The sequence below is a fragment of the Podarcis vaucheri genome (assembly GCF_965113315.1).
Source record: "Podarcis vaucheri genome assembly, chromosome: 16".
In the NCBI taxonomy this organism is placed as follows: domain Eukaryota; kingdom Metazoa; phylum Chordata; class Lepidosauria; order Squamata; family Lacertidae; genus Podarcis; species Podarcis vaucheri.
The window spans coordinates 36293357-36870072 of NC_138754.1; the positions used below are offsets into that span (position 1 = coordinate 36293357).

The window sequence follows — 576716 nt, forward strand, 5'->3', positions numbered from 1 at the left end:
CTAAACAACAACAAATGATAACTAATTGCTATGGGATGTTGTACGTTGCTTAAGTAATCTTCCCACACAGAATTGTAGACTTGGACAGCATCATGAGGGTCACTGAGTCCAATTCCCTGCAATGCAGGAATCTTCTGCTCAAACTCATGATCCTGAGATTACCAACCTCATCCCCTACTAACTGAGCTATACCAGTTAAATATACAAAGCATTCAAACGCTGTTCATTTGTATTATATTTTTTGCCTTGTGGTGCCATCGCGAAATCGTTTCTTGTAGCGCCCGCTTGAAAATTTAAAAAGGTAAAGGGACCCCTGACCATTAGGTCCAGTCATGGTTGACTCTGGGGTTGTGGTGCTCATCTCACTTTACTGGCTGAGAAACTGAGAAAAGAAACAGAGATGTATGTCATAATTGGAAAAAAAACAAAGTGCAAGAGGCAATTTGAAAACAATTATTGTATAAAAATGATAAGAACATAACAATATTCAGCTTAAAGAATGCAATATTAAGGTATAATAAAATAAGCAGGAGAAGTTAATATGTAAAGAACCAGAAAAGGAAGTTGACGGGGGAGTCCGGGAATTGTAGTTCTCTTTCTCTTTGAGATAATGTTATTGCGATGAATATAAAACTGCAAAACTTAATTAAAACTATTTTTTTTTAAAAAAAGAAGGAACATTATGCACCCCTGCTTCCTTCTGCTGCAAGCAGCTCCGAGCAAGATCTCATTATCCTTACTCGTTTCGCGGGCGAAAGCGGCATACAAAATTTACCAAAAAAAAACCAAACCACGAATCCCCGAACGCGCGCCCCCCCCCCCGCCCAGGGCGCTCGATTTGCGTAAGCGACGCCCCACCTGCTTGCATTTGCATATAGACCACGCCCCTCTCCTCGCGCGGTCCTCTCAGCCTCCCCGGCGCTCTCCTCAGCTGCTCGGCTCGCGGGAGCGGCGGCGGCGCATGCGCGGGAGGCGGTGGTTGCCCTGGCATCGCAGCTGAGGGAGCCGCAGCCCGTGAGGGGGACGACGGAGGGGAAGCGGGCGGAGAGGCGGCGCCGGCGCCCCGGGAGCGGTCGGAGGAGGAGGAGGAGGCAGAGGGCCGCCCGGGCCCCGTCTTGGCCGACATGAGGGACCGCCTGGCCGAGCTGGCAGCGGTGAGGGCGGCGGCAGAGGGAGGGTCCCGGGGGGGGGGCGAGGGGGTTGTCAGCCTGGCATCAGGTTGTCCGGAGGGCGCCCCCTAGAGGGGCTCCAGCCCCTGGGGTGGGGTTCCGGGGGGCTTACTTTGGAGTAGGCGCGCTCCGGGGTCGCTGAGCCCCGAGTTCGCGTCCACTGCGCGCTGCTGCTCTCGGGTGTAACGTAAAACGTATAATATGAAAGAATGCTGTTTTATTGCTAGGATTTATTTATTTATTTATTTATTTGTTCGGTCCCCCCCCTTCTTCTGTGCTACTTCTGAGTAGGCATATGTAAAGGGGCTGGGCACTTCGCAGCATCCTCGTGTTGTTGCACTCGTGAAAGACTCGTGTGTGTTTTTTGTGCATATTATTATTATTTATTTGTGCATATTATTGTTTATTAGTTTGCTGGATTTTGGTTGGGGGGATTGTTTTGTTTTTTGTTTACTTTGTTTACAGCGGGACTTTGCTTTTGAATAGGCGCCTAAAGGGCTGGGCTCCGTGTTAGCAGCATCCTCGCTTTGCTCTCATTAAAAAAACCTAAAAAAAACAAACCCTCGTGTTAATATAAAATGTGAGTGCGCATTTCATTAATGTTGTTGTTTTCATTATTATTGTGCTGGATTTATTCATTTGGGGGTTATTTGCTTACTTTAAAGAGACATTTTTTTGAGTGTGTATGTATGTATGTATGTATTATCCCTCCATCTGAAGATCACAGGGCAGTTTGCAGTGTAAAAATACAAATTGAGAAGACAAATAACAGGAAAAACATAAGCAATAACCTGCTTCTAAAAGGCTAAGCATGAACATGCTCTTTAAAATGGGTATTTAGCTCTCACAATTGTGTGTGTGTGTGTGTGTGTGTGTGTAGAGCCTTGAAAATATGTAAAAGAGCTCTTAATTCATAGCATTCTCCTTGCCTTACTCTCATTAAAGCCTCATGTTAATATAAAATGTGCATGTGCACTTTTATTATGATGATGATTGTGCTGTATTCGGTTTTGGATTTTTTTTTTTTACTTTAATGGGGCTTAACTTTGAGTAGGTGTGTAAAGGACTGGGCTCTGAGTATGTGTTTGTCTTAAAATGTGCATGTGCACTATATTATTATGTTGGATTGCTTCGTTGTTGTTTTTTCTTTTTCTTTAATAGGGCTTACTTTTGAGTAGGCAAGTAAGGGATTGCTCTTGAGAACTGTCTTTATCTGACCTGTGCACGAATTTCATAAAGACTCCTGTGTATGCATATTTTTATTATGCTAGATTAGCTTTTGTTTTTTACATTTTCTTTTATGGGACTCACTTTTGAGTAGCTTGAGATCTGTCTTTATAGCATCCTCATTGTACTGCTCTCATAAAAACTCGTTTCAGATAAAATGTGTGCATGTGTGTTTTTACTATGCTAAATTGATCTGTTTTTCTTTACTGCTCCAGATTCTATTTGTGTGCAGAAAAGCAGAACATGCTTAGAAACATATATAATCTAACACATATACACATTATATAATGTACATATTAAAATGTGTATGTGCCTGTGTACACACCATACATTTAAAGCACATCCCTCCCAAAGAATCTTAGAAACTGTAGTTTAAGTGTGCTGGAAATTGTAGCTCTGAGGAGTGAACTGCAGTTCCCAAGGTTCATTGGGTAGGGAAATTTGTAGTGTATATGCTCCCTTTTTCTTTTTTACATTTTCATAATTTTTTACAAGAAACACAAAAAGGTATAAACAAGTTTAATGACTATCTAGTACAGTACAATAAAAATATGTATGCATACATTTAATATAATAGAGCTTGTTTGTTTTTAGAGGCATCTAATGTAAAGTGTGTTTCTGCAACTGTGTATGTATTGGACTGGATTGTTCTTATCTTTTAAATGGGTGGATAACCTGCAATCCTTCAGGTGTTTCTGTACTCCTTAACTCCTCTTCCAACAGGGACTGCAAGAATGGATGATGGGAGTTGTAGTTATCTTTTAAAAATATTTAACGCTTTCCCAGTTGGTTTGCTGTGGTTAGCTTCAGAAGTACCTCTGTTTCTTCTGTGATTTTTTAGATGCTAGGAAGAGGTGTATTTCAAGCCCTTGTTGCATCTAAGAATTATTTTCTTCCCTGACATTTTGAAGCAGTGGAGCCACATTTGACTTCCTTTGCCTCATTCCTAAGGGTAAGAAAAATTTGCCCTTAGAAGAACACAGATCTTCCTTAATGCTTCTGCATGCGTTAGAGAAAGCCCAGAGTAGTAATTAATACAGAACAGGCCACTTCTTCTGACAGTGGATAAGTCTGCCGTATCTCTCTGCTGGAAGGGATCAAATGCTCAAATCACACCTAATGCAGAGATGTGTCAAATTACCCACCCTGGTTGGAATGCAGTAGCTGAGGGGCAGTGGGGAGGTGTTCGGGTGGGTTGGTATTTGGGGCTTACAATTTCTTCTAATGATTGGTTTAGTTTTGCATACAGTTTGGCAGCTGCCCTTATAGGTGGCTTACCTTCAGAGTATGGTTAGTGAACGGGATGTTCTTTGGGGGATGTGCAGGTTGGGGTCAGGTGCATTTGTGCCTGTGAAAAGGAACTTTAAGGCAGTGTATAATGCTGATGATGGTTGGAGGCAGAGGCGCCAAGTTGCACCTAACATTGGGGGACCCATCGTGCTTGCGTGAACATGGCCCTCCCAAACCAGTTAGGTCGACTCACCCCCCCCATCTTACCTTGCCTTTGTTTGCTGTCACTGCCGCAAGGCTAGGGCTCCCTTTGCGAGGCCAATTCTTCTCCCTCCGTGGGGCCTGCCAAGGCGCTTTAGTGCATCCCTTTGAGTTTGCCAGGCGCCTTCTTGGAAGGCGTCCTGGCAGTCATCAAAGGGATGAGCTGGGATGAAGATGTTTTGCCCCATCGCATCCCTGGCAGAGGTCGCGACAGGGGAAAGACAGTTCACCCCACCAGAGATTGCCAGCACACCTTCCCATAAGTAGCCCTGGCAATCCTCAAAGGGATGCGCCAGTGCGAAGACCCCCTAGGGACCAGGCCCCTAGCCCACGAATGTTGAGGGGGCTGAGGACAGCTTGACCCCTGGGGTTGGCATGCTTGTTTGGAAGTGACATTTGGTGCATGAGATGGCAACTGGAATGGGGAGGTGAATGAGTGTGATGTCTGTGGGGCAGAGGTTTGAAATCCGTACTATAACTGCTAGGGATATATGAGAAGGCATGGGTTAAAGTGATGCACAGTCTCTAAGAAGCAAAAGCCTGAACTGGTTCCTGGATGAAGTGCAACTTCCTGAGGTAGCTTTAGGCAAGCTGTATCTCTTGGGCTCATGCTTCCGAAGAAGGAGGTCGTGGGTGGGGACTGGAAGAAACAAGGTCACTGTGAGGATCGGTACACAGGAACAGATGCATTGTGTGAAGTGTAACTGAGGCTGTGTACACACTAACCCATTTGCGGCACAAAAATGTAGTTTTTCACAATTTGGAATTATTCAAGTTTGTCCTCAGCATGCCTCTTACCGTCTTGATTGATTTGCGATCCTGCCATCCACAAGGGTGGGTGTGGTTAATTTATATGCTTTTGAAAACCCTCCCCTTGATTAGGTTATCCATTCCTTTTCCTTCCTGCACTTGTCCAAGGTGAATGAAGGAGGAAGTGGTGATCTTGGTATGTACCTATCTGGTATCTTATTGGGCAGGTGTGGATACACACACACACACACACACACACACGGCCCATTCCTACATCTGTTTTCAAGTGGACATACTGTGAGGTGGTGCAGAATCAATCCACATTAAGTTTTTATTTTCAGAATGAAGCCAGATTGTCAGGAAGTGTTTTTCAGGGGGGCAAGTGTATATGTAGTAGAGTTTTATTGCACATGGGCTACATAGAAAAAGCAAGTACACAGTCTATTGTTTCTAGAAGTCACATGTTGTGTTTGTGTAGCCTGAGCATGGGAATCATGCTAGTGAGGCAAATGGGAAGGAGCGCATTGCTCAGGTGTTACAGATTGGGAAATGTGCATTGACTTTAGATGGGTTGTGTAGGCAGGGAATAGAGAGCAGCAGCAGCTGCAAGGGAAGTGGATGTGAATTGGTTTAAACTAGATGGAGCTTAGGGATGCGGGTGGCGCTGTGGGTAAAACCTCAGCGCCTAGGACTTGCCAATCGCATGGTCGGCGGTTCGAATCCCCGCGGCGGGGTGCGCTCCCGTCGTTCGGTCCCAGCGCCTGCCAACCTAGCAGTTCGAAAGCACCCCCGGGTGCAAGTAGATAAATAGGGACCGCTTACCAGTGGGAAGTTAAACGGCGTTCCGTGTGCTGCGCTGGTGCTGGCTCGCCGGATGCAGCTTGTCACGCTGGCCACGTGACCCGGAAGTGTCTGCGGACAGCGCTGGCTCCCGGCCTATAGAGTGAGATGAGCGCACAACCCAAAATCTGGCAAGACTGGCCCGTACGGGCAGGGGTACCTTTACCTTTACCTTTTTAGATGGAGCTTATGGGAGGGTAGTCAAGCTTCGGTGGGATATTTATGAAAAGATAAATCTATGCCATCCTCCAGTCAATCGATTGAGGATATGACAACACTCACAACTTATGAACTGATTGCTTGTGGACGTAGACGGTATGTGGACAAGTATAATGTTATTAGGAATACGTTTATTAAAATGCAGTTGTACCTCATAAGTTGAACGCTTTGCGATTCAAAACTTTTTGGCTCCTGGACACCGCAAACCCAAAAGTGAGTGTTCCAGTTTGAGAATGTTCTTTGGAACCCAAACGTCCGACATGGGTTCTGTGGTTTCTGAACATTTTGGAAGTCAGATTGACTTCCGAGGTAAACTGTATAGTGGGTTATAAATAACCATATATGTATATGGATGATAGTAACCTTTATATACATATGTACTCGTCTAGCATATATGGAATTGTAGTTGTTTGCATATACAGTGACATAATATACCTTCCTCCCCTTTTTTCTTTTTTAAAATCACTTTTTATTTCCATTTTATTTTGTTCAGTTGACATATTCTTAATAAAAAATAGTAATAAAAAAGCTGGGGTGGGGTATGACTGTTGGAGTTGTGTTTTGAGAGGATCACGGGGTGTTAGACTGGTCAGTATGGCAGCATGGAGGGGATGCTACCAAGTTGAATCACGACATGTACCATTTGAGTGAGGCTTTGTGGTACATGAATCTGCGTGGCATGACTGATGTGGGTTTGGGGAGTTGAGTTGTGAGGCGGTAACTGGATTTGAACAGCAACCGTGTGAGCATGTACACACATATAATAACACCCGAAGACACCCGAAGACACCAAAACCTGCATTCCTGTACCCGTGAAAATCTACGAAAGCACATATAATAATAATTTACATAATTTTATATGCCGCCCACCCGACTGGCTTACCCTAGCCGCTCAGCAAAATATATGCAACCTGATCCATGAATCAGGGGAAGCTTAGCATGAGAGTTAATGCAGAAAGCAGAATCCAGCTTGGGCCTGTATCACAGGCGCTGGGATAGTCAGGAGATGCAAACAGGAAATATGGGTCAGGAAGGGTTGCCATGTGGCAAGGATAGCGTGCAAAGGAAAAGCAACAGATTAGCCTTGAAAATTTCAAATAAAGGCATGATGGGAAATTGAGTGTTAGTCCAAGTTTTTGTGGATCCTGTGCTGATCTCCTCTTATTTCACCCCTTGGTCCTCTACCCCAGTCTCAAAATGCACTTGCCTACCTACACACACTGCATTCGTTTCCATTGTCCCAATTCTCACATTTCTTGTTTCCCCTTTATGTGTTTTGGCACCCTTCGTTTGGCTGTTTCTCTATCTTTTGACCCAATTTCTTCTTGGTTTACGCTGTACAGTGGTGCCCCGCAAGACGAATGCCTCGCAAGACGAAAAACTCGCTAGACGAAAGGGTTTTGCGGTTTTTGAGCTGCTTCGCAAGACAAATTTCCCTATGGGCTTGCTTCGCAAGACGAAACCGTCTTGCGTTTTTTGCAAGTTTGTTTCCTTTTTCTTAACACCGTTAATACAGTTGCGACTTGACTTTGAGGAGCAACTCATAGAACGTGGTGTGGTAGCCTTTTTTTGAGGTTTTTGGCGATTTTTGAAGCTTTTCCAAAACTTTACTGACACCGTGCTTCACAAGACGAAAAATTCGCTAGACGAAAAAACTCGCGGAACAAATTAATTTCATCTTGCGAGGCACCACTGTAAAACATCCTGTATGCTTTATGGTACTGTATAATCAATACAGGCACACCTTATTATATTGCACGTCAAAGATATTGCTCCTTACGAGGACATGGGCAGTCTGGCCACTTCCGGGGGAAGGAAGTCCTCCACTGTTCTACTTCTGGCCACGGGAGTGGAGCTGACTGGGGCTGGAACTGGGCTTTCCCCCTCTCACTCCTGAAGCCAGCAGGACTTGGCATAATAGACTACTGTATAGTGTAAACATCACTTTTATATGCACTAGCACTGGGGAACAAATAATAATAATGCTTGACTCGATTTATTACGATACTTGCTTTATTGAGGTGGTCTGGAACTGAACCCACAATATCTCCAAGGTATGCAATACAGTGGTACCTCAGGTTACAGACACTTCAAGTTACAGACTCTGCTAACCCAGAAATAGTACCTCGGGTTAAGAACTTTGCTTCAGGATGAAAACAGAAATTGCGCGGCGGCGGCGGCAGCGTGAGACCCTATTAGCTAAAGTGGTACCTCAGGTTAAGAACAGTTTCAGGTTAAGAACGGACCTCTGGAACGAATTAAGTTCTTAACCTGAGCTATCACTGTAGAACTAAATGTAATAGAACTAAAATGAATATTAATTCATATAGTGTTTAACTTCACATAAGGATCAGAGAGGGAATCTTCCAGGAATGTACCTTTGAGATAAATTTCTGTACTGTGAAAAAAGAGTCACTTCCTTATCTGTTTTGCTAGAAAACAGGAGGTGTAACTAATCCTGCAATTTTTAATGTGATTTGCTAGTGTAGTTTTCTGGTTTTGTGCAAATCTGAGGGGTCAAAGGGGGAAACAGTTCAGGAGCATGCTTGAACTAGTTAGGGGCACAGTTGGAGAGAAATGAAAGCATTGATGGAATCAGTGTGTGTGGAAAAAGGGAGTTGCAGAAAGTGGTAATTCGTCTACCCACCCAAAAACACAGAAGTAAATTGCAACCCTGGGTGCTGTGTTTTGGAACCCAATATTCCCCAGTTCGTTAGTGGGTAAACCTGCATTTACAGGGGGAAGGCGTTGAGATCGGTGGCATGTTTGGGAACTGGCTATTCTCCCACCCTAGGTTTCTATGTGCAGGGATTCTTGTCTTTGGTTTTACAGTGGTACCTCGCAAGACGAATGCCTCGCAAGACGAAAAACGCGCAAGACGAAAGAGTTTTCCGTTTTTTGAGTCGTTCTGTAAGACGAATTTCCCTATGGGCTTGCTTCACAAGACGAAACATCTTGTGAGTTCTTGCGAGTTTGTTTCCTTTTTCTTAAAGCCGCTAAGCCGCTAATAGCCGTGCTTCGCAAGACGAAGAGACTCGTGGAACGGATTAATTTCGTCTTGCGAGGCACCACTGTATACAGAAAAACCTTTGGACTTGTGAGTTTGAAGTGATGTAGTTAAGAGGCAGGTTGCTCGTGTGAGAATCAGTCCCCTGAGGAGCAGAGACGCCCCTCTGTTGTTCAAATCAGCCCCCGTTATAGCAGTTACAGATGCAGATAAGATTATTTCTCTGTTTTATGCCCGTGGGGAAAGGGATAGGGATTGCGCGGCTCTTCCAGAGCCTGTTGGACTCCCAACACTCACCAGCCCCTGCCAGCGTGGCCAACAGGGAGGGATGATGAGAATTGCACTTCAGCAAAGTTAGGAGGGCCAGAGGCGTTCGAGCTTCCTTTGGGAACAATGAAAGTACTGCATCTGCCTGCATTTTTTGTATGTTTACAAGTGGGCATTCAAGCTGTGTGTGTGTGTGAGTGAGAGAGAGAGAGAGAGAGAGAGATACATATATGCTTTCCTTCCGCCTATTCTTATCTCTTCCTGACGCAGCAAAAGTTGAGAGGGAGGTGTTGAGGGTGTGAGAGAGAGGTCTTTTGTTTTAGCCTTGGTGGAAACTCATGAAATGGCGTTTGGAGAATTATGCCTTCGGCTTTTGCATCTGTATTCTGGAGAGCACGAAAGCAATGCAATATACCTATCCTGTATTCCCTTCAGGATAGGCGGTTCCTATTTCATTTAGCTACATGTCCAAAGTTGCTCTATCACTGTCATGTGGGTGTGATTGGAATACAGGGTTGTTGTTGCTGTTTTGCATCCTTCAGTTAAGCTATTGCAGGGGCAGGGAACCTATAGCCCATGGACCCGCAAGGCCCTTTCTCCACACCTGATGTAGTATGAAATGTCAGGTGTGGGTTGGGCAGCTGCCAACGCACAATCAGAAGCCTTAAGTATTGTTACTTTAACTTTTTGAAAGTCTTGAATTAACATTCATTTTTCTTACAATTTTACTGTTTTATCGTTTTTGTAAATTACTTTGAGGTTTTGTTTTTTTTAAGCCATGTATCAGGTTTATGAAATAAATACATAAATGCTGCTGAACTCCTTCACATGCCCAGTGCTTGTAGAACACAGGCTTTGGTTGTATTGCATGTTTAGGTAAAGGGACCCCTGACCATTAGGTCCAGTCGTGGCCGACTCTGGGGTTGCGGCGCTCATCTCGCTTTATTGGCCGAGGGAGCCGGCGTACAGCTTCTGGGTCATGTGGCCAGCATGACTAAGCCGCTTCTGGCTAACCAGAACAGTGCACGGAAACGCCGTTTACCTTCCCGCCGGAGCTGTGCCTATTTATCTACTTGCACTTTGATGTGCTTTCGAACTGCTAGGTTGGCAGGAGCTGGGACCGAGCAACAGGAGTTCACCCCGTAGCGGGGATTCAAACCACCGACCTTCTGGTCGGCAAGCCCTAGGCTCTGTGGTTTAACCCACAGTGCCACCCGCGTCACTTGGGAGGGTACTTTGTGCGTATTGCATTGCATTGCAGCCACAGACACAAACACACAATTTCGAGGAGACAACCAACCACTCGGCTGAGTAGAGTTCGGATCAGGGAACTGTCCCAGATGCAACCGTCAGTCTAAGCTAGAACGATGATAAGTTGTTCCTCCAGGGCCGCTGGGTGCTGAGGTGGCTATAGAAAACGGGACTTATTCAAGCAAAGCAGAATGGAGAATCTGGTTAACAGATGTTAGCCCCACTGGTTTTTCTTAGACTTGCTCCCTAGTAAGTGTGCATAGGATTGCAGCCTTAACTACATAATTAGGAAGTGCTTAATTGGGAAAAAAACATTTCATAAGTTATTCTCCAAAGACTTCATAGGAAAGTTTGAGGAATAAATATTTCCGATCTGTCTTGTGTGCCATAAGCTTCTTCTACGTCTTTCCAGTGAGTCATGGGGGTGCAGGGAGCACAGGAGGGAAAGGCCTGTTTATTGCAAATGAGGGAAAATCAGTAATGAATTTTTGTTGTCAAGGTTTTAAGTGTGGTTCAGTACATCAAGTACTACATTTAAAATGTAGTTTGATTAGTAAAACATGTTGTTTTACACAAGGACAAAGTGATAGCCAATTTTATTGCTGTATAATAGCTTGCAAGTATAATAGCTTGCAAAGTTAGAAATCATTTTTTCTTTTCTTTTTGTCTTGAGGTTGAAACAAATTTGCTTCTTTTAATGCAGGCACAAGGAACCTCTGGCCCTCCAGATGTTCCCGAACTACAACTCCCATTTTCCCTGGCCATTAGCCATGCTTGCTGGAGGTGATGGGAGTTGCAGTTCAGCAACATCAGGAGGGCCAAAAGTTCCCTACCAGTGTTTTAATGGATAGCTTTGAATAACATAATACTTGTTTTTTTAAAGCGTACCCAAAATGAAGATGGAGAGGCATCTGTTGTTGTTGAAAATGACCATTATATGGAAGACTTCTTCCAGCAGGTAAGATGCATGCAAGAGACAACCAAGAAGGAGCTACATATTGTAATAATCATATTTATTTAATGCAGTAAATCATAGAATTGTAGAGTTGGAAGGGACTCCTGTGCTTGGCACTTCTGAAGTTACATATTTTCATTTTACACAACCGCAACCGTCAACAGTACTCATTCCAAACACTTGCATGGACCTGTGGTACCTGACACACCTGAGCCACTGTGTTTGTATATAAAATAAAATTAGACCAAATGACGAACAAGTGATCTCAAGCACTTTTAACTTACGTGAGACTTTTTTTTTCAAGGAGGGCAGTTTGCCAAGTCTTGGAATACCAGTAGTCCAGATTATTGAGATCAAATGTCTACCAAAACGTGACAATTGTGACATGGGTTGCTGTCAAAAGATGTGAAATCAGTTCCTTGTTTGGTCTCGATCGGAATCTGTGAACAAATTCAAAAGAGCCAGACGGGAAGGATGAATCATAGAATTCTAGAGTTGAAAGGGACCACGAGGGTCGTCCAGCCCCAACCTCTGGCAATACGGGCATCTTTTTGTCCAACTTGGGGCTCGAACCCTTGACCCTAAGATTAAGAGTCTCATGTTCTACTGACTGAGCTATTCTAGTTGCTCTCAGAAAATACGGTACTTTTGCTTTGGAGCACTCCTATCACATTGAAATAATGATAACATAACATGATGTGAAAATGTCTTAGATAAATTTGTACAATATTTTGATTGTAGCTTGACTTACAGCCAGTGCTTTTTTTCTTTAAAAATGTTTAGGGGTACTCTCATTTTCCTACTCATATTGAAATACTGCCCCTTAATGAGGCCAGACTTAGATTTGCAAAATGTATGCATTCCCCCCCCCCCAGAAAAAAACACTGCTTACAGCAAACTGTAATATGAGTTTTCTGGGAAATTTCTGATACCCAAAAGTTTGGTCCCATTTAGCATGCTTATTTTACTTGTACTTGGTAAACAAAGCTAAAAACTTCTGAAACAACCAAGCTTGCCTAATATTGTATCAGCAGTTGGTGTCCAGTCATTATTACTGATAAACTTATGAAATGGAAAATACCCTGCTTCACTGACAGAAAAGGGGTGTGTTGTTGTTCCTCCTTGTTCTAGGATATCATCTCTTGCTAGGCGCTACCTAATGGACCCATGCAGACAAATGAACTGTGGATTTAGTATTGCAACAGATTATTGACTCATTGTGATTAAAAGCAAAGCTATGGTACCTCTCCCTTCACTGAATTTATTCATTTCTCTCTCTTGTTCATGTTCTCTTTAAAGGTTGAAGAAGTTAGAAAGTACATTACCAAAATAGCAGACGTTGTGGAAGAAGTGAAGAAGAAGCACAGCGTTATTCTTTCTGCCACACATCCTAAAGACAGTAAGCTTTTCATTTTGTGACTCTGAAAATGCATGCTCACTGAATTTGCATGAAAGGTTATATAGCCTGTGATGGGTTAGCAAGTGAAGCTAGAATAGCATCTAACCTGGAAGGCAAACCTACCTTGGAAAGGTCCAGGTGTTTTCTGTGGGTGGCATCGCTTCCTCTGTAACCTCTTTGGTGCTTGTGCATACTAGGAATCTGTGTGCCACACCTGTCCTCAACAACCAGTGCCTGCTCAGGAAAGTGTGTGCTTCTCAGTGTGGCATTCTGTCATGATGGGGGTCATTAGGGGCATTTTATTTATTTGCTTTCCCCCTTTCTTTTGTGGATGCTGTGAGAAAGAATCATCTGGCCTTAGCCAGCTCCTGCCATTTCTCACGAAATCCACAAGGAAACTTTGGTCTCGGTGTAATGTTTGCTATACAACATTATATTTTGCAGGAAACATTGCAAGGTGCTCCCAAGGAAGGGAAAAGTTTATGGTTTTGAGCTGATGCTCTGGCTCCCTAAATGCTTTCTATATGGCCAGGGGGCAGTCAGCACAGCTAGTTATACATTTTGTGGAACTAGGTGTCTACGCTTCTCCTAGACTAGTGCTCCATTCTGCAGGTTGTGGTGTTGGAGTGGTCCACACTAGTGATGTTAAATTCTCGAGAATAATCTTTGGGAGAATATTCTCGAGAATATTTTCGATTAATGAGAATATTAGAGAATTTTCATTTAAAATAGGAGAATATTCATTTTAATGCATTGAAAATGACATAATTAGTTAATATACATGTTTATTCATGGGTAAACTTGTTCAGATGGCAACCAAAAACTGTACAGACACATTTATTCACTGGGGCAGTGCAGTGAATTACATTCTTTTATTTTTTTGCACCAAACTTGAAATTGAAAATTCAGCATGAATGACTCACGTTAATCACTAAGCCTGCTACTAACCGTATATTTACCATCAACTTTGAATTCTAATTATGTTGTGTATGTATGAAGTGTAGCTTTTAAAGTGGAAGGAATTAAAAAAAACAACCCTCAGGTCCGCTACTTGAGTACATTCTTTAATAAGCGTAACTATATGGTACAGTATTTTTAGTGCAACACTAATAAAATCAATATAAATTTTAAAATAAATACTATTATTTCCAGTAAATAAAACACAAATGGTGAATGACCCAATGCCCAGTTATGTAACTGGATAAAAAAAAATCATTATTCATTACTTACACTGGCAATATCACAGCTTGATTTATTATTTATAGGTTTTTTAAATGTGGGTTGTAAAACTGGTCTTTACGTTAGAATTTACAGTTGTGGAGAATATTCTCAGGAGAGAATTTTCTAGCAGAGAATATTCTCGAGAATATTCTCATTCTCGAGAATATTCAACAGAGAATATTCTTACCTCACATCACTAGTCCACGCCATACCCTGTGAAAAAGCAACAAAAAACACCCACTTGCACCTTGCAAACAAGAGTAGCATATCAGGAGAAAGAGTGTTAGGCCAGCTTTTATGAAGAAGGCAAGTGCATCTTGTAACACTTGTAGGGACTGGGCTGGAAAAGGAGGATGTGATGATGAGTTTCTCTTTCCCCAGAGAGCAAGGCTGGCTAGGTTGCTTTGGCCTGAGGGCTGCATTCACCCTTGGCCAACCCTCGGAGACTCCATGCCAGCAACAAGTCTCGCTGAAAGTGGGTGTGGCCATCTCACACTCTAACCAGCATGCTGTCATGCACATGGACAGAGACATGCACACACGCAGGCACACACACGGCCTCCCCTTGCCTCTGCTGATCCCTGCCCTGTGTTGTGTATGATTTGTTTTTTATACTGCAACCATAAAAAATTGGTGCTGTATTGAGGTCATGGTTAAAAAATTGCATGGGCCCGAACTGAAGCACTCCATCCATTGAGGCCTGCCTCAGCCTGATAGTGCTGGAGTAACATCTTTTATTGTCCCGACAGAGCAATCTATACCTTTTCATCCCAAATGCTTACTTGCTGCTACCTCAGATCTTCGGATCAGGCCCTCCCATCTAAACGTAGAGTCCAGATAAAATGAAAACGCAAGGATTTAAGCTAGGGTAGTTCCATCAGCATTTGTGGGTCTAAGGCTGGTACAGTGGTGCCTCGCAAGACGAAAAGAATCCGTTCTGTGATTCTCCTCGTCTAGCGGTTTTTTCGTCTTGCGAAGCAAGCCCATTGACGGATTAGCACTATTAGCGGCTTTTATCGGCTTATCGGATCAGCTGATAAGCGGCTTAGAAAAAGGGGGGGAAGGAAAAAAAACCCGCAGGAACTCGCAAGACATTATCGTCTTGTGAAGCAAGCCCATAGGAGATTCATTTTGCGAAGCACCTCCAAAACGGAAAACTCTTTCGTCTAGCGAGTTTTCCGTCTTGCGAGGCATTCGTCTTGCGGGGCACCACTGTAGTGCGTTTCCACTGAAATCTTGCTTTCAACTAAGCATGCCTAGAGGCAAGGTATAATTTATTTATTTTTTAAAAAAGAAACTTAGTTATTTGGCTTAACTGTGCTGTGCGAGTCTTTTAAAAATCCACTTGTTTCCCTAACAGTTGTGATCATGAGCTAATTTTAGCTCTCTATACATCTAAGAGCAGAATGAGCTAAATGCAGCATACACTATTCTCTAGAGAAATACGAAGCAGTGCTTGGTACAGTTGTTTGGCTGGCAGGGGGTGGGACGACAATGATCCGCTAATGCAGGCTCAGATATATAGAGCATTGTTTTATAAGAAATCATTTAAATTTTAAACGGATGTCTGTGGTTATGTAAAGTGTAAATCGATTGCAGCTGTTTCATGTCTGCTAGCTTGATTTGGAAGATGATATAAAACTGGAATTATTATTTTTTAATCACTAATAAAGTGCAGGTGTCAAAAGATAAGGCAGTCCTTGCCTGCAGGCTCAGTGTCTAATAGACACAAATATTTAAAGGCTGTAGACCAAATAAACCAATAGAAATAGACACAACACAAAAGGGAAAACGAGCAGTAAGGGTAGAATAAAGCAAACCATTTCAGATTTCACTTTTTCAATTTAGAAGTTTTGCTTATGCTGGTCTGTGCCTGTAATAAAGCAAATTCACTTTTTTCAAGTTGCATGATCTCAGTGGTATTGAAGCCAGGTCTCTCCCAGTCGTTAAGTAAACAAATCATTCCAGCAGTCCTTAGTCCCCTAGTTAATGGCAGAGTCCAGAGTGTGCTTTCCCCCCACTCTGCTGTTCCAGGGCAACTTGCAGTTGGAGCCAAATTATTTCTGCAGTTCTTTCTGGCTCCTAGGAGATGGAAGCAGGCTTCCTCCATCTTCTCTTTCTCTGCCTGTGGCCCTTGCCATGACACATAGGAAGCAGGGGCCTGCAGCCCCTTTGCATTGACTCAGTCCAGGATCATTTCAGCCATATAGGATGAGCCTGGAGCAGGGCAGTGTTCTTTCTGGTGCAAGGCTCTCTGCAGGGTCTGGGGATCCTTTAGCCAGAAACAGCACACCACGGTGTCTGGGTACTGTTTTCTTTCATTTAATTAATTGTTTATTAATGTTTTTTCATAATACAGGACAATAAAAGAGACTAGTCTAAATAAGAACATTGCAGAATTTGGTGGCTGTTTTCTGAGGGGCAGGAGCACTTAATAAGCAGAGCTTATACTTAAGCTGTCATTTGTCATAAACAGCTCTAAAAGATGTTTCAAAATTCTCCTTTTTAAGAAACAAAGGAAGAACTTGAAGAACTGAACAAAGAGATCAGGAAAACAGCAAATATTGTTCGTGCTAAGTTGAAAAGTAAGTGCTGTTATTGTAACATCTATAGCACACTAAAGGCATGATTCCTAAAATACTGTGTCACATAGCTGAGTGCAAAGTAACACAAGTCAGGCCATAGCTGTGTAACGGTGTCATTGGTAGGCTTTTATAGCCTTACAGCAGGCGTGCGCAGCTTGCTGCTAGTCAAGCCAAAAGCAGCCTACCAGGCAAAAATGGTAGCTCACGAATGGTCTGTTTCACATGTAACACTAAGCCATGGTTTGTTTAACAAACCAAGAGTTAGCTACAAGTTATCATACAGATTACCAAGCAAACCATGGTTTGTTTAGGCAAAGCTTTGTTCGCCCCCCCCCCCCGGCTCTTCACTGCCTAAACAACGTTTGCAGTGCCCTTAGTACTGGCATTGCCTTCCAGCGCCATCCTTCCTCTTTCCACTGGCCAACTGCTGCCAAGGAGGAACACGTCACATAACGATGGTGGCTGCTGTCTCTGACAGCCTGGAACTGCAGAAACGAGACTGACAGATCACAGGGTGGTGGGCAAAATTTGACTTCAAGGGCCACAGGCTGCTTGCAGGCCTGCTTCACAGCGAAAGCAAAGAGGTCAGTGTAAAGATCCACAGAGGCATGGTGAGCAGCATAAGGGGCAGTTTGTATCCGGCAGGTAGAATCTTTTTTTTAAAAAAAAAAATTCCAGCTTCCATTCTAGTAACAATGTGAGTTTCCCCTAAAGGCTCCCTTCTTCTGTCCCCCACTGCATCAGAAGATAACTGCTATTCTTCAAACAAATTGCAGTCGTACCTTGGTTCTCGGACGAAATACGTTCCAGAAGTCCGTTTGACTTCTGAAAACGTTCAAAAACCAAGGTGTGGCTTCTGATTGGCTGCAGGAGCTTCTTGCACTCAATCAGAAGTTGTGGAAGCTGCGTCGGACATTTGGCTTCCAAAAAACATTCGCAAACTGGAACATTCACTTCCGGGTCTGCAGCATTTGGGAGCCAAAATTTTCGAGTCACAAGGCGTTCGAGAACCAAGGTACGACTGTATATTAAAAAGTAGAAATGACCTTCCAGATTCTTGATAATATAATGATTATTATGAAAATTGCAACAGCAAGCATAGCAGCTGGCTCTTTCCAGCTAGCCACATGTTTCCAAGCTGGCTCTCCAGCCTCTGTTGTTTCAAACTAACAAACAACAGAAATTTGCAGCGCCGGGTCCTCCTGTACAGAGTTTCAGCTAATCAGCCAGCTATGGCCTCTTGTAGGATTTTGCATTTTTTTCCTGCTTGTCAATTTTCCTATGCCCAACAGACAGCATTCTGTACACACTGGGCATCCTCTGTCCTCATTGAATAGCTTTTGTTGTGTCCATCCCAGCCCAGCCTTTTAAAGTTATTTAAGAAAAAATAATTGATACTTAAAATTTGATGCCCCCCTCCTGGCCTGCTGCTATCTCCCTCTTTCTTGTGCATTATAGTGCTGTTTTGGCTAAATAGGGCTAGGCTCTTAGACGATCCATTTGCTATTTATAGGATTTAATTCTTGACCGAGTTTTGTTTCTGTAGGAAATGTAATGTTTTAATGCAATTTCCATTTTTATGGTAGGGAGTGAAGGGTAGTAACTGTGTGTGGCATCTTAAGTTCTACAAATTGCTTTTGTCTGTTTTGCAGCCATAGAACAAAATTTAGCTCGACATGAGAATGTGAATCGAACTTCAGCTGATGTCAGAATACGAAAATCACAGGTATGGTGCGGCTGGTAGGTTCCCTGAAGAGAATTTTAAAGAGAGAGAGAGAGAGAGAGAATGTGTGTTAGGAAATAGTAGCTCTTTTCTGCTTGAGTTTATGGTTTATTTTCTCATTATTTTGTGTGTGTTCAAAATAATTCAGTTTGAAAGTTAAGTCCCCCGCAAGCACTCAAATGGGAAACGAAGGGGATGATTCACAGAACTAGATGCCTGGATGTGAGCTGTGCTGCATCTGGGTGAGCAGCAAAGCAGTCATTAGACAGCTCCCCACTGTCTTGAGGCTGCCAGCATGACCCTGCACAGCTGTTTCCCTTTAGAGCTGCAAGGTCTGCACTGGTCCAATGTCAGTTCTTTGCTATCCTCCCAAAGTGGGTTGGCCTGCTTTTGGAACGAGCAGTGCATTCTGCATAATTGTAAGTAAGTAAATAACTAAATTTTTATTTACCGTATTTTTTGCTCTATAAGACGCACCCAACCATAAGACGCACCTAGTTTTAGAGGAGGAGAACAAGAAAAAAAATATTCTCCCCCTCTCTGCGCAGCGCCTCTCCAGCAAAGCGGGAGGAGAAATGGAAGGGGCTCTGTTTCTCCTCCCACTTTGCTGAAGGGGCGCTGCGCAGCTCTCCCTCTCCACGCAGCACCTCTCCAGTGAAGTCAGAACAGCAAGAGGGATCGCTGCGCAGTGAAAGCAGTGATCCCTCTTGCTGTTCTGGCTTCTGGGATACCTGCGCAGCCTGCATTCACTCCATAAGACGCACACACATTTCCCCTTACTTTTTAGGAGGGAAAAGGTGCGTCTTATAGAGCGAAAAATACAGTATACCCTGCCCTCCCTGGCCAAAACCGGGCTCAGGGCAGCTAACATCAAATATCAAATACAATAAAACACAATGAAACAATTGATTAAAGTACAGCTTAAAAATTAGAATCAGGATAAAATTAAATGACTGCCCACGAATTACAGCCATAGGGGTCAGGAACCTCAAATATTCCTCGGGGCCAGCTATCTATGTTGGTCCCACATGAGCTGATAAAATGGCCAAAGAGATAACTTACAGTATCCCATAGAGGGGGGGGGGTCAAACTGGGCCCAGACCGAAGGCCAGGCGGAACAGCTCCGTCTTCAAAATTGCAAAGGCTACAGTAGCTGTGCTCCAGACTGCTAGTTTCATCATCACCCAGTCTCCCCAGGGAACCTTGGGAACTGTAGTTCTGTGAAAGGGCCAGTGGGATCGCAAACAACTCTCAGCATCCTCCTAAACTGCCCTTTGGGGATGGGGTGGGCTCATAGGTATGTGGAAGAGCAATATGCTTTACATACAAAAATAAGTCCTAAAAGTAACTTTGCAAATGTTATTTATATCTAATCCCAGCATACAGTGTTGGCCCGGAAGTTTGTGGAGGTCATGACAACATATAATACAACCCAGACATGCTTTCGGGAACGTACCAAGGATCAGATACGGCGGCAGCTAGAAATAAGTAAGAGATTTCCTTTATTGCTTAGTACTGCTGAAAGCTTTTCTGTGCTGCCAGGATTATGCAGGCAGTTAAGAAAATAGCCATCTATAATAGCTGATCTCCTAAACAAAAGAAGTGGTTTTTAATTTTGTATATGTCATAAACTGCTTACATATTTTTTTATGAATAGTGAGATACAAATATATAAATAAAATGCATATATTCAAAAAATGCCATACAAATGAGATCTTTGCAATAAAATTTGCAGAATGGGGCAGCAGGGTTGTTAACTGCACTGCTTCCTTGATCCATACATGATTGTGGTGATAGTCCTAAATACAGTGGTGCCTCGCAAGATGAAATTAATTCGTTCCGCAAGTTTTTTCTTCTTGCGAGTTTTTCGTCTTGCCAAGCACGGTTTCCCATAAGAATGCATTGAAAATCAATCAATGCGTTCCTATGGAGACCGTCCGGGGACAGAGGGGAAGCGCCGCGGGCCTTCCCCTCTGTCCCCGGACCTGTTTTAAAGCAAGGGAAGGGGCAGCGGGGAGAATCGCTTCTCCCCGTTGCCGCCCCTTGGTTCAAAAGGGGTCTGGGGAGAGAGGGGAAGGTGCGCGCGCGCCTTCCCCTCTGTCCCCTCTTTTGAAGCAAGGGGCGGAGGGGAGAAGATCGCTTCTCCCCGTTGCCGCCCCTTGGTTCAAAAGGGGTCCGGGGACAGAGGGGAAGGCGCGCGCGCGCCTTCCCCTCTGTCCCCGGAGATTGCGGGGCTGGCAACGGGGAGAAGCGATCTTCTCCCCGCCGCCCCTTGCTTCAAAAGAGGTCCGGAGTGCGGGGGCAAGCTTCGTTTTGCGAAGCAAGCCCATAGGGAAATTCGTCTTGCGAAGCAACTCGAAAACGAAAAAACCTTTCGTCTTGCGAGTTTTTCGTCTCGCGAGGCGTTCGTCTTGCAGGGCACCACTGTAATCTGAATGCTTGTTGTTCTGTTAACTAGGGCTGATCCCACCCCTTCCTCTGTGCCAGGCAATCTGACATGTAAGATGCTTGCAGCTAGGAAAACGTACTACCAGGATGGCGAACTTGCAGCTCTCCATAAGTTGCTGGAATGCAACTTCCAGCATCATCTCACCATTGGCCATTCTGGCTGGGGCTTATCTGATTCAGGAGTCCAGCAGCACTTGGAGGACTGCATGATTCCCATCCCTGACTTTTTCCCAACCCTGCTTTCTGTAGCACGAGAACTGAACACGATTAGCAATTTAGATCCATTTTTTTCCAGTTCTCAGGGTGGCTTACAATTAAAATCCACCCCAAAATACAATAATAGTTGTGGCTAGGTTGGTGCTTGTGTGTGTCAGTCTCCTCTGTCCCTTGGCAATTGGCGACCAGTTTCTAGGTTCTTCCCTCTGGAGGGTGAGGCAGATGAAGTTGGCAGGCAGTAATGCATTTGTTTCTAGTCCTCCTTAGTTGCACTTGAGAATGTGGAAGGGTCTGCTGACGAAACTCATTTAAACCACAGATGGGGAGCCTGCAGCCCTCCATTGGTTGTTGGACTCCCAACTCCCATCATCCCCAGCTTGCCTGACCAATGGTCAGTGGTGGTGGTCGTGGTGGATTTGCAGCTCAACAACATCTCGAAGGGCCACAGGTTTCCCAGCCCTTCTTAAAAGATTACTGAATAATCAGGGGCAGAGGAAGGGGGTGCGGTGAGTGCGGTCTGCCCCTGGTGTCACCACTGAGGGTGGTGACAAAATGCCAGGCGGCACTTACCGCGGCACCTGCAGTGCGCCCGAGCCACACATCTCTCCTGGGGGAGACGCGGTGGCTTGGGCACCTGCAGGCTTTGCGTTGCCCCAAACAGTCCACCCACTGCCTCTCCCTCAGCTATAGGGCGGCTGAATGGGAGGAGGCAGGCAGACTCTGAAGGCCCTGCGGTGCGCCTTGCCCCACCCCTGGGCACCCGAGCAGCTTCCTCCACCACTGTGAATAATATAAGTGCTCTGAGCATTTGAAGGAAGTAATATATTTTATATAAATATGCAGCAATAATAATTGTTGGTAGAAGTGTAGCAGAAGCTGTCCACTTAAATACTAAGCATACGTCTGTTGCTCTTCTGATGAAGTAGCTTAAGAGGAGTCATCTCTCCACACTGTCAATTTCCTCTTGGTGAGAGGCAGACGTTTCCTTTCAGCTTCTGAGCAAGTAGTTATTTTGCAGCATGTAACAAATGGACGTCTATAATTTCTTACTAGCTGGAAAAAACACTTCTGATGAAGAGCTGGAAGAAATGCTGGAAAGTGGCAATCTTTCTATCTTCACTTCTGACGTATGTATTTCACGCCTACTTTGCTTCCCTTGTATGTATAATATTTCTGGAGTGCTTAAAATGAAAACAAGGCAGTGTGCTTTTAGAATTAAGAAGTTCGGCTCACAGGCTTACAACCTAAATGTCTTTCTCTCTGTGTGTGTACTATTTCTCCAATAAATGAAAAAATCCAATGCATATTTTCTTCTTCCCCAAAGATTATTTTAGACACCAAAATTACTAGAGAAGCTCTTGATGAAATCGAGTCACGTCACAAAGATATTATAAAACTGGAATCCAGTATACATGAGCTGCATGAAATGTTTATGGACATGGCAATGCTTGTTGAAGTTCAGGTATGTGACCAAACTATAACTTAATTTGTTGCAGTGCAGTATTTTATTAAAACGTTTGAGGTCTTCTAGTTGGAGCAGCAGTCAATTAACTGCATTGGACACATGTGACACCCCCCCCCCGAAAGCGCTTAGGGTGTGTCCCATAGGGTGTGTGATAAAGCAGCCACAAAAATGGGAGATGTTATCACTAGCAGGCAAAACCCCTAAACTGTTTTTCTGTTTTGTGAGCTGCTTTTCCTTTCATTTGAGGAAAGTAAAAAAAAAGGGGGGGTGGAAATAAAAAAATATGTACAAGGGTATTTTCAAAATGTAATACATTTCTCAACTGTGCTTTGGCTGTATGGCATATTTAAGGAGGTTTGATGCAGATTTTGTGGGTAGCAGCCAATCGGATACTCAGATCCACTTTAGTTTCTTGTTCAGTTCTTTTCTTTGAGATTATATAAACAGTTGCATTCAGGTAGCTTAGTTTTTTAATTATTACTAAGCGTAATAACTGCTTTCTTATGATTGACCAGGCTTATAGCAAATAAATAATGACTCAAGTCTCCAAGTAATGTGATGCTTTGGGTGGGCTCTGTGGTTTTTCATGTTAATTAGACTCCTATTGGGGGCTTTTAGCAGTGCAGAAGTGAAACGTTGAATGAGCTTTTTAACACTTTGCTGTTTATTGCTGCTGATAATGTCTGCTGATGGACAGAACTGCACAGGTAACACTCCTGCAATATTCCCATTTTTCCCCATGTGCCATTTCCCGAGTTAGTTCATCAAACATGATATCATATTATATGTATATATACTGGCATTCTAACTGGAATTGCTTTAAAGGAAGTTCATGCAGGGATATCTCATGCCTCCAACCTAGCCCTGAACCAGCAAGAACAGTTTCCGAGTGTTTGGAGAAAACTGACAATCTAAACGTGCTCTCCCTTACGAATTAGCTCTCTTGTTCAGACCTTGTTCACTATAGCTTTCAGCAGGAGAGTTTCCCAGCAGACTGCTGCATGGTTCTGGTCTGTCTATTCCCCCACACCATCTTAACAGCACCTGCATTCTGTTACCTTATCTCCCGGTGCATAGAGAGAAGCCTAAAAAGTAGACATGGAACAGGAAAACCACACTACCGCCATTGACGTGAAAGGCAGCCTGGCCTCTTTCTGCCTATTATGCTGGCAGGCAGGAGACTTCATTAATATTAATTAATTTATTAATTAATATTAATTATACCCTGCCCTCCCCAGCCAGGGTCGGGCTCAGGGCAGCTAACACCAAATATAAATTACAATAAAACGTAATAGAAACAACAACAACAAACAAACAGTTAATTAAAATGCGGCTTAAAATGCAGCCTCATTTTTGTAGTAGCCCATAAATCAAGACCATAAAGGGAGGAAACATCAGATATTCACCCGAGCCAGCTGTCCATGCTGGTCCTACATGGGCCAGCAAAAACACCAAGGCAAAATTCATATACCAAATCCCATATAAGGTGTCAGAGTGAGTCTAAGCCGAAGGCCAGGCGGAACAGCTCCATCTTGCAGGCCTTGCAGAAAGATGTCAAGTCCTGCAGGGCCCTGGTCTCTTGTGACAGAGCATTCCACCAAGTCGGGGCCAGTGCTGAAAAGGCCCTGGCCCTGGTTGAGACCAATCTAACCTCCTTGAGGCGCAGGACCTCCAAAGTGTTGTTATTTATGGATCTTAAGGTCCTCTGCAGGGCATACCAGGAGAGGCGGTCCCGTAAGTATGAGGGTCCTAGGCAGACTTGTGCAGGACATAATCTAAGCTGAGGTGCTGTGTAGTGCGTGTCTCTGGGATACACGTGGAGAGCATGTGTTTGACCTGTGAAAACATGTCTTCATAATAATTAGGGCATGCTTACCTTTATCTTTCTTACAGAAGCATAGTGACTCTTATGTGCAAACACTGTACAGCCCAGATCTGTGCAGCAGTGACCGAGTGTCAAATCTCGTTGACCCATGAACCCACAACACAGTGAGTCTTTGATCTAGCGCTGGGTGCCAGTAGGAAGTGTAATTTGGCTCACCTGAGGAATATCAGGTGTGAATGCCAGAAAAGGGAGAACATTCATCCCACTGTCCCTTACAGTAATGGGCTTGGGCCAGCGTGCTTGTGTTTGGCTGGTTCACTGTGAGAGAGATTGTTGCACAGAAAAGGCAGGCTGCAGATCAGGGCTGCTCTTGCATCCTTGGAGGGAAGGTAGTCAAGGACAGGTGAGGTGGAAAAACCTGAGCCTCATTTTGCAATGCTGGGGTGGCATTGCAAAGAGTTTCTGTATAGCAAGGTAGAGTGCTTTAATTGCATAGCTTCTCTGGCAGCCCCTTCCTCAGGGGACATATTGCCTTGGAGAGCAGTCTGGTGTCCCTGAAAGAGGGAGAAATAAATTTAATTTGTAGGAGATAAGCTGGTTCCTTACTCTTTAGGGAGTTGCTGGTTTGAAGCTTATTAGCTGTGACACATGACAATTTTTTAAAAAGTTATGATTGCAGCACAGGAAGCTGTGTGGGTAAGAGGTGGATGGAGAGTGTAAGATATAAAATTTCCATGTTAGAATGCCAGTCCTAAGGAAGCATATCTCATTTTTGTAGTTATGCTTTCAATTATCAGTATTTTTTTCCATGCCTGCTTTTACTGATGTGATTTCCATATGTCTTAAGTTAAGCATCAAATATAATAATAATAAAAACCTGCCTTTTTTCTTTAAAATGTAAATGTCATCACATAATCCATGTTGTACAATCATTTAAGTATGTTTCTTCTCGTTCTGAGCCATCAAAAAAAATTCTGGAAATTTCCAGCAGTGGTGAAATAAAGCTCTGTTTCTGCTGTATGTTCTTGTTTTCGCTTTAAGGGTGACATGGTCAACAGCATAGAGAAAAATGTGATGAATGCAGTCGATTATGTAGAACATGCAAAGGAAGAGACGAAAAAGGCAGTTAAATACCAAAGCAAGGCTCGCAGGGTAAGTTTTCCTGTTGGTGAGCAAATCTTGCTTTTATTGCATGCTTAGCTAGCTAGCTAGATGTCTTTTTCTTATTTTGGCATGACATGCAAAACCAAGATTGCTACAAAGCCACCTTTTCTGGAGCAATCCCAAATAAATGATCAAGTTTAAGTTGGGGAAAGCACTTTTTCGTGTGTGTCACTATTATTATTATTAGTAGTAGTAGTAGTAGTATTGCTGCCTCACTGATGGAAGGAGTTGGAGAGAGGGGCTGTTTCTCTCTTTTCTTCTCCAAATATTTGTGTTTATTTGTTCTATAAACTTAAGATTTCGTCCTATAAACTTAAGGGTTAGAGTCCTACTCAGAGTGGAGCCATTAAAATTGATGAACATGACTAACTTGGATCTACTGATTTAAAAAAAATATAGTGCTTCAAAGTGTTAAAAGGGTCTTGCACGCACGCATGCATGCGCACACACACACTGAAATGTTGCGAGTGTGGCACAGCTACACACCAACCTTCTCCTCTTAAACATACTTGCGCATGCTAAATATTTGACATGCTACACGGCTGGAGACTAATGCTATATACATGGTCACTTGCTTGCTTGCTTGATTAATGCACAGTCACATAACAACTTTCACATGTGAACAGGCCATTGCTGATCATATACCACAGATGCTACAAACACGATGCATTTCAGAAAGAGTCAGCTACTAGTCATCAAGAGATGCAGAATCCACACTAGGTCTGTGCATGTGTGAATGGGCCTTTAGGGAATTTGCTGGGCTACTGAAGTTTATTTGTCATGATTGTAGTGGACTTGCCAGAGTGTTTGGGTTGGTTTTTTTTAAAAAAAAGATGCAGTGGAAACTTTGCTAATTTAATTGCATGTATTGTTACACCTTTTTTCCAGCTTCCTTTTTCCACAAAGCCCTTCATGCACTTTCCCTCATTGATGGGAACTGAAATTCCACAGGGTGGCATAAGTGGGTCAGAAAGTTAAGCTGACCTAATACAGTCAGAATGGGTTTATTTTAAACACACTTTTTCATTCTTTCTTTTTGACCCCAAAATGGCTTTATTGTTTTTGGGGCTAACTGTACAGCCCCACATATGAACTGGTGGGATGTTAGTAAGCTATTTTTAACTTTGACAAACGGTTTTTGGCTATTCTTGTTTTGTCCTGTGGCTCTCTAGTGTGGACAGACAATCAGTTGTAACCCCCTCATCCTGGTAAGGGCAGCTGGTACTACTGGCATGATGATGATTTATTATTTGTACCCCACCCATCTGGCTGGGTTTCCCCAGTCACTCTGGGCGGCTTCCAACAAAAGATTAAAAATACATTAAAACATGTCATTAGAAACTTCCCTAAACAGGGCTGCCTTTGGATGTCTTCTAAACGTCAGGTAGTTGTTTATTTCTTTGACATCCGATGGGAGGGCATTCCACAGGGCGGGTGCCACTACTGAGAAGGCCCTCTGCTTGGTTCCCTGTAGCTTTGCTTCTTGCAGTGAGGGAACCGCCAGAAGGCCCTCGGCACAGGAACTCAGTGTCCAGGCTGAACGATGGGGATGGAGACCCTCCTTCATGATGTCACTGAGTATATTCCAAAGAAAAGAGAAAAGGATGGATCAGGATGAAATGGTGTGGGGATGTGTCATGATAACCTTCCCCATCTCCCTCTCACAGCATTGCATTTATTTTCTATTAAAATTGCAAGGGGCTTCAAAGTTCATAAGTGATTTATGGTCTGGGGAAAACTCTGTGCTTCTGTATCCCACCTTGAGGTGCTTAGTGTGGAGTACATGGAGCCATCTTGTTTTGCTGCCAAAATTTGTTAGAGGTTAATCTGAAATGGTGGATGTGCCCAAGGCCACTTGTGAATTTCAGGGCTATGTGAACTCGACTCTCCTGAGTCCTAGTCAAGTAGCCTGTCCTCTGTGCCAAGTGTGGGGAGAAGTGTCTCCTTCAATTCTTGAATTACAAGGGGGCATGAGAGAGGGAGGTCAGCTCTCTGAATTTTTGATGCCCACCCAGCTACTGTTTTTAGAAGACGGGTGGTGGTGGTATAGCTTGGTTCAACTGGGGAGAGAGTGCATGGGGCTTATGAATGTCATTAAACGTCCCTACCCCTCCCACCCACACCCTTGGCCTCCCTTGTTTCTGCACTGGATTGCTGTTCAATGGTTGGTTACTTACAATAGATTGGCAAGGCTTCCTGGCACCCCATTGTTAGCAGTAGCAACCATAAAACTTTTTTACTTTCTCAATTAGACTTGGCATTTCTGATCTGTAGTAAAATCAAATGTAAATTTGTAGTTGGAAACACATAAGAACATAGGAAGCTGCCTTGTGCCAAGTCAAACTATTAGGCAGCGGTTCTCCAAGGTTTTAGAGAAGGGTCACTTTCAGCCCTGCCTGAAGATACCAGAGTTGAATGTTGGACCCTCTGCATGCAAAGCAGTTTCTCTGCAATTGAATTTACAGCCCTTCCCAATGTATGGCTTTCAAGGTTCTTTGGATAATTGACTCTCCCTCCTGTGGCCCGGAGTTTGCATCTGGATTTACCATGGCCACTATATTACACCTGACTACTCCAGGGGTGGAAAACCCTTTTGGTTCTGCAGGCCGGATCCCAGCCTTGTGGGCCAGGCTTGTTTTCCCTTGCCCAGTGCACAATCAGAAGAGTGCTTTGGGGCTCCTGATTATGTATTGGCAATCACGTCTATACCTGACCCACATCGGATGTCACGCCTGATGTCGAGTGTGGGGCTTGCAGGCATGGTTTGGTGAAAAGCTGTCTCATGCGCTAAATTTAAACCCACGTTGGGCCATATTTGACCCATGAGTTGGAGGTTTCTCCCCCTGCTCTAGGGCACAGCCTTGGAGGTTCCATTAAAAAACAACCCAAAGCAGATCCAGAAAGCCTGCATTACACCATACTGACTTTTTCAGGCTGGGTGGTAGAACGGTACTTGACATTTCTGAAACGAAGCTTTTAACACCATTTTGCAAAATTGAAACAATTGCCTTACTTTCCTTTGGCAGAAAAAGTGGATAATTCTCATTATAGTGCTGGTGGTGCTTGCTGTACTTGCTTTAATAATTGGCTTGTCGGTCGGGATTAAGTGATGCTTCGATAACCTCAGCATGCAGCCTCGCTCTGCTGTTGTGCAGTAAGTACTAATCAACTAACTTGCCGTGCATGCTAACCTTTGTTCATCGGTGATAAGTGATTTAACACACCCGCCAAGTTGGTGGGTTACACTCAACAGCTACGTCAAAACCCTTAAATGTGTTTGAGAGCAGAACTCAAGCGCATAGTGAGAACTGAGACACCTAGTGGCTAGCTGCTGAATATATTTCCTTCCAACGCTTCCAAGAGATTTTGGATGGAGTGATACCCACTGGGACTAGATCTGTTTTGTATTGGTGTAGAAACAAGCAAGCTTGGGGGCTTACACAGATTTCATCAACATATAGAGAAAGTGATGAACTGGAGAGAGAATTTGGATCTCTCCTGCAAATTGCTAACTGGGGCTCTCTTGTTCTTGTATATTTGATAACGTGGATGAAGCTGCTATTTTCTTTTTGTAAGGATCCTTGCTAGGCAGTAGTTGAGAATTATGTGGCATGTCCTGTCTAAAAACACATCTCCTCCGCAGGAAGCTGCCTTACGCCAGATCAGGCTGCTCATTACTATCTACTTTAACACTTCCAGAGTCTCAGGTCTTTTCAGGCAGCTGATAACTGATCCTTGTAACTTGAAAAGTCAGAGATTGAACCTGGGATCTTGTGAGTGCAAAACATAAGCTATGCCCATTCCCCACGAAGGCTTCTGTACAGCCTTTAACATTTTAGCCCCTGGTTCTCACAACAACAAAGCAAAGGCTGAGTTGTATATACTGCTGCATATTTGATCCATGTGAATATGTGCTTTGTCCCTTTTTCTTCTGTTGCCCCACCCCAGCCCCACATCCCAGTTACTTCTGTTGCTCTATTAAGTACCTGAAACTCTGATGTTACCAAACAAAAGAAGAAACCACAAAAAATGACGCACTGTTCCATTCTGTTAAACATGGTTCTGTGTAACTCCAAATGTTTGTTGCTCCTACACCAACATCACAGTGCTCTAGTTTCTGATTATTTTATTCCATATTTGAATTCAGAAAGTCCCTTGACTTTAGTTTTTACTATATGTGATTAGTAAAAACAACTGAAATTGCTTTCTGTCAGGTAATTATGCTTAGCTTTGGGGGTGCGTATTGTAAATTCTTGCATCTTTGCATTTATTAAATAATAATAATAATAATAATAATCTGGGGGGTAAGCTAACCACAGTTTTCCTCTCTTTGCAGAAATTGGTGTTCATAATAATTTGTGTAGCCGTAATCCTTCTAATCCTTGGAATTGTCCTAGCAGCGACTTTCTCATAACGAACAGCACATTCCAAGAGTTTGGGATCTTCTGAATCACACATTCAGGGAAACCAACGTGGCCTAATTCTTGTAAAGATGCCTTTTCTTGCCATAATGAAAGTATCTTTTGCAGGATTGGCCATTTACTAGCTATTTAAGTAGTCAGTAGCACTTACGTTTTACTCCTGCAAATCGGAACCAAATTGTAACCACGGTTGTTGTTTTTTCTTCTTCCAAACAAGAAAAAGCTGGAAAGCCTATCATATGGACATGTAACCTTAAAAGCTGCTAAATCTTTTCTGCACTAACTAATTTGAAGATGAATTCCAACTTTAGGTACATCAGTGTTACCAGTATAGAATTAGGGAATTAGTTTGTGGTTTTTTTGTTTTGTTCTTTTGCCAGATGCATTCAGTTTTTGAAATTTGGCTTCGTTTTTCCTCACTATTAATTCATCATCTTAGCATAATAATCTTGTTTAAAATTAAAGCAGCCACGTTCTCTAAATAACTGTTTGACTTCAATCCTAAACACACTTACTTTGGAGGTGGGTCACACTGAAGCAACTGGATTTACTCTGAAGTAAATGTGATTGAGATTGAGATGCGAAGTGGCTTTCTCTTGTCTCCAGTTTTAATGTTGAAAAACGGTCTTAAACTATAGGTCTTAAGATTTGTGTGTGATATTTTTTAAAAAGCAAGTAATTTTTTATATTCATTTTTATTAGCGTCAAGGCAAACAAGTAGAAGTTGAAGTGCCTCTTTAACAGTGACCTCATCAACTCTTTGTTTTTAAAACTTAAACTCTATTATGAATAACTGCTAATCTGTGCTATAAAACTGTCTCGTTTTAAAGAAGATCCACTCCACTGTGAAGTTTGCTAAGTGCTCTTTCTGTATGTTCTTTCAGAGTTTTGTTATAAAATGCTTAAAGGACGCAATATTTCTTGAGATGAATGAGAGGTGCAGTCCATGCGAGGGAGCCTTCCATTCACTTCAATGGAGGGAAGGGAAGCTTTGCATGCTTCTTCAGCCACCTCTGCTGAAGTGAATGGGGAAGCCTTCATGGGTGGCACTGCTCCAAACACGCACCAGGGCCCATTTGGTAAAGGATCTTTGGGTCCCAAGCTCTCTCCTCTTGTGCAAGTCCTGTTAATTTTAGCAAGACCTGCACCTGAGGCTGATGTAGTGGGCTGTATTCAAAATGCCTAGTAAGAAAATGGGCTGCAATAAAAAAAATATATGTGATGATGGAGCAAAGATACAAGTGTCTTGAAGCTTGACTTAATTTTGAAATACTTCCAATCTGCGGTATGTGCAAAGGAACTCGAATGCGCACAGATCAGATCTGCGTTAACAATATTGGGTGTAATGCAGTGAGCCACTTCTTTGCCAAGGAGCAAAAATCAAGGTATTGCTTCTTTACCATTTCTGTTTGGTCTTTGAAGAGTGGGTGATTGATCAAGAGAAACTGGCATGTTTATACTTTAAAAATAATAATAATCTTAAATAAAACACTGATTTTGTTGGGGAATTGGCTTCTCAGTTTCCAAAACATGAATGAAGTGTTTGTGACGGCAAAAGCTTCAATCCAAAGAAAGTTGGTTGCACTGAAATCCTACTGAAATGAATGGGACCTAACACACATAACTTCCTCTGGATTTGGGGCCAAAGTGTCCACCTGTTAGCAACTTTTAAGCATTTCTGAAGTAACCCAGACGTTTGAATTTTGTTGGTTATTTTTTGTATCGTTTTTATTACTGTGTAAAGTATTTGTAAGTGTATTTTGATTTGCTACTGTTTAAATATAGTAATGTCGATATTTATGCTGAAAGTGAAATAAACTATAACGGGTGCCTTTTTAAAAAACCAAACCAAACCAGAACGTGGCCTTGAAATGTTTATTTCTCTGTGTTGTGTGTATAATAGATATGTATATATGTAAACATAAACTGCAGGTATATTTTGCCTTGCAATGAACCCCCCCCACCGTGTAACCTCTCATTTATTTTACTTTTTATGTATTTGAAAGACATACTGTTAAACAATTGTGACGCATGCAGTGACCTAAAAAGGTGTCTGTAATAGTGGCTATTTCTGATGTGTATAAATTCTTGGCGCACTACAAATGTTCTGTGGAAAGTGTTCACCCTGCAAATATGGAGACTAGTAAATATAACATTCCAAATAAGTTTCTTGATCCTTTAAAAACACCAACATAGGATCTCTTTTAAAATATAAGATTTTTCTAAATATTTGAGTTAGGAGTGTGGAGTGGAGACATTGTGTAGCATTTCCAGGAGAATTATTGACACATAACCTTAATTGTTCGTTCATTCATTTCTTTAAAATGATTGCTGAACATCTTTTGCTATTTAATGCAAACATCTGTAGGAATAAGTTACTCACTACACGTTTTGTAGGAATAATTATTTATTTCTGTTAAAGTGTTTTAAAGTTCCATTCCCTATGTAGCCATACCTTTTCTCTTGAAATTCCAAGACACGCACATCTTGCAGAGATTCATTTTGGGGAGGGCGGGGAGCAAGCAGGCAGAATGATACCTTCTAATAAATGCATTGAAACAAAATAGGTTTCTTAACTTTGGAACAAACCATTGGCCACTAGGGGACAGCGAGGTTGGCATTGAAGACGTGCATCATAATGTATCTAGAATCATAGAATTGTAGAGTTGGGAGGGACCTCAAGAGTCATCTAGTCCACCCCCTGCAATGCAGGAATCACAGCTAAAACATCCGTGACAGATGGCCATCCAACCTCTGCTTAGAAACCTCACACTGTTAAGGAACATTCACCAGGCTTTAAAAACAACAACCCATCACCCAGCTCTTACAACATTGGAGAGTTGCTGTTACTGCCCTGACACTACAGTCTTTGCTGTGCTTGTTTCTGCCTTTCATGAGTTCCTTCTTCCATCAACATAGTTGTAACCTTCAAGAGCTGTTAGTTGAACGGCTTCTATAGTCAGCTGTGAATAAAGCTACTGGTTGGTTAAGAAAGCTGAATGTTTTCTGTAGGCTAGTGAGAGTTGGGGCAGAGTCTGCGCAACTGTTGAAGCTCTTGAGAGGTGGACCGGACTAAACAAGTCCTCCTCGGTAGTTGGAACAGCAGGGGTTGCAGTTGCTCCTTTAAACAACACAATTATTACCAATGAATTGTAAGAATTCCAAGAAGTGTGGAAGGGAATGCCTTGCTGGATGTGTGCGTGCCCTTCCGATGATATTTTCCATTTCCATTTATTGCATTTAGCAAGTAACGGAGAGAGAAAAGCAGGAAGTGTGGCTTTTAACAAAAATGGGAAAACAGAATTAACTTTGGGAATTCCCCCACCCACCCATAGCCTCTCTGATATGTCCCTGTGCCTCGTATACCTTGCTAAATATAGCCATGGGACAGACACAGGCCAGCGGGTCACTATGTAGCTGTGAAGCAACATAAGCCATGTACCACAATCACCTTCTCGGTTTATGCAACCATCGGTTGCGATCCCTATTTTGGTGAACGATACAAAGCACCGACAGCTTCACACGGCCGACGCAGGAAAAGGAGGGCAGATAAATCCTAGGAACTGATCAAGGAAGCAGATTGTCCAGGCGTGCAGGCATTTAGTGGACTCATAACTCATCTTTGTCAATTGCTTTAGGGGGTTGGAAATGGAAACGGTAAGTTGCATGGTTTTGATGTTTGAAAAGAATTGTATACAGCACCCTGCTTTGCTCAGAGCAAACTTCTAATAGGAAGAGGCTGGAATAAACCACAAAGTTACCGATCAAAGCAAGATAGAAAATGGGTATGCATTTTTTACTTGGAGGTGGAAAACAGTCAAAGCATCTGAGCTTTGATTTGGTGTAGAAGAAGACGAAAGAAAGAAAACGTTTCTCAACTATACCATGCTGCTGACGACTTAAATCAGAGTGTACTGTTTGGGTTAGATAACGAAAGTGATGACTCCAATGCTCTGTCCTGCTAGTACTACACCTTAAATTCTTCACAGACTTCCCTCCTTAGTAAAATGTAATTAAATGAAATATTTTCAGTTCATCTTTAAGCTACCATGGGCAGTAAATTACCTCATTTGTCTGCTTTGTTGCCCTTGTTCTGTATTCCCAAACATCAAAATTCAGAGTGTAAGCTCCTTGAGGGCAAGGAACAATCATTTTTGCTTCTGTTTCCTTAATAAGGCATCACATAAGCAGATGGCGCTGCATAGATTGTGGTGGCTAACCTGTGGGCCCTCTTGATGTTGCTGGACTACATCTCCCATAATTCCTGGTAGTGCTGGTTGGGGCTCATGGGAGTTGAAGTCCAACAACATATGGATAAGCAACCCAGAATCTCACAGGTCAGTTGCTAGAGCTGAGAAGCTGAGAGATGCAGATGGCCCAAGCTGTGGCATTGCAAACCTGGAAAAGAGAGAAAGCTTGCAAGAGACGATTATATACTGCCTACAAGTCACAGGAGCTCATATTGGGGAGAGTCCTTATATTTTATTTGCATAATTTTTAGGCAGCCCCAATAACAATGTTCTCCAGGCTGCTTGCAGTTTTCTCTTCAGTGTCCAAAGAGGAATCTGAGTTCTTAAACAGTCCCTGGGTAGGTAAGCTTAACAACATGTCATTTTCAAAATACTGGCAGCTGGCTTTTAAGGGGTTGCCCCAGCTCCACTCACCTGAGCAGGTGTTTTGAAAATCGGCCTGGTGGGAATAAGGGATGTTGGAGAATTCCAACAAAAATGAAAAAGGAAGTAGAAATTGAAGCAATTTGCATATTCATCTGTAGTCAGGAACAGAAATCAGTTGAGTGAACCCAACTAGTATTCGTTCACATGGTTGCTCTTAAGTCCACAAATGAAACCTAATGATTTTGGTTTACAGCATGTTGGTGTTTCCTTTACATGGAGATGAACGTACATTACATAGAACCATATGAAATTTAATTACAATAAATAACAAACAGTGAAAAGGGTAACAAAAACATTTGATGGAAATGAAACTGCAGCAAAAAGGGAACAGTGTGGATTGTGATGGCGGCAGGTTGGGTCAGAAATTGCTGCTCTGAGCAGACTAAGCCCAAACGAAGACCATTTCTAAATGAATTCTCTGGGAGCTTTGGCCAAGATTTGAGAGCGATTCCAAAAACAATTCTTTGGTGGTGTCCCAAGTGTCTGTTTTTGAAACAAAGCTCGAAGTGTTTTTTGTTGCTTTTAGCCGCAACAATACCCCCCCCCCATAGAACAATACCACTTGGACAGACATATCTCTTATCATCATTGTAATTTATTCAGTTTGCTACTTCCTCTGAAGGAGCCCAGCCAACATGCCACATGAAAATAGGGACAGTCTATTCTTTAGAAAATAATGTCCCTATTTTTATGAGGAATGTTGGAGGGTATGCATCAGTGATCTCAGTTTTGCCAGGAACAGTGCCTTTCAGCCACCTCCTAACCACCTTTTAGCACCTTTGGCAAACAACAGTTCACAGGAACTGTTCTTTCAGGGGAAGCCACAGGTGTTTAAAGTGGTATGAAACTGTTTTAAATGCATATGGTTTGGATGGAGCACAAATCAAATCCAATATACTGTACACCAGTCCAGCTGAGGTAGTCCAAATTCCACTGCCAGAAAATGTGGATTGTGTGACCTGTATAAATTTGAAGGACCTTATGCTTGTGAATGTAAACCAAATGCTCAGGTTCTGAAGGCAAATGTTCTTGAGGATGGTCCTATTTGCAGTTTCCCTGATAGGAAATTATGCCCCACAGCCTAAAACACAGGACAGAGGAATAAAAGGAGCTTTGGTGCCAGAGGACCAAGCCCATAAAAGTCAGAACTGTGGCTAAAACGAGAAGCTCTGTGAGCCTTAAGAAGAAAAGCAAGGTGTTGTGGACAGTACAGAATGTCTTGTGTTCCAGGGGAAATTCAGGATTCTTCCCACTGGAAGTAACTCATGACAATGAACCAGGGACTTGCCTGATATCGAGTTGGTTCTGTTGCAGTGCCAGAAAGCTTTCCTAACCTCACCACAACCCCTCAAAAAGGAGTTTTGGGGTTGCTTCCAATGCGAGTCCTACTCAGAGTAGACCTATTTAAATCAATGGACATTACTTGACTTGGGTTCATTAATGCTCTTGCCCTTACTTCTGGCTGCAGTGAAATGGAAGGTTTCTTTCCTACCTCCAAACCCAGTGCTCCGGTTGGATATTAAGCACCACGAAACAATGAGGAAGGGAGGCATGTGGGTGGGAGGGAAGGAGAGGCTTGTGATGCTCACCATTCATTTGGTGGCAGGTGGAGGAGGGATAAGCATGCTCTCCCTGGTGACATCAGGGAGCACGGCAAGGGCAAATTTTGGCCAGGACTGGGCTCGGAAACAGGAATCGGGAAGTTCAGGTTGCATTTAAAGGGACATCTACCTGATTTGCACTTCCCAAAACAGTATCTGAACCAAAACACAGCTATCCTTTAGAATTCACACTTCTCTGAATTTTGTGATGCAGTTCTCCTGCCAGTGCCACAGGCCTGGCTGAAGAGGAGAGTATTTCACAAACGGAAAGCCACTGCAGAATAGGGCCATTCCTGTGTTGCCACCCTCAAGACCTCTCCTGGAGTAGGCACATGAAGAAGGGCCTCAGATGATGGTTGCAGGGTCTGAGTAGGTTCACATGGACAGAGGTGGCCCTTGAGATATTGTGGTCCTGAGCTGTTTAAGGCTTTATAGGTCAAAACCAGCACTTTGAATTGGGTCTGGCAGCCAGTGCAGCTGGGCCAGGACGGTGTTATAGGCTCAAACCGTCTTGCCCCAATCTGGCCACTGAATTCTGCACCAGCTGAAGTTTCCAAACCACCTTCAGAGGCATACAACACGTTGCAGTACCTGGCTGCCTCCTCCTCTGAGCTCAAGGCCATGACAGACATATGCATTCCAGTCCACATCCATTTAAAGACACACAGACAAACCAGATACCATCATATCGTCTCTTTTCCATCTCCTTGGTAACCACACATCTAGATAATACACTTTACTAAGCATCCTTGTAAAGTTAAGGGAGGGAAGCATAAGCTGTGTGATTGGACTACAACTCCCATAAGCCCTGACCATTGCCCATGCTGGCTGTGGCCCAGCAACACGCCCCATCCCTGACTCCAAACAATGGTGGATTTCTAATTTGCTGATTTCACCTCGGTAACAAGACCCACCAATTTGGAACTCCAAAATCCGGAGAGAAATTTGGAGAATTTCAGGAGTATTTCTCTACCTGCTGACTGGATGAAGGTCAAAGTGCAAGCCTTCCTCAGCTTCCTGCTTCTGTGCTGACAATTGTTTCTTGGAGATATACAATGTGGAGCTCTGGCTTGAAAGTTCAGATTTGAATCTAGCTCACGAACCAGGTAATTCAGGAACCACCATTGAGATGTTCTTCAAGTGGAAGGTTTTCTTCCCCCCTCTTAAGGTACCCATTATGAGTGCAGGCATACACAAACACACATATAATCAATGAGTAAATCCAAGCATATGGCAACTTGTTCCCTCTTTTGCTCTGCCGTTCACTTGACATGTTAATGCTTAATAGGAACCTCTCCTGTTAAATATTCATTGGCCAAACTATCAGTGGGTAAAGCATCACAGTTTGATTTAATTTTCCTGACACCGTTCATTCACAGCAAAATGAACTGTTTCGAGAGAATGAAAATTGCATTTGCTGAAGGCGTTGCAGTTGAATTACTTATTTTGAGGTCAGCACCACAGCCTGTTCATAAGGGCCAGTTAATATTCCAGTCCCCAAGTGGTGTAGCCATGGACATTTCAAAGGGAAACCTGTTTTGTAGTTTCAAAAATCCAGGCTTTTAGTGGAGAGCACCAGATGTGAGCGAACCTGGCATATTTATCTTCTGCTTTTTCATGTTTTTGGTGAGCGTTTGTGAAAGGAAGGCATACCGTTTGTTATACACCACTGATTAAAAGTAAGAGGTGAAGGTCAGGAAGAAATCACAGGTTTAATCTAGGTGAAGGAAGATGATATGGGTGCTGTGAGTCATCAGACTCAACATGAAGTCAGTCATGTCACTAGACCTTCTATGATATAAATAAGATAAAATAAATTGTAGCGAATTAGCCTGAGACATGTGGCACTGAAGGAAGGGGGGCTTTAACCCTTTGTCCCCATCATGGTTCTGATCCAGAACACGGTCCCAGTGCTGTTTGCCCCAGGAGGAAGCTCTACTCCCCGGAATTACCGTATTTTTCGCTCTATAACACGCACCCGACCATAACACGCACGTAGTTTTTAGAGGAGGAAAATCCGTAGGCATGCCACCCGTAGGCATTCCCTCCATAACACGCACAGACATTTTCCCTTACTTTTTAGGAGGAAAAAAGTGAGTGTTATGGTACAAAAAATACGGTAGATTGTGAAGGGGCAAATAGTTAAACGCCCCTCCCCCCCCGGTCCATCACAACAATCCCTATCTGCTTCATCTCACTTTCTCCAGCAGCTGCTGCTTATTAAAACCAAATCACGGATGGGTTAGTGACATGATTGATGCCATGAGCAGTATGATGTAGAAATAAACATAGCTTTGGGGAAAGTGCCTTCCATCTTTCCAGAATGGAAGGCAAAGGCAGCTTATTGACTGGAATCCAATGGCACTGCCCTCTGAAATCCCTAGAGCCATTTCACAACTAGTTTTTGTGGCTGTTTTTGTAAGTCAAAAGGGTAGGTATATGAGATATTGATAGTGTGTGTATACACACGAGAGAGAGAGAAAGAGAGAAAGATTAAGAAATTCATTTTGACTAAGAAAAAATGAATATCTCACAAGTAAGAGAGTCTGTCATGTTGTATTTTGGACGGAAGCAAGGACAGCTTCCATGTATTGTTAGGACTCCAACTCCCATCAGTCCCATTCAACCTGGTCAACGATCAGGAAAGATGGGAGTTGTATTTCAACAACTTGTGCAGTTGACACACTGGTGACCCCTTGTGTAAATAATACTGAGCTATATGAACCTATGGTTAGACTGGGAACAAGATGGATTCCAATGTGCTCGCCCCCTCACCTGGTGAACACACACACACACACACACACACACACACACACACACACACAACTTGAAAGTCTCTCCTCCCCCCTTTTAAGAAGTGGTTGCCTGCAAAATGCACAAGCTTAGTCATCTACATGGACTGCCATGGTCCTGGTCTGTGGAGCAAAGAAACAGAGAAAAGATCTTGAAGATAACCTTTGATGAGAGAAAGCAGTTCAGCTAGAATCCCTCTTTTTGAACCCATGCTTGAAACAAAGGTTAGAAGGCTGTCCTTTGATAGCCCTTCAATAGAGGACTATAAATTAGGGCACATTCACCCCCTGCCCCCCAAAGAATAAAGATGTGTGAATGGGGTAGATATGTGAAAAGAACCATGTGATTTTTGCCACCAACATGAAATCCCATTAGACTCAAGCTGAAAATTGCTGAAAATTGTAATTTTTGACACCTAATACAGAGAAAGGAAGTCTCAATGGGTCTCATACTAAATTACAACCTGAGACCAGTATAGGCCTTGAAAATCGGGCGCATTAAATGCCTTTGCTTGCCCAGCCAATCATTTTAGCCATGTCAGATTTTCTTCCTGAGATTTTGACTTGGCCTTCTTTGACTCTAGCTTTGGAAATAGTTTTCCCTAGCTCCTTCTCTCTCTCTCTCTTTTTATAAAAGGATGAGCCTTCCGGCTGCATGGAACAGAACTCAACAGCAGAGGGCGGCTGCTATCTGTGAAGGGGCGTCTCCCTGAGGGGTTTTTGGAGAGGTGCTGAGGTGTTTGTTTTGACTGGGGGGTGAGGACGGCAGAAGGAGCAACAGCCCACCTGTTCCATATAAAGCAGGCTTAGCCGCGGATACAAGGGTTTCTGCCCTTGAAATTCTGAGCAAAGCTTATAGACTTTCAGTCAGAAAAGTGACAATCCTCTGTGGTGCAGCCCATGCCAGACATTTTGCTCTCTGAGGTATAGCAGCAAAGGAGACCTCACCAAGCCAAGGTGCACACTAGAGCAGTGTTTTTCAACCACTGTTCCGCGGCACACTAGTGTGCCGCGAGATGTTGCCTGGTGTGCCGTGGGAAAAATTAAAAAATCCGAAAGATATATTTTTTTTAAAGTCTAATTTTCGATTGGGGCGCCGTCCCCGGAGGGAGGCGGGCGAGTCGGGCGGCGAGATGCGGAGCAGCGGCGAGGAGAGGCCGCCCAGCGCGGGGCTCTCGCCGTCTGCCTGCCTGGCTGCCTGCGAGCTCGGCGGGCAGCGCCTCCGTCCGCAGCGCCCGCCTCGCGGCTCTCATTCCCTGCCCCTGCCAAAGCTCACCCAGCCAAGCCGCGCTCTCCTTCCTGCCTCGCTTTGCTGCCTCTCCCCCCCCCACCCCCAAAGCTTGGAGGTTCCCTGGCGCCAGCCTGCAGGTTTGACCCCCTTCTCACACCTGTTCGCGCTCCTTGCACGGAAAGGGGCAGATGGGGAGGAACGGGGCTCGCCGCTGCCTCCGCTCGCCCTCCCCCCTCCTTCGTGCGTCCCTCCCGGTGTGACGCTGCGCGCTGATGTCACGGGGCTGTAATGTGGTGTGCCTCGAGATTTTTTTCATGAGAAAAGTGTGCCTTTGCCCAAAAAAGGTTGGGAAACACTGCACTAGAGTATTCAAGGCTACTCAGGTGTTGTTATTGTTGTTTTGGCACCTGAAGCAGAGAAACGCATACATGCCTCTTCCTCCACCCTGACAGTAAAAACTCAACAAAAGTCTGTTAAAGAGCTTAACAGCTTCATGACACCCAAAATCAGTCACCTGAAGTGTTTGACTCAGTTTACCTCATAACAGCCCTGCTGTTGTGCCTTTTTGAATAATATCTTCTTCTGGTAAGGGTAGTCATGTGCCCTTCTTAACACAGGACAGTCCTCTATTTTAAGCCATCCTCTGTTTGAAGAGCTTCCCAGTTTGAGTCTAGCTTAAAGATGAGGAGCCCTAAGAAATGAGAGCAGCAGGGGCCTTGAAGGTGCCATCAATAGGGAGCACCTGTCACCCAAGTCACCTGCCCACAGACTTCCCCTCTATGTTTAGAAGTAAAGGTAAAGGGACCCCTGACCATTAGGTCCAGTCGTGGCCGACTCTGGGGTTGCGGTGCTCATCTCGCTTTACTGGCCGAGGGAGCCGGCGTACAGCTTCCGGGTCATGTGGCCAGCATGACTAAGCCACTTCTGGCGAACCAGAGCAGCACACAGAAATGCCGTTTACCTTCCCGCCAGAGTGGTACCTATTTATCTACTTGCACTTGATGTGCTTTTGAACTGCTAGGTGGACAGGAGCAGGGACCAAGCAACAGGAGCTCACCCCGTTGCGGGGATTCGAACCGCCAACCTTCTGATTGGCAAGTCCTAGGCTCTGTGGTTTAACTCACAGTGCCACCAACATCCCATGTTTAGAGGTATTTCATTTCTATTTAAATTACAGTGGTCCCCTGGTTCTCAAACACCTTGGTTCTCAAACGCCGAAAACCCGGAAGTAAGTGTTCTGGTTTTCAAACATTTTTTGGAAGCCAAACGTCCAATGTCACTGTCTGCTATTGTTTCCGGGGCGCCTGCACCAATCAGAAGCTGTGATTTGGTTTTTGAACATTTCGGAAGTCAAATGGACTTCCAGAATGGCGTAAGTTTGGCGCTTTTGTTTTTGCTGTTTATTTTGCATTTTTGTTTCTGAGGCTTTTTTGGTTAATTTGTTTTTGTGAGTGTGTGGAATCCAGTTCAGCTACTGATTGGTTGACTGTGTGAATGTGGAAACAGATAAAAGCCCCCCCCCATCCGAACAATGACTATTATCAGTGCAGGTAATAAAAAATAATAATTTTAATTTTTATCATTAATAATAATAATAATAATAATAATAATAATAATAATAATAATAATAATAATTTATACCCCATGCCCAGCCAAGCTCAGGGCGGCTAACAAGCAATAAAAAAATAAGTTGAATGAATACAACTTAAAAACAAAATTAAAATACAACATTAAAATATTGAAACATTAAAATATTAAAATGGAGCCTCATCACAGGAGGAGAAAAGAAAAAAGAAAGAGGGGGAGGTAATCAAATTGGCTCCAAGCCAAAGGCCAGGCAGAACTACTCTGTCTTACAGGCCCTGCGGAAAGAAATCAGATCCTGCAGGGCCTTGGTTTCATGAGGCAGAGAGTTCCACCAGGCTGGAGCCAGTGTTGAAAAGGCCCTGGCTCTGGTTGAGGCTAATCTAACTTCCTTAGGGCCGGGACCACTAGGGTGTTGTTATTTATGGACCTTGAGGCTCTCTGTGGGGCATACCGGGAGAGGCGGTCCAGTAGGTACGAGGGTCCTAGGCCATGAAGGGCTTTAAAGGTCAAAAGCAGCACCTTAAATCTGACCCTGTACTCCACCGGGAGCCAGTGCAGCTGGAAAAGCACTGGGTGAATATGAATTTTTAATAATTCCAGTAATTTAGCTTTAGTATGTATAATGGGACATGAATCCAATATCTCCATTCAGATCAGGTCTCTCCATAGTTTTTAGTTTGGTAATGAGTTGTAATTCAGCAACTTCTCTTTCAAGTGTATTTCTAAAATTCTTCTGCAATAAGACAGCTACTTTAAGATCCTGTATAGAATGCAGTTAGAAGCTAATTTTGGTCATCTATCCCTTTAAGAATCCCTTGCCCTTCCCTGTGGAACCAACTGGCCATAACAGTCCTCAACAGTTATAAGGCTGAAGTATCTGACGAAGTGTGTATTACACACGAAAGCTCATACCTTGAAAACTTATATTGAGCTGATCTTTAAGGTGCCACTGGAATTATTAAAAAAGATTTTTTCGTCTTATTATTTATTATGACTATGACAGATCAACATGGCCTTCCACCTGAATCTGGTGTCATTCGTAGCTGACCTCTCCCCCACACACTGTCATAGGCGACTTATTCCAGTTTTCAACTTCAGCTTTTGATCTCAAAACGTTTTGTTTATCACAGCTGATTCCTCTGTTCGTCTTGATTGGAATCGGAGGGACCGGCCTGTGCACCATGCGCCTTGCTCTTCGCAACCCTGATCTCAGGTAAGTGCTACCCCTCAGGGCAGGATCAGCCCTTGGCATGGTGCTGACAACTGCCATCCCCGCAAAACCACGTCACGTGCTCCCTGCCTCCCAGTGGCCCCTGGGTGTCCTTCACTGATGGATGCCAGGCAGCGCTTTTGAATGGGACCTCAGCTGGACTCCCATCCGTGGCAGCTGCCCACTACTTTACGCAACTCAGAATTAGCCCCAGGGATCCGTGGCCTGAGAGGATGGGAGTGAGCTTGGCTTCTTTTCAGAAGCGACACTGCCACTGAAGAGCGTCTGGGGACCCAGTGGCAGGGACTGGTGGCCTGGCTGGGCCAGGCTGATAAGCACCCTTCCAAGCTCCTTGGGGGCAGAGCTTTTGCCACTTCTTTAAGTGTTGCCATCCTAAAGCGCCACCTGAATAAAATATTATCTGCTGGGCTCCAGAGGTAGTATAATAATAATAATAGTTATAAAACAAATTATAAAACTACAGTAAAACATTAGTGTCAGCTTCTTCGCTTTAGAGTAAGAATACCAACCATATAAGCATTGCCATTCCTCAGCTGAGTTGTATCCAAGGCATTGCAATGAGCGGTAAAGCATAGCTAAATGAGCTGCGCCCCCCCCCCATTGTGAGGGCTGAGGGTGTGATGGTGATGCCTCCCCAGCTGCTGCCTTTGTCTGTGGGTTGACTGTGATGCCACAAAAACATTTGGCAGCTGAGCGGGTATAAATGTGGGCCAAGGCGCAAGCCTTGACAGTTGCCCTTCCCAGAGAGAAATGGGCAGCTCGGTGGCACTCAGCCCTGGTGGTCTCCTGCCCCGTGGCAGCAAGCTGGCAAGCGGAAGGAGGCAATCGGCTGGTGCTGGGATGCTGTGGAGCAAGGAGAAGGCAAGTACAAAGTTGACTTGCTGGTGGGATCGCTACCGGAAGGCGACGGATATTCAGCTCTGAAGCTGGTTGATGTCTGGCAATGGACCTGGCGAGGCTGTAGCTGGTGGGTGGCTGTTGGAAGAGTTGGCGTTCAGGCTAGTGGATGCCGCGAGGCTACGCTGGCTGAGATGGATGCAAAGGGGTTTGGAAGCCTTGTTTGTTAACAGGCAGCCAAACAGAGGAGGAGTCTGGGGGGACGCTGTTGGATGGAGCCATCCCACTCACGTGTTTGCCTTTGCCTTACAGGGATGTCCAGAGCCGGTGAGGTTTTCCCCAAGTCCAGCCTTCAAAGTCATGAAGAAAACTGCAGGACGTCCCAATTTACGTTGGAGAAATGAACATGAAATACTGGGAGTGAACAATGGACAAGGCCGTGGCCATACCTGAGAGAAGGAACTTTGAAGGAAGACTGCAGGCGGACATCTGCTGCATTGCAAGTGATGGGGCAGTGGGGAGAGAGAAGAAAATGAGGGAGGAAACATTAGGCTACATTAGGCGCACCCGCACCGTCCATTGGAAGTGCTATGAAGACGCTTTGAACAGGAATGGCTTCCCCTCAGGGATTCTGGGAACTGTAGGTGGTTAAGGGAACAGAGAGTTGTTAGGTGGGTTAGGCTTAGTCTTAGGGGTAGGGGTATGGATTAGGAGTAGGGTCGGCGTAGGGGTAGGGGTAGGGTAGGGGTATGGATTAGGAGTAGGGTAGGCATAGGGGTAGGGTAGGGGTAGGGGTAGGGGTATGGATTAGGAGTAGGGTAGGCGTAGGGGTAGAGTAGGGGTAGGGGTAGGGTTGAGCTGGGGTAGTGTTAGGGTTAGGGTTCCCTTCTTGTCAGGGAACTCTGGGATTTGTAGCTCTAGTTAAGGGTTAAGGGTTAGCGTTAGGGTTAGAGTTAGGGTTAGCGTCAGGGGTAGGGGTAGGGTTACCTTCTTGTCAAGGAACTCTGGGAATTGTAGCTCTGGTTAAAGGTTAAGGGTTAGGGTTAGAGTTAGGGTTAGCGTCAGGGGTAGGGGTAGAGTTCTCTTTTTGCCAGGGAACTCTGGGAATTGTAGCTCTTGGAGGGGAACAGGGGGTCTCCTAACCACTCTCTGCCCCCTTTTCAAACTACAGCTCCCAGATTCTTTGGGGGAAGAAGCCATGAGTGTTTAAAGTGGCTTCATGGTGTGGATGTGGCCCTGGCCTCCCTCACCCCACTGCCCCTTATTGTTGAGGAATCAAAAAGATTTCCCCATGCAAATCTCTCGGAAACAATGTATTTCATCTGGAAAACTATTTAATAAATATTACTTTTTATTAAAACCTTTGAAAGTGTTTGAGCTGTGTTTGAGTGCGCAGAGAATGATTTCACTTGAAAGCAATGTCCTTAGATTACAGAATCATGGAAGAGTTAGACGGGACCACGAGGGTCTTCAAGTCCAGCCCCTGCAGGAATCTTTTGCTCTACGTGGGGCTCAAAGGACGGCCCTGAGATTAAGGGTCTCGTGCTCTACTCAATGAGCTATACGGATTGATCTAAATAGCAAACACCAATTATTTATTTTTTACAATTTACAGTGGTGTAAAATAAAGGGTGTAGGAAATGAAATGATTGTTGCCTTTTCATTGTTTAAGGATGTTTTGTTAAGACTTTTGATTCAACACACTTATTTCAATATACAGTTGTACCTTGGTTTTCGAACTTAATCCGTTCCGGAAGTCCGTTCTTAAACCAAAGCGTTCTTAAACCAAGACGTGCTTTCCCATAGCAGCAGGGGACTCAATTTACAAATGGAACACACTCAACAGGGAGCGAAACATGTTCTGCATGCAAGGCAAAGTTCACAAACCAAAACACCTACTTCCGGGTTTGCAGTGTTCTTAATCCAACTTATTCATAAACAAAGCTGTTCTTAAACCAAGGTACCACTATATAAGCGTCAATAGACTGACCTTTTAAATAGGAAGCTACTCTTTATGTTTCTAAGCAATTTTTAACCTTTCAATTAATTCACCAATTTTATAATGGCTCTTAGTACCATTAAATAATACCTTACAGTGGTAACTTGGTTTACCACTTTCAGCTACTTTTTGTTATACAGCAAAGCTAATGCATTTTAGGTTTGCATCCTCAAAGAAAGAAATTTGAAAACTCTTGGGGCCTAGTTGGGGGGACTACTACACAGGCCTAGGTGGGGTAATCTGTCCTCTCCCCCTTCAAGGTTAAGAACAGGTTAAGAACGGACCTCTGGAACCAATTAAGTTCTTAACCAGAGGTACCACTGTAGCTGCTTATGCATTCTCTTGCTCAGCAAGGTCCTGTTGGCACAGAGCATTTTTGCCAGTGTAACAAATATGCCACTAAGAGATCTTAAAGTAGTGTAACATTTGGAGTTTTTTTTTCAGCCAGAGCGTGCTGGGGCTCCCCCCGCCCAATTCTTGCCTTTACATACTTCTGAGAAGCAAAACCCGAACATTTCAAGTACCGTATTTTTCGCTCTATGAGGCGCACCAGACCACAAGTTTTTGGAGGAGGAAAACAAGAAAAAAAATATTCTGAATCTCAGAAGCCAGAACAGCAAGAGGGATCGCTGCGCAGCGAAAGCAGCAATCCCTCTTGCTGTTCTGGCTTCTGGGATAGCTGCGCAGCCTGCATTCGTTCCATAAGACGCACACACATTTCCCCTTACTTTTTAGGAGGGAAGTCTTATAGAGCAAAAAATACAGTAAAATCAGAAGCTGGTCAGCATGTGAGTCTACAATTTTTTTAGGTGTATGACTCTACCTAGCTCCTAGCCGCCCCTAACTTCAATTGGTCAAGCTATGGGGCTGGGCCAATTTATTTTACATCTCCCGTGTAGTGGCAGCAGGCTTTATGTATGTGTATTTATGTATATGCATGTGTGTGTGCGTACACACACAGAGAATACATAGAAAAATTGTAGGCTGATGAAATACTGTCTGATACCATTATTAATATGTAAAATCATCAGCTAAATGAAAAAGAGACACAGAATAAAATGGAAATGGAAATTAAAAATTGAATGCTTTAAAAATGACCTAATCAATATGCACACATTTACTCTCTCTTTATATACCCACCAACAGAGCAATTTCTTTTTCCTCTCATACTAGGGATGGGAGAGAAATTTGATTTGGTTCCCATCTGAAAGTGAATCTATCAAATTAGCACTTTCTGAAGCAATGTGGGAACCAAAACACAGCCATCTTTTGAAAATTGCACTTATGCACATTCTGTGATGCAGTTCTCCAACCAACCAACGCTTAGGGGGGGAAATGCATACATTAGGGGAATGTGTACATTGAAAATGACTATTTTAGTGAAACTTGCTGCATGCTTTGTGATTTTAAATTTCTGCTGGAATTCTCTCATCAGTTGGGGAGAACTTGCCCCAGTTAGGGTTGCCATATCTTGAAGAGCAATAAAGAGGACAGCCTGAGCTGCTGCCAGCCCGAGCTGGGGAAAGAGGCATGTGGAATGTGGATGTGGGGCCACTGTCGCCATGCCAGCACACCTTTTCCCCCAACTTGGACTGGCAGGGACCAACCATAATCCTCCCCCGTAAATGTAGGACAAGGTAAAACTCCTCAATGATATTGATTCTAACCTAGACAGCATCTTAAAAAGCAGAGACATCACCTTGCCAACAAAGGTCCGTATAGTAAAAGCTATGGTTTTCCCAGTAGTGATGTATGGAAGTGAGAGCTGGACCATAAAGAAGGCTGATCACCGAAGAATTGATGCTTTTGAATTATGGTGCTGGAGGAGACTCTTGAGAGTCCCATGGACTACAAGAAGATCAAACCTAGCATTCTGAAGGAAATCAGCCCTGAGTGCTCACCAGAAGGACAGATCCTGAAGCTGAGGCTCCAAGACTTTGGCCACCTCATGAGAAGAGAAGACTCCTTGGAAAAGATCCTGATGTTGGGGACGACAAGGAGAAGGGGACGACAGGGGATGAGATGGTTGGATAGTGTTCTTGAAGCTACCAGCATGAGTTTGACCAAACTGCGGGAGGCCGTGGAAGACAGGAGTGCCTGGCGTGCTCTGGTCCATGGGGTCACGAAGAGTCGGACACAATGACTAAACAACAACAATTAACTCTATTCCCTGCTCTCTTCTATTTTCCTCCATTTCCTCCTCATTCAAGCAGCCATCAAGATCAGCGGCTAAAAAAAACTCGGCCAAAGAAGAAAATGGACCTGGTCCACAAGCAGACCCCAAAGATGCAGAACATTGCTGGCCAGTCTTGTTCTGACTTTAAGGACTGGCTAGAGATTTGCCTGCTTCAAGCTGAGTGTGAGGAGCTCAGGAATAAGCTTGGGTGCTTGAGGGTAAATATGAAACTCATACTTCTGTTGGGACTGCAATGAACCAAGGGGGAGGGATGTTTATGCTTTTGTTATAAAAGCTCTGGAATCTAATGAGCTGAATGAGCTGAAATGAGCTTCAGTTCTTCTCCCTAGAGCTGAAACCTGGGGAAAGGTGGGAGGTGGGGCCCAAGTAGTAATGGAAAGGTAAAGGTAAATGACCCCTGACAGTTAAGTCCAGTCGTGAACGACTCTAGGGTTGCGGTGCTCATCTCGTTTTACTGGCTGAGGGAGCTGGTGTTTGTCCGCAGAAAGTTTCCAGGTCATGTGGCCAGCATGACTAAGTCGCTTCTGGCGACCAGAGCAGTGCACGGAAACACCATTTACCTTCCCACCGGAGCAGTACCTATTTATCTACTTGCACTTTGACATGCTTTCGAACTGCTAGGTTGGCTGGAGCTGGGACCAAGCAACAGGAGCTCACCCCGTTGAGGGGATTCAAACCACCGATCTTCTGATCAGCGAGTCCTAGGCTCTGTGGTTTAACCCACAGCGCCACCCATATCCCTAAGTAGTAATGTAAGTACTGTAGGTCTAGTTTTCAGTTCCACCCTGCAGTGCTGTCTCTGTTTCACTGCAGTTCGGCCTCTGCCCAAAACTGTTTTTCACCTTGCTGTCCACTGTGACAAAATTACAGGTCTTAAATAAGTAACTATGTACATTTATATAATGAATTACATAAATTATGTCATCATTACATTGTTCTACCCCATTCATTTTAAGTGCAAAGGAAACATAAATATTTAGAATAAAAAAATTCCTTCCAGTAGCACCTTAAAGACCAACTAAGTTAGTTCTTGGTATGAGCTTTCGTGTGCATGCACACTTCTTCAGATACACTGAAACAGAATCTGAAGAAGTGTGCATGCACACGAAAGCTCATACCAAGAACTAACTTAGTTGGTCTTTAAGGTGCTACTGGAAGGATTTTTTTTATTTTGACTATGGCAGACCAACATGGCTACCTATCTATAAATATTTATAGAGGACACCCCGTGCTTCGGGCAGGTGTCCACAAGCCTTGCGCACCCGGGGGCAGTTCCTGTGGGCTCACAAGGCTTGCAGGCAGCAGCCTTTAGCCCACAAGCTTGGGGGACAGCAGGGAGGCGCAGCGCTGCCATCCCGCTGTTCCCCGACCTGGTTTGGAGACTCCCGGAATGGATTAAGTTTGAGAACCAAGGTAGATTTGAATTCCTCACACCCAAAAACATATTTTTAAGACTCTCACTGAAGAAATTTGCAAAAATCACCCCCTAAAATGGCGCACTCTGCTAGGAGAGGGAATTCTTCTGCATCAGCACAACCAGACTCATTCTCTATCCCAGCTGCAACAAAACATGTCTCTCCTGCATTTGTCTCTACAGTCACAGCGGGTGCTGCAAACTTCCAGCAGCTTGACTTCACCCCCAAAAGCACACTCCTCCATTGTCTCCCAAGACAAACAGATGCCAACTGACTTGTTTTAATTGATGTTCATACCAGTGTTTTTTTTAATTGTTGTAACCCACCATGGGATTTCATGGTGAGGTTTGGGTAAGGAATATTGAGAGAGATATATTCATGCTGTGAGTGCCATTGCTTACGTAATCAAAACAGCACTAACAACACCGCAAGCGGGAGGTATCGGTAGTCACAGAGATTTTTGGAAGTACAGTGGTACCTCGGGTTAAGTACTTAACTCGTTCTGGAGGTCTGTTCTTAACCTGAAACTGTTCTTAACCTGAAGCAGCACTTTAGCTAATGGGGCCTCCTGCTGCAGCTACGCCGCCGGAGCACAATTTCTGTTCTCATCCTGAAGCAAAGTTCTTAACCTGAAGCACTATTTCTGGGTTAGCAGAGTCTGTAACCAGAAGTATATGTAATCCAAGGTAAAAAGGTAAAGGTAAAGGGACCCCTGACCATTAGGTCCAATCGTGACTGACTCTGGGTTGCGGCGGTCATCTCGCTTTATTGGCCGAGGGAGCCGGCGTACGGCTTCCGGGTCATGTGGCCAGCATGACTAAGCCACTTCTGGCGAACCAGAGCAGTGCACGGAAACGCCGTTTACCTTCCCGCTGGAGGGGTACCTATTTATCTACTTGCACTTTGACATGCTTTCGAACTGCTAGGTGGGCAGGAGCAGGGACTGAGCAACGGGAGCTCACCCCATTGCAGGGATTCGAACCGCCAACCTTCTGATCAGCAAGTCCTAGGCTCTGTGGTTTAACCCACAGCGCCACCAAAGGTACCACTGTACAAATAAATAAGTTATTGCCGCCCACCCCCTGCCCCAGGAACTGTTGGCGAAAGGGCGGGTAAGAAATCTAACAAGTGTTGCCATGCAGCCAGCTGTCTCTGTTCTGTGGTGCAAGGGCTCTTCAGCCAGCAGAGGAGCGGGTTCTGACCTTGCGTAGCAGAGGAACCCCATGCAACAGTTGTGCTAAAGGAGGCTTGTGGAGCAACAGATTGTGTAATCTATTGCGCAACCAAGTTACCTGCAACCTGTTTATGCATTCTTTTGCACAACAACAGCAGCAACAACAACAACATCCTGCTGGCGAGAAAACATTTCTGGAGAGGAGGAAATGTACTGCTAAGTGACTTTAACTTAGTGCCTCATTAGATGCATATTATTATTTAAATTGAAAGTGTTTCCATTTATTATTTAAATTGAAAGTGTTTCCATACAGCCATTTCTTAACTTCAGGGGTTTATTTTCTCTCTCTCTATACATACATACATACATACATACACACACACACACACACGCGCGCACACACACACACACACACACACACAGATGGCAAATGCCTTTTGAAAGAGGGTGCTTTTTATTAAATGGAAAAGTCCTTATAACATACATTAGAGACTTATAAAACGAAGAAGCATCCACTCAAATGAGGGAAGAAGAAGACAGGTGCACAAGGACTGGGGTATAGTCCTGTGCATGTATACAGTATATTTATTTCCACTGCTCTTCTTCCAGTTGCTAGGCAGCTGCCAGATCACACAGCGAAGGGCTGAAGTTGTGTGTGTGTGTTGGCTGCAGTTGTCTTCTGTTAAAAAAAAAAGTGGTGGGGGGAGAAACAGAATGGTTGATTCCAACAGCTAATCTGCTTTTAATACCCTTCTGTGTTTGAGTCTCAGACGCTTCCACTGGGCATTGGAGGAGGGAGGCTTTGAAAGGAATATATGTGTGTGCTTATATTTTATATATTTATATAGGGTACAAATGCACACACGGAGAGAGTGAAAATATTGCAGCTACAATTCGCAGTTCATTGGCCAGACTTGCTTGCAGGCCTTGGCTGACCTGCTGAGGCTGTCCTGCGATAGCCTTTGCGCGGAGGTAAAATAAGATCCACAGCTGCCTCTCTCTCTCTCCCTCCCTCCCTCCCTCCTTCCTTCCCCTCCTCCACTCTCCTGCATTGGAAGCCAGGCCCTCGGGGCCTTGCCTTCAACCTCCGGTCAGTTTCCATCAGCGCCCGCTTGCTCTGGGGCGCGGGGGGCAAACGCTTAGGTGAAGGAGAAACTGGCAAAGGAAGCGAAAGCCATCTTTGCGCGAGCGCGTGTGCGTGCATAAGTGTGTGCGCGCGTGTGTGTGAGAGAGAGAGGGCGAGAGCGCGTGTGTGCCTCTTTTCTGTGTGCGGTATGCGCGCGCCAAAGCACTGCTGTTTCATAGGCTCTGGCAGCTGCTGCATGGCTGATGATGCTCTCCCCATCGCCTGCCTCTCTGCAGACAGCCACAGAATCATTTTGAGCCTGGACCGCAAGCGGAGTTAATGTGCGCACTGATGCTGCTGCTGCCTCGTCCTCCTCCTCCACCTCCTCCTCCTCCTCCTCTTCTCAGGACCAGCCGGTAGTCCTAAGCCCAGATTGCGGTCTCCTTTTTATTTACTTAATATTTTCGTGCTGGTTTTACTGCTGTTCACATCGCTGTCTGGTTCCCGGTGGCGAGCATCTGTTCCGGCTTATTATGAGGAGTGCTAAATTCTAAGGTAAGGAACGAGACAGCTTTGCTGCCGTCGCTGCGTTCTCATCCTCCTCCTCCTCCTCCTCCTCCTCTTCCTCTTCTTCTCCTCTCCTCTCCCCCCCTCCCCAACTTTTCCTTCTCTTTCCTAAAAATAGCTTCGGCTGCTTAACTGGCTTAGAGTAAAACATATCCACGGCCCTCTCTTGATGGTGCAGAAAGCCCTCCCTGCAAGCAAGCAAACTTTATTATTATGCTGGAATGTGATGGGGGGGGGAAAGCTTGGATGTCCTTCAGGTCCTCCCTAGAGTGGGGGGGAGGAGGGAGAAGAGAGAAGAGGGGAAGGTTTTTGCTTGAACAGATAGGAGAGTTCATCTCTCATCCTGTGTGCAGAATATATATATATATATAAAAGGGATTAAGCCCTTTTGCTAGATTATTCTATCCTGTCCTTCATTCCCTCCATTCCCCCATTGCCCCCCCTGCAATCTATTTGATGTTGGGTTTGGGGGTAGGGTTAACCCTTTCTCGCCTGCCAGGCAGGATCTTGGCCTTCTCTCTTAAGACAAGGCAGACGGGGGTCTGCTGGTGGCTGATGATGCTTTGCTGTGCTTCTGTGGCTTCTATGTGGGGCAAAGTTAGTAACCATGCCAGCTACTGTGTCCATGTATCTCTTCTCTCCCCCCCCACACCTCCACTTTGCCGTCTACCTTTCCTCCTCCTCTTCTTCCATTAACACAGTTCAGCTGTACGGTATCCGATTGCTTCCCTAATCAACACCAGAGTGTCTTGCAAAGCTGCCACTATCATTATTGCCTCCCTCTGAGATACTGTTAATGAAATTGGCCTTGGCGTTTCCACTGGTCTCTCTCCGTTTGCACATCCGGTGTGTGTGTGTGTGTGTGTGTGTGTGTGTGTGTGTGTAAGAGCACTTGAGTGCGCTGCGGTTTGGAACTCTTCACGTTCCAGGTTTAAATGGTCAGGGTGTCTCTTTCTGTTCCCTTATGGAAGGTTATAATATACAGTTGCGGCCTTGTGGGTTTCTGTTTGAATGGCATGCCTGCCTACTTGTGTGTGTGTGTGTGTAGCAAGTTGAATTGCAAATGTGCATTAACACCAGCAATTGCCTATATTTATTCATTACGTATATAGTGTCATCGATGCACATCCCTATTGCAACCCTTTCCCTGCTGTGCCTTATTTTCTAGATAGCAAACTGTTGGCAGGGACTCCTGTTCCTGCCTAGTGCAATGCCAGACATAATAATAATTTAGCACATGCTATTTCAGAGAGCAATTTTTTTTAAAAAAGCACAGATTCCTCCCAATAATAGCAGCAACAATGTATGGTGATTAGCAGTGCAACTCTATGTGTGTTTATTCCGAAGTCAGTCCCTGTGTATTCAGTGGGACTTACTCCCAGGTACGTGTCGGCAGGATTTAAACTATAGCGATTAGCATTTTCTTTTTTCTTTTAAAAGCACAGATCTCTGCCCTAAGGAGCCTACCATCTTAATTTTGATACTGTGGGTGAGAATGTAGGAAGATGGATAGGAGGGGACAGATCAAGCAAGTGTAGCAAACTAAAATAAGGCGTGAGTAAGGACTTGACAAGGGATCTCAAATGATGTGTAGACATGGGTGGCATTTAAATGGGGGTTGATATAGTTCGCGCCAAATGAGGCAACGTGCACCATCTTTAAGTGATGTCAGAGGCGGTGCACACATTGGCAACATAAACTGGGTGTTGTGTACATTGCCTAGTCTTTGTTGACATGGAGATTGTGTGTGTGTTGACCGGGTGACCGACAAAATCCTCTGTGTGATACGTGTGTGATGCCCCTTCTCAATGCCTTCACATGAATGTATATAGTCAACATTCCCTGACCTAGTCATGGGGTTCATCATGGCTGGGATGCTTGCAAAGCAAATAATAGGGTAGAAAGATTGAAGGAAAAAGCTTTGTGAATTGCACGACCTCTGACTTCTCCCAGTTGTAGCCAAATCATGTTCCCTTGTCTCCTTCTTAAAAACAACAACAACTCAAGATCTAAGGGGGAACAGGGAACTCTCTGCCTGCCTCTCCCAGTCGTTTGAGCATTGCTGCAAGAGAATGACCCCCTCCTGTACATTACACTATTTCTCTAAATGTTTGTCTTCCACTGGTATTTATAAAAAGCAAATTTCCAAGTTGTTGGGTTTCCTTCTCTCTCTTTTCTACTTACAAAGATGAAAAAAAAATAAAATAACGGGATGGCATGTTTGCTCCCAGATGGTTCAATAAGAAGCAAATGTGCTACTTCTTCATTCCAACATCCTGTCAATGGCTTGCATGTATCTGAGTAAGCCATACTCCGAGTAGACCCACTGAGTTAGTTCAGTCCTTCAATTTTCAATGGATCTGTTCTGAGAATGACTTAGACGCAGTCCACCGCCAAGTGCTTGGTACTGTATATGTGTGTGTGTGTGTGTGTTATATTTTATTAACATTATTTCCTAAACTGGATTTAATCAGTTGGTTTAATGGGCTTGGCATTCTTTATTGAGGTTTTTGCTGGTTGCATCCACGTTGGGCCTGGGTTCCTAACTTATTGCGGTGTCTAGAGTGGGCATGATTTGGCTGAAATCGGGAGGAAGTGGGACTCGTGGTTTATGTGAGAACACCCCTCTACCTGTCCCTGTCTAATTTGAGCACTGGGTGCCCCCTCTTTAAAAACATCTGGTGGCCATGCACAACTCTCTGCTAGCTTTAACCCCACCATATGCACACATCCTCCATCGCAACAGTAGGCTGGGAGCAGCAAAGGAGTGCTTGGTACTGTCTGTTTGCTGATGTGCGTGTTCCCTCGATTTGGGCACCAGTAACTGAATGCAGAAGGGACGCGGGTGGCGCTGTGGGTTAAACCACAGAGCCTAGGACTTGCCGATCAGAAGGTCGGCGGTTCAAATCCCCATGATGGGGTGAGCTCCTGTTGCTCGGTCCCTGCTCCTGCCAATCTAGCAGTTCGAAAGCATGAAGTGCAAGTAGATAAATAGGTACTGCTCAGGCGGGAAGGTAAAGGGCATTTCCGTTCACTGGTTTGCCAGAAGTGGCTTAGTCATGCTGGCCACATGACCTGGAAGCTGTACGCCGGCTCCCTCGGCCAATAAAGCGAGATGAGCGCCGCAACCCCAGAGTCGGCCACGACTGGACCTAATGGCCAGGGGTCCCTTTACCTTTAACTGAATGCAGAATGACTCCCACTCCCACCCCATGTAGAAGGGTGAAGCAGCCTGTTTCAGGCAGCAGCATTGAAGGGGGGGGGGAGAGTAGTTGAAGACAGGGATTGGTGTCTGAATGGTGCAGCAAGACTTTTGAAAGACCATAGCAGAGGAAGTGGTGGACCATTCGTACTTTGGGCAGGAAAATGTCTTGGGGCTGGCACTGGCTATCCCCATGCTTCCCTGCGAAAAATCAAATCAAATCCAGCAGCCTTCCTGATTGCATGAGGCCCCATTCAGAACGCTCTCTCCTAAGGTGTGATTGGAAACCTTTTTCTTTCCAAGTGTGGATTCTGACTGCATCTGGCAGAAAGAGGGACAGGTCCTTAGAGCAGCCTCCTAATGTTATTTGCTGCTGCTGCTGCTGTTTTTTTTTAAAAAGCAAAGCTATTAATCTCAATGTTTTACTAACTGCATCAAGTGGCCACAGAAAGGAAGTGTTAAGGCTGTGATCGATAATATAGAAAGCTAAATACGGACTGAGTAGCAGGCGAGGAAAATGTATATATATAAGATCCACCTTAAGAAGCACAGGAGCACCACGCCAGAGAAGAGAAGGGAAAGGAGGCTTCATGATAAATGGTGGAGAAGGAGCTTCCTGTAAAAATAGGTAAACTCATCCTTCCTGATTCACACATGCATGGATATTGCTCGGTTTCCCATTGCTCGTGAGTTGTGATTGAATTATGGCTGAATGAACATATGATGATGGCCTCTGTAGGAAAAGCTTTGTTTGAGGCAATCATGGGAGCTCCATAGCCAGCTTTTAATCTCTGATGCCTCATTCATGCCTACAAATCCCTGCTAGATGCCGCACGGCACCAGATGATTGTGTGCATGTGTGAACCATATTTCCTTGGTGTCATGCTTTGTGGGAGGTGAAGAAAGAATTATAAGGAAGACCCATTCATGGAGCTTAAACCGTAGCTAGTCCACGCATTGCAAGAATTACCAAGTGATAAATGTGAAGAGTCCTTGTTGTCAACAGCTCTTAGCATTTCAGTCTTTGAATGAGGTTGATGATGAAGGAGATGCAGAGCTGCCCAGCTACTTTAGGCTTGGCATGGTAGGCAAATAATTTCCCTGTGACAGAGCACAGGCGTAGGCAACATGATGTCCTCCAGAAAATTTTAGACTGCAACTCTCTCATTCCTGTGTGGCTGGGGCTGACGGAGTTTGAGCCCAACAACAACTTGCTTTATACCAAGCCAGATCCTTTGCCCATTACCTGGCTCAATATTGCCTACACCGAGCAGCTGTGGCTCTTCAGGGTTTCAGGCACGCATCTCTCCCAGCCCTACCTGGAGATGCTGGGGATGGAACCTGTGACCTTCTGCATGCATAGCGGATGCTGTACCACTGAGCTATGGCCCTTGGATTGGCTGCAGCAGAAGACAGTGTGGGACTTGAATGCTTTGCTCAATGGTGTGCTCGTGGGTGACTCTCCCATTTCTCACCCAAACCAACCTCACAGGATTGTTGTAAAGGTAAATGGTAACACATAAAGCATATACCACACTTAGCAAGTTGGAGGGAGACCTGGTTTACTATTGTTACTATTGTTGTTGTTGTTAATAATTATTGTAGCACTGTCTAAGAACTGTAGTCTCTTCTTGTACCAGTTCAAATCATAGCAGAATTTTAGAATTTGCACCTGATATTTTTGATGTTGAGCACAGTCACATTTCACTTTATAATCTGACACAGAAGGATCCCTCTGTGACAAATTATAAGGTTGAATCTTGAATGACAACCTGTAAAAAACATTCTATTCTTCCTGTTCAAAACAACAACAACAACACACTTATTCCAGCAGCATCAATGAGTGGGAATATTTTGGGGCGGGAGAGGGAAGTCATGTTAGCCGAAGTTACTTTAGAATTCTCTCTTCTCCTATACTTAATCATACAGGGTTGTTGTGCAAGGAGAATGCTTTCTGCTCATGTAACAGAAATCCCTTTTCCTTTTCTCCCGCTGCAAGTGAATGCAGTCCCCAGATTTGCTCTGGGATTTCTGCAACACTCTGCAGCAAATTTGGGGGCAGTTTGGAGGGTGCACAAGTAAAGGAATAGGAGACATGTTCTGTTGTGCAATAGCAATGTGAATTAGCTGGATTCATCCCATATGAAGTACTGTACAGAATACAGAATATTTGAGGCTTGGGATACCTTTCAGCGACTGAATTAAAAACAGTGTGTGTTATTTCCAGTGAGGGGGCCTGCAGCTAGAAGTCCCCAAGCCTGGCTCCATGAGAGAGGCTGCATGCCCACCTTCTCCAAGTTAACAACCTAGAGGAGTGGTTCCCAAAGGGTCTGACGCACCACACTGGTGTGGCAGGAGAGTTTGGCATGAGTGGTGGGAAGATTCAAGAACCACCAATATTATATTTGGGAATGATTTGTGTTATTATGTAACTGCATTGGTTTATACTTTCTGGATGTCCCATGATCATATTATAAAGTAGTTGTGTTCTATGTTACAAATCAAGCACTGCTAGGAGTTCTTTCTTTCTGTTTTCTAATGTATTTCTTACCAAGAAAAGATTTGGTGTGCTGCGAGCAAATTTTTATTCCAGAAGTGTGGCCCAGAGAACAAAGTTTGAGAACCACTGAATTAGGGCCTGAAGAGTTGTGCAGAAAATGGTATCTGTGGCCAAACTATATGCTGGCAGGCCATTTTAGTGAGTAAAGGTAAAAATAAAGGGACCCCCCTGACCATGAGGTCCAGTTGTGGGGTTGTGGCAGTCATCACACTTTATTGGCCAAGGGAGCCGGCTTACAGCTTCTGGGTCATGTGGCCAGCATGACTAAGCCGCTTCTGGCGAACCAGAGCAGCGTACAGAAACACCGTTTACCTTCCCGCCAGAGCGGTACCTATTTATCTACTTGCACTTTGATGTGCTTTTGAACTGCTAGGTGGGCAGGAGCAGGGACGGAGCAATGGGAGCTCATGCCGTCGTGGGGATTCGAACCGCCAACCTTCTGATCGGCAAGTCCTAGGCTCTGTGGTTTAACCCACAGCGCCACCCACGTCCCTCATTTTAGTGAGTAACCTCTCTCAAAATTGGCCAGGGAAGTTAATACGGCCTGGGATTTATGTTTCACATCCACACAATACATTTAAAGTTCCGAAAGAATCTTGGGAACTGTAGCTTGCTACGTGCGTGCAGAACAGTAGCTCTGTGATGGGTAGACTGCAGTTTCCAGGATTCTTTCAGGGAGTGTGTGCTTTAAATGTATGGTATGGATGTACCCAAGTTTTCAAGGTGCTTTGTGCTTTCCGCAAAGCAGCTTGGTAATGCTGGAAGGCAGTTCAGCGTTACTATACCCATCCTGCAGTTGACAGAGAGCAAAGGTTGAGAGATGAGAGCCTTGCCTACAGCCAGCTGGCAAGAGCCAGAAATGTAGATGCTACACAAATGTAGATGTGTGAACAGTCCCCTGGTGGTTTCTTGCATTTGCTGAAAAGCAGCTGCAAGAGGCTGCCAGTTTTAGCAGAAGAATGCCAGAGGAGAAGGGCTGCTTGACCCCTTCCCCTTTTGACTGTTTTTCTCCCCAAACCTTTCCGAGGCAGCAAATGGGTAGAAGAAGGCTGAATCACCCCTTCCAAACACCACTCTTCCTATATATATCATTTTTATCAAATCTCCAAAAATATTCCAAAACGTTCATCATAATATACAAAAGAAGAATTTCAACATGAATTTATTCTTGACTTCCCACCCCTGCTTTCTGATGTTTGTTTGTTTTTTACTTCTTTTTATTAGCTATTTTACAATACATAGGGACGCGGGTGGCACTGTGGGTTAAACCACAGAGCCTAGGGTTTGCCGATTCGAAGGTCGGCGGTTCAAATCCCTGTGACGGGGTGAGCTCCCGTTGCTCGGTCCCTGCTCCTGCCCACCTAGCAGTTCAAAAGCACATCAAAGTGCAAGTAGATAAATAGGTACTGCTCTGGCGGGAAGGTAAACGGTGTTTCCGTACGCTGCTCTGGTTCGCCAGAAGCGGCTTAGTCATGCTGGCCACATGACCTGGAAGCTGTACGCCAGCTCCCTCGGCCAATAAAGCAAGATGAGCGCCGCAACCCCAGAGTCGGTCACGACTGGACCTAATGGTCAGGTGTCCCTTTAACTTTACCTTTTACAATACATATGATTTTATTATCTGAACTTCACCTTTCATTTGATCTTTCAGTAATCCACTGCTTATATTTCAAATCCTGCCCGCGACTTCATGTATGGGTGATACTTTGATAGATAATCCATCAATGGGCTCCATTCCTCTTTCCGTTCCCATTCTTCATTCCTAACTTCCTAACACATCAAGAGCCCTTCTCATTTGTCCTGAGCACTATGAGTTCATAACTGTAGTGAATAATATTTGGGCCAGGGGACTTCTTAACTCAAACACTTTCCCAACTTTGAGTTGCTCTCCTTCCTCTCAGCCTCAGGTGGCTGAATTCTAACAAAAACATAAATCAGCAGAAAACCCAAAGAAAAATTTGTCCCTTTTCTGAACCTGTCCTAAAATAGCTCCTGGGAGCTGCAATCTTCCTTCCTTCCCTCCCCTCCCTGCCTACCCCCTTTCCAGTTGTTTCTTCAGCTTTGAGCAGCACACTTCTGGTTTTCTGAGCATACATCAAAAAAAAAAAAATGTTTTGCCTTACATTTCCATGTTTAGTGCTCTCATACAAGAATTGCGATCAAACGATATACGTGCAAAATGTGATGCTCCCACTTGTTTGTTTTTATTGGTTGTGGTAGTTCCAATCACAGCTTTATTTTCTGTCTTTAGTAGTAAGTATTAAATAATATGTCCTTTTGTATATGTCAAATGATTGTCTGATTACCTGATTTTCTGATTCTCTGACTCTCTGCCATGGTTCAGGGGCGGACCCTGATAATCTCTGCCAATATGGCTGTCCTGACTGAGCCCCAAATTTGACACCCCCATGTGGGTCTCCAGTGTTAGAGCTTCTCAAAACAGTATTTCACCCTCTTGACTCAGTGCCCTGTGTGGGAGAACTGCCTGCTCTGCACTAAATCCAGCTCTGTATGGGTGGACGAAGCTGAAGGTGGAGGCAACAGGAAGAATGGACTACAGTGGTACCTCGGGTTAAGAACTTAATCCATTCCAGAGGTCCGTTCTTAACCTGAAACTGTTCTTAACCTGAGGTACCACTTTAGCTAATGGGGCCTCCCGCCGCCACCATGCAATTTCTGTTCTCATCCTGAAGCAAAGTTCTTAACCCGAGGTACTATTTCTGGGTTAGCGGAGTCTGTAACCTGAAGCGTCTGTAACCTGAAGCATCTGTAACCCGAGGTACCACTGTATTGACTATAGTTAGAAGGAAAGGGAAAATGCTGGCTTCCAGGGGTCTTCCCCTGAGTAAAATCTTCTTTTTAAAAAAATATTTTTTATTAAAGATTTAAACAAAACATATTATCCAAAAACACATCATCCTTAATTTTTCCCCATTTTCCTCCCTCCCCACACCCTCCCACAGAAAGCCCACCCCCACCCCACCCCGACTTCCCTCAGTTCTAGTCTTTTGTTTCTCTGTGAATGCTGTTCTCTGCGTGTTGTATAAATCCTTAAATTATTTAACTGATTATTATCAATAAAAAATTGTGAAAGTTTATTCAAAACCTGCCAAGGAGTCCAATTCACTTTGATGCCTCTTCAAATACTTTGTAAAGGGTTCCCATTCATCTTTAAAGTCACAGTTATCCTTGTCCCATAGCTTATGTGTCAATTTTGCCAGTTCTGCATAGTCCGTCAATTTTTCATGCCATGATTCTTTTCCCCTGAGCAAAATCTGAGGCAGAAATCAGTGGCGGAGGAACCCTCTTCAGCACCCAGGGCGGGACGAACCGCCCGGTGGCGCACGTGTGACGTCCGTATGCACTGCACACACGCGCCATCCCATATGGACTACACACGTGCGGCAGCCCGTACGGTTGCCTGTATGGATGGCGTGCATGAGTGTCAGGCATACTGACGGCGCATGCGCCCTTGGCCACTCTACAGCTGGGGGGAGGCAGCGGGCCATCTTGTCACCCCCAGTGGTACCCAGGGCAGCCCTCCCCCTCTGCCCCCCTCGTACGCCCCTGGCAGAAATCACAAGTGGGAATACCCAGGCCTGAAATGGGGTAAAGAGGTATTTAATGGAAAGTGTAGCTGGGCCCTCTGTTAGCTTCCAGTCCACATTGTTGTCGTGCTTTCAGCTGCAGCAGGGAGGTTTCCACATAGCTTCTGTCTAGGCTTCTCCTCCATCTCTGGAGTCTCCTTCCCTTGGCCTCAGCACTAGAGGCATCCTCCTCTGATCAAAGAAAGGTCCCAAACTATCTTCTTCCAGGCCACCCGCCACCCGCATTTGCCACACCCAGGTCTGCAACCAGCAGAATCTCTCAGGAGTTGCCTGGCTTCTCGTGAGACCTCCTAGACTTCCTGTAGGCGGGATGGCATCTCTGCTGCCGTGGCAATGAGGCTACAGCTCACCCTGTCACTCCCAGGTTCCCCTGAAGGAACACCTGGCTTCATAGAGGGCTGTACATGTGTAGACACTTCGGTCTTGCTCCCACTCAAGATGGAGGATGGATGCATTGCAGCAGCTGCAAGGGTGGGGTGCACGAGGCTAACTGGGTATTTTGCTGTGGGTGAAGCTTCCCGAAGGGTACCACCGAGGCTCCCGGCCTGTGTTTGTATGTATGGAAATGTGCCTGGGGAGTGGCAAACTGGATCTTTGACCCAGGTAAAATGAAGTCTGGTTTTGCTCCTGGATGGATGGCATGGAGATGCAGCTTCTGGATCAGACCCACATGGGTAGTAAGGGCATAATACAGATCCTCCAAGTGCCCCTATTTTCCAGGGATGTCCCTGATTTAGAGGAGCTGTCCTGGTTTCTGATTTGATCCCAGAATGTCCCAGTTTTCCTTAGGATGTCCTTGTTTTCACTGGAGAAATGTTGGAGGGTATGGAGTTATCCCTTCCTTCCCCGAGCTGTCTGAAGGCAATCCTGTATAGGGAAGGTTTTGTTTTTTTAATGTTTAATATTTTATTATGTTTTTTATGCCCAGAGTGGCTGGGTCAACATAGTAAGATGTGTGTAAATAGTAAAATTATCATTATGGAATGGGACGTCGCTATTTTCATCAGAGAAATGTGGGAGGGTATGAGATGGGTTTTCATATGTGTTCAGTTACAAGTCCATTTGATAAATCTTGTCCAGTTGATAACCATATTTTCTGACAACATGCATTTCAAAAAATACCTCCAGATGGGCAGCGTATAAATATAATAATAATAATAATAATAATAATAATAATAATAATAATAATAATAATTAATAATAAAATAGATTGCAAAACCTATTTTGGTGTATCTTTGCACCCCAAACTGCATCAGAATATTCAGAAAGTATGAAAGCCAGGGGTTTGCTATCTTCCAATGTGCACAATAGTTTGGAAGGTGTGGATCAAGTTAAATTCAATGAATCTGAATACGCAGAGGCCAAATTCCTCAAGCATCCCTTACTAAAAATTATGAATGAGTAGGAGTGGTGTTGGTTGAATGTGACAGGATCCTGAGCAAGAGCAACTTTCCCCTCCCCAGGCTGTAGCAGGTAGACTTGTTCAATTGACACCTGTCTTGGCGCCAGCTTGCTTTGCTTAGCACCTTGCGTGTTTGTATTGTGTCGATATGTCCCGAGCAGGAAAGAAAACAAACATGGGTACTGAGACATTAGCTTGTGAGCAGCTGCAGCAGCAAGCAGAGGACAGAATGTTTTCTCAAATAGGAATGTCTTTGTCAGTAAGATGATTGGTGATCTGTTGAGATGGAGAAGGGGGGGGGGAAAACCAGGTCTCCCTGACCTATAAGGATGTGGGTCAGTGTTGTGAGAGAACGCAAAGCTTTGCAGCCCAGGAAGAGTTAACACATGACACTTTGATTAACCGATAAGCTGCAATACCTTGACTTCCATGCCGTGGACTTGGCAGCCCTGAGAGGGCATTGCATTACACTTGATTACTTGCAAAGGCTTTGTATTGGTAGGGCTTTCCAAGTGGAAGGCCGTATTTGTTTATTTGAAGTATTTGTACCCTGCTCTCCAGCCAAAAAGCCTTGAAGCGTGGGTTACATGCAATCAGCTAAAACAAGTCTCTGTATGCAGGCTTCTAACCTGAAATAAATAAACAAGTGTCCCGCAAGGGGAAAGGGACAAGGAGGGAAGAGGAAAACAGCAAACTCAGACACCAATTCTTAAGCAGTAGTTCCTCTGGTGAGCAGCTGATGTACAGAGGTAGGAGGTGCCTACCTGACTGCTTGTCATTCCACCCTGATGGAATGGCTGCTGCCAGGTGACAGTTGAGTAAAAGGTGGGCTGGTGGTGTTAGGCTGATTTCGGTACAAAACGATGACTGAAATGTTGTTGCTTTTTATGTCCTTTATAAAGAGCTAAAGGACAAGCAAGGGACGCAGGTGACGCTGTGGTCTAAACCACTGAACCTCTTGGGCTTGCTGATCAGAAGTTCAGCGGTTCAAATCTCTGTGACGGGGTGAGCGCCCCTTGTTTTGTCTCAGCTCCTGCCAACCTGGCAGTTCGAAAGCACACCAGTGTGAGTAGATAAGTAGGTACTGCTGCAGCGGGAAGGTAAACAGCGTTTCCGTGCGCTTTGGTTTCCGTCACGGTGTTCCTTTGCGCCAGAAGTGATTTAGTCATGCTGGCCACATGACCCGGAAAGCTGTCTGTGGACAAACACCGGCTCCCTTGGCCTGAAAGCGAAATGAGCACCGCAACCCCATAGTCACCTTTGACTGAACTTAACCATCCAGGGGTCCTTTACCTTTTACCTTTCAATATGAAGAAAGCTCATGGCTATCTATAGATGGCTACAGGTATAGCTATAAAGACCACATTCACACGTCTAAAGCATATAGCTTCTCCCAAATAATCCCAGGAACTGTAGTTTTAAGGGTCTCCCAGCACCCTTAACAAACTAGAGTTCCCAGGATGACTGTTAAAGTGTCATATGAGGGCTTTAAATGGGTGGTGCAGGTGTGACTCCAGAGTTGGAAAACCCCCAGTAGAAGACCTCCAGCTAGGGAAGACGAACGCACCTTCCTCTGCTGGAGGACACATGGTTAGGGCTGAACAAAAATGGCTCCCGCAAATTCTCTGCACTACTTGTGGGTGGTAAAATGGGATTTGGGGGCTGCCAAATAAACCTGGTGTGTGGAGGAAGGTGAAGCCCTCTCCTGAGAACTTCCAGCTCAGTGTTGAAAGAAACTCTCTTACTAGGCATCCTGGTATCCTTTTATTGAGGGTTTGTACTCAAGATGCTAGGGACGCGGGTGGCGCTGTGGGTTAAACCACAGAGCCTAGGATTTGCTGATCAGAAGTTGGCGGTTCAAATCCCCGCAACGGGGTGAGCTCCCATTGCTCGGTCCCTGCTCCTGCCAACCGAGCAGTTCAAAAGCACATCAAAGTGCAAGTAGATAAATAGGTAACTCTCCGGCGGGAAGGTAAACGGTGTTTCCGTGCGCTGCTCTGGTTCGCCAGAAGTGGCTTAGTCATGCTGGCCACATGACCTGGAAGCTGTACGCTGGCTCCCTTGGCCAATAAAGCGAGGTGAGCACCGCAACCCCAGTCGGCCATGACTGGACCTAATGGTCAGGGCTTCCTTTATCTTTACCTTTACTCAAGATGCTATCACACCAGTTACACGCTATCCTACTTTCAGTGCTACCGGCACCTGCAAATGTTCTGGCTTCATTTCTAACCAGTGCATATTCTTAACTTCCTGCTGAAATCCCTATTTATACCATATATTTTCTGGCTTATTCTTGTCCTGCTGCAGTGGCACTATGGCTCCTCTGGATAGCAGTAACATCGGGAAAGCATCACAGAGCAATCTAAAGCAGAATGAATCCACCACAAATGCACTACTGCGGTTCTGAGAACAGGTTGCAGAATACGCCAGCAATTTAACACCAGTCTTAAGAGGCCCTCATTCACGTTGTTGGATGAAGGCAGCAATGGGCTAAGAGAACGAGTCTGGAAAGAGGGCAGACTCAAACCCATTGCTTCTTTCCGTTATTGTTGCTGGCTTCCCTCTGTCTCGGGAGGCAATGCAGGAGTGCGCTTTGGGGATGAAGTGAAACAATTGGAGAGTTACCGTGCCTGCTATGACTGTAGAGAGCAATACAGTGGCACCTTGGTTTAAGAACAGCTTAGTTTATGAACAACTTGGATTAAGAACGCTGGAAACCCGGAAGTAGGTGTTTTGGTTTGTGAACTTTGCCTTGGAAGCAGAACATATTGAGTGTGTTCCATTTGTAAATTGAGTCCCCCGCTGCTATGGGAAAGCACACCTTGGTTTAAGAATGCTTTGGTTTAAAAATGGACTTCCAGAACGGATTAAGTTTGTAAACCAAGGTACCACTGTACAGGAGAGACATGTTTTGTTGCAGTTGGGGCAGAGGAAGGATTCCGGTTGTGCTGCTGCAGTTGTGCCATGGCGTTTATTTTCTCTGCACTCCTCCCTGTGGTCACTCGTCTTCTGGTCACTGCTATGGATGCATGACTTGACTGACTGTCTCCAGGCACTATGGTTGTCTGCAAAGGATTCCCACATGGCGGAGTGAATATTGCCAGCCTTCATGTCTTGTTTGCAGACATTTTTGGAATGCAGAGTTGGTCTGCCAAAGCTCTTCGTGGAGCACATCTTTGGGGATCCTGCCATCTTCCATTTTGCGGACATGACCAAGGAAGCACAGATGTCACTGAGAATGCGGACATGCTGGGATTATATTAAAACAACATTAAACAAAATTAGAATTGGATCTACAGTCGTACCCTGCTGCAAAATTGGAAAGGCGGTTTCAGCAAATATTCTCCTGGGGACGGCAGAACCCCCCCCCCAGCTGTTTAGGAGGAGCCCTAAAGAGAAAGCTAACATTTCATTTTTAAAATGTGGGGGAGGGGATCCTAGTTTTGCCGTACCTGCGACATGTGAAACAGTTGCCTGGCATGGCTTGGGCTCCTAAGCTGCCACCTTGCTTAAGAAGAAGAAGAAGAGTTTGGATTTGATATCCCGCCTTTCACTCCCCTTCAGGAGTCTCAAAGCGGCTAACAATCTCCTTTCCCTTCCTCCCCCACAACAAACACTCTGTGAGGTGAGTGGGGCTGAGAGACTTCACAGAAGTGTGACTGGCCCAAGGTCACCCAGCAGCTGCATGTGGAGGAGCGGAGACGCGAACCAGGTTTCCCAGATTACGTGACTACCGCTCTTAACCACTACACCACACTGGCTCTCTTAAGGAGCGGATGATGGCATCTTCACTTCCACCTCCCCATGTGAGAAGCTGCAGGGCATGGAAGGCAAAGGTCCAGCAAGGCTGAGGGGAAACCCCTGGTCTGTACTGGATTCGGCCAGATGCCCATCTAGTCTAGCATCCTGTTCTTACAGAGGCCACCCAAATGCTTTCTACTACTGCCTGATCTGCATGGGAAGATGCCTGCCATGAAAATCTAAAGAAGGGATTTGGCACGTTGACAGTGTCAAGAAAATGGTATTTATATCCATTCAGGGTCGTTCTTTGGGAATGAAGATGATGCCATGACTTTTAGTCATCAGACAGGTGTCAGAGACCAGGCTTTGCAGTTTATCTCTTAGTTAAATCATTGATTTTTTTTTAAAAAAATGTTTAATCAGTTGGCTGGCTTCATTTTCATGAATAAGCTTTATGTAGATTACCTTATCTCTGTTGCATCCTTGCTATCTTTAGTTCTTATCCTGTTAACCTGGTTTATCCTCCACTGAGACTCAACACACCCATGGTGTGTGAATACCTACCACCTTCACAGTTTTCTGTGAAGTTTGTTTTCCAAGATGGATCTGCAGCTCGCACTTTTCGTATACAGTCAAAGGACCCCAAAAGCTGCACAAAGAGGATGGGAAAGGTCTACATATCTACTATACGTTCTGGAAAATGGCTTGTCCACTTGTCCATTGGTTTGTTGTCTGTAGGCTTGGCCACCTCTCAAGATAACGTCTTTGCCAAACATGGCACAAGGGTTCCCAGGCCATTGGATACCAGCTGCCGTTTTGAATCAAGATGGTGGACCAAAATGTCACCTTTGTCCATTTTTTGGTGTTGTTTTGGTTGGCTCTTGAGATATTGTCACCAAACTTGACATGAGGGTTCCTGAGGTCGGGGTGGCAGTCTTTGTTGATGTTTGCATGCTGGACACCTTTATGAATCAAGATGGTGGATCAAAACTTTACTTTACCTTTTTTTTTGCATGATGGATCCAAGCTCACAAATTACACTATCCATGTCACAATATTTCTTGGTTTCTAAAAATTCCGGGGCAGTGCTGGGCAGTCCCCGCATATATGTGTTGTATATCTATACAGTGGTACCTTGGTTTGCAACTGCTTTGGATTACAACCACGTCAAACCCAGAAGTGCGTGTCCCCCTTTTTTGGATTACAACCCATTTTTTTTTGGATTACAACCAATTTTTGGAGTGAGGCCCCATTGGCAAAAGCGCACCTTGGGTTACAACCTGTTTTGGTTTACAACAAGACCTCTGGAATGGATTGTGGTTGTAAACCAAGGTACCGCTGTATATCTATATATACATACAGTCACAAACCTGAATGTTCTCTCTCTACTGTCAGAGACAGCATGCCTCTCAATACCTGCTGCTGGGAACCACAGGTGTATTATACAGTGGTGCCTCACAAGATGAAATTAATCCGTTCCGCGAGTCTCTTCATCTAGCGTTTTTTTCGTCTTGCGAAGCAATCTTATTAGCGGCTTAGCGGAATACCGCTATTAGCGGTTTAGCGGATTAGCAGCTATTAAAGGCTTAGCGGCTTAGCGGCTAAAAGGCTATTAGCGGCTTAGAAAAAAGGGGGGGAGCAGAAAAAAATTTGAACACTCGCAAGACGTTTTCGTCTTGCGAAGCAAGCCCATAGGGAAATTTGTCTTGCGAAGCAGCTCAAAAACGGAAAACCCTTACGGCTAGCGGGTTTTCCGTCTTGCGAGGCATTCGTCTTGCGGGGCACCACTGTATCATTCTTATTATTTTTTTTAAAAAAATAATATTTATTACTTTCCAACAATTTGGACATTACATAGAAAAAGAAAATAAACAAAACAATACCTAACACTAAACTAACAAGAACAATTTAAACTAAGAAAACAAAACAAAAACAATTTAAAACACATCAAATAGTTTCAATCTTTCATTCACTTATTTCCATGACCTCCTCACACCTCCCTTTTTGTATTCCACTTCTATTAGTTGTTTCAGCAATTCCTTTCCATCTTCCTCTGCTTTCTATCCTATAATTATCTTAACACATTTTAACCTTATTTTCCCCTTTAATTCTCTATTAATCTATTTGTACTTAATTCCTTATAACATTTCTGCTGAAGCCATATAACTTCATTCCAACATATCATTCTTCTTCTTATTTTTTATCCTCACCTTTACTTCAGAATGGTGTACATGATTTATTCGTGTTTTTTCCTCATAACAGCCCTGTGAGGTAAGTAAGCCTCAGTGAAAGTTAATTGGATAACCCGGTTAATTTTGAGGCTTATCAGACTTTGAACCTGTTCCTCCTCTGTGCCTGTGTCGCTCTTGGGATTGTGGCCACCGCACTGTAACATGCTAAAAATGTGTTAGACTTACTAGCGCTAAGGCTCAGGTCCCAAAGTTCTTTCTTCTTTGTCGGGGCTTGTTGCCCTCTCTGTTCCATGTGCTGCAGACAAGTAACCAGGTTCGACCAGTCCCTTCCTTAAAACTGGTCACCCAAAATAGTTTGAATTAACAAGTAACAAAAAATAAATAAATTGCCTGCTGCTTCTGGAAGATGCATAGGCTCAGACTATGGTGAGTCTCCCAGGAAGAGACTTTCTGAATAATAATAATAATTTTATTATTTATACCCCACCCATCTGGCTAGGTTTCCCCAGCCACTCTGGGCAGCTTATAGAACATAAGAAATTGAAAAATATTAAACATAAAAAATTTCCCGATACAAGATTGCCTTCAGATGTCTTCTAAAAGTCAGATACGTAGTTGCTTATTGCCTTGACATCTGGTGGGAGGGCGTTCCACAGGGTAGGCGCCACTACTGAGAAGGCCCTCTGCCCTGGTTCCCAGTAACCTCACTTCTCGCAGGGAGGGAACCACCAGAAGGTCCTCGGAGCTGGACCTCAGTGTCCGGGCTGAACGATGGAGGTGGAGACGCTCCTTCAGGTCTACTAGGCCAAAGCCATCTAGGGCTTTAAAGGTCAGCACCAACGCTTTAAATTGTGCTTGGAAACATACTGGTAGCCAATCTAGGTCTTTCAGGACTGGTGTTGCATGGTCTTGGCGGCCACTCCCAGTCACCAGTCTAACTAAAGATTCTAAAGTTGAGGAACAACCACTGAGGACATTTCTTTGTGATCGTGAGTTGAATTGTAGCTAGTGACAACTTAACCACAAGCCCTGGTTCAGATGACACATTAGATGAGCCTTGGCTGAAATCAGTGCAGCAGCAGGAAAGACCGGGGAGGAATACGGCAGCTGTGAGCTCCTCTCCAATTGCTACACACTCCTGTAGTCTCTCACTAAGCTGAGGTTTGGCTTTCTGTCTCATGGAAACTAGGCCCATGTATGTCGAACCACTCTCCCAAATCATACAAGTTGCAAAAATGGAATAGCTCATTTATATACTATTGCGAACCGCTCTGTGATCCTTGGATGAAGGGCAGTATACAAATTTTAACCATCAACATCACCATCATCAACTTAGGACAGTGTTCTAGCTTGATCTTAAATGTCATAGTGAAATGTTGGGTTGGAGATGGCTTGAAAGCCACTCTAGATCTGTAGCCACTTCTGACTTGTATAACTGCCAGACCATGTAGTGAAACCTTGTACATGGAAAGCATACAGCTCTTCCCCATAGCTCAGTGGTTGAGCGCAGGATCCCTATGTTCCATCCCTGGTACCTCTAGCAGACAGAATCTCAAGGAGCAGCTCTGGGAAGGAGCCAGTGTGGTGTAGTGGTTAAGAGCGGTGGACTCGTAATCTGGTGAACTGGGTTCGATTCCCTACTCCTCCACATGCAGCTGCTGGGTGACCTTGGGCTAGTCACACTTCTCTGAAGTCTCTCAGCCTCACTAACCTCACAGAGTGTTTGTTGTGGGGGAGGAAGGGAAAGGAGATTGTTAGCCGCTTTGAGACTCCTTCGGGTAGTGATAAAGCGGGATATCAAATCCAAACTCTTCTTCTTCTTCTGGGAAGGAACCTGAAGAACTTTGATGGGTCAGAGTAGACAATACTAGATAGATCAAATGGTCTGACTCAGTATGTGCTCATATTTTGGAGAGGGGTTATAGCTGTGGGGTGATGTGCAGTGCCAAAGGGCTCAATCCCTAGTGTCTTCAGTTACTAGGAATTCAAGTTAACATACTTAGGAAAGATCTGTGTGCCTGGGAACCTGCAGGGCTACTGCCAGTCAGAGTGGAGAATGGTGGTGTAGATGAACTCATGACTCAGGATAAGGTTGTTTTGCATTCTAGAAAGGGAGCATGTAGCTCAGTGGTGAAGCACCTCCTTCACAGAAAGCCGAACGGTCCTCAGCACCTCCAGTTAAGGAAGGGTTAGAGGGCATGGGATCAGAATGACTCTGCCTGGGACCCTGGACAGCTCTTGCTAGCAAGGGTAGCCAACATTGGGTAGATGGGAGATTTGGAAGACAACTTCCTATGAGCTTCATTTATTAACAGAGTAGGTTTCTGGCCCTCATGACTGAAAATATACCGTATTTTTTCACTCAATACCACACACCTGACCATAACACGCACATAGTTTTTAGAGGAGGAAAACAAACAAAAAAAATATTCTAAACGAAACAGCGGATGTATGATTTTTGTGGTTCATGCTGTGGCCACAGACATGTGATCTGACGGTGAGTTTGGGGTAGCCCAATGCAAAAATCCTGAGGATCCATGTGGATCCATGCTTTGTAACCACGTTTTTGCACCACTGCGGCTCCAGGCAACAGTGGGTGCGTGATTTTTTTTTTGGTGCAAGCTGTAGCCATGGACATGCTATGTGATCTGATGGTGAATTTGGGGTCACCCAGTGCAAAAATCCTGAGGATCCGTGTGGATCTGTGCTTTGTAACCATGTTTTAAGTGGGGAGGGAAGGAAAAGCACTCAAGGGACAAGGAACACGCGTGGGGTGGGTAGAGAAGGATGCTGTTAATAATGCAGAAGAGGGGTATAAGAGGAGAAGGCTCCTCTCCTCTCCCGCTTTGCTCCTTTAAAGCAAGCAGGCTCTCTGTCCCTCTCTCCTCCCCACTCAGTGGCTCTTCTCCTGCTTTGCTGTTTCAAAGCGAGCCACGGAGGAGGGAAGGAAGGGAAACCATGGATCCTCTGCTCACGACTGCAGCAGATCCCCCCGCCATCCGTAGGCATTCCCTCCATAACACGCACAGACATTTTCCTTACTTTCTAGGAGGAAAAAAGTGAGTGTTATGGTGCAAAAAATACGGTATGTTTGGGAGCAGATGGGTGGCAGTACCTAGTGAAATTGCATAATCTGGAAGACATGCTGACTTAGATTTACAGCCATTGGAGGATGAGGCTTCAGGGCCTTGTGTGATTCTCTGCTCCTTTCCAAGAGGAGAAAAAGCAGAGTAAATAGTGCCAAGTGTGGAACGAGCGATGCAGACCAAGAAGTCATAGTAATTTGCCTTATTTAGAGCGACTGCAAAAGTCAGAGTAACTTGTCCTAAAAATTGGGTTTCCTTAGTGCTCAATTGTTATGGGCTTTCTTTAGTGCTGTGCACATCCAGCTTTGGTTTCTGAGAGTCAAAAAGGCATTTTACATCCTGTTCACAATGCAGAGTGTCTCTATGGCATAACGCCTCTGATTAAATCTCTTGCCAAGCATGTGTGTGTGTGTGTGTGTGTGTGTCAGTGTCAGTCATTCCAAGACCACGGGGCACTTCCAGACAGGCACCGTTTTTAGGTGGGATTCAGTTGCACCCTGTTAAATTCAGGTTGCACACTTATAGAGTTGATTCAGGAGGTCTTATGCAACAATCCCCACCTCTCCCTGCTACAACCCCCCCCAACTTTTTGCAATAAGGTGAGTGGCAGGGAACTGCAATGGAAAGTGTGGAATGACACTGGCTTTGATACAGCACCATCTAAACACCCTGCAAAGAAAGCATAACCAGGGCTCCTTAAATAACATATCACAATGAATGCTCAATAAACAGGTTGTCTAATTGTGTTGCTTGCAATCATGTTGTGTGAGGTGGTGTTTTGTTTTTTTAAAAAATTCAAGCACAGAGGTTATTTTTATTGGGATCGCTGCCCATGGGGATGGGAAACTTTGCCCTCCTCTACCCTGTGACAAGCAGAGACATCACTTTGCTGACAAAGGTCCGTATAGTTCAAGCTATGGTTTTCCCAGTAGTGATGTATGGAAGTGAGAGCTGGACCATAAAGAAGGCTGATCACCGAAGAATTGATGTTTTTGAATTTTGGTGCTGGAAGAGACTTTTGAGAGTCCCATGGATTGCAAAAAAAAGATCAAACCTATCCATTCTTAAGGAAATCAGCCCTGAGTGCTCACTGGAAGGACAGATTGTGAAGCTGAGGCTCCAATACTTTGGCCACTGCATGAGAAGAGAAGACTCCCTGGAAAAGACCCTGATGTTGGGAAAGATGGAGGGCACAAGGAGAAGGGGACGACAGAGGACGAGATGGTTGGACAGTGTTCTCGAAGCTACCAGCATGAGTTTGACCAAACTGCGGGAGAAAGTGGAAGACAGAAGTGCCTGGCATGCTCTGGTCCATGGGGTCATGAAGAGTCAGACACGACTAAACAACTAAACAACAACACCCTGTGACAATCACATTCACCCCCTTCCCCCGTAGTAAGTAAAGAAATACCAATAACATGCTTGCAAGCAGTTGGCACGATGTGTATTTAGGCCCTGGGGGTAAAATTTTCCCCACCCTTTTACCCAAGAAGCTGAAGGCAGCAGGAACTGAACCCAAGACCTATTGTTCAGTCACCAATGTTTGCGGATGCTCTATGTCAGTTTTGCAGAGGGGGTTGCAGAGACCTAAAGGAACAAATACGGGTAAAGGGGGCTGAGGTCTTGCTAGACATGTAGGAAGTCCCAGGTGAAATCCATAGCATCTCCAGCTAAAGGACATTAGGTAGTGGGGGAGCTGCTACCAGTTAGTTCAGGGGGCATTGAGCCAGCTAAACCAAATGGCCTGGCTTGCTATAAATCAGCTTCTCTGTAACAGTGACTTAGACAGCCAATTGCGGAAAGGCTATTTATCTGTGCTGGTTGTAGATTTATCGACAAATCTGACTCTCCTCCCTTAAAAAAATAAAAGAATAAATAACAAGGAACGATAAAATCCCTATGCATTTTGATTATAGTATTAAGAAGCGCGTTATCTCTTGATCCTATGAGCGTTTCCACCCCCACCCTTTCTTGTTTACCGCCTGCTAATTAAATTTTGTAGGTGGCGGTTTGAAATCTTACTGGGTTGTGTCATGTGATTTGCTTAATGCCCTGGTAGATCAGTATTACATAACCTCTAAGTAGTGATGGGGGTGGGGCAGGGAAGAAGGGACGGGCGGGTGTCATTCTGAGAGTGGCAGAAGGCGTCCGACTCTAGCTTTGCAGCCCAAGTGTCATTTGTGCAGAAGCTGACTGCAGACAGTTTTCTGGACGATTTGCAAATACATTTTATTACGCTCTGTCTTCCATCCCCGATTGCCTTCTTTTAGATATCTGTCTATCTATCTATAACTCTGACACATTGCAATCTAGACCGTTGCTCTTCTTTTACCTTAAAAAACATCCCTTATCCTCTGTCTTCATTTATTTATTTTAGCATGAAGTTAAAGGGAGCATGTGTAAAGCATCAACTGTGTGCAAAGAAAGACGATAGCCTTATGGTATCAGATGTGTGTGTTTAAGATGCACAACTCTGCTATTATAGATTGTATTGTGGAACTCCAAATGTTCTGAGATTGCCTTGGTTATCTGTGATAGGCAATAAACTGAATCAGCATAAACAAATCCTCTATTCTTTATAGCATACACACACACACACAAACACGTGTGTGTGTGTGTCATAATGGGTGGGGGGGGCGAGGCTTAGTTAGTTGGCCATCTTACAGCAGTTATGACATTTCCAAAACTGCCAGATTTACAAGCAATGGCAAGCGGTTTAGGGGGTGGCAGCCCCACTTTCTGGGGCTAACTATTCTGTAGTGTGATAGATGGATGATTCAGGAAGTATCTGTTGGGGAGTGGTACGCATAATTCCATGTTGTCCAATCTGGCTGATTTTCTTGAGGTATAACTTCTTTCTGAGCCTACCAAAAGGGGTTAATGGGACCTCTGATTACAATAGAAGGCATATGGCAGAAACTAATACAACTCAACAGAATCTCCTTCTTAAAATTAGAATATCCACTCTGACCACTTTTCGTGGGGGCCATTTCCAAACCAGCCCATTGGAGATGTGACCATTTCCACTCTGTTGAATTGGAACCATGCACACCTGTTCTGGATTTATGAATTATTTTAGCAATAAAGTCAAAATAGTATTATGATTATTAGCTACGTGAATAAATGCTGCTTTATTTCTTTGGGATTATTTATTAGGGAAATGTTGTGAAGCTCAGTGGCGTAGCGTGGGTTGTCAGCACCCGGGGCAGGGCAAGTAATTTGCGCCCCCTAACCCGTGGATTTGCGCCCCCTAACCCTAACCCCCAGATGTTGCGCCCGGTGCGGCTGCCCCCCCCTGCACCCCCCATGCTACGCCACTGGTGAAGCTGGCTTGTTCTAAACTGGGATTCCTGGTTTGACCAACACAACAAGGCAACTGCTCTTTGAAAGTGATGCTCATCTCTCTGGAAGCCCGCCTCCTGGGCACAGGGAGGAAGTGGGGAGTGTGAGAGCCCCATGATTTCCTTCATGTAGGCTAAGCAATGGCTGCTTTGGCATTATGTGTAAATGCCGCAGGGGAAAATAATCTCAGAGGTGCTGTTAGTATTAGTATGCTGCATGGCAATTAAAACTGCTGCTTGGTTTAAGAACTCTTGGTGGATTAACTGAATGAGTGGTAACAGATTGATTAATCCATGGGTGGGCAAACTAAGGCCCGGTGGCCGGATCCGGCCCAATCGCCTTCTAAATCCAGCCCATGGATGGTCCAGGTATCAGCGCATTTTTACATGAGTAGAATGTGTCCTTTTATTTAAAATGCATCCCTGGGTTATTTGTGGGACATTGTAATTCGTTTTTTTTCCTTCCCCAAAATATAGTCTGGCCCCCCACATGGGCTGAGGGACAGTGGACTGGCCCCCTGCTGAAAAAGTTTGCTGACCCCTGGCATTAATCCATCAAACCAGCACTCCAAAATATAACAATCCATCATTCATTTCCAACTATAAATCACCAAGGGCAAAAAAAAAAGTATTTCCAAACCATTAGAGTGCCTGCTTGCATATCACTAAAACAAAAGACGGAGATTTGCAGATTTAGGAAATAACCACTACGATTTAAGGGACGCGGGTGGCACTGTGGGTTAAACCACAGAGCCTAGGACTTGCCGATCAGAAGGTCCGAGGTTCAAATCCCCACAACGGGGTGAGCTCCCGTTGCTCGGTCCCAGCTCCTGCCCACCTAGCAGTTCGAAAGCACTTCAAAGTGCAAGCAGATAAATAGGTACCGCTCTGGCGGGAAGGTAAACGGCGTTTCCGTGTGCTACTCTGGTTCGCCAGAAGTGGCTTAGTCATGCTGGCCACATGACCTGGAAGCTGTACGTTGGCTCCCTCGGCCAATAAAGCGAGATGAGCGCCGCAACCCCAGAGTCGGCCACGACTGGACCTAATGGTCAGGGGTCCCTTTACCTTTACTATGATTTAAATAGAAACACAATCAAGTGACCTGGTGAATAGTTTGCTTGCTCAGTCTGCAGTCCAGGGACTCGCTGTTGATGGACAATTTCAAGGCTTGTGCCGTTCTCCCTTCGTAGGGTTCTTTGCTTTTAAAATGTGACTTGGAGCAGAGACTGCGAGCCTTTAAAACAGGTATTGGGGAAACTCAGGTCTAGGGGCCAACTGCACCCGAGGCCTCTCTTAGCTGGCCCTTGGGGATTGTCCTAAGGCAATACCCCTCAGTGTGCTTGCCTTCAAACCTGGAATGGGTCCTTGAACTCTGATCATGCCTTTCTCAACTGGATGGAAGGTAGAGATATGTGTGTGTAGAAACCAGCCTACTGGTGAAATTTACCTTCTTTTTTTTTAAAAAAAAGATATTTATTGAATTTTTTTTTGAATATAATAAAAAATAAAAAATAAACATACAAAATAATAAGCAGTTAAAACACACATCAATTTTCAATAACATAACTTCCATACCCTTATTTCCTCCGACCTCCTCATACTTCCCTTCTTTGTATTCCATTTCAGTTTGTTAGTTCAGCAAATCCTTACCATTAAACTTTTACCCATTTATAATCCTTTTTTCATATCTCCTAAAGCATTACAGCTGGAAACCGCTTAGTTTCTATCCAACATCTTTCTAACATTCATTAATTTTACAGTATTTCTTTAAGTAGACTTTAAATTTCTTCCAGTCTTCTTTCACCTGGTGAAATTTACCTTCATTGCTTAGAGCAATTTGCTCTGCCCATGTTTGCCCCTGGTCCTGCCCACCATTGGCATGTGGCCCCTGGAAGGTTGCCCAAAATCACATGTGGCCCTTGGTTCAGGGCTATCTTTAGCCTATGCAGGGTGCAAAGATCTGGCCAGTGCCCCCAAATTTAATTAATTTGGTTGAAAATGACAAGCACTGTTGCTGAGTCTGACCGTACAGCGTGTCTTTGGTAAAGGAACACACAAAGTCAAAAGTCCTTTAGTGAAACAGTAGGTACAGTGGTACCTCTGGATGCGAACGGGATCTGTTCCGGAGCCCTGTTTGCATCCTGAAGCAAACGCAACCCATGTCTGCACGTGCACAGTTCGCGATTCGCCACTTCCGTGCATGCGCATGACGGCATTTTGACCGTCTGCACATGCGCGAGCGGCGAAACCCGGAAGTAGCGCATTCCGTTACTTCTGGGTCACCACGGAGCACAGCCCGAAAATACTTAACATGAAGCTACTTTAGTCCAAGGTATGACTGTATACATTTTGGTAATACAGTGGTGCCCCGCAAGACGAATGCCTCGCAAGACGAAAAACTCGCAAGACAAAAGAGTTTTTTGTTTTTTGAGTTGCTTCGCAAGACGAATTTCCCTATGGGCTTGCTTCGCAAGACGAAAAACAAAAACGTCTTGCAGGTTTGTTTCCTTTTTCTTAAAACCGTTAATACCCAGGGTGACTTCGAGGAGCAACTCATAGCATGCGGTGTGGTAGCCTTTTTTGAGGTTTTTGAAGACTTTGGTGATTTTGAAGACTTTGGGAGACTGTGCTTTGCAAGACGAATAAACTCACAGAACGAATTAATTTCGTCTTGCGAGGCACCACTGTACCTAGGTATATATGTATTTTGTTTTTCTAGCTTGATCAAAATTATTTATTATTTCATAACAGGTAGATAGTGAAGAGCTTAGGCGGCTTCAGTGGCGGGTGCCTGGTGCCCCCCCGAATTTAGCGCCCGGGTGCCCCGCACCCCTTGCACCCCCAGATAAAGACGGCCCTGACATGGTTCAAAAAAGCTGCTTTAAAATGAAAGACTGTCCTGTCTGAGGCATAGCTCAGTCAGTGGAGCATGAGACTCTGCATCTCAGGGTTGTGGGTTTGAGCCCCACGTTGAGTGAAATACTCCTGCACGGCAGAGGGTTGGGCTAGATGATCTTCATGGTCTCTTCCAACTCTATGATTTTATAAGCATTCTCCCCCTCCCCATGTGTGAGAGAAGAAAGAATCCCTCTTTGAGGATAATTCTCCCCACCCCCTCCCAGTTCCTGCCCACATTTGCATGAAGCAAAATTCACTTTTTAAAAAGAAGTCACCCAAATAATTTCCTGGGGAGAAAACAGAAAAGACCTGACGGGGGTTATATTTTCTGAGAATCCTCTGGAAAAATAATCTCTCAAAGGACCTGTTGATGGCATTTTACCATTGCACTGTGGAGAGTGTATTAACTTATGTTCTGTGTGTGTGGTTTGGGAGCTTCACAGTAAGGGAAAAAAACAATGCTATCCAGGGTTGTAAAGACTGCGGAGAAAATAATTGGGTGCACTCTTCCCACCTTGGATCAAATCTATGCTTCCAGGTGTCATAAGAAAGCTGCAGAGATAGCGCAGGATAGTGCGCACCCCGGAAATGATCTCTTTCAGCTTCTGCCTTCTGGAAGAAGGTACAGGGTTATAAAGACTAGGACTAGCCGCCTGAGAAGCAGTTTCTATTCAAATGTGATTTTGGTTTTAAATGCAGTGTAAGGTAGTCTCTATGGGAGTATATTGTATTTAATTATGGGGTATCAGAGTTTTTAGGGGGCTAACCAGGTTGGGATAGCTGGGATAGCAGGCTTGTTGGTTTCTGAATGTCTGATGTAGATTTTCAATTTCATTGTTCTGTATGGGACAATGACAATAAAGATTATCATATTGGAAACAGCTTTTTAAATTGATCCGAAATATTGTTTCAGCCCAGAGTTCTATATAGGTATGCTCAGTCCTGTGGATTTTATTGCGGCTTCTGCCCAGGTAAGTGTGCACAGAGGATGGCAGCATTAATTGATCTTCAAAGCAGTCAGCTAGATAAAGGTTGCAAGTCTTGGATATCTTCCCTTTCTTAGCACACCCTTGGACCAGCTCAGGCCTCTTTCTAATCCTTCTTGGAATTCCAGCTTTTGTTGAGTTCTTTCCTTTTTTTTAAAAAAAAATATTCTAATGGCTTCTAAATAATTACAGCTAAGTGGCTCATCCACCCTGTTGTCAGCATTTGTCAGCACACTGCGGCCATGGGATGGATGCTTCCATTGTTGGCGGGCATTCCTGTTTCCAGGCAATCTTAGATAATGTGTATAATTAAACCCAGTGTAGACCGACTCAGCCAGATGCGCCTGTAATTTTGCTTCTCTCAACTTCAGTGGAGTTCGGCTGATGGGCAAAAATCGTGCCCAGTGCTTGTGCTTGGAAGGTTGGATCAGTAGCCAGAATTCCTTACAGAACAGTATTTACTTTTTAAAGAAAGCTTGTTTTTAAAGCTTTTTGCCAGTTGCACCCGATGTGTACGATGTGAACATTAAGATGTCCCTTGTGAGTTCATATCAAGTGTATTCTAGCTTAGGGGGGGGGGTTCCCTGAGTAGCCCCCTCCCTGCCTCATTGCTGCTAACCCCTTTGGCAGAGGAGAGCAACCAAGATGATAAAGGACTTGGAAATCAAGCCTTATGGGGAACGGTTCTGAGGGTTGGATATTGGAGAAAAGAAGACTTGAGAGGTGCTATGTTAGCAGTCTTCAGATACTCGAAGGGCTGTCACATGGAAGATGGAGCAAGCTTGTTTTCTGCAGCTCCAAAGGGCAGGATCTGAACCAATGGATTCAAATGACAAGAAATCAGATTCCGATTATACGCTAGGCAGAACTTTCTGATGATAAGAGCTGTTCAAGAGTGGAACGGACTAGCTAGAAAGGTGGTGCACTTAAGTTAATTGGAGGGTTTTAAGCAGAGGTTAAAAGGGACGCAGGTGGCGCTGTGGGTTAAACCACAGAGCCTAGGACTTGCCAATCAGAAGGTCGGTGGTTCAAATCCCCGCGATGGGATGAGCTCCCATTGCTCGGTCCCTGCTCCTGCCAACCTAGCAGTTCAAAAGCACATCAAAGTGCAAGTAGATAAATAGGTACCACTCCAGCGGGAAGGTAAACGGCATTTCCGTACGCTGCTCTGATTTGCCAGAAGTGGCTTAGTCATGCTGGCCAGAAGCTGTACGCCGGCTCCCTCGGCCAATAAAACGAGATGAGCACCGCAACCCCAGAGTCGGTCACAACTGGACCTAATGGTTAGGGGTCCCTTTACCTTTACCTTTAAGCAGAGGTTGGATGGCCACCTGTCAGGGATTCTTTAGCTATAATTCCTGCATTACAGGGGGTTGGGCTAGATGACTCTGGGTACCCCACCCATCTCTACAGTTCTTCGCTTCTGTAAACTCCTGATGCACCCTTCTCCTAGCATGATGGAGAAGAAATGAAAGCAGATGTAAATCCTCAGAACGTTCTTTTCAGATCGTTGCTCAATACAGTGGTACCTTGGGTTAAGAATGTAATTCATTCTGGAGATCTGTTCTTAACCTGAAACTGTTCTTAACCTGAGGTACCACTTTAGCTAATGGGGCCTCCCGCTGCCACCACACGATTTCTGTTCTCATCCTGAAGCAAAGTTCTTAACCCAAGGTACTATTTCTGGGTTAGCAGAGTCTGTAACCTGAAGCATCTGTAACTCGAGGTACCACTGTCTATCATGTGTAGACATTTTAAAAAATGTGTTTCGCTTCTTCAGTTTTTGGGTTTTGTGCAAATCTGAGGGATTAAAAAGAAAAAGAAAAAGAAATTCCGCTGTTCAGGAGTGTACTTGAAATATTTACAAGCACAGCTGGCAAAGAAATCAAAGCATTTAAGAAGCAGTGGGCATGGAAAGGGGAGTGACCAAAGGTAAAAATTGCAAAACACTGAAACAAATTGTGTGTTACCCCCAGGGAAGCAGTTTGAAGCCTGGTTTTCCTCAATTTATCAGAAAAAAGCATCAGCTGTTGTTAGAGGGTATTGTCAAAAAATGTCAAATTAAATAGGAACACAGGGTAGGACAGGGGAAGGGAGAAGCTCCCTTGGTGGAGTATTTTTGGGACATTGGGACACTGATTTTCTCCCCTATGAATATTGAATACAGGTTGTGCTTTTGCATTTATCGTTTAAAGACAATTACTCCTTCAGGTCTAAATTCACATTTTGATCCGATCTTATATATAAGATCAATACATCATAATTTGCATTGCTAATATCCTGTTTAAGAAAAACCACTTCCATGGGTATTTGGGCTATGCAGTATTTGGCAACATTCGTAGTATGAATGGTAACAGTATATCTTTAAGGTATGTTTCAGGTGCAACCAATTAACTTTGTGTGCTAGTATAACTGAGATACAGTAGGATTTGGCATTAAGATTGGGGCACCAGGAAATATTTTTTTTCCAGTGAGGCTTGTATGATCATAAGATTGGGAAGCAACAATTATTTATGTGCCTTATTATCTCAAGTGATTAAATTATGGCTACAGTATCTTTTGGAGTACTTCTGATATAACTTTTTTCTGTTAATGGAATTGATTATTTATATCACCATAGCCTTATGGTTTTTAATGCTTCCAGGTGGTATATTGAACAGATATCATTGTTTTGTGTGTTTGGCCTTACAACAATATGTATATGCACACATAAAGAATGGATTTGGAAATTGGTGTTTTATGCTAGCTACTCTGTTTTTTGCTCAACAGCATTTGATGCTGAATACACCATTATTCACACAAATTGAATTTTCAAATCAGCCTTTTTGTCTGCTTTTTTTTGTGCTTTAAATTAAATAGGAATGCAAACACCTGCAGACATACAGTAGATTCTGGTGAGGGCAAGCCCTCAGTATAAGGTGGTTTCCTACATCTGAGAGAGTAATGGAGTGCTATTGTTGCAAACACCACCATGCTGCGTTCTTTTTCTCATATATATATATATATATATATATATATATATATATGCAGGTTTTGGTGTCTTCGGGTGTCTTCCCGTGTAAGAGTCGGGGTGTCTGTGCGACGTTTCGACGAGGTCTCACTCGTCATCTTCAGGCTGGTGCTTTCGGCTTCTTGTTACTGGAACAGAGCTCTGAGATGACGAGTGAGACCTCGTCGAAACGTCGCACAGACACCCCGACTCTTACACGGGAAGACACCCGAAGACACCAAAACCTGCATTCCTATACCCGTGAAAATCTACGAAAGCATATATATATATATATATATATATATATATATATATATATATGTTATTAGTTTTTTAACATTTCATTTTCAACAGTAATTAAATATACCTTTACATCTTACTCATTTTTTTAAAAAATGATATTTATTAAGGTTTCAAAGAAAAGAGTTACATGAATTAAAAAAAAGAATAAAAGACAAAAGAAAAAATAAAAGAAAAAATACAAAATACAAAAAAGATAAAAAACACTTAAAAAAATTCATCAGTCTTTCCATACCTTACATTCATTTCCTTGTTTCTTTCCCTCTTTGTTTTTATCTTAGTCCTTTAACATAATATATTATAACTTTGGATTCTCACCTGTTAACTCCATTTTTACATACACTTTTATAACATTGCTGCTTAAACCACTTAACTTCATTCTGACATCATTCTAACATTCATTAATTTTGCAATATTTCTGTAAATAGTCTTTAAATTTCTTCCAATCTTCTTCCACCGACCATCTTATTCATTTTTTTTACTTCCACCTGTCCTGTCTGAAAAGTTTCCAATCTTATCTCTTTGTATGCATTTCTTATCTTCCCTATTACATTTCAAACTCATAATCAATATCTCTATCTTTTTCTACTTTGCAACACTTCGTATAGTTCTCCTTACAAAACTTCTTGTAGTCCTACTAGCGTAATTTGTTGAATACAGTTGCTCTTCAAATAATTCATATACTCCTTCCAATCTTCTGTAAATCTCTGGTCCCCACCATGCTGCGTTCTTGTCCCCCACCCCCAATTACGTATGTATACTAGGGACAGGGAACCTGTGTCTCTCCAGATGTTGCTGGTTTCAACCCCCCTTCATCCTTGTTGATGGGACAGGCCGGCTGGTGCTGGTGGGAGCTGGACTCAAACCTCACCTGAGACGCCAGAGGTCCCATGTCTTGGTGCTACTCTGACCAGCAATGGGTCTTCTGGGTCTCAAGCAGGGTTCTTTCCCTTCACCCAGCACTGGATTGTTTCCCCAGCTGCTTCAGAGCAGTTGGATACACTGGTAGAACTGCTAGGGGCAGCAAAAAGAGGAAGACAACAGGGAAGGAATCCTCGCTTTTGTGGAATGGGTGACTGACCCCTTGGGAATTCACTGCTGTTGCTGGATACTGATAAACAAACGTTTTGCCATGTCCTCTTTCTGTATTGCAGAGGTAAGGGCCGGCCCACCCATGAGGCAAGGTGAGGCGACTGCCTCAGATGTTAAGATCCATAGGCGCAGCAGATCCGGCCTCCATCCATCACCCACTGCTGCTGTTGTAGCAGCAGCCACACCTGCCCCACACCTCTTGGAGTTCAGATTTGCTGCCTCTTCGTCAGCCCCCCCAATGACTCCTCTACAAAGACCTGTTGTCAAATAGGAGGCAATGCAGTGGATCTTCCCTCATCCCTTCTTCCCTGTTGGGACAGGGTAGGGCTGCCATTTTGTGGTTCGCCTGAGGTGCCAAAATGTCTTGGGTCAGCCCAGTTGTTGGACTCTCCCACCATCCTTGAACATTGGCCATGCTGGCTGGGACCGATGGTGGTTAGGAGTCCCAAAACATCTTGTAGGGCCAAAAGTCTCCCCACATCAGATCTTACAGCAAGATAATGAAGCGCATTGAACTTTTGGAAGTGTGAAATGTTGTTGATGTTATTTCATTTCATTTAAAGTCATTTTAGATAGCTAGTCCTCCCTCCGCCCAAACAAGTTATCGTATTTTTCACTCCATAAGATGCACCTGACCATTATACACACCTGGTTTTTAGAGCAGGAAAACAAGAAAAAAAATTCTGACTCAAATGTTGTACTAAACTATTTAAAACAGCAAAAAGGACAGCTCCTGTCCGCTTTGTTGCTTTAAAGCGAGCCATGGTATATAATGAAGAGAATGGAAAAAGGATAGACATTCCATTACAATGCAGCTGTTTTCATTATCACTGGGAGGTCAGTATTGGCAGCGGTCACATAAACTAAAATTTGAGCATTTTACCTTTATTAATCAAGATTGGTAATAGTCAGGGAGAGAAACCAGGGCTGTGCTTCTTGAAAGCACTAAAGTGTTGGATTACGGCAGATGAAGTTGATGGACTATATGGAATTGGCGGAAAAGACTGGCAAGATCCGAGACCAGGGTGAAGAGTCGGGGGAAGAAGACTGGAAAAAGTTTAAAGACTATTTATAGAAATATTGTAAAATTAATGAATGTTAGAAGAATGTTGGAATGAAGGTATATGGCTTTAGTAGAAATGTTATAAGGAATTAAGTATAAATAGATTAATAGAAAATTAAAGGAAAAAATAAGGCAAGAATGTGTTAAGATAATTATAGGATAGAAAACAGAGGAAGATGGAAAGGAACTGCTGAAACAATTAATAGAAGTGGAATACAAAAAAGGAGGTGTGAGGAGGTCGTTGGAAATAAGCGAATGAAAGATAAGATATTGAAAATGTTTGAGGTGTTTTTAAATTGTTTTTGTTTGTTTTTGTTTTGTTTTGTATGTAGTGTTTTTGTATTGTATTTGTATTGTTCATTTTTTTCTTTTTTTGTTTGTAGTGTTGTGTTGAAACTGTTCGAAAAGTAATAAATATCATTAAAAAAAAAAGACATAAGGGGGTGGCAGTGGGAGAGAGTGCTGGAGGTGTAGATGACCATCAGGCTTTGAAAAGCTGGTACCTCTGGAACAAGTTCATCAGCATTTTTGAATTAAACTGGATTTTGAATAAATTGCTACTGTTTTGAAAAAAAAGAAAGAAAGAAAAGAAACCAGGGCTGTGCAAATGAGGAGTGCTTGGAGTATGGAGGAACAGCAAAGAGATCAAATGATTGCACTCCAGTTCCTAAATCTGTGAAGTTTTCTCAAAACAGGCACGGTTGTTTTGAAAGGAAGATTCAAAGAGTGGGAAATGGAGTGATTGAGCAAAGAACAGAGGAGGGAAAGTGCATCTTATGGAGCGAAAAATACGGTATATTTGCTGTGCACATGAAGCAGCGCAAACTATGGAACTTGCTCCCCAGAAGGCAGTGATTGCCACCAAGTTGGTTGGCTTTAAAAAGACAAATTCACAGAGGAAAAGGTTATCATTGGCTATTACCATATTTTTCGCTCTATTAGACGCACCGGACGATTGGACGCACCTAGTTTTTAGGGGAGGAAAACATGAAATAAGAAAGGAACGCAAAACATCCTGAGCTAAGATGGAGCGCGTCTCCATCTTCACTTAGGAGGCTTTGTGGGGCTACCCCTGAAGCCAGGAGAGCAAGTGGGATCGGCGCAGCTCTTGGGGGCTTTTCTGGGAGGTGGGGGAAGGGACAGAGCCACGCGCTATGTCCCTTCCCCCACCTCCCGCAAAAGCCAGGGATAGCCGCACGAAGCCTCCACAGGGGAGCGGGATGAAGGCTCCCCGCTCCCCTGCGGAGGCTTCGCATGGCTAAGCCAGAAGCTAGAACAGCCAGCAGGATCCCGCTCACTGTCCTGGCTTCTTCTTTAGCCACTCGCAGCCTCTCCTAGCCAAAGGGAGCCTTCATCCCCTGCCCGTGGCTAAGGCTCCCCCAAGAGCCGCAATCCCTTTAAAGAGCATGTGGAGTGTGTGTGCGGCTCTTGGGGGCTTTTCCCTGAGGAGGGAGAAGGGCAGCCCTCCACGCGGCTCTTTAAAGGGAGCGCTGACCGAGCCGCCCGCCTGCATTCGCTCCATAAGACGCACACACATTTCCCCTTACTTTTTAGGAGGGGAAAAGTGTTAGTTTCAGCTCTCTTCACTGTGCAGCGAAGTGCTTGTCACGAGACAATGTTTACATTCCACAGTCAGAGTACTGTTGGGTTTTCACACGGGAATGGGAAGCTGGATGTGACGTACACTGGTTTCCTGTTTTTCACTGTTTCTCTCGGTGTTCGTTATTCCGAGGAGAAGGACGGTTGCTTCTCTGCTCCCGCAGAGGCAAGATGCATATTTGTAAATTCTCTACAATGAACTGAAAATAAAGCAACAAAAAGCATGTGGCATGTACTATTCATCATTCCGTTGTGCAAACGGACTCTGCTATATCAACATTTTGGTTATGGGCCCAGAAAGACGTAAATCAAACAGAGGATTAAAGACTCCAGCGTTCGAGTCGGAATGCCGGCAGAGGTACAGAGGAACGGATCGCGTTATCTGCTCTGCGCGTCAGGTTTGATTGATGAAGGTATGTGCTCATGCTGCCCGGAGCAGCCTGGCAGCCTGCCAGCTCCTAGTTTATGGTTTTATGGCTGGACTTTGAACTTTTAAAGCCGTTTTGCCGTGTTACAGGCAAGGCTCCAAAAGGCACAAGCTAACAGGCTTGGATGGCTGGGGAAAACGAAAGTACTTTTACAAGTGCTTTTGGCTGAAGCTGCAGGACTGTGACGCAGCTTGTTTCAAGCAGCAGAAAATGGCAAACGCAAAGCTGGTTAATGATTTTGGGATTCCTAAGCTCAATAAGAATAATTACACAGACTGGGTGTTATATGCAGAGGCAATTCTGCGGAAAGAAGGTCTGTTTAATGTTATTACAGACAACCCCCCAGCTCCAATTACAGCTGATTGGAATGCTAAGGATTCCAAAGCACGGGGAACGCTTACGTTGATAGTATCCCCAGAAGAGCTCTGTCTGTTGCGTGGAAAGACCACAGCCAGAGAAATTTGGGACACTTTAAGACAGGCTCACTTGAGGACAGAGGCTGGTTCCTCAATGTACTATTATGCAAAGCTGCATGATATGGCTCTTGCTGAAGGTGGAGATGTGCGTAAACACCTGATGGAGATGCAAAATCTGAGACATGAGTTGCAACAGAGAGGACTCAACTTTCCAGAGGCTGTGTATTCCTTCATGATACTACATTCTTTGGGTCCAAGTTGGGAGTCCGTTGCCACTCAGATTGCTGTTCAACCAACTGCTCAGCTCACAGTAGCTTTTGTTACTGCCGTGATCCAGAATGAAGCAGATCGCCGGGGTGCTAGCTGCATGGGTACGGGGGAGTCTTCACAGACGTCATCCCAGAGTGCAGTGGAACCACCAGAGGGCGCTAAAGCTTTGAAGGCAGTGAAATGCTACTCGTGTGGACGTCTAGGCCATATGAAAAGGGAATGCAGATATCCCAGGGCCAAGACAGAGCAGCGCAGCGGAAGCTCATCGCGTGGAAAAGGCCAAAGCAAAGGCAAAGGTCCGGTGTCCAGGACAACGCAGCACAAGGCAATGGTCTCACGCTTTACTCCAAAGGTTGCAAAGGTCCAGAAGACGTCTAGATCTTTCTTCGTTGTTGATTCAGCAGCTACCCACCACATGTGCAACGACAAGAGACTGTTCGTGTCTTTTACACCGCAGGAAGGTGCGATTCACCAGGCGGATGACCACATGATTCCCAGTCAAGGCTACGGAACTGTTGTTCTTCACAGTTTGGACTTAGAGATACATGATGTACTTTACGTTCCAGATGCCACACACAATCTTCTCAGTGTGATGCAGCTGAATGAACGCAACATTGACGTTACCTTCAAGAACAAGAAATGCACCATCACAAAGAAAGACGATTATGTATTGCATGCTGAATGTGTTGATCGTTTGTTTGTTTTGTATTATGATGATGTTGTGCAGAATGATACTTGTTGCATTGCAGGTTCTAACAAAAGTTTGCATGCAGAATGTATTCACGATTTTCACAGGAAATTTGGTCATTTGCATTTTGAGGCAGTATCTAAAATGCCTACCTTGGTTGAAGGTATGACTATTAAACCCTGCAGGTACCACATGAAGTGCAAGGCATGCGCAGCAAACAAGGTGAAAATAGCTGCGAAAGGTAAGGTGTCTAGTAGACAAGCTACAGAACCATACCAGATTGTTCATGCTGATTTAGTTGGTCCACTATCGCCCTCTTTAGGTGGCAATAGGTTCTTCATGGTTCTCATTGATGCATTTTCTAGGTATATTTACGTGTACAATCTCAAGCAGAAATCAGAGGCTTTTCCAAGGTTCAAGGAATTCTGTGCTTGGTTAGAAAATGTGCATGGCAAGAAGATAAAAATTCTTTTCACAGATCGCGGGGGAGAATTCACTTCTCAGCAGTTTGAAGCTTTTCTGACTGAGAAAGGAATTCAACACGATTTGTCCAGTCCTCGCTCGCCATGGCAGAATGGGCTTTGCGAAAGGGCAAATCAAACATTGCTTCAAGGGTTAAAAACCTTGCTGCATGATGCAAATCTTCCAGAGAGTTATTGGGCCGAATCTCTCTCATGTTTTCTTTACAGTTACAATCGCAGGTTATCTTCAGCGATTGGTTGTACCCCCTATGAGAAGATGTTTGGCAAGAAACCATACATCAAACACATGAGAATATTTGGTTCTGATATGTGGATTCACTCACCACAAAGCTCCAAATTAGGCAAACGTGGTTTGCATGGTATCTTTCTAGGTTATCAGAAAGGTTCTTACAGAATAATGATGACTGACTCTAAGACAATTAGGCTCACAAGAAGTGTTGAGTACAATGCCAAGTGGGGGGAGAACGTGGGAATTTTTCAATGTTATCCTGATGACAGTGATGAGACTGAGGATAAGCAACAACAACCCACACCCACTGATGAAGGTTCTGATTCTGAGTCTGAAACTGAATCGGATACTTCAGAGGATTTCAAGAGTGCGAAAGCCTCTATGCGACCCTCTGAAAGCTCTGATCAGGAATTGGAAGAACCATTGTTCACAATAGGTCACTTTTCTCCTAAGAAGGAAGAGGAGAGTGTTGAAGACCAAAGGCTAATTCGTAGGTCACAAAGAGCCACAAAAGGCAGACCTCCAAAGAGATTTGCTGATGAATATGCTAAGACAGCAGTAGCAGCTGTTAAAAGCTCCAAGAAGGTATTTGAACCTTCAAGTTTCCAAGAAATCCAGGATTTGGATTCTAAGGAAGCTGAGCCTTGGTTAAATGCTATGAAGGCTGAGCTTGATTCCTTAGAAAGGAACAAAACTTGGGAGCTAGTTCCAGTAGTTCCAGGAATGAAACTGCTTGGAAGCAAATGGGTCTTCAAAGCGAAGACTGATCAAAATGGCAAGATAGTCAGACACAAAGCCAGATTGGTAGCCAGAGGTTTTGCACAGGTACCAGGTGAAGACTATCACGAGACCTACTCACCCACGGTGAGATATGAGAGCATTAGGCTCATGCTCAAGCTAGCTGCAGAGGAGAATCTACACATTAGTCACCACGATGTGAATACAGCGTTTTTGTATGGATCTCTAGGTGAATCACTATATATGCTTCCACCTGATGGCGTACAGGTAAAACAGGGATTTGTTTGTGCTCTGAAAAAGTCCCTTTATGGTCTCAAACAAAGTGCACGGTGTTGGCACACAAAACTCACTGAAGCATTGTTTTCTCTAGGTTTTCAGCAAGGGAAAGCTGATCCATGTGTATTTGTCAAAGAGGAGGGGCAAAAGAAGCTGTATTGTTTGTTTTATGTTGATGATATTTTATTCTTTTGGAAAGATGTCACAATGTACAATAATGCCCTAGCTCAACTGAAAGAGCACTTTGACATGAAAGATCTTGGTGAGGTAAACAACTACCTATCTCTGGAAATAGAGAAAGATCAAAGTGGTAACATTCTAGTACACCAGTCACGGAAAATTGCTGATGTGTTAAGCAAACTGAACCTGATGGATGCTAACCCTGTAGACACACCGATGACAACAGGTTATCAGGTAGAAGACACTGAAGAAGCATTTTCTGACACTACACTGTACAGAAGTGTGCTAGGCAAGCTAAACTTCATTGCCAGATGTTCAAGACCTGACATTGCTGTTAGCTGTAATTTGCTAAGCAGACAAGTCAACAATCCTACTGTTAAGGATTGGAAAGCTCTGAAACGCATAGCACGCTATTTGAAAGGCACTATGCATTACAGACTGAGATTTAACAATCAGAAGTCTGGTGGTCTTGAGATTTTTGCAGATGCAAGTTTTGGAAGTGACACTACAGACAGGAAAAGTACGTCTGGAGTTTGCTACATGTACAATCAAGGTCTATTTGATTGGTCATGCAAGAAGCAAACAACAATTAGCTTAAGTACTTGTGAAGCTGAACTGAATGCACTGTCTTATTCACTTAAGGATTGTGAATGGTTGTTACAATTGTGCAAAGACATGAAAATTCCTGTCAAATGTCCAATCCAGGTTTACCAGGACAACAAAGCATGTTTGGCTTTGCTGAATTCGGAAGGTTGTAAGCAAAGCACGAAGCACTTGCAATTGAAGTTGCAACATGCTAGGGAACATATTCAGAAGGGACTCGTAACGGTGTCCTATATGCCAGGTAATGAAATTCCTGCTGATGTATTGTCCAAGATTGTGTCAAGGGATCAACACTGTACCTATGTACAGAAGTTGGGTTTGTACTGATATTGTACGAACACGCTGCCCAGTGATGTTCATCTTACTCATTTTTTTAAAAAATGATATTTATTAAGGTTTCAAAGAAAAGAGTTACATGAATTAAAAAAAAGAATAAAAGACAAAAGAAAAAATAAAAGAAAAAATACAAAATACAAAAAAGATAAAAAACACTTTAAAAAATTCATCAGTCTTTCCATACCTTACATTCATTTCCTTGTTTCTTTCCCTCTTTGTTTTTATCTTAGTCCTTTAACATAATATATTATAACTTTGGATTCTCACCTGTTAACTCCATTTTTACATACACTTTTATAACATTGCTGCTTAAACCACTTAACTTCATTCTGACATCATTCTAACATTCATTAATTTTGCAATATTTCTGTAAATAGTCTTTAAATTTCTTCCAATCTTCTTCCACCGACCATCTTATTCATTTTTTTTACTTCCACCTGTCCTGTCTGAAAAGTTTCCAATCTTATCTCTTTGTATGCATTTCTTATCTTCCCTATTACATTTCAAACTCATAATCAATATCTCTATCTTTTTCTACTTTGCAACACTTCGTATAGTTCTCCTTACAAAACTTCTTGTAGTCCTACTAGCGTAATTTGTTGAATACAGTTGCTCTTCAAATAATTCATATACTCCTTCCAATCTTCTGTAAATCTCTGGTCCCCACCATGCTGCGTTCTTGTCCCCCACCCCCAATTACGTATGTATACTAGGGACAGGGAACCTGTGTCTCTCCAGATGTTGCTGGTTTCAACCCCCCTTCATCCTTGTTGATGGGACAGGCCGGCTGGTGCTGGTGGGAGCTGGACTCAAACCTCACCTGAGACGCCAGAGGTCCCATGTCTTGGTGCTACTCTGACCAGCAATGGGTCTTCTGGGTCTCAAGCAGGGTTCTTTCCCTTCACCCAGCACTGGATTGTTTCCCCAGCTGCTTCAGAGCAGTTGGATACACTGGTAGAACTGCTAGGGGCAGCAAAAAGAGGAAGACAACAGGGAAGGAATCCTCGCTTTTGTGGAATGGGTGACTGACCCCTTGGGAATTCACTGCTGTTGCTGGATACTGATAAACAAACGTTTTGCCATGTCCTCTTTCTGTATTGCAGAGGTAAGGGCCGGCCCACCCATGAGGCAAGGTGAGGCGACTGCCTCAGATGTTAAGATCCATAGGCGCAGCAGATCCGGCCTCCATCCATCACCCACTGCTGCTGTTGTAGCAGCAGCCACACCTGCCCCACACCTCTTGGAGTTCAGATTTGCTGCCTCTTCGTCAGCCCCCCCAATGACTCCTCTACAAAGACCTGTTGTCAAATAGGAGGCAATGCAGTGGATCTTCCCTCATCCCTTCTTCCCTGTTGGGACAGGGTAGGGCTGCCATTTTGTGGTTCGCCTGAGGTGCCAAAATGTCTTGGGTCAGCCCAGTTGTTGGACTCTCCCACCATCCTTGAACATTGGCCATGCTGGCTGGGACCGATGGTGGTTAGGAGTCCCAAAACATCTTGTAGGGCCAAAAGTCTCCCCACATCAGATCTTACAGCAAGATAATGAAGCGCATTGAACTTTTGGAAGTGTGAAATGTTGTTGATGTTATTTCATTTCATTTAAAGTCATTTTAGATAGCTAGTCCTCCCTCCGCCCAAACAAGTTATCGTATTTTTCACTCCATAAGATGCACCTGACCATTATACACACCTGGTTTTTAGAGCAGGAAAACAAGAAAAAAAATTCTGACTCAAATGTTGTACTAAACTATTTAAAACAGCAAAAAGGACAGCTCCTGTCCGCTTTGTTGCTTTAAAGCGAGCCATGGTATATAATGAAGAGAATGGAAAAAGGATAGACATTCCATTACAATGCAGCTGTTTTCATTATCACTGGGAGGTCAGTATTGGCAGCGGTCACATAAACTAAAATTTGAGCATTTTACCTTTATTAATCAAGATTGGTAATAGTCAGGGAGAGAAACCAGGGCTGTGCTTCTTGAAAGCACTAAAGTGTTGGATTACGGCAGATGAAGTTGATGGACTATATGGAATTGGCGGAAAAGACTGGCAAGATCCGAGACCAGGGTGAAGAGTCGGGGGAAGAAGACTGGAAAAAGTTTAAAGACTATTTATAGAAATATTGTAAAATTAATGAATGTTAGAAGAATGTTGGAATGAAGGTATATGGCTTTAGTAGAAATGTTATAAGGAATTAAGTATAAATAGATTAATAGAAAATTAAAGGAAAAAATAAGGCAAGAATGTGTTAAGATAATTATAGGATAGAAAACAGAGGAAGATGGAAAGGAACTGCTGAAACAATTAATAGAAGTGGAATACAAAAAAGGAGGTGTGAGGAGGTCGTTGGAAATAAGCGAATGAAAGATAAGATATTGAAAATGTTTGAGGTGTTTTTAAATTGTTTTTGTTTGTTTTTGTTTTGTTTTGTATGTAGTGTTTTTGTATTGTATTTGTATTGTTCATTTTTTTCTTTTTTTGTTTGTAGTGTTGTGTTGAAACTGTTCGAAAAGTAATAAATATCATTAAAAAAAAAAGACATAAGGGGGTGGCAGTGGGAGAGAGTGCTGGAGGTGTAGATGACCATCAGGCTTTGAAAAGCTGGTACCTCTGGAACAAGTTCATCAGCATTTTTGAATTAAACTGGATTTTGAATAAATTGCTACTGTTTTGAAAAAAAAGAAAGAAAGAAAAGAAACCAGGGCTGTGCAAATGAGGAGTGCTTGGAGTATGGAGGAACAGCAAAGAGATCAAATGATTGCACTCCAGTTCCTAAATCTGTGAAGTTTTCTCAAAACAGGCACGGTTGTTTTGAAAGGAAGATTCAAAGAGTGGGAAATGGAGTGATTGAGCAAAGAACAGAGGAGGGAAAGTGCATCTTATGGAGCGAAAAATACGGTATATTTGCTGTGCACATGAAGCAGCGCAAACTATGGAACTTGCTCCCCAGAAGGCAGTGATTGCCACCAAGTTGGTTGGCTTTAAAAAGACAAATTCACAGAGGAAAAGGTTATCATTGGCTATTACCATATTTTTCGCTCTATTAGACGCACCGGACGATTGGACGCACCTAGTTTTTAGGGGAGGAAAACATGAAATAAGAAAGGAACGCAAAACATCCTGAGCTAAGATGGAGCGCGTCTCCATCTTCACTTAGGAGGCTTTGTGGGGCTACCCCTGAAGCCAGGAGAGCAAGTGGGATCGGCGCAGCTCTTGGGGGCTTTTCTGGGAGGTGGGGGAAGGGACAGAGCCACGCGCTATGTCCCTTCCCCCACCTCCCGCAAAAGCCAGGGATAGCCGCACGAAGCCTCCACAGGGGAGCGGGATGAAGGCTCCCCGCTCCCCTGCGGAGGCTTCGCATGGCTAAGCCAGAAGCTAGAACAGCCAGCAGGATCCCGCTCACTGTCCTGGCTTCTTCTTTAGCCACTCGCAGCCTCTCCTAGCCAAAGGGAGCCTTCATCCCCTGCCCGTGGCTAAGGCTCCCCCAAGAGCCGCAATCCCTTTAAAGAGCATGTGGAGTGTGTGTGCGGCTCTTGGGGGCTTTTCCCTGAGGAGGGAGAAGGGCAGCCCTCCACGCGGCTCTTTAAAGGGAGCGCTGACCGAGCCGCCCGCCTGCATTCGCTCCATAAGACGCACACACATTTCCCCTTACTTTTTAGGAGGGGAAAAGTGAGTCTTAAAGAGCAAAAAATACAGTAGTCATGATAGCTCTGCTCTTCCAGATACCAGTTGCTGGAAACCACAGGAGGGGAGAGTGCTTTTGTTTTCTTTTTTTCTTTTTTAAAATAATGTTTATTAAAGTTTCACAAACAATAAAAAATTTCGAAATTTAAACATAAGAAAAACTTCAAGAATAAAAGCATACAAAAACAAAACATATAAAAAATACACAGTAACAAACCATTAGCAAAAGAAAGGAAAGAAGAAAAAGAAAGAAAGAAAAGAAAAACCAAAAAACAGAACAGAGAATAAATTAATATTTTCATCTCTTATAGTTCATTCACTAGTTTATTGACCTCCTCACACCTCCCATTTTGTATTCCAGTTCAAATATTAAATTCAGCAAATCCTTACCCTCTAGCATTTATCCTTTATCAATCCCCATTTACATTTTCTTTAAAATCTTTTTACCAATACCACTTCTTTTCAATCAAACGTCATTTTAACATTCATTAATTTTACAGTGCTTCTGCAAGTAGTCTTTAAATTTCTTCCAGTCTTCCTCCACCGACTCTTCTCCCTGGTCACGAATTCTGCCAGTCATTTCTGCCAATTCCATGTAGTCCATGAGAGTGCTTTTGTTTTCATGTTCTCGCTGCTTTTCCACAGGAATCTTGTCGGCCCCTGTGAGGACAAAATGCTGGACTGGATGCGTCCTTGGCCCAATCCAGCAGGCTGGTCTAATGCAAGCCTATTTGAATTACATTAATCCCTTTGAAGAATTATGGTCACCGTAGTTTACTCCTCACAAGCCTTGACAAACTCAGAATTCTTGGAGGGTGAGGGGAAAGTGCTTCAAATGGGCTGGAAAGCTATATTTGGTGCATACGTAGCCCAAAGATTCAGCTACCAGTTCTGGAATTGGAGAAGGCTCTTGTCTTGTCCTTTGTCTCAGGCAGCAAAATGTCCTGAGGCAGCCTTGCTAAGCAGAGAGGCAATAGCACGGAAGCCCATGCAAAAAGACTGGAGGGCTGGGTTCCTCTTTAAGCAGATAATTTTTATGCCTTTTAAGTTGCAGGAGCAAAATATGCTTCATATTTTAATTCAGTAATGGTAGAAAAAAAAATCACCTCAACTAACAGAGGAGTTTGGGAAATATTCATAGCCAACCCAAAACGTTTTCTGGCTGAAGTCTCAAGGACAAGATATCATTTCCTCCATTTCCATATACAAAAGCCAAAAATTAGCCAATGAATCTTTGCTTAACACACACACACAATGTTTTTTTCTGTTCCCAATGCTATTTTTCACTTCATTGGGCCTCTCTTACCCTCCCCTCTCTTCCAAATAGTTCAGTTGCTTTAGATCGCTTGGGGATCAAACTATTAACATTTAGAAAAACTGCTAAGCTCCTCTGAGCCCATGAGATAAAACAAACAAATTAATCAATAAAAGGAAGCCTAAAGCAGTGAAGAATAGCATGCAAAGCAACTGCAACCTTAAAAAACAAAAGATGCAATACAAAAATATTTTTTAAAATGCTACCATAACCTATGAGTTAAATTTCAGTTAAATACCGAAAAGGTGGGAATGTTAACAATTCAGTTAATAAACCTCTTACAAAATTCATGAACGTTAAATAAACAGATTCCTGCAGAATAAACTTTTCAGTAAGCTAGCAGCCCACAGAAGGCCAGGCTTTTGCAGAATCCTCTCAACATGGCGCCCATTTTGCCATTAATTATAGCAGCGGTGCAGGATCCTGATGGGCCACATTTATCCCTATTTGTGTGATGATGGCAACACTGTGTGTGCGCAAATGAGCATATATCACTTTCTTGAATAGGAAACTTTGATGGTAAGCACCGTCAGCACCAACAAGGCCACTGGAAAACAAGAGGGGGGATGGATGGACATATCAACATGTTTTTTTGGGGGGAACAATGTGAAGATTTGCAGTAGTACCCCCCGAAAAGCAGAAACAAAACAAAAACAAGCCCTGAAGTGCTGTGTCTTCTCCTGTAAAAGCAACCCAGTGATGACTGGGCCTGCTCAGTTGCCAAGGAATGCTGAGTCTCAGGTGAGTAAAAAGGAAGCAGGTGAGAGCCGTGATGAAGGGATGACGGAATGGTATATTCTGGAGGAGAGCACGGCTGGGCTGGAACATGCTCAGTGGTCATGGAATGTTGTCAGTTGAAAAGAATCCTAGAGTTGGAAGGGGTCCCGAGGGTCATCTAGTCCAGCCCCCTGCAATGCAAGAATCCTGCCCATGTCACGGCTAAAAATTGGCTGCTGTTTCTTTAATGCTTTAACACAGTCAGCCTGAGTCAGCGGCCCAGAATGACTCATGCAACCTTTCACCAAATTGTACCTGTATATATAGAGTGGTCAGTGTTAGTGTTTTGTTTTTGTTTTTTTTAAATAATATTTATTGAGATTTTACAAACATTAAAAAGTTTCAAAGTTTAGACTTAACAAATAAGAACAAAGAATAACCTTAAAAAGAAAAAAAGAACTACCAAAGTACAAAAACAGAACACATGAAAAATACAAAATAGAAAACAGTTAACAAAAAGAAAAAAAGAAAAGAAAAAGATAAATAATTTCATATCTTATACTTCATTTACTAGTTTCCTGACTTCCTCACACCTCCCTTTTTGTATTCCAGTTCAGATATTTAATTCAGCAAATCCTTACCCTCTGTCATTTATCTTTACTCAGTATCTTAACCTATTATAACCATGTGTTTATAACCATTATCAATCCATATTTACATATTCTTGATAATCTTTTTACCAATACCACTTATTTTCCATCCGACATCATTTTAACATTCCTTAATTTTACAGTATTTCTGCAAGTAGTCTTTAAATTTCTTCCAGTCTTCCTCCACCGACTCTTCTCCCTGGTCACGGATTCTGCCAGTCATTTCTGCCAGTTCCATGTAGTCCATCACTTTCATCTGCCATTCTTCCAGTCAGTGTTAGTGTTTGGTGTGGGTTGGTTGGATGGTAGAAAGCTGGTTGCGTTTGGTGTGTGTAAAAGCTGTGGGTCGTGGTTGGGAAAGAAGACTTTTTAAGAATAAAAGCAGCAATGTTTACACTGACAGCCCAGGTGGTTATGAAGGAGCGGTGATGTATTCTGGGGGCGGAGTATTCTGGGAGAGGGCATGGGTGCCTGACTGGCTGGAAGCCTGAACAGGAATTTTCCTGTTTTCTTTGGGGGAAAATATCGCAGAAGACAGATGCCTGAATGGTTTGAGCTGAGTGCCAGGCATAGTAGAAATCATTCACTAATGTAAAACACACACATATATACACTAAAAACAAGAGGAATCCTGACAAAATCCTCAAAATTCTCCAAAGAGATACTGATTTAAGTCCACTTCCAGCATGGCTGAGAATAATGATTTCTTAGTTCGAGAGGAAATGTTCTTAAGGGGTTGTGGGGTTGTTACTGGAGCTGTCTCCAGAATACCTTGTAAGCTGGTTAAACCTGATGCTAAACGAAAGTCTGTTGTTATTGGGGGGGGGGTGCACAGAGAGAGGGGAGGAGAAAAAAACGCAGAGTTGCTGTCTAGCAGGAAGCGTGTATTTTTCCAAGTGGGTATCATTGGGTAGAGGCTCTTCCTTTACTACAGAGTGCTATTGTGCTCACATTCTGCTTTCAAGCTTTCCCATTGGGCCATCTGGCTACTGGGAGAAGAGGATGATGGACCCAGGAAATCACCAGTGGCCTGATCCAGTAGGACCTTGATGTTCTTAAACTCACTGCTAGTAGGCAAGGATCATCGCAACAGAAGCTTCTGCCCCTTGGGGCTGGGGTTCACCATATCTGGGGGGGGGGGAATGCTTCAAAAGCCTGTATTGTGAAAAAAAACTTTTGATAAAAATCTCAACACAAATGACCATTTCTACAAGAATCGTCATATTAGGGCACTTCCAACCCAGACAGGGCTTAATGTTACAAACAGGCCATTCAGAAGATGCACTTGGTTGCTGGAAATAAGGTAAATCAGGATTTACGGTAATCTAGTGAAGCATTACAGGCTTCTAGCATTTCCATGCGAACAGTGTTGCAGGGACTCTGTGAAAAAGAACTTGCAACATGAGCAGCACCCATCCTGCCATTGACACCTGTCCGGAAGCATCCATGTGGGGCAGGGGGGAAAGCAGGAGCCCGTGGTGCCTTTTCAGAGACGAGCAAATCCACCGCAGCATGACCCTGTGTAGCTGAAAGCCTACTTCAGGCATGGAGAAACTGTGGTCCTCAAGATGTTGGTGGGACCTAGCTCCCATCAGTCCATGGCCACTGATAATGATGGGTCAAGGATGATGGGAGTTTCAGTCCATTTCTAGAGGGCATCAGGGTTCCCACTCCTGGCCTACTTCATCAGATGCACATAGTGTACAAAGATGAGGCATATCTTCTTAAGACTATGGACCTCTGCTTGGTGGGGTTGATAGTCCAGCGTGGTCCTGAGGGTTAGGGTTTCTGACAGTCGGTCCTCCAAACTCTCTCTGGGTTTTAATGAGAATCCCATCAGAGGATGACATCTCCCCAGCTGGTGGTGTTGGTGTGTGTGTGTGTGTGTGTGTGTGTGTGTGTGTGTGAAATTGGTTTCTAGCTGGTGAAATTGGGGATTTTTTTGGTTATCACTGTCACACTCTGCTGTGACAGTAATCTAGTCCAGTGTTTCTCAGCCGGGGGGCCATATGGCCCTTCGGAGGCCCCCAGGGTATTCCGAGGAGGCCACAGGTGAAATTATATGATTTATATAATTTTAAATTATATAAATAAAACATTTGCAAACAAAATATCTAGCTTTCTACCAGTAGGGCATGCACAGGGAGGAAACAAGGTCGGAAGGGGACCGTGGTCATAAAAAGGTTGAGAAACACTGATCTAGTCTTCATGGAGGTGCTTTATGTTTGTCTGAACTGCGCCCCTTTATTCAGCAGGTTGTGAATGCCATTTCTGAATGCTTCAACTGCCCTGCTAATAGAAAGATAGCACAGAGGATTACCTGGGTGGTTGTTTTCTTAATCCAACAATTTTACTCTATACAACCAGTGCTATTTTTTTCTAGAAAAAGAGGTACAGGAACTCACCAGGAATGCCTCCCTTGTTCTGTTATAATGGCAATAGTGCCCACCTGAGAGGTGCCGGAACTGAGTTCTGATGAGTTCTAGCTGAAAAAAAGCCCCGAATACAACTAGTTGCTGGCCTAATTTGAGATGAGTTTTATACTGCTTGCAAAAATGGTGAAGGGCTTTCCTGAAAAGTTTTAAAGCTGTTTATTAGAAAAAAGCAGCAGCAGCCAAATGTAATATGTAGTTATTGTGTCAGGGGTATGATTTTAAGCAGGTAAAGTAAAGGTAAAAGTAAATTAAAGGACTGACCAATAGGTCCAGTCGTGACTGACTCTGGGGTTGCAGTGCTCATCTCGATTTATTGGCCGAGGGAGCCGGCGTACAGCTTCTGGGTCCACAAATCAGTAGCCAAGAATTCCCCTCCTCTTCTTACTCTCACTCCCTAGATCTTTCTCTCTTCACCCCACTTTGCTCAACTCCCTTAAAACGTTTGATGTGGCTGTCCTAGAATAGCTCTGTTTTGAAGTTAAGCTTTATGACACCTGTTTAATCTCCTATTGGCTCTTTTTAAACAGAGTCTTGTGCTACTTGACCACTGATTGATCTAAATCATAGCTAGGTTAGTCTATTACAGCAAACACAGAGAAAGAGGCTTCTTGGCATTCTTAAAGACTAACACATTTATTGTGGCATCAGCAGTCATGGCCTAGAGCGCTCTGATCACCTGGCACAGCAGGCTCTATTCCATGCCACGTTAAATGTGTTATCTTTTAAGGCGCACATGGAAAACCTGCAGAAACACACCGCTGCCACAAATGTGCCTTCCCACTGCCAGTATAACTGCCACCACAGAAAGACTGCATTCTGTGCCACTGAAAAATTGCCTTCAAATTTGTGGTGCCGGAAGACCAGTGTTTGGAAAGTTCATTTGGAAAAGGAATTAGTTCCTGTTCACCCCCGGCTGCAAAAAGCATAAATCTGTTCCAGTTCAATTCACAATTCATTCATGTGGCCTCAGCATTTTTCTTTTTAGCCTTCAGGGTTTTCTAGCTGCTCAAGAGACAGTAGAGTGAACCACTGGAGGTGAAGTCGAACCGCAGGAGAATCACAGCACCTGCTGTGGCTGCAGAGACCGGTAACTCCATAGCTGCTGCCTCCTGTGTTGTTTTTGTTGCGTTAGCAGCACCAAAGTGACCACTCTGAGATGCAAGCCAGGGCAGTGTGTATGGAGGTCCTGGGCTGCTCAGAGGACAAGACCCCCTTCCTAGATTCACTGATGTGCTCCAAAGGAAAGCAGAGCAATATGTTTGGCACCAACTTGGCTGCAGGAGTTGCCAAAAGGAGGTGTACAAGGTGCCAACCAACCGTCTTAGGGACTCCACTCTGGATTTCTGTAGGGTTTACTCCTTAGCCTTTTCTTGTCCTGCAAGGCAGCGGGTAAGATGCTCTGTTAAAGCATAAAATAGTAGCAGAGAGTGTCCAGTGTATCTCAGGAATTTTTAGAAACAGAAAGTATTGCACTTTTTTAACTGATTAGTGCTATTTGTGAGCATGGACTAGTCACGCTACAAAGTCACAAGTTGGTCTGGCATCTTGATTCAAAATTGGTGCCCGGCACCCAAACATCCATATAGACCTTCACCTCAGGAAACCTCTGGGTGACCATATCTCAAGAGGCGGCCAAAGATGCGTCTCTTTACTCTGGCTTTTGGCACATGAGGTGTATATTTTTAGGGATTACTGTATATTTGTGATTGCAAGTTGCTTTAAACTATTTTAAATATTGTGTTTTTAATGTTGTCACCTGCCTTGTGAGCTTAGCTTGAAGGAGGGGATAATTGCTATTATTAAATAAATAAATAAATATACTCATTACATATATAACACACACGCACACACGATATAGGGACATGGGTGGCGCTGTGGGTTAAACCACAGAGCCTAGGACTTGCCGATCAGAAGGTCGGCGGTTCGAATCCCTACAACGGGGTGAGCTCCTGTTGCTCGGTCCCTGCTCCTGCCAACCTAGCAGTTTGAAAGCACGTCAAAGTGCAAATAGATAAATAGGTACCGCTCTGGCGGGAAGGTAAATGGCGTTTCCGTGTGCTGCTCTGGTTCGCCAGAAGCGGCTTAGTCATGCTGGCCACATGACCCAGAAGCTGTACGCCGGCTCCCTCGGCCAGTAAAGCGAAATGAGCGCCGCAACCCCAGAGTCGGCCGCGACTGGACCTAATGGTCAGGGGTCCCTTTACCTTTTTATATACTATACATTTGCAAATAATCCCAAACATTACACAACACCTGAAGTCTCCCTTGACCCCTGCTTGTAAACTAAACCTGGGTAAACTTTGCACCTGTGGAATTTCCAGACTGCTTGGAGGAGTTTGAGTGTGTGTGTGTGTGTGTGTGTGTGTGTACGCATGCATAACAGTAATGACATTCCATCCTTGAGTACTTTCACTTTTCTTCCTTGGACTAAACAAAGTTGCTTTTAACCATTGGCTGCAATGGCAAGCATGGGTGGCTTCTCACCTATAACTTCACAAAGGTGTTTCAATCCGTTGTTGTTGACCCCCTCTGTTTACGTTGCATTTGGGCATCTTGGATTAAGCAGGCAACTTTCAGGTGCCTATTAAGGCCAAGGCTCCTTCCGACAGCTTGAGAAGGCTGGGTGAGGAATTAGTTTTCACTAAAGGCAACTTGAGAGCCAAAAAGGCAGATTACTCACCTGGAGGGGTAAAGCGGTGGACTGCAGTTTTGCTGGAAGCCTGAAAGAAGCCTGCAGTGAGCTGCCGTTCCTGCAAGAAGGCCAGGCTGCTTAGCTAAACCTTTTGGCTGCAGTTGGTGGCTCAAGTCCAGTGAGACTTAGTATTCCATATAAAGGATGGTAGCTAGAAAACAAAGTGCCCCCCCTTTTCAATATAAAGTTGCAATCCTACACACACACACACACACACACACACACACCTTGGAGCAAGTACCATTGAAGGTGGTGGAATTTTGGGAAATCATGCATATAATAAGACAGCAAATTTCCCTTTTCACGTCTGCTAGGAAATCCTTATTGCGTCTGCCCCCTCCCTCTGTTCTCCATCCGAGCACAATTCAAAGTGCTGGTGTTGACCTTTAAAGCTCTAAACGGCCTCAGCCCAGTATACCTGAAGGAGCGTCTCCACCCCCATTGTTCTGCCCGGACGCTGAGATCCAGTGCCGAGGGCCTTCTGGCGGTTCCCTCATTGCGAGAAGCAAAGCTACAGGGAACCAGGCAGAGGGCCTTCTCAGTAGTGGCGCCCACCCTGTGGAACGCCCTCCCATCAGATGTCAAAGCGATAAATAACTACCTGACATTTAGAAGACATCTTAAGGCAGCCCTGTTCAGGGAAGTTTTTAATCTGTGATATTTTACTGTATTTTTGATTTCTATGGAAGCCGCCCAGAGTGGCTGGGGAAACCCAGCCAGATGGGCAGGGTACAAATAATAAATTATTATTATTATTATTATTATTATTATTATTATTATTATTATTATCCCCCTTAAGATGTGAATGCTTCAGGGAAGCCTTTGAGATGCTTTTGCCACAGCCCTGAACTCATTTGCCTGGAGATAGTTGCCATGATTTCAGGACAGTTTACTGTCAGATGAATGAGTTTAGATTATCGTTTATTGATATATTTGATTTATGCCCCACCTTTTATCCAAGTGGCATACTTTGTTTTCCTCCTCCCCCATTTTATCCTCTCAACAACCCTGTGAGTTGAGAGTGGTCCCAGTGAGCTTCACAACTAAGTTCAGCCTCTGTTTCTTTTGGAGGAGAGAGTGTCCCTGTTTTCCAGGGACAGTCCTGGATTTACAGAAGCCATCCTGGTTTGTGATTTGATCCTGGAATGTCCCGTTTTTCCTTGGGACATCCTTGTTACCATCAGAGAAATATTGGAGGGTATTTTATTATTACTAGTTATCCAAGTGATAAGCTGCCTTTCCTGCTGGTACCCAGGACAGCAAACACATCTAGTTATCTCCCGCTTGGACTACTGCTATGCACTCTACGTGAGGCTACCTTTGAAGTTGACCCAGAAACTACAACTAATCCAGAATGTGGCAGCTAGACTGGTGACGGGGAGTGGCCGCCGAGACCATATAGCAATGGTCCTGAAAGACCTACATTAGCTCCCAGTACGTTTCCGAGCACAATTCAAAGTGTTGATGCTGACCTTTAAAGCCCAAAACGGCCTTGGTCCAGTATACCTGAAGGAGCATCTCCACCCCCATCACTCTGCCCAGGCACTGAGGTCCAGCTCCGAGGGCCTTCTGGTGGTTCCCTCACTGTGAGAAAGTGAGGTTACAAGGAACCAGTCAGAGGGCTTTCTTGGTAGTGGCGCCTGTCCTGTGGAATGCCCTCCCATCAGTCAAGGAAATAAACAACTATCTGACTTTTAGAAGACATCTGAAGGCAGCCTTGTTTAGGGAAGTTTTTAATGTTTGGTGTTTTATCATGTTTTTAATATACTGTTGGGAGCCACCCAGAGTGGCTGGGGAATCCCAGCCAGATGGGCGGGGGTATAAATTTATTATTATTATTATTATTATTATTATTATTATTATTATTATTAAAAACAGTTAAAAAATAAAAACCCAACCAGTTACAAATATCTCAACCACTGATCGCAGGGTCATTGGTAACAGGGCCAGTGCAGAGCTTTCAGGGCATATGGTGCCATGGGGCTGCCCCACTTAACCAGCCTAGCAGCTGCATTCCACTTGAGCTGCAGCCTCAAAACCATCTTCAAGGGCAGACCCCACGGGTACTGGGTATTTTGTTATCTTTACACTAACTAGTTTGGTTACTGATGTACAGACTGAACAGATATGTCAGATATGCAGATATGTGCCAGGACATACAAGGGCCTTTGCCTAAGCGAAAGTTCTCTTCCAGCAACGTCCTCCATTTGAAAGGGGAGCCATCCCTTCCACGCATATCTCTTGGGCCAATGGGAACTGTATGTTATGCTGCATCTATGTCAATCACCCTTCCCCAACCCTCCAGATAGCGATGGGGGCAAAATTCTATTCAGTTCTCATTTAAAGGCAAACTTGTGCTTTCCAAAACAGTAACTTCAACTGAATTGCAGCCTCCTTCAGAATTCACACTTCTCCAAATTTTGCGACGTGCTTCTCCAGCAAAGTAATGTGCATAAAAATGCATATGCTTGGGTAAAGCATGCATAAAAATGCATATATTGGTGAAAACAACACACAGAATTGTACAGTCATACCTCGGGTTACAGATGCTTCAGGTTGCGTTTTTTTGGGTTACGGACCCACCAAAACCCGGAAGTACCGGAACGGGTTACTTCTAGGTTTTGGGGGTTGCGCATGCTCAGAAGCGCTAAATTGTGCTTTGCGCATGTGCAGAAGCATCGAATCGCAACCCGCCGTGCGCAGATGCACCTCTGTGGGTTGCGAAGGCTGCGGGTTGCGAACATGCATTATATTATATTATATCAGGGAATATCACTTCGTAAAAATGTGAATATTAGGCAGAATTACAAACAAACCTGTATTTGAACAAAAGTGCTGGAGAATTTTTCATGAGAACTTATTACACACACACACACACACACACACACACACACACACACTCTTGCAAGCTGATGTGGAACTGTGTTTAAAACTGGAAGGATGAAAATTTAAGAGAAACTGAAATTAGTAGATGAACCCTCTGTACTGCAACCTGTTGTGACGTTAACATATATGAGAGAGTGCTGGAGGGGAAATAGTTAAATAGGTTGCACAGACAGGACCCAGGGGGGTGGAGTCAGTGAGTCTATAAAACTAGTTCTGAGGGGAGTTCGTTGGGAACTGTTGGTGGGCAGTTGGTTGGTGGGCAGTTGGTGGGTTGGCTGGTTGGGAAAGGCAGTTGGAGAAGCAGTTGGGAATAGAGCGACAGTTAGGGCAGTGGGTTCTTGAGTGTGGGGAGGTAGAAGAGATAGAGAGAGGAAAATAAGACTAAGAAAATAAAGAGCAACAATGTTTGGAAAGCTGTAAAAGTTTTGTTTATGTCTGAAATAAAATACACTCTTCTTTATTAATTGAAAAGCTGACTGAGACTGAAGTGATTTTACCAGGGAGGACCTGGTTGGTGGCACAGAATTAGTGGTGTACGGGTCAATAGTCCGTGAGATGACCGGGGGCTCCGTATGAATGCCACACATGTTTTTTTTAAATAAATTTTTATTGGTTTTTCACAATTTTTATAGACACAAACATTACACAATACAAACAAACAAACACATAAACAAACATGTATAATTTCGAATCCTTTTTTCTTAAACCTTACTTCCCCGACTTCCCCATACCTCCCCTTTCTGCATCCCAATTTCCAAATTTGTTTCAGCAAATCCTGCCCCTTGGTTTTATCAAATTTTCCCTTATTCTGTTCTTTTACTTAATCTTTTGCCGCTGTAATCCCTTTTTTTCTAAAACCTCAACATTTTAGCATTCCTCGATTTTACAATGTTTCTTAAGATAAATTTTAAATTTCTTCCAGTCTTCATCCGCTGTCTCTTTCCACTGGTCACGGATTCTGCCAGTCATTTCAGCCAGTCTCATATAGTCTATCACCTTCATCTGCCATTCTTCCAGAGTGGGTAGATCTTGTGTCTTCCAATACTTTGCGATGAGTATTCTTGCAGCTGTTGTAGCATACATAAAAAAAAATTCTGTCTTTCTTTGGCACCAATGAATGCCACACATGTTTTGGACCACATTTTCCCTCCCAGACATGGACAGTGTGGGATGATGGGAGTTGTAGCTTGCAACATCTGCAGGCTCCTACTTTGGGGGAGGCTGAACTAATTGAGAGGCTGCCACATAAAAAGCTGAGCCAGCTGCCACAACTGAAGATGGCATGGATCTGTAAATGTCTCGGTTTCCCCCTTCCACCGCTGCCACCTCCTCCTCCATCCTGTGTTCCATTACAGCCTCCGAATCCATCACTTGGATTTGGCAGGTTGATTTGCAACTCAGAGGAGAGTGCAGTGGCAGATATATTTTGATGAGAAAGACACAGCAGCTTGAGCTATACAAAATATTAGAATATCTCCGAAACCCCCCTCAATCAACTTGTGTGTTCTTAATGGGTCTTGCCGCATCTGCTGTTCCGTGGACCGTGAACTCTCAATTTCTCACTGCGAGGAGGTTACCTTATGCCTGGTGCTTTAATAAATGGTGTGGCTCTGGTAAGCAGAGGTGCCCATAAGGCCTTTTGACTGAAATCAGCTATTAGGAGGGAGACTCAATACATTTTGGCACCTGAGGCAAACCACAAAATGGCATCCTGCACCACACTGGGGGAAAGGGGTGAGTGAAGATCTACATCAAGAACTAGAGGGGAATCATAGAATCATAGAGTTGGAAGAGACCACAAGGGCCATCGAGTCCAACCCCCTGCCAAGCAGGAAACACCATCAGAGCACTCCTGACATATGGTTGTCAAGCCTCTGCTTAAAGACCTCCAAAAGAGGAGACTCCACCACACTCCTTGGCAGCAAATTGCACTGTCAAACAGCTCTTACTGTCAGGAAGTTCTTCCTAATGTTTAGGTGGAATCTTCTTTCTTGTAGTTTGGATCCATTGCTCCGTGTCCGCTTCTCTGGAGCAGCAGAAAACAACCTTTCTCCCTCCTCTATGTGACATCCTTTTATATATTTGAACATGGCTATCATATCACCCCTTAACCTCCTCTTCTCCAGGCTAAACATGCCCAGCTCCCTTAGCCGTTCCTCATAAGGCATCGTTTCCAGGCCTTTGACCATTTTGGTTGCCCTCCTCTGGACACGTTCCAGTTTGTCAGTGTCCTTCTTGAACTGTGGTGCCCAGAACTGGACACAGAACTAAATAAACATCTACATTGGGATCTGCTTACCCATGGATCCTGTTGCCCAGGGCAATGGCTTCCCCTTGACTCTTGGGTGGGCCGGCTGTGTTTACTACTACAGTTGGATTAATGTTTGATAATGCTGAACAAGTATAGTTTAATGAATAGAGGAACTCTTTGCTTCAACATCACTTCATTTACTAGTGCAAAGTGCCCCGCATTGCTTGGGAATTCCAGACCCTCCAAGTGCCCCTGTTTTTCAGGGTCTTCCCTGATTTAAAGAAACCATCCCGGTTTCTGATTTGATCCTGGAATGTTCCACTGTTCCTTAGGACATCCCTATTTTCACCAGAGAAATATTGAAATGTATGATAGTAAAGGTAAAGGTACCCCTGCCCGTACGGGCCAGTCTTGACAGACTCTGGGGTTTGTGCGCCCATCTCACATCTATAGGCCGGGGGCCAGCGCTGTCCGGAGACACTTCCGGGTCACGTGGCCAGCGTGACAAAGCTGCATCTGGCGAGCCAGCGCAGCACACGGAACGCCGTTTACCTTCCCGCTGGTAAGCGGTACCTATTTATCTACTTGCACTTAGGGGTGCTTTCGAACTGCTAGGTTGGCAGGCGCTGGGACCGAGCAGCGGGAGCGCACCCCGCCGCGGGGATTCGAACCGCCGACCTTTCGATCGGCAAGCCCTAGGCGCTGAGGCTTTTACCCACAGCGCCACCCGCGTCCCTGAAATGTATGATAGTATGTCTCTATTTTCATAGGAGAAAAGTTGAGGGTGTGGTAGAATGTCCCTATTTTCAATTGAGAAATTTTGGAATGTATGGAGTTATCTGACCCCCTGAAGGCAATCCTGTATAGGGAAAGTTTTTTTATAAAATGTTCAATGTTTTATTATATTTTTATATGTGTTGGAAGCTGCCCAGAGTGGTTGGGACAAACCAGTAAGATGTGTGGGGTTTGTTGTTATTTAGTTGTTTAGTCGTGTCCGACTCTTCGTGACCCCATGGACCAGAGCACGCCAGGCACTCCTGTCTTCCATTGCCTCCCGCAGTTTGGTCAAACTCATGTTGGTAGCTTCGAGAACACTCTCCAACCATCTCGTCCTCTGCTGTCCCCTTCCCCTTGTGCCCTCAATCTTTCCCAGCATCAGGGTCTTTTCCAGGAAGTCTTCTATTCTCATGAGGTGGCCAAAGTATTGGAGCCTCAGCTTCACGATCTGTCCTTCCAGTGCGCACTCAGGGCTGATTTCCTTAAGAATGGATAGGTTTGATCTTTTTGCGGTCCATGGGACTCTCAGGAGTCTCCTCCAGCACCATAATTCGAAAGCATCAATTCTTTGGCGATCAGCTTTCTTTATGGTCCAGCTCTCACTTCCATACATCACTACTGGGAAAACCATGGCTTTAACTATACGGACCTTTGTTGGCAAGGTGATATATTTGCTTTTTAAGATGCTGTCTAGGTTTGTCATTGCTTTTCTCCCAAAAAGCAAGCATCTTTTAATTTCGTGACTGCTGTCACCATCTGCAGTGATCATGGAGCCCAAGAAAGTAAAATCTGTAAAATGAAATCTGTTAAAAAGAAAGTAAAATGTGTGGGGTATAAATAGTAAAATTATCATTATGGAATAGGACGTCTCTATTTTTATTGGAAAAATGTTGGAGGGTATAGAATTCTAAGGTGAGGTGGTGGTGGTTGGGTGGATCATGGTTAAACTTAGGGCAGCTTTGAAAGGCACCCAGTAGATTCCAAACATAGAGAAAAACCTGCTCCAGAAACCATTGTGCAAATTTTGGTTATGATATCTTAAGAAGTGTCCACATGCAATGACAACAGATGGAGGCGAACAAGTTTACAAACTATATCATAGATATAGGCATATAATGATAATAACAACACAATATTTAAAAATGCAAAATGCAACAATTAAAACAGCAAAAATAAATGAAAAGCAATACACTATAACAGAACTTCCCCTGTACATAATAACACAAGATTTCCTCTGAATGCATAAACTGGTAAAAAAATAAAATAACATAAAACGTCTGCTCTGCACATTAAAAAATGGCTACCAGTCCTACTGCAACACCAGTTTTTCCGATAGCCCTGGGAACATTTAATGCTGTATTCATATATGAAACATCAGCCAAGGGGCAAAGTTCAGTTTCTGTCACCCACTGACACGGTCTGTGTGTGCCTCACGCACTCCTGTCATTTTATGTGGGTCAGAATGACAGAAACAGGGGAGTTGTGCCCTCTTTTCCTTTTTCTCAGGTTTAATGGGCGGATGGAGGAGATTAATAAATGTAGCAGAAGCACAATGTCAGGCAAAATGCCGCCCACTGCGAGAGCTAAGCATGGCTGCCCTAGAGCTTTGCATTTGGGCTACACAGCAATAATAATTGTTATTTAAACAAACATGCACAGAATCCTTGCTTGCTTGCAACTACCCAAATTCAGAACTAAGAAAGAAAAAACCTAATCAAAGTTCTCAAGAGATGGGCGAAGGAGGTTGCGGAAAACAAGGTTTCTCTTCAGTCTTTAACTTTAAGATTTATATAATAAAATTGTTTCCATTATTAATATGCCATCTTTTAAACAACCTTTGGGGAAAAGAATGTTCCCAAGACGGTCACAGATAACAAAATGTGTGTGTTTGTGTACTTATTATAGGCATCTGCATAAATTTAACAAATGATGCAAGAAGAAACCTTAAGAAACATTTCTTGAGAAATGTGAAAACTTTTAAAGAATGTTTGAAGCAAGAGCGTTAAACATTCTGTTACTGAATGCTAATGAGGAGAAAATATTGCTAGGTTTTAGTTTAGCTTATGGTAATTTGTTCGGTTTATACATCACTTCTCACGACCAGAATGAGTGATTTACAAATCAGTTAGCTTCTCTTGAAAAGCAAATGTCTGCTTCAGAGGGAACCATTGAAGAAGGAGAGTTAAATTTCTCCTTTCTACACAGCATGGTGACAAATTTGTTCAGGTTTTTCCCGAGGCTGCCTTTTACAGAACAAAAAATGTTGCATCCACACAATTAAAAAGAGTTATCAAATCTTGCTTGACCCTCAGAGAGCATTTAAGCTTTTAATGAGACAAATACATGGAGAAAGGCTTTCAGCCTTAAGAGCTAAATTGAACCTCCAGCTACAGGAGCACTTAGGAGCATGGATTGCCTTGGTTGTGTGCTGCCAAAGGGTATCTTACTGGCAATGGGTGGAAATGGAATAGTAAACCAGTTCAGCCTTAAGTTTTTACATTCTCTCTTCTCCCTGTCTCCTGCCAGTGAGACTCCTGTTCCCTGACAGACAGAGATTCAATAGGAGAGCTTCCCTCATCATTGCATCTAGGGCTGTGCTCAGTGTTTACATGCAGAATTTTGGGAAGAAAAACATGTTTTGGGGAAGGAATGTGAACTGAATGAATCTTTATTTGCGTCAGCCATCAGCCATAGCAATAAAACAACAATACGATATACAAAGAATAGAAATAAAAAGTCAATTGTATAAAATACATTTTAGGGTTTTGAATCAGCAGTCAAATAGTGGATCTTATTCTGATTGCCCCAGCTAAAAATCTTGCAACCTTTGCTGTCACCTGCTCAAGGGGAAGGACTATGTTTGCCTCCTTTGTTGCTGTTCACTTCTTAGTAAGCCTGAAAAAGCCTGAACAAGAGCGGACAAAGGCTACCTGAACTGTGCTCATACCACAGCCTCTGCGTCACGAACATGGTATGGTCTACCAAGGCAAAACACTGTGTCCTGGAGACATCTTGGATGTCAGGTCACTGGTACCAGCTGGACTGGATTATCACCAGGCGATTGCACTGAACTGTGTTAATGCCACACGGAGCTACCACAGCACTGACTGCGACATGGTCACTCCCTGGTGGTGAGCAAAGAGGACCTGTAGCCAATCTAAGGTTCTGCACTTTGGCAGGAAGAACCAGCTGCACCAATATAACATGAGGGACACCTGGTTTGCTGGTAGGGAAAAGGATCTAGGGATCTTAGTGGACCACAAGCTTAAGATGAGTCAACCTGAGAGTGATGCAGCAGCAGCAAAAAATGCTCATGCTATTTTAGGCTGCAACAAGAAAAGTGTCCAGATCAATGGAAGACAATAGCACAATGAAATTCAAAACAGTAACAATTTATTGTGCATTTATTCAAAATCCATTAAAAATATTTATTTTTATTCCATTCACTTCCAGTTCTTTTTTTTTTCTTGACATGTGGAGTGACACAGGGAGTAGATCATATATCCTAAGGAACGGAAAAACCCAAAATTCTGTGAGATCTTTTGAGGCAAAATAATGTCAACAATTTACGGATCTCTCTCTGTCCCCTGCCCTGTCCTGTCTTTTGCAAAAGCAAAGGTGTCAGCCCTGTGCCCAGACAGCAAGACCCTCCCCCAACAGCCTCCCTGAGGTGGAAAGAAGAGCAAGGCATAAGGCACCAGCTGGGCTGCAGGAGTTGCCAGAAGGAGGCCTACAAAATGCCACCCAACCATCTTAGGGACTCCACTCTGCATCTGTGTAGGGTTTACTCGGGAGCCTTTTCTTCCTCTGAAGCCATCCCATGAGGCAGCACAGGCTTAGAATCAACTTCCCTCTACAGCACGTGCACAAACAGCTCCCTCTGGATCTCGTCCGCTCCATCTGCCGGAGCCTGTCTTCTGACGCAGGAGAAAGTCCCTCACTCACCGAGCGTTTGAGACCCATTGGCTCCCCTCCCCTGGTTCCCCGGCCTCTTCTCCCTCTGACTGCTCCTCCTTGTCCCCCCTCCACTCCCTGGGCTCCCTGAGACGTCTTCCCTTCCTGGTTCCTGCTTCCTCCCACCATTCCTCTGTGCCCAACCAGTCCATGACATCGTTCCACCCCTTGGCCTGTGTCCCCACAAGGCTGCTTCCCCCTACCTGATCCGGTCCCACAGCCACTGCTTCCCTTCTGCCCCCATGAAAAGATGGAGAAGGAGGTCTTGCCGGCATCATTCTGTCACCTGCAAGAGGAAAAAGGTAAGCAGGACACCAGGAGTGCCTGCTTCTCTCGCAGATGAAACAGGGCATCTCTAACTACCGATGGACTTTTGAGAAAGTCTTACCTGCTGAGTGCATTTGAATGTTGGCCCCTCTCGGGTGTCCAGTGGAGCCCGAGGTCCGCGCTACCTATAAATCCTCAATGATGATGTCATCTGGATGGAAGAGAATGAGAAGAGAATGCAAATGCAAATGAGATTTTCCCACAGGCCTTTAGTCAAAGGTCGCTGTCTCCAAGGTGTGGCGCTTACCTTCTTTCGGCTTCAGGCGGAAGCAAGCCAGGTCCGGCCGAACTACTGTCATCTGCAGACGAAAGAAAAATCGGGGTCAGATGGGAGCAAGAGAGCACAGAAGCAGCGCCAAGTCAGGAAGGACAGGTCTCCCTCTGTCTTGTTCCAGAGGACCTCCCTGGGCCCTGCAGCCTCCTGGGCTGTCCAATAGCAACCAATGAGCGCCACGAAACAGCACCCTCTAGAACAAAGCACTGAGGGCACAAGGAGAAGGGGACGGCAGAGGAGCAGATGGTTGGACAGTGTTCTCGATGCTACCAACATAAGTTTGACCAAATTGCGGGAGGCAGTGGAAGACAGGTCCATGGGGTCACGAAGAGTCGGACATGACTAAACGACTCAACAACAACAACAACACAACAAAGCACACAGGCACTGCAGCTGCCGACCAGCCACGACCTCTGCTGTACAAGTAGGAATTCCCACTGGGAAAAGGGGAAAGTCAGAACCAGCCATGAAAACCATTCTTGGTCCATTGAAGCTAGTCTTTCAAGTTTCAGTCTAGGCTCTTGTACTACCAAGCCAGCTGTACGCATGTGAAACGTGGACCACTTATAAACGCCCTCTCCAACTCCTTGAAAGATTCCATCAATGGTGTCTCTGAAAAATGTGACACACCCTTGGGGAGGCAGGCAAACTAATACCAGAGTACTGGAAGAAGCAAAGACCACCAGTGTCAGAGCAGTGATTCTTCAACACCAACTTCGTTGGACTGGTCATTGGATTCGGATGCCTGATGATCGTCTTCCAAAGCAACGACTCTATTCCAAACTTAAAAATGGAAGTCGTAATGCTGGTGGCCAACATAAGAGGTTGAAAGACTCTCTCAAGGCCAATCTAAAAACATGTTGTATAAACACCAATGGCTGGGAAACACTGGCCTGCAAGCACTCCAATAAGAGAACAGCTTTTACCAAAGGTGTCATGGGCTTTGAAGACACTTGAACTCAGGACACAAGGGAGAAACATGCTAAGAGGAAGGCACGCTTGGCAAACCCTCACTGTGATCAACTCCCGCCCAGAAAACTATGTCCCCACTGTGGAAGGACATGTGGATCCAGAATTGGCCTTCAGTCACTTACGGACTCGCAGTTAAAACTCACTGTTCATGGAAGTCAATCTTACTCAGCTATAAGTGATAGTAAAAGGAGGAGGAGGAGGAGGAGGAGAAGAGTGCCAAGGAGTGTGGTGGAGTCTCCTACTTTGGAGGTCTTTAAGCAGAGGCTTGACAACCATATGTCAGGAGTGCTCTGATGGTGTTTCCTGCTTGGCAGGGGGTTGGACTCGATGGCCCTTGTGGTCTCTTCCAACTCTATGATTCTATGATTCTAAGAGGAAAAAGAAGAAGATAATATCTGATCGTAGCACTCGCCTACTCTTGTAGCGGGAAAACCTCCAAATATTCATATAAAAGCAATCCAACACCGGATTGACACCTTTCCAATGCTGTTCTGCTCAGAAGGAAGATGGCTACCAGAGGAGGCACTTGGGACATGGCTAGGGGCAGCCATCATCCCTGAAGCATGAGACCACGTACACAGCAACCCTTCTGCCGGGGTGATCATCACTGCCCTCCTGGTCTCTGAGTGCCAGACAGGTAGCCATCTCAAGGACCAGAGTGGATCCAACCTATCGTACATGGATTGGGGACTTGGCCAGTACAATAGGGGGTCCTCAACTTGGCTGGGAAACAGGACCATGTATATATTTTTCTTTGTTTCACTGAATGGGTGTAAGGTGGAGGTCAAGGGAGGGACAGGGACAAACCTGATACTCAGGTGTCCGCCAGAAAAACCTCCCAGTTTGTGACACCCCCCCCCCCCGGAGATGAAGAGAAGGGGATGCTACTTACAGTCTGCTCATGTCGTCCACAAAAACCCTAACTATTCCTCTATCTAAAAAATAAAAATATATACAGAATATGCACAGGTGTGCACAAAAAACAACAAAAAATTAAAACGAACAAAAAATAAAATAAAATAAATAAAAGTGTTAAAATAAAAGAATAAAAGAAAATCAAAATAAATAAAATAAAATAAAATAAATCAAATAAAAGTAATAAATGAAATCAAAATAAGAAAAGAAAAAAGAACAAATCGCTAATCCTCTAACTGCCACCACCAACTGCCGCCACCACCTCTCTCCACTAAGTTCTCCTCACTAACCCACAATGGCCGCCTGCAAGTCAGTGGCTTTTAAAGGAGAAACAAGAGATGTCACAAAGGAGGGCGGGTCCTTGTCACTGTGGCAACCCCCCCACCAGGACCTGGGCCCACATGGCCCTTCCTAAGTGGTGATGTTCCTCTGTCAGAACTCGGAGGCACCTGCTGTTCCGCCTGCAGAATGCTCAATCCCAAAAGTAATAAATGAAATCAAAATTAAAATAAGAAAACGAAAAAAAGAACAAATCACTAATCCTCCTCTAACTCGCTACCAACTGCCACCACCAACTGCCGCCACCACCTCTCTCCACTAAGTTCTCCTCACTAACCCACAATGGCCGCCTGCAAGTCAGTGGCTTTTAAAGGAGAAGCAAGAGATGTCACAAAGGAGGGCGGGTCCTTGTCACTGTGGCAACCCCCCCCCCCACCAGGACCTGGGCCCACCTGGCCCTTCCTAAGTGGTGATGCTCCTCTGTCAGAACTCGGAGGCACCTGCTGTTCCGCCTGCAGAATGCTCTGATCCCAAACTCTCTAGCCCTACGACTGGCTCTGCCACGATAAATCCGTTTGTTTCTAAGGTGCTTGGTGGCTCTCTTTTTCTACATTTGCTGCGGGGGGCTTAATCATATCACTACCCTTCTGCACTCTGTGGATTAAGCAGGACATGGATTTGCAAGCATTTGTAACTTCTGCCACATAATTTTCAGGTGGAACTCAAATCGGGAGAGAAAAGGGTAAATGCAGCCTGCTCTTTCCATGTGGGGGGCACATTTCGTGGTGCATGCAAGTTTAATGGTGGGCCATAACATTAAAGGCAGGCGCGTTGGGAACCTGTCCGGCCTAAGTGGGGAAAGGAACCATCAAATTCGCTCATAAAACCTCTCTGGCATGGGAGCACAGGAATTCCAGAGCCATGGGCACATGAATGCTCCACAGTCTGTTGTTTTTCTGCGGAATTCACATTTGGAAATATGCCCAGTCGCAAAGAGCACATACCTGCTTCTTTCCAAAGGAGTGCTAAAATCAATTAACAAGTCCTCAAAGAGGCAGGCCTGTTTCAGTCCCCACCTCAGATAGTCTCAAAGGGCAAGGAAGCCAGTGCAAATTTATCAGCAATTTCAGCAGAAGTTGTGTCTCAGGAGTGCAGCGGCTAACTTTTGGCTGACCAAAATTCTGGCACCTTGGCTGAGTGTCCTGGAGCATGCACAGAAATCCTTAACCTCCAAGGGGGAAATGTAGCATTTCAAAGACCGCAGGGCAAATGTGCTCCTGAGCATATGCAGAATGCTTTTCCTCTGGTGAGGTGCAGGGAACCTTTGGCCACCCCAGCTCTTGCTAGACTGCAAGTAGACTCCTGTCAACTCCAGCAAGCAGGAGTTCAGCAACATCTGGAGGGCCAGAGGTTCCCCACACCTGAGCTAGAGACTGTCCAGGTATCTGTGGATTCTGGAGTCCCAGAATTCACCTTAGGTATTTCCCCCCCCCTTCATGGATCACTGCCTTGCCGTGGCGAAGGGGCTTGAATAACTCAGAGAAGCTATGAGCTATGCCGTGCAGGGCCACCCAGGATGGACAGGTCATAGTGGAGAGTTTTGACCAAACGTGATCCACCTGGAGCAGGAACCGACAAGCCACTCCAGTATCCCTGCCAAGAAAACTCCATGGACAAAGACAACAGGCATATAAAAGTTATGACGCTGGAAGATGAGCCCCTCATGTCAGAAGGCGTCCAACATGCTACTGAGGAAGAGCAGAGGACAAGTACAAGTAGATTCAGTGCTGATGAAGTGGCTGGGCCAAAGCTGAAAGGACGCTCAGTTGTGGATATGCCTGGAAGCAAAAGGAAAGTCCAATGCTGTAAAGAAAAATATTGCATAGGAACCTGAAATGTAAGAACCATGAACCTTGGTAAGTTGGATGTGGTAAAAATTGAACATTTTAGTGAACTAAAATGGACGGGAATGGGCGAATTCAGTTTGGGTGACCATCACCTCTACTACTGTGGGCAAGAAACCAGTAAAAGAAATGGAGTGGCCCTCATAGTCAACAAAAGAGTGGCGAAAGCTGTACTGGGATGTAATCTCAAAAATGATAGAATGATCTTGATACGAATCCAAGGCAGACCTTTTAACATCACAGTAATCCAAGTTTATGCACCAACCACTGGTGCTGAAGAAACTGAAATTGACCAATTCTATGAAGACTTACAACACCTTATAGAAATGACACCAAAGAAGGATGTTCTTCTCATTATAGGGGATTGGAATGCTAAAGTAGGGAGTCAAGAGATAAAAGGAACAACTGGCAAGTTTGGCCTTGGAGTTCAAAATGAAACAGGGCAAAGGCTAATAGAGTTCTGCCAAGAGAACAAGCTGGTCATCACAAACACTCTTTTCCAACAACACAAGAGACGACTCTACACATGGACATCACCAGATGGGCAGCATCAAAATCAGATTGATTATATTCTCTGCAGCCAAAGATGGAGAAGCTCTATACAGTCAGCAAAAACAAGACCTGGAGCTGACTGTGGCTCAGATCATCAGCTTCTTTTAGCAAAATTCAAGCTTAAACTGAAGAAAGTAGGAAAAACCACTGGGCCGGTAAGATACAATCTAAGTCAAATTTATGAATACACAGTGAGGAACAGGTTTAAGGATTTAGATTTGGTGGACAGAGTGCTTGAAGAACTATGGATGGAGGCTCGTAACATTATACAAGAGGCAGCAACTAAAACCATCCCAATGAAAAGGAAATGCAAGAAAGCAAAGTGGCTGTCCAACGAGGCCTTACAAATAGCGGGGGAGAGATGACAAGCAAAATGTGAGGGAGATAGTGAAAGATACAGGAAATTGAATGCAGATTTCCAAAAAATAGCAAGGAGAGACAAGAAGGCCTTCTTAAACGAGCAATGCAAAGAAATAGAGGAAAACAATAGAATGGGAAAAACCAGAGATATGTTCAAGAAAATTGGAGATATGAAAGGAACACTTCGTACAAAGATTTCCATAAAAAAAGACAAAAGTGGAAAGAACCTAACAGAAGCAGAAGACATCAAGAAGAGGTGGCAAGAATACACAGAGGAACTATACCAGAAAGAAATGGATGTCTCGTACACCCCCAGGTAGTGTGGCTGCTGACCTTGAGCCAGACATCCTGGAGAGTGAAGTCAAATGGGCCTTAGAAAGCACTGCTAATAACAAGGCCAGTGGAAGTGATGATATTCCAGCTGAACTATTTAAAATTTTAAAGGATGCTGTTAAGGTGCTACACTCAATATGCCAGCAAATTTGGAAAACGCAGCAGTGGCCAGTGGCTCTGGTCCATGGGGTCACGAAGAGCCGGACACGACTAAATGACCAAACAACAAAATATTTTTCCATGGATGTTAGTGACTTCACCTGCCTGATGCTGCATAGGGGGTGACCTAGGATGAGATGGCTGGCAGGAACTCATGCTATGGCCTGGCTGACTTGCTTGCACAGTAAACGGGAGACGAGTACTCAGTGTGTAATCTGATCACAGTGAAGAACGGTCACAAATTCCCCAAATCTCTTGCTAAGCAGCAAAACTCTGTATTGCTGCGTCTGCCTGCTGGCATTCGCAGCAGAAAGCCATTCATACTTCTGCCTCTGTTCTGGTCTCTGAATGGAATCATGGTTCGTATCCCACTACTGACACCAGTGTCTGTTGACCCTCAGTTGTGGATTCCCGATTTTGGCAGGAATGGCTAACTTAGCAGCATTTTAAGCAGCTCTTGTAAAGTTGGAAAGGACCACAAGGGTCATCTAGTCCAACCCTCTGAAATGCAGGAATCCTTTTGCCCAACATGGCACGGCTTCCATCCTGGGATTAAGAGTCTCATGCTCTACAAACTGAGGTGTATGTTCTGGTTTAAAATAAAAATAAATTCAGCTGACCTTAAGAAAGACCCTCAGCTGTGGATTGTTGGTTGACACTGCAGGGGTGTGTGTGAGAGACAGTAGAGATCCTCCAAGTGTCTCTACTTTCCAGGCACACTCCCGGATTTACAGAAGCCAATCTGGTTTCTGATTTGATCCCGGAAAGTCCCGCTTTTCCTTAGGATGCCCCTATTTTCATTGGAGAAATGTTGGAGGGTGTGGTATGATGTCCCTGTTTTGATCAAAGAAACGTGAAGGCATGGAGTCGTGTGATCCTGGAGCCAAGAAAGATCAAGTAACTATGCAACCTTTAGAAGGCAGCTGAAGGCAGCCCTGTATAGGGAAGTGCGTAATGTTGTCTTATGTTTTTATGTATGTTGGAAGCCACCCAGAGTGGCTCCGGCAGCCTTAGTCAGATGGGTGGGGTATAAATAAAATAATGATCATTATCATTATCTTATTATATCATTAATATTATGTTATTGTTATAAGAATTTTAAGGTCTTACATATATAAAATAAATATTTATAAATGTACCAAGCACACACACACACACACACACACACACACACACACCACATGTCTAAAGCCCACAGAAAAAGTCCTGAAACCATTTTGTCCCTTCCAAATTTACCTCAAATGTTGTCTCCCCATTGTCTCTTTGCGCACAAATCCTGTCTTTAGGGCACATTTAAGATATGAATATGGTGAGCCTGTGACCAGTATTCAGGAATTAAGTAGTTATCATCACAAAAGAATAGCCAGGCTCTCCAGGTAAACCCACCCACAGGTTTCCTGCTGGCTCCCTCTCTGATGTATGCACGATGTATTGGGGGTGGTCTTGGGCTACACCCCTTCTGTGATGTATGTATAGGGGTGGTCTTGAGCTCTAGGGCAGGGAATTTCAACAGTTTGTATAAGAGTTTGCCCACCATTGTTCTCGGTTCCTCCCCCTCCTGTGTGTGGGGGGAGCACCCTGTTGCAACCGCTTTAAGAAAGATCAGGCTTACGAGCTGCTTTGCTTCTCAGTACAGTGGTACCTCGGGTTAAGTACATAATTCATTCCGGAGGTCCATTCTTAACCTGAAACTGTTCTTAACCTGAAGACCACTTTAGCTAATGGGGCCTCCTACTGCCGCTGCATGATTTCTGTTCTCTGCCGCACGGTTTCTGTTCTCATCCTGAAGCAAAGTTCTTAACCGAAGGTACTATTTCTGGGTTAGGGGACTCTGTAACCTGAAGCGTATGTAACCCGAGGTACCACTGTATTCTCTGCTTGGCCTCTGTTATTTTCTCCTACCGATAGAGAACCTACTAAAGGACTCTAGATGGGCTCTTGGGTACCCCATAAGGGAAAAGGAGCAGTTTTTTTCTTATAACAGTGGCCTATCATGTTGCAAACACTTTTGCCCCTTTCAAGTCCCGTCCCCTCCCCCAAATGTAAGGGGTTTAAGGGTTTGATGAGCTAGTCTAATACAGCTTCTTAAGGGTCTGTTTGAGTTCCTGGGTGTGTAGTCAGAAGTTGAAGCAGTTTTGAGGAGACCTGGTATGTTTACACAGGCAGGGTTGAACTGGGGCAGCGGAGGTGCTATCTTGATCTTTCTGATTTTCTTTCTTACCCCCCTGTTTTGTGTGGAGAAGGATTTACATAACACCTTTCACCTTGTGGCTGCAGAGCTTGCCTGTAAATATTTAAGCGATGGCTCAGCTTTCAGCCTGACTATACCAATGACAGAGATCAAACATTTTCTGACCTTTTGTTAATCTTCTCCGTGAAACCAGAGGATGCCCTCAGTCTCCTTTTAGTGCTTGGAGAAAGAAGGTGGCATATTTGGGGAAGGAGGAGGGCAGCCTTTCCTGCACTGGCTGCCATAATAATAATAATAATAATAATAATAATAATAATAATAATAATAATTTATTTGTACCCCGCCCATCTGGCTGGGTTTCCCCAGCCACTCTGGGCGGCTTCCAACAAAGATGAAAAATACACTAAAATGTCACATATTAAAAACTTCCCTGAACAGGGCTGCCTTAAGATGTCTTCTGAATGTCAGGTAATTATTTATCTCTTTGACATCTGATGGGAGGGCGTTCCACAGGGCGGGCGCCACTACTGAGAAGACCCTCTGCCTGGTTCCCTGTAACTTGGCCCCTTGCAGTGAGGGAACCGCCAGAAGGCCCTCGGAGCTGGACCTCAGTGTCCGGGCAGAACGATGGGGGTGGAGACGCTCCTTCAGGTATACAGGACCGAGGCCGTTTAGGGCTTTAAAGGTCAGCACCAACACTTTGAATTGTGCTCGGAAACGTACTGGGAGCCAATGTAGGTCTTTCAAGACCGGTGTTATATGGTCTCGGCAGCCACTCCCAGTCACCAGTCTAGCTGCCGCATTCTGGATTAGTTGTAGTTTCCGGGTCACCTTCAAAGGTAGCCACACATAGAGCGCATTGCAGTAGTACAAGCGGGAGATAACCAGAGCATGTACCACTCTGGCGTGACAGTCCGCAGGCAGATAGGGTCTCAGCCTACGTACCAGATGGAGCTGGTAAACAGCTGCCCTGGACACAGATTTGACCTGTGCCTCCATGGACAGCTGTGAGTCCAAAATGACTCCCAGGCTGCGCACCTGGTCCTTCAGGGGCACAGTTACCCCATTCAGGACCAGGGAATCCTCCACACCTGCTCGCCTCCTGTCCCCCCCAAAACAGTACTTCTGTCTTGTCAGGATTCAACCTCAATCTGTTAGCCGCCATCCATCCTCCAACCACCTCCAGACACTCACACAGGACCTTCACCGCCTTCACTGGTTCTGATTTAAAAGAGAGGTAGAGCTGGGTATCATCCGCATACTGACACACAAACAAAATGCAGAGGAAGCAATAGTCACATTCCTGTACCAATAAATATAAAGGATTTGTCAAATGGTGTAGCTAGTTTGGAATGCCATAACCCAGGGGTAGGCAACCTAAGGCCTGGGGGCCGGATGCGGCCCAATCGCCTTCTCAATCCAGCCCACGGACGGTCTGGAAATCAGCATGTTTTACATGAGTAGAATGCATAGCTGTCAACTTACAGATTTGAAAATAAGGGACCAGCAGCCTCGAAAATAAGGGACCAGCAGCCCAAATAAGGGATTTTGCTGTTGTAAAGAGTTACATACATTGGTAGGATTGACAGATGCTGTCAATCCGGCATGAGTGGTTGTAGCGCCGTGGCGGCCGCTGAAGCACCGCCCTTCTGCATCCCTCCCCATCCCCTCCTCTTCCTCCTCCCTCAGGCTGCCTCCTCAGCTGCCACATCCGCTGCCACCTCCGGGCTCGCGGGTGGCATGGGCGAGAGTCTCTCTCCCTCCCCCCCCCTCTCTTGGGCGGGGAAGGGCCGATGGAACTCCTCGTGCCAGGACGACGGCACCAGCGCTCACTCTCTTTCGCGGCGGAGGACCCCAAGCCGCTGCTTCCCTCCCAAGCCGGGCGAGCATGAAACCCGGGAAATTTAAGGGACATCATCAATAAGGGACAGCAGTGGGACATGGCGCTGGGATAAGGGAGTTTCCCGCCAAATAAGGGACGGTTGACAGCTATGGTAGAATGTGTCCTTTTATTTAAAATGCATCTCTGGGTTATGTGTGGGGCATAGGAATTTGTTCATTATTTTTTTCCAAAATATAGTCCGGCCCACCGCATGGTCTAAGGGACGGTGGACTGGCCCATGGCTGAAAAAGGTTGCTGACCCCTGCCATAACCTCATTTTGTTTTTTGGTTTTTTGCCCTTAGAGTAGGAGTGGGGGTTTTATTTTCAGACTGAGCCCCTTCCAAGGCAACCTTCCAAGGACCATGTGACCGTACCCTCCAACATTCTGCTGATCAAAATTGGGGTGCTCCTTTTTTGGTCCTGAGCTCTGGCGCGAGCTGGTTGATTCGCACCAGACCAACAGACCAAAAAACATTCCGGGATGCGATGAGAAGCCGGGATGGCTTCTGTCATTGCGCGATGTTCCGCTTAAATCAAGATGGTTGAGGGGTATGTCTGACATCAGCCCCAGAGGCAAAAGTAGCTGGAGCAACCAATGTACAAGGATGTAGGAAGGGGGGTGCGGACCTCGCCAGGTGCCACCCTGCCGGGGGTGTGTGACAAAATGGCCAGCGGCACTCATTGCGGGGCCTGCAGCGCGCACAAGCCATGCTTCTCAGCGCCCACCGGCTCTGCGCTGTCCGGCTGGCTGCCTCCCCCCCCCATCTGTAAGCCAATTGAGACCCCATGGTGGGGTCTCACGTGCTGACCCTATGGGCGGTTCGCCCCGCCCGCCCCAGATCCCCAAGAGCCTTCCTCTGCCGTTGCCAATGTAAATTTTACATTTGTAGCGTAGGCTAATTTTTCCACACATGCTCACACCTCTCTCTATCCTCCATCCTGATGAGGAAGAAGCATTACGTATCAGAGTTTGAGAACAATGCAGCCTGACTCCCCTGCTCAGCGCCCGAGGGCCCCAGTCCTGCCACTCACCACCGGGCCTAGGGCAGGGCCTGACGGGTTCCATAAGGGAATGCTGCCACTGCTGCTGCTTAGCAGAGAGGGCTCCATTTTTGTTTTTGTTCTTTAAATTGCTGCTATTTTTTACCTATGTCATTTTAAACTGTGATATGAATGCTGTATTCTTAGTTTTAGATTTTGATTTATGTGGAAATTGATTTCCATTTGGTTGTGTATTTTTTTTTGGATGTGGTTTATTTATTGTTTATGACTTTTGTAACGGTGTGAATCTTGTCATGTTGTAAGCAGCCTTGAGCGTTGTTTTTAACTGTGGGAAGGCAGCATGCAAATTAAATGATGGTGATGATGAGGATGAGGATGCGGTGTTTCTGTCCCCCCCCCAAATATATTTATTAAAGTTTTTAAAATATAACAATGAAAATAAAAAATAAAAAGAAACAAAATACAACATAAAAACAGTTAAAAAACAGATAATTTTCCATAACATATCTTCCTTACGCTTATTTCCCCAGACCTCCTCATACCTCCCTTCTTTGTATTCCACTTCAATTTGTTAGTTCAGCAAATCCTTACCATTAAGCTTTTACCTATTTAGCATTACAGCTGGAAACCCCTTAGTTTCTATCCAACATCCTTCTAACATTCATTAATTTTACAATATTTCTGTAAATAGTCTTTAAATTTCTTCCAGTCTTCTTTCACCAACTCTTCTCCCTGATCTCGGATTCTGCCAGTCATTTCCGCCAATTCCATGTAGTCCATCACCTTCATCTGCCATTCTTCCAGAGTGGGTAAATCTTGTGTCTTCCAATACTTTGCAATGAGTATTCTTGCTGCTGTTCTAGCATACATAAAAAAAGTTCTGTCCTTCTTTGGCACCAATTGGCCGACAATGCTTCAGGAAGGTATATTTAAATACCTTTTTCAGTTCATTATATATCATTTCCCAGAAAGCCTTGATCTTTGGGCATGTCCACCAAAGGTGAAAGAATGTACCTTCCATTTCTTTACATTTCCAACATTTGTTATTGGGCAAATGATAGATTTTTGCAAGCTTGACTGGGGTCATGTACCACCTGTATATCATTTTCATAATATTCTCTCTTAAGGCATTACATGCCGTAAACTTCATACCTGTGGTCCATAACTGTTCCCAGTCAGCAAACATAATATTATGTCCAACATCTTGTGCCCATTTAATCATAGCAGATTTCACCGTTTCATCCTGAGTATTCCATTTCAACAGCAAGTTATACATTCTTGACAGATTCTTAGTTTTGGGTTCTAACAGTTTTGTTTCTAATTTTGACTTTTCCACCTGGAAGCCGATTTTCTTGTCCAAATTATATGCCTCCATTATCTGATAATAATGAAGCCAATCTCTCACTTTGTTTTTTAATTTTTCGAAACTCTGCAATTTCAATTTGTCTCCTTCTTGTTCCAAAATTTCCCAATATGTCGGCCATTTGACCTCCATATTGAGCCTTTTCTGAGCTTTTGCTTCCATTGGTGACAACCACCTTGGGGTTTTATTTTCCAGTAAGTCTTTATATCTTACCCAGACATTAAACAATGCGGTGTTTCTGAACCTCCCTCCACCGCGGACCACTTTAAAATTGCTGGTGGTCTCAGAGGACCACTTAATAAACTCCCATCCACGCAGCAGTGGCATTATCATCAAAACCAACAGTGTATTATGGAAATAATGGGCCTTAGGCCCAGGCTTGGCCTTGCTGTTGTTATTTGAGAAGCAGATTAAGATATGTTACTCAAGCCATTAATAATTTCCTGTTAGCAGCCCACATGGAGATCACATTCTTATGGATAAAAGATTGTTAACTATGCAAAACTAGTATGAGAGAGTTTGGAAGGTTTTGCTTGTAGACAAGCATAACATTGCAGAATAGTCAAAGGCAACAATAACCAGAGATGAATTTCATGATGACTGTTCTCCCTTCATGACTTTTACTAATGCCTCACCAGAAGAACCTGGATCAAAGGTGTTCAACTGATGGGCCTGATCCAAGGTGGGCCAAAACTGCCACCATGCAAATATATGTTAAAAGATTAAGAACTGGGTCCCCAAATGCAAGTTTGGATGAAAGGTGGTTCCTGGGTCTGAAAATCATAGAATCATAGAATCATAGAATCATAGAGTTGGAAGAGACCACAAGGGCCATCGAGTCCAACCCCCTGCCAAGCAGGAAACACCATCAGAGCACTCCTGACATATGGTTGTCAAGCCTCTGCTTAAAGACCTCCAAAGTAGGAGACTCCACCACACTCCTTGGCAGCAAATTCCACTGTCGAACAGCTCTTACTGTCAGGAAGTTCTTCCTAATGTTTAGGTGGAATCTTCTTTCTTGTAGTTTGGATCCATTGCTCCGTGTCCGCTTCTCTGGAGCAGCAGAAAACAACCTTTCTCCCTCCTCTATGTGACATCCTTTTATATATTTGAACATGGCTATCGTATCACCCCTTAACCTCCTCTTCTCCAGGCTAAACATGCCCAGCTCCCTTAGCCGTTCCTCATAAGGCATCGTTTCCAGGCCTTTGACCATTTTGGTTGCCCTCCTCTGGACACGTTCCAGTTTGTCAGTGTCCTTCTTGAACTGTGGTGCCCAGAACTGGACACAGTACTCCAGGTGAGGTCTGACCAGAGCAGAAGACAGTGGCATTATTACTTCCCTTGATCTAGATGCTATACTCCTATTGATGAAAAGGTTGAAGACACCTGACCTAGACCAACTGTTCATTTTCCTTTTTGAGAGGTATGCTACCCTGGACTTTATTGCAGATTTCTTTATTCACATATCATACAACCGACTCCCTCCAAGGTTTAAAAAAGGTGGTGGTTAACATTGCAAGTCTGCTGCTGCAATCAATCTTGTATGTCTGGCATTTATAGAATATAATATATTCTTTCCGATGTGCGTAATGAGGATGCAATATTCACCTGTGCATTTTCTCTCTCTTGACCTTTGGAATGTTTTGATTGGTTTGTATTGGTTTATTGACTTTGTCTGTATTAAAAAAGTTAATAATAATAATAATAATAATAATAATAATGTTCCAACAAAATATTAAGAAAACCATGGGTGCTTTAACTGGAACATTTTTAGCATGTGTGGAGATCTGTAGACTGAGCTACTGCTGCCTTATGAAAAATCTCCAAGCCGAAGCCTGCTTGACAAACCCAACCTTTATCAAAGTGGTCTCAGCAAGAAAAAGTAAATCAAATAGTTGGTCCAAGTACAGATATTATTAATTGTTTCACAGCCCTTTTCGCCAACCAGGGGCAAACAAAGGCATTGTGACACCTGGGGCGGCAAACAGCCATGTACGGTGCATGTTCGGTGTTGCTACTTATGGCGCATGCACCGTACGTAGCAGTTTGCCGGTAGCGCTGCTCCAGCACCATATGGATCCTCTGCTTGTGGCTGCAACCGCGAACAAAGGATCCTCCATTCGCGGCTGTAGTGGCGATGGAGGGATCCCATTGCCATCCATATGGTGCTCGAGTGCTGCTGCCGTCAAACCGCTATGTACAGCGCATGTGTGGTGTCATTACGTACAGTGCATGCGTGTAACACCGCACATGTGCTGTACATAGCAGTTTGCCGCTGGCACTGGGATCCTCTGCTTGCGGCTGTAGCCGCGAACGGAGGATCCTCCACAGGCAACTGTGGTGCTGCGATGGCTTCTCACGCCACAGTGAGCCCCCACGGGGTGCCTTCTTGTCACCCCCCCCCAGACATGGCACCCAGGGCACACTGCCCCTACCCCCCCCCCCCCGTTGTGACACCACTGTTGCCAACCACAGTTTGAGAACTTCTAACCCCAGTGCAATGGTTTGGTACACGTGGATGTGCATTGTCTCATGATGGTGCCCCATGGTTACCAAAGGAGCTTAATCTTGTTTTTCTAGTAGGGGGAAAGAAGCTTTGGTAAATAGGAAGGGGTTGCTGAACTCCTATCTCTGTAAGTGGCCTGTGTTCTGTAGGTAAGGACAGCCAGGTCCCCCAATTTCTTCACAGCTGACGAAGCTTTGAACTAGCCCAAAGTCACCCATTAAGCGTCATGGGTGGTGAGATGGTGGTTGAACCTTGGCCTCCCAGGTCCAACTCTAACCACTACACCTCACTCTTTCTGCCTCTCTGACTTTCTCTGGAGATGCAGCAGCTGGTGTCCAATCTACACGTTAGTCTGAGAGGTGAACATCAGGTTGATTTGTATGAGAATCTTCAGAGACCCCCCCTGTACTCTTTCTATCTGTCTCCGCTAAGACAGAAGCTGTATTTTGATATATCCAGGATGGAACTCACACAGGTCAGAAGGCAGCAACAGCAGAATCCTATTATTTTCAAGCACACTCCACCGCTGTCATTATTTATTGCGCAGGGCAAGTTTACTCCTTCTTGTTGTTTTTGCAATGGGAAATGAAAGCCCCCCATGGAAAATGTATATATCAGAGACCTTTCTGTGGAGTGGGTGAAGAAGAGTTCAGTCAATTCTGCTCTCAAAGCTTCCTTGTTTTGGGGAATTGTTATTCTACCGCTGTATGGCGAGTCTCCTTTGAAGTCAGGGGGAATGTACCATTGAACCTTCGCTGAAGGAATTGCTGGTTTATTTGCTTGAAAGGAACTCTGGGATGGATGGTGGGGGCTACGAAAAGTATTGGGGCGCGAGTCATGTTTCTGCCTTGTAGCGGAGTTGCTCTGCAGTAGCTTCAGGAAAGTTGTAAGGGAGCTCTTTGACCAAAATGTGATTTTTGTAGAATAATACTTTTTCTTTTTTTCTTTGAGAACAGGTGTATCGATTGATGGTGTACATGAGAGGTAGAGGACTGTACTATAGCCACCCATATTGTTACTAGGGCTGTCACCTGATTGGGAAAATACTGCCCACCCCTGAACAGTACATTTTCCACATGTCCCGCTCCTAGAAGAGGAGAGAAATGGTTTGGTCTGGGTGAGGTGTGCTGTGGCACCTGGGGCCATTGGGCGATGGGGGAAGTTAATGGTTAGAATTGGTCAGGGGGTTGTGCTAATAATGCCAAGGTTGCAGGTTCAATATGGGACAGCTGCATATTCCTGTTAGTTTCTGTTTTGCCACTGAGCAGCTGCTTGGAGTCACAGGACTCTGTTTACATTCCAGGGCTTCCAGACTGTTGGAAGTCTCATGGGAGAAGAGAGACGGGATGTGACGTTACTGGTTTCCTGTTTCCTTTGTACCTTTGTTTCAGTTGCCCTCTGCTTTCATAGAGAGAGGATGTGTTTTTTTGTCTGCGTAGTCAGGATAATAAAACTCTTTGCAATGTAGCCCAAACCTCTCGTCTCTTTCCTGTGCTGGAAACTCTGCTGAATGAAACATGCCTTGGAGCCCTATCAAAGGCTCAGGTCATTAAACACGTCGGGAGGCAATTCTGAAGGACTCGGGGGAAGAAAATGAGCTTTATCAGCTTGGCCGAGCGGAGATCCTGACATTTTCTGCACTGGAGGGGGCTGGACTAGATGGCCTTTGGCTTCCCTTCCAACTCTACAATTCTATGAAGTGCTAATGTGGCATACTTGGGGGTAGGCCGTGTAGACCATTGCCAAGTGCACAGGCCTGGGGGTGCAATCCCCACACCTTTCCACTCTTCCACTTTTTAGTCACCCTTGAGGGTTGAGTAGGAATTTGTGTGGGGAGCTCTGACCGGCCTTTGGACTCACCTTTCATTTGCCTACTTTGCACTGTTGGGTGTTGGAGAGGCAGTTTTGCAACTTGGCTCATCTGGCATTTCCTCCGAGCAGGTAACAGGCTTGAAAAAAACAGCTGCTTGAAGACCCGAGGCATTATTGGGCTAGAGTGCTGCTCAGCCACCTACCTCTGGCTAGTCCTTTGTGGGTACTGGGGATGACCTTTACACCTGGAAAGCCCACCTGGGTGAACGCCGGCCAGCAGGGCTGCACCACACCTGTCAGGCTCAGCCCCAAGGTGTGTGCTGTAGCAGGAGAGTTTTCTTCTAAACCTTGCTGCATGGCCACATCGAGCAGCCCAGGAGATTGGGGGGACAGAACCCTCCCCATTTATTACAAAATCGCCTGCCCAGACAAATTTAATTTGGTTCATTCAGACTGGTTCATTCACTTTGTTTCAGATCCTCTAACGTGTTTTGCTTACTAAATGAAACCTGTGTCTCAAAAGGCTATTTGTCTTGATGCTTCTTTGGTGTGTTGGCAAAGCCTCTGTGATGGCCTGGGAATCCGATTCAGAGGGTGAACCGGAGGAGTCCCAGCCTGCACAGGAGTCCCCACCTCCAGGGCCAGCTGAACTGGAGCAGGGCCTTGATTCTGAGGCGCTTGCACCTGTGCCAGATCCTCAGGAGCAGGCACCAGGTGAATCCACTCTGGCTCCAGAGGTGGTTGAGGACTCAGTGCCTACAGGTGAGTCTCCGCCTGGGCCCAGTAACCCTTCAGCCTCTCCTGAACTGCAGAGGCTCAGGGCAGAGAGGCGAAGGCAACTGGTTTCTCCCAGGAGGAGTGCTCGCCTTAAGGCCAGGAGAGGCGGGTCTCCTGGGGGCCGGGACCGCCCCTGGCCTCAGAGAAGATAAAGGCCAGTCAGCCCGGTCCCAGGTTGCGGGAGCAACGTCGTTGTTGAGTACCTGTTCCTGCCCGGGCCCAGACCTGACCCTCCAGTGTTCCTGTCCCCGCCCGGCTTCCTGCTTCAGACCTCGTCCCGCTCCTTGTGAACTGTTTCCAGGCTAGTGACTTTGACTACACCAACGGTAACCTTCCCCCCGGGACCAGCACAGCCTCTTTGCTGACTTAAAGGAACAGAATCTGCATATGCTCTCAGTGCCCTGCTCCACCTCACTCTGAGTGTGTCCATCTTTTCTCCTGCCTCTGTTGTCCCTGCCTGTTTGCTTGCCATTCCTTCTGTGCTTGCAATTCACGATCCCTCCAGGAGGGAAAGCGCCTACCTGCTCCACTTTGCTGTTTCCCTTGCTTGCTCATTCAGAGAAGGTGGGTGAACTCTGTGCAGAAGACTCTTCTGCAGGTGAGAAGTGGATTTGGGAGCGGATGGTGGCATTCCACCACTCTGCATAGATTGATCAGCTCTTCTGCATAAATCTTCTCTGTGATCCCTAACCTACATTTTCTCAGCACGTGCTAGCTTGGGTATGCAGGGGAGCCTGACAGCCCATAGAGATGAAGTGATAGGGGGGGCGAGATGGGCCTGCTGACCCCAAACTTATTATTATTTTATTTCCGTGATCTCTATGCAATTCCCTTTGCTCAAGCAGTTTTCAACAAAACAAAGATCAAGATACAATGCAATCCTTAAAAACGCATAATGAATCAAAGAAGGACAATTACAGCAGCAGTCGGATTATCTGCTTCAAACACCCACTGGGGAAAAGCTGTCATTTAACTAACTGCCTAAAACCGTAGAGAGAGAGATGGGTCTAGGCACATTTCAATAGGGAGGGAGTTCCAAATATGAGGAGCCACCACCATTAAATGCCACATTTCTTCCCATTTGCTCATGGCAGAGCAAATGGTTCTCTTCCTACCCACCCTGTTCTATCTCCACAACAACCTTCTGAGGTGGGTTGAACCGATAGAGAGGGACTGGCCGCAAGTTACCCAGTGAGGTTTGCAGCTTAACCTGGGTGTTATGTACTGAGTTGAATAGGATCCAAAAGGCAGCAGTCTGGTTGGTCCTAGAATAATAGAATTCAGAATGCAGCAGTCTGATTGGTCCTAGAACAATAGGGTCCAGAATGCAGCAGTCTGATTGGTCCTAGAACAATAGGGTCCAGAATGCAGCAGTCGGATTGGTCCACAAGAGCCACCCAATCCAGCTCCAGGTGGAAGTGAATCTGCAACCTGATTGGCCTACAGGTGAATCCCGCAATTAGCCAATCACGTGAGGTCCATTGTGTAAATAATGTATATAAAGCAGACATTCTGGGGGAACTTCCATTCCTCCTCACCACTATGAGCTGAATAAAGAGCATGAAATCCACGCTCGACTTCAAGTATATTTCACTGGGTCTCTCCAGTCTAGTCCAGCTCTGTCAACATCACAAGAATTGATTATCCCAAGAATTGTATCTGCACTGAGCCGGATAGAAGGTGGCTTGGTACAGCTTGGCTGGGTGTGATTCAGTATCTGCAGGAGGAGAACAAACAAGCAAAACAAAGCCCTCAATGGCTATTTTCAAGCTTTGCCTCTTGTACATTTGATTAAGAGTGTGTGAAGGTGCCTCATTATTGACAAATTACTGCTGCTCCTGTCTTCAAAACCCTAGGAAACTTCTTATCTGCCAGCAGGAATGTCAGAATTTTAATGCACTTTCTGCCTGTGTGTTTGGGTTTAGTGTAGTTGCTATGACATACATGAAGACATTTGCTGAGCTCATTCAAAGGGATTTTTGTGTTGGGAAAATGCTGCCTGAAATCTCTTATCTGTATGCCTCCCAGGGATGCACGGCTCTTTCATCCATTGCTAGTGGATTCTCACTTGCCTTCTCTTTATTTTAAAGGGGGGGGGAATGATCTAAATCTAATGTGAAATGTGTGAACAATGGCTTTGTTTGAAAAATGGCTTCCTTCTCTCTGTGCTTCGTTTTTTGTACTTAATATAGTGATACTTTTGCTTAAGGGGAAAAAAAATAGGCGTTAGATAGGCAGCACTGATGATCTGGGGTCTCCAAAAGATTAGATTAATTTTTGGCTTTTCTGGCCGAAGAATTGAGGTCAGGATTCAGATACCAGCAATACGATCATTATCTTTTTACTCTCTCTTTTTCTTTTGTGCAGGACATCCTCAATAGCTCAAAAAGTGACAGGAACCACAAGCAATGTGGAATGCTTTCTAGCATGCATAACATAAATACAAGCACCAGGCTGGACCATAAAATCTTCTAGTCTAGGTTTGTTCAGTTTGTGGCCCACTAAGACACAACGAGCCAGGATCCAGGCTGCTGGTTCTGGGATGGCAGGGGTGCAAGCTTTCATCCCAAGTGGGACAGAAGGAGTTCTGCAGTCCGGAATGGTCAGGGATCAAGTTCCGAGGTGGCAGAAGAGGCAAAGAGAGAAGGCGCTGAGGTCTGGGTTTGGCAACCTGGTTCCCTTCAGCTGTTTTGGACTTCCATTAGCCCCAGTCACCTCCATGCTGGCTGAGGCTGATGGGAATTGTAGTTCAAAACTTCTGGAGAGCACCACATGGCCAAAAGCTGGCTTAGGCAATGTCCTCACACAAGAGAAAAGTTGATTCAGCTGAGGAGCCTGACCTTATTTTCATGTGAAATATGAAGGGTATCATACAGTGACATCGGAACAGAGAAACTGCAAATGATGTGTTTGCGTGTTTATTTTGCAGCAGACTGCCTTGTGCTTTCTTCCGAAGCAATCCCACCATTACATTCTCCTTTTAAAAAGCATTTATATATAGCAGGGTGGCTGCTTTCCTCTTTCCTGTTCCAGCATGACCTCGAAATAGTTTGCCAAATGCCAGCGCAGCCACAGATCATTAGAATAGCTAAAAGAACAAGAGGTTGCATCGCTTTTTCAAAGGCCGCCTCTGCTTCTGGAAGGAAGCCATCGAGTTGGCACTGAGCTTCTTGGATGAGACAGCTTCACCTTTGCCCTTGCACCTCGCAAGATGCCGTGGGGCTTTCTGTCCCGAAAGATGGCATTTTTGTGGCAGTGCGCATAGACAAGTAACAAGCAGCATGCAGCTTCACCTCATCGGCTGTGTCAGCGGTTCTGCCCTTGCAGCCTCTTCCTCAACCTCTGACCTCTTTGCCTGCCTTGCCTCTTTTGATCCTATTGGCTGATCTACTTTGTATGTCACAGAGAACCTTTTTCACTCTCCGGTCTGTGTTTAGCAAAGCTGCTCTGGTGCCACAGTAGACTTTGAGCCTGGCAGCTGAGCTGAGCTGCTAACAGGGAACTGCATATTCTTTTAGATTTAGAATTTCAGGGCTCTCAGGTAACTCTTATTAAAAGGGGAGAGAGCAGCAAGTACTTTGTGGTACTATGCGATCCTCTGTTCCATTACATCCAGTTCCACAGTTTACCGTAGTTTTCCATGTATAACATGCCCTTGTGTATAAGACAACACCTATTTTGGGGGACACGAAATTAAAGAAATGGGGGGAGATTGCCCAGAGTTGTTACGCTTTTTGGGGGGAAGGATTGCCCAGAGATTGCCCAGACACCAATCACCAGCCCAATCACCACTGACAATCTCCTGCTCGTGGCTGCCATCAATTGCACCAATCACACATGCCCCCTCTGCACTATCTGTGTATAAGACAACCCCCAAATTTTAACATTTGACTATAGTAAAAAAAAACCACTCATCTTATACACGGAAAAATTCAGTATTCTCTTCCAAGTGCTTAATGGACAGTCAATCCATTTGTTAACAATCTTTTATTTTTTTACTGTTTTTATTTCACAGTACAAAGTTCTAAGGGGTGGCCAAAATCCCTCAAAAGTCGCTCAAGGTTGTTACTCTGTCTCCTTTCAGGCAAAGTCCTTAGTTATAAAACAAATCCATTGCAAAGAGGTATCTTTAAAGTCTACTCTTCTCGAAAACTTTGCATTCCATTGCTTTAGGGGAGGGTAGATAACGCAGATCCCAAAGAAAAAACATGACTTAAAATATTGCCTCCCCTCTCCTCCTTCCACTGCTCAAGTAAAGCAGAAATTAGCATCTTTCATTCTTTCCAAACCTTTCCAAACAGATGATTTTCTCCTGCAGCATAAATCAGGATCTTTTCAGAGAGGTGCCTCTTTCCTTGCCAATAACCACTCCATAAGACGCACCTGACCATAAGATGCACCTAGTTTTTAGAGGAGGAAAACAAGAAAAAAAACTATTCTGAACGAAACAGTGGATGTATGATTTTTGTGGTTCATGCTGTGGCCACAGACATGTGGTTTGATGGTGAGTTTGGGGTAGCCCAATGCAAAAATCCTGAGAATCCATGTGGATCCGTGCTTTGTAACCACATTTTTGCGCCATTGCGGCTCCATGCAACAGTGGGTGTGTGATTTTTTTGGTGCAGGCTGTAGCCATGGACATGCTGATGGTGAATTTGGGGTAACCCAATGCAAAAATCCTGAGGATCCATGTGGAGCCGTGCTTTGTAACCACATTTTTGCTTGCCAGTTACGGTATGTCCTAATTCAAAGGTATTCTGCAGCTCACCACGGTCCTTTACTGGGGCTGTCCTTGGATGGAGCAATTGAGCCCAGTGCCCTTGCCTTTTTGTCTGGGAGACAGGGATTTCCATCCCTGCTCACAGACACAAAAAAAGAAAAAAGTCATTTAACGGAAGTCTGTGGGTACTGCCCTTTCAATACCCTCAAAAGGTACGGGGAGGCGTGCCCCTTACCTCCCACTAACCTCAGGCTGGGACCCCTCCTGGGCGCTGGAGTGCCCGAGAGGGCGGCATGCTGGGTTCACTGCAAAACAGAAAGTTGACCCAGTCCCAGGGAACGATGGGACTTGTAGCTCTGTGTGGGGAATAGGGGTCTCCTAACAACTCAGCACCTTTAACAAACTGTAGCTTCAATTATTTTGGGCGGTGGAGACCAGGGGGAGCCATGGCTGTTTGAAGTGGTCTCGTACTGTTTAAAATGTATATTGCAATTGGGGCCTTATTGTTTTCTCAGAGTATCTGCAGGAAAATGGTGGTTTTCAGATGCCTGGAAAGTGATGGAGTGTTGTTGTTTTTATCTGCGGCATTGAGGAAAGTCTAATCCAGTCTGGAACTCTTCTCTGGGGTACATCTGAATGTTCAGAGCCTTTCTCCGCTCCCCATCCCCATACACAGTGGCTCCTGGCAGAGTCATGATCTGAACCAGGGACTGGTTCTGCCCCAGAGCTTGCTTTTAAGTCCTGGTTTCAGACATGGTGATCAAAAGATGCTTAGTTCTATACCATGTGTAATTCATTGTTCTCCACTGAGTCTCCAGACAGCTGAGAATTTTTCAAGCTAGAAGATTTGATTTCCAGGCAGGTTTAAACCCCAGCACATCTCTCTTTCAAAATTAAGAACTCCAGGCCTCCAGGCAAGGAAGGGGATTTTGATGGCATCATTTCGACCCGCAATGCATTCATTTCCCTTATGTGGGCATCTTTTCACAATGCAATCTCTTTCTGCTAGTGGCCATACCATCATGCCTTTGGGGCTAGGAGCTCTAACCTGTGTTTCAAAGGAGCGCGCCGAAGCAGAAAACACTTTTTAAAAAAATGTCGAACCTGGGTGGGTGAGATATTTTGTTTTCTTTTATGAAATTGCCTAGGTTCCATCTCCGATTAGTCATCTTTTTCCTTTTGTGGCTGGTGGGACTTCAGCCAAGATGTGTGAATGTGAATTCCTTTGAATGTGAATTCCTTTCCCTTAAGGCCTTCAGATAAATTGAGGCTTAAGACACCTGTGGTTGCTGTAATGGGGAAGCGTAGTGGATTTTACACAGATGGGGAGAGTGAAAGCCCAGGGATGTTGGTATGTGCACTGTTCCCAGGTGGGATACAGATATAGACGGGCTGGATTTAGGGCTGAGTGAGCAGTGCACATTCACTGGGTGCTGAGCTGGGGTGGGTACCATCTCAAAGGCTGGTAAGCGAGGTGCTGGGCTTTGGGAAGATGTATGAGGCTCTGACAGGGTACTAGAGCCCTTCCACATCCTTCCCAAAGCCTAGTTATCACTTCCCCAGCTTTGAGAAGGAGATGGAAGGGCACTAGGATCCTGCCAGCACCTCCTTAACTGCAGCATGGGGGGGTGCAGACATCCAATTTTGGCCTCACATGGGGTGCCATAGCACCCTGGGGAGCACGGACGTGCTAATCTCTTTTTCTAGCAAAACAGCCTCAGGCGAATGGAGGCTGTTTGAAGGAGAGACAGAACTTTGATTATTTTTTTTAGCTCTGGATGTAGGATATGAATTAAGATATTCTACCTATGCTAGGATCAGTATACAGTGGTACCTCGGGTTACAGATGCTTCAGGTTACAGACACCTCAGGTTACAGACTCCGCTAACCCAGAAATAGTACCTCAGGTTAAGAACTTCGCTTCTGGATGAGAACAGAAATCATGCAGCAGCGGGAGGCCCCATTAGCTAAAGTGGTGCTTCAGGTTAAGAACAGTTTCAGGTTAAGAACGGACCTTCGGAATGAATTAAGTTCTTAACCCGAGGTACCACTGTATCACACTATGCAACTATCTAAATGTAACTTTATTGTTTTAAGTTGTTTAGGAGTAAAGGTCTGTCGTAAAGCTTTTGAACCATATTTTTGGACTGGAGAATTTTCATTTCAAAGAAGAGTCGATTTTTATTCATCCAATTTGCTTCCACATGTACAATACTAATAGCCTCAGTACCTCCGACACGCTTTGACATGGCTGCACTGTGATCTTGAACTGTAAGAATGCCTCTTGCTTGCCTGGATGGAAAATGGAGACATATGGAAGGGACTGGCAGGCTAGAAACATCTGAGTTTGTCATGGCTGGAATGTGCCTGATGGTAAAAAGTTTAAGGGTTCCGCCACTCACTTTCCCCTTTGTCCCTGGTCCTTTCCACCACCAGCAAAAATAAAAAAGGAAGCAGAAATTGCTGGAGTTTACACATTAGTCTGTGGTCAGGAATGGAAATCTGACAACTGAATATGATCACTTTTTGCTCATGTTGTTCTTGTTTTTAAGTCTGCAAGTGATGCGTTATTTGCATGTTCAGACCCTGAAACCTCCCCCCTAAATAAATTCACACATGACTCAAATTTTGGTTTTGGTTTTTGGCAGAATTTAGGCCACAACTTTATTGATTACAGAGTGACTGGTTGCTTAGGCTCTGGTTTGACTAGCTCCCTGCACCCTTGCAGGTAATGCTGACCCAGGGCACCAGCATAGGTCAGCCAAGGGTGAACACCTGGATAAGCGGAAAGCCGGGAACAAGCTAACTCCACCACCCAAATGTCCCCCTGGACTCAGGCACGGGCACAACCCCCTCTCAGGGGTTGACCAAACCATTGAGTCCCCGGATTCCTTTAACGGAATACCCTTCACATAGGGATGGCAAGAGCGTTCTCCCATCCCTATCACCTGAACCAGAGCCTATCTGCAACCTTCCAAGTTGTGACGATTTGCTACACAGCAGGCGAAACCCAAATGGCACCAGCCAATCAGCCAAGTGGGGAAAATTCCTGCCGTGCCCCTGGCCCAACAACAGACGACACACGACGGCATAGCAAGGTCAAGTGCACAGCCCTAAAAGTAGGGAGAGGTGGGTGTTTGTTCTGAATGCATGCGCCAAAAGTGGATGGGTCATATGCATGGGCATAAATAGGTCCCTCAAACTGTTTGGACTGCATCCCATTGGCCAGATTGCACCCAGCTTCGGGGGACCTACCAATCGGGTGTGTGGCTGAACAATCGTACCCACCCACAACACAGGATGTCGGTTTTCCAGGTCTCACTGCAATACATGCCCTCTTTAAAGGAGGAGCCGATTACCATATTTTTTGCTCTATAAGACTCACTTTTTCCCTCCTAAAAAGTAAGGGGAAATATGTTTGCGTCTTATGGAGCGAATGCAGGCTGCACAGCTATCCCAGAAGCCAGAACAGCAAGAGGGATTGCTGCTTTCACTGTGCAGCGATCCCTCTTGCTGTTCTGGCTTCTGAGATTCAGAATTTTTCTTCTTCTTGTTTTCCTCCTCCAAAAACTAGGTGCGTCTTGTAGTCTGGTGCGTCTTATAGAGCAAAAAATATGATAATTACTTTTTTAAAAAAACTGCATTGCGTTGTTGTTTCCTTTACACTGAAATGAACGTAAGTTATTGTCAGGGAACTGACATCAGAGCGAGAGGCGAAGGGGAGGCTCCCAGATGATGCTGGCGAAGGACCCAGCAGCAGGGGGAGAAACAGCTCAGTAGAGGGGGAAGCCAATCAGCGCAACACCAGGGATAAAGGGGGGCAGACGGGGGAATTGGAGAGAGGGCTCCAGGAGTCTTCACTGGACATCAGTGAGGAGAGCCCAGGTCCTCTGCTACCCACGCCTTCCCTGCGCAGAAGACTCCCGCACAGTGAGAGGAAGAGGAGACTGGGTGTCAAACAACTTTTATGTTGGAAGAGGTTCAAGAAACGCCCACTGACGGATTCTGCCAGCGACTGAGGCAGCCGCAATGAGAAGGGGCTGTGCAGTCAGAAAGGTTTAACAAGGCAAATTAACCAAGAAAGGCACCAGTTTGCACACGAGTAACTCATACCTATTACAGTTATGTGTATAGTTATGTAACTTACATTAAGTAGCGAGCAGCAAGACGAATAACGTAGTTATTTGGCGGACCCTGAAATGCAGCAGGGCAGAAACAGCGTTGATAGTGATTAATACAAGTTACAACAGAAATTGCTCCCTTCTTAGGCCCCTTCCCCTGGAAGATGTTTACCTTGCTAGCCAGGGTCGATGACCCTCACAATTAAAAGAAGTTGCCACAGGGTGAAGCATGAATTTGTTCAACCTTAGTTAAATCTGTAGTTTCACAATTCAGATGGATGATGATGGCCCCCTTCAAATAGCACATGGAAGATGGGGCACACTTGTTTTGTGCTGCTCCAGGGGGTAGAACCCAAACCAATGGATTCAAATGATGAGAAAAGGGATACTGACTAAGCATTGGGAAGAACCTTCGGATGGTAAGAGCTGCTTGACAGTGGAATGGGCTTCCTAGGAAGGCGGTGGCACAATCTGGCTAGCTGGTAGTTTGAGCCCACCCAGGAACAGTTGCGGGCAGGGTTTCTGCATTGCAGGGGGCTGGACTAGATGGCCCTCAGGGTCCCTTCCAGCTCTACATTTCTATGATTCAATGAAATGGTTAGGAGTGCACAAAGCGTTTCAGAGCAATATTGTTTTTGCACAAAGATGTGTATGAATACTATCAGCTTATGCTGAAGATTACAATATTGGTTGGGTTTGTGTGTGGAGGGAGGGAGGGGGAGAGATCCTCAAAAGCAGATTTTTTTTCCAAATGTCATGCTGATGGAAAATAAACTACAAAGTGCTTTGCTTCGTTAAGGGCACAGAAGAACAAATGCATCGCTTTCAAGTTCAATTTATCTTTCCCTTTTGATGTGTTCCTTGGTGTAAGATCTATGCTTAGATCTTCCTTTCTTTTTAAAAATTCTCCCTGTCATCAACATATTGTTTCACAAGTGCGTTATTGCTTAACATTCCATTTGGTGAGTTTGTCAAAGGTCATATTGTTAGTCACTGTAGAGGATGCTTCTCTCTGTGAGATATATATATATATATATATATATATATATATATATATATATATATGGTATTGTATTGTGTGTTACATGCTTTCACCTTTCTGAAATGAATTGTTTATCTGACCTTCAAGCTATTTGATGCACTAAACTTAAGTTGTGGATTCTGCGAGTTGCCATAGGCTAAAGGAATGAAAAGGAATATAAACAAAGTATGTCAAGAAACGGATAAGTCACCCAACAGCTTGAAACATCATAACTAGACACTGGAAAGACCCATCAGGAGTGAATATGTTCCAAAATGGCTCCAAAATGTATGGGAAACTGCCCTATTAGAAAAATTAACCAATGAACTTAAGCTAGCATGGGGGCAAGCAAAGGAGGATGTCTTCACCCTGGTGTGGCTCCCCTTTACCACATATACAGTGGTACCTCAGGTTAAGAACTTAATTTGTTCTGGAAGTCCGTTCTTAACCTGAAACTGTTCTTAACCTGAGGTACCACTTTAGCTAATGGGGCCTCCTGCTGCTGCCATGCCGCCGCCACGCGATTTCTGTTCTCATCCTGAAGCAAAGTTCTTAACCTGAGGTACTATTTCTGGGTTAGTGGAGTCTGTAACCTGAAGTGTCTGTAACCTGAGGTACCACTCTACAACACAACAAGACAATGATCTATTCCCCCATTGTCATTTAGTTGTTTAGTTGTGTCCGACTCTTCGTGACCCCATGGACCAGAGCATGCCAGGCACCCCTGTCCTCCACCACCTCCCGCAGCTTGGTCGAACTCATGCTGGTAGCCTCAAGAACACCATCCAACCATGTCGTCCTCTGTCATCCCCTTCTCCTTGTGCCCTCCATCTTTCCTAACATCAGGGTGTGCTGGTCCCAGGGGGGAAAGGTACTAATACCGTAGCCAAAGTTCAGTCCAGAGTCACTAGCAGGGTAGACGATCACTAGATGAGACGCGAGGTCCGAAACAGGGAGCCGGGCGGGGAAGCAGGAACACTGGTAGGGCAGCAGCAGGAAGCCAGGCGGGTAACAGGAACACTGGTAGAGCAGAAGCAGGAAGCCAGGCGGGGAACAGGAACACTGGTGGGTCAGCAGCGGGCAGCCGGGCGAGGAACAGGAACACCAGAGAGTCAGGAGCAGGAAGCCGGGCGAGGAACAGGCACACCGGGAGTGCAGATCTAGGTCTGGGTAAAGCAGGTACTCCACAACGACGTTGCTCCCGCAACATGGGACCGGGCTGCCTGACCTTTATCTTCTTCTAAGGCCGGGGGCGGTCCTGGCCCCCAGGAGCCCCGCCTCTCCTGGCCTTAAGGCGAGCACTCCTCCTGGGAGAAACCAGTTCCCTTCGCCTCTCTGCCCTAAGCCTCTGCAGTTCAGGAGAGGCCGAAGGGTTACTGGGCCCCGGGGGAGGCTCACCTGTAGCCACTGAGTCCTCCAGCACCTCTGGGGCCAGAATGGTCTCACCTGGTGCCTGCCCCTGAGGATCTGGCACAGGTGCAGGCTCCTCAGCATCTAGGCCTTGCCCCAGTTCAGCCGGCCCTGGAGGCGGGGACTCCTGTGCCGGCTGGGATTCCTCCGGTTCACTCTCAGACTCGGAATCCCAGGCCACCACACAGGGTCTTTTCCAGGGAGTCTTTTCTTCTCATGAGGTGACCAAAATATTGGAGCCTCAGTTTCATGATCTGTCCTTCCAGTGAGCACTCAGGGCTGATTTCCTTCAGAATGGATAGGTTTGATCTTCTTGCAGTCCATGGGACTCTCAAGAGTCTCCTCCAGCACCATAATTCAAAAGCATAAATTTTTGGTGACCAGCCTTCTTTATGGTCCAGCTCTCACTTCCATACATCACTACTGGGAAAACCATAGCCTTAACTATATATAACTATACTATTCCCCCATAACAGCATACAAATCAATATGGCTAATCCAACCCAACAACCCCTCAGCCCACAAACAAACAAATTGCACTGCAACCAACCGAACGCAACCAACTAAGCTCTGGGCTCTCCAATCTCTTGCAACGGCAACTATATATATATATTCCTTTAAAGTAGCTAGGTGTTCCCTTACTACGTCTTTTCCTATCTTGGGCTGCAGCTCTCTCCTTACATCATTTATTCTGTACAGTGAAGATGCTACAAACATGCATTTCTGTCCAACAATGTAGAGGCTGCTACAGAGAAAACCCTTTCCTGGGCTGCCATTACCCCTACCCCGCCTAAGGGTGGTAGGAGTACCAACTCTACAATTCTATGATTCCACAGGGGAAATCCTGTTGCCCTCTTTGCAGATCTGAGAAAGTAAGAAAGGATATGGTTTTCAGGTAATTGCCATCCTTTGCAAATTGGAAAACCCACGTCACCATTGTCTTTTCCGATGTGACTCATGGGTGATTTGTTTTTGTTCGTGGTAAAACACAGCTGGAGCACCAGCTGATGCCAGTGTGGACAAGCAAAGCAGTACCGAGCCTTTTAAAGCTTCTTGTGTCTTTAATTAAAAGCTTCCTGTTTACAGCTTCTAGCCATTTTATTGACTCTTGTAGAGCACAGCTGGATAATTAGGGATGAGCAGCCTCTTAATTGCCCTTGAATAAAGTAAAGGGACCCCTGATCATTAGGTCCAGTCGCAGACGACTCTGGGGTTGCGGCGCTCATGTCGCTTTGCTGGCCAAGGGAGCAGGCGTACAGCTTCCGGGTCATGTGGCCAGCATGACTCTGGCGAAACCAGAGCAGTGCACAGAAACGCCGTTTACCTTCCCGCCGGAGCAGTACCTATTTATCTACTTGCACTTTGACGTGCTTTCAAACCGCTGGGTTGGCAGGAGTAGGGACCGAGCAATGGGAGTTCACCCCGTCGTGGGGATTTGAACTGCTGACCTTCTGATTGGCAAGCCCTAGGCTCTGTGGTTTAACCCACAGCACCCTTGAATAGTTTCTTTTAATCTGCCCCCCGAGGCAGTATGTTTCTTAATACTATTTGATGGAAACAGCAGGAGGGGAGAATGTTCTTATACCCAGGTTCTGCTTTGAGACTTCATACAGGAATCTGATTGACCACTGTGAGGACAGGGGTCTGGGTTGACCATTGGCCTGATCCAGCTGGACTCTTCATATGTTAAATGGCTCAGTGTCAATTTCTGTTCTTTAAAAGAAGGTAAAGCTTTAGTTACTGATTTCCTATCATTATTGGTTCTTCCACCTTCTTTTCATTTATAAAAATAACAAAATACTGCTATTTCATGACAACAATGGCTGAGGATGCAGGAAGTTTCTTAGGACAATAAGATTGTCATTCTGTTGTTGTTTAGTTGTTTAGTTGTGTCTGACTCTTCGTGACCCCATGGACCAGAGCACGCCACTGCCTTCTGCAGTTTGGTCAAATACGTCCCCCCAAATGCCAAGTTCCTCTGAACATTTTAATATCAACAGTGTAGTATCCAGGGCCGGCCCAGCTGTGAGGCAAGGGGAGGTGACTGCCTCAGATAGCAGGATTCATTGGGGCAGCAGTTCCTAATGCAGACTTCCTCAACCTCAGCCCTCCAGATGTTTTTGGCCTACAACTCCCATGATCCCTAGCTAGCAGAACCAGTGGTCAGGGATGATGGGAACTGTAGTCTCAAAACATCTGGAGGGCTGAAGCTGAGGAAGCCTGTCCTAATGTCAATCCTTCTTCTCCCCTTGTTCCTGATGTAGATCTTCCCTTCTTCCCTGGCATGGAGGTGGGGTGCTATTTTGGGGTCTGCCTCAGGTGCCAAAATGTCTTGGGCTGGCCCTGTTAGTACTCCACACATAATATTTTTATGCAGCTTGTATTTTGAATGCTCGCAGCAGAGCCTGTGGAAATTAATTTGAGTTTGCAATCTTGAAATAACAATACCTCTAATCCCCCTTCCAAAATATAATATAAATCTGATTTTAATTTTTTGTTAAGCTTCTTGAAATGGATTATGCAAGAGGCTGGTGATATTTATATTGCACCATGATCAGCTGTGTCTTCAGTAAAACATTCTCTCTGCAGTAACTGTAGGTAAGGAGCCTGTGAAGTGCTCTTCCACGCTCATTTATTAACTTGTTTGTTGCCTTCTCCTTCATATTTCTTACATTTGCATCTTGTCCTTTTCGCTAAGGCAGGCAGAGCCATAGTCTGAATCTCAAAACAATCTTCTGGGGTCGGTTTGACTTGAGAGATGTCAATTTGTTTTCAAGCTACCCAGCACTGCTTCATGGCTGGGTGGAGATATGAAAACCCCTCTTCTCTCTCCAGGACTTTGGGGAACATCAAAAAAGACTAGTAAGTGGAGACCAAGAGAATTCGGGGGGGGGGTGGCAGCAGGGCAAAGCAATGTCAGTGTGATCTACTGGATAGAGGCTCAAGAGAAGGAGAAACAGTTTCAATCTCCACTCAGACACAAACCTCATGGTTTAATCCAAGTCACTTTCTCTTGGCCATGGGTAGGCAAATGTAAGGCAATTGCCTTCTGGATCCAGCCCGCAGACGGTCTGGGAATCGCCGCATGGATTGCCAGTGCACACATTCTTTCCCTCTCCCTCACACGGCGGTGGTGGTGGTGGCGCCTCCTCCCTCCCTCCTCCTGGCTTCTCCCCGCCCTGCCTAGAGTAGGAGGGGGGCTGGCTTTGTTGGTGCCAGCAGCAGCGGCTGCCATTTTAAGCAGCCCCTCTCCAGAGCCCTTTCGCGCGCTGCTCATCGTCCCTCCACCGCCGCCACCAGCCCCTACTGCTCACAAGACACAGGTAAGCAGCCACTGGGGCTCGTGGTGCTCTTGCATCATTTCACACCCCAAAATATAGTCCAGCCCCCCACAAGGTCTGAGGGACAGTGGACTGGCCCCCTGCTGAAGAAGTTTGCTGACCCCTGCTCTTAGCTATCCTACCCCACACGGTTGTTGTAGGCAGTGCTGTTTTTCTGTAAAAATAGGTGCCAGAACTCGCCCTTGTTCTGTTATAATGGCAAGGACACCCACTTGAGAGGTGTCGGAACAGACTTCCGGCGAGTTCCGGCTGGGAAGAAAGCCCGGGTTGTAGGAATAAAACGGCAGAAGAGAGAACTTCTGAGCTTCTTGGAATGACCAGTTTGAAAAGAAGGAATCAATCTGGTACAGAGGGGGCCAGGCTTGCGAGAGAAACTTTTTCAACCCATGTTCCACATTCCCTGATGGATAACCTTTGAGGGGGTCTCCGGCTAGTGACAGTAGGGCCAAAGGCATGTACACACTCTGGTCACACCTGGCCATATACAACCACACATGGAATCATAGATTCTTGAAGAGGCCACAAGGGTTATTTAGTCCAACCCCTTGCAATGTAAGAATATTTTGCCCAACATGGGCTTGAACCCACAACCCTGAGATTAAGAGCCTCATGCTCTACCAACCGTGCTATCACACACCACATCCAGCCCAGGTCCTCTGCATCATAGCAGTGGCACCCGACCCTCTTAAGAAGCTTAGAGCCTGCTTGTTTTGCCATTCCCTTTTTCTCTGCCTGCAGGGACTAGGCAGCAGAATGACTCTGCAAGCAGTTTGAGAGTTGGCCGGTGGGGGGCAGAGCCTCACAGGAGGAGATGCCATGGGCCCTGTCAGATGACTCTATGGGCCTGAGTTGGCTTTCAGCGCCTTGCACCTGGCCGAGGGAGGTTCTCAAACCTGGAGCCCTGCTGGTTCGCTACATAGACTCAGTTGTGCACACAGCTTTCCTACATTAAAGGTAAAGGTAAAGGGACCCTGACCATTAGGTCCAGTCGTGGCCAACTCTGGGATTGCGGTGTTCATCTCGCTTTATTGGCCGAGGGAGCTGGTGCACAGCTTCCGGGTCATGTGGCCAGCATGTGGCGAACCAGAGCAGCGCACGGAAATGCCATTGACCTTCCCGCCGGAGTGGTACCTATTTATCTACTTGCACTTTGACGTGCTTTCGAACTGCTAGGTTGGCAGGAGCAGGGACCAAGCAATGGGAGCTCACCCTGTTGCGTGGATTCAAACCGCCGACCTTCTGATTGGCAAGTCCTAGGCTGTATGGTTTAACCCACAGCGCCACCCACGTCCCTTTTCCTGCATTACTTTCCTGCATTACATGAATCCTGGCAGCTCCGGATGTGACTCAGAACTAGACCAGGCTTTTCCAATGGATAGGTGAATCCTAAATAGAAATAACGTTTCACTCTTGGGTCATTTTTGGGAACAGTTTCTGGAAACCCTTGGCTTGTGTCCACCCTACACTATATCACCAGCTGGAACATCCTTCTTTCCTGTACAGGCTCTCCATTTTGCCATCTGCTGCCAATTTAACATCTCTCTGTGCTGGCAGCTTTCTTATGCCTTGTTTACTTTGCCTTAAAGAAAAAATAAATCAATAGGCAGGAGTTTTAAAGAGGAGTATCTCTAAACCAATTAAGCTCTTGAGGAAGAAAGCCACAATTCCCTCTAGGGTGCTCTGGAAGCATCGGGTCTCACTTGTAGAGCGGAAAAGGGTTTTGTGTTGTTGTTGTTCTCATTTTAATTTTGAATAGGGATCACGGTTCAGGGGTAGAGGGCATATGCAGAAGGTCCTGGGTGCAGATGCTGGCATCTCCTGTTATAAAAGGATCTCAGGTGTCAGTGCTGGGAAAGACCTGAGACTTTAGTGAGTGGCTGCCAGTCAGAACAAACGGTACTGGGCAACATAAACCTATGGTCAGACTCTGGTAAGGCATTGCTATTAATTCTTGTTGTTTTTGGTTAGACTTGATAGCTGCCGATTAAACTGATGGCTCCAAGTGACTTACAACATATCTGTCTGTCTATCTATCTATCTATCTATCTATCTATCTATCTATCTATCTAATCTATCTATCTATCTATCTATCTATCTATCTATCTATCTATCTATCTATTATCTATCTATCATCTATCCATCTATATCTATCTATCTATCTATCTATCTATCTATCTATCTATCTATCTATCTATCTATCATCTATCTATCTATTATCTATCTATCATCTATCATCTATCATCTATCATCTATCATCTATCTATCTATCATCTATCTATCTATCTATCTATCTATCTATCTATCTATCTATCTATCATCTATCATCTATCTATCATCTATCTCCTATCTATCTATATATATCTATCTATCATCTATCTATCTATCTATCTATCTATCTATCTATCTATCATCTATCATCTATCATCTATCATCTATCATCTATCTATCTATCATCTATCTATCTATCTATCTATCTATCATCTATCTATCATCTATCTATCATCTATCTATCATCTATCATCTATCTATCTATCATCTATCTATCTATCTATCTATCTATCTATCTATCTATCTATCATCTATCATCTATCTCCTATCTCTCTCTCTCTCTCTCTCTCTCTCTCTCTCAATAGACATATTATAATATTGACACATCAGTGCAATTCATAAAAAAATGCATGCATCCTTGACAGCATTTCACGTGTGAAAGTCAGGCCTTGTGTCTGATTTTCGCCCTTGGGTCAATCATCTTTGCCTGAGCCACCCTGTGTTGCGGACAACAGGTTGCGTGGCACAGGTCTCAGTAACCTTTCGGACTGCAGAGTTGAAGAGACACATGTTGGCCAGGGAAATTAAGGCTGGTGTGTTGTGCATGTCTGCATCTGCATAACGGCAGGGAGTCCCACTTGCTCAAATCAGATGATACTGCTGGGATTATGTAACTTCAAGAATTGCTGCATGGACTCCCTTGTTTCCTCTTTCCCTCCCTTTTCCCTTTTGCATTGTGTCTATGAGATGGTAAGCCTTTATTGTTAATCTCTGTTCAGTGCTTAGGACTGGTTGTTGTTGTTGATGCTTTATAAGTTGCTATTGTTCCTAATAATAATAATAATAATAATAATAATAATAATAATAATTAGGACCCCTTTTCTTCTTTCTCAGTGTTTACCATGGATGTCACTTCAATGGCATTATTGTTGTTGTTGTTGTTTGTAAGCTTGCACCCTGGGAAAGTCACTTCAGTGCCGCAAACACAATGGTTTGACTTCACCCCTGGAGGCACACTCCGTTGTCTCTCTCTCAAGAGAGATGGATGCCAATAACAACATTATTATTGTATATTTGTTTGTACTTCCGTCTTTTCCCCCTGGCAGGGACTCAAGGTGGCTTGCAGATAAAAATAAGGACAGCCAAAATGGTATTTATGCTGTGAAGCCATCTGATTTTGTTTTATAGTCATAGTAAGAGTAATACTATCTTTTTGGATTGGACGCAGTGTTTATTTGCCTGCACCTGCAGGAGTCTTGGGCTCCTATTGCCTCTTCTCAGGGAAAGGAAATCGGAAGGATCTGCTTTCGCTTTTGAACTACCGTAGTTTTCGCTCCATAACACGCGTTTTTTTCCTCCTAGAAAGTAAGGGGAAATGTCTGTGCGTGTTACGGAGCGAATGCTTCCCTCCTCCGTGGTTTCCAGCGGGAGACGAGCCGCTGAATGGGGAGGAGAGAGGGACAGAGTGCCTGCTTCTTTAAAGGAGCAAAGCGGGAGGGGAGAGGAGCCGCTTACACGAGTGTAAGCGGCTCCTGTCCGGTTGGCTCCTTTAAAGCAAAAAGCAAGCAGGCTCTCTGTATCTCTCTCCTCCCACTTTGCTTTACAGCTCGCTAAGGGCGGCGGGGGGGGGGGGGAGGCGGGGAGGAGGGAGAGAAGCAGAACCTGCTTGCTTTAAAGGAGCCTACCAGACAGGAGCCGCTTACACTCGTGTAAGCAGCTCCTGTCCGGTGGGCTCCTTTAAAGCAAGCAGGCTCTCTGTCCCTCCAGCAAAGTTTTTCAGCTCGCTAAGGGGGGGGGGGGGAGGGAGAGAAGTAGAGCCTGCTCCACGCGTGCTCCTTGTCCCTTGAGTGCTTTTCCTTCCCTCCCCATATAAAATGTGGTTACAAAGCACAGATCCACATGGATCCTCAGGATTTTTGCACTGGGTCACCCCAAATTCACCATCAGATCACATAGCATGTCCATGGTTACAGTTTGCACCAAAAAAATCACGCACCCACTGTTGCCTGGGGCTGCAGTGGTGCAAAAACGTGGTTAGAAACATGGATCCACATGGATCCTCAGGATTTTTGCATTGGGCTACCCCAAACTCACCGTCAGATCACATGTCTGTGGCCACAGCATGAACCACAAAAATCATACATCCACTGTTTCGTTTAGAATATTTTTTTTTCTTGTTTTCCTCCTCTAAAAACTACCTGCGTGTTATGGTCGGGTGTGTGTTATCGAGTGAAAAATACGGTAATCAGTGTTTCTCATTTCATCCGAACGGTGATTCATTTAAAGAAGCCACAATCAAATTGTGATTTGTGTTCCTTGTTTCCCCCTCTAATCATAATTGAAACTAACCAGAGTTCTCCAGACTTTTAGATGTAAAGGAGGATCTCAGGTTAGTTTTGAACATGGCAACTAGTGCTTCCCCTCTCCTTGTAGCCATTCTGGAGTGGGGAGGGCACAAGTTTGAAGCTCGTTTCTGTCTTGCTAAACCATAACTTGGTGTTGCGTCTGAACTAGTCAACTGGTGTTCATTCTCTCTGGGACAAAGAAAGCCAAATCAGATCTTTGGTCCATCTAGCTCATTGTTGTTGACACTGGTTGGCAGCTGTTTTGCATCACTTGGGGCAGGAGTCCTTCCCAACCCTTTCTGGAGATTAAACTTGAGATGTTTTCATGCGAGACTCTGTCAATTTAGCTCAATATGGTCTACACTGACTGACAGCCGCACTCAGGTGGGCTTCTTTCTTTGCCCTATCTGGAGATGGAAGGGATTAACGCTGGGATTGATTGCATGCGGAGAGCATGTTCTCTACCGCTCAGCTCGCAGCGCTTGCAATAGCAACCAAGGCATATTTGGTATAATCCATTCCTTTGAAAACTATGCTTGGCGTCTCAGGTTGGGGCGGGCAGTAATCAAGGTGAGAGTCTGCTGTGCTCTGCAAAGCCTGAGAAATGTGATACAAGCAAGATTCATTCCAACGTCACCTTTCCATGCCGGCACAATATATCCAGGACTGCACCGGTGGATTGATAGCTTTGTAATTGCTGACATTTTTTCCCTGCTTGGTTGAGCATCATTCTCTGTTTCGTTCTCCAGCTACCAATTTCCTTGGCTGTGGTGCATTTGTCACTGTAGGAAGTAAAGAGCAAACAGAAAGAAAACAGGCAAAGTGCTCCCCACTAAATTATTTTAGAATTTGCCCAATAAGCAGCAAAGGTGGCAGGTTCCTTTTTTAAAAAAAGCAATATACTATAATGCAGCCGATTTGAGAAACACTGCAATTAAGTAGGGTGTTGTTGCTTTTCAAAGCTATTGTTGGCATCCATCTGTCTCAAGAGACAATGGAGTGCACCTCCGGGGGTGAAGTCAAATGACTGCGTTAGCAGCTCTGAAGTGACCTCCCTGGGGCGCAAATGTGAATGGAGATTCTGGAATGGCCAGAAAATAAGGCTCCCCTCTCAGCCGCGCTGATGTGCTTCAAAGGAAAGCAGAGCAATACGTCTGGCACCAGCTTGGCTGCAGGAATTGCTGGAAGGAGGTGTACAAGGCACTATCCAACCACTTCAGGGACTCTACTCTGAATTTATGTAGGGTTTACTCCATGGGTAGGCAAACTAAGGCCCGGGGGCCAGATCCAGCCCAATCGCCTTCTAAATCTGGCCCGCGGACATTCCGGGAATCAGTTTGTTTTGATATGAGTAGAATGTGTCCTTTTATTTAAAATGCATCTCTGGGTTATTTGTGGGTCCTGCCTGGTGTTTTTACATGAGTAGAATGTGTGTTGTTATTTAAAATACGTATCTGGGTTATTTGTGGGGCATAGGAATTCGTTCACTCCCCCCCCCAAAAAAAATATAGTCCGGCCCACTACATAGTCTGAGAGACCGTGGACCAGCCCCCTGCTGAAAAAGTTTGCTGACCCCTGGTTTACTCCTTAGCCTTTTCTTCTCCTGAGGATATCCCACAAGGCAGTGGAAGTTTAGGATCAGAGTTTTCATTCTCCTAGAATTTCATTCCCAGGTGGATAAGCCCCATCTGCCCCTCACCAGTGGCGTAGCGTGGGGGGTGCCAGGGGTGCCGGCCGCACCGGGCGCAACATCTGGGAGGGGCGTGAGTCCAGAAGGAAGGGACAAGTTCCTTCCTCCGCCGGGCTCCCCGCCGCCACTGCCAGCCTTGCGCCCTAGCGCAGGCGCGCCCCCCACCGCCGCCGCAGCTGCACTCCACTCACTGCTTGCAGGAGGAGCAGCCGCTGCAGCAGCGCCGACGCTGCCACCGACGCCTGGCCGGGCACAGGCAGCCTCTGCACCCCGCCGCCGCCGCCATCCCCTTGGCCCAGCCACAGGCGGCGGCTGCTTCTGCCGACTGGGAGGGAGGAGAGCTCCGAGGGGCCTCGCCGCGCCCTGCCCTCCCCCAGACCCTCCGAGGGGGTCTCCCGGCAGAAGGGGGCGCCGCTGGCTCCGGCTCTCAGCGCAAGTCTCAGCTGCGGGGGGGGGGCGAGGACGGAGCACGGCTGGAAGCCCCCGGACCCAGCCGGGAGCAGTAGAGGCGCTCGCCAAGCCCGGATCTGGAGCTCCACCTACAGCCCAAGGAGAGGAGGGGGCAGGGAGGCGCCCGAGGGGAGGGGGCTTCGGCTGCCTCAGCCCACGGGGGCTCCGCAAATAATAAATTAAATAAATTCCTTCTGAGCCTTTGGGGGGGTCCTTGGCTCCTTTGCTCGCCCCCAGCCCCCGTGGCGTAGCATGGGGGGTGCAGGGGGGCCGGGCACAACATTGGGGGGGGGCACGCTCGCACTCGAGTGCTAAAATCCACGGGTTAGGGGGCGCAAATTACTTGCCTTGCCCCGGGTGCTGACAACCCACGCTACGCCACTGCCCCTCACTGAGGTTTTAAGACTTAATGGTTAACCTCACCCGGTTTACCCAGCAAGTCAAAGCCATTCCTGAGGTGTGGCTGCTGCTTCTAGGAGCCACGGGTGAGAGGTGGGTGTAGGGTGGACCAACTGCCCCAGAAGGATCACAACGTGTCCCCCACCAGAGGTACTATCCTTGCCATAATACTCCATAATGGTAAAGGTAAACCATTAGGTCCAGTTGTGACCGACTCTGGGGTTGTGGCACTCATCTCTCTTTATTGGCCAAGGGAGCCGGTGTACAGCTTCCGGGTCATGTGGCCAGCATGGCTAAGCCGCTTCTGGCGAAACCAGAGCAGTGCACGGAAACGCCGTTTACCTTCCCTCCGGAACAGTACCTATTTATCTACTTGCACTTTGACGTGCTTTTGAACTGCTAGGTTGGCAGGAGCAGGGACTGAGCAACGGGAGCTCACCCCATTGCGGGGATTCGAACCGCCGACCTTCTGATCGGCAAGTCCTAGGCTCAGTGGTTTAACCCACAGCACCACTCACGTCCCGTTTTATAATACTTCATACACTTAAGGCAGGATTTGTGAGCACAGAGACAATGGGGAGGTTTTTCCCCATTTCCTTCGACCTTGCAGATAAATATTTGAGGTCATTTTGGGAGAGAGAAAATGGTTTCAGGACTTTTCTGTGGGTTTCAGACATGTGATTTACATATTTTTATGTGTTTGCTTGGTATATTTATGAACATCTATTAAATACAGTGGTACCTTAGGTTACAGTGGTACCTTAGGTTACAGCAGCAGTGCAGCGGCAGCAGCAGGCCCCATTAGCTAAAGTGGTACCTCAGGTTAAGAACAGTTTCAGGTTAAGAACGGACCTCCGGGTCGAATTAAGTTCTTAACCCAAGGTACCACTGTATACCTCCCATCAGCCCTGAGCACTGCCCATTCTGATGGCAGCTGGAGTCCAGCAACATATGGAGGGCACCTGGTTGGGGGTGGTGTGTTTGACAGATGATTTCTGCCTAGGGATTCAGGCAACAGTCTTACCTAGTCCTGTCTTGAGATGCTGAGGATTGAATTTGGGATCTCCCGAATTCAAAACATGTCCTCTTCCCCACTGAGCTACAGGAGCTGAGTCTCATGCATTGAACTAACTTGCAAAATATTTGCATATACAGTGGTACCTCAGGTTAAGTACGTAATTCATTCCGGAGGTCCGTACTTAACCTGAAACTGTTCTTAACCTGAAGCACCACTTTAGCTAATGGGGCCTCCTGCTGCCGCCGCGCTGTCGGAGCACGATTTCTTTTCTCACCCTGAAGCAAAGTTCTTAACCTGAGGTACTATTTCTGGGTTAGCGGAGTCTGTAACCTGAAGCATCTGTAACCCAAGGTACCACTGTAGTCCTCTGATATTAGAATACTCCTGCAATGGTGCCAGTCTTTCTAGCATAGTTGTTGCTGCCTCCATCTCCCCCTGCCCCCTTACAGGTAAAACAATCCTGTTGTTATTATTATTATCAAAGCAGTGTATCTTTATCTGCCTGTTTCATTAGGGCTGAATGGATCCCAGAGGTTGAGTTACGGTCTTTATTCAGTTGATACAAAAGCAGCCAGTGGTAGGCCTATGAATAAATGAACAGGTTTGCCATCCTGTGCCTAGCATGGAGATGGAAAGTGGCACAGGGCCACCTCTCAATATTATTAGAGGAGCTGATAAAAACTTGGCAGGCTCGTTCCAACTGAACTGGCATCGGGGGAAGTAATTTCACATGGCATTGGTGCTGGAGTGTTAAAGCACCAGAGAGATGAAACAGAGCTGGTGTTTTTGCTAATAGACAAGATTTAAGAATGTAGATATTAGGTGCTTGCTCTGTTCCTTTTGCTGATGAAAAGCCTACAAATCTACCCAGGTTTTCAGGGTTTTATAGCGGGCTCTTGGTGAACATCCTGCCATCTCACTCACAGTCATACATGGCCAATAGCCTGCTATATTTGACTTGGTGGGTCACACGGGTTGCGGGTCACTGAGCTGATCAAGAGAATCTCTGTGTGCTTTCAATGCTGGTGTGTAATCCTTGCTGACTGAAGAGCGGAGTCTCTCTCCTCTCGTATTAGTTACCAATATCATGTCTTACTTAGTTTGCTAATTAAAAAGCTTGCCTCTGGTCTTGTACTGAAGACCTCCTATATTGTATGAGATAATTATGTTGCATGCTTTTTTGTGTTGTACACCAGGTTTTAATTATTTGGGGATGCCTTGCATCGCGAAGGGTTTTGAGATGTGGTGATGCTCGAACCTCTTCCAATCTATTCCCCATCCCGAGGGACAAGGGTAGGGTGAGCAGGGATTACCCACCTCCGTCACTGGTGTTGTGCAATGCCAGGTCTATAGGCAATAAAACCGCCACCATGCGAGACTTTTTTATCTCGCTGGGGGTTGACTTGGCTTGTGTGACGGAGACCTGGGTGTGTGAAGGTGAAGTAGTTGCCCTGCATGAGATAGCACCCCCGGGTTTCTCCACCCTCCTCCAGCAGCGGACTGTAGGTCAGGGGGAGGGGTAGTGTTGTTAATTTGGGAGGATTGCTCTTTCAGAGCTCTGCCATCACCATCAATCTCCAGCATTGAATGTGTTGGTCTAGTGTGGGGCACTAAGGAGAGCTTGGCTGTCTGGCTGGTGTACCGACCACCTAGCACACCAGCAGCCACCCTGTCAGGCCTGTTGGATGTGGTGGCAGGCTGGGCCTTGGAATTCCTTAACCTACTGGTTTTGGGAGACCTCAGCATCCATGCTGATGCCACCCTCTCCTCACGGGCTCTGGACCTGGTGTCTTCCATGGTGGCATTAGGGCTCTCCCAGTTTGTTTTGGGTCCTACACACCAAGCAGGCCACACGCTGGATTGGAATTTTTGATGCGGGTATAGATGTGATTATGTCCTCACTTGTGGAAGTGCCATGGTCTGATCACTAGAATCATAGAATCATAGAGTTGGAAGAGACCACAAGGGCCATCGAGTCCAACCCCCTGCCAAGCAGGAAACCATGCTCTGAAAGCCAGGATTGACCACTATGCTCTGAAAGCCAGGATTGACTTCCCGCCCCCATCCCGCTTGGGTGGTGAGCCTATTTGGTCTCTCCCGCGAAGGCTGATGGATCCTGATGGATTTCGTCAGGCCTTGCGGGACCCTGCTCCCCCTAGTGGCTCACTAGATGAGCTTGTCGAGAACTAGAATAACCAGCTCTTGGCGGCCATCAATGAGATCGCACCGAAGCACCCTCTGCGACCCCGCCGGAACTGGGCCCCCTGGTTTACCGTGGAGCTCTGGAAAATGAAGCGGGTCCTCAGACGGCTAGAGCGAGCAAAGAAAAAAGAAAAAAAAATCTCTTTGATTGTTTATTCTGATTGGCAAACATGGCTTTCCATGGTCTTTAGTGTCCACGTCTTTCACATTACCTGCTCCCGCATTTTAAGAAAGGCATTGACAAAGGGCAGGTCCACACAAGGGCAGGACCCCAATTTCACTTCACAGTTTAATCCCCAGTTCCCCAGACCAAACAGTCATTTGATGTTGCTTCTTTAAGTCCCAAGAGACCCAAACCGCTCCATGTTTGAGCACTCAGAGTTCCAGATATTCCTGGACTTTTTGCAATAAGGAAAGCATTGGGGACAGTTTGGGATAACCATTGCTTGATATGAAATTGTATAGCCTCTCAAACAAATCAGAACAAATGCTCAATAAACAGACAATCATGTATAACTTCCCCCATAAACTTTGTGCAAACAAACTGGGAAGGATGCTCCAATCCATTAACAGGTCAACTGGATGTGGCCATATTGCAAGTTTGCAACATGCAGTGTTTGTTTGTTTTTTACTAATGCACATGAGCAAACATGCACATTGCCAAAAACAAAGCACAAAAAGAAGGGTGTGATTGTGTGTGTGTGCGCGCGCAGGGGACAGAGTCATAAAGCAACTAGAGCGCTATGGCCCACAAAACATTTTGAAATCCTAAACACAGTGATTCAGAAACAAGCCCCACTGAACTTGGTGGGGCTTACTGTAAACATGCTCAGGGTTGTACTGTAAATGGAAAAATGGGGGATATCTCAGTGCTTAGGTTGCACACACTCCAGAAGTAAGATTGGATTCAGAACTTGAAAATATGGGAAGAATGTATGAGGATCATTTGTCTAGCAATGGAGCTTATTTTTGCCGTTGTTTGTATTTGAAGAGACATGTGGTATTTAAAAGCACTCTATAAACTATACGATTTCAAAAGCAAACAGCCCCATGGAAAGATAACCTAGTGTTATCTCATAAATGGATATCTCATAAATGGAACGCCCCCCTCATAAATGGAAGATTTGAACTCTTATATTTCCTGCTGACCTTCTCTTTCCTCCTCACAGTTTGGAAATGAGCTACCGTACTTACAACCTGCAGTGCCACAGAAAACATTTGGTCGGATCCATATTTTAGAAGAGAAGAACCAGGCTTTTCGGTCTAATGTCACCACACTAACCCAAGAGAATCATCAGTGCAGCTTCTTAGTAAGTCATCAAGTTTTAAATTTTCTTTTCTTGTTTTGGGGTTTTCTCGGCTTGCTTGGAGGCAAATGTAATTTAGCAGTTCAAGTGTAACTGTCAGAACTCTTTCTCGAGCTCGTCTTACGGCTTTCTCTCCCCCCCCCCACTCCCCAGACATGTATTGTTATGTACAACGCTTTGATTCCTTGTTTTTCTACTAGAGGGCAATATGAAATGGAACATTTCATAGCTGTAATATTGCTTTATTGTGTGAAAGGGCAGCTCATCCTATGAACGGCAGTGATTAATCTTGTTTCTGATTTTAAACAATCTTTAGCTAAGCTCTGGTATTACATTTGGATTGGGGGTATCATTCAAATCACTGTAGCAAGGATGATGAAGTTTTCAAGCTGATGTCTCCGTTTGCCACTCAAGCAACGCTCTGTGAAATATGAAGGTTTGAGAATCTGGCTGTTTCGATGGGAACATGCAGAACGTTCGTCAACAAAATTACAAGCAAATGTGCCTAAGCACATAGGGGCAGGAGACGACTTGGCAAAGCTCTTTTCCCGTGGACCGTTGCCCCGTGCTGAGCTTGTTCTGTTTTAGTATTTAGTATTTTATATCCTGCCTTATATCCCAAGGTGAGTTGGCATCTTCCTAAACTCGTTCATGAAACAGCCATGCGATACTACGTGAAAACATCAGAAAGCAGCACAATATCTCTCTCACAGTGCATTAAAAGCCTTGGGTGAACAAAGCCATTTTAGCTTATCTGAAAACTCAGAAGTATGGGTGCCAGCTAGGCTCATGGGAGCTCCATGAGCAAGGCACTGCCCAACCACAGGACCAGAGGACCCTTATCAGAACGCTGCAGTGCAATTGCTGACTGGAGTGAGGCTTTGTCAGCATGTAAAGCCTGTGCTCAGAGGTCTGCACTGGTTGGCGATCGGCTACCGGGCCGTGTTCTAGGTGTTACTGTTAGAATATAAAGCCCTTAATAAGTTGGGACCAGTCCTCTCGCGAGATCCCCTTACCCTGTATGTACCCACTCAACTGCTTTGATTGACAAAACTGGCACTACTACAGGTGTTACACAATACCCGCACCACATCTGTAAGAACTTGATCGTTTAGTATGGCAGCACCTGAACTTTGGAACCCCTGCGTATTAATATCAGGCAAGCATCTTCACTGTACAGTGGTACCTCGGGTTACATGCGCTTCAGGTTACATACACTTCAGGTTACAGACTCTGCTAACCCAGAAATAGTACCTCGGGTTAAGAACTTTGCTTCAGGATGAGAACAGAAATCGTGCTCCAGCAGCACGGCGGCAGCGGGAGGCCCCATTAGCTAAAGTGGTGCTTCAGGTTAAGAACAGTTTCAGGTTAAGAACGGACCTCCGTTGAATTAAGTTCGTAACCCGAGGTACCACTGTATTTTTATTTAGATATTTTCATTTAGACAAGCTTACTTAGATGTTTAGATAGTTTGCATGAATCTTAATTTGTTTTCACCTATTCTATTAACGGTTTAAACTTTCTGTATGTTTTAACTTATGGTTGTTAGTGATAATTTTACTGTTTTATCTTCCACCTTTTTCCCTGACGGGACTCAAAGTGGCTTACAAATTAAAAATAGGAACCACTAAAAACACGGAAAAGAATATCATTTAGAAACAATTAAACATTGACAGAATTAGATCGATAGATCGATCGATAGATAGATGATGATGATGATAGATAGCTATAATCTCTTAAAACCATACAAATAAGTACAAGAGAAACAGCACAATACCAACTCTTTCATTAAAGGCAGTCAGTTCCCCAAAGCCTGTTGGAACACAAAGGTCTTCACTAGCCGGCAGATGGACAACAAGGAGGGAGACAGTCTAGCTTCTCCAGGGAGGGAGTCCCAAATTCTGGGAGCAGTCACCCAGAAGGCCCTCTCCTTCGCCCCCACCAGGCATGTCTGTGTGGGTGGTGGGACCAAGAGAAGGGCCTCCCCTGAATATCTCAGAACGTGGGCAGCTTCATAATAGCCCCCAGCAACAGCTGGAGGGCTGCAGGACCCCCCCCCCATTTCCAGTGTATGGGCATGAGGCCTGCTCCTTCTTCCCCCAGTCAGGTACAGTGGTGCCCCCAGCTGCGAAGGGTGCTGCCCTGTGGGTTGGAAGCTGCGTGCTAAGCATTCCTCCCCCCCCCCGCCCACTTCTTTCCAAGTAGAAGATAAAGCTGAATGAATGCATATTAAATAAGGTAACAAGCCAGTCCTGAAAACAAAATCAGCAGTTTCCCAAGCTCCAGATGCAGCTCCTTTCTCTCTCCCCCCGCCATCAACTTTTGCATTTTCTCTGCACAAAGCACTATTGCTTCTCCTGCCCCCCCTTTAAGAACCTTGGCAAATAACACACTTGGCTTGATGTCTGAAGAGAAGAACGCGATTAAGGTGGGGGAAAATTATATTGCAGCTCCAAACCCCAATTGAACGAGTTGACTTAGCGGAAATTTTGCATGGTCAATTTTCCAGCCATGAATACAGCCCAAATGCCTGGGGAATTAGGCTTGCCACGCTCAATAATAACCCTTAAAACCTGCCACTTGCCGGAGATAACGGAGGCCTGTGATCTTGCAGTTCGGAGTCGTGCGTCAGTGGGGCTGCTTAGCTACACAAGGCTAATGGCAGGTTGGGAGAGACCAAATAATGACAAGGGGACCAGGCAAGAAGCTCGCACCCAGTCTCTCACAGGGAAGCTTTCCTTTTTCGACAGGCCAGTGGAGGAAACCAGAGAGGAAGCCTGTGGACTGCAGATTAATGATGTAGGTTTCTTGGGTAAATCTGAAAGGTTGCTGCTGCAGGTGGGGTTTGTTGTCAAATTTATGGGGACAGTAACTTCCTATTATGCAGAAATGGGTAAGCTGTGCCTCTTCAGATGTTGCCAGACTCCAACCCCCCATTGGCCCCAGCCACTTTAGCCGACCTGTGGTCAGGGATAAGGGGAGTTGTAGTCTAGCAACACCTGGACAGCCACAGGTTCATCCACTCCAGCTATATAATTTGTTGAAGAAGAAGCCACTTTCCACATCAGGCTACACAGATGAAAGTGGGGACTCTTCCTCGCATGTGGGGTTGATTGGCGCCCCATTCTCTGCCCACTTTGTGCTGTGATCAGTGGCATAGCGTGGGGGGTGCAGGGGGGGCCGGCCGCACCGGGCGCAACATCTGGGGGTTAGGGTTAGGGGGTGCAAATCCATGGGTTAGGGGGCGCAAATTACTTGCCTTGCCCCGGGTGCTGACAACCCACGCTACGCCACTGGCTGTGATAAGGCTGTAATCCTACGCGCACTTTCTCTTAAGAGTATGCCCTACTGCAATGTACTTCTAAGTACATAAGGGGCAAGCACTGTTTCATTTTTAATAAATTATTGTCTTCTATATCTATAAAAGGAATGCGGGTGTCGCTGTGGTCTAAACCACAGAGCCTAGGGCTTGTTGATCGGAAGGTCCGCGGTTCAAATCCCCATGATGGGGTGAGCTCCCATTACTCAGTCCCAGCTCCTGCCAACCTAGCAGTTCGAAAGCACGTCAAAGTGCAAGTAGATAAATAGGTACCGCTCCGGTGGGAAGGTAAACGGTGTTTCTGTGTGCTGCTCTGGTTTCACCAGATGACCCAGAAAAACTGTCTGTGTATGTATGTATGTATGTTGAAGTACCTTCTGCACGGTGCACCTCAAATTCCAACATTTCAAGGCCCAAGTTCCGGTCACTGACCTCAGAGACCTTGTGGTGGAGAAACACAGGGCTTTTGTGGAGGTGCTGTGACTCAGTGGTAGAACAACTGCTTTGCATGCAGGTCCTAAGGTCAGTTTCCAGGTAGGACTGGAAAAGACCCCTGCCTGAAACCCTACAGAGCTACGGGCATTCATTGTATAGACAGTACCTGTCAGGGGACTGCCATCGAAAGGGGGGAGGGGGGGCAGAAGAGTACAGGGAGCCTCCAAAGTTGCTGAGCACTTGGTCATTCAGTGGAGAGAGTCATGCCTCCAGCGAAGCAGAGGGGGAAAGGAGGGGCGAAGCGAGCCAAAGGCTCACAGACAAAGCCCATGCACCTCGCTCAGTCCGGCTGGTCGGGAAACGGACATGCCTCTTCCGTCACCCAGTTTTTGCAAGGGGGTCAAACGTAAGGAGGGAAGGCAGAGATTTGGGGTGTCTAAGTTCTTATGTTGGGGGGGGGGACCAGAAAAGGCCACTCCCAGAACCTGCAAGTGACTGAGACAAACATGAACTTTGGATCTCTGAACTGTACATAGTTTGCACAAAATAAAACCTGTAAAAGACAGGTTGGAGTCCTGGCTGTTTTACTCACGAGCAACCACCTAGAGACCTGACAGTACCAAACTAGGTGGAACAATGGTTCATCTTGCTCTCCAGAATTTCAGAAATGAGATTCTCCCAGCCCTAGCTGGAGATACCAGGGATTGAACCTGGGACCTTTTGCATGCAAAAAAAAGATGGTTTGCCTCTGAGCTATAGGAGTACAGGAATCTGCCTTACACACGCTCCAAGTTCAGGTTTGGGCACAGCTAGTCATGGTTCCCATTTGATCCTGACAACTTATCTCCTGGCCTGGTTGCCTTGGCTGTTGCGGTGCAGGTGGTCACTCTCCCCCCACTCAGGTAATCCCGTCTGTATGCTGAGTGCCAGCCCATGCTATGCTTCAGAAAGGGACTGTTGAGGAAAATGTAAATTGTGCATGTGTGTAAAAATCCCACCCCTTCAACTCGAGCGACTTGTGCCTGCAGGGCACTCAACTTGTGCCTGCAGGGCAGAATAGTCCCTGTTCCTCTGCTTTAGCATCGCCTGTCCCTTGACATGTGACCAGCAGTTGCTTAGGCACCACATACATAATGATATTGTGTTCCCCTCCCAAACACACATACTTATCTGTGTGACCTATTGATTCTCATTACTTACACGGAAATGCGTCTAGAGTTGCCTCCTTCCTCACTTTTGCCCTGCTGGCATAAGGTACCCTGCATGATTCAAGGCCATCTAAACAAATGCCGCGTTCGATGATAAAAGCAGGATGAAGAGTCTTCTCAAGCTTTTTGTGTACGGTGACCTTCCTTTGTTTGGGTACTGGGGATTCTCTTCCCCTTACATGGTCTGGGAACGCTCTCTAATATTAGAGCTAGGTGTACACTGTTACAGAACATTTGTCTTGTCTCTCGGGAGGATTCTGTTTCAGTAGTGTCTGGCTGAAGGAGGCCGCCGTCGTAGTTATACAGATCAACATCTTGCAGACTGCCAACCCTTGCTTCATTGCAAAATCCCCCAAAGGGTTCTGTGTATGAAAAATAGGAGTAAGAGTTCTATCCAGATCCATTTGCTTTCGAATGAGAATTCTGCCTTTGGACATAAGAAGAGACCTATTAGATCGAATCAAAGGTCCATTTAGTGCAGGAGTCTGTTCCCACCACTTGCCAGTGAGGTGTCTCTGGGAAGCCCATGCGAAAGTTGGGAAAGCAATGACTCCCCAGCAATTGGTACACTCCGGGTCAAATGTAATGTGTGAACAGGGTTTAAGCCCTTATGAAAAACTGAAGGATTGAATGGGTGCTTGTTATGTATACTGGCTTACCTGAGTTTGGGTAATGTCACCAAGTCCTCCTTCGGCACCTCCAGACTCCATGTTTCCAGCTGCTTCTCATTTGATTACTTCTAGCCGTTGCATACGCATCCTGAAGCCTGCCTTCATTGTACCTGCCTTCCCCTAACCTGAGTGCTCTACTTCAGTCCATGTGCAATTATCCATCATGGTCGAATGGGACAGAAGTACATAGTGTCGCCCAAGACAGTTCAGGACCCAAAACTGGTGGGCAAAGGCAGAAGACTCTCCTTCTCCAAGTTATTCTGGCCCTGTGTAGTTGCACCTCAACAACAACCACCCATAAAGCCTTATAAACTCTCAAAAACTCCCACTGAGCCCCCACTATTTTTTGTTCTGGAGCGCAGCCCCCAAAGACAAATTGGCAATGCTCAAGTCAGCAGGCTCTTTGACAGATGTGATCTTTTCCAGTGACGTGAGGTTCCCCAGGCTCAACAGCAAGATCAGTATTTGGGTTTATCTCTCTCTAAAGCTTGGTGATGCCACTTTGGTCCTTCACGATCAACTGACTGAGTTATCATCTGTATTGAGTGTGGAGTCCACCTTGTATTGAAATGAAGGTGGCATCCCAGGGAAGCACAGTGCAGTCTGCAGCATTTGTGGAAGGATCGAGACTCTGATGGAGCAGGGTGGGTAGGTGGGAGATGACAACTGGAGCTTTTGCTTGAGACAGACACAGAGGTCCCTATTGCTGCTTGCTTACACATCCCTAAGCAAGCCTATTACAGTGTTTAACACTCCACTTTGAATGAATAGCAAAAAAAAAAAAAACCCAAAACCCTATAATTACATGTTCAGCACTGGGCAGTCAGCAGGTCCTGAGTGTGCCGAGTTCTCCCATTCCCATGTCTTTTTGTGATTATTATTTAGACACCTGTTTGAAGAAAGGCAATTATATGATATCATCATAAGGAACACAGCCAAGCCACCTCTTCAAGCAAACATCCTCTTTGTCCTTGGCCATTAAGCATGCAATGTTCATAGGCCTGTCCCTGATCTTTTGCAACACTTACCTGTTCGTTACTTAGCAACCGTGGCATTTACCACTGGCTGCAGCTGTCGGTAAGTCTGAATGTAAACTGAATTGCTCTGAGTTTGCAACAGATGCTGTTAAAAGGACCTGCTAATGTGTGTGTAAATGTCGCTTTCTTCACCGAGAAGAACCAGGAGCAGCAATTATGCCCTTGAGGAATCAGGACGTGGGCCACACACCTTTCGTCCCGTACAACCTTTCTCTGTTCAGAACATGCTGCCTCCTGTTCTCTGATTTCCAGGGGCTCATTGTGCGATTGGTCCCAGTGGTTCTTAGGGGGTGAGCGAGGGGACTTAGCTCCCCCGTCTTTGGGGGTTGGGCCCTGGATTGCCGGCCCTTCTTGTGTTTTTTTTAAAAGCTTCACTTATAGGATAACTGGATTGTGTGTGTGTGTATGTTTGTGTGTGTGTGTGTCCCCCAATCCACACACAAGGTTTTATCCAGGGTAGCATAAGGTAAGTCACATAGTAATATACTTGTTGCACTGGTGTTTCATTGTTGCACAAGGGAAAACACAAGTACTTTACTGAACTTTGGACTAATTTAGGTATGGTAGTCTTTCATTCCAATCTGCCTTGGGCAAAAAGGCAAGGTAAATGCTATTTTAAAATAAATGCTCACACGATCTTATTTCTGTTCTCTTGCTCCTTCACTGATGATGGTGGCGCTGTGGGTTAAACCACTGAGCCTAGGGCTTGCCGTTTAGAAGGTTGGTGGTTCGAATCCTTGTGACGGGGTGAGCTCCCGTTGCTCGGTCCCTGCTCCTGCCAACCTAGCAGTTCAAAAGCACATCAAAGTGCAAGTAGATAAATAGGTACCGCTCCGGCGGGAAGGTAAATGGCGTTTCTGTGTGCTGCTGTGGTTCACCAGAAGCAGCTTAGTCATGCTGGCCACATGACCCAGAAGCTGTACTCTGGCTCCCTCAGCCAATAAAGCGAGATGAGCGCCGCAACCCCAGAGTCGGTCATGACTGGACCTAATGGTCAGGGGTCCCTTTATATTTAGTCTTTCATTCCAATCTGCCTTGGGCAAAAAGGCAAGGTACTGTAAATGTTATTTTAAAATAAATGCTCACACGATCTTATTTCTGTTCTCTTGCTCCTTCACCGATGATGGTAGAGTTGAGCTGTTAGGTTTTCCTTTCCAAGCAAGCCATCAAGTCTCAAAGTCCACACACACACTTTTACATCTGTGTTTATTCAGGACTCTTCTCTGCTTCTGTGAAATATTGTACAGTAGCAGATGAGCTGTATGTTTACTCTCGCACATGCAGTAAATATTTGTTCCATTCAGTTGGATGTCTTTAAGCAAACCCAAAATAGAGTCAACCTGCAAACATGTTTTTCCTGTTTTTTTTTAGTTTCATGCACACATGTCTCCTTGCCAGATTTTCAGAAAGCAGGACTTGTGCTTCACTGTGGGATTTCAACGAGATGTGTTTTGGGGGGTTGGTGACTAGAAACTAGCTATTTGAAATGGCCACGGATCCTGTAGATCACAGGATCTCAGCTTATCATCCATCATAATGAATGTAGGATCAATTTATCCATGAAGTCTCCATGTGACCAGCTGTTTCCATAAAGACCCTGCCTCACTCGAAAAGTTATATCTTCTTAGTCAGACTGAAGGCTTCATATCATTGTACAATTTCTATCATCGCATCCATCTGAAAGTATGGAATGGGGTGCACCAATCAAATGGTATTGCGACACCTCTAAATTGTGTCAGTTTGAGCCATGCTTGAGACTTTTGTTGTTCTGACTTCCTCCCATTGGGAGTTGGCCCACAGGTCTGTGACAGAGCACACATTTTGCATGCAGAAGATTTCAGGTTCAATCCCTTCCATCTCTGGTTTAAAACATCAAGTTGAGGATGCCAGTCAGAGTAGACAAACCTAGCTTAGATGGTATAAGGCAATTTCCTTTGCTGCTCATCAGGTTGTGATACACTCCCATGCTTTGGCTCTCAGTTGCTTCAGATACGAAAATCCCCTTCATTTATTTCCCTATGGCAGTGGATCCTAGTCCCTTTTTTGTCCTGGTGGCATGTACCCGGTCTATCTGTCTGTCTGTCTATCTGTCTTGTAAAAAATATTGATATGCTGCTGTTTTTTTTTAAAAAAATCAGAAGTCATATGTAAAATTGTACAAGAAAAATCATCTTAAAAACAACAACAGAGATAAACTCTTTTGAGAAGCTGATGAGATCAGATACTGAGCATCTGATGCAAACTATGGAACCCCTCCCAGAAAAATGCATGTATACACAACAATTTGCATGATTTCCCCCCCTTATGGTATAAGAAAAATGTCTCTCTGTGTATGTGTCTGGTTCAGGCAGCAAAATATATTGAGCCAGCCCTGGATCATTCTTAACTAAGGGGGCCCATTTCCCTGGGCACGCATGTTACCCCCTCAAATCTCTCCTCTTGATCACTCATAGTTCACATGGTGAACTGCCTCCATTGAAAATGTTGCCTTTAAGAGGGTGTCCGGTTCCTGTGAAAGCTTAGCCTGTGGCTTCCCCTATACCATGGCGGTTTCGCACATGCTAAGCTTTACTTGATGTGGCAGGCACAGATTCAGTGTGTGATTCAGTTCAGATTGAAATACAAACCTCCTTCATTCACACCTTCTGGGAACCAAACTACAGTTGCCCTTTGAAATTTGCGCTTCCCCCCTAGCCAAGTAGCATGTCCAAAAAATACATATACTTCTAGGCAGAGCGGTCCCCCCCCCCAGCCAGAACTCTTTTCCAGCACCTCTCAGGTGGGTGCCATTGCCATGATATGAAAACAAAGGAGGCGTTCATGGTGAGTTCCAGCTCCTCTTTTTCTAGAAAAATGGCACTGCTACTCACGTGTGGCTCAGAATGCATATTTGTGAAAATAGCATACAGTGTAACACAGCATGCAGAGCCAGCCCACCCATGAGGCAAGGTGTGGCGACGGCTTCAGGTGGCAGGATCCCCAGGGGCAGTAGATCCCATTGTAAATCTTTATTCTGAAGCCATCCCTGTGTGGGGAAAGTTTTTAACATTTGAAGTCTCACTGTGTTTTTATATTTTGTTGGAAGCTGCCCGGAGTGTTTGGGGCAACCCAGTGAGATGGATGGGGTACTTCTCTTCCTCTTCCTCTTCCTCCTATTCCCCCCCCCCTTTCCAGTATATCACTCCTTCTTCCTGGATGAGGAGGGAGGCAGCATTTTGGGGTTTGCCTCAGGTGTCAAAATGCTTTGGGCCAGCCCTGACAACATGCATTCTATTGTTGTTTAGTCGTTTAGTCATGTCCGACTCTTTATGACCCCATGGACCAGAGCACGCCAGGCATTCCTGTCTTCCACTGCCTCCTGCAGTTTGGTAAAACTCATGTTGGTAGCTTCGAGAACACTGTCCAACCATCTCATCCTCTGACGTCCCCTTCTCCTTGTGCCCTCAATCTTTCCCAATCAGGGTCTTTTCCAGGGAGTCTTCTCTTCTCATGAGGTGGCCAAAGTATTGGAGCCTCAGCTTCAGGATCTGTCCTTCCAGTGAGCACTCAGGGCTGATTTCCTTCAGAATGGATAGGTTTGATCTTCTTGCAGTCCATGGGACTCTCAAGAGTCTCCTCCAGCACCATAATTCAAAAGCATCCATTCTTCGGCGTGTATATTAAGCCAAATAGCATGCAAATAATGTATATTAGGAGAAATCTGCACTAAAATTCCAGATGATTTTCAGAGAGGCTTTTGCCAGAAGATATGAAAGTAAGTGATGATGTGGATAACTGAATGGATGCCTGGAAGAATGAGAAACTGGGAGAACCAAAATGGCCAGGTTTGCTCCTGCCTAATTTTAATGTTTTATTCTGGTGCATGCAGGCTGCAAAGTAGTAGGAGCTCCTGGTGGCGCAGCTCCAGCATATAGAATGCTGTGTTGCGGAGCGTGGCCCCATCTGCCTCTCCCCCCTGCCTTCGCAACATGTCTCCTTGCTTTTCATCAGTTAAGGAGTATGCATCGCACTTGCTTTATTTAGAACGTAGTCTCCCTTGATAGGCCTTGGAATAAAATCGGCTTTCACCCCTGGTTCTTTGAGAAGTCATCTGCTTTGAGGAAACACTTTCTTAGTGTTGCTATGCTGGAAAGCTGTGAGGAGCGGGTTATTTTTGAGTTCATTTTCTAAATCTGTGATGAGAGAAAATGTGTTCAGGCAAGTGGCTTTACAAATGGTTGTGAATTGGATCGTTTTCTCTCTGTCTCTTCTTTTCTTATTTAATGGAACCAGTGCCCTCTCTCCACTTGACGATTATTAGAAATCTGTTTCTCAAGATGTTCCTCTCTTCGTGCCCTCCTCACCCTCCTCCCAGGGCACAGTAACCATGGTTCTAATTGGAAAGATTGCTAATCTTAACTATTTGTAAGCTTCATTCCAGGTAAGTCATGTTAGCTTTTAAAAAAATCAAACCTCCATGTTCAGCTTCAGTATACCTTGAGCCCTGTGGACACAACGTATGCATGGAGACAGGTGGTCATACTCAGTAGCCCCAACCCCAGGACTGGAGCACTGAACTTTTTGAGGATATTGACTGTTGAGAAAGCCCTGTCCAGGGTCCTGAAGGTAGCTGTCATGTTCTTCATTGCAATGATTAATTTGAAAATTCAGTGGTACCAAATACTTTATTTATTTGGCTAGCTAAGAAAAGCCAGACCCGTCCGTGTGTGTGTGTGTGTGTGTGTGTGTGTGTGTGTCTGAGAGAGAGAGAGAGAGAGAGAGAGAGAGAGAGAGAGAGAGAGAGAGCAATCTATGTGTGTTTACTCAGACATAAGCCCCACTGAATTCAATGAGACTCACTTCAAAGTTGGTATAGGATTAGTTCTATGTATTGTAATGGCCAACTTGAGCAAAAATGTTTGTAATCTATACCATAGCACAGCAAATAATTTAGCAGTGGTGGTGAAACTGCTTGGAGGGATTGGTTGAGCTGCTCCGATCTCAAAGATAGGCCCCCTGCTACCGTCGTCCGAACTATTAAGGTGCTAGAGCAGGGATGAGGGAACTTTGACCTTCAAGATGTCACTGGACTCCAACTCCCATCAGCCCCTGCTTATGGTCAGGAATGATGGGAGTTGTAGTTCAATGATATCTGGAGGCCAGCAGGGCCCTTACCCCTGTGCTAGAGAGAAATGAGACATCCATAGAGTTAGGAAGAAGAAGAGGAGTAGTTTGGATTTGATATCCCGCTTTATCACTACCCAAAGGAGTCTCAAAGCGGCTAACATTCTCCTTTCCCTTCCTCCCCCACAACAAACACTCTGTGTGGTGAGTGAGGCTGAGAGACTTCAAAGAAGTGTGACTAGCCCAAGGTCACCCAGCAGCTGCATGTGTAGGAGCGGAGACGCGAACCCGGTTCCCCAGATTATGAGTCTACCGCTCTTAACCACTACACCACACTGGCTCCCTAAACCACACTGGCTCCCAGAAGGTTGCCCTGTGCCTAAGGAGACAGCAGCAAAAGAAATCAGGGTTGGGAAGAGCTGAGAGTTGAAAGGGAGAGTGTATCAGAGGGATGTAAGCCAGTGGGAGAGGAAAGCTGGAAGACAGACTGGCCAAAGAAAGAGAGCTGTGCAAGTGATGGATCGGACATTGATTTGAAAGAGCCAGCAGCATCTTTTGAGTGTAAATTCACATATCTCTTGGCCTTAAAAGTATTGTTCTCACTAATGTCATCCATAGGAGCTAACGCCTAGAGACTGTGGGGGCTGGGCCCCCCAAGGTTGATGGGCATTCCCATTCAAATGGTGTGTGTGCACTGCATCATGTGATCATGTGTGGGGTGGGGCTTACCTGGACCCCACAATATTTTATTCAGGTTGGCTTCCCTGCTGTCATCCCTCACTGTGCATACATAGAAAGTACTTAACATAAGAAAGTTACGATCTAGAGTTATATGAAAAGTTAGCAGCCTAGCCATCAGTTTAGCTTACTTTGTGACCTCTATAAAGGACCCCTGACCATTAGGTCCAGTTGTGAACGACTCTGAGGTTGCAGCACTCATATCGCTTTATTGGCTGAGGGAGCTGGCATACAGCTTCTAGGTCATGTGGCCAGCATGACAAAGCCGCTTCTGACGAACCAGAGCGGCACACGGAAACACCGTTTACCTTCCCACCAGAGCGGTACCTATTTATCTACTTGCACTTTGTTGTGCTTTCGAACTGCTAGGTTGGCAGGAGCAGGGACCGAGCAACGGGAGCTCACCCCATCATGGGGATTCAAACCACCGACCTTCTGATCGGCAAGTCCTAGGCTCTGTGGTTTAACCCACAGCGCCACCCGCGTCCCTATGTGACCTCTATAGATAGATCCTATTACCCTGAGGTTTATGTAGCTATATCGTTGTTAATATAGGATATATGTTTTGTGGGTCTGGGTGTGTTAAATAGGTTGCTTACCATCCGCTAGCTCTGCTTTAATAATCAGCACTCATCCTTCCCTGCTATTAAATTTACTCTTTGCACAACCAGGTCACAGTGCATCCTGCCTGAGAGAGGGAGAGAGAATATGAATGAATCCAATTAAATTATTACAAAATTCAATTATGTCTTTTTTTTCATTATGAGCACATTTTATGACATATAAGGAGTTGCATCTGCGGTTTTGCCTGCCTGCTGAGTTGCAGAACAAAAATTTGTCGATAGCTTAGCAGCTGTTTGCAAGAGCTCTCTCACACCTAATTGGGGGTTGTTGTTCTTGTATGTGTGACTTCTGTAACTGAAACAAGTGCAAACAGAAAGGTATCTGGCTCTTCTGGGGCCCATGTCTATGTCACGTCCACAGTGCTGGACTACCCAATACAGAGCTGAAACTAGGCTTTCTGTCACCCGAGTCAAAGACCCAGTTTGGCACACACACACACACACACACACACACACGGATGCATGTTTGCATACATACATACACATACAAACACACACCCCTCAACACATTTATTCATAAAGGGCATAAAAAGTAGGCAATATATTATTTGAATACAAAGGAATCCCAAGAAGTATTATGACTGTATGACCCAAAGGAAAATGAGCATTCCTTCCACTAAAAGCAAATTGCTTGTCAAAAGTAGAACTTCCAACGTGCAGCAATTGTCTATCTGCGGTCAGGTTTTGAATTGGATTTATTTGGTCACAGGATCCTTAAAAGACTGCATTTCCAAAGATCAGCCAATACCCTCTTGTTTCCTTTAAATTATTATTATATATATGTAATATATATGCATGCTTTTTGAGGCTTTTTGCCACCTACCCTTCTTCTTGGTTCTGTGCAAACCTTTTCAATGAGTTTGGACGTGTAAATTTACTCCTGAGTAAGCTTCAACAAGATTCCTCTCAATTTTATTTTTGTTTGTTTACTCATTTCAGGAAATGATAATTTTGTAGTCATTTTAGGTTCCATGTAAGGTGAATAAATGTTTTTTGGGAGTCTAAAGTGCCCTTCTGTTACAATGCAAATTCAGCCAGGCTAACTAGCGCTTGCCAGGGAACTGCCTCGGGCAGGAAAAATCCTCACATGCCCCTTACTATCCTGTGTGTAGATCATGTATAGTCTGTAAAATGAATCAACCTTAGCTATTTAAACACATACAAAGTTCTGAAGGGATCATAGAATCTTAGAGTTGGAAGGGACCCCCAAAGACCATCTAGTCCAAGCCCCTGCAATGCAGAAAACTCAGCTAAAGCATCCATGACAGATGGCAACCCAACCTCTGATTAAAACCCCCCAGTGAAGGAGCGTTCACAGCCTCCCGAAGGAGACCGTTCCACGGTCAAACAGCTCTTACTGTCAGAAAGTTTTTTTTCTGATGTTTAGCCAGAATCTCCTTTCTTGTAACTTGAAGCCACTGGTTCGAGTCCTACCCTAACAGAAAAACAAGCTTGTTCCATCTTCCATGTGACAGCCCTTAAGGCAGTGGTTTTCTTTTTTAAAAAAATCAAATATTTATTAACTTTTCCAAATTTATACAAAAAAGACAAAAAACAAAAATAAAAACACAAAATTCAAAATTCAAAAATACAAAAATTAAAAAACACATATAATTTCATTCACCCATTTTCTTAGCCTTATTTCTCGGACCTCCTCATACCTCCCCTTTTTGTATTCCAATTTCAATTATTCATTCAGCAAATCCTCATCCTCAATTTTCACTTAATTTTACACCTTACTTTCTTCTTTTCCCCCCAATTATCTTAATCATTACAGCTAGTAACCACTTAACTTCAGTCCAGCATCAATCTAACATTCACCAATTTTGTAATATTTCCCAAGAAAGTCCTTAAATTTCTTCCAATCTTCTTCCACCGTCTCTCTTCCCTGGTCTCGGATTCTGCCAGTCATTTCAGCCAGACCCATGTAGTCTATCACCTTCATCTGCCATTCTTCCAGCATGGGTAGATCTTGTGTCTTCCAATACTTTGCAATGAGTTAAGGCAGTGGTTTTCAACCAGTGTGCCGTGGCACCCTGGGGTGCCTTGAATGCTGGACAGGGGTGCCACGGCAACACTGGCCTCTGTCCCTTTTCCCTTCCTTCCCTCTCTTCCTCCTCTGATGCTGTCTAGCACATGGGTAGGCAAACTAAGGCACAGGGGTCGGATGCGGCCCAATCACCTTCTAAATTCGGCCCGCGGATGGTCCGGGAATCAGCGTGTTTTTACATGAGTAGAATGTGTCCTTTTATTTAAAATGCACCTCTGGATTATTTGTGGGGCCTGCCTGGTGTTTTTACATGAGTAGAATGTGTGCTTTTATCTCTGGGTTATTTGTGGGGCATAGGAATTTGTGTGTGCTTTTATCTCTGGGTTATTTGTGGGGCATAGGAATTTGTTCACCCCCCCAAAAAAAAATAGTCCGCCCCCCCCACAAGGTCTGAGGGACAGTGGACCGGCCCCCTGCTGAAAATGTTTGCTGACCCCTGCTCTAGCATGTCTGCCTCCCAGAGGCTTGTGTGGCTGTTTGTTGTTGAAAGAGCCCTGGCTGCAAGCTCCCTTGCCAAATGGTGCCTCTGGGGCTGGCCAGGGGGTGCTGGTTGTCAGGCGGACTTGGCGTAAGCAAGCAAGTGGCTGAGTTTCAGACAAGCCTTATCTGGAGGCGCTAGGGATTGAAGCCTTTGCATCTGGATCCGACTGAGCTTTCAGACCCTTGGATTGTGGTGTGGTCCTTCTGACCTTGCAGAATGGGCTCTAAGCATCCCCTATGTACTCATTTGATCCTGGACACCATCTTTATGCAGAAAGTAGGGTGCACTGCTCTGGTTTCGGTGTTCAGTTGCGCCAGAAGCGGCTTAGTCATGCTGGCCACATGACCCTGAAAAACTGTCTGCGGACAAATGCTGGCTCCCTCGGCCTGTAAAGCGAGATGAGCGCCGCTATCCCAGAGTGGTCTGCGACTGCACTTAACTGCCAGGGGTACCTTTACCTATACATTTTAGGGTTTGGTTTGTTGTTTTTCATTTTGTGCCCTTGTTTTTAGAACCATCTAGTGTTACTTTAGGGTGGCGCTGTGGTCTAAACCACAGAGCCTAGGACTTGCCGATCAGAAGGTTGGCGGTTCGAATCCCCACGACGGGGTAAGCTCCCGTTGCTCAGTCCTTGCTCCTGCCAACCTAGCAGTTCGAAAGCATGTCAAAGTGCAAGTAGATAAATAGGTACCACTCCGGCGGTAAGGTAAATGGCATTTCCATGTGCTGCTCTGGTTCGCCAGAAGCGGCTTAGTCATGCTGGCCACATGACCCGGAAGCTGTATGCCGGCTCCCTTGGCTTGTAAAGCAAGATGAGCGCCGCAACCCCAGAGTCGTCTGTGACTGGACCTAATGGTCAGGGGTCCCTTTACCTTTACCTTTAGTGTTACTTTCCATCAGTGTGACAACTAATTTTTTTTTAAAGCATACAATTATGAATTTTCTTCACATCTAATGTGAAAAAGCTTTCCCACGACGAACCCATCAGCTGTCCAAACTTGTCCTTTTGTGGATTGCACACTTAGTTCTGTGACATGTTGCTATCACTGGGGGAGAAAGGGGAACGCAAGGGACTAGACTACCAATCCCTAAAGAAGCTGTGATTAACATATCTAAAAGTTTTCTTCGGTGGTGTTTGTGCTTGCTTTTTTTTTTTTTTTGGCACTTGACTACTTAAATAAATTTGCATTAATGAAAGATCAAACTCTTCACACAATCCTCTCTGGGTAAGCCGAAGCTAAAAATATATTGCTTGGAATTTTGGCTAGGGAATCTGACATTTTTGAAGGGAGTGGTGGGGGAGGTGGGGATAAAATGTTAGTTAATGCTTATGATTTTAACTTTTTAAAGCGGGAAGAAAAGGGAGCTGTCCTGAACAGACTCAGCTGACATTTTACAGCCTAGAAGTCTCTTAAGTGTTCTAGTCAGGTAGAGAGTGGTTTTTTGATGTGCTCCATCTCTGGCCTTGGACGTGTCATGTTCTCACTTGTGTCTGGTCCAACCACCTGTCAAGTTGAGACTGAGGCAGACATGAAACAAGACAAAGACAGGATGCGCGCAATAAAAGGAAGAGCAGAGCTTCCTAGCTATGCACGTCTGCCAGGGAAGTTGCTGTCAGGAGTCACAACCCAGAGCAGTGAATGGCCGATTTCCTTGCAGTTAATTCTAGATCCATGTAAAAACAACCTCCCCAAATTTTCCACGTTTGTTGGTGGCAAAATTTGGGTGGGCGGTGGTGGTAGTGTTTCATGAAATATTCTTTCCAAGTAGGGAAGTGGCATTCTTCAGCAGTTTGTTTGTTCATGAAAATAGTTGTATATTGCAATTTCATAATATATTTAAAAAAAATCAAAGTGGTTTGCAACAAATTGTTGGTGTCCATCTCTGAGAGACAATGAAGTGTGCCTCGGGGGTGAAGACAGACTGCTTTGTTAGTGTCACCAAAGTGATCTCCCCAGAGCAGTTTGTATGAAAGTCCTAGGCTGCCCAGACGACATGACTTCTGTCTTGGCCTCGCTGGTATGGTCCAAAGGAAAGCAGAGCAATATATTTGGCACCTCAAGTTGCCATTCAACCATCTTAGGGACTCCACTCTGGATTTCTCTAGGGTTTACTCCTTAGCCTTTTCTTCTCCCAAAGATATCCTGCAAGGCAACAGAGGTTTAGGAACAGAGTTTTCCTTCTCCTAGATGGGCTCCCTTCCCAGGTTGACGAGCCCCATCTGCCCCTCACTTCCCTCTACAACAGAGGTCAGCAACCTAAGGCCCATGGGCCACAAGCAGCCCGTGGGGGTCGTTTAACTCGCCCATGTGCCACCCCCGAACCGAGCCACCTGCTCGGTAAGTCCACAGCGCAGCGCAGTGTGGAGACTCACTTCTGTAGTGCCGGAAATCGTGTCTGCGCAGATGCAGACACCGGAAATCGTGGGCAGGTGCACTCACGCACACGTGTGATCCAGCCCATGGAGGGAACTCCTCTGGAATGAACCAGTTGTGGGTTTGGCCTGCCCTGGGTGTCACCACTGAGGGGGGTGACAAAATGCTGGGTGGCACTCACCGCGGGTCTGCAGCGTGCCTGAGCCACGTGTCTCTCCTGGGAGAGAAGCAGTGGCTTGGGTGTGCGCAGGCTCCATGCTGCCCAAACAGTCCACCTGTTACCTGTGGGAGGAGGCAGGCAGACTCTGGAGGCCCCACGGTGCACCCCGCCCCTATGGGTGGCTCCCTTCACCCTTGCCCCACCCCTATGAGCGGCTCGCCCCACCCCTAGGTGTGCTGCCCCAGGCGCCTGAGTAGCTTCCTCTGCCACTGATGGTGTGGAAGCATAGCTATGGTTGTTCGAAAGGATTGCCTTCCATATATATAAATTTGTTCCTTAGCAAACTTATTCATCATGTATATTCAACACCAACACTTGTCCATACTTTTTTAAAGTCCTCGTGAAAATTTATCAGCATTTAGTATGATTTTCTCCCGATATACATATCTATGCATTTTGATATATCTTTTTCAATCGTGTGTGTGTGTGTGTGTGTGTGTGTGTGTGTGTGTATAAAAAAGACACATGTTACATTAGATTTCTGTGCTCATTACTTGCCTAGAGAACTGCATTGCCAAATTTGGAGAAGCAGGGAATTTCAAAGGGTGGCAGTTTTTGGTTGGTGGGGGAATGGTGCTCTCCAAGGGAGGGAATGCTTCCACCTGCTGATCAGTAATATGCTTTATAATCCAGTTATAATCCAGACAAGTTTACTGTGCACTCATAAAAAAGCCCATATACATAAGAGCTATGCACAGATGGAAATCAGTGTGCAATACATTTTGCAAAGCCACAGTCTTGGAACAATGGCTGCTATCGCTGTTAATGTTTACTTCTATTTTATTTATTTTGATATTTTTGCATCTTCTTTCAGAGCAGGAAGGTGGTTTTAGATAGCAGCATGTTTTGAGAGGGATTTTTTCTATTGATTTCTCCTTTTTATTAAGTTCTCCTTTCCTCCTCCTCCTCCTCCTCCTCCTTAAACAGGGGCAATGCTTTCCTTCATATACCCAGCAATGTATTTTGTTTTTTGTTTTTTGCCCAAGCTGGGATTCATTTGGGATTGAATTTTCAGCAAACAGCAAGGTATCAGTTTGCTGGCTGTTTTCCTAGTGTCACTAAATAGTGCAACAGCTGAGCAACGATTAGCAACATCCTGGCTCATTAACGGCACTTTGGTTAATGTTCCAAGCATGGCAGTCCTCTAAGAGCCTGGGGAGTGTGAACGCCCCATTAGCTTGGTCTAAAATGAGCAGTCAGCGATTGGCATCAGAGCACAATATTGTACCACTTTAGAACACAGGTGGTGGATCACATGATTGAATGCCCCCCATATAATTATAAGATAAATCTAAATACTCGCAGCATATAGGAGAAGGGCCAAAGTCCAGCAGAATGGTCCTTCCCAGGATGATGTACTAACTTTCCATATGCTGGGAATTTTTTTGATCCTATGGAACATTGCTCTTCACATGTACTCTGACTTGGTACATTCGAAATGTACTCATGACTTTTATCAATGGCAGATCTACCTTCATTTCACCCAAAAGGGAACAATGAAAGTTTTTGCAAGTGATCACCAAAACCAAAGGAATTATAAAGCTGTTGGAAAGAGCAGAACTTCAACTTTGTTAATCTAGTCCTGAGATAAAGACTCCCATGATTCTTGACCATTGGTCATGCTGGGAGCTAGTCCATAAATGTTTGGAAGGCCACAGCTCCCATCAACCCTGGCCATGGACCATGCTAGTTGGAGCTGACAGGAGTTTGTGGAGGGCCATAGGTTCTCACCCCTGGGTTAACCTAATGAGATACCATGCTTTGCATGTGCTTAGACCTCAAGGCACCTTCAAACAAAGAAGCAGGCAGTGGTGTGTAATATCAGTTTCTCTGATTGGCAAGTGGTTATGAAGTCCCTGGACTGGTAAGGGCTAATATACAACAATGCAAGGAGTCTAGATGTTTGCCCTTCTCAACAACCTAACTGCTGTACTTCAAGTTCTTACCTGTCCAGTTCCAGCTTCTGATCCTGGGCTGTGGAGAAAGCCAACCTAGTCTTTGCCTTGATAAAGCACTGGAAGTTATTCTTCTGAAAATCAAAAACCTTTGTACTGTGACAAACAGCCTTTGTACATCATTTGAAGATAATCTTTACCATCCAGTACTTCCCTACTTGGGTGGGAGAGAGAGGGAGGATATTTTTCATCATAAATACTGCCCAATTTGTGCCAGTGATATTCATATTTAGAATGTGTTTGAGCAGTGTTGGTGAAGCTTATTTAGCTTAAATATCGGGTTTTTAGCTTATTTATTTTGTCAGGCAGTGTTAAGCCTAGGCAGGATCTTAAACGATTGTGAGCACCGATGGCACTGGTGTCGCTACAAAAACAGCCTCCAGTGCTTTGAAGATTCACCCTCCCATTTATTCATTTATTTTATTAAACATCATAGAGTCATAGAGTTTTTTCCTGATGTTTTCCTGGTGTTTAGTCAGAGTAATAATAATAATAATAATAATAATAATAATAATAATAACAACAACAACAACAACAACAACCCACCCATCTGACTGGGTTTCCCCAGCCACTCTGGGAAGCTTCCATCACATATTGTAATGTGTATGGGTTGCTCGTGCATAAGTTGCCACCTCTCCTGGCTTTGTTGCCTTGCTAAACCTTTCAGTCTGGGCAACCCTTCACTTCGTGGCTGCCTCAGTCGCTAGCAGAATCCGTCAGTGGGCGTTTCTTAAATCTTTTCCAACATAAAAGTTGTTTGACACCCAGTCTCCTCCTACTCTCTCTGCGCGGAAGTCTTCTGCGCAGGGTGGGCGTGGGTAGCGGAGGACCCGTGCTCTCCCCGCTGGTGTCCGGTGAAGAGTCCTGAAGCCCTCTCGCCGATTCCCCCATCAGCCCCTCTATATCCCTGGTGTTGTGCTGATTTGCTTCCCCATCTGCGGAGCTGCCTCTCTCCCTGCTGGGCCCTTCTCTAGCATCATTTGAGAGCCTTCCCTCTGCCTCTAGCTCCGATGTCAGTTCCCTGACACATATGAAAACATATTTTTAATGTTTTTTTAAAGGAATCTCCTTTCCTGTAACTTGAAGCTACTGGTTTGAGTCCTCCCCTCCAGAGCAGCAGAAAACAAGCGTGCTCCCTCCTCCATGAGACAGTCCTTGAGATATTTGAATATGGCTATCATATCTCCTCTCAGTCTCCTCTTTTCCTGGCTAAACATACCCAGCTCCTTCAACCGTACTTCATAAGGCTTGGTTTCCAGACCCTCATGTTAGCATTTTCAGTAGTATATGTGTGTTTATTCTATCAGCAAAGTTAGCTCAGCATTTTGCACAACTTGCCCCTAAAACTCAATAAAGAAAAGTCATAAAATCATCAAGAAATGAAAGAGAGAGAGAGAACATTTATTTAAGCTGCTCCTACTGCTTATACTATTTTGTTTCATGGAGAGAGTGAACTCTCATAAAAATTAAGATTTACAACCTCGCAATATAAGAGATTAAAGTAGGCTTCGACTTCTTAGGTTTATGCCCTTATATATAAAGTTCTTTGAACCTACTGTAGTCAGATTGGAGGTTATTAAAAAGATCTCTGTATCAATGTTTTTTTTTTAAATTGTGATAGCAAATTATTAACAACAATGATGATTTTTGTTGTTATTTTTGACAATTGACCTTCCTCTACAGGAAATTACAGATGAAATTTCAAAATTTTCATTCCTAAATTACCCTAATGAATTTAACCAAAGGTATATGCCAATGGGGGAATTGGGTCACATCCTACTAATTTAGCTATAAAATAATTGCAGATAGGTGTAAATATACCCGTTTTCTTTTGTGTTAAAAGCTAATCTATAATTAAATTAAATTAATCTATAATTAAATTAAAGCCAATCTATGCTTTGCCACTAACTTTTTTTAGAAGGGCCACCTGCCAAACCACATACCTTTACTAATCCCTTCTGAAGTTTTCCAAGTTTGTGCCTTGAACTTGAATTTTCTAGCTCCAACCTGGAAAAGATCCCTAAATAGGAGCACTACAAACAAGCCATTTCAGGGCCACGTGAGCATTTTGTCACACGAAATACTGCATGTGTTTTCCAACTGGTGTTTCATCCGCTCATTGCAGTGTGTGTGTGTGTGTGTGTGTTTTCCCCCAATTGTTATTAAAAATTCAGCTGTCTCTCCAACTGAGGCACTTTGTCATTTTGAAAGCCACTGTAGCTGTGAATAATTGAAGGCAATTAAAAAAGTGTGTTGAAAGTCATGTAATTTTTATAGACCAGTTACGACGTGGAGTTTTCTGTACTGTTTGGAGGTTTTCAGGCAACTCTTGTCAAGCATCCATCAATTTTGGAGTTGGATTTTGTTTTGGTGGATAGGATTTTTTTTTGGAGGGGTGATGCTAATTTGGCTTGGAAATTAAAGCACCCAAAATAATGCAAATGTTTGATTGAAGCCCATGTTTTACATTTTGAACAGTTATGTGTACATTTTAAAAAAGTTCAGACTTTTCTTTTAAGACTTTTCTTTTTCTAAGAGTTCCTTTTTACTCGCACACACAAACATCCCTCAGCCTTCTGTTGTCGTTACAAATTTAATGCTGGAATGCAAAGAAAATCTGGCCTAATGTAACATGCCGCCCTCTATCCTCCAGCTGTGCAGACGAGAATCATTATCAGAGTTTAAGGACACATTCCAGTTCTACAAAAACACCTGCCGAGGTACCAAGCAGGGGCAATTGATAGACTTGATAGATGATAGATGTCTCTAGGTGAAGCAGAGACATCACCTTGCCAACAAAGGTCCGTATAGTTAAAGCCATGGTTTTCCCAGTAGTGATGTATGAATATAGGCCCCAGCTGCTGAATATAGACCCGTGGGCTCTTGTTCTCAACAAGCCAAGCAGCTTAAAAGAACTGCAAGGGAGAGGAGACTTAGACTTCTTCAGGCTAATGTACAAAACACACAAGAGCACATGATCCTGCAAATCTGGAGAAGTTATCTTATTCCATTCCATCTATTTCCATCGGAGCAGTGGCGTAGCGTGGGGGGTGCCAAGGGTGCCGGCCGCACCGGGCGCAACATCTGGGGGGGCGCGAGTCCAGAGGGAAGGGACAAGTTCCTTCCTCCGCCGGGCTCCCCGCAGCCACCGCCAGCCTTGCGCCCTAGCGCGCGCGTGTCCCCCCGCCGCCGCTGCGGCTGCGCTCCACTCACTGCTTGCAGGAGGAGCAGCCGCTGCAGCAGCGCCGACGCCGCCACCGACGCCTGGCCGGCACGGGCAGCCTCCGCACCCCGACGCGCCGCCGGGCCTCGCCGCGCCCTGCGCTCCCCAAAAAACTCCGAGAGGAAGCCGGTGGGCGGGCGAGGCCCGGCTAAGCCTCTCGCCAGCGGGTTAAGGGGCTTTCGGTTTTAAAAGGATTAGCTTGGGAAGGAGCGGGGGGAGGGCTGCTCGCCGGCAAGCGCCTGCTCCGCATTTCCAAAGGCGCTCGCCATCCGAGGGACACGGAGCGCTTGCAAGGAACGGGCTCCGTGGAGCAGGTTAGGAAGAGATCCCTTCCCTGGCAGGCCGCCGGCTTCGCCAGCTGTTTCCCATTCACGATCAGGAGGAACTTCAGGCTGCTTTCAGCTTTGCACGTGGAGATGGGCTCCATGGCCCCGGCGGACGGGACCCTCGGGACTTCTCCGGCGGGACAGAGGCTGCAGCTGGGCTGCCCGGGACGGAGGGCTGCGTGCCCGGGTGTCAAGTCGCAGCCCGAGCTATTCTGGGGCTCCCTTGTGACTCAGCAGCAGCGCCGGTGCAAAGGGGAAGCGCCGCGCCAGAAACTGGGAGCGGGGCGAGGGGAGAAGGCAGGTGATCTCCACGGGCTTAGCCTGGCAGGGTTGTTTTGACAAGGAAGGCACGAGAAACCCGTCTGCAAAGGGGGAAGGGCCGCGGGAGCAGGTGGCAAGCCCCGGCTGGCGGGGAGGGTCAGCAGCATGGGAGGCGCGCGCCCGGGCGCGGGAGGAACAGGCCGGAGGTGGGAGCGCTCTCCGCGCCTCAACTTGGAAGCAAACCTGAGGCCGTAAGCGGGACACGCCCCCGGGGGGGCAGCAACTGGTCTCCTCTGGTCCTCTGCCCCTTTTTAAAGAATGCTTGAGTTGAGATTCCTGCATTGCAGGGGGTCGGACTAGATGACCCTCAGGGTCCCTTCCAACTCTCCACCTCTAGGATCTATAAAGCCGCCTAAAATGAGGGATCACCACAATCTGTAGCTGCAAAGCTGTAGCTTGAACGGCCTTTTGCTCCCAGTCTCCCACCCATTCTGCCCCTTCCCCCTTCTAAAAACGTTGTAACCTTTCTGCAAGCACAACTTTCATAATCCCCCTTTGGTTTTGCCAATTTGAAAGTAGGCAGGGAGAGACAGGGGTTGGTTTTTTTGCTTGTTTGTTTTTAAAGTGACAGTATAAAAGAGAGTGGTCAGTTCTTGTTATGTTTCCAAAATAAAGGTTTGTTTGTGAAGAATCATTTTTAACTGACAAACAACGTATTTTAAAGGGAAAAAACCTATTCCCTACATTGCATCATCATACTGAATAAACTGCCAGATGGGTGGGGTATAAATAATAAATAATAATAATAATAATAATAATAATAATAATAATAATAAATTAATAATCTCTATGTGTGTGGGAGTTTCAAAAGTGTCAAGGATAAACAAAGTATTTTATTTTATTTTTTTTTATAATATTTTTTATTAGTTTTACAAAAGTTTTTATAACAGACAAACACAAAAAAGAAAACAAACAAACAAACAAGTATAATTTCATAATGTCATTTCATAAACTTCTTTCCTCGGACTTCCCCATACCTCCCCTTTCTGCATCCTCATGTCCAAATTTTATAGCAACTTATAAATGTTTTTTCCAACTCTAATTCATCATAGTCCTTTCTTATTCTAATCTTATATTACTGCAACCCTTTCTCTCTATAGAATCTCGACATTCTAAACTTCATCAAGTTTATAATAGTCCTTAAGATAAATCTTGAATTTCTTCCAATCTTCTTCCGCAGTCTCCTTTCCCTGGTCTCGAATTCTGCTCGTCATTTCCGCCAATGTCATATAGTCAATCACTTTCATCTGCCATTCTTCCACGGTGGGTAGATCTTGTGTCTTCCAATACTTTGCGATCAATATTCTTGCTGCTGTTGTTGCGTACATAAAGAATGTTCTATCCTTTTTTTGCACCAATTGGCCGACAATGCCCAAGAGAAAGGCCTCTGGTTTCTTAAGAAAGGTATATTTAAATACCTTTTTCATTTCATTATATATCATCTCCCAGAAGACCTTAATCCTCGGGCATGTCCACCAAAGATGATAAAAAGTACCTTCAGTTTCCTTACATTTCCAGCATTTATTGTCAGGCAAATGGTAAATTTTTGCTAGCTTAACTGGGGTCATGTACCACCTGTATACCATTTTCATCACATTTTCCTTTAAGGCACTACATGCCGTAAATTTAATTCCGGTGTTCCACAACCTTTCCCAGTCAGCAGACATAATATTATGACCAATGTCCTGTGCCCACTTAATCATAGCTGATTTAACTATTTCATCTTGTGTGTTCCATTTCAACAGCAAGTTATACATTCTTGACAAATTCTTAGTATTGGGTTCTAGCAGTTCTGTCTCAAGTTTTGATTTTTCCACCTGGAAGCCAATTTTCCTGTCTTGTTTGAAAACCTCCATTATTTGATAATAGTGGAGCCAATCTTGTACTTTGGGTTTTAGTTTTTCATGGCTCTTTAATTTCAGTTTCTCTCCATCCTGTTCTAAAATCTCACAATACTTTGGCCATCCGACCTCCATATTAACTTTCTTATGGGCCTTCGCCTCTAAGGGTGACAACCATCTAGGGGTTTTGTTTTCCAACAGGTCTTTATATCTCATCCAAACATTGAACAACGCTTTCCTTACAATGTGATTTTTAAAGGCACTATGCACTTTGATTTTGTCATACCATAAATATGCATGCCAACCGAATGCGTTATTGAAACCTTCTAAGTCCAAGATATCTGTATTTTCGAGGAGCATCCACTCTTTCAGCCAGCAGAATGCTGCTGCCTCATAGTACAATTTTAAGTCCGGCAGGGCAAATCCCCCTCTTTCTCTTGCATCTGTTAATATTTTATATTTTATTCTGGGCTTTTTGCCCTGCCAGACAAATTTCGCAATATCTTTCTGCCACCTCTTGAAACAGTCCATCTTGTCAATAATCTGCAAAGTTTGAAACAAAAATAACATTCTAGGCAATACATTCATCTTAATTACTGCAATTCGGCCTAACATTGATAATCTCAAATTTGACCATATTTCTAAGTCTTTTTTAATTTCTAACCAACATTTTTCATAATTGTCCTTATATAAATTCAAATTTTTAGATGTTAAATTAACCCCTAGGTATTTCACCTTCTTAACCACCATCAAACCCGTCTCTTCTTGAAACTTATTCTTCTCCATATCTGTCAGGTTTTTCCCTAAGACTTTAGTTTTTTGTTTATTCAATTTAAATCCAGCTACCTGGCCAAATTGTTGAATTATCTCCAACACCTTTTTCGTGCTAGTGTATGGCTCTTGTAAAGTCAGAACTAAGTCATCTGCGAAAGCCCTTAACTTGTAATGTTTTGCTCCGACCTGTACACCTTTAACTTGCTGGTCCTCTCTAATCATGTTCAACAACACCTCCAGGACCGAAATAAAAAGCAATGGGGAAATTGGGCACCCCTGTCGTGTTCCTTTTTCTATCTTAAGTTCCTCAGTTATTACATTGTTTACAATCAACTTAGCTTTTTGTTCGGAATATATTGCACCCATACCATTCTCAAAACCTTGTCCTACCCCCATCCCATGAAGGTTCTTTTTCATAAAAGTCCAAGAAATGTTGTCAAAGGCTTTCTCCGCATCCACAAATATCAAAACTGCTTTAGTATTTATATTCACCTCTAACTTTTCCAAAATGTCTATTATATTCCTAACATTGTCTGAGAGGTGTCTCTTTGGGAGAAAGCCTGCTTGGTCTCTATGAATCTTTTCCATCAATACTCTTTTGAATCTTTTTGCTAAAATGTCTGCAAAAATTTTGTAATCCACATTGAGTAACGAGATTGGGCGGTAGTTCTTCAATTGAGTCTTTTCAGTCTCTGTCTTTGGTATGAGTGAAATATATGCTTCTTTCCACGATTCAGGTGCCTTTTTTCCCTCTAAGATCTCATTACAGACATCCTTTAACGGTTGTATCAACCATTCCTTTAACGATTTGTAATATCTGGAAGTCAGTCCATCTGGCCCTGGAGATTTGCCCAATTGCATGTCCTGAATGGCACCCTCTATCTCTTGTTCTGTTATTCTCTGGTTTAGATCCACCTTACTTTGAGGAGAGATTTTTTGTAATCCATGTTTATTAAGGAATTTATCTATGTCTTCTTCATTTTGTAATCCTTGGGAATAAAGTTTTTTGAAATAACTCACAAAACAGTTTCTTATCTCATTTGGTTTAGATATGGTCCTTCCATCCACTTCCAAACTTGAAACTGTATTTAATTTCTGTCTTTTCTTGAGTTGCCATGCCAAGAGTTTGCCACATTTGTCTGCCGACTCAAATGTCTTTTGTCTCATTTGCTTTATTTTCCACTCTATCTCTTGGTTCATCAATTCCATATATTGTGTTTGATACAATTTAATCTCCCTCAAAATCTCCTGGGACTTTGGTTTTGACCTTAATTTTTTCTCTCCTTCTTTTATCTTTTCCAAAATTTTTTCTCTTTTCTCCTTCTGCTTTCTCTTCTTTATTGAGTTTTGTTGAATCAAAAACCCTCGCATCACAGCTTTACTTGCGTCCCAGATCACTCTTCTTTCCACATCGCCCCTTAGATTAATTTCAAAATAGTCCTTTAAAGTTTTTTGGGCCTTCAAGTGGAACTCTCTATCTCGAAACAGGGTGTCATTCATTCTCCATCTAAACTGACCAGTTGTTGTAAGTTTCATTTCCATCTTCACGGCGTTATGGTCGGAGCAGGTTTTTGGGCAGATTTCTACCTTCTTAATCTTCGGAGCCATTCCACTAGTAATCCAGATTTGGTCGATTCTGGTCCAGGTCATCTTTGCTTGGGAGAAAAAGGTTCCCTCTCTTTCAAGAGGGTTCCTTGTTCTCCAAATGTCTATTAAGTCCATATTTTCAGTCATTTCAAAAAAAGTCTTCGGGAGTCTCCCTTCTTTAGTGAGTATCAGTCTTTGTGTCTTGTCCATGTTTGTAGAAACTACACCATTCATATCTCCCATGATTATCATGTTATATTCCAAATAGTCCATCAGGGTTTCATGAAGTTTTTTGAAGAATTCTGCTTTACCTTCATTTGGTGCATAAATCCCAATTATCAAAAATTTTTCTCCTTGTACTTGAATCTCCACCGCTAAGTATCTTCCTTCTTCATCTTTAAAAATCATTTTTGGGGCCCACTTCTCTTTTACATAAATCACAACTCCTCTTTTTTTCACTTTGTCCGACGAGATAAATTCTTGTCCCAATTTTTTATTCATAAGCAGTCTCCTGTGGGCTCTGGTTATGTGAGTTTCCTGTAAACAAATCACGTCCAGTTGTTCTCTGTACAAAATGTGGAATACTTGTCGTCTCTTCAAAGGCATGTTCATCCCATTACAATTCCAGCTAAGGAATTGCAGGGCCATCTTGTTATTTTTCTGGTATTCCTCCCACTGCTCCCAATTGTTGTTCCTCCTCTGTTGGTGGTGGAAGGTTCTGTCCAAATGAGAGGTTCAAGATATCTAATACACTCCTTTGCTCAGCAATTGGGTCTACAGTTCCTTTCTGTAGATCTTCTTGATTTTTATGCAGGAAGCTGTCTTTATCCTGTGTCGTCTTTATTTTCACCTTCTTCCCCCTATAGTCAAAGGACAGTCCCTGTGGAAATTCCCACCTAAAACGAATGTTGTTCTTCTTGAGCAGGTAAACCAGGTCCTTATAAGAAGCTCTCAAGTCCAGAATATGTTTAGGGATATCTTTAAAGATCTGTATCGGTGAATTCCCAATTTGTAAGGCCTTTTCAAAATGCAGTCTTAATATTTTGTCTCTTTCCTCCTTCGATCTCAAGGTGATCAAGCAGTCTCTCGGTACCTTTCTATTCTGTCTTCTGCCCAGTCTGAATGCCGTTGTGATTTTGATTTCGTCTTCTTCTAGGTCTTCCCAAGCATCAGCAAACTCCTTCGTTAAAAAGTCCGTGAGATTGTCTCCTTCGTCCTCTGGAATTGATCGTAATTTCAGATTCCTTTCTTTTCTTTGTAGTTCCCACAGTGCCAGAGTTGCATCGTGGTCATAGACCTTCCTGGCAATCGGTTCTAATTTTTCCTGAGTCTCTCCAGCAATAGTTCTGGCTTCCTCCGCAATTTGACGTGTGGCAGAGTTCTCTTGCGTAAGCTTATTTATAGATTCTGTATTCAAATCAAGTCTTGCTGTCAAGTCTGTCAATTTCTGTGAGTTCTCTGTCAATTTCTTAGTGTTCTCTGCCGTTTGCTTTGTTAAATTCTCCAGGGATTGATTTATCTTAAGAAGGGCTTGCGATACTGCATCCATGGAGACTGCTGTACCTCTTTCTTGTCCTGTTGTCACTGTAGAAGTTATTCCTGAGATCGAGCCTCTTTTCTTGTGTTGCTGCAGCTGTTGTTGATATTGCCTTGTCTTGGCTCTCGTGCTTATCTCGTCTGCTGGGCCACTCATATCCCAAGGTCGTTTCCCACAAGAGCCTTCTCCTAAGAAAATTCCACTGTCCCAAAGCGTAGCAACTTTTAGTTTACCCTCTAGAGGGAGCAAATCAGAATGTCCGCAAACCGAAATAAAGAGTGTTAAAAAGCAAATTTATCAGGAGGCTTCTATAAGTATAGTGCAACACTTTCCCTGTAAATAGAGTCCCAGCCTTCCCTGATATAATGTATCCACAAAGTCCCAAAACTTTGTAACAAATAAACAATAAAGCTTCCACTTTGTTACTTTCACAGGAATCTGAAGTCAGTTCAGTGTTCCTTTTGTTTTATGAGCAGTTCGTACCAGGTTGGAGGCTGCAGAAAGTTTCCTTTTCCTTTAAATTAGTCATGCAGCTTGTAAAGTCACTTTTTCCTCCCCTCTGCCCTGCAAGCTGGAGGGGATAGTCAAAGTCCAAATGTCGGGTTCAAGCATTTAAAAACGATTTTCCCTTACGGATGCAGCTTAGTAACTTTCGTTGCTTTGATTATCATGCAGTCGGGGGAAGGCAGACTTCCTTAATTTTTGCCTTTCCCGTTTTCAGCCTAATTTCAGGTAGTTTAATTCGAATAGAGGTTCAGTCTTACTCACGGGTCTTTTTTATCCAGATTATTCAGGAAGGGAATCGGCGCTCTCCACTAATGGCGACGCGGCTTCACTCTGCGGGCTGGGTAGCGATTCTCAGCACCGCGCTCCCCCGTTGTCGTTCCGGAGCCTTTAAAAAGGCTCTTTCTGCGGTAAAGAGGGGGCGCTTCGGGTGCCCACCGAATCTCCTTGTTCACAGGATCCGTTCCTGTGATTTTAGGGGTCCCCCGCTTGCCGAAGCGGGTCAGACCCGAACTCGCAGAGCCGTCCTCTCTCCGGAGCTCGGAGAGAGAGCAGCCATTAGCGCTGGCGCCGAACCGGAAGTCAAGGATAAACAAAGTATTTTATAAAGGGTCTCATTACCTTCCTCTCCTGGGGAGAGGGGGAGAGGTCTGGAGGCTGCAGTGTCCACCCCTCCCTTTGCCCCTGGATTGCAAACCAGCCATCTATCATGTTTCCTGGGCCACTTCCTGTGGGGGACTGGCCCCTTCTCCCTACAGCCCCATCACTCTTGCTCCTTGGGGTGCTCAGGCTGGAGAATACAACTCTTAACCTTGGTCCTGGGTTTGAGTCCCCTGTTGGGCAAAAGATGGGGTTGGACTAAATGAGCCCTGTGGTCCCTTTCCAACTCTGCAAGGATGATTAGCTCCTTCGGCCTACACTTCTCAACTGAGCGGCCTAATAGAACCATAGAAAAGAGACCCCCCAGGGCACATGGAGCCAGTGGCGTAGCATGGGGGGTGCAGGGGGGCCCGGGCGCACCGGGCGCAACATCTGGGGGTTAGGGTTAGGGGCGCAAATCCACGGGTTAGGGGGCGCAAATTACTTGCCTTGCCCCGGGTGCTGACAACCCACGCTACGCCACTGCATCGGAGACAACTAGCTGGATTCATCCTGGTGCAACATCCTGTTGTCAACAATGGTCAGGGAGATGTTTCCAGAAGTGCATAAGCAAGGAAAGAAGGTAACAGCTTTCCTGCACCACCACCAGTTCTTTGTATCCCATCAACTGCCCCCAAACTGCCTCTAAACACAAAGGTCCCATTTAGCTACCGTTGATCAAACCTATCCATTCTTAAGGAAATCAGCCCCGAGTGCTCACTGGAAGGACAGATCCTGAAGCTGAGGCTCCAATACTTTGGCCACCTCATGAGAAGAGAAGACTCCCTGGAAAAGACCCTGATGTTGGGAAAGATTGAGGGCACAAGAAGAAGGGGACGACAGAGGACAAGATAGTTGGACAGTGTTCTCGAAGCTACAAACATGAGTCTGACCAAACTCTGGGAGGCAGTGGAAGACAGGAGTGCATGGCGTGCTCTGGTCCATGGGGTCACGAAGAGTCGGACATGACTAAATGACTAAACAACAACAACAACGACAGATGATAGAGCTAGCTAGATAGATAGATAGTTAGATAGATAGATCGATGATAGACCGATACAGCACTTTAAATCTACAGTGGACGCTCGGGTTGCGACTGTGATCCATGTGGGATGCACGTTCGCAACCCGCAACAGCGTGTCTATGCACGCACGTGTTGCAATTCGGTGCTTCTGCACATGCGGAAAGCGTGATTTAGCGCTTCACGCATGCGCAACCGCTGAAACCCGGAAGTAACCCATTCCAGTACTTCCAGGTTTCGGCAGTCCATAACCCAAAAAAACGCAACCTGAAGAGTCTGTAACCTGAGGTATGACTATATACAAATACCGTATTTTTTGCACCATAACACTCACTTTTTTCCTCCTAGAAAGTAAGGGGAAATGTCTGTGCATGTTATGGAGGAAATGCCTACAGGTGGCATGCCTATGGATTTTCCTCCTCTAAAAACTACGTGTGTGTTATGGACGGGTGCGTGTTATAGAGCGAAAAATACGGTACTTAACAATAGAAACATCAGCCTTTCAATGAAAGCTGTCAGTTCCCCAAAACCTGTTGGAACAAGAAAGTCTTCAACTGCTTGGGCAGGCACGTTCAACAGGAAAATCATGATCTACCGGTAGATCACTGGATGTCTGTGGTAGATCACTGGCTCCCCCCCCAAAAGAAGCCCAAGTACTTTGGCTCCCCTAAAAAAAGCTCAATAACTTTGACCCGGGGTAGATCATCACTGCCAGTTTTCAGATCGCAGTCTCTTGGGAGTTGGCCTCCCCTGTGCTAAGGGAAGGACAACAAGGTGGGAGCCAGGCTAGCTTCTCTAAAGAGGGAGTTCCAAAGTCTGGGAGCAGCCACCGAGAAGCCCCTGTCCTGCGTCCCCACCAAGTGTACCTGTAACAGTGGCAGAACTGAGAGAAGAGCTCCCTTGAAGATCTCCAAACCCAGATCAGCCTTTTGTTGTTGTTTACAAATTGTCTTTCAGATAGCTTGTGTCAGGAGTGCGTGCAGGAGCCGAGCCCTGTGACCAATAGGACTCTGCAGGACTGGGGCCTTCCTAAGTTTGTTTTGGAGAGGCAATGCGCGGCTGCACAGGTGAGGCCGATTGGTAACTCACAGCACCTGGTGGCAAGAGCCGGGAAGGGACATAAGGCCAGCATTTCCCTTCGGCTCTTTGCCACAGCAACATGCTTCCTGCCTTGCTGTGTTTGGCTTTGTGATTCCTCAGACCCTTGACTTTGTGACTTCCTGCTTCCTGACCTTCAGACCCTTGGCTTCTGGACTCTCATTCCTGCTCCCACCCCGCCATCTTGCCCCCAGTCCTGACGTCCTCAGCCGGGACTTGGATCGCCTGTAGACTGGACCGTGACAGCTTGGTTGGACCTCAGCTATGAAGCAAGCTGGCAGGCCAAGTGGGCTTCCCCACTGCAGCTGTGCTTGTGGTTCTGTGTTCATCAGATGCTCTGAATCAAAGCATGCAAATTCTCCGAATGTGCGTATGTAGATGTTCCATCTCAAAGGTTGACATTGCTTCGTAGATTTCAAAGTCAGAAAAGAGAATAGATAAAAAAAACCACCCAAGCAGCATTTAGAGGGAAAGTGATAAAGTTATTGCTGTTATCCGGAGTCTCAAGGTTTGCTCCAGTGTAGTGTAGTAGTTAAGAGCAGTGGACTCGTAATCTGGTGAACCGGGTTCGCTTCCCCACTCCTCCACATGCAGCTGCTGGGTGACCTTGGACTAGTCCCACTTCTCTGAAGTCTCTCAGCCCCACTCACCTCACAGAGTGTTTGTTGTGGGAAAGGAAGAGAACGGGGATTGTTAGCTGCTTTGAGACTCCTTAGGGTAGTGATAAAGCAGGATATCAAATCCAAACTCCAAACTCCATGACAATAATCTACTTAGGAAGGAAAGCCGATATGACACTACATAAAAAGCAGAGCTGTGCAAGCGTAATGTCTATCAAGAAGGTCTTTGGCAAAAAGACTTCTGGCTTCTGTGCCTCACTGTGGTTTTACAGCATAGAGAAGAATTTGAAACATCTGTTTGATGGGTGGGAGAGAGGGGAAAAAACAAGCAGATTACAGGTAAAATAACATAAGGGATTCACATTTATGAGAGGAGTTCACATATCAAATCCTACAAGATCAAAAATACCTCGGAGGAATCTGAGCTCTGCTGTTCCTACATGTGTCTTGATTTCTGTAAGGCTTTTGACAAAGCCCCCCTTAATATTCTTGCAGAGAAGCCAGTAAAATGTGGGCTGGATGAGGTAACAGTTGTTGTTGTTGTTGAGTCATTTAGTCGTGTCTGACTCTTCCTGACCCCATGGACCAGAGCACGCCAGGCACTTCTATCTTCCGCTGCGTCCCGCATTTCAGTCAAACTCATGCTAGTAGCTTCGAGAACACTATCCAACCATCTTGTCCTCTGTCGTCCCCTTCTCCTTGTGCCCTCCATCTTTCCCAGCATCAGGGTCTTTTCCAGGGAGTCTTCTCTTCTCATGAGGTGGCCAAAGTATTGGAGCCTCAGCTTCACGATCTGTCCTTCCAGTGAGGTGATAGGATAGCCATCCTCAAATATCTGAAGCGTTGTCCCATGGAAGATGGAGTGTTCTGTTGCTCCAGAGGGTAGGCGCCAAACCAATGAATTCAAATGTCAAATAATAATAATAAAATTGATTCTGACTACACATTAGGAAGAACTTTTTGATGGTAAGAGCTGTTTGACAGTTGAATGGACTACCTCAGAGGTGGTGGGTGAGTTCTTCTTTGTTGGAGATTTTTAAACAGAGGTTGCATGGCCATCTGTCAGGGATTCTTTTTTTTAATAAGATATTTATTAAAGTTTCACAAATTATATAATCAAACACAACAATACAAACAAACACAAACAAGAAAAAACAAGTATAATTTAAAATCCTTATTTTCTTAAAACTTCACCGACCTCCTCATACCTCCCCTTTCTGCATTCCAATTTCAAATATTTAGTTCAGCAAATCCTCATCCTTAATTTTGTCTAATTGTTAACCTTTCTTTTCTTTTAACTTAATCTTTACAGCTGTAATCCACTTACTTACTAAAGCCACATCATTTTAACACTCATTAATTTTACAATGTTTCTTAAGATAGTTCTTAAATTCCTTCCAATCTTCTTCCGCCGTCACTTTTCCCTGGTCTTGGATTCTGCCAGTCATTTCTGCCAATCCCATATAGTCCATCACCTTCATCTGCCATTCTTCCAAGGTGGGTAGACCATCTGTCAGGGATTCTTTAACTGCGATTCCTGCATTGCAGGAAGTTGGACTGGTTGACCCTTGGCTTCCCTTCCAACTCTACATTTCTGTGATCATTCTATTGTGATATTGCAGCTCCCATCACCCCTGTCCATTGGTCCATGCTAGCTGAGTCAGGTGGAAGTCCAAGTTGAAGTTGAGTTAGAGAACAGGAATGGAGAATTTAGGTAAATTTGGTTGGGTAGGATGTTTGTGGAAATAAATCCACCACAGTACAGTGGCACCTCGGGTTACGTACACTTCAGGTTACATACACTTCAGGTTACAGACTCCGCTAACCCAGAAATAATACCTCGGGTTAAGAACTTTGGTTCAGGATGAGAACAGAAATCGGCGGCAGCGGCATGGCAGCAGTGGGAGGCCCCATTAGCTAAAGTGGTGCTTCAGGTTAAGAACAGTTTCAGGTTAAGAACGGACCTCCGGAACAAATTAAGTACTTAACCTGAGGTTCCACTGTACACAAGGTGCTGTTTCCTATGATCAGGGGTCTGCAACCTTTAAGACAAAAAGAGCCACTTGGACCCATTTCCGAAGAAAACAACAACTGGGAGCTGCAAAACCATTGCGACATTTAAAACAAATATATCTCCAGAGCCGCGATCTGACAGCGGGTGGGAAGGTGACGTCGGGACGGTGTGCGACTAACGCACGCACCGCCCCCATGCGACGTCACAGCCAGTACAGTGCCCGCCACAGTGGGGAGTGTCGGGGCGCACAATGCGCCTCCTCCCCTTGCTAGTAGCCGCCCCGGAGCCGCGACAAAGGTGTATAAGAGCCACATGCGGCTCCAGAGCCGCGGGTTGCAGACCCCTGCCTATGATATACCTGTTGCCAGTCACTGTGCTCTCACTTTCGGCTTTGCTGTCTGTGACAGCAAATTTTGCAGCCGAGCGAAAATTTGGACGCAAACCACATCCCAAATTGGGCCTGAGACTCCCTCCCTCCCTCTCTCCCTCTCTCTCTCTCTCTCTCTCTCTCTCTCTCTCTCAGCAGGTTTTCTCTGAGTCTGTAAGCTCTTTTTCCAAAAACCTTTCTTGACACATTGTATCTGCCCTGCTTCCTTAATGGCACTCGGTTCAGAAGAGAGCTGCACAGGATGGCAGGCTGGAATATATCACCCAGTGAGGGTTCTCTGACAGGCACTTAATGCCATACTTTCCATAATATAAACAGTGCCCCTGGACAACCTCATTTCTGAAGATTGCCTTGTAAACTGTCACAAGCAAGGGCTGATTCATGCAGCTGCCTCTCCTTCTGATTCCCAGGTGCCAGATTGATCCCTCCCTGCCTCTCAATATTTACAAAAAAAAAAGGGGGGGGAGAAGCCTCGGGTCTCCTTCCTCTGACCTTGGCCACGTTCAAACCATACATTTAATGCAGCAGCAGTTATAGCTTCCTCCAAAGAATCTTGGGAGCTGTAGTTTGTTAGGAGCACAGAGAGTTGTTTGGAGACAGGGGCATAGTGTGGGAGGGGGCGCTGCTGGGGCGATCCAACTCAAGTATTTACCAACTCACTAGTAGCCGTAGATCAGCACTCTTCAACTTTTTAAAACCCAGACCAACCTTTAACCCAAACATGCATTTGGGGAAGTTTTAAAAAATAAATCAATCTTTATTTCATTTAATTGTTATAACATGAAATATGTACTCTAAAGTATACAGTCATACCTCAGGTTACAGACACTTCAGGTTCCGTTTTTTCAGGTTATGGGCCGTCGAAACCCGGAAGTACCAAAATGGGTTACTTCCGGGTTTCAGCAGTTGCGCATGCGCAGAAGTGCTAAATCGTGCTTTGCGCATGCACAGAAGCGCTGAATCGCAACCAACACATGCGCAGACATGCCACTGTGGGTTGCGAACGTGCATCCCGCATGGATCACGCTCGCAACCTGAGTGTCCGCTGTACAGAATATACAGTGTAAATTATTACATTGATAAAATCCCCCTTTTCCATTCTGTGTCTATCTCATTCTATTTTTGTGACTTCCCTCCACCACAACACAGCGTCCTTTTGAATTGTTTTGTTTCGCATATGTTTTGAATTTATCATTTTGTTATATATATTAGTTCCTTTGGCCCCCAGAACAATCTTACAACAATTTTTTTCCACTCCTTTACGAATTTAGTCCATGCATATCAATAAATTTGTTTTGGAACAATGTTTTGTCATATATCCTTCTAAACAGTTCCATTCCTTCTTAAGTTTTTGATTTGACTGAAGTCTGATCACTGCTGTCATTTTAGCCACCTCTATGAATTCACATAGAATTCAATTTTCCTTTTTCTTTTCTTGTAAAATTCAATAAAAACTATTAATAATAATGATGATGATGATGATGATAAATTATCTTTTAAAGTACCAATCAGGGGGGGGGGGATTCACATAATTTGTTTAACCAATCCTCTACTGAGGGGACATTGTCCCCTTTCCAATTTTTAGCTATCAACAACCTGGCAGCAGCCATGGCATATAAAAATATTCTTTTCTTACCATTAGGGATGTCCTCAGTAATGATACCTATTAGGAAAGCTTCTGGCCTTTTCTCAAAAGATGTTTTAAACATCTTTTTTAGCTCTTTGTGGATTGAACTCCAGATTTTTTTATTATTTTCTTGCATCCCCACCATACATGAAACATCGTTCCTTCTGCTGTGTTACATCTCCAACATAGGTTGGAATTTAATTTGTACATTTTGGCAAGTCTGGTTGGGGTACATCAATTTCATTGTTGTTGTTTAGTTGTTTAGTTGTGTCCGACTCTTCGTGACCCCATGGACCAGAGCACGCCAGGCACTCCTGTCTTCCACATTTTCATTAGGTTTTCCTTAATTGTGTAGCAAGTGGTAATTCTAATATCTTGCCTCCACAGCTTTTCCCACTGTTCCATTTGAATTGGGTATCCAGTTTGGGGAAGTATTTCTTTTTCACCCCTCTCCCCATATTGTATGGGAGTAATGTTGCTGTTGCAACCTGCCTTAGATCAGGCCTTGACCCAGTTGTTGTTGTTGTTTAGTCGTTTAGTCGTTTCCGACTCTTTGTGACCCCCTGGACCAGAGCACGCCAGGCACTCCTGTCTTCCACTGCCTCCCGCAGTTTGGTCAAACTCATGCTGGTAGCTTCGAGAACACTGTCCAATCATCTCGTCCTCTGCCGCCCCCTTCTTCTTGTGCCCTCCATCTTTCCCAGCATCAGGGTCTTTTCCAGGGAGTCTTCTCTTCTCTTGAGGTGGCCAAAGTATTGGAGCCTCAGCTTCAGGATCTGTCCTTCCAGTGAGCGCTCAGGGCTGATTTCCTTCAGAATGGATCGGTTTGATCTTCTTGCAGTCCATGGGACTCTCAAGAGTCTCCTCTAGCACCATAATTCAAAAGCATCAATTCTTCGGCGATCAGCCTTCTTTATGGTCCAGCTCTCACTTCCATACATCACTTGACCCAGTACTAGGTCCCAATCCACCAGTTGAAGGCCAGTGCCATAGATGGCCAGGAACACCACCCAGGCAAGTGAGTGAGTTTTGGGAAGGGGGCCGGGGAGAGAGAGAGCTCTTTGTTGCTGCTGCATATATCCACTTGACAGAAATGTGTTTGCATGCACCTGTGTGTTTACTAGACTTCTGAGAGGCTGGCTCGGTCTCTGCTCCTGCCAACCTAGCAGTTCGAAAGCACACCAGTGCAAGTAGATAAATAGGTATCGCTCTGGCGGGAAGGTAAACGGCATTTCTGTGCGCTGCTCTGGTTTGCCAGAAGTGGCTTTGTCATGCTAGCCACATGACCCGGAAGCTGTATGCCGGCTACCTCGGCCAGTAAAGTGAGATGAGTGCTGCAACCCCTGAGTCGTTCGTGACTGGACCTAATGGTCAGGGGTCCCTTTACCTTTACCTTCCTCTGTAGAATCCTGGGAGCTGTAGTTTACCCCCCACAGTGTTATAATTCTCAGCACCCTTAACAAATGACAGTTTCCAGGAATCTTCGGGGGAAGTCATGTGCTTTTAAATGTATGATGTGTCAGCAGCCTGTGCTTCCATGCTGGCTTTGGAGAAGGGAATCTCTGCTTCCTCCCCAGCCACCAGAGAAACGCAAGATGCTCTTAGCAGGGTAGTAATCATTATTTAATTTTGTTCATGCCCGGGACTTTTGCGGGCTTATTTGCAAGGCTTCTTTAGGAAGTGATCCCTGGTGCGAGGGCAGAGATGCATACAATAATGTCAGTGCCTTCCTCTTTGAAAATGCTGGATTTGTTGAAAATGGTGTTGATTTGCAAGAATTGATTTTTTTCCCCCAGTGGAAACTGCTGCAGCACAGTAAGTAATTTGTGAGGTGTTTCTGTTAAGACACCTCTCTCTCCCCCCCCCATCTCACACACAGAGTGTGCGCCACAAAATTGAATTGCTGCTCGATGAAGATTCCAATTGTGCTTTGTTCCTGCTGCCTGTGCAGATGGCTAATCGACCACAAGGTATCTCTCATGGCTACTGTTTAATGAAGTCTTGCACTAGGTTTCAGCGTGGGGCTTCTTCTTGGGTTACAGAAAGATTGCTTTCATATTCCAGCAGGCAGTCGGATTCAGAGGGTGATAAACTTGCATAGTGGAGTTCCTCAAAGATTTGTGCTGAGGTCTGTTTGATGCTGCTGTTGCATTAAACAAAATAGTATTTTCACGTGTTACAGTATTTTCTTTTCTTTTTACCATATTCAGTCAGACTCCAACTCTTCAGTCAGTTCACTCCTTTACTGACAGGTCCAAAGCATTAAGGCAGTTTCATTATACAGTGGTACCTCGGGTTACGTACGCTTCAGGTTAAATACGCTTCAGGTTACAGACTGCACTAACCCAGAAACATTACCTCGGGTTAAGAACTTTGCTTCAGGATGAGAACAGAAATCGTGCAGCGGCAGCGCAGTGGCAGCAGGAGGCCCCATTAGCTAAAGTGGTGCTTCAGGTTAAGAACAGTTTCATGTTAAGAATGGACCTCCAGAACGAATTAAGTTCTTAATCAGAGGTACCACTGTATACACTATACAGTGGACGCTCGGGTTGCAAATGTGATCCGTACAGGATGCATGTTTGCAACCTGCAGTGTTTGCAACCCGCAGCTGCACTGCTGCGCACACGTGGGTTGCAATTTGGTGCTTCTGTGCATGCGCAAAGCGCGATTTACTGCTTCTGTGCATGCGCGATCGCCGAAAACCAGACGTAACCTGTTCTGGTACTTCCAGGTTTTGGCAGACCGTAACCCAAAAAAAGCAACCTGAAGCGTCTGTAACCCGAGGTATGGCTGTATACAGGCTTCCACTAGATCCCTAGTAGAAGGTGCAGGCTTCAAATACAAAGCAAGTACAACTCACATCATACATACAGCACAGAGTTCAGTATCAATCTGGCAGAGCTTCCTTGCAGCCAAGGAAAGAGGCAATGTACAGCCCCCTCTTAATATAGCCAAGAATGACCCTTGGCTGTTTGCCAGGTCAGTGACCTTCAAACACTAATCAAAGGACCTGCAGGTGCAAGATAAGGGAAGCACATGCACCAGATTTTTCTTAACAGCAATTAAAAGAACCTCAACATAGAAAGCCTCATACAGCCAACATGCTTAAATCTAATTAATGCATGAAGAGGTTAACACCATACAGCAGGTATCCCCAACCTGCGACCCTCCAGATGTTTTGACCTACAACTCCCATGATCCCTAGCTAACAGGACCAGTGGTCAGGGATGATGGGAATTGTAGTCCAAAACATCTGGAGGGCCGAAGGTTAGGGATGCCTTCCATAGAGTAACTTGTCCTGCAAGGCTTAGCGAGGCCACACCCCTCACCTTCGGAGAAAGGTAATCAAGCCTATTGTTCCCCTTCAGTCTACTGGAGAAGCTCAATATGTGAAGAGGTTCTGAGCTGGTTGCTCCAAACTCAAACCACATGGCTCTTACAAGCCATTGTGCCAATAGTTAAGGATCCCGAAGAATTAAACTGAGCCCTGGAAAGCACTTAGAGATGTATAACCATGTAGGACACATCTTGCTTTATGTTAAGAAGGATGTTTGCTGGTCGGAAGTGGTTGACTTCCCATTAGGTACACAAAAAAGCACAGGCCACAAAAGATCCACTCCAGTCAGTGATCCCTATCGGTTGTAGGCGGTTCCATGCTTCTGAGCTGTGAAAAAAAAAAGGCAACATGAAGTTTTTGGTTTCAAAAAGCAATAATGGACATATTTTTGGTTACTGTGGCTAGAGCAACAGGGTCAGAACTGCAGCCCTGGGATTAATTGCATTTTGAGGGGCTTCTGTTGTCTTTCTGTTTGAGGATAATTGGGTTTGGCTGTGATTACTGTGGATAACCAGATTGCAATTTTAATGTCACTATTGGCTCTATGGCAGGAAATGAGAATATTGATTTTACAATTACCAGCCAGGGAGCCATTGCTGGAAGGGTAGAATTTTGAAGCATTTACTCTGGCAAATTGGCTAAGATTTGTTCCTTCTGGTTTCCCCCACCCCTCTCTCGGTTCGGTGCTTTCGTGCTGGCAGCATCAACAGGAGGTGGCTCGGGGAATTCATCTGAAGAAAAATGACTAGAAGCTGAATACTGAAGGTGGGAATCCTCATCTAGCTTCTGGATGTGGGTGGGAGTTAGACAGGATGGGCTTTTTGTGCCTTAGCATCTCAGTTCTAATAAAGAGGGGCGTGGGAAGACTATTGAGCTGGCTTCTTTGAACACAAATGCATTAAGCAGAGAGGAGGAGGAGGAAGATGAAAAAGAAACCCAAACAATTATTTATGTGGGGTGTGTGTATGTGTGTGTCAGGGGAATCTCGTTTAAATTAGTTCACTCTGAAATGGGAATGGGGAGAAATCAGATTAAGTGTTCATTTAAACAAGAATTTGCCAAACTCAAACTTTCCGAAACAATGTATGAACTGAAACACAGTCATTCTGTGAAACATGAGCTTCTTTGACTTTTTCAGTGTGACTCTTTGGCCACACTATGTGTGAGAATACACACACACACACACACACATATATATGGGTAAAGTATGCATTTAAAAATGCATATATCTGTGAAGAGAACATACAAACATGCATTATATTAGGGAAAACATATTTGTATAAAATGTGTATTATCTGGCAAAAGTGTGTGGGAAGAGAAATTGACACACGAATGCTTGTGAATTTTGAGGAAGGCTTTTTTATTGTAAAAGGCAAACTTACATATGTAGGAGTGTGGAGAGCTGAATTAAAGATACGGAGTGGGGGGGGGCAGGAAATGAAAAGCTGAGAGAAAAACCAATATATTTGCCCTTCCCTTCTCTGAAAACAGGTGATGGTCAGTTGTTTGGACACTTTATTATTCCATAATCATTTCAACTCTTGATTGGTTTACAGCAGACCATGTGCCATGAATGCAGCTTGAAAACAGATGAGTAGATAGGGGCGCCTCTCCTGATGTGTTTTGTAGTGTGCATTCATCATGACATTTTTCTTCTGATGTTATCTGGCTGCTTATACACTATCTTGCTTTCAATACTGTTTGCATCTGCCAAAGTTCTGAGCTTGGCCCACCACTTCATTTCCAGTTGGGGCATTTCCCATAGTTCCCTGCTGAAGGCCTGTGATTTTTTTTCATGCCACAAATTCTCCAGGGTGTTTGGCTTTGCTTTTGCTTCCCTGTGATGCAGCAATAGCGTGGTAACGGGAAATCATTACAGAACCACTAATCATAGAATCATAGAATCATAGAGTAGGAAGAGACCACAAGGGCCATCGAGTCCAACCCCCTGCCAAGCAGGAAACACCATCAGAGCACTCCTGACATATGGTTGTCAAGCCTCTGCTTAAAGACCTCCAAAGTAGGAGACTCCACCACACTCCTTGGCAGCAAATTCCACTGTCAAACAGCTCTTACTGTCAGGAAGTTCTTCCTAATGTTTAGGTGGAATCTTCTTTCTTGTAGTTTGGATCCATTGCTCCGTGTCCGCTTCTCTGGAGCAGCAGAAAACAACCTTTCTCCCTCCTCTATGTGACATCCTTTTATATATTTGAACATGGCTATCATATCACCCCTTAACCTCCTCTTCTCCAGGCTAAACACGCCCAGCTCCCTTAGCCGTTCCTCATAAGGCATCGTTTCCAGGCCTTTGACCATTTTGGTTGCCCTCCTCTGGACACGTTCCAGTTTGTCAGTGTCCTTCTTGAACTGTGGTGCCCAGAACTGGACACAGTACTCCAGGTGAGGTCTGACCAGAGCAGAATACAGTGGCACTATTACTTCCCTTGATCTAGATGCTATACTCCTATTGATGCAGCCCAGAATTGCATTGGCTTTTTTAGCTGCCGCGTCACACTGTTGGCTCATGTCAAGTTTGTGGTCAACCAAGACTCCTAGTAATCAAGTAGAAGGATGTGTGGATGCCCCTGGTACAAATCGGGTCCTCCCTTAAAGAGGGCACGTGTTGCGGTGAGACCTGGCAACCAAATCCTGTGTTGTGGGTGGGTTGATTGATTAGCTACAAGACCCAATTGGTAGGTGCCTTGATGCTGGACTTAATCAGGCCAATGGGACGCAACTAAACGGATCAAGGGACCTATATATACCTCATAGCTGTCAACGTTTCCCTTTTTTTAAGGGAAATTCCCTTATTCCGAATAGGATTCCTCGCAAGAAAAGGGAAAAGTTGACAGCTATGATATACCTATGCACATGACCCAGAGCTTCCTCTTTCAGCGCCTGCCCACCTCTCCCTATTTTTAGGGCTGTGCACTTGACCTTGCTATGCCGTCGTATGTCGTCTGTTGTTGGGACAGGGGCACGGCAGGAATTTCCCCCACTTGGCTGATTGGCTATTGCCATTTGGGTTTCGCCTGCTGTGTAGCAAATCGTCACAACTTGTAAGGTTGCAGATAGGCTCTGGTTCAGGTGATAGGGATGGGAGAACGCTCTTGCCATCCCTATGTGAAGGGTATTCCATTAAAGAAATCCAGGGACTCGATGGTTTGGTCAACCCCTGTGAGGGGGTTGTGCCCATGCCTGAGTCCAGGGGGGCATTTGGGGGGCAGAGATAGCATGTTCCCGGCTTTCCACTTATCCAGGTGTTCACCCTTGGCTGACCTAGAATCATAGAATCATAGAATCATAGAGTTGGAAGAGACCACAAGGGCCATCGAGTCCAACCCCCTGCCAAGCAGGAAACACCATCAGAGCACTCCTGACATATGGTTGTCAAGCCTCTGCTTAAAGACCTCCAAAGTAGGAGACTCCACCACACTCCTTGGCAGCAAATTCCACTGTCGAACAGCTCTTACTGTCAGGAAGTTCTTCCTAATGTTTAGGTGGAATCTTCTTTCTTGTAGTTTGGATCCATTGCTCCGTGTCCGCTTCTCTGGAGCAGTAGAAAACAACCTTTCTCCCTCCTCTATGTGACATCCTTTTATATATTTGAACATGGCTATCATATCACCCCTTAACCTCCTCTTCTCCAGGCTAAACATGCCCAGCTCCCTTAGCCGTTCCTCATAAGGCATCGTTTCCAGGCCTTTGACCATTTTGGTTGCCCTCTTCTGGACACGTTCCAGTTTGTCAGTGTCCTTCTTGAATTGTGGTGCCCAGAACTGGACACAGTACTCCAGGTGTGGTCTGACCAGAGCAGAATACAGTGGCACTATTACTTCCCTTGATCTAGATGCTATACTCCTATTGATGCAGCCCAGAATTGCATTGGCTTTTTTAGCTGCCGCGTCACACTGTTGGCTCATGTCAAGTTTGTGGTCAACCAAGACTCCTAGATCCTTTTCACATGTACTGCTCTCAAGCCAGGTGTCACCCATCTTGTATTTGTGCCTCTCATTTTTTTTGCCCAAGTGCAATACTTTACATTTCTCCCTGTTAAAATTCATCTTGTTTGTTTTTGCCCAGTTCTCTAATCTGTCAAGGTCGTTTTGAAGTGTGATCCTGTCCTCTGGGGTGTTAGCCACCCCTCCCAGTTTGGTGTCATCTGCAAATTTGATCAGGATGCCCTTGAGTCCATCATCCAAGTCGTTGATAAAGATGTTGAATAAGACCGGGCCCAAGACAGAACCCTGTGGCACCCCACTAGTCACTCTTCTCCAGGATGAAGAGGAACCATTGATGAGCACCCTTTGGGTTCGGTCAGTCAGCCAGTTACAAATCCACTGAGTGGTAGCATAGTCAAGACCGCATTTTACCAGCTTCTTTACAAGAATATCATGGGGCACCTTGTCAAATGCTTTGCTGAAATCAAGGTAGGCTGCATCCACTGCGTTCCCTTCATCTACCAGGCTTGTAATTCTGTCAAAAAACGAGATCAGGTTAGTCTGACATGACTTATTTTTCAGAAATCCATGCTGACTATTGGTGATCACAGCATTCCTTTCTAGGTGCTCACAGACTGTTTGCTTAATGATCTGCTCCAGAATCTTCCCTGCTATTGATGTCAGACTGACTGGGCGGTAATTATTTGGGTCCTCTCTTTTCCCCTTTTTGAAAATAGGAACAACATTTGCCCTCCTCCAGTCTGCCGGGACTTCGCCTGTTCTCCAGGAATTCTCAAAGATGACTGCCAGTGGTTCTGAGATCACATCTGCCAGTTCTTTTAATACTCTTGGATGCAGTTCATCTGGCCCTGGAGACTTGAATACATCTAATCTAGCCAAATATTCTTGTACTATCTCCTTAGTAATTCTGGGCTGTGTTTCCTTTGCTGAATCATTTGCTTCAAATTCTTCAGGTCGGGCATTGTCTTCTTTATCGGAGAAGACTGAGGCAAAGAAGGCATTGAGGAGTTCAGCCCTTTCTGTGTCCCCTGTTTGCATTTCACCATCTTCTCCTCTGAGTGACCCCACTGTTTCTTTGTTCTTCCTTTTGCTATGAACATACCCATAAAAGCCTTTTTTGTTGCTTTTAACCTCTCTAGCAAGCCTGAGTTCATTCTGTGCTTTAGCTTTTCTGACTTTGTGTCTACACGTGCTGGCTATTTGTTTGAATTCCTCTTTGGTGGTTTCCCCCCTTTTCCATTTTTTGTACACATCCTTTTTTAATCTTAATTCAGTTAAAAGTTCTTTAGATAGCCACCCTGGTTTCTTTAGGCACCTTCCATGTTTTCGTCTCATTGGTATTGCCTGACGTTGTGCTTTTACTATCTCCGTCTTAACAAACTCCCAGCCATCATGAACTCCCTTTCCTTTTAGTATTGCTGTCCATGGGATCTCACCCAGCACTTCCCTAAGTTTTATGAAGTCGGCTTTCTTAAAGTCAAGAAATTGAGTCCTAGTATGCTTGGCTGCTACTGTCCGCTGTATAGTAAACTTCAGAAGAGCATGATCACTCGCGCCTAATGATCCTTCCACATCTACCCCACTAACCAGGTCATCAACATTGGTTAGGACCAGGTCTAAAATGGCTGTTCCTCTTGTTGCTTCTCCCACTTTCTGGACAATGAAGTTGTCTGCAAGGCCAGTGAGGAATCTGTTTGACCTTATGCTCTTGGCTGAGTTTGACGTCCAACAAATATCCGGGTAATTGAAGTCCCCCATTACTACTATCTCCCTTCCTTTTGCATGCTTGGCCATCTGTTCCAGGAAGGCATCATCTATGTCCTCCGTTTGGCTTGGGGATCTATAGTAAACTCCCACAATGAGGTCTCTGTTATTCTTCTCTCCCTTAATTTTGACCCAAATGCTCTCACTTTGGCTTTGAGGTTCTAAATCTTGGATCTCTTCACAGGTATACACACCCCTGACATATAACGCCACTCCTCCTCCTTTCTTGTCTGGTCTGTTTCTCTGAAATAGATTGTATCCCTCCATTATTACATTCCAATCGTGGGACTTATCCCACCAGGTTTCAGTGATGCCTATTATGTCATATTTAGTTTGCTGTACCAAGAGCTCAAGCTCATCTTGTTTATTTCCCATGCTTTGCGCATTAGTGTACAGACATTGAAGTCCATTAATCATTCCCCCGTGTCTCTTATTTAAGGATTTTTTCCTCCCTCCACTAGGTCCGCGTGCTGTTTGCTCCATTTGGTCTATGACATTTGGATGATCATCTTCATTAATTGATAGACTCCTACCTTCAGGAGCACTGTCTCCCTCCCCCACATTAGTCAGTTTAAAGCCCTCCTGATGAGGTTTCTGAGATTTTTGGCAAAAACATTTCTCCCAACCGTTGTGAGGTGCAGCCCATCACTTGCCAGAAGTCCATCTTCAAGAAACTGCAGTCCGTGATCTAAGAATCCAAACCGTTCCTGTTTACACCATTTGCGAAGCCAGCTGTTCACTTCCACTATTTTCCCCTCTCTCCCTGGGCCACGTCGTTCAACTGGGAGGACAGACAAGATGACAATTTGTGCATTTAGTTGCTTCAATTTCCTGCCGAGAGCCTCGTAGTCTCTTTTGATCTTCTGGAGGCTATTGCTTGCAGTGTCATTGGTTCCCACATGAACCAAGAGGAAGGGGTATTCGTCAGTGGGTTTTATGATTCCTTGCAGTCGTTCAGTTACATCTTGGATCTTAGCCCCGGGGAGACAGCACACTTCCCGAGACATCTTGTCAGGCCCACAGATCACTGCTTCTGTTCCCCTCAGTAGGGAATCCCCTATCACCACTACACGCCTCCTCTTGGGTTTGGTCGGGGTTCTTCCGTGAGCTGTCCGTTCCAAGGTCGCCTGCACATTACCTGAGGACTGACTTTGCTGCTCGTCTTCATATACCTGATCGACTGTAATGAGGGAGAGATCCTCAAATGGAGTCTGCTCTTCGTCTTCCATGCTAGGGGAGAGGACCTCAAAGTGATTGTGTATTTCTAAACAATCAGAGTGAACCCTGGGCCTCCTACTTCTTTGAGTCACGTTTCTCCATATATCTGGCTCCTGTGTTGGTGAACTAGCCTCCTTCTCAGGGGAGTCCCCTGTCTCCTCCCTGGTGGAGACGGTGTGCTCTGTTGCTTCCAAGAAGAGCTCCAGCTCTCTAATTCTTTGGAGCGTAGCTACACGTTCCTCCAGTTGCTGGACTTTGTCTTTTAAAAGGGCAATCAACATGCAATTGCTGCAGGTAAAGCTGCCTGCAACCTTTGGCAAGATGGCAAACATTGCGCAGGAATCACAGGCGACTGCAGCTGTTCCCTCCCCTTCCATCTTGAGATCGTGTCGTTGGGGGTGGCTACAGAGGTCCTCCATCATAAAAAGCTTGAGGACAGGACAAATAACTCCCCCCCACCACAAAAAAACCTAGGTCTCCCCCAACAAACGTTTGAGACTAGCTCCCCTAAATCTAAAAGATGGGTATAACTGCGCGCGCCGCTAGGCGCGCGCTGCTGCCCTTCGGACTCTGATAAGCTCCTCCCACAGCTAATCCCCTGCCTCAACAGAAACCCTGCCCCCTCTGACCTTTACACAGGGAAAACAGCTAACCAGCCACAAAGAAACACACACACACAAGAAAACCCTTTTGCTCCTTCTTCAACTGCTGCCCTTCAGACTCTGATAAGCTCCTCCCACAGCTAATCCCCTGCCTCAACAGAAACCCTGCCCCCTCTGACCTTTACACAGGGAAAACAGCTAACCAGCCACAAAGAAACACACACACACACACACACACACACAAGAAAACCCTTTTTGCTCCTTCTTCAACTGCTGCCCTTCAGACCTATGCTGGTTCCCTGGGTCAGCGCTGCCTGCAAGGGTGCAGGGAGCTAGTCGAACCAGAGCCTATGCAACCACTCACTTGCTGTAATCAATAAAGTTGTGGCCTAAGTTCTGCCATAAACCAAACCAAACTTTGAGTCTTGTCTGAATTTATTTAAGGGTCAGGTTTAAAGGTCTGAACGCACAAAGCCACCACTATTATTGTGTCAATGACATCTTTGTCCTCCAGGTTGCTAAGCCAGAATATGTAGAATTGGCAAGCTAGACATGTAAAATTGGAGATCAGAAAGGGACTGATTTTAAAGGAAATGGATAGAGAGGTGCTGTTTCTCCTTCAGAGGTTACATGGGAGTTCTGCGTCAGCCAAGTGAAACTGACTAGTGGGAGATGCAGGACAGACAAGAGGAAGCGCATAGTTCACACACCACATAGCTAAACTGTGGAATTTGCTGCTATGAAGATGTGGCTATGAACTATGGCTAGATAGACAGAAAGATGTGGCTATAGGCACTAGATTGGAAGGATTTTAAAAGGGACATAGATAAATTAACAGGTGATAGGTTTATCGATGGCTTCTAGTCATAAGGGAAGGGTAGAAGTCCCATGTTCAGAGGCAGCATGCGTGGCACTGAGTCCCTGCTGCTGAGGCGCACTAATGCAAAAGGTCTTTTGCTCTCATGCCCTGCTTTTGGGCTTCCCAGAAGGCATCTGATTGGCCACCGCGGGGAACAGGATGCAGGAGTGGCTGGACCTGTGGTGTGATCCATCAGGGCTCTTCTTATCTTCTTTGGCTATGCTTGGATAATTCAGTTACGCCCCATGCAGCAGAACTGCCTGTCTTCAGAGGAGGCTGCATGTTGCCTAGGTCTATGAGTCATTGCTCTTGGCTTTTTGCCTCCTCCTAATCACGTCCTTAAGAGAGACTCGATTAGGCTATTTCCGGAGGGCAGATCATTCTCGCCCTTTCACATTCTAAAAATAAACTTTTATTTGAGTACAAGAGTGAAGTGAGCCTTCAGTTTTAATTCATATTTTTTTTAAGTGTCTCAAACAACCAGAAGTTCCAGAACTACTGTTCTGCACACTCAAGGCATTGTCTCCAAGTTTAAATGAATGAAGTTGTTCAGCCTTGGCAAAATTCAGGCTCCTAGACTTTTTGCTTCTTTTTGATGCTTTGTGATAAGTGAACAATATCAGGGCTGGGCTGGGCCCAAACTGCCTAGTTTATAATCATATTTGTGGGGAGGGAGAGGGTGTGTGTCACATGCCTTGCGTGTAAAAGGTCTCGGGTTCAATTTCTAGAATCTGCAGTTAAAGGGGTCAGATAACATATGACGGCGAAAGACTTCCTTTGTGCGGTGACCTGCTGGTCATTGCACATTCAACAGTATGGGGTTAGATGTTCACATTATTTGACCCCTCATATAAAGCAGCTACATGTGTTCCTAAGCTTACTGTGCAGATCAACCCATTCACATTTGACCTCAGCAAGGTCTGCAAGAATTCAGACAGAGTTGGAAAAGACATTTACTTGCACTGGAAAACTTGCTCCTCAAAGTTTGTTCCTAACACAGTGGCTTATTTTTAGTGTCTGACCCTGATCAGGCAGTTTCTCAGTAGTATGTAACATGTTTTAATGTTCCTGAGCAACTGGAAGATAGAGCTTTAGAGAAATAAAATATATGGGTGCCCTGATTAGGGATCTACAGGCAAGACCAGTGTGGTGTAGTGGTTAAGAGCAGTGGATTCATAATCTGGAGAACTGGGTTCGCGTCTCTGCTCCTCCACATGCAGCTGCTGGGTGACCGTGGGCCAGTCACACTTCTCTGAAGTCTCTCAGCCCCACTCACCTCACAGAGTGTTTGTTGTGGGGGAGGAAGGGAAAGGAGAATGTTAGCGGCTTTGAGACTCCTTAGGGTAGTGATAAAGTGGGATATCAAATCCAAACTCTTCTTCTTCCCTTCTTCCAGAGCCATTGGCCAGAACTGATACCAGGAGACACCCAAGCAACTCCATCAGATCATATCCCCCAAACTCACCTAAAAATTGAATTGAGACCAGGTCTGCAAGACAGGAAGAGCAGGTTCCAGGACCTGGCCTGAAAGCTAATGATGCATCCACTTTGCGGAAGCTTAGCAGCTCTGGGTCTGGTCAGTGAATGGATGGGAGACCCACCTGTAAACCTTGTCCAAATGGTATTGAGCAAAGCCTGCTCAGCCATTAGGCAGGGTGACTCTCCTGCCTCAGGTGACAGAAGCCTCCCTAAGCGGCACATCCACAGGTGCCCTGCCAGAGAATTGGGGCAGGATTGCTTTCAAAATTGGTGTGATCGTGCCCCAAATCACTGCCAGGGGGGGGGTGCTTCTCCCCCAGAGGTGGCAGTGGCAGGGTGTGCAGTGGTGGCAGGGCAGGCGGCTGTGGTAGGAACAAGTTGTTGGTGGTGATGATGTTGGCAGCCACGGTGGCAGCAGCAGCAGCAATAGGCAAAATAAGATGCACCACCTCTGGTCTTGAGTTGCATGAAAAAAGTGGGGTGTATGCTGCTGCTGCTGATAAGATAAAGTTTATTATCTGCCCTTTACTAGCAGGTCCCGGGGTGCGTTACAACAATTCAAAATTGAGAGTAAAAAAAGCAGTTTAAGCAGATTGCAGCCACAAGAATAGGGTGGGTCCTGAAAGCACATGTCTTGGGTGTCCAAGACACCGGGGTCAAGAGGCGTGTCTTCGGCATTTTCTGATAGCTTTTTATGGAATGCATGGATATGATGGCAAACTCCAGCTTTTCAAAAAGGTTCAGCCCTGTGTGTGGGCTGGCAGGCAGGCATGGAGCACCAGGCAAATCAAGATAGCCTGACGGCAAACAGCAGCAGGTTTACCGCTCAAAGAATCTGAGCCCCTGTTTGCAAAACCTTCCTGAAATTCATAAAAAGCTTGCTAAGTAGTTCCAGTGGCTTGCAGGATGCCCAGAAGCTTCAGGTAGCACAGAGGCAGAAACCCAAAATAAGCCAGAGAGATCTAACCCAAGGCCTCGATCCTTAACGTCCTAGAGAGCTTTAATATTGCAAGAATCCCTGGGTCAAACTGGGTCAAATAATTAAAATTTCTGGGTAAAGGGTCCCTTGGGGCACCCATCTGTGCGCTTTGAGAATGAACTAGCCTAGCAGGATAATATCAATTCCTGCTGTGCACTATTCCTCTGCCAACATGTTATTGCAACATTTTCTAGCTGTTGTTTTAAGCCTGGAGTTGCCAGTATTGTGCCCCCAGACACCACTTTGTGCCCTCCAAGGCTTCCTGCTCCTCCTGATTTTGATTTTTTTAAAATTAAAACAATGTACTAATTTATCTTTGGTAGACAAGCTCCAGCTTCCAGCCAGCCAGCCAGCCAGCCATTAAGCCAGCCATCTTGCTTCCTTCCTCCCTGAATGCCTCTGAGCTCCGCCATAAACCTCATGGGCTTGGTGGCATTCTTAGAATAGGAAAGGAGGAGGGTGGGGCAGCTGAAGCTGGTCCTTTGCTTTCCAGTGTTCCAAGACACTCTGATTTGTTTTGTTTTAATGAAAAGCAAAAAGGCTTTGAAAGACTTGCTCACCCCTTCTCCTCTATTTAGCCTAATGGTTTCCAGCTTCTCTTAATTGAAACATTGCCCAGTGCCCAGAGTACTGCATTTATTAAGCTTGGTTGGTAAACCAGAGCCTGCAATTTATGTTCCTCTGCATTGCCTGGCAAAATAAGATCTGGCAGCTTTTGTGCCTTTCTCTGTCGACAGCGTTCGTGCTTGAGAGTTTTGCAGATGAATTGGTCAGAATTTCTTCTTTGAAAACCCTCGAGCACAAGGGCTGCCGGCAGAGGCAGGGCTTGACCTCCTTTGTTCCTATGTGTTCAATAAACGGAGGCAGGGCAAGAAGCAATTCTTGAGCCCCGCTGGAGGCAATCAAGACCTCAGTGACTTCAAATGCATCCTGAGAAGATGGTGGCAGAGAAAGAGGGCTTTGTCCCACTTCCTCTCGCCAAACACAGCTGCAGGAGCCCTTGAGACAGGCAGAAAGAACTCTGAAGCAGACTAGCAGACTAGCAATGGCTTCACCATCCAAGCCTCACACCGTGATGGAGAACAGTGTGCCTTCAATTGGTTCAAGTGTCATCAACCAGGAAAGGGGCCTTCTTGGTGGTGGCACCTACATTCTGAAATTCCAGTACTCTATTGAGTCCATGGGCACCTTCAGGGATGCTTTCCCACTAGTAGTTGAAGACCTTCTTGTTCGCCCAAGCCTTTCTCAACCCTTGATCAACTTGGCTCACTGTTTGTTATTTTTGCTGTACGTGCTTGGTCTTCCGTATGATTCTGCGAACTGTCGTTGTTTTACATTGTTGTACACCACTTTGATGCCTTTTGTGAAAAATGGTATCACAGAATCAGTGAATTGTAAGGTTGGAAGGGATCCCAAGGAACATCTGGTTCAACTCCCTGCAATGCAGGAATCGCAGCTGGAGAATCTCTGGCCAATGGTTGGCTGGGGAGAACCTTGCCAGATCTCCAGGCACGGAGGCAGCCTGAGCCACACTTGTCCACTCACTAGGAGAACTCGGGAGGGACATGATCTTGGTTATCTCCTCTTCTCTGCAGGGAAGCTGTGTACAGTGGTACCTCGGGTTAAGTACTTAATTCATTCCGGAGGTCCGTACTTAACCTGAAACTGTTCTTAACCTGAAGCACCACTTTAGCTAATGGGGCCTCCTGCTGCTGCCGCGCCACCGGAGCACGATTTCTGTTCTCATCTTGAAGCAAAGTTCTTAACCTGAAGCACCACTTTAGCTAATGGGGCCTCCTGCTGCTGCCGCGCCACCGGAGCACGATTTCTGTTCTCATCTTGAAGCAAAGTTCTTAACCTGAAGCACTATTTCTGGGTTAGCGGAGTATGTAACCTGAAGCGTATGTAACCTGAGGTACCACTGTACAAAGGACAGCCCTGCAGGATCAGTGAGAGGAAGCACCAATCCTGCCTGGTCCAGTGTGTCCCTTTGCAAATGGCTCCTCTGCAACGAAGCCACCTGCAAAAAAGTACCCCGAACCCAGCAAGATTGGGTTCCTCCTCTGAACAGCTGTTCAGCGAAGGCATCAATCTTGCTTCTTTGTGAGCAGCTTCTTTCGGTAAGGATAGTCAAGCATCAGGGCCCTGTATTCTTTTGGCAATGAGGGTAGGTCTAGGTCATTTTGCAGGGTTTTTGTACCTGATAGCTGCCTCTCCTTCTTACCTGACCCCTCCCCCCCCAGCCTTGCAGACATACCTTTCTCTGGGTCATCCAACACAACCTGTAGCTATCTGTGGCTGTTTGTACCTGACTCATCTCAGTGGCACTCTTTGGGCTTCCAGATTTCAGTGGTGCGCTGCACAGTGCCAACATTTGGCGCCCCCAGCCACTTGTCTTCAGTACATAATTGTTCTGGCACTCCCTGCGGCACACTCTCGGCTTGGCGCCCAGTGCGAGTGAACCATTTGCACTCCCCTAAATCTGCCTCTGCTCATCTGATGCCAGATTTGGTTTGGACTCAGCCGAATCTGGTGCACAGCCCAAATATATATACAGTGGTACCTTGGTTCTCAAACGCCTTGGTACTCAAACAACTTGGAACCCAAACTTCAAAACCGGAAATCTTCCGCTAAGTTCTGTCTGTTTTTGCTATTCACCGTATTTTTTGCTCTATAAGACGCACCGGACCATAAGATGCACCTAGTTTTAAAGGGGGAGAACAAGAAAAAAAACCATTCTCTCCCTCTCTGCGCAGCGCCCCTTCAGTGAAGCAGCATTTTCTCCTCCTGCTTCGCTGAAGGGGTGCTGCGCAGAGAGGGAAAGCTGTGCAGCGCCTCTCCAGCGAAGCGAAGCCTCCGGAGCGCAGCGTGAGTTCCCGCTGCGCTCCGGAGGCTTTGTGTTGCTTTTGCTGAAGCCATGGAGCCTGCATTCGCTCCATAAGACACACACACACATTTCCCCTTACTTTTTAGGAGGGGGAAAGTGTGTCTTATAGAGTGAAAAATATGGTATTTTGCGTTTTTGTGACTCTTTTTTCGTTTTCATGGCTGTGTGGAACCCAGTTCAGCTACTGAGTGATTGATTGATTGTGTGACTGCAGTACATTGTTTATTGCTTTCATTTTATGGATCAATGTTCTCATTAGATAGTAAAATTCAGGTTAAATTGCTGTTTTAGGGGTTGTTTTTAAATGTCTGGAACAGGTTAATCCATTTTGCATTACTTTCTATGGCAAAGCGTGCCTTAGTTTTGGAACGCTTTGGTTTTGGAACAGACTTTCAGAACGAATTAAGTTTGAGAACCAAGGTACCACTGTATGTGTGTGCAGTTTTGGAGTAGGGAGCAGTGGCGTAGCGTGGGGGGTGCAGGGGGGGCCGGCCGCACCGGGCGCAACATCTGGGGGTTAGGGTTAGGGGGCGCAAATCCACGGGTTAGGGGGCGCAAATCCACGGGTTAGGGGGCGCAAATTACTTGCCTTGCCCCGGGTGCTGACAACCCACGCTACGCCACTGGTAGGGAGGAGATTGCAATTGGCAGGAGCAAACTTGTAATCGTTGGGGTCTCCCCTCCTCCTTGAAACTAGTGCATTATTATATTCAGGAAGGGTTCTGCAAAGAAACATATTAAAGATGAACTCTCTCTTTTTTAAAAATAAAATGTTGCCTTCTGCTAATGGTCAGTTATCTCATACTCATTTAATGTCTTGATTTATTGAGTTTATATTCAAGGAATAATTTGGTTAATTAAACTTCTTCAGTCAGGTTGAAAACCCCATATTTTTTGCATTTGTCCTGGCTTTTCTCTGGGCCTTCACATTGCGGGCCATGGGGTGCAAATAGTCAATCAGCAGAATCTTTGGGCAAAGCCCTGTGTGACTGCCACAGAGCATGGCACTCGCTGCTGAGATTCAATTTATACAGTGGGCATTATGCCAGTGCAGCTTGTGAATGCGGGCCCTCAGTGGTGTGTGTGCATGCGTGTGTGTGCATGCAACAGCTCTGGCAACTGGTAGAGATGCTGAGTGATTCAGCCTTGTGGAGTTAAGCAAGCATTTCAGGTCCACCTTGATTTTGGGCTGTGCTTCTCTCCAGCAAATCCCCCTCTCTGCGTAAATCCAGTGCTGCCTGTAAACATTGGCAGATAAAAGAGTTTTCCTTGGTTACCATGCTGAACTCTTGGCAGGCGTAATAACCCAATGATTTGGCCCCAGGGTTACTACCATGAGTGCTGCGTGCTGATCCAATAATGAGAGGAACAAATACTTTGGGGGGAAAGGAGGGTATGCTTTCTCTTCTCCTTTTTTCCCTGCATTTTCCCTATTCATCAGCAGTCTGTGCTTTTGAAATGAGACGGGCAGAGAGCGCAGAGAGGAGGTTTGTTGTCGGTTGTCAGTTGTTTTAGCAGCCTGATTTATTATTATTATTATTATTAAAGATTTTCTTGATTTACAAAAGTGTGCGCAATGTCGCTCTCTCATATATCCCCCCCCAATGTAACATTTTGACAAATTTGTTTCATTTGTTGAGACATTAGGAAGAAACGGGGGAAAGATGGGTGGGGGTGGGGTCTGGTGGCGATGTTTCTATTTTACTTCATATGTGTAGGGTTTGGTGTCACCGTTGCTTGTGCAGGTTCTCTGCTGTTCACTTGTGTTCCTTTGGTGGTGAGAGAGGTTGGGGTTGGCCTAGGGTGTGGTTGTTCATTTGTGGTTGGCTGTGGTGGTCTTCGTTTTCATGTACGAGTTTTAAATTGTCTTGTGGTTGAAAGATCTTGCTCCACCTTGGGTAACCGGAGGGAAGCTGAGTTGTCAAGTCAGCTGGGAATTGCTTTCTGGAGAGAGAGAGAGACGTGTTGTTTGTATGAAAGGCTAGGGAGACTGACACTTTTCTAATCTGTTCAATTGGCATGGTTTTCAGCATGACATCCTACATTCACAATGTCTTGCCAGGCTGTCTAACAAGAAAGCCTTATCATTTATGACGGGGCTTAATTTAATCTGTTTTATGGATTCTTCTCCTCATTGTTGGTTATTTGCCTTTCTATGTCCATCACGATTAGCTATGAAATTCCATGGTGAAGGAAGAGGAGGGGGAACCAAATGAAGTGAACAACTTCTTCACATCGGGGATTGCCATCACTTTTCATAAAGTATCTGTGTTAGAAGTAGTGCAGAGCTTCCTCCGCCCCCAGTCATTGATAGTAGATGGTACCTTCCAGGTGCTTTGGACTGCAGCTCCCATCAGCAGCACCCAGCATGGTTAAAGGTCAGGGGTGATCTGATTTGGAGTCCACAACATCTGGAGGGTGAGCATGTTCACTGCCCCGACTTTACGCTCACAGATTCTATCCTATTACCTGTTAGAACAAGGATGGGGAACTTGTTGCTTTCCATGCATTGTTGGACTACAAATCCCAGCATCCCTGCCCATTGACCATGCTGGCTTGTCCTTATGGGTGTTGGAGTCCAACAGCATCTGAATGGCCACAGGTTCCCATCCTTGTCATAAAGGGCTGGGGAAACCTGAGACACTGGAAGACTGTGGGAGAAGAGCCTGGAGAAGAGAAGATGAAGATGGGACATGATAGCCATCTTCAGATCTCTTCATACATCATGCAGCCAGTGGGGTAAACTCATTCTCTGCTGTTCCAGAGAGCAGAACTGGGACCAGCACAAAGTATTGCAAAATGATAAGAACTGATCAACAAAGGAATAGACTGCCTTAGGAGGTGTTGGCCTCTTTTGTGGTGATATAGGTCCCATCTTTGCTGTACATTTAAAGCAGTAATATACCAGTTTATGGGGACACGGGGTGGCACTGTGGCACAGAGCTTAGGACTTGCCAATCAGAAGGTCGGCAGTTCAAATCCCTGCTACGGGGTCAGCTCCCGTTGCTCGGTCCCTGCTCCTGCCAACCTAGCAGTTCGAAACCACATCTAAGTGCAAGTAGATAAATAGGTACTGCTCCAGTGGGAAGGTAAATGGCGTTTCCGTGCGCTGCTCTGGTTTGCCAGAAGCGGCTTAGTCATGCTGGCCACATGACCCGGAAGCTGTACGCCAGCTCCCTCGACCAATAAAGCAAGATGAGCGCTGCAACCCCAGAGTCGGCCACGACTGGACCTAATGGTCAGAGGTCCCTTTACCCTTTATCTTATGCCAGTTTATAACAGCCATGGCTTTCCAGCAGAGGGCCAGGTCCACTGTCCCTCAGACCTTGTTGGTGGCTGGACTATATTTTGAAGAAGAAGAAAATGAACGAATTCCTATGCCCTCAAAATAACCCAGCAATGCACTTTAAATAAAAGGACACATTCTACTCATGTAAAAACATGCTGATTTCCGGACCATCTGCAGGCTGGATTTAGAAGGCGATTGGGCTGGATCTGGCCCCTGGGCCTTAGTTTGCCTACCCATTCTCTGGAGCAACAGATAACAAAATTTCTCCATCTTCAGATATTTTAAGATTGCTATCATATCTCCTTCCATTTTCCTCTTCTCCAGGCTAAACTGCCCAACTCCCTCAACCATTCCTCATAAGGCTTGGTTTCCAGACACTTGAGTATCTTGGCTGCCCTTCTCTGCACACCTTCCAGCTTGTCAATATTCTTTCTAAACTGTGATACCCAGAACTGGATACAGTGCGCCAGGCAGTGGCGTAGCGTGGGTTGTCAGCACCCGGGGCAAGGCAAGTAATTTGCGCCCCCTAACCCGTGGATTTGCGCCCCTTAACCCACACCGCACGCCTGGCACACCCCCCCTCCACAGTGGGCGGTGACCCGGCGGCTCGGATCGGATTCGCACAGCCAGCACTGCAGTGAGAGAGAGTGAGTGAGCCAGGTAGGGGCAGAGAGCTGCGAGTGCGAGCGCCCCCCCCGATGTTGCGCCCGGTGCTGCCGGCCCCCCCTGCACCCCCCACGCTATGCCACTGGCGCCAGGTGGTATCTGATCAAGGCAAAATAAAATAGTACTATTTCCCTTGATCAGGACACTTTACTTCTGTTGTGGACCTAGGACATTTGCAGTGACATCTCATTCAAAAATAAGGACCCCATCTCCCATGAAGACGAAAAAACTAGTTTTGCCAGAAATCCAAGGAATATCAGTTTGTCATTCAAAGTTCCGCTCTCCCTTAGCTTTCTTTTACATCCAGATTAGTAACTGGGGCCAGGCAACTTTTTCCAAAAGGGCCAGATTTAGCCCCAGTGCTCTCCATTTACTGACCTCCAGCATGCCCCAAGGCTGATGTTTGTTCAAGACCTGCTATTGATTCTTTTTGTGACATTTAACACAAAAAGATGCTTGCAAAGAAAATGCAAAATATTAGTTTCACTTCAACAGGGGGAAAGCTGCCAGTGAGGAAGCAATTTCCACCACTGTCACCACAGGAATTCAACTTTCAAATTATTAACAACTATAAGGAACTGGAAGTGAGCATTTGAGCCAAGGGATCGCCTTAGGGGACCATTTCTCTTAATGCCTATTTCGCTGGCTTCTATAGCAATCATTTCTCTAAATTTAGGAGCTATCCCTTAAGAGATTATTATTATTGCAGCATTAGGAACTAGCTATATTTGGCCTTTTGAACTACTCCAGCGAATTCTTTTCAGAGTCCAAAATAGAGCTGTTTGATGCAAAACCAGTGGCAAGAAATAAATACACAGGCACACACAACTCAATGAATTCTTATATTCCACTAATATTGATAAAGAGGAAATTGGCAGGTTATTTTTATTTTATTTCTTTTGCAAAACAGGCACAGAAGAGAAGAATGTTTGATTTTATATGCATGCCTTGCAAGAGTTTTGCTTCTCGGTCAGCTTTGCTGTAGATAATAGGTAGAAGACTTGTGGGTGGAGAAGAATTTTTTTGTAGCAGAATCCTAAATGCATGGTTGCTCAGAGGTAAGCCCCATTGCATCGTGTGAGGCAAATTCCCAAGTAAGCCTGCATATGTTTGTAGCTTTCAAAAGTCAGGCACTGAACAACAAACCCATGTCCCTGGCATGTTAGTTTTGTACATGAAAGGATATTTTGGTATGGAGGAGCATTTGATCATGTGAACCCCGAACTGCAGTCAAAAGTAGTTTACTTACAGTTTGTGAGCACTCTAGGTCTGTTAAGAAAAGGAGAGAAAGTTAGGCTGATATCTGGAATGCAGACTGATCTTCAAGCCCAGTTCTGTCTAATGCAAAATCTGGAGTTGGTCAAGACTGACGCTGTGTGCGCATCATGTATTTAAAGCACATTTAAAACACCCTCCCCAAAGCATTCTGGGAACGGCTGTTTCTTAAGGGTGCTGGGAATTGTAGCTCAGTGAGGGGGTAAACTACAGTTCCCAAGATTCTTTGGGTGTGTGTGCTTTAAATGAATTGATTGAAGCCAATCCCGTTTATTTCTTCATCTCGCTGCCCCCACCTGCTGCTTATTCCTCCCCAACACTTCCTGTACCCCAATTGTGTGGAACGATTTTTAGATTGTGAGCCTAAAGGCAAGAGTCTTTTATTCCTTTTCTTGGTTCTTTTTCTTCTTCTTTTTTAAAAAAACCTTGTCACATAGCACCCAGTAACTTGAAATGTTTTATAAACAAAATATGATGCTGAGTTCTAACTCTACAACTTGATGATTCTATGATGCAGTGTACAGTGGTACCTCAAATTACAAACATCTCGGGTTACAGACTCTGCTAACCCAGAAGTAGTACCTTGGGTTAAGAACTTTACCTAAGGATGAGAACAGAAATAATGCGCTGGTGGTGCGGCGGCAGTGGGAGGCCCCAGTAGATAAAGTGGTACCTCAGGTTAAGAAGGGTTTCAGGTTAAGAACAGACCTCCAGAACGAATTAAGTTCTTAACCCAAGGTATCACTGTAACTGTAAGTGAAGACAGCATTCACAAGAGCATAGGTAGGCAAACTAAGACTCAGGGTCTGGATTCGGCCCAATTGCCTTCTTAATCCAGCCTGCGGATGGTCCGGGAATCAGCATGTTTTTACATGAGTAGAATGTGTGCTTTTATTTAAAATGCATCTCTGGGTTATTTGTGGAGCATAGGAATTCATTCATTATTATTTTTTCAAAATATAGTCCGGCCCCCCACAAGGTCTAAGGGACCCCTGCTGAAAAAGTTTGCTGATCCCTGCACAAGAGCATGCAGAGTCTTTGTACTCTACACAACATGGTTAGATGCAGCCTCTTGTAGTTCAACCAGCTTTGCCAAGGAATTGTCAGAAATGAGGTGAGCTGGAGTCCATCAACATTTAGAGAGTCAAAAACTACCCACCGCCTGATACAAAGCATGTTATTAGTCAATATAACTAAAGTGAGCATGACTTTCCAGAGTTTCTATCAGCAGCGTAGCGTGAGTTGTCAGCACCCGGGTCAAGGCAAGTAATTTGCGCCCCCTAACCCGGAGCAAGGCAAGTAATTTGCGCCCCCCCAACCCCTAACCTGCCGATCTGAGGCGAGTTGCCGCTGGCGTTGCCACCCAAACGACGCCGCTTGCCCGGAGGAGGAGGGGGGCAGAGAGGCGAGGAAAATGCAACATGGCCCAGCAGCTACAGCAGCAGCGGCGGAGGCGGGGCTGTGAGGAGGGGCTGCCTGGCGTGTCCTCCGCGGCCCTGACGCACGGGGACTGCGATGAGCGCTGAGAGCCGCTGCCTGCCGGATGCCTTCAGCCCGGGCGTGTGCACAGCTCGTCGGTTCCGCGAGACATGGGGCTCTGCTACAGCCTGCGCCCGAGGCTCTTCGGCGACTCCGGAGGCAGCGAGCGTGCCCCCCCAGATGTTGCGCCCGGTGCGGGCGGCCCCCCTTGCACCCCCCACGCTACGCCACTGGTTTCTATTATTAGAAACTATACGTGACTTTACAGAGTTTCTGTTATTAGAAACTATATGTGATTCTCCAGAATTTCAGGTCAGGATCAAGGGTCTCTCCCAGTCCAACCTAGAGATTGCTGGGGATTGAACCGGGGACCTTCTGTATTCAAAGCAGATGTTCTCCGGAGTCTTTCCCCCCGTCTATATGGCACAGAAAGTGGCTGTTCGCCTCCCTTTCAAACAAAAGTTGTGCATAGCTCCATGGACCCCAAACCCATGATAAGAAATGGATTAAGCTAACATTCTCTCCCTGCTTACCCTTCGGGAAGATCAGAAGCGTGAGCAGGGTTGCCGAAATGAAACAACAGCAGATTTTTCCGGAAGAATTTCAAAGGAAGAAAAATATGATTTTCCTCCTACTTGTTTTGGCTTACAGTGCAAGTTCATTTTCAAATTAACAGCTCATTCTTGTAAGACAGACGTGAAGATTTAAAAGTAGCAGAGCCAGTTTCAGAACAGTCCCATTACATTTCAGATACACATTTCATTTTCTGTTCCAAGGAAAACTCTGGTGCTGCAAGTTTCCAGTAGTTTTGTTGGAATTAAGACTTGGGGAGGGAGGGAGGGAGGGAGGGACAGCTGTGGAAGGCACTGATTGGCTCATGCCTGTGGTGTCTCTGCCTTTGAGGATCAAGGTACACTTTGCGTGTGAAGACCCCCAAAACCCCTCCAAAATAAATCACACAGGACACAGAATATTTGTTTAAGAATTTTTGGCGTTAATTTGGCCACAACTTTCTTGATTACAGCAGTGTTTTTCAACCTTTTTTGGGCAAAGGCACACTTGTTTCATGAAAAAAATCACGAGGCACACCACCACTGTGTGCGGAGAGGGAGATGTCAGAGCCCCGCTGCTCTCTATGGGGAATCGGATGACAGCGGACCGCCTGTCTGCTCTCATCCGATCCCATCCGATCTGATCCCCACCCAGGACGGATGGAAAATAGGGTGGACACAGTCCGGCGCCCGCCTAGTGGCCGAAAATTTGACATTTTTAAAAAAAAAATGTTTTGAATTTTTCAAATTTTCCCACGGCACACCAGGCAACAGCTCAACCAAATGGCAAAATTCCTACCGGGCCCCTGCTCCAAAAACAGAGGACCCCTAGACAGGCACAGCAAGGTTAAAAACACAACCTTAAATTATAGGGAGGGAGGGAGGGAGGGAGATCCGCTGCGTGATGCGAAAGAGAAAGTACTTTGCCTTGTGCAGCCCCTTAAATAGCCCCTTAGTTGCCAATCAAACCCCAACCTACAGAAAATTTTCCCCAGTAACAAAGGAGTGACCAATGAGGTGCGGAGGTCATCCAAACGGGCCCGTCCCATCAACAAGAAGGCAGTTTGGTGATCTCACCGCAATGCGTGGCTCTCCATGATTTGGAGGACACAATTTGCTTAAATGCTGTCATTTGTATTGATGTAAACCACCAGAACGTATTTTGTATAGCTAACTGTTTAGCTCTATCCCCAGAATATTTTATCTTACTGCTATGGCTAGTGGCTAATGCAAATAAAGTTTCTATCATCTATCTTGGTTTAAACGCATGTGTGCATCTCATGTGCAACAGGTTATTTTAAAACAGCAACTACAACAACAACAAATCCAAATGTCATTATCTCGGAAATTAATGGGATTGGCTCCAACGCGGGATTTATTCCCAATGCAAAAGCTAGCTTTAGAGAAAGGAGTTTTCTCAAGCCCACAGCTGGAAGGAAAATGTTAAGTTATTTCACCGTGCCCTATCTGATCCCATTAATTATCACCCTCCCCTCTTGGCTAATACAGTTTGCATTTCCCTCCCCTAAAAACCTACATATTAAATGCAAATATGCATTAAAATCATGTCTACTTTGGCATAAACATGCACCTGAGAACATCCTTTAGATGCTGCTCGTGTTTTCAGAAGACATCAGGCCACATTAGCCAAGTTGCATACAGATGTTCCCTTAAATGAGCGCAGTATGTTTTGCAGTCATTATCTGCAGTATTGTTAGCGTAGGCCATGTTGAGAAGGAGCTGATGAGTAAAACCTGTCAGCAAATCTAACCACAATTATTTCCTCCTCCTTCTCCCTCTATCTGAAATGGCTGAGTTTTAGGGAGAATAAAGAGGCTGGGAACTGTGTTTATGTCCCAGTCCTTAGGGGCTGAATTTCAACTGTTTGGTTACATGCATTACTTCTCAGTCTTCCTTTCCTTAAGTATGCTAAAGAATATATATTTATATATATATCAATAAAGACTTGTAGAATTCCCCAGAGCAAGATAAATCCCCTAGAGGAGACAGCAGTAAACTGAATCAGAAACTGTTCTCCCCATTAAGTGGAACAATACTCAAAGATTACATAAGAGAGATGCAAAAGAGGAACTGTAATGCTGTTTTCTATCAAATTCAATTTCATATTTATCTAGGGAGAGCAAGCATTAGTGAGAGAAAAAGGACACTATTAGGTTCCCTCAGGGCATGGAAGAAAAACCTGGCATGCAACGTGGAACATGGATGGCAGAGGTTCATATGTCACACCGGAACTCCCACAAATGTTCCGCTGACACCCCTCAGCTCCGAACAACCAAAAGCAACATGCGGCTAATAATGTACTGACAAAATATTTATAACATTATATTGTATCACAATTCATAAACAGAAAACACGTGATACGTGCATGCAGTCACAAACAATAGGAGTCAAATAAATGTTCCATAAGCAGAAGTAGTAGGCATGCTCAGTCACTATTGAAGAACACTGAGATGGAGGCAAAATGTCTTTCAACAGTCAATATCCTGCAAATGTGTGGTGCAAAGTGTTCTGAATGTAGCAATAAGGTACTTCAAGCACAGCAGCAGATGACAGAACAGTTCTTCCAGGATAATAACCTGTTTCAATGATAATTATTCAGCAGCAAATAAATTGTCCCCACAGGTACATCAAATAGCAATGGATCAGCAATCATGTAAGCTCAGCTAAATGTTTTCTTGGGTTCCTCGTCCCTTTCTGTTTCTGTCTTCTTTTTGACACTGAAAGCAAAGTTATGTGGTTATCTACAGGGTGGCAAAGCTGCTGAAAGCAGCAGAGAAGTTGTCCAGCCAGACATTTGGCCACAGCACCCAGACACCGAGGAGCTGGGCAAAACAGATGCTCACCCCTTCCTGTGGGTAGGGGGCTGTTGTGGATCCTGGCACTCAGTCCCCATCCCCGAGCAGCTAGAACGGAATTCCCATCCCTTGATAATTTTGATTGCCATTTTTTTTTACCCTTTTCCCATCTCGGTTGGTATCCTTTCTGAGATGGGGCCACCAGAAGGGTGCATTTGGTCTTGCCTCCTTTATGATGTCCTCCCAAAGTACATCCTAAGGTAAAGGGACCCCTGACCATTAGGTCCAGTCGTGACCAACTCTGGGGTTGCGGCGCTCATCTCACTTTATTGGCCGAGGGAGCCGGTGTACAGCTTCTGGGTCATGTGGCCAGCATGACTAAGCCGCTTCTGGCGAACCAGAGCAGTGCACGGAAACGCCATTTACCTTCCCGCCGGAGCGGTACCTATTTATCTACTTGCACTTCATGCTTTCAGACTGCTAGGTTGGCAGGAGCAGGGATCGAGCAACAGGAGCTCACCCCGTCTCGGGGATTCGAACCGCCGACCTTCTGATCGGCAAGTCCTAGGCTCTGTGGTTTAACCCACAGCGCCACCCGAGTTCCTTAAGTACATCCTAGCAGGTTGTAAATGCTGTCCACTTGCTTTACCAAGGCTGTGCAAATTTCTTCAAAAAAAAGAGAGAAGGTGGGGAGCGTGCATTCAGACTGAAAGCAGAGGTTGCGGAGAAGCCACTTTCTGCTCCCCGCTCTCCTGCTTGCACACGGATATCATTTACCGCAAGGACCTTCAAAACTCTTCTCATAAAAGTGCATTCTTGTCAAAACATTTATATCAAAGGCAGGAGTTGGTTCGGCACCGGAGGGAATGAAAATGCTTTAAATAGCAGTGTGGCATCAGGGAAAGTCTGGAGAGAGAGAAAAATCACATGTTAAGTATAAACGTGCCGATTAGTGTGACAGACACTTTGATTGCACAGCATCCCCCCCCTCCTTTTACTTGCTTGGGTGTGGGGAGGAAAGGGAAGGGAAAGAAGTTTCTTCTCTCTCATTCATGTGCCACTCCTCATTAGAAACAAGGTTCTTGGTTGAAACACCTAATTAGGAGTATATGTTATGGCATTCAGTCAGTCTTTATGACATGAATGGGGAAGCTGCAGCCCTTCAGATGTTGTTGGACTTCAAACTCCCATCAAGCCCAGCCAGCACGGCCAATGGACAAGGATGAAAGGCCACAGGTTCCTCACCCCATATCTGCCATTGGACCATTGGCCACCTTTTCCTGTGCTCTGAGGTCTGTGATATTTTTGATTGGTCAGAACCTAAGCAGGTCAGAACCTGATCTGGACCTGGTTTGGAGACCCCTTTGGTTAGGGAAGGGCCACAGTACAGTGGTGGAGTCCCCAGCATCTTGGCCAGACCTGGAGTCTTGTCTACAGTTCTGAGCACCACATTTTTAGAAGGATATTGACAAGCTGGAAACCAAGCCTTGTGAGGAATGGTTGAGGGTGTTGGGTATGTTTAGCCTGGAAAAGAGGAGAGTGAGAGGAGATATTATAGCCATCTTCTAATATCCCAAGGGCTGTCCCATGGGAGATGGAGCAAGCTTGCTTTCTCCTGCTGGAGGGTAGGACTGAACCAATGGCTTTAGGTTATAAGAAAGGAGGTTCCACTCAGTATCAGGAAGAACTTTCGGACAGTAAGAGCTGTTCAACAGTGGAACTGACTCCCTTTTGGGAGGTTGTGGACTCTCCTTCCTTGGAGGTTTTCAAGCGGAGGTTGGATGGCCAACTGTCATGGATGCTTTAGCTGAGATTCCTGCATTGCATGGTTCTGTGATTCTATGACTCGTGTCTGAGATCGTGGAAAGCTGCAGCCAGTCAGTGTAGTCAGTCCTGAGTTAATGAACCATTGGTCTGACATGGTGTAAGGCAGCTTTGTGTATGTTTATTTTATTTATCCCCTTCATGGATCACTGCCTTGCCGTGGCGAAGGGGCTTGAAGAACTCAGAGAAGCTATGAACTACGCCGAGCAGGGCACCCAAGATGAACAGGTCATAGTGGAGAGTTTTGACCAAACGTGATCCACCTGGAGTAGGAATCGGCAAGCCACTCCAGTATCCCTGCCAAGAAAACTCCATGGACAAAGACAACAGGCATATAAAAGTTATGACACTGGAAGATGAGCCCCTCAGGTCGGAAGGTGTCCAACATGCTACTGGGGAAGAGCGGAGGACAAGTACAAGTAGATCCAGAGCTGATGAAGCGGCTGGGCCAAAGCCGAAAGGACGCTCAGTTGTGGATATGCATGGAAGCGAAAGGAAAGTCCAATGCTGTAAAGAAAAATATTGCATAGGAACCTGGAATGTAAGAACCATGAACCTGGGTAAGTTGGATGTGGTCAAAAATGAGATGGCAAGAATAAATATTGACATCCTGGGCATCAGTGAGCTAAAATGGACAGGAATGGGCGAATTCAGTTCGGATGACTACCATATCTACTACTGTGGGCAAGAAACCCGTAAGAGAAATGGAGTGGCCCTCATAGTCAACAAAAGAGTGGCGAAAGCTGTACTGGGATGCAGTCTCAAAAATGATAGAATGATCTCGATACGAATCCAAGGCAGACCTTTTAACATCACAGTAATCCAAGTTTATGCACCAACTACTGGTGCTGAAGAAACTGAAATTGACCAGTTCTATGAAGACTTACAAAACCTTATCGAAGTGACACCAAAGAAGGATGTTCTGCTCATTATAGGGGATTGGAATGCTAAAGTAGGGAATCAAGAGATAAAAGGAACAACTGGCAAGTTTGGCCTTGGAGATCAAAACGAAGCAGGGCAAAGGCTAATAGAGTTCTGTCAAGAGAACAAGCTGGTCATCACAAACACGCTTTTCCAACAACACAAGAGACGACTCTACACATGGACATCCCCAGATGGGCAACATCGAAATCAGATTGATTATATTCTCTGCAGCCAAAGATGGAGAAGCTCTATACAGTCAGCAAAAACAAGACCTGGAGCTGACTGTGGCTCAGATCATCAGCTCCTTATAGCAAAATTCAAGCTTAAACTGAAGAAAGTAGGAAAAACCACTGGACAGGTAAGATACAATCTAAACCAAATCCCTTATGAATACACAGTGGAAGTGAGGAACAGGTTTAAGGATTTAGATTTGCTGGACAGAGTGCCTGAAGAACTATGGATGGAGGCTCGCAACATTATACAGGAGGCAGCAACTAAAACCATCCCAATGAAAAAGAAATGCAAGAAAGCAAAGTGGCTGTCCAACGAGGCCTTACAAATAGCGGGGGAGAGAAGGCAAGCAAAATGCGAGGGAGATAGTGAAAGATACAGGAAATTGAATGCAGATTTCCAAAGAACAGCAAGGAGAGACAAGAAGGCCTTCTTAAACGAGCAATGCAAAGAAATAGAGGAAAGCAACAGAACGGGAAGAACCAGAGATCTGTTCAAGAAAATCGGAAATATGAAAGGAACATTTCGTACAAAGATTACCATAATAAAGGACAAAAGTGGTAAAGATCTAACTGAAGCAGAAGACATCAAGAAGAGGTGGCAAGAATACACAGAGGAATTATACCAGAAAGATATGGATGTCTCGTACACCCCAGGTAGTGTGGTTGCTGACCTTGAGCCAGACATCCTGGAGAGTGAAGTCAAATGGGCCTTAGAAAGCACTGCAAATAACAAGGCCAGTGGAAGTGATGGTATTCCAGCTGAACTGTTTAAAATTTTAAAAGATGATGCTGTTAAGGTGCTACACTCAATATGCCAGCAAGTTTGGAAAACTCAGCAGTGGCCAGAGGATTGGAGAAGATCAGTCTACATTCCAATCCCAAAGAAAGGCAGTGCCAAAGAATGCTCCAACTACCGCACAATTTCACTCATTTCACATGCTAGCAAGGTTATGCTTAAAATTCTACAAGGAAGGCTCAAGCAGTATGTGGACCGAGAACTCCCAGAAGTGCAAGCTGGATTTAGAAGAGGCAGAGGAACCAGAGACCAAATTGCAAACATGCGCTGGATTACGGAGAAAGCTAGAGAGTTCCAGAAAGACATCTACTTCTGCTTCATTGACTATGCAAAAGCCTTTGACTGTGTTGACCACAGCAAACTATGGCAAGTTCTTAAAGAAATGGGAGTGCCTGATCACCTCATCTGTCTCCTGCGAAATCTCTATGTGGGACAAGAAGCTACAGTTAGAACTGGATATGGAACAACTGATTGGTTCCAAATTGGGAAAGGAGTACGGCAAGGCTGTATATTGTCTCCCTGCTTATTTAACTTATATGCAGAATTCATCATGCGAAAGGCTGGGCTGGATGAATCCCAAGCCGGAATTAAGATTGCCGGAAGAAATATCAACAACCTCAGATATGCAGATGACACAACCTTGATGGCAGAAAGTGAAGAGGAATTAAAGAACCTTTTAATGAGGGTGAAAGAGGAGAGTGCAAAATATGGTCTGAAGCTCAACATCAAAAAAACGAAGATCATGGCCACTGGGCCCATCACCTCCTGGCAAATAGATGGGGAAGAAATGGAGGCAGTGAGAGATTTTACTTTCTTGGGCTCCATGATCAGTGCAGATGGTGACAGCAGTCACGAAATTAAAAGACGCCTGCTCCTTGGGAGAAAGGCGATGGCAAACCTAGACAACATCTTAAAAAGCAGAGACATCACCTTGCCAACAAAGGTCCGTATAGTAAAAGCCATGGTTTTCCCAGTAGTGATGTATGGAAGTGAGAGCTGGACCATAAAGAAGGCTGATCGCCGAAGAATTGATGCTTTTGAATTATGGTGCTGGAGGAGACTCTTGAGAGTCCCATGGACTGCAAGAAGATCAAACCTCTCCATTCTGAAGGAAATCAGCCCTGAGTGCTCACTGGAAGGACAGATCGTGAAGCTGAGGCTGCAATACTTTGGCCACCTCATGAGAAGAGAAGACTCCCTGGAAAAGACCCTGATGTTGGGAAAGATGGAGGGCACAAGGAGAAGGGGACGACAGAGAATGAGATGGTTGGATGGTGTTCTTGAAGCTACTAGCATGAGTTTGATCAAACTGCGGGAGGCAGTGGAGGACAGAAGTGCCTGGCGTGCTCTGGTCCATGGGGTCACGAAGAGTCGGACACGACTAAACGACTAAACAACAACATTTTATTTATAAAAATACTTGTGTACTAAAAGGTAAAGGTACCCCTGACCATTAGGTCCAGTCGACTCTGGGGTTGCAGCGCTCATCTCGCTTTATTGGCCGAGGGAGCCGGCGTTTGTTCGCAGACAGCTTCCAGGTCACGTGGCCAGCATGACTAAGCTGTTTCTGGAGAACCAGAGCAGCGCACGGAAACGCCATTTACCTTCCCGCTGGATCAGTACCTATTTATCTACTTGCACTTTGATGTGCTTTCGAACTGCTAGGTGGGCAGGAGCAGGGACCGAGCAACAGGAGCTCACCCTGTTGAGGGGATTTGAACCACCAACCTTCTGATCAGCAAGTCCTAGGCTCTGTGGTTTAACCCACAGCGCCACCCACGTCCTCACAGGGCCACCCGCGTGTACTACAATTTCCTTAAAATGTCAAAGTATGTGTGTATCATACACACATAATAAAAAACCACATAAAAACTTAAAGCAGATCACCAACCAGATGTACTTATTTATTGGGGGGGGGGGAAAGACATGTGTTCCATGCATGAAAACTATTTTGAGCCTTGCAAACAAGAAAAATGGAACATGAGCGCAGTAAAATAAATTATAAAATATGATGCTGGATACTATTTGTAGTTTATTCACTCCTCCAAATGGCTAGTCATTTCTGTCTTGTCTTCAAAAAGGTGTGATAAAAGGGGCAGGGGTGTTGTCGGGGATGCTATGCAATTTTATTGTGTAGCAGCTGTCTCCTTCTCTGTGTTAACTGTACATTCAGACTCATTATAACTTCTCATTAAAAACCTGACTCTTTTACACTCGTATTTGGCACTTTCCTTTTTAGAATGAGCATATATGCATAGATCAAAACTACCATTGGTTACTTTGCATTTCATCTCATAGCGACCTTAGACAGGGTTGGCCATTCCTAACAGGTAGAAGGGATGCGGGTGGTGCTGTGGTCTAAACCACTGAGCCTCTTGGGCTTGCCGATCAGAAGGTTGGCGGTTCGAATCCCCACGACGGGGTGAGCTCCCGTTGCTCAGTCCCAGCTCCTGCCAACCTAACAGTTCGAAAGCACATCAAAGTGCAAGTAGATAAATAGGTACTGCTCCGGTGGGAAGGTAAACAGTGTTTCTGTGCGCTGCTATGGTTTGCCAGAAGCGGCTTAGTCATGCTGGCCACAGAGTCATCTGCAACTGGACTTAACTGTCAGGGGTCCTTTACCTTTTTTAACAGGTACAAAACCATGGGAGAAGGCCCTCTGTAACTTTGCTAAGCATAGGTGGGCATGAAATGGCAGCAGGCGCCAGTAGCCAGAAACAGAAGCAGGTAGAAAACAGCACTTAACCACTTTAAACAGCCATGTTCTGAATCCCCAAAGACCCCTATTGCCCTCACAGAGCTACAGTTTCCGGAGTGGTGTAACAATCAATTTCCCTTCCCTGGAAAATCTGGGAACTGTAGCTCTGAGATGGGAATAGCAGCAATTCCCAGAACCTCTAAAAACTACAGGTCCCAGGATTCTTTGTGGGGGAAAGCCATGCCTGTTTATTGTGCCATTCTTCTGCTTTAAATGTCCTGTGCTGGTGCGGTCAGGGAAGACAGCCAGTTAGACAGGGAGCCTCTGGTCAGCTGCAGGGTCTGCCAGGACATTGCCATGGTGCAGGCACAAGTTGCCGCTGTGAATTAAATAGCCTGTCTGGCGTGGCCAGCCTGAATTTCCCACTGAGCATTTACTTCAAAAGAAGCTGGGGCCGGTCCCAGCTATTCCAGTTCCATAATTAACTTATGGAATTCATCGCTGCAAGTTTGCGGCAAGGGCTGTGTGGCTTAAATGACTTTAAAAGGGGATTATACTAATGCATGGGATGCGGGTGGCGCTGTGGGTTAAACCACAGAGCCTAGGACTTGCCGATCAGAAGGTCGTTGGGGTGAGCTCCCGTTGCTCGGTCCCTGCTCCTGCCAACCTAGCAGTTTGAAAGCACGTCAAAGTGCAAGTAGATAAATAGGTACCACTCCAGCGGGAAGGTGAACAGCTTTTCCGTGTGCTGCTCTGGTTCACCAGAAGTGGCTTAGTCATGCTGGCCACATGACCCGGAAGCTGTACGCCAGCTCCTTTGGCCAATAAAGCGAGATGAGTGCTGCAACCCCAGAGTCAGTCACAAATGGACCTAATGGTCAGGGGTCCCTTTACCTTTACTTTTATACTAATGCATGGAGAAGGATAGGTCTGTCACTGACGGTCTACCTATCACTCTCCCTATTAGCAAACTCAGGTGGTGAGCACTGAGGGAAATGGGAGCCCTGAGAGCAAGAAGGAGTCAACAGCATGGCCCAGGGGAACCCCGAGGTTTGCATAGCTACAAAAATAATCTAAAACCAAAACCAGAAAAAACCCAACTAAAGCAGCAAGAAACAGCCCATGCCAGGACATAGAAATCATTACAATGATTATTTAAGGACCAATAGTATAATGCAATTTGGCAAAGAGCATTATTGGACAAACTGACACAAAAATTAAAAGTAGCACGAGACCAAAAGAAATGTGATAATTTTTTGCAGTCTGGTGTGATTTAATGAGACATGTCGTAGAATGGTACCCACAGTTTACAGTACAGTAGTCTGGTATGCATTAAGTACATATTTTAATTTCCCCTCCCCCTTCCTATAAATTTCTATAAATTTTAATTGTTATTGATATGAAATACATTTTTCTTATGGTCACCTATCTAAGCAAAACATGTCACAATACATCATTTCGTATCTGTAATATGTTTGGCTTTGTCAGTGTGCTCCCAGCAGTGATTGGTTGATAGATTGTTGTGAGCACCATTTGTTTCAGCAAAGGAGGAATCAGGAGCCCACTTTGAGCTCCAGGATTTACCACATCCCGGCTCAGCCTACCTACCTACCTACCTACAAGACTGTTGTGGGTCTTATCCTTCACATGAGGCATTCAATCACAGATGCCTGAAACGAGGTGGAGGGATTTCACTTGGCTTTCCATTGGTGACAATGATGCTATTAGATTAGGATGCTGTGGAAAAGAGTTGCCTGATCAATCTTTTCACCCTTAATCACTTGAAGCTGATGGCTTTATTTTATTTTTAAGCGATTAACACCTGACAGACTTTTCTCTGGGCGTTTTTTCATTACCCATTTGTTTTTGTCCTTGCAATTAAATTGGAGGAGGCTGTTAGAGAATGTCAACAGGGCATCCAGTCTGGAAACTTGACTTGGCAGTCTCCGATACAGAAGAAACACAGTCAAGCGCTAAATAATTTTGTTATTGCCTCCATGAAAGCCAGATAGAGACAACACTGGAATTTATTATTCCTTTTGATCTTTAATTCAGTATATGAAGAATATCATTTTGGTAAAGCAGAGTGGAATTCTATTAGCAAAGACTTGCGCTGGCCACTCATCAGTTGAAGCATTGTTAGCTGAGTAAGAGTTTTGTTGATGAATTGATTGATCGGATCACTTAAATCCTATTCCAAAGTGACATGTGTAATTTCAGGTACTCTCAAATTTAAGGTGTTTGCACTAACATAAAAGGCCTCATACATGTCAGGACCAGGTTATTTCAGAGGCTGCCTTATATAGCCACCACGTCTCTCTTGCAAATTCTCAGGGTGATTTAATAGTCAATCTCTCTTTCCATCAATCTCTGGGAATTGCAGCTCTGCGAGAGGATTCTTTGGGATAAGCCATGACTGTTTAAAGAGGTGCATGTATAGTTTATAATTTTCATTTATAACAAATAAACATTTCAACAATTAAAAAAAAGAATTTAAACAATTCTCAGATATCAAACCTCGAGTTCCCTCCCCGTCTTTCAGCAGTTCCATGAATTTACCCCTTTTTCTTCTTCTTCTGTATATCCCAAATGACTGTTTAAAGAGGGATGATACACTTTAAATGCATATCGCAGGTGTGCCCTCAGTGGAGCCTTGTTAGCTTTGCAATCCTAATGACTAACTTCACTCCTGGACTAGAGAGTTCAGTCTGATTGGACCTCATAAATCAAGACTTGAGCCTGGTCAGAGCTGGACCCAGAGGAAAACCTAGAGGGCCACCCTGGATCCTGCAGAATCCCACAGATCTAACCCGCCCCCCCACAAAGGATCAGACCAGTAAGCTCATCATCCTGTCAAGCACCAAGGATAATTTTAGTACATGTAAGGTACACAAGGACGCGGGTGGCGCTGTGGTTAAACCACAGAGCCTAGGACTTGCCGCTCAGAAGGTTGATCTAATGGTCAGGGGTCCCTTTACCTTTAAGGTTCACAAACACGTGGTGATATCCCTACACCAGGGGTCAGCAAACCTTTTCAGCAGGGGGCCGGTCCACTGTCCCTCAGACCTTGTGGGGGGCCGGACTATATTTTGGGGAAAAAATATGAATGAATTCCTATGCCCCACAAATAACCCAGAGATGCATTTTAAATACAGTGGACGCTCGGGTTGCGAACGTGATCCATGCGGGATGCACGTTCACAACCCATAGCGTTCGCAACCCATGGGTTGCTATTTGCCGCTTCTGCGCATGTGCAAAGCGTGATTTAGCGCTTCTGCTCATGTGTGACCCCCGAAACCCAGAAGTAACCCATTCCGGTACTTTCGCGTTTTGGCAGGTCTGTAACCCCCCCCCCAAAAAAAAAACCCTGAAGCGTCTGTAACCCAAGGTACGACTGTAAAAGGACACATTCTACTCATGTAAAAACATGCTGATTCCTGGACCATCCACAGGCCGGATTTAGAAGGTGATTGGGCTGGATCCGGCCCCCAGGCCTTAGTTTACCTACCCATGCCCTACACAGTCACCCATAGGTGAGGTCTTGAACAATCTGGCACTGGCAGGGTCTGGGTGGATCCTTTTCAGATCAGGCCTCTGGATGGTTTCCAGTTCAAATCTCTCTCAAGTCAACATTTGATCGCTCATTGGATTGTGTGAAATGCACCCACCTGAGGCAGCACAGTGCCTTGGGAGCTTTTCACTTTTAAGAAATGTGCGTGTGCGCGCGTGCTGGACATCCTGCTTGGACTGGCACAGCGACTCAAGAGGTGTTGCTCTCTCTCCAAGGCCCCACCTCTCCGCTCAGCCCCCAGGGGAGTGATGTTCTGTTTCCAGGCGCTCGCTGCAAAGGTCAGCACCAGCCAGCAAGGAAGATTAATTTTAATTTAACAGCATGCAGACAACTCAGCAGGAGGAGCAGTGGGGCAGGGTGGCACTCTGACACTTGGGTGCCTTTTTAATGGGGCAGGCGATGGGGGATGCACGGAGGTGGGGCTGCTTTCATGCTGAGAGTGATTGGAGCAGGAGAGCTGGTTAACGTTGTGAGCTTCATATCAGGAATGGGAGACTTCCCTGTGCATTCGGCAGCTGCATCATCTTGGTAAGTTTTGGGAGGCTTCTTCTTCTTCTTCTTCTTCTTCTCCTCCTCCTCCTCCTCCTCCTCCTTCTCCTTCTTTTTCTTCTTCTGTTCAAATTTGCTAACAGCTCAGTGTGCTGTATTCATTGGAAGTTACCATAGTTCATAGAATCATATTTCTATGATTCCTTGATCTGCTTTGTATGCACAGTGCCCAACTTCAAACCCTGGCCTCTCCAGGCAATACTGAATAAGATCCCCACTCTCTGAACACACCCCTCCCCCCATAGCTGTCAACTTTTCCCTTTTCTTGCGAGGAATCCTATTCGGAATAAGGGCATTTCCCTTGAAAAAAGGGAAACGTTGACAGCTATGCCCCCCCCCCCCACAGAACTGCTTCCAGTCAGTGTAGACATGAATGGGCTAAGTGAACCTAAGGTCTGACTCTGTATAGGGTGGCTTCCAATTTATTTGTTTAATACATTTAGGCTGCAGTCCTAAGGGGTGTGGGGAAAGGAGAAGCATGAAGGTATCTGTGAACTACCTTATCCAAACCTAAAGGTGTCTGAAATACTTTCGCTGGTGAGGACAGAGGAGCCCTTGTGTGACTCTCACTCCCTTTTATGGCTTAGAGCTTGCCTCCCATTAGGACCAATTGAGAGGGTCAAACTGGAAAGTTTGATATGAGGGTATGTCAGGTGCATAGCTGTCAAGCGTCGCTTATTTGGAGGGACAGTCCCTTATCCCAGCGCCATGTCCCGCTTTCCCTTATTGATGGATGTCCTTTAAATTTCCCGGGTTTCATAGGAAGCAGCTCCTCTCCCTCCCTCCCTGCCAGCCAGGGAGGAGGGAGGCTCCAACTGTGTCGCTTAGCTGCCTGGCCCGCCCCCCCCCCCAGCCTCCTCTCACCAGCCTTGGCCCCCGGGAACCCCTTCCCACTGGGACTGGTGGGAGCCTCGGGCCCTTCCCCCACTATCCTCCTTGCGGCCACTGAACTGAGCGTCTCTGCCTGGGGCCTCCCCTCTGCCCGTCACCGCCGCTCCCGCTCCTGCTAGGCCGTACTGCGGCTGTGCTGCCAAAGGACCCAAATGAGATGGGCAACCTGGCATGGTCTATGAATTGATGAGGAGCCTTGAGAGGAGGGCGAGGGCAACCATAGAGAAAGCAGTTCAGAGAGAGGAGGAAGAGGAGGAGGCGGAGGCGCGGGCAGGTGTTCCAAGGGCTACAAGGGAAGGACCGCAAGCGCTTCTCCCATAGATTTGTAGTGGTAGACTAGCATAGATGGTCTCATCTATGGGTTTACTTCGGGCGCTATCCCCCCCCCTTCTTCCCGCCCCACCTGATGGAATTGAGAGCTGCAGATGGAGCACGAGAGAAAAGATACAGAACTGCAGCAGCATCTTCGTAGCTTGGACTTCGTTTTGCGTGAAAAGTGGTTGCTTCTTGTAGTTATTTAATTGCAGTGTTTCATCGGCTGGTGTCTTCAGCAGCAACCTCTGGAAACGGAGGGCTAAAAACCGGCGCTGCTCTCCAAAATTATCTGGTCCCTTTTAACTGGTTGACTAAAATCCCTTATTTTGGCTGCTGGTCCCTTATTTTCAAGGCTGCTGGTCCCTTATTTTCAAATCTGTAATTTGACAGCTATGGTCAGGTGGAGGGGGTAGTTTTGGATCCAAGCTGTTTCCGAATCTTTCCCCCTGAAAACTGCCCCAATAAGCACACCCCTTTTGACCTGGGCATTCTTTGTCCAGGGCACCAAAGGTTCCCATGTGGGCACGGAGCAGGGGCGCCGAATTGGCCCCCACATTGTGGGTGCCCAACTTCGGCTCACACCATGCCATAATGATGTAATGATGGCGCAACTGAGCCGGGGTCTCCAGCTCTGTGAGATGTGCATCGTTGCCATGACAAGCTGCCCACCACAGCCTCCCACCACCTTACCTCTGGCATTCAGCCCCAGTTGCTGAGGCTGTGAGCATCGCTCTGCAGCCACAGCAGGCCTTGCACAGAGGCAGCGGCCACTGTGGGAGAGGGCAGTGGGTGGTGGCAGAGAGCAGAGGCCAGGCACCCATGGGCACCCACAGCAAAAACAATTGTGCATGCCTGGGTTTTAGTTATTTCATAGAATTGTGGAGTTGGAAGGGTTCCTGAGGATCGTCTAGTCCAAGCCCTTGCAATGGAGGAATATGCAGCTGTCCCATCCAAGGATCAAAAAGTCAACCTTGGCATTATCAGCCCCACGCTCTAACCAACGGAGCTACCTATGCATTGATTTGTTTACTGGCAGCTGTTTTTATAAACAAACAAAAAGATGCCTAGAGTTGTGTTTATAGGTTTCATCTACAAAAGAAATCACACCTGTTTTAAAATAAATTGGAGGACAGGGTGGCCTTGCTGAAGAAAAGTAAAGTGATCAATGAAGTTATCCGTGTGTGCGTGTGTGTGTGTGTTTAAATAACCTTTATGCCTTGATGTTTTAAAAGATCTTTGATTAATAAAGTATTAGCCTGGGTCCTCACAGCTTGCTCATTAATGAAAGGGCAAACTGCGAGATTTCATCCCTAGGTGTGCGGTTGTGAATACAGGAATGAGGAAATGTCACATGGGGACACTTGTGTTTTATCAAGGCCAAAACTGGGGACTTTGGGGCTGTCATATCTGGATCCAGATTTGGATTGTGTGTGGGGATGGTGTGTTCTGCATCCCAGGGGCCCTGAGGTCAGGATCTGGTTTATCATGACGGACAACCCAAACACATCTGGAATGCTACATCTGGCTTGGTGTGGGGAGTGACCAATTGCACAAGCTTGACTTGTGCAGGGGTGTGTGTTTGCTTTCCAAAACGCTGAATAAAGTCATCAAGAGGCACTGTAGAGTCAGTTGTTGTTAGCCTGCAGTGAGGCGGCTGTAAAGGAAAGTAACTTTTTTCTGAAAAGATCTTACTGTCTTTTCTCTCAAGCATCTGAAAAGGCTGTAAGTGGACACAGGGCATCACGTGCACACCCTCCAACATTTATGGAAATAGGGTAGTAATAATAATAATAATTTTACTATGTATACCCTGCCCATTTGACTGGGTTGCCCCGGCCACTCTGGGTGGCCTACAACATATATGAAAATATAATAAAACATTAAACATTTTTTTAAAAAAACTTCTCTATACAGGGCTGCCTTCAGATGGCCTGGGGGTCAGATAACTCTATAGCCTCCAATATTTCTCTGATGAAAATAGGGATGTCCTTTAAGAAATATCTGAAAAATAAATGTAACCTAAATACAGTAGTAGCCTTTGAGTGATTTCTGTAACTAATAAAGAAAAATTCCCTCCTGGGCAACTTTCCAGGGGCCATAGGCCAGAGAGGTGGATGAAGCCAGAGGCAAAAGTGGTTGGAGAAACAGGTGCTAATTTTACCTGATCTCCCTGTAGACCTAGAGATGTGATGATAGACCACTCTGCCTCCTTTCGTTTAGCAAATGTTTTGTGCCACTGGGGAAATGGTAATTCTGTATTGATTTGTTTTGGATGTTTGTATGTGATGCCAATAAAAGGTTTGATGATGTTGATGATAATTTTACCTTTGCAGGGCAAGCTACTTTCTAAACACCCCCCCCCTTTCCTCCACCCAGGTCATCCAAAGGGCTGTATCAGAGTTCAAGGACACATTCTGGCCATAACTGTCAACCTTCCCTTTTTTTGCAGGAAATTCCCTTATTCCAGTGCCATTTCCCTCTGCTATCCCAGATTGTTAGATATCCCATAGACTGTCCCCGGGACAGGTGAGGCTGCTGATCCCTTATTTTTGAGGCTGCTGATCTCTTATTTTCAAATCTGAAAGTTGACAGCTATGATTCTGGCCAGGCAAAAAGAGGGTGTGGAGCTGAGGGGTGTGGCCTCAGAAGTGTCCTGAGGGCCACATAAAGAGGCCCAGAGGGACTCATTTGGCCCCAGGTTCCCCATCCCTGCCAGGAGACATCATGGGAAGACTTTTCTGTCCAAAGAGGTGACCCAAGATGATGCTGGCCTATAGGAATCATAGAACTGTGGAGTAAGAAGGGACCCTGCGAGCAATCTAGCCCAACCCACCCGCAAAGCAGGAATTTCGGCTAAAGCATCTGTGGCGTTTGCCCTCCTAGGTGTGTGAGATCATACTGGGTTCATAAGGAAATAATTAACTAATTGTAAAATGACTAACCAATGGGAACCCAAGAGAAGGAAGTTAGAGTTAGGGTGGTTGAGAAGACAGTCTGGAGTTAGAAGAGACAGAGAGGATAAGTTTGTGGTTGTGAGAGAGTGAGAGAATTTGTTAAGCGAAGTCAGTCAAAGAGTTGAGATAATCAGTCAGAAGGTATTAGGAAGGTATAGGCTGGTAAAGAAACTAAAGTTAAGATACTGACAGGAATATTATCTGAGAAACCATAAACTTGTTAATGTTTGTAAAATAAACTTGTTTATTTGGTTCAATTTTAACAACTGTCGGGACTCAGTGTTTTACCCGAGAGTAATGGGTTGGTGGCAGCAGGGAAGCAAGCACAGTGGTGGCACAGGGATCAATAGACCGTTAAACGTCCAGGGACCCTGTGTGATCGCCACAGCATCCATGACAGGTGGCAACCCAACCTCCACTTAAGCTGCTCTTGCTCTGGTCATACAAAATCATCCAAGCCTCCCCACCCCTTCCTTTTCTCCTTCTCAAAAAGGTACTACAGGACAGATATTCTGCACCTGCTGGGCTGCATTGCCATGGCAACTGCTGATCTCCCCCCCCTCGCCACTGTTCCTTCGCGCATTGCAATAAGGCAGGCTTGTTGGGAAACAGTTGTGAGAGCCTATCCTTTTAATTGAAGTGTTAACTGTCGGCAAGGAAGGATACGGGGCTTCAATGCACGTACTTGAAACTGACTATGTAATCACGGCTCATGCACGTCTGGCTTTCGTGCCAGCTTCCGCATGTTGATGCCCACGTGTTGGGTGGGTGGAATTTTAATGCATGCGCCTGCAAAACGGACTTATTTTCAGAGCACACAAGAGTCCTGACACTGTTACCTGCTTTTGCTGACCGTTTCATCAATCCTCTCCAACACACCCATGTAAAAACAGATGCCTTTTCCCCCCTTAACCCCCTCCCCCAATTGGTGTTAGGGAACAGCTCCTCATAGTGGGGTAGAGGGCAAACTGCAAGGGCAAGCTGTGGATTTCGATGGGTGCTGACCGGCACATAGAATCATAGAGTTGGAAGAGACCACAAGGGCCATAGAGTCCAACGCCCTGCCAAGCAGGAAACACCATCCGAGCACTCCTGACATATGGTTGTCAAGCCTCTGCTTAAAGATCTCCAAAGTAGGAGACTCCACCACACTCCTTGGCAGCAAATTCCACTGTCGAACAGCTCTTACTGTCAGGAAGTTCTTCCTAATGTTTAGGTGGAATCTTCTTTCTTGTAGTTTGGATCCATTGCTCCGTGTCCGCTTCTCCGGAGCAGCAGAAAACAACCTTTCTCCCTCCTCTATGTGACATCCTTTTATATATTTGAACATGGCTATCATATCACCCCTTAACCTCCTCTTCTCCAGGCTAAACATGCCCAGCATAACACTGAAGCATAGCTGTCAACCTCCCCCTTTTTTGTGGGAAATTCCCTTATTCCAGCACCGTTTCCCGCTGCTTCCTGCTGCTATCCTGGATTGTTAGATATCCCATAGACTGTCCCCGGGACAGGCGAGGCTGCTGATTCCTTATTTTCAAGGCTGCTGATCCCTTATTTTCAAATCTGAAAGTTGACATCTATGCACTGAAGTGGCCTTCCCTTTCTATGCAGTGCGTAGTTGTAAGTGATTAGAGCGTTGGCCCAGGGACCCAGGAGAATAGGGTTCAGTTCACAGCTCAGGCAAGGAACACACTGGGTCATCTTGGGCCAGCCTAACCCACCTCTCAGGGTTGCAGTGAAGGTAAAATTGGGAGGGGAGAGTACAATGTATGAGTCGCCTTGAACCTCATGAAGGAAAGGTGTGATACTACTAATGTAATGTAATGACTAAACATCAGGAAAAACTTTCTGATAGTAAGAGATGTTTGACAGCCCTCAGGAGGTTGTGGACTCTCCTTCCTTGGAGGTTTTGAAGTAGAGGTTAGATGGCCATCTGTCATGGATGCTTTAGCTGAGATTCCTGCATTGCAGGGGGTTTCGACTAGACATCTCTTGGGTCCATTCCAGCTCTACACTTCTATGATTGTATAATGCAAACAAGCAAACAACTTCAGTATTTTTGGAAATCTTGAATCTGTACATTTCCCACTGACATTTCCAAATTTGGCTCGCCAGCATGTTATTAATATGGATAATATTTTTTATTTTATTTTTTAAAAAACACCTCTAGAACAACTGTCAGATTCAGAGCCAAAGCAGGAACATGGCATTTTTTCACCCTAATAGTCTCAACCACCCTGTGAGGTTGGCTTGGCTGAAAGTCCATGAGTCGCACAAGGTTACATAGTCAGGGAAGTTTTTAATGTGACATTTTGATGTATTTTTAATCTTTGTTGGAAGCTGCCCAGAGTGGCTGGGGAAACCCAGCCAGATGGACAGGGTACTACTACTACTACTACTACTACTACTAATAATAATAATAATAATAATAATAATAATTACATAGTGAGCCTTATGTCTAAGTTGGGATTTTAACCCTGGTCTCCCCAGTTCAGCACTCTTAACCACACTGTTTGGTGGTTCTTAAGCCGATTCTTACAATATCTACCAATGTGCTGGTGAGGTCACGGGTTGCATAAGCTGACAATTATCCTAAGTCAGATCCTTGGTCTGCCCAGCTCAGTATCATTTTATTTGTATTTATTGCATTCATCAACCACTTTCACCTTCCAAGGATCTCAGGGTGATGGACATGGTTCTCTTCCTCCCATTTCACCCTCGCAAGAGCCCTGTGAGGTAGGTTAGGCTAAGAGATGGTGAGTGGAAAGCACGAGTCTGAGTGGTGTTGTGTTTGCCTCTCAGTTATTCCCTGGAAAGCACGATTCCTGGGATAGCTCAGTCGGTGGAGCATGAGACTCTCAATCACAGGGTTGTGAGTTCAAGTCCCGTGTTGGGCAAAAGATTCCAGCATTGCAGGGGGTTGGGCCAGATGACCCTCGTTGTCCCTTCCAGCTCTATGATTCATTTGCCGCTGAATTGGAACAAGCAGCAATCTGCTGAAAACCCAATTGTCATTTGGTCCGATTCAGCTGTAAACCATGGTCTTTGCTGGGGGGAACTAGTGGGACAAGGCCTTACTGGCAGTGGCTGCCCAGGCTTTCAGACAGGGAGCATTCCCAGCCTGATGCCTGAGATGCTGGAGGGTGAACCAGGGAGAAGCATGAGCTCTGTCACTGAGCTATGGCCCTTCTCCAGTTGTGTGTGGCTTAAATCCATTGCATGTGTTTCTTTAAGCAAGCAGCGCAAGGAAAACACACCCATGTACCTTGAAAAGCCATGCTGTCTCTTGAGTCGCTTTCTCATCTTTTCTTTTTTAAGTTTATTTGGCTTTTACATAATATTAACAATCATAACCAATCCAAGTATTAAAGAAACAGAAAATAATAACAAAACAAAAGGTTCTCTGAAAACTTCGGACCTCCCTCCATCCCTCTTTGGGTTGCAATTCAGTCTTTCATTTCTGCATCTTTTACTGTATCCTATCTATTAAAGGTAAAGGGACCCCTGACCATTAGGTCCAGTCGTGGCCAACTCTGGGGTTTCGGCACTCATCACGCTTTATTGGCCGAGGGAGCCAGTGTACAGCTTCCGGGTCATGTGGCTAGCATCATTAGGCTGCTTCTGGCGAACCAGAGCAGTGCACGGAAATGCCGTTTACCTTCCCGCTGGAGCAGTACCTATTTATCTACTTGCACTTTGATGTGCTTTTGAACTGCTAGGTTGGCAGGAGCAGGGACCGAGCAACGGGAGCTCACCCAGTCATGGGGATTCAAACCGCCGACCTTCTGATCAGCAAGTCCTAGGCTCCTGTACCTGTTAGGAATGGCCAAATCTGTCTAAGGCCTAAGCAGGTTTAACCCACAGCGCCGCCTGTGTCCCTTATTCTATCTATTACTTACTCATAATTTCCGAAGTCCATGTCACCTTACAAGTGTCACTGTATTTCTGCTAGTAATTTCAAACTGTTTACAGTAGTCTCTCAAATACGTTACAGAGTTATTCCAGTCTTTCACAAAAATTTGGTCTTCCTGATTTCTGATCTTTCCCGTCAGTATTGCCATTTTGGCATAGTCCATCAACTTGGTCTGCCATTCTTCTCTGGTTGGTACTTATCTTCTTTCCATCTCTGGGTCTCTTGAGTTGCTTTCAACTCTCTTCATGGCTGTCCAGGCTTTCAGGCAGGGAACATTCCCAGACTGCTGCCTGAGATACCAGCGTGGTGTAGTGGTTTAGAGCGGTAGTCTCGTAATCTGGGGAACCGGGTTCGCGTCCCCGCTCCTCCGCATGCAGCTGCTGGGTGACCTTGGGCCAGTCACACTTCTCTGAAGTCTCTCAGCCCCACTCACCTCACAGAGTGTTTGTTGTGGGGGAGGAAGGGAAAGGAGAATGTTAGCCCCTTTGAGACTCCTTAAGGAAAGTGAAAGGCAGGATATCTCAACTAGGGCCAGGGCCTTTTCAGTACTGGCCCCGACTTGGTGGAACACTCTGTCACAAGAGACTAGGGCCCTGCAGGACTTGACATCTTTCCGCAGGGCCTGCAAGACAGAGCTGTTCCGCCTGGCCTTTGGTTTGGACTCAGTCTGATCCTTATGTTTCCCTCCCCTTATGGTTTTGATCTATGGGCTACTTTTAAAATGAGGCTGCATTTTAACCTGTATTTTAAATTGGTTTATTTCCCCTATTATGTTTTTACTGTAATTTTACTGGTGTTAGCCGCCCTGAGCCCAGCTCTGGCTAGGGAGGGCGGGGTATAAATAAATTTATTATGATTATGATTATGATTATGATTATGATTATTCAAACTCCTCCTCCTCCTCCTCTTCTTCTTCACTGCTTGCTCCCAGTGTCAAGTTGCTTTGGGGTTGGGAAATTAAAGCTAAGAATGACAGGCTAATCAGATTCTACTAGGGTTGCCTTCCCATTTGACCCATTGCGTTTTAGTGCTATTTCCCCTGGGATGGTTATTAAGAAGTTGCGAAGGTGGTTGGGAGCCCAGCATAATTGCATTGGGGGATAGCTGGAGCGAATGACCTTTTCAAAGGCATCACCCTCCATCCTATCTTAGCCCAACACCAGGCAATAGAGAGTAGCTGCCCCTTTTCAGCTAGGCATACACTGTGGTGCTGCTGATGGGTAACAAAAAAGGAAGACGATACATTAGGATAGCTCAGTTGGTAAAGCATGAGCTGCAGCCAAACTTCCAACAGAACTTACTCAATCAGACGAAGCCAAAGTGGGGCCCCAGATGTGGAGATGCAGCTGTGGAGTGAAAGGGTTGTGGATATTTCACCCCTCCCATTGTAAGAATCTCATGATGTTTTCAAAAAGGAGGGGGCGGAATCAGCTCATTGCTTCTTCCGCTCCTGCCCGACTGTGGGAGTCTGAGTGTCACCTGTGTAGAGATAAGATGACTGAATAAGAAACTATAACACTCATGCAGTCCAGTAGCCTCCGTTAGTCTTTAGGTAAAGGTAAAGGGACCCCTGACCCTTAGGTCCAGTCATGACCGACTCTGGGGTTGCGGCTTTCATCTCGTTTATTGGCCGAGGGAGCTGGGTCATTACACACAGAAATGCCGTTTACCTTCCCGCTGGAGCGGTACCTATTTATCTACAGTGGTGCCTCGCAAGACAAAAAGAATCCGTTCTGTGATTCTCTTCGTCTAGCGGTTTTTTCGTCTTGCGAAGCAAGCCCATTGACGGATTAGCGGATTAGTGCTATTAGCGGCTTTTAGCGGCTTTTAGCGGCTTATCTGCTGATCGGATCAGCTGATAAGCGGCTTAGCGGCTTAGAAAAAGGGGGGGCGAAGGGAAAAAAACCAGCAGGAACTCGCAAGACATTTTCGTCTTGCGAAGCAAGCCCATAGGAAATTCATTTTGCGAAGCACCTCCAAAACGGAAAACTCTTTCGTCTAGCGAGTTTTCCGTCTTGCGAGGCATTCGTCTTGCAGGGCACCACTGTACTTGCACTTTGATGTGCTTTCGAACTGCTAGGCGGGCAGGAGCTGGGACCGAGCAACAGGAGCTCACCCCGTCACGGGGATTCGAACCGCCGACCTTCTGATGGGCAAGTCCTAGGCGCTGTGGCTTAACCCGCAGCGCCAACCACGTCCCTTTTCTGTTAGTCTTTAGTTTCTACTTTATTTTTAGTTTACAGTAGCTGTAAAAAGGCTTCAAGGAAGTTATGCTTCAGAGCTTTCGTTCGTGTAATTCATACTCTGCTGACTTTGGCGCTGAGTTTGGTGCTCACAGCTCAAAGTTGTGGGTCCATTGCACTTAGACCTGCTCTCCCGCAGTGGAAGGTCTCTGGAAGTGCTTCCCAGCTCTCCAAGCCCAGTCAGGGCAGAAGAGGTTGAGCCCAGTCGTTGGCACCAGCTCAAAGGTGGAGCTGACAAGGGTGGGGTGCCTTATTCCTTAGCACTGCTGCCACAATCCAATCCCCAGCTCACACCCTGAATCAAATATAATTTGGTCCTTGGAATTGATCTGTCTGGTCTTAAATTCAGTTCTCTACATTCCTGCAGTAATTCGCATTCTTTTTTTAAAAAAAAATCCTTATGAAAATTCTCCAGGGTGCAAAATTCTCCCAATAAACACATTTTTGTATGCAGTTTTCAATAACATGCACATTTTGCAGGGTGCCTTTAATGTTATTTTCACTGATTTGTTCCTTCTTACGCACCTTTGCCCTTCAAAGGTGCAATTTGGTAATCACCGGCTGCATCACAAAATTCTTATCGGTCCAGATTTTGAAGGATCGCTGTGATTTGGTTTTGTATTGTTTCAATAAGTTCAGATTTGGTAGATTCATCTTTACATATAAACTGAATCGAGCTCCCCTCCCCCATCCCTATTTGGTACAAAGTCTCATGTCTACAGCATGGGAGATAATATACTTTTAAAGATTGCTGCGATAATGGATGTCAGCCTTCCCATACCTGGTGTATACCAGATGTTTAGAACTACAATTCTGTTCTGCTCCAGCCAGCATTGACCACTGCAGTCCATAACTTCCACAGGGCACCAGAATCTAATGATGCAATATTATACATAACTATGCATGTCCTATCAAGTTCAGTTCTGCTTACTTGTACTTACTTTAGGTAAATGAGCCTAAGCCCATTATAAATGTTATGAAATTCTGAATGTTGAACAGTATATTAACCTTAAATAAATAAATAAATAAATAATAAAACAGCAAGTGTAAACATTGTCTAGCTAAGCAGTGCCTGTTTCTTTGCCATGAGATGGACAGATATGGAAGTTGTTCTCTCAGTTGGAATAAACACATCAGTCTTACCAGGGAATGAACAAACCTGTTGATTTCTCTTCTGCATCACTCTTGCTCATTCTGCCCTTAAGTCTGTTTTGCTCCGTTTCTGCACTACAGTGCAATTATTACTTTTTAAAAAATTATCTCCAAGTACATATTTCAGTAGGGATGCGGGTGGCGCTGTGGGTTAAACCACAGAGCCTAGGACTTGCCGATCAGAAGGTCAGCGGTTCGAATCCTCGTGACGGGGTGAGCTCCCATTGCTCGGTCCCTGCTCCTGCCAACCTAGCAGTTCGAAAGCATGTCAAAGTGCAAGTAGATAAATAGGTACCACTTTGGCGGGAAGGTAAACAGTGTTTCCGTGCGCTGCTCTGGTTTGCCAGAAGATGCTTAGTCATGCTGCCCACATGACCCAGAAGCTGCACGCCGGCTCCCTCGGCCAATATAGCGAGATGAGCGCTGCAACCCCAGAGTCGGCCACGACTGGACCTAAAGTCAGGGGTCCCTTTACCTTTACATATTTCAATGTATATCTTGATATTATCTAAACTGCCAAACTGCATAGCAGTGTTACCAGAAGGACAGAATCTGATGGACAGCTAAATCCCAATCCTCATTTTTGGTCAAACAATGTGAATCGGTTCATTCACAAATATCAGACTCCCCAAGCATTTCCTGAACCCTACATTTTCAAGCATAAAACAATTGCTTCTGCTTTGTGTGTTTCCTTTTAACGATATGCCTGAGGGAGTCTACGCTGGGGTCATGCTTCGTAATGTCTGTGACCTCTGTTCTGCAGTAACCCCTGCTTCATTTACGAGGCAAACATGGGGGAGAGGAAGAGAGAGAGAGAAGAAACCCAGGATTCCAATTAGAATTGCTCCTGGCATCCTTGCATGCAGTGCGCTTGGGAACCCACACAGTCGGAGTTGCTTTGAAATGTAACAATTCCATTAATTGCATTGGCAATTGCATTAGTGGCTGAGAGTCCCAGAGAAGGTTGTGTTTTGCTTTGGTTTTTAACACCCGGGGAAGGCAATGCTTTCTTTGTCTTTAAAATGATACGAGCCACCCCTCCCACTTCCCACCCTTCTCCAAGCTCCAGGCTTTTATGTGGTGACATGTAATGTGTTTTTCATCAAGTGGTTGCTGTTTCCTTAACTTTAAAAATGCCAATCACTTATCATTGGGAAGGACTTTGTGATGGGAGAAGTTGTAGTTCCATGCCTTGGGATTGGTCAATAGAATCATAGAATTGTAGAGTTGGGAGGGACTCCAAGGGTCATCTAATCCAACTCCCTGCAATGCAGGGATCTCAACTAAAGCAGCCATGACAGATGGCCATCCAACCTCTGCTTAAAAACCTCCAAGGAAGGAGAGTCCATCAGTGTACTGGAAGAAGCAAAGATTGCCAGTGTTGAAGCAATGATTCTTCAACATCAACTTCGCTGGACTGGATGCCTGATGATCGTCTTCCAAAGCAACTACCCTATTCCAAACTTTAAAATGGAAAGCGTAATGCTGGTGGTCAACAAAAGAGGTTTAAAGACTGTCTCAAGGCAAATCTTAAAAAATGTAGTATAAGCACTGACAACTGGAAAACACTTGCCTGCAAGCGCTCCAGTTGGAGAGCAGCCTTTACCAAAGGTGTCATGGGCTTTGAAGACACTCGAACTCAGGACGCAAGGGAGAAATGTGCTTAAGAGGAAGGCACGCTTGGCAAATCCACACCGTGATCAACTCCCGCCCGGAAACCAATGTCCCCACTGTGGAAGGACGTGTGGATCCATAATTGGCCTCCACACTCATTTACAGACTCATTGTTAAAACCATGTTTATGGAAGACAATCTTACTTGGCTACGAGTGATTGCCAAAGAAGAAGAAGACTATCAGAAAGCTCTTCCTGATATTTAGTTGGAATCTCTTTTCTTGTAACTTGAATCCGTTGGTTTGTGTTCCACCCTCCAGAGCAGGAGAAAACAAGCTTGCTCCCTCTTCCATGTGACAGCCCTTGAGATATTTGAAGACTAGTCTATATTCTATATTCTATATTCTATATTCTATATTCTATATTCTATATTCTATATTCTCAGTCTCCTCTTTTCCAGGCTAAACATACCCAACTCTCTCAACCTTTTCCATGTTTGTGTATACATCATATTGCTTCTTTGCCAGGGTGCTGGTTTGAAGCTAAGATGTGCTCGTTGTCCCACCACTGGCTCAGTTTGTGCCTGAATGATGAGATGCTCAGAGTAAGGAGCTGGGACAGAGTAATGAGAAGTGATTAGTCCCTTGGGGAAGGTCTGTGGCTCAGTGCTTGAGCATCTGCTCTGTATTTTGATGGTAGGATCCTTCTCTAAAACCTTGGAGAGCTACTGCCAGTCGGCGTATTTTGACGCATGCATGGAAAACAGCATTTTTGCCATTTGGAACTGGAGAGGGGCGGGGGGGGGAGCTGTAAGTTGGGTGAAGACACTTTTAGTGCCCAGGGCTTCTCTGTGAGTATCTGGTACGGGGTGGCAAATCTACAGTTTTGCCAGAGTGACTGTTTTCTGTTCAATCTACATATCAACAAGCAGTTACTTAAGCAGGGCTGGATTTAGGTTTGATGAGGCCCTAAGCTACTGAAGGTAATGGGGCCCTTTATATGTCCAGCTGCTCTTTGTCAACAACAAATTGTTGCTGTTTTTTGTGTTGAATATATGCTATATGTTAATTTATGGACCTAATAGGTATCTAAAGCCATTTGAACATGTTGCCATGTAACCAGTCCATGCAGAATGTAGGCACCCTGTATATAGAAATGAGCAAACCAGTGATATTTTAGGGAGCAGGCTAGCAGGCAGGGCCCATTACTTACATCATGGGAGCCTACACAACACAAAACACTGTTGCTGTATGCAGGTTTTATTTTATTTGTTTGTTATCTTATATTTTGGAAATGTACATCCAGTTTTGTTTTGTTTTTTAGCTTACACGTAAACGCGGCACTGCACAGATGCCAAATTTCCCCAGAACCCAGCTCCTTCTCTTACGTCTCTAAGAAGATAATAGTCTAAGCCAAAGCATCTTTATTCAGAAGTAATACACAGTTCAAATGTAGTTCTTTAATTTTTTTTGGGGGGGGGCAAGAGACCAGAGCCCTAAGCTATAGCTTGTTTAGCTTATATGCAAATCTGGCACTTAAGTAATTTAAGTAACTTAAGGAGGTATAAGTCAGAAAAGCAGGGCCGGCCCAATACATTTTCACACCTGAGGCAAACCACAAAACGACATATGCCTCCCCACTGGGGAAGTGCTGAAGGTGATGCTTGTGGGGAGATGTGTTGCCAACTGCACAAGAATTCCCCTATTTTAATTTATGAAATGCTGTTGGAGGAGATGCAGTCGTGTTCATCAGATTTAGAGGCACCCCAAATCCCAAGGTGAAGGGGGTGCCCCTTAGGTGTTTGGTTTTTTTGCTTGTCAGAGGTGAAGCAGGGTGTATACAGGGCGTCACAAGGTGAAGCAGATGGGATTAAGCATCTACTCAAAGTGGTTTATAGTTTCTGAATGGGGTGGGTGAGGAATGATGTAGACTTGAATGAATTCCCAAGCAACGTATGGACTACCTTGGAATAAGGCAGATCATTTTTCCAAAGCGCCAAATCGGGATCCGAAACCAAACCTGTGGTTAGTTCAAATCCCTGGTAAGCAGCCCCCTATCACGGGTCCTTTTGAAAGAGTCTCCCTTTTAATGACTCCTCTGCTCTTTTTCTGTTGTCCACCATCCTCGATTTCATGAAATTAAGAAGAGAGGTGGGGGTAAGATATGAGAGAGGAAGAGATTCTCTAGGTATCGGCAGAACATATGGTGCTGAGCAAATTAAATATAAAAGCATGAGAGCTTTTGAGCAGTCGTTTTTTTAAAAATAGGCTGCACAAATTTAATCTTCTGCTACTGTACTTTAATTATCCAAAAGTGAATTCCCACTAGGTCCCTGCTGCTCTCAGTTCCTTGCACTGTGCAAAGGTACGGTGCGTTAAATTTATGGCTGCTGTTTTGTAACTCCACTGAGATTGCCACTAAATGCAAGAATCTGGTAGGAAGCTTGCTTCTCTATAACCCTCAGCTTTCATTAATCCTACTTTGGGTGGGGAATGGTGGCCCTTCAAGTGTTGTTGGGCTATAACTCCCATCATCCCTGACCCATGCTTGTTGGGGCTGATGGGAAGTAGAGTCCAGCAAAATCTGGAGGGCCATACATTCCCTGTCCCTGATAGCATCACCAACACAAATGCAAGTTTCCAGACATTGTGAACATCAGAAAAGCCTTGAAAGATATGCATGGGGTGTCTGGTGAAATTTCACCATGCTCCATCTTCCTAATGCCCTACACACAAAAATTGATTTTAATATACATGGTTGCCATAGCTTAAAATCCATAGGGAATATTTACCATTCAAGCTTCTTAGCTTCTCTTGGAAACGGAGATGATCATTATTTGCTAAACTGGTGTTGGGGGTCTGTTAACTACCATTTAAGTTCATGTTTAGAGGGTTTGTCCTGGGCAGGAACCCAGTAGCTGAGGGCGGAGATGGGAGGAGCAGAGCAAAACAGAAAAAAAAGTTTGATAATGTAGCTGGATGTGATTAATAAAGATCTCCTTAGAGTGCACCAAAATCTGTTTGTCATGGATAAGGATCCAGACACCAAACCTGGGCTTACCCTTCCTGCTTTTCTTGATATTTCTTGGAGCTTGCCCTTCCAGTGCATTCATTACGATAATGTAGTTTTGAGTTTTTGTAATGTAAAGCACTCTGTGATCCTCGGGTGAAGGGCAGCATAGAAATATTATTATTATTATTATTATTATTATTATTATTATTATTATTATTATTATTATTCCCCAGTCTCTCTGTGGCTTACTTTGCATGTTGCCTTGAATGGCATGGTAGTCTTTGCTTATGTGGTTGTTTCTAGACCAGTCCTGAGCAGGGCTGTTTTTCAGCCGGAACTCACCAGAACTCAGTCCTTTCTAGTTGGCACCTTTCCGGTGGGTGCCAGTGCCACTATAAGAGAAAAAGGGAGGTGTTTGTGGTGAGTTCTGGCACCTCTTTTTCTAGATAAATAGCACTGGTCCCGGGGGCATGTGTAGCAGACTCACCCCACTAACTGCCCCCAATTCAATATAGTGGACCTACTGCACGGTACGCCAGTTGAACATATTTCTACAATTTACCACAGGCTTTCTTTTGGGGGGTCATGTGTGATGGAAACTTTGATTCAGGCAGCGGCGTAGCGTGGGTTGTCAGCACTTGGGGCAAGGCAAGTAATTTGCGCCCCCTAACCCAGGGCAAGGCAAGTAATTTGCGCCCCCTAACCCGGGGCAAGGCAAGTAATTTGCGCCCCTAACCCCTAACCTGCTGCCGCTGCCAGCTTCTTCTTGCTGCGTCCTGGTCTGGTCTGGTGTGGTTCTCTCCCGCGCTCAGCGCTGCGCTGGGCAGCCGCTGCACTGTCCCTCCCCCAGATAGTCCCTCGCTCTCTCTCCGCACCGCACGCCTGGCACCCCCCCCCCACAGTGGGCGGCGACCCGGCAGCTCGGATCAGATTCGCACAGCCAGCACTGCAGTGAGAGAGAGTGAGTGAGCCAGGTAGGGGCAGAGAGCTGCAAGTGCGAGCGCCCCCCCCCAGATGTTGCGCCCGGTGCAGCCAGCCCCCCTGCACCCCCCACACTACGCCACTGGATTCAGGGAGTCTCAGGCAGATCAAGCAAGAAACTTTTATTTACAAAAAGAGTCGGTGAAACAAAGTTGGGTCAGGAGATGCATTCTTTCAGGTAGAAGTTACCGTATTTCTTGCACCATAACACTCACTTTTTTCCTCCTAAAAAGTAAGGGAAAATGTCTGTGCGTGTTATGGAGGGAATGCCTACGGGTCGCATGCCTACGGATTTTCCTCCTCTAAAAACTACGTGCGCGTTATGGTCGGGTGCATGTTATAGAGCGAAAAATACGGTAACTTAAAACTAAGTATGAAGATGTCACAGGCTTTAATCACAGTAGTATATGCACAGCTTTCCTTAAACTTCTGTTACCCAAAAGTCAGTTGTTACACTTCAGTTCCTGTTACTTCTCTCTAGGTCTTTTCGTTATGGCAGATGTTTCAGGTTAATTCTTTTGACACAGCACAGCTTCTTTCTCCACAGCTTAATTCTTCGGTTCCTGAGTGAGGGGCGCTCTCTTAACAACCCTGCTCCTATTCCAATCCATATAACAGACCTAGGGGATCACCTCAGCCCTTGTTACTGGCTTGGGTGTCTCCTCTTTATAGAACTCTCCCTTCCGGACTGAATTGAGACCCAAGTAGACTGTATCCTCACTGCTTCTACCCGTAAACAGCATTTTTCCTGCTCTTTCTGCAAAAGCCTTGTGAGGTTGGACACAAGATTGTGGTCAGTAATCAGAGAGGGGACCCTAGAAAGTTCTGTGGTGATGTCTTGGAGATCCTGAGAGCCTATTGGATCACATGCGAACACAGGCACCATGCGCTTCGAGCATATGTTAACACGTGTTCACATGTTTCAAGGCTACTGCTCTTGAATCACATCCAGGGCCGGACTTAGGTTTCCTGAGGCCCTCAGCTACTGAAGGCAATGGGGCCCTTTATATGTCCAGCTGTCCTTTGTCAACAACAAATTGTCGCTGTTTTTTTGTGTTGAATATATGCTATATGGTCATTTATGGACCTAATAGGTATCTAAAGCCATTTGCACATAACAAAATGTGTATTTTATCAAAGTAATTGATATAGAAATGAGTAAACCAGTGATATTTTAGGGAGTAGGCTAGCAGGCAGCGCCCATTACTTACATCATAGGAGCCTACACAAAACAAAACACTGTTGCTGCATGTAGGTTTTATTTTATTTCTTTTTTATCTTATATTTTGGAAATGTACATCCGGGTTTTTTCCTTTCAATTTTTTGGGGCCCCCCAAAAGAGTGGGGCCCTAAGCTATCACTTGTTCAGCTGATACGTAAACCCGGCACTGATCACATCCTGACACAAGCAGGTGTTAGTGCCAGGGTAGTCTGCATGATGCTTCCCATCCTTACCCCCACCAATCCTTAACCGCTGGCTGATGATGGTGGGAGTCACATCTGGAGAACATCTCTTTGGCTACTTCAGTGCTAACATCTGCCTGTCTCAGGATGCGGTTTAAAGAGATGCAGCCTTGAATAGGTGAACCAACAAGGAGTTTGAAATGGTTTCAGGTTTTTGTTGTTCTTTCTCTTGCTTTTTAATTGCCACATATCTGATTGCGGGAACCAATTCCTGATTACAGAGAAACAGTCCCATGGCTTGGGTGGGCACTTTATTGATTTCCGTAGCTGCTATTTTTACCCCCTGTATATTATCTGATGTTGTGCTTTTAGGCTTAGGAAGGAGCCCCAGCCACCCTTTTGTTGATCATCTTTTATTAGGACATGTTTTCATTTGCATCTTAAAAAGAAACCATCATTATGGAAGTGAGCTTATTTAAAATGCAGATGGTTTCTCCATTAAGGTGGTGGTGGGGGGGAAACCCTGCTGTGTGGCTTAGCTGACTTCTCACTTGGCTGTTAACAGCAGAGGCTTTTAAATGTCACAACCTCCTTGCCCTTTTGTAGCTTGACCCACAGTTCACTCTTTCTCCCCCTTCCACCTTTCCAAACCACACCCCCCCACACACACCTTCAACTATGTCAGCACTAAAGTTCAAATTGTAAACCAGACCTCACCGATGCACAGATTTTGGTTTTAAATACAGGAGTTCATAAACCAGCCCCTAGTTATTACCGCAGAGGTGAACCCATGTCTGCGCTATAGCACTTCAGAGTCAGACCGCAGGTAGAATAATAGAAACATACAATTGTAGAGCCACAGGGGTCAGTCATCTAGCCCCTGCAATGCTTGAATCTTTTGCCCAACGTGAGACTTGAACCCACAACCCTGAGATTAAGAGTCTCGTGCTCTAGCGACTCTTGTTACTAAACACTTCTCCATTCATGAATATTGTGGCATGGCACCCCAATCTCCAAGTAGTGCGATATTCCAGTGGTTCCAGGCACTTCCCCGGGGTTTGCGTTTCCTTTGGAATGAGGCACAGTGGAGACCGTGTTGTCTTTAGGATATGTGGTTCATTTACGCATATATACAACCTGGGGATGGTCTTGGACTCCAGGGCGGGCAATTAAAAATGGCTATATAAGGGCGGGCAGACCTTTGTTTGAGGTCCTCCTTCTCCTGCGTGTGAAGGGGGCACTCTGTTGCAACAGTTAATAAAGATCAGGCTTACTAGCTGCTTTGCTTCTCAGTACAGTGGTACCTCAGGTGGGTAGATCTTGTGTCTTCCAATGCTTTGCGATAAGTATTCTTGCTGCTGTTGTAGCATACATAAAGAAAGTTCTATCCTTCTTTGGCACCAATTGGCCAACCATGCCCAGGAGAAAGGCCTCTTTTAAATATACCTTCCTGAAGAAACCAATTTGTGACTCTCAAGCCAAAATGCAACCCATCAAGGGGCTTGTTAGCCCCTAGGCTTGTTTGATTTTGATTTGTTGCCTGCCTAGTGCTGCTAACAAAAGGGTTGGGGTTGGGGCCTTCTGAAGCATCCAACAGACTGTGATACATGGCAGGTAGACTGCGTCCAAATTTTAGGTCACTCAACCAACTCCGCTCTTAGAAATCCTGGTGGGAAGATGGGAACACACTATTGGGCAGTGCGTTAAGTGCAGAGAAAGATGGTAACTCACAAAAAGTCCAGCACGTTTTTCTGTCTCTCTCCCATCCCACCCTAACTGCATAATTTTACATTCCAGAAGGGCAGGGCTTTTGTTTTCAGATGCAAAAAAATTGATGCATGAGCTAACGAATGCAGGAGAACAGATGCTTAACTCCAGGCAATGTAGAACCTTGCTGCACAGACAGTGGTGTCAGATTGCGTTAAATCTACTGGAGCCATCTCCCAATTGTGGTTTTTTTTTGTTTTTGTTTATCTGTTGGCCTTGTACCCATTGAAACACACACACACACACACACACACACACACACACACACTTAATATATATTGAAAATGTTTCATTTATTTCAAACCATAGAAGAGATTCTGGCTTTCTTTCTGCAAAGATGCAAATGATCTGTAAGGTAACTTTTATTTCATTTTAAGCATTTATTTTCTTCGCAAATGAGCTCATATTTCTCCTACAGGGTTTTACAGAACACAAGCGTGTTAAAGCTGTTCAGCATTCTGACTTCCTATTAAAGTGGGACGCTTAACCAGAAGAGGAAGGGGGTTTCTTATCTGATCTTATAGATGCCAAAGAGTTGTCAATTAAAATATATGGACTTTTTTGGGAGTTTCTGTTGCAGTCTTCTCCCAAAATGCTTGCATTCACTTTGCGGGGAAAGTTTGTCTGTCTGTTTTTAATAATTTTGCTTAGCTAACAATGATTTAGAGAATGGCTGTGGGGGATATTCCAAAAATATTCTGGATATGGAAGAACAAGCATTTCTAGGATTCTTTAGGCACATGCGAAATTTGTGTTTCTGCTGAGATAGATGTCTTAAGGTAAAACAAACTGCCAGATCAGAATGTTAACAAGAAAACTGACTGAGTTGGTTGGTTTTTCTTGTGGTGCTTTTAATCTTGTTGATACCAAGAAGTAAACCCACCATGGTTCCTGCACATGGCCTTATTGTCTGTGTGGGGTTTTCCTTTCAAATTAAGCCCCTCTATGTTTCTTGTATTTATCTCTGTTTATCAAATGGATTGAAGGTTTTGATTGCATATTTACTGACTGGTGAGCCAGTGAAGGCACACAGAACTGATGAGCTGATGATAACTGAAACATTCTAGAAGCCTGGAAGACCATTTGCCTGCTTCTCTCTCTCTCTCTCTCTCTCTAAATATGTCTGATAATATTTCAGAAGTGTTTCTCTTTTCAAAGGGTTGTGTCCCGTGGCTAATAGTGGCTGGTTTCATGACTTATTAATCTCTCTCCAGCCTCCTTGCCTTCATCAGCAGCTGCTGGGGCAGGGAAGAAATTGATTTTGAATAGGTTAAATGGTGGACCTCATTTGACTGTGTCACTGCCTGTGTGGAAAGAGTGAGGGATAATTAACTTCTCAGAAATACAGCAGGCAGCGCTGACCCCTAGCTCCAAGATAGGGGCACCAAATAAATAAATAAAACCATGTTAAAAGCCAAAAAGCACCTCCTTCAAATTAACAAGATGCTTCAACCCCCACTTTTTTATTTAACTGATATATTTGACTTTCAAACACCCATCCAACTGTGCGGAGAGGCAGGTGGCAGGAGTGAGGAATCTGTAATTCTTCAGGTGTTATAAGACTCCCAGATCCCATCAGCTCAGTGGTCAGCGATCTAGGTGCTGACCTTTAAAGCCCTAAACAGCCTTGGCCCAGTATACCTGAAGGGGCGTCTCCACCCCCATCGTTCTGCCCGGACACTGAGATCCAGCTCCGAGGGCCTTCTGGTGGTTCCCTCGCTGCGAGAAGCCAAGTTACAGGGAACCAGGCAGAGGGGCTTCTCGGTAGTGGCGCCCACCCTGTGGAACGTCCTCCCACCAGATGTCAAAGAGAAAAACAACTACCAGACTTTTAGAAGACATCTGAAGGCAGCCCTGTTTAGGGAAGTTTTTAATGTTTGAAGTTTTATTCTGTTTTTAATGTTCTGTTGAAAGCCACCCAGAGTGGCTGGGGAAACCCAGCCAGATGGGCGGGGTAGAATAATAATAATAATAATAATAATAATAATAATAATAATAATAATAATAATAATTTCATTTCTAGTCCACCTTTCCTCTAGGGAGCTCAAAGTGAAGCACATCATTCTACCCTCCCCACCTTGTCCTCACAACCACCCCTGTAAGGTAGCTTAGGGTGTGACTGGCCCACAGTCACTCAGGGAGCTTGATGAGTTCATGATTTGAACACTGGTCTCCCAGGTCCTAGTCCAACACTGTAACCCCTGCACAACTCTGACCCTGAACATGATGGCTGTGGCATGTGGTTTTTCTTAAAAGGTGGTACCCAGAACTAAACACAGTGCAACAGATGTGGTCAGACTAGTGAGGAACAGGAGGGAACAATTCATTCTTGTCACCCAGATGCTGTGGCCTGCACGCACGCTACACATTTAAAGCACTCAACTTCCCCTAAGGAATCCTGGAAGTTGTGGTTTACCCCTCACAGTTCCCAGTACCCATAACTAATGACAGTTCCCAGGATCCTTTGGGGGAAGTCATGTGCTTAAAATGTATGGTGTGTACACAGCCTATGTTTTGCCAGAAGCAAAAGCTCTTCTCTACTTGGTCCAGCCAGATCCAGAGCATTGTGCATAAGACAATTTCCTTTCCCCCCATCCTTGTGTGTTTCCTTATTATTATTTTTAATATATTTATTAACTTTTCAGAGGGTATACAAAAAAAGGCAAAAAACAAAAATACAAAAATATAAACACATATAATTTCATTCACTTATTTTCTTTTAACTTATTTCTCCTCATACCTCCCCTTTTTGTATTCCAATTCTAATTATTCATTCAGCAAATCCTCACCCTTAATTTTCACTTAATTTTACACCTTTCTTTCTCCCCCCCCCCAATTATCTTAATCATTACAGCTGGTAACCACTTAACTTCTTTTTATCCAGCATCATTCTAACATTCACTGATTTTATAATATTTCCCAAGATAGTCCTTGAATTTCTTCCAATCTTCTTCCGCTGTCTCTCTTCCCTGGTCCCAGATTCTGCCAGTCATTTCTGTCAGTCCCATATAGTCTATCACCTTCATCTGCCATTCTTCCAAAGTGGGTAGATCTTGTGTCTTCCAATACTTTGCAATAAGTATTCTTGCTGCTGTTGTTGTGTACATAAAGAATGTTCTGTCTTTCTTTGGCACCAATTGGTCTACCATGCCCAAGAGAAAGGCCTCTGGTTTCTTCAGAAAGGTATATTTAAATACCTTTTTCAGTTCATTATATATCATTTCCCAGAAAGCCTTAATCTTCGGGCACGTCCACCAAAGGTGAAAGAATGTACCTTCAGTTTCTTTATATTTCCAACATTTATTATCGGGCAAATGATAAATTTTTGCAAGCTTGACTGGGGTCATGTACCACCTATATATCATTTTCATAATATTCTCCCTTAAGGCATTACATGCCATAAATTTCATACCGGTGGTCCACAACTGTTCCCAATCAGCAAACATAATATTATGTCCAACATCTTGTGCCCATTTAATCATAACAGATTTTACCGTTTCATCCTGAGTATTCCATTTCAACAGCAAATTGTACATTCTTGACAAATTCTTAGTTTTGGGTTCTAGCAGTTCTGTTTCTAACTTTGACTTTTCCACCTGGAAGCCAATTTTCTTATCCAAATTATATGTCTCCATTATCTGATAATAATGAAGCCAATCTCTCACTTTGTTTTTTAATTTCTCGAAACTCTGCAATTTCAGTTTGTCTCCTTCTTGTTCCAGAATTTCCCAATATTTCGGCCATTTGGCCTCCATATTGAGCTTTTTCAGAGCTTTTGCTTTCATCGGTGACAGCCACCTTGGGGTTTTATTTTCCAATAAATCCTTATATCTTATCCAGACATTAAACAATGCTTTCCTGACAATATGATTTTTAAATGCTTTATGTGCTTTGACCTTATCATACCACAAATATGCATGCCATCCAAATACGTTGTTAAAACCTTCTAAATCCAAAATGTCTGTGTTTTCAAGAAGTAGCCACTCTTTCAACCAGCAAAAAGCTGCTGATTCATAGTAAAGTTTAAAGTCTTTACATTAGACTTTACATTTAGACTTTAAACTTTACATCCTTGTGTGTTTCCAGCTTGCTCCCTTCCTAAAGTTGTTGTTGGCGGCCATCTGTCTCAAAAATCAACGGAGTGCACTTCCGGGGGTGAAGTCAAACCGCTGCATTAGTAGCACCAAAGTGATCTCTCTGAGCCACAAGCCTGGGCACGGTGTATGGCGGTCCTGGGCTGCCCAGACGACGAGACCCTCCTCACAGCCTCGCTGATGTGGTCCAAAGCAAAGCAGAGCAATACGCTTGGCACCAGCTTAGCTGCAGGAGAGTTGCCGGAAGGAGGCGTACAAGGCACCATCCAACTGTCTTAGAGACTCAACTCTGGATTTGTGTAGGGTCTACTCCTTAGCCTTTTCTTTTCCCTAAGATGTCCCGTAAGGCAGTGGAAGTTTAGGGCTGCCTTCCTGGGTTATGAGCCCCAAGTACAATCCCCACAACTGGGGGAAGACCCATAGTTCAGTGCCAGAGCATCTGCCTTTCTTGCAGAATGTTCCAGGGTTAACCCCCACATCTCCAGGTGGGGTGAAATCCTGGAGAGCTGCAGTGCTGGCCATACTGAGCTGGGTGTCGGAGCACTGGTGTGACTCACAACAAGGCAGCACCCTGGAGTGCCCAACATGGTCAGCCGAGGCACATTCTGCTGGTTGATTGAAGTCGCTGAGAATGAAGATGCCGCCTTGTGCTTTAGTCTCTCTCCTCTCTTTTTCTTCTAGAAAAATGAACTGAACAATGTCGTGCATGGAAAGAACTGCTTGAGGCTCCAGTATGCCAGCATATCTCACAAGGCACTTCAGTATGACCAGGTAAGTTCTCAGTACAGTGGCCAAAACTGTTTTGGGGGTTCATTGATCTTTGGGCCAATGATCTGCTGGAAGCACAATGCTGTGGATGAAGCAGGTGGACCTTCTGCTGCTGCTGCTGCTGCTGCTGCCATCTTCTTCAGGTGCACTGCTCTGCTGCCAAGCTCTGAGTTTTGAGTAGCTTTTTCTGCTCCATTAGCGACAGCAGTACAGACACTTCTAGGCTGCCCAGAGTCCTTCCTCAGAGCAAGGCATTGCGGGAGAGCTGGCCACGGGTGCTGCTTTGCACCAGCAGCAAATGCTTCTTGGAAGCATTACCGTGATAAATGGTGCAATACCTTTCTCCCTATGGTTATTGGTCCCTATGGACTTTCTCAAGTGCTAAAATTTTATTTTATTTATTAAATTTATATATACTGGCCTATACCTGCAGGTCTCGGGGTGGTATATAATGGGCTTTGGGGGCTCCCTTGATAGTTCCACCACCCTCAAGAGGTTTGGGGAATGGTGGCCTTGGAAAGGGCAGTCTCTGGGGCAGCCCCAAAGCCATGGAATTCCCCCACACACAGACACACACCGAATTGTGTCTAGCATCTTCATTGTAAGCCAGAGATGTACCTTTGGACACTTGAGATATATATTTTAGGACTCCTTCTGAAGGAATGGGTTTCCCAAACCCAAAACTGACTGTACAGGCATTTTTAAACTGCACCAAAATCCCCATTTCTCCTTAGCTAAAATGCATAAACTTTAGCCGTTGAGCAAATGCAAAACAAGAACACAGCTCTCTCCCTTATCAGTTTGACGGCAAGACTGGCCTTGACTTTACCAGTAGAACAGATACAGACATATCTTATGTTCTGACCACAAATGACGGGGAGACCCAAGTCTGGGACTAACGCCAGAGCATGTTCTCGGAAGTAGTGACCTTTTGCTCCAAGATAGGAGTAGGAACAGGAATATCCTTTTATGGTCAGGAGTGCAGGAAGGAAATCCCTTTTATGGTTGAGAGTACCAGAGCAGGAACATATGTGATGTCAACCTGCATACATAGGCTGACGTGGTTGGAAGGAGGGAGAGGGTGCCTGGAGGATATAAATACTGCATGAAACTTGTCATTTCTTTGGACTTGCTGTGGACTAATCACGCAAGTGCCTTCTGCTATCCGGAGAGCAGAATAAACTCTTTCTTTGAACCAACTCGGTGTCATTTTGACTTCCTTCCTCCTGTCCCGGAGCAACGCAGACTCAATCAGTGAACTCCAATAAGGCTACACTTCCTTTGAAGGTGTTTAAGAAGAGGTTCTATGATTCTATGACCCACTCAATTCTGTTGACTGAAGTCTGTTTTAACTGTTTCCCCTCCCCTCACCATGGGTGTTATCTTGGGGGCTTGAGCAGGGGACTGATCCACTGTTCTTCCTAATCTGATGCCTGAGGCAAAGGTTCTCACCTCACCACCTGAGAGGGCCAGGCCTGCTTGGACAGTATTCAAAGGATCAGCTTGCTTATTAAAAGCAACCTGCAAATAAATAGGGCGAAAGTGCAACGTGCACCAGTAATACAACAAAAGGATATAAAATACAATACAGTGGCTAACAGACGCCTCGGATGCGACTCATTATTTGCTAGAAGTCCTGGGGAAATGTCTTTTTAAGTCTCTTTGCTTGGAGCAAAACATATATCAGGTGGTAGTGCCCATTGCAACTTGTAGGGCAGCAAGGCCAACCGTAGGTAGAGACAGCCAGAGTAAACTAATTCTTCTGTTTAAAGTTCCATGATATTGCTTTAAATGTAGAATGTAAATGGGTTTTAAGCCTGGAATTACTTGTTTCCTTCTCTCTCTCTCTCTCTCTCTCTCTCTCTCTGTCCATTCTTTCATTTTGTAGCCTCTCAGGAGGAGCTAGGAAATAAAGGGAGATGTTTTGTAGCACATGTTCACAGCAACGTTCCTGATCCACGTTTCATAATCCGCTCGCCGGTAGCTGTGATTAAGAGAGGGAAATTCATTAGCAGGTCTCTTAATTACAGATGCTCAGAAATGTGCGCGCATGCCTGCGTGCCAGATAAACTCTCTCTTCTTAAGTCTGCCTGGAAATAATCAGTATTCAGAATAAGGCTGGGTAGAGTGAGGAGAGGTGTGGGAAGCTGTGTGGAATATTTTGCTGGCACTTAATGAGCTATGTCAAGGGTCTCCCCCCCCCTCCCCACTCCATGTTTAAAAGGGAGGAAGCAGACAGATCTATTATAACAAAAACCTATAATAAAGCTGAAATAGGGAGGAAGCGGCCCATTAATTTTTTTGTTTATTTGTTTAGCGCATACATCTGAAGGGTGATTCCAAGCATGTTCAGCTGAAAGCACAAAGGTCAAGAGCATAGGTGGGGAGATATGGGTGGGGCCAGTGTCCAGTGGCCCCGCTCCATGCATTATTTGAATGCATGTAGACCTATTGTCTGACCAGGGTTCCAGTTTCTTCCTTGAGAGGGAAATTCTTCCTTGAGAGGGACGTGGGTGGCGCTGTGGGTTAAACCACAGAGCCTAGGACTTGCCGATCAGAAGGTCGGCGGTTTGAATCCCCACGACGGGGTGAGCTCCCGTTGCTCGGTCCCTGCTCCTGCCCACCTAGCAGTTTGAAAGCACATCAAAGTGCAAGCAGATAAATAGGTACCACTCCAGGGGGAAGGTAAACAGTGTTTCTGTGCGCTGCTGTGGTTTGCCAGAAGCGGCTTAGTCATGCTGGCCACATGACCCGGAAGTTGTACTCCGGCTCTCTCGGCCTGTAGAGCAAGATAAGCGCCACAACCCCAGAGTCGGCCACGACTGGACCTAATGGTCAGGGATCCCTTTACCTTTACCTTTAGATCTATTGTCTGTCCAGGGTTCCAGTTTCTTTCTTGAGAGGGAAATTCCGTTGGATCAATCCCTATTTGTTCCAAAGGGGTGTGTGTGTGTGTGTGTATACAGTGGTACCTCGGGTTACAGACGCTTCAGGTTACATACGCTTCAGGTTACAGACTACGCTAACCCAGAAATAGTGCTTCATGTTAAGAACTTTGCTTCAGGATGAGAACAGAAATCGTGCTCCAGCGGTGCAGCGGCAGCAGGAGGCCCCATTAGCTAAAGTGGTGCTTCAGGTTAAGAACAGTTTCAGGTTAAGAATGGACCTCCGGAACGAATTAAGTACTTAACCTGAGGTACCACTGTGTATGTATGTGTGTGTGTGTGTGTGTGTGTGTATGGCAGGAAGTAATTCTGCAAATCTTTGAGTCCTCCCAGTCTTCCTTATCCCTCCCTGTTGTGCACAAGTAGTACCAGTTTGGCTACATCAGGAATCCACAGCCAGCGAATGAGTCTGCTGTTAGCCTATAGCAGGAGTGGGAAACTTTTGGCTCTCGTGATGTTGCTGAGCTGCAACTCCCTGCTCATTAGCCAGGCTTGGATGGGAGTTGTGGTTCAGCAACATCAGGAGGGGCAAAGGTTTCCCGCACCTGGCTTGTGGGAATGGGATGGTGGTGATGTGGATATGCTCTTAGGCAACTGCAGCTGAACTGTGCAAATATGTTTCTGGGCATCTTGAATCATTGAAAGAGGAATTACCCCAGAGCAAACACACAAAAGACCTACAGATTTGGTTGTTATTTAGTGTCATACTAAATCTTTTGCTCTTTAAGTTGCCACAGGACCATCTTTGTGTTTGGGGTCACAGGCTAGTTTGGCTACCGCTTTATAATTTGTTTTTGAAGCAAAGTCATCTATAAGAATCAGGAGGGCTGTATCTAGCAGTCCTTCAAACTAGGTCAGCCGTCTTTTGCTGCCACTGGAGTTGGGGAAGGAGGGGGGGGCTTTGCTGTTCCAACGCAATTTTCATTTCATGTATGGCCCATATGTTCCTGAGACAGCAGCTTGCAGAGGCGATCATTAGATCCACTTGCATAAGCATGAACAAATGGGATTGACAGATTCCATGAGCACATTTGGGACGGGGCATACCAATTCAGCTGCTGCTTGTGCACCCAGCTCAAGGCAAAAATCTAGAGGGAAGGAGAAGATGAGGCTCTGTTGCCAGGGGCCAGTGTTTAAGCAACACCCAGCACACCTGGGCACCTAGAATCATAGAATCATAGAGTTGGAAGAGACCACAAGGGCCATCAAGTCCAACCCCCTGCCAAGCAGGAAACACCATCAGAGCACTCCTGACATATGGTTGTCAAGCCTCTGCTTAAAGACCTCCAAATTAGGAGACTCCACCACACTCCTTGGCAGCAAATTCCACTGTCGAACAGCTCTTACTGTCAGGAAGTTCTTCCTAATGTTTAGGTGGAATCTTCTTTCTTGTAGTTTGGATCCATTGCTCCGTGTCCGCTTCTCTGGAGCAGCAGAAAACAACCTTTCTCCCTCCTCTATGTGACATCCTTTTATATATTTGAACATGGCTATCATATCACCCCTTAACCTCCTCTTCTCCAGGCTAAACATGCCCAGCTCCCTTACCTGCTTTGGTAAGGGAAAGCTACCTGCTTTGCCAAACACATAAATTAAAAACCCAAGTTTCCGTGTGAAGGAACCCCCAAATTCTGAGCTCAAGCTCTGTGGCAGCTACTGGTTTTGCTCCAGCTAGTCTTGTTTGCTGGCGGCAGCACCAGAGGAGGCTATCTTATTAGAGCAAATGGGGCACTGCCCCACCAATCTCAGTCTACCCTCATCCCCCCACGTCCCTTGTCTTCCTTCTTACTTAAAGCCAGACCATGGGATGCTACTACCTGTCAGTTTCATCCTACAGACCCCAGCAGAGATTAGTCTTGTGTTTGTGCAAAACTAGCATGAGTTGGCTCTGGCGCCACCTACTGTTGGCCTCCCTGTGTCCCACCCTAGCAAGCCCCACTGGGCAGTCCTATTTTCCAGTGTCTGTCCCAGGATGAATCACTATTCCCACTTTATCCTGCTTATTTGCCTTTTGGAGACGACTTGTAGTGCGAGTTGCTGGGATTTGTCCTTCTTCAGAGTTTCGCTTCCTTCTTTGGAGCTTCTAGAAATTAGGTGTCAGAGTGGTTAATAGAAATGTTGTCTCTAGCATCAATGCATGCACTTGTTCACTAAGACAACCGCTTCTCGCCACTGGAAACCATACTCTGAAATTCCCCTGCCTTCTGTGAGCTCCCGTGGCATACATCTCACTGTAGTAGTGAAGACTGTCTACCATTTTTGTGGTAACTTCAAGCCCCCTCTCCCCCCTTCTTTGAGTTCTTTATCTTTAATAATAATAATAATAATAATTAATAATAATTTATACCCCACCCTCCCTGGCCACAGCCGGGCTCAGGGCAGCTAACACCAGTAAAATTACAATGAAAACAGAATGGGGGGGGGGAGAAAAGAAAAGAAAACCAATTTAAAATACGGGTTAAAATACAATTTAAAATGCAGCCTCATTTTAATAGTAGCCCATAGATCAAAACCATAAGGGGAGGGAAACATAGGGGTCGGAGTGAGTCCAAACCAAAGGCCAGGCAGAACAGCTCTGTCTTGCAGGCCCTGCAGAAAGATGTCAAGTTCCGCAGGGCCCTAGTCTCTCATGACAGAGAGTTCCACCAAGTTGGGGCCAGTACTGAAAAGGCCCTGGCCCTTGTTGAGACCAATCTATCCACCTTGCAACTTGGAACCTCCAAAGTGTTGTCATTTGTGGACCTTAAGGTCCTCCACAGGGAATACCAGGAGAGGCGGTCCCGTAGGTATGTGGGTCCTAAGTTAGATTTGGAACCCATTAAATATAAGGTGCTTCCAATAAAGGGCAGCCTTCTGGAACATAAAATAGCACATATGGTCACGCTACATCAGGGGTCAGCAAACTTTTTCAGCAGGGGACCGGTCCACTGTCCCTCTGACCTTGTGGGGGGGGCGGACTATATTTTTTGGAGGGGAAATGAATGAATTCCTATGCCCCACAAATAACCCAGAGGTGCATTTTAAATAAAAGCACACATTCTACTCATGTGAAAACACGCTGATTCCTGGCCTGTCCGCGGGCTGGATTTAGAAGGCGATTGTGCTGGATCCGGCCCCCAGGCCTTAGGTTGCCTACCCATGCCCTGCATCCTCTCTCAGCTTAACCTACCTCTGGTCAGACCTCACCTGGAGTACTGTGTCCAGTTCTGGGCACCACAATTCAAGAAGGACACTGACAAACTGGAATGTGTCCAGAGGAGGGCAACCAAAATGGTCAAAGGCCTGGAAACGATGCCTTATGAGGAACGGCTAAGGGAGCTGGGCATGTTTAGCCTGGAGAAGAGGAGGTTAAGGGGTGATATGTTAGCCTTAGATTCCACCTAAACATTAGGAAGAACTTCCTGACAGTAAGAGCTGTCCGACAGTGGAATTTGCTGCCAAGGAGTGTGGTGGAGTCTCCTACTTTGGAGGTCTTTAAGCAGAGGCTTGACAACCATATGTCAGGAGTGCTCTGATGGTGTTTCCTGCTTGGCAGGGGGTTGGACTCGATGGCCCTTGTGGTCTCTTCCAACTCTATGATTCTATGATTCTATGATTCTACCTCACAGGGTGGTTGTGATGATTGACGGGGGAAGAAGGAGAGCTGTGCATTCCAGTCTGAGCTCCCTGGAGGAAAGGTGGAATGTAGATGTGATGATAAAACCTAGCCACCTTGGTAGCTCAGTCAGTAGAGCATGAGACTCTTAATCTCAGGGTCGTGGGTTCAAGCCCCGTGTTGGGCAAAAGATTCCTGCATTGCAGGGGGTCAGACTAGATGATCCTGGTGGTCCCTTCCAACTCTACAATTCTATGATTCTATAATCTGCTCCAGAATCTGCGGCTACACTAAATTCCATATTGTACAAAGGGGGTGGGTGTCTGCTGCCATTGGTACATGCTGCCAACCAACTTTTTCCATATCGAGTTCAAGGGTGACACAGCATGTCATTAGCAACTGCCCTTTGTTTGCCCTGTTTCTACATCATGAAGAAGTTGCTGCTCTTTCTAGACATTCCAAGCAACCAGAAACTAGAAATTTAAAAAATGAAAAGGGATCGAGGGCCAAAAAGCAATCCTTGGACAAACTTATATAACGCATATTACTTAAAGAAACTTTTGCAGTTATTATTATTTTTAATCTGCATGTGGAAACAGGATGGAGCAGATTATCAGACACCAAAGTGAAACAGGCTGAATCTAGCTGGGTCTCTTCATCCCTAAAGAGACCACAGGATGCATACATAAGTGATGCCATGGTCACTATCCAGTAGGTGCCTGTAATACTCACAGAACTGCGCTCTGAACTGCACCCATACAACAGACTACGTACACACACCCTTCTCCACAACATGGATAAGATCCTTACCTGATTGCACGGGTGACTAGTCCCAAAGATCCACAGGCAATACTTAAAGCCTTTTCCTTGGAAATATATGGGGGGGGGGGGAGCAGTCGTAAATCATGTGTTTCTTCTTTCACATTGATGGCACCTGTGGAAGGGCAATTTGTTCTGTCTCAGTTTTTCCTCTGCTGTTGTTTAGGTGAAAACAGACTATGTTCAGCTTAGAGAAACCCTCGCCGCAGTGACCAAAGAACGTGATTTGGCTGTGAAGGAGAAGCACCAGCTCCGAGCCAAACTGGAGAACTTAGAGCAGGTCCTAAAGGTATGTAGAAAGAAAGCTGGGAGAGTGTATGTGGAGCTCTCTGGTCGCTCGAATGTAAGTGGTGTCATTGTCATCGCAAGGAAGATGCTCAGCAAAGGGCTGAATTGTTTGCAACATATGGCAAGGCCCAGCTTGGCATTTCAACCTTGGAATGTTTGAACATTCAAATAGGAGGAAGATCCTGTTGATCTGCTGGCTGCTGCTGTCACAGCCGCCCTTACGCCTCCATTTTGCATGCTCTCTGTGCAATCTCCTTAGTTTGTGCTCATGTCAGGCAAACTACACACACCAGGCACAGGCAAACTCGGCCCTCCAGATGTTTTGGGACTACAGTTCCCATCATCCCTGACCACTCGTCCTGTTAGCTAGGGATTATGGGAGTTGTAGTCCCAAAACAGAGCCAGTGTGGTGTAGTGGTTAAGAGCGGTGGATTTGTAATCTGGTGAACCAGGTTCGTGTCTCCGCTCCTCCACATGCAGCTGCTGGGTGACCTTGGGCCAGTCACACTTCTGTGAAGTCTCTCAGCCCCACTCACCTCACAGAGTGTTTGTTGTGGGGGAGGAAGGGAAAGGAGAATGTTAGCCGCTTTGAGACTCCTGAAGGGGAGTGAAAGGCGGGATATCAAATCCAAACTCTTCTTCTTCTTCTTCTTCTGGAGGGCCGAGTTTGCCTACGCCTGACATACACACTAGTTGATTCTGTTGTCTTCTCTTTGAAATCTTTGAAATTGATGGCTAAAATAAAATACATTAACAGCTGTAGATCTGGCTGCACACCCTCTTCGCAGAATCCTATATTCTACACAGTTTCCTCTGATATATGCACTTCCTGTATGCACTGTGCGCTTGGAGAATTGCATCACAAAATCTGGTTTTCATCACCAATTACTGTCGTTTATTTGTATGCCACCTTCCCATAGTTAAGCCATGTTCAAGGCAGCTTACATTCCTAAAAAGATTTACATAATCACAAAAAATATATACAACAAAAGTAGCTGTGAGCATTAAATAAAAAACATCTCAAGAAGTATACAATAAAATTAAACAATCCACACATAAATCATAATAAGGTCTCATTGGCTCCCAGTACGTTTCCAAGCACAATTCAAAGTGTTGGTGTTGACCTTTAAAGCCCTAAACGGCCTCGGCCCAGTATACCTGAAGGAGTGTCTCCACCCCCATCGTTCTGCCCGGACGCTGAGGTCCAGTGCCGAGGGCCTTCTGGCAGTTTCCTCATTGCGAGAAGCAAAGCTACAGGGAACCAGGAAGAGGGTCTTCTCAGTAGTGGCGCCCGCCCTGTGGAACGCCCTCCCATCAGATGTCAAAGCGATGAATAACTACCTGACATTTAGAAGACATCTTAAGGCAGCCCTGTTCAGGGAAGCTTTTAATCTGTGATATTTTACTGTATTTTTTGTTTCTATGGAAGCCGCCCAGAGTGGCTGGGGAAACCCAGCCAGATGGGCGGGGTACAAATAATAAAGTATTATTATTATTATTATTATTATTATTATTATTATTATTATTATTATTATTATTATCATTATCATCATCATCATCATCATCATCATCATCATCAAAAATACCCAAAAAACCCCCAAACAAACACCAATAGCAGCAAAAAATTAAGCATCTTGATGACAACAATTAATCCTAGACAATACATCACCTAGAGAATCTCTGGGCGTTCTGAGCAGCACATCCAACAGGACTCCTAGCAAATGTGGTTTCGGTTCGCGTATTGGTTCGAGAAGTGTGAATTATGCTGTTTCTCATTAAATGCAAACAAAATCGCGTTTGTTTCAATGGGTTCACTGCCTACATCGTGTAGTAGCCCACCCAGGAAAGTGGTCTTCATTTTCCGCCCCTGAATATAGAAAGCAGCCCTGCATTGAGGCGGAGCAGTTTTAATTCTCCCTTTCATTATATCGGGATGTATTAGCTTTGCAGAAAAGCCAGGGCTGATATGTGCTGACACAACGCTCTGGAAAGTTAAATATAACATCTCAAAGGAAATGGATCTCCTTTCCCCCCCCTCTCTTCCTTTCTGCCCAATGTGCTCCAGCCCTGACTCTGTTTCGCCGTTGCTGTGGCTTCAGCTGAGCGAGGCGACAAGCCCCTTTGATTGCCACATTCTAGCGCAGAATTAAATTTGGGTCGCTTCCCTCCCTGCGTTCCAGTTCTCTTTCTGAAACAAGGCAATGACATTCAAAAAGCCATCTGAGTCTCCGTTAATGTCGACAGTAGGCTTTTATAAATATTGGAACTTTTAAAAATAAACCTGTTCCCCGGGCAGATTCCTTTCCCACCACAGAGATCAGCTTCCTCAGCAAAGCCGTCTTGTCGCTTGGAGCAAGAGCACACACTTTGGAGACGACTGGGATGGGGCAATGTGGAAAGAGAGACAAATGCTGTAACTCACCCTTTGGAGGTTGTGATGCTCTCATGATTCTTGCATCCAGCAGCAATGTGGACAGAACTTGAAGTCTGCAGGGGCACCAGATGGGCAGCCAGGTCTGGGCTCAGAGATGACTACAGAAGATGGAGAGGCCATTGTGCCTGGGAGACTGGACAAGAACTCCCAGAAGAACCTCCCAGACCACCAGGGCCTGTAACACTGGTCTTGAAAGACCTACACTGGCTCCCAGTATGTTTTCGAGCACAATTCAAAGTATTGGTGCTGACCTTTAAAGCCCTAAATGGCCTCGGTCCAGTATACCTGAAGGAGCATCTCCACCCCCATCGTTCTGCCCGGACACTGAGGTCCAGCACCGAGGGCCTTCTGGTGGTTCCCTCACTGCAAGAAGCCAAGTTACAGGGAACCAGGCAGAGGGCCTTCTCAGTAGTGGCACCTGCCCTGTGGAACGCCCTCCCACCATATGTCAAAGAGAACAACAACTACCAGACTTTTATTTTTATTTTTTTAATATGATATTTATTGAAAATTTTTGAAATTACAAAGAAAAAACACAGCAAAAAAAGAAAATAGAAAAAACAAAGAAAAAACAAACCACATCAAACAATACAAATTCAAAAAACAAAAATACACCGCAAACAAACAAAAATAAACCCATCATTCTCAAATCCTCAACTCTCATTACCTTCTTTCTTTGACCTCCTCCTCCTCCCTTTTTTGGTATCCTGGTTAATAATTATGCAGCAAATCCTTTCCATATTTCATAGTATTCTGTCATTACATTACCTTAATCTATTTTCATCTTATCTTATAGAAAACCTTAAAAACTTAAAACTTAAATCTTATTTTTACCTACTTCTCACAACCATAATATTCTTACCTAATTCTTTAAACATTTTTGCTAGAGCCAAGTAATTTCGTTCCAACATTTTTCTAACATTCATCAATTTTATAAAACAATCCTGGTAATAAAAAGAGAAATAAAAACAATCCAATCTTCATCCAGCGTCCCTTCCTCCTGGTCCCGGGTTTTGTCAGTCCTTTTTATCCCATCGATATAGCGCATTAACCTGGTAACCTTATATCCGAGGCCCTTAAGTCTCTTCCATGTCCCTTCCGCAACTCTTCTTCATATTCTCCTTTCACTTGTGGGAACTCCAGCTTGGTGATGATTTTGACCCTTTTCAACAAATCAGCCCCTTTTCCATAGTCCAGACTCAACTCCATGTGGTATTTAAGAAGATGTTTCAGAATCCCTCCAAAATTATTAACCTTGGGCTCCTTTGGGAGTTATATAAAATATTAAATTAATATTATTTTTTATTATTACATGCTGCACACGCTATGAGGAAGCTAGGATTTACTTCTGAGTAAACATACATACACCAAGTCTGCAATCCTAAACCCCATTAATTTAGACATTTTTTAGGATTGCACTGTAAGGCTACATATGCCGTATACATGAATTAAAAGAATAGTTACTATGTCAAACAGTGGGAGTGAATTTAATGGGATCTTACTTCTGCACTGAATTTAATGGGATTTACTTCTGAGGTGTAAGTTTCCCTGGATTCTATGGAGTTTGCTTCCCAAGATGGAAACTTGGATGTAAGTTATGTAAATTAAATTTTTAATTTTAAATTCGGTGTCAACAATTGCCTACTTGTATTTGCATGTGGTTAATCCGGTGAGCAAGTATGTGGCAATTTCAACAGCCAGGTCTGTTTTGACTGGAATTCTCTGACATCCCTAATTGCAGAAATGCATCTCAACATGCAAAATAGTGAGAGGCTGTGCCTGTGTTTTCTTTTTTTTCTTTTTTATAAGATATTTATTAAGATTTTCAAGAAATTACAAAATAGAAAAAACAAAAGAAAAATACAAAAAAGAAAAATACAAAATAAAAATAGTTAAAATAACAATTCAATCATCACATATTTTTCATTTACTTATTTCCCGGACTTCCTCACGCCTTCCTTCTCTGTATTCCAATTCGAATTATTATTTCAGCAAATCCCTCCCCTCTTTCAAATCCTTTCCATAGTTCATAATATTATGTCATCACATTACCTTAATCTATTTTCATAAAACTTAAATCTTAATTTTTACCAACTTCTCCTACCATAACATTCTTACCTAATTCTTTAAACATTTTTATTAGAGCCAAATAATTTCATTTCAACATTTTCCTAACATTCATCAATTTAATAAAACAGTCCTAATAAAAAATAAAAAATAAGAAATCCAATCTTCATCCAGCGTCCCTTCCTCCTGGTCCCGGGTTTTGCCAGTCCTTTCTATCCTATTAATCTAGCACATTAACCTGGCAATCTTATATACGAGGCTCTCAAGTCTCTTCCATATCCCTTCCGCAGCTCTTCTTCATATTTTCCTTTTGTTCGTGGGAACTCCAGCTTGGTAATATTTTTGACCCTTTTCAACAAAACAGTCCCTTTTCCATAGTCCAGACCGGACTCGACGTAGTATTTAGAAACATGTACCAGATTCCCTTCAAAGTTAAGAGCCCCCACAGCTCCAGACATCTGACGGCCCCTTTCCAGACTCGAAAAGTCCAAATCTTCCTGTATAGGGGGGGTCTATCCAACCCCCCATTTCCAAACCAAACCAGGTTTTATCTTTCCAAGTCTGGTCTTTTCCAAGTTCATTTGTCAAATCCAAAAATTTATATTCCTGCTGGGCCTCAGCTCCTTCCGTCTCTGGCGCCCAAGATTCAGCAGAAACCTTTTCTCTCAGCTGTTCTGTCATGGCATGCTCCTGTTTTAATTCCTGGGTGGGCTCCCTATAGTTTCCCACCACCTGTTCAAAGGTTCTGGCCGCATTAGTCATCAAATCCGTCTTCTGGCTTAACTGATCCAATAGGGCATTTATTTTGCAGAAAGCACCCAACAGTGCTTCTGCAGACATTATCTCGCAAGGTCACAAACCCTTTCCCACAGTTGTAATCAGTGACAGCTGCAAGCTCCCAAGAATTATACAATTCCACAGTTCCCCTCTAGGGGGAAAAGCTTCTGGTTGTTCTTTCTCTTAAAAACAATAGCAACAAAGTCTCTTTTTTAAAATGTTTTGTCCATATTTGTTCTTTTAAGATGCGAAAGGAGGCAATGGAGTCACTATGTTTCTCTTCTTATAACTATCTGTCAAAAACATTTGTTTCTGGTCAATGAGCTTCAAACATCAATCCTGACACCCCGCTCCAGGATCAGGACGGTGGAAAATTACTTTGCTTTAGATTCACTTCTGCAGGTTTAAACAGCTCAAGAAAAAGAGATCCCCCTTCTTCTCCTGCTACCTAAGGGGGGTTCAGCGATTTTAAATGATGAAAGTTGATCCTTCAAAGGTGGTCTTTAAAACTCTAGTTTGCTTTGTCTTTGCTTTGTTCTGGCTACAGGGAAACGGAAGGGTGACTTCCTGTTTAAACCTTCCCGTTTCAGTACCAAATTAAGGTGGATTTTTAAGTCCAAATTCCTTTCTATTTCACCAGTTCGCCAGTTCTTATTTAAAGTCCAAATATTCAATGTTCCAGTACTCACGGTTGATTATTTTAGATGCCAAATTGTCCTAGGAAAAAGGCAGCGCTCTCCGGCAACGGCTGTGCGGCTTCACTCCGCAGAAAAAGCGATTGACTCACAGCACCGCGCCACTTCCCCCTCTTCGCTTCGGAGCCTGTTTGTGGGTTCCTTTGCGGGTTGGGGGGCGCTAAGGGTGCTCGCCGAGTCCCACGGTCACAGGCTTCATCCGCCTGTGATTTCCAGAAGGGTCCCCACTTCGCCGCAGCGGAAAAGACCCATTTCATGCGGAGCTGGTCCCTCCAGTTCAGAGGGAGTCCGCCATTGCCGGTGGCACCACCCCAGAAGTCTCCCTGAGCCTGTGCTTTCTGACCTTGTCAAGAGTAGCTGTAATCACTTGCCTTAACCTACTGTATGCTTGAGAAATGGGATGACTTTGATTTATCTTCCTCACACAAGCAGTAATGAAAAGAAGAAGAGTTTTCTTCAACTCTTTCCAGACTTTCTTGCCAACTTTGACTGCAGGCAGGAGGCTTAGAAACTCTGGTTTGAAATGTGTGTGTGTGTGTGAAGAATAGAAAGCTGAGCTTATCGACTTACTCATCAGCAAATCCCGCACTTCAATGGTTAACAAGTGGACAGGCAGAACATTATTTATTTATTCCTCAATATTTATATATCGCTTACTAGAACAAAAACTCATTTACAAGGAACCATCCAAAATATTCATTTGAAAGACCAATAAAAAACAAACCAACATTGAAAGCAAGATCTATAAATCAATCAATTTTTTTCCAAGCAAGAATGCTAAGAAAGAGGAAAACAATATGTAGAAAGTCAATGCCCATAAAATCCTGTGATTAAAAAAAAAACACCTGCCGCCATCCCAGTGCTTCTAATATCGGATAGTTTTAGCATACTCAAAAGTTTTGTGTCTCTTTTGCAGGAAATGTATACTTTTGTGCATTCAGCAATTCAGCACGTTCTTATACCTACTAAAAACCATGTGTCCAAACCATGTGCTAAAATCACTTGCCTGGATAAGCTTGCTGGAATGAAACATTTTATAGCAGGGGGCAAAACCAATGCAGCGAAGGCGTCTGCCTAATATCAAGGGACAGAGAGTTCCAAAGTGTAGGTGCTGCTATGCTAAAGGACTGCTTTCTTGCAACTGCAGAACAAATTGTCACTTGTAGGAACATTTGAGGGACGCAGGTGGCGCTGTGAGTTAAACCACAGAGCCTAGGACTTGCCAATCAGAAGGTCAGTGGTTCAAATCCCTGCTACGGAGTGAGCTCCCAATGCTTGGTCCCTCCTCCTGCCAACCTAGCAGTTCAAAAGCACGTCAAAGTGCAAGTAGATAAATAGGTACCACTCCAGCGGGAAGGTAAACAGCGTTTCCGTGTGCTACTCTGGTTCACCAGAAGCTGCTTAGTCATGCTGGCCACATGACCCGGAAGCTGTACGCTGGCTCCCTTGGCCTGATCTATAAAAATATGCTGCCTTCCACTCACTCCGAGCAGGAGCTTCAGGGTCAACATACTCTAGACACACACACACACACACACATTTTGTTAGTTGGCTGAACCACAGTAACAGCTTCTGCTAAGTCTCCTTTGGAGTGACACAGATAAAGAGAAGTTCAAACATTGCTTTACAATCACAACTTTGTCGGGCAAGCAAAAAGGAGAGCAAGGAGGGCACAGCGTGGATGTTTCAGAGGCGAACAAAGGAAGATGAAAGCAATTCTGTCTTTGGTTTCAGCAAAAGAAAGACACACAAAAAAACCATTCTCCAACCTGCCTCCCCCTGCCCTTTCCCTCCCAAAAAGACGTGCCTAGCAATGCTGGATGCCTTTCATTCCTATTTTAGTCCTTCAAAAACAGGCCAAATAGTGATGGGTAGATAGATATAAAGGTTCGTGCAATGTTTGCCAGCTCATTCTGGACGATTTCAAAAGGGAAGCCTGTCTCTCTATGAATTGGCGAAGAGAGCTCACCCCCTTTGCTTACTCTAAAGTCCTCAGCAGGCACCACTTACCACCTGCAGGTTTGGTGGGAATAGTTTGCAGCAGAGGAAAAGGTTTTGGGGAAAGGAAGGTCAGATTACAGGACATAGGGCTTTGTGTGAATGTCTGTTGATCCATTGCCTGGGAGGCCAGCAAAAGAAATGGTGGTTAAAGGAGGATTAGTTAAATTCACAGAGGAAGGGCTATTCCATTGCTCTATGCTCCAGCTGGCAGTGTGTGTTTCACATCATCTGCCACCTGATTATTTTTTCCACTGCAGATGCTCAGAATTGGCCCTGGGACCTTCTGCCTACAATTCAGGCGTCCCACCACATTGTCCCTCTATGTCAGGGGTGTCAAACTCAAATTCATCGGGGGCCGCATCAGCAGTTTGGTCACCCTCAAAGGGCCAGTTGTATCTGTAGGACTATGTGTCCACTATTTATTATCATAAATTATTGTGGAGGTTTCCTGTGTAGAACGGCCGGCGCCGCTAGAGGGCAGACGTTCTCTGGCTTGTAGGCTGCCGCGCATGCGCTGAAGAGGCAGCTTTCTTGTGTCAAAAAAAAAGAAGCGAGAATAAAAGGTGAAGGCTGGCGGCCGGCGGCGGCTACACGGGCCACATGACAAGGTCTGGAGGGCCGGATTCTGCCCGCGGGCCTTGTGTTTGACACCCGTGCTCTATGTCATCTTGAGCCACATGCCTTTCCAACTCATTGTACTCCGCCCCTTCTGTGATGTATTATTTTTAATGTGTCCTGTCGCCTGTTTAGATGCCTTGAGAGTTTGAACTATCCCCAGGCGAACCAGCAGCCATTAATAAGCAAAGTGATCCACTGAGAATCACGTCAGAGCATTTCAGAAGGGAACATAAGATAGCATTCTACCCAGCTTATGATGTGACTCTAGGAACTATCTCCGAAGAGCAGAGAGAGTCTTTTTTCTTCCCATCTCAGCTGTGATTCCTGCATTGCAGGGGGTTGGACTAGATGACCCATGGTGTCCCTTCGAACCTTGCAATCCTATGATTCAACAGTGCAACGGGAAGAGAAATACTGTATCCCACCCCCATCCCCCTGCTGACCTGGCAATGGTGCCTCTTCACTCTTTTGCAACCCTGTAAACTGGTTAGAAACAAGAACAGAGGAAGCTGCCTGGTACTGAACCAGACAATCTATCTCAGTATTGTCTACACCGGGGTCCCCAACCTGTGGCCCATGGGCTGGAAGCAGCCCACGGAGGCTGTTTAACTGGCCCACACACACCTATCTACTACACGAAAAGGTGAAGGTCCACAAAGGTTTCTTAAGCCATGTAATAAGGAAATCACTCTATAAGATATGGAGTAAATATAGAGGAATTTTGGAACCAAAGATACCTTTGTGGATATCTCCAGCGGAAGCAATAGCAGTTAAAAGGAAAAACATGAAGGGAGGGTGGCCCACCTACCGGATATGACTAGAACCAGACACAGAAAAGCCAACTTTTAAAAAATACAATGAATTTAGATGCCACTTGTCCGATTGGATACAATATTTCCAACTAAATCAAAAATTGTGTACAGATAAGAAAGAAGGTCTTGCCAAAGAAACTTCCGTTTTTGAAAGAGAATTGTAGTGGTTGGGAGTTACTCGTGCGTAAACTTTCCCACTTTGAAGCCTGGTTGCATAGTTTAAACCGTTTTGACTGCACCGCCCATCTCCGCGTGGCTGCCTCAGTCGCTAGCAGAATCTGTCTGTGGGCGTTTCTTAAACCTTTGCCAGCATAAAAGTTGTTTGACACCCAATCGTCTCCACCTCTCATTGCGCGGAAGTCTCCTGCGCAGGGAGGGTGTGGGTAGTGGAGGACCTGGGCTCTCCTCACTGACTTCCAAAGAAGAATCCCGGAGCCCTTCCACCTCCTCTGCCATTTGCTCTCCTGGATCCTTGGTGTTACGCTGATTTCCTTCCCCCTCTATCAAGCTACGTCTCCCCCTTGTGCTGGTACCTTCCCCTGCAGAACCGGAGAGCCTCTCCTTCTCCCATTGCTCTGATGTCAGTTCCCTGACAAGAATTAATATATAATAAAGGAAAGTATATATCAAGAATGTATGAATATCTCTTAGAGTGGGAAGTGAAAGGGGAGCAGGTAAAAACATCAATGGGCATCACGTTGGCAACATTTAATTGGCACTGTGCTGAAGTGATTTCTCCGCCACAAAGGAGTAATATTGGGGTGAGGAAGCAGCTGTTGTTCACTTCCTGTCATGGGCTGGCTGGAGGCAGAAGGGTGGTGGGAGGCACCAGCTGGGAACCCCCAAGGGAAGAAGTCTCAGAGTCAGGGGGTTGTTGGTGGGATGATGATGAGTGGTCAGAGGGAGAAGAGGGAGCAGACTGGAAGGAGGAGGTGTCGGAAACTGAAGAGGTAACAAGGTTTACGGTTTAGCAAGCAGGAAGAGGCAGTGGCAGGGGCTGGAGAGGAAGCAGAGATGAGGCAGGCAGCTGAAAGAGCCAGGGGGATCACCCCCTCCTGCTGCAACCAGTTCCCATTCCCCCTGATCTCCCAGGGTCAGAAAAGGTATGAAGAGGGGGGAGCAGAGACAGATGTGCTGATGGAGTCTCATCTTGCTTGGGAAGGACCCAGGGGAGGAGGAGCCTTAGACCATTGTGGGAAGGCTCACCTTCAGTCCTCACAACTGCCTCATTGGGGCAAGATCTACTCAGACGAGTTGCTGTGCTTACTAGGCCTGGCCTCCTGAGCTGTTTGTTTCTTTGAATAGAGAATTAACTTCGCTGCCACCGTGTGTGAGCTATTACTGACCTGTTTCTGGTGCCTGTCCCTCACACTTGCCTGATGAGTTGTTTTCTTCCTCACTCAACAGCATATGCGAGAGGCTGCTGAACGGCGGCAACAGCTGGAATTGGAGCATGAGCAAGCCTTGGCTGTTCTCAACGCAAAACAGCAGGAAATTGAATTCCTGCAGAAGGTAAGCAAGGCAGCGGGAGGAAGGGAAGGGTGAAAAGCAAGCAGTAGGGCAAAGCTGTCACATGTGTGGCACCAGGAGTGAAACAGGGGAGTCCCTGGTAGATTTCACAAATCAGTTTCATAACCCGTTTCTTAATCTGAGCCCATTCTAGTTAGGACGTTACGTGAACGTGGAATACATTATGGGATCCATTTTTTCATGTTATGGAAACCATATTTTGAGAACTTTGGTTCCCCCCAATATTATGAGAACTTTGGTTCTTATCGGTAGTTGGTGCAACCGTGTATTATTTTGCTGTTCTTGGATAGCTAGCCAGCCGTAGCACGCTGCTAAATGCTGCTTCCATCTCTGAAAATGTGACTTTTCACAAAGTGGCTGAGGACAGATTCAAGCTTCTGCAGGTGATGGGAAACAGTGTGTTCCCTGTCCATTATGTTAAGGGAAAGGCTATAACTCAGTGGTAGAGAACACACTGTGCTTGCAAATGGTCCCTGGCATTTCCAGCTAGGGCTGGGAAAGATCTTTGGTCTGAAATCCCAGACAGCCCCTTCTGGTCAGCATGAAGACAGTCCTGACCCAGGCGGGCTGCTGTTCTGCAGGAACATTCAAACATCTGGCACATAGGAGGTAGCCAACAAATATAAGGTTGGTGCAGAATTCAACCCTTGAGGCACCAATGGTTAGAACATAGGAAGAGCCCTGCTGGAACAGTCCAAAGGCCCTTATAACCTGGCACTATTCTCACAGTGGTCGACTGGATGCCTGAAGGAGCTTCTCCACCCCCATCGTTCTGTCCAGACACTGAGGTCCAGTGCCGAGGGCCTTCTGGTGGTTCCCTTGCTGCGAGAAGCCAAGTAACAGGGAACCAGGCAGAGGGCCTTCTCGGTAGTGGCACCTGCCCTGTGGAACGCCCTTGTCAGGGGATGATTAGCTGCTTGTGCTTAAAATAGTGCCCCTTCAGAGTTTGTGCGACCCCACAAACCTCTGTGTGTGACAGAGCTCCTCAGACATGTCTGCTCTAGTCACTTGTAGAGTCCGACAGTGGCTGTCTGCGGAAGCGCTTCCAGCAAAGAAGTTCCTTAACGGAAACGCGTCTCCTGGACTCACGACGTGACAGCTTCCGGCGAAGCATAGGTCTCCCTGCAGTTGCTTCTGACACCTCCCCGCTATTTTCGCTCGAAGTGTCTCTCACCCCTTTCTCTCCCCTTCTGCTTCCTGCCTGGGCTGCTGCGTGTCTCTCAGCATTACTGAGATCCTCCTCCAGAGACCCCGCGCTCCCCCTACTGGTCCCTGCTTTAGCTGTTGACTCTCTCCCAGTCTCTGGGAGCCCTACCACTTCCCTTTCCTTCGATGTCAGTTCCCTGACATCCACCTCCCCTCCAGGGCCCCCCTCTCCCCCGCCCCTACTCTCTCCTCTGGGCAGTGAGGAGCTGAAACCCCTAAAAGAATCCTCTTCATCTTCCGACGTCTCGAACATTTCCCTCCATCGGTCTTCGTTCCGACTCGCTGAATCCTCCTCCACCTCGGAATCAGCGAACCCCTCCAACTCTTCTTCTTCGTCGGTGGTGGCGAAGTATTCCCTCCGGAACCTCGCCACTGGCTGGGGTTTCCGAGGGAATCTCTGATGAAAAGTTTCAATTAAAACCTCGTCATCTACATCCTCTGCCCTGACCCAGGTGTTTTCCGACTCCGGCTCCCCTTCCCACATTACCAAATACTCTACTTGCTCTCCCCTCCACCTGGAATCGAGAATCTCCGCTACATGGTAGCTGTGTTCTTTTTCCTCCATAGCTGGTCCCCTATTGACCCTCCCCTCTCTGTCCCCTATATACGGTGACAGCAATGATCTGTGGAACACTGGGTGCAACTTCATGTGGTTAGGTAACCGGAGTCTGAAAGCCACTGGGTTGACCTGTTGCGTGACTTCAAATGGGCCCAGTCTTTTGGGTCTTAACTTCTTACAACCTCCTTTAAATGGTAACCCTTGGGTGGACAACCACACCTGGTCCCCCACCCTAATGCTTTCTCCTTCCCTTCTGGTTTTGTCTGCCTGCCTCTTATATTCCTCCTTCGCCCTGTTTAAATTAAATTGGAGCTGGCGATGGATCGCTTCCATTTCTTCAACGAACTGTTCTGCGGCTGGAACGCTCCAGTTCTCCCCCTCCCCCCCTGGGAAGGCTCGGGGATGACACCCGTGATTGGCCAAAAAAGGGCTCATTCCCGTGGACACGTTCTCCGCATTGTTATAGGCAAATTCTGCCAACGCCAGCTTCTCCACCCAATCATTCTCTCTGTCATTCACATAACACCTCAAATATTGCTGGAGGACACCATTAGCTCTTTCCGCCTGCCCGTTGGTTTCTGGATGACGGGCAGTTGAGAAATTCACCTCTACATGCAATAAGCTCATGAGCTTCCTCCAGAACCTGGAAGTAAATTGTTTCCCTCGGTCCGAAACCACCCTCAAGGGGGCACCATGCAATCTAAACACATTTTCCACAAACAATTTAGCGGTTTCTTCTGCTGTGACCGCATGTGAGCAGGCTATAAAGTGGGCCATATTGGTTAACAGGTCTACCACAACCATAATGGCTGTCTTCCCTTTGGACCTGGGCAGATCAGTCATAAAATCTATTGCCACTGCCTCCCATGGTCTTTCCGGCGTGGGTAGTGGTTCTAATAAACCTGCCGGTGCCCGCCTCTCCCCCTTGGCTCGTTGACATCGGTCACACCCTCTCACATACTCCCGCACATCTTCCCTGACCTTGGGCCACCAGAATTCCCTGGTAACCAGCCACATGGTTTTGTGTTGCCCAAAATGCCCTGCTGTGGGGCTATCGTGCAGTTGTTTGAGTACCTTTTCCCTCAATTCTCCTTCAGGTACGTATAACGCTCCCTTGTAGTACAACGCCCCGTTTCTCTCCTCAAAACCCCCGGGTTTGTCTCCCTCCCTCCTGAGACCCCTGAGTTTGTCCTGGGCATATTCATCCTGCACCGTTCCCTCTATCAGTTCCCTTAGCCCCACCAGTGCCGCCCCACACACCCAGCGATCCTCGGGAATGACATGGGTCTCTTCGGGTGCACCCTCTCCCTCCAAATATTCAGGTTTGCGTGATAGAGCGTCCGCCCTAACGTTCTCCTGGCCTGGTACGTAACAAATCTCAAAGTTAAATTTGGAGAACTCCTGGGCCCATCTCAACTGCCGTTGGTTGAGCACTCGCGCAGTTCTCCAATACTCTAGATTCTTATGGTCCGTGCGTACTTGCACCTTCTGTTGTGCACCAATTAGTAGGTGCCTCCATCTCCGGAAGGCCTCATAAATCGCAAGAAGTTCCCGGTCATACACCGTGTAGTTTCTCTCAGATTTGTTCAGCTTTCGCGAAAAGAAGGCACACGGTCGCCACTCGGACCCCTCCTTCCCTGGCTGCAGAAGAAGCACCGCCCCTATGGCTCTGTCAGAAGCGTCTGTTTCGACCCTCAGCCTTTTTTGTAAATCCACATGTAGAAGTTGTTCGTCAGAGGCGAAGGCCTTTTTCAGTTCCTCAAACGCTCGCTCCGCCTCCCCCGTCCAAACAAACTTCTTTTTGCTGCTGAGACAGTCCGTGATGGGCGCCGTCAGGTGAGCGAAGTTTCGGATGAACTTACGATAAAAGTTTCCAAACCCTAGGAACCTCTGCACATCCTTCTTAGTCTTGGGGGTTTTCCATTCCAGCACCGCTTGAACCTTGCCGGGGTCCATGGCCAACCCCTTGTCTGACAAGCGGTACCCCAGGAATTCCACCTCCTTGGTATGAAACTGACACTTCTCCAGTTTCACCCACAGTCTGTTGGCTTGCAGCCTGCTCAACACTTCTCTGACGTCTCTCACATGTTGCTCCTCATTCTCCGAATACACCAACACGTCATCTAAGAAGGCCACGCAATTCTTGTAGAGCAAAGGCCCCAGTACATGGTTCATAAAGGCTTGAAAACACGCGGAGCCTGCTTGTAATCCAAAAGGCATAACGAGATATTCAAATGCCCCCAAAGGGGTGAACATGGTGGTCTTCCATTCATCCCCTTTCCTTATACGTATCAGGTTGTACGCCCCCCTTAGGTCCAGCTTTGTAAAAATCTTTCCTTTTCGCACCCTGGTCAAAATATCATCAATCCTGGGCATAGGAAAAGCCACCGGCTCTGTCACTGCATTTAGGGCCCGAAAGTCACATACCAGTCTCGGCTTGTCCGTGTTCTTTTTATCCACAAAAAACACTGGGCTACCCCCCGCTGCCTTGGACTCTCTGATGAAGCCTCTCTTCAGGTTCTTGTCAATGAACGCTCGCAACTCCTGCATCTCCCTGTCTGACATGGCATACAACCTGCCTACAGGAAGCTGTGCTCCAGGGAGTAAATTGATCTGGCAATCAAAGGGCCTATGCGGGGGTAGTTGGTCAGCTTCCTTCTCGCTGAACACGTCGCTGAGATCAGCATACTGTGATGGCACCTTCCCCTTCTCCATCACTTCCGTCCCCGCTAGGGTGGCTTGGGCCCCTGCTGACCCCTTTTCCCCCCTGCAGTGTTCTAAGCAATGTGCGGAACCGAAGGAAACCACTCTTTGATGCCAGCCCACCAGCGGATCATGTAGGGCTAGCCAGCTCATTCCCAAAATAATGGGAGCGCCTCCCAAGGTGGCCACATTAAACGCTATCAGTTCTGTGTGCCTTGCCACCCTCATTATCATTGGGATGGTCTGCAAGCTGACGCCTCCTCCCAACAGTTCTCTGCCATCGATCGTGGTCACCTGCAGGGGGTTGCTTAAGGGGATAGTCTGTATCTGGTGTTCAGCCGCAAACTCCTTGCTCATGAAATTGCAGGAGCTGCCTGAGTCCAACAGCGCCTTTATTTTTAGGGGGTGTCCATTTTGCAACTCTAGCGACACTTCAATCACTAGAGCAGGTCGAGGAGCTTCTGGCACTGGCACTTGGGAAAGGGGCACTTTCACTGCTCTTTGGCCTGGCTGCAGTGCCCTGCTGGCAACCAGGCGTTGGCTTTTACCTGCTCCGTTTCTCCCTGCTCTTCCCCCTCAACAGTTCCCACCATCCCTTGCCATTCCTTCCTCTGGGGGCAGACTCTGGCAAAGTGGCCTGGCTGTTGGCAGAGATAGCATTTCCGGGGTCCCTTTCCCTCCTTCTTCGCCCCCTCACTGGGCTTTGAAACTGCGCGCGCGCGGGCTGTTCCGATTTCCATCGGCTCTGCCGGCGGGAAAGCTGGCTCAGGAATGTCTGGAATGCGTAACTCCTTCCAACGTTCCCCTCTCCCTTCCCGCCTCTCCAAGGCTCTTGCCTCCTGGCGCGCTCCAATGGTCAGCGCAGATTTGGTCAGCTGATCCATAGACACCGCCCTGGGGCTCCTGGCCAGCTCGTCTTTCACAGCTGAAGAAAGACCTTCTTCAAATAGCATCTGAATGGGTGCTGCCGATAAATCCCACCCCAATCTGTGAATCAGCATGGTAAATTCAGTCCAGTACTCACGGACAGATCTGCTTCCCTGCTTGCAAGCCATTAGCTGTCTGCGCACTCCCCCCTCCTCAATATCGCTGGAGAACATGATATCCATTGCACGAAAGAATTTCATAGTGTCCTTCAGGATATCGTTGTGCGTTGCCATCAGGGGTCGAACCCAATCTCGCGCCCCCTTCTCAAGATGCCCAATTACGAAAGCAACTCGGGATTCCTCATCAGGGAACTCATCAAACTGCACATTCAGGGCATATTGCATTTCAGTCCTAAAGGCATGGTAATCCTTGGGGTCCCCCCCAAACTTCTGCACTAATCCTGGTACCTTTCTGGGGAACTGAGTGGTTCTCCCCTTCTTGTCTGCATCTTGAGCCCTCCTCTCCTCGAGCCTCGCCGTCTGCAGCGCAAGTTGGACCTCCAATGCTCGGTATCTGTCTTCCAAGCTTGGACCAGCTCCACCCCCTGCGGCTCCGGCTCCTGCTGGGTCGCTCATGATGCCTTCTCCTGCACAGGCAGCGTACAGAGACTGTCGGACTGCTGTCAGGGGATGATTAGCTGCTTGTGCTTAAAATAGTGCCCCTTCAGAGTTTGTGCGACCCCACAAACCTCTGTGTGTGACAGAGCTCCTCAGACATGTCTGCTCTAGTCACTTGTAGAGTCCGACAGTGGCTGTCTGCGGAAGCGCTTCCAGCAAAGAAGTTCCTTAACGGAAACGCGTCTCCTGGACTCACGACGTGACAGCTTCCGGCGAAGCATAGGTCTCCCTGCAGTTGCTTCTGACACCTCCCCGCTATTTTCGCTCGAAGTGTCTCTCACCCCTTTCTCTCCCCTTCTGCTTCCTGCCTGGGCTGCTGCGTGTCTCTCAGCATTACTGAGATCCTCCTCCAGAGACCCCGCGCTCCCCCTACTGGTCCCTGCTTTAGCTGTTGACTCTCTCCCAGTCTCTGGGAGCCCTACCACTTCCCTTTCCTCCGATGTCAGTTCCCTGACAGCCCTCCTACCAGATGTCAAAGAGAGGAACAACTACCAGACTTTTAGAAGACATTTGAAGGCAGCCCTGTTTAGGGAAGCTTTTAATGTTTAACAGACCCCACTTATTTTGTTGGAAGCTGCCCAGAATGGCTGGGGAAACCCAGCCACATGGGTGGGGTATAAATAATAAATTATTGTTGTTGTTGTTGTTGTTGTTGTTGTTGTTAGGGAGCCTCTCCTCATTTGTGATTCCCAGCAGCTGGTCTTCAGAGGCATACTGCCCCCAACAGGGGAAGGAGAACATAGTCATCGTGGCCAGCAGCCTTGATGGTCTTCTCCTCCATGGATTTGTCTAAGCATCTTTTAACCCACCCCCCACCCCCGCAAGTTGGTGGCCATCACTATCTCTTGTGGGAACAGATTCCATAACTGAACTGTGAGCTGCATGGAGAATTATTTCCTTTTGTCTGTCCTGACTTTCCCAACGTTCAGCTTTGGTTGGATGTCCCCAAATTCTAGTGTTTTGGGGGTGCATGTACCCCTCTATGATGCCTCCTCTTCCTTGCATTTCTGCAAGCTAAAAAGGTGAGCTGCTCCTTTTATGAGATTCCATAGCTGCATTTCATATTAAGAAAGCTAATAACTGCTGCTTCCACCTTAGATCCCTGATAGCATATTCAGGCTGATAGTCCTGTTTCGGGAAGATATTCAGAGCGCCAAGATGTCCCTATCTAGCCTCCCAGCCACAATAAGGAGGGCACAATATTGCCTTCCCAGACGCAATGCTGATAAGAGGACCCAGTAAGATAACCAAGTTTGTTATGAAATGTGTTTGCAGTGAGTACTGTTGTAGCTTTCAGCATCGATATTTTGAGTTTGAATTCTGGAAAGGTATATTTATAATTTTTTATTAAACCTGTGATGGTAGATAAGACAAAAGTTTCTTATTACTTGCTAAGGTATTGTTTGCACTCCAGAGACCTCTTTGTGGTCTCTTTCCTTTATCAGATGCTATTAGGGAACGTTTATTAGTCTAGCACAAAAAGCCAATGGAAAGAAAAGGCGTTTGAATAAAAAGAGGATGCTTCTCCAGACGAGCCCATTTTCTCCGTAGTTTCTTCTGAAGGCAAAGAGTTGAGGAGGCATGCAAACAGAGGAAAGTAGCAAGTTGCTTCCTCTCACGTCTGACCATTGGCACATCTAGCTCAGTATTGACTACACGGATTGGCAGCAGCACGATTTCAGAGGGGTATGTGTGTTCCCAGCCCTACCAGGAGATGCTGGAGACTGAACCTGCAACCTTCAGCATACAAAGCAGATGCTGTACCACTTCCCCCAGCAAAGCTGATCAGGAATGGATATGGTGGGAAGTGAAACAGGAGTGTGTAAACATGGCGCATTTGGGTGAGCTCACTGTGGGTTAAACCACAGAGCCTAGGACTTGCCGATCAGAAGGTCGGTGGTTCAAATCCCTGCGACGGGGGTGGAAAGCACATCAAAGTGCAAGTAGATAAATAGGTACCACTCCAGCGGGAAGGTAAATGGCATTTCCGTGCACTGCTCTGGTTTGCCAGAAGCGGCTTAGTCATCCTGGCCACATGACTGTACGCTGGCTCCCTCGGCCAATAAAGCGAGATGAGTGCCGCAACCCCAGAGTCGGTCACAACTGGACCTAATGGTCAGGGGTCCCTTTACCTTTACTCTGCGAGTAAGAATTGAGATGCTATTGTCATTCTAGGTCCCAGCATGCTCAACTCCCTCAACCATTCCTCAGAAGGCTTAGTTTCCAGACCCTTCATCATCTTGGTCTCCCTCCTCTGCACACACTTCTCTCTCTTTTTTTTTTTTAGAAGATATTTATTAAAATTTTCAAGATATTACAAAATGACAAAAAAAGAAAAAAGAAAAATACAAAATAAAAACAGTTAAAAACAACTCAATCTTTCCATTACTTATTTTTCATTAGCTTATTTCCCAGACCTCCTCACGCCTCCCTTTTTTTGTATTCCAGTTCAGTTTGTTAGTTCAGCAAATCCTTCCCCTCTTTGTTTATCCAAGTCTTTAATCTTAAAATATTGTAACATTAAATTTTTACCTATTAGTAATCCATTTTTCATATTCCCTTATAGTATTACAGCTAGAAACCACTTAATTTCTATCCAACATCATTCTAACATTCATTAATTTTTACAATATTTCTGTAAATAGTCTTTAAACTTTTTCCAATCTTCTTCCACCGACTCTTCTCCCTGGTCTCGGATTCTGCCAGTCATTTCCGCCAATTCCATATAGTCCATCACCTTCACCTGCCATTCTTCCAGGGTGGGTAAATCTTGTGTCTTCCAGTACTTTGCAATACGTATTCTTGCTGCTGTTGTGGTGTACATAAATAAAGTTCTATCCTTCTTTGACTCCAATTGGCCGACTATGCCCAGGAGAAAGGCCTCTGGTTTCTTCAGGAAGTTATATTTAAATACCTTTTTCATTTCATTATATATCATCTCCCAGAAAGCCTTAATCCTTGGGCACATCCACCAAAGGTGAAAGAATGTACCTTCAGTTTCCTTACATTTCCAACATTTATTGTCGGGCAAGTGATAGATTTTTGCAAGCTTGACTGGTGTCATGTACCACCTGTATATCATTTTCATAATATTCTCTCTTAAAGCATTACATGCCATAAACTTCATACCTGTGGTCCATAACTGTTCCCAGTCAGCCATCATAATGTTATGTCCAACATCTTGTGCCCATTTAATCATAGCAGATTTCACAGTTTCATCCCGAGTATTCCATTTCAACAGCAAGTTATACATCCTTGACAAAATCTTAGTTTTGGGATCCAACAGTTCTGTTTCCAATTTTGATTTTTCCACCTGAAATCCAATTTTTTTTGTCCAAATTGTGTGCCTCCATTACCTCTGCACACACTTCTCTAGCTTGTCAGTATCCTTCTTAAACTGTAGTGCCCAGAATTGGACACAGTGCTCCAGGTGGGGTCTGACCAAGTCAGAATAGAGCTGTACTATTACTTCCCTTGATTTGGACACTATACTGTACTTCCATTGGTGCAGCCTAGAATTGCTTTAGCATTTTTTTTATTTTTGCTAAAGAGTAGATCCACATGTAATGCTGCAAGGGAACATGGGTCACACCTCTAAGATTGCATGGTGCAATCTCTTAGACTGCAGAAAATGTCGTTACCAGCCTCTGAGTGTGTCAAAAACCATCTTTGTAAAGATCTGTTGGATAGATCATGGGTAGGCAAACTAAGGCCCGGGGGCCGGATGCGGCCCAATTGCCTTCTAAATCCAGCCCGCAGACGGTCCGGGAATCAGTGTGTTTTTACACGAGTAGAATGTGTCCTTTTATTTAAAATGCATCCCTGGGTTATTTGTGGGGCCTGCCTGGTGTTTTACATGAGTAGAGTGTGTCCTTTTATTTAAAATGAATCTCTGGGTTATTTGGGGGGCATAGGAATTCGTTCATTTTTTATTTTATTTTTCAAAATATAGTCCAGCCCCCCACAAGGTCTGAGTGACAGTGGACCAGCCCCCTGCTGAAAAAGTTTGCTGACCCCTGGGTTAGATTTATTCTAGAGCAACAGGAGCTGGTCTAATTTTCTTCCTCCATCTCTTTCAGGCTCAGGTTGAAGCTAAGAAAGAACATGAAGGTGCAGTTCAGCTGCTAGAGGTAAGGAAGGCGACAATCTTTTTTCTGCTCTCAGAGCTATCACTGCGAATAGCACTGCAAGCTTTGGTTGGTTGTGTTCAAGGATGTGGAACCTTTAGCAGCCCAAGGGACACATTTATTCATGGGGAATTTTCTGGGGGCCTCATGGCAGCGGTGAATGGGGCCAGAGGGGATAGTGTGTGGAACAGGGAAAGTGACCAAAGTTAGAGGTCTCCACACATACCATTCATCATCCACCTGTCTATCCAAGGATGCAAGAGGCGTTATTACTGTTCAAGGACACATTCCAGTCAGCTGAAAGCGTTTGGAGGGATGCAAAGTGGGGCCCCAAGGGGTGTGGTCAAATAAGGAGACCCAGAAGACCACATTCAGTCCAAGGCCTGTCCTTCCCCACCCATTTTAACTGGTGGATTCATCAACTGGTGGATTAACAGGCAAGGGCAAGGCAAATATCAGCCGAGCTAAGAGTTAAGAGCATGCTCGTTTTATGTTTTGGGGTTTTTCTGATGTGTTGCTGTTAACAGGGAATTTTCAAAATAATATAATTAATAATGGCTGTTCCTCCCAACAAGGAGTGCTAGGTTTTGCTTGCTAAATTATGATTCTTTGTGCCTTGCCTTCATATCTCAGAAAGTGTGCTTTTTTCATATTTTAAGGATGTGAATTGTATACTCTGATACAGCATGCTTGCTTTGGGAACTTACATTGAAACACACTATAACCACAAACAAAGTTGGCACAATCTAAACAGCAAAAATATTCCAATGGAATTGCTTGATTGGTTAAGGCAGGCCATTGAAAAACCAAGGTTTCTATAGCTGGTTAATGACCCTAATTATTATCAGTGCATTTGTATGTATGTATGTTTGATTGATTTAGGCCAGGCATAGGCAAACTCCGGCCCTCCAGATGTTTGGGACTACAATTCCCATCATCCCTAGCTAACAGGACCAGTAATCAGGGATGATGGGAATTGTACAGTGGTCCTCGCAAGACGAAATTAATTCGTTCCGCGAGTTTTGTCGTCTTGCGATTTTTTTCGTCTTGCGAAGCATGGTGTCGGGAAAGTTTTGGAAAAGCTTCAAAAATCACCAAAGTCTTTAAAAACCTCAAAAAAGGCTACCACACCGCGTTCTATGAGTTGCTCCTCGAAGTCAAGTCGCAACGGTATTAACAGTGTTAAGAAAAAGGAAACAAACTTGCAAGACGTTTCCATCTTGCAAAGCAAGCCCATAGGGAAAATCGTCTTGCGAAGCAGCTCAAAAAACAAAAAACCCTTTCGTCTAGCGAGTTTTTTGTCTTGCGAGGCATTTGTCTTGCGAGGTACCACTGTAGTCTCAAACATCTGGAGGGAGGGAGTTTCCCTATGCCTGATTTAGGCTTCAGCCCTATACACACTTATGGGCAGAGGGGTGGGTAATTCCCATTGAATGACAGATTCTAAAACCAGTGAGCAATTCCAACAGTCGTGGATGATGACAAATCCAGTACAACAACATCCAGAGGCAACCAGATTGGGGAAGACTGCCTCGAAGATTAAGAGGTCCTAGGAACATTCTCTTGCTTTGCATTTTTTTTTTTTAAATGGGGGATCACAAGGAGTAAGTGGAGACAAGGGCAACATAGAAGCTCATTTATGTTTCTTATAAGGCTGTTAAATGGGCTCAGAAAAGGCCTTTTTTGTTTTTAAGAATCCCAGCATTTTTATTAGACTTTATCGGAAGCCTCATGAACTTAGCAATAAACAAGGTTGTCACATGAAGCAGAATATCGAAAGCTGCCTCTGATAATCTCCCTGGCTCAGTCAAAGCCCATTAATTGCCCTGTCTGTACAGCTGGTGCCCAGAGAAGTAAAAATCTATATGCCTCCACCGGCTTCATTAATGACTTCTAATAGTAATTATGATCTTTGATGCTGGGTATTTCCTGGGGATTAATGACTGGGTACATCTTATCGACTCTGGGATTGTGCCTCTTTGCCTTCCAGTCCTCTGAACCGGCCATTAATCCATGAGGAAGGCCCGTTGAGTCAAAAAAAATTGCTTTGAAAAAACAGGCACAATGGTCTGCTGCTCTCTGCATTGCTCTTATGGGGTAGCAATTAAGGGAGAGCAAAAGTGGCCCCCCTCCAGATGTTGTTGGATTCCCATCACCCCTGACCATTGGCTGTTCTGGCTGGGACTGAGAGGATTTTGAGCCCAACAGTATCTAAAGGCTACCATGTTGGTTGCACCTGCTGCAATACCTTTATCACTGGGTTTTTATTTATTTAGTTAGGTTTTTTTTAAAAAAAAAACACCACACACAATTATCTAGTTAGTTCATGGGGTATATGGGGTGTTAGGGGAGAGATGAGATGCGGGTGGCACTGTGGATTAAACCACAGAACCTAGGACTTGCCGATCAGAAGGTCGGCGGTTTGAATCCCCATGACGGGGTGAGCTCCCATTGCTGTGTCCCTGCTCCTGCCAACCTAGCAGTTCAAAAGCACGTCAAAGTGCAAGTAGATAAATAGGTACCACTCCGGTGGGAAGGTAAACGGTATGCTCTGGTCCACCAGAAGTGTCTTAGTCATGCTGGCCACATGACCCGGAAGCTGTATGCCTCGGCCAATAAAGCGAGATGAGCGCCGCAACCCCAGAGTCGGCCACGACTGGATCTAATGGTCAGGGGTCCCTTTACCTTTAGGGGAGAGATGGTGCCTCTGGTGGGGACATGTTGTGCTTCTTCTGAGGTAGTTTGCCCACCTTTGATCCCCACCCTGCACTCAGCTCTCACCTGTGACTCCCTGTCAGCATGCAACAGCAACCACAATCCAGGAAATGGTTTTGACTGGGTGGCTACACCAGGTTGAGGGTAGCTGATGGGTCTCAGACCCTCAGTGAATTAGTGACTTCCCCTGCACGTGAAGACAAGCTCTGGACGAGACCAGCAGTGGGGCCAGCAGTTAAGAAGGTGGTTTCTGCATGTGCTGGAAAGAGAAGTAGGAAGTTGAGGCTCTGGGAACGTAGCCCATCTAGGAGAAGGAAATCTCTGATCCCAAACCTCTGCTGCCTTGTGGCTATATGCTCATTCATGAGAAAGGCTTCAGGAGTGAATCCTGACGAAAAATCCGTACCCACCACCTTTAAATACTTTAAAACATACAAAAAGTTAAAATCCTTGAACAGGTTAAAAGTCGTGCCAGCATTTCTAAGCATCTGGGTAGGTAAAGGTAAAGGGACCCCTGACCATTAGGTCCAGTCGTGGCCGACTCTGGGGTTGCGCGCTCATCTCGCTCTATAGGCCGAGGGAGCCAGGGTTTGTCCGCAGACAGGTCATGTGGCCAGCATGACTAAGCCGCTTCTGGCGGACCAGAGCACCACATGGAAACGCCATTTACCTTCCCACTGGAGCGGTACCTATTTATCTACTTGCACTTTGACGTGCTTTCGAACTGCTAGGTTGGCAGGAGCAGGGACCGAGCAACGGGAGCTCACCCCGTCACGCGGATTTGAACCGCCGACCTTCTGGTCGGCAAGCCCTAGGCGCTGTGGTTTAACCCACAGCGCCACCCGTGTCCCTTAAGCATCTGGGTAGGCTTGCCTAAACAAGAATGTTTTTAGCAGGTGCAAGAGTTCAGTGAAGGCACTAGCAATAGGCAGGTAGTTCCCAAGTGCAGGTCCTGCCACACGAAATGACCGAGTTCTTACCAATGTGGAACAGGTATTATGCGGCACCTGTGGCAGTGCCTGTTCAGCTGATCAAAGTGGTTGAGTGGGTGCATCTGCAGAAAGGCAATCTCATAGGTAAACTGGTCCCAAGTTGTTAAGGGCTTTGTGTACTAACAACAGTAACACCTTAAATCTGGCTCAGTAGCAGATCAGCAACCAGGGCAGGTCTCTGAGCACAGGTGTTATTACATGCCCACAAGGCCTCACTCCTGGTCAGCAGGAGCTATGCTGCAGCAGCATTCTGCACCAACTACGCAGGGAAGTCCTGCTAAGAGACCATTTTAAAGGTAAAGGGACCCCTGACCATTACGTCCAGTCACGGATGACTCTGGGGTTGCGGCGCTCATCTCGCTTTATTGGCCGAGGGAGCCAGCGTACAGCTTCTGGGTCATGTGGCCAGCATGACTAAGCCGCTTCTGGCGAACCAGAGCAGCACATGGAAACGCCGTGTACCTTCCCGCCAGAGCGGTACCTATTTATCTACTAACACTTTGACGTGCTTTCGAACTGCTAGGTTGGCAGGAGCAGGGACCGAGCAACGGGAGCTCACCCCGTTACAGGGATTCGAACTGCAGACCTTCTGATCGGCAAGTCCTAGGCTCTGTGGTTTAACCCACAGTGCCACCTGCATCCCTAGAGTGCATTGTAGTAATCCAGTGGTCCAGCAGAGAGGAGGATGGGGGCAAAGCTAGCACAAGTGACTCTGCTGGCGCCGACTCTGGCACTGCCTCATTTCTGGGCTCCTTGCATTCTTCCTTGTCAGTCTCAATGGCCACCAGTGACCGCTGGCCTGGAGAAGAGAGAGGGGTGAAATGACAGGGCTCTTCAAACACCTAAAGGAGGGCAATAGCTACCCCAAAGGGCAGGACTAGATCTGCTGGGGGTTAAATTTCACATGAGTTGATAATGGAAGCAATTTCTTCCATTCAAAACACATTTCAAACATTTCCATTTCAAAACACATGAGTTGATAATGGAGAAATGGTGGCCTCCCCCTTGCCGGAGGTCTTCTTCAAGCAGAGACTGGACAGCCATCAGTTGATGATGCTCTGGCACTCAGTTTCCTGCATTGCACAGAGGGTTGCACCTAAAGGCACACTTTATAAATCTTTGGTGCCTGACAACAGGGCTGAACCCTATTAAATAGCTAATCTTGCAAGTCACACTGACATAAAAAACTTGCAGCTCTTCCTAAGAAGCCTCAATAGGAAACAGTAGAGGCAGGCAGGGACCAGGAAATTGAAATTACCCCTGGCAAATTGTTGCCCCTGCTTTACCTTTGGAGGATGCCTTGTGAAATGTGTGGGGTGTGTGTGTTGCTAAATCTTCAGTTTTCCAAAGCGCAGCCCTCTCCCACTCTGAATCCCAGAGATTGGGGGTCCTAAAGAAACTCGACTCTGATGTACACACATGCTGGACCTGTACATACATACATACATACATTTCTGGATATTGTCATCTGTACAGACATCAGATGGATTGCAGGGCACTTTTTCCTAACATATCTTGAACCAAAAGAACAAATGCCTTCCTGTTGTTCTTTTTTAAAACAGTGCAGGCTTCACTACCGCAGAAGCAAAATGAATAATGCAAGGAACAGGTGGAGCGGCATTTTCTTGGGATGGGGCAGAGGGAGGGTCCCTGCCAAAGCCTCTATTGCTCTTTATCCTGGCGGGGTAAAGGATTCAACATGCCTTTGCGGTGTTTTGGGCCTTGTGAGCAAAACCAGTGTGACCAATGTCACCAGCCCCAGGGGCCAACCAAGGGTTTCGGTTTTTCTTCCTTTAAAAATTTTCATGTAAAACGTTATTTCTGCAATTTCACTGCCACCATCAAGTGTATTTAAATTGCTTTTTTAAAAAAACTAAATCATATAAGGTAGCAAACCCCTAGCAAATGCAAGAGGAAATGAGTTTGATCAAGCTGGGAGGGAGCAGCTATAGCCAGGAAGAGGTCATTTATCCTTCCTGAAATTCCAATTTCGCTTGGATCGTCTGCTGTTTCTCCCCTTTGTGATTTGCTTATTGATCTCACATCGCCCTTGAGCTTATTAATTTCCCCCATGTGTTTATTTAATTGGCTTGTTGCGATTGCTAATCAGCGGCACTATTGATCTCCCCCTCCCCTAAACGTATGCCAGTGTGGTTGTTGTTAATGCATGCCATTTTTCTTTTCTTTGTTTGAGTATGGTAAACGTCTCAGTTGGCATATCTACGTTACTCATTCTCGAAAAAAGGAAACTAGTTTCCAACTTGCGTTCCGCTCTCATATTTCCCTATCAAGAAACTCAACGAATTGCTTTGTGCAGCGCTGTGTAAAGAATGTCCCTGAGCTTTTGCAGGCTGCAACTGCTGGGTGGCATTTTGCAAGGTTTCTTGAGGGGCAGGAGAGAGTTGCAATATTCTCAACGCCAAGAGGTTTAGCGATGAAAACAATGGAGGTGGCATCTTCCTCATCAGTGAAGGCTGGTCCCTTAAAGCAAACGGGTCACTGCCCTGCCAGCTTGAATCTAACCCCCAGCCCACGCAGCTGTCTCCTTACTTGTATCCAGTTGAGGAGGTAGCCCTGCTTGCTGAATTCCTCCTCTTCAATCTCCGTCTTGCCCTTTGTGAAACTCAGCAGGGAGGAGGATGGGAATGACTTTGCCTGTCCTTGGCTCTGGTTCCACCTGCTCCTGGCCTCCCTGTCTTCCACCCTACTGGCCACCATTACCCGCCACCTGGCCCCCTGAAACGCTTCTTGCTTTTCCCACCACTTCAAGCGGCGTGAAGCTGCTGAAACCAGCCTGCAGTTGTGGCAGTGCCCTGTTCCCACCAAAATGCCTTACTCAGTGAAAAAAGAACGCTACATCATGACACAGTCAGGGGCGGAGGAAGGGGGCGGTGGGGGCGGGTCACCCTGGGTGTAACCACTGAGGGGGGTGACAAAATGTGGGGTGGCACTTACTGTGGGGCTTGCAGCGCACCCAAGCCACGCATCTCTTCTGGGAGTGACGTGATGGCTTGGGTGCCCGCAAGCTCCACGCTGCCCCAAACAGTCCGCCCGCCACCTCCCCCTCAGCTGTAGGGCAGCTGAGGGGGAGGAGACAGGCAGACTACTCAGAGGCCCCACAGAGCGTCCTGTCCTGGCTGGCCCCGCCCCTCGGGCAGCTGGCCCCGCCTCTGGGCGCAGGGCACATGTGCCACCCCAGGTGCCCGATTGGCTTGCTCCACTGCTGGAGGCAGTGGGCTCATCCACACTTTGGAGTTGAAGCTCAGTTAAGCAAAACTCTTTGTATTTTCCGCGCATCTGTTAAGATTCAAATTGGGGGCAAGGTCAGATTTCCACAAGGCACAGCTGCAAATCAATGGGAGACGCTCTCAGACCCAGTGGAATTAATTGGTATACATTATACACAGTAGTGATCAAAAGTGTGGGTGAGCCCAGTGTTGTTCTGGAAGTAGCATTGGCAGGGGATGGAAATATGGCAGCCCCAGGTAGCCCCATGTGGGCTGCCATCTTTTGATTTCAGCAGTGCCTCAATTGAAATGACACTGTGCTATGATGATATGGCAGTCTTCCAGCCGAGGCATTCTGGGGAAACATGGTGACTTGCCTTGCAGTGAATCGCTGCATCTGTGTGCCCCTTGAAGCATTGGGAAAAATCTTCCACAGAGGGTCTGCAGTTACTTTGAACAAAGGGTCACCAAGCACTCTTCCCCAAACTACGGCTCCCAGGATATATTTCAAATGGGTCTGAACATGTGGCGTAGATACGCACAATATATATGTTGGTTTGAAATGTGTGAAAAGAGAAGTGTGTTCTAATCTGTTGTTGTTGTTCAGCTTTTTTGGTTTTTTGTTTTAAAGATCTTTCTTTTATTCTGCATCTTTCCCCTCCCCTTCCCTGTGTCTTTTTGTTTTTGTTTCTGTGTATATTGCTTTGCTCTTCATCCAGAACACCTTGGACAGCATGCAGGTATTTCGGTCAGAAAATAAAACCTCTTCTTTGCCCCCCTCTCCCCCTCAACTCCACACCAAAGCCAAATGAGCGCACACTCCCCACCCACCCCTTTGCATGAAATGCCCACGCAATAGAGCCCTTGTTCCAAAAGCATGTTTAGTTACTGATCCAGATACCACTGGGGGAGCCAGGTGAATCAAAGCCAGTGGTATTACCTGGTGAACTTGGCACAGAGAATGCTTTGTTACTCTCATACTCTCAAGCCTGCATTTTGATGTTGAGTGCTAGGATTTGTGAGCATGCCCAGTAAGAATGATTCAAAAGCTTCGTGCAAAGTAGTAATTTCCAGGTGTTGCGTATGGATTTGTCTGAATTCAGATTACGTGGCCAGCTGATTGGTTGACAAAGGGCTTATCTACCCCTCTGTCCCCCCCCCCCGGGAAACCCAATCTTTAGCACTGAATCGCAACAAACAGCAATCGGGTTTTCAGCGGTTTGCTGTTTGTTCTGATTTATCGCTAAAGAGCAGATTTTTCCAGAGAGAAATGGAGGGACAAAGGCAAAATGCCAGAACAACCGCTTTCAAGGCCCAGGACAAGCAGAAGTCTGAACAAGCCCTAAATAAGAAGACATGGTTATTTCATTGTTTCAGTTGCTAAAGGCAAGAATGGTGTCATGTAACTGGGGCCTGATAGTGAGTCAAATTCTGCCAGGGCGGTCCACCTACACATCACTACAGAAGAGGATGCAGATTTGCATAAAATGTGCATATGGTGATTTATATATATACAGATGCAAATTTTTAAATGATATAGTACATTTTAATTTGGAAAGGGCTATGATCTAGTGCCCTATATGCAGGCTTAGGCTGCATAGACACTATCTTTAGATCACGGTTACAGTTCCCAGCAACCCTCAACCAACTACAGTACCCAGAATTCTTTGAGGCAAAAAATGTGCCTTAAATTGTGTGGCATGCATGCAGCCTTAGTCTGCCGTCCAGGTACTCACTACTGTTGGGCAACTCCAAGACCCTGCTGTTCTGCATTCTTTCTCTTTAAACAGGACTTGGGCAGAACAGCCCTTCAGAGAGAGGGCACCTTCAGACCAGAGGAGCTTTCTCCGACTGTCTCAGATGGAGAACCACCCTCTGTAAAGTTGCCTCCCTCGTTACCCGAGTCCCTGGAAAACTGCTGTCAGTCAGAGCAGACAATACTGTGAACAGAGAGTCTGACTTGGTCTCCAGCCCATTCTCTTAGATAGGGAGAGAGGTCACCTGCAGTGAGAAAAAAAATATATCCAGAAGAAAACATGGAATTAATATTAATGATTTACCTTACAAGATTGACATAAGTATTACTGAGATAATACATGCAATGATCTTTGTATACTCCAAAGGATGAAGTTAGGGATGTGGAACTTGAGATCATGCAGATGCTACCAGGCTCCACCTTCCACCTTCCCTGATATTTGGCCATGCCAGCTGAGGCTGATGATGTCAAACTGTAACTTGGAGGCCTCAGCTTCTCCATTCCGGATCTAGGGAAGGAGCTTTGGCTTCCCATAGAGCAGAGATGGGGGCCCTGTGGCCCTCCAGATGTTGTTGGATTCCAACTCCCATCCAAAATGACCAACGGTCAGGGGATGGTGGAAGTTCATTAACATCTGGAAGGCCACAGGTTCCCCACCCCGGACTTAGGAGCAGGGCCACAACTCAGTGGCAGAGCCCATGCTTTGTAGGGGAAACCATTCCAGGTTCAATCCCTGGCATCTCTCATTAAAAAAAAAAGATCTCATGAAGTTGGTGAGATGGGAAAGACGCCCATCAGACACCCTGGTGGGCCACCAACCCTCAAAGGAGACAGCGCTGAGCTACTTTCTCAGGGAGAGGGAATAAATTTTGGCATAATAGCCTCCACAGTCCATTGAATCCAAAGTTGGAGTGAGTCTCAATTCAGAAATTCCACCCAGGAAGTTGCTCCTCTTGCAGCTGTTTTGCTTGCTTCTGCTTCTGCATCAGCTGTGACTATCCTAAAGTAGATGTTTTGTTCCAGGTTTTAATGTCTGCCCTAGATTTCCAAAGGGGAAGCCCATCCATGGGAAACTCTTCCCCTCATTCAATGCTTGCCCTGCCTCAACACACCTCAGGCAAAATGACTCAAAGTGGAAAGAAGGGCTGATCTTGTGGAAAGATCTGTTTTTTGGGGTGTGCACCATGTGGTGGGGTGTGGGGGCTTTTAGGGAAGTGATGCTTCCCCTGTCATGCTCCTTCTGGGGTAGTTTGCCACCTTTGGTCCCCACCCTGCACTAGACCCTCACTTGTGGCTCCTAAAAGCTGTCAGCATGCGACAGCAGCCACAGGTTTAACTGACTGGGTAAACCAGGGGAGGGTAGCCAATGGGTGTCAAACCCTCAATGAGTTAGGGACTTCTCCTGCATATGAAGACAGGCTCTGGCAGATGGAGTGAACAAGACCGAGAGTGGGTCCAATGATGAAGAAGGTAGAGGGAAGTGAGGGGCAGGTGGGGTCCAGCAACCTAGGAAAGCAGTTTCTGCTGAGGTCCCTACACTCCTGCAGGGGGCTGCTGTCAAACCCCGGATCTCCTGTTCCTGGTGCTCCTTTTCCTCTTCACAGTTGCTGCTTGTTCATCTGCCCTCTCTGGCCATTCATAGAGTGATGATAGAGAAGCAACTTCCTTCACTTGCCATTCCCTCTCTGGGTGGCTGCATAGATTGGACCCAGGGGCAAGTAAGACAGACTGCAGTGACCCAGAAGAGGAGGAGGAACAGCTGAGATCCCACAAAAGGGAGCTGAATTCAAACCCTGGTGTTCTGGGTTCGACTAAGAGATCTATTCCAAAGCTTTGCTTTTGTGGGTTCGGTAAAGAAAAATGGCCCCACCAAAGTTTTTCAGCTTGAAGTTCATGCTGCTTTCTGTTCCAACTAGAATTATTGAACAAAGCAATTCAGCAACATCTGGAAGTTATTCATTCATTGTTTGTTTTAAAAAAGGGACTATTGAGCATTTTCTGGAGTGTGGACTCTTGAATATGTTCTGTTAGGGCCAATTCATGGCATTGTTTTGGGAAATGGTGTGGTGGGTGACTGGCAAGCACTCCAACAGCCAGACACCCTTGAAAGTGAGGCATAATGGGGATATAATCCTCCTCTTATCTGACCTCAACCTCTGGATGTCCTCTTCCTGAGCATAGAATCATAGAATTGTAGAGATGGAATGAACCCTGAGGGTCATTTAATCCAACCCCCGGCAAACCAGTAGTCTAATAAAAGGACCATGCTTACAGCTCAATCCTGACAAAGTCTACTCAGAAGTAAATCCAGTTGAATTCAATGGGGCTTACTCCCAGGTAAGTGGAGTTAGGATTGCAGCCTTTGCAACCATGGCTAGCAAACACAGAGAATTCTAATCTGCATCAAGTTGTGAGAATAAATTCCATTAAGCGCTGATTTCACAGTGGAAGCATCACCTGGTTGCTTCACCACATGCCCAAACCACAGTTTATAAGTTCGCCCTTCTCTTTCTGTGCACAGTGGCATGGTGAGCAGCACTCTAGGTGCTTCATGGTGCAACCAGATTGCCTCTTCGTGGTGGATCTGGCATCCAGCAATCAGCTTTGCTGGCAGGGCTGTAGCCTAACAACAGCTTAGCATATCCTTTGCTTTTATGGAACACCAGTTCCCTTCCTGGAACTTAAGTGCCTAAGTCAGGCATAGGCAAATTCGGCCCTCCAGATGTTTTGGGACTACAACTCCCATCATCCCTAGCTAACAGGACTAACAGGGATGGTGGGAATTGTGGTCTCAAAACACCTGGAGGGCCAAGTTTGCCTATGCCTGGCCTGAGTTCACAGGGTTGGGATACCCTGGTCTCTTGAGGGAAGAGAGTGCTTGGCCAAATGGGACCTTTCCCTCCTTTCTTCTGAAGGCAGTTCCTCATAACCAGGGCTACGTGCGCCAAAACAAAACACCCCAAAACTCTGCACCAATGTGTAGATCCAGATTCCACAGCCCATTAGAATTCATTCTTTTATCCATTGAGGGTACAATCCTGTGCCATCCTATGTACCCCATGATGGCTCATCTGATGGCCATAAGAATAGGGGGGGAGTTAAATGGGGGTCACACCAGCTCCTTGATTCCCGATGCCCACGTGAATATGCCAGCACCCTGCCCACCCCAAGGGAAAAGCCACAACATATTATCTCCAAATGTTGTGACCCCACGTGGCGTGATCTCAGTTTTGGTGTTCTCCCTTTGCCCAGGCTAAGGTCCGTGAGCTAGAGGAGAAATGTCGGACGCAAGGCGAGCAATTTAACCTCCTCTCCAAGGAACTGGAAAGGTTTCGGCAGCAAGCTGGGAAGATTGATCTCCTGACGAGTAACTCGTTGGCATCCACGGATATCCTTGGCTCACCTAGCAAATCCCTGTCCCAGTTCATGAACGGAATTGCCACATCCTTAGGCAAAGGTAAGAGCCGAGTGCTTTGGTCCGTAGAATGTCTAGAAAGATCTGCCCATTTCTGGAATACAGTGATACCTCGGGTTACATACGCTTCAGGTTACAGACGCTTCAGGTTACAGACTCCGCTAACCCAGAAATAGTGCTTCAGGCTAAGAACTTTGCTTCAGGATAAGAACAGAAATCGGGCTCCGGCGGTGCGGCAGCAGCAGAAGGCCCCATTAGCTAAAGTGGTGCTTCAGGTTAAGAACAGTTTCAGGTTAAGAACGGACTTCTGGAATCAATTAAGTACTTAACCCGAGGTACCACTGTAGTACCGGAAGCTAGAACAAATCAATGTCATCATGTGTTTTGGAATATCGACGAGTGGTTCATATATATTCCCCAGTCTGGAGTCCTTCAACTCCCATCAGCACCAGCAGCAGGGTCAGTGACAATGGGAGCTGTAGGCCAACAGCATCCAATGGACATCAGACTGAGGAAGGCTAGACGTCATGAACAAACAGACCAGAGCTGCTCCCTCCCTCCTTCCCTTACACCAGGCAGCATGACGAAGTTGATGGAATTCAGCTTTTAGATCTCCCTCTCCCTGTCTGAACCCCCTCTTGAGTGGACCAGGACTGGAAGCTAGAATCAGACCCCATTCTGCAATCCTTCTTTTCAAGACAAGCACCAATCATAGCTTTCCGTTCCAGACAAAATGGCAAGTGATGGGTGGGGAAAGATTGCTGTGTGCAAGGGGAAGAGGGTCAGGGAGTGGGGACAGGATGAGCTCAGGGTGCCTTGTTTTTCATTAGGGTAACCACATAGAAGCATCGCCCCCAAATGTAAATGCATTCCCCACATAAGAGGACAAAAGAGGAAGCAGGCTTGCATAAAATGTGTGCATCTGAGTTTTATTATGCAAATTATAAATTTGCAAATTATGCAAATAATTGTTGTAATTTAAATATCATACCATAGAGAGGGAAGACAGTGACCAGGTGATCTCTGTATGCTCATTCTGCTGTCTGGGTGCTTATACGTAGTTGATGGGCAACTCAGTTCTCCTGCTCCTTTCCCTTAAGGCTCTTTCTCTTTAAATAGAGGGTTCCTTCTGATGGAGAACTATTCTCTGATCGCCCTTCCGACAGAGAAATGTTATCTGTAAAGTCAGACCCAGAACCCTACTGTCCATTCACGTAACGCCAGATCATGTCATTGCATCCGTAGCAGCCAAGAGACACTCAGTGAAGTTGAGTGAATCAGTTTTCCTTCTTGAGAATAGTCATGTGTTCTTTGAAATGTACCACTTCAGACATCAAGGGAAACAGTTGTTTGTGTGAATGGTAAGAGGCTGGGCTGTGCCCTTGAGCTCTGATCATGCCTTGCTTGACTGGATGGAGGACAGGTAGAAAGGGGTGTGTGAATGTGTGTACAAAATGGCACAAAGGTAAAAATTAGCATTCATTGTTCCACCCACCAGTGGTGCATGTCCCTTGCCTTGTTTCCCCCCGGGGAGGGGGATGTGGCCCTTGAGCTGGAAAAGGCCCCCCCCCAGCCCAGTGTAAAATATGCAGTTGTCCATTCCCTTTGCATTTTAAGGAACCAGAGGAAGTATTATAATTGTCACGGTCCGGTTCATGGGCGATCAAAGTCCCGGCTGGGGACGTCGGGAGCGGGGGCAAGATGGCAAGGTGGGAGCAGGAATGGGAGTTCAGAAGCCAGGAGTCAGGAAGTCTAAGGGTCAGAGAGCCGGGAGTCAAGAAGCCAAGGGTCAGGAAGCAAGGAGTCACGAAATCAAGGGTCCAAGGATCAAGGAGTCAAACGCAGCAAAGCAAGGGAATGTGTTGCTGTGGCAAAGAGCCAAAGGGAAATGCTGACCTTATATCCCTTCAAGGCTCTTGCCACCAGGTGCTGTGAGTTACCAATCAGCCTCACCTGTGTGGCTGCGCCTTGCCTCTTCAGAACAAACTTAGGAAGGCCCCAGTCCTGCAAAGTCCTATTGGTCACAGGGCCTGGCTCCTGCACGCACACCTGACAATAATCTAGAATTGAAGAGGAACATTGCAGGGTCATCATTCCCTCTGTTCCCACTTCTACTTTCTCTTGCCTTGCTGATTATAGTGTTCCTTAAGTTGTACATTTCCTAAACCATCACCTAAAAGCAGCAGCGTAGCTAGCCATTCGGGTGTGTGTGTCCTGCAGCTGGGGGCAGGGCAAGCCACCCATGGGGACGGGGCCTCTTCGCATGGAGCCTCTTCGCCACCACCCCCTCAGGTGTAGGGCGGCTGAGGGAGAGGTGGAGGGCAGGCGCAAGCCCCACGTTGCCGTTTCAGGCAGCGCGGAGCCCACAGGAGCCCAAGCCCCCACGTCACTCCCAGGAGAGACACGTGGCTTGGGCACCCTGAAGGCCCCGCATTAAGTGCCGGCCCCCGCAGTGTGGCGCTCAGTGCCAGCTGCATGTCATTACATTTGTTGACTGAACTAAAAAGTTTCGTGAGCCCTTTAAAAAAACCACCAACCTCATATTTTTGTCATTGTGTCACCCCCCTCAGGGATGACACCCGGGGCAGACCACACCTCCACACCCCCTTCCTCTGCCTAAAAGCTTTTGTTTGGTTCATCTGGTGTAGTGATGGGGCTTTGGCTGAGGCTTTTCTGTCTTGCCAATAGTAGCTACTGCTAACTAGCAGAGCCTCGTCTCCTTAGCTTGCTTTTAAGTGCATCAATAATTTCCAAAGGTCACAGCTGCAGCGCTGGCTGGAGGGTCACCCGAGGACACTTGGAATCATTCCAGTGTGCCAATTTGCACACGTAGTTCTGTCTCCCACAGGCCCTTGCCCTCTGATGAGGCTTGGCGCTGGCAAGTTGGGCCAATTCGGATGTCACATGTGTGTGTGCTTATTATTGAACAAACGCTTGCCAGTTCAACTACAAAACTGTGTGTTGTGAGTTGAGGAGGTTTCCCTATTATTTTCCTTAGAGCTAGCAGACATCTGATATTGGATTTCTGGGTGAGTTTAAATAAACGTGCATGTATCTGGCTTGACCCTTATATGAAGTCGTGGGCAGAGCCTGGAAAGGCTCGTTTTAAAAAGGAACTAGTCCAAATTCAATTTGTCTGAAAAGTAACTAATTCCAGCTAACACCCTTTTACAAAATGAATTTGTTCTGTGCATGTTTCAGTTCAAGTTCATCCTCTGTGGGTTGAGGCAGGTGTGGAATTAAGCATTCAGAACGTTACAAACTGCCGCAGTGGAAAGCATCAAAACACTCTCACACACACTGCAATGTGAATAGTTTGATTTATTTCCCCCCAATGATTGTGAATTTTAAAGGCCCAAAGAGTCTATAAACAGTTAAAAACACACACACGTGAGAATGAACTCGTTCAGAGTTCTACCCTGAAACAAACTTCATTCATGTTTAGGTCACCTGGCAATTATGGGAAGTGCTTTCAGATGTCTTTGAGCAGATTTGGTGCACTTTGTTAAACTCAACCTAGTTCAATCCAAATTCTGCTTGTGGGAAACATTCCTGCTTCTGTGTGTACAAGGAAACCTTACTGGGCCATACCCAACGCCCAGCAGATATTCCTGATCATATGCAGACATCTGAGCAACCATCACTTTGGATTTAATAGATTTTTACCCTGCTCTTCAAATAGAATTTACCAGGGTGACCAAACACAATGCCTTGCTGGAGGTATCTAAGTGGAGGCTGCAAGGCACTCTGTCAGGGATGCTGTAGTTGTGGGATTCCTGCACTGAGCAAAGATTGGACCCTTGCAACTAAGGGCCCAACTTCCATAGAATTCTTCTCTCATCCATCACCTGGACCCGGCTCTGACATTAAACAGAGTGAAGCGTCTGCCTCAGATGGTGAATGTGGTGGGGTGCTGGGGCTGGTGTTTGCAAGGATGATTTTCCTTCCAGCCTGCCTTATCCAGAGTCATCAGTGTTTCTGCTTCATGGCAGTTCGGTTCCAGCCAAATACTATGTTAGTCGCTGTCTGCTGTTTAATGGAATCTACCTAATTATTTCTGCAGCTAATGAATTTAATGTAATTATTGACATAATTATTTCCACACTATTTATTTTAATGCAAAGGCTGTGCACTTTGATGCAAAATATGCACAGTTTAAGTAGGAAAATAACCATTATGATCGTGTATCATTTGTAGACTGAAAATGAAAACGGCAAGTGCCATTTTGTATTTATTTACAGTGGACGCTCGGGTTTCAAACATGATCCGTGCGGGAAGCATGTTTGCAACCTGCAGCGCCATGTGTGCACATGCAAGGGTTGTGATTCGGCACTTCTGCGCATGTGCAAAGCACGATTTAGCGCTTCTGCACATGCGCGACCGTCGAAACCCGGAAGTAACCCATTCTGGTACTTCTGGGTTTTGGCGTGTCCCTAACCTGAAAAAGGGACGCGGGTGGCGCTGTGGGTAAAAGCCTCAGCGCCTAGGGCTTGCCGAGCGAAAGGACGGCGGTTCGAATCCCCGCGGCGGGGTGCGCTCCCGCTGCTCGGTCCCAGCACCTGCCAACCTAGCAGTTCGAAAGCACCCCCGGGGGCAAGTAGATAAATAGGTACCGCTTACCAGCGGGAAGGTAAACGGCGTTCCGTGTGCTGCGCTGGCTCGCCAGATGCAGCTTTGTCACGCTGGCCACGTGACCCGGAAGTGTCTCTGGACAGCGCTGGCCCCCGGCCTCTTGAGTGAGATGGGCGCACAAACCCCAGAGTCTGTCAAGACTGGCCCGTTCGGGCAGGGGTACCTTTACCTTTACCTTTAACCTGAAAAAACACAACCTGAGGCCTCTGTAACCCGAGGTATGACTGTATTTTATTTCAGAAAGTTTATACACCGCGTGACTGTAAAAACAAAAGGCAATGCAGTTAGCATAGAATAAAATGATCAGAAGAAAACATTTCAAAACAAAAAAATCAGCAATAAGCCAAAAAAAATTAAAGCATACATCCATTTGCTGGGCTGATTTCTATTGTGGACATGGGACAAATGAGCAAACACCAGCAATTATTGCTTCTCTCTGTATTTTCATCAGAATTCTTTGACATTCCTGGGTGTTGGAGCAATCTTTTCAAACTTCCAGAACCTGAAAAGCTGAATTATGGACTGTTGCCATGTGTACACACTTTGGGTTCAGAGCTGGGACGTGAGAAATGTAAAAACAAAAAGCTTTGTCAGGTTGCATTAAATTGTACAAGCCAAATCCACTTTGAAAAGTCACAGAAGTCTTCCAGCTGCAGCCAATTGGGAATCCGTTCTGGGTAAAAAGATAGCAATCTTCTTGGCACAGCCAATCAGTAAGATATTCTGTTCATCAGATATCAAGGACAGTTTAATGCGCTCTCCTGGGCGTTCAGAATAGTCCATAATTGATCAATCAATAGCAGTATGAATTACTTTGTGCAAATGTTCTTTAAGTGCTGCTGGCTAATTTGTGCCCTGAGACCTTTAAATTGAGGAGTCTGCCACACTGCAGTGTTTTCTGTTAGTGAATACTTTTGCTTTCTGTGGGGCTCTTGCCTGGGCCTTGTTTAGGAGGTGGCTGAATACCAATTTCTAGGAATTAAAACTGAGGAGGGCACTGTTACAGTCAAGTCCTGCTTCCAAGTTTACCAGAAGCATTGGGATGCTCAACGTAAGAGCAGGGGGCAGGACTAGTTGGACCTTTCTAGTCCAAGAGAGCCTTGTGTTCTTAGGGCCATTCCATACAAGGCTAAATTTGCCGTTGAGCACCCCATCTCCCCAACCCACACACCCCACCACCCATACTTCATACCCTCCTTGTTTTCACCTCACTGGAATGTGCCCTTGAATTCTGATAATGCCTCTTGCTCGCCTGGATGGACAGACATGTGTGAGTGTAAACAAAATGGTTGGTGTACAAATTGTTAGAATATTCCGTTCCACCTTAAGGGACAGGCATAATTGTTGTGTGTCACATGCCTGTTTACACTCCAGCACAGCTTGCTGGGAACTTCCATTTGTGTATAGCTTTCGCTTTTAGCATTCTTGCTTTGGACACGAAGGGGATCAGAAATGTTTTCCTTTTGTCCGGATGTATGCTGAATAAACTGCTTGTAAATATGCTTACACAACCTCTCCTGACGCTTCTGTTTGCGCGTTATCTCTGCTGAGTTGCGTGCCCCAGCTTCTGAAGCTGTTGGTTGCAGATGCTGCAACAAGGACTGGAGATCGCCTGGCACACTGGCCAGTGGGCTGGTGCTAGCTGGGGGCCTGCCAATTGCCCCCGTTTCCTTGGTTGTATGCCAACACAAATGTCATTGCTCCACTCACTTTTGCTTTGGGCTCTCTGCCCATCACCAGTAGCATATGGGCCTCAGAAGGTTGCCCACAAGGGAATGATGTGTTCCCCAGGGGTCATGAAGGTTCTTCAGCCCTGGTCTAGATGAATATGCTCAGGCGACTGGGATGATTTCATCTGGGAAGGAATGGTGCTCACAGTTTACAGTGCTTCAGAATAATTAAAGCCAATTGCAGAGGATGAGTCATGGCGCCAGCCTCTGAAAGCCAGCTGTTTATGTGCTTCAAGACGCTTTCTGGGATTCAGAACAGAATCTGGGAACTTGGGTTGACTAGCAGATTTCCTGCAGATCCCTTGCAGAAATTGAATCAGTGGTACACTTAAGTAATTATTATTATTTATTAAATTTGAATACCACTCTTCATCTGTAGATCTCACAACATAAAAAACACAAAATACAGTGGTACCTCTGGTTACAAACTTAATTCGTTTTGGAGGTCCATTCTTAACCTGAAACCATTCTTAACCTGAGGTACCACTTTAGCTAATGGGGCCTCCTGCTGCCGCCTGCTCATCCTAAGGTAAAGTTCTTAACCTGAGGTACTACTTCTGGGTTAGCCAGAGTCGGTAACCCAAAGTGTTTGTAACCCAAGGTGTTTGTAACCCAAGGTACCACTGTACATAATAAAACAAAAACAAACACAAACCAATAACCTTCCAGTCATCTCATGGAGGAGGCACATGAATAATGGCCTCAGGCAATGATCACAGGGTCTGACTCAGTCCACATGAAGAGATTTGGTCCTTGAGGTATTGCTGCCCTGAGTAATGTCAGGCTCTAGACTTATTTGTCTTACTCCACTCCCTCTTTAAGATAGCAATGTGTCTTCTTTTACTTAATTCAAAATGTAGCTAACCAGGGTCTCGTGAATAGGGCCCTGGAAGCCTGCCTGGGCAAGAACCCACAAATGTGAGTTTGGAAAGGGTGCACCCATATTTGTGTACAAGCAGGAGGAGGAAAGGGCATTTTCTTCTTTAACCAAAGTGTTGGGACTCCATAGGGCTTTTTGACAAGGTGGTCGTACCCCACCCGGTGCAGTATTAGGTCCTTGATTTTTGACAAAATCTCTAAATGCTGCAGCGAGTTGTGTCTGCAAAATGGCCGTTTTGAAGAAGCAGGGTTCTTTTTTTTTGAGGGGGGGGGAGGGAGGGACGTGCTGTACTCTGTTTGCCTCTGCTCTACACTGTTGTTCCCTGGGAGCTGCAAATATGGAAGCAGAAAATAGCAAATGGAGCCTAATTATATCAGCAGTAGCAGCAGCTGTAGCAAAGCCACAGCGGCCAATTTAGGACGGTGCTGACATCCTCAAATATCCTTTCCGAACCTCTCTGCCTCCCTCCCCCATCCTTTTAATTAAAATAGTCTACAGTCTACTTTTCAAAGCCTGGATCTGTGCATATGGTTCAGGGTGAAAATTTATATCTGACTCATCCAGGTCTCTGACTCCAAATCAGTTCAAAAAATAAGTTTGCTGTTGCCTGCTCTTTTCTGCTCTCTGGTGTGCCTGCAAGAGCCCCTTACACCTGCCATTTCTTCCATAGCCCAGACTACATGTTGTGGGGCTTCATAGCCCTACTAATTGCAGATAGACAATACAATGCTTCCTGTCATGCCCTTTGCTGTAAAACAGTTGCCTGGAGGTGGTGATGCCATCATGCAATGTGTTGCTGCAAACTGCAAACTTAGGACCAATCTGAAGAGTCCTTCTTGTGGTATAGCCCTTTCCAGCCAGAAAGAACCAGGTTTAGTGTCCAAATGTATAGAGAGCTAATCCCGGCTTTCCTGAGTGAGATACACATGTTTGCGTCCCATTCTTACATTACTCCTTCCCCCATTGTTTGGCCATGCTTTAAATATCTCCAGGTGCCTGCAAAAGACCCATTTATTGAGCATTCATCCTGATTTTCTTGCATAAAGCTTCCATGGGAATTAGACGGTGCCTGCTTTTTATTGAGCATTCTTTCTGATTTGTTTGCAAGGCAGTTATGCCAGAATGAGCGTCCTGATTTGATTGTGGAGTGGTTATGCATTTCCATGAATCAATCATATATCTGATACCTTCTTTATGCATTTCCCCATCACTTTCCTAACAGCAAAAGTGGATTTGTTGGGTTCACACCTACACCATACGTTTAAATCACATTCAGCACACATTTAAAACACTAGGTATCTCCCAAGGAATCCTGGGAACTGTAATTTAGCCACCACAGGACACAGTTTCTGGCACACACGGCACACTACCACTCCCAGGATTGTTTAGGGGAAGCCTTGAGCTTTAAATGCATGGTGTAGATTTGTGACAGAGAGCTTTGATCCACTTTGATTGCATTCTCCTAAATTTGAACATGTGGAGAGGCTTATTATAGCCATTCTTTTCATGTGGTAAGCAGTTAATTTGCCATAGTTCACCACCTAAAGGTAAAGGGACCCCTTACCATTAGGTCCAGTTGTGACCGACTCTGGGGTTGCGGCGCTCATCTCGCTTTATTGGCTGAGGGAGCCGGCATACAGCTTCCGGGTCATGTGGCCAGCATGACTAAGCCGCTTCTGGCGAACCAGAGCAGCACATGAAAACGCCGTTTACCTTCCCGCCAGAGCGGTACCTATTTATCTGCTTGCACTTTGATGTGCTTTCGAACTGCTAGGTTGGCAGGAGCAGGGACCGAGCAACAGGAGCTCACTCCATTGCGGGGATTCGAACTGCTGACCTTCTGATCGGAAAGTCCTAGGCTCTGTGATTTAACCCACAGCGCCACCCGCATCCCTAGTTCACCACCTAGTCCTGGCAATTACATGCCCACTTCAGCACTAAGCTTTCCCTGACACACAATGTGTGAAATGGTCCAAAATGTGAGCAAGTTAAAATGAGACAGATACACCAACCCTTTGCAAGTTATCTCTCCACCCCCCCCACCCCTGCTTAAGATTCACAAACATTTCCTTCTTGCCCGCTGAAGTTTGACCCATCAGTCTTTGTGCGACTCTATGCAGAGATGGCACCTGGTTTTGGAGGGCTCCCTGCGGTCTGGACTCTTTAGCCCTGTGGAGTGCCCTCCATTTTGCCTATGGTAGAAGTGATTTCTCAGGGCAGCTATAAAACAAAATGGCTGTGTTTCAGAGACACTCAAGTCTATTTTAGCACCATGCAGATACTGCGAGTAGACTGCAGCTATGTCATAGAGACATAGACTATTAATTTCTGGGTGAAGATGAAAATAGTAATAAGGTCTGTGCCAAATTCTGTTTGGGAAGCTTTTGGTATGAAAGTTGTGCTTTTTGGAGGGGGGGGGGATGAACGAATTCCTATGCCCCACAAATAACCCAGAGATGCATTTTTTTAAAAGGGTACATTCTACTCATGTAAAAACACACTGATTCCCAGACCGTCCATGGGCTGGATTTAGAAGCCGATTGGGCCGGATCCGGCCCCCAGGCCTTAGTTTGCCTACCCATGCCATAGGACAGTAACAAGGAGAATTGGCCTTTGCAATTGGCCTTCCTCCTCAAATCATCCTAAACAGCTGCTCTTCTGTTCGACATTCAGCACCATTGCTGTTGGACAGCTCCCTTATCTTGTTCAGAAGGCCAGAAACAGCACATTGCAGCCTTAAGAATCCCCATTTGGGATGTTCCTTGAGCTCCATGTGGGAAGCAACGGGTGTACAGGATTTGGGGGAGGCAGATGGGATTTGAAACCAACTCAATACCATGTAGCCAACATGATGAGCTAATTGATACCTTTTGGGGAAAAGTTAGCTCCCTCCAAAGCTCTCTCTTTAAAAAAATAAATACTCATAACTGGTGATTGATTTCTAAGTCAAGCTGAGAGGAGTTCACTCATCACAAATCTTCATATGTTCAAGCTACCACTCTCTTGATACACCTTTCTGGACTCTGGGTTGGTTCTAGGGGTAAAGCTGGTCCTCTTCTGAGCCCACAGACATCCTGTTGCCAATGTTAGTGTATGGATATGCTTAGGAAGGAGGGGAAGTTGTCTTCCATCACTGGTTGTGTAATGGGAACTGTCCAAAAGATGTGATTTGATGTTCATACAGCATCATCATAAGACTAAGTAACATAGGCAGCTGTCAGAGGTAAGCCAAGAGATGGGGGGCCCAGGAGTCCTGCCCACCCCTGTAATCTAAAATCAGTAGCTAAGGGGGCTGGAACATAAGGTGATGGAACTGCCGTCCCTAATAATAATAATAATAATAATAATAATAATAATAATAATAATAATAATAATAATTTGTGTGTTGCTGCAAGATTGCCACTATACCTGCCAGTTTCCTGAGATGTTACTTCCTTTCTCTTTTTCACACAGGTCATGAAAGCTCCTCAGGAGGCCACTGTGTGATCTCAGAGTTCATACGACCCCTACAACTATCCGGTGACAAACCAGAGCAATTGTCCATCAAGCCAACTTTCCTGTCCCGGTCACGATCTGGCAGCCCAAGATGCAGGTTTGAATCAGACGTAAGTTGTAAACGGCTTTGGACAAACCTGACTCTTCTTCAACTGTTGGGACTAGTTTTTCATTAAGAAGGGCTGATGATATAGATCAGGTTTAAGGAACCCCTGGTTCTCCAGAGGTTTCTTAACACACACACACACATTCAGTTTTCAAAAATTTCAGATACACACCTTACAATCACATACTTCCAATACAAATACATATTAGACTTCCCCCCTTTGGTGGTTTCTTGTCCTATTTGAATTTTTAACACTGCATTTCCCACTGTGCTCCGTTTTTTAGTTATTCTATGATTTTTCTTTATAATAATTTTAATTGCTTGATTTAAGTTAACCCTACTAATGCACTTACTTGCATCCCATAATTTTTCAGATATTCTACAAATGTTCCCCACTCTTTAATCATTTTCCTCCCTCTTGATTTCTTACTGCACCTGTTAATTCTGCCATTTTGGCATAATCCATCAGTTTAATCAGCCACTCTTCCTTGGTTGGTACAGCATCCTCTTTCCACCTCTGGGCAAATACCATTCTGGCTGCAGTTGTGGCATACATAAACAAATTTTCAGGTCCTTCAGAATCTCTGTATTCTGCCTTTGGTCATGCTTGCTGGGGCTAAGGGGAGTTTAGCAACATCGGGAGGGCCAAAGGTTCCCCATACATGATGTAGGTAACATGACTGTGTGCACCAATCCCAAGGAAAATGGTCGAGTTTGCACGTTGAGTACAAACAAAAGTCAGAATGTTTCATTATATTTTTAACATTTTGTTGGAAGCTGCCTAGAGTGGCTGGGGAAACCCAGCCAGATGGGTGGGGTATAAATTCATTATTATTATTATTATTATTATTATTATTATTATTATTATTAAAATTGAAGCACCCTGGAAATGGCAGACTTCCCCCTCTCCTCACACCCCTGCTCCCTTATCCTCTTATGTCCCTCCAGTCCTTTTGAGATGAGCCAAAATTCCCTATTTTGTCCAACCCAGTGAACTATGGTTTTGCACTTGCCCTGCAAACTAGGCTCATAAGCTAGGATCAAACCCCAGTTTCCAGGGCAAGCAGAATCCATTATTTGCTGGTTCTGGTGAAATGACAAACAATGGTTCACCTCAGGCATGGCTCAAGGGGGAGTTTGGTCATGGTGGGCAGGGAAGGGCCGGGAGCGCTGATTCTCATTGCTCACTCAAGAAACACAAAACTTCGGTCTATTGCTATGTCTGAACACTCGGGTGTTACCTGAGCAGTTACCCCTGTAATGATTCTAGACCTCTTCCTGTTTTAATTGCTGGATAACCAGACATATATAATGTAAAGGGAGCCTTGCTTCAATGGAGACAGCCAAGAGGGTACACAGCCCTGTTGGTTTTTTAAATAATAATGTCAGCAGTGGTGCTAGAGGGAAAACACAATCTGAATAAGATATAAGAAAATGATATTGAAATGTCAGGACATGCTTATGGGGGTAAGTTTACACTGTGCTTTTCTTTCTTTCTCCCCATCCCAACATTTTTTTATAAATGCTCTTGTATGTGTTTATGCACATAAGCATTCATCTTTCACTTTACTTTGTATGGTACTTGATACTTGAATTAACAACATGCACCCCGCTTACATCAGGAATCAGTTCCACTCCCAAGAGGAGCAAATTCCCAAGTGGGGCCAGTCCCAGTAATGTTTGCATTTTGAACCAAATGTAAAAGGTGTCAAACACAAGCCCCTCTTGCAGAGTGCAGTTTAAGACTTCAGATTGTTCCTTTGCAGACACATCAAGTTGGACAGTTTGACATTAATGGGGCAAAAGTGTGTATACCTTCTATACACACTTACCTCAGAGTAAATCTCATTGAACTGTAGGACTTTCTTCTGAGCAGAAAGGAATAGGATTGTACTGTTTGTGCGTTGCAAAACAGGTTGGATCAGAGTACGCTGCAGTGTATTTTAAGCAGCTATCGCTCTATCTTACTCCCACCACTCTGAAAATAGGACGCTGGCACAGAGACCCAGGTTGGATTTCCTATTATGCTTTACTTCGCTTGCCCTTTTTTCAAACATGAATTCCTCATTGTTTGCCTTTTGTATTGGTAATTATGGGGGGGGGTGTACCCCACGTGGGGATTTTGGCTCAGGATACGTTCAGCGGTGCAGTATCCCCGAGAAAGGCAAAGAGCTATATTATGTTGAAAATGCTTCAGGAGAACTCGGGCTTTGAAAAGTCAAACCAACAAAGAGGTTCTTGACATGGGCAATTTTCAGAAATTGCAAGCAGGCCTCGGCCATTCCACAAAGACACCATCCATTTACCGTCTTGGTGATTGATAACAAGGAGGGGGAAGCAATCTCCCAAAGCAATTATGATGGGCTTGGTTATGAGTTCTATTGCGTACCAACAGAGTGGAGAGAAGGGCTGTGTTATTTTCTCCACGGGCTACCAGGGCATGAGTGGGAAGAAAGCGGGTTAAGAAAGTGATGGGCAAAACATTTTTGGGTTGTTTGCGTTTTTTTTGTGAGGAGGTGGGTGGATTGAGAGTGGGTGGCCAGGAGCACATAGCCCCCAGGAATGAGATAGGTAGAGTTATTCATGCAGGCTGTTTTGCTGTCCACAGTGGCTTCATGACAGTGCAGGAATTTCGTTGTACGTTTGAGGGCACATCTAGAAAGGGAGCCCATGCGTACCTCCACATGGGTTGTATCTGCAGTACGAAAGATCAGGTAGCAGGTGGTGCAAGACCCTCCTTTGCCTGAGTCCACAGCCAATGAGAGAAGACGATACTGGGGAAGGTGGACAAAAAGTCTGACCTAGTACACCAGCTTCCTGTTGATCTCGTTCTTTGCATGTAGAGGACTCCATCTTTGCTCCCAAAGACCTTCAGTGACATATTATATTGAGTCAGACCCATTGGTCCATCTCAGTGTTGTCTATCCTGACTGGCAGTACCTCTCCATGTTCCAGGCAGGAGACATTCTCAGCCCTCCTTGGGAGATGTTGGAAATTGGGGGTGGGATCTCAGGTAGCAGGGTCTAAAAGAGGATTATTCTTGCAACCTTTGTGAGTCACTGCCAGAATTGACTGGGAATCAGTAATTGGAGAGCCCTGGGGAAAACCCAACCCATTGAACCCTACAGAGAAAGGGCTATAGCTCAGTGGTAGAGCACCAGTATTGCATGCAGAATGTACCAGCTTCAAACTCCAGCATCTTTAGTTATTATTATCATCATCATCATCATCATCATCAATACCCCGCCCATCTGGCTGGGTTTCCCCAGCCACTCTAGGTAGTACTAAGAGAAACTCTGTGTCTGAAATCCTGGAGGACTGCTGGTAGTCATAGAATCATAGAATCATAGAATCATAGAGTTGGAAGAGACCACAAGGGCCATCGAGTCCAACCCCCTGCCAAGCAGGAAACACCATCAGAGCACTCCTGACATATGGTTGTCAAGCCTCTGCTTAAAGACCTCCAAAGGAGGAGACTCCACCACACTCCTTGGCAGCAAATTCCACCGTCGAACAGCTCTTACTGTCAGGAAGTTCTTCCTAATGTTTAGGTGGAATCTTCTTTCTTGTAGTTTGGCTCCATTGCTCCGTGTCCGCTTCTCTGGAGCAGCAGAAAACAACCTTTCTCCCTCCTCTATGTGACATCCTTTTATATATTTGAACATGGCTATCATATCACCCCTTAACCTCCTCTTCTCCAGGCTAAACATGCCCAGCTCCCTTAGCCGTTCCTCATAAGGCATCGTTTCCAGGCCTTTGACCATTTTGGTTGCCCTCCTCTGGACACGTTCCAGTTTGTCAGTGTCCTTCTTGAATTGTGGTGCCCAGAACTGGACACAGTACTCCAGGTGTGGTCTGACCAGAGCAGAATACAGTGGCACTATTACTTCCCTTGATCTAGATGCTATACTCCTATTGATGCAGCCCAGAATTGCATTGGCTTTTTTAGCTGCCGCGTCACACTGTTGGCTCATGTCAAGTTTGTGGTCAACCAAGACTCCTAGATCCTTTTCACATGTACTGCTCTCAAGCCACGTGTCACCCATCTTGTATTTGTGCCTCTCATTTTTTTTGCCCAAGTGCAATACTTTACATTTCTCCCTGTTAAAATTCATCTTGTTTATTTTTGCCCAGTTCTCTAATCTGTCAAGGTCATTTTGAAGTGTGATCCTGTCCTCTGGGGTGTTAGCCACCCCTCCCAGTTTGGTGTCATCTGCAAATTTGATCAGGATGCCCTTGAGTCCATCATCCAAGTCGTTGATAAAGATGTTGAATAAGACCGGGCCCAAGACAGAACCCTGTGGCACCCCACTAGTCACTCTTCTCCAGGATGAAGTGGAACCATTGATGAGCACCCTTTGGGTTCGGTCAGTCAGCCAGTTACAAATCCACTGAGTGGTAGCATAGTCAAGACCGCATTTTACCAGCTTCTTTACAAGAATATCATGGGGCACCTTGTCAAATGCCTTGCTGAAATCAAGGTAGGCTACATCCACTGCGTTCCCTTCATCTACCAGGCTTGTAATTCTGTCAAAAAACGAGATCAGGTTAGTCTGACATGACTTATTTTTCAGAAATCCATGCTGACTATTGGTGATCACAGCATTCCTTTGTAGGTGCTCACAGACTGTTTGCTTAATGATCTGCTCCAGAATCTTCCCTGCTATTGATGTCAGACTGACTGGGCGGTAATTATTTGGGTCCTCTCTTTCCCCCTTTTTGAAAATAGGGACAACATTTGCCCTCCTCCAGTCTGCCGGGACTTCGCCTGTTCTCCAGGAATTCTCAAAGATGACTGCCAGTGGTTCTGAGATCACCTCTGCCAGTTCTTTTAATACTCTTGGATGCAGTTCATCTGGCCCTGGAGACTTGAATACATCTAAACTTGCCAAATATTCTTGTACTATCTCCTTAGTTATTCTGGGCTGTGTTTCCTTTGCTGAATCATTTGCTCCAAATTCTTCAGGTCGGGCATTGTTTTCTTTATCGGAGAAGACTGAGGCAAAGAAGGCATTGAGTAGTTCAGCCCTTTCTGTGTCCCCTGTTCGCATTTCACCATCTTCTCCTCTGAGTGACCCCATTGTTTCTTTGTTCTTCCTTTTGCTACGAACATACCCATAAAAGCCTTTTTTGTTGCTTTTAACCTCTCTAGCAAGCCTGAGTTCATTCTGTGCTTTAGCTTTTCTGACTTTGTGTCTACACGTGCTGGCTATTTGTTTGAATTCCTCTTTGGTGGTTTCCCCCCTTTTCCATTTTTTGTACACATCCTTTTTTAATCTTAATTCAGTTAAAAGTTCTTTAGATAGCCACCCTGGCTTCTTTAGGCACCTTCCATGTTTCCGTCTCATTGGTATTGCCTGACGTTGTGCTTTTAGTATCTCCCTCTTAACAAACTCCCAGCCATCATGAACTCCCTTTCCTTTTAGTATTGTTGTCCATGGGATCTCACCCAGCACTTCCCTAAGTTTTATGAAGTCGGCTTTCTTAAAGTCAAGAAATTGAGTCCTAGTATGCTTGGCTGCTCCTTTCCGCTGTATAGTAAACTTCAGAAGAGCATGATCACTCGCGCCTAATGAGCCTTCCACTTCTACCCCACTAACCAGGTCATCAACATTGGTTAGGACCAGATCTAAAATGGCTGTTCCTCTTGTTGCTTCTCCCACTTTCTGGACAATGAAGTTGTCTGCAAGGCCAGTGAGGAATCTGTTTGACCTTATGCTCTTGGCTGAGTTTGACGTCCAACAAATATCCGGGTAATTGAAGTCCCCCATTACTACTATCTCCCTTCCTTTTGCATGCTTGGCCATCTGTTCCAGGAAGGCATCATCTATGTCCTCCGTTTGGCTTGGGGATCTATAGTAAACTCCCACAATGAGGTCTCTGTTATTCTTCTCTCCCTTAATTTTGACCCAAATACTCTCACTTTGGCTTTGAGGATCTAAATCTTGGATCTCTTCACAGGTATACACATCCCTGACATATAACGCCACTCCTCCTCCTTTCTTGTCTGGTCTGTTTCTCTGAAATAGATTGTATCCCCCCATTATTACATTCCAATCGTGGGACTTATCCCACCAGGTTTCAGTGATGCCTATTATGTCATATTTAGTTTGCTGTACCAAGAGCTCAAGCTCATCTTGTTTATTTCCCATGCTTTGCGCATTAGTGTACAGACATTGAAGTCCATTAATCATTCCCCCGTGTCTCTTATTTAAGGATTTTTTCCGCCCACCACTAGGTCCGTGTGCTGTTTTCTCCATTTGGTCTATGACATTTGGATGATCATCTTCATTAATTGATAGACTCCTACCTTCAGGAGCACTGTCTCCCTCCCCCACATTAGTCAGTTTAAAGCCCTCCTGATGAGGTTTCTGAGATTTTCGGCAAAAACATTTCTCCCAACCGTTGTGAGGTGCAGCCCATCACTTGCCAGAAGTCCATCTTCAAGAAACTGCAGTCCGTGATCTAAGAATCCAAACCGTTCCTGTTTACACCATTTGCGAAGCCAGCTGTTCACTTCCACTATTTTCCCCTCTCTCCCTGGGCCACGTCGTTCAACTGGGAGGACAGATGAGATGACAATTTGTGCATTTAGTTGCTTCAATTTCCTGCCGAGAGCCTCGTAGTCTCTTTTGATCTTCTGGAGGCTATTGCTTGCAGTGTCATTGGTTCCCACATGAACCAAGAGGAAGGGGTATTTGTCATTGGGTTTTATGATTCCTTGCAGTCGTTCAGTTACATCTTGGATCTTAGCCCCGGGGAGACAGCACACTTCCCGAGACATCTTGTCAGGCCCACAGATCACTGCTTCTGTTCCCCTCAGTAGGGAATCCCCTATCACCACTACACGCCTCCTCTTGGGTTTGGTCGGGGTTCTTCCGTGAGCTGTCCGTTCCAAGGTCGCCTGCACATTCCCTGAGGACTGACTTTGCTGCTCGTCTTCATATACCTGATCGACTGTAATGAGGGAGAGATCCTCAAATGGAGTCTGCTCTTCGTCTTCCATGCTAGGGGAGAGGACCTCAAAGCGATTGTGTATTTCTCAGCAATCAGAGTGAACCCTGGGCCTCCTACTTCTTTGAGTCACGTTTCTCCATATATCTGGCTCCTGTGTTGGTGAACTAGACTCCTCAGGGGAGTCCCCTGTCTCCTCCTTGGTGGAGACGGTGTGCTCTGTTGCTTCCAAGAAGAGCTCCAGCTCTCTAATTCTTTGGAGCGTAGCTACACGTTCCTCCAGTTGCTGGACTTTGTCTTTTAAGAGAGCAATCAACATGCAATTGCTGCAGGTAAAGCTGCCTGCAACCTTTGGCAAGATGGCAAACATTGCGCAGGAATCGCAGGCGACTGCAGCTGTTCCCTCCCCTTCCATCTTGAGATCGTGTCGTTGGGGTTGGCTACAGAGGTCCTCCATCATAAAAAGCTTGAAGACAGGACAAATACACAAAAAAAACACCTAGATCTCCCCTAACAACGTTTGAGACTAGCTCCCCTAAATCTAAAAGATGGATTTAACTGCGCGCGCCGCTAGGCGCGCGCCGCTGCCCTGCAAACTCTGATAAGCTCCTCCCACAGCTAATCCCCTGCCTCAACAGAAACCCTGCCCCCTCTGACCTTTACACAGGGAAAACAGCTAATCAGCCACCAAGAAACACACACACACAAGAAAACCCTTTTTGCTCCTTCTTCAACTGCTTCCCTGCAAACTCTGATAAGCTCCTCCCACAGCTAATCCCCTGCCTCAACAGAAACCCTGCCCCCTCTGACCTTTACACAGGGAAAACAGCTAATCAGCCACCAAGAAACACACACACACAAGAAAACCCTTTTTGCTCCTTCTTCAACTGCTTCCCTGCAAACTCTGTAGATAGCACTGAACTGGATGAACCAATGGTCTGATGCAGCCTAAGATAGTTTCCTGTGATGTGTGAGTCCTGATTACTGAAAGAAAGATTTCTGAATGTGGAATTGCCCACTCCTTACACAAAGTGAACATCTGGGAAAACTAGTTGCTGGTCATCATAGGAAATAGTGAGATAAGTTGGCCAGTGGTCTGACTTGGTATAATGCAAGCACTTCAACTGCAATATATCCATTTTCTGCCCTTGGGTTCTGCCATTTTGCCAGACATTGAATGCCTGTTTTCAATATTTATTTCACACACACACAGACACAGAGAGAGAGAGAGAGAGAGAGAGAGAGAGAGAGAGAGAGAGAGTCTTAAGTGGTACTTTGTTTTTAATGAGTGTCTTTCACACGGTGTTGAGTGCTATATCTGGGAAGAAATTTTATATATATATATATATATATATATATATATATGCAGGTTTTGGTGTCTTCGGGTGTCTTCCCGTGTAAGAGTCGGGGTGTCTGTGCGACGTTTCGACGAGGTCTCACTCGTCATCTTCAGGCTGGTGCTTTCGGCTTCTTGTTACTGGAACAGAGCAGAGTCTGGTGTTTGAGTTCCTATAAATACTGTTGAGGGGTGTGGTGTATAGCCTCCAACGTTCTGGGCAGAGAGGAAGTTCCTAGATTAGTGTGCCTTTTCTTCTTTTGTTCTTTAATTACTTGAGGGATATCTTGGGTGATTTCATGAGTGATATTCTGAATATCACTGGGTGGGTCATTAAGTGTAGATTAGTTGCTAAAGCTTTCGTGTCTTGACCTCTTGAACTTGTGAAGAGTTTTTCTCTCCACAGACATATTACAGACTCCATCCAGTAGCCAAACTATAGTGGCACCTCCGGATGCTGCACCCCCCTGCAATCCCTACACAGATCTGGCTGGCACAAGGCACAAAACCACAGCTCGCCCCTATACACGAAGCCAAGCCAGAGCACAACTAAATGCAGCACAGCCATCTTCTCAGAAAAACTCTTCACAAGCTCAAGAGGTCAAGACACGAAAGCTTTAGCAACTAATCTACACTTAATGACCCACCCAGTGGTATTCAAAATATCCCTCATGAAATCACCCAAGATATCCCTCAAGTAATTAAGGAACAAAAGAAGAAAAGGCACACTAATCTAGGAACTTCCTCTCTGCCCAGAACGTTGGAGGCTATACACCACACCCCTCAACAGTATTTATAGGAACTCAAACACCAGACTCTGCTCTGTTCCAGTAACAAGAAGCCGAAAGCACCAGCCTGAAGATGACGAGTGAGACCTCGTCGAAACGTCGCACAGACACCCCGACTCTTACACGGGAAGACACCCGAAGACACCAAAACCTGCATATATATATATATATATATATATATATATATATATATATATATATATATATGGTCATTTGTACGTTAAGAGATTAAGATATAACCCTGGTCCCAGAAGACCAATCACATTTATTACTTCTTATTGTAGATGGATAATGAACGAAATTCTAATACCTCAAAGCAGAGATACTCTGGAAAAGTCCATCTTTGCATCGCTCGATATAGGTAATGTCAACCCACCAAGCAGGCCTGTATGTGAACTGTATTTTTTATTTTTCACAATTTGAAATGCTTTTTAAGAAACCTGATTTATTAGCAGTCAATGCAAAATACAACATGCGGCATCCATAAGAGAGTATCGGGGGTCCGCTATAAAGAAGACACATCAACAAGGGTGGAAAACACAAAAATTATTCCTTTTGACAGCATCCCTTTAAAAGTTGTTGGTGGGGGCCAGTCATGCACTTAGATAGACGCATAAGTGACAAATGGAAACAACTTTTGCATTGGCCTCTAAGTTGCATCTCAGTTTTTCTAATGATGCAATATCCCACACCGTTGTATGCCAATATTCTCTCTTTTATCCTGTCCTTTAAGTGGCCTTATTAACCTCAAAGTCTGAGCCCTGCCACAAATCACCAGGAAATGGTACATTTTTTGGTCTGCCTGAAAGATGTTTCCTGCATTTCCTACATTTCAGGCATTGGGGAGAATGAGAGGTGAGCTGGCCATTTTACCTGCTGACTGGCCACTTTCAGGGGCCATGGGCAGAAGCGAAAGCAGTACTTTCTCTTGCCCACTCAGAGTCCTACTGCTGGAATAAGTTGCCTTTCACATCTTGGGATTTCCCTTGAACTACAGTGGTACCTCAGGTTACAGACGCTTCAGGTTACAGACTCCTCTAACCCAGAAATAGTACCTTGGGTTAAGAACCTTGCTTCAGGATGAGGACAGAAATTGTGTGGAAGCGGCGCTGTGGCAGCAGGAGGCCCAATTAGCTAAAGTGGTGCTTCAGGTTAAGAACAGTTTCAGGTTAAGAACGGACCTCCAGAACGAATTAAGTTCTTAGCCCGAGGTACTGCTGTATACAATTGTGACACCTTTTATATATATATATATATCCTGCACATGTGGGAAGTAAGGCAGTCATGTTCCCAATTGTTAGGGCTCCTGAACATTCGTTGTTAGCATAGATGCTAAAAAACTACTGGGCCAGCAGAAATAATGTGGGTTACCCAGATCCGAGGAGGTGAATAAGGCAACGCTCAATGAGAGGTGCTGGGAAAGGCTGAGTGAGACAAGGTGGGGCCCATTGCAAATTGAGTTCTTACCTTGCTTAGACTTAAGAAACAGACTTCTGCAAGAAACAGAGGTCACCTCTTGCCCCTTGGCCTACTTTGTGTTCTGGGGTTGGTGCATGGCTGATTGCTCTTTCTGCAGTCCCCTCCAGTGGTTGCAAACCCTGACATCCTTGTCTGACCGTCCCAAGGGTCCCAGGCTCAGGACCTGTCATGGCCTTGATGCCTGAAACTGGCATGTTACTTGCCCAACACTACCCTGCTGTCAGTTGTGCTTAATAGCACCCTGTCCTGCACATGACTCTGTGCCTACGTGAGGGCTGACCAAGGAGGGGCTGGATCACAGAGGCATCCCAGAATAAGATGAAGCTTTCCAATGTTCCAGTAGGACATCTCGCTTCTGTACCTCCGCTTTGGGGATGTGGCAGGTGTGAATTGGGTAATAGTGGGTGGCCTAAGACTCTTAGGGGAAATGTGCAAAAGCAGATGGGGGAGACCAGCCAGAGAGAGGCAAGGACTCAGGAATGAATCAGCTCGCCATCCCTCCTTAAGAGAAATGGTGCTGTGAAAGGGTTTGGGTGCTGTAAACCCAACTGGCTCACCAAGGGCTGGACTTGCTAGCTGTGTGGGGAAGAGTCAGGATATGGCTTTGTGTGACGTTGGGAGCAAGTGGGTGAAGGCCCATAGCTCAGTGGTAGAGCAGCTGCCTTGCATGCAGAACGTTGCTGGTTCCATCTGCGGCAGCTCCAGGTAGGGCTAAGAGAGAGCCCTGCTTGAAACCTTGGAGAGCCATTTCCAGACTGTACTGAGTTAGATGGAGCCATCGTCTGACACAGTTCAGGGTGGCTTCCTATGTAGCAGGAGGGTGAAGGAGCTCCTTGCCCTACCCAGAGATTCTCAACACTGACTGGTTAATTACATGAAAAGGTAATTGTGCTTCCCTCCAGTTACAACCCATTTGATGGACCAAATGAAAACCCCGAGGCAGAGCTGCCCCTCACAGCAGGAAAATACCTCTATGTGTATGGAGACATGGACGAAGATGGCTTCTACGAAGGTTTGTTGAGACTGGCAATTTAGTTATTTATTTATTTAGCTTTTGCTTTTGCCTCTCTTTAACCATCAACAAATTTGGGTGCAGGGGAGCATTCTGGGTTCCGCTTGCTCCGCTTGCGATTATCCAGCATTCTGAACCATCTAGGGTGGCCCTATAAGTAGAGCAGTCTCAACTGCTGGAAACATCATCCCACCAATGCATGGGGAGTTATGGAACTGAACGAGTGGGATGTGGCAGAGAGAGTGGGGTCAGTGAGGGTGCCCTTGTTCTCCCCTCATACGAATTCTAATTCTAACTGAATGGTGGGGGTAAAGGCTTTTATCATATGGGGGCAGTGGTGGCTAATTTATTAGGGCAAAGGGGGCTTGGCCCCAGTGACCTCTGTCTGCCCTTATCCAGCCCCCAGTTGTCTGCCTTCTTACCTACAACCAGCCCATGACTGCCAGCTTCCTCCTCCCTAGTCTCAACGACGCCCTTGTAAAGCCCGGTAGCAGCAGGAAACCATGGAGCATGCCCTCCTTCATCGCCAGTATTATATAGACCAGGGGTCTGCAACCCGCGGCTCCGGAGCCGCATGTGGCTCTTTTACACCTTTGCCGCGGCTCTGGGGTGGATACTAGCGAGGGGAGGAGGCGCATTGTGCGCCCCGACACTCCCCACTGTGGCGGGCGCTGTACTGGCTGTGACGTCGCATGGGGGCGGTGCGTGCATTAGTCACGCACCGTCCCGACGTCACCTTCCCGCCCGCTGTCAGATCGGAGGGCAGCGGCGCGCATGCTTTAAATGTCACAATGGTTTTGCGGCTCCCAGGTTTTTTTTCCTTCGGAAACGGGTCCAAGTGGCTCTTTTTGTCTTAAAGGTTGCAGACCCCTGATATAGACATTCAAACTAGGTTTATCCAACTCATCTTATATACATTTCCTGGGCATTCAGAACAACACAACATCTCCTTATTACTACAGGATGAGAGCCCAGAAGTCACATACTCATTCACCAGATTTTGTTCTGCCATGATAGATTTTCGATGAAGAATGGTCTATGCTACAATTCAATCCTAAACTGAAGGCCCATATTGCTAGATCTGCACTTCTGAAGCCACCCCATATAGCTGTGTTAAGCGATCTTTTAATTTTTCTTATAAATTTTTACTCACCCATTATCTATGCTTAATTAAGTATTCTATGTATATGTTTAAATCTATGTTTGGTTCTTGCTCCTATTTATTTAATAATTATTAGATTCATACTGTTATGCTGTTTATTTAGATGTTTTGCTTATGCTGGTCTATGACCATAATAAAGTACTTGAACTTGAGGCTAAAGTAAAGCCCAGTAGACAGGAAGGTAGAATTAGTTGACTCTGCCTATCCTTGGCCCTGGTTCCTTCTACTGTTTGCTTCCTACCAGTCCTGATGGACAGCAGTCACTACTGGCTTAGGCTGGGCTGGGTAAGCACTTCAACAGGGCTAGGGCAGGGATGGTGGTTGAAACTGGCTGTGTTTCTCCTTGGCCCATCTTTAAATGTGAATCCAGATGAGCAGTTGTGTCTTTTCTGTGTGTTTGTGCAACCTGCCTTCCACCTTTTTTTTCTTTCTCCTCTAGGTGAACTCCTAGATGGACAGAGAGGTCTTGTCCCTTCCAACTTTGTGGATTTTGTGCAGGACAATGAATCCCGTTTGTTGAGTGGGGTGGGCAGCGAACAGGACCAGAATTACATCAACCACACTGGTCACATGTTGGAAGGAGATGGCCTTTTGGAGATAAACCCTCCCAGCCACTTAGAGCCTGGCGTTGTCAATAACAGTGCAGGGACCCTGGATGTGAACATTGATGAAATCGGAGAAGACATTGTGCCTTATCCTAGAAAAATTACCCTTATCAAACAACTAGCCAAAAGTGTTATTGTGGGCTGGGAGCCTCCGGTCGTGCCACCTGGATGGGGAACCATTCATAGCTACAACGTCTTGGTAGACAAAGAAATACGGATGAGTGTGTCCTTGGGGAGCAGAACTAAAGCTCTCATAGAAAAACTTAACATTGCTACCTGCACGTATCGAATATCTATTCAAAGCATAACCAGTAGGGGCAATTCTGACGAGCTCCAGTGCACTTTGTTAGTTGGGAAGGATGTCATTGTGGCTCCTTCTCACCTTAAGGTGGACAACATCACCCAGATTTCCGCCGAGCTCACCTGGCTCCCAACCAACAGCAATTACAGTCATGTGATCTTCCTCAACGAAGAGGAATTCGATATTGTCAAGGCTGCCAGATACAAGTATCAGTTTTTTAACCTGAAGCCCAACATGGCCTACAAGGTGAAGGTATTGGCCAAGCCTCACCAAATGCCCTGGCAGCTCCCACTGGAGCAACGGGAAAAAAAGGAAGCCTTTGTAGAATTTTCGACATTGCCAGCAGGTTTGACTCTGTTGTGTGTTTTTTTTAGGATATTGCTTGCTGTTGTTTGTTAATTTATGCAGAGCCATCGGTGTACGTGAAAGCTTACAGATTGCAAGAGGGAAGGTCATTTCCTGAAGGATCTGGCATTCTAAGCTTTGACACAGAAGAAGCCAACGTGGGGTCTTCCAAATGCTGTTGAACTACAAATCCCATCATCCTCGACCAGCATGGTCAAGGACAATTGGATTTGTAGTCCAGGAACATCAGGGTGGGGCACAACATTGACTGCTCCTGGAACATGTCAGGGTTTCAGTTGCACCTACTTAAAGGCTTCATTACGGACCCATGACCATTGAACACTGGAAGCAGGGGGTTGTCCTGAAGACTTTGGGGGCAAGATGAGTTTTGGGGAGACTGTCAAAGGAAAGAAGAGAGGTAGCCTCACACAGGTGCTCTGGGAGGTGAGGGAGAAAGGGTGTATTACCATGAGTGTACAAGTACCTATCTGGGATGTGGGTGGCGCTGTGGGTTAAACCACAGAGCCTAGGACTTGCCGATCAGAAGCTCAGCAGTTCAAATCCCCACAACGGGGTGAGCTCCCATTGCTCGGTCCCTGCTCCTGCCAACCTAGCAGTTCGAAAACACGTCAAAGTACAAGTAGATAAATAGGTACCACTCCAGTGGGAAGGTAAACGGTGTTTCCGTGTGCTGCTTTGGTTCGCCAGAAGCGGCTTAGTCATGCTGGCCACATGACCCGGAAGCTGTACACTGGCTCCCTTGGCCAATAAAGTGAGATGAGCGCCACAACCCCAGAGTCGGCCACAACTGGACCTAACGGTCCAGGGTCCCTTTACCTTTACATTTACAAGTACCTATGACCGCCTGGGCATGTACACCGAAATAACATGGAATTTGGGACCTCTAACTTAGAGCTGCCATCTGCCTTTCCCTCCGTGAAGGGCCATAGTTCACTAGTAGTGCATCTGCTCTGTACATAGAAGGTCCCAGGTTCGATCTCTAGGTAGGGCTGGGAACATCCCCTACCTGAAACCTGGTGGCAATCAGTTGGAGACAGAACTTATCTAGATGGACCAAAGGTCAGATTCAATATGAGGCAGTTTCCTATGTTCCTGTGCCATTGGGGAAGGATTAGTGAGCCAGCAAGACAAGTAGCCAAGATTTCAGGAGCTTGAATGCATAGATTATTGCAGAAATGGGATAAGTACATGCACCACATTTAGATTGCACCATCAGTTATCCAGACAAGCAAATGGACACAATCCAGCCAGGTGAAAACACCTGGGGTGCAAAGCAAGGCCAGGGATGGGTGTGGCCTGGGGAGAACCCTGTGGGCCAAATAGAGAGGCCGGGGGGGGCCATATCTGGTTCCTGGGCCTAAGGTGCCCCACTCCTGGTCTAGATGGAGACATACATGTTTCCCAAACAGGGTCAGTGGGACTTTCAAAGCTAAAAAAACAAAAAAGTGGTCTTCTCAGATCGTAAAGGTCTGGGTGCAATGCAGGTGTCTTAAATGGCACACCTTGAGAGTTTGAGTTCAGCAAGGCTGTCCACATATAAAAGGGTCTTCAAGGATTGCCCCTGTAGAACTGGCTTGGGGGAGGGCTTCATTCCCCAAAATGACACACGCCCTGTTTCCCAAGGGAAAGCTAAGCTGGATTCCTGGTATACAGAGACCTGCTAGTACTTTTTCTCAACCCATAAGGATTTTGTTGCCTGGCAATAACAATTCAGAGATGTTTGGGACTGTTGTAGGACTGCCGGCACTGTGAATTGATTGTTACGGTGGAGGGGGCAGCCCTTCCCCTCCGAAAGCTTTTTAGCTTGTTCAGTTTAGCCAGGATGTTGCCAAATATGTGGCAGAACTCATGAAATATACATAACCTTAATAATCACAGGGATATTTTTAGGCTAGGCTTCCATCCAGCACACTGCTATTTATAGGGGATTGGTTTTAATTAGAGACGTAGCAAGTGTGCTATCATGATAACAGGTTTTCAGGGCCTTCAAACAGGGGGAGGTTTTTTTTGCTTTTTGTTTTTGCTCAGCTGTTTTTAGCTGCATGGAGCCCAGGTTATGGAACACACACACAGCCTGCCACTCCAAGATGCAAGGAAGGGAAAGAAAGCAAAAGATCTTGCAGTCTAGCTGAAGCTTAGCGCTTAAGAAGAGCTGTGCTGAGTTAGGCCTCTGTTCTCTCTTACAAGGGGGTTATGTTGCAGGCCCCCACATGCATAAGCAAAAAAAAAAAGGTGTTACAGTAAGTGCCACACTTTTAACATTTGGGGGGGGTGCCGGTACTGCGTACCCTTGAGTTACCCACCCCCAATAAATAAATAAAAACAGTGTTGCTACCCAACAGCTGTAGAGCAGAGTAGTGCAGCTTCAGCAAGAGCTCCCACACACCATTTGGAGTCATTGGAGTCTTTTTTCCCCTGGACTTTTGACCCACTGACATCCTTTTTGGGCTCTGGGGAGGGTCTCCTTATGAGACACAAGTAATTTCCAGCTCTCTCCTGTCATTTCAGGTTAGAATTGAATTACTCATTTAACGGTGCCTTGCATGTATGCAGTCACACGCGAGTTGATCAGACGTAGATAAGGGAATGCCTATAAAAAAGATGCGGGTGGCGCTGTGGGTTAAACCACAAAGCCTAGGGCTTGCCGATCAGAAGGTTGGCGGTTCGAATCCCCGTGACGGGGTGAGCTCCCATTGCTCGGTCCCTGCTCCTGCCAACCTAGCAGTTCGAAAGCACGTCACCTATAAAAAAGCTATGGTGTCAGGGGAAAATGTAGACAGAAACACACACCAGCCTTCTTTCCAGTGTGGTGTAGAAGAGAATAATAATAATTTGGATTTGATATCCCGCTTTATCACTACCCGAAGGAGTCTCAAAGCGGCTCACAATCACCTTTCCCTTCCTCCCCCACAACAAACACTCTGTGAGGTGAGTGAGGCTGAGAGACTTCAGAGAAGTGTGACTAGCCCAAGGTCACCCAGCAGCTGCATGTGGAGGAGTGGGGAATTGAACCCGGTTCCCCAGATTACGAGTCTACCGCTCTTAACCACTGCACCACACTGGCTCTCTGTGTAGTGGTTAAGAGCGGTAGACTCGTAATCTGGGGAACCGGGTTCGCATCTCCGCTCCTCCACCTGCAGCTGCTGGGTGACCTTGGGCCAGTCACACTTCTCTGAAGTCTCTCAGCCCCACTCACCTCACAGAGTGTTTGTTGTGGGGGAGGAAGGGAAAGGAGAATGTTAGCCACTTTGAGACTCCCTCGGGTAGTGATAAAGCGGGATATCAAATCCAAACTCTTCTTCTCTTCTTCCTGACCTGCTGGTTTTCTGTGTGCAAGGAGTTGGGCCAGTTTATGGAACACAGCTGATGCATGTCCTCCTCTGACAAACTTCTCTTGCAATTGCTGCGGACAGCACAAAAGACTCTTGGTAGCCTCTGGCATGCTGTTTCCCCATCCACTTGTCCTAGCAGCCAATTAGCCAGGCAATTATTAATCTGGACCGCAGCAGGAAGTTGCCAGTGTGCTGTTTGCCTCAGCATTATTGGGTTCCCACATGGATTTCTCCAGCCCTCCTGCCTCCTGCAAGCTCTCTCTGGGATATTCTGAGACCCAGGGCGTGTAAATGGTTTTCCAGACTTCCCTCCTCAGCATCAGATTGCTGCTGCTGAAGTGGCTCCCCATTGTTGGGATGCAAAAGTGTTTGCTGTAATCCTTCCCAAAATCATTTGCAAGGCTGGCCTCTGCCCCGTCCTATTCCCTGCAAGGACTTCTTGTCAGCTGTCTTGCTCTCAACATCCTGGCCTTGGCTCTGGGTTCAGAATAGGGATGAGAGGATTTCTACCCTTCCGTTCCTTTTGGTGTTTTCTTGGGCTTGCATTCCGTCCTTCCTGAATTCTTTTCTAACTAGGAGGATTTCTGAAATTGCCATGAGGCAGAAGGCTGTGTTGTATTGTTTTCAGCACCTGCGAAAAACCTTTTTCTTTAGCCAGCCAAGAGGTGTAATTTTAGCATTTAATTTTATTTGCATGCATTTGTTTTAAAACAACTGGTTTTATTTATATTTTGATAGTTTTATGTCCTCTGCGTTTTTTAAATCAGACAACTAATCTTTAACACGTAATTTTACCGTGTGGATTTCTTTTGAAACACCTGAATTTTAAAGAATAACGACTAAGAGTAACCCTGGAATTAAAGCACGTGCATCTATGTGGTTTGCTAGAACTAGAGATGTCTGGGGAATTCAGTCTTTGCAAAATATGATGGGGACAGACCTGATGTCCACTTCCTGCATTGATGTGCATCCACATCACAGATTTAAATTGCATTAACGATCAATCATTCTTCCTAGGGAACTCTGGGAATTATAGTTTGTAAGGGTGAAAGAAGGGCTCTCCTAACAATTCTCAGCACACTTAGCAAACTACATTTCCCAGGATTATTTTAAAAAATGGGGGGGGACCCTGCACAGCACCTGCGATCCTCAGATGAATGGCAGTATATAAACTTATTAAATAAATTATTAATAATAAAAAACCTAGATGTTTAAAGTGCTGTAAAAGTGCTTTCATTATGTAGTGTGGACTAGTCATCCTTTGGAATGTTCTGACGCAGTTCTGAGCTAAAAACAACAGCGACATAAAACTAGGTTTGGTAATGCGTAATTTGAGAGACAATGTGTAAGAAATCCATGTTTAGAAACATGTTTAACATGTGGCAAATTGCGCAGATTTTTTAAAAAATTTGTTTTTAAAATTATGGATTAAAAAATGGTAATGGGGTGGAGTAGACTAATGAGTGAACTTATGCCAAAATTGCCTGGTCCTCAGGCAAGTTTCCTCCATCCCTCAATAAACTACTGAGATGACACATTTTGACATCTCCAGCCCCCTAGACCAGGCATGTCCAACCAGGCTGCGATCTACTCCCACTATAAAAGAAATCTACCCATTAGATTGACCTAAGCTGTTGAGCTTTTTGGGGGGAGGAAGACCCAAAGTTATTGAGCTTTTCGGAGAGAGAGAGAGAGAGAGAGAGAGAGAGAGAGAGAGGTGTCAATCAGGGTCACGAGATTGACCACGATTGACCAGCAGATCCATGATTGACCAGATTGACCCACGATCAACTGGTAGATCGTGATTGACCAGTTGGACATGCCTGCCTTAGACAATGAAAATTTAATAACAATATGCTTCTATCTGTAGGGCCTACGGAATTAAGTGACTGGTAGTAACTGAAGCGTGTTTTGAAATCTAGGTCCACCAGCTCCCCCTCAAGACATCAGAATTCAGGCTGGGCCGACGCCAGGAACGATCCTGGTTTCATGGAAGCCACCAATTCTCACAGCAACAGGGACCTCCAATGGAGCCAATGTAACCGGTTATGGAGTTTATGCAAAAGGCCAAAGGGTAGGTGGAATTTTCCACTTCGTTGGTGATGACCCACACGCCTTGATTCCCAGAGTGGGTTTAACTGTCCATTCTCCTCCCAGGGAACTCTGGGAATTGTAGCCCTGGGAAGGGAGTGGGGATCTCCTGACAACTCTCAGCAGTGATTTTTTTTCTGGGGGTACTCAATGGTACACAGTACCTGCACCATTTTTTTCTAGAGGAAAAAAAAGCATTTCTCAGCAGCCTCAACAAACAGTTCCTGTGATTCTTTGGGGGAGGAAGCCATGACTCTTTAGAGTGGCACGATACTGCTTTAAATGTATACTGCAGATGGGGCCCTTTTCTCCCCCTTTCTATGGGCTCATCCACAATGCCCCACAACAGCTACTCACTGTGGGTTATAGTAAAGCAAACAGTCTAAATTTGCCAACGCCAAAATGATACTGAGCATCAGACAAACTTGGCACAATAAGGAAATTTTGCCCATGGAACGGCCATTTTCCATCCTTCCACTTTGATTCTCTTGCACCCTATCTGTATAACCTAGCAACTCCAAAATATAGATGTGCTTTTACCCTTGCAAGACTGAATGTACTGCCCTCGGCGGTACTTGAGGGATGATTCCAACAGATTCCATACAAAAAATGCTTATGTCCTTGCGGAGATGGCAGCACCAAATCTCAAGCACTCTTTACAAAGACTTGAGGAATGAGATGATTATCCCTCTTTTATGGGCCATTCCGGGCCACCCTACCACTGCCACAGTGTCTTTTTCTCCTGGCAGATCAGGAGGAACAGATGACAGCAAAGGTTGCAAGGTTTTTAACTGGGGCAATCAGACTAAGGTCCACTATTTGACTGCTGATTTGGGACTCTAAACCGTGTTTTATATACTCAGCTTTCTATTTTGTTCTGTGTATACCACAATGTTCTTTTGTTGCTATGGCCGATGGCTGATGCAAATAAAGTTTTATTCATTCGATGCCACTCGCCCTGTGATTTCTAGACATGGGTCCGAAAGGTTTTTTTCATTTTGTCCTGCCACTTTCCTTGGGAAGACCCACCACTTACTGCTGAATCAGAACAAACGTCTATCAAATGGACGTTAGCTGCGACTCAGCGGTAAACAGCGGCTTTTCCCAGGGAAAGCGGTGGAACGAAAGAAGAATCTCTCAGACCAGTGCGTTGAAATCACGGGACAAGCCTAAGTGTGGATGAGCCCTAGGTTAGGCAGCTGAAGGAAAGAAAACTTCATGTAAAAACCAAGAGTGTTTGTGTGTGCGTGCGCGCACTGAACTCAGTTCTTGTGCTAAAAACAAATTGCATATGCAGTTGAAGTTGAGCATGTGTGATTAATTTGAAGTGTAATGTCTGCCATCCTGCCCCCCACCGAACCACTGTTTTGCACATGGATGCTGTTGGTGGAACTTTAGTTAGAGTTATTTGAGCGGAACCCATGGTCTGAACCTTTTGCAGAGTGGAAATGAATATGCTCCCCACCACAAGAAAAGGTTCCAAAAGGCGTTACTGCAAACAGTCTTAAACGAGTTGCAAAATATATGTTGCAAGACTATAAAGTAACACATTGCCCTTAAGCAAACTAGCAATGCAATCCAGTCTTCTTTAAGCCCTTAATACAGTGGTACCTCGGGTTACAGACACTTCAGGTTACATACGCTTCAGGTTACAGACGCTTCAGGTTACAGACTCTGCTAACCCAGAAATAGCACCTTGGGTTAAGAACTTTGCTTCAGGATGAGAACAGAAATCACGCTGCGGCGGCCCCATTAGCTAAAGTGGTGCTTCAGGTTCAGAACAGTTTCAGGTTAAGAACAGACCTCTGGAACAAATTAAGTACGTAACCAGAGGTACCACTGTACAGTCCAAGAACTTTCCTTTCTCCAGTCCCAGAGAGAGATCCTACACAAACAGAATCGTTGAGCTAGTGCCTACTGAGAAAGTTTCTCAGGGATGGGTCATAACTTAGCATAAATGCTGAAATGGAAATCTCCAGCCTTATATCACCATAGTTAGCTAGAGTTAAACCTCTTGCCTAATGCAAACCTATACATAAGCTTTAAACTTCAACGCATACATACATAACATTCTATGCATACCAAACTTATAACTTTAGCAGACCTCAGGGTCCTAGCAAAATATATATATATCAAAGTAGATGCTGTAAGCTAGAAGTCTGACCACCTCTGTCTCATATAGGGCTACTGTTCGGTCCTACTGGAGTGTGCTACTCGTCTTCTGTACTAGTTTGAGGGCGCTTCCTTCCTTTCCCATCCAGGCATGGCAGCAGAAGAACTTGGCTCCTTCTCAACTTGGCCTTTGTGTTTTATACATCCGATTAGGTGGCAGAAGTTATCTTTCCTATGGCTGAGAACACCGTCGTGGAGCTCATGAGAATCCGGAGCCTGGAAGCCAGGGAAGTTCTCGTCCGGACACTTTCTGTCCAAGGGGAATCGGTGGACTCGCTGGGCTCTGCCATTCCACCTGACCTACTGGTGCCTCCAACCCCTCACCCTCGGCCAGCTCCCAAATCTAAGCCATTACCAAGTGCCGGCATCCCAGATACCAAAGACGAACATTTGTGTCCGCATGTGAAAAGGGATGAGTCGTGGGAGCAGGGCCGCGTGGCGTCTCCCATCCACGGACACACCCTGGAGCCTCCCAACTTCCACAGCCCACTCCAGGGGAGGAGGTCTCCTTCCCCAAACCGAATACTCCCTCAGCCACAAGGTGCGCCCGTCCCCAACACAGTCGCAAAGGCCATGGCCAGGGAGGCTGCTCAGCGCGTCGCAGCGGAGAGCAGCAGGGTGAGTAGAGCTTGCAGCATCTGACACCCACAACTGCACAAAACTGGCAGCAAAACCTGATCTTGGGCCATTTCATACATACATTTCCTTCATGGATGCAGCATCCACAGGTGATTTTCATATGTGAATGGCCCTCTGTGGGTCTGGTCTACGCATGCAAGCAGAACAGCATAGCAGGGGTAGCCAACATGGTCCCTCTAGATCAACCTGTGGGTCCCCAGATGTTGTTGGACTACAACTTCCATCACCCCTAGCTAGCAAGGCCAGAGCTCAGGGATGATGGGAGTTGTAGTCCAGCAACATCTGGGACCCACAGGTTGAGAACCGCTGCTCTAGATGCTGCTGAACTGATGGTGAGATGGCCCTTGGGGTCCCTTCCAACTCTATAATTCTACGTGTGAAGGGTTCAATATGATCCTGCCTACCCATGGAAGTGAGGGACACGAGTGGCGCTGTGGTCTAAACCACTGAGCCTTGGGCTTGCTGATCGGAAGGTCGGTGGTTCGAATCCCTGTGATGGGGTGAGCTCCCATTGTTCGGTCCCAGCTCCTGCCAACCTGGCAGTTCGGAAGCCCGTCAAAGTGCAAGTAGATTAATAGGTACCACTCCAGCAGGAAGGTAAACGGTGTTTCTGTGCGCTGCTCTGGTTTCACCAGAAGCGGCTTAGTCATGCTGGCCACATGACCCGGAAAAACTGTCTGCGGACAAATGCCAGCTCCCTCGGCCTGTAAAGCAAGATGAGCACTGCAACCCCAGAGTCGTCCATGACTGGACTAACTGTCAAGGGTCCCTTTACCTTTACCTTTACCCATGGAAGCAGAATGAGATAGGAGAGTAGGGGTAACCAATGTGGTCCCTGTCAGGTGTTGTTGGACTCCAACTCCTATCAGCCGCAACCAGCATGGGCAATGGTATACAGTGATAGGAGTCAAGAATCATCTAGAGCAGGGGTGTCAAACTCAAATTTATCGGGGGCCGCATCAGCAGTTTGGTCACCCTCAAAGGGCCGGTTTTATCTGTAGGACTTTACATGAATGCATGTAAAGTGGAGGTATCCTGTGTAGGACGGCCGGCGCTGATAGAGGGCAGACGTTCTCTGGCTTGTAGGCTGCCGCGCATGCGCTGAAGAGGCGGCTTTCTTGTGTGTCCCCCCCCCCAAAAGCGAGAATAAAAGGTGAAGGGTGGCGGCCGGCGGCGGCTACACGGGCCACATGACGAGGTCTGGCGGGCCAGATTTGGCCCGCGGGCCTTGTGTTTGACACCCGTGATCTAGAGGCCACCACATTGGATATTCCTCTGTAAGAGTTCTGATTGGCAGCTAGCTGTTGGGCACCCCACTCCAAGCACATGCATCCACTTACTTGGATGGAGCTGGGGAGGAAGCTGGGAATATAGCCAATGAAGGAGAGAATTTCTTTCTTTCTTTTTTTAACAATGATTTTGGTTGGTGGGCCTTGAGAGGGGAGCAAGCAGGTACGCTTGGGGAACATGCTGTTGCTTTGAGGAACCTGGTAGTGCTATTAAAAACAGTGCTATCTACCTACTTTTCCCTGTGCCTTTTAAATCTGTAAATCAACAGATATAGCACACACCCAAAGTCCCCCAATGTCCTCACATGACGCTGTAGGGCAGAGATGGAGAACCGATAGCCCTCCAACCATCGTTGTACTTCAGCTCCCATCAGCCCTAGCTAACATGTCCAATGATGAGGGATGATGAGAGTTGTAGTCCAGAAATGTCTGGAGGGCCATAATTTTCCCCATCCCTGATATTGGTTCCTGCCCTCAAACTTCCTACCAACTGGGGAAATGAGGAGCCCCAAAGCAATGTGAATGTGTTGAAGAATCATAGAACTGCAGAGTTGGAAGGGACCGTAAGGGTCATCTAGTCCAACCCCCTGCAATGCAGTAATCTTCTGCCCAGCATGGGGCTCGAACTATGATCCTGAGATTAAGAGTCTTACGCTCTACCAACTGAGCAACCAAGACTGCAGATTAAATGGGCTTGCCTTTCAGTGCAAACTGAATCGAATGCCTTCCCCGTCCCTACCACCAGAGCACACAGACCTCACATCCAATTTCCCCTCCATCCTTAAGAGAGGAGCTCTTCCCTCACCGCGTTCCCTGTTCTCGACTCCACAGCTGGAGAGAAGGAGCGTGTTCAGCGAAAGGAGTGGCGCTGCGCATTACGCAAACTCTGACGAAGAAGAAGATGGCTATGACTCGCCGCGTGTCAAGAGGAGAGGGGCTTCCGTTGATGATTTCTTAAAAGGCTCCGAGCTCGGGAAGCAGGTAACTGGCGCAACTGCAGCAGCTTGAGCGCCAGGCGTGTGCCATAGTCACGGCGTGAAGAAACTTGCTTGCTTGTGTGTGCTTTAAAACAAGTGCTAATATCCCCAGGATGGTGTAATCTGCAGCTGGTGTTGGAGAGTCCTTTGGTTTCGCAAATGCCTGCAGCCCTGGTGGTGGTGCTGAGGTTCTTGGGAGCTGCCCCACCTCAACCCCTTGAGGTTGGCCTTGATTTGAATTTTGAAAGTCGCATCTTGCTTTGTTCGCCCCTCTTTCTCCCTCTCCCCCCACCCCACCCCCCAACAGCCCCACTATTGCCATGGGGAGGAGTACCATACTGAGAGCAGCCGGGGCTCCGACTTGTCCGACATCATGGAAGAAGACGAGGAAGAGCTGTACTCAGAGATGCAGATGGAGGATGGAGGGAGGAGGCGAGTCAGTATAACATCGCATAACACTCTCAAGGTAAAAAGCAACTATGAGATGGGGAAATCCTCTATGTAAAGGATAGGATAGAGAAAGAAAGAGGAGCTGCTGACTTACTCAAGAGTAGGCTTGGATGGTCCAAAGCTTTCATGGACCAGCATCATCTTCAAATGAAGAAGAATGTGGTTGGAGATCCTAGGCCACCACGCTGTATGCAAAAACAGCCAGAGACTTACCAACGGTTACCTCAAATCCTCACTAAGGAATCACGTTCTATATAATTTCAAATTTCTGCCCCTTATAAGCCCTGCTGCCCCAAGAAAAACCAGGCACACAGTCACACATATTCCTAGAATTACCTTGCTGGCAGGAACCAGGTACTTCGAAGCAGGCCAATCCCATCTCTGTGCACCCCTTCCAGTCTGCCATGTGCCAGGGAAATATTTTCTTCAGGCGTAGTTTGTATTCTTTTGCCTTGAACATCTAACAGAAAGCCAATTTCAAATAATGTTAAGCTTAAAAAGTTGGGTGCTCTTTAAAACAAGGAGCAGAGACATTTGAAAACCAACACCTCTCCTACCTTGGAGCTCTCCCTGGTGCTGATTCTTCTGCCTTCCTGTTGGTAATTTATCTAGCATCTGGTAGGTACCAAAATGTTAATCCCCTTAAAACTGGGTGTCACAGTGTAGATTTGGCGAGTCAGTTCATAAGATATCCTTCAAAACAGCACTCAGTTTAGATAGGTACGGTGCTAAACAGGAAGATGAGAATATCCTAGTTGATCACTGGGCATTTGTAGTCCTCTTCCCCCTTCAATGGAAAAGGATCATTAATGTGCCTTCTAGGAATTATTCTCAGCATGCAAATGCATGCTAGTAAGTTTCTGTTCTTCATCTAGCTTCTTTTAATGTGTGGACAGGACAGGAGATTTTGCACTGAGATAAATCTAACTGAAGAGCGCAGTCTACAGATTGGAGGAAAGCAGAGGGGAGAGTTATGACATAGGCAAATACCCCATCTTCCCCACATACCAAGGAGATCTCCTGTGCAGCATCCACTTCTTTGTTCCAAGTGCCTGGTTTTCAGTTCTTTGTTAGAGCCTCAATATATCAGCCTGCTGTATTGACATCCTTGCACTAAATACAACACTGAGCAACTTCCTAATCATGTCTTTTATTTTCACAGATTCCCATTCAAAGCATGACATCTTTCCTCACTGAATAAAAGCTGCATGCTTTCTGTTCGCCATTGCTCTAAAACTAATTCTGTCTTTATTTTTTTTCTTTCCTCCCTCCTTCCTCTTTTTTTTTTTTTAAATCACACACTTATTTGTTCTCCTCGCCTATTCTTTGGTCCGTTTTTTTTTTTCCTTTTTAAAAAAATCTCACGTGCACTTTTAAAGGAATGTTATACGAATAAGAGAATTGAAGCAGCTTTTTTGGAGCAGCCTGATTTTGCCCAGCAGATCCACCACAGTAAAAAGCTGTTCAGTATCCCCGAAGTAGCTGAAGAGGACGGCGATCACTCAGAACATTTGCACAAGCAGGGTTTAGGGATGGCCCACAAAATGAGGAGCGCAGTAGCTAGAGAGAGTAGATCTGCCAGAGCTTACCACCAAGACCCACAGCACAACTTCTGGCACCCGGCGAAGCAGAGAATCTTGGAGGATGCAGGCGAAAGAGGCTATACCTACAGCAGGTCTTCCACAAGGAGCCCAGACAGTGGCCTGGACTGCGGCAGCGAGGAAGAGGAATCACGCTTCAGCTTCCGCAACACCTACGACGCGGCTTCCGCAAATGTCGCGCCCAGCTGCTGTGCTGCTGGCGGGAGCTGCTCCTGCCGAAAGACGCCGCCCCGGCACCTGCTTGCCCGCCGCAGGACGCTGACGAGGCAGAGCAGCATTGAAGAAGACTTTGGGGACCCCTTCCCTTCCTTTCTAGAGCCCCAAGGCGAGGAGAGCAAGCCATCTTATTATGAGAGGAAGTGCGAGCCTCACTGGTGTAATAGAGCAGATAATTTGATGCGCGAAGATTATCAAGGAGGCTGGAGTGGCCCCTTGGCAGGGAATGACGTTAGGGCACCTTCCGCAAGGCCATCCTACCGAGAACCCAAAGACCCTCTGGTGTGTTGAAATACAAAAACTTCCTTCTAAACATCTGCTTGCCAAATCAACCTCTTTTCTTCCTTTTTCTCCTTTTTGTTTTCTCAAGAGTCCATCCTCAGCATGCGTCTCTAGCTCCCTGCTCCCGTTCTTCTTTTGCGTTTTCTTTCCTCATTCTTTCCCACGTATTTAATTTCTTTTTTTAAATCTATGTTGCTTTCACAGGCTTCTTAATGCTTCTGTTTTATTGTTATATTTATTATTTATTTATTTATTTAAAAAAAAATCTCGTGCCATAATGAAATGGGACTAATTTGCTTTACAACGATGATTTTTTAATTTTTTTTAACCCCTCACAGATAATCAATCAACAAATAGATACCGGCTTTTGTTTTCTCCCTTCCTTTTTTAAAAGGACAACTGAAACTAAATTTTAATTAAGGGTTAGCTGAACTACCATTTTCCTAACATTTGGGGTTGTTCTTTCTTTTATAATTTTTCCCCAACGATTTCTTTGTTTCTTTTTTATTGTGCTCCTTAAAATATAACCACTAAGGGATTTTATTTATAACTTGGGGTTTAAACAACCACCCCTGCCAAACAGTAACTTTATTTCAAACCCCCCTTTTCTCTCTCTTCTGTTTGTTTAAGGTCTGCTTTAAATATTCCATCTTGTCATCTTGTTTTTGCTTCCCTCACTCCTAGACTTTCAAGGACGAATTCTCTTTTTCTTCAACCCTTATCTCTGGGCAAGTACTAAGAACAGTCTCTCTCCTGTCCTGTCCTGTAGCGACAGTGACCTAGGGCTTTGGAGTTAACAAAATTCATTGTGTTTCTATTATCCACCGTCCTCAACCGTCCTCACTCTTAAACAACAAAAACCATCTCTTCTTGCCTTTGAAGTTGCAAACTGCATCTCTGCATGCAGGAGAAAGACCCCCCCCAAAGAGCTTTTGCTCTCCTTGGCTGTTTCAAAACACACACACATACGCACACACCTGGGAACAGTTGCTGCAGTTCCATATTTAATCCACAAGAGGGGCAGCTATGCTTGCAAAGCCTTTATATCGTCTGTCATAGACCTCCGTGCTTCCAAATACACCAAGAATGGCTTGCTTGCTTTTTAAGGACTGCAATAATCCAGAGAATGGGCATGTCAGAAATATTCTACCTCAATTGATGATAGTAGATTCAGCATTAGCTGCTTCTGCATTAACTAGGCCAGCAGTTTATTTTCAGTGGAGTCTCTCTCTTTTAAATAATCCACTAACAAAATTGTTGCCTACCTCTCCCCCACCCCTTCCTTCTCTCCAATTAATGTCGGTTGTTACAAAGCTGACCCCCGAAGAGCCTTAGAAGGTGGTGCCATTTCCAGCAAACTAGCAAGCCGAGTGTGCCAGCTGTGCAATTTTGAAGGGGGAAACAAATAAATTAATTTGAGAAGGTTTTGGGATCTCATTTTCTTCTTCTTCTCCCCCACTTCCTGCAAGCATTAATGACTTTTAAAAGCCTAGAGGTGGCCACAGACTGAACAGTAGGGGGAAAGGAATGACAGGAGGATGGATGGATGGATGGCGATGCTGCAAAAAACCCGACAGAGTCTGGCTGGAGTGAAATGAGTAGATCAAATAAATACAGGCTAATCCACTCTTCGCAGCTCTGGGGGAAGAGCCTCAGTCCACTTCGAGGAGGGATCAAAGGGACCGGAAGCATGTTTTAGTGGCAACGACAAAGGCAAAAGAATGTCTTAAAACTCTCCTTTTTTCTGTTCCAATGTGCGACTGTTGTTTGCAAAGTTATGTACCACATCAGGCCAGCAAACTTTTTTTTCTTTCCTTTGTTTCTTTCCTTTCCAGGTTTACTGGGCATCTGTCCTCTTCTTTTCAGCTAACCTTTCAGTTAAAAACAAAGTTTAGTTGCCTTTAGAGCTAATGATTGACTTGATTTTCTGTTAATTTCACATGCCCTGCCCTCTTCCTCTCCCCGCCCCCCACCCTTTACTGACATGTGTACAGCTGTGTAACTTTTAAACCTGTCTCTCCCCTCCCCTTCTCTCTCTCTCTCTCTCTCTTCCTCCCCTTTATTTTGGTTCTTAGCTTTTGAGTAACCCATCATCCTCCGGACGACCAGACAGGATGGAGCACCGGGGTCAAAGAATATCTCACAGAAGCTCGGGAGGACCACAGCGGTCGCGGCCCATGCTGGTCCCTTCCATTGGTTAGTTGGCTTGACTGGTACATGTTGTGTTGCTTGTTGGAAGGGAAGCACAGAGATGGGTTGGCAGGAAGGGAAGTCCCCAAATCAAGCTCGTGACCTTGATTTTGATACAGTGGGAAGGAACAGCAACGGCACCTTTCTGTCTGCTTTGCGTAGGAATATTCCCACTGGATATTTAGCGTGAGAGACTTTTGGGGAGGAAACTGCCGAGTGGATGAACCACTCTGCTTGTACAACCCGGGTTTGTCACGAGAGGCGGGTGGTAGCATCCTGCCAGGGCTGTACCACTACAGAGTCCCGACGGTGGGGGCGGGGCAGAGGGCATGCTGTGTAATTTGGATACTCCTCTATGCCATTCCACTCCTACTCAGCGAGTACACAAGAGAGAAGGCTCCCAAAGCTTTTCTTCCTGTGTGCTGGCATGTGCATCAATGCATGGACGCATTTGAACAGGCAGCCTCCATGTCCGCCAGGTATATTTTTACGCAATACAGTCCCATGAAGACAGTGTGCCCGTATGTCTTCTCTCAATTTTGATAGAATTGGGAGGACTGGGAAATGGGGTGCAAAGCCTTTCTTATTGACCATCTTTCCGTCAGTTCATAGAATCATAGAGGGACCTCAAGGGTCATATGGTGTTCCCCTGCAATGCGGGAACCACAACTAAAGAATCCCCATGGAATTGCAGAGTTGGAAGATAGTGGAGCAGCTCTCTTAATAAGAATGAGTTTCTTGGCTTTTTATTTTATTTTAAGAGGGACTTTTGCTCCACTTCCACACATAGGAGAATGCCTCTGTACTCTCCACATCGTTGTGATTCGCAGACGGTGGGTTTTCAAATTGCAGCACGGCAGTTGGATGTGATCACCCAATATGTCCTGCTCACACCTAGGACAATTTCAGGCTGTGTCAGTGGACACACTGCACTTGGTGAAAACAAACTGGTGTGTTGCTGTATTGGATGTACATGCAGGTCCCACTTTCTGAACGCTCGCTATATGAAAGTTCACTTATCTGAACACAAGGAATTTGTACCCCCAGACTTGCTCTACATACTGCAGATTCAGATATCCAAACAGAAAGAATTTTTTACTTCCTTGTTTGCCTTTTGCTGGTTGGCTGAGGATCAGAGGGAGGGGGAATGAGCAGACAAACAGACAGCATTTTTCGGGACAAAAATCTGTGATTGGGAACACATTAGAAACTTCCCCATAGGAATCAATGGAAATCGTCAACTTGTTATGCAAACACACTGTGTTTGGGAAGCAGGACCTGCATGTACCTACAGCACAAGCTGAAACTTGATTAGCCTTTTTCCATGGATCCCTGGGGGGGATGATATTATCTAAAAGAGCTCAGACAAAGGATTTGATCTCTCAGCAAACTATCAGCCAAACTAGATGCTATTTGCTACTTACATGTTATTTCACCCACTCTTTAAAAAAGAAAAAACCTGAAAGCAGCTTCCAAAGGCTGCAGAACTGAATGAAGGAATGGAAAGGGCTGCTTAAAATCACCCACCATCCCTCCCCACTGCCCCCACTGCTTTTTCCCCTATAGGGGGAAAATATGGGATACAACAAATCAGTGGGGGCTGGTCCCTTACGATGAGTGGAGCACAACTCCAACAGCCTCAGTTGGCCCTCATTCAACTCCTACCTGTCTCTTCTTACTTACAACTAAATGTGGGAAGGCCTGGGATGGGGGAACGGGGCGGGGCGATATGTGGAATATTAAAACTACATCAAACTGGTTTTTGTTTTTATTTTTCCGGGAGGGAAACGGCTTTGGAAAAAATGGGGGGGGGACTGGTTCCCCCCCAATTTTTCTGGTTTTTTTCCAGGCCTTCCCCTCTCTACTTACAACCAATTTAGGGGTGTGGCTTTGCCTGAGGCAGCTTCTTCTTCCTCCTCCTCAATTTCAGTACTTCTGGTGGGAGGAGGATGGGGAGGCAAAACTAAAATTAGTTGTCTCTAGGCTGCCATTAGGATGCGGGTGCCACTGAGCCTTGGGCTTGCCGGTCGGAAGGTCGGCGGCTCAAATCCTCGCGACGGGGTGAGCTCCCATTGCTCCCTGCTCCTGCCAACCTAGCAGTTGAAAAGCACGTCAAAGTGCAAGTAGATAAATAGGTACCACTCCGGGGGGAAGGTAAACAGTATTTCCATGCGCTGCTCTGGTTTTGCCAGAAGCTTAGTCATGCTGGCCACATGACTCGGAAAAACTGTCTGCAGACAAACGTCGGCTCCCTCAGCCAGTAAAGTGAGATGAGCGCCACAACCCCAGAGTCGTTCACGACTGGACTTAACTGTCAGGGGTCCTTTACCTTTACCTTTAGGCTGCCATTGGCTCTGGCTCCCCCTACTGTTGGCCTCCCTGCTTTCCGCTCTACCAGTCCTAAAGGGCAGCAGCCACAATGGTAAGAAATAGCCTGTAACTCTGGAGGTGATTTTCAGTTGTCAGGATCCTCGTCTGCCCTTCTGCTCAGCCTGAAGGCAGTTTTCCTCAACTTTAAAACATGTATGGCTCCCCCCTACCCACCCCCACTTTTTTAAAAACCCAGGGGCCATAGTCACCCTGGCTCTCAACTAGCCACACTCTCACACAGCTCCTTTCGCATGCACACACATCACACAGATGATTCATGCAGATGAGCAATGGACCACAAGCCACTGTTGCCAAAATCAGTGGGGTCTGGTGACGGGGGGTAGAAAGATTTTCTGCGTGAACCATATCAGGCCCCTGGCTAGGGGGAGGCATAGCTAGGTTTGTCTGAGAAAACCTATGTCACTAGAACTCTGTTTGATGTGCTGTAGGTGTACTCATTGTTGGAAGGAATTGCCCTCATCCTCCTCATTGATTCACCCATCAGAGCATCCATCTTCCCATTCCTCTTCATCAGCACATTGCATTTCCCCCCTCCATAATACATTTATATATTATTATTATTTTGGAGCTTGGTCAAGAGTACCCAAAAGGAAGACCCAACAATCTGAATGAGAAAACTTGGAATATGAATTGTGTCCCTGCGGTTTCCTTTCAGTGGCCTGGCTATCTTTCTTCTGTTCCCCAGGGGGATAAACACGTTTGAGGCGGCTTCTCCTCACGCGCCTCATGTTCTCTGGCAGAGCATGAGGTACCTTTGCCATTTCTCATAAAGGTTAAATAATCATCACCACCAGCAGTAAACTCAAGAGGTTGAGTCCTTGTGAAACCAGGGCCGCCGAAATTAAGTCAGGCATTTCTCCATAGTTTGAGGATGCAGAAGAGTATATAATTAACAAACAAAAAATTATGAACAAAAAAGTCCACGATGGCCTGAGAGGGACCTGTGAGCTTCCACATTTATAGAATGCCAATGGGAAATTGATCAAAAATGGAGAGGCTGAATTTGTACATAGCGATGATACACTATGATTTATTATTACACAAACAAGCCTCAGCCTTGTGCCTTCCCCTCATCATTTGCCTGGTGTATGGTAAGACAGCCAAGTGCCACAGCTTTGGGGTTGGGAGGAACTGCTGACATATTTTTCGAGGATCTGCTGATATTATTTATTGTGTCTTAGCCCACCATTTCCTCTGAGGAGTTCAGGATAGTGTACATTGTTCCCCTCACATTTTATACCCACAACTACCCCGGCAGGTAGGCTAGGAAGAGGGATAGCGACTGGCCCAAGTCCGCTCAGCGGGCTTCGTGGCAAAGTGAGGAGTTGAACACAGATCCCTGAAATCAACACTCTAATGACTGCATCACACTGGCAGTTTTGCCATGTGAATTACTCTCTCCCCCACCCCACCCACATCATATGGCTACTTCATCTCACTCAGCTGTTGAGAAGAACCACTTTTCTACCCCAAAAAGAGAGAACAAAACAGCCTAAAGTGTGAATCAGGCCTTCCAAAATAAGCAAGGTGTTGCGTTTTATTAGATTAGGACGTGCAAGAGGAATTGATGGTGTTCCAGATGTTGGTGGGCTCCAAGGGTGGGTTGATGATTCGAACTCCCATCAGCCCCAGGTAGCACGGCCAACAGCCAGGGATGGTGGGAGCTGGAGCCCAGAAACACCTGGAGGGTACCAGACTAGGTGTGATGGTGGTGTGCTCCCTCCACTGTCAGAAGCAGCCTGCCTTCAGACACCAGTTGTTGGGAAGCCACAGGTGAGGAGAGCAGTGTTTCTGCTCAGGTGCTTCTTCTGGGCTTCTGGGTATCCTGTCGGCTGGGCCAAGATGAGCATTTGGCCTCCCTTCTTAACATTTTTGTGGAATGCTTTGAGGTGCATGGCGGCCAATGTCCCAGCCAAAGGGAAACCAGAGCCGGGCAGAGAGCCTTGCCGTGCGGAAGCCTCTACAAGGGAAGGGTAACCGGAGTCGTGCTTAATAGACCATTCCGTTTTTCTCCATAGAGATTACAATGGACAGTAACAGTGAAGGTGCTCGGTCAGGTAGTGAGGGGCATAGTTCCCCCCTAAGAGAAGATGCTTATTATCGCAGCATTGGCGGACACAGGAAATGGTGCCGGCAACGTACCGTGGCCTCTGACTATAGATACGGTATGCCAAAACCCTTCTTCGTCCTTTGTGCCAAACAAAAAAGGGCTGCTTTTTTCAGAGCTGCGTGTGAAATGAGCGCCATCTCTGTATGTCGACGTTGCATGCCACGCCGAATGCCCAGGCCGCCCCTCCCTCGCCCCCTCTTTGATAAGGCAAGTCTTGTCCTGCTTTCCTTTCCCCTCTTTTCGAACAGGTAAGTTTTGCTTAGGGAGGAGAAAGCTTTATGGTCATCTGGCCCCATTCCCTGCCCATGCCATCAGCTTTCCACATTGAAACGAGTCAAAAGCACCACCCATTGCATGAACCCCATCCATTCTCTGCCCCCCTCCCCCCCACCTTTCTACTTGGCTGTGCAATCCCAATGGACATGATCCAAGCACTTGACCGCTTTCTTGTACCCTCACCTTAAGTGCTTCTGTTGCCGAATTGCAGGTGCAGGATGCTCAGGTGGGAGCCAATCGACAACACCAGGGCAGTGAGCAGATTCTGATCATGCAGCCCCGTGACACACCATTGCTTTGGGGGGAAATCCTAATAACTTGGTGGGACGTGTGTCCAAGAAAGCATGCACAGGGTTAGGCTTTCTCTCTGAGAATTTCAAATTTAATTAATGTCCAAGTCTGGCAGAAGCCTGCATGCGGATAGGATTTGGTTCACCTCTGAAAATGTCATGGAGCCCCGCTGTCAGCAGAGCTCAGATCTGAACATCAGGCCTCCCTGCTACCAAAATGGTGCTGAGGCCATGTAGACCAATACCAAGCACTGCCGAAATCAACGGGACTTGCTTGCAAGAAGGGTGTGGTGTTGATTCAAAACAGGGATGCTTTGATCTCTGAGCATTCTGGAGGCAGTGCAAACTCAAGAATGGGGGAGAATAGAAAAGCATTATTACAAGGGGGTAAATCCTCTTTTCCCTGGGCACAGGCCACATCCCAGAGGCATCTTGCCACCATCTTGTTTTGGGAAGCAGTAAGTGGGGAGGCCCCATGAAAATGAATTTGTTTTCATTCCTCAGTGGGCCTAATAAAAGTAAACTTTTGTGCACCTAGAACAGAGATGGAGAACTTGTGGTTCTCCAGATGTTGTTGCATTACAACTCCCATCATCCCTGACCACTGGCCATGTTGGCAGAAGTCAATGGGAGTTGAACAACATCTGGAGAGCCACAGGTTCCACATCCCATGGCTTAGAGTCTCCCTCTCCTCCTTTCCCCACCATCTTGGTTTGGCAACTTACTTCTGGTGTGTGCATGTGTGTGTGTGTTTAGGGGGTGTGGTCCTCATATACCCCTCTGTCCCATATGCTACCCCCTTGTCCACATTCCCACCTGCTTTACAAGAAAAAGCAAATACAAAGAACAAATGCAAGGCTTGGGGGCTGGCCTTCCTTCCCCTCATTGTCTGGCTGCCATGCATTTTGTCTGCCCTCCTGCTGCTTGGAAATGACGTTTCAGTAACTTTCCCCCTTAAAAAAGGCGGCACCTCTCCGAAAATGTGGTGTTCTGTTGAACAAAAAATACGTATATGCAAAAGGCATTGGGGGATGCCAGTGGTGAATGTTGACCTTGAACGACTGAGGCGAGCAGACGGGTCCTGCTAGTGGCAGCCACGTCTCATGCAGGTGTGCCCATGGCAGATATGTCCCCTCTATGTGCAGTCTCCTTTGTTGTGAACAGAACCAGCCACTTTGTGGGATGCCACCATGTGCCACCTCAACGTGGGTTGAGTGGTGGCAATGTTGCAGGTTCTTGCAATGCAAGAATGGGGAACCTGTGGCCCTCCAAATGTTATTGGACTTTCTGGCTGATGGGAGCTGGGAATCCAACAACATTTTGAGGCCCACATGTTCCCCCATCCCTCTCAAAGGGGAAATGAATTAGACCTTCTTACATATACTTCTACTGGCATGGCTGGTGTTCCTCTCTACAGATACTCCCTTGCCAGTCTCGGTAAGTATAAAGGCTTCCTTAAGCACACAAGGAAGACCACATGGGCAGCATCCTTTAGACTTCTCTGTGTGGGTCTGTTGGAAACCACTGAAATCAGTGTGCCGACAAAGATACATGCACTTACCTTCCTATGTGGTGTCAAGGAATCGCATCAAGGGTGTGTGATCAAATTGCCATTGGATTGCAGGCGCCAGGCCTAGGGCTACACTTGATGGTGTGGGGTTGCATTGAGGTAGTGCTGAACTGCAGAAAAGGTCATTACACCCCACCCAAGAAGTATTAGCCATGCAATTAGAGGTGTCAAGAGCTTCATACCCAGCGTTGCTTGGGAATCCTAAGAAACTCAAAAAATCTGTGCGTTTTTTAATTCGGTGGTTGAAATCATTGCTGTTTTGGAAGGTTCAGTCTTGATTCAAAATGGCATTCAATTGTATCCATGGAACTATAATTCAAAATTTGGTTAAAAGCAAAACACATGCCTTTTTCGCATCTAGACCAGCCCCAGATCCAGCACACTGTTAAGGCAGGCATTGATGGACTCCAAATCCCATCAGCCCCAGCCAAACAACATCTGGATGGCCACAGGTTTCCCATCCCATGCACAAAAGCTGGATGGGATCTCAGCATGTCACTTGTCTTAAGTTCCTTGGATTCCAAAGGGAATGGGGTGGACACTGTCTGCTGTGGATTGCATCCATAATATAGACTAGAGTGTTTGTGGTCAATTCTCAAGTGTGGTCTTCTTGTGCATAGACAGCCACTTTGACTGGGCGAAGGCATGTTCAGGGGAGCTAAAAGCTTATAAAGGCCAACTGCTCTGCTCAGTAAATTGTATCTAAAGTTGCAGTAAGACTTTTCTCTGTAGCTATCTATGCACTGAAAGTTTCTGTGGTACCATTTTGCCATGGGCCTCATTGCAGATTCGGTCCAGGTGTCTTGCTTGGAGCACTTCACTCATCAAAGAGACTCTAATGTAAACACTTGAGATAGGGAAATGGGAACGGGGAACTAAGAGGCCCTTCCCACAGTTATTATCCCACCACCAATTATGAAGTCCTCACAAGTCGACTTTCCTTGTGAACGCACCAGCACTTGCTTTGGTTAATGCTCATCGCAACTTGGGGAAAAAAATCATTGAAACCAGTCGAAGTTAGAGGAAGGCATGTGGGGTTGGGGGAGGGATGCCAACACAGAGAGTTTCCAGGAAATTAGTCTGCAATGGCCAAATATTCTGCAAAAGTTAACATGTGATGACTTTGATTGTAAAAATGTGCGGGATTGTGTGAACTGCATGGGCTGCAAGTGGGAGATGGATGGATGAATAGATAGATTTTTATTAATATTTATTTTTTATTACACTTATATCCTGCCTTTCATCCAAGAAGCTCAAGGCAGCCTATGTGATTTCCCCTCCCCGCCCCCCACAAAATTATCCTCAAAACCATCCTGTGTGATAGATTAGACTGAGAGACTGCTACTATTGACCGAAGGTCACCTATGGAGCTAATGGGTAGGAGTTGGACCCTTCTGATCTGCAGTGCAGGGGGGGGGTGTTGTTAAGGTACCTAGCAAACACCCCTGCAGTGTAGCTTCCAAGCTTCTGTCTCTGGAGAAAGGAGGCAGGAGAAGCTGAAGGCAGGGACTGGTGGACTGTAAACATGCCAATCTGCAGAAGCCCTCCTGCCAACTGCAAATTCCTCTGGTGGCTGGGGACACAAATAGCCCAGGGGCCAGTCTTAACCCCTCCAGGCAGAAGGAGATCGGCTAATTTGTTGCTGGAGAGAGCAAGTAGTTCTAGCACCCCAACTTGGCAATTAAAGAAACCACCCTGGCTTTGGGCACTTTGAGGTACCGTATTTTTCGCTCTATAACACGCACCCGACCATAGCACGCACATAGTTTTTAGAGGAGGAAAATCCGTAGGCATGCCACCCATAGGCATTCCCTCCATAACACACACAGACATTTCCCCTTACTTTCTAGGAGGAAAAAAGTGAGTGTTATGGTACAAAAAATACGGTATATGTTTTCAGGACCCACCTTATGTTTATGGTTGTAAGTTGCTTTAAATGGTTTGTAATATCGTTTTAATGCTGTCCCTCATCCTGGGACCTTATGGAGAAGGGAGGGAATGATATAAAAACTGGTATGGCCAAAGGGAATAGCAGTAGCTATTTAAAATGTTCACCCATGTCCAGGCACCACCCACCCACAAGAGGGAAGAATTGGGGGAACCTTAAGATTTGCAGAACAATGAAAGCAACTTTAATTGGATGGGTGGGAGACCCAAGTTGAAGGGGCTCAAAGCAGTGTGTTCAGTGGCCACAGGATTCTGACTTACTGGGGTTGCAGGATGGGATACAGGGTGGAGGAGGGGAAATTGAACTGGATGATTGGAATCCTGAACAGCAACACAATACACTGCAACCTTTTGTTGCAAATTCCACTTACTATTCTCTTCCCGGGGGCCCCGCTTTACTGCAGTCGAGCCTTAAGGCTGCCTGGTCATTTCATGCCACTTTTTATGAATATTTGTCATAATAAATGTGAGATCGTCCCAAGGGGAGGTTACACTCAGAAGAAAAAGACAAGTAGATTTGGAAGCGATGGTTAGAACTGAAATGGAAACGCAATACATTCCATCTCGCTCATGGACACAAAGGCAGGGTGTGTGGACTGTTGGGACATGAGGGTCCTGAGACAGCTGCCTCATCATAGCAGGGTTAAATGTGTGGCCGGAGCCCATCTGATCCCCAAAGGGATGTCCCCAAAACCATGTACCATAGTGGGGTCAGGCGCTGAGTACTCAAGCAGAGCTGTAGTTTTAGGGTCGTGTTAGCAACTGGCTGCACCTGTTGTTCATAAACTGGAGTGAGGCAACCTGTCCAGTAGAGAGGGGCTAATCTGTCCAGTTGGGATCCTCACAGTTTTCCAGCATTGCGATTTTCACATCTATTCGCTTTTACTTTTTCTTTTTGAGTCCTCATTAAGACAGGGACGCGGGTGGTGCTGTGGGTTAAACCACAGAGCCTAGGGCTTGCTGATCAGAAAGTTGGCAGTTCGAATCCCCACAACGGGGTGAGCTCCCGTTGCTCGGTCCCAGCTCCTGCCAACCTAGCAGTTCGAAAGCACGTCAAAGTGCAAGTAGATAAATAGGTACTGCTCCGGCGGGAAGGTAAACAGCATTTCTGTGTGCTGCTCTGGTTCGCCAGAAGCATCTTAGTCATGCTGGCCACATGACCTGGAAGCTGTACGCCGGCTCCCTTGGCCAATAAAGCGAGATGAGTGCCACAACCCCAGAGTCGGTCAGGACTGGACATAATGGTCAGGGGTCCCTTTACCTTTACCTCATTTAAACAAGCTTTTCAGTGTGAATTTCTCCTAATCTATGCATCTCTGTATGCGATTTCCCCTAAGCTACACAAGAGGAAAAGCATTCCCACCACCCCAGTGTGAAGCATTTTTGTATCTCTGCCTGTGTATTGTTTCAGGAAGTGCAAATCAAGTAGGTTTGGTTTAAATGCAAGCTGAATAAAATACCACCCACCCTTGTGCCATCCACAGTGTCCACGTGAGCACTGACAGCCTCTATGAACAGCAGACTATAACGCAGGATTGCTATAGGGTAGCCATGACCTTGTGTCTTACTTTACAGAGAACAGTCCTCTATTTGAACATGTCCACCCTTTGATGATGTTGTTCTTGTTGATGATGATGATAATAATAATAATAATAATAATAATAATTTATTGTTCATACCCCGCCCATCTGGCTGGGTTTGAAGGGCTCTCCAGTCCAAACCTGCCTTCAACACAAATAAATAATGACCATGATAATTTCTATACAGTCATACCTCTAGTTGCAGTAGGTTCGTGTTGCGGGTTTTCAGGTTGCGAACGTGGCAAACCCGGACGTGTATTCTTCCAGGTTTTGCCGCATGCACAGAAGCATTCTGGGTGCTTTGCGCATGCACAGAAGCGCTCTGTTGCACTCCGTGCTTGTGCAGAAGCGCTGCTCTAGTTGCGGACTTTTCGGGGTGCAAACGACACCCCAGAATGGACCGTGTCCGCAACTAGAGGTACCACTGTAGATGGAAGCAGCCACAATAATCATCTAGTCCAACCCCCTAAAATACAGGAATCTTTTTGCCCAGTGTGGGACTTGAACCCACGACCCTGAAATTAAGAGTCTCATGCACTACCAACTGAGCTATAAACCAAGTCAGGTTTAAAGTTAATAATGTATGCTAAGAAGGGAGAGCAGGAGCCAGGGCAAGCAGACAAGGACCACCGGGACACACGTCTCCCTTGCTGTGGTGAGTTGTATTGCATTTCTAATTCACTTGCAGCCGTGATTCCCAAATTTGCATCTGTTCCTATAAATTAGCAAGTGTAAGTTTTATGCAAAAACCTGTGTCCTCTTCCTCTAATCTCACGTTGCATAAATGTCCACTCTAAATTGCTTACGACACAGACATTGGGCCTCTGCTTTTGGTGCCAGTGCTTTTTGTGGCTAGAGCAAGAATGTTCTGCCCTCTCCCATTGTACCATAACTTGGGCTCATCTGATAAAATTGCTTCTGGCAGCACACTCAGGATAAGCAAAATAAAGTACTGCCTTCATGCAGGCTTTGATTAACTTGCGGAACTCTCTGCCACAAGATGTGAGGATGACTAGTAGCTTGGATGGCTTTAAAAGGGGGGGAATAGACAAATTTGCTGTTAATCGTGACAGCTTAATAAATCCTTCATGTTTTGAGGTACCGTGCCTCTGAATATCAGCTGCTGAAGGCTATTTCGTTCATGCTCTGCTTGTGACCTTCTCAGAAGCATTAAATTAGCCTTTGACAGATGGATGGTGCTGAACTAGGTAGGCTCTGTCTTGATCCAGGAGGTCTCTTCCTATGTTCTCACATCCTCTGTCTATTTTGCAGCCTAGCAACAAGTTGGGGTCTTTGCTGAATGAAACTGAGAGGCACCTGCATAGAGGGCTGTCAAAGATCACCTCGCAATGCTGCTCCCTCACGCGTACTTGAACTTTTTTTTTGGCCTCTGGCCTTGATTTTGCAGATGGGTACTGTAGCCGAGAGCGTCTGTCCCCAGAGATTTACGAAGAATCCGAAACTGACCCTGGTGCAGAGGAGGTTTCCACACGGATCTTCGTTGCCCTTTTCGACTACGACCCACTGACCATGTCTCCCAATCCTGATGCGGCTGAAGAGGAGCTCCCGTTTAAAGAAGGGCAGATTATCAAGGTATGGCCTGTCAAGCAGAAGCAGAGCACACTCATGCAGGATTGGGGCTAGAACCAGTTATGGCTGCTACCCGTGGGGGCCAGTCTGTGAGGGCTGAAGGGGCACTGCCCCGCCAACCAGAATGTGCATTCAGTCAGCCCTCACTTGCCTGTTCTACGCACAAGTAGTACATGGGATGTCCTTGGCTGTCACGTTCCACCTCTGAATCACAGAATCATGGAATTGCAGAGTTGGAAGGGAGCCTGAGAGCAATCTAGTCTCACCCCAGCAATGCAGGAATCTCAACTGAAGTAGCCATGGCAAATGGTCACCCAACCACGGCTTAGAAACCTCCAAGGTGTCAGGCTTCAGGGAATCCGCTTCCTTCCACCTTGGCAGCAGATAAGCAGAACAAAGGAAAAGGAGTCGTCTTACCAGTTAGAATCTTTAATAATCACAGTGAGACACAACAGAACACATCTCTCTAGAATGGCGGTGCTCCCAATTAAGGTTTACTCCCCTTGCATCCCTATTATCTACATCACTCCTACATCTTGTACAATTGTGCTCTCTGTGCTTTCTGTTTGAAGACTTTCTGAGCCCTTCTAGATGGGGGTGGGGAAGGAATGCTATCCAGCGACTGTAAATCTGTTAACCCTCCCTCTACCAGCGTTTCTTCTCCTAGCTGTTTCCCATCCAGTATTTCCCAGCTTCTGCCTTCTGAACTATGCCCCTCTGCAAACCACTGTTCCAAATCTATACTGTCCTCCTGCTCCTGGGGAGATTCGGGGTTGGAGGGAGGCGGCGGCTCCCACCATGCCTCCTCAGCACAGTGCCTGACACAAGGAAAGAAAGTCCATCACTTTCCAAGGGAGTCCCGTCCCACTGTCAAACACCTCTTACTGTCAGAAAGTTCTTCCTGGTGTTTTGTCGGAATCTCCTTTGGTCTCTGTGTGAACCATTGTAGAATTCAGCAGGGGGGGTGTTGGTGTTGAGGCAGGACTAGAATTAGTTGGCTCTGCGAAGAGGTTGAGGGAACCTTTTTTTTCCATATGTGGTGGACTTGTAAAAGGGTAAACGAGTATTAGGAAATGATCCATAATGAATTGAAAAAATTGTTTAAAAGTACTTTCCCCAAAAAAACAGAGTCCTTTCTGTTGGGGATAATTCAGACTGAAATTCCCAGGTGTCAAAAAAGGATATTTATGTATGCCACTACTGCGGCCCATGTTTCGTTAGCCCAAAAATGAAAAATGTTTGAGGTCCCAACTAAAGAAGAATGGCAACTTAAGCTGACAGAATACACGCAGCTTGCAGACTTAACATATAGAATAAGAGAACAAGAAGAACATACGTTTAGAGAAGATTGGAAAACGTTTATTTAATATATGGGAAATGACTGTGTACAGCTGAAAACACTCGCAGCACTGAGATAAATTCAGCAGTGTCAATAAGTTATGATGGCTGTAATCATGGAAAACAGAATGGTATAGTTTCTGTGAAATATGCAGGGATTTATGATATGTAAAATGAACCATGGAAAGAGAAGAAGGGAAGTCACTGATATCTTAAGGATGTATAAATGAGTACTTTGAATTGTAAAACAGTCATCTGCTGTTTGGGCTTCTTGCTTTCCACTCCACCAGTCCCACTGGCCGGTCCTTGGAAGGCAAGGAGACCACCAGCAGATGGTGCCAGAGCCAGCAGTAGGCATAGCCAGCCGATTCTAGTTGTGGAACTCCCTTCCCACAGAGATGCATCTGACACCTTCATTGTACAGCTTTTGAAGAATGCTGAAGAAGCACTTCTTTACTCACCTGGTGTTGGACAATTGAGGTGCATGTTTATAGGACCCACCTTTTGTAATTTTAAGTTGTTTAAACAGTCTTTAATATTGGCTTAGTCATGACTAAGTTGGCTCCCTCGGTCAGTAAAGTGAGATGAGTGCCACAACCCCAGAGTCATCCGCGAATTAACCTAATGGTCAGAGGTCTCTTTACCTTTACCTTTAGGAGGAAAGCTCGAAAATTTGTTGTTGTTGTTGTTTTTAAATTGTTATTTATACCCCGCCCAACTGGCCGGGTTTCCCCAGCCACTCTGGGTGGTTCCAATAATTATAATAATAATAATAATGCGATAAAACATCAAACATTAAAAACTTCCCTAAACTAGGCTGCCTTCAGATGCCTTCTAAAAGTCAGATAGTTGTTTATTTCCTTGACAAACAAACAACAAATAACAAACAAACTTCAGAAATGCCTAACTGCTTGGTCCAACTGAGTAAGTCATTTGTTTGTTTTCTCATCCCTGATCAACATCAGGTGTACGGCGATAAAGACGTTGATGGATTTTACCGGGGGGAAACCTGTGCGAGGCTGGGCCTTATTCCTTGCAATATGGTCTCTGAAATCCAAGCCGACGACGAAGCTATGATGGAGCAGCTTCTGAAGCAAGGGTTCCTCCCTCTGAACACCCCTGTGGAGAAAATAGGTAAGGGAGGCCACCTGTAGCTGTCATCACGCCGTTGGGACTCTGTCTGCAACAGTTGTAGAAATGCTCCCCAGTTCAGCAGTAGGCCTGTGGTCAAGTAGGATAAATCTGCCCAGAATCAGATTACTGCGTAAGCCAAGGGTAGGGAACCTCTCAACCCAAGGGCTGCATTAGGTCTTGGGGGCCAAGGCCAAAGTGGGCAGGGCAGCAAATGCCTATTTGGCCTGTGCACAGTAGACTGGTTTTCACACGCACACCTCGCTAACTGAAGTGCTAGGAATTACCCAGAGTTCAAGGACACAATCCAGCCAGGCAAAACCACTTTGGGTGCCAAGAAGGGTCTGTGAGGGGTGTGGCCTCAGGAGGAGACTACCGAGTTCCAGATAGAGAGACCTGGGGGGCTGGCCTTTGGCCCTTGGCCTTTAGGCTCCCCACCCCTGGTGAACACGAATAAGGGCTAACAAAACTCAAATAGAAATGTTTGTTCCCCCCTATTGAGACCTTTAAAACACAACCACTGCCAACAATTCATCAGTTCAAAGATGTCAATCTTCTGAATGGTTGGAGTCTGCATGGCATGTTCTGCATTGCCAGTTGGTTTGGGTCACCCTGCTTGCTATTCCCATCGGAGACCCCTGCCTGCAGCTCTGAGTCATGACCGGAATCGCACAATATTCTGGACCAGGCAGGTCATCACTGTGTAGGAAACAGAAGTAGTCTTCAGAATAAGCTCAGGTTCAAAAACTAGAGAGGCAAAGGGCCGAATTAGATGTAATGTTAATTGCTTGGTAACATGCACATTCTTCAGTTATGTAAATAGCAGCTGTGGGACAGCCTGAGCTGTCTCGGGATTATGGGGGGGGGGTTAACTTTCTGTCCTCCCCGCACTGCACCCTCCCCAAGGGGCACCCAAAGGAGCTTTCCTTGGAAGACAAACAACAGCTTCCATCTATTTTTGTCAGCAGAGGTTGAAAGAAGCTGGCTGCACACACTTAAAGCACCTGACCTCCCCCCAAAATCCCGGGAACTGTAGTTCACTCCTCACGGGGATACATTCCCAGCACCCTTGGCAAACTACAGTTCCCAAAGTTCTTTTTGGCAGGAGAGCGAGCAGGAAATGTGCCTCAAATGCATGGGTTCGCTGCAGCTGCTTATTTAGAAAACAAAAAATGTGCGCCTTCCATGCAGCTAATGTTGTGGCTAGTTTGGCCAGGAACCTTAAGTTGTTGTTGTTTTAAAGGAAGTATAATGGTTTAACTCCTTTGGCCTGAAAGGGGTTTGGGGAGGTGGGTTGGAATCTGATTTTGATCCTCTGTTGTTCATGTTGGGGTCTCCATTGATCCTGAGGACATGGAAAAGCAAACCAACCCCTTGACCATGATGGATTACACCACCCTCAGTGCAACAATGGCTCTGTGATAAAGACAAACACATGGGGTGGTTAAAAAGAGGAGCTGCATTGCCATCCATCTGGTCTCGGTCCTTGAAAGTCCACATTTTGAAAGTGCCATACCTTCCTTCTTAACAGCTTCATATCTTCTCTTCTTTTGTTTGTTCTTTTCCCGAAGTCAACTGCAACCGTTTCAAAGAGAGCTCACACTCTGCACACCGCAGGTCCAGAAAGTCCAAAAGAGGTCTGTGCTTAAAACCAACCAACTAACCAACCAACCCCCAACCCAACAACCTGATTCAAGCTGTTGACGAAGCAAAGTGCTTTGAGCTGGCTTGTTTGATACTCCTTTTAGGCATCCCATCAGATACTGGCAGCAGAAAGGGTGCTCCTCACCTGTAAAATGTGAGCATTCATTAGGTGCCTCTGGTCCAGTCATTGTGCAGCTCTGCTGGCTACTTTTAATAGTTCTGAGTTAGAATCTTTTGCCCAACGTGGGGCTCGAACCCACAACCGTGAGATTAAGTATCTCATGGAGAATGGAGTTCCGCAGAGCTTTTCTCTGCCCCTAGGGGTTGGGTACACTCAAAGCTGGGCAGCAGAAGGTTTTGTTGTTCTTCTGCTGCTAAAGCCTCCCTTACCTAGGTTGTTTCTGCAGTGACAGTGGAATGGACTCAAGGGAGTGCTGCCTCTTCCATTTCCACCGCCCAAGGCAGCTGCCTCGCCCTGAATCATGGGTGGGCCGGCTCTGGCAGGAAAATCAATCATATGGTCTTGTAAGCAATTCTCCAGTGGTCTGGGGGGTGAGGAAGTTTGGAAGCTACTGGCCTAGAATATCCCCCACAGAATTCCACAGCAGAATCAGAGAATTGTAGAGCTGGAAGGGACCTCACAGGTCACCTACCAACCCCCTGCAATGCAGGAATCACAACCAAAGGGTCCCTGACGGATGGCCAGCCCACCTGTTTTAAAGAAGCCTATAGTGAAGGGAGGGACGCGGGTGGTGCTGTGGGTAAAACCTCAGCACCTAGGACTTGCCGATCGTATGGTCGGCGGTTCGAATCCCTGCGGCGGGGTGAGCTCCCGCCGTTCGGTCCCAGCTCCTGCCCCCCTAGCAGTTTGAAAGCACCCTTAAGTGCAAGTAGATAAATAGGTACCGCTTTATAGCGGGAAGGTAAACGGCGTTTCCGTGTGCTGCTCTGGTGCCGGTTCGCCAGAGCAGCTTTGTCACGCTGGCCACGTGACCCGGAAGTGTCTGCGGACAGCGCTGGCTCCCGGCCTCTAGAGTGAGATGAGCGCACAACCGTAGAGTCTGTCAAGACTGGTCCGTACGGGCAGGGGTACCTTTACCTTTATAGTGAAGGGAGGGACGTGGGTGGTGCTGTGGGTTAAACCACAGAGCCTAGGACTTGCTGATCAGAAGGTTGGCGGTTCGAATCCCCGTGACGGGGTGAGCTCCCGTTGCTCGGTCCCTGCTCCTGCCAACCTGGCAGTTCGAAAGCACGTCAAAGTGCAAGCGGATAAATAGGTACCGCTCCGGCGGGAAGGTAAACAGCATTTCCGTGTGCTGCTCTGGTTCTCCAGAAGCGGCTTAGTCATGTTGGCCACATGACCCGGAAGCTGTACGCCGGCTCCCTCGGCCAATAAAGCGAGATGAGTGCCACAACCCCAGAGTTGGTCACGACTGGACCTAATGGTCAGGGGTCCCTTTACCTTTATGGTGAAGGGAAGTACAGCACCTTCCAAGGTACACCGGTCTTCATCAGACCTGTTAATGTTGGTAAGGACTCCCTGATGATAAAAAGTGTGAGATTCTTCCTGTACTACTCTGGAGATGTTTGGCAGTGGGCAAGGAGGGCAAATTAAGCCCTGAAACTACCTCCTTGCCACTGCCAGAGAAGGTCTTCTACATTTTCACCAAGCACTGATCCACAGCCATAAGGACTAGACTTTTTTTCTTTAAGTAAATGAAAATTGAGATTTCTTAGAATGTAAATAAATAAATACAGTCATACTTTGGGTTACAGACACTTCAGGTTGCGTTTTTTCGGGTTACGGACCGCTGAAACCCGGAAGCACCAGAATGGGTTACTTCCAGGTTTCGGCAGTTGCACATGCGCAGAAGCACCAAATCGTAGCCCGCATGTGCTCAGATGCGCCGTTGTGGGTTGCAAACGTGCATTCCGCATGGATCACGTTCGCAACCCGAGTGTCCACTGTAATAGGTTTCCAAACATGAATATTTGGAATACACACAGCCCTGGGGAAAGTCTTGAGGCTTAGCAGGTTAATCCCATGTACCCTGCCAGAATCATAAGGTATAACCACCAGGAGCCGTAGAACTGTGTAGGGTGGTTTTGTAGTGTGTTGTCAAGGGACTTCTGATGAAAGCAACACAAGGTATACGCACCTGTGGCTTCGTGGAACTACTTTCATTCTTCTTTTGGATCCTGGTCTGCATCTTCAAGGGAGGCAGCTCTTTCAGAGCAGGGTCAACGCAAGATGTGATGAGAAAAGGAGTCTTTAAACTCGCAAACCCTCTCCTTCATTTAAGCATCCTCCCCCCAGTCCCTATTTTCCTGCATCCTTTGCACAGCTGAGACTGGTTATTTTCCTCCATCATTCATGAAAGTGCTACAACCAGCACCTTGGACCAGCTGAAATAGAGGTTCAGCTCCAGGGGAAAACAACCTGACTTCTTGTTCCAACTTGGGGATCAGTTTTTGTGCATCTTTAAAAGGGATCTGGTGCCTCTTTATAAGGCTGTTCAAAGATGTTTAGGGCTGCCTAGACATCTGCAGGGACCAGAGCTCAGTTGCTAGCTTAAACCAAGATTCCAGCTTCATTCCAGCTGTGGAATTGAGTCTCCTCCAAAGAAATGCCAGCTCCCAGGTGGTGTGGTGCGATGCTATACATTCCTTTCTTTCTTACAAAAAATGTACCAATCCCAAACGTTCTTCATCCTTGATGTTCTTGGTCCATCAGACATGGAGTCCCTGTCCCAAGTTCCCTTTCATCAGTTTTCATACTGTTCCCCACTATCTCTGCTCGAAAGCATCCTTCATGAGATACTGATGCTAAACAAGCATGGTTTTCATTTGCCAGTTGCAAGGACCATGCCCCATTCATGTCGTTTGGAAGGCCATTCCAGAACTTCCCCTGAGAAATGTTTAATGTTGGTGTCTAAACATTGCAGCTTTTGCTCAAACCACGTTTGCTCTTGTCGCTCATTGAGAAAATGTGTATATTTCTGGTGTAAATAATGTTTCTGTTACAGCATGAAAGGCCTTGAAGGAGCCTTCGTTCTTCTACCAGGCAAAGGTGTTAACAGGATCTGTTTGCAGAGGCTTAAATCAAGATGAATTTAGAGCCCTGCCTTTTAGCTTCAGTTTAGCGGTAGCTTCCCACCACCATTGGTGCACCCATGAACCACTTGTGGTTCTTTCCAACTCTTGAAGACTACAAGCATATGTTGTAAGCTGCTATATGGGGGGCATCTTCCTGGCCACTATGAAAACAGGATCCTGATATAGACTAGCCACTGGCCTGATCCAGCTCTTCTTGTGCTCTTATGTTCTTTCTTCTACCCTCTGTTGCTAAGTCAGGAGAGCAGTCCATTTGGCGGAAGTGGTTTGGATACAGATGAAACCCAGGTCCCTGACCGTCTGAACCAGCCTTTGCCAACCTTGTGCCCTCCATAGGCTTTGGACTACAACTCCCGAAAAGGCCAAGAGGGCACCACGTTGGCAAAGGCTGATCTGAACAGCACTATCAAAAGGCAGAGCCAACCTCAGAGCTAGAAACTATTTCATTGTGTCCATTGTAAAATCAGTGGCTTGCTCCCGAACAAGGTCTCAAGTGGGGTTGCTCCCTCGTTTATGTCACAGTTGCATGGTGGTGATATATATTTAAAAGTAACTGTGATAGCTTCTTCTCCCTTTGGCTGGAACAGAAAGGAACAGGAGGAGCAGCCGTCAGCCTGCAGCATCGACCAGGAGAATGGTGGCACTATATGACTACGATCCAAGGGAGAGCTCTCCTAATGTTGACGTGGAGGTACGCATTGAAGCAAACCAAAACCCTTCCTTCTAACCTGATTGATACATGGATACAGAAAGAATTCAGTCCTTTGAGGGTGGAGGGGGGTAGCCAGCTTGGTGTCAGGGACTGGCTGGACACAGAGGAGTGGTGGCTGGGTATTGAGAAGTGGGCACCGGCAGAAGTGGAAGTGGAGACTGACTTGGAAGAAGGGATCCACATGATCTGGGGGGACCTGTAACAGCTGGGAGATGAGAGTCAGATGCAGGAGGGGGCTGCAGGATTGGAGAGTGAAGAGTCCAGTGCTTCCCCTGGTCTTTAAGCAGAGGCTTGACAACCATATGTCAGGAGTGCTCTGATGGTGTTTCCTGCTTGGCAGGGGGTTGGACTCGATGGCCCTTGTGGTCTCTTCCAACTCTATGATTCTATGATCCCCACCTCTTCCTCCTGTGCCTACCTCTCCTGCTCCCCTGTCTCCCAGGACCAGGAGAGGAATGAAGCAGGAGGAGCAGGTTGCATGCAGGCACAGTCTCCATCTGCTTGCGCGCAAACATGTAAGCCCGAGATTGGGGCCTCCCTGTTGTGCCCACCCAGGAGTAGCTGAAACACGTAGGACTGTTAGACATGCCTTTTCCTAACTTGTAAGTGTACCGTATTTTTTGCTCTATACGATGCACTTTTCCCCTCCTAAAAGGTAAGGGGAAATGTGTGTGCATCTTATAGAGTGAATGCAGGCTCCATGGCTTCAGGGATAGCCACCTGAAGCCTCCGGAGAGCACTCCGGAGGCTTCAGGCGGCTATCCCTGAAGCCAAGAGAGCAAGAGGAGTCGGTTCGTACTGACCCCTCTTGCTCTCCTGGCTTCACTTTGCTGGAGAGGCGCTGCACAGCTTTCCCTCTCTGCGCAGCACCCCTTCAGCGAAGCAGGAGGAGAAATGGAAGGGTCTCCGTTTCTCCTGCCGCTTCGCTGAAGAGGTGCTGCGCAGAGAGGGAGAGATTTTTTTTCTTGTTCTCCTCTAAAACTAAGTGCGTCTTATGGTCAGGAGCGTCTTATAGAGTGAAAAATACGGTGCATTTGACAATAAAGAGTTTGTTCCTCACTCTGGACATTGCTTGCCTGATGGCACTTTGAGACTTAGTGCCTTCCAGATGTTGCTGGAATTCCATACCCATCATCCCTGACCCCTGTGTATCGTGGTTGAGGCTGATGGGAGTTGCAACGTAAAACAAATGGAGGGCACCACATTGACTACCACAGATTTAGGGGCTGGCGGCTGGTTTATGCCTTCTCTGGTGAGAACTGTAGTCCAAAATAATCATGGCACTTACACTGTGTAATAGGTATGAGTTACTCGTGCATAAACTGGTGCCTTTCTCGGTTAATTTGCCTTGTTAAACCTTTCTGACTGCACAGCCCCTTCTCATCGTGGCTGCCTCAGTCACTGGCAGAATCCGTCAGTGGGCGTTTCTTGAACCTCTTCCAGCATAAAAGTTGTTTGACACCCAGTCTCCTCCTCCTCTCACTGCGCGGGAGTCTTCTGCGCAGGGTAGGCATGGGTAGCGGAGGACCTGGGCTCTCCTCACTGATGTCCAGTGAAGAGTCCTGGAGTCCCTCTCTCCAATTCCCCCATCTGCCCACCTTTATCCCTGGTGTTGCGCTGATTGGCTTCCCCCTCTACTGAGCTGTTTCTCCCCCTGCTGCTGGGTCCTTCGCCAGCATCATCTGGGAGCCTCCCCTTCGCCTCTCGCTCCGATGTCAGTTCCCTGACACACTGGAAGCACCAGGGAGACCAGTGGTCCTCCAGGTGCTATTAAACTCCAGTTCTCAGCCCTAGGCAGCCTTGCCAGTGGTCAGAGCCAAGGATGGGGGAGAAATCAGGTTCAGTTCACATTTGAAGCCAAACCAATCAAATTTGCATTTCCCAATATGAGAACTGCAACACAGCCCTCCTTCAAAATTTGAACTCGTCCAAATTGTGTGGTGCGGTTCCCCAACCAACCAATTGGTTACAAATTGCATAAATTTGGGAGTGGGGACATTGGGAAAAGATGGTGTTGTTTTCACTAACACAACGAAACTGCATTTTATTAGGGGAAACTCTCTTTTTTAAGAGAAATTTGCACTGAAATGCTAAAGAATTTTCATTTTTTTAAAAAAACAACGACCCAAAACCAACCTCCAATTGCTTCAAAAAAAAGTGTGCAAAACTGAATGTAATTTTATTTTTTTTAAAAAAAGAACTTGCTCCTATTAAAATGAGTTCCCACCCAAAATCACTTCCTTATGGCCAGGTATAGCATAAGGCATAGACTTCAATAGGTTTCAGATCAGGGACTCACCTGCAACATCACCTACCACCGTGGAACCAGCTTTTAATGTCTTGCCAAAAACATGGAGTTGGTACACCAGCATGAGAAAAAACTCTCCCTTGGAATTTCTTCTTCTACACAGGCATTAAAATTAAAGGAGCTCTTTCTGCCAGTGCCTCTCATCAGCTTTCTCTTTCCCCCCTTTTCTTTAAAAGTATACTAAACAGAAAAGGGAAAGATGGAACATTGGGTTTTCTGCCTGCAACACAGATGCTGTGCTACCGAGTTCTATCCCATGTCTGTTCTGACATTCCTCCTCCCCTCGTGCATATATGTGCTTGCTAGTTCAGGGTTGCACTTTGTGCATCTGATGAAGTGAAACTCTGGCCTGCAACAGCTCACGCCAGAATAAACCTTAGTTTTTAAAGGAACCCCAAGACTCGTCTTGTTGTTTGCTGCATTAGACTAATGTAAGAAGACTTCTGTAAATAGTGGCAGCAGGAGATACAGTCACCTCACCAATAATAAACAGAGGTGCTGCTAGATATCCATCATTTATTATTATTATCATTATTATTAGTAGTAGTAGTATACCGCCCTATATCCAAAGGTCTCAGGGTGGTTCACATAAAAAGATCACGGTATATAAAATAAAAATAAAAGCAATAATCTAATAATACTCCCCCCAGAAGAGCCCCATTTTATAAGGGTATGGGATGTCGATCAGGTCAACCAATGGCCTGGTTAAAAAAGAATGCTTTTGCCTGGCACCTAAAGGTGCATAAGGAAGGTGCCAGGCGAACTTCCCTGGGGAGAGCATTCCACAGATGGGGAGCCACTGCAGAGAAGGCCTGTTCTTGTGTTGCCACCCTCTGGACCTCTTGAGGAGGCAGCACACGAAGTAGAGCCCCAGAAGATGATATCAGGGTAGGTTCATATGGAAAGAAGCGATCCTTGACGCAGCGTCAAAAACTGAACCCTGCTTTGCAAAACCTGGTGATGCTGTCCTTTATTCTCTTTCCACAGGCTGAGCTAACATTTTGTACAGGAGACATTATAACAGTCATTGGAGAAATTGATGAAGATGGCTTTTATTATGTAAGTGTCCTGTTTCTTTCTTTCCACTACTCTGTTCCAGTTGCAGTATTGAGTCCATTCATTGGCAGCAAACCCTCTTCCACTCAGGGTGTTACAAACCAAGAACAGCCTATTTTATCTTTTCAAGAGTGCCCCCTGGAACCAGAGAGCCTTCCCTGCTTTTGTATACACCAGCAAGAGCAGACTAGTTAGGCTCTTTTTCCAGTCATTTTTTTTATATATACCGTATTTTTTGCACCATAACACTCACTTTTTTCCTCCTAAAAAGTAAGGGGAAATGTCTGTGCGTGTTATGGAGGGAATGCCTATGGGTTGCATGCCTACGGACTTTCCTCCTCTAAAAACTACGTGCATGTTATGGTCAGGTGCGTGTTATAGAGCGAAAAATACGGTAATATTTATTAATTTTCCAACAGTTTAAACACAACACTACAAAAGAAAAAACATAAAAAGAAAACAATACAATACAAAAACACTACAAAACACTAACACATAAAACTAATAAAACAAAAACAAAACCCATTTAAAACACATCAAACCATTTCATTATCTTATCTTTCATTCACTTGTTTCAATGACCTCCTCACACCTCCCTTTTTGTATTCCACTTCTATTAATTGTTTCAGCAATTCCTTTCCATCTTCCTCTGTTTTCTATCCTATAAATATCTTAACACATTCTAACCTTATTTTTCCCTTTAATACTCTATTAATCTATTTATACTTAATTCCTTATAACATTTCTACTAAAGCCATATAACTTCATTCCAACATTTTTCTAACATTCATTAATTTTACATTATTTCTGTAAATAGTCTTTAAACTTTTTCCAGTCTTCTTCCACCGATTCTTCTCCCTGGTCTCGGATTCTGCCAGTCATTTCCACCATTTCCATATAGTCCATCAACTTCATCTGCCATTCTTCCCGGGTGGGTAAATCTTGTGTTTTCCAATACTTCGCAATAAGTATTCTTGCTGCTGTTGTAGCATACATAAAAAAAGTTCTATCCTTCTTTGGCACCAATTGGCCGATCATGCCCAGGAGAAAGGCCTCTGGTTTCTTCAGGAAGGTATATTTAAATACCTTTTTCATTTCATTATAAATCATCTCCCAGAATGTCTTAATCCTTGGGCATGTCCACCAAAGGTGAAAGAATGTACCTTCAGTCTCATTACATTTCCAACATTTATTGTCAGGTAAATTATAAATTTTTGCAAGCTTGACTCTTTTTCCAGTCAAGACCCCAGATACAAAAACAAGAAACTGCCCCCTTGCCCCCCCGCCACCCCCCCCCAAAAAAAACAAGCTACAGTTCAAATCCAGCAGGAAATTGTAGCACAGAGCGGAAACAGCTGCAAATACCAGAGGACAGCAAACACACCTACTCAGTCAGGTCTAATAAAAGAGCCAAGTTTCAGCTGGTGCCCCGAATGACCCAACATTCGGGGGCTTGCTTGAGAAGCTTCTTTGGGGGAAGGCATCCCACATGGTGGATCCCAAAACTAGAGAGGTCCTGATCCTTAGATCTGTGTCTAGGTTCACTGTGCTTCTCCAGGGTTTGCTTCCTTTGGGATGAGGCAGAGCAGAGACCGTGTCTTCTCTAGGATATGTGGTTCATTTACATATATATACAACCTGAGCCTATGATGGAGAGGTTCACATCAGCACCCCAAAAGGTCTTGTTTCTCCCAGAGCCTACAGCCTTGGATTCAAACAGAAATCAATCATGGCACTCTCTCCTGCTTCCCAGCTTGCTGCTTTGCTTCCAGCTCACATCAACAGCTCTCCGCTGTCCTTTTAACGAGGCAGCCACCCATTTGTTCTCTGACACAGGTCCACTTCCTTTGTTCCCTAACTGGCCCATTACCAGGAAACTGGCGTGGTTGTTTCAGTAATTTGAATCCTTGATTCAAGGAAGTTATTTTGTGGATCCAGCAATTAGGAGGATCTCAGTATATACACAACCCTGAATTTGGAGGTGCACACTGAACCACGGTCTGATATTTACACAAGGGGATACAACAGTGTGACGCGGCAGCTAAAAAAGCCAATGCAATTCTGGGCTGCATCAATAGGAGTATAGCATCTAGATCAAGGGAAGTAATAGTGCCACTGTATTCTGCTCTGGTCAGACCTCACCTGGAGTACTGTGTCCAGTTCTGGGCACCACAGTTCAAGAAGGACACTGACAAACTGGAACGTGTCCAGAGGAGGGCAACCAAAATGGTCAAAGGCCTGGAAACGATGCCTTATGAGGAACGGCTAAGGGAGCTGGGCATGTTTAGCCTGGAGAAGAGGAGGTTAAGGGGTGATATGATAGCCATGTTCAAATATATAAAAGGATGTCATATAGAGGAGGGAGAAAGGTTGTTTTCTGCTGCTCCAGAGAAGCGGACACGGAGCAATGGATCCAAACTACAAGAAAGAAGATTCCACCTAAACATTAGGAAGAACTTCCTGACAGTAAGAGCTGTTCGACAGTGGAATTTGCTGCCAAGGAGTGTGGTGGAGTCTCCTACTTTGGAGGTCTTTAAGCAGAGGCTTGACAACCATATGCCAGGAGTGCTCTGATGGTGTTTCCTGCTTGGCAGGGGGTTGGACTCGATGGCCCTTGTGGTCTATTCCAACTCTATGATTCTATGAGTCTATATCCTAAAGAAGTAGCTTCAAGGTAGAGTAGTGAACTAGTGAGTTAGTCACAGTACTTCAGTAATCCACCCATTTGATCACCCGCCGCTTTTAACTTTCTACATTATTTCCCTTTTCATATGGATCTTCTGCTATTCACTGTGGTTTGCTCATCAGCGAGAAAGTAGTGTTAATGGCTCACATGGCTCTGAAAACCTTGATTCTAACTAAGGTTTGCTAGTTTATCACTGGGGGGTCAAGGAAAAAGAAGGGAAGCAGGAACACTCCATCCCAGCTGGTCATTACAATTTGAAATTAGGGCTGGGAGGGAAAGTAGGTTTGGTTTCTGTTTTCTTATGAACCTACCTAATTCACAGTTCCTGAAACAACCCACGAATCAAAAGTACACTTCTTCAAATTTTGCCACGCAGTCCTCTAACAAAATGAATGGATATCCTGTTATGGATGCTTTAGCTGAGATTCCTGCATTTCAGGGGGTTGGACTAGATGACCCCAGGAACCCCTTCCAACTCTTAAGATTCTATGAAAATTAAAATGCATATATGAGCAAAGATGCTCATAAAATGCAAAAAAGGGAAGTATTTATTACAAGAATGGCATACCAAAATGCTGGATTTTCACGAGGACTTAAAAAAAAATGCAAACCAATGCAGAAATGTGGAGAACTGGGCTTAACATTGGGGGAAATGGGAAGCAGAAAAGGTCAGATTCATGTATCCCTACTTGTAACTAACAACCAATAGCTACCTTTCCTTGTTTCTCGCTCCCTCCCAGTACATTTCCCTTTTGGTCCGTGTCTTTGACCTTGTAAGCCTGACTGTCTGTCAGCTATTTTGGAAACCATTTTTGGAATTTGTGGATTATTTTTTTTGCAAGGAAGATTTATTTAATATGGATTATCACTTCCCACCTCACCCGCTTACATTCCAGGGCGAACTTAATGGCCAGAAGGGTTTGGTTCCTTCAAACTTTCTTGAAGAAGTGCCTGATGATGTAGACGTCTACTTGTCTGATGCCCCAGCACGATATACTCAAGATACGCCAATACGTACAAAAGCAAAAAGGGTAAGCAAGCATTGAAAAACAAAAACACATTTATTCTTTTTTTTTTGTTCTGTTTCCTCCCCCCCCCATATTTCATATCAGATTTAGTTATGAGTATCATCTGTCAACATTTTTAAAATCCATTTTTTTGTTTTTAGGACATGCTGCGGGGAAAATGCCAATAAACACAGAAATAACTTGTTCTTCCACTAGTGTGTATAATAGTATCACAAGCATTTAGCTACGAACCATTCGTTTTGTGTTTGGTTCATTGCAATGCAAGCTTAGCTTTTCAAGCATTTTTCTGCCTTGCAATTATTTAACAGCTGCAGAATATAGGTATGCTATAGTGTTAAATGCAACACAGAACAAGGGGGTGGGGGGGAGGGAAGGCAAGGGACATGCTCCAGCAAGCTTGCGTAGACCATAAACTCAAACCATTCAAAATCCTCACCCCAAACCCGCTGCCAGCAAGTATCCCACAAAGGTGCCCATCTCTGAAAAGTATTCATGTGTAGTATCTCACTTCTGTCTTCTTTCATCACTGCAGTTTTTATATATTATATTTTATGTATATTTTTATTTCTTTGCTCATCTGCTTGGGAACAGAAGAAGAGTGTTCATTTCACACCTTAAAAAAAGGCAATGTAGCCTTCACGTAAGTGAGCAACTGAAGATACCAGTAAAAATATCAATTCAAGCTAGCTGGCATTATCTAATGCAGCCGTCTTAGCACCTAAATGTGCAGAGAGAGAAATATGTCTCCAAAACCATTAGCCCTGGTTGGTTGCAGACTTTCCTTCGATGTACTTTTTTCCCCTCTCCTTTTAATTTTTCTTTAAAAAAATAATTCTCAACTTCTAGGGTCTATATAGTCATAAAATGTCAACAGAATTGACTTATCTCACTGTTTTCTTCCTCCTTGTATTCAGGGCTCATGTTCGTAAAAAAAAAAAAAGTTTTAACATTTGGAACATATTTCTTACTGGACGTATTGTTTGTTTGCATAAAAAAGTGTTCCTAGTGTCTAATTCCAAAGAGAAGCTGCATATTGCATTGTTAGCCAATCTGGGAGGAAAGCCCCCCACCTCCAGGAGAGGGAGGGGGGTAAAAGCACAAAACAGACCCACCCTTGAAACACTGTAAGCAGATCAGTATGGTAGATAAAAAGAAAGCGGTATGGTTGTATCTGAGAACACATTAACCTCAAATATCTGCTTCAACTGTTTGCCTTAAAAGTTCCTCTGCTGGTCAATGATACCCCAAGTTTGCCTATGGCAGTATCTTCTCCATAGTCATCATTCAGTAAATAAAAATAATAAAAATAATGCAAACTCTCCAATAGCACAGTCCTACACCCACGTTTGCAAAGCACTCGGCGGCTCTTTGGTTTATCAATGCAATAACAGTTGACATAAGACATGCAGCTCAAACCCATGAATGAATGCATTAGAGCTCAATATATATATGGTATCTTCAGGTGTACGTTGGGGGTGCTTCTACGAAGTGGTTCTTTTTTGTTTTCTTCATTAGACAAAGACCTTGATTTGAGATCAAAGTAAGCTTGTGACCTCTTTTCTTCAATTTCAGTTCCGTTCATTAAACTGAGCCTGATCTAGATTTTCTGGAGACAGTGGGGACCACGCAAGTGTCATAGCTGCCAGAAAGAATTGGTGGCCGGCTTATAAGCATTAAGCAAGCACTGCGCCTGGTGTGGTCACTCACAAGTTTTCACTCTCGAATGACTTTCGTACATATCAATGCACTCTGTGCAAGGAAGTATGCATTCCCTGTACCAGCCATTTTACAAGAAATCCTATTGTATAAAAAGTGTGTATTACTACCATTGAAGGTCAGGAAGCTTTCTTTGATTATGATTAAGGTTCATTTTAGCTTTTTTTCTTTCAACCAGTGTGCCATCTTATAAAATATGTATATACAGTATTGCTTTTCTTAAAAAAAAGTGTCCAATGGATCTCAAAAATTAAGGGGGGGGAAAGCCTCCGATTATATTATCTCCACAACTGGTGATTCCCTGTGGAAACTGGCTGGTGTATATATAGAACTTGGCATTTGTAGTACTTAGTGCAATTTTCTCACATGCTCAGGGTCACCAAGAGTACCGCAATGTGAAAAGGCAATTTTAATTTGGGCCAAAAACCGGTTCTGAGTCACCCGGTTAAAATAAGCAGTGCAATTTATTTTACCAAAACAAAACAAAAAACCCAAAACAAATTCAACCCTTCAGCTGTATATGCTGTTTTTTTCTCACTACTTTGGTAAATTAGCTAAATCTGTTGTGTGGCATACTTTAAAGGAAAAAAAATGGATTGTCCAAAAAAGAAAAAATAATAACAAAAAATAATGTTACCAACTTTCTTGTTGTTTGGCTTTCATTCAGTAAACTGTAACAATGTACCTACTAGGTTCCTCCTGAGAATACAGGTACATCACCAAGGAGAGCACCATCCCCCACAGTCCATCTCCATACGGGGTCACCACCGTCATCTGTGGGTTCTGGTAGTCCCGGGCGAGGCAGGGAACTGTCCTCGAAAAAGAAAAAGGGGCTGATTTCCAAAGGGAAGAAACTTCTGAAAAAGCTTGGTGCAGTGAAATGATTTCGTGTTCATCTGGACAACCTATAAAGCTTCAGATCTATGTATTTCCTTTTTCTTAACAAAATAAAATGATTAAAAACTTCAAAAAAAAACTAGGGCTTTCATGACTATTCTGAACCTCTTTCCTAGCACATTCCGACATCAGCAGAAACATCTCTGACTGGTTTGGTGTCAAGTTCCTTAAATCTGATGGCAAGGAGGGGAGGGAGGGGGAAAAACCCAACGTGGCATTCTTACTAAAAAAGCACAGTGTTGCCAACATGCATTTTAAAAATATATATAAAGGGAAGACTGAAGGGATTGAGGAACATCACAAGAACCAACCATCTTATGACAAGGCAACTCTCTTCCAGCCAACAACTTTCGATACATTTTGGTACGTTTCCCTCCCTTAAAGTGGAGAAAGAAAATCTTGTTCTTTGATCCCTCTTCTGCCGTTTACCCACAACTTTACACATAAATGGTCTTGAAACTCCTAGTTTATTCCGCCTTGATGTTTGCCTTATTAATGCACAAATGATTTGTACTGTCTAAACTATACAGCGTATACTTTGTATGTACTGTGTATTCAACTGTCTTTCCATCTTTCACCAAGACATTGGTAATTTTAAAAGATCAAGTAATTGGTGTTGCGGACTCCGTTCAATGTCCAATGTAATTCCTGGGAGTCTGAAAGTGTTGTGCAAAGATGCATTCTTAAACATCTGTACGAGTTCTGCTAGTCAACCTCTCAAGTACATCAAAAGCCAGATTTACTGCATAAAAAAATATTCAGAGAATGCACAGTCAAGCCATTTTAAATATATATATACATATATATATATTTCTGTAGGTCCTGGCACCCGTAAAGGTTTTGGTATTCCAACAGCCAGATAATTTTTCTATAAAAAAAAAGTATCTTGCAATGCAGTCGAGCTGGACACCATTTTTTTGGTACTGATCTCAGAAGTATGCTAGACACAAAAGTGAGGAAGTACTACAATGAGAAAGTTGTGTTATTCACTGACCATCGCCAGCAAGAAGTTACTAAAACAGATAAAGATTGCTACGTTTGCCACTACATACTAAGTCCTAATATTGGCACTGTGGTTTGGGAGGGGAAAAAAGATTTTAAAAAGCCCTATGTAGTTGATGGCAGGCATATTTGGCTGTTACTCTTTTGTAACTTGTCCATTTGTAAATTCTTTTTACTGTTTATACATACTTTTCAGACTGCCTTTCTTTTTGTAATTGATGGAAGGTTTATAATATGAATGATCAAAGCTTTTCCCCATTGTGTCTTCAAAGAAATATAATGTAAATTCTTGTAAAATAATCTAGTGTGCTAGATTTATGAAATTAAAAGAAAAATACTGGCCTAAATTTGTGGTAAAGTATTGTGTGGGCGTGTGCATGTGTACAGTTGTTCATGTGTAAAATATTTTATATAAATAAATTTGATATTTTGTAGGTTTGCCTTTGTTGCCTCTTTATTGACGAAGTTAGGAAGGCGGCAAGTTCTTCCAAGGATTCAGAAACCCCAAAGAGCCCAGTCTCTCTTCTCATACACCCTCCACAGCAATGCAGTCATTCTTTTTCAGAGCATCAAGAGCAGGCATAGGCAAACTCGGTCCTCCCGATGTTTTGGAACTACAACTCCCATTATCCCTACCTACCAGGACCTGTGGTCAGGGATGATGGGAATTGTAGTCTCAAAAACATCTGGAAGGCAGAGTTTGCCTATGCCTGATCAAAAGATTTTGGTTTAAGACAGATTGCCATGCACCCCAGCCCTCTTAAGCAGTACTATGCCCCTCCCCCCAAAATCATGAATGAAATCACTCAAACAAGTCTCTCAAGAATCCATTTTCAGTCTTTCTTGAAGGAGCAAAACTGTAAGCATGTGTATGTATACAGCCAATGAACAAACAGGCAGGTAAGTAATTCCCACCCATCAAGGGCTGGGGGCCATTTTCCTCCACACCTATTTACTGCCCTCCAACTGCAGGCATTTCAAGCAGACATTAAGCATAAAGGTAAAGCAGACATAATCAATGCCCACAAGCTAAGCCAGTTTCTGCTGTTTGTTGGCTGGCCTAAACAGCAGAAATAAATCAACTGAACTAAATGGTGCTTACTACAGTGTAGACATGCATTATTTTACTTTGACCTTGCCGTTCAATTTCCACCGTGTGTACAGATGTGTATACCCAACATACATTTAACTTGGGAAAACACTTTATGCAGATGAAGACATGAAAGCATTCAAGATTTGAAATGAGTGTCAATGGCCCTCTAGGATCCTTACTGGTGTTTACCCAAATTTTACTTTTTTCTCCATACCAGATCTGTCAACTCCCAACTCGACCTTTTCTTGCATCCTTCCCACCCCACACTCCTGCTGTTAGGCTGCATACAGATTTGCAGTGCAACTTGACACACACCTACAGTGGTGCCTCACAAGACGAAAAGAATCCTGAAAAGAATCCGTTCTGTGATTCTCTTCGTCTAGCGGTTTTTTCGTCTTGCAAAGCAAGCCCATTGATTAGCGGATTAGCGCTATTAGCGGCTTATCTGCTGATCGGATCAGCTGATAAGCGACTTAGCGGCTTACAAAAAGGAGGGGGGGGGAGGAAAAAAACCCAGCAGGAACTTGCAAGATATTGTCGTCTTGCGAAGCAAGCCCATAGGAAATTCGTTTTGCGAAGCATCTCCAAAACGGAAAACTCTTTCGTCTAGCGAGTTTTCCGTCTTGCGAGGCACCACTGTACTCAGAAATAAATCCCCTGGAACAAGGTGGTCCAACACAGAGCCCACAAGGCCTTTTGGTGGCACTTGGCAGGGCAGGGAACTGGAAGTGGCTCCTGGGGTGCTTCCCCAGATTTGGAAAGGAGGTGGGAGGGCTCTAGGACCGTGTCTTTCCCAAAGCCCAGAAAGTGCTGCCAGGTTTTGAGGTGTCCTTTGGCTTGGTGCCCAGTGTGAGGGACCCAGTTGTGCTGCCCTAAACCTGGCACTACCCCCTGCCCACCAGTGCCAAGGAGGAGGGAGTAAAGGGCTAGGGTGAGAGCCACCTCCAAGTCCCGGGAGCAACAGAGACCTGGCAGTGCTGCTGCTTAGTTGGGGGAACTCCTCATGGGCTCTGGTGTGTGTAGGTCAAGGGCCTGCCTGGGGGCCAGGGGAGGTGAATCAGTGGGGTAGGGAGAAGCAGCAGAGATTTGGGGCCATCGGGGTGGGTAGGTAGTTGTGAAAAAACCTGCCTAGTGGGGAAGAACAAACATAGGCTCCTGGTTTTAGATGGACATAAGGCTCTTTAAATCTCCCCCTTGCCAAAGATCTCACACTTACCCCAAGATTCCTGGGTTTTTCCTCATTTCCGGGCTTTGCATCTACTAATTTGTCAGGCTCCCTGCGCTTGTGTATTAAATTTAACAAATATTCATACTATTAATTGTATATTTATAATTAAATAACATAACCATAATGCAAACTTTAACAATATGGCCTGCAGGTTCTGTGTCAAAGTACTGCTGTGGCCCACTTGGTCTGAGGCTGAACCACCCTGCCCAGCCACAACTTGCTGGGCTAAATCTATTCCGGAGGGGGCTCTTTTGCCTACAAATCTCACCCATTTCTGTGAAAAAGAATAAAGGTATAGCTGCAGTTACATCTAAAGATGTTAATATTTTCCATTATATATGTCAATGGGGAAGAGCAGAAATTTTGTTTGTCCAATCTGACTTGATATTTGGGTGTAAATTGGAACTGTTAAAAACAGAATGGCTCCAAAACAGGTTGGACGGCTTTCCAACACTACACATACAAGACAAATCTTGTGCCCACTACATATTTTAATTGACCCCAATTATTTAATGAAGACCCCAATTATTTAATGGGGACGCGGGTGGCACTGTGGGTTAAACCACAGAGCCTAAGACCTGGGGAGCAGAAGGTTGGCGGTTTGAATCCCCGTGATGGGGTGAGCGCCTGTTGCTCGGTCCCTGCTCCTGCCAACCTAGCAGTTTGAAAGCACTTCAAAGTGCAAGTAGATAAAATAGGTACAGCTCTGGCGGGAAGGCAAACGGCATTTCTGTGTGCTGCTCTGGTTCGCCAGAAGCGGCTTAGTCATGCTGGCCACATGACCCGGAAAAACTGCGGACAAACACCGGCTCCCTTGGCCTGTAAAGCGAGATGAGCGCTGCAACCCCAGAGTCGGTCACGACTGAACCTAATGGTCAGGGGTCCCTTTACTATTTAATGAAGAAACAATTGAGGACTTATCTTTTATTTAAACTTACTGTGTTCACTCATCCTCCGGAATGAAAAGTACCAATAAATTCAGATTAATGTGTTAACAGTTTATTGAAATGGAAATATATGGTTCTTTAGGAAGAACCATGTTCAAAAAACCAAGTACACTTTATCAAACAAAACATTAACTAAAAATTCATCTTGCTGAAGTCACAAGTAATAGCTTCACATAATACTAAGTGAAACAGCATAGCATGATGAAACAAGTGGTTGTTTTTTTAAGCTCCACATTCAAGACATCTCTAAAGGGGAGAAAAATGTCTACGATACAAGTTATCTTCCCATACTGTTCTTCATCTTCTCCTGTAAGATCACAAGTAATAGAGATTTTCTGACAGCGACAAGTTAGGTTCCCTGTGTATGCTCTGACCCACAAGGAAAGCCAGCTTGTGGGCATATTGGCAGGGAGCAGGAACTCTAATAACCCCCTATGGAGAAAACAAACACATTACAGGAGGCAGGTACAGCAAGCTGGTGCCCTCCTCTTAGGCACATCACAAGGTAAAAGTTGCACTTTCAAGGGACAAATATGTTGAAGAGACAGGGCCTAAGATAGCACAATTATCATTAAAATGTATATCTCATTTAAGCTGCCTCCTCCATTCCTCCTTAATGGAAATCTACCCAGAAATCTCCTTTCTGCTGCCCTCACCAACAGAAGTTAAAAATCAACAAGAATCTAAATAAATATTCTATTGAGAATGTGGCAGAGAGGTGGGACCAAGTCTCTCATGTCTCCTCTCAAAAGAATGACTGGAGAAATGTTTTACTTTCAAAGGACCTTCTTAATGAGAAATGTCATTTGGCCCCATCTGGAGAAATGCCATTTGGTCCCAATGGATTTATGCTCATGGCTACAATGTACTACTGATGCTGGGTAATATGATTTTGTGATGGCCCTTGTGTGAGGTTCTGCAAGTAAGCAGATTTTAATACATTCTCATCAGTGGCATTCAATCTACCAAAGCCACCCATAACAGGATTTCTGAGCTATTTTGCATGCCACAATAAGCTAGTCTTAAAACTGCAGCTTAGCCATCAATGTATCTCTGACATGCTATGCAGGTCCCCAGGCAGCTTTCTCTTGGTTTATTTCTGACTTACTGTTCACAGATTGAAACAAACTGTGGTCTAGGTTCAGATTAGATTATAAGACTCATTTGGTGGGAGGAGCAGAACGGAATGGAGCCACATGCATGATTCTATCAGGCTTTAAAGGAAACTGTCTTATGACATGTAAAGAATCACCTCAACAGGATGCAATTATAGTTAGGTGGGCTTCTTCAAGCCAGTTTTCTGCTTCAGACACAGACAAACTGTATTAATGTGTTAAGCAAAAGCAGCATTCATGGTAAGGGAACACTTGAACAAATTCAGCTAGCTTGCTTGTCTACTTAACAATTTGGATACCCTCTGCCCCGTATTTCTGCCTCCTCACCCCACCTCATTTAGAATTTTATTGATTCTTAAGGAATCGACTAGCAGGCAGAAATGCTAATAAGCCTTACAAAAACCAAGTTGCATTACCAATTCTCTTTCTACCCCGAATGGATGATTGTGGCAGAAGAGCCCACAAGAAGCTTTTTGTTGGAACTCACATCTGTTCTCAAATGTATTGGAGCAAAGCAGAACAGAACTAAAAGTAGAAAGTTACTCCTCCCCAAGCATCCAGAGCAAAGATTCTGAACCTGATTTGCAGAAACCCTGCTTATTAGAGGACCTGGGAGGAGTTAACTCATTTGAGGATATCATCATCTGCTGAGAGAGAAGCATATTTATTGTACATATACTTACTGGCCAGTTGTAATACATATGGCAGAGCTTGTATGTTAGCCTCTGCATGTAGTCCGGCTTCAGCGCACTATTGTCATAGATTACATTGTAGTGGGTTGGTGCAACACTGCCAGTTCTCACAGACTGACTCACAATAAAGAAATCATACCTTTAATAGAAGAAAATTACAATTCAGAATGGAATTCCAAACAAGTGCAAGTGAAGGAGCACATGCTATGAGGGGAGAAACTTTGTGCTAGCCATCAGGCAATGGCTTTTTCCACCTGCCTTGCCCCACCCTTCAGCCTTAAGAGCCTTCGCAAGGGAGCTGTTTCTAGAGGAAGGAACTGTGAGGGGGGAGAGACTGTTTGCCATCAGTGTGTGGTTGGTTTCACCCCACCTCCAGCCTGAGGAACCTTCAGAGGAGTAGCCGCCATAGGCATTGTGTGTCTTTTAATGAGCTGAACAGAAAGAAAGGTTATGAGGCATAGGGATGGGGAATGTGTGTGCATGAATTTTTGTTTTTTGGTTGCTATTTTGCTACTGTTTTTATATTGTTTTAGAGATTATAAGTGCTGTATTGATTTGTTAATCATATAATATGACTTTGCCTTAATTGTGATGTTCAACTTATTTTTTAGTTGTTTTGTTAATAGTGTTTTATAGATTGCAATTGTTTAATTGATGACTTGTTATTCTATATGATTCTGTATTTGTAATGTTCAGGTTATTTACTGTTTAAGCTGCTTTGTAATTCATTTGAATGAAAAGTGGCATAATGAATCAAATGAAATCACCTTGAACTGGATTGCCCTGAATTCATATAGGGCAAGTAACTTGGGAGCACCCCACCGACAAAAAAAATAATGCTGCACACACTTTCCTAGGTTTTGATTAATCTATACCAAACATAGTGTGTGGGATGTTCTGCAACTGCAGAACCAATGGCTCAAGTTGAGCATAGCAAGTATCTAGAATTGTTGGGTGCTTTCCCAAGTGCACCCTTTGATTTAGCACTTTCATCTTAAGTCCACTCAAGGTAAATACAAGTCAGAGGAGTAATCCATTGTATTCATTCATACATACATTCTCACACTGAAGTAACAGTTGTTTACAATAAACTGTATTTCACTGTGGATGTACAGAGAATCCCAGAATCTCATCACTCAATACTTAGTTGTCTCATGGGATGAGAGAGAGGCAGCATCTCTCACTCCTGCTTGCTCTCTAGCTTCCTGAATGGGGGCAGGAGCCCTTGTGCCAACCAAGGTACATTTAGAAGGCAGTGGCAGGGAGCAGGTCCGAAGGAGCACTAGGTTGAGGCATGAAAGGAGGAAGGGAAAGTTCAGGTGGTGTGCTGAATTATAGCAAACTTGTTACAGCAAGACAGGGAGGAGACCAGAAGGAAAAATATACTGTATATGGAGAGCAGATTGTGGTGGCAAGAAGACCTGATATAATGGCAACTGTGCCAAAGGCATCAAAACAGACTGGGCTGAGACTCCCTGGCAAGCCTGAAGCAGTTTGGCCCCAGGAGCAAGTTGCTGAGATTGTGGGGGAAGGAGATTTTCCTCTGAGAGATTAATAGGCCACATAGATCAACAAAGTCAATTTTCTCACCCACTGTGCTGGAGTCCACAGAAGAAAGCAGCTTCTGGGTCTCCCCATCTCTGCAGTGGCTGAATTGAGGAGGGAACTTGCCATGCACGGAGCAATGGCGGGATAATGTGCAGCCTTGCCTTTGCTCCTCCACAGCCATGGAAGTGTTCAGCCTTGGTGTAACGGGCAAAGAGGCAGTGAATGAAGCAGGCATGCCATCACACGAGACAAAAGCCTCCAGACTGGGAGGACGGACCTTCGCCCAGCTCCCCGAGTTCTCAAAATGGCAATGAATGGCCCACAATTATGGCTGCCTGGGTGCTGCTAAGTGCTGCCCCTTGCTTAAAATGCAGATTATGCTTCCCTTGTCTATGTTAAAAGAGCTTCTGACTCCAGACCCAGAAAAGAGCACAGAGAGGAAAAGAAAGGAAAGAAAGCAGAGTTAAAAAATTTAAAGGGATTGTGATTTTTCAAAGGTGGATAAGGAGAAGGAATGCAACGGAAGAAAAGTATAAGGTAAAGAATAGCAATAGAGAGGGAAACTCCAGAAAACATGTTGATCTGAGCCGAGAAAGGAAACAATGATCCTCAACAAGAAGGGGAAAGTCTTCTGTTGAAGTTCTGGGTGTTTCTTGCCTCTGAACTGCAAGGCAGAGAACACGGCCTACTTGGAGACCTCTGGCATCCACAGAAGAACTGGCTATTTCCCAGTCAAGAACCTTAGCAAGAATACTGGTTATTAACAAGGATTTGGCAAAAGCAATCCAGACAACAGCTCAACAATCTTCCATATGCACAAAGTTTACTTGCAACTTACCATTCTGGTCTGGTAACTTCCAAATCAATAACTGTGCCAGGAGGTGGATTCTGAAGTCTTCCACCAAGCTGAGCAAAGAATCTTGTATTCACACGCTTCTTCACCACTATCACTGTTAGTTTGGGACTTGAGAAGATCACATAAAAAGTTTATATACAGTTACTACTTTGAATTAAAACAGTACGTTAAGAAACCTACTCTAATATGGTGGCAATTAAGTACAGCAGAAACACTTTTACCAGGTAGTGGAAGGCTATGCTAGACCAATGAGAAGTGGTTCAATAAAGCCATCTCATTTACCCATTTGATATTCAGGTATGCCAGATGGCATCACCAAGCTTACCTTTTATGGAGCCATTGCATGTGATTAACCATGACATGATCATGTTGGATCATGTAACTTACTTGTAGTCCTGCCCAACAGCTTTCAAGCACTCCAGAAATTGAGGAACTTCATAGTTAACCAAGGTTTTCAGTTGACCATCTCCAACACCATCTCGATACACAATAATGCGAGAAGGCATGTGGTTGTTGTAGGTATACCAAGTCCTTAAAGCAGCTTTAGGAGAAAACATCAGTGCATCAATTTACTACTAATGTTATTCCCTTTGGCCGCCAACACACCATTAAATTAAAAAAGCAGTCTGACTGTTTTTAGCCCCTCCCCTCCAGATGTCAAGCTTAGTAAAAATGGTTTCCTTCATACTCTTGTGTTTTGAATGGAAGCAATTCATCTTTTTCACAGGAATAAATTAACTGTCAACCCTGCTAAGACAACTTCCCATTAAATTGAATTTTATAAGCAAGCTTGTTATAAATCAGTTTGTTATATAGCAATTTGCCTGGTTAAAGGATTACTTTTAATTTATAAAATATTAGTAGAAATGGAAGGATCAAGAAGATCAATTAAAAGAGGTGTGGGGAAAGGAGACAACAGGGCAGATAGTCAAAGCTGGGGGAAAATATGGGAGAAACGTACATTGAAAATGTTGTCTATAAGAAGAAATTTATTATAAATTAGTTTGGAGATGGTATTTAATACCAGTCAGATTAAATCAAATAAGCAAGGAATATTTGGTGTTATGTTGGAGGGGATGCCAGGAAACTGGGAATTATGTTCACATGTGGTGGGGGTATAAATATGTACATTTTGGGGGGGGGGCAAAGGTTGTTTAAAGAGATAACAGAAATCATGGGGTTAAAAGCTGACCAAAAGTTCAGAGGTTGCATTATTATCAATTTACATTGGGTGGAAGGTTCATAGACTATGAAGGACTTGCTCGCAAATTTATTGACAGCTGCACGAATTATTATAGCTAGGAAGTGGAAGGGGCAAGGTGAATATAAAATGGAAGAATGGTATAAAGAAGTATTAATGATAAATTAACATGTGCCATTAAAGTAAGATGGGGAATATGCAGGAGAAATGATTTTGAGAAGGTATGGACAGCGTTACAATGAAAAGGGCTCAAACCATTGCAAGAGGTGTTGAAATTTGGGGAGGTTGGATAGTTACAATGGAATGGTCTTGGGTGGGGTGCACATTTTTACTATTTATGATTATTACCGTATTTTTCGCCCCATAGGACGCACTGGCCCATAGGACGCACCAAGTTTTTTTGGGGGGGGAAATAAAGAAAAAAAATCCCCCCCAGGCGCTTGTGGGGCTGGCAGCGGGGAGAAGCGCTCTTCTCCCCACCGCCAGCCTTCAGACCAGGTCCGGGGACAGCGGGAAGACGCGCTGCGCCTCCCCGCTGTCCCCGGAGATTGCGGGGCTGGCGGCAGGGAGAAGCACATGTCTTCCCGCCATCAGCCTCCAAACCACATCGGGAGACAGCGGGATGGTGGCGTTCTGCCTCCCCACTGTCCCCCGACCTTGTGGGGCTGGCGCTGGGGCTCTCCTGAAGCCTGGAGAGCGAGAGGGGTCGGTGCGCACCGACCCCTCTCGCTCTCCAGGCTTCAGTGAAAGCCTGCATTCGCCCCATAGGACGCACACACATTTCCCCTTCATTTTTGGAGGGGGAAAAGTGTGTCCTATAGGGCGAAAAATACGGTACTTTGTCAAAATAAATAGGCAAATTAAAAATAAAATAAAGGAATGCTTTTTAAGTTTCATCTTAAGCCCTATACTAAGCACTCCAATTTGTGTAAATTTAAAAAATATTTGGGCATGACCCAATCAAAGATAAAACACCAAGTCCTACTGATATTTGTGAAGGCAAAACATATGCTCATCTCTCCCAGTGAAGGTAATGGAATTCAAAAGTATCCATTTATTAACAGAAAGATAAGCTTTATTTACACCAGGCATAGGCAAACTCTGGCCTGCCAGATGTTTGGGACTACAATTCCCATTATCCCTGACCACTGGTCCTGTTAGCTAGGGATGATGGGAACTGTAGTCCCAAACATCTGAAGGGCCAGAGTTTGCCTATGCCTGATTTACACCATCCCCACCCCACTCCCAGTTGTATTTGCATTAGGAAAACTGCATGAAACAAGGATAAACAACTCCCAGCTGCCACTGAGTGCGGAGTGGAGAGCTCTGACATGCTTTCAAGAGCAATGGGCTATTGGTTGTGCCACCAAAGGCACCATCAGCAGATTGGGGCATGGGGCTTTACAAACAGCTTGGCAAACCTGATCAGACCCATGGTTACCGATTCATCAGTCCCTTAAAAAAAAATAGGGAAAATGACACAAAGCAGTTCTTAAGTATTTAAGTTTACCTTGCAAGCATACTTTAAGTCCATCTACAAGTTCTTGTCCACGATCTTGAAGGACACAGCGTGAATACCAACTGTTGTGAAAAAAGAAAATGCTTCAGCCAAAATAAATTTTCCTCGTCATTACTGTGACAGCAGCCAAGTACCTGAAGTCTCTGTATGATAACAACTGAATTTGACTATATTACAAAGTAGAAAGTGTGTGCAGCACAAGCCAGGCAGCTGAGAAAGTTCACGTAATGCTTTTGATTTCTCCGATAAATTGCCTTTTCATAAAGAAAACTAAAAAGCAAAGTGCTGCAATTAAGAAAACAACAACTTCAGATTTTTACCGTGTCATTCCCTGATTCAGGCTTGCAACAAATCCTGCAATTGACCTCCGGCCAGCTGTGGTGTCATGGTAACAGTCAATTCCCACAATCATGAGTTGTTTCAGCTTGAAAAATATTAGAGAAACAGAGTGAGCTACAAACTCAAAAATCCAAGTTTCCAATATATTAAAAATTAGCTTTTGCACTAAACAGTTATGGGAGCTATCCAAGAGTCATACTCTGATCTCAAAGGGCACAGTACTAGCTAGTTGGATATCCTCTTAAATTCCTATCAGTCTGACCCAATCTCAATCTACTGATACAAAATAAAATAAAAAAATTCCTTCCAGTAGCACCTACTACTAATAGTAGAATTTGCTGATGTGTTTACAGTGACTGTTGTAAGTCCATTAAGGCGAGTATCATATTTGAAGGTTTCTACATAAAACCAAAGCTTCTTATTCAGTCTACAAGAAAGTATTTATTAGCAACTGAAGGGTTTTTTAGTATGGATGTGCAGCGGCTTTGAACGAATACTGAACCAATGTGAGTTGTGTTCTAAGCCTAAGGTATGCATGCTTCAAAGGCAAACAAGTGCATTTGGGCAGGGGGAAGGGGGAGAAGACACTTCTACAGTTCTTCCTTTTTCTCTCTTTCACATGGTGCTAGCACTTTTAAACTGTACAAGCTTTTAAACTGCAATCCCAAATCAATTCCAGCCTTTGTTACTGTGTGGGCTGTTTCGGACGACTCCCCAGTTCCCTTTTATCCTGATAGTAGAGAAACAAAGCAAGAAGCTAGGTTAAACAGATCACAAAGTCAACAGGAAAAGTCAAAGTGGAATTACGAAGAAATTGGGTTTAAAGAAAAAAACTTCATAAGCCAATCTAAGCACATTCAGTATTTATGTGCAGGCATTTGACAATACTAACAAATGGAATGAAGTAAACAATCATACTTGAAAAGAACTACTTACTGGTATCTCAACACTCCAGAGCTCCCCACCCATTTTACAGTTCATCTGTAAAGCAATTTTTGTGGCTATGGCCATTACTGTCTGGGGTTTACTCAATGTCCGAGCGAGCACACATTGGCTTGGAGTGGGACAATCGGTACACAAGTATTTCTTGATTGCATCATACTTGTCTTTACGGTTACTGGAGAGGAGGCAAACCACCTTTTTTAAAAAAAATGAAAGAAAAATTTCAATATATCACAATTACTATTGAAATGTTTTCTATCTTCTGGCATGCTTAAGCTACAGTGTTCTACGTAACTAGGGCCAGTTGGCCAACCTGCATGTCTTCCAGCAGCATACTGATGTGTAGGACCACAATGGTGGCCTTCCACAACCGGATGGAATAATCAGGAATGCTCAGCATGCACAGCCCAAAATATGGAATGGCAGGTCTCTGCAACGCGCTCTGTAACCTGCCTATTGATGATGGTTCTGGAAACCTTCATCATCCTAGGCTCCCACATTGTACCAGATAACAAGGAATCTGTACATCTCAAGTCCTTGGTGCAGCAAACATAGACCCAAAAGCCTCCCTGGATGACAAGTCTGGTGAACTGGTTTTGGGAATTAGCGAATGCCAATGCATCTTTTGTTCAAATAAACCAACAAAAGGAAATTCAATTTAAGCTTTTACTAGCATGATTCAGAGAATCTACAGCCACCACACCATGTTTCAGCATTATATCTTCTAAATCACTAAATACATACCATCTTTGTATCTGAATCAACTTTTTGCTTCAAAGTTCTCAAATATGCTTCTGTTCTGTCCTCTACTTCAATCCTACAAAAAAGGCCATGTTTTACTGTACTTTATTCAGCAGCACGTATTCTAATTTAAGAAACTCAATAGCAATGAATCCCTATTATTTTAATAGTGCATACAGTGCCTAAGAATGCCAGACTCCACAGAAACTCTCAATTTCCAAAAGATAAAACAAATTTTAGGTGTTCTAGATGGTATTGCAAATTCTCCTGAACATTCCTATGGTTTCAAAGTAGTTTATTGGAAATTCTGACAAATTACTGTGAGTACAAATTTTCTTGATTTAACCATCCTAGTACAGTACAATTTCTGAAATAAAGCCATATAGTTTCCAGATAGTAAGTGTCTATATGGTACTTACATCATTGCCTTGTTCATCTGTATACCCATTGCTGGTGTGACTTTGAAAAGATTCTGTACTAATGCATTAGCTGCATCATAATTTCTCCGTGTGTAGATTAACAGCCAGTTATCCAAAGGCTTTACACTGATTAGAGATACTCCCCTGGTTTCTTTAGACCAGTCTGCAAGTTGTGGATTGTAGTCAAACTGAATCAGAGAAGATTCCAAAGTAATCATCCAGCATGAACATAAATCCAAGTCTTAAAACATTTTTTCTTGAGCAACACATGTTGCTTGATGAGAATAATCTGTTCTGGCTATATTTTAAAATGCATTAAATGAAGTAAAAGGTTAACATACCACTTTCCCTCCTTGATGGATCTTTTCTGACTGAACAACTCGTCCCGAAAAGGAAAGCAAGTTGGATTCAAAACTTAAGCCCCAATCATGAAGTTCTTTCTGGACATTATCATCTCTATTTAGATATATAAAATAAAAGAACACTGGAGTTACATTATTTGTGCTAATCTCTTTTTCTGGGAAATAGCAGGCTTATGTTTCTTAGTAAATCAACACTGTGCAACTATTATCTGAATATGATTTAAGTAACGTACTTGTTAATGTAATCAATGAGCCTTCCAACTTCACGCATTCTCTGGTCTGGGGCAAGTCTTGTATGAACAGACAAGTCTTTCATAACGGTAAAATCACTTCGCATTTTATCGGTTAAGCCTACAAATATGAAAAAGCTTATTTAAGGCAAAATGTCACATAGAATAGGGCTACCATATGTCCCCAGTTCCTGGGGACAGTCCCCGGTTTCGCAAATCTGTCTCTGGACAAATTCCTTCCCTGGAATGCCCCCAGATTTGCAAATCTGTCCCCGGGAAACATGACAGCAGCAGCCTCAGTTGGCTCTGGCTGGCTTCAGGAGCTTCTCACTGTAGCACACAAGACACAACATATGGGGACTTCCAGCGAGGAAAAATGGCGGATGCCACAGCAGCAAGCAGCTTCTGAAGCCAGCCAGAACCAACTGTGCTACCAGGCTGGCTCCGGTCTGCTGACTGCTGCTGCCACTGCCAAAGGGAAACCGGGGACGTCAGGCGGTACAGATCTCCTGCCCCCTTTGTTTTGACTTATCGGGGGAGGCTCGGGAGTTGCGGCCGGCCAACCGTTGCCCAGTTTTTTAAAAACTCTGCACATTGTTGTTTCACAGGGTGCAAAAGGAGGGCTTTGCACCTTGCCTGGTAGAGAAACAGTGCCTTGTGCCCCTCCTGGGCAATGCCCACCCGCCCACGACTCCCGAGCCTCTCTCGATCTGTCAAAACAAAGGGGTAAGGGGGCAGATCAGCGGGGAAGGCTCGGGATATGCATGTGTGCTTGGGCCCAGGGTCTTTTGCCTCTCCATCCCCACTACTGACTCCTTGTTGCTACTCAGCTTCAAAAGAAAGAAAGTGCCCCCAGATTCATTGAAAAAAATCTGGTAGCCATAACACAGAAACTACTCTTTCTTATCCGAATATACAGCTAGGCAATACTTAACTAAATTCAGTTCTCCCTGTGCCATGTGCTCGAACCCCCCCCCAGCACCTCATTTATTATCGAACTGCTACAAATGTAACTAAGATTCCTGTGAAAGAGTGTTAATGTGAAGAACCCTATCAGCACTACATTCATGGTTTAGCTACCAGAACTATGCTGAGTGGTGTCAACAGTACAAGGTATGACTGTACTCCAAAGTAAAAATTAGTCTTGATCCAGAATATTAACAAAAATACTGAGATGCAGATAACATGACAGAAAGCTTACTTTTAATTGTAATATACCTGTAAGGTAGCAAAGTTCGGGAACAAGTATGGCTGGACCTGCCATGACACCTCCTGGGCCTGTCTTCCTCTTCGGCTGACTCACCAAAAGTGGTTGATTCAGGTCTTTGATTTCTTGGCTATATTGCTGTATTAAAAGCACATCATCTAGAATTTAGTTTTGCAAAACTTTTTGACTATGAAGTCAGAAGGAGCTGTGTCACATGGAGAGATGCAGGTTCCACAATATCATAAATATGGCCAACGGAAGATGCTAGCAGCTGCAACACTTCTGAACACAGAACATAATGCTAGGACCCACTGAGTGGCATGCCACAATGGAAAAAAGAAAATTAGTTTCACATCCTTTAAATAATAGAACAGGCCTATTTTTAAAAAAACAACTCTTCCCTCCCCAAACTAGCCTTGCAGTGTAAACTTTTGCAGGGTGCCCTATATGGCAGAAAATGCGTGGAGCTAGATCACCTGGCAAGTTCCAACACAATGGACTGTGCTTGGTTTTAATACATTGTGATCTGCCCCGAGCCTCTGGAATGGAGCAGAATATAAAGTTCAAGTAAAAAACAACAACAGCCACCACCCACCAAGTGTCTGTACAAGCTATAGTGTTGTGAGTGGGGCGAACCCCCTAAATGCTAGAAATTAGTAAATGGAAGAATTTTGATTATTTGAGTATTGAAGGAATGACTGCAGACCAGAGGAAAAACACAAAGCTTTCTTTCCAAGTCAGGGCCTCACCTGGGACAGAGGTTGTTAATATGACAAAAGGTGTTGATAGCCCATCTAATAGGAAACCTGAGCCCGGGCAGACAAGATTGCCAGGCTAACTGGGCGTGAGGTGACAAGAAAAGATTGTTTTGAGCATAGTGTGTGGGGTAGACTGGAGAACAAACATTGAGATCCATCTTGGCTGAAGGCTAGCTAGGAGTGATGCCTTTGGCTCCAGTGCTATGGGGAACAAACCCTGCCTGAGATGACCATGCTGTACATTCTGGGCTCCCTCTATGCAGAATGAAGGTGTAAATATGTGAATAAATCAGTTCTTAAAGCTATGACATCTCTGCTGCACCTTCAATTCTTGAGCAGAAACCCTGAGTACATGGAGCGCCCTGGAATCTTGCTACTGCTTGGCAGAGAGTGGGGGGTAGCACCCAATTTTTGTAACAATAGTAATAAACTCCCTACAGCCACTAAAGTAAGTTCTGCAAATACTGGAGATGCTCAGCATATTCATAAAAAATACATCATTTGTGGATGTACAGGTAAGGACCAGAGTGGGGCTTATGAAAAAGCAGCAACCCTGCAATATAGTTTCACTCATCTCATGTCCCAACATGATACTGAGCCCCACATCTGCCAGGGGCAGCCAATGGCAAAGAACAGGAGCAGTGAAACAACACATTTCAGAGCAAAGACAGGAACACCAAGCTGCCATTTTTAGTGTCAACCCTATAGTTTTTGTAATTTGTTATTTCGCCCTGACTGGAAGCCTACCAATACTTTACGTCACCAATAATTACATAAAGGGAGACAAGGGGATGAGTGAGATGAAACAGATCCGCCTGTACAGGAGGCAGAAAAAGGACTTGGGGTCTCTACAGAGGCAAGGCAATCTACTGAATACAGAGAATATAGAAGTCCACACCCCTTTTTTCCACTCAAAATTCTTTCTGGATTCTAACAAACAGTAGCAAAAGACATGCCTTTGGGGTCACAAGTATTTGCCTACAGTTCAAGATCCATATCTTTAAATAGCTAAGTTCACTGTACTATTTAACTGGTAAAAAGAAAGACAAAAACAATGAGTACTTTTTGCAAATCTTAACTTTAGAAAAGCTAATGAGAAGGTTCAACACAGTGGAAGCCATACCAGTGGAAGTATCATACCATTTTGTAGTAGTCCATAAAGCTGATTTCAGTTCCATCTCCCTTCTTAAAGGAAGCTTGGGGATTGGAATCCCAATCAATGTCATCAACTCGGTATGTTTTGTTGTTATATCTGGCAAATTTTTGAAATGTTGTTAATCTAGCTTCCTTTGTGATTTCAGCATAAAACATTGTACAAAAAAATTTAACAATACTAAATGACCCGGTCTCAGACAGGAAACTGCCTTAGCATAACAGGAAAAGAGACATGGTGATACTTTCAGGCCCCCCAACTCAATTTGAAATAAAGCCTCTCTCAGTTGATTGTTTTATCCAAGTGCTGGAGAAAAGAAAAAGGATATTGTCAGAACATTTAAAACTCCTATCAAATACTTGCCCAAATCTGAAATAGAGAGGAACTCTGAAGAGAAACCCCTACAACAAGCAGACAAACTTCCTTGATTTGCAGAAAAGCCCTGGAGCAAGTAGGAGGTAGCCCATCTTGAAAGCCCTCTTTTATGAATGCTGAATTTATATTAATTCAGCAGGATAGGGGAGATTTATGGCAGAAAGAGCATTTCAGGTCAACATTCCATTCCAGGGATAAGCAAAGTGCCCACAAAGGGGTAAAACATTATCCCTTACAATCGCTAAATTAAGTCGCTTTATTTGAAGTCAGATTTTTTCATTCAGAGGGCAATAGTAACTTTCTGCCTTTTGCTTACAGTAGAATACCGTATTTCTCGCCCTATAAGACGCACTTATTCCCCTCCAAAATTGAAGGGGAAATGTGTGTGCGTCCTATGGGGTGAATGCAGGCTTCAGGAAGCTATCCGCTAGCTGTGGGAGACCCAGCTCTCCCAGGGCTAGCGGAGAGCTTGCCGGCACCCAGAAGCTTGGGGCGCGCTGAGCTCCGCACGCCCCAAGCTTCGGGCTTAGCACAGCGCACCTGGGGGGGAAATAATTTTTCCCCTTTATTTCCCCCCCAAAAAACTAGGTGCGTCCTATGGGGCGAAAAATACGGTATACTTCAATCAGCCCTGCATCAACATTACCAGAACTCTGCTAAAAAGCCTTCAGGGGGCAGAAGACTAAGTCAGGGAAGCAAGCAATGATATACCTTGCAATGTATGCACATGCTAAACACTATTTTTGTTCCTTTAAGAGAAACAGTTATTTAGATTTTGGACCAGTAATACTCTTTTAAGTGCTTTCAACTATGTGCTCTTTAGCAAACTGTTCACTGCTTTCAAATATACTGTGCTAAAATAAGTAGGAACAGTGGAAACCCAACTAAAGCAATCCTATCCATTTATTAACAGCAACCAACTTTCTAAACACAATCTAGACAACAGGTACTGCAAGCATGGCTACAATTCCCTTCTGTGAGATCAGGTGTAAGTAAACCCCCCCCCCCCGCAAATGATCAAACAAATCTTACCTTGTAAGAACAATCAAGCCAACCAGTTCTTTAGCACATATTTCCCTGAACCGCTGTTCTCCCACCTGCTCATACAGGGAATACATAAAATCCAGAACAGTTTCACTCCTGAGAACTTTGTGGCTCACATCTGTGCACAACATGATACTTGTTTCGTATTGCAGAATGGAAGTTGTAAAACCTGGCCAAATCATCAACCTGCCATACAGACAGAGGACAGAAAGTCATATCACAAATTGCCATTCAGTGGCCTCGTTTGCAAGAGATGCTTTGTTTGATTGAACCCTGCTCAGTAAGTCAAGTATGGTTTGTTTACAGTTAACAGATCACAATCTGCTTATGTACTATACTCTGGTTTAACTATGGTATGGTTTTACATAGGAACCAGGCCAACACTTTGAGAATACAACTGGACATTTTTAGGAGAAGCTATTCATTTACAGTTACAATCATGCTTTGTAGAATCTGCAACTTAACAAAAAGAAACACAGTTCCAAAGGTCATAAAGTCAAAGATGCTTTCCTGATTTCTGAAATTCTAAATCTTCAAAATTTTATCTGAAAACGTATCATCCTCTTTCAAAATAAATGACAAGGCAGGTTGCAACATACAAAACACAATAAAACCTGCCTTTGACAGAATTAAAAACAAATAAAACATCAGTAGATGCTGGTTGGTTTAAATTAAAATTCAAAGTGCAGTGCTGTTTTCAAAAAGTACATGAAAGGAGGCAGAGACAACTCCTGCTCAACGTCTACTGGCAGGGAGTTCCACAGGGCAGACTCTGCCCCACTGAAGGCACACTAAAAGCCAATCAAACCTCAGAGGCACAAGGAGCCACTCTAAGTGCCAAAGGTGACATATTAAGGGATCAGGTGTTCCTTAAGGAACTTCTGGCCTAAGCTGTTTAGGGCTTTGTGAATTAACACAAGCCCTTGAACCAGCCAAAAGCAAATTGGCAACCAGTGCAGCTCACTCAGCAGTGGACTAAGATGTTGCCAGTAATCTGCTCCTGTAACCAGTTTGCCTGCTGCTTTATTATGCTCTAGCTGCAGCTCTCTGATGAAATACAAGAGCAGCCCCACATAAACCAAATTACAATAGAGCATTGAAGTTACCCTGCATGGCCCCACCATGGTCAGGCTGTTGAGATCCAGGAATGGCTGCAGCTGGAATACCAGATGCAGCTGGTAAAAAAGCACCCCAGGCCACAAAATTCACTTGGACCTCTAGTGGAAGAGATGGAAACATGGTAAGAAGTACCCTCAGACTGCATACCTGCTCCTTTAAAGGAAGCACACCATCCAGAAGAGGCAATTGACCCAACTCCTGGACATAGTAACCAGCTACCCAGAAAGTCTATCTTTCCAGGACCCAAGCTGTTTAACTGACCCTCAACCAGTCCATCTGTCCAGGGCTTGCAAACCTTCTCCTGACACAGATGTAATGAGAAATAGTCTGATATCTACAGCATACTAATGATAACTTGCTCCAAAACTCCTAATGACCCCTCCTAACAGCCTCATATTGATGTTGAATAGCACTGGGGACAAAATAGTGCTCTGTTGAACCCCACTGCAAAACACCAGGGACTCTCCCAGTGCAACACTTCATTCCCAACCCTGCAGTTAGGAACAGAGCCACCATAGGAGATGCCCATCCCACCTATTTTATTTATTGAATTTATCTACTGCCCTACATACAGAGGTCTCAGGGCAGTACACAGAATAAAATCAAAATACACAATCAAAATGACAACAACTCAATAAAAAGGTCATCCATCAGGGTAACCAAGGTTGATTCAGTCCCAAACTCATGTCTGAACACAAACTGGCAATGATCCAGATACAGTTAATCCCATGCAGGAATGTCTGCAGTTCTTCCACTCGAAAAAAGAGAAATGCCCCAATAATCACCATATCCTGAAGGTACACTTGCCTGCTTCCAACAGAGACATGTTCAAACATTTCCACAAATAATTTTCTAAATAGGCTCAAATAGAAAATCCTGCGACCCACATACAGCACACATCTTTGCAGTCAGCACTGTTTTCTAACTGCTAATAGGAAAAAGATTGAAATACATTCCTTTGGAAATGCATTTCTAAAAAGTAAACATGCAGTCCACCATGTGCAATGGCGACCATTTATCTTTGTTGCAAGCAGACAATAAAAGACAAGTGCACACCTAACTCTAGCCATAGATCCTTGCAAAAGTAACTTCCACCCTTACCAATTATCTCATGCACAACAGTGAAGAGTTCTATCTCAGTGGCTCTTGAGTCACACAGTACTACATGTGCAGATGTTGGACATAAAAGTTCAGAGCTGGAACTGTGTGAAAGCCTCACTGCTTTGAAGCAGGCAGAAAGGAGAAGCTCATCACTGTAGACCAAGAAGCACAGCAAATGGGAGGAGTAATAACCTACTCCACTTTCAGCAATGGGAGTCATTCAGAAGAGGCTGATGAAAAAGCTGTATTATCGCAGTGTTCCCCAACCTGTGGGGTGCAACCTGCAAGTGGGTCATTGGCTTCTTCAGTTAATCCAAAATGATCATTGCCTTTAAATGGTATGGTGAATATCTTAGAACTTAGTTTCATTTGCATATTATAACGCTGTATTTAAACTGGTAATCTAATATCAGAAATACTTAAATCTTCAATTTTAACACTTGGAAACTGCTTTCTGACAGCACACCCAGTGGAGGTTCACAAGATGTTCAGAACTGTTTTGAGCAGGAGTGCCAATAGTTCCACAGCCCGGGGTCGTGGGTGCCATGCAGCATGAATGGCCCTGGCACCAAAATTTGTGGGTGCCTGGCCCCTTCATGGGGAATTTTGTGGGTACTTGGGCCTCAGGGAGTTGGCACCTATGGTTTTGAGTGGCTATTACATCTTGCTTCTAATGTGCAGGCACCAAAGGCATCCCATCCCTATTACAACAAAAAGTTATAAGAGGTAAGTGTGAAACCAACAGCTGCCGAAGAACTACGGTCCACAATACATGTGACAATAAATCAATGGGTCACCCAAGGCAATTTGCCAAGGCAATTGGATTTGTTGGTCACCATACAAAAATGGTTGGGAACCACATGACCTTATCTACAAAACGTAACAAAGCAAAAACAGCTGTTGGTCTATGCTACATATTACTGTGCAAAGTACACTATATAAAATTTAAGTACAGTGGTGCCCCGCAAGACAAATGCCTCGCAAGACGAAAAACCCGCTAGATGAAAGGGTTTTCCGTTTTTGCGTTGCTTCACTAGATGAATTTCCCTATGGGCTTGCTTTGCAAGACGAAAAAGTCTTGCGAGTCTTGCCATTTTTTTTGGCTCCCCCCTTTTTCTAAGCCGCTAATAGCCTTTTAGCCGCTAAGCCTTTAACAGCCGCTAATCCGCTAACAGCGCTAATCCGCTAATAGGGTTGCTTCGCAAGACGAAAAAACCGCTAGACGAAGAGACTCGCGGAACGGATTATTTTCGTCTTGCGAGGCACCACTGTACAGGATATCAAAAAATTACGACATTATCCAAAATACCGTATTTTTCGCCCTGTAGGACGCACTTTTTCCCCTCCAAAAATGAAGGGGAAATGTGTGTGCGTCCTATGGGGCGAATGCAGGCTTTCCCAGGCTTCCTGCAGCTCTGCGCCACCCTCCGGATCCCGGCGCGGGGCTCCGGAGGGTGGCGCAGAGCTGCCTGCGTTCCAGGGCTTCTTGCAGCTCCACGCCACCCTCCCGATCCCAGCGCGAAGCCGCGTGGGGCTCCGGAGGGTGGCGCGGAGCTGCCTGCGCTCCAGGGCTTCTTGCAGTTCCACGCCACCCTCCGGATCCCGGCGCAAAGCCACGCGGGGCTCCGGAGGGTAGCGCAGAGCTGCCTGCATTCCGAAGCCTGGTGCGCGCTGAAGAGTGCACCTGGGCTTCGCGCACCTCTCCGCAAGCCTGGGGAGACCGGCGTGGCTCCCTAGGCTTGCAGATAGCAGGCTGTTCTGGGGGCTGGGGAAGCTCGGGCTTCCCCCGCGCCTGGGGATGGGAAATTTTTTTTCCTTTATCCCCCCCCCCCCAAAAAAAAATTGGTGTGTCCTATGGGGCGAAAAATACGGTAGGTATGAAACACAATAAACTGTTCAGTAGAGTAAAAATTGGCTGACCTGAAAATCTGATACAAGAGCACCAAAACATTTAAGCCCTATTTAATTACCTGTGCTTGGGAATACTGATTGGGTCACTTGGATTGTAATAATTTCGTCCAATTTGCTGCAAATTCATTATTTTCAGTAGCCTGGAAAAAAAATATTTGGGAGTGGTTAGATAGTAAACAGTGCTACCAATCCACAGCATAGCACCTAAAATATAGGTTCTGCCATGGTTTGGCTTAGGTCTTTCCACAAGTCTCTCTTGAACATTTATAGAAAAGAACACCTCAGTTCTGTTTAAGTACTTCTTATGTGGCAAGTCAGATTTATATAGATTTTACATAGACAACAACTCTTAACATCATCCGCACAACCATTTCCTTCCAACCACACACTGGTATGGAGAACCTGAAAGGTAGCAACAGCAATAAGTTTTGTTGAGGAGCATGACACTAATAGCAAAAATCCACAAAACATGTGGTTGTCAAGTGCACTACTGCCAGAAAATGGAGAGACAGCTAAAGCAGCCCACTCCCTTCTCACTCTGGAGAACAATGAAGAGCAACTATGCCCTGAAGAAGCTAGCATCAACTGAGCAGGGGTTCTTTCAATACACTGTCACTGTAAAGCAAGCATGATAAAAACTAGGTGATTTTGTATGGCCATGCCTAGAGAAGCAAATAGGAAAAACTCACTCCACTCAGTAGAGCAGAGTATTTCAGAGTAATTAAGCTAGCTGACTTACAGTGCATTAAAAAATCTGGCTCACCACAAACAGAAGACCAATATGAGCTATCAAAATAAACATACTGCTGTCCCATCACTAGCATTACTTTCTTTCACAGGAAATCAACACTGAAAGCCAACCTTCTAAAAATAATGTTGTAAAACTGTAGGCATGTAGGTGAAGTAGATGGCAACTCATTGGTTAAAGTGATTGTAATCTTCACAGTCTCTCCTTGTCGGGTCTGACTAAACACTTCAGAAACCTGAGAATATTAAGTGACAAGTTAAATATCTTAAGATTTTGCTTTACATCAAGGGAACAGACAGATCAAACCCTTAAGAGTGGTTGTTGCCAATTTGGTGCCTGTGCCCACAGAGTCCCTTCCTGGTACTCACAGGATACCTTCCTTACCTACCTCCCAGCAAAATTAGACCTCAAAGAAGCATTCTATTACTGTTTGCCTGGTTTTAGTGGACATGTGGTGCTCATAAGTTTCTCTAGTTTGCAAATGTGTTCACAGCATAAACCAATAAAGCACCCAGCAGCAAATGGAATACAGATCTCAAGCCATTTGAGCTTGTTGCTATGACCACCCTGAACTTCAGGGCCAAGGTGAAAAGCACACATAACGTAGAAGATGTAGTGTGGCTACTGTGTTAGAAAGTTTAGGCACAACTAGATTTTAAGAACTTTAGAGCCACCATACCTTGTTTTCCAGTTTCTTTGGCAAGAACAAAATTGTCCCATCAAAAGCATGTGTCCGCCCAATTAGGTCCTCGTGCTGAAACAGCAAAGCTGAACGAAGACGCCGGGCTTCCATTTGTGGATTGTAGTCAATGTGGTATTGGAACAAGGCCCATTGCGGACGAGAAGTCAGCCGAAAATGGTTTGTGCTTAATTTTATCAGAGTACCTGAAGCACCTGAAAAAGGCATCCAGCTGCTATCAGCCATCTCTTGCTAGCAGAGAAGTTAGTAGTCATAGAACAGAACTCCAAGAGCCCCACCGGAATTTAATACAGGCATGGTGAGCCTTGGACTCCCTTTCCTCCCCCTCCCACACTGGCCTTCATTTAGCTTTCTCTGCCACCTTGGAAATTTAAATAGTGGTTTGGGAGTTCAACAGAGCAGCTGCTAAATTAGAAAGGAATACAGCATCCTTATTTATTATTGCGTAGTACTTATAATTTACACATTCGTATGCTTTAGAATCGTGTACCTGTTTTAGAGTCTTTAACATGTGCCATTGACTGACGAGTATTTACGCCAAGGTCATGGAAGTCTCTGCGGCGTCCACCTCTTTCTCCCAATGACATTTCTTGAAAACCAGCTGAAATCTGAAGTTCTGCAATTTTGGGAGGAACCATCATGACTTGCACTTGTTTAGCCCCCTTCCCCCCCCCCCCCAAGTATCAGCAAGAAATTTCGGTCAGCTAAATCTTAACACTGCATCTCTTGGCAACCCAGAGTTGATGAAACAACCTTGATGGCAGAAAGTGAGGAGGAATTAAAGAACCTTTTAATGAGGGTGAAAGAGGAGAGTGCAAAATATGGTTTGAAGCTCAACACCAAAAAAACAAAGATCATGGCCACTGGTCCCATCACCTCCTGGCAAATAGAAGGGGAAGAAATGGAGGCAGTGAGAGATTTTACTTTCTTGGGTTCCATGATCACTGCAGATGGTGACAGCAGCCACGAAATTAAAAGACACCTGCTTCTTGAGAGAAAAGCAATGACAAACCTAGACAGCATCTTAAAAAGCAGAGACATCACCTTGCCAACAAAGGTCCGTATAGTTAAAGCTATGGTTTTCCCAGTAGTGATGTATGGAAGTGAGAGCTGGACCATAAAGAAGGCTGATCGCCGAAGAATTGATGCGAATTATGGTGCTGGAGGAGACTCTTGAGAGTCCCATGGACTGCAAGAAGATCAAACCTATCTATTCTGAAGGAAATCAGCCCTGAGTGCTCACTGGAAGGACAGATCCTGAAGCTGAGACTCCAATACTTTGGCCACCTCATGAGAAGAGAAGACTCCCTGGAAAAGACCCTGATGTCGGGAAAGATGGAGGGCACAAGGAGAAGGGGAAGACAGAGGACGAGATGGTTGGATAGTGTTCTCGAAACTACCAGTATGAGTCTGACCAAACTGCGGGAGGCAGTGGAAGACAGGAGTGCCTGGCGTGCTCTGGTCCATGGGGTCACAAAGAGTAGGACACGACTAAACAACAACAACAACAACAACAAGGTTAGAGATAGCCCACAGTACCAACACTACTTCCAACACTACCTGAAGCAAAGGGAGAAGTTTTTCAATAAGTGCTTGGGGTAGTACCAGACAATGTTGAAACTGAAGCATAGATATATAAGCACTGCACACAAATGATTATGTGGTTAGGACTGCAAGATTATAATTTTAACTCTTGTATTATATAAATATTGTAAAATAAATAAAATAACTTGTTTTATTTCCACATTTCATAAACTCTCAGCAGTAAATCTTCCTTCTCATAGGAAATCCAAACAGGCAGTATCACAGCAGAAAACAGAAAAAGCTAAATGCTAATTAACTGAAACTTCTTGAAATCTAATGCTAATCCAAACAGCAACATAATATGGAGACAACAGGCTCTTTTGAACAACAGTGGTCTTCTGCTGCACTTACCTTGCGATCTTGGTGCAACAGGTCCTCTTTTTTGCCGCCCACGCCCAATTAGTTCTCCTTCAGCTGGTGGCTCAGCTTCAGGTTGCTGAGCTGCAGTTTGCATATAGGTAGGTGCCTGAACCTAGATAATTCAATAACAATTAGAAAAGAATGCTGGCCACTCACCATGAATATCCAAGGTGAAAGAGGCATCCAGATATGACTCAACTCCTAAAACTGCCCATGACAGGGAGATTTGTGGGTTATAAAAGGTTAGGTGGTTGTTCTAGGTGAAAAAGACTCTGCTCAAAGTTCCAGACAGGCCCCAATCTTTAGAGACAGTGAGGAGACTTGAGTACCAACAGCTGCCTGTGATACTATGGCTTCTGAACTGGCAAGAAGGCTCCTTCCTGCTCTTGTGCAGAGGGACTCATGGAGACCCACCCGCTTCCAATAATATGGCCAGCAATCTGGACACAAGGAATGAACCTCCTAGAAAACCTTTTGTGAAGGACCTGCAGTGGCCAACAAGCCAGCAGAAACAATGGTATTAAACCCACTCCCCACAAATCCAACCAGTCTACCTCTTCTTCTTTTGCTGTCCCTGAGGGTTGACCTTTGGCCACTAGCAACCACGCCAGACAACAAAAGGGAAGGAAAAACATTGTGGAAGGTATGAGGATGACATACAAAGATCCTTTACAAAAAAAGAGGAAAGCCAGAGAAGGAAGTGTAACTCTGAAAATCTGAGTATCATTTCTTACTAAGCTTATGTCACCTGAGTTATTGAACACCTTATCAAAGCCCACAAATGGAAAATAAAAACACATGTGTTGACTCTTGGGCACAAAGTCAAAGCTGTGCAAGACATTACTGGAATAGTTTCAGTGGGCTATTTTTATTAACCATCCAATGACTTTTAAAGAAGTTTTAAAGAAAACTCAAAGCAATGGAATATAAAACTATGCATGAATCAACACTCCCTATATCTAAATATCCAATCCTTAAGCTTTTAAACACTCACCATAGGTACTCCTACTGTAGGCGTAGCAGTCTCCTGGCCACGGGCCCTTCCCCTTGCTCTGGCTCTGGCTCTACCAGACATGGTCGCTCAAGTAACAAGCTGCAATTATTAAACGAAATGCACACATTTTGATTCTCTCGTATTCCAATAAGGTAAAAAATTATCCACCAGCATTCAAGCTAAAGCCACACTGGCTCATTCTAATTTCTGGACAACAAATGGGAAAGTCTTTGAGCACTATTAGAAGATGCTCAAAGAATCCTTTATTAACTCCATTGCAACTCTCCCTTCCCACCATGCAACTTCTAAGCTTGCTTTTCACCCACTATTCTTCAGATCTTTCATCTTCAATCCCATCCCCATGCTGCCTACTTCCTTTTCGCAACCCCCTGTACACTCCATTTCCACCTTCACTTTTTCTATTGCCTTTCTTTTTTCAACTCTCCCCTGCACACCTTTCTCATTACCCCTCCCCTGCTATTCCACAGCCCACTTTGCACACACAAACCATGATTATATTTTTTTTTTATTTCTGCATGCTTTTAAGATGAATAGACTCCTAAGAGCAAGCTTGTCAGTTAGCTCATTCAGTTAGTGAAGGTTATGTTCAGTTGACAGACGCTGCACATACAAGGGTGTTTGCTTGTTAATAAAAATATCTAAATTACTACACTAAATCGGGAATATCATGCTAATGATAGCACATGGTACCAGGAGTGAAACATATTATGTATAGGTTCATGTCCTTCCTTTCTCACAAGGCATCTGAGAAATGGGAGAAGTATTGAGTAAAACAAGAAGGGAAGCGCACAAAGGGAAACGGCTGTTTTAAACAATGGCAGAATTTTGAGTAAAGGTTGCTTTTTTAAAAGAAACACGATTAAACAAAGCAAAATAGCAGCAATGGGTACAACTCAGAAGCTAATACAGCTGGGCGACATCTGGTTTTCAACATCGTGATATATCACCAGCTTAACATCATGATATACTGATATGTCACACTGTCTGAAATAAGGATGGAGCTATGTAGAAGCATTGGATGGTTTTGCGATTTTTCCCTCATTGTGATTTTTGCAGAGCGCATGCACACACACTATGATTCACAATATATTGCCAGGTCAAATTATGAAACCAGTATCACTAAAAGGACTTCAAACTAGTTTTGGGCAATATATCATCCAGCCCTAGAAGCTAACACCAAAAAGCTTACACAATTCCTGTGTAAGCTCCCATTCTCCCCTTCTCGTTTTACTCAAACCTCTGCCACTGCTGAAAATTGCCACTTGCCAACCTATCAATCCGTGCTTTACTCAAACTTCTGCTGCTGTTTAAAATTGTCATTTTCCTCCGCAATGAAACCAAGCAGGCTGCCAGAGGGACATAATTCTAACATCCTTCTTCTGCCGAGCCCCCAGCAGGCTAGCAATTTCTTATCTAAACTAGCAACTTTTGGAAGCTAATTTAGCAGGCTGTGAGGCTTCAAAGTAAAATTCACTGGAATTTATAGCAACCACTAGATACAGATATGCTTAGCTCTAAGACACTGTGTCCCGTGGGGCTTATAAAATTCTATTTTAAGGCTCCCATTATTTAGAATTAAGCCATATTTAACTCAAGGAAACTCCCTTTCATGTAGAAATGAGTGCACTTATACCTCTGACCAAAAAGGCTTGGGGTTATCACTGCTTTGGTATGAAGATCATAACCTTCATTTTACACAAGTTAGATTAAATGGAAACAGCACATGGGGAACTGTACCGCCCCCCCCCCACAAAGTCCACAAGGGAGATCTTACCCCAACAACTTACCCTATGCCACACAAAGGAGGTGCTTCCCACAGCTGCCAGCTCACCACACCTCCACTCCCCAAAACCTAACTCACAGGATTGTTGCAAGGATAAAATGGAGAAAAGCAGCACGTACACCACCTTGAGCTCCTTTTGAGAAAAGGGAGAATATAAATTAAATTTTCAGATAAAATTAACATTAAAAAGTTTACTCCAGACCTGTTGCTACCTTTTTCTGGATTTCTGACTCATTTCTTCCTCCTTTCCTACTTTTCTCCTCACTCCACGTTCTCCACTCACCCCCCTCTCCTTTCTGTATTCTTATTTTTACATACATTTCCCAACCCCTCTTCAACTGCTGTGCTATTCACTCACTAGTTTGAATGCAATATCAGACATAGACACAAGTAAGTGCAGCTGTAGAATATGTATTATATGCTTGTTATATTTAATATCATAAAGTTCTGTTTTTAGGGATAAAGCAACAGCAACAAGTAGTTTCTTTATTGTGTAGCCAACTACAGTAAAGGTATATACACACTTCCATCTCCTCCATGTTTCCCATGCATGGTTTACAACAAATGAGAATCCATGGAAAACCTGAATTGCCATTTGTTGCACTTCAGCTCTAAAGAGCAGGTTTTCATGGTGAAAGTCATGAGCAAGAGAAGTCACACATGGAGCAAAAGGTAAGCCCTGTAATAAGTAATCTGTTGAAATCAAAGGACCTACGTTAACCATGCCTTACTTAAGTGTGCTGATTTCAATACTTACTTTTAAGAGGAAAGATAGATGGTTACTGATGAATCTACTGTGAACTCACAAACTCAAGTCAGGTGTGCTGTATAAATTCAATACAATCTTTTTGTTTTGTCACTTTGGAATGATCCTAGAAAAGAGTTGGCCAGATATATTGTAAAATCCAAATAATATATTAAATTATATCCCATCCTAGACTTTGAATGAATTGCAGAATACAAACTAAATAAAAAATGTATATTAAATTACTGGGACACACAGCATCTTCGATACAGTGGTACCTCGCAAGACGAATGCCTCGCAAGACAGAAAACTCGCAAAACGAAAGGGTTTTTGGTTTTTTGAGTTGCTTCGCAAGACGATTTTCCCTATGGGCTTGCTTTGCAAGACGGAAACGTCTTGCAAGTTTGTTTACTTTTTCTTAAAACCGTTAATACAGTTGCGACTTGACTTCGAGGAGCAACTCATAGCACGCGGTGTGGTAGCCTTTTTTGAGGTTTTTGAAGACTTTGGTGATTTTTGAAGCTTTTCCAAAACTTTTCCGACACTGTGCTTTGCAAGACGAAAAAAACCGCAAGACGAAAAAACTCGCGGAACGAATTAATTTTGTCTTGCGAGGCACCACTATCACAAGCACACATGCATGGGCTATGCCCAACTAACATCAATTTAAGACTAGACCCACCAAAATTAATGGGTCAAGGTTAAATCCAGAGCAGATGCAATGAAATCAATAAACATGACTAACACTGGATGTACTTCCGTGATTGCAGTTTACCTGAGAATAAGTCCCATCAAACCTCCTTTTGAGTACACATGTAAATGACCCAAACAGACAAAATACACACTGCTATTACTGTGCAATGTTTTCATTTAAAAAACCCTACAGTATTATGGAATAAAAGTTTGCTTGTATTTGTAACATAAACTCAAGAGTAGATACATGGACATGTATCCAATTTTAATCATACTCAACAGTAGACCTACAGAAACCGATAATCATGACTAATTGTAATAGTATGCCAAACTGAGATCAATGAGAAGCTACAGTGAAGGGAAAAAATATTTGATCCCCTGCTAAATTTGCCCGTTTGCCCTCTGACGAAGAAATGACCAGTCCATAATTTTATTGGTACGACCCCAAGAACACCATCCCCACTGTCAAACATGGAGGGGGACATATGCTTTGGGAGTGTTTTTCTGCTAAGGGGACAGGACACCTTCACCGAATCGAAGGGACGATGGACGGGACCATGTATCGTCAAATCTTGGGCAAGCACCTCCTTCCCTCAGCCAGGGCATTGAAAATGGGTTGAGGATGGGTATTCCAGCATTACAATAACCCAAAACCCACAGCCAAGGCAACAAAGAAGTGGCTATAGAAGCGGCACATTAAGGTCCTGGAGTGGCCTAGCCACTCTCCAGACCTTAATCCCATCGAAAATCTGTGGAGGGAGCTGAAGGTTCGAGTAGCTACACGTCAGCCTGAAAAGCTTACCGACTTGGAGAGGACCTGCAAAGAGGAGTGGAACAAAATACCTCCAGAGATGTGTGCAAATCTGGTGGCCACCTACAAGAAAAGTCTGACCTCTAATTGCCAACGAGGGTTTTGCCACCAAGTACTACCCTAAAGTCATCTTTTGCAAAGGGATCAAATACTTATTTCACTCATTATAATGCACATTAATCTGACTTTTGTCTTCTGAGTTTCTGGAGTTTTTCCCGTTATTCTGTTTCTCACAGCTACAATAAACCTACCATTAAAATTATGGACTGGCCATTTCTTCGTCAAAGGGCAAATTTAGCAGGGGATCAAATACTTTCCCTCCCTCACTGTAGGAATAACTAATTTAGCTCCAATAATCTAATATGCATCTGGATCTAACAGAGCTTTCTTTATTTTTTTTTAAAAAAATATTTATATCCTAGTTTTATATATTAGTTTTCCAAGGCAATTTACAAGGGAACCATCCATATATATATATATATATATATTTGCTTTCGTAGATTTTCACGGGTACAGGAATGCAGGTTTTGGTGTCTTCGGGTGTCTTCCCGTGTAAGAGTCGGGGTGTCTGTGCGACGTTTCGACGAGGTCTCACTCGTCATCTTCAGGCTGGTGCTTTCGGCTTCTTGTTACTGGAACAGAGCAGAGTCTGGTGTTTGAGTTCCTATAAATACTGTTGAGGGGTGTGGTGTATAGCCTCCAACGTTCTGGGCAGAGAGGAAGTTCCTAGATCTAGGAACTTCCTCTCTGCCCAGAACGTTGGAGGCTATACACCACACCCCTCAACAGTATTTATAGGAACTCAAACACCAGACTCTGCTCTGTTCCAGTAACAAGAAGCCGAAAGCACCAGCCTGAAGATGACGAGTGAGACCTCGTCGAAACGTCGCACAGACACCCCGACTCTTACACGGGAAGACACCCGAAGACACCAAAACCTGCATATATATATATATATATATTACACACAGGTTTTTAAAAGCAACAAATAATGCAGGAACTAAAAAGGGGGGGGCAACCCCACCCCACAGCCCCTCAAGCCAAGACCTTGTTTCATTAACCTAATGAAACATTAACGAAGCAGAGACACTCTGTACATGCACAGAAGCACTGCAGGCCTAAGACACCACCATTCCACAATCTGCCTTGATAATTAAAGGGTTTAAAACGAAAAATACTTAAAACTCATTTTTAAAATCCCAAATAATGTGAGAGCTAAGAAAGCCGTCAACCCACTCATACACAAAAAACCCCAGAGCAAATACCTTCTTTGTACATGCCCAGAGGCACCGCAGGCCTGAGGCAACACCCTCCCACCATCTGCCTTGATAACTTAAGGGCTTGGTGATAACAGAAACAACGGTTTTAAAATCCTGAATGTAATTATTGTTTAAAAATTAATTTAGAACGGGAGCCGTCGACTCCCCCACCCCACCCCCCACATAATACACAACAAAAACTCGAAACAAACACTTGATTTACGAAGGCACTCTGCACATGTGCAGAGGCACTGCAGACCTGAGAACTTGCCTTGGTAATTTGAGGAAGGTCGAACCCCCTTTTCACCCCCAGCGCCCACGGCCCCTTTTGTCCCGCCCACCAGCGACCCAATCCCAGGAGACGTTAGAACGGCCCTTCCAACCGCTCCTAAGAGGCGTTAGTGCGACGGTTAAACGGCCTTTTATAGACCCCGGGAGGAGCACGTGCCCGCTGACCCCGCCCACAACTCTAAAATAAGACACGCACACACAGAAAAAAGACCGGGGCTACGCCCTAACGGCTCTTTCCACCTTGTGAAGAGAATTCGGGGGGGGGGGTCAGAAAGAAAAGAATATCACTCCGCGTCACGTGACGAACCTCGCCTTTCGAATCCCCGGCGCCTGTTGGCCCATTTTCTCACACAGACCCCCCTCCCAGCCTTTTTTTTTGTCGTATTCCTCGTCGCAAAAAAAGAAAGGTAGAAAATAAATAATAACGACGTTATGTTTAGGAATATTTTCCCCACGCGCGTGTTCTCCGCGGATGAACTCCTTCGACGAATCACCCTCCCTCGCAACGCTTCGAAAGCGAGGGAGAAGCGCGCCGAGCTCTGATTGGTCCTCGTGACCTCGCCGTCCCTCCCGCTCCTTCTGACAGGCATGTGATGCCGAATGTTTCCGAAGCCGGTCGGTTGCAACCGGCGGCGGCTCGTTGGGAAGCGCACGGTATTTACCCGGTTCTGCGAAAGAACCGAAAGCTACCGAGGAGTCCCGAAAGTTACCGAAGCGACCCGGAGTTTTCGGACGCGCTGGAGAGAGCGCCTCAGGTTCGCTGGATTTAGAAGCGGTAGCAGCGCTTAATCTTTGTAATTGGACAGTTTTCCTATTTGTTAATAAAACAAAATGTTCTCTTTTTCATCGACCCCAATCAATAAATCACTGTCAGGACTGCAGTATGAAAAGACACGGCACAAAAGGAAAGTGGGATGCGGAGGGAAAAGGAAATATTTGATTTGATTCATTGTATTTCAAGGCCCCTTTTCATTCAAACGAATCCCAAAGCGGCTTATAAACAATAATAAAACATAATGCAGCATCACAAATAAAGCAGAAATCATTTAAAATAATAAAGCATCAATCAATCAATTAGTCTTTAAAACACTATTAATAAAGAAACAAACATCAGCATCTGATTTTTAATCATGGCCAGCTTGGACAGGAAACAGGTTTTTCTAATGAAACAGAGAGAGAAAGAAAACCATCTAGCAACCCATAGTTTTTGGAAGTGGCTGTAATGCACCTGCTTATTTGCCTGTGCTGGTTGGCTTCTGTTTTTAAGTTTGGCACATGGCTAGGAAGCAATATATGTCTCTCCCACCAGATGGAGCAGTGAATCAAGAAATCAGATAAATTAAAAAACTAAGGTAGATTAAGATTACTGCGATTTTCTAAGCATCTGATTTAGGTTTGCCTAAACCAGTGATGGCCAAACTTGGCCCTCCAGCTGTTTTGGGACTACAATTCCCATCATCCCTGACCACTGGTCCTGTTAGCTAGGGATGGTGTGAGTTGTAGTCCCAAAACATCTGGAGGGCTGAGTTTGGCCATCACTGGCCTAAACAGAAATGTTTTCCGCAGGCACCAAAAAGAGCACAGTGAAGATGTCTGCTTGATCTCAATCAGCAGGGAGTCCCAAAGTGCAGGCACTGCCACACTAAACGATTGGGTTTTTTCACATGCAGGACGGGTATAACGTGGCAGCTGTGGTTATTGATTCACATACATACGGTATTCTGCATATAACCCATGGAAACATAATACAACTATGCCATAGAAAGGAGCAAACAAAAAGAAAACGAGTAATATCAACACTCAAGGAAGTAATTGACCAATTTTAGGGTTGCCATATTTCAAAAAGTAAAAACCAGAACACCCTAGTTTGAGGGGTTTTTTTAGGAGGAGCCCAAAATTCTCAAGCTTTTTCTTTTTTTCGATTGATTTGCCCAACATCCAGGACAAAGCCTTTCAGAAATTCCCCCCAGGCATCAATCCCGGAGATGTCCAGGAAAATCTGGATGTATGGCAGCCCTACTGATTTGATGAGAGTCTGGATAGAACAGGTGTGGGTGAACTTTTTCAACCAAGGGGCCCCCATCCCATTCTGGGAAGTCTTCGAAGGGAGTGCACGCCAGTGGAGTAATTGACCTCTGTACTGTAGGCTATGGAAGGGATGTGGGTGGTGCTGTGGGTTAAACCACAGAGCCTAGGACTTGCTGATCAGAAGGTCGGCGGTTCGAATCCCCGCGACGGGGTGAGCTCCCATTGCTCGCTCCCTGCTCCTGCCAACCTAGCAGTTTGAAAGCACGTCAAAGTGCAAGTAGATAAGTAGGTACCGCTCCGGCAGGAAGGTAAACGGTGTTTCCGTGCGCTGCTCTGGTTTGCCAGAAGCGGCTTAGTCATGCTGGCCACATGACCCGGAAGCTGTATGCTGGCTACCTCAGCCAATAAAGCAAGATGAGCTCCGCAACCCCAGAGTCAGTCACGACTGGACCTAATGGACCCTTTACCTTTACTGTAGGCTATGAGCATAGCCAGGACTTTTGTTGGGGGGGGGGAGCAGAACCGATGTGATTGGTCAGTTAAGTATTTCTATTGTTTTACTTGATCTGGGGGGGGGGGAGGGACAGCTCCATTGGCTATACCCATGGAGAGGGTGCCAAGCTGGGTAAGTAGGGTGTTTGTTTTGGTAAGTTTCCTGAGGGTCAAACAGAGAGGTTTGGATATCCACATTCAGCCCCCAGGCCTGTAGTTGACCACCCCTGGGATAGAATCTCATTTCAAAAACCACTTTATCAAAAGCATTTATGTTATAAACTGCAGAATAGGTGCTTTGTTTTTAAAGCACTGCGGGGGGGGGGTGGAGTTGGGGAAGTGATTGGGGAGGTTAAGAGGGTGAGATGAACCAATGTTTTAACGTGAAGGCATGTAAACACCCAGCCAGCAAATCAGGATGTCCATCGTCATATACCTGGTCCTTGGACAAATCACAAAGCCTCCCCGTAGGCTTTGTGTGGGCAAATTGGGAGGAAAGCTTCAACCAACAGGTCGTCCAGAGCTCTAAGGCAACTGCTTCATGGCTTTTAGAAAGATCTTGTCAGAGGGATCCTGGGGAGACTGGCTTGAATCCCCGGCCCCTGGGAAGATCTCTCTCCCCACTACCACAAAAAAGAAGAAAAAAATCATTGGCATTTGGGTGCTGCTGTTTGACCATTAAAACCCAATTTTCTTGACTTCCGGAGGCGGCGCGAAACGGGCAATGGCGGTCCTCTTCAGTCTCTGAAGAGGGGCTCCGCAGGAAAGGATCGTTCGCTACGGCACAGCGACGATCCATCAAGAAAAACCACGAGCAGAGTGAGCTCGTGGCCGTGGGATCCGGCGGGCACCCAGAGCGACCCCCAAAACGAAGAAGGGACCCCGTAAGGGGCTCCGGAAGCGCGGAGGGGAAGCGGTGCTGTGGATTCATCGCTCTTTCTGCGGGAGTGAAGCCGCGCGGCTGTTGCTGATGAGCGCCGACCTTTCTTCCTTAAGTATTGGACTCTAAATCATCTACTCGTGAGTAAGAAGAGTATTAATTCGGGACAGTAAATTGAAAATTTGGCTGATAGCGGGAGACTAGAAAAAGGAAGTCCGTCTCCCGGTAGTGCTTAGTGATCAAAGGCAAAGGAACTGACAAGCTGGAAGCAATAGAAAGGGACTTTAAAACGGGAAGTATCATGCGTCTGGCGGAGCTAGCAACTGAAGGGAAAGGCAAGCCTTCTTTTTTCTTTCTGCTATTGTGTTGATTTTACTTGGAGACCTTCTCCTTTTGTGGACTCTAAAAACTTTAAAAAACCCAGTCCCGGGCTGGCAGGGGGAGAAGGGTTGTTTTGCGGATACATATACAAAGTTGAAACGGATACATAGAGGCATCATTGGAAGATACAATTAAATAACTGTATCTTGCACCTTCAGATAGACTATTGTGGCAACATTGAAAGGGCTCTGCCAGTGGAAAAAAGTTTTCTTTAAGGACTATTGTTAATTTATTCAACTGCAGGAACTTTAATGGCGACTAAAATTTTGTTCCTTCTTTCCTGAACTGCAACAATACTCCCTCTAGTGGAGTTTGGGATTTACAAATTCCTGAGAACCAACTTTGTTTTGACTCTCTGTGGTTTGGTTATCTACTTTGAGGCCTGTCTTTCCCATGGAACATTTGACAGCTTGACCTTGAATCCAAAGACAGGTGTGGAATGAGTGGCCCTCCAAAAACAAGAGCTGCGTCGAAAGCAGGGAAAGGCCAATTTGTACAAACAACTCTGATTTCTCAGGCTCGCAGATCTTCAGTCCCTGCTGTTTTACAGGGAGCTGTACCCTCAACAACAGCTCCATCGAAGGAAGCTGAACAGCCAACAACTGAGGATATGGCAGCAGGGGGATCTGGCACTCTTTTAGAGGAAATGCTACAACAATTTGCAATTTTGAATAAAAAGGTTGATGACCAAACAGCAAAAATTGACTTAGCCACATCTTCAATTACTAAACTATCTGAACAGGTGGCTAAGCATTCACAAGACATTGGGAATTTAAAAGACGCTACATCTGAGAATCAGAAATTGGCCGAGGCTGCGAATGAAAAAGCAGGTCAAGCAATCCAGAAAGTGGATGAATTGAAAGGAGAGGTAAGGCCGCTACACAAACATATCAGCGACCAGCAGGCCTACCTGTCCATGGTGGAACTGAGAAACAGGGAAAATAATTTAAGATTACGCTCTATCCCAGAGATTGAGAAAGAGGATTTGACCGGCTTTTTGACAGCAGAATTCTCTAAATTCTGGGGTATAAAGGAAGACACAGATTTTAAAATAACAACTGCATTCAGACTGGGAAGAGTCACCAGGAAAGACAGGCCCAGAGATTGCTTGATTATCTTAAGGACCAAGCAGGAGAGAGACAAACTACTTGACCTACATTTCAATAAAGCACTTGAGATCCAGGACAGAAGAGCACAAATCTACAAGGATATCCCTAAACAACTACTGGATCTCAGATCTAACTACACTGACCTAGCTGGACTTTTGAGAAGTAGCGGAATACCTTACAGGTGGGAGTTTCCACAAGGCCTATCATTCAACTACAAAGGAAAGAAGATTAAAATCAAAACGAAAGAGGATAGCCAGAAGTTTCTACACGATCACGGAGAAGACCTGCAGAAGGGAGTAGCAGCTCTTTGGCCTCCACCAGAGTCTGGAAAAGAGCCAGCACCCTCGGATTTGGATAAAAAAGAAGACGCCCCATAAAGAGCAACAACAGATTGATACAGGATGTCTCTACAGCTGTATAGTTGGAATATTAATGGTGCAAATTCCCCGGAAAAACGCAAAAGGATTTTCCATATTTTGAAGAAAGAACATTTGGACATAATCTGTCTGCAAGAAACTCACGTGACCAGGTCCCATAGGAAAGTGTTAATAAACAAAAGATTAGGCCAAGAATTTATTTCATCAGACAGAGTTAAAAAGAGAGGCGTGGTGATCTACGCAAAGGAGAATTTATCACCAAAATTTTTGTTTAAAGATGAACAAGGAAGAATCCTGGCAATTGAAATACAAATCCAAGGAGAAAAAGTTTTGATATTAGGAATCTACGCACCAAATGAGGGGAAATCAGAATTTTACAAGAAGCTACATGAGACATTACTGGACTATCTGGACTATTCTAACATCATTATGATGGGAGACATGAATGGGGTCGTCTCTACCTATATGGATAAGTCACAGAACCAGAACCTGACCAAGGATGGAAGACTACCAAAAACTTTCTTCGAACTAACTGACAATATGGATTTGATTGATTTATGGAGGACGAGAAACCCCCTAGGTAAAGAAGGAACTTTCTTTTCTGAGGCCCACCTGTCATGGACAAGAATCGACCAAATTTGGACAACTAGAGGGCTGGCACCTAAGACTACAAGAGTAGAAATCTGCCCAAAGACTTGCTCCGACCACAACGCTCTGAAAATGGAAATGAGATTTACTACTGCCGACTCCTTCAGATGGAAAATGAATGACAACCTGCTAAGAGATCAAGAGATCGTAAAGAAGGCCCAAAAAGCTTTAAAGGATTATTTTGAAATTAACTTGAATACCTCGGTGGAAAAAAGAACAATCTGGGATGCAAGTAAAGCTGTTATGAGAGGGTTTCTGATACAACAGAATACGATTAAGAAAAAATTCTGGAATGGGAAAAAGGATAAGATACTAGAGAAGATAAGAGATGGAGAGAAAAAATTAAGATTGAATCCAAAATCAAAAGAGACTTTAAGAGAAATCAAATTCCACCAGTCACAATATACGAAATTGATCAACCAAGAAGTGGAATGGAAAATCAAACAAATGAAACAAAGATCTTTTGAATCTGCGAATAAATGTGGGAAACTGCTAGCTTGGCAGTTGAAAAAGAGACAAAAATTAAATTATGTTACCAATCTAGAAGTTGAAGGGAAAAATATTCAGAAACCGGGAGCAATTAGAAAGTGCTTCCAGAAATATTTTAAAAAACTGTATACACAAGGGTCCGAGGAAGTAACTGAGATAGAACAATTCTTGAAAGACAATGGCCTACCAGAACTATCTCAAGAGAAGAGATCAATCTTGAATTGTAAAATAACACAACAGGAAATCGAGGATGCCATCCAGAATATGCAGCTAGGCAAATCTCCAGGCCCTGATGGACTTACCTCCAAGTACTACAGGATGTTAAAAGACTACTTGATACAACCATTAATGGAGGTTTGCAACCAGATTATGGGGGGAGGGAGGGCACATGATACGTGGAAAGAAGCATTCATCACACTGATACCTAAAGTGGAAACTGAAAAGACTCAACTTAAGAACTACCGTCCCATCTCACTCCTAAACGTGGATTACAAAATATTTGCAGATATTTTGGCTAACAGATTTTAAAAAGTATTAAATGAAGTAATTCATAAAGACCAAGCTGGCTTTCTCCCAGGTAGACATCTGTTTGATAACACTAGGAATATTATCGATATTCTGGAACTTTTACAAACAAATATTAACACTAAAGCAGTGTTAATTTTTATTGATGCGGAGAAGGCCTTTGACAACATTTCTTGGAAATTTATGAAGAAAAACTTGGAAGGGATGGGAGTGGGAAGGGGGTTTGAGAATGGAATAGAAGCAATCTATTCAGAACAAAAAGCTAAGTTGATAGTGAACAATGTGGTGACAGAAGAACTTCATATTGAAAAAGGAACACGTCAGGGGTGCCCCCTTTCCCTTTTATTGTTTATTTCAGTCCTGGAGGTTTTGCTGAACATGATAAGGAAGGATCGGCAGGTACAAGGAATACGGGTCGGAGCGAAACAATATAAACTGAAAGCATTTGCAGATGACTTGGTTTTAACATTACAGGAGCCAGAATCTAGTACAAAAAGAGTTTTGGAATTGATTCAGAAATTTGGTCGGGTGGCGGGTTTTAAGCTGAACAAACAAAAAACTAAGGTGTTAGGGAAAAATTTGACAGCTATTGAAACAGAGGGGTTTCAGAAGGAAACAGAACTAAATATTGTTTAAAAAGTGAAATACCTGGGGGTCAATCTTTCTTCCAAGAACTTGAATTTATTTAAAGATAATTATGAGAAATGTTGGTCAGAAGTTAAAAAAGATCTAGAAATCTGGTCAAGATTGAAACTATCCTTGTTAGGCCGAATTGCAGCTATAAAAATGAACGTTTTGCCAAAAATGTTGTTTTTGTTTCAAGCCTTGCAGATTGTGGACAGAGTGGAATGTTTTGGAAAGTGGCAGAAGGATATCTCTAAATTTGTCTGGCAGGGCAAAAAGCCCCGAATAAAGTTTAAAATACTAACTGATGCAAAGGAGAGAGGGGGGTTTGCCCTGCCAGACTTAAGGTTATATTATGAAGCTGCGGCCTTCTGCTGGATGAAAGATTGGATTCTGTTAGAAAACACTGATGTCCTAGATCTGGAAGGCTTTAATAATTCGCTAGGTTGGCATGCGTATTTGTGGTATGACAAGGGAAAAACACACGGAATGTTTAAAAACCATATTGTCAGAAAAGCAATATTTATGGTCTGGAAAAAATACAAAGACTTATTGGAAAGCAAAACTCCGAGGTGGATATCACCAATAGAGGCCAAAGCTCGGAAAAAACCCAATATGGAGGCCTGCTGGCCGAAATATTGGGAAATAATAGAAAACATTGGAGGTAATTGGAGGTTGCAGAGCTTTGAAAAACTAAAAGGTAAGGTGCAAAATTGGTTACATTATGCCCAAATTAATGAGGTCTTTAAGCTAGACAAAAAAACAGGATTCCAGGTGGAAAAATCGAAACTTGAGACAGAGTTGCTAGAACCAAAGACCAAGTTATTATCGAGAATGTATAACTTGCTGCTTAAATGGAACACTCAGGATGAGACAGTTAAATCAGCTATGATAAAATGGGCTCAGGACATTGGTTATAATATCATGTCTGAAGACTGGGAGAGGTTATGGACCACCGGTATGAAGTTTACTGCATGCAATGCTCTGAAAGAAAATATTATGAAAATGGTATACAGGTGGTACATGACCCCGGTCAAGCTGGCTAAGATATACCATTTGTCCGATAATAAATGTTGGAAGTGTAAGGAAGCTGAGGGGACATTCTTTCACCTTTGGTGGACTTGTCCAAGATTGAAGGCCTTCTGGGAAATGATTTATAACGAGTTAAAAAAGGTGTTTAAGTACACCTTCCCCAAGAAACCGGAGGCCTTCCTTCTGGGCATTGTCGGCCAGAAGGTGTTAAAGAAGGATAGAACTTTTTTTATGTATGCTACTACAGCAGCAAGAATTCTTATTGCTAAGCATTGGAAGACTCAAGATTTGCCCACACTGGAGGACTGGCAGACGCAATTGATGAACTACATGGAACTAGCCGAGATGACTGCAAGGATCCGAGATTTGGGAGAAGAAGCAATGGAGGAGGATTGGAAAAAATTTAATTTGCAAAAGTATTATAAGTTATATGAATCTTAAGATGCCGTATGACTTGGAATGTTAGCCCCAGCAACGAAAGTGGATTATATATGAAATTGGATAATATTTATGAAAAAATCAAAGTTTAAATGGGTAAAAATGACAATATGTTATATTTTTAGAGTAAATGGAAAACATGAGATTTAAACTTAAACTGCAATTGAAAATACAAAGAAACACATGAAACAAGGTCATAATTTGCTGATAACTTTATTGTCAAGAATGCATTATGTGGGAGATGCGGGGAAGTCCGATAGAAATCTGAAATAAGTTGTTGAAATGGTTGTGATTTTCTGTTTTTTCTTTCTTTCTACTTTCTATGTTCTTTCTTTTTTCTGTTTTATCTGTAATTTGGAAAAAAAATGCAATAAAAATTATTATAAAAAAACAACCCAATTTTCTTTCTGGCCATAACTGCAATCCAGGCAGTTATTTACTGCTGCTGCTATGATCTCTGCTACAGTCTCAATTAGGTGGCCTTTGTCTCAGCCTCAGTCCCCCATCTGCAATATGGGGATAATGATACAGTACCAGCTAGCCTGCCTTCAAGGGCTGCCAGAAAGATTACTTGATCATGCATGTGCACTTTTGTTGTTGTCGTTTAGTTGTTTAGTCATGTCCGACTCTTCGTGACCCCATGGACCAGAGCACGCCAGGCACTTCTGTCTTCCACTGCCTCCCGCAGTTTGGTCAAACTCATGCTGGTAGCTTCGAGAACACTGTCCAACCATCTCGGCCTCTGTCGTCCCCTTCTCCTTGTGCCCTCCAACTTTCCCAACATCAGGGTCTTTTCCAGGGAGTCTTCTCTTCTCATGAGGTGGCCAAAGTATTGGAGCCTCAGCTTTAGGATCTGTCCTTCCAGTGAGCACTCAGGGCTGGTTTCCTTCAGAATGGAGAGGTTTGATCTTCTTGCAGTCCATGGGACTCTCAAGAGTCTCCTCCAGCACCATAATTCAAAAGCATCAATTCTTCGGCAATCAGCCTTCTTTATGGTCCAGCTCTCACTTTCGTACACGTACACTTTAGCAAATGCTTGAGAGGAGAAGCATTCTCCCATGTATAAGCTGTGACTGTGCAGAGCTTTATTCATGACATGCAAATTTCTCCGTTCTCCAATGTGCATTGTTTTCTTATTTCCCTAAATGATTATGTGTTTTTTCCCCCTCCCTCTTAAGGATTGTGTTCTTTTATGGATTATTTTCATCTTAACTGGTTGTGTTGTAAACAGCCCTGCAATTTGCCCATTTCTCTATAAATTTATTTTCTTGATGGCTTTTGTATCACAGTCTTCTTACATGTCGATTTTACTGCTATGATAGTTTGCCAAGGATTTCATCCAGTTTGTGTTTGGTGGGATATCTTTTGTGTACATTGGTTTATCGTTTTATTAATTTTCTTTTGTCATTCTGTTCCAGAATGTTTTCAAATGGGGTTTTTTTTATTCACGTTTTGCTTGCAATTGCTGCATGGTGTGTCTTAATTGGAAGAACTGAGAAAGCTGGTGGCTTTTGCTGCTTGTTCATGTGATACTGTTCAAACCAAGGACTGTACTTTTAACAGATTATCAGAGGAGGATGGTATCCAAATCATCTAAATCCACCCATTTCTGCTTGCTTCTTTCAGTTATTAGGAAGGAGAGAGAGAAATGTTGCGCTGCACACTGAAACTATGCTCAGCTCCCTCCCCAGCATAACTTCAGAAGTGGCACATTCATGCTGGCCTGTGCTCAGTCTTACGGACTAGAAACTTGGGTTTAAAAACCAAGAAGAAATTGAAAGCTGAGATGATTTGAATGCTGAATTACACACCAAATGGCACTTGCCTGAGGTTCGTGCAGTGAACTATGGAATAATTATACACACAGCTCTGGGTATGTGGCAAGACTCCAACTATATCAATAAACACATCACCTGTATCCTGTATGAAAAAGAATTGGCTGATGCTTTGGCTTTGATGTTTGTTTTGCCCCCATGATGCAGCTGGCTGTGTGTATGTGTGCATGGGGAAAGTGGGAGGGGGGGACTGGTCTGTGCTGCCTCCTGTTGCTTACAATAAGCCATTTCCCATACATGTCATCTCCAAAGCAGAGTGGATAGAGAGGAGGGAAGACCATATGGAAGCAGAACAAAGAAAACAGAACAAAAAAGAAATCGGGGAAACTTTCAAAAAGTCCATTTGATGTGCAAGTATAAACAGGAAAATGATGCCTCGGGACTCGGGAGCCAGGAATTGCACCATCAGACAGCTGTTAGCTTATGTTGTTTAATACCACAGTGAGACCCAGTGCAACTGTGTTTTTTCAGGCTTTCTGGCTTCTTGGGGAGTCCTATGCACGTCAACCTGTCTCTCAAGGAACCCCTAAGCAGGGGCGTAGGATGGAGGGGGGTGACAAATATCAAGGAATAATTACTGCCCTACTAGGGCAGTTCATAAAAAACATTTTTTTGAAAATGCCTGCTCTAAAGGTCTTATCTTACAACACTAGGGATTATATAACTATAGATGAAATTTCATACGTATCAGTTAACATCTTGACCGTCCTCCATGAAAATAGCTGTTTACTTGGCCGTTTTCCTATGTCGTGAAGGCCCCTAAACCAGCGATGTGGAAGCTCTGGCCCTATTTGTTTGTTTCATTTAACAGCATTTCCAGCCACTTCACTTCATATTTCCAAAATAAAGTAAATTTCTAAGCGGTGTACAATATAAAAAATACCATCTAAAACCTGGAAAACAACAGTATAAAAACGTGCAAAAGCAATTAAAACAAAGACTTGGGGTAGTATTCATGCATATAAAAGAAGGTTCAGTCTTATGGGTCAGGGAAAGCCTGTATTATCATTTATCTTTATTATATATTTGTTACTCCACCTCTTTCCCTGACAGGGACTCTAGAAGGCTTACAGATTAAAATAAGAACAGCTGAAAACATGGGGGGGACGGGACCAATCATTAAAAAAAATTAAACATTAATAGAATTAAAACATATATAAGATCTACTAAGAACCTGCAGATTAATTACAATAAAAACAGCACAGTACCAGATCTTTCATTAAAAGCTGTCAGTTCACCAAAGCCTGTTGGAACAAGTCTTCATCTGCAGAAGGACCACAAGGAGGGAGACAGTCTAACTCTAGCTTCTCCAGGGAGGGAGTCCCAAAGTCTGGGAGCAGCCACCGAAAAGGCCCTCTCCTACCTGTGAGGGTGACCGACAGAAGGGACTCCCTAGAAGATCTCAGAACCCAGATGAGGGAATGTGCACAAAAATTACATCTAAACAGAGGTTGCTGTTTCTGCAGTAGCAGAAAACCCCAATCTTTGGGTTAGTGCCTAATGGCATCCTGTAGGGTTTTGTGCCATGAGTAGAATTTCGCCAGATGATCTAAGTAATCTTTCAGGTCTATACAGGAGCAGGTGGTCCTTCTGATAAGCTGGACCTGAATCATAAAATCATAGAATCGTATCATTGTAGACTTGGAAGGGACCCTGAGGGTCATCTCATCCAACTGGGGGGCCCCAAAGTTGATGGGCATTGCCATTCAAATGGTGTCTTCTTTTTTTAATCTGATTCTTATTAAATTTTCTGTTTTACAATTTTGGATAAACATTTTACATACTTAAGATATCAATGACTTCCTTTCTTCTCTTTCCATGGTTCATTTTACATATCTCATATCCCTGCATATTTAACAAAAACGATACCAGTCGGTTTTTCATCATGCCTTGTTTTTGATTATGTGAGGTGGTGGGGCTTACCTGCCCCCCCCAATATTTTATTCAAATTGGCACCCCGAGAGAATGGGACAAGCTAGGGAGCATCTCCACACAGTCTTAGGGACCAGGCAATCTAATTCCAGAGGGAAAATGAGGAAACTCCGAAATATTACCAGCCATTTCTTCCCATCTCTGGCCCATTCAAGCTGGGCCTAAGCAAATTTCACTGTGCAGCTGTGGTTAAGGCTTAAAAAACAAGCACACCCAATTCCTTCACCTCAGCTAAGTTCATTTTCTGTTGTTGTTGTTGCTGTTGTTGATGATGGCAATGAGCGACCAGCCTCAGGCCCAGAACACTCCTCGTAAACATCAGGAAATACCCAAAGCTGCTGAGAGGATTAAAGCGTTGATATGAACCTTAGATCTCTGCTTTAAAGCCCTGGCGTACAGCAAATCTGGCAACATGGAAGAGGAAGGAGTAATTGCCCAAGTATGTTTTCTTGAGTTGCAAAAACTGCTTTTGACACGTTTGCTTTGGGGGGGGGGACTCTGCTGGTGGTGTGCATGATGATGAGCAGCCTAGTGATGTGATGATTCTCTAGAATGAGCTCCATCAGCCTTAAGGTACCCTTTGAAGACCCATCTAAGGTGGATCAAATTTTTAGGGAACTAATTCTTGAGATCTCCCTCTCTGTCTCCCAGTACGTTTCCGAGCACGATTCAAAGTGTTGGTGCTGACCTTTAAAGCCCTAAACGGCCTCGGTCCTGTATACCTGAAGGGGCGTCTCCACCCCCATCGTTCAGCCCGGACACTGAGATCCAGCGCCAAGGGCCTTCTGGCGGATCCCTCATTGCGAGAAGTGAGGTTACAGGGAACCAGACAGAGGGCCTTCTCGGTAGTGGCGCCGACCCTGTGGAACACCCTCCCATCAGATGTCAAAGAGATAAATAATCACCTGACATTCAGAAGACATCTTAAGGCAGCCCTGTTCAGGGAAGTTTTTAATATGTAACGCTGTACTGTTTTTAACACTGATTGGGAGCCGCCCAGAGTGGCTGGGGAAACTCAGCCAGATGGGCGGGGTATAAATAATAAATTATTATTATTATTATTATTAATTATTATTATTATTACTATCATTATTACTGTCTCTCTGAGTTAGCAGACTGCAACGTGGCACAGGTCAGATGTGCAAGGTTGCCAACATACTGCTGGACTGAAATTGGCCACTGGGTCTCAAACTTTCACTGCGTTAGGGATTTCCCCTGCCTGCGAAGAAGGGCTCTGGTTAATTGACCTAACAGTGGGTCGAATGGTCAAGATGAAGAGTTTGGATTTGATATCCCGCTTTATCACTACCCGAAGGAGTCTCAAAGTGGCTAACAATCTCCTTTCCCTTCCTCCCCCACAACAAATACTCTGTGAGGTGAGTGAGGCTGAGAGACTTCAGAGAAGTGTGACTAGCCCAAGGTCACCCAGCAGCTGCGGTTTCTGCACGTGCTCCAGATGAAGCTCGCCAACCTGCTGAAGTAGCTCATCTAGGAGGAGAGCTTGATCCTAAACCTCTCCTGCCTTGTGGGATATCTTGGATGGTTGCAAAGGTGCATGCCCTTGGTTTTTACCACTTTAACACTCAGAGCTCACCCCATCACAGATCTCCAGTTCCCAGCACACATAATAATAATAATAATAATAATAATAATAATAATAATAATAATAATAATAAATTTTATTTATATCCCGCCCTCCCCAGCCGAAGCCGGGCTCAGGGCGGCTAACAACATAAACTACAGTTCCCAGGATTCCTAAGGTGGAGCCATATGCTTTAAATGCATTAAAGGTAAAGGTAAAGGTACCCCTGCCCGAACGGGCCAGTCTTGACAGACTCTGGGGTTTGTGCGCCCATCTCACATCTATTGGCCGGGGGCCAGCGCTGTCCGAAGACACTTCCGGGTCACGTGGCCAGCGTGACAAAGCTGCATCTGGCGAGCCAGAGCCGCACACGGAACGCCATTTACCTTCCCGCTGGTAAGCGGTCCCTATTTATCTACTTGCCCCCGGGGGTGCTTTCGAACTGCTAGGTTGGCAGGCGCTGGGACCGAGCAGCGGGAGCGCACCCCGCCGCGGGGATTCGAACCGCCGACCTTTCGATCGGCAAGCCCTAGGCGCTGAGGCTTTAGCCCACAGCGCCACCCGCGTCCCTTAAATGCATTGGGTTGTATCAAATGCTAGTTCTACTCAAAGTTGGTCCTTTAGATTAGTGGGCATGCCCAACCATTCATTTCCATGGGTCTACTCTGGATGGAACAGAGTTGACTGCAACTCATTGTGTGGATGTGACCCTAGTGGAAATAATATAAAATACACATACTAGCAGCCTTATATTCAGCATTACATGGGAAATTCTCTTGTTGTTGTTGTTGTTGTTTAGTCGTTTAGTCGTGTCCGACTCTTTGTGACCCCATGGACCAGAGCACGCCAGGCACTCCTGTCTTCCACTGCCTCCCGCAGTTTGGTCAAACTCATTCTGGTAGCTTCGAGAACACTGTCCAACCATCTTGTCCTCTGTCGTCCCCTTCTCCTTGTGCCCTCCATCTTTCCCAACATCAGGGTCTTTTCCAGGGAGTCTTCTCTTCTCATGAGGTGGCCAAAGTATTGGAGCCTCAGCTTCAGGATCTGTCCTTCCAGTGAGCACTCAGGGCTGATTTCCTTCAGAATGGATAGGTTTGATTTTCTTGCAGTCCATGGGACTCTCAAGAGTCTCCTCCAGCACCATAATTCAAAAGCATCCATTCTTTGGCGATCAGCCTTCTTCATGGTCCAGTTCTCACTTCCATACATCACTACTGGGAAAACCATAGCTTTAACTATATGGACCTTTGTCAGCAAGGTGATTCTCTGCTTTTTAAGATGCTGTCTAGGTTTGTCATCGCTTTTTTCCCAAGAAGCAGGTGGCTTTTAAGAAACCCCTAAATCTGTGCAGTCTTGAACTCAGTGGTCAACATCAATGCAGCTCTGAAAGATTCTGGCTGCCATCTTGTTTCAAAATAGCACTCAGCTGTATCCCAGCATAGATGAAAACCTAATTCTTGGTCTTAGGAACCTTCATGCAAAATTTGGTTTTATCTTCAGAGATCTCTGAATGCATAGTGAACAGATACGTTTCCAAAATTTATAGTGTGCGTGCGTGCTATTTATATATACCATCAGCTGGATGGTTCCCCGGCTGAGCCTATAACTCCAGAGTGCCAAGAGTCCAAAGTCTTTGTCCTACATTTAGGCCCCCATGGGGTGGGGCAGGAATATAAAATCAGGGCCTCATACTGCAAAAACTTGCTTGGGATTCAGGCATTGTGAATCTGACCCTCAAATTCAGTTTCCCAGGACTGTCAGACCCTTTGGGAATAATCTAGGGTATCTACTTATCTGTCTGCCTCTAGCTAGCTAGCTATTCCTTTTTCAAAAAATAAATAAAATTAATTCCCAACTTCTAAGGGTTTTTTGTTTTTAGTTTTTAGCTTGCTGTGTGTTTGAAAACACTTCAAGGGGGAAATGGTGGCGGCCAGCAGAGAGTGCCTCTTTTTGAAAGACATTCCTTTGTTAAATTCCTTCCCCAAGGGGACGGAGAGTTGGGAAAGAGAGAGGTTCTCAAACACCTGGGGGGCAGCCACGGACTCTTTCCAAATGACCTCATAAATTATCAAAGTGTTACAATGCTTGATTTGTCAACCTCTGCTTCATCAGCTATTTATGGAGTGCTTGTAAACGGGGAGCCAAATGCGCTTGCACCCCCCTCCCTACCCACCCCAGTAAAATGCTTGCTTGTCCTTTTTGCTCTTTGAATGTTTCATAGGCACCGTCCGGTGCTTTTATCTGGTGCTGTTGGGGGGAGGGCGCTGATTATAATTTGATGCATCTATTTTATTTCTCAGAGTGGGTAATAATGCGGCAGTAAGGGGGAAAGCAGAACATCAGGGGGGATGGGGGGGAGGACGGAGGGGAGAGATTGCGGGAACTTTCCAAACAGGGCTGACCAATGACTTCTGTCACTTGAGATTATGGACAGGGTACTTCTTCTTTGGTGATCACTCGTAGCCAAGTAAGATTGTCTTCCATAATCACGGTTTTAACAATGAGTCCGTAAGTGACTGTGGAGGCCAATTCTGGATCCACATGTTCTTCCACAGTGGGGGCATTGGTTTCTGGGCGGGAGTTGATCACGGTGTGGATTTGACAAATGTGCCTTCCTCTCAGCATGTTTCTCCCTTTTGTCCTGAGTTCAAGCGTCTTCAAAGCCCATGACACCTTTGGTAAAGGCTGTTCTCCAACTGGAGCGCTCGCAGGCCAGTGTTTCCCAGTTGTCGGTGTTTATACTACATTTTTTTAGATTTGCCTTGAGACAGTCTTTAAACCTCTTTTGTTGACCACCAGCATTACGCTTTCCATTTTTAAGTTCTGAATAGAGTAGTTGCTTTGGAAGACGATCATCAGGCATCTGCACAACATGACCAGTCCAACGAAGTTGATGTTGAAGAATCCTTGCTTCAACACGGGTGATCGTTGCTTCTTCCAGTACACTGGCATTAGTTTGCCTGTCTTCCCAAGTGATGTGTAAAAATTTTCGGAGACACCGTTGATGGAATCTTTCGAGGAGTTGGAGATGGCGTTTATAAGTGGCTCACAAGTGTGTGCAGAAGCCGACTGAACTGCCAGTGGATTCTTGCTTCATCCCTGGTGAGGGGAGAGTATTCTGAGGCAAAGCACCTTAAAGAACCTTCTTATTCGTCCTGGATCCCAAGATCATCTGATATGCGACCTGAGTTTCAGCAGGCCATTTCCAGGGGCAAAGCCTTCTGTGTGGCATACAATAGGATCTGAGCCTTTATGCTCTACTCTGCTCCAGTGTATCTTTCAGCCAAAGAAAATAAAAATCTTTTTCCTTTTAACTCACTGCTAGTCAGGCTATTGCAGGATAAGAAGGCTATTGCCATCTCCAGATCTCTAAAGAGCTGTCCCACAAAAGATGGAACAAGCTTGTTTTCTCCTGCTCCACAGGGTAGGACCAGAAAGGAGATTCCGAATGAACATCAGGAAGAACTTTCTGGTGGAAAGAGCTGTTTGACAGTGGAAAGGACAATGGACTCCCTCAGGAAGTTGTGGACTCTCCTTCACTGGAGGTTTTTAAGCAGAGGTTGGATGGCCATCTGCCATGGATCATAGAATCAAAGAGTTGGAAAGTACCCAAGGGTCATCTAGTCCAACCCCCTGCAATGTTTTTTTAAAAAATAATAATAATTATATTAATTTCCAATTACAATAATCGCCTCATTATAATGATGCCAAATTATAATACAATTACTAATACCGATCATTCAGATACCAAATTATATAATTTAGGTGGCCTGATAATTTAGGTGGCCTGATAAGGCAGCTTTCCATGTTGCGTGGCAGGTCACCCCCCCCCCCCGTGGAAATAATGATACATGACACAATTATTAAGGTTAATGGGCTAAATAAGGCCACAACTTTATTGGTTACAGGTGATGAGCGGTATTGGCTTAAGCATTGGTCCTAACAGACTATATCCAGCTTCAGCCCGTCCGCTTGACCCCTGCGCCAAGGCCTGTTGTCCTTCCTTGCTTTCCAGTGTCCATGTTTATTGCTTCAGCCACGACTGTTCTCTGCTTCCCTTGCCCACATCCCCACTTCCCGTCCTTCTCCAGGAGGTGTTTATTTGTGTAGCTATGAGGGCAGTAGTAGAGAGAGCATGCTTTGCGCAATCCCATGTCCCATCCCTGGTGTTTCCAGAGGAACAGGGCAAGCCACAGGTGGGGGGGGAAACAAAATCTGCCCCAAGCGCTTGAGGGTCAATCGCCCTGTCAGAACAGAACAAAATTTGCTACTACAGCTTCAAAACCTTTGCAGGAATAGACCATCCAGTTACTAGCTGCCCTCCATCTCCATTTGGATGATGATGATGATAATAATAATAATAATAATAATAATAATTATTATTATTATTATTATTATTATTATTATTTGTACCCCGCCCATCTGGCTGGGTTTCCCCAGCCACTCTGGACAGCTTCCAACAAAGATTAAAAATACATTAAAATGTCACACATTAAAAACTTCCCTGACTATGCATTGGTTTCGCTTTTTGTTTTTAAGAAGCCAGCATTATAGCTACTATTGCAGAATTTAGCACACATTGCTGCAGCTGTAGCTTATTAAGCACCTGCTGCAGCTGAACAAATTTATAAATGGTGGCTGCAGGGAGGGGCCCTTAGAAACAGTCAACCTGTGGATACCGATGCAGGTGTGACTTGTCAATTATTATTTTTTTAAAGAAAGGCCATTTAGTTCTGCAATCTAGTCTGTTGGCCTTTAAGTTTGGCAAGGGCTAGCTTTATTTTCTTGCTGGGTTGTGTCCACCTATGTTCTACTCTAGAGTAGACCCATTGAAATGAACGACCCTTAGTTAGGCCCCATCTGCACTATACATTTAAAGCAGTGTCATACTACTTTAAACAGTTGGACACAACTCTCTATTGGTTTCCGTGTCGCTTTTTATTATTATTTTAAGCCAAGTTCTGTGTTGGGAGCACTGAAAAAGCAAGTGGGTTTTCTATCTCTTTCAGGATCTGTCGCTTCGACAGCGCCAAAGAACTGGCCTAGTCAGGCTGGAAAAGGGCAAATCATAGTATGTTGTCCGGTTTCTGTGCACCATTCCAAACAAGGCGGTTGGCCTCTGAATTGGGGAATTTGGCGTTTTCAGGGCGCTGGTGTGATGCTATGTACAGTCTCATAGCCTTTCCAATTCGTGGAGGGGGAAGTGGGGGGAGCGTTGTGGAAAAGGAAAGTGCGTGGAAGGGGGGGGGGTAGCTTAAAAAGCAAACCTGAACACTTTTGAGGCTATACAGGGAAAGTGAGAAACTGTCCCCCCTGCTGGGGTAGCTGATGAATAATACGCAGATATCAAGCTGAGCGCTCAGCTCAGAGCGGCTGGTATTCCATACTAACACTAATCAACTGGTATGAAACATCCATTTTAAACGCAAATGAGAAGCGGGGGGGGGGGGGGGAGGAGGCTTTTCTACCAAGACCCAAAGAGGAGATTGGAAGGGGGTGGGAGGGAGAAGAGTTCAAAGCTCAACCCGTCTCTCTGTTTCTTTCTCTGTGTGTCTTTAGAAAGCAAAAAAAAAAAAATTGTGGCTGATTAGTTATTGTAAAGGCGGGGGGAGTTATGGAGAATGCTGAAAACCTTTTCTGAAAATCAGGCTTAAAACACACACACACACACACACACACACACACACACACACACGGAGGTGGCTTCTCTTGAAACAGGGGTGACAAGGTTGCAGTGTTGCATAAGGCATGCCAGCCATGCCCTTTCCCAAGATATTCCATTCCATCTCTCACACACACATAACATCCCATGCCCCTTGAGCATGCTCAGTTCTCACTGGTCTGTTTTGGATTCACCCCACCCAATCAGGGTTGACCCTGCACCGAGGATCTTTTTTTGGTACATCTGCAAATCTGGGGTCTTCTCCCAAGCACAGGATGATGCCATTTTGGCTCCATAAGGATCCAGAGTTGAAGAATGAGTTTGCTAATTGATTGATTGATTGATTGATTGATTGCATCTACCACATCCTCCCCCAAAGGAGCTTAAGATGGCACCCCCCCCCAAAGGAGCTCCCATTCTGCCCACACAGCAACCCTGTGCGGTAGGTTAGATCAAGTTGAGTAGAGTTGGCATCGCTGTGTCTTGGGAGACAATGGAAGAGTGTGCCTTTAGGGGAGAATTACAGCACCTGTGGCGGTAGAGATCAATATGGGCGAGATATGTTTTGTTGCAGCTGGGGCAGACCGTGGTGGGCTTTGAGTTTTCAAATTTCAGCAACACCCTGTGCAACACAAAAATTTGGCACACCCCAGCCTCTCACCCTCCATTCTAAGTTGTTGTTGTGATGCCCCCTGTTGTGCCTTCTCAACTCAGCGCCCCATGTGGGTCAACCGGTTTTGCTCCCCTTAATTCACCTCTAGGGCAGATGAAGGCCCCTGTTGTGCTACTGCAGATGCACCATGGCGATTCTTCTCTCTGTGATCCTCCCATAGGTTATTCCTCCTCTGGTCATTGCTATGGATGCACAACCTGAGTGAATGTCTCCAGGCACTGTGGTCATCTGCAAGGGGTGGGGTTAATGTTGCCAGCCCAAGGTCACCCAACTGCAGACTTCATGGCTGAGAGAGGATTTGAGCCCTGGTCTCTCAGAACCATAGGAGCAAAACCAACCTGACCAGTTAACATTAAGATGAAGCAGCCCCATGGCCTAAACTATGCCATTAAGCCAGTGGAGGATGGTTTTTTTGGGAAAATGGGGCCCTGTCCCACCAACCTTATTCTGCTCTGACCTCCCCCACCTGCCAGCCTTCTTACTCACATCCTGCCCAGAAGGTGGCATTGCTTGTTGCCTTCCTCCAGTTTTGCCCCTTGAAGAGCTGGGCAGAGAGGAGGACAGAGAGAAAACTAGAATTAGTTGGCTTTGAGCTGCTGTTGGCATGGCGCCACCTACTGTTGGGCTCCCTGCCAACCCCTCTACCATCTTCAACAGATTCAGCCACCACTGTGTTCATCCAAAACATGGGTAGGCAAACTAAGGCCCAGGGGCCAGATCCGGCCCAATCACCTTCTAAATCCGGCCCACGGACGGTCTGGGAATTGGTGTGTTTTTACATGAGTAGAATGTGTCCCTTTATTTAAAATGCATCTCTGGGTTATTTGTGGGGCATAGGAATTCATTCATTTCTTTTCTTCCCAAAATATAGTCCGGCCCCCCACAAGCTCTGATGGACAGTGGACCGGCCCCCTGCTGAAAAAGTTTGCTGACCCCTGATCAAAACAGAAGGCAAATGCTGCTGTAGGACAGGCATCCCCCAACTTGGCCCTCTAGATGTTTTGGGACTACAACTCCCATCATCCCTAGCTAACAGGACCAGTGGTCAGGGATGATGGGAATTGTAGTTCCAAAACAGCTGGAGGGCCAAGTTTGGCCATCACTGCCTTAGGCCCTCCAGTTCAGAGGGGAAAGCAACAGCCTGGTGACTGAATCAATAAGACTGGAAGACTGGCAAGAGCTGAAGAGGTTAGAGTTTTGGCTGACTAATCTTCACTCTTTTTTCAAAGCAGCTCTCTGGCCAAGCTGGTTTCTGACCAATATTTTACAGTTTTGTTTCATTTTTTAACATCTTCAACTTTGGGATGATCCAGTCTCGACTGTCATGTACTAATACTAGATAATTCATTGCATGTTTTATGATTAATATAGCCCTTGATGGAGTCGATGCTCTCAAATCCACCCTAATGATTCCCTAAGCAAAATAGAATCATTTATCCCTCTGCTGAAGGATTGTAAACTCCAATTTTGCAAACATCTCTTAAATGCTTTAAAAATGTTTCAGTGAGCAGATCATTAAAAAACAGAGCGATCCTGCTGTTTAGATTATATTTACATTTTGTGGTCCATTTCATTTTATGGTACATTATGTAATGTATTAAGGGCACATTTCTGTATTAGCATTTGTTGAATAATTCTCAAATTGTAACTTATTTTCCATACCATATTCCTATCTCCACCCTCTCCCAAGGCACTTCACATTTGCAAGTGTGTGTGTGCTATTCAAATCAGTGTCCTTCAATGTTGAGTCCCAAGATGTTGCTGGACTGCAACTTCCATCATTCATAGTCAGCTTGGACAATGGTCAGGGAAGAAGGGAGCTGCATTTCAAGTAGGGATGGCAATGAATTCTGATGGAAACAGGAGCGAAAATTGCCAGTGTGTTCACTTATCAGTTCCATGTCTGGAATGAAAAGCAACCCAGTTAATGTTAGGTTTCTGTTATGCCACTGCGCAGTTCTTGGAGTCACAAGACTCTGTTGACATTCCAGACTGTTGGAAGTCTCACGGGAGACGGGAGACGGATGTTGAAGTTACTGGTTTCCTGTTTCTGTGTCCTGTTGTTTTCTGTCTCTCACAGAGAGCAGACGCATATTCTTTTCTGTCTTGCATAGTTAGAAATAAAGTAGCAATGTAGCACATATTTCCGGCTCCTTCTGCTGCTGTCTGAGTACTCTGCGCAATAGAGAGCGTGACTGAAGTCTCATTCAAAGGCTTAAGTCATTAATCACCGTTAGAGGAGAGCTTGGATGGGGTTCCAAAGATACGGCCGGAGGAGTAGCCATTACAACTCGGTCGTACGGAGCTTCCGACAGTTAACACAATTGGCTGCTACTGTTGTTTTCAGTCTGCATATAATACATAATAAACTATGGAAAGTTAAACTATGGAACTCACCCTGTCAGGAGGCACCAATGGCCACCAACTTGGATGACTTTAAAAGAGGATTAGACACATTTGTGGAGGAGAAGACTGTCAATGGCTACTAGTCATGATGGCTAAGCTGTTCTGCCACAGCAGGAGGCAATAATGCGTCCGAATGCCAGCTGCCGGGAGCCACAGGAAGGGGGAAAGTGCTAATGTTCTCAGGTCCTGCTTGTGTGCCTTGCATAGGCAACTGTGAGAACAGAATGCTGGACTAGATAGGCCATTGGCCTGATCCAGCCACTGGCGGAGAAAGGGGCGTGCGGTCTGCCCCGAGTGTCATCCCTTGATTTATCGGCTACTTTTAAAATGAGGCTGCATTTTCTATTGCATTTTAACCTGTATTTTAAATTGTTTTGTTTTGGTTTTTTCTCCTATTATGTTTTTACTGTGATTTTATTGGTGTTAGCCGCCCTGAGCCCGGCTCTGGCCGGGGAGGGCGGGGTATTAAAAAAAATTATTATTATTTGCAGATGACTTAGTTTTGACGTTACAGGAGCCAGAATCTAGTACTAAAAGAGTATTAGAATTAATTCAAGAATTTGGTCAGGTGGCAGGATTTAAACTGAACAAACTAAAAACTAAGGTTTTGGAGAAAAATCTAACATCGATGGAAAGAGAGAAGTTTCAGAATGTAACAGGTTTGACTGTGGTTAAGAAAGTGAAATACCTGGGGATTAATATGACAGCTAAACATGGGAATATGTTTAAGGATAATGAAATTAAGTGGTTTCTAGCTGTAATGGTAAAAGGAATTTGATAAAAGGGCTTTTCTTTATTCAAAGTTATAATAATCTAAGAAGTTGGAGAGAAAATACGGTGTTTTCTTTTTCTTTTCTTTTTAAGCTGTAATGCTTCTAGATAAGGATTTGCTGTATAAATAATTTGAATTGGATATACAAAAGGGGAGGTATGAGGAGGTCGGGGAAATAGGTTATATAAAATAAGTTGTGAAATTTATGTGTTTTTGTTTTTTATGTTTGCTTTTTTCTTTTTGTTTGTAAAAAATTGGAAACTTAAAAATAAATAAATAAATATACTTTAAAAAATATTATTATTATTATTATTATTATTATTATTATTATTATTATCCCTGAGGGGGATGACATTGCCACACACCCACCCAGACGTTCACCGCGGCCGGCACAACCCTGGGACGCTCGCCATGGGCAGCTAGCCCCGCCCCCACGGGCAGATAGCTCCGCCCCCGCAGGCGCCGCTCCGGGTACCAGAGCAGCTTTTTCTGCCTCTGGATCCAGCAGCCTCTTTTTGCATTCTTATGATTTCGTTTTTGTCAGAATCTGGACTGCAGTGGAACGGACATCTTTCCTCCATAAACATGTATCACTTTAATGGCCACAGACTTCCTCCAAAGCATCCGGGGGCATTGTTGAGTTGAAAATTCCATCTTCCCAGCCATGCTCCCATTCCCCATGATTCTCTGGGAAGAAAGAATGCCTGTTAAACCCATTTTAAATGTGCAGTGGTCCTCCCCGCTCCTCTGAAGGCAAATAAGCAACTAAAAAGCTTTGGCCCCAGTGTCTCTGTACAGACACCACCTAAACACCTGCTCCCTTTTGTTGATGGCTGTCTTGGATCTTGAACCTGGCCTGGTTTGGATGGTGCCAGGGTGGCTGGCTGAGCATCTGGCAAGCGTCCACATCCCAGAAGGGGGCCCGCCAGCAAGAGCCCCCTGTACCTGTTCCTCAGTGTAATGGGTATGGGGTTGCTCGTGCGTAAGTTGCCGCCTCTCCAGGCTTTGTTGCCTTGCTAAACCTTTCAGTCTGGACAGCCCTTCACTTTGTGGCTGCCTCAGTCGCTAGCAGAATCCGTCAGTGGGCGTTTCTTAAATCTTTTCCAACATAAAAGTTGTTTGACACCCAGTCTCCTCCTACTCTCTCTGCATGGAAGTCTTCTGCGCAGGGTGGGCGTGGGTAGCGAAGGACCCGTGCTCTCCCCGCTGGTGTCCGGTGAAGAGTCCTGGAGCCCTCTCGCCGATTCCCCCATCAGCCCCTCTATATCCCTGGTGTTGCGCTGATTGGCTTCCCCATCTGCGGAGCTGCCTCTCTCCCTGCTGGGCCCTTCTCCAGCATCATTTGAGAGCCTTCCCTCTGCCTCTAGCTCCGATGTCAGTTCCCTGACACTCAGCTTCACTAATAATAATAATAATAATAATAATAATAATAATAATAATAAATTTTATTTATACCCCGCCCTCCCCAGCCAAGACTGGGCTCAGGGCGGCTAACACCAGGTATAAAAGCAATTGATTAAAATACAACTTAAAAACAAGATTAAAATACAACATTAAAATGCAGCCTCATTTCAGTAGAAACTCACATCAAAAACTTTTTCTGGGATGAAAACGACAAATCTTCACCAAGGCCAACTATCCAGGCTGGTCCTACGTGGGCCAGAAAAAAGCCAGGGAAGTCCCCAAATAGGAGTTCCATCAGAGAAGGAGAAAGGAAAAAGGAAAGAGGGGGGTCAAGTTGATTTCAAGCCAAAGGCCAGGCGGAACAACTCTGTCTTACAGGCCCTGCGGAAAGAAATCAGATCCTGCAGATCATTGCAACATGTTTGTTTACTTGCCTTTCACTCCACACAGTGGAAGGGAGAAAGAAGAGTGGCAGGTGCCACTGCCTCCCTGATGATTTGCAAGTGATTTGGTAGCAGTGTAGAGAAAGAGATGGAGCAGTTGGCAATAATAGCAGACCCATTGGAGAGCCACTGCAGACCCTCTGAGTGTCCCTATCTCCCAGGCTCAGAAGCTGTCCTGGTTTCTGATTTGATCCTGGAATGCCCTGCTTTTCCTTTGTTGTTGCTGTTTAGTCATTTAGTCATGTCCGACTCTCCGTGACCCCCTGGACCAGAGCACGCCAGGCACTCCTGTCTTCCACTGCCTCCCGCAGTTTAGTCAAACTCATGTTGGTAGCTTTGAGAACACTATCCAACCATCTTGTCCTCTGTTGTCCCCTTCTCCTTTCCCAACATCAGGGTCTTTTCCAGGGAGTCTTCTCTTCTCATGAGGTGGCCAAAGTACTGGAGCCTCAGCCTCAGGATCTCTCCTTCCAGTGAGCACTCAGGGCTGATTTCCTTAAGAGTGGATAGGTTTGATCTTCTTGCAGTCCATGGGACTTTTTTCCTTAGGATATCCCTATATCCACTGGGAAGATGTTGGAGGGTATGGAGTTATGTGACCCCCGAGCTGATGAGATAAGTATCTATACAACCTTTAGAAGACATCTAAAGGCAGCCCTGTATAGGGAAGTTTTTTTAGTTTAATGTTTTATTATGGTTTTTTATTTTAAAAAATGTTGTATACAGTATAAAGTTGTGGGAGAAGCAAGGGGAGGGAAGAGAGCGGGGACGGAGAGAAGGGGGATAGTAAATTTTCATTCTTTTACATAGTGTATGTGCGAGATTTTTGTGTCGGCGTCATGTGGGTATTATTATTATTACTTATTGAATTTATATACCGTCCTATACCCGGGGGTCTAAGGGCAATTCACAGGTTCTCTGTTTATTAATTTATGTTTTATTATGGTTTTTGCTGTGGGTTAAAGCACAGAGCCTAGGATGTGCCGATCAGAAGGTTGGAGGTTCGAATCCCCGCGACGGGGTGAGCTCCCGTTGCTCGGTCCCTGCTCCTGCCCACCTAGCAGTTCGAAAGGACGTCAAAGTGCAAGTAGATAAATAGGTACCGCTCCGGCAGGAAGGTAAATGGTGTTTCTGTGCGCTGCTCTGGTTCGCCAGAAGCGGCTTAGTCATGCTGGCCACATGACCCGGAAGCTGTACGTCGGCTCGCTCAGCCAATAAAGCCAGATGAGCGCCGCATCTCCAGAGTCGGTCACGACTGGTCCTAATGGTCAGGGGTCCCTTTACTTATAAGTTGGAAGCTGCCCAGAATGTCTGGGGCAACATAGTCAGATGGATGGCATAATAATAATAATAATAATAATAATAATAATAATAATGATGATGATGATGATGATGATGATGATGATGATGATGGTATAGGACATCCTTATTTTCATCTGGAAAATGTTGGAGGGTATGTGATAGCAGTGATCAAAGGGCACTGCAAAAGCAGTTCTCCAGGGTTTCAGGCAAGGGACATTCCCAGCCCCACGCACAGATGACAGAATCTGATTTGAGTGCTGCTTTGCTCAGATCCCACTTATAGGTTTCCCCAGAGTAATCCATTTGGCCACTTTGGGAACAGGATGCTGGACTAAATGGGCCTTTGGCCTGATCCAGTAGGGTTATGTACTTGGCAACTTAGGCCATCTCCTAGCTCCCCTTGGACACTCGCTGGTGGCTCAGCTCTGACACAAGCCTCCTCTCTTTGCTAGATCAGGGTGACCCTGAGCATCCCATTTTCCTTTCCGTTATAAACGGGCAGCAGGAAGGACCCCTCGCTGGGAGAGGACAGCTGACAGTGGAACCTGTAGCAGGCTATGGCAATAATTGCAAGCCACCCCCCGCCCCCAGGATCCAGGCTCAAAGTTTTTGTACGTTCTCGGGAGACAAAGATGAGTGAGCATCAAAGGCAGAGGAACACAGCAGGACTGTCGTAAGCCTGAAGTTACAACTTAGACATGCAGTAGAAAATATCATTGGTACCTCTCCAATGCGTAGCCTCTAGTAATTAAAAACTTGATCCCTGCTGTTTTATCATCTCATTAGCAAGGGGGGGCACATGACTTTTATCATTATTTGTCAGGAATCAAACATACCAGAAGAACTCTGATTATAAATTGATGAAAGAAAAAGTTAAACTTTCAAATAAGAGCCATTTCAGTTCACAATGTTTTATTTTATTTTATTTTTCAAAGCTGGTTTTGAAAGAGAAGGAAGGGGGGGAGGAAGAATCTTTCCCTCTTTTTCTCTTCTTTTACTCCAGTAAGATACCCATATCCAAGTCCAGTTTGAAATAACAAAAAATGATTGTCAGACAAAGCACATGAAGAGTCCACGTACTTTTAAAATATTTATGATCCTGGAATAAATACTAACCCCTACGGGGGGAAAGGGGGGGGACCCAAAGCTGGGCAGACATAATATTAAAAAGAAATGCCAACCTTTTGTTCAAGTTGCAAGGGGGGGGATATGATGTAAAATGTTCTGTTTGTGTCAAGTAGTTAATAGGATTTTCTTTTGTGAAAGAGCCAGGGCTACTGAAGCAATGCTGACATGTATATATATATGGGGGGGGGGTGTGAGAGAAAGCTCTTTAATAAAAAAATATAAATGAGGTGTTGGTAACTGAGGCCTGAAGAAAACAGAATTGAACACAACATGCATCAATGGATGTATGGGGAGTTCAGTTCTGCTTGCTGGATCCTCCCTCCACTGCCGTGGGTCAACTTTGACCAGTGGGAGAAACCACTTACCAACTTACCAATCACCTGCCAAGTCATTTGGGTGCCAGATGATTGACTGGTAAGTGGTCTAGCCCAGCTGCTAAAGTTGGCCCATTGGGTGAGGGGAGATGATGATTTGGCCCACCAGGCTAAAAAGTTCCCAAACCTTGCTCTAAAAAAGTTCCAGTTGTCCATATTGGAGCATAGTAAAGACTGGACTGTTAAGTCCAGTCATGGACAACTCTGGGGTTGTGGCGCTCATCTCGCTTTACTGGCCAAGGGAGCTGGCGTTTGTCCACAGACAGCTTCCAGGTCATGTGACCAGCATGACTAAACCGGTTCTGGCAGCTTCTGGCAGCACATGGAAACGCCGTTTACCTTCCCGCCGGAGCGGTACCTATTTTGCTACTTGCACTTTGATGTGCTTTCGAACTGCTAGGTTGGCAGGAGCAGGGAACGAGCAACGGGAGCTCACCCTGTCGCGGGGATTCGAACCACTGACCTTCTGATCGGTAAGCCCTAGGCTCAGTGGTTTAGACCACAGCTCCACCCGTGTCCCTAGTCAATGGCATAGCTTAAGGTAAACTAAGCCAATTGAGAGTGAGAGCGGTGTTTTCTGAATGAGTCACATGTGTGATCCTGGCCTAGTCTCCCTAGTCCACTGACCTCACACCACTGCTGATAGCGTCTCTGGCTTGGCAGAATGGAGGACAGAGTGGCGTGTAGAACTTGGCCTACGGTAGGAAGGTTAAATTTGCATTTGTTGCTCCACCCACTTTTGACTCAGGCATGTGGTCCTCAGAAGGTTGCCCAGGAGGGACTGTGGCCCTTGGGTTGGAAATGTTCCCCTACCCCTGGTGTACAAAAAAGATAGTTTCCAAGTGGTATCTGTCTGTCACACTCTACTGTGACCAAAAAAAAAGAGAAATGAGAAGGACTGTTAGGTAGGTATGGAGCTCTTCTGGAGGGAATGCAAATGCAACCTGAAGTTGGTTGCATTGGTTCTTAAAGGAAAAGGTAAAGGTACCCCTGCCCGTACGGGCCAGTCTTGCCAGACTCTAGGGTTGTGCGCTCATCTCACTCTATAGGCCGGGAGCCAGCGCTGTCCGCAGACACTTCCGGGTCACGTGGCCAGCGTGACAAGCTGCATCTGGCAAGCCAGCGCAGCACACGGAAACACCGTTTACCTTCCCGCTGGTAAGCGGTACCTATTTATCTACTTGCCCCCGGGGGTGCTTTCGAACTGCTAGGTTGGCAGGCGCTGGGACCGAACGACGGGAGCGCACCCCACCGCAGGGATTCGAACCGCCGACCATGCGATCGGCCAAGTCCTAGGCGCTGAGGTTTTAACCACAGCGCCACCCGCGTCCCGCATTGGTTCTTAGTTTCCTATATATTTTCACTAACATATGTATTTTAATGCATGCTTCCCCCAAATATGCATGCTGGCTGTGTTTCAGTCCGCTTATTGTTTCAGGAGGTGCATATTAGATACCGGTAGGTCTGCCTTTGAGTGCAAGCAATCAAATTTCTCCCCCACCACTACAGAGGGCCAGCTGGTATACTGCAGCAGGCCAGATTTAACTAGAGGTCTTCCGGTTGCTGATCCCTAAAGCACCCATCTCTATTTTGCACCTTATTAAATGCTACCGGGGCCATATATGCCTTTTCATTACAATGCAACATCAGTGGTGCAAGCAGACACCTTCTGGAGATACCCAATTCCCTATTTCTCCCCAGCATCTTCATTTATAGACCGTGTCAAAACCAAAACCTGACTTCCATTCCGTGTTTACGCAAGGTAAATGCCCTTTGTAGTTAAGTCCTCAGAATCAGGCCTCGGAGGGATATAAAGGGGTTTCATCAGTCTGACGACTCCTTTGGTTTGCAAGCGAAACACCGGCACTTCACAGAGCTGGGTTTCAAAACGCTGCACAGTGTTTTTGCAGTGATACACAATCGGACCGTTCCCAAGCCCCATTGAAGTCTATGGAAATGCTCCTGTGGACATCAATGGCCTTTTGAAGGTTCCCCTTAATGAGGGTTGTTCTGAGTCGAGCTGTCCTTTCTTCCCCAAGGGGGTACATCTCGACTTGCAGAAGTGACACCACTTGATTGCATTTTAATGAATCGCTGACCTGAACAGAGGTGTTACTCTTGAACTGGGTAGAGGCAAATTTGGTGGGAGCAAACAAACGGGGACATCTTTTCCCTTTTGTTTCACGCCGCCTGGAATCGCTTTTCTTCTTGCTCCTCTGAATCTCGCTCTGTCTTCTTTCTTCATCTCTTCCCTTCCCTTTCAGGTTTCTGGTTGGAGGTCTAACAAGCTAAAAAGAGAGCATGTGGCAGAGACAGTGCCTAGACTGCTGGGCTGACTTTTATTAACACGCTTAAGCCTAATGATAATATTTTAAAAGAGCCAAACCAGGACCTCTCTTCCCTTTTAAACGGTGATAATAGAACTTCCCTTCATGATGGAGGCGATTACGAGCCAGGACAGAAATCGTTATACAGTGAATCAAAAGTGCGGCAGTGGAATAATTTTCTCCTTATCCTGAAAAGGAGAGAAGTCCTTGAAGCCAAAATTGACTAATCAGGAGCGCAAGGCCCCACTTTATGTGAATTAGGAGAGCGTTCCACTTTGGACAAAAGCGTAAGAAGATGCTGGAGCATCTCATTATTGAGCTGCAGTTATTCAGCGAGGAACAAAGTTATCAGATTTGTTTGGAATTCATTAGGCCAAAACATAATTTGCAGAAGACAGAGGGAAATTACATGTTTAGCGACCTCTGGAAAAAGAAAAAAGCTTCTTTCAGAATATTGTTCTTGCATCTGATAAGAGTGTTGCTTAAAAATCTGTGATCCATCTAAAAATTAATAATAAGTTTGTGTGGGGAAAATACTACACTTACCAGCTATTTGGGCAATTACACTGAGGAACTGTGTTTGTAATACCGGTACGTCAGGCTGCCTAGTAGCTGAAGGGTGAATTCGTGGTATGTGGGGGCCTTAATAGGATCCTTTGGAGGTGTGTGGCCCTCTGGAAACTTCAGCTGGTCTAAAATGCAGCTGTCAGAGTATTGACTGAGCCCCAGAGATCAGAACACAGGGTTTCTCTGAATTGTACCCACCCTCCATTAAACATTGCGGGAGGAGCTCCACTCTGTTAAACGTGCAACAAGCTGAGAGGGAAGCGGGTTGCTGGATGGAATTTGATGAGTAGGATAGTATATTTTTCCCCCATTAACTATCCTTCCTCTTATGTAAGAATGCAAGCACCTATTTCAGGAGAGTACCATAATATCACCATCCATGTGCAGCTTATCTCTTGAAGCTAAGAAAAGAGGTTGCATAACCTTCTAGAACAATTGTGATATCCAAGGATGCTTAGGAAGTCACGGATCACCTCCCTTCTTTGTTTCCCTCTTAACAAATAAATCATCCTTAGGCTAAGTAAACAAGAAAAATAGAAGGTTTACTCACATCAAAAGACTTGCCAGGATTCAACATATACAGTGATGGAAATCAAGCAGGCATTTATCCTTAAAGTTTACAAAAGTCTATAGCCCAATTCAAAATAGAGTGTGCTCTCTAGAAGAGAGTGGGCAACCTTCTCCGTTGTGGGTAAGAAGAAAAGTGTGCTGTGACAGGAGGAGTTTTCTATTGTTTCCCCTCCTGTTTCAAATGTTTAGAGGGTGTGACATCATACAGTCCCCTTTTTGTGGCTCTCTGCCAATCATGCATTTGTGATTTGGCTGCAGATTCTCTCATTTGGCTGAGGATTTGAAGCAAACCGGGTGGGGAAGCTTAGGGACAGGGGGTGGCAAGTGGACTGGGCAGGAGCAGCAGCCCCTAGTAAAAACAATATTGTTTAGCCTTTAGCCACAAGCACTGGAGACCTAGGCTAAGTACTCTACAGCATTGAGCACCAGTCGTATTGGATCCTTCCTCATTCCAAATGCTAGGAAAATGTCCTGTACCGCTTCAAAATTGCTTTCAGCGATGACTGCTCACTTGTCAAAACATTGGCTGTGGTCCTAGTCTGAGGGAAAGTCTAGAACCTCCCTAGTTTGTAGGCCATAGGCTTTCTGGAGGACTCCAGCCATATAGATGTTTGGAAATCGCAGCTGAAAATCAGTACACCAACAGGATTTTGTGTGTGTGCAGAGGGTGTGTATGTGTGAAAACTGTTTTGTTTTTTTTTAACATACAACTGCTAAGCTGTTTACACCTTGATGCCCGCTGTGAATTTGCCGTTGGTGGCTCTATAGTAACACGATCCTGGCAAATCAGAGAGGAAAAGGAAGGGCAGGTTGGCATGGAAGCCAGTAGGGGAGATGGACACATTTCTGCCTACTCATTTCTGCCAACATGAATGGGGATGGATGATAACACCCAGCTGGGATAGGAAACAGGCAGGGCCGGGCCAAGCCTATTTGGCACCTGAGGTGGAAAATGTAAAAACAAAAAACAAAAATGAAACTGGCCTCCACAGTGACAAATAGTAATAGTAGAATAAATAACTTAAAATATTTTGTAGCACACATGCCACAACCAACTGCCTAACTTGGAGGTAGCCAACTTGGCATGGCACTGTCTGGATATTGCTAGACTACAACTCCCATTATCCCTGGTCATACTGAATGGGGCTGATTAGCATTTTGGGGACACTGCATTGGCTATCCCTGGGCTAAACCAGGGAGGCCATTTACCCAGAAGGACATAGATTTGCATAAAATTTGCAATCAATGCATAGGTGCCAATTGAGAAATTGTTATAATTTAAATAGAAAGACAATGCATGGGGAAAGCTGTGACCAGGGAACCTGTGTGCCTGGTGACTAGATCCTCCCTAGGTATGGCAACTTCAGAGCTCCTACAGACAGAGCCTCATTGCCTACAGACAGCCACCCAGTCTTAAACAACTCCTCACCCACAATAATACAACAACCAGACTTAACATGGATACTTGGTACCAGAGCCTGCAATAAACCCAGATGCCAACTTTGCTGCCACATACACACGGACAACACCATTACTGGCCCCAACAACATCAAACGTACCATCTCAGGACTATTTTAATTGCTCATCTTCCAACATTGTGTATGCCATCAAATGGCAACAGTGCCCTTCAGCTCTCTATATTGGACAAACAGGACAAACCGTATGCCAAAGGATATACGGACATAAATCTGACATCAGGAATCACAAGACAGAGAAACCAGTAGGAGAACACTTCAGTCTCCCAGGACATTCTATACAAGATCTCAAAGTAGCTGTCTTATTACAAAAGAATTTCAGAAATAGACTGGAAAGAGAAGTTGCTGAATTGCAACTTATTACCAAACTTAAAACCATGGAGTGACCTGGTCTGAATAGACACATTGGCTTCTTATCTCATTATACATGATAAAGCTATTTTTAGCCATCTCACCCTTTGCTTTTTCCTGTAAGACCAATTGCAGTTGTTAACAGTTATCAACAGGTTTACCACACCTATCAGCCAATCACCCACTCCCACTACCCTTCTGAGTAATACCCCTCCCCACCCTCTCACGATATACAGTGGTACCTCAGGCTAAGTACTTAATTCGTTCCAGAGGTCCATTCTTAACCTGAAACTGTTCTTAACCTGAAGCACCACTTTAGCTAATGGGGCCTCCTGCTGCCGCCGCACCACTGGAGCACGATTTCTGTTCTCATCCTAAAGCAAAGTTCTTAACCCGAGGTACTATTTCTGGGTTAGCAGAGTCTGTAACCTGAAGTGTATGTAACCCGAGGTACCACTGTATAAGGGTCTGGTGACTTCTGTTTCAGTGTATCTGAAGAAGTGTGCATGCACACGAAAGCTCATACCAATAACAAATTTAATTGGCCTCTAAGGTGCTACTGGAAATAATTATTAAATTTTGTTTCGACTACAGCAGACCTACATGGCTACCTACCTGTATCCAGAGCCCCTGCCTTCTTAGGACTCTGCCTTTAAACTAGACTTGGACCAGGCAGCCTTTTGACTTGAGAGCTCCTTCAAGCCTTTGTCCTTCCAGGTGTTGCTGAGCTGCAGCTCCCATCAGCATGACCAATGGCCAGGAATGATGGGAGCTGTAGTTCAGCAACTTCTGGAGAGCCAACGGTTCCCTGCACCTGAAGCAGAGGTCTGTCTCTAGCATCCCTTCAGTTAGAGGACTGTCCTCTTCACAGACACATGGCCACCTGTACTGCAGGCAATTGGACTGGTTCCTTTCCAACTCTACAACTTTATGGTTCTGTGATTCCATATTGCCCTGGAGGAAAAAAACATGACTCCCCCTGCCCAATTTTTGGGATAAGTCAAGGAGGGCAACCAAGATGATCCAGGGCCTGGAAACGAAGCCTTATGAGGAACAGTTGAGGGAGCTGGGTATGTTTAGCTAGGAAAAGCGGAGATGGAGAGGAGAGATGACAGTCTTCTTCAAATATCTAAAGGGCTGTCACATGGAAGATGGAGTGAGCTTGTTTTCTCCTACTCTGGAGGGTAGGACCCAAACTAGGGTTTCAAGTTATAAAAGAGATTCTTACTAAATATCAGGAACCTTCACTGAAGGTTATAAAGCAGAGGTTGAACGGCCATCTGTCATGGATGCTTTCATTGAGATTCCTGCATTGCAGGGGGTTAGATAGATGACTCTCGGGGTCCCTTCCAACTCTACAATTCTATGATTCTATGTCACATTAGTGAAGGCTGAAATAGGAAGAGGGTTACTTTATCTCTGGTGCCTTGCTTATGTAATACCCTTCCCACGGTGGTAGCCCAGGAACCAGCACCATATACAGTGGTACCTCGGGTTAAGAACTTAATTTGTTCCGGAGGTCCGTTCTTAACCTGAAACTGTTCTTAACCTGAGGTACCACTTTAGCTAATGGGGCCTCCTGCTGCTGCCGTGCCGCTGCCGCCATGCAATTTCTTTTCTCATCCTGAAGCAAAGTTCTTAACCCGAGGTACTATTTCTGGGTTAGCGGAGTCTGTAACCTGAAGCGCCTGTAACCTGAAGCTTCTGTAACCCGAGGCACCACTGTATTTCAGGAGTCGGCCATTTTGATTAACCCCACTAATCTCTAGAGCACAACCATGACTGGCCCCAAAGTGAGTGACCCCCATCATTATTTGGGCTGAGTTGGGTATATGAGCCTCCTGTGTCCTAGTACCCCTGCCCATACGGGCCAGTCGTGTCCGACTCTAGGGTTGTGCGCCCATCTCACTTAAGAGGCCGGGGGCCAGCGCTGTCCAGAGACACTTCTGGGTCATGTGGCCAGCATGACGAAGCTGCTCTGGCGAGCCGGCACCAGCGCAGCACATGGAAACTCCGTTTACCTTCCCGCTGTCCTAGTCTAGGCATGTCCAAAGTCCATTTCGGGGGCCTAATCCAGCCTGCTGGTCAGTTTAATCTGGCCCCTGTGGCAGTTTATCTCCTGGTGTAAAATCCTTTAAAAAGCTCAACAACTTTGGGGTAAAAACATAAAACAGCTCAACAACTTCAATCCTAAAAAAAAAAGGCTAACAACTTTGGTCGGCCCTTTGATTGGCCCTCATGGCCCTTCACTTCATCAAATCTGGCCCTCTTTGAAAAAAGTTTGGACACCACTGTCCTAGCCCAATGCTCCAACCACTACATGTATTTCCCCTGGCAAATAAGAGCAGTTGGAGGATATGAGATAGAAGCTCATCTAATGGTGCAATCCTACATGTCTGCTCAAAAATAAGTTCCATTCAGTTCATTGGGGGTTACCCGTATTTTTCGCTCTATAAGACGCACCAGACCACAAGACGCACCTAGTTTTTGGAGGAGGAAAACAAGAAAAAAATATATTCTGAATCTCAGAAGCCAGAACAGCAAGAGGGATCGCTGCACAGTGAAAGCAGCAATCCCTCTTGCTGTTCTGGCTTCTGGGATAGCTGTGCAGCCTGCATTCGCTCCATAAGACGCACACACATTTCCCCTTACTTTTTAGGAGGGAAAAAGTGAGTCTTATAGAGCAAAAAATACGGTACTCCTCTTTGGTAAGTGGCCCTAGAACTGCAGTCTGAGGCAAAAATCCTGGTGCACATCTTAGCCAAGATGCAACATGCAACACTTGCGTAGTTCTATGAAATGTAATCTAGCCCTCACACAGGCCATTGTGTGTGTGTCCCCCTCCCCCCCATGCAATTAATAATCTGGACTCAGATGGAACGGCATGAAAGCAACAGGGGCCAGGAACTGTAGCCAGATTGTATTCTCCATACTTCACAATATACACACACCATGATGCATTCTTCAATGGTTATTAATTTAAAGGCTCTCAAAACATTGAAGAGGGATGATGGGGATATCCTGCTGGTCCATCTGGGTTGATTCCAGGAAACCGAGAGCAGGATGGGAAAGCTATATTTTTGAATTTGATTTCAAAGCAACTTGCTGGAGGACTCTGATTTGCTTTATTCTCCCCAGTGCACCTCTCTAATCTGGAGCTGAAGAAGTGCTTGGTTTCATGTTCCAATGTCTTGTTGAATATCATAGGGACTTTGGAATGTAAATGAAAGGATGGTTTTCCCCTCCCAAGACACACGCAATAAAAATGCATTTGAAGGTGTGAACCTGAGGAAGGTGCAAAAAGCAAAAGACAAAAAAAACCCCCAAAAGAAAGAGCCATCTAACTTAGTTCTACTCAGAGTAGATCCACAGAAATTAATGACACTAGGTGTCCATCATTTTGAATTGGTCTACTCTGAGTAGGAGTAGCATTGGCTGAACACAGGCAAAAGTAATCTGGACCAAAAACACACTGACTGATCCAACCCTAATGGATGGCCCCTGGAATTTATTGAGGTCCATGGCTTACCTTTTGGTTCCTGTGCAATTGCATCCTCCCTGATTTAATTTGGTGGGGTCTTGGAACTCCTTCAGATGTTTAGGTAAAGGTAAAGGACCCCTGGATGGTTAAGTCCAGTCAAAGGCGCCTGTGGGGTTGTGGCCCTCATCTCGCTTTCAGGCCAAGGGAGCCGGCCTTTGTCCACAGACAGCTTTCTGGGTCATGTGGCCAGCAGGACAAAACTGCTTCTGGTGCATGGAGGACTGTGACAAGTGCCAGAGCACATGGAAACACTGTTTACCTTTCCGCTGGAGCGGTACCTATTTATCTACTTGCACTGGCCTTCTTTTGAACTGCTAGGTTGGCAAGAGCTGGGACAGAGCAACGGGAGCTCACCCCGTCATGGGGATTCGAACCGCCGACTTTCTGATCGGGAAGCACAGGAGGCTCAGTGGTTTAGACCACAGCGCCACCCGTATCCCTCCCGATATTTATTGAGCATTCATCCTGTTCTGCTTGCACAAAGCTTCCATAGAGGTTAGCCTGTGTCCCGTCTTTATTGAGCATTGGTTTTGATATGTTTACAGGGCAATTCTATGAAAATGAGCATTCATCCTGCATTTCTCCCAGTTTTGCTTACAGGGTGTTCACGTATCCCTGCATTCACTGTTTGTGCATTGCACACTTTTCACTGCACTTACCCAACTTTTTTCTGCATTGCAAGGGGTTGGACTGGATGATCCTTGAGACCCTTTCTAACTATACAATTCTAGGACTCTATGGTCACTTTCCAAACTGCAAAAAAAAAAAGTCAGTTGGGGGAAAGAATGGATTTGTTGCACTGCAGTGACAGAGGGCTTTAATGCACTATCAGTAGCAGTAAGTCTTCGAATGCCGGTTGCTGGGAATCAGTGGTGTTGCACGAGCAAACCACGCCTGGGGGAGGTACATGCATGCCGGAGGGGTGTGTGCATGCGCCGGGAGGAGCATGGTGCAATGCGGCAGGTGCAGGAGCCCATCTTGACACCCCAGCCCTTGCCACTGACACCACCAGAGCCAAGCAGGGAGTGTGGGATGTGATCCATGAGAGGCAGTCAAGTACAACATTCCTTGTAATGCTAGAGAAGACATGTGAGGGATTGTTTGGTCCAGCCAGTCGAAACTTCCTGTTCCCCCTGGCTGGAGCATCCTTCCTTTTGCATGTGATAGAAGGTGGGTGTGGCTTAACTTGTCCAGGTAACAAAAGGACGAGTCACGCAGCACACCTTCCTCTTTTTGACTTCCTTCTTTGTTTGACCAGGTTCTAGCTAGGACTGCTCCGCTAGCTCTCAGCTAGCAGAAGCACTGTGATTATTCCCCCAAATGGGGTAGATCCACATGTACATATTTGTAACTAAGTCTGCCTTCAGGAATCCAACTGTGAACTGATGTGAGTAAACTTCTTTTATTGACTTTGAATAAGATTGTCGTGTCTTTATTCTTTTAAGAGGGATTCAAGGGAATTTACCAGGAACGCACAAGTCAATCTGAGACAGACTGAATTGTAGAATAGTGAGAGGCTCACACGAGCCTGCAGCCAGCTATCTGCTGTGCATATAAAAGGGGGAATGTAACTCTGCTACAGAAAGGAACTTGCTAGCACAAGTTAGGAAGGATATTAATAAACAATATATCCTCTCCTGCCACCTTGAACATTCCCACAGGGGGAAGCCCACTAGCCAACACAGCCCTTGGCGGGTGCAAGGCAGGGGCCCCCAGTGTGACCCAGCGCGGTGATCCTCTCTGCAAGCACTGATTCCTCTGATACCATGAGAGGAGCATCGAGCCAGGCTGCACTGGGGGGTCTTGGGGGGGCTGCTCCGCTCCCCCATAAAAATCCATGCCCAGGTCCATGGTCCCTCTGGCAAACACCCCCCCACTGCGCCCCTGTGGGAATCGCAAGTGGGGAGAGGGCCATTGCACTTGCTGGTGGGCTTCTAGCGAGCATCTGGTCGACAGAACGTTGGACTACATGGGCCTTCGGCTTGATTTCATGGGGCTCTTCTTAATTTTGCAAACCCAAAGTTTTGGTACGCAGTTGAATCCCTCCAGCAAAATACTGGCCGTCTGGAGGCAGCAGGGGTTGAGAGGTGCAGCCAGGAAGCAGGTGCTACTGTTTTGGGTACCTGCTTGCCCGCCCCTAATGCCTGTGGAAGCAGAATGCCGTTCTACAAAACAGCCAGTTATATGCAAATGTAATCCATTTTATCTGCCTTATTCAGGTCACAGAACCCTGATTCTATTGGCTCTTCATGAGAGCGCAGTGCACGCTGCCCAAACCCCCGTGTTTGATATGAAGCTGTTAGAACAAACAGAATCGATGGATGGTGCGCCCTTTACACACCCACTTACAAATAGCTGGGGAATATCAGAACACTGAGAAAATCGCCGTCCACAATGTTATTGGTGTGTTGTTGTTTTTCCAACTCTCCGGCTCATTGGGTTTTCCTTTGTTACGGAAGGCGAGAAATCATACAGGGGGAGAAAGAAAGGGGGTGGGGGTGGGGAGAACCTAAAGTAAACCACAATCTGGTTCCAAGCCAACAATATTAACTAAGTTCTTTTAGTGCTTTTGAAGTTAGCAGGGGGTATCCCAGCTTGCGGAGCAAAGAAAGAACTATACTTTAAGTGATTCCTTTTCATCCCTTTAGCTTAATGAAAGATTAATAGCCTTGTTATTTTTGTTCCTGCTTTATTTTCTTTATATTTCTTTCTCTCTAAGGGGGGGGGGGCTTTTAAGCACTTGTTGAAACGAAAACATTGCTTGCAGTGATTTTATGGGTCACTGGCATCTAATTCTTATGCCATAACATATTGTTAAGAACGGTGCTGTCCTAGTATTCAGAGCCTCCGTCTAATGGTGATGAGTCTCTTGATCATTAGCTGCAACATGCTAATTCAAGGTGTTTGGGGCAGCAGCGGATCATCTCAGACCATCTGTATGGTCAGCTTGCATCCGCCAGCAATAGCAGGGGGTGATGAACTTCAGGCCGGGGGGGGGGGGGCAAAGGTGGCCCCAGTCCTCTCTATTTGATCCTTGAGCTCTGATAATGGCTCTTGCTCGAATGGATGGAGAGATGTTTGTGTATGCATAGAAACCTCTGCATGTGTGTGGCTGGAATACTGACTTCCTGAAAAATGACCAAGGCTCACATCCCTTGCTCTTGTTGTCTCTCTTCCCATTCACTACTGGCAAGTGCCCCCCATCTTGTCCATGAGGAAATGTGGCCCTTGAGTTATGAAAGGTTGGCCACCCATGGCACACCTGTAGCAGGGATCACCAACCGTTTTTGGCCCACAGTGCGCACTCTGATGTTTAAGAGAGTGTTGGGGTTGTCAGTCTGTCATGGGAGGGCTTGGCATAATACCCAGTGGCGTAGCATGGGGGGTGCAGGGGTGGCCGGCCGCACCGGGCGCAACATCTGGGGGTTAGGGTTAGGGGGCGCAAATCCACGGGTTAGGGGGCGCAAATCCACGGGTTAGGGGGCGCAAATTACTTGCCTTGCCCCGGGTGCTGACAACCCACGCTATGCCACTGGATAATATCACAAAATTAGAGGAAGTTCCATTGTGGTGAAGGTTTTCCAATAACGGTATTTCTGTACGAGGAAAGTCTTAACCTGTTGGATTTCTAGAAAATAAGCAGGGAAAGTGCATTAAAGGGGATACAAGCACACACCAGGTATTCTTATTGCCTGGTGTCCAAACAACACACTTATCAAATGCAGCTCTAACTTCACTCCTTGGCAAAAAACACTGATCGGAAGGAGCAGCCAGGCTTGCTCATTTCACAGAAATTGCTTAGAAAGGCAGGCACTCCAAGTGTCTCTATTTTCCAGGGACTGTCCTGGATTTACAGAAGCTCTCTCGGTTTCTGATTTGATCCCAGAATGTCCCTCTTTTCCTTAGGACATCTCTATATTCATTGGAGAGATGTTGGACTTATGCGACCCCCAAGCCAAGGAGATTATTACTAGACAACCTTTAGAAGACATCTGAAGGCAGCCCTGTATAGGGAAGTTTTTTAATGTTTAATGTTTTATTACTATTTTTTATATGTTCGAAGCTACCCAGAGTGAATGGGGCAACCCGGTCAGATGGGCAGGGTATAAATAATAAAGTTCCCTCTTTTTTCAATGGAATAGGACATTTTCAGATTTGATCTGGAATGCCCTGCTTTTCCTTAAAGGTAAAGGGACCCCTGACCATTAGGTCCAGTCACAGATGACTCTGGGGTTGCTGCGCTCATCTCGCTTTATTGGCTGAGGGAGCCGACGTACAGCTTCTGGGTCATGTGGCCAACATGACTAAGCCGCTTCTGGCGAACCAGAGCAGTGCACGCAAACGCCGTTTACCTTCCTGCTGGAGTGGTACCTATTTATCTACTTGCACTTTGACATGCTTTCGAACTGCTAAGTTGGCAGGAGCAGGGACCGAACAACAGGAGCTCACCCGTCGCGGGGATTCAAACTGCAGACCTTCTGATCAGCAAGCCCTAGGCTCTGTGGTTTAACCCACAGCGCCACCCGCGTCCACTGCTTTTCCTTAGGACATCCCTATTTTTACTGGTGAAATGTTGGGGGGTATGGAAGGGCACCTACATATAGTACTTCATAACTTTCTTTCCAGGAGGGCTAGATACTTCTACAAAGGCTCAGAGTCTAGGACTCCTGCCCACAGGCAGCAGTGAAGAACATAGGTGGCCCTGGGAGAGTCTCAAGGCTCCAACAGAGCAGCTTAGAGGGCCACAGATGAGCCCTGGGTCTTAGGTTTCCCATCCTGGCCTAGACTAAGTGAGGGATGTGGGGACAAGCACCTGAGAATTTTTGCTGCTACGTTTTTGCGAAGGGCCTCAGCGCTTGGCGATGATAAATGTGTCAGAGTGCTTCTCATCAATTCATACCATGGTCCTATAAGACTCATTCACATTATTATACCCATATAGCAGATGCAAGCTGAGGCCAGGGCAGGCCATAATGTCTATGCTCTACCTCCACTGTCAGAGGCAGCTTGCGCCAGAACAGCAGCGTAGGAAGAGGGGTGCGGTGAGTGTGGACTGACCCGGGTGTCATCACTGAGGGGGTGACAAAATGGCAAAAATATGTGTCACAAGCCGGTTTTCTCTGGGACTCCCCTCCCTCCTTCTGCACCTGCAGGGCGAAGAGGCAAGGCGGAGGTTCTGGTGAGTCGGTTCTGCGCTTCCCCCTTGGGCTCAGCAATGGGGCTACCTCCAAGGAAGTCCCCTCAGGAGTCCAGCGCAAGGCGGCTCCTGCCTGCCTTCATTCGCCCTCCCGCCGTTCATCCCCTTCCCCTTCCTCCCCACGCACCACCATGGAGCCCGAGAGGAAAGCGTCAAACACTCAGAGCACCATATTCCCTCCCTGCCTACGTTTGCCTCACAGCTGCGGCGGCTCTTGCCCGGGGGAAGGCACGCCAGCAGACCCCTCTCTCGCCCCAGTGGCTTAGTGACGGAAAGGTGAGGTGGACTTGGCGAGCAAGGCCGCAGCCGCCCGCATGCACCCACACAGCCCTGCTCAAGCGCAGAGCACAAAGTTAGGAAAAAAGGTTTTAAGTACTTATGCTCACTGGTTTTAAGACCTTATGCTCAACTATGAATAAATGGGTGCATTCTTCCCACCTTGGATCAAATCTATGCTTCCAGGTGCCATAAGAAAGCTGCAGAGATAGCGCAGGATAGTGCGCACCCTGGAAATGATTTCTTTTAGCTTCCGCCTTCTGGAAGAAGTTACAGAGTTATAAAGACTAGGACTAGCCGCCTGAGAAACAGTTTCTACTCAAATGCGATTTTGGTTTTAAACGCATTGTAAGGAGTCTGTATGGGAGTATATTGTATTTAAAAATGAGGTATCAGAGTTTTTAGGGGGCTAACCAGGTTGGGATAGCTGGGATAGCAGGCTTGTTGGGTTTTGAATCGCTTATGTAGATTTTTCAGTTTCGTTGTTCTGTATGGGACAATGACAATAAAGATTATCTTATCACAATGAGAAGTAAATAAACCAGAAAATAACACTTGCAGCTGTAAGTATGTTATTTTTCCTTCTTTTAATACAGTGGTACCTCGGGTTAAGTACTTAATTCGTTCTGGAGGTCCGTTCTTAACCTGAAACTGTTCTTAACCTGAGGTACCACTTTAGCTAATGGGGCCTCCTGCTGCCGCTGCGCCACCGGAGCATGATTTCTGTTCTTATCCTGAAGCAAAGTTCTTAACCTGAAGCACTATTTCTGGGTTAGTGGAGTCTGTAACCTGAAGCGTATGTAACCCAAGGTACCACTGTGGGGGGGGGGGTTGACAAGAAATTTTCTGCACCAGACTATATGGGACTGGCCGAAATGACTGGCAGAATCCGAGCCCAGGGGAAAGAGACGGTGGAAGAAGATTGGAAGAAATTTCAAATTTATCTTAAGAAACATTGTAAAATTAATGAATGCTAAAATGTTGAGGTTTTAGAAAAAAGGGGATTACAGCTGTAAAAGATTAAGTAAAAGAAAAGAACGAGGGAAAATTTGATAAAATTAAGGGGGAGGATTTGCTGAAAACAATTTGGAAATTAGGATGCAGAAAGGGGAGGTACGGGGAAGTCGGGGAAGTAAGGTTTAAGAAAAAAGGATTTGAAATTATACATGTTTGTTTATGTGTTTGTTTGTTTGTATTGTGTATTGTCTGCGTTTATAAAAATTGTGGAAAACCAATAAATTTTTTATATATAAAAAAAGAAATTTTCTGCACCGGGTACCACCTGACCTTGCTACGCCACTGCACCTGAATGCCAGTTGTTGCGAATAAGAAGTGGGAAGAAGGCTCTTGTACTTCTGGGTTTCCCAACATCATCTGACTGACCATTGTGAGAACAGGATGCTGGACAACATGGGCCTTTGGCCTGAACCAACAAGGCTCTTCTGGTGTACTTATGAGGTTCCCAGTTCAGTCCCCAGTTCATTTTCCAATGTCAGGTGTTTGGGTCTACCACACCCATTGCCCCTGACCGCTAATTAGCATTGCAATGGAGGCTGATGGGATCTGTAGTCCAAAACAGTTGGATTGTGTCAGGTAGGGGAAGGCTGCTACAGAATCACCAACATTGGCAACGTGCATTACATTGAACCTGCCCTTGGGAAGTAAACAATATGTTGCTCTTTAGGCTCGTTTCCAAGTGAAATAGCATGTAGCTTTTCAATTCACGAAGAACACCAGTTAAGCTTCTCTAAACAAATTTGATGTGCTGTCTTAACTGATCCAGTGCAACTAAGTCCCAGGCGAATGAGTCATGTGGCTTTGCAGTTCATCATATAACACTAACTATAGTTTGCTGTGATGTATAAACCAGTAAACTATGGCTAACGTTTGCCCTTCAGACTGGAATAGAAAGTCCCCCTTTCGAGTGTGGTTCCCAGCTCTCATTTGGTGGGCAAGTTCTAACCATGTTGTTGTTTAGTCGTTTAGTCATGTCCGACTCTTCGTGACCCCATGGACCAGAGCACGCCAGGCACTCCTGTCTTCCACTGCCTCCCACAGTTTGGTCAGGCTCATGTTTGTAGCTTCGAGAACACTGTCCAACCATCTTGTCCTCTGTCGTCCCCTTCTCCTTGTGCCCTCCATCTTTCCCAACATCAGGGTCTTTTCTAGGGAGTCTTCTCTTCTCTTGAGGTGGCCGAAGTATTGGAGCCTCAACTTCACAATCTGTCCTTCCAGTGAGCACTCAGGGCTGATTTCCTTAAGAATGGATATGTTTGATCTTCTTGCAGTCCATGGGACTCTCAAGAGTCTCCTCCAGCACCATAATTCAAAAGCATCAATTCTTCGGCGATCAGCCTTCTTTATGGTCCAGCTCTCACTTCCATACATCACTACTGGGAAAACCATGGCTTTAACTATACGGACCTTTGTTGGTAAGGTGATGTCTCTGCTTTTTAAGATGCTGTCTAGGTTTGCCATCGCCTTTCTCCCAAGGAGCAGGCGTCTTTTAATTTCGTGACTGCTGTCACCATCTGCAGTGATCATGGAGCCCCAAAAAGTAAAACCTCTCACTGCCTCCATTTCTTCCCCTTCTATTTGCCAGGAGGTGATGGGACCAGTGGCCACGATCTTAGTTTTTTTGATGTTGAGCTTCAGACCATATTTTGTGCTCTCCTCTTTCACCCTCATTAAAAGGTTCTTTAATTCCTCCTCACTTTCTGCCATCAAGGTTGTGTCATCTACATATCTGAGGTTGTTGATATTTCTTCTGGCGATCTTAATTCCGGCTTGGGATTCATCCAGTCCAGCCTTTCGCATGATGAATTCTGCATATAAGTTAAATAACCAGGGAGACAATATACTGCCTTGCCGTACTCCTTTCCCAATTTTGAACCAATCAGTTGTTCCATATCCAGTTCTAACTGTAGCTTCTTGTCCCACATAGTTCTAACCACAGTTCTGGTTTATACAGCACCACAAACCTAAGTCACAGCTCTGTTGCAAACTGAAGGCTGCACCCAAAGCTATTGGTCTGCTAGCTTAAGGGCCTTTGCACTGACAGAGGTCTGTTTCTCAGTGTTGCACAGGAGAGGAATCTAATGCAATAGGTCCCACTGGCAGAGCTCTTGCGCTAAGAGTTTATGCTACTGGAAATGTTGTGAAACTACATTTTATTTTCCTGTCCTTTACAAATTCTACATAAAAATATAAGTTGTTTGCTTTTGGAACCTCTTGTGTAATAATAACTTCTTGCACAATGCAATCGGGCAGTGGAATTAGTTCAGTGCTGACTCCCTTTAACTTAGCATTACATTGGATACAGCCCTGAAAGGGTCCACATCTCCTTTCCACTGGTTCAGTTCAGAAAGTTTAACCATGGCTAGATGCAATACCTGATTTGGCTAACTGTGGTATACGACCGTCTGTCAAATCAGTACATGGAGAGTAGAATGAATTGTTGAGTTCCAAGGTCTGATCATAGTTTGAGTTCCTAGTTTGAGCAGTTGTGGAACAAACTAGAAGTGGAAACTTCTAATCTCCTCCCCTCATGTGGGAAGGGGAAGAGGAAGTGGTTGACTGCGCATTCTCATAATGCCAAACCATGGTTTGTTGGTTTACATCTGAATTCAGCTACCAGTTCCGTCTGTTGCTTAGAGATACAGCCAGTCTGATGGGCAGCAGTTCTTTCTTTCTTTCTTTCTTTCTTTCTTTCTTTCTTTCTTTCTTTCTTTCTCCCCTCCCCTGACTTTAAGTTGTCTTCACATTTTTGGCTGAAAGGCTGGTCCCAGAGTACAAAATAAAATGCATCACTTCTCTTGATAACTAGGCTGTTTCAAATCAGAAATCAGAGGTTGTGTAATACGGCAGAAATTAAAACAGAATTTTTCTGCCATTATACCAAACAGCCTGCTTAATAAGTGGGTAATGAAAAAGAATAATTTATCACAGCTTGTGAATTTTGACAGTTCTAAAAAGACGTCCTTAAGAGTTTCCCCAAAGGGAGAACAACCACGTTTCTTCCTCAACACACTGGCGTTAAATGTAATTTCTCTGTCTGTAGAATTTTGCTCTTGCTTGGCAGAAGGCAGCTCAGTTTCTTTTCTCCCCCCTCTTCCATCCTACATCATAACCTATTTTAGGCAATTATCATCCACAAGTAATAAATCATCTTCATTCACTTCTCATGGGGTGTGAATAGATGTGAGAGAGAATTCCAGAGCCTTAATTTATATCAATGTTTGCATTACCATTAAATGAATTAAATGGGTTCTACAAATGTTTTCCCATAGATTTGCAATAAATGGAGAGGCTCCTTAAATACAGTTATCATTCTAATTGTCCACTTTTGCACACAATTTCTAAATGGCATGACAGAACAGAAAAAAAGGAAGGCAAAGTGTGAGAACATAGATCTCAGGTGGAACTCAAGTCAAGCATCACAGTTGACGTCCATATTTTTTTTAGGGATGGAAGAAACCAACCTCATATCCATATAGCAAGCCAGAAAGTAGGCACTACAACAGGTGTAGGTAACCACTGGCCTGGGGGGCCTGATAAAGTGTCCCCCCCATTTCTTCTGTCTCCTCCAAAGACAAATGGCAGTAGGGATGGGTGAAACTGTCAATTTGTGCTGCTCCCTGTTTCTCATTTTTCCCCAAAGTGTCCATGTTTTCCCCTCTCTTAACACCAGAACTTGCAGGTGAATGAAGTTGACTGTTGGAAGAAGGCAGACAAAAGAAACTGGCTTCTTTGCGCGGCACAAAATCAGCACTGGCACACCACAGGGTTGTGAGCTAAGTCCCTACCTGTATTCACTGTATACATACAATTGTGTATCATCTGACCTGTCTACTGCAATTATTAAGTTTGCAGATGACACCACCATAATGGGTTTAATAACAGGTGGAGATGAATCAGCGTATAGAGGGGAGGTCCAAAAAATATTTACATGGTGCCTAGGGAACAACTTGCACCTTAATGTCAGCAAGACAAAGGAGATGGTGTTGGACTTTCGGAGGAAGAGAGGAGAACTAGTCCCACTGTACATCGGGGAGGGCAGTGTGGAGAGAGTCTCTTCCTTTAAATTCCTGGGAGTTTATCTCAGTGAAGACCTTACTTGGAAAATAAATACAACCCAGGTGGTTAAGAAAGCCCAACAGAGACTGCATCTCCTCAGAGTATTGTGAAAGAATGATGTCAATCAACATTTGATGATCTCCTTCTACCAGTCCACAATAGAAAGTGTCCTTTCATACTGCATCACGGTGTGGTACACTGGTTTGACATCAATTGATGGGAAGGGCCTACAGAGGGTGGTAAATGCAGCACAAAATATTATGGGCTGTCCTGTGAATCCGCTGGATGAAATAGTGGAAGAACGTTGCCTCAGGAGAGTGAGGAAAATTCTCAGGGATGATTCAAACCCTGGCAGAAGATATAGAAGCATGATTAGTCATGCCAACAGGGTAAAGAACAGCTTCTATCCATGGGCTGTTGGGCTGCTGAATGAAAAGATAACAACAGGGCAACTGACTTTTGGGTTTGGTGGGTGTCCGTCAGTAAACGAGGGGAATTAAGACTAAGAGAGCTGAGTAGGGGGTGTTCATGTAATCTCACTGTATACAAGTTGTACAAGTGACAATAAAGTATTTAATTTCATTTCACAAACTATGGCTTTTGCTCCCACCAGAAGGCGGTGATGGCCACCTACATGGATGGCTTCAAAAAAGGATCAGATGAATTCATGGTGGTTAAGGGTATCAAAGTAAGTAGCTCCAATGGCTATGTTCTGCCTCTATTCTGGAGATGGTATGCTTCTGGGTACCAGTTGCTGGAAACCACAGGAGAGAAGAGTACTGTTGCCTACTGGTGAAGGTCAATGGAGCTCACCTGCTAATAATAATAATAATTTATTATTTGTACCTTGTCCATCTGTCTGGGTTTCCCCAGCCACTCTAGGTGGCTTCCAACAAAGATTAAAAATACATTAAAATGACACACATTAAAAACTTCCCTAAACAGGGCTGCCTTCAGATGTCTTCTAAATGTCTGATAGTTGTTCTTCTCTTTGACTTCTAGAAGGAGGGCGTTCCACAGGGCGGGCGCCACTACCGAGAAGGCCCTCTGCCTGGTTCCCTGTAACTTGGCTTCTCGTAGCGAGGGAACCACCAGAAGGCCCTCGGCGCTGGACCTCAGCATCCGAGCAGAATGATGGGGGCACCTCTATTTTATAAGAAAGTCAGCACTTCCTAGCACCAAGGGCATCATGGCTATTATTAATTATAGTCGTACCTTGGAAGTCGAACAGAATCTGTTCCGGAAGTCCGTTTGACTTCCAAAATTTTCAGAAACCAAAGCACGGCTTCCGACTGGCTGCAAGAAGCTCCTGCAGCCAATTGGAAGCTGCGGAAGCTCTGCTGGGCGGTCAGGTTCCAAAGAATGTTCGCAAACCAGAACACTCACTTCTGGGTTTGCAGCATTTGGGAGCCAAAACGTTTGAGTACCAAGGCATTTGGGATCCAAGGTACGACTGTGTCTTTTATACCACTCTTCCTCCAATGGGCTCACATAGTCCTCACTATTCAATCCTTTAAGCAACCTGTGGGGTAGGTTGGGGGGGGAGAGGGAGAGAGAGAGAGAGAGAGAGAGAGAGGGAGAGAGAGAGAGAGAACAGCCCAATGTCATCCAGTGAGTAGGGATTTTAGTCAGTTGGTTAGTTATGCTTTTATTTATAGCATTTATATTCCACAATTCCAGGAGCTCAAGGTGCATACATCGTTCTCCTCTTCCCCTGCCCATGTTATCCTCACATTAACCCTGCGAGGTTAGGCTGAGAGACAGTGACTGACCCAAGACTAGGCAGTGATTGACCCAAGATTGACCCAGTGAGCCACGTGGCTGAGTGGGGATTTGAACCCTAGACTCCCAGGCCCCAATCTGACACTTTAATCACCACATCGGCTCGTCTCCCACAGTGGAGGCTGGTCTATTTGGGCAAATAGGGCCAGGCTGCCGCCCCCCCCCCAACCTCAGCCTGCTCTCAGTCGGCCCCACCTGCCTGCCTTCTTGTTTACAACCAGAGGGAGTGGGCGACATTTCTTTGTTAGCTTCCTTCTCCTTAGTCTCAGTGCTGCCCTTGTAGAACTCAAAACTCATTCCCTGGGGCATTGTGTCTTATTGGAAGGGTAGATACGGCCTGTTGAAAATGGGAGATGTACCAAGGGAAAGCCCATTTACAGCAGGAGTCTTCTTTTTTAAAAAATTAAAAATAAAATCTACTGCTTTGATTATTTTTAAATAAAACCATTTTCAAAGTGAAAACATTATTTTTATATCTCAAAGTAGGGGAGCAGTGGGAAGTTCCTTCGCTCAGCATCTGCCCTTTAAAAACCACCACTGGATGTTCCATACACACAAACACATATCCATCAGGGGTGTGCATGTGTGTATGTGTGTGTTTTAAAAAATTGCATTTGACATCTTAAGCTAAATTGTTCCTCGAGCCAAAAGCCAGCAGAATGAAGGCTGTTCTGATTCTCTCCTTCTGTGTGGGTAATACATGCTATGCATATAATTAGGGGGAGGAGTACATATATAAAAATAAATATATTTGTGAAACTAACATACAGAAATGCATTATATTAGAAGGTGCTTGCAAAAATTTGTACCTTACTCAAAACAGGAGAAACTCGCACACAAAAAATGCAGAAGAATTTTTGTGAGGGTTAAAATAATCATCATCACCACCACAAATTGCTGCAAAAACGTGGAGACTGGAAAAATGAGAAACTTAGAAAACTAACACAGACCCTCCAAGTGCCCCTATTTTCCAGGGATGGCCCTGAATTAGAGAAACTGCCCCGGTTTCTGATTTGATCCCAGAATATCCCACTTTTCCTTAGCATGTCCCTGTTTTCATTGGAGAAATGTTGGAGGATATGAAATTATCCAATCCCTGAGCCATCTGAAGGCAATCTTGTATAGGGAAGTTTTTAAAAATGCTTAATGCTTAATTATGTTGTATATATGTTGGAAGCTGCCCAGAGTGGCCAGAGCAACCCAGTAAGATGTGTGGGGTATAAATAGTAAAATTATCATTATGGAATGGGACATCCCTTTTTTCATCAGAGAAATGTTGGAGGGTGTGCTGGCATGAATAGATCCTTCCCTACATGGCCCCAAACCTTGCTCAGTTCGTGTGCCTCCCCCCCACCCCCACCCATCAAAGCAGATATGGTTGGTCTCCCTTGAGTGATACTCCCTATGGGGATGGGAAGCTATGGTAACCTCCATCCCTCTGCTATTGTCAGCAGGTCAAAGCACTGAATATCAATAGGCTAATTCTTCCCCCGGCAACCCCATTTTTGGACTGGAACACTTAACTTCTCTTGAAAACATCATTCACCTTTGGTCTCTTTACTGCACTACACTTCAAAGCCTCCTCTTCTTGTGGAAAATAACTTGTGGAAACTGGAAAGCGTGGCTATCGTTGCACAATTTAATTGTTAAATACATACTCGGTCACATACACACAGAGTTGCTGTTCTTTGTTTCTGCTGATGACAGCAGGACTGGCAACAGAGACAAAAGTCAGATCAGATTGCAGGTGGGTCACTGTGTTCCTTCCACACCTCTGATCCTGTGTTAGGAGGGAACCTGGGCTTTGTCAGAGCAAGCCTGCCAAACCAGTTCCTTTGTCTGTAATCATAGAATCATAGAGTTGGAATAGACCACAAGGGCCATTGAGTCCAACCCACTGCCAAGCAGGAAACACCATCAGAGCACTCCTGACATATGGTTGTCAAGCCTCTGCTTAAAGACCTCCAAAGAAGGAGACTCCACTACACTCCTTGGCAGCAAATTCCACTGTCGAACAGCTCTTACTGTCAGGAAGTTCTTCCTAATCTTTAGGTGGAATCTTCCTTCTTGTAGTTTGGATCCATTGCTCCGTGTCCGCTTCTCTGGAGCAGCAGAAAACAACCTTTCTCCCTCCTCTATATGACATCCTTTTATATATTTGAACATGGCTATCATATCACCCCTTAACCTCCTCTTCTCCAGGCTAAACATGCCCAGCTCCCTTAGCCGTTCCTCATAAGGCATCGTTTCCAGGCCTTTGGATGGTGGCTAACAGATTGAGGTTGAATCCTGACAAGATAGAAGTACTGTTTTTGGGGGACAGGAGGCGGGCAGGTGTGGAGGATTCCCTGGTCCTGAATGGGGTAACTGTGCCCCTGAAGGACCAGGGGTGCGCAGCCTGGGAGTCATTTTGGACTCACAGCTGTCCATGGAGGCACAGGTCAAATCTGTGTCTAGGGCAGCTGTTTACCATCTCCATCTGGTACGTAGGCTGAGACCCTATCTGCCTGCGGACTGTCTCGCCAGAGTGGTGCATGCTCTGGTTATCTCCCGCTTGGACTACTGCAATGCACTCTACGTGGGGCTACCTTTGAAGGTGACTCGGAAACTACAACTAATCCAGAATGCGGCAGCTAGACTGGTGACTGGGGGCGGCCGCCGAGACCATATAACACTGGTCTTGAAAGACCTACATTGGCTCCCAGTACGTTTCCGAGCACAATTCAAAGTGTTGGTGCTGACCTTTAAAGCCCTAAACGGCCTTGGTCCAGTATACCTGAAGGAGCATCTCCACCCCCATCATTCTGCCCGGACGCTGAGGTCCAGCGCCGAGGGCCTTCTGGCGGTTCCCTCATTGCAAGAAGCAAAGCTACAGGGAACCAGGCAGAGGGCCTTCTCGGTAGTGGCGCCCGCCCTATGGAACGCCCTTCCAGCAGATGTCAAAGCGATCAACAACTACCTGACATTCAGAAGACATCTTAAGGCAGCCCTGTTCAGGGAAGTTTTTAACATGTGATATTTTACTGTATTTTTGGTTTTTATGGAAGCCGCCCAGAGTGGCTGGGGAGGCCCAGCCAGATGGGCAGGGTATAAATAATAAATTATTGTTGTTGTTGTTATTATTATTATTATTATTATTATTATTTTGGTTGCCCTCCTCTGGACACGTTCCAGTTTGTCAGTGTCCTTCTTGAACTGTGGTGCCCAGAACTGGACACAGTACTCCAGGTGAGGTCTGACCAGAGCAGAATACAGTGGCACTATTACTTCCCTTGATCTAGATGCTATACTCCTATTGATGCAGCCCAGAATTGCATTGGCTTTTTTAGCTGCCGCGTCAATGGCTTGGGCTGGCTAGTTAAACACCAGCCTTAGCATCAGTTCCTCTGTGCCATGCAGCAAATGGGTGAGCCCTCCCACTCCTCACTGAGCAAGACAGTAATCAGAGTTGCAGACCCTCCAGGTGTCCCTATTTTCCAGGGACATCCCTGATTTAGAGAAACTGTCCCGGTTTCTGATTTGATGCCGGAATGTCCCACTTTTGTTCAGGATGTCCCTGTTTTCATTGGAGAAATGTTGGAGAGTATGGAGTTGCTTGTGAGAGAGCTGGAAGCAGGCTGGAGGAAGACAATACAGAGGCATGCCTTGCTCTGTGCTGGGTTCAAAACTGTGACTAACAGAGAATCATAAGAGCCAACTCCTAGCGGCTGAGGGGTCTTCAGACACCCCCAATAAAATATTTGAGGGGGCTGGGGGTCCCCAAGTTGAAGGGCAGTGCCTTTCCAATGGTGTGTGCGCGCCACATTATGTGATTGATTATGTGCTGTGGGGGGTTACCTGCCCCCCCAATATTTTATTCAAGTTGACACCCCTGCAGAGAAGCAATATTTGTTGCTGTGAGCCTCTCCAGTCTATGCTCAGGTTGAATATATGTGTTAAGAAAACCAACTACAGTGGACCCTCGGGTTACGTACCTCTCTGGATACGTGACTTTCAGGTTACGAACGTGGCATACCCACAAGTATTATTCTGGGTTTCACCGCGTGCACATGCACAGAAGTGCTCTGTGCAGAAGCGGCACCTCTACTGACAAATTTTTCGGGGTAAGAACAGACCCCCGGAATGAGTTAAATTTGTATCCAGAGGGTCCACTGCATCTTAAAGACACCAAAGTCTATCCTGACTCAGTGGCGGAGGAAGAGGAGTGCGGGGGGAGTGCACTGCCCCCAGCAGCGTGATCCCGGTGGGGTGCCATCGCGGCTGCCCCCCACCCGTGCTGGGCATTAGGCCCCCGCAGGCAGCATGCCACATCCCTGCGGGTAGCACGGCACACCACGCCCCCAGGACGCCCGCCATGCCCCTGTGGGTGGCGCGCCACACCCCCAGGACGTGCACCAGCCCCCCCTGCCTGCTCTCCGCCCCCCCCCAGTGCCGGAGCATGAAGCTCCGCCACTGCCCCGACCTTCATGCAAGGAAAATGAACCCTGGGCAAGCGCTTGAAGCCCCTGGCGTCTCTCGCCACTCGGAGACTAGGGTGGCACATTCATACACATTCATAGCAATATGATGGCGGCCTCAGACTTTGGTCATTTGATTGCTAAGACACACAAAGCTTGTTCTTTGCTTTCTGAAAGAAGGAGGCTGTATGCAGTCTGACATCTCATCCTGCAGTTTGTTTTTACTTTGGGGAGGAGCACCTAACACTTGAATTCACACAGCGCATAGTTAACCCCCCCCCCCCCGCACTTGCGAATCACAGCAACTGCCTTTCTGAGGCATTCTGTCTCTGACAGTGAAGAGAGAACAGAGTCGTCATGTCTAGTAGCCACTGATACCCTTCTCCTCCATGAATTTGTCTAATCCTCTTTTAAAGCCATCAAAGCTGGTGGCCATCGCGACCTCTTTGGGAATGAATGCCACTGTGGACCTAGGCACTGTGTGACAAAGGGCTTCCCTCTGTCAGTCCTGATTGCTCCAAAACTCAGCAGAATTCCCAGCTACGAAGGACTTGGATTTCAGTGCTGTTGCTGTCTTGATGCTTCCACTACAAAATAAACGATACAAGCTAGGAAAACACATGGTTTTGTTTGATTTGCAAATTTTATCCTAAGCAACATATGCAGCCTGCATAATAAGCATCATTAAGAGCACCCTGGGTTCTTGGCCTGTTTGGGCATCTCCAACCCTCTTTCTGCCTGGAAGGATCACTGCAGCATTTCAACATGATAAACGTATGTGTCAGAGCTGCCACCAGGTCCCAGCTCACACAGGACCACGCTAGCCAACGTTCACTTTATAAGAGTCTTTATTGAGTCACAAGTTTCATGTCCGAACTGCAGCGTGCAGCTCTACACCTTCCATTCTAGGTCGACGAAGTCTCGTCTGACTCTCCGCCCCCTGTGCACCAGCTTAATACCCTAGCCTTGCTCCACCTCCTACGCCTCTCCCTGCGTCTCTGGGTCCCACTGCTCCCCCTAGTCTCCTCCCTCCTAGACTCCTCCGACGCTGAAGACCCCCCACTTCCTTCCTCCTCCTTTCGGCGGGCTTTGGGACCCGGCTCCCTCTCCGGGCTGCTTGCTGCGCCAGCTTCCTCTGCATTTGAACTTGGCGCGCGCGCCCAACTCCCTGCCTTCCTCTTAACCGTTGCCTCGCTCTCTGAGGAGGGCGTGACCACCCCTGACTCGTGCCCTCCCTCCTGCTGACAGCCTCCGGAACCCGATGCCTGGCTACCTTCCTCCCTGCTGCTCTCAGTCTTGAGCGTGGGTCCCGACTTCCAGCTGCTGCCGCTCTCAGTTATGAGCGTGGGTCCCGACTTCCAGCTGCTGCTCTCTGAATCTCCTCTGTTCCCTTCCTCCTGGGGTGTCCCCCCGGATCCCCCCCTTGCTCTGCTCACTGGGGCTCCCTTTTGGGAGTCCTCTGACTCACTGCTTAGGCTTGGAGATCTCGGGTCGTCATCATCACTCATTCTCCCTTCGGATTCCTCCCCCTCGCTCTCTGTTTCCTCCCTTCTCTGCGTCTCTGCTCCTGAACCCCTGACATCCATCCCCCCCTCGAAGCCCCCCCTTCCCCCCTCCCCGCTTTCAGGTGTGGGTGCTGGGTGCTCCATCATCACGGGAGGGAATGCCGGATACAGTTCGCTCCCCGTGGTTGGCCGCCAACTGAAGACCTCCGATTCTTCCTCCTCGCGGTCGTCGACGTTGACCTGTTCCGCTTCCATCTCTGTACCGCCGTGCTCGAACCCAAGGTCCTCCCCGAACACGTCCGTGTCAGTCTCTGCGTCGGTCGCTCGACCTGGCATCTCCAGCCACTTCCGGCGCCATTGCTCCTCTGGTCGATCGTCCCACCAATACGAGGTGTCTGACGCCGAACCCGCCGGTGATCCTTCTGGGGAACGGGTGCTCAGTGCGGGTTCCCCGTCCAAGTCGAATCCATGGAACGTGCTGGAAGAAAGTGTGGGCGTGAACAGCCAGTCGTCGAAGAAGCTCGCTGGCATGGGTCTGTGTGGGAAAAGGGCATGAAACTCGTCCTTGAGCAGGGGTTCCTCCAAAGCGTAGTCTGGCACCCAGCTATTGGCGCTGGCCCGGGTGCCCTCTCTGGCTAGGAGGTATTCGACTCCCTCTTCCCCCCATCTGGAGTCCAAAATCTCCGTGACCTCGTTGATGGGGTCCTGCTGCGCCACCCCCCGCGTCTCCGTCCGCTCCCGGAACGGACTCGGTGCCGTCCCGGGCTCCTGGAATCTGTGAGGTGCCTTGTAGGGAGTGAGCACCGACCTGTGGAACACCGGATGCATTCTGGAACCCTCCGGCAGCGCCAGCCGGAAAGCTACCGGGTTGATCTGTGCTTCGACTTGGTACGGACCAATTTGCTTGTGCCCCAACTTCTTCTTGGCTAGTGACCTGGTCGGCACTGCGTGGGCTGCCAACCAGACCCAGTCTCCTACGTGGATCTCTTCGCCAACCCGCCTGTGCTTGTCAGCTTGCACCTTGTAGGCGTGCTTAGCTAGCTCCAGCTGCCGTCTGAGTTGATCGTGGACCGCCTGCAACTCTGACGCGAACGCGTCCGCCGTCTGTGGTTCTCCTTCCCCCACTCTCTCCAGTCCCGGGAAGGTTCTGGGATTCCTCCCATTGTTGGCGAAGAACGGCGTCACCCCTGTGGACACGTGCTTCGTGTTGTTGTAAGCGAACTCGGCGAGCGGCAGGTAATCCACCCACGTCGCAGGCTGTTGATTGGCATAGCATCTCAGGTACTGCTGCATGATGGCATTGACCCTCTCTGCTTGCCCGTTGGTCTGCGGGTGTCTTGCCGATGCCAGATTGACCTTGACATGTAGAAAACCCATCAGCTTCTGCCAGAAATTCGAGATGAACTGGCGTCCGCGGTCGGACAGTATAGACCGCGGCAGACCATGCACTTTGAACACGTGATCTATGAACAGTTTGGCGGTTTGTTCCGCCGTGGCCACCTTCGCACACGGAATGAAATGTGCCATCTTGGTGAACAAGTCCACCACCACTAGTACAGCTGTCTTGCCCCTCGAGCTGGGTAAATCCGTGACAAAGTCTAGGGCCACCCTCTCCCACGGTTCAAACGGCGTTTGCAGCGGTTCTAACAGTCCCGCCGGCGGTCTGTGTACCGGCTTGGCCCTCTGGCAGGTGTCGCACCTCGCGACGTAGTCCGCGACCTCCCCTCTCAGCCTGGGCCACCAGAAGTCTCTCGCGACTAATTCCACCGTTTTTTCTGTGCCAAAGTGACCGGCCGTGGGTGCGTCGTGCAACTGTTGCAGTACCTTGGCTCGAAGTTCGTCTCCAGGCACATAGACGGCCCCTTTATGTAGGAGCAAGCCGTCCCGCACCTGGAACTCGTCTGTGTTAGCCGTGCCTCTGTGCACTTCTGCCATCTTCTCTTGCGCGAATGAGTCGTCCCGCAACGCACGCCGCACCGCATCCAGGTCTACCGTAGCTGAGGCACACGCCCACGCCGTCGGTGCGAAGATGTGCATGGCCGCCGCTGGCGTCACCTCTTCTAGGTATTGCGGTTTCCGGAACAGTGCATCCGCCATGATGTTGGTGTCTCCTGGGACGTACTCTATTCGGAAATCGAAGTCCGCAAAGAACTCTGCCCAACGTATCTGCCTCTGGTTCAGGAACTGCGCCGTGCGCCAGTGCTCCAGATTTTTGTGGTCCGTGCAAACCTGCACTGTATGCTTGGCGCCGATCAGGAAATGCCTCCACGCCTTGAACGCTGCATGAATGGCCAGCAACTCCCTGTCCCAGATGGTGTAGTTCTGCTCCGACTTGCTGAGCTTCCTGGAGTAGAACGCTCCCGGCCTCCAGACCCCCTGCGGGTCTCGCTGCAGCAGGACGGCTCCCACGGCTCTGTCTGACGCATCTGTCTCTACCCTCAACGGTTTACTGGGGTCAATATGCAGCAGTTGCTTTTCCGACGCGAAGAGACGCTTGAGCGCTTGAAAGGACTGCTCCGCCTGCTCCGTCCAGATGAATTTCTTTTTCTTGGAGCTGAGCGTGTCCGTAATGGCCGCCGTCTGCATCGCGAACCCCTTGATAAACTTGCGATAGAAGTTGGCAAAGCCGACAAACCGCTGTACCTCCTTCCGGTTTCGCGGGCTCTTCCAATCCAACACCGCGCGAACCTTGGTGCTGTCCATGGCTAGTCCCTTGTCCGACAACTTGTATCCCAGGAAATCCACCTCCGTCGTGTCGAACTGGCACTTCTCTAGCTTGGCGTACAGTCTATGTTGTTGCAACCTCCTCAGCACCTCCCTCACGTCTTGGTCGTGAGCTTGCTGCGATTCAGAGAATATCAGGATGTCATCCAGGAAGCAGACGCACTTCTTGTAGAGGAGCCCCGCCAATACGTGATGCATGAAAGCTTGAAAACAGTGAGAGCCATTTTGTAATCCAAAGGGCATAACTCTGTACTCGTAGGTGCCCAGGGGCGTGAACATGGCCGTTTTCCACTCATCGCCCTCCCGTATGCGGATGAGATTGTACGCCCCTCGTAGGTCCAACTTGGTGAACACGCGTCCCTTGCGCACCGTCGCGAGGAGGTCGTCAATCCTGGGCATGGGGTAATCAGACGGCTTGGTCATCTGGTTCAAGAGGCGGTAGTCCACAACGAGTCTTTTTTGGGGCGTGTCTTTCTTTTTCACGAAGAAAACGGGACTGCCCCCCACTGCCTTGGACTCTCTGATGAAGCCACGCTCCAGATTATGATCAATGAACTGTTTGAGTTCCTGCATTTCGTCCTCAGACATGGAGTATAGCCTCCCCTTAGGCAGCGTCGCCCCTGGCAGGAGGTCAATCTTGCAGTCATATGGCCGGTGAGGGGGTAGCTTGTCCGCCTCCTTCTCGCAGAAGACCTCCAAAAAGTCCGCGTATTTGTGGGGAACTGTGTGCAGCGTCCCCAACTGTAGTTGCGATTCTTCCTCTTCCCCCTCCCTTCTGGGTATAATGCAGTGTTCAGCGCAATAAGAAGAACCGAAGATCAGCTGTCTCTGGTACCACGCCAGTGTCGGACTGTGCCTGTCCAGCCAGCTCATGCCCAAGACGATGGGAGTGTCCGACAACTGAGTGACATTAAAGCTGATGACTTCTCTGTGGTTACCTAATCGCATCACCATTGGCGGCGTTTGCTGCACCACTTGCCCCCCTAGTAACTCTCTCCCATCCACCGTGACGACTTGCAGGGGCAGAGTGGCAGGCAGTAGCTGTATAGCGTGTCGCTTCACAAAATCCTGCGCCATAAAATCTGCATTACTCCCAGAGTCCACAGTGATCGGGACGTCTATTGTGAGTCCATTGGGCAGCTGGAGCGATGCGGTCAGTTGCACGACCGGTTTGGGCGGGAGGGGGTCTGTGGGTTGCAAGATCTCTGGGGACTGCTTCACTGATACGTCTGGCTGGGCCCCAGTACTTCCGTCTCCAGCCAGACATCGTCGTTTCCCTGCAGAGGTTCTTTGTGCTGTGTAGCTGTCTCCACTTTAGCAGCGGCTGCAGTGTGCTTCAGGCTCCTCTGGGGACACTCTTTCGCCAAGTGTTGCGGACTTTCGCAGATGTAGCACTTCCGGGTCCCTCTAGGAGTCTTAGATTTGCCTGCTCCTGGTGCTAGGGCTCTGGTTGCTGACTGAGCCCTGGCACCTCCCACCTCCATAGGTTCTGCTCCCCCTCCTGGCGGAGGCGTGGATTGCGCACGCTCTGCTTCTCTGGGAACGAAGGAAAAACTTCTCGCTGCTTCGCGCCCACTACGCCCCTCCTCCCTGGCCCATGGGCGTTCTTCTATCCGCACTCCCGCAGATAGCGCCCTCTGGACCACCTCCTGCGTGCTCTTGGGTCTCTCCCCTCTCGCAATTTCGTCCTTAACTGGGTTGCTGAGACCCTCCCAGAAGAGATCTCTTACTGGAGGCGAATCTCGGTCCCATTCTAAAGCGCTGACGAGTGCGAAAAAGCGTGCGTGGTACTGTCGTACCGTGGCCCTGCCTTGTTTAAGTCCATGTATCTCCCGTCGCGCAAGATCCACATCTATGCTAGATAAAAAGCATGCATCCATCGCTTTGATGAAGGCATCCGCACTTTGAAGCGCTGGATCCTTATCCCTCCACAAATTGCGCAGCCAAGCTTTAGCATCTCCATGCAAATGGGATAGGATAAACCCCACCTTCTCTTCCTCATCTCTAAAGTCCTTTGCCAGCAGTTGCAGTGCACACAGTACATCTGCTCGAAAATTGGGGTACTGTTGCAGGTTCCCATCAAAATGCTGCACAAGACCGCCTGATCTCCTTGCCAACCCAACTCCCTCCGGCTTGGGTCCCGTTTGTACCTGCTTGGCAAACGCTTCAAACCTGGCTTGGAGATCTCTGTAGGCGAGCGCTGCTTCCTCCTCCCTCTTTCGGGATGCTAATATCTCTGTGTTTAATTGTGTCACTGCCTCTTGCAGATTTGCGATTCGCTGTTCAGCCGTCATGCCTGCCGATTTTGTGAGCTTGAGTCCAGGCACCCCTCTTCACCCCTCGCTGCGCCTTCTCCCGCTGCGGTGTTTCAGGCGCCTGGAACTTCTTTGTAGGTGAGACGAGACTTACTGTCAGAGCTGCCACCAGGTCCCAGCTCACACAGGACCACGCTAGCCAACGTTCACTTTATAAGAGTCTTTATTGAGTCACAAGTTTCATGTCCGAACTGCAGCGTGCAGCTCTACACCTTCCATTCTAGGTCGACGAAGTCTCGTCTGACTCTCCGCCCCCTGTGCACCAGCTTAATACCCTAGCCTTGCTCCACCTCCTACGCCTCTCCCTGCGTCTCTGGGTCCCACTGCTCCCCCTAGTCTCCTCCCTCCTAGACTCCTCCGACGCTGAAGACCCCCCACTTCCTTCCTCCTCCTTTCGGCGGGCTTTGGGACCCGGCTCCCTCTCCGGGCTGCTTGCTGCGCCAGCTTCCTCTGCATTTGAACTTGGCGCGCGCGCCCAACTCCCTGCCTTCCTCTTAACCGTTGCCTCGCTCTCTGAGGAGGGCGTGACCACCCCTGACTCGTGCCCTCCCTCCTGCTGACAGCCTCCGGAACCCGATGCCTGGCTACCTTCCTCCCTGCTGCTCTCAGTCTTGAGCGTGGGTCCCGACTTCCAGCTGCTGCCGCTCTCAGTTATGAGCGTGGGTCCCGACTTCCAGCTGCTGCTCTCTGAATCTCCTCTGTTCCCTTCCTCCTGGGGTGTCCCCCCGGATCCCCCCCTTGCTCTGCTCACTGGGGCTCCCTTTTGGGAGTCCTCTGACTCACTGCTTAGGCTTGGAGATCTCGGGTCGTCATCATCACTCATTCTCCCTTCGGATTCCTCCCCCTCGCTCTCTGTTTCCTCCCTTCTCTGCGTCTCTGCTCCTGAACCCCTGACAGTATGCTTCAATTTCTCACTGTGGATTCAGTCACTGGCTTGTTGCCGTTTCTCTAATGAAATTTGCCTTGCACTTACCAGAACGACGCTTGTACACCTTGTCATGCTGGTAAATCTGCTGGAATTGCTTCCTCAGGCTTGCTGGGAAGCCGCGTATTAGGATAGCAAGGGCTATAGAATGCAATGGCCCATCTGATACTGTTGATTTAAAGCAGCATCAGACCACATTAAAGAGTCATGGCTTCTTCCCATGGTATAACAGCGCTTTCAATATATGGTCTGGATATGACCAAACTCTTCATCATCTCTAGATACACACCCCCCCCTTATCCCTCTGCTCTTATATCTCAGCATATTTATTACTTGTATGCCCAACACAACCTCCAAAGAGCATGGTTCCTTCCCCAATTTTACCTTCACAATAATCCAGAAAGGTAGCAATTGAGGCAGACACAGATGACCTGTCCTAAGTACTTGCAGGGTTTGGGCTTGGTCCAAATCCATTGCACACCCCTTAGAATCATAGAATCATAGAGTTGGAAGAGACCACAAGGGCCATCGAGTCCAACCCCCTGCCAAGCAGGAAACACCATCAGAGCACTCCTGACATATGGTTGTCAAGCCTCTGCTTAAAGACCTCCAAAGGAGGAGACTCCACCACACTCCTTGGCAGCAAATTCCACTGTCAAACAGCTCTTACTGTCAGGAAGTTCTTCCTAATGTTTAGGTGGAATCTTCTTTCTTGTAGTTTGGATCCATTGCTCCGTGTCCGCTTCTCTGGAGCAGCAGAAAACAACCTTTCTCCCTCCTCTGTGTGACATCCTTTTATATATTTGAACATGGCTATCATATCACCCCTTAACCTCCTCTTCTCCAGGCTAAACATGCCCAGCTCCCTTAGCCGTTCCTCATAAGGCATCGTTTCCAGGCCTTTGACCATTTTGGTTGCCCTCCTCTGGACACATTCCAGTTTGTCAGTGTCCTTCTTGAACTGTGGTGCCCAGAACTGGACACAGTACTCCAGGTGAGGTTTGACCAGAGCAGAATACAGTGGCACTATTACTCCCCTTGATCTAGATGCTATACTCCTATTGATGCAGCCCAGAATTGCATTGGCTTTTTTAGCCGCCGCGTCACACTGTTGGCTCATGTCAAGTTTGTGGTCAACCAAGACTCCTAGATCCTTTTCACATGTACTGCTCTCAAGCCAGGTGTCCCCCATCTTGTATTTGTGCCTCTCATTTTTTTTGCCCAGGTGCAATACTTTACATTTCTCCCTGTTAAAATTCATCTTGTTTGTTTTTGCCCAGTTCTCTAATCTGTCAAGGTCGTTTTGAAGTGTGATCCTGTCCTCTGGGGTGTTAGCCACCCCTCCCAATTTGGGAGCCACCCCTCTGTGGGAATATTCAGGGATGCAGGAGAGGATATGTTGTTTGATTATATCCTTTCCAACTTGTGTTAACAAGTTCTACAATTCAGCAGAGTAACATTCCCCTTTTTAAACCTGCACAACGGATGTGTTTGCTCAGGCTCCCTAAAGCCTCTAAAATAAGTTTCCTTGGTAATTTCCCCTTTAGTCCCTCATAAAAAGATAGACACAACACAGTCTTCTATAAAAGTATAAAAAGAGTTTACTCACACCTTCTGTTCACAGATGGATCCCAGAAGGCAGACTTAAGTTACAAAACTAATATACACCTGGAAACTATCCCATAAGGAGATAGCTCCTTTGTCCTCTCTCTTAGCATCTTAGGCTAAGCAGATGTTGCTTCTTTGACGAATGTAGTCAGAGAGAGAGATGGCGGCCTCCGTTGAGGTATTTTGTTACCTGCACAGGTGAGGCCATGCCCACCTCTGGTCACATGCCACATGCAGAGTACCGGTAAGTCTGTCCCAGCCTAGGAGGAAACAGAAAGTTCCGACTGGCTGGTCCAGACACCCCCTTTTTATGTCCACTCTAGGGATGTTGTACTTGACTGCTCTGTGTTTCACATCCCACAAAATCAAACCTCTCTGTGCTCACTCCTATGACAAATATTAATCTTCATTCTTAGCTTTGTTGTTCAACTGACTCTTCATGCTGGTCTTCACAGGTCATTTGCGTCAAAAGGATGCTAATACAGTGTGTGTAGGGGGAAAGCATGAAACCGCAAGGGCTTCACTTCCTGTCTCCCCACTTCCAAAATTCTTTGCAGTGTTGCTTTTAAATTCCTTCCGTAGCCAAGGCTCAGATGCCCTTCTTTTCCAGAACCCCCAACTGCGTGCAAATAATTATTTTCACCCTGCTGGAGCTTTGATAAGGTTCTTAAGAGCTGCCTTTTGCTCAGCCACTTCAGCCTTTGTTCCCCACTGCAGTTGTTTTCTTCCTTACCAAAAAAAATGGAGAGAAGAAGGGTCAGGGAAAACTAGGTGGTTATGTGTGGGGGAAACAGTAACACTCTGAAGAGGCGAAAACAAAGAGCAGAAAATCTGGGTCGAAGAAGTGCACATCTCCGAATGCAAGTAGGCAAGTTTTAAGCCTCTAAAATTAATTTTCAAAGTAGGCAGGAAGATCTGGGGCACAGATTGTTGCCAGGCAGGTGCTGGGTTTATAAACCCTAATTTTTCCCTTACAATCTCCTAGCTAAATTAGACATGTATTACACTGATTGTTTAAAAAGATATTTTGGGATCAATCCTGAGATCAGATCTGCAGGGATGAGTGGCTCAGGAATCCTGTGGATCCCTGTCTCAGTGAGCTGGTTCCAGGCACAGCTGGGCCACACAGACTTAAGCCCCCAACCCCAGGTCAGTCAGAGATCTACTGGCATTGGTTCCCAACCTGGCTCAACCAGGACCCATCAGAACATAATACATAAGCTGGACCAGGTGGATGAAGCTCATCTACTTCAGCATCCTGTCTTTACAACAGACAGCCAGATGCATGTAGGAAGCCCACAAGCAGGAGTGAAATGCAACACTTTAGATGGTGGGCATAATGTTCCATTTCCAAATGTTTCCCCACATTGAATAACAAACAACCCAAATTTCCACATAACACTCTCACACAGGGGAGAGAGAAAGTTCTAAGCTAGCCCTCTCCCAGACCCTCCAAGTGTTCCTTTTTTTCCAGGGACAGTCCCAGTTTTACAGAAGCCATCCTGGTTTCTGATTTGATTCCAGAATATCCTTCTTTTCCTTCAGATGTTGCTATTTTCATTGGAGAAATGTTGGAGGGTTTGGAGTTATGCAACCCCTGAGGCAAGGAGATAAGTAACTAGACAACCTTTAGAAGACATCTGAAGGCAATCCTGCATAGGGAAGGTTTTTAATGTTTAATTGTTTTTTCATATATGTTGTGGGGACGCGGGTGGCGCTGTGGGTTAAACCATAGAGCCTAGGGCTTGCCGATCAGAAGGTCGGCAGTTCGAATCCCTGTGACGGGGTGAGCTCCCATTGCTTGGTCCCTGCTCCTGCCAACCTAGCAGTTCGAAAGCACATCAAAGTGCTAGTAGATAAATAGGTACCACACTGGCGGGAAGGTAAATGGCGTTTCTGTGTGCTGCTCTGGTTCACCAGAAGCGGCTTAGTCATGCTGGCCACATGACCTGGAAGCTGTACGCCGGCTCCCTCAGCCAGTAAAGCAAGATGAGCGCCACAACCCCAGAGTCGGCCATGACTGGACCTAATGGTCAGGGGTCCCTTTACCTTTAGCTTGGTGTAGTAGTAGTAGTAGGAGGAGTAGTAATAATGGGAAAAGATGGCCCTATTTTCACTGGAGAAATGTTGGAGAGTATGCATTTTGCATGGGGTTTCTAAATGTAGGGGAACATTCAGAATTGTGGCCATTCACCTGCAAGCAGAAGTGGGATAACCCTTTCTACTGCTTCAACCTGGTGCTGAAGCCTACAATACAAGGAGAGTCACAGTAGTTGACTTTTTTGTGAAGCTCCAAATCCTGCTGGTGGACTACTGGCTAATTTGCCTGCCTCCAATTTCCCCCTCCTATTCAATGTGCTTTACATTGTCAGGTTGCAGACAGGGCCACTCTGTGTGATGATATGGCCTTGGAATTCAGCAACAATCCAGGCACAGAGTTGGAGGTTGCAGAGGCATCAGCTAAGGAGTTGAACCAGGTTCAAGACAGTGAGCCTGCTGCTATAAGTCAGGAGGTCTCTTGACCTGCAGATGAAAGACAGCCCACAGACCAATTCCCTGTAGAAACAGGACCTATAGAGGCAGAGCCAAGACCTTCATAGGCACCTTCCCCTGAGCCGGAGGAACCCAATGCCTCCTGCAGTACCTCACTGGTCCAGCAGTATAGGGAGTGCATCAAGCTTCCTGCCTTACAGCCTGTCATGCTTGGATTGGATGCCACAGCAAGTTTCAGGACCACAGACAGCTCTGAGAGAGAAACGTGCTCTGGTGGCTAGAAAGCAAACCAAGCCTTTCTAAGCATCTGCTCCAAGACTATTTCTCACTGGCTCCTTTCCCTTGTGGATAACTCTAGATTCTGGGAATGGCTTTGATGTTGTTGAGTTTCTTTCACAATGAGGCGGTACAGTATATAAATTTTATGAAGTACAAAATAAATAAATAGAGTGTGCATGGGGTGGGTGGATTGCCCAGAGTTGTTGAGCCCAGAGTTGTTGAGTTTTTTGTGGGGTAGGATTGCCCAGAGTTCTTCAGCTTTTATTTCTTTTTTTTATAATAATTTTTATTGCATTTTTTTCCAAATTACAGATAAAACAGAAAAAAGAAAGAACATAAAAAATAGAAAGAAGGAAAAAACAGAAAATCACAGCCATTTCAACAACTTATTTCAGATTTCTATCGGACTTCCCCGCATCTCCCACATAATGCATTCTTGACAATAAAGTTATCAGCAAATTATGACCTTGTTTCATGTGTTTCTTTGTACTTTCAATTGCAGTTTAAGTTTAAATCTCATGTTTTCCATTTACTCTAAAAATATAACATATTGTCTTTTTTACCCATTTAAACTTGATTTTTTCATAAATATTATCCAATTTCATATATAATCCACTTTCGTTGCTGGGGCTAACATTCCAAGTCATACGGCATCTTAAGATTCATATAACTTATAATACTTTTGCAAATAGTCCTTAAATTTTTTCCAATCCTCCTCCATTGCTTCTTCTCCCAAATCTCGGATCCTTGCAGTCATCTCGGCTAGTTCCATGTAGTTCATCAATTGCGTCTGCCAGTCCTCCAGTGTGGGCAAATCTTGAGTCTTCCAATGCTTAGCAATAAGAATTCTTGCTGCTGTAGTAGCATACATGAAAAAAGTTCTATCCTTCTTTAACACCTTCTGGCCGACAATGCCCAGAAGGAAGGCCTCCGGTTTCTTGGGGAAGGTGTATTTAAACACCTTTTTTAACTCGTTATAAATCATTTCCCAGAAGGCCTTCAATCTTGGACAAGTCCACCAAAGGTGAAAGAATGTCCCCTCAGCTTCCTTACACTTCCAACATTTATTATCGGACAAATGGTATATCTTAGCCAGCTTGACCGGGGTCATGTACCACCTGTATACCATTTTCATAATATTTTCTTTCAAAGCATTGCATGCTGTAAACTTCATACCGGTGGTCCATAACCTCTCCCAGTCTTCAGACATGATATTATAACCAATGTCCTGAGCCCATTTTATCATAGCTGATTTAACTGTCTCATCCTGAGTGTTCCATTTAAGCAGCAAGTTATACATTCTCGATAATAACTTGGTCTTTGGTTCTAACAACTCTGTCTCAAGTTTCGATTTTTCCACCTGGAATCCTGTTTTTTTGTCTAGCTTAAAGACCTCATTAATTTGGGCATAATGTAACCAATTTTGCACCTTACCTTTTAGTTTTTCAAAGCTCTGCAACCTCCAATTACCTCCAATGTTTTCTATTATTTCCCAATATTTCGGCCAGCAGGCCTCCATATTGGGTTTTTTCCGAGCCTTGGCCTCTATTGGTGATATCCACCTTGGAGTTTTGCTTTCCAATAAGTCTTTGTATTTTTTCCAGACCATAAATATTGCTTTTCTGACAATATGGTTTTTAAACATTCCATGTGTTTTTCCCTTGTCATACCACAAATACGCATGCCAACCTAGCGAGTTATTAAAACCTTCCAGATCTAGGAGTTCTTCAGCTTTTATTTCTTAACTTTTGGTAAACTTTATTTAATCCCATGATCGACCCTTATCAACCGGGGATCTACTGGTACATCACAATCTACTGGTTGGACAGTTCTAGTCCAAACCCCTGCAATGCGTGAATAACTTTAAATAAATAAATTTAAATAACTTAAAGAGTTATGTTTAAATAACTTAAAGGGTCAGCCCTCTGGCCTGAAAGCTGTCACTCCTCCGACTAGGTATGATGGCCTGGGAATCAGATTCAGAGGCTGAACCTGAGGAATCCCAGCCTGCACAGGAGTCCCCATCTCCAGGGCCGGCTGAGCCAGGGCAGGGGCTTGAACCTGAAGGGCCCTCACCTATGCCAGATCCTCAGGAGCAGACACCAGCTGAGTCTGCTCTGGCTCCTGAGATGATGGAGGACCCATTGCCTGCAGGTGCTCCACTCTCAGCCCCGTCAGGGGAAGAGGAGGTAACCCTCCAGCCTCTCCTGAGCTGCAGAGGCTCAGGGCAGAGAGGCGGAGGGAACTAAGTTCTCGCAGGAGGAGTGCTCGCCTCCAGGCCAGGAGAGGCGAGTTACCTGTGGACCGGGGCTGCCCTATGCCTCGGGGCAGATAAAAGCCAGCCAGCCCAGTCCCAAGTTGCGGGAGCAACCTTGCTGATTGCCAGTTCCTGCTGGCACCCTGTCCTGCCCCTCTGCCAGAGTTCCTGACCTCACTCAATGCCTTGCCTTGGACCCCGCTTCAGCTTTGACGGACAGCCTCTATACCACACCCTCAACCTCGGACTGGACTTGGACCACGCCACATGGTAACCCCCCGGGACCAGCACAGTAGCTCAGTGGTAAGAGCACCTGCTTTGCATGAAGAAAAGAAAAAAATCCCAGGTTCAATTTGCTGACTCTCCATTCAGGGCTGGCAGAGACTCCATGTCAGAACCCCTGGAGAGCTGTTGCCAGTCAATGAGCTGGTGGCTAGATGGGCCAATGCTTCTCTGCTCACGGGGGGAACTGGTGTCTCCACACTGGAGCAAGACTTCTTAAGGTGCTGGGTCAAGCTGGTGGGGAGGGGAAGCATTTGGTTTCTGCTTCAGGTATCAAATGCCCTTGGCTGGCACTGGTTGCAGGCAAAATCTAATGAGAAGTTGCAACCTTCTGCCTGACCTGCTGCCCTTACTAAGCCTCTGAACAAGCTTCTTGCCAACTGCCTTGAATACGTGTGTTGTTATTCCATACTGAAAGTTTAAATAACTTCCAAGATACTTAATGATCCTAGGTATCCACCTTCATCCCCAACTCAAATGGTAATCAAGGCAGGTGTCCCCATTGACTCTAGTGGTGCAATTAGGTACTTTTAAACTCTGGACCCAGTGTGGAAGCAGACTAAATGTGAGGCACTGGATTTCTGCCATGACAGCTCTGTTCCACCCCAAGCACCCAACACCTAGTTATGCTACTCTCATCATGAATGCAGATACACTGGGGAGTTTGTCAAGGCTAGAAGATGACTCATTCTGCCCTTGAAAACAAATTTGGGGAGAGGATATAATGTATACATTAATTCCATCAGAGGACTCTGGGTTCCCTGGCTCCACCTTTTGGTGCCAGTTGGAGACCTATTATCACTAAACCTTTCTTCTGATTTCTGAATCTGCTACAGGCGCTGTTAGAATTGCAGCCGCGATAACGGGCAGCAGGGTGGGGGTAGCTGGGAGTGTTGGGGCCAGGCATGGGATTTGAATTAATGCTTTTAGACAAATCTCCATTCCGTTTCTAATTCTAATGCTAATTGCATTTGCGGATCAAAGCCCGCTCGTCAAAAGTTTCTGCTTCAAAACTGTACGCCAAAAGATTTGACTTTTATTTTGCAGGGAGCGTGCTTTGCAACGGAGACCAAACACAGTCCCAAAAAATCAAATAAAGGGGTGGCCACTCCGGGACCGACCTCTCTCTGTGTTTTAACTTCCTTTCATCTGAATTTCATGGCTCTGATAACGCCAGAGAATAAGGAAGGTCTTAGCCACAGGTGGCCCCCCCACCCCAAATTGCTCATTTTTGTATTGCTGATTCTCTCTTGCAACACCCATGTGCTCTGTGCACCTTGTGAGCCTATTTTGTGGATTTACATCCTGCTTTCCCACCAGCTAGTTGTCAAAGCAGCTGAGGGGGGAGGAGGAGTGCTCTGAGGACAGAGAAAGTATTGAGAATACCAAGGATATGCACACATCAGTGCTCAAGAAGACTAAATCACCCAAGCAAAGATCAACTGGCTCAGGAAGCCCTCTTCTTCTAGGAGGACTCTGTGCAGGCCTGGGGCCTTTACCTGCGCATTTACCGCAAGCGCCTGGAGTGCCTGAACGAGCAGAGGGAAGGCAGCGGGGCTCTCATCTTCCACGCCTGGGAAGACCGTGGAGACCGCCAGAAGTTTGTAGAAAGCGATGATGATGATGAAGAACTTTTGTTTAACATTCCTTTTACCGGCAATGTGAAACTACAAGGGATAATTGTGATGGGAGAGGATGATGACACACACCCATCAGAAATGAGACTCTTTAAGAACATTCCTCACATGTCCTTTGGTGATACTGCCAGAGAACCAGATCAGATGTTCAGCCTGAATTGTGATGTTACTGGAGAACTGGAATATTCTACAAAAATTGCTTGCTTCTCAAATGTTTATCATCTGTCCATCCACATCTCCAAGATGTGCTGAGACAACGAAGATCTTTTACATAGGCCTGAGGGGAGAATGGACAGAACCTCATCGACATAAAGTGACCATCTGCAACTACGAAGCAGCAGCAAACCCAGCTGACCGCAAAATTGATCAGATCACATCGGAGATGTACTTCATTTCCTAAGTGGTTTGTGCACCACCAGACTGCTGTGGAGGCTTGGAAGACTGTCAAACACTTGAGGCTATAAGGAGCATTGTAGTGTTAATCCTTTTGTGGGTGTGGGTGTGGCTGCTTTGGTAAAGCAGGGCACCAAATGCTGGCAATTAGGTACCAATAATTATACCATTGCTAAGGACAATCATAGGGACGCGGGTGGTGCTGTGGGTAAAACCTCAGTGCCTAGGACTTGCTGATCGTATGGTCAGCGGTTCGAATCCCCACGGCTGGGTGAGCTCCCGTCTTTCGGTCCCAGCTCCTGCCCACCTAACAGTTCGAAAGCACTCCTAAGTGCAAGTAGATAAATAGGTACCGCTTTATAGCGGGAAGGTAAACGGTGTTTCCGTGTGCTGCTCTGGTGCCGGTTCGCCAGAGCAGCTTCATCACGCTGGCCACGTGACCCGGAAGTGTCTGTGGACAGCGCTGGCTCCCGGCCTCTTAAGTGAGATGAGCGCACAACCCTAGTCGGGCACGACTGGCCCATACGGGCAGGGGTACCTTTACCTTTTTAAGGACAATCATGGCTTGAGATCTTACAAATATTGAAGGAGTAGGTTTTGGAAATATTGGCCTTTGCCTGCCTGTAACTCGGTTGTCTCAACTATGTTGTATCTATCAGGGCAGAAGTTGTTTTTTTCAGTCAGATGATCTTCCTGTTCAGTTGCTGCTTCTGCTGGCATACATAAAGGTGTGAGGCTAGTGGGAGACTTGGTCTGGGAGTGTTGTACCATCTGAGATTCTGTTCTGCCTCTTGAATGTACTTTATACAGGGGGATGAGTTACTGGTCTTCTAGATGAGCTCTTGCCTAATTTCAAAAGTTAATGTGACTTGTACATGGCAGTACAGTGGTACCTTGGGTTAAGTACTTAATTCGTTCCGGAGGTCTGTACTTAACCTGAAACTGTTCTTAACCTGAAGCACCACTTTAGCTAATGGGGCGTCCTGCTGCTGCCGTGCTGCCAGAGCACGATTTCTGTTCTCATCCTGAAGCAAAGTTCTTAATCTGAAGCACTATTTCTGGGTTAGCAGAGTCTGTAACCTGAAGCGTATGTAACCTGAAGCATATGTAACCCGAGGTACCACTGTATTCATTTGATGCACCAAAGTACTGCATGCTTCTCCATGAATATCATCCAGTAAGGTGCTTGCCAGAATGCAACAGCTTCAACTATGCATCTAAAACCTGAGGAGGGGTGTTTCTCTCTCCTGGGCTTAACTTTCTAACCAATGTGGCTTAATTTTTTTCTAATAAACATGGCAAAGAACATGTAAATAAATAAATAGAAGGACTCGTTGTCCAGCCTGGGTAGGTGGAATCAGCCTAGAGCAGGGGTCTGCAAAGTCTTTGTGGCTTGGGCTGGTTCATGGTTCCACAGACGCCATGGTGGGCCAGAGTGTGCGCGCACTCAGACATGTGTAAATGCTATTTCCGGCGCTCCTTCCAGCACGGAGGAGGCATGCGCAGCTTCCCATTGGCTGCAGGAGCTTCCTGCAGCCAATGGGAAGCCGGCCAGCGTCGCGGAAGGCAGTCCCCGCTCTGCTCTGCGCCAGTGGCGCACATGAGCCGACCAGACAGGTGGTGGGGGTCCCCAAGCGGATGGCGGTGGTCCATGGGCCAATTAAATGACCCCCATGGGCTGCTTGTGGCCCATGGGCCTCAGGTTGCCGACCCCTGGCCTAGGGCCTGAAGGTCCTTCACTGAGAAGACTGCAGTTCAGTGAATCACTACATGGGGAAGTTCTATGAAAATCCCAATTATCCTCCCAACATTTGCCCGATAATAAATGTTGGAAATGTAAGGAAACAGAAGGTACATTCTTTCACCTTTGGTGGACGTGCCCAAGGATTAAGGCTTTCTGGGAAATGATATATAATGAACTGAAAAAGGTATTTAAATATATCTTCTTGAAGAAACCAGAGGCCTTTCTCCTGGGCATAGTCGGCCAATAGGTGTTAAAGAAGGACAGAACTTTCTTTATGTATGCTACAACAGCAGCAAGAATACTCATCGCAAAGTATTGGAAGACACAAGATTTACCCACTCTGGAAGAATGGCAGATGAAAGTGATGGACTACATGGAATTGGCGGAAATGACTGGTAGAATCCGAGACCAGGGAGAGGAGGCGGTGGAAGAAGGTTGGAAGAAATTTAAAGACTGTTTACAGAAGTATTGCAAAATTAATGAATGTTAGAATGATGTTTGATTGAAGTTAAGCAGTTTCTAGCTGTAATGATATAAAAGAATATGGAAACATTTGATTTCTAAATAGGTAAAAATTTAATGTTATAATATATTAAGATCAAAGATCAGGATAATAAGGAGGGAAAGAAATTGCTGAATTAATTAATTGAATTGGAACACAAAAAAGGGAGGTACGAGGAGGTCAGGGAAACAAGGATATGAATGTAAGATATGGAAAGGTTGATTTTTTTTCTTTTCTTTTTTCTTTTTTTCTGTAAGTGTATTTATTTTCTTTTTTATTCTGTATTTTTCTTGTATTTTTATTTTTGTCTTGTACTTTTGTATTTCTTGCTTTTATGTAACTTCTTTTTCTGAAACTTTAATAAATATTTTATAAAAAACAAACAAACAATTATCCTCCCAACATTATATTGCAGTTGTTTAACCCGCCCCGACCCCCAGTGTTTCTCTCTCTTGACTCCAAAGCCTTGTATGCAGATATAGCTGTATGTCTTCTAAAGGTCAGTGTGTTTAGGAATCATCCTTTGACATGATGTTGTTGTCAGGAGCTCATCCTACACTGGGACCGCTGAGCCTTTTTCGGTTAAATGTTTCGGTTTGCTTGTCCTCACCTGTCGCAGTGGTCCAGGTGTGCCAGAGGCGGATTTGCACAGGTGGCCTAGACAGGCGCAAGATTTTGCTGCTGTCATAATACAAGAGCAAGAAAGCACCCTGTGGATCAGCTGCTTTAGGAAGAAAAAAGGTACTTGTAGGAAGCATAATTACTGAACCCAAGTATATAATGGAGTGAGTAAACTAGCAGCAAAGCCTAATCATATTTACCCAGGGAGGAAAGTCCCATAGATCTCAACTGGATTTGCTTCCATGCATGCAGCTAAGGCAGGGGTCAGCAAACTTTTTCAGCAGGGGGCTGGTCCACTGTCCCTCTGACCTTGTGGGGGGCCGGAGTGTATATTTTTTTTTGGGGGGTGAACGAATTTCCATGCCCCACAAATAACCCAGAGATGCATTTTAAATAAAAGGACACATTCTACTCATGTAAAAACACACCAATTCCCAGACCATCCATGGGCCAGATTGAGAAGGCGATTGGGCCGGATCCGGCCCCCGGGCCTTAGCTTGCCTACCCATGAGCTAAGGGCACTTTCCACACCTGATGAGGCTTGACATGGTTAAACCTGTACAGGCCTGGATGCTCCACTGCGTTACAAAATACCTTTCCCTTTTGATTTAGCAATGATGGCATAAATAGCAGGCAGGCAGCTCAAAGGGGGGTTGAACCCTCCAAAACGCCCTAAGAGAATTTAATTCTGGTAGCGAGGAAAAACCCCTGGGCCTTCAGCAAGGAACAATTGGCCTGATTTGGGCTGGAAGTCAAAGGGAAGCCAGAGAGAATGGTGGAACCGAAGTGTGAAAAGCAGGATTAGGTGCCTTTAAAAAAAAAAAAAAAAAGACTACTAAGATGGGGTTCAAGAAGGAGGTGGCAAAAGCAGGGGGTGAGATTCGGAGGGAGAAAAAGCCAATTAGTGGAGTATGAAATAAATCCCCCTCCCTATTTTTTTTTTTTGGGGGGGGTGAAGAAGAGTAAAAGCTAATTCTGGAAATAAAGAGCCAGAAGTCAGATTACGGAAAGGCATTTGAGAAGGGAAGAAGGGAACTGGAGCAGAAGGAAGCAGAAAGGGAAAGGATGAAGGCAAAGACACAGAGATGGAAAGAAAGTGGGATTTCCTCCCTCCGATTGTCACGCAGTTCCATTGCAAGCAGCCCAGCCTCCCGCTGTCCTCCTCTCAGAGGTGGGCTGCCGCTGAGAGATGCAAAGGCGGCGGCAATCTGCTAACATCCGCAGGCAGTGCCAAAGTGCTTGCTGACTCAGGCAAACGGTGAGATGCGGCAGGCACAGTTGGACACTTCCCAAATCTCTCTCTGACGCCGGCCTGGATTGAGGGGGGGGGGCAAAGGAGGCAGGAGCCCCAGGCGGCAGGTTAAGGGGGCAGTGAACAGTATCTTGCCCTGATGGTGCCCCCTTCTTTCTCCCCTTCGTGCCCCCCGCCACCAAGGGAAGGAACCCTGTTTTTAAAAAGTAAACAACACTGCAGGTGGGATGGGGTGGGGCAGAAAACCAGGCAAAGGCAAGACAATAAGCCTTATCTGCTGCTTTTCTACTTGCGGGGAGATTTCTTTTTCCCCCCTTTTATTACGAATGATACACCCCGTCTACAGCTCAAAATAGCACAGCCCATTCTTTTACTTCAGCTTGGATGGGAATCCAGATCATCCTAATGAAGTTTTAGCATGCTCAGTGGCCACAAAATGCCGTTGGAATGAAGGGGTGTGTGGAAAACAAGAGTGGGGGGTGGAATGGAGCATGGAACACCTGGCTGTAAATTCAGAAGGAGCCCTTCATGGTTGTCACAGCCCTTCACAGTTTCGTCCCCCAAAGCCACTCCTTTTCTAAGATTATACAATAATCTTGGTAGGAATGTGAGCCTTCTCAGGGGCTGTTCCCAGACATTGGAACTCCCTCCCTGGAAAGGCTCCTTCCTTGTGGTCCTTCCACTGGGCAAGTGAAGACCTCCTTGTTCCATCAGGCTTTTGGGGAGTGTCTGCTTTTAATGAAACAGCTGGTACCCTGCTGTTTTTTATTGCAATTATCTTTATGTTTTTAATAGATCTTTTATATTTATTTATAGTTTTACTTTTATTTATGATTCCCCCTCCCCCATGTTTTAAGCTGTAAACTGCCTTGATCCCCTGTCAGGGGAAAAGGTAGGGAATAATAATAATATACCAGTATACCTGAAGGAGCGTCTCCACCCCCATCATTCTGCCCGGACGCTGAGGTCCAGTGCCGAGGGCCTTCTGGCGGTTCCCTCATTGCGAGAAGCAAAGCTACAGGGAACCAGGCAGAGGGCCTTCTCGGTAGTGGCGCCCGCCCCGTGGAGCACCCTCCCATCAGATGTCAAAGAGATAAACAACTACTTCTTTTAGAAGACATCTGAAGGCAGCCCTGATCAGGGAAGTTTTTAATGTGTGACATTTTAATGTATTTTGAATCTTTGTTGGAAGCCGCCCAGAGTGGCTGGGGAAACCCAGCCAGATGGGCGGGGTAAAAATAATTAATAATAATAATATGCTGCCCAAATGACTGGGCAGCTCCTAATATAAAAGCACAATATGACACCACACACTAAAAACTTCCCTGAACAGGGCTGTCTTCAGATATCTTTTAAAAGCCACATAGCTGGTTATCTGTTTGACATCTGCTGGGAGGGCGTTCCACAGGGCGGGCGCAACTACCAATGAATGAATGAATGAATGAATGAATGATGCAATGCAATGCTCGGTGCAGATCTCCGTGTGTTGCCTTTCAGCTAGCTCTACTATTTTCTGCTCATGTAGACGGGTAAATGATTTGGAACTGCATTTTGGAATTTCTTAAGCTGTGTTTTCCTTGAAGTTCCATTGCGCACAACCGAACTTGCACACCATTCTCTAGAAACTGCAGTACCTTGTGTATTCAGTGTCCCTAAACTCCTCAGTGTTTTTCTCATGCGCCTTCTCCAGGGTTACCATGTGGGAGCCCATCCTCAGTGGCCAGCTCACCTGCTTTCACTCTGATGGACTCCAGTCAGCACAAAGGGTGAGAAGGCTTCATCTCAGTGGCAATAACAACAACAACAACAACAACAACAACAACAACAACAACAATAATAATAAAATTATACCCCGCCCATCTGGCTGGATTTCCCCAGCCACTCTGGCCAGCTCCCAACAGAATATTAAAAACACAGTAAGACATCAAGCATTAAAAACTTCCCTAAACATGGTTACCTTCAGATATCTTCTAAAAGTCAGATACAGTGGACGCTCGGGTTGCGAACAGGATCCGTGCGGGATGCATGTTCGCAACCCGCAGCGGCGCTTCTGTGCATGCGTGGGTTGTGATTCGGTGCTTCTGTGCATGTGCAAAGTATGATTTAGTGCTTCTGCACATGTGCGGCCCCTGAAACCCGGAAGTAACCTGTTCCGGTACTTCTGGGTTTTGGTGGGTCCGTAACCCGAAAAAAACGCAACCTGAAGCATCTGTAACCTGAGTTGTTTATTTCCTTGACATCTGATGGAAGGGCGTTCCACAGGGCAGGCGCCACCACCAAGAAGGCCCTCTGCCTGGTTCCCTGTAACCTCACCTCATTAAAAGGCTCCCCTTTTATGCTGACTGAGCAGAGACCCCACGGTAAAATTCATGCTGCAAAAATAGTAACAAATCTCCAACCCCTTGTGAGCACTGCGACATGGTGTTTCAGGTCTCCCTTGAAAACTTCTGTTAATGTTTTGGAAGGAAAGGCCTGCACTCTAGCTAATACGATGGAGCAGGAAGCCACTGGTTCTGTTCAGCCTATGTTCAGTTCCCCTATGCAAAAAGGTTGCAGAGTTCAGGACTACTTAGTTTAGATAAAAGGCGACATGATAGAAGTTTATAAGATTATGAATGGCATGAAGGAAGTGGACAGAGAAATTTTTTTCTCTCCCTCTTTCATAATGCTAGAACTTTTGGATGTACAATGATGGGAGATTCAGGGCAGATAAAAGAAAGTGATTCACACAGTGCATAGTCAAAACCATGGGTAGGCAAACTAAGGCCCGGGGGCCGGATCTGGCCCAATTGCCTTCTCAATCCAGCCTGTGGACACCATTTGAAGGGCAATGCCCATCAACTTTGGAGGCCCCCAGTTGGACGAGATGACCCTCAGGGTCATCCAAGTCTACAATGATATGATTCTATGATTTTATGATTCAGGTCCAGCTTATCAGAAGGACCACCTGCTCCTGTATAGACCTGAAAGATTACTTAGATCATCTGGCACAATTCTACTCATGGCACAAAACCCTACAGGGTGTCATTAAGCGCTGACCCAGATATTGGGGTGTTCTGCTACTGCAGAAACAGCAACCTCTGTTTGTTTGTTTAGATGTAATTTTTGTGCACATTCCCTCATCCGGGTTCTGAGATCTTCTAGAGCGTCCCTTCTGTTGGACACCCTCACAGGCACGCTTGGTGGGGACGCAGGAGAGGGCCTTTTCGGGGGCTGCTCCCAGACATTGGGACTCCCTCCCTGGAGAGGTTAGACCATGGGTAGGCAAACTAAGGCCCAGGGGCTGGATCCGGCCCAATCGCCTTCTCATCCGGCCCAAGGACGGTCCAGGAATCAGCGTGTTTTTACATGAGTAGAATGTGTCCTTTTATTTAAACTGCATCTCTGGGTTATTTGTGGGGCATAGGAATTCGTTCACTTCCCCTCCCCCCAAAAAATATAGTCCGGCCCCCCACAAGGTCTGAGGGACAGTGGACCCTGCTGAAAAAGTTTGCTGACCCCTGGTCAAAACGATGGAACTCCTTCCCACAGAAGGCAGCAATGGCCACAAACTTGGATAGCTTTAAAAGAGTATTAGATAAATCCCTGGATGAGGAGAGGGCTATGGATGGCTCCTAGCCATGATGGTGGAGGCAGCAAGGCTTCTGAATAGCAGTTGCTGGAGGACTCTTGTGCTTTTAGGCTTTTGTGGCTTAGGGCCCTCGTATTTATGGGACCGCCTCTCCTGTTATGCCCCGCAGAGGACCTTAAGGTCCATGAATAACCATAGTTTAGAGGTCCCAGGCCCTAAGGAAGTCAGACTATCCTCCACCAGGGCCAGGGCCTTCTCAGTGATGGCTCCAACCTGGTGGAATGCTCTGTCCCATGAGACTAGGGCCCTGCAGGATTAACCTCCTTCCGTCAGGCCTTTAATTTGAATTCAGCCTGGTCTTTTATTTCCCTTCTCTTCCCTTCCCCTCCCCTTTTATGAAGATTACCTGCTCTGAGACCCCACAGCTAATTCTCCCCTGGCCTCCTTGCTGGCCCAAGTAGGACCAATTCAGCCAGCTAGCCCTGGGGATTAAAGGTAAAGGTAAAGGGAACCCTGACCATTAGGTCCAGTCATGGCCGACTCTGGAGTTGCGGTGCTCATCTCACTTTATTGGCCGAGGGAGCCGGCGTACAGCTTCCAGGTCATGTGGCCAGCATGACTAAGCTGCTTCTGGCGAACCTAAGCAGCACACAGAAACACCATTTACCTTCCTGCTGGAGTGGTACCTATTTATCTACTTGCATTTTTATGTGCTTTCGAACTGCTAAGTTGGCAGGAGCAGGGACTGAGCAATGGGAGCTCACCCCGTCGCGGGGATTCGAACCACCAACCTTCTGATCGGCAAGTCCTAGGCTCTGTGGTTTAACCCACAGCGCCACCCGTGTCCCTGTAGCTCTGGGGATTATCTAATGCTTATTTCCCCTAAATTGATTTCTGAATTTTGAATTTCATTGTTATTCATGTTTTTATACTGTATTTTATGCTGCTTTTATAAATTAAGTGTTTTAAATTTGTTGTTAACCGCCCTGAGCCCGGTTTTGAACTGGAAAGGGTGGGGTATAAATACAAAATTATAATTGTTGTTGTTTTTATTATTGGCATCTAGTTGGCCACTGTGAGAACAGGATGCTGGGCAACTGACCTGATCCATTAGGCTGTTCTTACGTTCTCATGTCAGTCTTCTCCCACCGGCCCTGAGGGGGTTGATCTTGCTTCTGAAGAGGCACACCGGATTACGGTTGCTTCAGACTGGTGGAGGGGGGGGAGTGGCCTGATTCATCACAGTGGAACTAAAGTGCTTACACAGCAGGCTGCAAGGACTGGCTGTTTATCCTTTCCTTTCTTGATCATCAAATTACGCAAAGTCTCTTCCTTTCCTCATCAGGAGGCTTAGCAATTATTTTATTTTATTTCAAAAACCTCACCCACAGTTTCTAGCTCTCCCACATTTTAATGTGATCGTTATTTTGCCGAGATACGCGGTACGTTCTGCGTAAGTTCCCCTACTGGCAAAGCTACAGTACTTTTGTGCTCAGAAAAGTGATTCATTGAGGTTAGCCCGAGTATTAAGTCACACTCAAGCAATGGGGAATGCATCCTTATCAGCCCAAGGATTGCAAACCACAAGTAATTAAAGTGTGGGAGGTCACCTAAGGACATTGGCGTTTCCGCTCTTCCAGAAAGCGTTTCTTGTGTCAAAGCTTTCCGAAGTCATCTCTTTTGAATGCCTTTTTTGGTGGAGCCAAATGTTATCATCTCCAGTCCATCAGCTCTGGGGTGTGAGTTCAACAGGTTTCATAGTCTCTGGATATGTGCCAAATTGGATTGCAATGAGAGAAAATGCAGGCTGTGATGGCAAAGATGAGCTGCTGTTTTTAACACAACTGCTGTTTTTAGGCACAATTTTCTATTATTTCTATTTCTATTATTTCTATTTCTATTTCTATTTCTATTTCTATTTCTATTATTTCTATTTCTATTTCTATTTCTATTTCTATTTCTATTTCTATTTCTATTTCTATTTCTATTTCTATTTCTATTTCTATTCCTCCTTTCTCTCCAGAGAACTCAAGGTAGCATTCATGGTTCTTCCCTGCTCATTTACTCGAGTGGCGCTGTGGTCTAAACCACAGAGCCTAGGGGGTGCCGGTCAGAAGGTCGGCGGTTCGAATCCCCGCATTGTTCGGTCCCTGCTCCTGCCAACCTAGCAGTTCGAAAGCACGTCAAAGTGCAAGTAGATAAATAGGTACTGCTCTGGCAGGGAGGTAAACAGCGTTTCCGTGCGCTGCTCTGGTTTTGCCAGAAGCGGCTTAGTCATGCTGGCCACATGACCCGGAAAAACTGTCTGCGGACAAACGCCGGCTCCCTCAGCCTGTAAAGCGAGAAGAGTGCTGCAACCCCAGAGTCGTCTGCGACTGGACTTAACTGTCAGGGGTCCCTGTACCTTTTTACTAATAGCATGCCCAAGGAATACAGAAAGATACATCACAAACTAAACAACTCTGTATCTATAGTTCCGTTTTGGGCCAGAAAAAGATTCACAAAACAGAGATTGAAATCTGGGTATCTTGTTGTTGGAGTTCCGTTGGGAATCGCAACAGTATAAGTACAGTATAAGTACCTCGGATTACATACGCTTCAGGTTACAGACTCCGCTAACCCAGAAATAGTGCTTCAGGTTAAGAACTTTGCTTCAGGATGAGAACAGAAATCGTGCTCTGTTGGCGCGGCAGCAGCAGGAGGCCCCATTAGCTAAAGTGGTACTTCAGGTTAAGAACAGTTTCAGGTTAAGAATGGAACTCTGGAACGAATTAAGTACTTAACCCGGGGTACCACTGTATACACAAAGAGAGTTGTTCTCATGGACTTTTTTCAGGAATATTTGGACTGCTTATCTTTGAGATACTGAGTTGCGCATGTCACTATTATTTTGGCATTGTATATATTATTTAAGATTTCATGAATTAGAAGGTGTTGAAATGTCGTACATTAGTAATAGATTTTTGTAAACCACATACAGAGTTGTTTGTCATATAATCACCACAGCCACCCTTCGAGATAGGTTAGGCTGAGAGGCACTGACAGATCACTCCCAGTGAGCTTCATAGCTGAGCGGAGATTTGAACCCTGGTCTCTCAGGTCCTAGCCTGTCACTCTCGGCTGTGGCTCAGTGGCAGAGCATCTTGCAAAGTAGCAGGTCCCAGGTTCAGTCCTTGGCATCTCCCAGTGGAGCTGAGATACTCCTGCCTGAAATCCTGGAGGGCTGCTGCCAGACATGTTCCTAACCACACTGGCCTCTAAATGCTCCAATTGTCCCAAACTACCAGGAGAATCTCTATTATTTCAGTGTTTGTGTGTCTCTGACTGTCACATTCCAGGGATGCCTGATCATCCCTATTTTCCAGGTACAGTTCCGGATTTACAGATTTGATCCCGGAATGTCCCACTTTTCCTTAGCATGTTCCTATTTTCATGGGAGAAATGTTGACGGGTATGGAGTTATGTGAAATAAAAAAATTAAGGTCATATATATATATATATATATATATATATATATATATATATATATATGCTTTCGTAGATTTTCACGGGTACAGGAATGCAGGTTTTGGTGTCTTCGGGTGTCTTCCCGTGTAAGAGTCGGGGTGTCTGGGCGACGTTTCGACGAGGTCTCACTCGTCATCTTCAGGCTGGTGCTTTCGGCTTCTTGTTACTGGAACAGAGCAGAATCTGGTGTTTGAGTTCCTATAAATACTGTTGAGGGGTGTGGTGTATAGCCTCCAACGTTCTGGGCAGAGAGGAAGTTCCTAGATTAGTGTGCCTTTTCTTCTTTTGTTCCTTAATTACTTGAGGGATATCTTGAGTGATTTCATGAGTGATATTCTGAATACCACTGGGTGGGTCATTAAGTGTAGATTAGTTGCTAAAGCTTTCGTGTCTTGACCTCTTGAGCTTGTGAAGAGTTTTTCTGAGAAGATGGCTGTGCTGCATTTAGTTGTGCTCTGGCTTGGCTTCGTGTATAGGGGCGAGCTGTGATTTTGTGCCTTGTGCCCGCCAGATCTGTGTAGGGATTGCAGGGGGGTGTAGGGATTGCAGGCACACTAATCTAGGAACTTCCTCTCTGCCCAGAACGTTGGAGGCTATACACCACACCCCTCAACAGTATTTATAGGAACTCAAACACTAAGACCCTGCTCTGTTCCAGTAACAAGAAGCCGAAAGCACCAGCCTGAAGATGACGAGTGAGACCTCGTCGAAACGTCGCCCAGACACCCCAACTCTTACACGGGAAGACACCCGAAGACACCAAAACCTGCATTCCTGTACCCGTGAAAATCTACGAAAGCAAATATATATATATATATATATTCATAACTGCATATATAAACCACATCTGAATCCCCACAGAAAAAGTCCTGAAACCATTTTGTCTCTTCCAAATTGACCTCATATATTTCTCTGCAAGGTCGAAGGAAAATGGAAAAGCCTCCCCATTGTCTTTTCATTCACAAATCCTGCCTTAAGGGTATGTCTGTGTATGAATAGGGTGAGCCTGTGACCTGGCTCCAATGATAACTAAAGTATTTATCATTACAAAAGACTGGCCAGGCTCCCCAGGTAATCCAATCAAGTGACCATTAACAGGTAACCTGCGCGACAGGAGATAAACAACGCACTCAGATTTCTGTTGTAGACCGCCTTTTCTGTGATGTAGGTATGATGTTTGTGGGGGGGGTGTCTTGAGCTCCAGGGCAGGGAATTTAAAATGTCTATATATGTGAAGCTATCCTTGCTGGGCCGAATTGCTGCTGTTAAGATGAATGTTTTGCCAAAAATGTTGTTTTTATTTCAAACCTTGCAGGTCGTGGACAGAATGGAATGTTTTGGAAAGTGGCAGAGGGATATCTCAAAGTTTGTCTGGCAGGGCAAAAAGCCCCAAATAAAGTTTAAAATACTAACTGATGCAAAAGAAAGAGGTGGGTTTGCCCTGCCGGACTAAAGGTTATACTATGAGGCGGCAGCCTTCTGCTGGTTGAAAGATTGGATTTTATTAGAGAATACAGATGTCCTAGACCTGGAAGGTTTTAACAATTCGTTAGGATGGCATGCGTATTTGTGGTACGGCAAGGCAAAAACACATGGAATGTTCAAAAACCATATTGTCAGGAAAGCAATTTTTATGGTCTGGATGAAGTACAAAGACTTACTTGAAAGTAAGACTCCGAGGTGGTTATCACCAGTGGAGGCCAAGGCGTGGAAAAAACCCAATATGGAGGCCGGCTGGCCGAAATATTGGGAACTAATAGAAAAAATTGGTGACAATTGGAAGTTGCGGAGCTTTGAAAATTTAAAGGATAAGGTGCAAGATTGGTTTCACTATGCCCAAATTAACGAGGTTGTTAAGTTGGACAAAAAAACAGGATTCCAGGTGGAAAAATCAAAACTTGAGACAGAGTTGTTAGAACCAAAGACCAAGGTACTATCGAGAATGTATAACTTGCTGCTTAAATGGAATACACAGGATGAGACAGTTAAATCAGCCATGATAAAGTGGGCTCAAGACATTGGTTACAATATCATGTTTGAAGACTGGGAAAGGTTATGGACCACCGGTATGAAATTTACGGCATGTAATGCCTTGAAAGAAAACATTATGAAAATGATATACCGGTGGTACATGACCCCAGTCAAGCTTGCTAAGATATACCATCTGTCTGATAACAAATGTTGGAAGTGCAAGGAGGCTGAAGGAACATTCTTTCACCTTTGGTGGACTTGCCCAAGAGTGAAGGCCTTCTGGGAAATGATCTACAACGAGTTAAAAAAGGTGTTTAAGTACACCTTCCCTAAAAAACCGGAGGCCTTCCTCTTGGGTATTGTCGGCCAAAAGGTGTTAAAGGAGGATAGAACGTTTTTTCTGTATGCTACCACAGCAGCAAGAATCCTGATTGCCAAATATTGGAAGATTCAAGATTTGCCCACGCTGGAAGAGTGGCAAACGCAACTGATTGACTACATGGAGTTGGCCGAAATGACTGCCAGAATCCGAGATCTGGGAGAAGAAGCAATGGAGGAGGACTGGGAAAAATTTAAGAACTATTTGAAAAAACTTTATAAGTTATATGAACTATAAAATGACGCAAAATTTGAAATGTTAGCCCCAGCAATGAGAGTGCAATATCTATGAAATTGGATAACATTATTGAAAGAATCAAAGTTTAAATGTTAAAAATGATAATATGCTTTGTTTTCAGAGTAAATGGACAATAAGGGATTTAAACTTAAACTGCAATTGAAAGTACAAAAGAATCACATGAAACAAGGTTATAATTTGCTGATAAATTTATTGTTAAGAATGCATTGTGCGGGAGATGCGGGGAAGTTCGATAGAAAGTTGAAATAAGCTGTTGAAAGGTCATGATTCTTTTTATCTTCTTTTTGTTTTTTTGTTTTTTTCTCTTCTTTCGTTTGTCTATGTCTGAAAAAATGCAATAAAAACTATTTTTTAAAAAAATGTCTATATATGGGCAGGCACACCTTTGTTCTGGGTCCTCCTCCTTTCCTGCATGTGAGGGGAGCACCCTGTTGCAACAGCTTTAATATAGATCAGGCTTATTAGCTGCTTTGCTTCTCAATATTCTCTGGTTGGCCTCTGTTATTTTCTCCGACTGATGGAGAACCTACAAAGGACTCTATAAGGGCTCTTGTGTTCCCCATAAGGGAATAAGGGTAGATTTTTGTTTATTGCATATGCAACCTCCCCACCCCCCAAAACAAGAAGATAATTAACTATACAACCTTTAGAAGACATCTGAAGGCCGCCCAGTATAGGGAAGTTCTTTTTTTTTTAATGTTTAATGTTTTATTATGTTTTAATATATGTTAGAAACCTCCCACAGTGGCTGAGGGAACTCAGTCAGGTGGATGGGGTATAAATTTGTTGCTGTTGTTGTTACAGAATAGGATGTCTCTATTGTCAACGGAGAAATTTTGGAGGATATGGGAACTCATTATTATTATTATTTTAGCAAAATGAGAAGTCGCCTTCCCACAAAACGCCCTCCCCCTGCCAGGCCTTTTGAGAACCACACTTTGCCCCCCAACCCCCCCCCCAACACAAACTTATTTCCCCCTATTTATTTTGTGACTCCTAATATAATTTTTCTCCTGCCTGCAGCAGGCTATAGAGGCCTACATTCTTTTTACAGCTTTGAAAATCTCTGCAGGATTATGAATGAATACTTCAAGGGTGTATTATACATTCAGACATGTCTGCTGGGCTTTCAAATGCCGCAGCGGGAGGCTCTTATGGAGGCAACCTGAGGGTAAAGGCTTTCCCACCTTTTTTGGGGGGAAACTCCTCCCCTAAAATTTTCTTAGGCTAAAGTTTTTTAAAACATGCACACACACCAGAAGACGGCCTGACTAGCGTTCAGCTGTTTAAAGCCACTTCGCTGAAAGCAGCCTTGGAAACGGACTGCAGTATTGCATGCGTACATATTTCTCTACAAATTCCCTGTTCTTCCCCCATTTAGAAAATAAAATAAAATAAAGGGGGGGTAGTGGACTATGACAGTTTTAAAAATGACGTGTGTTTTTTTTAAAAAAGGAAAGTGAGGAGATTGTTAGAAACATGTCCCCCCACCAATAGGAACTTTGGAAGCTATCATTTATTCTGTGAACTGTCCCAAGACCCCTGGGTATAGGGAGTATATAATTTCTAATAATAATAATACCCCACGTATCTGACTGGGTTTCCCCAGCTACTCCGGATGGGTCCCAACAAAATTAAAAACACAATAAACCATCAAACATTAAAAACTTCCCTAAACAGGGCTGCCTTCAGATGTCTTCTAAAAGTCAGATAGTTGTTTATTTCCTTGACATCTGATGGGATAATATCATGGGGTCCCTCCAGGGTTCAGGTGAATGTTGGGAGGCTGCATCTTGCAACATGACACGGATCCTGGCCACATTCACACCATACACACTATGATACCACTTGAAACAGTCATAGTTTCCCCCCCAAGAATTATGGGATCTGTAGTTTATTAAGGGAGCTAGGAGTTATTAGGAGACCTGGATTCCCCTCACAGAACTACAGTTCCCAAAGTTCCCTGGGAAGAGGGGTTGATTGTTGAATCAGTCTGGAAACTACAGTTTTGTGAGGGGAATGGAGGCTCCTAAAAAAACCAAAAACCACAGCCAGCCCCAGGCAGCTGAGCAGCTTCCTCTGCCGCTGCCTCCTTTATTCTTCCTTTTGAGCATGGTTTGAACTCAACCACACCATAAAGGAAAAAGGAGGGACCAGACATCACGATGATGTTGGGAGATTGACATTGGGGATGCAGGAAGGTGCCTTTTACTGAGTGAGATCATTGCTCTGTCTAGGTGGCTGAAGATGGCTCTCCAGGATTTCAGACGGTGCTTTTCCCCCAAGCCTACCTGGACCCTGCACCTGGGACCTTCTGCATGCATGCGCAGGAGATGCTGTGCCAGTGTGGCACATTCAGGTACGTACAAATCCTTCCAGGACTGAAGTTAGTACACTAGTACCTCGGGTTACAGACGCTTCAGGTTACAGACTCCGCTAACCCAGAAATAGTACCTCGGGTTAAGAACTTTGCTTCAGGATGAGAACAGAAATTGTGCGCCGGCGGCGGGAGGCCCCATTAGCTAAATTGGTGTCTTAGGTTAAGAAAAGTTTCAGGTTAAGAATGGACCTCCAGAACAAAGTAAGTTCTTTTTTTTTTTTAATGATATTTATTAAAACAAAAGAATTTTTTAAAATTACACACATAAAAAAAGACAAAATTACAAAAAAGAAAGAAAAGCAAAAACATAAGAAGAAAAAGAAAAAATAAGACCATCCTTTTCAAATTCTCCAATTTCCATTACCTTCTTTCCATGACCTCCTCCTCCTCCCATCTCTTGTATCTTGATTAGTAATTGTCACAGCAAATCCTTTCCATAATTCATAATATTTTAACATTACGTTACCTTACTCTATTCTCATTTTGTCTTATAAAAACGACCTTAGAGCTTAACCCTTAAATCTTTTTTTACCAACTTCTCATAACCATTACCTTTTTGCCAAATTCTTTAAACATTTTAACAAGAGCCAAGTAGTTTCATTTCAGCATTTTCCCAACATTCATAAAACATTTCTAGTAATAGTAATACAAAAAAGTACAATAAAATGAAAGCAATCCAATCTTCTTCCAGCGTCCCCTCCCCCCGGTCCCGGGGTTGTCAGTCTTTTTTTCCCCCCATTAGTCTGGCACAGAATGAAGTAAGTTCTTAACCCGAAGTAGCACTGTAGTATTTTGCCAGAGAGGGCTAGTTTTATCTTATAAAGAGTGATCTGAGCGGGATCATTTGGAAACTCACGGGAGATTGGCTCACTTTGCAAGAACATTGGGGTTTCAAGTGGGTGCTCCTCTGGGACAGGTGGGTCTGCTTCCATCAGCAAAACCGCCTAGCAAATTGAGATCTACAAGATTGCCTTATTCCATAAGTTAGGATGTTAATGCAAGTTTTCTTTTTTTAGCATTTTGGTCATTTTCAAATATAACAGAAATAAAAACAGCAACAATACAAAATCAAAACAAAACAAAATAAATTGACTTCCCTCTAGTCCCTTTCCTCGTTTGATTATTTGTCAATATGCCACATTTCCACTGTCAAACTTGAACCCATTTAAATTACTTATTATCCATTCATAACAGAATTACAAGTACTTTTAAAACCCTGCTAATGTATTAACCCAGGCATAGGCAAACTTGGCCCTCCAACTGTTTGGGGACTACAACACCCATCATCCCTAGCTAACAGGACCGGTGGTCAGGGATGATGGGAGTTGTAGTCCCAAAACATCTGGAGGGACGAGTTTTCCTATGCCTGTATTAACCTGTGTACAATGCTTCTGCATATATGCAATAAACACCTTCCTTTCTTCCAGGAAGTTAATGCAAGTTTTCATCTGTTTTTAGTCCATTGTGATGTTAACTTTTCAAAAGTCTTAAATTATTGCTGTCAATTTTTCCTATGGGATGGAGCTACACTGGTCTGTAAAAACACTTTCAAAAAGGTAATAAAGCTCTAGAGCTTTATTACCTTTTTGAAAGTGTTTTTACAGACCAGTGTAGATCCAGTGTAGATCCATTCCATCCATTCCTCTCCATTCTGAAGGAAATCAGCCCTGAGTGCTCACTGGAAGGACAGATCCTGAAGCTGAGGCCCCAATATTTTGGCCACCTCGTGAGAAGAGAAGACACCCTGGAAAAGACCCTGATGTTGGGAAAGATGGAGGGCACAAGGAGAAGGGGATGACAGAGGATGAGACGGTTGGACAGTGTTCTCGAAGCTACCAGCATGAGTTTGACTAAACTGCAGGAGGCAGTATAAGACAGAAGTGCCTGGCGTGCTCTGGTCCATGGGGTCACGAAGAGTCGGACACGACTAAACGACTAAACAACAACAACAGCAACAGATCACTGCTCTACTGCACCCCCTGATGTCACATTCTGATCACATATTTTTAACGTTACAACTGACCAGTGTAGATTAGCCCATGGATAATGTTACTGGTTTATCTTTTTTTGTAAACGACTTTGAGCTTCTTTTTGTTTGCTTTTACAATCAAGCGCAATTTTTATGAAATAAATCAATTAAAGAAAGAAATCGGCAGTCAGTTCCCCAAAGTCTTTGGGAATAAAGCGGTCTTCACCTGCTGGCAGAAAGACAAGAAGGAGGGAGCCAATCTAGCCTTTCTAGGGAGGAAGTTCCAAAGTTTGGGAGCCAACACCGAGAAGGTCCTCTCCCTCAGTCCCACCAAGTGTGCCTGTGAGGGTGATGGGACCTGAGGGAAGGGCCTCCCTGCCCTGGGTCTAAGATTCTCAAACACGCTTATCTGCAGCAGCAAACAATCCTGTTCCCCAATCTGAAATGAAAAATCCATGGATATGTGTGACATTTCTACTATGCTGCCTCCACTGGCTTCTGTTTCTCCACACGTCTCTCTTCAGTCGCCCAGGAAATCTACTACCTTGGCTCTCTTGTTCCACTTAAGCCTTTAATTTGCACTTGTGGACTCCTTAAAAGATTATAGACGGTTGTTTCTTAGGAAGAAACCTATGTTGGGATTTCCCTCCATAATGTTCTTATGTCTACATGTCCACACTGTGAGAAGCCCAAGCCTCCTCCTTTGGGTTGTAAATACGTGTTAAGATTCCCCCTTTCCCCGTTCTCTAACCGCCTTGGCGAAGAATAGCAACCTGTCATATGTAGGTCACCGTTGGTAGTCTGAGAACAGTTTAAAAGGAAGGAAGAGTGATTTCTCTTTGTAGCTGAATAAGCCAGCATCAATACAGCAGCTGGGCCTCTTGCCCCAAGGGAAAAGCTTTATCAGCAACCGAACAAGCGCAAGCTTCTATCTTATGAGACTAGTGTTGCCTTTGCAAGCACAAGACACACACACACACACAAAAGGTTTGGTTGTGCCACGGATATTAAATTAAAGTCTCCACACTTTTAGCTGGAAACCTATGTTTGGCCTGAGTAAGAAAAGAACGACCTTGGGTGAACTCCAGAAAACCTTAATTGGATGACTGGATAATGAGAATAGGAGAAGTAATGAGTATGGTGACGCTAATCCAGGCTTCCTCAACCTCGGCCCTCCAGATGTTTTTGGCCTACAACTTCCATGATCCCTTGCTAGCAGGACCAGTGGTCAGGGATGATGGGAATTGTAGTCTCAAAACATCTGGAGGCCTGAGGTTGAGGAAGCCTGAACTAATCTAATCCGGATGGTGGTGGGGTTGTTGTTTAGTCATTTAGTCATGTCCAACTCTTCGTGTCCCCATGGACCAGAGCACGCCAGGCACTTCTGTCTTCCACTGCCTCCCGCAGTTTAGTCAAACTCATGCTGGTAGCTTCGAGAACACTATCCAACCACCTCGTCCTCTGTCGTCCCCTTCTCCTTGTGCCCTCCATCTTTCCCAACATCAGGTCTTTTCCAGGGAGTCTTCTCTTCTCATGAGGTGGCCAAAGTATTGGAGGATCTGTCCTTCCAGTGTGCACTCAGGGCTGATTTCCTTCAGAATGGAGAGGTTTGATCTTCTTGCAGTCCATGGGACTTTCAAGAGTCTCCTCCAGCACCATAATCCAAAAGCATCAATTCTTTGGTGATCAGCCTTCTTTATGGTCCAGCTCTCACTTCCATACATCACTACTGGGAAAACCATAGTTTTAACTATACGGACCTTTGTTGGCAAGGTGGTGTCTCTGCTTTTTAAGATGCTGTCTAGGTTTGCCATCACCTTTCTCCCAAGAAGCAGGCGTCTTTTAATTTCATGGCTGCTGTCACCATCTGCAGTGGTCATGGAGCCCAAGAAAGTAAAATCTCTCACTGCCTCCATTTCTTCCCCTTCTCTTTGCCAGGAGGTGATGGGGTAGGCAACTCAATAATTTATCTATTGAAAAAATGGAGTTTGTTTATTTGTTACTGTATGTATTGGTGCAATAAGGGGAAGAGCCATAGCTCAGTGGTAGAGGGTCTGCTTTGAATGCAGAAGTTCCCAGGTTCAAATCCTGGCATTTCCAGGTAGGGCTGGGAAGGAAACCCCGGAGAGCTGCTGCCAGTCTGTGTAAGCTGTAATAAGCTAGATGGGCCAATACCCAACTTTATACATTATTAGTAACTCTAACATATCCAGTGAGTGACTTAGGAGCATAGCTCTGTTCATTTGTTTTGCCCTATTAGCAATTGTTATTTTGACAACTGTAAGAAATAATGATGATGATGATGATGATGATGATGACAGGCATAAAAAGAAAAGAATGGCTTCCAATAAACTCCACAGGACCAAACAGCTTTGGTTTCTGGTTCAGAGAGTGTGGCTTAGAAGTTTTTGCACTGGACGTTAGGGAGCGAAGAATCTGTTCATTTTACCTCTCTCTATTTCTTATTTTTCTGATCTTAAATGCAGTTCTTCACATTTCTACAGCATAATGCAATTTTTTAAAGGAAAAACCCCCCACATGATCTTTCATCAGCATTTTTGTACCAATTTCTCTTAATAAAACCGCTTCTGTATGAAGCTTTGACCAAGGTACATGATTTTTCCAGCAGCTCCCCTAATATAATGTCCCCCCCTATGCTATTTCCTTTGGGAGAAGGGGTGGGGTGGAAATTTAATCATAAATTTTAAAAAATAATTTTTTTTTAATAAACAATTTCCCCTAGTAGCTGCCTTTCTGTAAACCCTGTTTGGTTGGAGAACTTCACTGCAAAATTCAGAGAAGTGCAAATTCCAAAGGAGAGACATTTTTCAGTTTGCGTATCGTTTTAGACAGTGTGAATTAAATGCAAACTGAATCAAATTTATTCCCCCTTCCCATTGGAGACCCACAAGAGAAAATATCCACAGTCACAAACTTTTCAAATTGTACCTTAACTACTTTATTCCAAACTATGATACCCAGCTTTACCTCACTTTCAAATCAGAACCAGTGAAGGTGGTGAAGGTCCTGTGTGAGTGTCTGGAGGCAGTTGGAGGATGGATGGCAGCTAACAGATTGAGGTTGAATCCTGACAAGACAGAAGTATTGTTTTGGGGGGACAGGAGACGGGCAGGTGTAGAGGACTCCCTGGTCCTGAATGGAGTAACTGTGCCCCTGAAGGACCAGGTGCACAGCCTGGGAGTCATTTTGGACTCAGAGCTGTCCATGGAGGCACAGGTCAATTCTGTGTCCAGGGCAGCTGTTTACCAGCTCCATCTGGTACGCAGGCTAAGACCCTACCTGCCCGCAGACTATCTCGCCAAAGTGGTGCATGCTCTAGTTATCTCTCACTTGGACTACTGCAATGCATTTTATGTGGGGCTACTAGTCTCGAAAGACCTACATTGGCTCCCAGTACGTTTCCAAGCACAATTCAAAGTGTTGATGCTGACCTTTAAAGTCCTAAACGGCCTTGGTCCAGTATACCTGATGCTCCTTCAGGTATCTCCTGCATCTCCACCCCATCATTCTGCCTGGACACTGAGGTCCAGCGCCGAGGGCCTTCTGGCGGTTCCCTCACTGCGAGAAGCCAAGTTACAGGGAACCAGGCAGAGGGCCTTCTCGGTAGTGGCACCGGCCCTGTGGAACGCCCTCCCACCAGATGTCAAAGAGAAAAACAACTACCAGACCTTTAGAAGACATCTGAAGGCAGCCCTGTTTAGGGAAGCTTTTAATGTTTAATAGATTATTGTATTTTAATATTTTGTTGGAAGCCACCCAGAGTGGCTGGGGAAACCCAGATAGATGGGTGGGGTATAAATAAATTATTCTTATTCTTATTATTACTAGTAAATAGGCTAAATATGGTTAAACAGGACATACAGCTTTCTGTAAGGATAGAGAAGCTTATGTGCCTAAAGGAGCCTTTGCTGTTGTTTGAACGCAGCCATTGCAAAAAAAAAGCAAATTAGAAATGGGGTCAGAAAGAAAGTTGCTGATATTGTGATGCTGTTATACAATCAAGAAAGGATATTGTAGAGCAGGAGAAGGTGCAGAAAGGACAAGCAGAATGGTCAAGGGGCTGAGCAACACCTGAGCTCATGAAAAAAAGCCTTTGGATTCTACGGTTCTGTGCATCCATACAAGGTTCTAATTCCTGGGGCTGCCCTACCATTAGGGAGCAAATGTTAGTCATGAGGGGAGAACAGCACTAAAATGTCGGTGAACAGAGCTGGGTGTGTGATGTGGTGTGCAGGGCAGGGCTTTGTCATCCTGCTGCCTTCAGGTGTAATGCGAGACATCCCATAGCCAGTACTGAAATATGAGTCAATTGCTAGTCTGACAAGCTTTTGTAGATGGAATGGGACGGGATGCTATCTTGCTTCAGACAACAGAATCTCCTGAGCTGGACCTGATAACTCTTGCTTCTTTGAGGGAAGCTGTAGTGGTTTGGAGTTACTCGTGCATAAAATGTCCCCTTTTGGAGCTTGGCTGCCTGGGTTAAACTGTCCTGACTGCACAGCCCATCTCAGCGTGGCTGCCTCAGTCGCTCGCAGAGTCTGTCTGTGGGCGTTTCTTAAACCGTTGCCAGCATAAGAGTTGTTTGACTCCCAATCGTCTCCGCCTCTCATTGCGCGGGAGTCTCCTGCGCAGGGAGGGCGTGGGTAGTGGAGGACCAGGACTCTCCTCACTGACTTCCAAGGAAGAATCCCAGAGCCCTTCCACCTCTTCTCCCATTTGCTCTCCTGGCTCCTTGGTGTTACGCTGATTTCCTTCCCCCTCCATCAAGCTACGTCTCCCCCTAGTGCTTGTTCCTTCCCCTGCAGAATCAGAGAGCCTCTCCTTCGCTTGTTGCTCTGATGTCAGTTCCCTGACAGAAGCATTGATTGTTAAACCTCTTATAAACCTGCCTGATATCTGTAATCCTAACAAAGTGTCTTTACTTGGCCTGATTAACACATAACATCAAGCTGTGGTTTGTTTACCCCATACCACAAGTTTTACAAACCACGAGTTGCCCCATAGACTGTCAGACAAACCATGACTTGTTTCTCCAGAGCTTGGTTTGTTTTCCAGCTGCTCTCGCCTCATGCCTCTGTAGCTAGGGGAGCGTCTGGGGTGGGTGGGGCCAAGCAAACCATAGTTAAGGGTGCACATGTGATGCCAACCACAGTTACAACAAACCAAGGTTGATAAGCCAACACAAATCATGGCTTCCAGTCATGGTTCGTTGGCAGCAAACAAACCATAGTTGAGCTACTGGGCAGGATTCTCATATAACATTAAGCCATGGTTTAATAAACCATAGTTTGATAAATGACTGTGACATGCAAACCAGGCCTTCTGGCAAGCCACTCTTTTTGTGAGTTCCTTGTTCTCCTCATTGGTACCTCGAAAGACGAGCTATTCCTTTACACCTCGCACTCCATCATCTCACTCAACTCTCCCCTTCTCCATATCCCCTCTGTCTCCTGGTCCTGAATTATTGCTGCATTGTTCGCAGTCACCCACTGTAGCTGCACAACAACAATGGGCCGGTGACTCATTAACGCATTATTTAACATAGCTAGTTAAACTTCCCAAGGAATCTGGCCACTGGGGTTCCAATAGGGGTGGATGGGGGTGGGAGATTTCAGGCAAAGCTTCTTGAAACAGTGAAGCGAGATTGGAGAAGGAAGCTTTGTTTGAGTAAACTGATTCAAAGAGGGACAAACTGATTCAAAGAGAGCTGTTTCCTGTCCCTGCTTCAAGCCAAGTGGCCAGATCATCAAAGGGTTTCCTGTACTCTTCCCTCTCCAAAACTAGTTTCAAAACACTTTCAGGCCTTCGCCCTCTTCCTGGATCCTATACTGGCTCTCCTGGTGGCAATAAAAAGCTCACTATGCTACAATTTTATTTTTTTTAAAAAAATGATCATACATAAATCGATGTGCGGAAGGAAACAACAATGCCCCCATTTGCTAGGAAGCAGGAAGAGTCATCCTTGAGAGAGCACCAACGCTTTGAACCATGGTTGGCAAAGGATCAGAAGTGGGTTAGGCTCTTTCAATACAGGCCAGAAATATTCCAACTGACCAGCCCATTATTTTTCATTTATTTAATATATTTTTACAGCTGTCTTTGAAAAGTGAATTATTTTTTCCCCCATTAGGTGTGTTAATGGAGAACTCTGAGGGCTCCCTTGGACAAAAAACAAGGACACCAGCCGGGAATACCAGAGCAAAACAGCAGCCAGTAGGCTTGGTCTTGACTGAAGACTGTTGCGACAGGACTCCCACCTGCCACAAGGTGAAACAAGATGGAAGCTCTGAACAAAAGAGAACCCAAACTTTTATTAGCTGCTAATCCCCATGTTATACCCCCCAAACTACATCACTAATACGTCATGGTTACATCATGAAAGGGGAGGTCTGGTGGCAGTAATCTGAGCATCCTGGACCCTGCCCCACGGTTCCCCTTGCCCTCCACCAAACAGCCATCAAGTGTAACAAAAGAGATATTTACATTTCCCTGTTTCCCAGCCAAGTTAATCACACCCTTTTGGCTTCATCTGGGTTTGTTATTTCTGGAATGGCTACCTGCCTGGCACTCAGGTATCAGGATGCCAGGAATTATTAAACACACGTTTATAAACAAATACTTCTTAATTTTAATTATTTTTATTTTATTTAAAAAAATCATTGCCCTGGTCTCATTTCTTTTGAGGTGTATATTTCAGGGCACAAGCAGGCTCCTTCATCGGAGGGAACCATGCCTGGACCCAACCTTTGGGGCAGCAGCGGCAGCGGCTCCTCTTCCTCAGGGCTGCGCCTGGGCTGGCCAAGAGGGAGGGAGAGGGCGCAGGAGCCAGCTGGCCACAACCTCATTCCCAGGTCAAGCCTGACTTGGGGGTGGAAGCGGCAGGGAGGTGGAGAGGCAGCAGCTATCTCCCCTCCCCTCTTTGCTGGGTTCAGGCACGTTAGTGCGCCCCCGGTGTGCTCCAGCCATAGCACATGTCCTCACCCCCCTGCAACATGCAAGAATTGGAGATGCTACACTCCTGCTCTATGGTCACATCTGCACCAAACATTTAAACCATTTCTTTTTTTTTCTTAAGATATTTATTAATTTTTTTCAGACAATAAAAAAATACAAAATTAAAAATACAAAATAAGAAAAACGTAACAATAATAAGAAACAAAGAAATACAAAAACACAAAGACAAAATACATAAAGAATAAAAAAGAAAACAAAGTTAACAAGAAATCAATATTTTCATATCTTATATTTCATTTACTTATTTCCTGACCTCCTCACACCCCCCTTTTTTGTATTCCAGTTCATATAGTTAGTTCAGCAAATCCTTACCCTCTATCATTTATCTTTACTTATTATCTTAGCCTATTATAACTATATATTTCCAGCCATTGTCAATCCGTATTTACATATTCTTGTTAATCTTTTTACCAATACCACTTATTTTCAATCCAACATCCCTTCAACATTCATTAATTTTACAGTATTTCTGCAAGTAGTCTTTAAATTTCTTCCAATCTTCTTCCACCACCTCTTCTCCCTGATCTCAGATTCTGCCAGTCATTTCTGCCAATTCCATGTAGTCCATCACCTTCATCTGCCATTCTTCCAATGTGGGTAAATCTTGTGTCTTCCAGTACCTTGCAATCAATATTCTTGCTGCTGTTGTTGCATACATAAAAAAAGTTCTGTCCTTCTTTGGCACCAATTGGCCGACTATGCTCAAGAGGAAGGCCTCTGGTTTCTTCAGGAAGGTATATTTAAATACCTTTTTCATTTCATTATAGATCATATCCCAGAAAGCCCTAATCTTTGGGCACATCCACCAAAGGTGAAAGAATGTACCTTCGAAACATTTAAACCATTCTTATACCATTCCAAACACTTGTTGCTTTCCCCCAAAGGATGCTGGGAACTGCAGTTTGTTATGTGTGCAGAGAGCAGTTAGGAGACCCCTCATAAAGCTACAGTTGTAAAACACACACACACACACAGAGAGAGAGAGAGAGAGAGAGAGAGAGAGTAATGCCACTGGGATAAAAAGTGTGGAATGTGGCACTGGCTGTAACTCAGTGATAGAGCATTTGCCTTGAATGCAGAAGAGCCAAGATTCAACCCTGGGCATCTCCAGGTAGGGCTTAGAACAGCCATAGGCAAACTCGGCCCTCCGGCTGTTTTGGGACTACAATTCCCATCATCCCTGACCACTGGTCCTGTTAGCTAGGGATCATGGGAGTTGTAGTCCCAAAACAGCTGGAGGGCCGAGTTTGCCTATGCCTGGCTTAGAACAATTTTCTGTGCCTGACAATTGATGTAGAAAATCGCTAAAAGGAGGTGGAAAGCCAAACGAACCAAATACTGTAATGACAACTCATGTTGTTGATGAATTTATCTATCATATCTAGCTATTTGTCATATAGCTATCATCTAGCTATCCTTTTTAATAATACTTTGCCTTATCCCATTCCTCTAAAATTCCCCCATGCTTCCCCCCCTTTCTTTTAGTTCATGCTTCTTCTTCTTTTGTTCTGACGAAATAGCATCCCCTTCCATTTATTTGTGCTATCTCTTGCCTGTTCCTTAAATTTTCCCCATCCCTATTTTATGTATGAGTAATAAAATATTATTTCTGGAATTGTAGTTTTCTTACATTAAATGTGAAATTGTATTTTCCTATCTGTGAATGTAGAATTCCTAAAGTTGACCTTGTTGCAATCTTTACACTTCTATCAGCACAATGAAATTGTTTCTTTTGTATCTTAATGCCTTGCCAAAAGCATTTGTTTAACTTCTTGCAATGATTGTAACCACCCCCAGAAATTAAGACTGGAAACTATGTACTTAAATTGCAACACTTTATTGTAACCATGAAATGCAAACTTGATTTTAGTTTTGACTTAATCACTTCTACTCAGCTTCTCTCCCCACTTCCATAAGGCAGCAGACGAACAGATCCATTTCCTTTGACCCTGCAGGAACTCAGCTGTCAGATAAAAGTACTCATCCCTATTGTTATTCTAGAAAAACCGGATTACCATTTTGTTCACCTTTTCTTCCTGTATTTTAGATGTTATCTTACCTATGTAGATAGGATTTGCACTCAACCCTGTATCATGCGCACATGAACCCTTTTTCTGCACCCTGCACCAATGTAAGGTAAAGGTAAAGGCAAAGGACCCCTGGACTTAGTCCAGTCAAAGGCGACTATGGGGTTGTGGCGCTCATCTCGCTTTTCAGGCTGAGGGAGCCGGCGTTTGTCCACAGACAGCTTTCTGGGTCATGTGGCCAGCAGAACTAAACCGCTTCTGGCACAACAGGACACTGTGATGGAAACCAAAGCACATGGAAATGCTGTTTAGTTTCCTGCCACAGCGGTACCTATTTATCTACTTGCACTGGCATGCTTTCGAACTGCTAGGTTGGCTGAAGCTGGGACAGAGCAATGGGAGCTCACCCCATTGCGGGGATTTGAACTGCCAACCTTCCAATCAACAAACCCAAGGGGCTCAGTGGTTTAGACCACAGTGCCACCTGCGTCCAATGTAACTTCCCCCTTACCTTGTAAAATGACAAATCTATGTGGATTAAGACCACCCACAATTGCAGTTGTATAAAAATTCTGAACTTACCTTGGGAGGGGGTTCCTCTTTCCTTTGCTGACATCTTGATGTAGGGAACCCAATTGCAATCAAATATAGGATCTTTTGCTTCAAAAGCTGCTTGCTTCTTTTTCTCCTTGGTTTGGAATTGCCAGTCTTTTCCAATCGTTCAGGGTTTGTTCAGGGTCCCCTGAACAAATCCAAATATTCTACATCAGGGGTCAGCAAACTTTTTCAGCAGGGGGCCGGTCCACTGTCCCTCAGACCTTGTGGGGGGCCGGCCAATATTTTGAAAAAGAAAGAGAAATGAACGAATTCCTATGCCCCACAAATAACCCAGAGATGCAATTTAAATAAAAGCACACATTCTACTCATGTAAAAACACCAGGCAGGCCCCACAAATAACCCAGGGGTGCATTTAAAATAAAAGCACACATTCTACTCATGTAAAAACAAGCTGATTCCCTGACAGTCCACGGACCAGATTTAGAAGGCAATTGGCCGGATTCGGCCCCCAGGCCTTAGTTTGCCTACCTATGTTCTACATCAATACCCCGGAGAGCTGCTGCCCAGTCAGTGTAAACAATACTGAACTAGATGGACCAATGATCTGGCTGCGTATAAGACAGATTCCATGGTTCCTGAAAAGCGAAGAACACAGCTTCTTGGAACCCCAGCTTGATTTAAAAAATAAAACAGAAAAGTCCTTCTAGCCCTTAAGGCTGTGACAATATCCATGAAATTATGCCAGTGATATCTTTGGAAACCTCAGAAGCCAGAGAGGAGGTTGAAGGTGACTTCTGATGCTTGGGGTGGGGCTTGTAGTTCATGGCCCCTCCAAAATAAATTATAAATAATATGGGTTTTTGTGTTTTTTTAAAAAAGGAAGAAGAAAAGAAATGTGTGTTGTGCAAAAAACAGGGACATTGTGTAACTTTCCCTGGAAGTACAGAGCTAAAGGGCAGAAGAACATGTGGATACAGTGGCATAGCGTGGGGGGTGCAGGGGGGGCCGGCTGCACCGGGCGCAACATCTGGGGGTTAGGGTTAGGGGGCGCAAATCCGCGGGTTAGGGGGCGCAAATTACTTGCCTTGCCCCGGGTGCTGACAACCCATGCTACGCCACTGTGTGGATAGCCTGCTGGATCCGGCCAATGGTCGATCTAGTCTAGCATCCTGTTCTCAGATACCTCTGGAAATCCTGAAAGAAAGCAAGACCAATTTCACGTTCCCCACCTGTGGTTTCCAGCAACTGCTATCAGAAACACTGCTGCCTCCAATTGGAGAAAGTTGCTCAGTTTTCAGGCACAGGTGTAAAAGTCTTGATTGTTAGATGCTGGAGATGGATAACACTATATGTAAGAGATGGACAACTCTGTCATGCCCAGCTCCTGACCCTCCCATAATGGCATCTAGCTGGCCATCTCAGAACACTGAGCTGGATGGACCATTGGTTTGACCAAGCAAGGGGATTCTGATGCCCATATCTACCACATTATTGATACAGTGGTACCTCGGGTTACAGACGCTTCAGGTTACAGACTCCGCTAACCCAGAAATAGTGCTTCAGGTTAAGAACTTTGCTTCAGGATGAGAACAGAAATCATGCTCCAGCGGCGCGGCAGCAGCAAGAGGCCCCATTAGCTAAAGTGGTGCTTCAGGTTAAATACAGTTACAGGTTAAGTACGGACCTCCGGAATGAATTAAGTACTTAACCCGAGGTACCACTGTATGTCCCTAAAAGCAGTGAGCAGAACATGAGCAGAAGAGCCCTCTCCCCTCCCATGGTGGAGGCAAAGCATAGCCGTGGTGGCCAGTAGCCACTGAAAGCCCTCTCCTCCACGTTCTTGTGATCCAGGGCTAATAGGAGGCTGCACTCCCGGCTTCCCAGGAAGAACATCATGGCAAGGGCAAGACCAACCTGGCCCCAGCTGTTGGCCGCAGAAGGAGAAGCTGCTAGGAGCTTGCTTCTCACCCTACCCATGCCAGAAAGAACATTCAGCACCAGCTAGCTCAAGGTTTTTGGGGATCTCATATAAGTCTCTTTCCATTGGTCCCCTTTCCACAGTTGCTCTTCACTACCACCATTAATCCCCAGCTCCTCCTCACTTTTCTCACCAGGGAGTCAGAAAACCAATGTGCATGTGGGTAGTGGCACCCCCTGCTCCTCCATCTCTCCACCAACCTTTGCTTCTTGCCCTGTCCACCCACCACAGGCATGTGGCCCACAGAAGGTTGTCTATGAGAAGGCCTGGTTCTTGGTCTGAGAAATGTGTCCTACAAGGGTGTCTAAACCAGGGGTCAGCAAACTTTTTCAGCAGGGGGCTGGTCCACTGTCCCTCAGACCTTGTGGGGGGGCATACTATATTGGGGGGGAATGAACAATTTTTGCCCACTCACAAGGAGGCCTGAAGATCCTTCACTTTACCTGAAGATGCTTCACTTTGGCTGGTGAAGACAGAAGGAGCAGCCCTGGAGCTTTTACCCACCACCTGCTGCTGCTGCTGTTGCTTCCCAAGAGGCACTGCGAAGAAGAAGACAGAGCCACCCGCCAACCCACAAGCTGCGGCCGCGGCCACCACAACGACCAGCCTGAACGCCATGGGAGGAATGAAGGAGGGAGGCAGGCAGGCAGGTAGTGGTGAAGAAAGCGCGCAATGAAGCGGTGCGGAGAAGGGGCATGGAGAAGGAAGGAAGGGCGGACTGAGGGAGAGAGAGGAGGAGCCGGAGGAAAATGCAGCAACAGCTGGCAGCCTGCGTCACATGCCCCCTTCACAGCGCCACCCTGCTGAGGCGGGCAGGCAGGTGAGCCAACTCCCACCATCGATGGCGCCCAGCATGGGACAAGATTGCTCCATTCATGAGGAGAAAAGTGCTGCCATGGGAGGGAGAGGGAGGGAAAGGGAAAGAACGCGCATGCTGGCAATCCACACGGCAATTTCCGGACCATCCGCGGGTTGGATCCAGAAGGCAATTGGGCCTGATCTGGCCCGCAGGCCTTAGCTTGCCGACCCATGAGCTAAACAACCAGATTATGTTCAGCATCCCAGTTTCTTTTGACCACAGGGTTCGCACCTTCCCTGCGTGCAGTTTTAAATTGGGACTCTCAGATTATTGCTGAAGCTCTGCTTGCCACCCAAGCATGTGGATCTGAGGAAAAACTCGGATAAGCTGCCAGAGGAAGCGCCAGTGCCCTTGAGGATCTCAAGGACTCAACTTGTTGATATACGGCCCTATTTCAATCACTCATCTGACCGAATGTTGCCTTTCTGTAGATTTGCCTGCAAAGAGAGACGTCTGCCAAACTGGTTGAACGTGGCACTAAATCACAAAGAGACACAAAAAAACATTTGGGCTGGGCCAGGGAACGTAAAGACTGAGATTGCTGCAGTGTCTCAGGAAGGGACTGACAAGCAAGAAATAGGACTCAGGTTTTGCAATTCATCTGTATTCAATGTTTCCTCATGCTGTGTCCCACATCCTCACCAACAAATCAGAAGATAGGTCCCGTGGACCTAGAAGGATAGGAGCCAAAGGAGACATGACTGCAGAAAAGTTGCCCCAACCTCAGAAAAAGCGAGGAATCTCATTTGATGTCAGGAGAAGCCACCAAGGAAGCCTCAGTTTATCATCATCATCATCATCATCATCGATTTATACCCTGCCCATCCAGTTGGGTTTCCCCAGCCACTCTTAATGGCTTCCAACAAAAGATTACAAATACATTAAAACATCAGTCATTAAAAACTTCCCTAAACAGGACTGCCTTCAGATGTCTTCTAAACGTCAGATGGTTGTTTATTTCTTTGACATCTGATGGAATGGCGTTCCACAGGGTAGGTGCCACTACCAAGAAGGCCCTCTGCCTGGTTCCCTGTAACATCACTTCTTGCTGTGAGGGAACCTCCAGAAGGCCCTTGGCGCTGAACCTCAGTGTTCAGGTTGAACGATGGGGGTGGAGACGCTGCCCCATATGATAGACTGCTGGAACTGCAGCTTGGGGGGCATATTATGAATTTGCAGGTCCTGCCCCCCCTCCCCCTGGACAGGGAGAGCCATATAAGTCTTTCTGTTTGAGATGGAACATTGCCTGAACCACAGTGGTCTCCTAGCTGTGACTCCCCAGCTCCCCAAACTGTGTTTAATAAACACATTACATTCAAAAGAGACCCCAACTGGACCGAAAAGACACCGTTGATGAATGTTATAGGATGGTGGAAGACCTAAAAGCCTGCTGTTTAGGACTTGGCCTCTTCTCTCTTGGTATTGATTCTGGTTCACCCTTTCCTGTTCTCTTTGCCCATCAGCTCTCAACTTCCTTCTCCTCTCTCCACAGCAAAGTGTTGCTCCCAAGGCACAACAAGCAAGCGAGCCGTAGCTGAGTCCTACAAAATGCCTGGCAGCTCTCCCGATCCATTAGCCTCGACTACAAGAGCAACCTTTTTTTGCATGTCCATCCTTTAGGGAGCTCAGAACCCACCCACCCCAGGGAATCTCAGGTGGAGCTCTGCCCCTTTCCAATGGGGGCCCAGCTCTGACTCCTGGTTCAGCCTCTTAAGTTTGTTCCCCATCATTTGGTGCAGCCCATGTCTCTCAGCAGCAGCTCATTCTGGACAACAAAAGGTCATGTGAGCAGAGGAGGGCCCTCAATGATGGTTTTCTTCCAAGCATTGTGACCCCCTTCCCAAGAACTAGTTTCCTCACCTGATCTCCAACGCTGGAAGTGATCCAGGTTTGAAGGAAAGTGCTTTGAGAAGAGGTCTGTAACGCTTGTAAAAACAACCCAGAAGCTTTCCTTTTGGGAATTATAAGGACAGAACTACCGAAGCAGTATAGAAATGTATTCTTTTTTGTGACTACAGTGGCAAGAATGTTACTTGCCCCAAAATGGAAAGAGAAGAAGTCCCAGCAAAAGAAGAATGGATACAAAAACTTATGGAATATGCAGAAATGGCAAAACTTACCAGAAAAATTAGAAATCAGGATAACAAAACTTTTTATAAAAGACTGGAAATGGTTTATTGAATATTTACAAATAAACTGTAGACAGGTAAGAACATTGGCAGGATTACTATAGTAACCTGCAGTCTTATAAGAGTATATATTTAGAGCAGATGAATAATTGAGTAAGTGAGGTTAATTTGGAATATGCAGAAAATATAGAAAGATAAATTTAAGGAACTGCAGAAAGAGGGAGAAGGAAGTCGGGTTTTGAAATGTTAAAATGACTGTAAAATTATTGAAACGTATTGTCAGGGAACTGACATCAGAGGAAAGGGAGGTGGTAGGGCTCCCAGAGGCTGGGAGAGAGTCAGCAGCTAAAGAAGGGACCAGCAGGGGGAGCGAGGGGTCTCTGGAGGAGGATCTCAGTAATGCTGAGAGAGACGCAGCAGCCAAGGCAGGAACTAGCAGGGGAGAGGAAGGGGTGAGAGACACGTCCAGCGAAAACAGCGGGGAGGTGTCAGAAGCAAACGTAGGGAGACCCATGCTTCGCCGGAAGCTGCCACGTCGTGAGTCCAGGAGACGCGTTTCCGTTAAGGAGCTTCTTTGCTGGAAGCGCTTCCGCAGGCAGCCACTGTCAGACTCTACTAGTGACTAGAGCAGACATGTCTGAGGAGCTCTGTCACACACAGAGGTTTGTGGAGCCGCACAAACTCTGAGGGAGCACAATTTTAAGCACAAGCAGCTAATCATTCCCTCATAGCAGTCTGACAGTCTCTGTACGCTGCCTGTGCAGGAGAAAGCATCATGAGCGACCCAGCTGGAGCAGGAGCCGGAGGAGCAGGGGGTGGAGCTGGTCCAAGCTTGGAAGAAAGATACCGAGCATTGGAGGTCCAACTTGCGCTGCAGACGGCGAGGCTCGAGGAAAGAAGGGCTCAGGATGCAGACAAGAAGGGGAGAACCACGCAGTGCCCCAGAAAGGTACCAGGATTGGTGCAGAAGTTTGGGGGGGACCCCAAGGATTACCATGCCTTTAGGACAGAGATGCAATATACCCTTAATGTGCAGTTTGATGAGTTCCCTGATGAGGAATCGCGAGTTGCTTTCGTAATTGGGCATCTTGAGAAGGGGGCACGGGACTGGGTTCGACCCCTGATGGCAACGCACAATGACATCCTAAAGGACACTATGAAGTTCTTTCGTGCAATGGATATCATGTTTTCCAGCGATATTTTGGAAGGGGAGGGAGCACCCGAAGAGACCCATGTCATTCCAGAGGACCGCTGGGTGTGTGGGGCGGCATTGGTGGGGCAAAGGGAACTGGTAGAGGGTACGGTGCAGGATGAATACGCCCAGGACAAACTCAGGGGTCTCAGGAGGGAGGGAGACAAACCCGGGGGTTTTGAGGAGAGAAACGGGGCGTTGTACTACAAGGGAGCGTTATATATACCTGAAGGGGAATTGAGGGAAAAGGTACTCAAGCAACTGCACGATAGCCCCACAGCAGGGCATTTTGGGCAACACAAAACCATGTGGCTGGTTACCAGGGAATTCTGGTGGCCCAAGGTCAGGGAAGATGTGCGGGAGTATGTGAGAGGGTGTGACCAATGCCAACGAGCCAAGGGGGAGAGGCGGGCACCGGCAGGTTTATTAGAACCACTACCCACGCCTGAAAGACCATGGGAAGCAGTGGCAATAGATTTCATGACTGATCTGCCAAGGTCCAGAGGGAAAACAGCCATCATGGTTGTGGTAGACCTGTTAACCAAGATGGCCCACTTTATAGCCTGCTCACATGCGGTCACAGCGGAAGAAACCGCTAAATTGTTTGTGGAAAATGTGTTTAGGCTGCATGGCGCCCCCTTGAGGGTGGTTTCTGACCGAGGGAAACAATTTACTTCCAGGTTCTGGAGGAAGCTCATGAGCTTATTGCATGTAGAGGTGAATTTCTCAACTGCCCGTCATCCAGAAACCAACGGGCAGGCGGAAAGAGCTAATGGTGTCCTCCAGCAATATTTGAGGTGTTATGTGAATGACAGAGAGAATGATTGGGTGGAGAAGCTGGCGTTGGCAGAATTTGCCTACAACAATGCAGAGAACGTGTCCACGGGGATGAGCCCCTTTTTGGCTAATCACGGGTGTCATCCCCGAGCCTTCCCAGGGGGGGAAGGGGAGAACTGGAGCGTTCCAGCTGCAGAACAGTTCGTTGAAGAAATGGAAGCGATCCATCGCCAGCTCCAACTTAACTTAAACAGGGCTAAGGAGGAATATAAGAGGCAGGCAGACAAAAACAGAAGGGAAGGGGAAAGCATTAGGGTGGGGGACCAGGTGTGGCTGTCCACCCAAGGGTTACCATTCAAAGGGGGTTGTAAGAAGTTAAGACCCAAAAGGCTGGGCCCATTTGAAGTCACGCAGCAGGTCAACCCAGTGGCTTTCAGACTCCGGTTACCGAACCACATGAAGCTGCACCCAGTGTTCCACAGGTCGTTGCTGTCACCGTATAAAGGGGACAGAGAAGGGAGGGTCAATAGGGGACCAGCTATGGAGGAAAAGGAACACAGCTACCATGTAGCGGAGATTCTCGATTCCAGGTGGAAGGGAGATCAAGTAGAGTATTTGGTAATGTGGGAAGGGGAGCCGGAGTCGGAAAACACCTGGGTCATGGCAGAGGATGCAGATGACGAGGTTTTGATAGAAACTTTTCATCAGAGATTCCCTCGTAAACCTCAGCCGGTGGCGAGGTTCCGGAGGGAATACTTTGCCACCACCGACGAAGAAGAAGAGTTGGAGGGGTTCTCTGATTCCGAGGCGGAGGAGGATTCAACGAGCCGGAACGAAGACCGATGGAGGGAAATGTTCGAGACGTCTGAAGATGAAGAGGATTCCTTTCGGGGTTTTAGCTCCTCACCGCCCAGAGGAGAGAGTAGGGGCGGGGGGGAAGGGGGCCCTGGAGGGGAGGTGGATGTCAGGGAACTGACATCATAGGAAAGGGAGGTGGTAGGGCTCCCAGAGGCTGGGAGAGAGTCAGCAGCTAAAGCAGGGACCAGCAGGGGGAGCGAGGGGTCTCTGGAGGAGGATCTCAGTAATGCTGAGAGAGACGCAGCAGCCAAGGCAGGAACTAGCAGGGGAGAGGAAGGGGTGAGAGACACGTCCAGCGAAAACAGCGGGGAGGTGTCAGAAGCAAACGTAGGGAGACCCATGCTTCGCCGGAAGCTGCCACGTCGTGAGTCCAGGAGACGCGTTTCCGTTAAGGAGCTTCTTTGCTGGAAGCGCTTCCGCAGGCAGCCACTGTCAGACTCTACTAGTGACTAGAGCAGACATGTCTGAGGAGCTCTGTCACACACAGAGGTTTGTGGAGCCGCACAAACTCTGAGGGAGCACAATTTTAAGCACAAGCAGCTAATCATTCCCTCATACGTATAAAACTGAAAATCATAAATAAAATAATAATAGGGAAGAGGACTGTGAAGGGAAAGTGGTAGGTGGCAGGGAGGGTTCAGCCCGCCTCATGTACAGACTCCTTTTGATGTCAGATCACATCCCCACCACTATCAGCAGTTTTCTACATTATAGGGGCAGATCTGTGTCTGATCCATTCACCAACACAGTGCTTGGAATGGAATAGTTTGGTTCAATGAAGTTCACCGAATTAGATCGGAAATCTCAAAAACTGCACCTGAATGTAGTTCCCATAAATGCTGGGTGAACTGAACGTGAGCTAAGTTCGTTTTGGGGTAGAACTCTGAACGATTTCTAGTTCAAGTTCATTATGTAACATGTTGGTTTTTTTTAAAAAAATACTTTAGATTCTTTCGGCCTTTAAATGGTTATAATTAATTTTATTATTTTATTTTATTAAATTTAAACATCGCTTGATTTTTTAAATATTAAAAAACCCAACAATCACAAAGTAGTTTACAAAAAAGATAAAGATGAAAAATTATCTGTAAGTGATAACAATTTAAGACTTAAGAAGTTGAAATAACAGTAGACAAAATACAGATTAAAACTTGCATCAAAATAATAATAATTATTATTATATTTGCAGAAACTTTCTAGACATCTGGGTAGTCTTGACTAAACAAAAATGTTTTTTTTGTGAGTGGCCAGAAGAGTACCGTGAAGGTGCCTGCTTGATCTCAATAGACAGGAAGTTCCTAAGTGTAGGTGCTGCCACACTAAAATATTGATTTCTTGCAAATGTGGAGCAGGTATTATGGCACCTGCTGGCTTTGCCAATCAACGCAGTAAAGTGGCCATATATGGGGTAAGTCAATCTTGGTCCCAAGTTGTTAAGGGCTTCTTATACTAACAGTTTTGATGTTTTCTTAGTTGTCTTAGGTATACCAGTATTTTGTGCTTCAGCACAGCTGCTTGTAACATTCTGAATGCTGATTTTTTAAAAACTTGAACTGTGAACTGAACACGAACTGAACTAATTCATTTTGCAAAGGGACAACCATGAACTTGAATTATTTATTGGGGTACATGTTGAACTTGAGCTATTATAACTAGCCCCTTTTAGAGCTTTCCAAGTTGAGCATCCTGCCTAGTCGGGCCTGTATCTTTCTAGGGCTCATGGACCAATCTTCTAGCTCATTGGTAGGGAAGGTCATTTTCACCCCACAAATCATGGAGGAATTGCCCAACATGGGTCACACAGTTCGTTTTTCTTGTTCTCTCCCTCCCACGGCAACACAGCAGTTTGAGTCTTTGATGTGACCAGCCTGGCTTGAAAGTTTTATGTCTCTCTTAATGATTTAGTGCCATGTTCAACCAGTTTGGGGTTGACTGTTCAGGCAGCATGGAAATCCTGAGATGGTATGAGGCTATTTCAGCCCTTCACACTGATGTCCCAGCCTTCGATCTCCTCCCATTCCAGCCCTCCAGTTGTGTGGGAGTAAAGTATTGATTTCTTAATAAAAAAAATTGAGTAAAGTATTGATGAGTTGTGTTTGCTAGCGCAGGCTCTTCCATCTTTGATCTGCAATGTTGGCTGGCTTTGTTCATCTATGTCAGGCTTCCTCAACCTCAGCCCTCCAGATGTTTTGGGCCTACAACTCCCATGATCCCTAGCTAGCAGGACCAGTGGTCAGGGATGATGGGAATTGTCAGGAGGGCTGAGGTTTAGGAAGCCTGATCTATGTGCAACTAAATGAGTTTCGTTGGCAAATGCAGGTTGATAGCAGACAAAATAAAATACAGAAAAGTTAGGCCATATTTGGACAGGGGCTAAACTAGCTTTCCTGGTACCCTCCAGATACTGGGGCTGATGGGACTTCTACTCCAAAACATCTGGAGGGGGGGTCAGATGAAATGAGCTGTCCTTTACGAAACCAAATGCCACAATAATTGCACCCTACTAGGGAGTGGAGGGTGGTGCATATGTGTGAATGGGGCATTCCTCCTACATCTCAGTGTTACCCTTGTAGAACTCAGCAGGGAAAAGGACGGGGACAAAACTAGAATTATGAGGAGCAGGAGGTGGTGGCCAAAATGGTGTCAGAAGGAGATTTGGGCAGGAAGTGGGACAGGTGCTTGGCTGACTCCGCCATCAAGCTGGGTGCTGGCTTTGGGTTGGATGTCTTCTTCTCAGTCACCTTCTTCAAAAGGAAGACGTGGCCCATCATTCTCGGGTCAGGAATGGGCTTAGGACTGGCTTATTCAAACTGCCAGCATGACTTCCGGTTTCCTTACCTTCTCCACGGGCGGCTTATCAAGGAGCAATGACACAGGCCCGACCCACGCCTCTCCTTTGCCAGAGGAAAAACGGCACCTTGGCAATTCCTTGGGAAGGTCGAAGTGTCCCGACCTTGAGGCAACGGCCTTTGGAAGCGCTCAACCCATTGCTCTTTTTTCCTGTGACACCTGGGACCAAATATCTGTTTTTTTGTAATACCTCTTTTGGAAATGAAAATGGGGACGGTGCTGTTCTGGAAAGTAAAATAAAAATGAGAGTCCAAAAATATATATCAAAAAACCAAAAAAACTAGAATTATGCTCCATCTGCACTATACATTTAAAGCAGTATCATATAACTTTTAAAAGACATACAATAGCTTAGTTGGTAGAGCGGACATAGGCAAACTTGGACCTTCAGATGTTTTGGGACTACAACTCCCATGATCCCTAGCTAACAGGACCAGTGGTCAGGGATGATGGGAGTTGTAGTCCCAAAACATCTGGAGGGACGAGTTTGCCTATGCCTGCATGACACTCTTAATCTCAGGGTTGTGGGTTTGAGTTTGCCATGTTGGGCAAAAGATTCCTGCATTGCAGGGCATTGGCCTAGATGATTCTCATGGTCCCTCCCAACTCTACAATTCCTTTATTCTATGGCTTCACCCAAATGATCCTGGGAACTGTAGTTTTTTTAAGGTGCAGAGAGTTGCTAGGAGACCGCATTTCCCCACGTAGAGCCACAATTTACAGAGTGATTTAATGGTCGACCCCTCTTCCTAGGGAACTCTGAGAATTACGGCCCTGTGAGGAGAATAGGGGTCTAGCAACTCTCAGCACCCTTTGAAAACTACAGTTCCCAGCATTCTTTGGGAAAAGCCATGACTGTTTAAAGTGGTGTGATACCAGGGTTGTCATATGTCTGAATATTGCAATTATCAATAAAAAATCTCAAAAAATAAAAAATAAATTTGCCAAATAAAAGCCTAGCCAGTACTCCATTCTGGTGAGTACTGTCCCCAAAAAAGTTATAAATAAAGTAAGTTAATATGGCCCCTGAACCCCGGATTACTTTTTTAAAATATTTATTATTATTATTATTATTATTATTATTATTATTATTATTATTATTATTTTAATTGAACCCTGGATTCCTAACCCCCTGCAATAGATCATAGAAGTCCGTCCCTAACCCCATGACAAACATTTCATTTTTGATTTTACAAAATATTCCTAAAGTGGTCTGGTATACTGTGGTGGCCTTTTAACCAAGGGACACTGGCTCATTCGCTCTGGAACTTAATGAGGTCATGCAGCTTGCGATGTCAGCTAGGGAAAAACACAGTTTGGGGGTGGTAAAGAGCCAAAGCAGCCTTGGGGGTCTCCTTCCCCTCTACTCTATCCATTGCCTAAAATCACCAACTAGACTAAGGTGCCTCCAGATGAAGATATTGGGCCCTGTTGCTTTCAGAGCAGGTGCAACTAGACTGGGAAGGATATACTTAGGTGCCCCAAATTAGCTAATTGCACGTTCAAGCCAGTAATTAAGGATGCAATTACCTTCCTCCTCCTTTCCTCCTTGCAATTTCACACATGGTGCCGGCTGGAGGGTACAATACGGACTTCTTGCCTTTGAAAATACAGTACACGTTGTACAGCTCTGCTGATGTTCTCTGTACCTTTGGGAGCAATGAAAAATGCAATGGCTTTTTCTGGGTGAATTTTCTCTCTCCTGCTGTTCTGCATGAACCCTTCCCCACTGCAAGAAACTAGGCCACCAGTAGGATCCTCCTTCCAGCTCCCAGAGTCAGCAAGTATCTTCTTGTGGAGAGTTTAACGTCTTGGGCTGTATCAAGTTATAGCAGAATGTAGGGGAAAAGGTCCCTTCTCCGTCTTTAGAACACCACCACAACAAAATGCTTATTCTGACACTTACTGTAAGAAAGAGTATAAAAAAGATAAAGGGACCCCTGACCATTAGGTCCAGTCGTGGCCGACTCTGGGGTTGCGGCGCTCATCTCGCTTTATTGGCCGAGGGAGCCGGCGTACAGCTTCCGGGTCATGTGGCCAGCAGGACTAAGCCGCTTCTGGCAAAATCAGAGCAGCGCACAGAAATGCCATTTACTTTCCCGCCGGAGCGGTACCTATTTATCTACTTGCATTTTGATGTACTTTCGAACTGCTAGGTTGGCAGGAGTAGGGACCGAGCAATGGGAGCTCACCCAGTTGCAGGGATTCGAACTGCCAACCTTCTGATTGGCAAGTCCTAGGCTCTGTGGTTTAACCTACAGCGCCACCCGCGTGTGTAGGGTATAGGTAAAGGTAAAGGGACCCCTGACCATTAGGTCCAGTCGTGGCCGACTCTGGGATTGCGGCGCTCATCTCGCTTTACTGGCCGAGGGAGTCGGCGTACAGCTTCCAGGTCATGTGGCCAGCATGACTAAGCCACTTCTGGTTAACCAGAGCAGCGCACAGAAACGCCGTTTACCTTCCCGCCGGAGTGGTACCTATTTATCTACTTGCACTTTGTTGTGCTTTCGAACTGCTAGGTTGGCAGGAGCAGGGACCGAGCAACAGGAGCTAACCCTGTCGTGGGGATTCGAACCACCGGCCTTCTGATTGGCAAGCCCTAGGCTCTGTGGTTTAACCCACAGCGCCACCCACGTCCCAAAAGAAAGAGTATAGGGGCACCTTAAAAACTAACAGATTTGTGGTGCAGTCCTGTCCCTGCTTACTTGGGATGCTCAAGGCTGGTGCATCCATGAGGCGAGGCAAAGCAATGTGCCTCAGGCAACAGATTCAACTCCTGCCCCACACCCGTTGCTGCTCCACTGCCAGCACTGTTGCGCCTCTGCCAGCCCTGCTGTGGCTTCACCCACACCGCTGTGGTTGCTTCCACAGCACCCTTGCCCTCACCACTAAAGCTGTGCCCTTGCTGCTGTGTCACTGTGGCAGTCTGGGTGCAGATGCAGATGAGGGTGCAGTTGTGGTGGTGGGGCTGGTGGCAGTGGGGGTTGCAATGGTGTGGGCAGAGTAGGGGCAGTGGAGGGGAATTTTGCCTACAGTGGCAAGACGCCCTGAACCATTCCTCCTGGTGCCCACTCGTGTGGTGGAAGGCCTAAACAGTAGGTGGAGCCAGAGGCACTGATGGGCATTTTGGAGAGAGAGATTTGGAAGAGAGATTCTTACTTTATTATAGCAGAGTTAGCACAAGGGTGATTACTCCAAGCACATTAAAACTTTGATTTACATCTTCCCCCATCAACCTTTAAACAAACTTTCAGCATGAAAATGCTTAGGCTAGAATAAATCACAGACACATAGCTTTGTAAATACTCTCAGAGTTAGGCAACCCTAACACCCCCTCCCTCACCAACAGTGCTTTACATTTACATTTGTTGCTCCGCCCACTTTTGCATCACTTCCTGCCTTCCACTGGAATGTAGGGAAGGTGACCCTTGGGCTGACAAAGGTTCCATACCCTTGATCTATAGGTACAGCTACCACTGCTAACCATAGAAGTGTATTGGTGGTTGTTCTCCTGCAAGTGGACATAGGAGAGCCCTTAGCAAACTTGGTCCTTGCTGCCCTGACTCTGGTTTGGGAACCCAGCTCATCATTCACTTTGGTCCTTGTTTGGTACTTCATCAGACCTTACACGGTGGTTAGACTATGCCGGCCATTACTGAGCATTCAACCTGATTTGCTTCCAGGGCCTTTACACATTAATCATCATTCATTCATCCCACATATTTTTCAATGCATTAAACAAACACACAAGTGGATTTTTTGCACATGGAATGCTTTAATCCATTTTAATTGTGCAAACCTAAATTCAGGGTACATGCCTGAATCTCTTCTGCAAAATACTGGCAGCATGGAGGCACTCTAAAGTTCAGCTGTCCATCTGGCCAGCTTTGGTACATGTGAGGGGGTTACCATCTGGTCCTTCATGGGCTTCCTCCCTTTGAACCCTAAAGTGTCCCATCCCCCCAACCACCACTCATGTGCTCTAACCACTACTCCACACTGCCTTTCACTCTGGGAGGGGAGCACTACATGCTGGGAAACTGAAGCAGCAGATCCCTCCTAGACAATTGTGAAAGGCACAGGGACGAGGAGGAGGAGGGGGAGCATCTTTAAGTGTGGAAAGATGACACCAGTCCTCAGGCAGGTGAGGGAGGGTGGAAGTCTAAGCCGGCAGGCAACCGTGGCAGGAGGGTGTGGAAGGAGACAAAGGCAGAGATGTAGGCCACACAGACAGACCGGCTGCTTCAGAGCAATTATGAATTATTTCCATTGGCTTGTATGTGTTTTGGATCTCACCAGCACCATTTTCCACATTTCCTGTGCTTTTTATTTACGCTCTTTGCTTGAGCCGGCAGATAATGAGAAAGACTCGTTTTTGCGGTTCTCTGCAACATCTCAGCGACACAACACTTTCGGCTGGGCTAAGATTACAAGTGTGCAGCCTAATGAATAGGTGGGGTGCTTCAAGGAGGAGAGAATAAACCAAGTGAGAGCTCCTCCAAAATGAGTTTAGGGTGTCTTGTGGCCGTTGTTTTGCCATGCCAAACAGATGAATCAAACGAGGGGTGGATTTTTGCACCATCACCGCTATCATCAAAGCAAGAGCAACAGTCAGCTTTGACATTTGTAAGTGATGGAAAGGGCAGGAAGATGAGCTGACAGTCTTGGCTATCCTATGGGAGGCAAATTGTGGCCCTCATGAGAAGCTGTTGGGCTCCCAACTCCATACCATCCAACAGTTCTCCTATGAGACGCGGAGGGACTCGGGTGGTGCTATGGTCTAAACCACTGAGCCTAGAGCTTGCCGATTGGAAGGTTGGCGGTTCGAATCCCCGCATTGGGGTGAGCTCCCATTGCTCAGTCCCAGCTCCTGCCAACCTAGCAGTTTGAAAGCACGTCAAAGTGCAAGTAGATAAATAGGTACCGCTCCAGCGGGAAGGTAAACGGCGTTTCTGTGCACTGCTCTGATTTCGCCACAAGTGGCTTAGTCATGCTGGCCACATGACCCGGAAAAATTGTTTGAGGACAAACGCCAGCTCCCTCAGCCAGTAAAGCGAGATGAGCGCCATCAACCCCACAACCCCAGAGTCATTCGTGACCGGGCTTAATTGTCAGGGGTCCTTTACCCTTTTTTAAGGAAAAACAGGACATTCTGGGATCAAATCAGAAACTGGGATATAGCTTTTGTAAATCCAGGACTGTCCCTGGAAAATAGGGACACTGAGAGGGTCTGTTAAAAGATCATGGCTTCCCCCAAAGAATTCTGGGAAGTGTAGTTAGTCAAGGGTGCTGAGAGTTGTTAGGCGACACCTACCCCTATTCCCATGACAGAGCTACAGTTCAGAGTTCCCTGGGAAGAGGAATTGATTGTTAGACTGCTCTGTCAACTGTAGTTCTTTGAGGGGCAGAAGGATACCCTAACAACTCTGCAATGTCGTGGGTCAATTAAAGTCATGTAACAGTGCTTTAGGGACGTGGGTGGTGCTGTGGGTTAAACCACAGAGCCTAGGACTTGCCGATCAGAAAGTTGGTAGTTCGAATCCCCGTGGCAGGGTGAGCTCCCGTTGTTCGGTCCCTGCTCCTGCCAACCTAGCAGTTCGAAAGCACGTCAAAGTGCAAGTAGATAAATAGGTACTGCTCCGGTGGGAAGGTAAACGGCATTTCCGTGCGCTGCTCTGGTTCGCCAGAAGCGGCTTAGTCATGCTGGCCACATGACCCGGAAGCTTTACGCTGGCTCCCTCGGCCAATAAAGCGAGATGAGCGCCGCAACCCCAGAGTCGGTCATGACTGGACCTAATGGTCAGGCTCCCTTTACCTTTACCAGTGCTTTAAATGCAGAGTGCAGATGGGGCCACATTGTGCAAGCACACCAGGAATTTCTGAAATGGTGTACTGTAAGCTATCAAATAAATATAAATTGTTACTTTGGCTCGATTGAAAGGCTTGGTAGAAAACTTATAAATGACGATTCCCGTGTGCCCCAAGTACTCATCTGCAGAGGAGGCTGCCTGTCGCATCTCTGGGAGATTTGCTTCTTGCTGCCTTTCAAACAGCCTCCAGTGGGGTGGGGAAATTTGGAATGTGCTTGCTTTGATTGCAACTGGATCATTCAGTCCTTTTCAGTGTTTGAACTGAGCAAAGAAGGCTGCCGTGGTGTTTGTCTCTGCATGATTCCCTGCTGCAGACTAATCTTCCAGTTTTAGATTTATTTCTCTTCAGATGAAAGAATGAAGCATTGCTATTTATTTTAATTTAGGGGTTGGGTGGGGGAGAGTGTGCTTCAGTAGCCTAAGTTTTAGAAAGACTGGGATACACTCCACACCAAACAAGGCCCACCCTGCCTCCCCCCCTTTCTCCTCTCCCCGTTTGTATATATTTTTTCCTTTGAGGAGGGAGCCCTGATCTTCCAGTTCCGTGGCCTCTTTCCTCTCCAGCCGACAACAGAAGGGATTGTGCATTTCAAAAGGCATCGCCTTGTTCCCAAATCTAAGGATCTTTTTGTCATGCAAATGAAATTAACTCAGGCCCCTTGTTGGGTCTGTTTCTTTTCCTTTTCCCAGGTTACAAGTTTACCTCTCCTGTGTGGAGAGTGAAAATCAGAATGTGAATGTCTGGAGAAAGCCTTTGCTTGAGGGAGCAGCATTCTTATCTGAAGGAGGTTGCATTTCCAACATGCAATTGTTAAGGAAAAGAGAACTGAGAGCCTGCTATAAACCCCCAGCACTCAAGAGCAGCCATTTTTGCAAGGAAACAAGGCACTCGAGCAAAACTGGAGACTGCCCCCTTTCAAAGTTATAAAGGAACAAGACGGCAACGATAGCTCTTATTCTTCCACAGAGTAAATCTGTAGCCTCAGTTTCCAGAATCCTTTGCAGCATTGCTGTTGACATTGCTCAGGGGGTGGCTGTGTCAGTAGCAGGGGTGCAAACTTGAATAAAATATTGGGGGGAGCAGTTAAGCCTCACCCCAAATAACTGAACACATGACATGGTGCAAACACACCATTTTAATGGTAATGCTCATCAAATAGGGTTGGGGGGCGCTAGCTCCCTCAAATATTTTATAGGGGGGCCCCCTCAAAGGGACCTCAGCCCTAGGAGTTGGCTTCTATGGTCTGAAGGTTCAGGGCTTCTGTTCATAAACTATGCTAAAATCCAGTCACAAACATTCTGTCACACCTTAATGTGACCAACAAAGAGAATTCAGGATGAAGCTTTGCAGATAGGAATGGACTTGAGTCTCAATGGCTGCTACATCAATGGAGAGGAAATAGATTTAGATTTACATCGCTAGATCTCCCCCACCCTTGCAAATTCATGATTGCCCATCACTGCCCCCCCCCCACCGGAGCAAAGCCAAGCCCTACACTTGTTGTCCCTTCAGAATATTTTTATTGTGCTTTCAAAATGATTTGCAATCAGGATGTCAATAATAATAATGATGATGATGATAATTTTATTATTTATACCCCACCCATCTGACTGGGTTTCCCTAGCCATTCTGGGCAGATTACAGCATATCAACATGACCCTGCTTTCCATACTGTTAGCACCTGCAACTGGTAAAATTTGGGTTGAACAAGGTAAGTGTTCGGTGGGTTTGTAGCTGGTTGACTGACCGAACCCAAAGAGTACTCACTAATGGTTCCTCATCATCCTGGGAAAAAGTGACAAGTGGGGTGCCACAGGGTTCTGTCCTGGGCCCATTGTTGCTCAGCATCTTTGATTTAGATGAGGGTTAAACCACAGAGCCTAGGACTTGCCGATCAGAAGGTTGGCGGTTCGAATCCCCGTGACGGGGTGAGCTCCCATTGCTCGGTCCCTGCTCCTGCCAACCTAGCAGTTCAAAAGCACATCAAAGTGCAAGTAGATAAATAGGTACTGCTCCGGCGGGAAGGTAAACGGTGTTTCCGTGCGCTGCTCTGGTTCGCCAGAAGTGGCTTAGTCATGCTGGCCACATGACCTGGAAGCTGTACGCCGGCTCCCTCGGCCAGTAAAGCGAGATGAGCGCCACAACCCCAGAGTCAGTCACGACTGGACCTAATGGTCAGGGGTCCCTTTACCTTTACCTGACATCCAATTTGCAGATGACACCAAACTGGGAAAACAGAATCAGGGTTCAAAGTAATGGTTGTATAGTTACTTAACTGCTTGGCTGTAAAGGTAAAGGTAAAGGTACCCCTGCCCGAACGGGCCAGTCTTGACAGACTCTGGGGTTTGTGCGCCCATCTCACATCTATTGGCCGGGGGCCAGCGCTGTCCGGAGACACTTCCGGGTCACGTGGCCAGCGTGACAACGCTGCTCTGGCGAGCCAGAGCCGCACACGGAACGCCGTTTACCTTCCCGCTGGTAAGCGGTACCTATTTATCTACTTGCCCCCGGGGGTGCTTTCGAACTGCTAGGTTGGCAGGCGCTGGGACCGAGCAGCGGGAGCGCACCCCGCCGCGGGGATTCGAACCGCCGACCTTTCGATCGGCAAGCCCTAGGCGCTGAGGCTTTAGCCCACAGCGCCACCCGCGTCCCATCACCCTGCTTGGCTGAGGGGTCGCATAATTCTATACCCACAAACATTTCTAAAATAGGGATGCCCTACCATACCCTTCAGCATTTTGCCGATGTAAATTGGGATGTCCTAAGAAAAAGTGGAACATTTTGGGATCAAATCAAAACCTGGGATGGTTTTTTTTGTAAATCAGGGGCTGTCCCTGGAAAATAAGGGCACTTAGAGGGTGTGCTGTTTACTTGGAGGTAAACCCCAATGGTTTTAAAGGGACTTGGTGGAATACAGCCATCAATCCCACTCATTTCAATGTGTCTTCCTCCCAGGAAGATGTACTTAGGATTGCAGTTGGACAGTGTGATTCTAGTCTAAGCATCTGTTTACTTGCAGGCAAACCCCTCTGTGTTCATAGAGAAGTTACTCTGTAGTTGTTGTTTTTTTAATGCTTTATTAATCATTTTTCATATATGTACAATATGTAGTTATCTTCATTTCAGCCAGTCCATTAAGGATATCTATGTTCACAAAGAAAATTACATATAATTTCAACTAGATGTTTTCTACACAAACATAAGACCTCCCATTCTTTCCATGTTTCCCTTTGTAATAAACATATAACTTTAATTTGTCATTATTATTTGTAAAAATTCTCTTTTCTATTTTGATGTCATTTTCCTTTATAGATATTATTTACAGAAATCATTCAAACGCAACTAACATGCTTATATTACAACTATTTTTCAAGTAGTTCTTGAAGTTATCCCATTCTAGAATGAACTCCTGTCTGGGTTTGTCTCTGATTCTTTTGGAAAGAGAGGCTAATTCTGCATGTTCTGTAAGTTTGAGTAACCATTCATCTCTAGTAGGAAGTTTGTCATTTTTCCAATATGACGCAATAAGCACCCTTGCGGCCACGGTTGTGTACAGAAAAAAAATTCTTAAGCTCTTGGGGATATCTGTACCTGTAATACTCAAAAGAAACATTTCTGGTTTTTTTAAGGAAAATTTACCATTAGCATTATGTTTAGTTCTGAGTAGATGTCATTCCAGAACTCTTTGACCTTCGAGCATGTCCACCATATGTGAAACATGGGGCCTCCTGTTACTCTGTAGTTAGTGTGTTCAGGATTGAAGCTGTTACCTGATAAAGTGGCTTTTATCAGGATCCTTTCAGTGGTGTGTGTGTTTGTGTGACCCTGCGATCACCATCTGAGGTCCTTCTTTGTGTTCCTCCTCCACGTGAGGTCCACAGGGTAGCAACATGAGAGTGGGCCTTTTCTGTGGTGGCTTCACATTTATGCAATGCTCTTCCCAGAGAGATTCACTTGGTGCCTTCACTGCATATCTTTAGGTGCCAGACAAAGACATTCCTCTTTCTCCCAGGCCTTTGGCCTTGAACTCTCTGCCGCCTTTCAGAAGTTGATTGTACTGTATGTTTCTAATGAATTTCTCTTTCCTCTTAGTTTTAATGTATCTGTGTGGGGTTTATTGCCTATTTGTTTGGTTATAAGTTGCTTTGGGTTGCTCTGGAGACCTGACAAATTTAATAAATGAAAATAATGAATAAATAAACCTATTTATTGAGCTTTCATCTTGATTTGTTTGTAGGGAGGGTGTTTTGCCATCTGCGGTACTTGAGGGTCGATTCCAAAAGATCCCACCTGAGGGAAGACACAAGATCTACCCACCCTGGAAGAATGGCAGATGAAGGTGATAGAGCACATGGAATTGGCAGAAATGACTGGCAGAATCCGAGACCAGGGAGAAGAGGCGGTGGAAGAAGAATGGAAAAAATATAAAGACTATCTACAGAAATACTATAAAATTAATGACTGTTAAAGGGATGTTGGATTGAAAACAAGCGGTGTTGGTTAAAAGATTAATAAGAATATGTAAATATGGATTGATAATGGTGGAAAATATATATTTATTATAGGTTAAGATGTTGAGTAAGGAGAAATGGTAGAGGGTAAGGATTTGCTGAACTAAATGTCTGAACTGGAATACAAAAAGGGAGGTGTGAGGAGGTCAAGAAACTAGTGAATTAAGTATAATATATGAAAATACTAATCTTTTTTCTGTTTTGCTTTTTGGTGTTTTTTCTTTTTTCTATTCTGTTAATTGTTCTTTATTGTGTATCTTTATGTGTTTTGTTTTGTATTTTCTCATTTTTGTAGTTTTTATTTTATTTTTGTATTCTATGTTTAAATTTTGAAGCTTCTGATTGTTTATGAAACCTTAATAAATATTACTTTAAAAAAAGAAGAAGAAAAAAGATCCCACCTGAGAAATGTCTTTGCCCCTGTGGAGATGGTAGCATTGAAATAGTGGCACATGTCCTCCTGTCTTGGACTCTCTACAAAGACCTGAGGAACAAGATCATCACCCCACTCGTACTAACCATCCCAGGGCGCTCAACCACTGCCACAATGTCCTTTCTTCTATCAGATCAAAATGAGCAGGTAACAGCAAAGGTTGCTAGGTTCATAGCAGGGGCAGTCAGAATAAGGGCCACTAACTGACTGCTGATTCAGGACTTTAAATTGCGCTCTTATATCAAATTTGCCTTTCTGTGTATACTGTAATGTTTTATTGTTGCTATGGCCATTGGCTAATGCGAATGAAGTTTTTATCTATCTATCTTTCAGGGAGGTCTGACAATGTTGTGTCAAGCAAGTTTTATCCCACTGTATTTCTCTGTTACTTTCCTGGTCATTTGGGGAAGTGGGTTTGTTTGACAAGAGCACCAAATCAACCATCAGAAAACAGGTAATGTGCTTGACAAAGGTTGCCAGCTTCTCACCTCCTCCCCTAGACATGGCTCTTGTGCCTTTAACTGAGGCGCAGCAGGCAGAAGCTTCCCCCTGTTGCCTCCATGCTAGGAGTTTAGCTGCTGAATTTCTGCCTGTCACGTCCTTGTTCAAGGAGTCCCCGCCAGACAAAGCAGCAACAGTTGGTGACCCTCAAGCCAACCCATCACACCAAGTGTAGTGTAAACACATGCTTTCCAAGCTTTGATCAGCAAGGGCCTAATCCTGCAGGGTTAATGCATGCAAAGTTCCCAGCTACATGCAATCCCCACATAAACTCACTCCAGGATTACAAAAGGAGGGCAAAATTTGCATTTTAAAAGCAACATGTAGAACAAAAGACTAACACATGGCTGGGAGAACACAGTGGCAGGGAAGATACTTCTTCTTTTTCCCCTGACAGAGAGGTCAATGTTCTCTTGTGGATAAAAAAAAAGTGGACAGCAAAAGCAAAACAAATCCCAAACAGTCTACAAATACTAAGCAGAAACGTGTGCAGAGAAGGGCAACGGAGATGATCAAGGGTCTGGAAACCTAGCTTTTGAGGAATGGTTGAGGGAGCTGGGTATGCTTAGCCTGGGGAAGAGGAGATGGAGAGGAGATAGGATAGCCATTTTCAAATATATAAAAGGTGGTCACGTGAAAGATGGAGCAAGTTTCCTTTCTCCTGCTCCAGAGGGTAGAACCCGAACCAATGGCTTCAAGTTACAGGAAAGATTTCTTCTCAACATCAGGAAGAACTTGCTGGTGGTAAGAGCTGTTTGACAGTGGAATGGACTCCCAGGAGAGGTGGTGGACTCTCCTTCCTCGGAGGTTTTTAAGCAGAGCTGGGATGGCTGTCTGTCATGGATGCTTTAGCTGAGATTCCTGCATTGCAGGAGGGTAGACCAGATGACACTTGGGGTCCTTTCCTACTCTACAATTCTATGATTCCATGATTCTGATACAGGGATACAGAGCCATGTGGCCCTTCTGATGCTCTTGGAGTCAAGCTCCCATCAGCCCCAGCCAGCAGTAGTCCAACAACATCTGGAAGGCCCCGGGTTCTCCATCCTTGTGCTAGAACAGTGATGGCCAAACTTGGGCCTCCAGCTGTTTTTGGACTACAACTCCCATCATCCCTAGCTAGCAGGACCAGTGGTCAGGGATGATGGGAATTGTAGTCCCATAACAGCTGGAGGGCTGAGTTTGGCCATCACTGTGCTAGAATGAAAGAGAGAGACTCTAGAAAAATAGCTCAGGAATGTAAGATTCTGAATTGTGCCACATTACACTGTTGGCCCATATAGTTTACCCAGGGTTTCAGGCAGGAGTCTTTCACAGCCCTACCTGGAGATGCTGAGGATCCAACGTGAATCCAGTTACAGGGATGAGGTACAAGGAGGGAAGACCTTTAGCAGTGACCCTGGAGAGCTGCTGCCAATCAGAGTAGATCTGGGATAGAGAACCCTCTACAGCACAAGGGCCACATTCCCTTCTGGACAACTTTCTGAGGGCCACATGAAGGTTGTGGGCAGTGCCAGCGGAATAAGTGGGTGGTGCAGGAAACGTAAGTTTTAACCTTTCTGCAACAGGCTAGTTTTTACATCCTCTCACACAACCTCCTCTCTGTCCTCCATCCAGACAAGCAAGAGGCATCGTGAGAGTTCAAGGGCACCTTCCAGCCAGGCCAAAGGACTCAGGGGAGACATCTTATTATTGCATTGATGTCCCACCTGCTTCCTCAAAGGGGCTCCAGGTGGCATACATGGTTCTCCTCATTTTATCACTGCAACAGATCTGTGAGGTGGGTTCGTCTGAGAGGCAGCGACTGGCCCAAGGTCACCCAGTGAGCGTCATGGCCGCGTGGGGGATTTGAACTCTAGCCTCCCAGGTCTGACACTTTCCCACTGAGCTATGGCTCTTCCCCTCAAATAGCAACACAAGAAACAGCCTTGTATCAAACCCTTTGTCCATCCATAAACGGACTGGCAAGGGCTAACCAAGGTTTGAGACAGGACGCACTCCCAGCCCTGCCTGCAGAATCAGCCAGGGATGGAGCCAGGCACCTTCTGCATGCCAAACAGTTGCTCTGCCGTTGAGCTCCCTGAGTTTTTGTTAGGTAGGCTTGTTGCTGCCTCACATCTGGGGTACTTTAGAGACTTGGCATGTCATAGGTAGAGGTAAAAGGACCACTGACCATTAGGCCCAGTCGTGACCGACTCTGGGGTTGCAGCACTCATCTTGCTTTCCTGGCTGAGGGAGCTGGCGTACAGCTTCCAGGTCATGTGGCCAGCATGACTAAGCCGCTTCTGGCGAACCAGAGCAGCGCACGTAAATGCCGTTTACCTTCCTGCCGGAGCGGTACCTATTTATCTACTTGCACTTTGATGTGCTTTTGAACTGCTAGGTTGGCAGGAGCAGGGACTGAGCAATGGGAGCTCAGTCCGTCATGGGGATTCGAACCACCGACCTTCTGATCAGCAAGTCCTAGGCTCTGTGGTTTAACCCACAGCGCCACACAAATGCAGGTTTACTCACACTGTCGGAGGATGGTAGGAGCTGTAGTTCGGTTACCTCAAGTGGGCCAAAGTTCCCGACATCTGCTTAAGAAAGTTAGTCAAACTGAAGATGATGTGCATTGTGTCACCAACGAATTAAGTATGTAGAAGACTCCCCCCCCGAACTAGCTCCCCCCCCCGAACTAGAAATGGGAACACAGCACTTAAAACTTAAAAGAGCTGAAAATGCAAACAAACTCCTCTCTTTCTGATTCCAGAGGGTGAGGAGAAAGAACAGAGAGCTGCTGTTATCTTTTTGCCCCACCTGAATAACTTTTCAGACACATTTTATTTATTAGAGTTTTGGGCCAATATATTTGCATGGCAGTAGAAACACTGATGGAATCTTAGAGGTCAGTCTGCAAACCAGCACTGGGACCCAGATGCTTGGGGTGGAAGTATGAGGAAGGCCATAGCTCCATCACAAAGAATCTGCTCTTGATGAAGGAGGCCCCTGGTTTAATTCCTGGCAGCCCCAGATAGGGCCGAAAGAGACTCCTACCTGAAGCCATGGAGAGCCACTGCCAGTCCATGTAAACCATGTTGAGCAAGACAGATTAATGTTCCCACTCAATGTAAGGAAGCTTCCCATGTTCCTAAGATGCAGATCAGTGGCTCGAGGTGTCCCCAAGATTCACCTGTGGCTGAACACTGAAGGGAAAGATGGGTAGCAATGGAGATGTTTGCACAATGGTGGTCAGTCTTTGCATTTAGAAACCTCTGGCAAGCTTCTGATGGTTCTCACCCAGAACTCAGTTTGGAAACCACGGCTTTAATCACCACACTAGGGATGGCCAATGTGGAGCACGCCAGGTGTTGGTGAACCACAATTCCCATCATCATCCCCGGCCATTGGGCACTCAGGCTAGGGCTGATAGGAGCTGTAGTCTACCAACATCTGGAGGGTACCATCTCTGCACTTAGAATTGCCTCCATTCCCAAATCCTTGAGGACTTACAACCAGAATGGATAATATGTCCCTTCACATAACCTAGTTCCTTACAGACCCTAGCAATGCACGTCTTGGGGAAGGAGAAGAGGAGGAAAGAATTTGGTGTTTGGGAAATAAAATGTTCCCCTCGCACAACTGGGCCTTGAATGAGATAAATTAACATGGTCACTTTGAAGCATCTCTTCACATTAAATAGTGTTCGCAACCCCCCCCCCATGAACCTCTTTTATTTGCTGCAAAACCCCATCAATACAGAATGCTAAGGACACACATTATCATCAAACTAAAGGCCACATTTTATTATTATTATTTAATAAAATAACAGGGCATAAAAAATAATTGTATATTACAAATATATATATAATATATACATACACTTTCTCCACCTCTCTCTCCGATACACGCGCACACACCACAAATAAGTTTATGCCTCTCATATGCAACAAAGAGACAAAATAAAAAATAGCCCAGTGCTTCTTGATCTATTCAGCACCCAAATTTGTTTAACAATAGAAAAGAGTCAATAAGCCCTTCTGGATCCTTTGCAATTGATACCCTCCCCACTTTTTCTTTTTCCACAAATCAGTCCAAACGTGTCTGATTTCCATTAAAAAGCCACAAAAAAGTAACACTAAAGGGTTTCTAAGGACTAGACCCCTTCGTTCTTTTGTTTAGAGATCGCTTTTGTTGCCTTTATGTACAGCAAAATACTTGTTTCTCCTTTCATGTCCTGGCAAGGATTTTGTGTGTGTGGCAGCGGGGGTGGGGGTGGGGGTAGGAACCTGTATTGCACATAATTTTTTTACTAAGTTTGGGTCAGACAGAGGACTTTTTAAAGCAACTGAGCAGGGGTGAGCTTTTCGCATTGAACCTGTTTTTAGAAACTCCATGCCTAGTAGGTAGGATGAGAAGCGTTTGGTAAAAGGATTTCTTAAAAGTTAGAACAGAAGTTGTTTTCAAAAGACAATGTGCCGATTGAACAAAAGCTACTCTCAAAGGGCTGGTTACCTAAAAGGAGACAATTCTCCTTCAAGCTCTTAAACCCCCCCCCCCAAAACCAAAAACCATTCTAACTCTACCTGGTTAGAAATCTAAACGCAAACGAATTTTCAGTATACATACAAATCATTACACATGGCTTTTAACTCAGGAGGGCTGAAAAAAACCAAACCATTAAAAACAAATTAGTTTTCTTTTTAAATAAGGGGCCGTCAGTTTTCCTTGCACTAAAAACTTTTCCCTAAGCATGTTCACCCTTGTTTTATCCCCCATATCTTGACTTTAAACATTTCAGTTTTACCCCTTCACTAGCTATTTTGTCTATCTGACAATAGCACTGTTAAAAAGAAATTTTTTATTCATGATTATTGTTAATCTTTAGTTCCGAGCACTATTGTGAGTGCATGTGAGTCTTTCAAAATAGGGTCACTCCATGGCTGTTCTTTTTTTAAATTATTACTATTACTACTACTACTATTATTATACATTCTGCTCACACACAGGTAGGGGGTTGCAAAGCCGACTCGTATTTTGCATGGTGGGCTTTGGGCAAGTGCTGGGGCTTCTTGTAAAGTCCGCCACTTGCAATCACGCTGGCTGGTTTTCTCCGAGTCCTCTTCTTTAGCCTCCGGCTGCAAACGCTTTGCCAGGACTGGAAGGTCTTGGAGGTCCAGATCCACATGCCACTGGTAATCCCCACAACCAGCAACATGAAGACTTTGACCATGAAAATCTCCACCACCGGGATAGAGTGGCTCATCGAGCAGTCCAGGTGTTTGGTCTGGTTGTTCACCTTGCACTTCTGCTGCATGGCCAAGACCTTCCAGTAATCCATGTTCAGCCTCTCATAAAAATAGCAAGCAATGACACAAGTAGCCGGCACCGTATACAAGACCGAGAAGACCCCAATCCTGACCATGAGTTTCTCCAGCTTGTCCGTGTTTTCCCCACCAGTTTTCATCACCCTCCTGATGTGGAACAGAGCTACAAAGCCAGAGAGGATGAAGGAAGTGCCTATGATTAGGTAGCAAGCCAGAGGGACCAGCACAAATCCGGTCAAGGCATTCACATCCATGCTCCCCACGTAGCATAAGCCTGTCAGCTCATCCCCAGCCACCCTCCGCATCACCAAGATCATGATAGTCTTCACGGCCGGGATGGCCCAGGCCGCCAAGTGGAAGTAGCTACTGTTGGCTTCAATGGCCTCGTGGCCCCATTTCTTCCCAGCGGCCAGGAACCAAGTCAATGTCAAGATCACCCACCACAAGGAGCTGGCCATGCCAAAGTAATAGAGCACAAGGAAGACAAGTGTGCACCCCGTGCTCTCCAAGCCCTCCTGGATGACGTAGAGCTGCCCACTGTCGCGGTCGCAGGCAATGCTCTCGGCACCAGAGAAGAGGCGGATGATGTACCCCACCGAGTAGACGCAGTAGCACATGGACAAGAAGATGATGGGCCTTTCGGGATACTTGAAGCGCTGGGGGTCTATCAAGAAGGTGAGGACGGTGAAAGCGCTGGAGAAGAAGCAGAGGATGGACCAGACAGCGATCCAGATGACGGCAAACTGCTTGTCATGGCGGCTCCAGTAGACGTCGACCCCGGCGGTGCAGAGAGGGGCGCAGGAAGCGCTCTTCTCCACGTGGTGGAACTTGCCGGGGTTCTCGCAAGTGGCCCTCCCCAGGCCGTCCTTGTGCTGCTGCTGCAAGTCGTGGCTGGCGCTCTGGGGCCTCTGGGGCCGGAACATGGGGGGCAGGATGCTGGAGCCCCTGGGGGGCTCCTCGGAGCCGTTGTTGGGTGCTTCCATGCAGAGGTAGTTGGGGTCGTTCTTGTTGGGCAGCTTGCTGCAGTCCAGGGAGTCGGGCCACTTGAAGGTGAACTGTTCCATGATGGGCGAGCACTTGAAGCGGGCCTGTTCACACATCACCCGGCAAGCGGGGATGGGCGTGGAGACCTGTTCCGTGCACATGGGGGCGTAGAGGGAGCAGAGGAAGAACTTGAGGTGCCCGTGGCAGCCGTACTCCACTAGGGGGGCAAACTCGTGGAGCTGAATGGCTGCTTCGCGCTGGTCCTCGTGCCCCATTAGGTTGGGCATCCGAGTCATGTTGTAGCCGATGTCCTTGCACATGGGGATCTCGATGGCCTGGCACCTCCCGTCCCCGGCCCGGTCGATGTCGATGGAGCTGATGCCGAAGCAGGAGCAGACCAGGTGCAAGATAATGCCCAGAGTCCGACGGGAGTTCCTCCGCGCTGCGCCCATGCTGGCCGACGCTGCGCCACGACCCACCGCGCTCCTGGCTCCCGCGTCTCGGAAAATGTCTGGAAGAAGTCTACTTCTGTTGGCGGCGGCGGCGGCTGGTGTCAAACCAGCTCTTCCGAAGCCCCTTCCCCGGCCACCGTCGCTCCCAACTTTCGCCAGGAGCCCCCCCAGAAGGGGACAGGCCCGATCCACTCGACGTGGGGCAGCAGCATAGCAGCCCCTTCTCACCCTCCCACCCCAAAAGAAAGCGAAATAGCGCCTTTCAGCTCCGGTTAAGGGCTTCGCATCCGAACAGCGGAGGTCTTCCGGCCAAAGTCCATCCTGGTCAGTTTCCAAACTCCACAGGGCAAAAGCGGTGCGGCGCCGGGGAGAAGGAAAGACTCGGGAGAGAAGGACCCTCTTGCCGTTTCAGGCCTCCCCACTCCCTCCGCAACCAAACTTACTGCACGAAGGAGAGAAAGCTTAAGTTGCGGGGGCTTGCCGTTTCTTTTTAAGTCCTTGCAAGGGGTCTCTTGGCGACAGGCGGTATTTCCTCCATCTCCTCCGACCACGATCGCAGGAACGGTGGGTGTCCCCTTGCTTGCAAAGTTCCTTGTTCAAACGGAAAGGGAAAAAGGGGGAAATCCCAGCGATCACTGCCCCTCCAGCGCACACAGGTCCCCAAAGCGGCGTGGAAGCTCCTCTTTCTCCTCGGTCTGTAGCTTCTTCTTCCTCTCTCTCTCTCTCCGATTTGTGCCTCGGATGATCCCACCTCTCCACACTTTTCGCTCGCTCGCTCCCCTCCCTCCTTCCCCCAGGAGGCGGGCTTTGCGCGCCGACGAGAGGCGGGGAGGAGGCAGATCCGATTGCAACGAGAAGGCGAGCTCTGAAGCGCCGTGGCGAGGAGAGCTTGTCAGCGGGGGGAGCGCACCGAACCTCCTTCCGCAATACACGCGCACCGTCCCTGGGTCGGATATTTTCCCCTCTTCCACCCAAAGCGAGAGGTCGGCGGGGCGCAGAGATGCGTGCGTAAAAGCGCTCTCTCTCCCTTTCTCAGAAGGCTAACTCCTGGGGTTTGCAGCAGCTGTGTTTGGAGGAGGCGTTTACAGCCCAGGATACTCACTCTCTCTCTCTCTCACGCGCGCGCACACACCACACACACACAGCCTAGGATCCGCCTTCCCTGCGACACTCACTTTGCATGAGAAAAGGTGAAACTGACACGGTGATTACTTTCCAATCATTCGGAACGCCTTTCAAAAGAAAAGCGGGGTGCGCGGGGGGAGAACCGCTGGAAAGACCCTGGAGGTCCCCCCTCGATCAGTGCCGGTGTTTTTAAAGTTTCTTTTTCGTCTCTCCTCTCTTAAACATCTCCCCCACCATCGATCTCTCGAAACTTTTCATACTCTCTCTGCCTCTCCTCCCCGCCTAGTCGTCTGTTCCTCCTCGTTTGTTCTAACAAACAAGTTTCTGGTTGGGGTTTTTAAAGTTGCTTTTGAAACCTCAGAGTCATATTTTGTTGTTCGACGGAGTTCGAAAGGGGGTGCATGGTTCTCTCGCGCCCCCTTTTATCCATGCAACATTCTTTCGAGGTAGGGAAGGCTGAGAGGTATGACTGGCCAACAGGCTTCCGGGGATTTTCGCGGCTGAGTGGGCAATTCTTCTCTCGAACACCTATGCCACCTCTGCTCTCTTAACTTTTCTCAATTTTTAAAACCGATTGGGGAGGAAATCCAGCTTCTTTTGGTAAATGCAGAAGGCAAGCTTTGGGACGGCACACAATTGTTCCTTGAGGTTATTATCGTTTTATTTTTATTCTTTTACAAATGGGATCTGGTTGCTGTGTGGCCAGCCAGGCCCCTTTTCAGGCTACTCCATTCCAGCCTGCCGGGTTTTCATCCTCTCTCCCAGCCTTCTGTAGCCACTGAACATACTCAGTCCACATCTGAGGGTATTTCCCCCCCCCATCAATTGTTCCCCCTCCCCCTTTGTACTTCTGCAGACTTTGGAATCCCCACTCCCACAGTTCTAAGTGTGGTACTGCTTTGGCTACATAAGGATGTAGAGTTTGCTATATTCTATTATTATCTTGTTAATCTAATTAGGGATAGAGTGCTATCAGTGGGTAGGGCACTTTGAAGAAGGTCTGTGCCCCAAGGAGAATACAGTCTAAAATCTGACACAGGGGAGATCACAGTGGGGAGTAAAGCATGGTGAGGCATACAAGGGAAAAACATAAAAAGGGTCTATTTCCTGTATCGGGCCAATGGCCCATCTAGTCCAGAACTCACAGGTGCCAACCTGAAGCCTCTGGGAAGCCCGTAAGCAGGACATGGGCACAAAAGCACTCTCTGTGCTTATCAGCTTAGTGTGGTTCCAGGTCCTTAGGCTTTGTTTCAGTGCGACATGAGGATGGTTTGTGTGAAATGAACAAAATCAATGACTTTCTCCATAATTACCACCTGTGAAGGCTACTGGAGTATAGGAGAGACTGTCAGGCAGGAAGCCTCTAGTTCAAATATCATCAGACAGAAACTCACTTTGTGGACTGAGGCAAGCCAATCTCTCTCTCTCGGCCTCAGTATTCCCATTCTGCAATATGGGGTCAATATGACTGGCCTTTTTTGCAGAGGGGTTCTAAGGATTTTAAGAAGAGATTACACACACACACACACACACACACACACACATTTGATGTCCCCTTTCAGGGCAAAACTCCCCCCCCCAAGTGACTCACATGCAGAAATAAAGCATAAAATGGAAGCAGTCTATTCCCAATAAAACAGAAGCTATTAAAGCATCTGTTAAAAAACCATTTCACAGGCTGTTACAGCATTCAATACAAAACCAAATTTAACAATTTGGAAGAGGCAATTTTAGAACCAGCTGCTGTATATTTTAAGCACAACCTCTCAGCTAAACTTAGGTCAAAATTAATTGCTTTTCAAGTCCTGTTTAAAAAACAGAATGAAGCTGAAACATATATCACAAGTATGAGGCTATCACTGCAAAGGCCCTGTCACTAGTGCCCTGCTCTTGATCAATCACTGTTTCTGTTTTGTCTTTTGAAGAGATTTTGTAGATGACCTTGAAAAAAATCTTGATGTAATATCACAATTAATAGCATATTAAAAACAACCACTCCATACCTGAGAAGACTGAGTTAGAAAAACAAGGCAGTTGATATAACATGCACAACCTTTTTCCAATGCCTACAACGACCATATAAGGGAGGTCACAATTATTATTCCCATATTGCAGATGAGAATGTTGAAGCTGGGTGCAAGTAGCTCAGGGAGTTCTCTATCCTAGTAAAGATGAAATCCAAAGCAGTCACTTCTTAACTACAAAGTTGCATCAGGTGAGTCCCAGTGTCGAGGCTAGAAACCAATAGCACATGCAACTTTAGGGCTACGGGGCACAATCTGATTTCCTAATAAGTTCTGAAGTGAGAGGTGCTGCCTGAGTGAGTAGGAAATGTACTCTGGGCATCCTCAACCTTGTTTTACATTCCAGGGCTTAACCCTGCCACTGTAAAACAGGTCCAGTCGTTGCAAACCTTGCCTGAAATGAAGCACTTCTAATAATGGTCTTGCTTTCCAAAATATGAGATGCTTGGGGTTAATTCTGGATCAAAATCACACCCTTGCCAAAGGACTGAAGCATTTCCATCTGCCAGTGCCTCAGATAAGTTTGAATGTGTTGCCTGCAAATTGGTTAAAGGGGGAAAAGCACTTCATACATTCACAAGAAACTCCTATCTGTTCTGACTAATTCAGATGCTCTGAAAACAGGTTTTGAAACAAGCTCTACAGCTAAGCCCAGCATGTGTTAAATTAAGCCCCTCTTAGAATTCTGATATTTTGGGGTGGAGGTGGAGGGAAGGCGAGGAGAAGGATGATCTTGAAGAGAGGTGGGGGTGGTTGCTCAAAAGGGGATTGAGTTGGGCGCATTTTATTGCCAGGGCCATAAATGTCTGGCTGAGAAGCTTGTAAAAATCCAGTTGGCGGGGAGTCTTCAGCCCCATCTGTTTACAAAATGTAAGCTTTGATTGTGAGCTGAGAGCCAAAAGCATCTTTCATACAGAGACCAAAAGTCAGAAACAGAACCACACGAGGCTTATGTGACTTTAAGTTAAATCCCCTAAAATATCATGCGGCAAAGTGGAAAATTCCCTCCCAGTAAGCTGTAAGGTACAGGAGGGTTGGTTTTCTCCACCCTGGAGGAGATTTAGGCTGCAATTCTAGGGATACTGACCTGGGAATGAGTCCCATTGAACTCATTGCCAGTTACATGTGAGTAAAGATGCATAAGATTGCAATGTAATTGTATTGCATGTTACCTGGGAGTGTTACTGCTGCCCCAATTGCTTGAGTCTAACAGTGCAATCCTGTGTATGTCTACACAGACGTGGACACGGGTGGCGCTGTGGGTTAAACCACAGAGCCTAGGACTTGCCGATCAGAAGGTCAGCGTTCAAATCCTCACAATGGGGTGAGCTCCTGTTGCTCGGTCCCTGCTCCTGCCAACTTAGCAGTTTGAAAGCACGTCAAAGTGCAAGTAGATAAATAGGTACTGCTCCGGCAGGGAGGTAAATGGTGTTTCCATGTGCTGCTCTGGTTTGCCAGAAGTGGCTTAGTCATGCTGGCCACATGACCCGGAAGCTGTAAGCTGGCTTCCTCGGCCAATAAAGCGAGATGAGCTCCACAACCCCAGAGTTGGCCACGACTGGACCTAATGGTCAGGGGTCCCTTTACCTTTATCAGTGCTATCCTATGCATGTCTACACAGACGTAAAGCCCACTGAGCTAAACTGGGCACCTAGGGTTGCATCCTTAGAGTGTGACTGTGACAGCAAACCCTGCAATCACTGGAGGCTTCAGCACAAATTCAGATTGCCATGGGGGTGGGGGTTTGTGTGTGTGCTACACTAATATTTCTTGCCGCAAAAACATCACACATAGATGTCACACACAAATCTTGAAACGGTGCAGTCCAACAGGTTAGGAGGTCTTTTTTAGGCCTGGTGGGTGAGTTATAATTCTCTAATGCAGATCAGGAGCAGGGAATCTTTTTTCTATCTGAGGGCCACATTCCCTTCAGAGGAACTTTCTGGTGGTGGTGGGAGCACAAGCCAGTGGTGGGCGGGGCCAGAGTCAAAAAATGGGCAGAGCAATCAATTGCTCATATACCCCTTTCTAGCCTCCCTCTGGGTGTGGGTACACATGATCAGAATTCAAGGATATAGAGTCCAGGGGTCAGCAAACTTTTTCAGCAGGGGCTGGTCCACTGTCCCTCAAACCTTGTGGGGGACCGGACTATATTTTGGAAAATAAAATAAAAAAATTAACGAATTCCTATGCCCCCCAAATAACCCAGAGATGCATTTAAAATAAAAGCACATATTCTACTCGTGTAAAAACACCAGGCAGGCCCCACAAATAATCCAGAGATGCATTTTAAATAAAAGGACACATTCTGCTCATGAAAAAACACGCTGATTCCCAGACCATCCATGGGCCGGATTTAGAAGGCAATTGGACCGGATCCAGCCCCCGGCCTTAGTTTGCCTACCCATGACATAGATCCAGACAAAAGAAGCAACAACTCAAGGAGATGACAAAATAGGGTTGGTGAAGGGCATTTTCCAAATTTTTAAACTGGAAAAACTAGTCAGGGGCTGTGGATTCCCCACTTAGAACCCTCTTCCTATTTTATTTCTATTCCCTCCCCAGGTCATTCCATCTCTGGCTAGTCCCTCCCTGTAGATGAAGCTGTTCAGCCTCATGGCAGGTTTGCCACCTCATAGAATCATAGAATTATAGAGTTGGAAGAGACCAGAAGGGCCATCGAGTCCAACCCCCTGCCAAGCAGGAAACACCATCAGAGCACTCCTGACATATGGTTGTCAAGCCTCTGCTTAAAGACCTCCAAAGAAGGAGACTCCACCACACTCCTTGGCAGCAAATTCCACTGTCAAACAGCTCTTACTGTCAGGAAGTTCTTCCTAATGTTTAGGTGGAATCTTCTTTCTTGTAGTTTGGATCCATTGTTCCGTGTCCGCTTCTCTGGAGCAGCAGAAAACAACCTTTCTCCCTCCTCTATGTGACGTCCTTTTATATATTTGAACATGGCTATCATATCACCCCTTAATCTCCTCTTCTCCAGGCTAAACATGCCCAGCTCCCTTAGCCGTTCCTCATAAGGCATCATTTCCAGGCCTTTGACCATTTTGGTTGCCCTCCTCTGGACACGTTCCAGTTTGTCAGTGTCCTTCTTGAACTGTGGTGCCCAGAACTGGACACAGTACTCCAGGTGAGGTCTGACCTGCCAGGTAGATGTTTAAAGCTGCAAGTGCAATGTCCATATGCTTATGTTTGCTGTGTGAAACGTCGGTGTAACGTCGATGTTTTCTGCGGCAAATGCTGAGTGCCCAGCTGCCTTTAGTCAATTGTCCTGCTTTGACACGGACTTCAGAGCTGGGCTTTTTTGTGCAGACACCCTTTGTGGAACGGTACAATATCCCCAGTCAGAATCACCCACAAGCACACACAGTTCGCTTCCTTGCTTGGACATTCATTCCTTATGTTTCTTCGGCTCTGTATCTCTAACAATCTGCCATTACAAATTGATCTGCCAAAGTGGTGGAAAGAGAGACTCAACTGCATTGATTTTTATTTTTTATTTGAAAAGAAGAGAAAAGAAAGAAAAAGAGAAGGTATTGCTCAAATGGGAAAAGAGAAGGCACAGATACAACTTAGGGTGATCTCTTGCACTGAACTACCTTACATTGCTAAAGTTGTGTGTGAGCTTTGAGCATCAAAGAAGCTTTTATCAGGCAGCTACTTACGTTTTGCTGCTGAATGGTTCCACGGCACTCAAAAACATCCACACTCCTATGCAAACGCCCGGGTGTTTTCAGGCAGAAGCAAAATCCAAACAAGTTTGCCTCAACATCTCTGTCTGCTTCAATAGGAGCTGGACATTTTTAGTCTATAAAATGAGGGTGGGGAAGCTTTGGCCCTCCCAGTGCTGTTGGACTTCAACTCCCAGTAACCCTAAGCCAGCAGGATCAATGGCGAGGGGTGATTGGAGTGGCAGTTCAGCATCACTTGGAGGGCACACGTTGGCTACCCCTGCTATGGAGACCTGCAAGTGTCAAATTCCAATGGAACATACGTTTATAAAAAGAGTTGGCGGCAGCAGTGCTTCTCTGCTGGAAACTACAGGAGGGGAGAGGGCTCTTGTGGTCGGATCCTGCTGACAGGATGCTATACTAGATAGGCCATTGGCCTGATCCAGCAGGCTCTTAGGTTCCTAAGCAAACAAATCTCCCAAAAATGAAGGCGGTATTTCTGCATGAATAGTGGTTTAATATATAGATATAATCGCCTATAATTTAAACACTGGCTTGCTTCCTGAATGGTCTCCCGGTAGATTCAGTAGCTCTTGTGGAAAAGGATAGATTGGTTTAAAGGACCCTGGTTTTCAATATGGTCGCTTCCAGGCAGTCTCCTTATTGATGTCCCTGATTTGCTCGCATGAGCTTCCAGTGAGGTTGGACACGAAGACTGGTTTATCGAGCATTCATTCTGATTCGCTGGCAGCAAGATGAGATGGTATTGCCCTCTGCAATTATTACCCCTCACTTTCCAATGCGTTTCCCCACTACTTTCCTTAATCGTGAGAAGTCTAGCGTAGGGGAGGAGAAGAGGGTTTGTTGGGCAAGAGCACAAAATCCTGCAACCAGAATTGCTGGTATGTGGCTGAATCTGATCTGAAAATAGCAATAGTCGGGAACTAGAAGCACATGAGTCTGACCAAACTGCGGGAGGCAGTGGAAGACTGGAGTGCCTGGTGTGCTCTGGTCCATGGGGTCACGATGAGTCGGACATGACTAAACAACAACAAGAAGCACCTTTCTCCTAGCTTCCACTTCTTAACTTTTGTTTTTCAGTTTCTAAACATAAATATAGCAAACACTCCCCATATAGACCCACCCCCACAAGAAACATCCCATGCATCTACAGTGGAAATAATATAGTCAAACATTAAGTAATTTTGTAAATAGTTTAGAATTGTTTCCATGAGTTAGGTGTCTTCTGTTCTCCATCTTTGCAGATTGTCCCAGAGTGAGCCATGGGTGAGGGGACAACATTGTCCTTCCCAGTGTACTGAATAAACATGTGCCATGCACCCTTTGTTGATCCCTTTCTGTGTACACTTTTGAGATTTATTTGAGGACCTTTAATTTTTATTTTTAAGCCCGGGGGATCATCAGGGAGGCTAGGCCACCGTTTGGTGTTCGGTATGGAAGGGGTCTGCATGGAGTGGATTAATGAAGAATTTCTCTTCTTTGTTAAGCGAGGCGTGTTTTCCTTAGAATTGGTATGCGCCCTGAATCTTCCTCCACTCGGCTCAGTTGGGGGCGCTGGAACAGTCGATGGGAAGCATTCAGAAGAGCAGTCTCCCCTTTTTGAAGCGAAATCCAAATGACACTCAAGTCAAACATGTACAGCGTGCAGCCACCACCAGAATACCCAAAATTGCTTATTAAATAAAAACTCAATTAAAATTAAAAGAATACCAAAATGGGTCCCCCCCCATATATCAAGACGGAGATTGCTTACCATTTTTTTTCTAACTATGGACAATCTCTATTCTTCTATGAGGCTTCTTGGGGGATGGGTTGCGCCCCCTGAAAGCTAATGGGGAATATGTGAAATATTCACAGGATCCAATCCTTTGCCAGAATGCTGTCTTTTAACTGATCTCCCCCCCCCCTCGTTTGAAACCGGGCTGTTCTCAGGATGGTGTTTATTAGAGCTAACATTTCCATCCCCTCTTTAGATCGTTCCTTCTCTCTTTCTCCCTCCCACCAAGTTTCTGCAAATTTCAGGCGAGAAAAAAGCAGCAGCACAAACAACTTGCTCGAATTGGCTTCCATTTAAAGGAGTGTGCACTGAGGAGGAGGAGGTGGAAAAAGACACAGAAACCTAGTAAATAGAACATGATGTTAGAGTGGAAGAAAGGATGACAGACCGACCGACCAAAGGACAGAAAGACGATGAGAAATCAGCAACTGGAAAAGAACCCTGTAACTAATAAATGAAAAGGCTCTTTTGATGGCTCCAGCTGAAAAGATATTTTATTTTTCCAGCCCCTATTTTCCCTCTCTCTCTCACCCCCTGCGTGTGGGATTTGTATGGAGCAGGCAGGCACCCCCGCTGCTTAGCCCTGGCTGGTCTCCGGCCCCCCTCTGGCAAATGTTATGGAGAATTGGGAAAGAATTTTATGCCTGTCTTTTCCCTGGGCTCTTTCCCCCCCTTTTGTCTTCTTTGAAGAATGACTTTAGACATTTTATTTACATATTTAACCATGGATGAAAGGGGAGTCGGTGGGGGTGGGAGGGAGAAAGAAAGCATTTGGTCCGTTGTGGGAATAGTGATATCTTTAAATTAATGGAAATCTTATTAGGGCTCTAAAAATTTGAAGCAAAGGTTTTTAATGAAACTTTGTAATTAAACATGATTTCAAATAACGTGCCAGCTAAGGCCACAGATATGCCTCTCCACGCTCTTCCTGCCACCCCAGTCCCTTCCTCCCTGCCGGCCTCCCCACCCCCGGGGAAAAAAAAATTGCACAGAGGCAACACAGATTCCTCAAAATTCCCTTCCTGGAGCAAAAAGAGTCCAACGTCACCCCTTTCCCCAACCCAAAGAATATTGCATATTGTAACTGGAAGTGTAACTAAATCTTTTCACAGCAAGAAAAGACAGAACGTGAGCACAGCCAAGTTTAATGGTGTAATCTACAGTGGTAAAAGTATAATAAAGACTTTGATATGTATAATGTGGGGCGAATCAAAGTTATAGCTCCTTTATCCATGTAATGTTCAATGGACATTTAAGGTACTAGGCTAGGTGGTTGCAGTTTTATGCCTTGGTAAAATGTGATTAAAGGAAGCCCGAGATATTCTTCTGGGTGATTTTAGCAGGGGAAAAACAGGGACTTGAAGGATGAGTTCAAAGACAATTAACCTGTCACAGATTTTGAAGCAGACCACTGGTTATGATGACAGTGCAATTATAGGAAAAGGGATGCTTAAAAATTCTACAGGTATTTTTAATCCCCCCCCTTTAACAACATTTACATCCCGCTTAATTAAAAACAAACAAACCCATAAGTGGCTGGTATGAAATGATTCGAAACATCAGTTACAAATAGCAATAAAAGATGACTTTCAAACCAAAACATAGATAAAAATCATCAGAGTTTAAAAAACAAACCTTCACCATAAAATTACATGTCTGGGTAGGCTTGTGTAAACTTTTAGCAGCTGCCAGAAACAGAACAATGATCGTGCCTGCATAATATCAAGAGGCAGGGAGTTCCAGAGATTAGGTGCTGCCACAATGAAAGAGCAAAATCTTGCAGAACAGACACTAAGAGGCACTTGCAAAAGGATTCAAGTGGGCAGATATGGGGTAAAGCGATCCTTCCAAGTTTACTAGTCCCAAGCTGCTGAAAGGTTTACATCCCAACACCTTGAATCTGGCCTGGTAGTTCTGTTGAAGAAGAAATGTCTGTTGTGCCAATTCCATTAAGGTCCTTTCCAGGTTTACTCTAAGGAAGTACCAAATGGATCAGGGCTGTCTTCCTGCATCACCAACCCCATTATGTTTAGAGGATGCTGTGATGTAGTTGTCTTGCTACACGAGACCAGAGGAAGCACCTTGCAATTTTGTTTTCATATTTGTTCTCCTTGTCAAAAACAGAAACAAGGAGGAAAGTTAAGTCTGCCTCTTCTGCCGATTTGAATGGGACTGGCACCCACAGCCCCACTGATTGCAGGCCTACCCTGTGGATTACGCTGATTTTAAAGACAAAATAGGAGACAAAGAGAGGGAATGGAATGAAGGCAACAGTGATCGAAAGCTGGGATTTGTTTCTTCCACTTTTAATTTCAATCACAACACCTACATCGGCACCTCTGGCTATTCTGCCTCCCAGTCACCAATCATGGCAATAAAGTTCATTTGTTTCATTGAAAAGAAACCTAACTTAAACGGATGGAACTCAGTCAATGGATGCATCCTAAACATTTTATAAATTCCTCCCAAGAACGTTACTTTAGGGTGTTTAACAGAGTCTTTATCTGGAAGGGAAAAGATAGAAATGGAAGTTTTAAGTGTGTGTGTGTGTGAAAAGCAACTCCAATGTGTTATAGAACTGAAGTATCATTGCTACTCATTAAAAGCTTTATAAAACACACACACACACACACACACACACACACACACACACCCAACCCAGCTACAAAGCAAAGCAAAAAACACACACCCCACATCATAAATGGATGAATAGATTGTCTATTAATGCAATTTGGCCAGCTTATTATTATTATTATTATTATTATTTTAAGGGCGCTTTCCCTGGAATGGGGTTTGAAATATTACCAAAGGTTCCACGGGGTGCCTTAGTGTGAATTGCAAATCTGAGCTTGCTCCTTAATCCTCTTTTCAAGGGCTGGCTTCGGATCATTGGCGGCTAAGGGACTCCCCACTGATTTTGGCTTTGGAGGGACCATTCACTGCTGCCGGCTCTCGCCTCTATTCCCACAGTCCCGAAAACAACACCATAGAGAGACACCCTCCAACCAAATTAGATTAAACTCCTTCCCTTCCACAGCCTGTTAGCCTTTTCACTGCCTCCTAGGATGCATTATTCAGTGACTCCTAATTTAAAGATACAGCATCTTTTTTCTCTCTTAAAAAAATAAAGTTGAGCCACACCAGGAGGAAAAAAGAACATTTATTTAAAGCCACAATAAAAGGGCAGGTGGCTAATACTGTCGCCGTACTTTAAAGTTGTGACAATTTTGCAGGTTTAAAAATCTCTCTCTGCTGCCCTGCCATACTGTCACACCACAATTAAATGAGGACACAGTTTCTGAGCGCCACTAGGATGTGACACAAAGGGGGAGTAATGTGTGGAATTGGAAGACAGCTGAACTTTTTTTTAGCCCCCCCCCTGCTCTTTCAAAGTTAGGCTGGGGAGGAAGGGGAATTGTTGAAAGTGGGTCTCCTGCTTCCACACAAAGAAAAACAGAGGTGCATTTTGTATTGGGCTGGAACCACCACCACGTAATATCCTCCTACATTCAGATTCAGACTGAATTAAAAGGACAACTGCACACAAAACAGATCTTGGGGGGGGGGGTGTTTGATCTTGATGGGCTTTGTGGATTCGGCCCAGGGTATGAACAGAGCCCATGTGTGCCAGGGTTCAGCCCTCCCAAAAGATGGAGTCTGGGGTCTTCTTGGAGAGCACAATGAAGCAGGACCCTCTCCATGCTGTCAAGTGGTCCTGAGGAGCTGCTAGGGCCATACACCTTGCACCACAGTTGTTGTTTAGTTGTTTAGTGGTGTCCGACTCTTCGTGACCCCATGGACCAGAGCACGCCAGGCACTCCTGTCTTCCACTGCCTCCCGCAGTTTAGTCAAACTCATGCTGGTAGCTTTGAGAACACTGTCCAACCATCTCGTCCTCTGTCATCCCCTTCTCCTTGTGCCCTCCATCTTTCCCAACATTGGAGTCTCAGCTTCACGATCTGTCCTTCCAGTGAGCACTCAGGGCTGATTTCCTTCATAATGGATAGGTTTGTTCTTCTTGCAGTCCATGGGACTCTCAGGAGTCTCCTCCAGCACCATAATTCAAAAGCATCCATTCTTCAGCGATCGGCCTTCTTTATGGTCCAGCTCTCACTTCCATACATCACTACTGGGAAAACCATAGCTTTAACAATACAGACCTTTGTTGGCAAGGTGATGTCTCTGCTTTTTAAGGTGCTGTCTAGGTTTGTCATTGCTTTTCTCCCAAGAAGCAGGTGTCTTTTAATTTCGTGACTGCTGTCACCATCTGCAGTGATCATGGAGCCCAAGAAGGTAAAATCTCTCACTGCCTCCATTTCTTCCCCTTCTATTTGCCAGGAGGTGATGGGACCAGTGGCCATGATCTTCATTTTTTGGATGCTGAGCTTCAGACCATATTTTGCGCTCTCCTCTTTCACCCTCATTAAAAGGTTCTTTAATTCCTCCTCACTTTCTGCCATCAAGGTTGTGTCATCTGCATATCTGAGGTTGTTGATATTTCTTCCGGCAATCTTAATTCCGATTTGGGATTCATCCAGCCTAGCCTTTCGCATGATGAATTGTGCATATAAGTTAAATAAGCAGGGAGACAATATACAGCCTTGTCGTACTCCTTTCCCAATTTTGAACCAATCAGTTGTCCCATATCCAGTTCTAACTGTAGCTTCTTGTCCCACATAGAGATTTCTCAGGAGACCACAGTTGGAGGTCTCTATACTAGCTGCTTGGGGTCCTTGCCAAGTGCCTGGGCCCCTCTCATCATCCCACAGAAGCAGAGAAGGCAGCAAACCAGGGAAAACCTTCAGAGCCGCCATCCAACAGATTGGCTAGCTGCCACAGGGCCAGCCTAAGACATTTTGGCTCCTGAGGCAAACCCCAAAATGGCTCCCCTCTTCCTGCCAGGGAAGAAGGGGTGAGTGAAGATGTACATCAGGAACTGGGAGGTGGGGGGAATAAAGATCTACATTGGGATCTGCTGCCCCTGTGGATATTGCCACCTTAGGATCTGGGTAATTCCATAAAAATGGCAACCCACAGACTCATTTTTCTCTTTCTATATAACATTTCCCAAATTTCCGTTATCTTGCAACTGTTTTTCAAAACCACATTTTACACATGAGTAAAACAGCCAGAAGCATGGCATGCAAGATGACTCAGAATTTTGTCTCCCTCCCCCCCCCCAAAAAAAACCTCTCCAAAAAAATAGAATAGGTTAATGACCCTTTATTGTACTGATAGTTTTGATTTCTCATTTGGTGAAATAACAATGAAGTTTGTGTTAGGAACAAAGCCAGATTAACCTAAGACAATAAAACTCATGTTGGTTTGAGCATGGTACATAATTAGTCACAAAAAGACATACAGTGGTACCTAGGGTTACATACACTTCAGGTTACAGACTCCACTAACCCAGAAATAGTACCTCGGGTTAAGAACTTTGCTTCAGGATGAAAACAGAAATTGTGTGGCGGTGGTGCGGTGGCAGTGGGAGGCCGCATTAGCTAAAGTGGTGCTTCAGGTTAAGAACAGTTTCAGGTTAAGAACTGACCTCCGGAATGAATTAAGTTCTTAACCCGAGGTACCACTGTACTGTACTTTTTTTTTTTTTAACCCCTCAAGAAATGAAAAGAAAAACAACAGCAATGCTTTAACTTCATTCTCTTCTCTCAGATTACTAGGATTAAGAAAATGTGAGGCATTATTAAGTGAAATGTTTTTTATGTGCAACATAACCCCACAATAATGCATCTTTCAATTGGGTAGATTCTCTTTCATTTTAAGACAAAATTTCTGTTATGTAGGTAGACTTCAGATATACAACTTAGGAGAGAAAGCTATGATTTGCACTTGTACTCAGCAGCCTTCTCTTTCTCTCTCTGGAAAAGCAATAAACAAACATATCTTCATATTTCTGGAGGAAGAGAGCACATTTCCCTCCAGCTCCTCTAGAAGTCCTGGTAGTTCATGGCTCCTGTCAATTGATTTCTGTGTTCAGCTACCTGGAGAAGCACGCAAAGCTTAAGTCCTTGAACAAGTGGTCAGTGAACCTGAAAGCTGTGAAACATGTTCTGTTCTGAAGATTACAATCGATGCTTACAAAGTAGCCTTCAACCGCGGAGCAAATTATATGCTGGGAAGCAGCTGCTGCTCCAGGGGTCCCACGAGGGGCTCATTTTCATCACTCGCTTCCCTGCGCCTGGCAGAAAGTAGAGGGACCCGTTTAGGTAATTTTAGGTGCTGGGCTTAATGAACTTATTATGAGGGGCATTCTTCTTGTACCTGCTTTGACAGAAGTCCCTGTTGCCAGTTTAGCATAAGCTAAACAAGCTATGGGGACGCGGGTGGCGCTGTGGGTAAAAGCCTCAGCGCCTAGGGCTTGCCGATCGAAAGGTCGGCGGTTCGAATCCCCGCGGCGGGGTGCGCTCCCGCTGCTCGGTCCCAGCGCCTGCCAACCTAGCAATTCGAAAGCACCCCCGGGTGCAAGTAGATAAATAGGTACCGCTTACCAGCGGGAAGGTAAACGGCGTTCCGTGTGCTGCGCTGGCTCGCCAGATGCAGCTTTGTCACGCTGGCCACGTGACCCGGAAGTGTCTCCGGACAGCGCTGGCCCCCGGCCTATAGATGTGAGATGGGCGCACAAACCCCAGAGTCTGTCAAGACTGGCCTGCTCGGGCAGGGGTACCTTTACCTTTACCTTTAAACAAGCTATAGCTTAGGGCCCTGCTCTCTTGGGGGCCGCAAACAAATTTAAAGAAAAAAACACCTGGATGTACATTTCCAAAATATAAGTGTCAGATGCTGATGGTGGTTGCTCGTGAGTAACCAGGCAGAACTCCAACCTGTCATTTACAGGTTTTATTGTGCAAACTATTTACAGTGCAGATCTACAAAGTTCATGGCCGTCTTAGTCACTTGCAGAATCCGGGAGTGGCCCCTTCCGGATTCTCCCCCAACATAAGAACTTCAGCACCCCAAGCCCCTGCCTCCCCTCCTTGCGTTTCACCCCTCTGCGCAAGCTGGGCTACGGAAGTGGTGTGCGCCCCTCCTGGCCAGCCCGGCGAGGTGAGGCGCTGGGGCTCTCAGCAGCATCCTCAAGCCCTTTCCTCGCTTGGCTGGCCCCTTCCCTCTCTTCTCCGCTGGAGGTGTGGCTTTTCCCACCGCTGGAAGAGGAACTGCTCCTCAGGAGTTTCGGAGGCTCTCTGTATCCCAACAGCCCCCCTGCCTCCCTCCCCTGTTCCAATGGCAGTCCCCTGACAATAAGATAAAAAACCTGCTCCCTAAAATATCACTGGTTTGCTCATTTCTATATATAGGGTGCCTACATTCTGCATGTGCAAATGGCTTTAGATACCTATTAGCTCCATAAATTACCATATAGCATATATTCAGCACAAAAAACAGCGGCAATTTGCTGTTGACAAAGGACAGCTGGACATATAAAGGGCCCCATTACCTTCAGTGGCTCATCAAACCTAAATCCGGCACCGCCTGTAGCCCAGTCTTTGTCAACCTAGCACCGTCCAGGCATTTTGGGTGACAACTCCCATCACCCGCTTATGTCGTGAATTTCGAAATGATAGTTTTGAAACAATAAAAAGGGCAGCCTTTTTTCTTTGCTGCATCAGATCAATGCGAAACAATAGGAATAAAATGGCGGAAACCAAACTTGATATTGTTCAGTATTGTGACTATTGTAATGTAAAGGTAAAAAGGTAAAGGGACCCCTGAGCGTTAGGTCCAGTTGTGGCTGACTCTGGGGTTGTGGCGCTCATCTCGCTTCTGATCAGCAAGTCCTAGGCTCTGTGGTTTAACCTGAAGGAATGGGTTCCCCAAAACCCCAAACTGACTGTGCAGGCAGTTTTAAACTGCACCAAAATCCCTATTTTTCCTTAGCTAAAATGCATAAACTTGAGCCGTTGAGCAAATGCATAACAAGAACACAACTCTCTCCTTTATCAGTTTGTGACGTCAAGGATGACTCTGACTATACCAGTAGAACAGAGAAAACACGTTTGTGCCTTATCTTATGTTCTGACCACAAAGACGCACAGACCCACATCTGGGAATAATGCCAGAGCGTGTTCTCGGAAATGGTGACCTCTGGCTCCAAGATAAGAGTAGAAACAGGAATATCCTTTTATGGTCAGGAGTGCAGGAAGGAAATCCCTTTTATGGTTAAGAGTGCCGGAGCAGGAACATCTGTGATGTCAACCTGCGTGTACAAGCTGGCGTGGCTGGGGAAGGGGGAGAGGGTCCCTGGAGGATATATATTGCATGAAACTTGTCATTTCTTTGGACTTGCTGTGGACTTGATCACGCAAGTGCCTTCTGCTATCCGGAGAGCAGAATAAACTCTTTCTTTGAACCAACCTTGGTGTCATTTGACTTCCTTCCTCCTGTCCCGGAGCAACGCAGACCCAATCGGTGAACTCCAATAAGGCTACAAACCCACAGCACCACCCGCGTCCCTCTTATTGTAATGTAAGTACCATTAAATGCACCCAGTTTATATGTAAGCAAAATTTGAAGATTTTCTCACCCCTTGGTTCTCAGGTGAGAGCAGCAGCCATATTCCATTGACTTCAATGTGACTTACATTTCCTCGCCAGCCATGTTGACTTAGAACTACGTCCCATGCTATTCAATGGTACTTACCTGCAGCTTAGGCTGTGATTCCAAGCATATTTGGAAGTAAGTTAAGTTATATGACTTTAGCAAATCCCATTATAATTAAATAATAGTACTAAATGATAATACTTCTACTTTAATAAGATAATTTCATTAAATAATAACTGAAGTTCAAATATATGTGAATATTTGGTTTCCACCCTGTGTATCCTAATCATTTAATATTAATCTGCTGAAGCAGTAAATGTTCTTTTTTCTTTCAACTACAAGCCCTGATTACAATTTCAAAATGCTGCTCTTACTACTACTACTAACGCAAATTATAATATTTCTTTTTTCTTCTTTTGTTAGTAGTAAAGAACCATTGTGTAATCAAATATAATTACAGTAATTCTGTCTCATCATTGTGGTGATAATTGTATTTAATAGCACTTAGTCATGAATAATCACGATACAAACAGTAATAAGAATAATTTGATTGCAAAAATAGACTCACAATAAAATCACATGGGGAAGCTGCAAATCCTATACGCCCTTACCTGGGAGTGTGTCTCCTTGAACTCAATGGGATATGCAGATCTTTGGAGGAGGCACAAATAGGATTGCACCGTAAATACATCAGAAATGATGGGATTTTGAAGAGGTGCCAGATCACCTAGGCAGAGTCTCTGACCTTTGCCCTTCCACAGTCAACTGCCTTTTCTAGGGCTTCTGGGTGAGCAGGAATGCTGATTACTGAGCAGGATTGCCTACTGATGGCCTAGGAGGAATGGGATGGGAGGTGAGCAGCAACAGACATTGTCTTCTGACATTGCTGTGTTGTGGGCTTCCTTCTCCATACATCAGGAAACTGTGCTCCTCCAAATGTGGTTGGGTGGCAGGTCTGGGCTTGCACTCCAGAACTGACCACAGCACTGCTGATGATCTGGGACAGGGATGAGGAACCTTTTGACCTTCAGGTGCTGGACTCCAAATCCTACCATTCTGGACCATGATGGGAGCTGCAGTCCAACAAGCTCTGAAGGGACACAGATTCCCCATTCCTGGTCTGGGATGGTTGGAGCTGAAGCCCACCCAACCGGGGGTGGACACATCCCACCTGAGGCAAAACAAGAAGGTGCCACCATTGCCCTGCCTCCTCTTCCTCCTCCTTGCTTACTTGAGTTGCATGGCAGCACCCACGGGGCAGCAAGAAGAAGAAGAAGAGTTTGGATTTGATATCCCGCTTTATCACTACCCGAAGGAGTCTTAACAATCTCCTTTCCCTTCCTCCCCCACAACAAACACTCTGTGAGGTGAGTGGGGCTGAGAGACTTCAGAGAAGTGTGACTGGCCCAAGGTCACCCAGCAGCTGCATGTGGAGGAGTGGGGAAGTGAACCCGGTTCACCAGATTACGAGTCCACCACTCTTAACCACTACGCCACACTGGCAGTGGTGGGTTCTGCTGAAATCTTGTGCATTTTGTGAGATCTCACAAGATTTGGGTGAGATCACTACCCGAAGGAGTCTCAAAGCGGCTAACATTCTCCTTTTCCTTCCTCCCCCACAACAAACACTCTGTGAGGTGAGTGGGGCTGAGAGACTTCAGAGAAGTGTCACTAGCCCGAGGTCACCCAGCAGCTGCATGTGGAGGAGCAGGGAAGCGAACCTGGTTCACCAGATTACGAGTCCACTGCTCTTAACCACTACCCCACACGGGCAGTGGTGGGTTCTGCTGAAATCTTGTGCGTTCTGTAAGATCTCACAAGATTTCAGCAACATCTTGCCGGAAGCTGCCATTGTTGCCACCAACGCTTCTTTGCCAGTACTGGAGGTGGTGGGGTGGGCAGGGCACACATGGGGTACAGTGCCTCTTGGCATTCCACAGACCGAAGGAGCTGCCTCAGCCCACCTTATGAGCAGGTCTTCCTGCTAGCCTCATAGTCTTATTTCTTCTTTTCAAAAATTGTTTTTATTAAAGATGTTCTTGGATTATGAAAGTACGTGCATTGTCTCTGTTTTCAGGTCATAGACTCTTTTCTACAGATCAGCGAGACATTAATATATGCTCATGTCTCAAATCCAGGTTAAAATACCCAAGAGGGACATGGGTGGCACTGTGGTCCAAACCACTGAGCCTCTTGGGTTTGCCGATCAGAAGGTTGGCGGTTCAAATCCCCACGACGGGGTGAGCTCTCATTGCTCTGTCCCAGCTCCTGTCGACCTAGCAGTTCAAAAGCACACGATTTAAAGTAGATAAATAACGTATTTTTCGCTGTATAGGACGCACTGGACCATAGGACGCACCGGACCATAGGAAGGGGAGAACAGGGAAAAAAATATTCTCCCCCTCTCTGCTCAGCACCCCTTCAGCGAAGCAGCAGGAGAAACGGAGCCCCTTCCATTTCTCCTCCCGCTTCACTGAAGGGGCGCTGCGCAGAGAGGGAAAACTGTGCAGTGCCTCTCCAGCGAAGCGAAGTCTGGAGAGCAAGAGAGATCGGTGTGCACCGACCCCTCTCGCTCTCCAGGCTTCAGGCGGCTATTCGCAAGCCTTCGGAGCACAGTGGGAACTCCTGCTGCACTCCGAAGACTTGCGGATAGCTGCCCAAAGCCCCCAGAGCGCAGCGGGAGTTCATGCTGCACTCCGGGGTCTTCAGGCAGCTTCAGCAGCGAAAGCAACGCAAAGCCTCCGGAGCGCGGGGGGAGCTCTCCCTCTGCGCTTCGGAGGCTTCGCATTGCTATCGCTGAAGCCAAGGAGCCTGCATTCGCTCCATAGGACGCACACACATCTCCCCTTAATTTTTGGAGGGGGGAAGTGCATCCTATAGAGCGAAAAATACGGTAGGTACCACTGTGGCAGGAAGGTAAATTGTGTTTCTGTGCACTTTGGTTTCTGTCACCGTGTTCTGTTGCGCCAGAAGCAGTTTAGTCATGCTGGCCTCTGTGGACAAACACCGGCCCTCTCAGTCTGAAAGCGAAATGAGTGCCACAACCCCATAGTCGCCTTTGACTTGACTCAACCCTCCAAGGGTCCTTTACCTTTACCTTTTATTGATTCGTATGCTGTCGGTGGATTCTTGTTGTTGTCTTGTTGGGCTGTGTGTGCAGTAAAGGGGAGCCAAACTGGTTGAAGGCATCCTCTTTTATTTGTCCCTGTGTCATTTTTGGTCTTTTGGTTAGCTTTTCTATTAAGGCGATTTGGTACCAGTGGTACAGGCACTTATTTCTAAGACCATACCATTTGACCCCTGCCACCATTGCTGCTTCAACACCAAGCCAGCTCCCCCACGTCCAGTACCACTGCCTTGCTGAAAATGCAGCTTCATGTGGAGTTATCATGGACTCAGAAGCTTGGTCCACCATTTTGTGATGTTTTCGCAGTTTAATCCTTAGCCACACGTGCTAATGTAGCCCGCCTCTTCCTCTGCTTAGCTTATTTTACAGGATTCTCAGAAAAACTAATTTATTTGGCATGCAGACGACAAATAGTGCTCCAGGGAGATGACATCATCCATGCCATGAAATTAATGGTGATATTTTATCCGCCGCCCCCCATGTCCTTTAGCCACTACACTGCTACTGACCGTTCTCCATATTGGATGAGCCTGATAGGAGGAACTAGAGGGCTACAGTTCCTGCATAATTGACCACTGGCTGTGGGTCTCTATGCACAGCGTAACAACATCAGGCCACGTGATAAATTTTACTCATTGGAAGGAGTAATAGAGCCAGGCTTCAGATTTTGCTGGAAGCCCAACGCTTCTCCTGATTTTTAGTTCTCTTTGCAGAAAGAGAAGGCTCAATGGTGGAGCACCTGTTCTGGTTGCAAAAGATCCCCAACTTGATTACCAACATCTTCAAGTAAGGACGGGAGAGACTCCTGCCTGAAACCCTGGAGAGCTGTTGCCAGTCAGTGTAGACAGTATTGAGATGGGTGGACCAAGGCTCTGACTCAGTAGTAACCAGCTTCCAATTCAAATTCAGCAAGGCTATTCTCGTGCATTCCAGTTTGCGCCCCATTTTTCCCCCCTGTGTCCTCTTGCACAACCGGGAGATCAAGATGAAGGTTTGCGACTGCTCTTCAGTTTGATCACCTTGTGAATGCCTCACAGAACATGTCTCTCTCTACTGTGATTGGGCTAAATAGCACGGCTGAATAATATTTTATGGATGATTGTGTAAATGAATATGATCCCTATAAACAGCGTCTCTTAAAAGCATCTGGAAAGGCAGTCCTAAAAAGGTAAGGTCTGTAAAACAGGGGAAGAGACTGCTTATTAGTATTTTATTTTCTTTGAAACAAACAAAGCCACATTAAAGCTGTTTGCAATTTATACAGCACCTATTACTTAGCTGGTTTGTTTTAAAGGTGTAAGGTTAGTTATTGGCAGCATTAAAACACAGCAAACCTTCTTCTCTCCCTGGGATTGGGAACTCACCGAAATCAATGGGACAAGTGGTTCAATGGAATAGAAAACAAACAGGTTCAGTCCTGCCTGTTTCAATGGGAACTAAATTCAACTGAGTCTGCATCCAACCTTTATATGCTCCCCTTTGACCAAAAGATTAAGTAGATTAATTGATACAATAGATTTAAAAACCCCCAATAATAATATACAAGTGGACAAAAAGCACCCGACAGAATAGTCAAGGCAGACTGTTCTACATCTGGGGTAGGTAACCTTTGCAGCCACGATATTGATTTGATCTTGACAGAAAATCACAATGAAGCTTTCTTGTTTTTAACCACTATAAACCACTGTTTCCCCTTCTAAGCCAGAAGCAGCAGAATGAAGGGGAGAAGATTCATTCTCTTTTATTGCTGCCACACAGTCAGAGACTGGATTCTTCCAAAGTTAGTTTGACGGAGGGGCGAGGAAGCCAGAAAAGTCTGGCATATTAAAGCTAGTATAATAAGAAAGAGGATCCCAAGCAATCTATGAAAGACAACAGAAGCTCTTAATTGAGTTATGAATCCTTTGGGGTGGAGTGTGCAGCGGGGGGGGGGGTCGTTTCCTTGATCTCCTGTTCTTCTTTAATTTTTGCTGCAAGAGCCACCTACATTTGATACTCCAGTTCCAGCAGCTGTGTCCCAGCTCTGTAAATAATTATACAGTTGCTTCAGTCTGAGGTTGCAGATGGGGGATGTTTGGCACAAAGGGCTGTTTTGCAAACCATTTCCCTGAGATGGACTAGTAACAATGTCCACTAAAGAGGAGTTACTTGATCTTCTTGGGAATAAAAAATATTTTACCTTGCAAGGGAGATCAAAAATATAGATAAGTGCATCCAATCAGTGAAAAGCCTAAGAGTAACAGTACAAGTTTCAGTTTCCGTTCAGTGAGAGAGCCCTGGAGACTGAGTGTATTTTTAAAATACTGATTTGGTGTACAAATATACAAGCAGAGCATATTGGAAGCCAACTGATACCCTTTACAGCAAGCAGTTCGGCACCTAAAAAGGCGTCAGACCCTCAATAAGGGCACCCACATCTCAAAAGGGCCTTTCAGTTTCACCCTCCTCACACCTTTCTCATCTCATTTGCCATCCATCTCCAGATTTAAGCTTGTGACAAACTTTCTCTGCTCCTTCTACTGGCTTGACGAAGGTGTTGGCTCAGCGTGCAGTGGCTGCGAAAAAGGCAAATTGTACAAATCTATGCTGCGACCACGTTTGAAATGCTGTATATAGTTTAGGTCACTTCAAAGAGGATATTGTAGAGTTGGAAAAGATTTGGGAAAGGGCCACCGAAATGATCAAGGGTCTGGTGTAACTCTCTGACAAAGAAAACTTGCAGCGTTTGGGACTTTTTAGTATGGAGAAAAGGCAAGTAAGAGGCAACATAGACATTTGTAAAATTATTCCTAGCATGGAGAAAGTAGATGGAGAGTGGATGGAAAGTTTTTCTCCCTCTCTCATAACACTAGAATTCAGGGACATGCAATGAAGCTGAATGTTGGAAAATTCAAAACAGATAAAAGGAAGGACTTACTCATAGTAGGAACCAAACGCGTTCCTACAGGAGGCAGTGACAGCCACCAGCTTGGATGTCTTGAAAGAGGATTTGACAAATTCATGGGGGATGTCGCAGGAAAAAAACGGGGGTTGGCTTTTACAACCCAACTCCCCATCAAGGAACTCAGTGTCTGCTAAGTCCATTATCGGCCAGAGAATACAGTGGTACCTAGGGTTACATACGCTTCAGGTTACACACTCCGCTAACCCAGAAATAGTGCTTCAGGTTAAGAACAGAAATCATGCTCCGGCAGCAGCAGGAGGCCCCATTAGCTAAAGTGGTGCTTCAGGTTAAGAACAGTTTCAGGTTAAGAACGGACCTCCGGAACGAATCAAGTACTTAACCCGAGGTACCACTGTAATGGGTGGAGGCAGGATCCAATGAAAGCAAGGCAGGTCTTTATTTTTCTGTTGGCAACAGAGTTCCCCTCCTCCTTCAGAGGAGACAAGGACCCTGTAGTCCTCCAGATCCTGCTCCATCAGTCCCAGCCAGGGTGGTCCATAGGAGATGATGGGAGGTGTAGTCCAGGTGTAGTCTGAAGGGACAACACGGGTTCCCTATCCATGCTGTGTATGAAAGGAGACCTGGATCCATGACATTTATGGTACAATCAGGGATGGCAGTTATAACTGTAGCCTGGGAGACCTGAAATTAGCCCGAAAGCTGGCAGGATGACTCTCTCAGCCAAACCGACTTCACAGGGTTATTGTGTGGACTGGAGGCACTGGAGCAGGCATAGGCAAACGCCGGCCCTCCAGATGTTTGGGACTACAATTCCCATCATCCCTGACCACTGGTCCTGTTAGCTAGGGATGATGGGAATTGTAGTCCCAAACATCTGGAGTTTGCCTATGCCTGCTGGAGAGTTGCATACCTGCACCTCTGTGAATGATTGACTTAATGTTATCAATGACAGCAGAAGGTGGCGATTACAGGTGCTGAAAATAAACTATAATCAAGAGATTCACATCAACAGGAGGCAGCTGTTTAAAGGAGACTTCCTGACCTCTTTTTTTTTTAATAAAAAAACTTCTCAGCAGGGGATCTAAGAAATGAAAAGCAGCCATCCATGCCTGTAATGAAACAGCGCAGCCAGGGAAACCAGTTGTGCTAAGAAAGGCTCACCTTCACTCTGAACTCGCTCCAGCGAGATGTTAATACGACTAATTAAGGAGCACCTGGCCTAAGCCTTGGGTATCTATGACTATTCCATCTAAACACACCTTTCCATCTCTTTCTTCCTAGGTAAAGCCTCGGGGTGACTGGTGGTGCCTGTTTCAGCTTTGTTTCTTCCTAGTGGGTGTGCCAGGACGCTTTTGGAATTCTCTGACTATGCGAAGGAGAAGCCGCGCTCGAACAAAGAGAGTGGGCGCCTGCCTTTAAAGCACACACACTCACAACCCCAAACCTAGTCCTTATCTCAGAATGTGCGTGTGTTTGTATAGCGAATGGCTCTGTAGCCTATAAACAGATGAGTGTGTGTGTGCATGCTCCAGCATGAAAGAACCTCCAGATAGCAATCGGAAGCCTTTATTGATTTTGCGAGAGATGAGCCACGCTTAATGGCAGCGCCATTCCTAGCCCATGATTTTTATTTTATATTTTTTTCTGGCTAACGAGAGCGATGTAAATAGACAAGGGCAGACTGGCTAATATCAGTCCAATGCCAGTAGTGCTGTCAGGGGAGAATGTCTGGGCAAGTGTCTAGCAGAATTAGCAAGCCCCCCCCCCCCGAAGAAACATTAATTCTAGGGTTTTTCTCCTCTTGCCATGAGGCGGGGTGAGCTGAGCTGACCACCCAGGGCCAGATTTACCGGATTTTTCACTCCATAAGGCACACCTGACCATAAGGCACGCCTACTTTTTTTTGGGGGGGGGGAATTCAAGGGGAAAAAATCATTTAAAGCGAGCGCTGAGCAGAGCTTGTATGCATCCCAGGCTCTGCTCAGCGCTCCCTTTCACGAGCCGCGTGGAGTGTGTGTGTGGCTCTTGGGGGCTTTTCCCCGAGGAGGAAGAAGGGCAGCCCAGCACTGGCTACCCCAGAGCTGCTCAGGAGCTTGTGGGGCTGGCGGGGGAAGCCCAGGTTTCCCCCCCCCAGCCCCAAAGAGCAGCTTGGGGAGCAGGGGACAGGCTGCGCACAGCCTTCCCACTGCTCCCAGAGCTTGCGGAGCTGGTGGGGGAAGCCCTGGCCCTCCCCAGCCCCAGGGACCACACAATCGCTCCATAAGATGCACAGACATTTCCCCTTAGATTTTAAGAGGGAAAAGGTGCGTCTTATGGAGCGAAAAATACAGTAAGTTTGATGAGGCCCTAAGCTACTGAAGGTAATGGGGCCTTTTATATGTTCAGCTACCCTTTGTCAACAACAAATTGTCCCTGTTTTTTGTGTTGAATACAGTGGTACCTCTGGATGCGAACGATTCTCCGCGTCTGCTCATGCGCGTGATGTCATTCTGAGCGTCTGCACATGCGCGAGCGGTGAAACCCAGAAGTAACCCGTTCCGTTACTTTCGGGTCGCCGCAGGACACAACCTGAAAAGATTTAACCTGAAGCGTCTTTAATCCAAGGTATGACTGTATATGCTATATGGTAATTTATGGACCTAATAGGTATCTAAAGCCATTTGCACATGTTGCCATGGAACCAGTCCATGCAGAATGTAGGCACCCTATATATAGAAATGAGCAAACCAGTGATATTTTAGGGAGCAAGGCTAGCAGACAGGGCCCATTACAGTGGTGCCTCGGGTTAAGAACTTAATTCGTTCTGGAGGTCTGTTCTTAACCTGAAACTGTTCTTAACCTGAGGTACCACTTTAGCTAATGGGGCCTCCCACTGCTGCTGCACCACTGCCACACGATTTATGTTCTCATCCTAAAGCAAAGTTCTTAACCCGAGGTACTATTTCTGGGTTAGAAGAGTCTGTAACCTGAAGCATCTGTAACCTGAGATACCACTGTACTTACAGCATAGGAGCCTACACAACACAAAACACTGTTGCTGTATGTAGGTTTTATTTTATTTGTTTTTCGCCTTATGTTTTGGAAATCACATCCAGGTTTTTTTCCTTTGATTTTTTTGGGGGGCCCCCAAGAGAGTGGGGCCCTAAGCTATAGCTTGTTTAGCTTATACGTAAATCCGGCACTGTGACCACCTCAGGCAGCAGGGTCCATAGGGCAGCAGATCCCAATGTCAATCTTTATTTTACCCCCCCCAGCCCCATATTTCTGAAGTAGAACTTCCCTGGCTGCCTTCTTCCCTGGCGGGGAGGGGGGGCATTTTCGGGTCTGCCTCGGGTGCCAAAATGTCTTGGGCTGGCCCTGCCTGGTGGGGCCCGCCCACATTAGAAATAGATCATTTCTCTCTAGAATGACTGACACCCCACCTTTCGCAAGCCGTGGGTGATTTGAAACCTCACTTGCCGGCCAAGAACTCATTGGATGAAGCTTTTGGAAGACAATGATTATATCTCATTTGGTTACAAAATATTTTCAAGACGTGTTCTGAATATATAGATTCTGGCTTTATTCTGTCCCATCAACATGTACATGCTAATAGTGAACTAAGCGGGCAAAGACTGACAGTTGTTAAGGATAATGATTTAATTTCCTGATAAGGGAATGTTTACTTATGTTAAATTACTTTGTAATTTTAACATGGGTTCCCCCCCCACCCTCTGGCAGTAACTCCCATGTGATTGGCTGATTGTGAGTCACATGAGAGATGCATTCCATTCTGTTGTGACTGTTATTCCAGTAACTGTTGTTTTTTAACTGTTCCCCCCCAGAATGGCTCCTGAGAGAGGCTTCCCAGGATACTGCTGAGGGCAGTGTTGTGTCAGTGTGATCTGTCTGAAGTGAAACAGACAGAGGAAGATCCCTAAATGTTAATAGGGAGAAACCTGTGCAGGAGCCCTCTGAAAGGAACAAAGAGAAGAAACTAAGGCAAAAGTAAAAACTTTTCATAAGAAACTGTAAGGCCTGATTGAGGTCAAACTCTGGTGCAAATCTCAGCGCAGTTTTGTTTGTAAGTCTAAGAAGACTGCAGTCTACAATTCAAGTGGGAACATACCCATGTTTGAATGAGCATGTGACTGTAAATATATTCTTCTAGATTGGAAAATTTTCAGATGTGATTGATGGAAGTAAAAAAAATTGTATAAGATGGAAAAGTATGTTTAATTATTGTTGATATGTTAAAAAACTAATAAAAATTTATATATAGAAAAGAAAGTAAGTTCTTTTGAATATAAAGGCTTTACAAAGAAGCAATCAATCACCTAGAAGCTTCCTAGCTGTAAGCTACTCTGCTACCTTGCAGATCATCAAAATGTATTATATACAGTGCTTTTTTCTGGTGGGACGCAGGGGTACGCATACCCCTAAACTTTTTGTGAATCTAAGTTTGGCCTCATTGAGGGGCAGTATTTCAATATGAGTAGGAAATTGAGAATACCCCTAAACATTTTTTTTAAAGAAAAAAAATGGAACCCTGAACAGCAGCATTTCACACTGCAACACTTTGTTGCAGATCCCATGAACTCATTCTGATTCATAATGCTTGCCACACTCCAGGAGAGCATTGCTCATAAAACTTTTTTTTTTTTTTAGTGCAAAGCCCATGTCAACAGTCAACGTTGTTTAATGGGAGCGCAGGATTAGCCCGCAGCACTCTCTAGGGGAGTCCGCTTTTCTTGTCTGACTAGTACGGCTGCCATCATGTGATAAGTGATGGCTCAGTCTTCAGCTTTTTCTTGGGTAATTATTTTATGTAGTGCAATGACATGAAGGCTGATGCAGGCAGATCTACACAGTAGTTATGAACAATGTCCCGTGCAGGTTCCTTTTTTAATGTTGCAACCAGATGGGCTAATTCTATGTCTAGCAACTTGCAACTTGGGATGAGCGAATCTGTCAGTTGTGGTTTCTCTCAATTTCTCGTTTTTCCAGCCTTGTTTGGTTTTCCACATATCCACATCAGCTTGTATATTTTTTTTTACAAGTCTTCATGAAAATACATCAATATCTTAGTCACATTTATCTTAATATGCACATTTATGTGCAATTATGCCTAATATGTTTTTTTTTTTTTGCAAATTGATTTCTTTTTTATAATGCTATTTTAATCATTATATGCAATTTTATGCATGCTTTACTGCAGTGTAAACATTTTTGTGCTCATTGCTTGGCTAGAGAAGTATATCCCAAAATCTGGATGTGCATATTTTGAAGGATGGCTGTACTTAGTAGGCTCACATATTGTTTCAGAAAGTGCCAAATAACTCCAGGTTCCACACCCTCCAACATTTCTCCAACAATAATAGGGACATCCTAAGGAAAAGCGGGACATTCTGGGATGAAATCAGAAACTGGGACGGCTTTTCTAAAGCAGGGATGTCCCTGGAAAATAGGGACAGTTGGAGGGTCTACAGGGCCTGACTACTTTTCTTACCCCTTTTTGCACAGGTGCTTTTTAACAGCAGCTAACTGTGCAGACATTAGCAGGCCATTATGCTTTGATCTTGCTAGTTCCCAGAAAAAGCTTCAGTGGCTGATTTCTGCAGACTTAAGCTCCTGTTCAGGCAAACACTCAACTTCCTCCCCCCCCCCCCCAAGTTTGCAGATTGCCTGTTGTGGTCATTTACATTTTTATTAGGACTGCTTTTTTAAAAAAAACCAGAATTGCTGAGGGGTTTTTTAATAACCAAAAACACAAAATAGCACAATTTTTCAGTTGACTTGCCTAACATACAGGACAATGCTCTGCCTTTCGGACATCAATTCCACCTTTGAAATCTTGTCCCGGAAAATCTGGATGTATGGCAGCCCTATTATTATGACATAGACACCGTACGTTAAAAGAATCAGAGGCTATCGGTGTGTACTAGCCTCGATGGCTATGTTTCACTTCCACTGCTGGAGCTGGTATGCTCCAGATAGAATACTAGTCCAGGGGTCAGCAACCTTTTTCAGCCGTGGGCCGTTCCACCATCCCTCAGACCATGTTGTGGGCAGGACTATATTTTGAAGGGAAAAAATGAACAAATTCCTATGCCCCACAAATAACCCAGAGGTGCATTTTAAATAAAAGGACACATTCTACTCATGTAAAAACACGCTGATTCCTGGACCATCCGTGGGCCAGATGGAGAAGGTGATTGGGCTGCATCCGGCCCCCGGGCTTTAGGTTGCCTACCCCAGTACTAATCATTCGAAATCACAAGTGGGCAGAATGCCGTTTCACTTAGGTTCTGCTGGCAATAATCTGTTTGGCCACTGTAAGAACTGGATGCTGGGCTTGGCCTGATCCAGCAGGGCTCTTCTTATGTTCTTTCATTACCAGTTGCCAGGAATCACAGTGAAATATACTCACAAAGTCGCAAAGTGATTTCATGCTCTTTATTCAGCTCATAGTGGTAAGGAGGAATGAATGAAAGTCCCCTCAAGGTATCTGCTTTATATACATTATTTACACAATGGGCTGCACATGATTGGCTAATTCCGGAATTCTACTGTAAGCCAATCAGGTTGTGGATTCACTTCTATCTGGAGCAGGATTGGGTGGTTCCTGGCAACCAATCATACTGCTGCATTGTTCTAGGACCAATCAGACTGCTGCATTCTGAATCCTATTGTTCTAGGACCAATCAGACTGCTGCATTTTGGATCCTATTGTTCTAGGACCAATCAGACTGCTGCAGTTTGGATCCTATTCAACTCCGTACATAACACACAGGTAGGGAGAGGACTGTTACAGACCTTCCTTTCCCCAACCTTTATGCTGCTATGGACCCAGCGCTGGCTCACTTGTGAGGCCAGCCGCGGCAACCACCGGAGTGGCACGATCCCCAGGGGCAGCAAATCCCATCTTTATTCAGGGCCAACTCAACCAAGTTGCAAGGTGAGATGACCACTGCAGGCAGCAAGATCTCCCAGGGTAGCAGGTCTCCATGTCAATCTTTCTCTCCCCTGCTTGTTCCTGATGTAGATCTTCTCAGTGGAGTAGGAAGGGGGTGAGGGGGGTGCAGGCTGCCCTGTGTGTCATCACTGAGGGGGGGGGGTGACAAAATGGCAGAAATATGTGTTTTTAAAATAATTTTTTTAAAATTGGGCTCACGACACTTTTTTTGTTTTGGAAAAAATAGTATTATTCAAAACAAGTTTAATAACTTCGTCTGACAATTAATGAACCTCAACAAGTCGACATAATACGTATTGAAATGTTTTAGTTCAGTCAACAAACGCAACGAAATGTGGCTGAACTCTGCGCTGTGCAGTGGAGAACGTATGGATAAGGAAGGGGGGGCGTGTTTCTTTCCACCAATTCACCAAAGTCTGTCTCTGCAGTTTGTACTCGAGCGAGACGTAAGCAATCAGGGACTCATCATCACTCAACCCGCAACCAATCCTATTCTCTGCCATGCCAGTCAGTCACCCCATGTCATTCTGTTGAGTTAGTTGTGCATTATTACTTGAGCTTATAAGTGCCGTGCTGAATTAATATTTGTTACATATTTTAGTTCATTGATTCATTGTGATCATCCACTTCCATATGATATTGAAATAAAAATTTTAAAAAATAAAAAGTTGCGTCCGACCAACACGGCTACCTACCTGAATCTATGATTTTGAGTTTGGGAGGTAACGTAAATGTTATGATACATGCTATTTCTTGTATTTGTACGTTAAGCCAAAGCTGCAAAATAGTGAAATTAAGTAAAAAATTTCATTCATAAGAAATTCCCATCACGAAGAAAAGGTTTTAAGTGCTTATGCTCACAATGTTAAGTAAATAAACTTGCAACGATATGTTATTTTTCCTTCTTTTAATAATTTCAATTGGGGGGGGGGGTGCTGACAAGAAATTTTCTGCACCGGGTACCACCTGACCTTACTATGCCACTGGATCTTCTTACACCCCTTCTTCCCTGGTGGAGAGGTGGGCACAATATTGGGGTCTGCCTCAGGTGCCCACATGTCTTGAGCTGGTCCCTTATGGGCCTCCATTCTTATTTTACTGGTTACTGGGAACAGAAAGTGGGGAGACCACTGCTGTGCTCAGGTCCTGCCTCTGGTCTTCCAACGGGCATCTGGTTGGCCACCGCATGAACACGATGCTAGACTAGATAGACCATTGAACTGGTCCATCAGGTTTCTACTTGTGCTTTTCTGTCCCTGTGCTCTCATAAACTTCACCAGTTCAAATTATTTATCATTTTACAGTGGTGCCTCGCAAGACGAAAAGAATCCGTTCTGTGATTCTCTTCGTCTAGCGGTTTTGTTCGTCTTGCGAAGCAAGCCCATTGAAGGATTAGCGGATTAGCGCTATTAGCACTATTAGAGGCTTTTAGCGGCTTTTAGCGGCTTATCTGATCAGCTGATAAGCGGCTTAGTGGCTTAGAAAAAGGGGGGGAGGAAAAAACCCCCGCAGGAACTCACAAGACATTTTCGTCTTGCGAAGCAAGCCCATAGGAGATTTGTTTTGCGAAGCACCTCCAAAACGGAAAACTCTTTCGTCTAGCGAGTTTTCCGTCTTGCGAGGCATTCGTCTTGCGGGGCACCACTGAATTTATTTGTTCCATTTATATGCTACCTTATCTTCCAAGGAGCTCAAGGTGCTGTATTCATCCCCATGTCATCCTCACAACAACCCTGTGAGGAAGGTTAGGCTATGAGATGGTGAGGCCCAAGGTCACCCAGTGACTCTAACCATTATGTCACACTGGCTCTCACAATTTCCTTCTGCTGTGCTGCTGTAGGCAGGTTCCTTAGTGTTCTCAGTTTCCTTGCTGAAGCCAACGATGTGCGTGCAAGTTCCTTGGGGCACCTTAAAGACTGAAAACGGTATCAAAGTGCAGCAACCAATTTCGCCTTAAGCAGCAGATCCATTTATTCTGTTGTAAACAAAATCTGCCCTTATTCCCTTATGGGGGACACAAGAGCCCTTATAGAGTCCTTTGTAGGTTCTCCATCGGTCGGAGAAAATAACAGAGGCCAACTAGAAAATACTGAGAAGCAAAGAAGCTAGTAAGCCTGATCTTTATTGTAGTGCTCCTCTCACACTCGGGAAAGGAGGAGGACCCAGAACAAAGGTGTGCCTGCCCTTATATAGACATTTTAAATTCCCTGCCCTGGAGCTCAAGACCACCCCTCCATACATCATACATACATCACAGAAGGGTGTAACCCAAGACCAACCCCCACAAACATCATACCTACACCACAGAAAAGGTGCTCTACAACAGAAATTTGAATGTTGTTGTTTTTCCTGTCTGCCAGGTTGTCTGATATTGCCTTATCTGATTGCCTTTCCTGGTAGTTTGGCCATTCTTTTGAGATGGTGATTACCCAATTCCAGAGACAATGGGAGGGTTCCCCCCCCCCAAACCGTCCTTGCAAAGCAAACATTTGGTCATTTTGGGAGTCAAAATGGTTTCAGGGCGGTCTTCCTGTGCTGCTCCAGACATGTGGTCCACATATCTATGTACGTGCTTGGTTGGTACATTTATGAACATTTATTTTATATATATATAGACCTTAATTTTTTTATTACAATGCTTTTGCACCCCATGTTTCTGATTTGGCAAGTGCTCAGAGAAGAAGAATCTGCCAAGCAATGAACCCCGGAAAAGCGGGTCTACACTCATTTTGAAGGCTTTCATGGTCCAAGAGTAAAATCTCCATTAAATGTGAGTCGTAAGTCAGGCTGCAGAACTACCCCTTTCCTTGACAGCTTCCTGACGTTGCAGAGTATAAAAAGGGATTGACTGCCATGGAAGCACGTCGCTTCTTAGCTGACACTCGTAAAACTTAACTAAATCAAAAGCCTTTCCTTTAAAAAGGCCCAGAGCCTGGTTTTCATTGGACTGTGCACTAAATGGGGGGAGAAATCTGAGAGAAAGCACACTTTGGAAGGCCTGCTTCAGAAAAGAAAAACCATTTCCGAAGCTCTTAAAATGTTCCATTTATACGCTGTTGTCTTTTATCATGCACAGATCTTGTAAGGCTGCACAGATGAAAGAGTGGACTTTTCAAGTCATGATCCTCCTGGAGATCCTATAGTTACGCTGTTTGGATATCTAAAGGATAGGAGAATAGAATAAGTCTTAGAGATGACGATTCGTTTGTTAAGGGCAGGTCAAAGAGAATACCCTGCAACATTTCTCAAATGAAAATAGGGATGTCATATTTAATACTAATACTAATACTCAGTGTTTTTTTTCTGAGGGGACTCAGGGGTACACATACCGCTAAACATTTTGTGAATCTTTGTACTTTTGTCCATTTACTGTATTTATTTTTCCCAATTTGAACTATAAAATGGTGAGTCAAAATGAGAGTATCCATACACATTTTTTTAAAGAAAAAAGCACTACTAATAATACTAATAATACTAATACTAATACTAATACTACTATTTATACCCCACCCATCTGACTGGTTTGTCCCAGCCACTCTGGGCAGTTTCCAACATATATAAAAAGATAATATAATGTTTAACATTAAAACATTAAACATTCCCATCCAACCTGGCCATTGTAACAAATTTGTAACGCTTAGGATTTGGTGACTGAATTTGCTTGCTTTCTTCTTCTACCTTCCCCATCCCTTTTTCCTTTTATGATGCAGCTTTTTCCATTGTAAGCCTGAGGAGAAAGACTGTGTTGTTTTTGTTGATTTGGAAGGCACTCTGGGAGCTTTCCTCCCTGAAAAGCAGAGTCCAAATGCTTTGAATCAATCAATCAATCAATCAACCAACCAACCAATCAATCAATGGAAAGGGCTATTATAGAACCTCTTCCCCATGAGTTTTCTGCTCCCCTTTTAATCTTCAATAGCTGAGCTAACTGTCAACACCACCTCTTGGGTGTTTTTTTCTTTTTAAACCCAATAACCTGAGAACAGCATCTTGTACATCAACGCAATAATAGCAGGAGAAAACACAGAAGGATGCAAAGCTTGTGCTCACTAATCAGAGCAAATGTTTTCAGGCTTCCGATGTGTGATGCAGGCAAATTAACCACTCTTAAGAGCAAAGTGGTGATTCCACACTCCACCCCCCAAAAACACACACACAAAACACCCTTCTTCAGGTTCTATTTACAAAGCAAACAAACCCCTGGTGAAATGTAACTGCTTGTCAGAGAAAATGTCTATTACTTATTCTTGCCTTCTTGTAATGTGATGCCCACCGTACAACTTGTAAGTTTAATAGGTCCCAGGAGCCGGCCACTTGGTTAGCGCAGGTTAATGTTTCCGGGCACATTTCAAAGTGTTGGCGCTGACCTTTAAAGCCCTAAACGGCTTCGGTCCAGTATACCTGAAGGAGCGTCTCCACCCCCATCATTCAGCCTGGACACTGAGATCCAGCGCCGAGGGCCTTCTGGCGGTTCCCTCATTGCAAGAAGCAAAGCTACAGGGAACCAGGCAAAGGGCCTTCTCAATAGTGGCACCCACCCTGTGGAATGCCCTCCCATCAGTTCAGGAAATAAACAACTATCTGTCTTTTAGAAGACACCTGAAGGCAGCCCTGTTTAGGGAAGTTTTTAATGTTTGGTGTTTTATCATGTTTTTAATATACTGTTGGGAGCCGCCCAGAGTGGCTGGGGAAACCCAGCCAGATGGGCAGGGTATAAATAATAAATTGTTGTTTGTTGTTGTTGTTGTTGTTGTTGTTGGAAAAAACATACATGAAAGGCAGAAGGGCTCCTGCCCAACCCCACACCCCCACTTGCCATATGAATACCACTTTGCTTCCACTCTGACTTTGATCCAAAGATTCAGAGGGTTAATAGGAACGAATTTCTTCTACTTCTGGGTATTCCAGATGAAGGGGGAGATGTCACAACCTCCATCAAGCAAGTCTCTGGCCTCCTCCAGAACAGTGCTTTGTCGTGAGTGTTTTCTGTGACATGTTTGTGACACAATGATAGTGGTGGGCTATTTCTGCTGTGATTCTTTCCCAATGATATTGCATTATTTTCTTTCTTCGGGAGCTACAGCACAACCAAAGCTGTACACACTCACACACAACTCAGAACAGTTTGGGTTAATACAGTGGTACCTCGAGTTACATACGCTTCAGGTTACAGACTCCGCTAACCCAGAAATAGTACCTCGGGTTAAGAACTTTGCTTCAGGATGAGAACAGAAATCGTGCTCTGGCGGCGCAGCAGCAGCAGGAGGCCCCATTAGCTAAAGAACAGTTTCAGGTTAAGAACGGACCTCCGGAACGAATTAAGTACTTAACCCAAGGTACCACTGTAATTTGTTTGGCCAAAAGGTAGAGTGGATGCCGCTGGGAATGTTGAGAGAATAGGAGTCACCAAACTGTCATCTTCATGGACATTACAGGCAAGAAGTGCATAAGCCAAATACTCTACTCTCCACAGGGAAGTTTTAAATGTCGGATGTTTTATTGCATTTTTAATATTTTGTTGCAAACCGCCCAGAGTAACTGGGGAAACCCAGCCAGATGGGCGGGGTATAAATAATAAAAATTATTATTATTATTATTATTATTATTATTATTATTACAGCAAGGAGTATCCATAAAGTGGACATTGAATACAGCAATTCAACCTATTTGGGTATTGGCCCTTCCATGTGTGTGTGTATCCTGGTGAGAGAAAAACCAAAGTCAAGAAGAATCTTGTCTCTTTTCCAAGAGGGATTACTGTATTTTTCCATCTATAAGACACCCCCTATTTTTGGAGACTCACGTTTAAGAAAATGGGGGGAGAAGGCACAGAGTTGTTTTGCTTTTTTTGGTCCCAAAATCCACCTCCTATCTGTCCCATCGCCAGCAGAAGCTGCCAGTCGCCCACCCAACTGCTGGAGCTTCAGCCAATCAACATCACCCATTGATGCAGCAACCAATAACACGCACAATAGCCGCTGACAATCGTTGCAGCAGCCAATCAAACTTCCACCCTATGCACTACCCATGTATAACACCCACAATTTTTAACAGGATTTTAAATGAAAAAACATAGTCTTATACACGGAAAAGTACAGAATGTCAGCTGGAACTGGGATGCCACTTAGCAGCCACTTCTGATGAGCTACTGCGGGGTGTTGTTTTTTTTTTAAATGTGATCATATTGATGGGAATGTTATTTATATGTAATTTTCTAACGCTTTGTAATTGTTGTGAGCTGCTTTGAGCTCAACTTTGCTGCTAGCAGAGGAGCGGCGTGCAAATATGACATTGACACAAATCAACGTAACAAACTGAGGTTCAGCTTGACATACAAGCCAATGCAAGACATTTGTCGAAACCGGCCCATTTGAAACTAAGCAGCGCTGAATGCCAATCAAAGCCACTAAACTTGTACAAAGTGCTTCTGTTCTTCCGGAGGCTTTGATGGAGGAAAGAGTTAGGCTTTGATTCCATTGCTTCTCTCTCGCTCCTGAGTGGCAGGCAGCCCATGTACATTATTTATTAAAAGTTAAGGAGTAAGATGCCTTTACTCCTGACTGGAAAAAGAGGCTTTTCGGGAAAGGTGGGGGCTTTGGGAGAGAAATATATATATATATCAGGAGCAAAGCTACTGGTGTGGAGCTTGAAGATGAAGGACCCTGCTTTTTCTCCTTGCTAACTTTGAATATGGGAGCTTCAAAATCCAGACTGTCATGTATGATCACAAAATCCATCTTATGCACAAAGAGGGGCAGAGAAATAATGCCCCCAAAGGTCCCAGAATCTTTGCACTTAGATTCAATGAGAGCTGGAATTAGAAGAGAAAAGGTGAATTCTATCCTGCTCCAAATTTGTAACTGCCTTTCGAATGAAGTTTGCATCTCATCGTGTCTGCAGCAGCAGCAGTAAGCAGGCTTCTAAAGCAATCCAGCTATGTCTAAGGGTGCAGTTCCTCTTTCTTGAATGGGAACATAGTGTGATAAAAAGGTAAAGGGACCCCTGACATTAGGTCCAGTCGTGACAGACTCTGGGGTTGCGGCGCTCATCTTGCTTTATTGGCCGAGGAAGCCGGCGTACAGCTTCCGGGTCATGTGGCCAGCATGACTAAGTCGCTTCTGGCGAACCAGGACAGCGCACGGAAACACTGTTTACCTTCCCACCGGAGCGGTACCTATTGATCTACTTGCACTTTGACGTGCTTTCGAACTGCTAGGTTGGCAGGAGCTGGAACCGAGCTATAGGAGCTCACCCCGTTGCAGGGATTCAAACCGCTGACCTTCTGATCAGCAACCCTAGGCTCTGTGGTTTAACCCACAGCGCCACCCGCATCCCAACATAGCGTGATATATATCACAATATATATCTGTTGTAAACAAAAATCTGCCCTTTTCCCTTATGGGGTATCCAAGAGCCCATATAAAGTCCTTACATAGGTTCCCATAGAGGCCAACTAGAGAATATTGAGAAGCAAAGCAGCTAGTAAGCCTGATCTTTATTGATCTGTTGCAACAGGGTCCTCACTCATCACATGAAGGAGAGAGGAGGAACACAGAACAATGGTGTGCAAGTCTTTATATAGACTTTTGAAATTGCCACCGTGTAGATCAAGACCACCCCCAGAAACATACATACATCACAGAAGGGGTGTAGCTCAAGACCCCCGCCCCCAGATACATCATACCTACATCACAGAAAGGGCGGTCTGCAGGAAATCTGAGTGCTTTGTTTACCTCCTGTCTGCCAGGTTACCTGCTAATGGTCACTTGATTGGATTACCTGGGAAGCCTGGCCAGTCTTTTGTAATGATAAATACTTTAGTTCCTGAGCCAGGTCACAGGTTCATCCTGTTCATACATAGACAAAACCTTTAAGACAGGATTTGTCAGGAAAGAGACAATGGGGAGGTTTCCCACTTTGACCTTGCAGAGAAATCATTTGCTCAGGGGAATCAAAATGGTTTCAGGTTGGTCTTCCTATGCTGATCTATGTACGTGCTTGGTTGGTACACTTATGAACATTTAACATATACCTAAGACCTCAAATATACCTAAGACCACTGTCCATGGTTGGACAGTGTTCTCGAAGCTACTAGCATGAGTTTGACCAAACTGCAGGAGGCAGTGGAAGACAGGAGTGCCTGGCGTGCTCTGGTCCACGGGGTCACGAAGAGTCAGACACCACTAAACGACTTAAAACAACAACAAGACCTCAAAATTCCTATCACAATAGCAATCTGCCTTATAATGAACCAGTCCATGTGGCTCAGGGTTGCCTGCAACAGTGATAGGGAACCAGCTGCCCTCCAGATGTGGATGGACTCCAACTCTCAGGTGCCCCAGCCTGCATAAACAATGGTCAAAGACAAGCATAGGCAAACTCGGCCCTCCAGATGTTTTGGGACTACAATTCCCTGCAGCCCTGACAACTGGTCTTCTTTGCTAGGGATCATGGGAGTTGTAGGCCAAAAACATCTGGAGGGCTGAGTTTGCCTATGCCTGGTCAAGGATAATGGGAGCTGTGATCCAATATCTTGTTGTTTAGTCGTTTAGTCGTGTCCGACTATTCGTGACCCCCTGGACCAGAGCATGCCAGGCACTCCTGTCTTCCACTGCCTCCTGCAGTTTGGTCAAACACATGCTGGTAGCTTCGAAAACACTGTCCAACCATCTCGTCCTCTGTCACCCCCTTCTCCTTGTGCCCTCCATCTTTCCCAACATCAGGGTCTTTTCCAGGGAGTCTTCTCTTCTCATGTGGTGGCCAAAGTCTTGGAGCCTCAGCTTCAGGATCTGTCTTTCCAGTGAGCACTCAGGGCTGATTTCCTTAAGGATGGAGAGGTTTGATCTTCTTGCAGTCCATGGGACTCTCAAGAGTCTCCTCCATAATTCAAAAGCATCAATTTTTCGGCAATCGGCCTTCTTTATGGTCCAGTTCTCACTTCTATACATCACTACTGGGATCCAATATCTAGAGGACCACAAGTCCCCCTACCTGTGTTCTTCACACTAGCTGGCGGTAGTTCTAGAAAGTGACCTATCCCAGCCATACCTAGAGATGCTCGTCCATGAATATGTGAAATTAGAAGCAGTGAAAGTTGCTCCCTTAGGGTGAATGGGGTACTGTCCCGCCAAGTGCAGTCCCCCCCAGCTAGCCTTCCCCTTCCTGCCTTCCTACTTACAGCCAACCCAAGGGGTCCTGCCACAATCTGCCAGCATCCTCCTCCTTAGTCTCAGTGCTGCCTTTGAGGAAGGAGGATGGGGACAAAGAGAGAATAAGGTGTCTTCTTTATTTAATTTTATTTCAAAACCAAAAAGAAACAAAATACAAGCATCAAATTCAAAATCCATATTCGTTTTCTAACATAAGCCTACTACATAGATTACCTAAATTAAAATATACATGATTACTCTAGGATTCCCTTTGCTGTATGTAAATACATTGCAGTTAAGAAATTTATATTATAAATAATATTATAGATTCCTACATGCCCCCCACTCCCCTTCACCCATGTGTGATCTCAATATTTTATTTCTTCCATCTTGTTGCGTTGCAATTATAATTGCGTTGTTAATAATTATTCAATTGTTTCTATTGTTATTTTCTTGCTTACCCCTGCACCTTTTACGCATTATCTATTAATATTTCAATTCTGGAAGAATATTTTTTCATGTATTCCTTCACTCCATCCCACTCTTTGATTATTCTCTGATTTGAGTGACCTCTAATAATTGCTGTCAATTTTGCCATTTCTACAAATTCACAGAGTTTGTTTTGCCATTCTAAGAATGATGGGATTTTCTCCCCCTTCCAGTTCTTTGCAATCAATAGAGAATGAGGTGTTATTGGCACTGACTCCACCTGCAGTTGGGCTCCCTGCATTCCAGCCTACTAAGGCCATTGGGTAACAGCCAACACTGGTATGAACATAAGAAATAATCTGCCAGATCAGACCACCTCGTCCAGTATCCTATTCTCACAGTGTCTGACCCGATGCTCATGGGAAGCCTGCAAGCCGGACCTGAATGAAACAGTGCTCTCATCACCTGAAATTCCCAGCAACCAGCATTCAGAGGTATACTGCCTCAGATGGTGGCTATTGTGGTTGGTAGCCCTTGATGGCAGAAAGTGAGGAGGAATTAAAGAACCTTTTAATGAGGGTGAAAGAGGAGAGTGCAAAATATGGTCTGAAGCTCAACATCAAGAAAATGAAGATCATGGCCACTGGGCCCATCACCTTCTGGCAAATGGAAGGGGAAGAAATGAAAGCAGTGAGAGATTTTACTTTCTTGGGCTCCATGATCACTGCAGATGGTGACAGCAGTCATGAAATTAAAAGATGCCTGCTTCTTGGGAGAAAAGCGATGACAACATCTTAAAAACTTAGACAGCATCTTAAAAAGCAGAGACATCACCTTGCCAACAAAGGTCCGTATAGTTAAAGCTATGGTTTTCCTATTAGTGATGTATGGAAGTGAGAGCTGGACCATAAAGAAGGCTGATCGCCAAAGAATTGATGCTTTTGAATTACGGTGCTGGAGGAGACTCTTGAGAGTCCCATGGACTGCAAGAAGATCAAACCTCTCCATTCTTAAGGAAATCAGCCCTGAGTGCTCACTGGAAGGACTGATCCTGAAGCTGAGGCTCCAATACTTTGGCCACCTCAAGAGAAGAGAAGACTCCCTGGAAAAGACCCTGATGTTGGGAAAGATGGAGGGCACAAGGAGAAGGGGACAACAGAGGATGAGATGGTTGGACAGTGTTCTCAAAGCTACCAGCATGAGTTTGACCAAACTGCGGGAGGCAGTGGAAGACAGGAGTGCCTGGCGTGCTCTGGTCCATGGGGTCACGAAGAGTCGGACACGACTAAACAACAAAGCCCTTGATAGCCTTTCCTCCACAAATTAATCTTTTACGTGCTAAACATGTGCCACACCTCTGAGACACTGTTCTTCCCTTGGCTTGTTATGGCCAAGCTTTGTTGTGGATGGGACACATCTAGGCACAGACACAATCCAGCTACTTTGCTAATTACTTGCATTTCTCAAACCCTCTGTGCAAAGCTTGCATTTGATTTCTTGCTCTGCCCTCTTTTGCCTCAGCCCTGCCCACCATGGGCGTGTGGCCCCTGAAAGGTTGTCCAGCAGGGTAGGTGGACTTCGGAATGAAAAAGGTTCCCCACTGCAGCTCTAACTGATGCTTGCTCCCCTTCTCTTTCCCTCTGCAGCCAGTATCTGAGAACAGCTTCTTGTCCATCTGAAGAGAGGCTTCGTTGAGAATTAGAAACTCAGTTAGCTTTGATTTTTGAGCCCCTCGTGTGATGTGCCTCAGGGAGCAGCAGTGTGGGTGGAGCGGAGCTTGCAAGGCTTGAACCAAAACAAGCTAACTCCCCATGGCCTTCTGGGAAGAAACCGTGTGGTCTCATGCCAGAGTTCCCATTGTGATTCCAAATTGGGTGTGGGTGTGTCTGTTTCCCGTCCTTGGACCTTATTTGGCAAAATATATAAACAGCAGGGTTGTCCCAACAAAGTTGAAAGGATGTTCACATGCAGGCAGGAGATGTAAATTCTGTGCGGACTATGAAGGGGGGGCAGGGAAGCACTCAGACTTTTATTCTAGGGGAAAAAATGTTGTGTGTACATATCTGTGTATGCAGCCTAAATCTTATCATCCCACACTTCACGGGCCTTGAAGATGTTACACACATCCTCTCACCCTCCAGAGTTTAAAAGCTTTGCGTCTATTTGTTTTTTAAAGTGTCTTTTCACTTAAAAGAGCTTGACACTTCATGCAGGATTTGCAGCAACTCATCCGAAATAATCTCTGTGGGGTTCTCTGCCTGGATGTGCAATATTTGACGTGGTCTTTCTTTCCTTCTATGGCAATAACCTGCACGGTGGCCAAATGGCTCTATCCTGCACTGCTCATTTCGTTTTGCTTTTTTTAAAAAAAACCCCAAGAGCAATTAGAACAGCGGCCATATTATTCCAAAGAGGCAGAACATCAAATAAGCCAGAGCCACACCCTTCAGAGAAGAGGAAACTTTGCCCTTAACAAGGGAGGCAGTGACAGCTGCTCAATGTTCCAAGTTAAGTTGGGCCCAGCCTTTGATCTCAGCAGGGGGCAGCGGGACTTGTGCTAACCACATATGCAATCCTTACTTAAAAGGGTCAAGCAGGTATTTTTAGTTCCAGTTTGAAGATGGAGGGAGAGCCTGTCTCTCTCTCTCTCTCTTTCTCTCTCTCTCTATCGGATTAAAAAAAGGAAAAGCAGTTAGTGAAGCCATCGCTAAGGTGGAATGCCAGAGATAAGAAAGGAAGAGGCTCTGGGTTATTTGCCAAATGGTGTCTTCCCCCCTTCCCTAGCAGTGTGTAGGAGCCATGCTCAATTTAGCATTTTATGCTAGCCTTTTCAGAAGGCTCTCCGTATGTGTCTGGTTTGGCTAAAACTGGAGGGAGAGTGGGGCTTGCAGAGTTCCACTGAGAGCTCCCACCCTCTTCCCTTGTCATTTGAGCACTCTGTAGAAGCCGTGCATGTGTGTATGTGTGTACAATGCTAGGCAAATTGGGCAGAGCACCATAGAGAACGCCTCCCCATCTTTGTTGTGATCTTGGGAAGGCAGTATTGTGCAGCGGTTAGAGTGCTAAGGCCTGAAGTTCACCTGATAACCTTCTAGGGCAGAGCTTTCCAAACCGTGTGTCGTGACACATTAGTGTGTTGGCTGCAGTGTGTAGGTGTGTTGTGCAAATACTCCCCCATGTTCTTCCCGGGGCTGGAAAGGGGTTAGTTTAAATCTCTGGTTTGCTAGTGAAACTGAATTACTGTGCTGCAAAACGATGCATGTCTAAAAAGTGTGTCACCATTGTGAAAAGTTTGGAAAGCTCTGTTCTAGGGTCACTCTAAACCCAACTTACCTTACGACATTGTTTTAGAGATAGGGTCCAGGGATGGGGAGGGGCATGTATTCTGCCTTGAACTCCCTGGAGACAAGATGGGATGGAAACATAAAAAATAATAATGATACATTTGCACAGCAAAGAGTGCTGTTTTCTAGCAGGAACTGTGTGCAACTCTAGCCTTCTCCCTATGCACATACTTTCTCAAACAACAGCTGCATGGCTGAAGAGGCAAGCAGTTTTTCAGGTTGTGTACTGGGGGGGGGGGGAGATTGCCACCTCAGGCTGAAAACTTCACAGACCCAACTCCAGTGGTTTGTTTTTTCCTCTGTCATTTCCATCGCTTCATCAGGTACTACCACTGTCCACTGCTTGAGGTAGTCCTGGGAGCACAGCTTCAGAAGTCCCGCTCTGTTTTATTGATCCTACAATATTGCCAATCAGTAAGCATTTTGATAAGTGATGTATGGAAGTGAGAGCTGGACCACAAAGAAGGCTGATCGCCGAAGAATTGATGCTTTTATAATTATGGTGCTGGAGGAGACTCTTGAGAGTCCCATGGACTACAAGAAGATCAAACCTCTCCATTCTGAAGGAAATCAGCCCTGAGTGCTCACTGGAAAGACAGATCCTGAAGCTGAGGCTCCAAGACTTTGGCCACCTCATGAGAAGAGAAGACTCCCTGGAAAAGACCCTGATGTTGGGAAAGATGGAGGGCACAAGGAGAAGGGGACGACAGAGGATGAGATGGTTGGACAGTGTTCTCGAAGCTACCAGCATGAATTTGACCAAACTGCGGGAGGCAGTGGAAGACAGGAGTGCCTGGCGTGCTTTGGTCCATGGGGTCACGAAGAGTCGGACACGACAAAACGACTAAACAACAACAACAAGTATTTTGAGGCTCCCGCATGGTCAAATTGTCAGTATAGGGGGATGAAAAGCCCATAAAATCACAGTTCTTCCATACCCTGCTCACAATCAACTGTTTTCCACTACCCCAAGGATGAGGAAACCAAGGCCCTTCAGAAGCTGCTGAACCATTAGTCATGTTGCCTGGGAACAGTGGGCGTGGTACAGTGGTGCCCCACAAGACGAATGCCTCGCAAGACGGAAAACTCGCTAGACGAAAGAGTTTTCCGTTTTGGAGGTGCTTCGCAAAACGAATTTCCTATGGGCTTGCTTCGCAAGACAACAATGTCTTGCGAGTTCCTGCTGGTTTTTGTTCCTCCCCCCCCTTTTTCTAAGCTGCTAAGCCGCTTATCAGCTGATCCGATCAGCAGATAAGCCGCTAAAAGCCGCTAAAAGCCGCTAAAAGCCGCTAAAATAGCGCTAATCCGCTAATCCTTTCGGCTTGCTTCGCAAGACGAAAAAACCGCTAGACGAAGAGAATCACAGAACGGATTCTTTTCGTCTTGCGAGGCACCACTGTACTCTGTTGACATCTAGAGAGCACCAGGTTGAGGAGAGCTGATGTTCTCCTATTTCTCTATCTGTTTCTCCCTCATACCAGGCACTGTCCCAGGCTACCTGCCAGCCTGGCCTTTGTACAACCAGCTCAGGGAATGGCACTGGATGGCAGCTTCCTCCTCCTTAGACTCAGTGTTGCCCTTGTAGGACTCAGCCACGAGGAAGATGGGGACAAACCTAGAATTAGTTGGCCCTGTCTGGTATAGCTCCAACTACACCTTCATCCCTCCCTCCCAGTTCCAGTGGCACCAGCAGGGCTGTCTTTTCCCAGGGGTGCAAGGGGTGCGAGGCACCCAGGCACCGAATTCTGGGGGTGCCAGGTGTCTGCCGCTGAAGACACCTAAGCTCTTAACTATCTCCGCCTGTTATGAAATAATAAATAATTTTGATTAAGCTGGCATTCAAAGCTGGCCACTGCTGCCGCCTCCACCCTGGCCGCTTTCTCCTCCCCAGAGTCCTGTCCTGCCTGGAGAGGCGTTGCTCTTCTCCCTCCTCCTGGGGAGCTTTTAAAAACACCTGGATATGAAGCTGCACACCTTTGCAGAGCTCAGGTGCCCGGTTCTTGAGGGGCGACAGCAGTGAGACTCGGAAGAGCAGGACACCGCTGCCGCTGCCACCGTCATGGCCTTGCCTGCAACCATGGAGAAGTATAAAGGTAAAGGGACCCCTGACCATTAGGTCCAGTCGTGGCCGACTCTGGGGTTGCGGCGCTCATCTCACTTTATTGGCCGAGGGAGCTTCCAGGTCATGTGGCCAGCATGACTAAGCCACTTCTGGCGAACCAGAGCAGTGAACGGAAATGCCGTTTACCTTCCTGCCGGAGCGGTACCTATTTATCTACTTGCACTTTGATGTGCTTTCGAACTGCTAGGTTGGCAGGAACAGGGACCGAGCAACGGGAGCTCACCCCATCGCGGGGATTCGAACCGCCGACCTTCTGATCGGCAAGTCCTAGGTTCTGTGGTTTAACCCACAGCGCCACTCGCGTCCCTATGGAGAAGTATATCTTGGGTGTAAACATGGGCAGCACTAAATTTGGGGGCGCTGGGTGGGTCTTTGCACTCCGGCGGCGCATATGCTAAAGATGGCCCTGGGCACCAGTCATCACTGGATGGGGAACCCTGTGGTCCTCCAGATGTTGTTGGACTTCAACTTCCATCATCCCTGACCATGGGCAGGGGTGGTTTGAGGGCAGCACAACCGGTACAGTCTCAGCTGTGCTGCAGGGCACACCAAAACAAAACTGTAGAGTGCAAGAGGTCCCCCCCCCCCATTTTAGCACCAAACAGGACACGGCTGAATTTTGAGAACCCAAAGTCCACCACTGGTCACACTGGCTGGGTCTGATGGGAGTTGTTACCAGGTTCCCGCCTCCTCACTCTGCAAGCTCTGGTTCCAGATCAGGCTTCCTCAACCTCAGACCTCCAGATGTTTTTGGCCTACAACTCCCATGATCCCTAGCTAGCAGGACCAGTGGTCAGGGATGATGGGAATTGTAGTCTCAAAGCTTCTGGAGGGCTGAGGTTGAGGAAGCCTGTTCTAGATTCTTGCCCCACTGGGAGAGAACAGTTCTTTTGTAACCAAAAGCTGGCATTCTCAATGCGTCTTCTTTCCCAACAGTTCTCTTGGGAGGAAGGAACCGCGATCCCCACGGAGCTGTTGCTAACTGCTGCAAGTGGGCAACATTTAGGCCCTGTGACGCTCTGAGCAAAGGAAGAAGAAACAGATAGGGTTGGGGGTTAAGGAGAAGAAGAGAGTTAAATGAAATAACTCTCACAGGGGAAATACCCTTTTCAAAGCAAAAACCTTCAAGGAAGTGCTGATTTGCATTACAGAAGCGCTCTGTCATTTTATTTCCTGCCACAGACAAATTTATCACTTTTTTTTTTTTTGGAGTGTCGACTATCAATGACAGCAGAAATTACACGTCCTTTCATAGCCCAAGTCTTTTGATAATTACTCTTTTAACTGCCTCTTGCTTACAGATTTTATCTCATTCCGAGTAGAGGGGTAACAATCTGACACAGTTTGGAAGAATATTAAATTCACCCCTCCACCACCACCACCCGTCAACTAGAAAGTGCTTGACCGGATAATGTCGCTGCCCCAAAAGAGGCAATCTGCCAAAAGAGAATTAAAATCTGAAACAATGAAAGGTTTCAAATAGGGAAATGTGATGACAGAGATGAGAGGAAGGTTTCATTTGGACAGGGTATGATTTGAAGGATTTCCCTGTGACGGTTGCTTTATTCTCTCCCCCCCCCTTGTTTATTCTTAATGCTTTATCACATCCTCGGGGGCCAAAACACTGCCAGCCTTCCCAAAGAGGAGTGTGGGAAATAGGAACTTTCAGAAAGGATTTCAATGGATGGCTACCAATGTTACTCCTGCTCAGAGTAGCCCCCTTAAAATTAATGGGCATGTCTAATTTAAAGCTAGTGTTTTCAATGGGTCTGTGGAGTAGAACTTAGCTGGATACTAACCCTAAAGGCTGGACAATAAAAACAGCTGACAATAGAGGGAAACCTAAAAAAACACATACGGTAAGTAAAATCCATCTAGCTGGGAAAGGTTGTCAGAGAGAGAGAAGAGAGAGAGAGAGAGAGAGAGAGAGAGAGAGAGAGAGAGAGAGAGAGAAAGAAAGAAAGAAAGAAAGAAAGAAAGAAAGAAAGAAAGAAAGAAAGAAAGAAAGACAGTCTTCAATTGTTTCAGGAAATTACAGATAGCAGATGCCCATTGTATCTCAGCAAGGATGCCTTTCCGCATAACAGGGGCACCCACACCTAAGGCCCTGTTCCAAGTTGCAGTGAAAGCACTTCTGATATTTTAGAGACTTTCATACTCTCCTGCAGGACACAGTGATTTTTTGAGTGTGGGATAACCAGTCTCATGCAACCAACATGCTTAAGTCTCATTAACATGAAGGGATTAATACCATAGAGTAAGCTGTTCTGCGAGGCTTAGCTGTGTCCCCTTCCGCTCACCTTGGGAGGGACTAGGTAATCAGATCTCTGTTCCCTCAGTTAACCCAAGAAGCTCAGCTTGTGAAGAGGATTGATCTGGTTGCTCCAGCTCAGACCACACAGCTCTCACAAATATCCCTTGAGTTCCTATACCAATAATTTAGCAACTTTCAATGTTTTGGAACTAAGCCAAGTTTTACTGCCTGTGCCACTTTTCTGACTGGTGTATGGAAACACACATGAACCAGACCTTTGAAGAGTTTGTAAGTGAACCAATGGAAGAGGGACATTTCGGAACTCACAAGGGCATATTTTAAAGATTTAACAGCCTATATTTCAATGCTTTGATTTGCTGAATATTTTGTGATTTTAAATCTCTGCTGGGGTTCTTGCCTCAAACTTGGATCTTGGCATCTAGGAATTATCATCAAATTTTATATATATATAAAACCAGCACGGGGTATATAAGAGTTGAAGCAGACCAATAGGGCTGCAGCTTACATACACACTGACTGCACCAGTTTAACGGGAAGAGTCTCTTGGGCTCATCTTCTTTATGTTCTTCATGGCCTGCTTTTGCCTTTGTGTTAACATGACAAGCCAAGCCTATAAATATATGTTTGTTTGCACATGGCAATCCAGCAGGCAACCATAAAATGCAAAATGGCACTTCATTGCTTTTTGTGTTTTGTTTTTGCTCCTTCCAAAGCCTTTCTTCTCATGATTTCCTTTGGGCACTCAAGACAAATGGCAGTGAGAGAAGAAACTGGAAGGTGTTGAAAACTGCTCCTGTTCTGTTATCTCAAGTTCTCCTGCATGGCCTGCTATCTGTATACAACTGGATCTGGTGGCAACAGTTGTTGAGAAGTTTGCTTTTTCAGCCAGGGATGTGGGTATGTCTCTGGAGCAAGTTTTCTTTGATCTGGGAGAGGACAGTGATCTGCCCATCTGCCCTGCACCATCCCAATAGCAGAGCTCTCATACTTCAGACTTAAAAACTTTAAAAAGTGAGGGGGGAAATTGAAAAGCTTAGGAAGTGGAATATACAAATTAAGGAAAACTGGAGTTTCACTCCCTGGAATGGTCCAGTGCCAACCACTATGTCCCTGAAAAAAAGGTTGCTTTTATGGATGTGTGACTGAGAAAGAGAGATGGAAAACTTTTCGTAGAAAAGAATATGCTGACAGACTTGTAGTTTTGGTTTGGAGCACCGGGAGCTAAAGGATTCCTAGAGAATAAGGATTTGGCTGCTTGCATGCAAACACCCTTGAATTTACCCCAAAATGTGGGATCCCGTGCAATTTGATAAGGGAAGTTGGTGTCATGCCAGAAAGAGTTTACAGAAAACAAGCATATATCATATAACAAAAATACAGAGCTCAGTTGGTTTACCCCCAAAGATGTTGCAACATTCTGAGTTCCCATTGGTGTGGAAATCTCTAATGTCTTAGATGATGCGCCACAAGTTTCTTGGTTGGTCAGGGTTGGAGAACTCAAGGCTGGCAGGGGGGAGTTTGTCTCCTAGGCCCCTCTATCTGGGTCTCTCTTACCAGACCACATCCTTCCCCAAGCCACACACCCCTCTCCCAAGACCACATCTCTAGCCAGACCTGTTTGCATCCTCCTTGAGTGTTCTCACAATGAATCCTACTCACCTGGATGGAGGATAGATGAGAGAGAAAGAGAGAGGAAGGAGGAGGAGGAGGAGGAGAGGAAGAAGGGAAGAGGAGAGGAAGAAGGGAGGAGGAGAGGAAGAAGGGAGGAGGAGATTTGCATTTGCCCACAATCTGTCTTTCTGTCTGTCTCTGTCTTATCTATCTTCCATCTAAAATCTGCAGTTTTGACCAAAAAGCAACTGCTAACCATTTCCATTCCTGGGAACCACAGCCTGTAAGACATATCAGTAATTTCTGTAGAGTTCTGCCAATAGATCCAACCATGTTAGCAAAGGCAGAGGTGTTCTGGATGTGTTCTCTGGACACATTGATACCACATGGCCTCAGCCTGTACCACTTTGCATCAGCACATGAAGCCCTTCTGAGCACTCTATCCTCAAAGCTCTGTAACAGCCACCCTGGAAGCAGCAGCATTTTTAACAGAGCAACTCATGAAGGCAGAAGCCAACGCGTTTTGCTACGCAAATAATAAAACTTCTGCTTTGCTAGTCACAGTAGCATGTGTATCATTTTAGTGATTAGCCAGGTCCTAAAAGGGATTCAGTGTTTTCACTGGGCTACAGAGATGGAGCGTTCTGGAAACTCAGCCAAGTTTCACAATGCAATCAAACTAACTCATTGCTTACAGTGTTGTCTTTTTGAGGCTAGGGTCTGATGTGCAAACTTGTTGTGTTTTGTGTGCATGCTAGAAGGAAGACTCTGCCAACCCAAAGTGTATCCTG

At 45.5% G+C, this 576716-nt stretch overlaps 4 protein-coding genes, 3 long non-coding RNA genes and 2 pseudogenes across 24 annotated transcripts in view; 6 read left to right on the forward strand and 3 right to left on the reverse strand.

Annotated features, from left to right (window-relative positions):
* LOC309521568 overlaps window positions 1–44290 on the forward strand; it is a 503597-nt gene extending 459307 nt beyond the window's left edge. Inside the window, exons 2-3 of one of the 2 annotated variants that reach the window (XR_014214720.1) lie at window positions 42139–43633; window positions 43921–44290. This is a non-coding gene — a long non-coding RNA (uncharacterized lncRNA). Of the gene's footprint in view, window positions 1–42138; window positions 43634–43910 lie in introns of both variants that reach the window. The other variant, XR_014214721.1, reaches the window with a different exon arrangement.
* On the forward strand, window positions 972–31496 carry STX2 (syntaxin 2). Of its 2 annotated transcripts, XM_082204174.1 has the most exons (11): window positions 984–1154; window positions 11105–11179; window positions 12476–12575; window positions 16307–16381; window positions 18034–18107; window positions 19484–19592; window positions 21822–21895; window positions 22093–22230; window positions 25100–25210; window positions 28249–28376; window positions 29559–31496. In XM_082204174.1, exons 1-10 carry the CDS (start codon window positions 1125–1127, stop codon window positions 28330–28332), a joined length of 870 nt encoding a protein of 289 aa, XP_082060300.1. In that variant the 5' UTR covers window positions 984–1124; the 3' UTR covers window positions 28333–28376; window positions 29559–31496. The 2 variants fall into 2 exon arrangements, with proteins under 2 accessions (XP_082060301.1, XP_082060300.1); XM_082204175.1 differs by lacking the exon at window positions 28249–28376 and having other exon boundaries at window positions 972–1154.
* Window positions 44291–111503: 67213 nt separating the features above from the next.
* On the reverse strand, window positions 111504–112786 carry LOC309521565. Its single transcript, XR_014214717.1, has 4 exons — window positions 112656–112786; window positions 112470–112559; window positions 112285–112367; window positions 111504–111632 (listed from the first exon to the last, which is right to left on the reverse strand). It is a non-coding gene; the product is annotated as an uncharacterized lncRNA (long non-coding RNA).
* A 43064-nt stretch (window positions 112787–155850) lies between these two features.
* Window positions 155851–366985, forward strand: RIMBP2 (RIMS binding protein 2). Of its 14 annotated transcripts, XM_082204081.1 has the most exons (24): window positions 155851–155988; window positions 256499–256588; window positions 264111–264233; window positions 275044–275148; window positions 285258–285308; window positions 292959–292979; window positions 297248–297452; window positions 308106–308257; window positions 317616–317692; window positions 319713–319822; window positions 321424–322236; window positions 327511–327662; window positions 330005–330469; window positions 332611–332760; window positions 333064–333222; window positions 334586–335305; window positions 337381–337501; window positions 341905–342051; window positions 349068–349252; window positions 351553–351721; window positions 357064–357167; window positions 360484–360555; window positions 364135–364269; window positions 366675–366985. In XM_082204081.1, the coding sequence occupies exons 4-24, from the start codon at window positions 275047–275049 to the stop codon at window positions 366864–366866; spliced, it is 4302 nt and encodes a 1433-aa protein (XP_082060207.1). In that variant the 5' UTR covers window positions 155851–155988; window positions 256499–256588; window positions 264111–264233; window positions 275044–275046; the 3' UTR covers window positions 366867–366985. The 14 variants fall into 14 exon arrangements, with proteins under 14 accessions (XP_082060207.1, XP_082060208.1, XP_082060204.1 ...); XM_082204082.1 differs by lacking the exon at window positions 292959–292979; XM_082204078.1 differs by lacking the exons at window positions 334586–335305; window positions 341905–342051 and having other exon boundaries at window positions 364858–366808.
* Window positions 366986–371185: 4200 nt separating this feature from the next.
* PIWIL1 (piwi like RNA-mediated gene silencing 1) lies at window positions 371186–396836 on the reverse strand. The gene is made up of 22 exons (XM_082204130.1): window positions 396729–396836; window positions 395976–396104; window positions 394168–394266; window positions 393165–393285; window positions 391720–391845; window positions 391209–391423; window positions 390643–390764; window positions 389841–389921; window positions 385639–385836; window positions 384219–384330; window positions 382332–382458; window positions 381117–381234; window positions 380863–380977; window positions 380522–380709; window positions 380106–380178; window positions 379356–379556; window positions 378401–378504; window positions 378072–378142; window positions 375748–375901; window positions 375343–375468; window positions 372948–373095; window positions 371186–371581 (listed from the first exon to the last, which is right to left on the reverse strand). Exons 3-22 carry the CDS (start codon window positions 394246–394248, stop codon window positions 371465–371467), a joined length of 2598 nt encoding a protein of 865 aa, XP_082060256.1. The 5' UTR covers window positions 394249–394266; window positions 395976–396104; window positions 396729–396836; the 3' UTR covers window positions 371186–371464.
* Window positions 373788–375017, forward strand: LOC309521578. The gene is made up of 2 exons (XR_014214733.1): window positions 373788–373839; window positions 373881–375017. It is a non-coding gene; the product is annotated as an uncharacterized lncRNA (long non-coding RNA).
* Window positions 396837–448308: 51472 nt separating the features above from the next.
* Window positions 448309–470525, forward strand: LOC309521657 (PITH domain-containing protein 1 pseudogene; annotated as a pseudogene). Its single transcript has 2 exons — window positions 448309–448374; window positions 469783–470525. The product of its transcript is annotated as a PITH domain-containing protein 1 pseudogene (transcript).
* A 38007-nt stretch (window positions 470526–508532) lies between these two features.
* On the forward strand, window positions 508533–508974 carry LOC309521697 (MICOS complex subunit MIC10 pseudogene; annotated as a pseudogene). Its single transcript has one exon. The product of its transcript is annotated as an MICOS complex subunit MIC10 pseudogene (transcript).
* A 15329-nt stretch (window positions 508975–524303) lies between these two features.
* Window positions 524304–527925, reverse strand: FZD10 (frizzled class receptor 10). The gene has a single exon (XM_082204145.1). The coding sequence runs from the start codon at window positions 526817–526819 to the stop codon at window positions 525056–525058; it is 1764 nt and encodes a 587-aa protein (XP_082060271.1). The 5' UTR covers window positions 526820–527925; the 3' UTR covers window positions 524304–525055.
* Between the last annotated feature and the right edge of the window lie 48791 nt (window positions 527926–576716).

Bases quoted from the DNA above. Each gene is read 5' to 3' on its own strand.
- STX2 (XM_082204174.1), top strand. From the start codon at position 1,125: ATGAGGGACCGCCTGGCCGAGCTGGCAGCG. The intron at 1,155-11,104 runs GTGAGGGCGGCG...GTTTTTTTAAAG, and splicing joins GCCTGGCCGAGCTGGCAGCG to CGTACCCAAAATGAAGATGG. The intron at 21,896-22,092 runs GTATGTATTTCA...TCTTCCCCAAAG, and splicing joins TTTCTATCTTCACTTCTGAC to ATTATTTTAGACACCAAAAT.
- RIMBP2 (XM_082204081.1), top strand. From the start codon at position 275,047: ATGCGAGAGGCTGCTGAACGGCGGCAACAGCTGGAATTGGAGCATGAG. The intron at 275,149-285,257 runs GTAAGCAAGGCA...CATCTCTTTCAG, and splicing joins AAATTGAATTCCTGCAGAAG to GCTCAGGTTGAAGCTAAGAA. The intron at 330,470-332,610 runs GTGAGTAGAGCT...TCGACTCCACAG, and splicing joins TCGCAGCGGAGAGCAGCAGG to CTGGAGAGAAGGAGCGTGTT.
- PIWIL1 (XM_082204130.1), bottom strand. From the start codon at position 394,248: ATGTCTGGTAGAGCCAGAGCCAGAGCAAGGGGAAGGGCCCGTGGCCAG. The intron at 380,710-380,862 runs GTATGTTAACCT...TCTCTGATTCAG, and splicing joins TCCATCAAGGAGGGAAAGTG to TTTGACTACAATCCACAACT. The intron at 375,902-378,071 runs GTAAACTTAAAT...TTTCTCCTAAAG, and splicing joins ACTTAAAGTATGCTTGCAAG to CTGCTTTAAGGACTTGGTAT.
- FZD10 (XM_082204145.1), bottom strand. From the start codon at position 526,819: ATGGGCGCAGCGCGGAGGAACTCCCGTCGGACTCTGGGCATTATCTTG.